General features: G+C 41.6%; 6 protein-coding genes, 1 long non-coding RNA gene and 1 other non-coding gene across 24 annotated transcripts; 5 read left to right on the top strand and 3 right to left on the bottom strand.

Moving 5' to 3' along the window:
* Positions 1-28,645: 28,645 nt before the first annotated feature.
* Positions 28,646-85,682, bottom strand: LOC146439338 (uncharacterized). 7 transcript variants are annotated; one of them, XR_014850756.1, is made up of 6 exons: positions 85,039-85,682; positions 67,031-67,106; positions 65,317-65,807; positions 43,142-43,192; positions 39,114-39,238; positions 30,318-30,441 (listed from the first exon to the last, which is right to left on the bottom strand). XR_014850756.1 is itself a non-coding variant. In XM_085055049.1 (5 exons), exons 1-5 carry the CDS (start codon positions 85,141-85,143, stop codon positions 30,313-30,315), a joined length of 852 nt encoding a protein of 283 aa, XP_084911175.1. In that variant the 5' UTR covers positions 85,144-85,681; the 3' UTR covers positions 28,646-30,312. The 7 variants fall into 7 exon arrangements, 5 of the variants coding, with proteins under 5 accessions (XP_084911175.1, XP_084911174.1, XP_084911177.1 ...); XR_014850755.1 differs by having other exon boundaries at positions 43,142-43,195; positions 85,039-85,680; XM_085055049.1 differs by lacking the exon at positions 39,114-39,238 and having other exon boundaries at positions 28,646-30,441; positions 85,039-85,681.
* Positions 85,683-115,133: 29,451 nt separating this feature from the next.
* Positions 115,134-139,250, bottom strand: LOC146439336 (uncharacterized). The gene is made up of 3 exons (XR_014851241.1): positions 139,042-139,250; positions 119,825-119,928; positions 115,134-115,849 (listed from the first exon to the last, which is right to left on the bottom strand). It is a non-coding gene; the product is annotated as an uncharacterized LOC146439336 (long non-coding RNA).
* Positions 115,492-115,578, top strand: TRNASTOP-UCA (transfer RNA opal suppressor (anticodon UCA)). Its single transcript has one exon. It is a non-coding gene; the product is annotated as a tRNA-Sec (tRNA).
* Positions 139,251-141,903: 2,653 nt separating the features above from the next.
* MRPL33 (mitochondrial ribosomal protein L33) lies at positions 141,904-148,085 on the top strand. Its single transcript, XM_085055047.1, has 4 exons — positions 141,904-142,043; positions 142,883-142,901; positions 145,537-145,643; positions 147,771-148,085. The coding sequence occupies exons 1-4, from the start codon at positions 142,022-142,024 to the stop codon at positions 147,818-147,820; spliced, it is 198 nt and encodes a 65-aa protein (XP_084911173.1). The 5' UTR covers positions 141,904-142,021; the 3' UTR covers positions 147,821-148,085.
* On the bottom strand, positions 148,010-220,898 carry RBKS (ribokinase). Of its 7 annotated transcripts, XM_085055042.1 has the most exons (9): positions 219,521-219,630; positions 209,006-209,186; positions 200,113-200,245; positions 194,151-194,214; positions 191,323-191,385; positions 184,817-184,981; positions 179,322-179,413; positions 169,758-169,946; positions 148,010-149,225 (listed from the first exon to the last, which is right to left on the bottom strand). In XM_085055042.1, the coding sequence occupies exons 2-9, from the start codon at positions 209,047-209,049 to the stop codon at positions 149,052-149,054; spliced, it is 924 nt and encodes a 307-aa protein (XP_084911168.1). In that variant the 5' UTR covers positions 209,050-209,186; positions 219,521-219,630; the 3' UTR covers positions 148,010-149,051. The 7 variants fall into 7 exon arrangements, 6 of the variants coding, with proteins under 6 accessions (XP_084911168.1, XP_084911167.1, XP_084911166.1 ...); XM_085055041.1 differs by lacking the exon at positions 209,006-209,186 and having other exon boundaries at positions 219,525-219,703; XM_085055040.1 differs by lacking the exons at positions 148,010-149,225; positions 179,322-179,413; positions 200,113-200,245; positions 209,006-209,186 and having other exon boundaries at positions 169,765-169,946; positions 219,525-220,403.
* On the top strand, positions 219,885-382,770 carry BABAM2 (BRISC and BRCA1 A complex member 2). Of its 2 annotated transcripts, none has more exons than XM_085055038.1 (12): positions 219,885-219,983; positions 223,370-223,529; positions 240,411-240,487; positions 252,658-252,752; positions 269,483-269,677; positions 273,444-273,518; positions 307,446-307,555; positions 342,683-342,782; positions 344,734-344,804; positions 346,298-346,380; positions 360,086-360,239; positions 378,535-382,770. In XM_085055038.1, the coding sequence occupies exons 2-12, from the start codon at positions 223,402-223,404 to the stop codon at positions 378,596-378,598; spliced, it is 1,152 nt and encodes a 383-aa protein (XP_084911164.1). In that variant the 5' UTR covers positions 219,885-219,983; positions 223,370-223,401; the 3' UTR covers positions 378,599-382,770. The 2 variants fall into 2 exon arrangements, with proteins under 2 accessions (XP_084911164.1, XP_084911165.1); XM_085055039.1 differs by lacking the exon at positions 219,885-219,983 and adding an exon at positions 220,908-221,139.
* A 24,576-nt stretch (positions 382,771-407,346) lies between these two features.
* On the top strand, positions 407,347-425,135 carry FOSL2 (FOS like 2, AP-1 transcription factor subunit). 3 transcript variants are annotated; one of them, XM_085055036.1, is made up of 5 exons: positions 407,347-407,539; positions 407,881-408,146; positions 414,030-414,284; positions 417,939-418,046; positions 419,518-425,135. In XM_085055036.1, exons 2-5 carry the CDS (start codon positions 408,048-408,050, stop codon positions 420,025-420,027), a joined length of 972 nt encoding a protein of 323 aa, XP_084911162.1. In that variant the 5' UTR covers positions 407,347-407,539; positions 407,881-408,047; the 3' UTR covers positions 420,028-425,135. The 3 variants fall into 3 exon arrangements, with proteins under 3 accessions (XP_084911162.1, XP_084911161.1, XP_084911163.1); XM_085055035.1 differs by lacking the exon at positions 407,347-407,539 and having other exon boundaries at positions 407,548-408,146; XM_085055037.1 differs by lacking the exons at positions 407,347-407,539; positions 407,881-408,146 and adding an exon at positions 408,254-408,642.
* Positions 425,136-441,609: 16,474 nt separating this feature from the next.
* Positions 441,610-520,035, top strand: PLB1 (phospholipase B1). 2 transcript variants are annotated; one of them, XM_085055034.1, is made up of 59 exons: positions 441,610-441,837; positions 441,922-442,025; positions 445,522-445,559; positions 446,666-446,729; positions 447,191-447,249; positions 448,682-448,713; positions 449,600-449,643; positions 450,591-450,675; positions 451,204-451,255; positions 452,408-452,494; positions 452,984-453,046; positions 454,347-454,429; positions 456,816-456,894; positions 457,564-457,668; positions 459,148-459,237; positions 463,508-463,576; positions 464,371-464,451; positions 465,914-465,980; positions 466,701-466,759; positions 467,846-467,919; positions 469,438-469,481; positions 470,330-470,438; positions 471,328-471,379; positions 473,406-473,486; positions 475,012-475,077; positions 475,767-475,867; positions 478,585-478,666; positions 478,935-479,039; positions 479,675-479,770; positions 480,236-480,307; positions 480,899-480,958; positions 481,357-481,417; positions 482,214-482,272; positions 483,815-483,882; positions 484,889-484,932; positions 486,176-486,284; positions 489,990-490,041; positions 490,176-490,256; positions 491,363-491,428; positions 491,836-491,936; positions 492,774-492,855; positions 493,292-493,396; positions 495,043-495,138; positions 496,239-496,310; positions 498,180-498,251; positions 500,461-500,521; positions 501,202-501,260; positions 503,731-503,789; positions 505,095-505,138; positions 506,368-506,467; positions 507,856-507,907; positions 509,702-509,782; positions 510,774-510,839; positions 511,375-511,469; positions 512,649-512,730; positions 514,060-514,164; positions 515,240-515,335; positions 518,796-518,870; positions 519,356-520,035. In XM_085055034.1, exons 2-59 carry the CDS (start codon positions 441,977-441,979, stop codon positions 519,575-519,577), a joined length of 4,413 nt encoding a protein of 1,470 aa, XP_084911160.1. In that variant the 5' UTR covers positions 441,610-441,837; positions 441,922-441,976; the 3' UTR covers positions 519,578-520,035. The 2 variants fall into 2 exon arrangements, with proteins under 2 accessions (XP_084911160.1, XP_084911159.1); XM_085055033.1 differs by having other exon boundaries at positions 441,610-442,025.
* Positions 520,036-554,279: the final 34,244 nt, after the last annotated feature.

The raw sequence follows: 554,279 nt of genomic DNA, 5'->3' as shown, positions 1-554,279 counted from the left end.
GCATCTGGCACTGACTCTGTGGCACAGATGTAACTTGGGCCCTGCAAGGCTTCCTGCACGTGTCCCATCTTGAGAGGAGAGCTCTGCCTTGCATGTGGGGATTTGATCCCAGGCATGGAGTGCTGCTGCTGTTGGTTTGTGTTACAGGCCTGTTCATGGCAAGGACTGCATTTCCAGACTCTACCTTTATGCTTTTCCACATAAAATGAGAGCCAAACAATCTGGGTTCCCTAGGCCTGTGCAGCAGTCTGCAGCTGGGGCATCTCCTTCTCATGGCAGTGTTAAGTGCATGGTCTCATAGCAAGCAGAGCTGGCAATATTCACTGCTAGGGCTGTGATTATAGGGTGTATGGCAAATCTCACAGACATTTCTCACCCCAAATACTTTTCCTGACCTCCCTAACCCCACAATGATACCCACTGCCTCCAAGAGGAAAGGGCTGTTGGGATATCTAGGACTGTTGCTTGGCTCAAGAATCCTCCAGAATTTTTTTCCATTCCAATAGGAGGATGATGAGTACATTAACATGCAGCAGGTCCTCAAACAAAGAAATCCCACTCAGCATGACCTTCCTATGCATAGCACACTCTGGTTTTTGATGGAGCTCTCTTGCTCTGCTCAACAGTTCTGCACCTCTCCTATGTCTCACTGCTGCAAGTGCTGTGAGATCTCCAGCAAAACAGAAAGAACCATCACTGGTGGATTTTAGGTGAACCATGCAGCACTAATTTCTGTCTTAACATTGGAAGGGAGATAGGCTGTGGGGTCCTATGTACCCCAGTCCCAACAGCTTTTGCTGTTAGAGTAGTGGGCAGAAAGCCTGGTCATGCTTCAGCTCTCTCTGACTGTACAAGCATAATGACTCATTCTGAAACTTTCTCTCAGTTTCTTCCAAAACGACAGATTAGAGCAAACAACCTCCAGATGGAGCTCACGATGCACAGAGCTCACCACACCTGAGGTGTCCTGCGACCCAAGGAGCAATCCTGGCTGTACCTCTGGTTATGGTCCCTGAAGGATGCTTCGTCTTACTTATCTAAGGAAAACTGAAGCTACATGTACCACTTCACTTTTTGGAACAAAAAGGAGCATTCATAAGGTTCTTCAAAGCATTCAAAGGAGCAGAACACCTATTTGGTTACCTGCTTGTCAAACTGGGTTTACAGTGCTAAAAAGCTACAGGACACAGAGAGATGTCATTAAAGAGCAGCCCATCCTGTAGCAGCTCACAGGCCTTGCTCCAGCATTCCCAAAGTGATTGTTTAAATCTGCTGTCTCCTGCACAGAGGGTATGATTAGCTCGTATTTTCTTTGGAACATGTGTTTACCTCATTATCATACTTACTTTCCACTGCTACAAAACTTCCAGTTCTGTATTCACCTAATAAATACTCTTAAATTTATGAGGCATCAATGCCCTAAGGCCCTTGAGCACCTAATGTTTGGGCAGCTGGCTGCAGTTCTAGGCATAAAAATATATATTTTTGATACCTGTGTAGCATCACATTCTGCTATTCTAAGGCACAGAATACACACTCAGCATAGCTGTAGACATGAGAGGGGACATTTTTAGGTTTATTTTTTTACATTCTGAAAATGAAATGCTGTCTTAAGAGCTCTCAGTTTCATTTTCAGTGAAGTGAATGTGAGGTAACATGTTAAAATTGTTGTTCAGGTCAAAGAAAAGATCTATATACCAGCCTGATTTGCTTAATTATGCTTTTTTAATTGTGGAAGTGTTTTGTTGATTGTGCAGCTGTGGGGATGTGTATGCAGGTGTATGCACACTTTCAACTGTGAATATATTATTTTGATCCTCTGCTTTGACCTGTTAAACCACTTGAAACTCAAGTTTATTCTTTTGCTGGATGCAGTCTGCTGAAACTGCAGTCTTAGGGCATTTTGAGCAGCTTGCCTGTTTATGCTGAGTACCTGTTTCTAATCCAGTTTCTTGTAACGCCCAGAAATGAGATATGTAGGCTAAGAATAGCATATGATATAAATCCACTTGCAGGTGATTGCTCAAGGGAAGTCTAATGGAGATTAGGCTCATGGAACAGCAGATCAAAACTCATCTGTGCTGGCCCAAGCAATGAGGGTGTTTGGATGCACATTAAAAGGCTCACAGCTCCCCTAGACTGAAGGCAAAGAGCTTCTCTTTTTGTATGGATCATGTTTATCTTCCTGTACACAAAGATACAGTTGCTGAAGCCTTGACTGCATGGCCAACAGGCAGCATGTGCAGTACTTTGGTTTAAACAAAATACATGGACTCTGACAAAAATTGATGTTCATGTGAATCAAAAATCTTCATACATACGGAAGGTTTTATGTGTAATACAAGCAGAGCAGAGTTTGCTCCAAAAGGGCAGTTCCTAAAGAGAAAGATTTATCCAGTGGCTTCTTAGAGTTTCTTCTGTTTGGCAAGTGATCATTTTCTTGTCATGCCAAAGCCAGGGACTAGCAGACACCTCTTGAAGCCGTCCCTTGACAATAGCTTTCCTGATTAAATTTGATCTTTTCTCACTCCAGACCATTTTGCTGCTGCTGCTGCTTCTCTGTTCCACTGTTGCTTTTCCTGTATATTGAATTCAGTTCAAGCTTCATTGTTTCCCATGGGACAGGACATCATTGTGCTGAGCCTCTTCCTTTATTCATCTTCATCCTCGAGCCCAACACTATTTACCCATATGGCAAAACACCCCCTTCATACTTTTGTCCTGTTCCAGAGTTGCACAAGTAGTTCTGCTGGGAGTTGAGCTTAACCAGAAACCAGCCTGAACCATGATTTTTTTCCATCCATCAAGCAGAAACTGAATTTGAATTTGTTTTTCAAAGTTTTGAGACGAACTTCCAATCCCAGTGGAACCTGAACCAATTTTTTGGGTTTTGTTTTCTTTTGGGAAAGTAGAGGGGGGTTGGGGGGTGAGGACACACACATCTCTGTCCTAGCTGCTCCTTTTCTTTGGGATCTGTCACATCTTTCCTTTTGGGGAATCCATCCAGCACAGAACAAAGTGGGCAGTATCTGTGGCTAAACCGGGTTTAGCTCCATCCTGTGGCCTTACCTGTGCCAGGAAGGGCTGCCCCAGCATGGCAGCTGTCCTGAGCAGGAGTTGTGTTTGCCACTCGGGCAGAGCTGAGCAGGCTGCCGGGTTCTGAGCCAGCACTATCAAGTGGCACAACACTAAACAGCCTCTGCCAAACCTCTCCCTTCTTGTTCTCCCTCACCAGAGAGGAGTCAGGGAAGAGCTGAGATTTATTCTTATCAATTTCTTTGGGTGGAAAATGGCAGAGTTGTCAGCTTGTGATGGGGTGGGACGACACTTCTTTGCAAAAAGCTAGAGGAATATTTATCTGAAATCTCATAACTCACTCATTCATACCCTTATTCCCCAACCACAAATAATCACCCCACTCCCATTACACCTCTTCAAGAAACAGCAATTCAGGCTGCTCCATGACAGCAAGGCAGTAACATCCTAATTGCTCTTACATGTGAGGGTAACTATAATGGGGTCTGTGGTGGAAAGATGATTTATTTTCCAGTGTTGAAAGCACAGCTGTAAGTACACAGACCTTCTCTGTGCTTTCGCCTGAAACAGCTCCCTCGGCTTCTCAGGTGTCTCGCCGCAAGACAGATGAAACCGTTTTCTCCCTCCAAATTAGCAGATTTGCCTGAGAACTGTCATCTGCTCTTGCAAAGCAGTCAGACGAGGAGACATGTTGTGAAGCACTGATGCTCTGCACGTTCTCCTCGACTGCTCAAAACACACAGACAAGTATTAAACAGTTTGGGCTCTGGCCCAGGCAGAATGAGCTACTGAGATTGCGCCCTGACCCACTCTCAACCTCTGACTTCCTTCCCTATGGCATTTACCTCTTGCTGCCCAGCACATCCAGCAGTAAAATGTGGCTAATTTCACAAAAATGCAGCTGTACCCAGTGAGTGAAACCCTGATCTCTCTGAAAGATACTAGAAGTACATGCAGTGCTTTTGTGAAGAGCTTTGTTAGCCAGGTGCAACCAAGTGTCTCCTCCCCCTGGAGATGGGGTTGGCGTTTGGAGTGGGAGGGAGAGAGGGGAGGATGACAGGATCTCTCTTGTGTAGAAAATGGCAGAATTTAAGCTATGCTTGGAATTACTGCAAAAAAGCTTTCTGTATACTTGCGTGGACCACTGAGAGCAAATGGGCAGGAAATACAATTTCATTATGATGAAAAAATGACCTTGGTTAGCTGTTGTGGCACTGGGGTAACTAAAATCCTCTTGGAATAGACCCTGGTTGTTCCCCAAAGATGAATGTGAAGATATGCTCTTCTTAGAGTAGAACATAATGGTGAGATGTTACAGCTCTGACTGTTATAAAATGAGAAAAGCATGAATGAAAAAACCTCTAACATCCATTAGGGAGAAAATTGGCTGGGTGGTCCATGGGTACAGTGCAGATTAATCTCCATTTACCTCTATCAGAAATAGATTCTGTGCCTGTGAACACTAGCCATTTATTTCCCTCTAATTATCCCTTCACAGGCTAGGTCACACCAGCTGTGGTGTGTCTGGGGACAGAACAACTATGAAATCCCGAGCAACTTCCCCAGCAAGAAGATTGTTTCACAATCAAGCAGCTTCATCACTTTTGCCTCTGTGCTGGGAGACAGTTCAGCCTCATTCTTCTTATGGCTCTAAGCCTAAGACATGTGCAATTATGCCCAAGCAAGTCCTGTGTCCAGCAGGATTTGATGATAGCTCATCTCCAGTCCTGTAATGCTGATTTGTGGTGGCTACATACAGAGAGAGATGCAGAATATCTACAAACAATACCAAGTATCTAAAAGCAATATTGTTATCTTGTTTAAAAATTATATAAAATCTCCAGCAAATTGGATTTCATTGTTGTATCTTGCCTCCTTGTTATCTGGAAATTGCCAAAATGTGTCATGCATGACAGTAGGGTTAACCCAAACCAGCTGAACTCTTTCAACAATGGCTCATCTTCATTTCTAATAGCTGCAAAGACCTGCTTAATGTTCTGTTGTGCTTTTTAACAAGCATCCAGAGTCAACGGGACTTCATTAAAGAGGGTTTTTTAAACTGTAGCTCTTGCTCCAGTCTGTGTTTTGTAATAATGCTTAAAGAGGAAAGAAATGTCATGTCCAAGCCATGAGGGGGGCATGTGTCTAAATAATACAAAGGAACTGGAGCTGTGCAACAGCAGGAGAAGGAAGAAAATGCCAGATCTTCCCCACAGTCACTTGGAGTTTACTAGAAATAGGAATAGCTGCACGGGCCAGAGCAAGACTCCACTTGCTTGTTATCTCTCAGATGCACAGGACAAAAGAAACTATATGTATGTGTGTGTTCATGTGTGTATATGTGTGTTTGCAGATATACATGTGTATGGCAGACTGTCCTCAGAGGGGCATGGTGGTAGGATGGAGGCAACAGTCACAGGGTGCGGGAAGGAAAATTCCAGTTAAATGTCAGGAAAATTTCTTCACATCTGAAAGGGTTCAGCACTTAGCTGCACAAGGGCCTGAACAGCCTGACCCAGGTTGAGTGGCTTTCCAGGGATTAAACATCAACACCTCCAGAAGTGTTTTCCAGCCTGAATTATTCTAATTCATATATATATATATATATATATATATATGCATGTATGTGGCACACTCCCTCTTCATTTTCTGTATGGAAAAGTGTGACAAGCTGTTGCACTGTTGGCTAGTCTTTTCAGGGAAAAGAGAGGAGATATTTGGGACAGGATGACCAAACACATGAGTTCAGTGATGCTATTCATGCAAATTACTCCTGACTGAGGAGGGTTCCTGGCATGAACCATTCTCATAAAATGGTGTGCAAGACCTGATTTAGGACTATAATTTAAAGTCAAACCAGAGAAATCATGCTACAGAAGAGATTGCCTAGCTAAGTAACCAGTTAAGCTGCTGGATCTTTCTTTTGTGAATCTGAGCAAGTGTTTGACTAACGGATAAGGATGGTTGTTGTGGATCTGGAAGGACAGATATTGGGGAAAATTATGACCTTTCTTCTGTGAGGAATGATAGTGTGAAATGAGCACTGTGCATGAGGGAGTGAATAGGCTGTTGTCTCTTAAGCTCTGATTTTAGTTCTTCCTTTGGATCCTATTACCTTTTGCACAGAAACTGAGTTTATTTCTACATTCTGCTTCAGCCTAAAGCAATTTATAAGTCTTGTTCTTCCCCTTGTGAGTGGGTGGGAAGCTTTTATTTCAGAATCCTTCAAATAACCAGATTCAATTTCACCCTCATAAATTTGATCTCCTACACACATCCCCTTACTAAATAAGCAAATATTTTTCCTAAAACCAGTTTGGCTTACTCTTGGGTTGACCTTTTGTCAACAAAACATGAAGATATTATCATGACTGGAAACACTTCTCTCAGGCCTATAAACCAGCAAAGAAAAAGGGGAGAGAGGAGAAAGGAGAGGCTGGGTCTTAGAAACCTCATTTTGGAAATGCCAATTGGGCAACCAAATAGCACGAATCATAAAGCAGTGTAAGAGGCAAAGAGACAATGTGTGAACTGTTATTGCAACGAAAGAGCTGGTAAATCATTCTATGTTTAACAATCTGTCCATTAGGCTGGGAAATGATATTTCACTTAGTCCTGTGGCACAGCCAGGGGTTTTCCAAGCAGCAGGCTGTGTTCAACTGGCACAGACTCCTCAGGCCAGCCACAGCAGAGGGAGGACACTGGGGTGCCTTGCAGGGTCCTCAGCTCATGTTCCATCATGAATGGCTCATGACAGCTTTGCCAGGAGGGACACAAGGGATGCATGGGGTCCAGTCCTGCTGCCTCCTCCAAAAGCCTTCCAGAGGACCTCCAGACCTCTCCTGCCTCTGCTAGTTCCCAGAGGACCAAGCATACGTGTTTGACCCATGTAGTGGCAGGATTCCCCAAAACAGCCAAGGGCACAAGCTGGTCTCTTTTGGTCCTCTCCTTGTCCATGCCCAGGCAAGGGTAAAGTGAGGTGAGTAGTTGGACACAACCTGTTCAAACAAGCTCCTTCATAAACCTAAATAAAGGTTTTTCCAGCAGCTGAGAAATGGTCTTCTCATGACTTTGACAGTTTTAATTTCATTGAGAGGAAAGGCCTGGAGAAGGGCAGGAGAAATGGTCCAGTAAACTCCAGAGTGGCATAATTCCTGCTTGGGAAAGGTTGTTACTCATCATACAGGACCTCAGAAGCAGCAGGAAGGGATGACCTATCTCAGTGTCCTCTCCTGGATGTGCTTTCCATTACCTGCTGTGGTCAGTGAAGTGACAGGGGTCTGTCTCTGCTTTGGTGTCCGTGTTACAGCTTGCTATGCTCTTACCCGGTGTCTCCCTGCCATCATGCTGGGTAGAGAGAAGGGAGAGATCAGAATGGAGTTCTCAACAGATTTAAGGAAATGCTGAAGCTGTAAATCAAGATCTTCAATGTATTTCATCTCCTTCTCTTTCAGTACTCAGCAAGAAAATAAATGCATACCCAGGAAATAAGGAACAGATGCACAGGCACATCTTGGGACAAATAAATTAGCATGGAAGCAAGCGGGCAGGCGAGAGTAGCAATAAAGGGTAATTAGACCACACAAGCACTACCAGCATGGGACTGTATCTCCAAATATTGCCAACACTCAAAAGGTCCACAGCAAAGTGAACCATGAGTCTTCCATTTTTGGCAGTTATGGTCCAAGGCCAGGATGTTGACCATGAGAACCTGATGCTTTGATGACTGGATGAGTTAGTGATGCTCCCCAAGAATAAACAATCACCACGGGAAATGAAGTAGGAATAGAGAGAACACCCTAGTTCCCTCCTTTTGGGGCAAATTCCTTCCTCCCACAGCAACTAAACTGTGAAACAAGAAATAAATTAGGGCAGGTATTGGAAAACCATTGTAACCTGTAGCTGCTCTTGAGTTTGAGTGTGGCCAGCACCTGCATCTTTCACCCTGTATGCAAAAACGTTGGGGTTTTTTTTCTGCTGAATCTGTTGAAGCTGAAATATTTTTCCCTTGTTCCCAGTGCTCCATAAGCCCTTACTCAGCAGTGTCCCAGAGCACCAGCCTGCAATGCTGTGCAGAATGCAATCCTGCAGCACCCACAGAAATAAGTACAGCCTCGATGAACTCCTCAAAGGCGAACAACAGTCCTTAGGTGCCATCAAATCTTGAATGGCAGAGCAGAGTTTGACTCTGAGCACCTGGATCACCTCAGAATCATGTGCTTACCACACTCCCATCTTGCTTGCCTGGCTTCTGCTTTGTAAACATTAGACCAGCATCTTGTATGTGCTTTACTCAAAGCTCTGCCCAGTCTTTCCTGAATAAACTGAAGGCTTCCCATGGCACAATCACCACAATGATTTGTACTTAGGCCCAGTTAAAAGTGAAGCTCAGCTGTGAGTGCCTCTTTATTCCTTTGCATTCCCCAGGTTTGATTGCAACATTGGACGGTGAATGCAGGAAAGTTGTGGTTTGTATTGTACTTTGTGCATTTGCTGGGCACTGTCAGATGCCTGGGAACTGCATGGACTGCAGGCTGGCAAGGACTGTGCTGTGTCAGGGAACAAAGAGAAGGCTGCCCTGCCCTAAGGCCACCTGAGGTGCTACTGCTGTCAGGAAATGGGAAAAAACAGCAAGACAAACACAGCAGTAGCTGCACAGCACTTCTGTTGGAAGGGCAGCTCTGCTCATCAAGGGGCCTGACCCTCTCAGGTCAGCAGAGCCCACCACAGCTCCCAAAATGTCCTCATTGCTCTATTGGGCCATGTCCATTCCTCCATACTCAGCCATTCAGGCAGCTTCTTTCCTGCCATGCTCGAGGACTGAGATGGCATTTCTTTATCCAGAACCATTTGCAAAGTTTCCCCAAGGTGCTGTTTGACATGGGCTTTTGCCCAAGGCCTCACTGCTCCAGATAAGTGCAAGCTGCTTTCCACTGAGACCAAAGCATTTGCTTAATATCTGTGTTAATTCCTATGTTCCCCAGATAGGGCAAAGATCAGGCACTTGGAATAAAATATCTGTGCAAGACCTCCTTCCCAAATTACAAATGACAGAAGCATGCTCTTTCTTTTACCCCTTCCCTCCAATCACAACACACATTGCTCCTCCTTTGTCTGTCATTTACCTCCCATGCACCTTGTTTTTAAAGTCCTAGAGGCATTCTTTTCTCTTCATCCTCCTCTCCTCTCTCTCCTCTCCTCTCCTCTCCTCTCCTCTCCTCTCCTCTCCTCTCCTCTCCTCTCCTCTCCTCTCCTCTCCTCTCCAGTGCTGAGCCCCATGGCCTGATGCTGGCCATTTTCAGTGCAGTGTGGTGGCAGGAGGGACATGGTACTTCCCATTGTCAGAAAAGCATTTTCCTCCATGTCCTCCAGCCTTTTGCTGGGGGAAATATTAATTCTTTCGTCCATGTCTCCAGATCAAAAGGACTATTTCCCCTCCTGCCAAACAGACCATCTGAATGCATATGGTCTCAAATGTCACTTCCTTGAGCAGCCTGCTCTGGTGAGTCTCCCTCTTTCATCACAGAGCAATGAGAATGGAAGAGACCTGGTGGGCTGTATCCAGTCCTTTGCTGTCACAGGCAACTAGGTCATAAAGTCCTCTGCAGAGACTCACCCTTAGCTCTGTGGAGCTATTCTGGGGGATGTTTGGTTAGCAAGAGTAATATTTGTGTTAAGCATGAATGAGAATCAAACATCAAGCACAGGTTTCAGTGCTGGTTTGGCATTTCCTGAGCAAAACCCCAACAACATATGAAATCTTTAAACCTTCAGGTTTGCATTTCACACTCTCTCTCATGTGAGTGTGTGCCTCCAACCAGACTATCCTGGTATTCTGCAGCATAGAAATAACAAGCTTGCACTTAGCCAAAAGACCCTGCTCCCCTGTATCACCCCCTGAGTGGCACCCAAGGTGCACAACAGGCTATGGAAAGGTTTCTGGAAATCACTTGGGGTCCTGCTGCGAAGCAGCCACCTCTGAACATATTGCAGCACTCACTGAATGGCTTCCAACAATGTGAGAGCTACATTTGTGAGACTCCTAAGGAAATTGCATCCAGTTGTCATTGCAAAAGAGGGAATTTAAGGCATGCACAATGTAATTATTCCCACTGGGATCTGCCAAAAACAACAAGGGTGGCACCCCATTGCTGTGGAGGAGGAGGGGAGAAGCTGTAGAGTATCTCCTGCTGTGTGTGGCTGGGACTTTGATGTCCTATCTCGTGTGAGCACAGCCCATCCTCACAGCCTCTCAGGCCCTCGCAGTGCCACAGGAGAGAGCACCAACTGGGCTGGAGGCAGAGGCAAGCCCCACCAAGAGGCCACAAGCTGTTTGGCTGCCTTGTGTGACAGCAGGGACCTGTACTCTGGCAGAAACAGATGCCTTGGGGTAAGGCCACCAGCGAACAGTTTGGAAGGTTAAAATTTCATTTGCAACATGTTACCAGCAAATCAGCAAATCCCCTAGATCCAAGTAGGCATTTAGGTATTGAGCTCTCAATTTAACAGGAAATTGGGTGTCTAAACATTTTTGAGGATCTGTATGTAAAATGAAAATAACAGCACCTCATATTTTAAGAAAGATATTTCTGAGATGACAGAAGGTCCTCCTGATGAGATGGGCAGCACTGGCAGACGCAGAGGGACACTGCTCTCCTTCACCAGGAGCTCCCTAGCCAGGACTAGAGCCAGAGGCTCTGTGCCACCACCGCTGCTGCTGTGCCACCAGAGCACTTCCTGTCACTGTTCACAAGCCACAAGGCCTCTGTCTTGAGCAGCTCACTGCTTGTGCAGAGGTCCTGGTGCAATGAGCCAAAGACAGCCATTGCTGGGCTGCCAGGCTGGAAAGGCCAGGGAAAGCACACATCTCTAAGCTGTCCCAAGCTTCCCCACCACCCTCTGGGCTCTGCAAAACATCTTCAGTTGTCACCAGAGTTTGAAAAGACCTGGGAAGCAACACTTGGATCAAAGCTAGGCTTCATTAATGTGTAAAATGTCCTTTTTTCTCTACCCAAGCTCTTCTCCTCCCAGCGTACAAAGCAAAACACAGCAAAGAGCTCTGGGGGAGGCTGGGCCTGGAAGAGGCTCAAAAGAACCTAATCTCATTCTTCTGTGTATGTTTTTGCTTTGTAAAGACTTTGTATATGTTGCTCCTCCAAATGCCAGCAGCAGAAGGGAGCAGTCAAGCTGCAGGCAACAGAGCAGCGATGGGAGAGGGATGTCATGGACACTGCCCAGCCAGGGGGACATCGTGGCAAAGGTGGCATTGCCCTCCCTGTCCCCACGGCAGCACCCAGCTCTGCCGGCATTCGCAAGCCTATTCCCAGTGCTGACCCTGCTGGTGTGGAAGACAGCCTGGCCACTGTTTTTAAGAGCAGCTATGTCCCATCTGCTCTCCCATGAGGAGGACAGCTTAAATGAAACCACTGGATATGTCTGAGCAATGGCTGGAGCGGGATGTCATGGGTGTGACACAGTCCTGCCAGCTGCCAAAATGCAGGAAGTGTCCCACAAATGATTGGTTGTACAGTGAAATGGCCAAAGCCCACACTGATTAATCTCCAGCATTGGCTCTAGATTTCAGTAGTTGTTTTGATCTGTGTGTTAAATAATACCAGTGCCTTACTGAAAGTACATTTGCAGAGGTTTAACAGCAATTAAATGCATATGTATCTCTTGCATGGGAGATCGGCTTCACCAAATATGGTTTCAATAATCAAGTGGTATTTTGTTTACATGCTGTAATTATGATATTAAAATCTATACAAAACCTCACTGAAGACAGCGATTTTTTAGTGTATGGAAGCCTTTGCAATGTACAACAGGATGCAGAGGTAAAAGGTGACAAGATGGATGTGGGGTGAGCACTCATAAGGTTACCCAACACCACAAACACAACTGAGTAGGGTTCCTGCCATCCAGCAAGATGGGCACATCTTCCAGCTCTTCAGCTGAAAGCTACTAGATGGCTAGCTGGAATCCCTGAACACTGGGCACTAGCAGAAGACTTATTTGGGATGCTCTGTCTCCCAACGGGGTCACAAGAGGGATGAAGAATTTATCCTAATGGCTGTGGCTGTAAGATTCCCACAGCTAGAGCTCACACTTAGCATGAAGATTACTCTGCCCTCAAGTGATAGAATGTAGGATCCCAAATCTTAGCCCTTTAAATTTGTCTGGGCCTGCCAGGTCGGGCTAAGAGTTGCACAGGGGAATTTACCATTTGGAGTAAAGCTTCCTGGAGAACCGGAACCATAAATCAAGCACAAAGTACTTAATACCATCTCTGGCTCAAAAGACTTCGGCACTTTCCCTCTCTGGATTTGTATCTCCCTCCTTGTGTCTCTCTTCTCAACCTGCAGCGTAAGCTTTTGGAGAAAGGGGCTCTGTTGATACCGAATGCTTGACCCAGAGATTTTGCCTAACAAGCCATAGCCAGTGCTCCAGTGAGGACATATGCAGCACATGTAGCCCAGGATATAATCAGTAAGATGTGGTGAGGAGAAGTATTTGAAATATTTTATTTTCTCCTAGCTATGAATTCAGACAGCCCTTCTCCATTCCATAGCAAACTCAGATCATGACGGTAAGAACAAACCTCCATCTGCCCACTGGAACTAGAAGAGCTCAATGCAGACAAGTAAAGGTGAAAAGAAGTTGTGTTTTCATGCTTTTCATCTCCCCACCTCACAGCCCACCCTTTTCCCTGCCACCTCCCACCATCATCCCAGCTACACTGGGGAAAGGAATGACTGGAGACTGCCTGGTTGGGTTGTCCTCCTCCAGCCTCAGCCCAGGGGTTTGCTGGGGGAGGTCAGGATATAAGGTGTGAATGAGGGCAGAAGCTCTGGACAAAGCCCCTGCATGGGCCCAGGCAGTGAAGGTGCATTCAGTGACTGCCCACAGCACCATCCCAGCCAGTGCCTGGTCAGAACCTGATAGGAACATGCCAGCCTTGCCATGCCAGCAAGCTGGACACCACAGCCAGGCCCTCTGGGCTGCGTTACACGACCGGCTGAGCAGGATCCAAATGACTGCTCTTCTCTTTAAAATCTGTGGCCACAAAGGAGAGTTAATTTCTTTGTCATGTGTTGAGTTGATGACTTTCCTCCAAGCAGAGGAGCTGTGGGAAGAGAAACAGTCAGGGGCTGAGATTAAACGGTACCTCCAGCACTAAAAGTGAAGCAGATTTGCCTGTAGTGAGTTTTCCTTTCCAAAAGCCATGCCTGGATAATCTCAGTTTCTACCTAAGAGATAGCAGAGCTGTCAGGACATACTGCATGTGGCCACACAAGAAAACACAGACGTGACCCCTTGGCTCTTAGGAACAAATGTAAGGGGGAGGGGAGGGGAGAAAAGAACTAGCAGGGGAAAGAAGACAACAAAACCCAAATTCATACACCAAACAAATGTAAGAGCTTCTATTTTTACTCAGTAATCTACATGCCTGGCCCCCTTCCTATTTCTTCCATTTTTAATCTACAACAAATATCTCTGAACTGTGCTGAGACAATAAATCTGGGGCCCTTTGAAGACCTTGGGCGGCAGTGCAACAACAATACACTTTATAAGCTAAACATTTTAGAGATTCATTTTCCCTTTGATCTGCAGCATGGTACCCCCACTGCATGCATGTGCACACCCCAACACACATGCACATCCTGCTGACCCCACCATGCCATGGGAGGCTGTTCCCCCACCACTGGCAATGGACATGAGAGAGGTCATGGATGGCTGTGACACACAACATGCACCCACTCAGGGATGCACGTGTGAACAAAGCTCTTTTGGTGAAAGAGCACCGTCAGAGATGTGGCCACTCCAACACTGGTAAACAGCAGAATTTAAGGTCACAGTGGCAAAATTAGGTGTTCAATTGCAGGGACAGGAAGTGGTTATAAGCAATAGAGCTTGTTTATTTTTAAAGCACAGTGAGAGAAAAGGAAAGGAACTTTATTGCATGATATCTTCCCTGTACCCGCAGGAACCTCAGCAGGGTCACATCTATGAGATCTGCTATGCGGCCTTCAGCCCCTGAACTGGCAGAATAAGGGAGGGCAGGAGCTATTTGTCATCCTTTGTGTAAGCCTGCTCTGGACACTTTGCCTGTGGGTTTCACAGACAATTGTTGACAGTGGAAAAAAAATGAGGTACTGATCACTTCACCCTTCTAGCAGCTGTGTAGCTGAGTCCACTATGGCCTCCCACAGCCATTGAGCTGAAAGGATGCAGAGCATTTATGAACTGCACATTACTCACCAGTGCATCACACACTTAATTCGCAAATACAGCTCCCCTGGGCCAGCAAAATTGCTGTAAATTAGCGAGAAAATGGGATCTCCAAGCACAGGAATTTGGGCCAAGAAATAAAAAAATCCACAGCTCAAAGAAAGAGAGTGAGATCTGGTGTGAGAGGCACGTGGCCCAGGCTCATATTTCCTGGTCACAGCAATGTGAAGGTCCTGTTTCATCAGCTTGGTCTCCAGGAGTTGGTACTCACACAGCTCTGTCACAATAGGCTAGGGACATCAGTCCTGCTGAGCTAGAAAAGAGGTGGTCATGTCTGAAGACTCCCTGGCCTTTCCTCTAAGGACTCTCAACCAAGGGCCAACCTGGATCAAACCTCTTTCACCTGCATGAACTGACAGGATCCCAGTAGGACTGAGGAGATCCATGAGCATGTCACCTATGCTGCAAACAGATCAGCTACAGCATTTGCCATGTGATGTGTATGTTGTAGGTGTTAAATCCTGGGCAACAGACAGAAGGTTGCTGCCTTAGTCATGTCTTTCTTGCTCATTCTCTGGGTAATTCACCCTCTGGCTACCCTGCCACTGTGCAAGTGTCCATTCAAACTCCAGAATAACAACTTCTGCTGCTTTTTGGGCTCATTGCTGACACCTATGCCCAAAATGGTTGGGCTGTCACCAGGAGGTTTCCACTCACTTAGCTGTTTTCTGGGGAAGAGCTGCACCAGGCACACACATCTGTGGGGCCAGAAGAGCAGGGCAGTAGCTGCAGCACATTGAATCAACAGCATCCTCCAGCCCCTGCCCTCCACAAACCAAAGAAAGGACAAAACCCAATGGTCTGACACAAATTAATTTCCTGCAAAGACTTCAGAGTGAGTTAAAAGCACACGCGAACGCACACACGCAGCGCCCTGACCCTGAAACCTGACCCGGTGCAAGCTGCAGCGAGCCAGCCTGACGCGGAGGGGAGCGGGAAGCTCTCCATCCCCGCGGGAGATGGATGCGGGCTGGGCTGCCCCTCGTTGGTGTCAGTCGGCAAGCGGAGGGAAGCGCCAGTGCCTGGACAGATGCAGGTCTGTGTCACAGGCAGAAGGGCTGAGCAACACGCTGATCCTTTGCTGCCCACTGTGGATCCCTCCGTAATAATTTTCCAGGCTAATTTTAGCCACCTTCGAAGGGCTTGCTCTCCAGCTGCTTCTCAGGTCCCTCTCACACTAGGTTTTCTGACCATGAGGATTCCCAAAGCTGAGCTTCAGGCAATCCTCCCAACCAAAATCAGAAGATCCTTCTTAAAATGTGAGATTTCCTTCAAAGGATTGAAGTCTTCAGTTTGCTTTCTTGCTGTGATGGCTACATGCAAGCTTTCCTCTCCCCTCAGGAGTTCTGTTGTCATTGCTTTGAGGATGTGAGAGATGAGAGCCACGTGTAAGCACAGCATTCCAGGAGCTGGAGCTTCAAGAGTATTTAAAGAGCAAGCCCCGAGGAAAGGGGGGTGAGTTTGTCTCTGGTGTCCCAGGTCACACACCACTGCCTGTACAGTGCCTGGGAGCCATTGGGGGTGGCTGGGATGTTCCCCCAAACAATTAATTCTGCTTTCAGACAGTTCACATGAAGACTGAATATGGGACTAAACACTGGCTACATGCTCTGTACAGCACAGAATTTAGGGGTCAGAGGAGCTCAGAAATTAGGGCTGTAAAAGACTGCAGGAGGTTGTTTAGTCCATCACCAGTCCCAAGAGTGCATCAGCTATCGCAGCACTGCTTCTGACATGTTTTTCCAGCCTCTCCTTTGAGACGCATCCACCAATGGATTCCCATCACTCTTTTAGCAAGGATGACCTAGGACATGTTTAACAGCTTAGGCAGGGAGCAGAGAAAGTAAACACTGGAGTGACTATTTTCCAGGATGAGAGAAGAGAAGAAAGTCAAACAGAAGTAAGGAGATGGATGGGAAAGCTGAGAGGAGCCACGAAAACTGCCAAGTTTTTGAATTTTGTCTCCTTCCACCCTCCAAGAGCTACACAAAGCCCCATCCTCCTTTTACCACATCTGGGGGCTCAAAAGGCTTCCAGATGGTCTACAAAAGAAGAGTCAGAGCCACATCAACACCCCATGAGGTCACAACATGGCTGGGAGGTGATGCATGAGAGCGTGACTGTAAAACCCCAATCTTTGTCACAAGCCAGCACTGACCCCAGCAGCAAGGTCATGCTGGGGAACACACATCCCTGGGAAGTGGCACTGCTCTCTCCCATCCAAACAGCCCCTTCAGGCTCTCAGGTGTTGGCAGTGCCTATGCCAAGGCCTCACTGCTCTTGCACAGTTGGCTCCTTTCAGTGGAAGCTTCCAAGCCTGCTAGAGCCCAGTAATAGCAGAGCAACTCCACTCGGTGCAATTCGACATTATGACATTACCACTACTGTTGATCTTGGCCTGTTATTTATCCATCTTCCGAGCCATAAATTTCCTTCTTGGACTCCGTGCCTTGCTTTATAGCTGCACTCCTTGCACTGAGACTGCAAAGCCCTGGGGACAGGACCTTTGCCTCCACACTTTCTATTTAGGGCCATGAAGCTTTATGGCACTAACAGAAAGAGTAACTTCCCAGACGACTTTGCAGCCATCACAGAAGTTTTTGGAAATGCTACTCTTTTGGCTACTTAGAAGGTCACCGATAAGAGCAGGGATAAGTCTCAAACACAAGCTGCTACCACATGGGGAGGAGGAGATCTCTGTAGCTCTCTTGCAAATATGACCTACAACAAAGCATAAAGTCTTTCTCCTGTTGTCCCAAATGGATCAGCATTAAATTTCCCCCCACTGTCTCATTACTTGGTCTCTGTTTCCCAAGTTTAAAGCCTTTAAGGAGGTGAGTAGCCCCACCATATTACCACTGGAGGCTCTGCTGCCCGTACAATCTCTGCACCAAGCTTTGGGAGCTCAAGCAAGACCAAGGTTTGCACTGCACTTGGTGGTGTTTGACTCTCAGAGAGGCTCAGAGCTCACCAGCCTCCTGGCTTGTGCATCAGAGCCAGCATCAGTTGACTCATGCTCCCATCCCCATCCCAAAGTCAATCGTTCCCACCAGCCTTCCTGCTCTGGACCTCTGCAAGGGTCACTTTCCATTGGGATGAGGGCACTTGAATAGTGCTTTCCATCCCTGCCTCAGCTTGGAGAGGTCCCTTGAGCGCGCCATGAAAGGAGATGCACATCTGGGCTGGATTACAGGGTGGTGCAGTGGCTTTTATAGCTACAGATTCCTACATATGTTTCCGAGCAGGACATATATGCTCATAGATCAAAATGCAGAGAGCCCCCAGGGCTGAGGGCCCTGGTTTATATGTCATTCTAGGTTGTCTCCCTCTTTGCAGGGCTCAGCCATGGGCACTCTGGCATGCTGGGGGCAGTGGCAGGAGATGCTCTGGCTGATGCTTTGGCTGATGTCTTCCCACTGGGCATGGAGAATTGCTTTCTTTTGAGAACAGAGGCCAAATGGAGGGAATCATTTACACCATTGAGAAGTGGGTGTAACACTGCAATTTACTGGCATATTGCAGCCACAAAGGCAGTGACTTCGCATGGATGAAGAGAGCTGTGAAGAAAACAAGGGAGGAGGCAATGAGGCTGAGAGTAAATCCACAGAGATCAATAACGTTACATTAGATTTACGCCAGTTAGTAAACCAAAGGTTGTGGTCTGCTTTCTGCAGCACTGGTTTATCACAGCTCCAGATTTTGTGCCACGGTCACTGCAAGCAGGATCTGTCCCCTGAGGTTTTAGAAATAACCTCTTTCTCTCAAAACTCTTTTCTGTAGCTGTCTGTGGGTTGAGAGAAAGAGACAATGATGTGTGGATGGAAAAACAAAAAAACAAAAAAAAAAAAAACTAAATTAAAATTAAAACGCAGCAAGGCTCCAAAGAATTTACAGATGTCTCTCCTCTCCTTCCCCCCTCCCTGCTTCTCCGTGGTCAGCTGTAAATATTTATCTGGCAGGCGGCAGTGAAAGGCATGGCCCAAAACACTTAATCACAATTCCAGCATGGCTGCCCTCCAGAGCACCCCAAACTTGGGGAACTGTGGGTTTTTTCTGCAGCATTATTAGAGGAAGGTACTTCTGTCCTTATGCAGGCAAACAAGCACCTTCAGAAGCAATTCATATAATCTCCAACATGGGCTGCTGAGGGCTTTGTTTGTCTTCCTCCTTGGATTTTTTTTTTTTGTTTTAAAGGGTCTGATTTTCTTTTTAAACCTGAATGGTGAAGGTGGGCAAGCCCTGTCACCCCAAAGTCAGCAGCAGCCTGGTGCTGATTGCCAGGCAGATGTGGAGTTGAAACTGGACTACATCAGTGAGGTGGTTTGGGAAATCTTCCCCAGAATCAAAGGAATCATTATATTTCTGTAATTCACCCCAAACTGTTCCATAAGAGTTGATGAGACCTGACCCCCTCTCCCCTATCAAGGGTGGCTGTCTCTAGACTGCAGCCCTGGCAGCCTCTATGGGTCACTCAGCAGAAATTTGGGACAAGTGGAAGCACTGCTAGAGGCTGGCAATTAGGGGCTTTGCTTTTAAAGATGCTCAGCAAGAAACACTGTTGGCACAGCGGCTGCTGTGCAGAAATAGGTACCTGCAAAAAAAAAAAAAAAAAAAGTGGGACCAGGGACTTGCAAGCCTCACTCCCTGGTTTTCACTCCTGTGGCGAGTCTACCTTCTGACTGATCTCCCTGTGAAGATATTGGGAAGATTTCCATGCCTTCAGTTGCACCGTTCCTTCCCACAGACAAGCATTACATAGGGCTCTAAACCCTGTATATTTATATTTTTCCATCTCCTGATGTCTCACTCTCCAGTTTGATATGGACGAGCTGGGAGGGGAGAAAGGACCATGACACACAGAGCTGTGGCTCCTGTGGAACACACCCTCGTGGCCTCCCTCTAGGTTTGCTCCAGCCCCACAGTCAGAGGCTGGAGCACATAAAGAGGTGGCCAAGGTCCACTTTGTGTCCCAGCTTCCAGCCTCCCCAGCCAATGTGCAGCAGTATTCCTTGGGAGAAGACAATAAATGTCCCACTGAAAGCCTGGTTGCTGCTTCACCATAGCGATCATTGCCTCAGTTTCCAGCTGAAACATGAACGTATTTTGTTTTCACAGTTCTCTGCTATTTTCTGCAGGGAGTGGCACACTTTGGCCAAGCAGAGCCATGCATGACATCATATTTTCTTATTGGCCTTTATTGCACTGCAATTGCCTCACCACTTATTGCTACTTATTGCCAAGTAGCTGTTTCACCACCTGATTATTTATCAGCCTGCCTTTATGCCTTCCTGGGCATTGAGATTCACTTCACTTTCTCCCTCCTGCTTGCCAATGTTTCCAGTGGAAATGATCTTTGTCAGCAGATCTGCCAACATGTAGATCCCATGAAAAGGCAAGTCCACTACTTGCTTATTTAGAGCAGGTGATCAGTAACCACAGAGATAAATTGGTCTGAGGTTAATCTATCCTGTCAGGGGCCATTGCAATTTTTAACAGACTCAGAGCCTAGAGAAGTGTTAAAGCCCCTTCCCTGTAAATATAAATATATCACAATCTCAGCGTCCTTCAAGAATCAAACTCCCTTCTCTCCTGTAATTATTGTGACCTTGCCATCACAATGGAAAGGGTACCTGAAAATGCAGCCCAGCTAAATCCAGAAGTTTTCAAAACCCAGAGTAACCAGAGTTCAAACTGCACAGTTTTTAATCTATTTTTTAATCCAATGCTATGAAATTTGAGGCCTTCTTTGAGATTTTTAAAAGTCTGGGGCTGCTAATACTGCAGCAGTTAACTGTGTGCACTGACACCAACTGCAGCATCATCAGGGGCTGTAGGATGCTCTGGGAACAGCATGTTCTCTTAAGGCAGGCTTTTCCAAAAGGCTCTGTTTACTTGGACTGCCGCTTTTTTATTGCACGTAGGGCACTGCACCATGAGAGATTTCCAGTCTCCCCAGTGCTGTCCTTCTCTGAGCACAACCCATTGACTACCCAGCATCACATCCCAAAATCCCTGAAAGTGCCCGGCCCACATTTTCCCCTTGCAGTGAAGTAAACAGCAAGGTGCAGGGGCACATGGGGAAGGGCTGCTTTTATGGCAGGGTGCCTGGTGCCCCAAACAAGACAGGGTGAAGGTGAGGGGTGGTTTTGCATTATCACCCCTGGGCACTGCCTTGGCGGAAGATGGAGCAGAGCTGTGTTTTATGTGCCCACACAGCCAGGACCTGCTCGTGCTCCATGGGGTTAACACAGTGTTGAGTTTATGCAGCTGCAATTCCCATAATCTGCTCTAGAGGTGATTCTCATGTTAGAATTCGCAGATTCGCAGTTAGAAACTTGGGGTGGCTGGTTCATCCATGAGTCCCTGATCCATTGGGACAGGCAGTTACTGCTGCCTTCGTACAGCTGAGGCAGACCATGGCAGGGTGGGGAGGGCAAGCAGGCACAGAAATATTTTCTATACCGCAACTGCTGCCAGGCTGCCAGCAGCAGCCACAGCCGGGTTTTCCCACGGTCCCTTCACCTTCCCAGCAGTGCCAGGGGGAGATGCCAGCCTGGCCCCCGGCTGCTGGCCAGCTCTCAGGGGGTAGGGAAGTGGAAGGGGCTGCCTAGGCTCAGCTGGAGCTTCTCTGACCCAGACATCAAGCACGATGCCATTTTGGCAATGCACTTTGTCCTCCTGTTCTATGAGCCAAGAGTTTTTATGCCCACAGGGAGAAGAACCTCTTCTTCCTCTTGGGCACTACCAGTCCTGCTTTTAGCTGCAGACACTTCTTTGCTGCATGCCCTGAGCTGTAAATGGGTCTCTGCTGCCACTCTTTCTCTTGGCTTATCGAAGGGAAAAAACTGAATTAGAAATCAAGCAGATTTTTGCTGTTTGCTTTTCCTCTTCAGGAACTGATTTCACAATGGGAACAGCAGTTTGTCAGCCTGGCCAATACCACCCTCCTGCCCACCCCTGTTTTGACCCAGAATCAGCAAAATGGCTGCTCCAGGTAAGTCCATGAGAAGCAGGAGGCTCATATCTCCCGCAGGCACCATGGGGATCTGCTGACTGGAAGGTAGCTCCACATGTTCCACCATCTTCAAGGGACAGCTTGGGTTCAGGGTCACACCAGCTCAGGCACATCCCCATCTGCCTGGCATTGGTCTCAGGGTCTTTCTGCTGTTCCCAGATTCAGGAGCAAGTCTAAGTTCCCATAGCCCAGCACTAGACAAAGCCACTCAACTGCCCCAGCTCCCTGCTCTGCTGAAAAACAGCTCTAACACCCTTTGGCATGTGGACAAAGCTCATTGAAGGAGCAATGGGAAAAGTGAAGCTTCTCTAAATACCTTGATCATGGTGTTTAGGCAGCACAAAGAGACTGGAGTCCCACGACCACAAATTATAGAACATGTTCTTCTTTTAACTGGTTCTTCAGGTGGTCCCAATCACCTGGGATCAGTTTTGGTGGTTAACCACTCTGCAGGATCTACCTCAAGTACCCCGGGTAGTGCAGACACTTCTGCCACCTGCTTCCCTTTACATTTCAGCCACAGCTGACAGCCTTTGTGCAACCAACAATTTCTTTGAGGACCCAAACTATTTGCTTACTCTGTTCTGCACTTCAGCTCCAAAGGGAGGATCTTTACTCTGTGCAGTGCCAGTGGGGTTCAAAAACAGCTGGAAAATTCAGTATTTTTGTGTGCACAAGTAAAATCCTATTTACCTCAAATATTATGCTGTCTCCCAGGGGCAATCATAAGGCTACAGTTTGTAGAGCACCACAGTAATGAAAGCCCCAGAAATACCACTGGAGATGGAAAGGTCAGGTGATTTAATAGGAACCATACGTGCTGCTCAGAGTTTTCTGAGTAATCCAGCTTCTGCATGTCCTCACTGCATTACAGACATGATGCATCGTCTCCCCTTTCCTTGGCTTCATTATGAGGAATGAATCTCCCCCGAGACCCTAATTGCTTCAAATGCTCTCTGCTCTATTTATATTTGATTTTACCCAGTGGTTTCAAGCAATACTGATCCTGAATGAATGTTGATCTAGGGCTGTATCCTGGCTGACATCTGCTTTGAAGGAGTTGTGTGCAGGTCTGTTTGAGTAACATTACACAGGGCAGAGAGGACTCTGCTCTTCAATTAGAGGCTTTATAATCATCTAGTCAATACGATGTTTTTCTTCACAGACAGAGCCATGTGACCACAATGGTTTTCAGATCTGTGGACTCAGTTTCAGGCTAATGTGTATCTTTCCCCTATCTTTGTGTTGGGTCCTTGCCTCAGCTGCTCCCTGCTCCAGTTTCCCCCTCACAAACTGGTCATAGTTCCCCTCACTTTAGCCAAAGTGCTGCCAAAACCCACCCTGCCCTATCTGAAAAGGGAACTTTCCTGCCCTGCCTGGTGGAAATATCTGCAGCAGGCCCCACTGCTGGCAGCCCTGGCATCCAGAAGTCAGCAGAGACAGGGAGGAACACTTGTTCCCTCCTCGGTGCACACAGACCTGCTTCATGGTCTGGGCAAAGCAGTGCCTCCCCTGTGCTGCTGCAAGGACAGAGGCACAGTTCAGTCTGTGGGGTGGTGCAGGGTGAGGGGCAGGAGGAGCATGTAAAGCAGACAGATGGCTACACAGCCAGCCTGGTTATTACTAGAATAAATTGGGTAAATCACAGGCTAAGCAGTTGCTCTCCCTGCGGTAGAAGAGGATCTGACACTGTGATTGAAAATTAGCAGCATCTCAGAAGCAGTCATGGCTGGGAAGCTTGCTGTGCAGGAAAGCTCCACTCAACCAGGTGCTGCACTTGGACTGTTATTACTGCACCTTCAACCACAAGAACAAAATGTTTTGGACATGCTAATGACACCAGGAGAAACAGGAGCATTTTGATTTGCTAGTAATTGTAGTAATTATTTGCTACCAGGGCAGACATGGATACAATATAATGGGTCTGATTATTTATCAGCATTCAACTCCAGAAAGAAAACAATGCTGGTAAACAGCAGAGGGTTTATTTTGGGGAACTGTTTAAAGCCAAGAAAGGACAAAACATCTCTCTTCAAAACAGGGCCTGTGGTGAAGATCTGAAAAAGGCTTTCAGGATTCACAAGAGCTGTATATGATTGAGGTTTGGCCCTGATGTGTTTGGCTTGGTGGCATTGCCAAGGCCAGGTTTGCTAAGCAGCCCACCCTTGGGCAAGACCCTCACCAGCATATTGCCAAATGTCACCCATTGGCAATAAAACCACCCAGGGTAGAATGTTCTGGCAACCCATTTTGGAAAAACCTGGCTAAGATGCTTCAAACACTTCCAGGAGCATCACAAACATGAGAGCTGTAGGCACACCAGGACAGGTCTCACACCAGCAATACTCACTGTCCCTCAGTGGGGAGCAAAGGCCTGTGACACCCACTGCTGTGGCCTGCCAGCAAGCTCTCAGGCCACTCTAGACCAAGGACAGATGCTGACCAGCCTGCCTTGGAGTGTCTGCAGGACATGCCAGGGCAAGGTAGACATTGCTCCTAGGGAACCCTTTAGTAGAAAGCAACTTTCCCCCTACTGCAGATGGCAGCCCCTTTCCTTCCAAAGGGCTTTGTTGTCTCCATTGACCTCCCCACTTGGCACCCAGCTCCCATGGCACTTTTGGTTCCTCCACTCATCCAGCCTCGGAGCTGCTGTGCTGTGATCGTGTCAGATAGGAACATGCAAGCAGTGCTGCCCAACCCACTAACAGACCCAGCTATTACAGCAGGCACTGATGGGAGCAGCCACAAAAGCAAACAGAGCTTTGAGCTCCTCGTGTGTCCAGAGCTGCCTGCACATCCTGCCCCGGGTTAACTGAAAACATGTGGTCAGGTCCTGCCAGGCTGGCGTGCAGCCACAGCCAGAGTGAGCTCTCAAAGCATCTACAACTTCTGTTTCCTCACCCCTTTGCTTGAATAAGTGCACTGAAATCTAGCTGAGGAAATGGTGAGATACCAACATGCCTAAATGTTCTCGTCATCACTGATGTTACTTCTGCAGAGCCTTGCTGCTTCAGCTGCATGCTCTTCAGCTTGCTGGGCTCAAGTTTACCATGTGAGGATTACCAATCAATGGAGGATGCTTGCCCTTGCATTCCTCATGTTCCTAAATTTCAAAAGATAATTATATGCTTAATATACCCATCATAAGACTCCAGCAGTGCTCAAACCAAACTCACTTTGCTCCTGTGACACATGAACGCTGGCCTGCCACCCAGGGCAGACCTCACACACTTAAGAAACCTGAGCCTGAGCCATGTCTTTGTGAACAACCTCTGCACACAGCAGCCATGGATGATTCAGGCTCAGCCTGACTGTGGCAAGGAGCATGATGGATGCCAGACAGCCCTGATAACCCAGGGTTCTCCTAGCAGGCCCCAGTATCCTTACTGAGGGCAGAGAGGATCTGTAGGATGCCCATTTGCAGCCACGCAGATAGATCAGCGAGCAGCCCAGATTTCAAATACTCCTGAGCAGCAGCTCAGCAGGTCAGTGGGATCACCCCTGGCCTCATCATCAAACACTTGAGGGCCAAGTCACCCCTGAGGCCTCCACATGGAGAAATTCTCGGAAGTGTAAAGGCAATGAAGATGCATACAAGGCAGTGCTGGCATGGCAGGGGTGGTTGCTGGTTTGGAGCTACCTGGCCAACCTTGAAACCCAGCAGGAGCAGACCCTGCCACTGAGAAGGGGGAGGAGATGGGACTGGCACACAGCAACCCACCCCAAAAAAAGCCCTTATGTCACAACCCTCCTCAACCAGGGGTGCCATTTGTTCATGCAGTTTCCTAGGGAGTATTCTTCTATTTTCTTCTTTCTCTCTTTTCAAGTCTATAGCTGTGTAAATACTAAGCAGCCACAGCATCCTGTGGCACAGGGTTCCCTAGTGCAACCCCACACTCTGTGCAGATCTGCCTCTGGTTGTTTGCTTTGAACCTGCCACCTGCTACTTTTGTTTGATGTCCCTGAAGTTCTTGTCTGAGAAGCAACAGAATACAATCACACTCTAATTTGTATTGAGGTTGCTTTGTCTTGAGTCACTGGTATCCAGGTGCCTGCTTCTTTTTAATTCAATGGTGAAAGCTCCCAAGTGCCTCAAGGGCACAGATCAGGCATTTCCAATTTTTTCTTCCCTTTTCCAATCATTACTGGTGTGATGCACTGCAAAAAGTCTGCCAGTTATTACCACTAATGGTAGGACTGCAGAAACAGGAAAGAAATATTCACCACCCTTGCCTTAGCATATATAACCCATCTGTATGATCTCTGTGCATCACTGCCTGCAGACACCTGTGAACACACAGCCTCATCCATGCCCCTGCCCAGCACAGGCTCCTCTGTCTATGCTCCAGATGCACATCCACAGCATCCATCCTTCCAGACCCACACTTGCATGCATGCCCCTTAACTTCTCCAAGACATCCTTCAGCTTAAAATATAACTAATATGCCATAAATACAAATGCCACAGGCATATAAATGCCACTGTAAATGCACTCTGTCTATACACCTGTGCTGTATCAGCACATAATCCATTCAATCCTAACTTGATACACACCCTTGAATGCATTCTTCCACCCCACACCTTGCCACAACACGCTACACAGCTTCAGGAAGAGCAAGGAAAAGCCCGAAGTTGTTTGAAGGAGATGGTCTGTCCAGCTGGAAATTCAACTTCTCTGTTTTTCCTGTGTCAAGCCATGTTGCAGTGGCCTCCATCGAGCCTCGGGAGAGAACTCTGGTCCCAGCAGCACTACCAATTTTGCCTGTTTTCCTAGTCAATCCCATAGGTAGCCAGATGGGTCAACACTCAGCACACAGCTGGAAACAAGGTGGAGGGTGAGTTTCCCAAGCAGCACTGCGTTTTGTAGCACAGAGGTGGTGAGTGGGCCACAGATGGGCTTCACATGGAGGCCTGCCAAAGACTGACCCAGGTGAGGCAAGGGCACTCTGCTTGTGGTGAACGTAAGAGGACAGAAATTTCTGCACAAATGAAACACACAGAGACAGAAATAGATATATCACATGTGTGCATACATGTGCATACATATATATAAGGAAATGTTTGGACGACAAAAACAAGGTATGATTTTTGTGCTGGCTGCAAAAGGAATCACCGAGGCTCAGAGTACACATATAACAACCCCCTTTGCCACTGCTGTGACCTTGGTTCCTCTCTGTTATTTTTAAAAGGCCATAGCATTAACCAAATTAATTTACTTTAATTGGAGAAGAGTATTAGCTTAAATGGTCCTGCTTAAATCATATAGAAGCCATAGCCAAGCGCTTCAAACAGCCGCTTGTCCCCATTCACCCTCCTGCAGATGGTTAACACAGCTGAGCTGCACTTTGGCACAACAGCTCTGCTCTCTTCACAGGGTGTTTTCTGCTCAGAAGGGAACCACCTGCACATCTCCAAGCAAGATGGCTCAGAGCAGACAAAGCTCTCAGAAGTTACAGGCTCCCCACTGAGCCAGGACCCAAACATGGTGGGAAGCCTAACACTGGAGCCAGGAGCTCCAGAAAAGCAGAAGTCCTGAGGGATGTACGCCAAGCTGACCATGCTCACAGTGCTTTGCTCAGACCTCAGCTGGCATCCCTGCCCACGCTGGTGGAGGAGGGAGTGTTTGCATAAGCTGGTTGGGAAGCCACAGAGGTGAACAGCTCAGCACGGATGGATGCCAGAGGCAGCAACAGGGGGCAGTGGCTGCAGCAAGGAACGGCGCTCCAAAGACCACAGCTCAGCTCTGAGTTACCTGGTTTCTGCTCATAGCTCCTGCAGTGGGCTTTGGGAAACTGTTTCCACATGCCAGGGTCTGGAATTCAAAGGAGGCAAACATCCTCACTCTCCTTTGTCAGTAACATTGGTAACTACAGCAGAAAAGCACCCTGTAAGATCTTCATGGATACCACTAACCTGCTTTCTTTGATCTTCAGAGTTGTTGCCATATCCCAGCTTCTCACCATGTTTCACCACAAAAACTGCCCTGTTTCATCATTAAACTGGAGGCCCAGCCTCCGGTTCATGGGAGGGCATGATTGAACTAAATGCAAACACATGCTGGGGACCCAAACAAGAGCCCCAGGTGCAGCAGCAGCAGCTCTACCCCCAGCTCACCCTTGTCAAGGGGCTGGCTGTGCACTGCCGAGCTGTGTGCCAGCTTCCCAACCTTCAGTGGCTCTACCCTGGCTTTGGAGTGCTAGGTGTCTGTACCTCCAGCCTAGTGGATACAAGGTCAACACACCCCTCTCTATGAATATACAGACCAGACTTATAACAAGCTTGACCTGGCAGAAGCCTACTGATGATCACAGTTTGTGGAGTCATAGCCACCACCATGGTTTTGAATGGCATCTGGGGTCCCAAAGGTGGGTGCACTGAGCCATCGGGCTGTGCTGGAAGAAATATCCCAGAGAAAGGCATTCTGTAAGGGAGGTGCAAGAGAAAAGGCTTGGGGGAGCAAGGAAGTCACCATACAACCCTTGCAAAACTGGCCAAGGCCAATTAACAAGCTGCAGCTGACAGAGGGGAGGATTTCAAGATAAGAGAGATGGCAAGAAGCCTAGAGGAGATCAGAGCTTGGAGGGAAAAATGTAAAAGGCCTCCTGGGAATGAATCTAAGTAGGACTGCTAAGGGAGTTTATCCTAATATCTCTCAGGAGGCCTTGGAAAAGGGGACATAGGTAATAGCCTTGTGAGATGCTGGTGAAGATAGAGTTAGGAGTGGGGGAGAGACAGGAATTAGCTCAAGCAGATAGCAAAGGGTGGGGAATGCACATTACAAGTACCCGAGATGGAGTTTTTAGAGCAAGTTCTAGAGGAGGGGGTGAACTATAGCTAAATTATGGAGGAGGAGGAAAAGTGCTCTGGCTGTAAACAAAACAGCTGAGGAGAATCTTGGTATAGAGACGCAAGACTTCCTGAAGTTAAAATTTAAACCACTTGGGTGGTTACCCACCCTTCAGTTTTGGGGGGATGGAGACTAGTCAGGTTACATTCAACTCCCAAGGAACAGGCAAGTCACCCAAAACCCAAAGCACTGCATTAGTGAGGGAAGCACCAGTGAGGGACAACATACCATACCAGTGTACCACACCTGAATGGAGCAGCTGCACATGCAAAGAACCTGGCATTCGTTTTGGAAAAGCTCTTCATTTTCGAAGCCATTCACTTGCAGATGAGGCCTCCGTGCATTGCAGAGTGCTTGGGACTGGCAGCACTGTGTCATAGCTCACTCTACTCCATCCCCTCCTATATCCCTGCCCACAAACACCTAGAAAATGGCAAACACATGAGACCCACGAGAGGTGTGAATATAGCAGCTGTTACACTTTATTTCATTGTGGGATTTTTTATTTTTTTTTTTAATTTTTCCTTCTGATTGAAAAAGAAAAGACAGAGAAAAGTTACAAAAGTAGTAAAAGGCAACGAGATCGGCAGGACATCCCTGTTCCCTGCTCCCACCCGGGGCAAGGGAGCCTGCCCCACCTGCAGACTGGCAGGAACACACCTCTGGGCCCCAGCACCTTGGCAGCTCTTGCTGAGCAAAGCCTGAGGCTGCAGGGCCATGCAGGGGCTGCCACCCCAGCCATTTGCACAAGGACTGTGCCTCTTAGACGGATACCAGGCTATGGCTGTCCCATCTCCTGAGCACAGGGATTTGGTCCAAAGGAGCAACACTTCCTGTCCTGCACTGTTCAGCTTGATCTGGCAGCAGTTAAAAAGCTTGAGGTGTGCCATCAAAACAAGATAAGCAGAATTTCTACAGGGGCAGGAGGAATCAGCAGAGGAATTAGGCTCTTGTGGGAAAAGGGCCTTGCAGGGAACCATGATGGTCTGCCAGAGGTCCCTCAACAGTAAACACAAGTGACCTCTTGGAGGTGGTGCTGGTGCAGGGGGTGGCCCAGCTGTTAGAGTCTGGAGCCAAAAAGCAGGCAGAGCAGGGATAGCATCAGCACTGACATCCCCTCACCACCCTGCCCAGCTACTCTGCCTGCCTGAATGACAGGAGTTAGGGAGAGGAGGGTGGGGTTAAATTCAATATTGGTTGAGTTTGATGGTATCAGTTACCTCCATCATCATGTAGTGGGACAGTACTATGAAGTGTTACATACCCCAGAACACAGACTGCCTCAGCAGAGAGGAGACCCATGAGAACAGAGTCATCCCTAAGTTCTTCTCTTTGATGATGCTGAGAGGACTGAAGGTGGGTGCTGTGTTTTCCTGGATGGCTCAACACAGACCTTTCATTCTAGAATTTTATTCTACCCCCTGATTCTACACATGGGAGTCTCATGTCTCCCATTTCAATCTCTTTTTGGACAGTATTACTGAACAGCCAGCAGATCATCTGGAATGTACAGCTAGATATGCCAGCTACCCCTCCACATACCTCCCTGATCCTAGGGTTTTCCACTTAGAAGAGCTTGATGTACATGCAATTATAACAAATCTCAGAGAAGGATCTTCTTGTTTTGCAAGTATCTCTCTATAGCCTCTTTCTCCAATCCTGAGCTCACTTCCGAGTGGGAGAAGTGTCAGGTGTATAGCAAAGCACTGTAGACACAGGTATCACTGGGAAATTGACTGGATTTGGTTTCACACCTTAATCACTCATCCCTGCTGCCATGCAGGACATATTAACCCCTGCACACCTCATGGATATCTTCAATTACCACCATCCCCATGTTTGACAATGCCTTGGTGGCAATTCGTGCAGTTTGCGGACCTGACTAGTTTGCTTTGCCCCGAAAGACAAAACTCACTCCCTTTGCCATGGCTTGGACACATCAGTGGTATGAGAACAGGCACTGCTGCAAAGCCATTTGCTTCCTCCTGCCAGAGCGGCTGCATTGCAAAAATGTGTCATTGGCCCCTTCTTTTTCCACCCCTCCCCCTGGGTATCACCACCTCCCCTTCTCCCTGCCAGGCAGGACATTGGTTGATAGTTCCTGAGGTTTTTTGGAGAAACTCCTTCAGTAGGCACACGACGGTTCTTCCACTGGAGCTATCGGGCTCAGCGGCTTCAAGGTGCTGAGGGAACGGAAGGCAAAAGTGGAGGGATCATACATCAAGTGAGGCGGCGGGCGACCTCCGCTGATGCTCTGCAGGGGAATAAAAAGAGTCATGAAGTCAATGCTTATATAAACTGCAGACAGTGGAGTTCTTGCTTGAGTGCTTTGTCATAGCCCTCTCTGATACAGTTACACCTTCTTGAATAAGTGCAAGTGCTTTTGCTCAGCCAGCATTGTGGGATTGCTCCTCAAAGAATTAGGCTTTTTAGCAACAATTACCAACTCTACTGTCTCATGTAAGACAGAGGTTCATTTTAGCACTTCAAATTCAGGTCTATCAGACAGCTGCAGCCACATAGCAGCACAGTAAGACGATGTTTTGATGCCTCCACCTCTACTCTGCCCGAGTTTTAACTTGTCATTACAGTACAAACATACACTAATTTTCCCAAAAAGCTGCTCAAATTGTTTGTCTCACCCAAACAGACATAACAAATCAGAAAGTGTCCAAGCTAGGCCCTGAGTGCTGCTGTTACTGGAAGCCTCTGTCTCCAGGCTCTTGGTCACAGCTCAGCCCCACAGGGCAGCACCCTTCATGTCAGGAAAGACCTCTAAAAGCCAGTGTGGGTAGTGTTTTCCTGCCTAGTTGGTATCTCTTCTGCAAATTAAGATGGGCACTTGAAAATGGAAAATGCCAACATGGTGCTTGGCATCAGCTGTGCCTGGAGTTTCAGCCAGTGAATCATGCCCTGCTACATCCCCCTGACACCTTGGCCAGCAGCATAAGAAACAAGAGAGGCAGATTTAAGGGCCTTTACTCAATAGCCACCTGCTGTGGGGTTATATATGGTGTATGCTCTGGCAGGCCTCAGAGCTGGAGGGTAACATAGCAACCCCTATTCAAAGCTAAGGGGCAGAATAAATCAGCACATTTGTCCTTCTCCAGAGCAGAGAAGGTCCCCTGCCAGTGCCAAGAGGGAATGGGAACAAAGAACCTGGCAGTCCCCTCCATTTTGAAATGCCAGACAGGATTAGGGAAGACAGCTGAATCAGTTCATTTCTGGCAGACAGCAGACGAAGAGGCTGGGGAAAGATGGGTCCAAAGGACAGACAAAAGTCATCTACAGAACTCATCAGGCTTTGTGTGGGAAGCTGCCCTGCAGTTTCTCCCTGGGCCTTCTTCTGGGGCCAATGTGTGGGGCAGAGAGCCCAGGGCACTGCCAGGAAGACACGCATAGAACGAGGGTTGAACGAAGGTCAGGGATGTGAGAAGACACAGGAGGATGCAGAGATCCACAGGTGGTCAGGCAGCTGCAGGTGAGGCTCAAAATGCATGCAATCCTGCCTCTTAATCGTGGCACCTCTCAAGCAGCCACAGGATGACTGCTGACTTTCAGTAAGAGCAGAGAAGGGCAGAGTGAGAAGGGGCCTGTGCCCAACTGCAGGCAGTAACAGGAGAGGCAGTAACCTGATTGCCCCCATTCACAGCAACACCCTGACCAACCTGCACTGCTTCATAACCCTGAGCAATACAGGACCCTTGTGCACCTACTCCATGACAGGGCAGTACCTCTGCTACAGACCTTGCTGGAGGCAAGAAACCTCCAAATCCCTCAGCTTTCTTCTTGCAGAGAAGTATTTTTAGATTGGAGCTCCTATCCAGCTCTAGAGATGACCAGATCTGATCTGGCTTAGTCCAAGACACCACTTGGGATCACAGCATGTGGCGGTCTGGTCCTGATGAGTAGCACAAGGCACAGGTCTGTAGATCAATTTCCAGAAAGAAAACAGATAGAGCCAGCTGCCAGAGATGGGAACACACTCCTGCCACCCCACAGCTTGGGCCAGCTGCTGCCCTGCAGTCTGGGCAAGTGTCCTAGCCAGCCTGCCCTTCTGCTTGGACACACCATGCCTGGGAGTTTGCTTTGACTAGAGAAGGTTGTTAAGAGTTCCTGCTGCAGCAGGTCCCAGAGAGTTTGCCATAAACCTGCCTGACAGCCCCTGGTGAGCAACCCCAGGCCAGCTCCTGCAGAGGCTCCTCAGAGCGCAAACAATATGCACTTGACATTAAAGGCTCATGTGTTCACTCTAATGGCATTCAGACAGCTGGGTACCGCGCACAGAACGGAGCCTAATATGGGCCCTGTGCTAATGGAAATCATTAACCAGAGCCCTCAATTTGCTAAGCAATGTATTTACACAGCTGGAGAATGGCCCGAGTCAGACTCGCTCAGCTGCTGGCAGGAGAGCACACAGGCTGACACACACACACTGTCACACACACATGCTCACTTGCACACACTGACCTGCTCTCACATGCCTCAGGCTCTCCCCAGTACATGTGTGCTTCCCTGGTCACTCATCCACATCCCTCTGTGCACACGCAGTCCTCTCCTGACTGGGAAATCACAAGGAGAGCTGTTCTGCTCTCACAAATCTTGCCTGCTCGTGAAGTAACTGAAGCCATGCAGGGCAGAAACTTCGCGGCATCCAGGGGATGGTGGAAGGCACCGCAGCTCATCACTTGCTCGTACAACTGCTCAGAACACAAGATAGTTCCAGCACCTGAAGACACCCACACTGCCTCATTGCACACCTTATTTGAGTCAGCTGAGCTCCTAAGAGAGGTAAACTTGTCTTACACGTTTCAAGCAATTATGCACAGACCACCTTGGTCAAAGATGCCTCTTCACCCATGTACATGTGCCTACACCTATACTCTTGCCAACATGCACTGTTGTCACCAATACTGTAATCATCTTTAAATACAGGGGGCAAATAAGCAATCAGGTTTCAAGCATATCTGAAGTGCATTAGCAAAGACGCATACCTAAAGATAGTGAGTGGAGGGAGGTACCTCAAAGAAGGCCAGTAAGATTAAACACCACAGAAGAAACGCAGGATTTCAACTGTATCAGCAGCTCTCAGAAAACAGAGAAATGCACAACCGTTCCATAAACTCATGTGTAACATAACTGTACATTTCAGCAAGGAAAATCTACATAGGAAGAATATAAACATGTAATGCTAAATCTATTAATATGAAACCACATTCCTCCTAGAAACTAGTCCCTTACCTCTATGAAGTCTGGGAAAATGCCCCAAATGCAGATAATATAATTTTGGTCTCATGATTCCATAGAATCACAGTTCTCCTCTTCAGACAAAGCCAGAGTGTGCACAGGTCCAAGTGAGCTTTCAGCTGTGGGAGTGACAATCCCCACAGGAGGAGGGAAATGCAGTTACCCAACACGACAATGTCTTCGAAGGGAGTGGTATGCTGGGGTGATAGAAAATTAAGACAACTCTTTGGTCCTCTTTCTTAAGAGTTCTAGTATCCTGGTGGGATTCAAAACCAGATCAGTTTGTGCACTCTGCCAACCCAACCCTACTCAAGGCCAGTCGAGCAGAGGAGTCCCTTCTTTCCTACTCTTGGGCCCCAGGGGTTGGGAAATGCTGCTGGGCTCCGTTTAAAAGATGCTGCCTTCCAGTGGTGGGTGAGTGATCCCTTTGCAGCCTGTAGACTCACTTGTTAGAAGTCCTTTGGGATGAAAGGCACCACGTAACTGCAAGTTGTAAAGGCGCATCCGATTCCCACCACCACCCTGTGTGGAAAGGAATAAATCCCCAGAACAGCCTTGGCAAGGACAGATGCCTGCCTGAGATGCTGCCTGGTTGCGAGAAAGCCTCCTTGCCCAGGAGTGGGCAGAGCCAGAGGTAGCACTGATATTCAGGCAGGGCAGAGAAAGAATAAAGGCTGTCAGACTCCACAGTGGAACATTTACAGGTACACTGATTTAATTCCATTTTGTCCTCCTTCCTCTCACTCCTGCTAAGTATTAGAAAATAAACTTCACACTTCTGCTTTGAGGTGTGAAGCCATCAGCTGTGAGCAAGGGAAGGGGACCCACACACCTACTCCTAGTTACACATGTAATTCCAAACCTGGTTCTGATCAGCACACTTCCCATCAACTCTGCCTCAGTTTCTCCAATGCACAATACATACATGTCCTGTTTTCTACCAGAATAAAATTAATTTTCTTCCTAGTAGCTGGTGTATCCCGTGGTTTTGATTTAGGATGAGAATAATGGTGAGAGCAATAAATAAAACTATCAATCTATTAAACAGTATTTATACTAAGTTAAGGACTTCTCAGCTTCTCATGCCCTGACAGTGAGAAGGCTCAGAAGGGCATGAGAAGCTGGAAAGGAAACAGCCAGGACATCTGACCCAAATTGGACAAAGGACTATTCCATACCATATGATGGCATAAGCTGGTATTTTGCCTTCCCAAGTAACCATGATGCAGCCCTGCTTTCCTGAAGATGGCTGAACACCTGCCTGCCCATGGGAAGCAGTGAATGAATTCCTTGTTTTGCCTTGCTTGCATGTACAGTTTTTGCTTTTCCTATTGAACTGTCTTTATCTCAGCCCACAAGCCATCTCACATTCACCCTCCCAATTCCCTACCCCATCCCACAGGGGTAGCAAGTTAGCAACTTCGTTGTGGGGTTAAGCCATGACAGTACACCACAGCCAGGCAGCCGGGATGAACTAATTAACTTCTAGGTGATTCGACCTTCTGATGAGAGGTGATTTCTTTTCAATTAGAGTCTTGCTTCAGGCAGTTTTCAAGAAATAGTTGCTGGCAAGCAGGACCAGCTTCTCCAGCGGAACAACAATTCACATTTAACTGCTTATTCATTAACTCCGATAGGGCCTCTGACAATTTATTCCCGTCACTGACCTGGAGCAGCTCAAAGAGTAACTTTTCAAAGGCAAACTCCTTTCCTCCTGAAAGTCTGTCCTCCACCCCCAGGTTCATTTGGAATTTTACTTCAAAAAAATAGTTAAAAGATAGACCATAACAGAACTTCATTTTATGACTACTCTTTTCCCTTCTCTTCCAAGAAAAGGTCATCTCCAAATGTTGTTCTGACAAGGTACCCAACACTTTGCAGTTAGTACTGGTTTTTTATGTTTTTCATCACCCTCCCCTAAAAGACTGCAAGACCTGTTTTCCACCACCAACACAAGGCTGCCTAACACCTACTTCTTTCTATACCACCACACTGCAAAGAGCAGTTCAACAATTTACAAGCACATCGCTGTTCCTCTTGGAAAGGTTAAAGAAAATTTTTTTTAAAAATCAAACATTTGCAAAAGTGCGTGCAGAGTTGTCCGGTGGAAATTACCAGACTCACAGAGGTGCCACCAGACAGACAACACTGAACCTTTTTGGAAGGTACTTCAAAGAGCCTAGCAGATGCTTGTTGGTCACTTGCCCAGAAGCAGAAATAGCCAGTTTCAGCTATGGGTCCTTGCTGGCAAAAGCATGATAAGCCTTTCTTCTCCTCTCTCACACACACCTTTAGATATGTCTTTGAGAAAGCTGACTGCAAGCTTTGATTTTGCCTGCCTGACAACCTGAAGGAAAGAGGCTGCATGAATAAAAGGGACAGATGGGTCATTCAGAGGGGCAGGCTCTTGGTGCTCCCTGGCCACGTTGGGGAACTCACCACTCCAGGGTCCCAGTGAAGTTCATGCTCTGAAGGCAAAACAAATCTCTTAGGAACAAGTGAATGAACCCACATTTCCCTACTAGTGAGCTGTGCCTTGCACCCACCTTTTTTTCCTTCTGATAAGAAATTACCTGTGCTTCCTGCATACTGCAGCACTTCTTGCAAATATTACAGGTTCTACATGTGCCTGAGCAGAAGGAGAGGCAGGCACAAGAGTGGTTCCAAACACAGACACAGGCAAGGCACAATGTGGCTCTAAATCTCTCAACTGTATCTGAGTAGAGTCCTTAGCAGGTGTGGTTTGTACATAAGTGACACTACCTCATCCTCTCCTTCCTCTCCACCCTCCCCATTCCAGCCCTTGCTGTGTAGCAGGAACACCCTCCTCTCAGAGAGATCACACCAGCTGCCTCAAGTCCTCCTCCCTTGGGGCCAGGAACCCCAGGTACCATGCTTCCCACAGAGCCGGCGCGTGGTGTGTCCTTGGGCGTGTGCAGCTTGCAGTTTGCATGAGGCCAGGGCAAGCAGATTCCCTCTGGCCAGGCAGGCTGGCACAGAGCAGCACGCTGCTTACAACTTGAAGGGTACACAAATTAAACCTGCAAAGTGAGGATTAATTAGCCTGGCATGAGCAGGCTGCAAACACATGCTGACATGGTGCGCTTGCCTCTGGATAAACCGCCCCAGCTGTGGAAGCCAAGCGCAGGAAGTGGGTGTATTATGGGAGAAGTGTGTGGGAAAACAGGATTACAGCTCTAGGGACTGGGAGAGGCAACGGGTGCCAGGTTCCCACAGCCACGCGAACAAAAGGGAGCAGGGAGCAACTGCAGTGGGCCTGGATGCAGTGAGTAGATGTGCCTCATCAGCCATCTTGAAGCTGACAGAAAACAGTGGCTCTCTGCAACCCTGTACCATCCCCTACATCTCTCCCTGCTCCACCAACCAGGTGTGACCCAGAAGTCATTAAATCTGACCCTCTCTCTATGAAACAGGCCTTGCCACTTTGCAGTCCCTTGAACCATGGTGCCACTAGCCATAGCCACCATCGACACACAAGGCTGTCCCAGGAGCAACTCGGCTGCACCTCCCTTCTACCACTCCTCACCTCCCTCTGTTCTTAAACCAGACCCACAATCCACATCAGACCACAAAGTGAGAACAGTGCTGAAAATAGGAAGTCAGCCTCCTCACTCACCAGCCACTCGCTATTTTCAAGATGCTGTGTGGATTACAGGGCTCTTGGTTTTTCTACAAAGTCTGTTCTGCGGGCACTTGCATGATTCAACAGGTGCAAGGGCATAAGTGGCAGGAATTTATGAGAAGCAGGAAGCAATTAGAGTTCTTGTCCTTAAGGAAACAGAAAGGACATGACAGTCCCACTTCTACCTGCTATGGGCAGGCTAAAGGTTGGTTAGCCTTTGCCAAGAAATCCAGTAAAAGCCAGATATTTGGAGTATTTTTAAACAGACAGAGGCTACACTGGATCCTTCCCCACACTGAAGAAACTCTGGACAAAGCCTTTTGTCAGGAATTATTTAGAAGGGCTGAGGCTCTCCAAGACCAGCTATCATCTTCAACAGGCAGTTCAGTGGCTGGATTGGGAGAAACATGGGATACCCAAAGGAATATTCATGCTCCCACCTAGCAGAGGGCCTTCTCCATTTTGTTTAGCAGAGGTATGTCCATCAACTGGAGGCAAGAGATCACCGGGGGAACTGGAATGCCAAAATCTTCACGAGGGGCTTCTGACCGGCAAGTAATCCAAGGTTGTGACTGGCCAGGGAGGTGAGTCTCTCTTGCTGATTCTAAGGTCAGGTTCAGGTTTAGATGCTGTCACATACTAAAAACTACCACAAAGGTTGAGAAAACCATTAGTAAACTGCAGTTTGGGATTTCTGCTGCCTGAAATGCCAGAGCTGTTTATACTCATGGTATCAATAAGGACACAGCTCTAGGAACACAGCTTGAAGTTCTCCTCACCCTGTCTCTCCTCAGGAGAGCCACACTTTTGGCTGATTTCTCCATGTAACTCACTCTGAAATTGCAATCGCTATTTATCTGCATATTTATATTCATTCAGACCTAAATGCTTGCACAGCTCCTTGGGAGCCTGTGATGGAATGGGCAACATCTGTGTTTGTTTTTATACATACATACACACACATATATATGCATAAAAACACACAACCTTGATTTTTCAGAGATCTTTACTTCATGCTGTGCAGCCAGAACCAGAAGTTTGCGCCAATACTGCTCTGTCACTTGGTATGCCTTGCATTTGTGAATAGCTCAGGCATCTGCCCAGAAGGCTCTGGCCAGCACATCTCCTGCTCAGTTCCAAGCTGAAAAGCTTCCTTGTTTTAGGAGAGGAAAAGCCAGCATGCTTCTGCAGTGGCCTTTTAGCATGCAGGGTAAGAGATAAGAGACAGAGAAGTCATTCGAAGGATCTGGCCCCTGTCCAAGCAGAGGGCGTTCTCAACATTGATAAGATCAAGGCAAGAGCACAAGAGGTTTATGTTCCAATTTTAAATTCTTATTTTTACATAGCAGAAAACATCTCTCTGATCAGCCAGGTTATCAGATTGGCCTTGAAACTCTTCCTTCCTTTCTGCTAGCCCCAACAAGATCTCTTGAGATACAACTGGTAAGCCCCTGGGTGTCTTCTACCCACCTACTGCTGTTAAGATAAGCTCAGCTCCACTAATCCCATTCAGAGACTGCATGTAGAAGTTTGTGAAGGAAGAACAAAAACAGGAATAAATGAGACTTTTAACCCTCATCTTGAGGCAGCCTGGAGAATTGAAGACTTATTGTGTCATTATAGACACTCTGGAAGACAGGTTTCTGCATTTAGAACTGGCCAAGCCTGGTCTAGGGGAGAGGCAGTTACACCCCACGAGTACATGGTCACACACTCATCCTCCTTACAGTGCCAAGGAAGCATCTCCACTGCAACACCCACAAACACACTCTGGACACTAAAATAGCCATACATGTGTGTGCCCCTCTCTCTCCCACTTCTAGGGCCTTGCTTCCAGTTAGACATAACACTGGCTGACACTTTGGGGCACCAGTGACCAGGTCGGCACACTCACACTGCCCACCTCATGTGCAACACCCACACAGGCCAATGCCTGTCCCTCCCCTTGCAGTGACACGTGCTTTGCTACATGTACCTATAATGTACAAATCCATAGTTCCTGTACATGCTGTCACCTCTAATTTATCTCTGCTCACCTGCCTGCAGGGGCTGATTCTTCAGTTCCATTATCCTTTACTGTGTGGGAATAGAAGCAAGATTCTTCTCTTTTTAATATTATTTGCTCTTCCTTGTAGGCTGCCACCTCTCACAGCTGCTATTCCTGAGAGCATTTCAAACTGACTGAGCTGCTGCACATTAGAAAAGGTTATTAATCTCTCTAGGTTCTTAGACTAATCACTGTGCCATCATCCCACTTAAGAACTGCTGAGTGAGAGGAAAGGCTATAGCTGATCACCACCTGAGCTGGCCCATGGGAAACTTAAGTACAGGAAACAACAGCAAGATGACACCTTAGTGTTAAAACAGCAACAAAACCCAACCCAGGTCACCTGCTTAAGACTCCCAAGGATCACAAAAATTTCCAAAGGCTGTAGCTGTGTTTCCACGTCAGAGGGCAAAGACACTGTCCCTCTCTCTCACCTTCCCATGGGAGACTTTCAGCAGAAGAGGGAGGAAGGCATAGCTGTGATGATGCATGAGAGCACAACAGCTTGCACCCTGACATGCCAGCAAAGCCCCAAGATGTCAAGGCAGCCAAAGTATCAGCCAGAAGGAGTGTATTTTCAAATGCAGGCATCTCACAACCACATGAGACACTGATCTCAGCAAGAACAGGATTAAATGCTTCACTGATGGTATCAGAAGGTCACTGTCATCGTCATCACACAAGATGGAATAAGCACAATCCTTTCTCCTACAAATTATTCAGTAGCAGGAGAATTGAAAGGAGAAAGCAAGGATCCTTCCTTCAAATTTCTGGCATAAGCCATTAGATATCCTGCTCCTCAGATTAGTTCCTGCTCTTCAGATCAGTTCACTCACTGCATCTTCATCCAGTTGTACACTGTCTGGATATCTGTGACCATCTCAGTTCAGAAAGGAACTCTGCCTGAGTTGAAACAGGAACACTTATGCATCAGTGCTACAGTGACACAAGCAAACTGGTTCACATGGTGATGTTTCCTGTTCAGACACGCAGACAGCTGGCTGGTTCCTCCTGTAACAGCTCATCCACCCATCGCTGGGAGATGTGTCTTCATTTCTTCTACCTTCACCACAATGGACAGGTTCCAGCACTGAACCTGTGCCACCAGACCTTCAGCAACAGAGAGCCAAGCTTCTCACTTCGCCTCCCGCTAACACCCTTTGCAAAAGGCCACATTCAGTAGGGTCTAACAATAGCCCTGCCAAGAGAACTTGGGTCACTAGTGTGCTCTGACTCCATTACTGAATGTTGGACAACACCCAGAAATCACAGAAGGGTTGAGGTTGGCAGGCACCTCTAGAGATGGCTGAATTCAAACCCCTCCTCTGAGCAGGGTCAGCAGGAGTTTGCTGCCCAGGACTGCCTCCTGGCACACTGCGACTCTCTCCATGGACAGAGATTCCACAATTTCTCTGGGCAACCTGAATATCTTACAGTTCAACTTTTGCCCATTACCTCTTCTGCTGCTGGGCAACACTGAGAACGAATACTGTGCCAAGCATGTCCTGCTGGCTGGATTGAGGTTTCCCTTTATACGATGAGAGCATGGCACTGTCTTTCAGAGGTACTGACCTCTCTCAGCTGCGTCCAGAGCTGAGGAACCTCAGCAAAGAGTTCTGCCAGAGATCTGCTGTCTCCTTTCTCAGTGGGATACACAAAAGTGGGCATTCATAATCACTTGAAAAATGGAACTAAAAATGCACCTTTACTTAGCAGCTCTACCTCCACAACAGACCAGCAAGAGGTTGTAAAGAATCACATACTATTATCATGGAAGCCACGAGCACCTCAGGTGGAAAGGCACTGTCCCAGCTTGGCAAGGCTAGCCAGAGAAGAGTGTATTTTGTGCCATCTGACAGAAAAGCATGCTATCAGTTTCTGCTGTTTATTTTAGTGCAAGCTGACATGGGCTTAAGGAGCAACGGGATAATTCTCCCTTCAGATTCTCCAGGGGCACAGTAGTAAGCCACAATAATGAGCTTAAGGTGTCAGGAAACCACCCCACTGAGGCATCACTGAAACCCAGGGGACTGGAGAACCATCACCAAGCACCACTGGAAATAGCTAGTGTCCAGGGACAGACATCCACAAAAACCCAGTGAAAGAGCATGGGGCAGGCATAAAGGAAGGTGATAAAGATGTGCTAAAACACTGCAGCAGGATTAGACAGCTGGTAGGTCTGAAGGACAGGCACAGCCTGAGGAGAGCTCATGGGGCACAGGAGGACACAGCTATACTGAAAACAATCCAGAAGCACATGAGAGATCATAAGAGATCAGGATTAATTGTGCAATCAGAAGTACCAGGTCACTGTGGGGCTGCTGGAAGACAGGCCTGAAGTGCCCTGGCAGAAGGCAAATGAGAGGTCAGAAAAATACCACCCAGCTCTGCACATGGCTCTAGCCAGTTCTACCTGCTCATCCTCTCAGATACCAAATTCATTACCAGAGCAGTGAAGGGCAAGGGCACTCAACAGCATGCTTATCAACTGCAGCACTTCTGGGTACACACAGGCATCATTCCTATTGCCTGCTGGGCAGGGTATAAACCCTGAAAGCATTCTGCTCTGTCATTCTTCTCTCTTGCACGGCTATTAAAAATACTGCAGTGAAAATAGCAGCTTTATTACAAAGGACATTTGTTTTCTTTACCCTAACCTGGTTTTGCCTGTGTATCACAAACATGGAGGATCATATGGGGCTCAGTGGACTGAGGTACTCCTGCTTTGGTGGCAATGTGCAAAGTCAGAAACAAACAATCATAGAACGTTTAGGGTTGGACGGGACCTTCAAGACCATCTAGCTCCAAACCCCCTGCCATGACAGGGATACCTTCCACCAAAGTTGCTCAGAGTCCCACCCAACCTGACCCTGAACACTTCCAAGGATGCAGCAGCCACAACTTCTCTAGGAAACATGTTCCAGTGCATCCATCACCCTCACTGTAAAGAATTTCTTCCTAAAATGTAATCTTAATCTATTGTCCTTCAGTTTAAAGCCATTACCTTTTGTTCTATCACTACACACCCTTATGAAAAGTCCCCCTCCAGCTCACTTGTAGCCCCCTTTAGGTACTGGAAGGGGCTGTAATGTCTCCTAGGAGCTGTATCTTCCCCAGCTGGAGCAGCCTCCCTTTTTTCAGACTGTCTCACAGGGAAGGTGCTCCAATCCTCTTAACTTCATGGCTCTCCTCTGGCCTTTCTCCAACAGTTCCATGCCTTGCTCATGTCAGGGACTCCAGAGCTGGATGAAGTACTCCAGGTGGGATCTCACCAGAGTAGAGAAGAGGGGGAGAATCACCTCCCTCAACCTACTTGTCACATTTCTATTTGATTCAGGATACATCTCCCACAGTACCGTACAGAACTGACCAGAAGAAAAAGTACCCACAAAGGAGGCAGGGGCTGTCTGACAAGTCAGGGAAAGGGCTGCTAAAGACAAAACTCTCAGAGGTGCAGGCAGCAAAAACTGCAAGGATGAGATTTGAGCACATCTCAGAGGGATGTAAGCCATCAAGCATGAGAGATGCTTGGGACACTGCAGCATCATCCCAGCTAAAAAGCCATCCAAGCAACGTAGCTCTCACCTGGCATCACCCAAGTCCCATAACCCATATGGTTCTGCAAATACCAGCACACCATGAAGGTATAGTCCCTTTTCCACAGACATCTACCAGTACCTCTCACCCCTACCAAACACCACTTGGTCAAGAAGGATCCAAATGACACCCTGCAGGACACCTATGCTGTTTGACCTCATAGCATGGGATGTAGATTTTTACTCCAAGAAAGCTTGAAAACCACAGTCTCCAAAATGGAAAAAACGTATTATTAGCCCTGTCAGCAGCTAACCTAAACTGCAGCTACATTCTATACTCCACACTAGAAACTTTTGTTATGCAGCTGATCAAGCCACAGGAAACCTCCAAAATCATCTTCTGGACACATGTTCAATGAGAACCACCACATTAGGTATATGTGGAAAGATGAAGGAACTGCACCAGAAAAGGGCAACTTACACGAATTTTAATTACTCTAGTCTTCGCTCCACAATTCTTCTTGAGCAGCATCTTCTGAAAGAGAAGTAGAATCCAGGGATTAGTAGAAATAGCATGAAGGAACAGAACGAGGGATATTGCAGGGAGTCTCTTTTCATCAACATTTCATTAAAACAAGGCGGATGGATGGTTAAGAGAGATATGAAAGATTAAGAACTACCAAAGGTGACCAACAAGTAATCAACCTAATATGAGACTGTCTCATTGCAGCCTGCACAGAGTCCTCTGGCAGTGGCTCATACCCTGGGTTTTGAAAGAACACACAAGAAATTTCACAAGGAAAGAGATGGAACAACTGCCTGAAAGGAAGTTTCTTCTTAATTTCTGTCAATTAGTGGTTAGACTTTGCCCTGAAGCAGATGAATTCATCTTCCTTTATGAAGGAAAAAATAGTCTATTTCATGTAAATGTGGATGTTTCCATTATTTAACAGATATTTTCACTATGCTTATTTATTTAGAATTAAAAAAAAAGCAACAAAAAAACAAGGTAAAAGCACCTGCCTGCAGTCCTAAATCTCTTGGCCATATATTGCAAGAGCCATTAAAGTTGTCATAACATGAACCACACAACTTAGCAAACAGGATATACTTGAACCAGCAATTATTCTGGGAAACTACAGAAATAAACAGGCAAGTTGAAGTTCTATCCCAGTTTTTAAGCAGTGTTTTGGAAGCTGGCAAGTGAATAAAATCATTCTTTCCCCTCAAAAATTGTCAAAAAACAACTCCCAAGTGGAAAAACAAGGATCCAAGAGAAGAGTTCTTCCATTAAAAAAAAAAAAAAACTTCAATTACATTTTTCATACTTAAAAACCTGGTGAGGGAGGCATGTCAGGAAGAAACTTCTCCATCAGCTTTTGAAAGAAAGATTTCCCTAGCTCCTGTTTTTAACACTTCCCCAGTTGGAAAGCTGTGTGAAGTATGGGAAAACACTCCCCACACTCTCATGCTTTTACAAAGCAGTTGAAGTGTTTTTCAGATGAAGTTCTTTAAGAAGAGCCACAGAAAGACACCCCACCCTTTTACCAATATGAGTGGTAAATAGTGAGACTTTTCTAGCTAGACTTTTCTATTTTCTCTTGTTGTTTATAGTCTTTCTGCTTTCTCTAGCACTGAACAAGATAAAAGCAACACAGCACAGAGAGGCTTGGAAACTCAAAATGCTTAAATCCAAAACATACAAACAACCTCCAAAAAATTCAGAAGAAAAAGCACCACCCAAAAACCAAAGACAGTGCTTAGGTGAAAGTATTTATTATTTTTCCAGTAGAAAGTACTGCTGGGAGGCGGGAAGAACTCCCATTCCTCCACCACCCTCTGACACTCTTCATCCCATAAGCACATCTTTGCAGTCCCAATCCACATTACTGCCCAAAACTTGGAGAGGGAGCTAGAGATCCACCCAGCATTTCTATGCACATCAGCCTCTTTGATCTAAAATCCAGAACTTGGCACACTCACATCCCTCTTTGAAACTTTCACATGAGTAGTTTGGGGCTCAAGGACACTATATTTCACTATCCAAGTATGCATGCGGAAGAAGGGAGGTGCTGCAAGGATTTTGAGTTTTTTCTGTTAATCCCTTAGCAGGTGAATCCTAATGCTGTCTCCATTATTCAAAAGACTAAGCAGTAGCCGTGCCTGGTGGCTCTGTCCTCAGGTCTGACCTGGCAGCACAGCTTCAAGGTTTCTAACCTAAAAGGACCCAACAGCTCTTTGCACAAAGAAGGCAGGAGACAAAAGGAACTGCTGAACTGAACTAGCCCAGCCCAAGGATGTCTGACTGAACAAGGGATCCCCTGGGAATTCCTATAAAAAAAAAATCACAGGACTCTGCTCTCAGCCAGGCTGCAAGGCAGCCACTGTAAAGCAGGTATTTACTGTGAAGTCACTGCCTTCCTTAAGGACCCACAACCACACAGTGAAACAGACAGAGAAGGAAGGAGACCTTGGTAACACTGACAAAACCCAGGGTGCAGGGAAGGGCAAAATGAGGAGCCGTGAGGTCTTGCAATGTTCTGGTCTCTCCTTAAGCTTTTCTACTAGCTGCCGTGAAATGCTGGCTGGTGGGGATGAGGAAGGGTAGGCTAGACAAGCCTTGGTGAGATAAAATGCGCAAGACACAGTCAGGTTGAGCAATGAAAGTGAGAATTTTGAGCACCATCCTTCAGGGGAAGAATGTTGTTACAGCAGAACATACCCTGCCATGTCCCATATCAGCTCTGTGACTTTGGGTGAGTCCCTCAGCTTCTCCAGGTGGCTGTAAACTGGAGCTTTACAGTCGTACTCAGCTGAACCCCAAGGATAAAGTAAGTCTGTGACACTTCCACATTGCCTCAGTAGCAGCACTGAATCCTCTGCTGAAAGGGGAAAAACAGAACTCTGCTGGCCAGGGAGCAGGTACACCACTTTCCAGTACAGTCCAGTGGGATGAAATGCCTAGCATCGTCCCTCCAATTACTTCATCAGGGTGCAACAAAAGACATTATTTCCCAACTAAAATCAGCAGAGGCAGCAAGATATTTACCCATCCTGGCCTTCTATTAAAACATATAGGGACATCCAACAGAGACAGAAATTACAAGATGACACCAAAGACTTGGTGAAAAGACTTCAATTAAAAGTTTGAACTAGCCTGTAGGCAGGTGGACAACCAGCCAGACTCTTCCAAGAGAAATTCAAGTGCTCCGCTGTATCCCAAGTCTTACGCTTCTGGTAGAAGACAGAAGTGCTCTTTTAGTGATGCTGTTGTGATAAGCTTTAATTATATGAGAATCTTACCACACTTTACACCACTGCTACAGTTTGCAGAGGTTGCATTGAGCAGCAAGAGCAAGATGCCCTACATAACAATTTTTGCTCCTCTTGTGTTTCTTCTTTGTTCCTGGTGTTCCTCTTGAAGGACTTGGTAGAAAAATAAAAACATGACATCTCATCCACAGGCTGTTAAACTGGAGCATAAACCTCAGAACAGGAAGCTACCTGGAACTGCTACATTCTCCTATTTCCATTTATTCTGAAAGCAGAGCAAGAGCAATTGTGCTGCACTCTTACAGCTTTCAGGTCCCACATCATAGTAAGATCCAAAACAGAGAGAGGGAGAGAGAGAGCAAGCCAGCCATATGATGATGCAGCTGAGAATGAATCCATGGAAGGCCAGTTATCAAATGTTATTCTATTTAATCAAATTGCTTCCACCTCACTTGCAGCCACACGCTTTCTGCACCCAGCACAGTAAAGCCATGCTTTTCAAAAAGTAAGTCAAGCCATCTTTGAATGGTTTTCCATCCCTCAGTTTTCCCTTTCCTTGCCAAACCGGAGTGCAGACTTTCGGACAGGGAAGCTAAAATGCAGTGCTGCCTAGCAACGGCCAGGGACTTTCCACGGCAGCCTCTCCTCATCCTCCCTCTGGAGACCTCCACGTCACAAGCCAACCACGAGATGCAGCAACTCATTAACTCCTATTTACACAGATACAAGGCAGAGCTGAAATAACATTTATTTGGCTACATGACTTGCAGTAGCCTAAAGCAGGGGAAACGGCCTATAAGAAAGGTGACATATTCAGTTTAGTAACCCTGGGATCATTCCTAACTACTAGACCAATGTGAAAGTACAGTTTTATTTCCTCAAGCTATTTTCTGGGAGTTATGACAAAGAGCAGAGCAGAGATTTGTCAAAGGTCATGGAGAATATTAGTAGCAGAGCTGAGAATAAAACCATAGGGTCTGGTTTCCAAAACTTTCTTCCACCTGCAGAAAATGAAATGGAAGAAAAAGAGGCAGTGTCCCTATTTCAATTAAAAAGTCTTTCCTGCTGGTCTCCAACAGAACTGCTAGCATCAGAGCTGAAACATACAGCTTGGGAACACTATTATTTGCATGAAGGGAAGTTTATTTTGCTATCTACTGTGACTTCTACTTAAAAGGAGGAAATAACATGACTAAGGAAATGTTAGTCTTTTTGAGAACACAAGAGTTATGCCTCGCTCTAAAAGTAAGGCTGAATTGAAACATTTCAGGGTTAACCCTCAAGAAAACAGCAGAATCAGTTCAGCTCAAGAATCGACCCACCAGTCTCACCTCCTGCTCAGAAGACAAGAGACTCTCTCAGTCCTGGGCCTGTATTCAAGACAGTTGCAGGGACTGGAAATAACAGAGAGTCACATATTCACCAAATGAAATGTGGCAATGAACCCCTGATCTCCCACATGTGTGGCTTTGCTGCACATCCCTGCCACATCAAAATAGCACCATTGGTATACAGAGATGAGCCACCAGCCCTGCTTCTCTTGGAGCACAGCTCCCCAGGCCAGCCTTGCTTCAGGAGGTGTCTCTGACTGCTTAAGCTGCAGTACTCCCAGTCCCCCAACACTGACTTGAGCAGTTCTGAACTACTCCAGAAGGTAATTGTGAATGCCTGAGCTTGCTTATGCACAAAAGTTACCATAGAACCATTCTATACAAACCGCACTATCCAGGTGAGTGTAATATATATTAATAATCAAAATACATTCTTACAAAGGCATTCTTAATGCAAGACAAGTCTAGGAATAATGATATCCCCAAGATGAATGAATTTATGTCACACTACTGCAACAGTTCAAAACTAAGTATTTAGAACTCTGTCAATGCACAGTTTAAAGATAGGCATTACAACTTAATTTTCAAATGTTTAAGGGTTTGAGCAAACTCTTAAACCAGCACACAATGCAAAATATTTTACATGAATATATATTAATAAACACTTTTCATCTTACATCTGCTTTTCATATACACATTTCTGGTTTTAGAATAGTTTCGTTTTCACTACCTCCACAGGACAAAGCAACTCTTTTGTCCATTAGTGCTTGGGGGGTGGGGGGCACTAACTGATTACTTATTATCTGGTCATAGTTTTAAACTACGGGCCTGTCCAAAGTCGGAAGCAGTTTACTACTGATTTTTTCAGACCAGTTTACTCTATTTCATGCAAGAGAGCACAGGAACTCTCAGTTTCTCAACATAACTCATCATTTAATGACACACTTCATCAAATGCTACATACTGACATACAATCAGCTTGTTACAATTTAAGAATGTTACGGTGATTTTCACTAGCTAATGAAAGAGATTTCAAAATTTAAAGAAAAAAAGAAGTCTGTATTCAGTAACTGTGTTCTAACTTAACTCAAAGATCAGACTTTCCGAAAAACATCAAGCAGGCCAGAAGTCTGCCTTTCTTTAGTTTTGTTGATGACCCTCAACAGGGCAAGTGCACTTTAAAGGCATGGACATTTCTGTTTCTTGTTGACATATTAAAGCTCTTGATAGGATACAAAGTTTAAACATTCCAAGTTTTCAGAAAAAGCCTCCTCAGCTCTATAACCTGTTTTACTTCCATGCTGTTAACCCTACCAGCCAGCTTCCCAGTTGCCCGGAGTCTTCCAGGAACAAGAAGGCAGACCAAGCTTGAATGTCTAGCACGAAAACAGAGAAACAGCCTGATGAGATTACTTGCTTTGTTAAAAAAAAAAAAAAAAAGAACTGAAAGAAGAAACAGTACAGTGTGAGGAGAAATTGCACTCTAAGTCACAGCAGAGGGCTGATGAAAAGGGACAAACCATAGCCAGTGATGCAATGTGCACAGAGAAAATTGCCTCACAGCAAGGCAGGGAAGCAGCTTTCTGGCCCATTAAGCAGAGGACTGAAGGAGCCTCAATAAGATACATCCTGGGACAGAGAGGTGAAGCAGATGCTGGTGCAGAGGCAATGTCCACATGTGAGCTCCAGCCCGATGCCAATCCCATTACACAAAGTGTGCCAGCCAGGGAAGTACAGCCCTATGGCCCTTCTCCTCTAGGAAAGCATTTCCGAGCAAGAAGCCTGCCCAGTCTGCTTTCCCAAGAGCCCTCAGAGACAAGTTTGGGCCAGGAGGAACAGCTTTCCCACCAGCCAGCTGCTGCTGGAAGGCTGTCCTCTGTCACTGCTGGGGCAGGGAGGGCGTGCAGAGGGTTAATGCACAGGGCAGAGGTGCAGCTGCAGCACAGTGGGCAGATGAGGTCAGGGCACTGCACAAAGTAGCCATTGTGCAGCACACTGCGGCTGCAGGCTCCTGCTTGAGCGAGTGCCACCTCCATCCCACTGCATGGCACCCAGACAGCGCAGGGGCCACGGGGCAGGAGGCCACAGCTGCTCCCCACCACAGCAGGGAGACACATGCAGGCAAACCGGCAGCAGCCTCACACTGCTGACGAAGCAGAGGATTCCAGCAAGGCCCTCTTCACAGCACAGGCGGAATTAAAGGAAGGGGATCGGCTGTGCCCAAAGGCAGTGCTCCCACAGGCCACATGTGAAACCCCAGCAAGGCCTCAGCCAGAGCTCAGTAGCAAGGCTAAAGCTTTCAGTGTTTTCCCAGCCCAACAGCTCCATGTACCCTCAGACTTAAACATCACAGCCCAGTGCCCTCTGCTTTACAGACATCTTCCACCCAGGACATCAGCACTTCATGCCCACATGGCAGGGCATGAGGGAGCAGGACCACGGTTCCTGTCCTTTTGCCAACACAGTGATGGGTTCTCTGCAACAGGCAAAGCCAGCTCTGCCCTCCCAATCAGTTTAGGAGCAAAACAAGCAAAAAAACCTAAAGCTATTTCGTAGGTTGATTTTAGACTGGATATTTTAATTCCTTGGCACTGAGTAGTGCTGCTAGGACACAGGCATCATCTCTTAGCCCTGCAGTACAAAAACTATACAGAAAAAAAGTCACAGGCTCCTCCTCACTGCTTTTAAGCTGAAGCAGCTCCAGCTGACACTAACCCCCATCCAGGCTCAGGCTCCCAGGCACACATGACTCAAATTGGCAGACAAACCAGGGGGCCAAGCCTTCCTAGCAGCCACCTGAGGGTACTCTGCAATTGCATCACCAGGAATGCCCTGTGCCAGGGGAACACCCACTGTCTGGGCCCAGGGGTGCAAGGCCACTGTCCAGTGCATTCATGTGCCAGACAGACACAAGCTCCCTGCCCAGCCCCTAAAGCAGCACAGTAACAGGAAGGCTATAGTTCAGCCTATAGCTTTAAATTGTAATTATCATCAGTCACAGTCTCCACACTTCATCAGAAGCTAAACAGCTTCACAGCATTTTAAAATACAGGTTAACTCAACTGGTTGGGCCAACAGTCCCCTCTTACAAAAACAAATCCTGGCACCCAAACACTAAGCTGTGGTGATACTGTGGAACATCATGGAAAGCCTCTGAACTCTTTTGAAAGTTATTTCTAGTTAATATTCAGTTGAATTAGTCATTCATGCTTTTTTGCCAGATTTATTCTCAGTCTATTCAAAGTTCCTTCGAAACATCAACACATTTTGTCTCTTAACATTGTCATAAAGGGTTCCCACCCCTATCAAATAGGAGTCCCAGTTATCCAGGCAGCACCTCTGCTAGCAAGGGCCAAAAATCCATAGCCTCCATACAGTGCAAACACTGACAGCTTAGTGCATCTGGACAAGGCAGGAGAGGAAATGCTGATTACTAAGTGATCATTGAAAACAAATTCAAATTTTAAAAAAGCCAGGCAAGGCCTTAAAAAAAAAAAAGTAATGCAAGGACTTGCACAGAATCATATACTCAGCAAACAGTGGACCATGAAAAACAAAACAAAGTAATTCCTGTGGTCATCAAATGGTGTCATTAATCACCTAATTTTGTGCACTACAAGGAGCTCAGCTATCGCTACTGAAGAGAAAAATGTGTGAGAACTTACAGCAAATACAAACTGGCAGAACAGCAAGTCAGTCTCACCAGTAACTGCTCTCTAAATAAGCACAATGTAGTTGCATGCCAGTCCAGAAAGGCAGTGTGCAAGTGATCACTGCAGAGTGGCACCAGGCTGCTGGACCTGGTCAAGGTCTGCTACAAAAGAGAGGGAGCTGAAGTCTGGCCAGCAAGGTCTGCCACCTGGCAGAGCATCTGAGGTCTCACTATTCCCAAGGCCCAGAGAACAGATTAAATTATTCAAATCACAGACTGCTTTTTGAAGTTCTCCCTGCATATCACACTAGAGCCACAGCTAACATAAACACAGTTACCTACTCACACAGTTGTGGTCTAAGCAAACAGACTGTCTGCTTGTCTGTAGGTGACTCTGGTTTTCTACTGCTCCTCCGTCTCCTTTGTGGCATACATATGGTTTCCAGATATACTCTGGATCTGTACAGAAGCCCTGTCCCTCTAGAAACAGATAAAACACATCATATTTGCCCTGGCACTTTTACCACTAGCCCTTTGATTTGAATTCGGGGATGGAGGAAGTGAATACTCTGTATGGAGCATCTCTGGCTCAGCAGCTGCTTTCCCTGCTGGTCTGGCAGAGTCTGAGTCTGCTGATCTGCAGGGTACATCAGATGGTTCATCTATTCACTCCATGCCAACCCCAAATCCCTCACTGAGTTTTCTTTGAGGCCTGGAAAAAACGCAAAGCTCTATTTGTGCAGGAAACAGACCTGACCAAAAACTCCAGCACCTGTGGAGTAACAAAAATGTAAAGAAAGGGCAGGATTCATTAATTCCCTATCACTCATCTGCACATGCCAAAGCTACCAAAGTTCAAATGCTAGGCTTGCCCCTCCTGCTCACTAGAGTCTGTGAATGGAGGAGGGCTGCAAAGGGACAGGGGGGTCTAGTTTCACAGCTGGCAGGCATGGTAGCAGCTCCAGAGAAAAAGCTTACAAAGCTTTTAATTCAGGGCTGCCAATGTGACTATTTCCTCCCTTCATTCCTGGCCTTGGCTCCAAAGTTGTCCACAGGGAATGTCCAGTCTAGTCTAACATATCACCTGATGTCTCTATAGTTTATCTCACTTCTAACTGAAGCCTTGGCTCAGACATGATTCCAAAGCCCTCCCTCCCCACAGACTTTTGCTTCAGGCAGAGCTAGGGCAGAAGGCACACAGCCTCCTGCAGCTTTATCTTCTTCCCCTCAGCACTGCTGCTGCAGCACATGGGAGATGGCAGTGCTGGAGGCTTGAAACAAGCAGCCCCAGACTCTTCCACCATTTGCTGTTTAAATGTTGTCTTTAAGTGCACCAAGAAGAGGTTAAGACATCAGTGCAAGACAGACAGTGAACACAGTTCCCTTTAAGCAGGGAGATACAGAGAGCTCTAGAAGTCACACAGCTGTATATCCTGGGAAAGAAGAAGAAAAATACTAAAATCACTGAAAGGTATGGACTCTTGTCAGCTATGATGTTACAGAGACAGGGAGAGGAAGAGAATCCACAGACAGCTGCTCCAAACCCAGAGGCCACAGGGCAAGAGTGTGTGCCTTTACATGATCCTTGGGTAACTGAAAAAACTACAAGACATTCCAAATGCTCTGTGGAAGCCACAGGGCCTTGTGCACACCAGCCACAAAGTGAACAGCCAAGCATGTGGAACACCAGATGTCCAGAAGAGACTGCATGCTCACACAGGTTTTCCTCATGAAAGGATAGCTGTACATGTGGATGGCAAAACGAAGAAACAGACCAAAACAATCAGCCCAAATCGGTTTTAAGGCCAGATTTTTAAGCCAGTTTCTTCATGTTTTTGACCCAACTACAACATTTTAGATGTTCACATGAAGTATTTATGTTTAAAAGTAAAAATTCTTAGACCTGAATGCCTGTTTGTCTGCCCAAAACCCTGCCCTAAAGTTAGCACAAGGAACTTTTCAGGAGGTATAAAACCCACACAGTATCTACCTAACCCATCACAGAACACATCCAGTGGAGATCAGTGGGTTTCTCTGAGGAGAATCTGGAATATACACCTTTTCATCAGATTTTTGGCCAGAGGATTGGTCTTACTGGAGCTTCTCAAAAATAGGGCAACATGGGGTATACTTCTTGTACTAAATGAAGAAAGGATTTGTCAGTGGCCTGGATCTTCACAATAGAAACCTCAAAAGGTGGCTCTGAATTGCCTCCCACACTCTCCAGCTGAGTGCAAAGGACATTACCCTGTGGGAACCCTTGCCCTGGGCTCATCTGGTGTTGCTGGGAGCACTCACAAATGGAACTTCAAGCAGAAAACACATAAGGTCACGTTTTCAGATGAGAGCTTGGATTTGTGGACAGTGGGGAAACTTTGGAAAAGCCAGATGCAGACAGACTACATAAACAGCTTTGGAAAGAAAAAACAAACCCGTCTTAAACAAAGAAGCAAACATCCCAAGCCACGGGGCTTGCTTGAGGTCCGAACAAAGGGCAACAGAGTCCCTCTCCCTCTTCTCCCAAGACACACATGTATCATGGCTGCATTACCTTGCAAAATATTTTAGCATATTCTCCTTACACATGAATATGCCTGTTTTGGAAATCTCCTGTGCTTGCACGAAAATATAAACAAATACTATATTAGACACTGGAGACCAGAAGATGATAAACCCGAGACACCATTTTTTGCTCACAAATAGACTTCCATGAAGCAGGAGTAAGTACAACACTAATCACCACAGAGAGGAAATGATGACATAAGCCAACTGTTCCCACATTCCCCACCTAATCACCCACTGGTCCCCCTCCTCTACAGCCCCAGTGAACCTCACTTACACATTAGTGACAAGGGAACACGCTGGAGCAGCTAGCCATCTAATAGGATAAAGACCTCTTACTCTGGGGAGCTAATCCATTTATGCAGAACACAGCTAACAACTGCACTTGGAGAATGCTCTCCCATGCCCACATGCAGCAATGCCTGCCCACACCTGCCTTGCAGCACAACACTGCACGGCACACTTGGGGGCCTTGCTCAGGTGGTGCTTGAATGTTGAAACTCAGAACTTGTGACTTGACCTACCAGCTTTGAAAGAGCTGGCCTAGGCCTGTACCCATGTGAACAGCTTGCAAATATTTCAGAGGAGCCAGTATCTCCTGCCTGGTGCACTGTCCTTCCTTTTAAGTAGGCATACAGATCCCTTCAGCATTTGCAGATTCTGATCACATTTTGCATCCCTTCATTCACATTCTCACAGATGCACATGGCTTGAGATGGCATAAAGCTGGCCCAGGGAACCATCCCCAATGCTCAATTGGTTTTATTGTTTCTTGCAATCAGCCTTTTTCCCTGAACACTTCAATGAGCTGAGTGAGCTTCAGCATCTCTACTTGTCCATGGGTACCAGCACGGGATACACATTACTCCTGTCAATATTTGAAACTCCCCTTTGAGAGCAGTGAGGCACCATCAGAGCCAGAAGCACTTCATTGCCCTTCTAAATTGGTGTTAGCAGGGCACAGCAACCCTCAGAGCTGTGCCCAAAGCACCAGCGGGAGAACTGCTGCCCTTAAGCATGCCATTCCATTGTCTGCATCAAGATCCACTTTCCAAATAGCTGGAAATAAACCATCAACCCAATAGCTTGCAAGATCCATATCATATAACACACACCAGTGTTCATAACACATGCATCAATTTTAATGCACAAATCATTTCAGTGTTTCCTTCTTTCAGCTCAAGATTTTGGCCTGTCTCATCCTTATGAAACAGTTGTGCCCTAGGACCAAGAGAGCTCCTTCACTCACCACACTGCAAAACGGCAAAAGTTCAGATAAACTCATTAAAAAGAGACCAGAATGTCTCAAGGCCAAGTTTATTAGGATCCTCTGTGCAGAGAAAGGTTGCTAACAAAAGCAAAAATTTACACCACATTTATATGAATAGTTTTGACGGTGTTTGAATATTTTGGATGCTTGCATCTGGAAAGCAAATGAACCAGTGCCTCAACTCAATACAGAGTTTTATACAGTGGACTGAGCAACATGGGGAAGTCTCACAGTTGCAGCAGTAATTACAGCTCCTTTCTGCCTCTAACCCTACCAGCAGCCCCATCATGAGATAGCAATCTGATTTTTTTCAGCTTCTTGTGGTTTACCATTTCACTCAGCTCTAGAGAGAGTCCACAGGCTGTTTAGCATAACTGTGCACAGTAAGAGTCTGCAAAATGCAAACGGGAGGAATTAGCACAGCAAAAATGCTTTTCACACTTCTTGTAGCAGTTAGGCTTGAACAGAACGTTGGTGTATTATGAAAGAAAAGATACAAGAATACTAAAATAGTTGTACTATAAATCTTTCTGCTCAGAAAATATTTTCCAATATTTTCTTATAATCCAGTGTTTCTGGTGCTCATAATTACACTCTTTCCACTATAATTATTCTATTACACTAGAACACTATTCTATTACTATTGTGGAATTACACTATTCCACCATAATTAGAAACTAATAGTGTTGGTTGTGTTATTCAGAGGACGACAAGAAATTATATTAAGTTGAAAATTAGTTAAAAACTTGATTTGATAGCACACCAAATTCAGTACTACAATGAAAGTAATCATATCACGAACTCACTGTGCTATTTCCACCAGAGCTCTGAACAAAGCCCCGCAGCTTAGAGTAAGACTTACTTTTAAGTATGCTCAATAGACAGGCTTATTATCTAGTCAGGTACACCACATTCTTCTGTGAGGTATGTTTCTGCACATACAGCAAACAGCAGCAGTAACAAACTTTCCTGAACAAACTCAGGGCATTCCCTGACCTGTGGTGGCTCCCCCAGCTGCAAACCACATCACCTGAAACGTAACAAGGAACGGGTTTAGAGAGTGAGAAAATCAGGCATCTAACTGGCTCTATTTAAAAGATATTTCTACCTATACAGGGATCTGTAATTTGAAAAAAAAAAAAAATTGGGAAAATTGTTTAAAACCTTAAGTTTAATTTTTTTTTTGTTCCTTGTTTCTTAATCATAATACACCATCATGGCAGAGCCTATAGGACTGTTTGATGAGCCTCTGAAGTGACAGGCAAGATAGAGAGTTTCTAAAGCCTCCACAGGTAGACAAATTTTTATTTTGTTTATGCTGTAAAAAAGCACGTTCTTACAGTAAGATTGCAATGTAACTTGCGAAACATTTTAGGGTTTTATCCTTTGTACAGCTGATCAACCGTTTTTTTCCACAATCAAACACATGAAGGTGAAATTACAGCCTGCAAGGATATGCCAGGATTTTAAAGCACAAGCATATTTTTTAATTAAAAATATATTTTATCCTCATATAGACATGACCACAGACTTCATTTACATTAAGTTCCTAACACTCTAGAGGAAGCTCAGTTTTGCAAATTCATTCCTATGAAACCTGCTTTGCATAAGCAATCTAAGTCCAGCAGGAAACAAAGGGATTGTTTGCAATGAGGAAAACCAGTAAGTTTCATAGGGCTTCTCTTAAGAATCTTCATTTGTGCTTTTTTCCAATTTACCTGTGACCCTCCAGGACACCTATGTTTTTGAAACCTTTAATTTAGAAAAAAATGTCATTACATGGGGTTTTTTTGGCTTGAAGAGTGAGGGTTTGTCTCTCCCTTATTGGTCATCATTTCCTCAAAACAAATTGCAGCTCAACACCAAGAGTATCTGGGCTCCCAGCTTTGGAGAAGGGCAGGGAGTTTTATGAGTGAATCTCCTCTGGTTTAACTCAGTCCCCATCTACATAAGAAGTAGATGCATCTATTGAGTGCCTCCTCCTGTGAGATGAGCTGTGGACCAATGCCCAAAACTCCCATTGACATCAACAGGCTGAAAGAAAGTGCGAGCAGAGCCCAGCAGTGTGGTTCTCATGTGAGCCAACAATGAAGAGGCTATTCAGAACTAAGGCAGAAAATCAGAGCTAAACCCCAGCCCATGCCAAGGACAGCTGTGTTGTTGACAGCCAGGCTGGCTATTCTACCACTCCAAAGCTTGCCTCAAAAACAGCATTTCCTAGAGTGTTTACTCTAGTCACGGGCTTGGCCTTAAAAGCTCAGCCAGCTTCTGCCTATTGAGCAGTAATGGCTGCTGCGTTTTCAAGACTCAGACATGCCCTGGACAAGCTGCTTACTCTCCGTCTGTGGTGACAAACTGGAGCACAAACACCCAGCATTAATAGTTTATCACCACCATCACATGACTGCCCTGTTCCTGCTGCTACCAAATTCACACTACTGCCTCCCTCCTTCCTTCTCACTCACAGGCAGTGATTGCCCCCCAGGAGACTGCAGCATGCAAGGCACACCTGTGCCACCTCTCAGACAGCAGTGCCAAGCCATGCTGGGCCAGGAAGGTGTCCTGCTTCACAGATACAGAGCTAAGCAATGCCAGGGAAAAGCTAAGGGAAAAACAAGCTCTTGTTCTCCATTCCTTGCTACCATCTCTTTTATACAGTGCTTTGAACAAGTCTATAACCATCTGAATCCTAGAGCAATAGCAGCCCCTGTTATCCTGTGGCGGCTGAATTCCAAGGAAATTCAGTGCTTAGTGGTGGCAAAATAGGAACAAAGGGAAAAAACAAGAACCCTAATCTCTACTGCTTATTTCAGTTTCTTAAGCTATATGATAAAGTAATAAAAGCAAGCAGAAAACTGCCACCACCATCAGATGCCCCCTGGACTATATGAGGAATAACCAGCTTGGTTCTAAATAGCCATTCACCTTCTCTTGCTTCCTCAAGCCACTTCACTGATCCTCCAAAGAACTGAACTGTAAAGCTCTCTCCTTTTCAGAGGTTGCCACCGTAAGCAAAAGATGCAACTTATTATGCCTGAAGAGAGATCCATTCATCTGCAGTCCGAATACAATTTGGGCAGAGACAGCATATGGTGGAGCCGCCTGCAGACTCTTTTTCTCCCCAGGCAAGGATGAGATATTTGTATCACAATGAGCCACACGCTGAGGGAGGAGTGGGCAGGGAGAGGTATCTGGCCAACTCCACAGCCACACTGGGACCCAACCCAGGCAGCCCTTCTGGTCCAGACACACCAAGGCTCAGGGGGGTGAGGACAATCCAGCCCTATTGCAGAAGAGGACAGTACTGTAGAGAAGGTCCTGACCTTCACTTCCAAGCAACATCTCCAAGCTGGTGTTTTTCAAAAATACACACAGGTTGCAGCAAAGCTTCCAAATCTGCCAGGTCCTTGAGACTACTTGGGCTGAACTCAGGGAAGCAACATGCCAGCATTATCCTCCTGCACTGTACAGTGTCAAAACAAGAAAAAAAATCCTTCCAAAAACCTTATTGGAAAAGGACCTGCAGATGTCAACACACAAGAGATAGAACAGGGATATGTTGCATGATGGCCACCCTTGAGGATCCAATCCAGCACTCACTCTGTGACTGCTGCTCACCCCACCTCCAATTCCATTCTAACCAGTTCTGTTGTTGCTGCAGTTAGGAGCTCTCAGTTTTGCTGAGTGAAGTTTTGTGTGGCCAGCTGCCAGCCCACCATAAAACACCACCAGAAGATACGGGAGACTGGGCTTTCCCTCGTACTAGTTAAGTAGGAATCCTTCCCTGTAGTGCTTTGAGAGCAAAATGCTAGAGAGCAAACCCTCAACCTTGTCCGTTCACATGCAGTTTCCGGGAGACACTTTCAGGTGGAAGCACTTTACCGCCTCCAGATTTGCTCCTCCCAGGCCTACCTGACTGTCAGAGTCAGACCAAGAGTTCAAGACCTACACAGCATCACTCAGGACTTCCCCCCGAGTCACATCCCAAGGCCACATGTCAGTGATGCCCATATGCCCATTTCATCTCCTCTCTTTGGTCTGTAGCCAAAGACTCAGCTCTAGTTTAATACCTTCTTACCAGGCTTTAGAGCTTTGAGAAAAAAAAAAAAGAAAGACAGCAGGGTTGGGAAGGTAGCCAGCAAGCCTGCCAATCTAAATGATAAGCCCTTGCCTTTAACCTCAGGCTCATAATTTTCTGCCACTGGTGCCATGTGCTATTACTGTCCCTTTGGGAATCTTAATACAACAAAAATACTCTCTCTAGCTCTGTCTCCACCATTCTTAACCTTCCTATTCCACAGATCTCTACTGCCTTCAACATGTACTCTCTCAAACGTCAGCCACATCAAACTTCCTTCCCTCATTTTTCCTTTTGCTCAACCAAGCTTTCTGGTGTTCTCCAAATGACCCTGACCAACCTAATCCCTGCTCTTTCACGATTCACAGCAGCACCTCAAGGAACCACATTTCAGATGTTTCATCAGATATTCTAGCTACTGCCTCATGCTCCCTTAGTAGTCCAAATGGCTATATTCACCAACATGCAAGCTCCCAGGAAAAGGCAGCAAAATTACACAGCTACATACCCCAGGAAAAAGAGACCAATAAGTATTTCCAGACAGAAGCTCATTTGTCCATCTCCCCCTTGAACTGTTGCCCCTTTGCATGTGTTACAAAACCAGAATAAAAATGCACTCAGACAAAACAAGGAAGGAAAACATTTAGGAATAGGACGAGATTATCCTGCCTGCCTTGCCTTTGGCATTTACAAGCTGGCAGCAAGATGAACTTACCATCAGCGAAAAGATATAGTCAACTTACTTGCCTCCTTCAGGAAAGAAAAGGAAATCATCATGCTTTCTAGGAAGCAGCTAGTTCAAGTTCTACTTGGGTTACTGCTCTCATGTTCCTATTCATCCAGCTGCACACAAGCACTTCCTAATGTTTTTGCATGAATTAGATAATCATCCAGGGAACACTAATGAGACACAGAGACAGAGGTATCTGCTGCCTGGCAGAGTCACAATCACCTCCTTGGGGCTGGGCAGAGCTCCTCATGCCTTCCTCTGCTATTGAGTCTCTCTCCATCTCCCAGACAGCACATTTTCTCCCCACCCTCCTTCTCTCCACCACTGTCAGAATACCAATGTCTGATGTCAGCCAACTGGACATCAGCTGGCTGGCACTGAGCCACAGTGTTTATAACAGATCAAACCACAGGAGAACATCTCCTCGGTTCCTCCACAGATGTAAAGAACAAGACACATCTACCACACCCCATTCTCCCACTCACATGGTACATGTCTAGAGTCCCAGAGCCTCCTGTCACAGAACTACATCCTTGCAAACAAGCAGACCAGACAATCTCATCGAGTGTGTTCAGCCCCAAACTTTCTCATGCTAGGACTGTCTCACAGCTGCCACACATAGCAGTTGTTTGCTGGCCACTTCAGTGCCAAACACCATCGGGGCTGAGATAGACAGGGGTTTCTGTGCTAGAACAGCTGCTGTAGCATATTTCTGGGGGTGAAAAATTAAAGCAAAATTGCAGGAGGTTACCAGAAGCCAAATTTCTCATTCTGTACTGATGCAATCTGTTTCTGCAACACTTTCTTCATTATGTTGCTTCAGCAAGTCCAGGGATAAAGAACTGCTGTGGCCCAGCTTCTGACACCTGAGAGACAAGTTCTGGTACTGGGCCCCTTAAGAAATGGTATAAGCCATTAGGCTCAGCACAGGCCCCTGAATTCCACTCAGTCACTCTGGAGAGTGAGGCCCAGGGCAGAGACTGGGATGAAAATACCACCAGCACCAGCATCAGATTTTCCAGCACCCTCTTGCCACAGAGAAGCTCAGATGGGCAAACAGATGGTAACAATTCTCAGTAACTAAAAAGGCCTGGATTCAAATGGGAGGCCAAGAGGTGAAAAGGACTCACAAGCTCACACGTGGAAGCTATCTGGAAGCTGTTTGTCAGGTCCTGGAGAGACAGGCAAGGGCAAAACCCAGCTGTGCTAAGGGTATGGAAATCTCACCCTGGAGCCATTAGCAGCCCAAAGCCCAGACCCCAGCACACCAAGGGTCACGCACTGGTCCTTGGTCACATGTGGTGAGTGCTGTTCTGCAGCCTCTGTGGAACCAGTACTGACCCAAAGAAAGTCTTCAGTGCTGAACATCCCAGTCCAATGCCCAGTCCAACAAAAATGCCAGTATTCAAACATACAGCAGAAGGAAGATGGTCTTGATATTACACAGCTAAACCCAGATCAGGACTCTCATCACTATATCCAGATCACTTTCAGTGACAAGTCAAGATGAAGTTCCACTCATCTGTCTTGCGCTGAAACTAGTCACCCACCAAAACGGTGCAGAGCCTGCAATGAACAATCCAAATGTTAGGATGCATTTTTCTACTCTCTGATGGCCTTTTTCATCCTGGCACCTCAATGCGTTTCAAATAATGCACTAAGCCTCCAAATGAAAATGGTATTGATACTCTGTAGGAAGCCAAATGAAGAGCAGCTGAGATCACTTGGCTTGTTCAGCCTGAAGGAGGATGAAAGGGGACCTCATCACTATCTAGAACTTCCTTATGAGGGGAAGCAGAGAGGCAGGCATTGCTCTTTTTTCTGTGGTGACCAGTGACAGAAACTGAGGGAATGGCCTGAAGCTGTGTCAGGGGAGGTTTGGGTTGGATATCAGGAAGAGGTTCTTCACCCAGAGGGTATTTGGGCACTGGAACAGGATCCCCAGGTTAGTGGTCATCACACCACCCCTAGCAGAGTTCAAAAAGCATTTGGACAACACCCTCAGGGCACATGGAGTAATTCTTGGGACTGTCCTGTGCAGGGCCAGGAGTTGGACTTGGGGCTCCTTTCCAACTCAGGGCATTCTATAAATCTGATTCTGTCTAATCATACAAGCAGGCAAACCATGGCAGAAAGCTCTGAGCAAGTTGTGAAATCTGTCTAGTGACTTTGCAGCGTAACTGGAAATATACTCATGTACCCACACTCTCTGCCTCATACTTTGAAATTATGCTTTCCATATCAGCCACCTACCCACACAGAGACAATTTGGACTGCTTGTTGTACCACCCCAAAGCTGCTCTCCTCCAAGAGACCTCTCTCCCTGCAAATGCTACACTCTCACTTCCCAAGCTTCTTTTAGCAGACTTCAAAGGTGCTCCTGGCAGTCCTACTGAAAAGCATAGGAGAATCCTTTATTTCCTCTCTGTTTAAACAACATGCCAAGACCAATTAGTCCCCTGGGAATGAGCTCAGCAGCTCCAAGAAGCTTTGTCTTTATGACACCCCAGACATCCTTACACCTCACCTGAACCTGGTGCCTTCACCTTGAACCAGAGAATATCCCTGCTCTCCTTGGCCTTGTGCTCTCAGCATTGCCAAAAAAGCCAGATATGCAAAAGTGGCAGCAGCCATGCAGGGTGGCAGCAGGCTTCATTGAACAGCAAGTGGTTGGCAGCAGGGCCTGCATGCAAGGATGTGTCTGTCCAAGGACTGTGATCAAGAGGTGCTGGGAGAGGGCATTCACTGCAGCAATGCGGGTGTCTGCACAAGCCAGGGTATTTCTGCCCAATTAAGGGAAAGAATAGAAGCCTTCTGAGCTAATTTTCTAGTCCTTTGGAGAAGTGAAGAAAAGCATGCATTGAAATATTCTCACCCTGCCTCAACAGGGAGACACTGGGTGGCCAGCTGACCAGCCAGGGTGGGAAATACATCTGCCAACAGTCCAAACTCATGTCTGGAACACTAAAGGGCTGAATTACTGTACCCTATGAAGCTGGAAAGACATAGCCTGGCATCTAACCAAAACAGGACTTTTTAAACCTGTTCCTGGTACAGCCTTCCTTGCTGGAGAAGGCTGAACTGGAAGGCATGGATGATGGAGATTTCCATTTGTTCACAGGCCATGGAAGGATAGCAATTCCCCAACCCCTTAAAAGCACTCCGATTGCCCCCAACCCACTTGTCTCCCAAATTTGCTTCTCTTTCTTACCAAAATGCACCAAAGCACGAGAATATAGGGAGACATTTGCTCACCACATGCCATTGACCTATGGTCTTCCCGCAAAAGCTGCTTAAACATCCCAACACAGAGCCACTCTACACTGTAACTCTCTGGACCAATATTCCATCACCATCCAACATAAAGAGAATTTGATGCAAAGCAGTTGGCATCTCTTCATCCACCCTTGACTTACCCATACCACATCACACCCCCAAAGTGTCATCTTATCTCATAACACATTTGCTTCAGGCACAAATTCATCTTGCCTGATACTGTCATCTGTCAGCTGCACAGAGCTGCAGGAATGGGAAGTCAGGCTCAGGGATAAGAGTGAAAGCCACATCTGCTGCTCAAAAAAAAAAAAAAGTCTATCTGATAAACTTTTCAGCTGCATTCTCATGGGCAAGCACATGACAGCAAGGATAAGAATTGCAAAGCAAGAATAGCTTGATGTTTGGAGCCCAGACAAAGCCTTAGAGTAGCCTGTTTAATATTAACATTCCTCGTATGCATTGTTTACCTGACTAAGAAACACATGATGCCACACACTGCCCAGGAAGTCAGTAACAGCTATTTTTGTTGGAAAATGGAAACAGACTGAAAAACAAACACCCTGGTCCCATTTTATAAGTGGGGAATGGAGGTCCTAAATGATTTTCATAGGAGAAATAAGTACAGATAGCACACAAAGACTCATCATAAAGCTTCAAGATGTCACTGGCTGAAAGTTAACCAATTAGAATTATAAAAATAATACAAAAGACCAAATACAATATTCAGGCTACATCTCACTTTGTCTGTGTGTGTCATGTCATGTTGTGCCCTCAGTACATTTTCTTTCAAATTAAATCCACCAGCTACTATCCTTTCTTTATAACATGGATTCGACTACCTGAAATGTTAATGACATCTACAGTAAAAATGTCATTTAAAAAACACACTGCCACCTTCACTCCAGATTTCAACTTCTAATGCAAAAAATCTTTGCCAGACTTAATCCAAAAACGTCGAGAGCAAGTGGACAAGGAAGCCAATTATTCTCACAAGGTTTCCCCAGAAATAAACAACAGTTTGGAAACCTTATTTAAATTAGTCCCTAACCTTCACCAATGTACTCCTAAACACAGTGCTGAAAGGAGCTTAAGGCAGAGCAGGCAGATGCTATGCCTGGGATCCAAATCAGAGAAATCAGCTGGGCCAAAAGAAACATTTCCCCATTTACTCACATGCACTCTGAAAAAATAGAAGGCTGGGCACAGGCTTACCAGCTTTCTTCTTCTCTCATAAGGATGTGAGACTAATTAAAGTCTGTCAGTATCAGTAGAAGATTTGGGTAATGTGAAATGCAAGACTGGGCCTTTTGAATGTTCTGTGAGCAGAAACTTGGCTAGAAGGTTGAAAAGGGGGTGAGGAAAACTGTACTGAAAACACAAGTCTCTGCATTATGTATTCATGGGATGTATGCTGCCAGCAGGACTGAGAAAAACCAGCAATGTAATAGGGAAATGGAAAGGTCTCACTTTTAGAGATCTTAGAAAATACATATAGTCCTTTCTTTTAGTGGGTCCATCTTGTAGACTTAAAGGGAGTGTTGTAAGCAAGGTTAAAATTAGTACATCCTACCAACCAGAGGCAATGAGATTCTTCCCTAATGAGATGAAATTCAGAACTGAAAATAATTTTTTTTAGCTTACTGCAATGTACCAGGGCCAGCAGATGTCTGCAGATATCTTTTCAAACTGACACTACACCAGTGCGAAAAGAAAAACAAATAACGAAGAGAGTTGAAATACTAACTCTGCAGCAAGGCCTTTTGAAAGAGGTGCCAGATGGGAACTACACAGGGCAGCCTGCCCATTTCCCAGGCTCTGCAGAGACAAGGCAAACTTCTAGCATTTCCACACCTCAGTCCCAGGCCCAAATAAAATCCTGCAAAATCAAGAGTAACTGCATCTAGAGAAAACTGTAAACAGTCTGTATTTGTAAAGTGTTAAGAAGGTAAAAAGTACTGTTTTACATTGCTGTAAAACTCCCAGAAGTCATAAAGAGATCTGACCCAAGGAGGTCAACAAGTGTAGAAATACCTACCATCATCAAGTCTACAACCACTTTCACCAAAGGCTTTTTTTATACGCCCCTAAGCAAACAATTTATATCGGAGTACGTGGTATAGGTCAGATCATGGAAACAGTGGTAACTTGTGGAAAACAAACTCCAGTGATTTTGTTCCTGTGCCATGCAATGAACTGGACAGTACGAGCACTGCCTTCCTCATGGGGTAGCAAGAGAACAGTCCAACTGTAACAGGAGCCACTCCAGAAGCAGTGCCTTTACCTCTCAAGAGGGGTATCTACACTTACCCTGGTTTATCCTAGACAGACAGCAGAAATACCCCGAAGGTATGGCCCTGAAGACATGACCACCAGAAGCAACCTTATGAATTTACTGAGCCTTGCCTCAATAACCCTTTCCTACCTTTGCTTATCACACCTTTTTTTCAAGTGATGCTGCTTTCCTCACACAAAGTTCTGCCTTACCTGCTGCATTTTTTCCAGGTCAAGGCTGGGCCTGCTGACCTTATCCCCGAATCCTTGTCGATGTCTCTTACAGGGCATGACTTGCTCAAGGCCTGCCCCAACACTCGTGATGATTAAAGGTCTGGAGGCCGGGCTCCGCACCAGCGGCTGGAGTCTCTTGGGAGGGGAGGCACTGAACAGCACGGGGCTGGGGCTGGCGTGCAGCCTGTCGCCCCGCTCCGCCACGGGCCGGAAGGACATGGCACACAAGTTCTTCACTTCTTCGTCGCTGGAGGAGGTGTTGTTGCCGTCGCTGCAGCAGGCCAGCCGGCTGACCTGCGACCACTTGCGCTTCTCGGCGGCAAACTCTCGGTTGATGCGCTCCAGCTCCTCTTCTGAGCTGTGGCGGTCAAGGCTGGCGTGGAAGAGGGCCCGAACCTTGCAGCATTGGTTCTCCTGGTTCTGCAGCTGGTTGGTGGCCAGAGGAGTCAGGGTACAATTCCGTCTTCTCTCTGGTGGAAGGAGGAGATAGAGGAGTGGCAGCTCAGATCTCTGTCCCACGGCCCAATAAACTGGGCCTGTTTTCTCCTGACCTGTTGTTTTCACCTCCTCCCAAGTAAACTTGTGAACAGTTTCCCCCTCTTTTCTTTCCCAGATGAAACTTCCCCTTTCGAAGTTTACAGGCCTTTGTGCAGACTGCTAGGTGTCCACTTTCAAGCCATCACCTGGAAATCTAGTTCCAGAGAAAGAACATAGGCCTGTCACCCATCTCACCTCCTCAAGGTAGAGAAGACATGAACTTACAAATGTGTTGCTAGGCACTTGCCTCCAGCTGAAAATGTAAGCTTGTAGTGACCAGTTCTCAGGGCAGAAGAGGCAAGTTATGTTATTCTAATATCACCTTTGTGGCTCAAATGAGATCTGGTTTTTGGAAATAAAAATCCTCTATTACAAGACTTGTCACAAAACAGAGTCTGTCTTACACTACAAGCTAGGCATCCTTTATGTCTTCCACTGAGCTCCTTCTATGCTAAGCATATGGAGCAGGGATTTGAATTTTGACAGGATTTGAATTGCGTCAGGAATCTAACTTCTGCTGCCTCTGCATAAGGATCACTTGAACCTGGACACAAAGCATGCACTAATGGCAGATTTAGCATAACTCAAGAGATGCATTTACTACAGATTTCACCAGCAGCTCCAAGCTACTTCATATCAAGTCCAAAAACAATAGCAGAGCACCTCTATCTTCTCTGTCAAAGACCCTCGCTAGATGCAAGAACAGGGCTGCACAATACCAACAGTAGAGGAGGAAGGGAGAGAGATAATCGAATCCACGGGAATGAAGAAACTGAAGGTTAAAACTCAAAATAGCAAGGATGAGAAAACCTAGGACAAAGATGACACAAGTGCAAAAGCATGGAATAGAAGATAAATTTTAGTCCCAGCTCTGCTGCTGGCACAGCTGTGGACCATCTCTGCCCTACTGTCTGCAGAGCTGGGATTTTAACACATAGTTAGCAATGTCTATTTCTGGTGGTAAAAAATGCAACTGCAGCATCTGATAACACCAGCCTCTCCTTGTGAGGTCCCAAAGGCTTCAAGGTGTCTGATTTAATGCACCTGATTGTGGTACACTGGGGACTGAGAAGGAGCCACTTGCAAAAGCACAAGTGAAAAGAAAAACTGACTTCAGCCGTAGTACCCTGGGATCCTTCTATCTTCATCCCTTTACCTCTGTCGATCTGAGCAAGTTCCTGGTTCTCTCCCTCAGAGTCATCGCTGTCCTCATCACTTGGGGGATAGGAGATCTAGGGGACAAGGAGAAAGAAAAGGCTTCATTGTGAACACTGAATATTGCCCTGCTGCTGCCCAAGCCACCTCCCCCACCCTCCCCCTCTCATATCCTGCAGGCATCCACCCCACCTAACTACATACACCCAGCCATAGCACCTCCCTGTATACACATCCTCCTGTCCCAACCCCAATCTCTCATCGTATCCTCTTGCTTTCAGCACACAGAACACACAGCCCACTGCCATTTCCACCATACTGCACTGCCAACTCTTTCCCAAGCACAATGAACATATCCTGTCTTTCACTTCCCAGACATGTCGCTTATAACCATCATGGCCTACCACATCCACATCACATGGACAGCAATCTCCAAAATCTCCACTGCCAAGATAAAGACACATCCTGTCAACAGCACTATCATCTTGCAAGGCACCCACAAATGGAAGTGGCACGTTAACTTTAGCCATCCTGTGTATGTACCAACACTTCCCCCTTGAAGCTCACACACAAGCCACCACAGAACACTCACCTTGCTTTCCTAGAGGACAACCCTGAAGTATTTAATAGAAAAAAAACAAATGTGATTTCACAGAAATGCAGACAATATCTTTATGCTGTTCCCTCCAGGCGATAACTTACAGTACCACTGAGCACTTTTAAATGTTCCAAGAGTAATGACAATTCACATATTTTGTCAATATCAAGATTTTCAGGAACATTTGCTCTGCATCAGCCAATGGACTTCAAACCACTTACTCAAAACATGTCTAACACTGAACAAACCTGGTAGCTGCCCTTCCAGGTGTTAAGAGATCTGAAACCAAGCTTTTATAGGGCAGATAGATCACACTGCTTCTGAATTTCCTACACAGAGGAAACCCTACCTACCTTGCTCCTAAAGTGGCTTTTGTTTGGCTGCATAGAGCCTACCCGTAAGTTATTAGATCAAACCTCTGAGCTTCACAGCTTAGTATGTGTCTCTGGCAACAGCCAAAACCAAATGAGTCAAAGGAAAATGCAATACTTAAAAGAAACCTTTATAAGAAACAGTTCTGGAATAACAAGATCACTGCAAGATGAACTTCACTACTCCTTACACCTTTTTACTCAGACTAACAAACATTGCCGTCATTCTTAGCTGCCTCAAGCTACTTGTGCACAATAGAATCCAGTGGCAATATATTCCAAAAGGTTACATGCTGTATTTCCATTTCAAGTGTACTTGACTTTCATGGAAGATGAGGCAGCATGCAACCATTACACTGATTTGGACCCATTTTACCTCCACCACCCTGGGGAGATGTCTTTGTAGGGTTTCAGCCACCCAGAGACAAAAGAGAGCAGCTACACTTAACTAGGTTCCTAGGAGAGACACACTGCTGATGCAGAGAAACAGTAATAGTGGAGAAATTCTGACTGATACTGAATTTGACAGCTATTAAATCAACACATCTATTTTGTGACCACCCTCCACGATTATGTTTGGGGCATTTTGTTCCCCCAAAACCATGTTGACACCTTTTTTCCCCTCCTTCTTTAAAGCTACCTTTTGCCCTTCTGTATTTACACTGTCCTTTGAGAAATCAAAAAATATTTTCCTTCCCTGTTAGTCTTTAAATTACTTTCTCAACTGTCAAATGATGAATCGGGCAAGTCAGATTTCAGATTTATCCCCACTGCAGATATTCCTGAACTAAACGCAGGACATTGTTTTTTCTACTACAATTTTCTTGCATGTGTTCACACACATGCATGATTTAATAAAGGCAGCTGGCACTGAGGAACACTGCCAAACACAGAGACTTCTAGTTGTCCCCAGAGCAGGTATAATACCTTGTTTGTACCATGGTAGTTCACAGAGGGGACAGCTGACACTGAGGTGCCATTGTGCTAGCTGCTGCACAGACAGAGGTCCTGTCTCTGTTACAAAAGCTAAGGCTCCCATTCTAACTCGAGAGGTATTGACCTTACTTTGTGGCTCATTCCCACATAAAAACCTTTCATTTGGACATGGCAGGGTTTTCATGAGGTTTAGCAGCTCTGCGTGGGAAACCCAGAAGCTTCAGTTTTTGTACAATGTAAATGTCAATACATGGCATGGCGCTGCTTCCAAAAAAGAGGCAATGACATCTAGCACATGCAGGTCAAACAGCTACTGCACAATGTCACTGGCTTGAGATGCTTAAAATAGGAGTTGGATTTGAGTCAATGATTGACATTTGAAGGTCTTTGTATCTACTGGTCCTGGGCTTCCAAAATACTCACTCTTCCCTGTGCACAAGTGCAATTTTGCTAGCCCTTGGTCTCATATGGGCAACTCTCCTCTACTAAGCCCTCCCCAGTCCCTTCAGGCAAACCAAAGACCAACTCCCTTGTGAGTTGCCTTACACATTTTGCTAGAGGTTTTCTTCAGAGCAACTGCAAGAAAAATCTTTCAAACAAGAGACTCCAGCTTTCATGTTCCCCAACAGAGAACCATCATTCATAGTAGGCTAACCATTAATCTTGTAGAGTTGAAATTTTTTACCGGAAACCCCTTGCCACAATACCACACACAGGCAAAGATTAATGGAAGATCAAAAAAAAGGATTCTCCGTCTATCTGGATAACAAGACTTTCTAAAAACTATGCATATATGAAATTGAAGACTAATGCCCTGACTAGCTGGAGATAAATACTCTCTCCCTTGACTCTTCCCAGGCTTTAACAGTAACCCTTCCCTAAACATTCAAAAACCTTTCACTAAACACAACAGTACAGTGTTAAGGCCTCCAGCCTCCCTTGCACACTCCCTGTCATGTATTAGCCACAGATTTACTTTTGTCCAAGGCAATACAGCCCCATTTTCCTCAGAAATTCAGAGCTGTGGCACTGCTATAGGAGAAAATTTGAAAACTTTATGTCAAAAGTCCCACTAGATCATGGCTTCATTCGCAGCACATCAATCACAGAACTCTTTATACCAAAAGACACCACTTGGTTCCACAGTAGTCCAAGCTCTTGCTCAAGCTGGAACAACTACAACAGGCTTCCAAGACTGTGCCCAACACACTCTGCCCTAACATGCAAAATTGAAGAGAATAAAATGAAATCTTCAATTCACATAGATGTGTGGATGTTTACAAGCTACTACACAAAAGAAGCCTGAAACCAAAGGACAGGTGCCCATCCACCCTTCAGTCTTTCTTTGTTAAATGCATCAGAAAGCAGCCTCCTGTAGATGAGGATCTCAGTGGTACACCTGGATTGTTCAGCTCCGGCACCTGATGCACCTTCTGTCAGTATAAGGACTCCTTCCATGCCAGATGGAAAAATGAACCAACTTCTCCATGCATTTCATTTTTCATCCACCTCTAGTAAGGAAATATGGGTTTGTGTAAAATAACCAGATGGTATTTAGGGAACACTAGAGTGCCAAGCTTAAACCTTTGAGGGAGTTTTAATATGAAAGACAAACTAGTAGATACAAGAAAAGAGCAGAGGCAGAAAAATATGTCTGTCTTTTTAATCACACTGCTACTTGTCAACTGAGTAATCATAACTAACTGCAGCTGAAATTGCCCAGGTCCTAAAGGGTCACATCACCCCTGAAGTATACAGCTCTGAAATACATCAGACAATAAAAAAGTCCCACTATGTTAAAGTGGAGTTCCTCTTGGTTTGGCTTCCAAAACAGAAATTATCCTGCTATCGTACAATTAAAAGTAATGACATTAAGATTCATCTGTGAGCTTACAAAGGATAAGGAATCTCACTTCTAAGGCAGAATATAACTCTCCTAACAGGCTTCACTTAAAGGCTGCATTGTGCTAAAAAACTAAAACACCAACAGCATGGTTTGGTGCAGTGGAGTGTATTCATGAGGAAGAGATAATACAAAGATACAACTGACCACTGGCAACCCCTAGTTCCCAGCTTGAATGAAGAATGCACACAGGCTGAGGGCATCATTCCCAATCTCCCTCTGGGAGGGAGGGATGGAGTTTACCTCCAGAGAGGTAGTTTCCCTGGCAGAGGCCAATACTGCCTGTGCTACACATATGAGGCTGTTTGTGACACAGGCTTCTCTACTTCAGGCCAGCCACGCCAGGGAATCTCTGCAACTAAGTAAGGTCCCTTCCAAGAGCCCTGGAAAGAGAGTTTACTGAGTTAGTCTCACACACTGGTTTCTGACACAAAACCAGAAAGCAATGGATGAACTCAACAATGACTACTGATACCTCTGCTATGGGGAACTGATTTCCATTTCTTCAGACTTCAGATTGGAGAAATGAAACCAGTGCTCACTTACCTCCTCCCTGCCACACTGCCTACAGAGCAGCTGCTACAGACATGGGCAAGTAACAGCACAGGGCTCTGCTGCTGGCTCTTCTCCATTCCCACTGCTTGGCTTTAGCAAAAACATTTCACTAAATTTCCCTAGAGTTATTTTTCCAGGTCAACAACTGGCACAGTTGCCATGGGACACTGCCTGATCTTGAATGAGGGAGGTGCCATCCTACCAATTACAAGAAACTGCATTAGAGACAGTCGAAAAACAAGGTAAACTGAAAGGCAGTTTTGAGCCACAGAACATGAGGAAGAAGGAAGGAATGAGTCAAACAGACTTTCAAATTAACATGTAACTCCTTTCCCAAGATGTCCTTTAATTTTGAGAGATATTCAGTATTACAGGGAGAACTTATGCTAGTACTACAGGCTTGTTCTCTCCTCAAGAAAAGTTGCCGAGTTAGAGATTAAATTCAGCTCAATCTTCAAACATCCACATGTGAGACATGACTGCCCAGGCTATATCTGGAGTCCTTCAACAGCTAAACTCCCATCCAGAAGCAGCCTGGTTTGGAAAAGCTTTTCCTAGAGTATTTTTTCCACATTATTATGTTCCTTTTTAATTTTCACAGTAGGTCTGCTTTCAAACTCGATTCCCCATTTCCTAGCAAATGGCCACAGTTCAAACCCAGGGTTCATAACCCTTGAACGTGGTCCTGTCTGAGAGAGCAGCTATCTGAGTCAATGAAAGCAGGAATGGGCCAGTGGGACACAGCACTCCCTGAGGCCCTTGTTTCCTAGGTCTGCTCCATGCCAAGGAGAGCAAAATTCCTGTTGTAGGAATGCCACAGACATCATCTTCTGCATGAGCCTAAAGTGTATTTAATCAGTGGTTTCACAGATCTGAGGGAAGCAGAGTCACTCCAGGTAGCCAAATCTGCAACGTTTTAACAGTACAGTTATTTTTGTTCAGCACTTACCATTCTCAGACACTGCCAAACACGGTGACTGGCAACTCTGAAGGTGCAAGTGGTGGCAGTCATTAACCAAAGAACATGGAAACCGAGCTTCTGTTCTGAGGAGTGATGACTGAACTGCATTTCCAGAAGCATAAGCTGAATTGGGTTGCTTAGATCTTGAGAGGAAGGCACAAGACTTACACAGAACAGTGAGGCTATGAGTGGTGCGTGGGTGAGGAGGCACATGCGTGGTTCTCTGTTTTAAAGGCTCTCTCTCACCCACTTGTACTTTCACAAATACATACTGGTTTTGACCATACTGTCTACAACTCCCAGAAAGAATTTACACCTGCGGACAAATCTGACTAGAACCAAAGCAAAGATACACCACCCTAGTCTTGGGGATTCTCATCTGCAAGTGCAGTAAAGCAGAGGACTCCATGCAGACAAGTGCAGTGGGGCTGGCTTCAGCCCTGGAAAAGGGGAAAAAGGCTGATCAAAATACAGGCGAAACCCACAGAACACAGCTGACTCTGCACTCTCTCATCTGCCCCACATCAGTTCTCTGCAGCAGTCAGAGTGTGCAAACTTCTTCAAAATCTTCCCCTGCGCCTCCCAGGCTAAGATGAGCTGATTTTGCAGGGCAAGATTAAAGATAACTAAAAAAACCCAGCAAGTCCCGATGTTTCACCATTAGTCCAGAGAAATATGTATACAGCACCAGTGAGCCTATGGTGCACAAACACATGGATTCCATAGCCACCAGGAACTAGATACTTGATGTTCCCCAGCCCCAGGGAAGTGAATGCAGCTGATGCCTACAACTGAGACTCCTATCCACCCTGGGTGTGTTCTCAAAAACGCTGGGCAAATATTGTTACAAGAGTAAAATCATGATCATGCATTTAAATTCCACTCAAAATAGAAATAAGTACTTGCAAAGAGACTAGAGCAGACTCAGTTCTACCAATGGAACAGGCACCCACACAGGGGCACACATTCCTCCTATCAGGCACCACACTTGTGTGACAACAAAAGATACAAAAGGAATGCTATCAATTAAAAAGTTAGTCTTTAAAAGGCCTCCTAGGCAAAAAACACCCAGACTCTGTTTCTCAGCATCCAAAATACTCCAAATCTGAGAGAACCCCATTCAGTTTATTTATCTTCAAAGCCACTATGAGAACAAGAATCTCTCTGATTTAATATAGTTGCAGTCATCTTTGGGACCGTGATTTCACAGGTTATTAACTTCACTTGTATAGTGAAAATATAGATTAAAAAATAGATAAAAAACATAGATAAAACAAAGTCACTACAGCCCTCACTCAGGAGATGAATGTGATCTGGTAACAAAGTTGTTACCACAGATATAGAGTCTTTAATCCTTCAATTTCCTCCTTGACTTCCCAGACCACTGTGTTCCAAAAGTAAGACTACTTCTGCAGTTCAGGAGTCAGGGGAATGGTGCAGCTCCATGCTGTGATAGGTATCACCCCCTCTGGTAGCGAGAATTTTTACAAAATTCCCAAACTATCCCTATGTTGTTAGCTTAAGAGGCTAGTTAAGGTTTACAGCCTTTACTGTAAGTGATAGAAACCATACACTCCTCCAACTCCACTTCTACCTGCAGGTAAACCTCACAGATGTGCCGCTTCTCAGGAAGTATCCAACAATCTCCTACCCTCCTCCCACACTCAGCTTCTGCTCTGTACAGACACCCAGCACAGCCTGGCTGCAGGTGGCAGTCACCTGCACATGATGGACCCACACGATGAGTTTCTCACCAGCTCTGTTACTCTATTCATAGCTTTGCTGATGTGATAGAGAGTTATGGCTAATTCCTGCCCAAGTTTCAAGGATTCTCATGGACGCTGGCATTCACCTGTTACCTTTTTCATCCTGTGAGGGGAGACAGCACAGCTCAGATGAGAACTAACAAAGAAAAAGGTGGCAAAGTGTTGGGAAGAAGCAGCAACGCACAAAATAGTTGGGATGCAAAAGTCCTTTAAATCCAAACAGTCAGATTAAAAGGACCACTAATTATCACAGGCTGACAACCCTCTCAGACATACGACGAAGACAGTACAAGGGAAACCTAGAACTGGAGAGGCACCTATAGTAGCTGCTCTGTAATGCATCTATTCAGGGAGGGAGGATGGGAGATGGCTGCTCACACCAGTGCCAACCATTCTTGCCTTGGCCACGGGGATTTAAATACACCCCTCCCTACTCATACCCCACCCCCACCAGCCTAGCTCAGTTACTATACTGCTGTGATGGGAAAAGGTTTCTTTGCACAGGCCAGCTTCTCTGGCAATTTACAGCAACTCCTCAGCATTCCTTGAGTCCCCTCAACCAGGGAAGCACGGCTGACAGCAGCTGGCATAAGCAACACATCTGGTAACAGTTTTTCCATCCCCTACTCAAAAGACTCAGAGGGCAACTGCCTTTGCCCTGAGATACTTCCTTAGCTGAGGAGAAGCTGCTTGTGTTGGGAGACCTCACTCGACACTCACCTCTGCTCAGCCATAAAGAACTACATTAGCCACATTTGCAAACACAAGGAACAATGCCTTACAGTCAGGCTGGAAAATACATTTGGAGCACATGAGACATTTCAGGCTTCTCCTCCTCTCAAAATCTCACATTAACCCCTCTGAGTGCAAGCAGATGAGAGCTGTTTCATCCCTATGGGTGTACACCAAACTTCTTGCATTTTATCAGAGAGCATGTCAGTAACATACGATAATCCTTTCAGACCAGGTCTTTGATCCATCTGGTCAGGCACCTTCAAAGTAAGAGCTAGGGACATGTCATAACTTGCAATGGCTGTCACTGCACCAGATCCTTTCCTGGTAAACACTCTGTGAGTCCAAGTGGTTCCTAGTTGGGAAAACCTGACAAATGGGTTGTCAGATCATCCCACACATGGAGAGATGGGCTATAGATGAGTGCACAAAGACAGAATTTGAATATTCACTCTCTAATATATGACACAGAAGGCACAAAGTTAAATTAGTATGAGGAGGTCTTAAACAACAGGTGATCATTTGACAGCATGTAGTTAAGGTGTAATATACTTTGCCACAGGATGTTCGCATGCAAAGACCCTACACAGATTTGGTGGTGTAAAATGAACAGGTTTAGGTAAAAGAAGCTTACTGGGATACTAATACAGGAGATAGGATACTGGGGGAAACTGTATGTCTAACACAGGATGGATGCTCCTAAACCCCATTCACAGAAGCGTGACACAGAGCACCATATTTTACTATACATGGAAGCTGCTGATTTTTCAAGTCTCTAAATTATTTCAGTTCATATGCTTCACATCAAACACCACACTTCTCTCCTCCTATTAGCCTTTGGCCATAGAACTTTATTTCCTTGGAATAACCAACTCACGGGAATAAAGAAAAAAATCATAAAGAAAAAAACACACAGAAGAACAGTCTGGCTGCAGACAACTGTCTGGAACAATCACTTGGCTTTGTGTGTAATAACTGGGTGACAGGATATGGAAGGATTATTTTATATTTTTCCAGCTTACATCCAGACACACTCTCAGCAAACTGGAAAACCTAGCTGCCTGTTTGGCATCTTTCCTCAAGATGGGAAATTCCCCGTTCAACCAAAGGAAATTTTATTCTCATCTTATGCCCATATAGAGCTTGGCAGATTGTGGCCTGTCACGCCAAGAAGTAAGGACATCAGTTAAATAAAAACCAGCATGCATCGTGGAAACAATGTGACCCCGTTAGGACGGAGTAGGATGAGACAGATTGCTGAACAAAATGGGTGTGAAGCGATAGGATCTTTCTGCTATCAGCTACTCAAACTGTGTGATCTCCTTGAAATATGTGGCTCAAAACCAGGTTTGTAGCCCAGAAAAATCAATTTATTAGCTACCAAACAATAGTTTGGTCCTTAGAAATATCAGAAACCAAGGCCTGCCTATTCTCATTGTGGACACTTAACAACATTTAGCTATTTGGACATCTTCTAAATACCAGACATCTCCCATCCTTTCATAAATCTACATTCAGATAAAGACTCTCTACCTTGAAGTCAGGCAACAAACTTCAGGTGAACCTATCCATGAAATGGGATACATGACTAATAAAAATCTCCTCTGGAGACCTCAACTCAGGCATTGGTTTCCTTTTTCTCCTCAGAAAGCATTTCAAGCCCTGAACTCACAGGTTTTCTCATACAGCTGAGGGGGAGGTGATTCCAGGCAAAGCTGTAGAGGGCTTTTCTCTGGTGTTTTTGCTGGGTACAAAGAGCAACCAACCCAGCCATGCTGTTTGAGGAAGGCAACCCATAGCCTCATCGTGCCTAAGGGACACCTCCCCAGGTTTCACCGCATCTCCTCTCCCACAGCACTCATCTGAAAGGGGCATGCCAGTGGAGCACAGGCATCGATCTGTGCCCAGCACCACAGCTCAGGCTTTGGCAAGCTGGAGTGGCTCTGCAGCAGGCTGAGCCTGGATGATGCGCTGCCTGGGGAAGAGTGGGCTGAAAACATAGACTGGACCACACCAGCTGCTTTTCAAAGCACTCATAGAATCTTCTTTGGGCTTTTAGCCTCTGCCACTCTGGGATGACATTCTGCTGTGCTAACGCAGGACAACTCGAAAGAACCAGGATTGGGATTACTCCACATGTAGCTATGTGGCTTCAATGCAAATCCACCAAGCAAGATATTTTCTTACAACCAGGTCCAACAGCAAGTTTCCTTAAGCATCCACAGTATTTCACCCTCCATGAAGTCATCAAGGACTAGAGAACCAAGTGAGCTCTTCACACGGGTGCTCTGTTGTGGCATTCCCTTTCTGTTAGAGCTTCTCAAAGGGATAACAGTAGAAGTTCAACAGGGTGAGCACTTGGTATGCTGCAGCGATTACAAAATAAATAGGAAAAACAAAAACCTACTCACCATGTAAGAGCTGAACAATTCAGTGAGACATACAGACTGAGGCATATATGGAGGCCAGGTCTGTGTCCAAACAGACCAGCCCATGGCAGAGAGGAGGTTATAATGCGCACAGAAAGCAAGAACATAGCAAGAGAGGGAAGAAATGCTTAGAGACACCCTGAGCTATCCACCTCCAAGGAGTGACCATGCCAATCAAGAAGAAACCTTCTTGGAACCCTGCTTCACCTGTTTGCTGCATGCCCACAGTTTGGGCAGCCCTGTGCCCAGACTGGCATGGAGACAGCTCTGCATAGGTCACACTGGGCCACATGTCCTTTACATCGTCTTTTAGGCCTGGGTCACAGCAGAGTTCACACTGCATAGCGAATGCTTTCAGTGCAGATAAAGGTCACAACTAATTGGCTTTTCTCTAAATCCTTGCCTGGGTGTTCACGCTGAGTACTTGTGGGTGGTGCTGGTGCCTATTCAAAAACAGCTTAGCTGGCTGACTGCTGGTCACCGGTGGCAGGAGGACAAACAGGCTCTGCCCACGGCCACGTACAGCAGCTCCTGCAGCAGAACACGGCCCCAACCGCACACATACCTGTGATGCTGGTTGCTAGGAAGAGCTGGATCACCCGGCAACCTGAATCCCACTCAACAGGAGAACAGGGGCTACAGATAAAGGCACAGGAGTAGGAGGGGTTGGCGCTGCCTACAATGTGTGTGGGACTCCTATTTCCCACTGAAAAGGGAATACAGCCCTTGGTTCCCATACTGAGGCAGCCCAACAACACTTCTGTGACCCCAGGCATGCTCCAGGAACAGCCAGGGAAGCTGGCCAGACTGACACATTACAGCAGAGTTGTGCTCTGCCCACCCACCACTCCACAGAAATGTCCCAAACATATGCAAGCCTTGCTCCTTACTATAAAAAAAGGCGAACCCACATTTTTGTGAAAGCCATATAATTGAAATAAATAATTACCTGGTTTTGCTTTGTATTTTCACCTCAAATATGAGCTCCTTTCATGCTCAGGAAAACATTTAGCACCTCAAACAGTGCAACAAATTTGGAACTTGTAAGACGATGCATGACAGCAGGAAATGAAGAACTGCACTACCCAGCAAAGCAAAGTAATCAGCTTTCACTGAAATCCCAAAGTTAAATACATAGCACTGACTTTTCAGAATTAAGTTTTTCATACAAATACAAAGAAAAGTAATGAGATATCTTTGTGCCTTTGGGACTTTTTTTTGAGCTAGTCCATAGTTTCCTATCAGTCATAAAGGCCAGCTGAGAGAATGTCTCAATGAACTACCCCAATGTCAGTGAATGTCCCATCACGGTGTATTTGCAGTATCTGCAATTTGTCTGAAGTACCACTCTTTGGAATTAAGTCATTACAGGAGATTATCAGTGCTGAGTGTCTGCACGGGAAAGATGACAACCCTTAAAGTTTCAGACCTTCGAAGCCAAGAAGAAAGAATTGCAAACCTATTATTTTACCATGCCCCAGGCAGAACTCTCAAAAACTCCAGGCTTAAAGTGGCTGGGATTGCCTGTTCTATTCTTTGTCTTGGCTAAGTATCTACCACAGCATTTCTAACCCACTAACATATATATTTTTAGTCCAAATTATCACAAGCCTAATTTCAAGCATATTCATAGATACTCCAAAAGTCAAAACTGTATTAACACACTTAGATTCATGCATTTGTGCCTTTCTTGAGTGAGATTACGACAAACCAGAAGTATCTAATGTAACCAGCTGATGTAACAGGAAGAAAAGCAAAGTTTCAACATAAAACACAGCCCTGCAGCTCTGTAAGAATGAACCTGCTTGGTGGGATCTGCTGAAAAACCCACAAAGGAGAAAAAACCTGCATACACCACAGCAGACAAAGCTCAATTTTCCCTGTGCCAAGCTGAAGACCTGTGACACATGACAAGCACTCAGCCGAAAGAAAGACAGAAATCAGTCTGTCCTCATTCCTAGTAAGTAAGGGCACTTATGCAGATCTTTGAAAGCACACCCACTGTGCATCAGTAACAATGCTACTCCACTCTTTTTTGGTCTAAGGAGGGAAAAAAAATAACATTCCGGGCTCTGCAGAGTAACAAGATACCACAGCGACACTGACTCAGGCTCAATGCCTGCAAGCTTGCACTTTGCACGGCCAAATGAACCCCCTTCATACAGGGAGGATCAAGATGATTCCCAGTTGCCCACCAGGGCTGCCCAGGCAGACCAGAGTCTCATAGCTGATTCCAGATACAGATGCCAGTAGAAAATAACTGAGAAGACTTCCTAGTCCCCAGTGCTGTGTATGCACACATATAAGCTGCAAAGGTACATGAAGAATGCTGACACAGTGCCTAGCGTACAATTCCCTTTAAACAAGTATAAGGCTAAAATTATGTAGCAGAGAAATACAGTTCTGTGTCACCAGAACACTCACATATGCCTTCTCATCATTGATCAACATTAAGGAAGTGACAAACATGTCTGAATTATCTCTGGCCAGGAGCAAAATAAATATGCCAAGTACATAAGTAATTTAACAACTTTTGTGGATTAGAACATCAATTGTATCACCTCCAAAGCTGTTTGTGTCAACAGTAAGGCTGGAATGAAATTGCCACCTTTAAAGTGCTCAGTTTTCTTCAGCTGCATGTTCCAGCCAGTTAATTTTTTAACACACCACAATCCAACTGTTTCATTCTGATAACACCTAGGGCCACTAATTAAGGGCTTAGTTTGACTGGCAATGCATAGACTTGTTCCAGCCAGATGCTCCCTGCCCCAAGGAGCTTGCTTGCAAGCAAAGCTCAGAAAACAGACACCCACACTTTAGTCACTACATAAATAGCAAGGCCACAAGAGTTAAAGACAAACTTGGAAGAAACACATTTGTGTGAGAAACCCCTACTCCAAGTTGTGGGGATGAACAAGACATTTGATTTGTAGTAAGCTCACAGAGTTGGTTAGAGAATACTTGTAAGGACTCAGTATCAGTATTCCATCACAAACCCACATGCAAGCCCAAGATAGGCATTTTAAAAGCTCCTTGAACAGCCAGACTTACAGTTCATAAAGTGCTTCTCAGGGCTACCAGTCCAAAACTATGAAAGAAAATTAAAAAATGGTACTAGACTGTAATACTGGACAACTAACAACAAAAAAAAGTAAATAAATAAGTATCAGGCCTCAAGTTACAGGCTCCTCTCACTTTCCTGGTTTGAAGTACTTCACTACAACATGGGACACACTCCCCTGTTCTCACTCTTTTCTGCTGTCTCAACTGCTCTGGAACAGACCCAGCTGCCAGCTGTTATCAAAGATTATCCCTAACCTGTAAAATCAGATCTGCCTCTAGCTGAATCTGGCCTAATCTCTAGCAAGTAACACCAGACCACTGAAGCAAGAAGTAGACGAAAGACTGAGGCACCAGGCAATTCCCTATCCTTTCTCGGATATAGCCACAGAAGGTGAAGGTTGAAGAGCTGAAGCTCTTAAGCCAACAGGCTGTCCTAGCAACTACAAGAGCTCAGGAGCAGACATGCTGCCCCTGCTACAGGGGTACAAGTGTCCAGTGGGAAGACAGCTAGGAAAACTTGATATCCACAAGTCTGCAGGCTCTAATGGGATGCTGCCATAAATGTTGAGAGAGCTGGAAAATACCACAGCTAGGTCATTCACGATCATCTTTCAAAGGTCACGGCAATCAGGAGACGTGCCTGAAAACTGGAAGAAAGCAAATGTTACCACAGCCTTCAAGAAAAGCCAGAATTAGGACTCAGGGAACTACCAGCCAGTCTGCTTCACCTCAATCCCTAGAAATGTGATGGAGTGCCTCAATCTGGAGGCCATGTCTATCCACATGACATGGATTAGTCAGCATGAATTTACTAGTGTCATGCCAGACAAACCCAATTGCCTCTTACAATGAAACAACTAGCTAGTTGGATGAGGGGACAGCAGTGGACATCATCTACACTGACTGCAGCAACGTTTGCAACCCTGTTTCTCACATATCTTCATAAGCAAACTCAGGAAGTGTGGACTGGATGAATGGACAGTGAGGTGGATTGAGAACTGACTGAGGGTCATCATCAGTGGCCCAGGGTCTAGTTGGAGGCCTGTCACTAGTGGTGTCCCCCAAGGTTCAATACTGGGCCTGGTATTGTTTAACTCATTCATTGATAACTTGGACGAAGGGGCAGATGCCTCCTCAGCGAATTCACTGATGACACAAAGCTGGGAGGAGTGACTGATACCCCAGAGGGCTGTGCAGCCCTTCAGAAGGACCTTGCCAGGTTGGACAGATGGGCAGGGAGGAACCCTCTGAAATTCACAAAGGCAACTGCAGGAAGAATTACCCCATGGACCAGCACAGGCTGGGGGCTCAGCTGCTGGAAAGCAGCTTTGCGGAGAAGGACCTGGTGGACAACAAGATGTCCATGAGCCAGCAGTGTGTCCCTGTGGCCCAGGAGGTCCATGGGGTGCATTAGGAAGAGCATTGCCAGCAGGTTGAGGGAGGTGATCCTGCCCCTCTACTCAGCCCCAAGGAGGCCACATTTGGAGTGCTGTGTCCAGTTCTGGGCTCCCCACAACAAGAGAAACATGAAGCTTCTGGATCAGCTCCAGCAGAGAGCAACAGAGATGATTAGGAGACTGGAATATCTCTCTTGTGAGGAAAGGCTGAGGGAGCTGGGCTGCTCAGTCTCAAAAAAGAGGCAACTGAGAGGGAACCTCATCAATGTATATAAATACCTAAACAGGGGGTGTCAAGAGGATAGAGCCAGGCTCTGCTAGGTGGTGCTGAGAAATAGGACAAGAGGCAGCAGGCAGGAACAGATGCACAGGAAGTTACACCTGAAAGTGGGGAAGAATTTTATTGTGTGAGTGACCAAGTCCAGATAGGTTGTGGAGTCTCCATCACTGAAGATACTCAAGAACCATCTGGACACAATCCTATGCCATGTGCTCCAGGATGACCCTGCTTGAGCAGGGAGCTTGGAACAGATGATCCACTGCGCTCCCTTCCAACCTCACCCATTCTGGGATTCTGTGAAGACAGCACAATCAGCCATGTTCCAAGGCAAGGTGCTCAAATTTGAAACCTAACTATCACACTTGACAGCCCAGCCACCCTTATCAGAAACTGCTGGCTGAGCATGCTAACCCAACATCAGGCAAAGTGTCAGTCAGTCCCTCCCTTCCTACCATAGTGACTTCAGGTAAAAGTGAAATAAAGGGACACTTTCTGAAAGACACCAGCACATTTCTTGAGTGGGGTCCTCTGAGCAACCATAGTTGTCAACTACCTAAAGACCAGCTTCAGTAAGGAAAAAGAGAAGTCCATTACATCAACACCCAAAGCTTGCATATTTACTGGTTTCACTTACAGGAGGCACTGGCATCTTCTCAGCTTCTCCAAGTGGGGAAAGACTAGGAGGGCCTAACACAGCCACATTAAACCAATTCAGGACACATCATTCAAAAATGAAACCTTTACAGTGGGCAGAAATTTCATCCTGAAAACATTCCCACAGCTTGGATACCAATCCAAGGTTGGTCAAATCTTCCAAACTTGTAAAAATGAGTTCAAAATTTACCCAAGGACAGTCTTCTGGGACTTTGACAATTAGAATACAATTGTAAGCTAGAAGCACAACAGCAGCTTGCTTTTCCTTGAATTTGGGAACTTCCTACGAAGGTCATAAAGTGCAAAAGCAAGTGGGCAATAAAGGAGAAAAGCAGCTAGGTGCACTGTTATATTAAGGCTCAGAAAGCTCTTGATTTGGGTGGTGAGTGCAGATGAATTCTTACTCTACCCAAACTTGATGTCCACTAACAGGACAACAGACCTCTACAGACCTGATTCTATGCTCATACCTAACTTTTCACTAGGTTCCAATGAGAGAACACAGGATCTTATGAATAATGCATATACCATACAAGCCAAAATATGTACAGACCTGCATAGATAAAGACCAAGAAGGCAGAGGTCTGGTCAGTGCCTGGCAGCCCCACATCATGAGGGCAGTAGAGCAAAATGGTACTGGACACTCAGCCTTGTCACAGGGTCCATGCACAGCACAGCCACTGCTCACCCACTGTGACACCTACCCCTGCTCCATACCTGCAAGGAGCTCTGGTCTGACACCCAAGACAGAGCACTGCACACTCCATTAAGCAATTAGTATGCTGCTGCAAGGCTCAACCAAGACCAGGCAGCTGCACATGGTCCCCAAAGGCCTACAAAACAGATTTAAACCCAGAGTTTGCAAGTCTGGCTTTCTGCCCATACACATGTGTACCAGTCATTGTACCACTCCCCACTGCAGGCTGCAGAGACAGCTCTGATGGGTTATGCATTAGCCTTGCAAGCAAGGCACAGTGCAAGCTTAACTTTCTCCACTGAGCGTGCAAAAACACAGACCACCTGTCTGCAGCACAAAACCTTGGCACTGATATGAACAAAATGGCTGCAGATGCCCACTCATGCACATTTTCCTGCATGCCTCCAAGCATCCTGAAGGCTGTATCTACCTCTGAGAGCTCCTTCCAAAGATCCTCAGAGTTTCAAAACCTGACCTTCCAAGAGACAAACAACAAAGATAAAGGAGGAGATTTCAGCCATAAGACCCAGAAACACAGTGTTAAAACAATCCCCTCACTGCCTCTGCAGATAACTCTGCACTGAATCAATCCACTACAACCTAAAGCATTGCTTTTATTTTACTTCCAAAAATAAAATCTAACCCTGCCTCCCCTGAGAACCACAGAATGTGCAACCCCTGGAGGAAGAAGTACAGCAAACTTTGTTAGAAACAGTGCTGGTGTTTCATCAAAGTTGCCATCAGCCTGTCCAGAGTGACTGCGCAGAAGTGCAGCCACACGGCAATGAGCCTCTGTGTAACACATACAAAAGACTCCACTAGAGCCTGGTATACGGATCCCCAGCCCCCAACTCAGGCAACGAGGGCTGCTACTTTTCCCAAATCCCTTCTTTGATTTGGGGCCAGGTGCTACACTTCCCACAGTACTGGTGCCAATCCAGAGTAACTCTGCTGATTTCAGGGGGTATCCCTTGGTTCACAACAATTTTGCCAAATCAGGATCTGGTATTTTTTTCTCATTCGTCACGGCTCCATTTTTATCCTGTGGTATATGGCTCAAAAATTCCTCTTTGTATTTGGCAGGAAGGGCTTAGACAGTTCTTATCCTGAATCTGTGGTCTTGAGTTTTATTTTAAACATTTAAAACGGATGTAAGAAGGATCTGGAAAGCCATGGATCAATGCAATGATCCAGTCTGCAAACTTCAGCTCAGATTCTGGCCTTCAGGACCAGAAGAGAGAGAAATGCAAACAACGAGCTGAAAGGCATTTTAGGTAGATCGTGTTTGTACAGTACCTAGCACAGCGGGGTTCTAGCCTGGCAAGGCTTAGGAGGCTCCAGATTGCACACGTACAAAGGTACCTAGGCAAACGCCCACAGAGTTAAATGTGAATCCCATCAAAAGGAGAACATTCTAAAGAACAGAAAGATACATTTGTCTTCATACACCTTTCTGTATTATCTGAACTGTGCAGGGAAATTCTGAGTGCAAAGAACAGGACTTTAAGTAACAGGAATACAGCCCAGGCCAGTTCCTCCTGAGCACACTGGCTGAGAGGAAACTGATCCAGCATAATAAACACTGCAAGTTTCCATCTTCTCAAGGCCCCCTCAGTAGTTACCTGAAGAGGACAAAAACCAACCGAGAGAAACCCGGCTTTTCTTACCTTTAGCTGGAAAGGTTGAATTTCGTTCAAACTCTGGTTCCTGAGCTTTTTGGTGAGGATCTTCAGCATGGTACAAATCCGAGAAGCCAAGAAAGGGTTAAGCATACACACACGCACGCATCTGCATCTGCCGCGCCGCTGCCGCTACGCTCGGCGGAGCTGCGCGGAGCTCGCATGCAGCACGCCAGGTACACGGCGGGGCACAGCTCCGCACAGCCGCTCCCAGCTGTGCCCCTCTCCCCTCCGCCACCGCACCCTGTCCTACAGCCCTCCGCGCTGGCAGCTCAGGGAATCCCTCTCCGAAGCCTAAAGAAAAAAATTAAACACCAAACTTCCTTTGCCTTCCACCCCCTCCCCAGCTACGCTTCAGCAAGGAGGGAGGTACCAGCTGGCAGCGTGCTGCAGGGGACAAGAGACACTCGGCACAGAGCGCTCACTGCGGGACGGCAGAGCTCCCTGGGCGAGGCGCCGGGCTCGGCTCATGGCAGCGCTGCCGCCCGGTCAGCCCCGGGCGGGCATCGGGCATCGCTCCCGCTGCTACCGCCGGGCACCGCCGCCCCGGGAACCCTCCAGCACCGCCGCCACGGGAAACTTGTAACAAGCGGCGCGGCAGCCGCGGCGCACATTGGCCCGACGGGGCGGGACGGGGCGGGACGGGGCGGGACGGGGCGGGGACTCCGCTTAAAGGGTCACCGGCCCTTTGCGACCGGCGTTCCCTGGGTCCCCGACCTGGGCGGGCTCTGCCCGGGATGTAGCGGACCGGTGAGTGCCTGTGCGCCACCGCATCCTGGCTCGCAGCCTGCTCGCTCCAGGAGGGGGACGGGATGCCGTGACCTGTCTGTCCTGTCCTCCGATTCAGAGCACAGATCCATAGGGAAGGCTCGTGTGTCCCGTCTCGAGTCCCCTGAGCCACCGCCGGAGCTTGCAAGGGGCCTGCAGAAGCTGAGAAGCTCGCCACAGCCTTTCGTCACAGAATCGCAGGCGCGGCACCAGCTCCTGCTGCACCAGCTGTCCTGGGGCACAAGCAAGGTGTCCCATTTCCATGGCCAGTCCTCCAACAGCTCCCTGGCAAAACAGTCGGGAAAGTTACCAGGAACTGACTGATAGGCTCCCAGCCACTTTGAACCCACAGGACACGTTTGCCAGCAGTAACAACAAAGAGCTTTCACCCACTAGCCAACTCCATGCCAGCGATAAACTCCCCGTGTCTAGGTGAAAGGTCCCTTTTGCCCATTGCCAGTCACTTGGGACCAGCAGAGCCTTTTGTCCCAACCTTCTTCCTGGGACAAGCTAGGAAGCGTTGCAGAGGTCTCTGCTTGTGTACAAATTCCAGAGGAGCACAGGCTGGTTAGAGTATGGGTTCCCAGTTCTCAGCCAGCAGGCCTGTAACAAGATAAGGAAAGAGCACTCCTAAAGTGCTGACTCTGGAAAAGAGAGAGCCCATCTTCACTGCAGGGGAAAGGGCCTCGGTTCAGCTCCAGTTAGCAAAGTATTTTTTCTTGAAGGAGTACAACAAGCACAGAGTCCAAGCCAGAAAACAACATTTCTGCTTTTCCGATAGTGCCTTCTTAGAAGATGTCTGCAGTAGGAAACTGTCTCAGCTGTTAAACCATATTTGCTCTGTAAGTTCTGTATTCACATGGTGGACTTGTTTTCACCTATTTTTCCCCCAGTTCACCCCAAACTGAACTTACAATCCAACCTTTTGACTCTAAGCCACCACACATTGCTATAGGTACTTCTGCTTTTCTTATTGCATTAATTAAAAAAAAAAAAAAAAAAAAACAGGGAATAGTGCATGTGAGTAGATTGCTAGTCTGGCATCCTGCCTCCAACACAAGGGAGTAAAATGCCAGTTGAAAGCAGAAATCCTCCATATAGACATGCAATACTATATTTAATGTTAGATAATAACTATTCCTGGTCTCTAACCAATAACCAGTGTATATCTGACTCTCTTATAATTTCTTCCCTTTTTTTTTTTCATATCAAGCCAAATTCCCCAAGCCATTATTCATTCCTTATTTCACCTCTGGAGACACCAGCTGTCCTTAATGGTCTGTAAGATAGGACTCATAAACCACAGCCAGCTTAAACTAATGTGTATAATTGCTTTCCCATTCAGAGTTCAAGCACTGGGACAGGCACATGCCAGGGCCTTGTTGTTTGTTTCAGAACAGATGAAGCTGAAAATGCTCCCCGAAAGAGAGAAGAGCAGAACTTGCAATCCTAAGTGTAACATATCACAGCCTCTACCTGAGCTCACATCACCCCACTGAGGCACAGGACAGCAGTGGGGACCACAGCCTGGTGCAGGATTCATGCTTGGCCTCCTAACCTGCTGCAGGGCCAGGCAGCAGCAAACACAAATGCTGATGAGGCTTTGTCAGGGCACTTGCAATGTGAGAGAAACTAATACTACAAATCCTGCTTCTGCAACCTTTACATACATGTGTATCAGCAGACACCTACAGAGTGATTGTTTCTTTCTTGCTTTGTATTTCATATGACCAGAATAGCCAGGAACAGCAACTTTGGATACACCCAGGTCTATTGGAAATCTAGTTATAGACACCTGCTCCCAATGTCTTCTCAGACTCTGTACCCATGAGCAAATCTGTGTTCCAGCAGACTCAGGAGAAACTCACACCCTCAGGTTCCTCCCCAGCCAACCTTGCACCTCACACTGGTAAATTACCATGGCCTCTCTCTTGGTCCACAACTGCAAAGCCAGGAGCAACTGACTGACAGATCACAATCTCTCCATTGACCCACAGCATCCAGCATCTCCTCTAAATGAGGCACAATGACACACTGCTGCAACCAATGACAAGCAATTCAGCAGACCCCTGGAGGAAAAGAAACCCTCACAGAAAGCAGAGCTGCAACCTACTGTTGCAACCCTTGTCTTAGGTGATCTGTGCCCCAAGATTGAGACTCAATGTGCTAAATGTGTTCCTAGCAGATGACAGGTCGTGCTGCTGCATCACAGAGTGGAAAGAAAGTTTCCTGAGAGGTCTGGAGGTGTTGCTCCTCCACATGCAGGTTGCAGAACACTACCGAGCAACTGCTATCCAAGAGTAGCAAAATATTTTTCCAGGTGTAAGTAATAGAATTACTCCCAAAGGAAAAACCCAAGCCAGAGGAAGGTTACTTGGCTTTCTGAAGGTCGTTGAAGAAAGATGCGGAAGAACCAAGAATAGAAGTGGTACCTCATGGCACCTAGCCATATGCTCCCAGACTGTAATCTAGCCTGTTACTAGATCATGCTGCTGGAGCGATGCAAAATTCAGTGGTTTCTGTTCCCAAGCATCTCATGTGATCAGTGCGCTCTGGGTTTGGTTCCTGTGGGTTTCTCACCCCTGGAGTTTTAATCTGCCAACTGGGTTCAAACCAAATCTCAATCTCAAACCTAGTCCAAGTTTTCTCTGGTCACATGATAAAAGCATGAAAAATGCATCACACAACATTTAGGGTAAGCCCACATGACTGCTCCAGCATTTCTTGAAGATCTCTTTAAATTCCTCATGGCCAAAGCAGGAGTAAAAAGGAGGCAAGTGGCAAGTTTCCCTTGCAAGGACACATGGCATTGAGGTGACAGGGATAGGGCAGGGGACAGTGAGCTGAGGCAGGATACTCCTTCACTTCCAGATGTTCCTGCCTGCTGCTGCCATGGAAAAGACATCCCCGGATGCCTGCCATGCCACATCTTATTTTCCCTTGGAGACATTCCTCTGTGGTAATCCTGACCAAACAGTGCAATAGGAGAGAGAGGCAGTAGGGGTGAAGACAATGCTGTGATGATTAGTTTAATGCACAGATTCCCTCTGGGCCATGTTTCCCATTTTGCTTGGAGGACAAGATAATGCCTTTTGCAGTTTATCCTGCCCAAGGTGTACCACTGACACTGCCAGGTGCAAGAACAGGAATGTGTGTGGGTGCAGAAGGCCTCATTAGGCAGGCCTGGCCAAGCCTTCTCAAAAGGAAAGAGATGCATTTTTCACTCTTTGAAGTCACCTGAGGATCTGCTCGCCCCTTCTTGCACACTGAACCACTCTTTGGTCTGCTTTTTCCACACACTGTGCCGTAGCAGCCCATGCTGCATCTGTGCATACGCTGGTCTGAACATCCAGAGGCTGGAGGCAAAAACCGCCAGGGAAGAGGTTCAAGTGCCATCTATTGGGGATCTCCCCTCATTACACCAAGGGAGACGAGGATCAGCTGGAAAACCCCATCCATCCCCTCTCTTTTGTAACCCTAACTGGGTGATGTACCAGAGAGACTCTGGAGGTACATCCAGTGCCAGTCAGGGAAGGAGCAACTGAAGGATGCAACAAGGATGAAAGCTGAGCCTGGAACTTGCTTGGAGGAAGATGGGGACTCAAATCAGCCAGGCACATCTTGAATGGTGCCCCAGAGCAGGGCCATCCACCAATTGATTCAAACGCAGTCCAATGCAAGTAGATAAAAGCAGGAGAGGACACTCCACAAAAATAATGATAATTGTTCCCAGAACAGTACGACTAACAAAACAAACAAAGGGCACTAAGCTCTGTCCCTGAGCCAGCACCAATCACTTCTAGCAGGTACCACTGGGCATTTCTCCTCCCAGTGTGTGAACTGCTGAGCCTGTGGGCTCCTCCAGAAGGGATCATCTCTGACTTGGCCTCTCTGGGATGTCGGCCTTAACAGAGGCCAAACTAAGCTGAGTCCCCACCACACAAACCACAAACACTCCATGACCCAGCTGCAAGGATGAGCTGCAGTGCACACAAGGGCTCTCCAAGCTCTGACTGTGTGGTCTTTATACCAGGGATATGGGACAGGCAGTTAGGAAACATCCCACATCCCACACATGAAGGATCCCTTCACTAAGGCTACAAGCAACCAAAGGTGAGAACTGCCCACCGTTACCTTAAAGGCTACAAACTGTCCCAGAACTGAGCCAGATGCTGTCATGCAAACACTTCAGACATTCAGGGACAACCAGAAAGGGCTGGTTAGAGGTGGCTGAGGGTAACAGCTATCTGTTCTCTTTTAGATACTTATCATTTAGACTCATCTGAGCAATGAACTACCTAGGATGCATGTTTTGGCATACGCAGGTTTTGACTGTCATAAAAGAGGAAAATAAGGAAAAGGAAATTGAAGAGATGCTTTTTGATAGAGAAACAATGACCATGCCAGCATGGGCCCTATGACATACATAAGAAGAAGACACAATCCTCTTAACAGCACTGCTGGGCAGCCCCATCTCTGTTATAATCCCCTTGTTGCCCATTCTCTCTCTGCAAATTGCTTGGGCCAATTGGCAAGTCAGCATGTGGCTGATACACCGAGAACTAGAGAGAGCAGGTCATTTACACTGTGCTTCTCCTGCTGGCACTGCAGACATTCATTCCTCCGCAAGAGGGCCTGGAAGGGCCCCATGACACCCACTCAGTAACAGGCTGCTGGGATAGCACTCACAGTTTAGCTTGGCCAGCCAGAAACTCCCGGGCAGCAGGGCAGCCTGGCTCCTCAGAAACACAAGCAAAGAGAAGTAATGATTTCTGCTTTGTATAACTTCTTTCTAATCCCTGGAGAAGAGGGATTGTCTCATCTGACCTTCTTTCCTTCAAATACAGTCACTGCAACTCACTCGTATCTCTTCCTTTTCAAATGCCCTCTCAATAACAGTCCTCAGCTGGGATCACACAGTGCTTCTGAGCCCTGCCATGTAGCCAGGAGTAGTCAGTCCAAATATGAAAGAAACATCCAGTCTTCCCACACAGAAAGAGCCTACCAGCTCATCAGCTGCCTCAGATGTGAAGTCTTTAGGTCAAAGACAAGAAACCTCAATCTATAAGGTTTGCTTAGAAGGGCAGCATCAGAGAGAAAGGTCCTAGGGTCCTTCAAAAATGGGAAACTTCTTAAGCAAAAGTGCTAGGAAATGAGCACACAAAGTCTCTGCAGAGGAAGGGAGAAAATATTATTGTGGTTCCTGATTTGATGGGGGGAAATTCCTTTCTGGAACTTCCTGGCTGCCCAGACAGCCTCTGGGCTTATCCAAAGTGTATAAATAAAACATAGCTTTCAACATCAAAGAGGTTTCCCAGTTCCTCTAGTTGGGCACCCCATCTAGATATGTATTTGTGAGCAGCTTCAGTGCTTCTAAGGGAAGTGAAAAAAAGAGTCAGGTTAGTATCACCAGGGAAAGAAATTCTAGGAAGACTTTCCAGGACATGCAAGTTTGAACTTGGTGCCTTAATGCAAGCACAATGCACAGGTGAGGAGAGCGACAGCCAGGCCACACCCATGCTGTACCCTGGCTGGGCCATCCTAGGCAACTCCTGGTTACAGTGCCCCACTTTGAGACTGGCCAGACCTCTCAGACTACCATCAGATGATCAGAAAACATCAGCCAGCACTGAGGATGTTTCACAGAACTTTTAGGACTCCCATCTGTCTCCCTGCACCTCATCTCCAGCTGCTGCCAGGCTCCAGTTCATCACTGGGGAGGGAAGACAGTTCTGGGTCTGCTGAAGTCAGTGTGTGAACCTGTGCTGCTCAGTGGCTCAGCACGGCAGGGAAAGCTGGGAGAGGAGCAGGAGCACTGCCTGAGGCCTCTGCAGGAGTGACAGCACAGCAGAATCCTCAGAGAAAGGCTTGCAGGTAAAACAACTGGAGAACTGCAAATGGCTGAGGATTTGTGGCCACAAAGCAGCCATAAGCAAACAGAAGGCATCCAAGCATCCAATAAAGCTGCGTTGTGAGGAACAGAAAAAGATAACTTGTCTTCAGAAGCCTCTCCCTCAAAAGTTCAGATTGCTAGACTGGCCAAGGAAGGAGAGGCTTTAGAAGATTTTGTAATGAGAATAAATCACGAGCATGTTATTTACTCCTTGCTTTCTAAGCTTGGTGATTGCACATTGTGCTTGTACCTCCTCCCCAACTCTTCTAGAGGCCAAGACTGAATGATGAAAGCTTTATCAGTTTCCCACAGCTAAGGACAGTTATTTGCAAGCAATTCACCAGAAATTCCACTTGAAACAGCTCTCTAGGCTGTGTAAACAAGGATGAAAACAGCCTTGGGAGGGAGGAAATGAGATTTGGCATCAGAAACCGTGAGCTCTGCATGCAGTCACGCTAGCACTACAAATGGTCAAAAAGGTGGGGAGGTGGCACGAAAAGACGGGCTAAGACAAAGGGCTGATAAGCGATGGGGATGCGATATTTTCATGGAGGTCCTATCATCCATCACTCCCTCGTTTCTCTTTGTTTCCAAGCTCTTGAAAAGCGTCTCGTGTATCGCCCCGACTCCTTCTGTGCGTGCATTACCGTCCGACCGGCCCGAGAGGGCGCAGGAGACCGCGGCTTGGCGCTGTCCCGGCTCCCCGTCCAGCCGCTCGGCCGGGAGCACGGAAGGCGGGATGCAGGGACACAGGGCTGCAGGGCTTCCCCAGCTCTGCCGCCTTGTATGTTCTGCCGGCTGGGCTGAGGGCAGAACCGGCATTACCACGTAGCAGCGGCCAGCTGCTTTATACCGGCGAGTACACGCTCACGCAGGAAATTGCACTTTAGTAACCAAAGGTCTTGGGTGTCTCACACATCCAGCCAGGTTGCTGCTCCCAGGCTCTGCAAAACCTCTTGATGCAGAAGGCCAGAATGAAAGGATCAGGCCTGCCTCCGAATCCCACCCTAGGATGACCTCTCCCCATTCGAGTGCATGAGAATGGACACTAGAGCCTGACACAGGGTACAGCCTCACACCAGGCTCCAAAGAATGGTCACACACCTGACTGCACTCAGAGGAGACAATGCAGAAAAGAATTCCCTCCATCTTAGTTTCCACACCACAGCCAGCATTCCTAGAGGTATTCATGAGTGATTTTCTGGAGCCTGTTTTTGAAAACTCTCTCTTCTCTCTCAGCCAGATCTATTCCGATGTATCCTGCTTGTCCTGTAGATGGGTAATAGGCCCAGATACACAGCATCAAATCCCCCAAATAAATCTGCTCACACATCACAAAGCCATGCATGTAGCACGTGTGTGGGACTCCACCTCTGGGAGGCATGTGTAGCAAATGGCAAGAGAAACAGGACAGACAGATTTAGTCTAAAGGATCAGATGTTCACCTCATCCGTTCCTAGCCCTCCTCTATTCTCTCTTGTAAACCCAAGGCATAACTTCTGAAGAGCCAGTCTAATTTGCTTATATATGGCAGACACTCATCATACTCACAGATAAATGGGATTTTAGTATACTTCTGCCCATTTCCTTGCTACTATCATCACCCTAGTGTGCCATCATCACAGTATCAGAGCTGTCCCAACACGGTCTGTGGTTGGGATGGTTGGATACTCAGGTCACGGATTACATAGTAGAGCAGCAGTCCCACCAGATTGACTGGAGCTGCATAGATAAGAAGAGACACTCGCTATGTCAGTGTTCATCTCAGCCCTGGCCTGTGTGTCCTGACACTAATGCCGTGGCTGCATTGGCAGAAATGACACTCAAGTTCTGGTAAGAGTCAAGCTCAGCGGGTGACAGCCAGAAAGAGTTAGGAGAAAGTGCTATGATTAGACCAGACAGATGGGTCAGGAAAAGTATATGACTCAGAGCACTGCAATTAGTATCCTGACCAAAGGAGTTTTGTTCCTTCATATCAGTGCAGGTTTGCTGCTGTCAGTCAGGTTCTTTTCTGTGCTGTTCTTCAGAGGACATAGAAAAGCTCAAAGCTCAAGCACATTCACGTACTAGAAACTCAATAGCACCATTCCCAAGAGATGCAGTACCATAAGGATCAGTGTAACTGAATACACCTGCAGGGGTGTTCCTTTCAAAATGTAATCAGTCCCTCCATAATTTCATACAGCAATATTAGTGTAATCTTAAAATCTCTAGAATACCTGAAGACAAAGGAAGTTATTTTCTACAAAGCCTGATGAAAATTAGCCAGGCTTTGAAAAATTACTGGTTTGTATGGTTTTATTTTTATCTCCTAGGTTTTATGTGACTTTCTCGTTAAAAATATTTTAAAAGTGTTAATTAAACAGAGCTCAGTATTGTTATATGCCACTGTCATGAAGACAGCGATAAGAAAACTGCATAATTACAACACATTTTACCTTCCACCAGATTTTTGCTATTTAGGGAAAACACTAAAGGGTCATGAACACCAGAAGACAAGGCTTTTTAACCAAAGTGATCGAAGATGTAAAGGCTCAAGGCCCATGTCCACAAACAAACCCAAGGTTCCATAAAATGGATCTTGGGAGAAATCAACTACCTAAGTCCAGGCATGCAATCCTTAAAACCCTGCCTAATCCCCTGGGCTCACAGACTATGTCTATACCAGTAAATTAAACGTGCCCAGGACTGTTCTCTGGCACCGAGAGCACTGGCACAGGATGGCTTGCACCAGTAACATTAAACTCTTTTATCCTTCAAGCAAGGCATTTGGATCCAAGTGGTTGTTGGGAACGGCCCCTGGCCCACAGTAACTCCCTCAGTCGTGCCTGGGAATTGTCTGGAAAAGTGTTAACTGGCACAGGCCAAAACCAGGGCAAGAATAAATTAAATGGAATCAGCTATTAATTTCTAGACCATGGAGTCGTACTGCCCCAGATACAGATTTACTGATACAGACATTACCCTAAAATCCTATTGTGTGGACATGTATTATTTATCTATACTTATATACTCTCTATATAATATCCATTTATGTAGAATATTTTGCATTCATACTGTGCACTTAAAAGTATCGAGTTTGGTCTGCATAGGAAGCAATTCTTGGCAAAAGTGGGCAGACAGGTATTTAGGTTACTGGTTGACCAGCCATCAGCAGTCCTTCCTTTCAAGTGTCTACATTCCAAGTGTCCCTTGCAGTTAATGGGAATTTCTAGATTCTCAGACACTGCATTTTTATTATGAATAATTGGAAACCTTTGGAGGCAATTTTCACATTGATTTGCAAAACTGGAGGTCTATTTGTCCATGCTTTGAGGTGTTTTTCTTGTTGAGGTTTCTGAGGCCATGGATCTCTAACATTGTTTCATGTCTATCTTGTACATGATTTGGCAATTCCCAGTGTAAACCACAGGACTCTGCTGTGGCTGAGCACCTCGTGTCCACCTTGACAGATAGGAACCTGAGCCACCAGCTCTACCTGCTCCTCATGGTCAACAACCCTCCAGCTCTTCAGAGCTGAAAGCCTTTGCTCTGTCCTGTCTGCCTGACGTCAGTCACATGATGTCCTTTTGCAGAGACAGGACACACAGGGATGATGGGACAGGCACAGCAATTGTGGGACCATTCCTGTTGCACATATAGGACCTTAAGTGTGTCCCAAATTACAAAGTACACTTTGATTTCCCCTGGCAGGAATAGCTGGTTTTCCCTAAAACTAGTCCAGCCAAGTCATGTGGAGGCATAGGGTATTTATTTACAGGCCTAGCTTTCAGACCACTCCACTTATCTATGGATCGGATGGCATCCTCTGTCCATGCAGTGATTTTGCTTCAGCAATGCAACATTAGCAGTAGGTAGTCTTGACTTTTACAGGAAAGAGCTTCAGCTACATAGTCAAAATCCCATGCTGTAAAAAATGGAATCCTTTCATTCACATCAACTTGTCCATTAAACTGCATCATGGACTTGTTCATTCATATAAACTAATATACTGTACATATCTTAGGTGCAGAGCACAACCTCTGAAGGGTTTGGACAATATCCAGATTTAGGCTATGTTTCACTGTACCAGAGGTGTCTGAATCAGCACGAGCTAAAACTCGCTGCCTTAAGACCTGACAGCCCATGGTGTGCAATGCTGGGATACTCACAGAAGCCTGTTGCTCTGTGCAGTGGCTCTATCGTGTGGGCACGACAATCTGAGCTTGGAAAGACTGCTGGAGCTGACTTGCCAGGCCCACCAGCCCTGCCAACACCTTTAAACCAGCAGAGACATAATGGATATATTACCATACCAGCAGATTCATGGGGATATATAGTGGACAGGCTGGGGAATAGCACCCTTCCAGCCGCAGTTGGTGGTGCTGAGGGACCCGCGGAAGCAAAGCCCGGGGCTTGTCTCCAAGCTGCCCCGCAGCCCGTGTGTGAGCCGGGGCGCATATCCTCCCAGCCGGAGACCTGAGCCAAAAGCCGGAGCAATATACTCCGTGACTGATGCCGCTGAGTCAAAAGGAAATGACCCACCGTGAGATATCCCTGCAGGAAGTGCTGCAGGGCTGGAGTCACACGCAGGCACGGCGCTGGCAGGGCGCTGTGGCAGAGCCGGAGCCGTGCCCCGCGCGGGCGGCTGGGCGGGCTCCGGCAGCGGCAGCGGCAGCGGGAGCGGGAGCGAGCAGGGCTCCGCTGCCCTCGGCCGCTCCGTGCCGCCGCTCCCGGCAGAGGGCAGCCGCGCCGCGCACAGCGCATCCCGAGCAGCCGCCGCTCCTCCCTGGCGGGGAAGGACGAGCTCCGGTCCCCTGTCACCAGTGCAGGGCGGTGGCACCGAGCCCACGGGGAACGTGGCCTCGGCCGCCTCCTCCGCCCAGCGCACGGATCCAGGGTTCGCGTTGGTGGCTGCCTTCGCACACCCTGTTCTGAGCTTTCCTCATGCCGGAGCAATCCCTTCTGGTAACAGTTGGGACATTGAGGCCGATTGCGAGACTGCGTGTGCAAGTCCCTGCCAAGATTTTCCCATTGTCACAGCTCAGAGTTCCTTCCCCTTCCTCCACCCACCAAATCCTGCTGGGTTACTGGAAAAGCTGCAGTCCAAATGTACCAGTGTCTTCAGGGCACCTATCTCATAAAGGGATTTTTCCAGGAAAGGCACATAACACAATCACAGTCATTCCCGACTTCTTTGCCATTTGAAATTGTTTCTTTTCCACCACAGAAGAGGGGGTGGTAACCTATTTCAACAACACAAGCTACTAGAAAGGCAGTAAATAAATAAATAAATAAATTTGGTGGCTCTGTGTTCTTCAAGCTCCAGGTCGCTGCCAAGCCGCCCAATCCAGTCCATATAAAACCCTCTCCAGTCACTAATTCTGTCACTTCATGGTGACCAGCCAACATGTATGCAGATTGCCTAGAGAGTGTCTCCTCCTCCTCACAAACCTTAGGAAATCTGGGGGACACACACAGCAGGATGGGATGTCACCAACCAAAAAAAAAAACACAAAACAAAAGAGCCCCACGCAAATAAACAAACAAAACCAACCAACCAACCAAACAAAAAACACAAAACCCGTGGGAAAACAATATTCTCTAGGACTCAGAAAAGTAAGAATCAAATTTCTGTATTACAGGGTGAACTTTTATTTTCCAAATCCTTGGTCACATTTCTTAATCTCTCTGAGCCTCATATTTTTCAATATAGCAGCGTCTTACCCACCTGTGCAGTGGCTGGTGCATTCTCATGAAGGTCATTATAAAGGCAGGCACTTTAATTACCTATTTAAAGTGACAATTGGATCTTTTTATGATCGTGACCTGAAGAAAAACCAGACTGCCTATTAACTAGAGGTGGACAACACTCTACTAAGGAAGGCAGGGAAGGCATGACTGTGAAGCTCTTGTTCTCTTTCTTAAGGACAGATTATTTGGTAGTTCTGCATAAGCCTATTAGTTTTTAAATGCCTTGGCTCCCCAAACTGCAAAATGGAGGAAAATGCATATTGCACAGGAGCAACATGAGATTTATTTATATAAATTACACTGGCAAGATTCTTGGAAGTCGCCAGATAAAGCATGTCACATAAAAACAAAGTAAATAGGGCTGATAGCTTTACTGTGAAGTAAGTAGGAAATATTTTTGTCTTTATGATGCTGAGAAATATAAGGAGTGCACAGCCTTTTTAAATTGTGCTTTGCACTCTCTTCCTGAACATTCCCTTCTAGATAGAATTCAGAAGGACTCACATGTTTTTGTCTTAGCACATCAGACACAACCCTACAGAGAGTGAAATGCAAACAGAGAAACAACCAAAAGCTTTTTTGTACCATCAAAGATGTAGAAAAAGGGGCAAGAAAAGGTGGCAAACCACAAAGTTTGCCCAACAGAGAGGCCAAAACAGGGAAGAGAAGTATCAAAAGCAGCCACAGGCATCTGAGAGGAAAGCACAGTGAGTGGGAGGAAGACAATGCAACAATACAAAAATAAAGCCCCTGGCCCATTTGGGCATGTTCAGATTAAAGGGCAGGGGCAAGCCAGACTGACAACTATCTTGGAGCTCCTCCCCAGGGAGCAAGACATTGGGTGGTTTTTGTATATAATAAAAAAGCTTTAGGCATTTCTGTTCATGCCAGCTCCCTTTATTGAACTGGCATCTTCCCCCAGGATGGCTTTCCCCAGCAGCCTTACCTGAACCCTTAAGGCAAGTGCTGCTTTTTCTCTGCCCACAACAGCAGTGGGAGACAACATCCACCACACACATTTCCCTCCACCACTGCCTGCCCCACAAGACCTACCAAGACTTGTCTGGTTTTGGCCATTCTAAGGACAAAAGTCACAGGGTTTAGTCACAGCTCAGGTAGTCTCCTTACCCCCACTGACCAAATATATATGAGAACCATTAAGTGATGCTGGCCAGCTGCACTGTATCCTCACAAAAGAGCTCACAAGGAGCACTGTACACAGTACCTGTAGTGGTGCAAACTGGAAAGGCAATTAGGAAATCTCCCTTCTGTCTGTAACTCCAGCAAAGATACACACATGGGAATACCCTGACATGCTTTTTTAATGGTTTTTAAACCATTCAGTTCTTTCTCCACAATTCAGAGTCCTCTGCATCTCTGTAGCACAGCACACACAATGTAGGCAGATTCTACCTCTGTCTAAAAGTTTTCTACAAGAAGTCATCCTCACAGCCCCATTCATCACCCCTAAGGAAATTCTGCTCCTGTTTTGGCACCTTCCATGCACTTCTGGAACCTCAGGACTCCTCCTTTTCTGAGAAGACCTCACAGTTTAGGAACAGGCCCTGTAGTTGACCTTTCCTCCACTGTATTTGTGAGCTATGGAGAACTGGACTGGTGGGAGCCCCTGGACAGCACACTTGGATGGCTGGGAGAAGTAGAGCAACCCAGAAAACACGAAGCTGATAGCACTTCAGGCTTTTTGATGCCTCCAGGTAGTTGGGATGTGATCTGCTCCCATCCTGCTTGAAGAATCTTAAGCTAAACTGCCCACTATTCCTTAATGAGATGCACAAGGCAGAGAGGACACAGCTTGGTTTCTCCCAGAAACTTGGCTGACCAGGTTGATGGCAGAGTGATTTTGGTCTCAAATGATGGGAAAAGCCTGAGTATCAGAGCTGTTGTTTCTCCTGGCTTAAAGATTCACTAGGGAAAACTGGTCCCTTTGCTTTCCTAGATCTGAGGAGCTTGGTTTGACTCCAGAAAGATTAAAGGTGCTGAAATGGGAGGGAGGGAAGGATCCTGCCATTAACAAAGGGCTGGTTGCAAGTCTAGGGAAGGAGTCTACTGCATCATTAGGATATCTCTGTTCCCTCTGGGAAGCCTTTGACCTGGAGTAAGGATCTGAGTTCAATGTCATTCTTCAGGCGGTAATTAAGCAGAAGGCTGGTGGAGGAAGCAATCTCTTCAATCTCTCTCTCCTGCTCCTGTCTCCATAGACATCTTGCACCATGAAACAAAAGGCTTTACCTTTGCACAGCCCCTATCTATTGCCAAGTGTTGGGAAAGCTGTGACTTCAGGAACTGTTAAGAAAAGGCTACTGAACTGCTAAAATCTGACAGCATTTCCATCACATCCAAAGCTCAGCAGCCAGTTTGCTCTCTGCACCTCCTTCCCTAGATACAGTAAAGTGGGCAGCCCAGCAGTTAATGCTAGCAACTCAGAGTAATTGAATTTGCACAGGGCTCATTTCCAGCCCTGCTATTGTGCAAGTCTGGGAAAGGCACCAATTCTCCCTGTGCTCTCTCCCCCACCCCGCGAGTGAAACAAAGCACCCATCAAGCAGCAGGCTTGCTTGTCTGAATGAATTAATAGCTGTAGAACAACCTGAATTCTACACAGGTCCGTCAAAGCCATTATCAGGACTGACGCTGGCTATCACCCCCTCCTTCAGAAAAAAAAGGCACACAGAGGCTACATCAGGCAACTGCAGAATGACCCAGCCTCAGGGAGAAATTTGACATCATGCAGATACCTAACAGTAGCATTTATCAGTCAGGACTTACATAGACTAGACTTGAACCAGGCAGTCTGGAGTTTGTAGCCATCCTCTTAGCTCCTAAGGCCAGGAGCCTTAAAGGATTTAAGCATCTAAATAACATCAGCAGCCTGAAACCTAAATACCTTTGAAGAGCAGGGCCTCAGGATTAGCCTGCTAACCAGAGGAGTCTAACTTCATGCCACTGGGAACACCAGCCCTGATGTTTCACCTGATACTTCCAAAGAGGCAATTGAGGATTGAGAACCCACCTTGTTAATTAAAGCAGGGTAGTATCTTGCTTCTTAATAGGGAGATATAATCAATGTTAATCTTTTGGGCGTGCTACTAAATATCCAAAGGGGATGTTTGTTTTGCAATTTCCCTCTTCCTTAATGACAGGCAATGGTAGGCTTTTCCCTGCCCTGCACAATCAGCCACCCTGCAAATCACAGCTATAAATATTTTGGCTTGTTTGATAGCAGTAGCATTTCAACATCTTTCACCTCGAGCTTCCCCTCAACCATTATCCGTTGCTCCTTTGTGGCAGAGTTTTTGAGCTGATCTCCTCCTGTTAAGCTACACATGCTGTGAGTTCTGTGTAGACTTTTCCTCATGCTCTGGATTCCAAGCAAATCCATACCACGTACCTCAAGGAGTAGTAGCAAAGGAGAGCAAGCTCTTGCCTTGGGTAACTCAAGAGAAGATGAAAGCCATTTGCCTGAACCACCAGAGACAGCAGAGATGTCCATCTCTGACTGAGAAAGATGGATTGGATTGGGAGGCAGGGCAGACTGAAAAAGCAAATAAGGGAAGGAAGGAGATAGGATGGGTAGTCAGGAGAAGGACAAGGGGAAACAAGGCAGGGGAAGGCTGAAGCAAAAAAGGCAGTGGGGGAGAGGCAGGATGCCTAGGAAGAAACAAGGAGTGGGATGGCTGGCAGAGTAGACAGTCATGGCTTGGCCAGCCATGACTAGCATGGCTTAGAGTCAAACAAAATTTAGCTGAGGAGCCAATGTATATTGAAGAGTGGAGATCATGTGAATGAAGGCAGTCATGGATATGGATGGAAAATCAAATTACTGATATACTTAGATTCCTACCAGCCAAGTCCTAGCTATGGAAGCAGTTTTGGAGTTGCTTTCCTTAGCAAGGCCAAAAAAATTCATCTGCTTCTGACAATGGGGCTTGAGAAATCTCTGATATGATGTCTGGAGAGGACATGTCCACCATGTGACCTGAGAGGATGAAACATAACCCGGAGACTTCTGCTACCCATAGTATTTGGGAGGCTTGAGGATAGTCTGTGAGTAAACAGCAGCAGAAGGTGCCATTAATACTGCTGGAGGAAGAAGGCTAGAAAGAGTGTGCAGAGAATACGGATGAATTGAAGGGAAAGCAACACTGGTACTGTTGTTCCTGATCTCTTGGGCAACCATGTGCAAGTGCCCTAGATGATGCTGGCTTTGCTGCAGGCTTTACAGATAATGCCATTTTAATTTCTGACATGTCACTAATGGAAAAAGATTTAACATGTATTTATTCAGTGTCACTAAAAATACTCCAGCAGTTGCGGGGTAAGGAGGATAGAGCTGATTGATGGGGGAGGGTCGAGAGGACCTGCACTTTTGTAAAGACTGGAATGTGATGCTCACAAGCGGGATTTGGAAAGCCTCTCTCCCAGTAACAGCTGAGTATCCTCTGCCATGAAAACCTGCTGTCAAGTGTCATGTCAAATCAGGGAGACCGTAGGCAGAGACAGAGAGATCCTTTTCCTAAGAGCAGCCCAATGAATGGAAAGTAATTGCACTGCTCTGGCATTGCCTGAACCTGTCAGGTTCTCACTATGAACAAATATTCTTTCCCTGGTAATGAAGGAAAGGTTTAATCTCATTTCACTCCAGGTGAGTATGTTCCAGTGAGTCCCTTTGCCTGTGTTAGCATTCGTGTTAGCCATGAGTGGTCTTCTGGCAGGTTTTAATCTATTTCACAAAGTCTGTAGGAAGTGTGGGGCAGAAGGTCAGCTGAGAGAGCAGCTGGGTGCATCATTTTCTTCCCTCTTCTCCTATGTGGTGCAAAGCAGGTCACTGGCCCCTATCTTGTATTTATCCCTTGTCCCTGCATGGGGAGGCCTGGATCTGCAGCAAGGGGTGGCAGAGGGCCTTCTTGCCCCCAGGCTGGATGCAGCGTTGGTGTAGAGACTGGGCAGGCTGTACAGATCTGCCCCTACTTCCACATGGTGTGATCTGGAAGGTAGGCAATACACCGTGGCTCCCTGCCCTCCCTTGGCAAACCTGGTCTGCCTTCTGCCGAAATGACAGAGGAGATTTAATGCTTCCTAGGCCAGGAGTGCTGGCCCATTTGGAGGAGGAGTGCTGGCCCATTTGGAGGACTCCTGACTCCTCCAACCCAAATGGGCTTTTGTTCAGTAAATCATGAAACAATAGGAGGCTTTTTCGCTCACAATATGCAGCTCTGTCCCTATGCTTGCTAGAGATGGTCTCACACAAAATGCTAAGATTCAAGCCTCCATGTGCACCAGGGGAATTCAGATCCAGATTAGACAGTGCTTGGATGATTTGGTGATTGGCACCTTAGAAATTACATAGATAGACAGAGCACAGTGAAAATAGATGGGACTTGCAGCTTTGGCTCTTCTCTGCTAGTTATAATCATTTAAGATGATGTTTCACATCACATTCAAGCTCCTGTGCAGATAGCAGCAGCAGAGAACAAGAGATCTCTGCCACCTAGGAGAGGATTATGTGGATATGACAATGTTCAAACCCACTGGGCTCTGCCACGCTGCATTATTCAAGCCCAGTAACCAAATTTAGTAACCAGCCCCTGAGGCGCTGAGAGAAAAACACAGCTTCCAGAGCTCCTTCTCTGCAGTCCTGCCGGCTTCCTCCCTTAAAGGAGCCACCAGCTTTTCTCCTTGTCCCTCAGCCCCACCAGCCAGGCCTGACCTCCCACACTGTTCCCACAGGAGTGATGGAGTCCTTTGCACAGGTGTAACACATGACCCAGGTACAAGCTGTCACACAGTGTGAGGCCTTGGGAGCCCAGTGCAGAGGTACCTGCATGGGGAAAATGAGCCATCCCAGCTCCAGGCTTTCAGGATGCAGAACACAGAGGTTTCATCTGTGCAGTGAGGTGTGAGCTCAGCTATACACAGGATGACCCTACAGTCAATGCACAGCCTGTCTGGACCTCTGGCTGCTTCCCAGCTGTAGTTCTGTATTATATATCTATGTGTACTCAGGCTTCTAATGCTCCCCACTCTGCCCAGAACTGGCTCTCACATTTCTGGGAGCTTTGCAGCTCCATCTAAATCTGTGTATAAACATGCCTGCTGCTAAAGTGTGTGGACAGAAGCAATTCTGGACATAGAAACAGGCTCAGACTTGTGCTTGGGTGAAGATCTCTCCTTGCCTCCCTTGCCCACCAAATTCTGCAGATGATGGGAAGAGGTGAGCACAGCTCTCACTCTCACCAGCTCTGGCCTCCCTGCAACAGCAGAGGTTTGTCACTGCTCCACAGTGTCACAGTGCCAAACAATGGCACTTATTAATCAATTGTCAAAAGGACTAAAGCAAAGGGAGACTGGGAGGCTTGGGCAGACCCTCTGCCAGCATCTCAGACTGTAAGTCATCTGCCTTGTGTTCAGTGAGCAGGTCACAGCAGGCCCTTGACCGCCCAATTAGATGGGAGTGCCCCAGTCCATGTATGTGGCCAAGCTCTCTGGAGCAATCTCTGGGAAGGAGAGGTTTGACAGGGTAAATATTTAACCAGTTCTGTGTCAAATGCAAACACATGTCCACTGTGGTGCTTGTCATCACAAGGCCCTGATCTTGTACATACACTTGGGGCAACACAGCTTAACTCCTCACTGATTCTGGCAGAGCTAACTTGAGAGATGCAGAATTTACCTTGGCATGCGAAGAGGTCATTTCAGTAAAACCCAAGCTCAGCCTCAGGGAGCCATGAAATAGTGCTGAGACCTGCTGGTACTGTAGGTGACTCCCGCCACCATGGCTATTAACTGCAAGGCGTATCCTCTCCACCACAGCAATCGGACGCCACTGCCTCTTAAAACTGTCTGCTGTCTCTTAGATCCCTCCCTGGCCTCCTGCCCAGAGCCCCAGAGGCAGAGTCGGAGACTGGTGTTTACAAACACAGCCTCTTAAACCGTGTGTGGAATGAGAAAAAGGAGCAAGCCCAGCTGAAGGGCCCTGGGAGGAGCAGATCTCATCAGTGCTCGCACGGAATGTCTTCCTGAGCCACCTTTCTTGACCTAGATGAGCTATGTCTGAGCTGCCAGGAGAGGGAACAATGGCAAGTCGGCAGCAAGGGGGGCTCTCCACATAGTCAGGGCTCCTGCCAGATCTACCTCCCATGAGCTGGGCCTCTCTGGATGCTACCATGCCAGGGAGCATACAGCAACGCTGATCATAAACACCAACTCTGCAAGGAAGGAAAGATTTTGGGATCTTTGTATAGATGTTTCCTTTGTATGGTTGGTATCAGCTAATTCACAGGCCATGAAACCTCTGCCATCTTGGGCCATTCCCAGATGCCAAACTGTGGGTATGCAGGATTGTTTGGGCTTTTTAACTTTTGTGTTGTTTTTGTTGTTCATGCAATTCCCAGCCTGAACAAACTGGAAAATGGGTTATTTATCACATACCTCGAATGCTGTGACACATATGGCCTATTGCAGCAGTGCCCCGACGCTGCCCCTACCCCACAGCCATTTTATCTGTAAACCACAAGCTCTTTCCCGGTATTCCTATTGTTCAAATGACCACCAGAGCCTACACCAGCATTGGCCTCCGGTGGATGGTCCCGGCAAGCAGGCGACATCCAGTATAAACTGAATTCTTGTCCCTCTGTAGCCCCTGTGCCCAGTCAGCTCTTCCCTCCACTGCACAGACCCCCAACAAGATGCTGTGAGTCTGTGCCAGCAAGGATGGCAGTACTGGCTTCGTGTGAACATCAGTCCTTGGAGAGCTGTCCTCGGAGAGCTGTCCTCATCCAGCACAGGACCCCAGATGCCTGTCAGCTGCTGGCTGGCTCCTGCTGAGCAGCGCTGGGTGTGACACCCGAGAGCAGGGTCATTTTCTGTAAAGCCAATTTGTTTTAGTCCTTTCTGAGGTCCTTTTTTCCCCCTCTCAAGGGGAAAACTCTCCAGCATTGCTGTTGTAGGAGAAGTTATTCTGCCAGAACTTTTAAAACAGTTGCCCATGGGGACATAGTATCCTGAAAAACAGTAATTTAATTCTGGTGTGATGGCTTCAATCCTTGAGCCTGGCTCTTTCCCTCCCTCCCATCCACTGGAAATTAGCTTGCTCGATTCAGTTGCAAGCTCTTTGCAGGCAAGGATGAGAGGGCCATGGAGTGGCCTATGATAGGAGAGCTGCCCAGTGTTCCTTGCTGCTCCGAACCAGCAGCAAAGCGTGCAAAGCCAGTGTGTGGCCTGCTTTTGGGAAGGGATGTGACTCCCCAGCCTCTTCTGCGGACCCACATGGAAACACAGCCGTGAAAATTAAGTAGCAGCTCTGGTGAGTGCACAGCAAAGACTTCCAGCGGCTGTGACTAACATTAAACCACTTGGCAAAGGGCTTCTCGCTCTCACTCTCTGCCTTTCCTACTCTCCAGGAACCTCAGAAAGGACATAACTGGAATCCCTGTCTGGGAAAGGGGAGGACAAAGAACACGTAGATGCCCAGCCTGGGATTTCCTACAGCTATTACTTGTACCAAGCAGACAAGAGCCATGTGCAGCAGCTCCAAAAGCAACTCACAGGAAGGGAAAGGCGTGAGATTGTTTGTGTGAAATGTATACATCAGGGCTGGCTGAGGGCAGCCCAGTCCTCTGTTTCCCTGGAAGTAGAAGCAAGGCCTGGGGGTTTGCCAGCAGCCTGCTGCCACTCAGCCTGCTCCCTTATGCTAGCAGGATTCATCTGCAGCAGCAAACATCCAGTCAGAGGAGATTTTCAGGATGGGTTGCTTGGCAGGGAGGGAAGGAGCGAGTGGGTATGGAAGAGGATAAACCTGTAATGTTCCTCAACTGCGGTACAGAAGCAGCCTCAAATTTCCTCCTAGGGCTCAAACTTACCTTGGCAGAGCTCTTATCAGTGCTCAGCCATGCTTGCACACAGGGGAAGAGCCACTGCTGCCTGGTGCACCAGGCCCTTCCTGGGACTACAGGCTCCATTCTTTTTCTGTCCTAGACTGCTGCAGTTACAGCCTTCCTCAGGGCTGAGGCGGTGGCAGCTGAAAGCCACAGCAGACACGTGGATGCAGCAGAACCACACAGACAGAAGTTGCACTCTGGCACAGGCAGGATGAGGCCGTTGCTGGTGGGGGAAACGACTTGGGGGTTAGAAATCTGCTGATTGCCTTTGCACAGAGGCAGGCTCAGGAGACAAAACCCTTGTGGAGCAGTTGAGCTCTGTCCTGTCTCCTCTGTGCCACAAAGCACGTGCCACTGGTGTACAACCCTTCTCATTAGATGGCTACACCAGCCACGGCCCATCATTAGCTGCTGAGCAGCAGCCTTCCTTCCCAGCCAGGTATCCTCCCTACAACACTAAACTCCCTGAGAAGCAGGGAGCAGGGGAATAGCACTCTTGAAGCAGTCTGCCCTATAAACCATGACCTCAATATTGTTTGCACTGAAGTCCAAAAGCAGGAAGAAGATCATCCTCTTCATATTTTTTGTGGGCAGCCAATAACTAACCTCTGAGACCCAGCTGCTTTCAAGAGAGAAAATTTCTAAAAGACAGCAATAAAGAGGACGTGGGTGCAGGGGGAGGAGGAAGGCGGGGAGGGGGAGAGGAGGGATACGTATGTCACAGCTTACCTCAGAGCCAGAATTAGAAGCTGGGTAAAAAAATAAAATCACAGCAGGAAATAATGTGTGGCTTAAAATAGCAACATCAAATGGGAGCGAGAATGGGGAGTGGGTGGCATTTGAGGTTGCTGCTCTGTTCCTCCCTCAATGGCAGGGTGATTAATATGTCTATGCTATTTGTATTTATGTAACAAAGGGCACTAAAGGCCGAAGCTGCATTTTCACCAACACTGCAGGGGACTCTGTGAATCTTTTTTTCCCCCCATAGCATTAAATGGGAGGATCTGCACTTGTGCTTCCTGCCTCAGAAACCAAAAAAACAATTTTAAAAAATAGCACTGCACTTTAGCACACAGAGTCACATTTCCACAGCTTGGCATGGTGGCACAGAGACCTTTAAGGCTTTGAAGGCATTCCTGCTCCCCAGAGAAAAAGCCTGTTCCCAGAGCACACTTGTAAACGTGTTTGGGTTGTCTCTGGCTGGAGGCTGCGCTGTAATAGCAGGCAAGGTACCACTACATGTTACTACACATTTTCATACTTGTTCTCTGTATTTGCAGTGAATCATAGATCTCTGAGATGGGTCATGCAGTCCATTTCCTTGCCAGCACAGGATTGTTCCCAGCCATGTGCTTAAAACCCTCACGTTTCTCTTGGGAGAGAGTGATTCAGACTGATCACTCTTTTCTCCTCATGCTTTGTATCCTGAGAAGTGCATTAAAGACTTGAAAGCACTCATGTGTTTTGATAAGAAAGGGATGTTGTTCTTGGGTGCATCAATAACTGTTCAACCCACCACATCACTGTTCACTGACGAGAGGCTGCCGGATGCATCACACTTGTTTTTTAGACTCCTCTGGACTAATAAGCAGAGCAGGCCTGCACTGAACTTGCAGTGAAAAGTAGGAAGGGGTGCAGGAGGCTTGTGTCTCAGCTGGCCATACTCAGCATCTCCCACTCATCTGAAAGGCCATGTGCTAGAGCTCCCCCCTTCTTGGTGTCTGGTCCCCTCAGAGAGGAAAGGCAAGAGCAAAGACCTTTCTTCATCTCCACACACACATAAGCTACTCCCCCCCTCCACTCACTACTATCAAAATGCCTGCCTGCAAGTATCTGTACATGCAAATAGCTTAAAATCAAGTTTGTAGTGTGATAAAAACCTGCTGCACGGGCCTGATCCTGATATTCCCTGACATCAGCAAATATCTTTGACATAAGCTGGGCCATGCTGCTGTCAGAGGAAGGAGAATCTGGCCCAGATCTAATGCAAATCTTCCCACAGGCAGGCAGAGCAGCACGATTTGTTTAAACATGGCATGCTGGTGGCTGCAGACAGAGATCACTCCCAGCAACTCCATCAACATGCATAATATCCTGCTAGTTAAATCCAGCCATGGTAAATATCTCCACCATGTTATCCCTCCAAGCAAATATAGTACCTGTATGGAAGAAATTCCTCAGAATGTTTCCTGTCTGGAGCTGAAGCTTGCCAGGGACTGAATTTCCTGTGAGGCTACAGTTGGGAATGCAAAGCAAAGAAGCTAAGAAGAAAATGAGATGATACATATTTGGACCTGCTTTACACAGATCCTCCTCAGCAAGCACATTTAACCCCCCACAACCACCCTCCCCAATTTATATAAAAAATTAAGCACTTTGATTTTCAAATAATGGCTAGGTTATTTTTCATTAGGCATTCTTATCTTTACCCCACCGCCTCCCTCTCTACCCATTTTTTTCCAGCTGCAATTCTGTGACTTACACATCCTGAAAATGAAAGAGGTTGTTTTTGCCAATAGCAAAGTGCTATGCATCCTTTCAACCATCTGGAAATGGATTTTTTATTCTTCCCCTCTCCCAACCACACACGCACGTGCACACACACAACCGACTCTTTGTCTCTTGGAATCATTTCCCGCACCAAAGCTGATGGCCACGAAAAGAATTCAATAAAAAAGTTCCACAGGCATTAAGAGGCTGAGACAGAATAAACAGGGACACTTCCTGGGCACTTGTTCTCATCCAAACTGCCACCTCATGAGGAAGTGATGAATGCAATGGAGCATATGGTTCACTTGTTAGAGATTAAGAGAGGTAGATTAAGGCTCTTGCAATTTTGTCCTAGTTCTGCTACAATTCTTCTTTGTCACTAAGAGTAAGTTGCCTACCTGCTTAGTGCCTCAGCCCTGCCTAGTTGAAAATAGGGAGACACTTCCTAACTCTGTGTGATGACCAATGCATTCATGTTTGTAACATGAGCTGATCTCCAGCTTGAAAGAGGTAATCTAAAGTGAAAATTGCCATGATAGCTCCGTGCTGAGCCTAATAGAGTCAAGCAGGACACTTTGGGAGCCAGAGACTAGACTTGATCATCCCTTGCCCAGAGGCAAATGTTAAGTGAGCTATGTCACCATGCTATCCAGATGACTGCAGGTCTGCAGGAGGAAGCAAAGAAGAGCCAGAGCCACACTGACTGGTACAAACATGCTTATAGTGTCCAGCTGAGAATGAGTAACAGCTGCTTGCTCATCATCCTGATTTCTGTCACTACTAGTGTTTCTGAATGCTGAAGTGTCCCAATGCTGTGACTCAGGGCTGTGAGTCATGGGCTGTATGTCTCCACCGCATGGAATCACTCACTTGCTCTCTGATGAGATTGCAGAAATCACAGATCATCTTGGGTCTCTTACAGTGGTAAGTCTTAAAAATATAGACAGATATTTACAAACACATCCAGAACAAAGTCATTCTGTCTCAAATACTGTCTACTGGGGATTTGTAGTAAAGCTCAATTTCACATAAACGTCTCATTAAATAAATGTAGGAAAAGTGTAAGTCTTTTTTTTCCTTCTATGGACATTTAATTCCTATATCTCCAAAGCTCTAGCAAATCTGGGCTAAACAGGATGCAGTGCAGGTAGCATTCAACCTTTTGCTTCCCCTGCTTTTGCCAGTCACATTTTTAGACCTGAAATGCTGACATTGTGGTGACAGAATGCTTTTTGGCTTTGTATCTGCCTGTCCAGGCTCTCCAGCCTTCCTGGTAAGGGAGCTTTGATCTAATGGCAGTCTCCTAACCTCAGTGCTAAGCACTAGTTGCATGCAGGGCTGCAGTGGGAGCCCTCTCTTGAGTTGGCTGTCAAGACCTCAGAGAAGACACCAGAAACTCCCAAGGTATCATCAGATCTGTGTTAACCACATACAACACAGTGGACAATTTTCTCATCTACAGACTGCAACAGTAGCCAGCTGCATGTTCAAGAGCTCACCTCCAGTTTCTATAAATTCTTTGTCGATACAAGTGCAGCTGAAATGTCCACCACTTCCTCTTTGAGATGAGGGAGCAGGGGCTCCCCTCAGCACTGACCTCACTGGCTGGGAACCTCCTGCACTGTCCACTTGTGCAGCACCTTATCAGTGAAGTGGAGTCCCCACACTGACAAGAGCAGGATTGCTGATACTCCTCTAGTGGCAGCACAGTTTGTGTTGGCAAAAGAGTGTTTCTGTTGGCATATGCCTCTTCCCAGAATTGATTAAGTCATGCCTGTTTTTGCAAAAATCTCTGCAGCAAGGTGTTTTACTGGCGTAAAGATGTGTAAAGGATCACTCTGTCCACTCACAGCCAGTCTGAATCCTTCCCACAAAAGCAGATACAAAATTGTGTTGGCAATCTGCCCAAGTGGGCTTCTGTGTGCTGCGACAGGGTGAGTGCACTTACATGTCTGAACTAATGCAGACAACCACCAAGATCCATACTAGGAAAGCAAACACAATGCTCTGAGCACAGGGACTCCCAAGTGATAGGAAGTGACTTCAGCACACCAATTCCTCTATTCCCGTAACTCTCTGTGGGTTTGCCAACAATCCTTATCGTCCTTGCTGAGAAAGGAGAGCTTTGCTAACTGATTACATCCTTGTTTCCTTACTGTGGTCAGTCAGTTGCTGCGTGCCAGAAACAGCTGGTACGATTGATAGATAAGCACACGTCTCAATGGATCTGTCTGCTCTAACCACATCCATCCCTGCAGCTACCAGACAGGCAGTTCTGAAGACGAGTGGAACAACACAGAGCAGTTTTGTTACCAGTACTAGTTTTCTAGAAACACTAATTCAGGGAATATCGACTTTTCCCATATTTCCTATAAAATACTGCAGGTCTCCATGAAAAAAGCCAAGATGGTCCCAACCCTCCCTACCAGTCCCTCAAAGCAGCACATCTCACAGCCCAACAACCCCTGCAGACAAAACAGTTCAACTGCTGGACCAAAAAGATGCAGGCCTCAAGATCCCAAGTTATCAGGACCCCCAAGATGCCACCTCTAAGTAAGGATCCGTGCCCTGTGCTGGCATGGGGTCAGGTCTAACAACACCACTGGAGACCAGCTAAGAAATATGCAAGACGGGGCTCTTTGAGGACAAGCATGAATGCATTTGGAATTTTACCCCATTTTGATTAAAGCTCTCTGCACCTTCACTTCAGCATTTTTGGATAGCCTGAAGGCATTCTTCAGATGCAACAGCACAGTTAAGTAATAAAATGCCTTAGGATCACCTCTGCTCGAAGCACATTGCCCTCTTTTAAGCAGCACATTATGACAAAAGTCATCTCAGGCCAAATTTCTCTCCAGTTTGAGTCACAGGAGTTTCATCAGAGATGGAGTTAGCCCAGTTTGTTAAGTGAGTAGAAGATGGCCAGTTTTCTTTTGGTTTTTGCCTTTTTTTATTTTCTAGTTCTTGGAATCTGGTTTGTAGAAGTGGCCCTTCCCCTGCAGTGAGCTCACGCCTTGAGGTGGGCAGGAACGTTAAAATAGCATCTTCTTTGACCTTTCTGGTACTGAGACGCTTGTTGTTGCTTTTCTCCTAAGTTTCTGAGAAGCTCCCACAAGCCTCTGTCCCCCCCATCTCCTGAACTGCATCTGCAGCATCCAACAACAGTCCCTCTGGAGGGCAGCGTGGCTTCTCACAGTGACGACACCACACTCTTAATTTGTTCCAGCCTGTTTCACACTGACATTTTAGCACTGACGTCATCAGCTGCTGAAATTTCATTGCTGCTGCTAAGAATAACAGCCCTCTTCATCCCCCACCTTACACCAAATAATTATTTTAATACTGTAGGGATCTAGGCTTATCTTTTCTGACACAAATCAGGTTCTGGTGGTTAAAAGAAGTAGTAAGAGCAAAACATTGCAGATGCTTTTATGTTCTGTCAGCTAGGACAGAAAAAAAACACCCCCCAAAAATAGGAAGTGTATTGCTAAGTTGTAAGACTGCTATAAAAAATGAACAGGATAAGTTCAGACTGGTTTGTTTTAAAGCTTCTTTGTCAGACAGTCCTAGGCATTGTGAATTGCTTGAACAGCCTAGGATACAGTCTGCCCAATAAGTCCCTTACAATGCCCCTTCCACATTCTCCAAGCTTTGTACCTTCAGTATTTGCTTATACTGGTGCAGTGTGGGCATAAAGTGCTGCCAAACCAGAATTTCCCATTGACTTTGGGGCCTGAACCAAATCCCATCGATTTCTGTGGGAGGATTTCTATTAACTTGAATGGGCATTGAATCAAGCCTAAATTGGCAGTGCTCTGCATCCATTTGGCACAGTATAGTTCTCTGCATAAGGTAGAGAATCAGGTCCAAAGACACTGAGAAATGCTTTAATTAGGAGCATTATTGAGGACAGCAAGCTTTTCCATCATTAGGCTGATAAACTGAATTTGTTCTATATTTTTAATAGCAAAGGTCAGATTTTCAAAGACGCTTGGTCTAAAGATGAAGCTGAATGCTTACAGGATTTCCAAGAAACGTTGTAAGGCAAATCAGATGCTGAGAAGCCTTTCAAATCAACAGGTCTGTTCACTTATTGACACACTTTCAGAAATCCTGGGAGCTACTGATTGGCCTTTTTTGTAAGCTTATAAATCTAATCAGAAGTTAGGAGATGACCATTACCTGCAGCCAGCAGCCAGATCTCTTCACCAGTTCCTGGTCAGGCCTGTGCCCTCACAGGCACAGTGAGCAGCAGCTGCAGTAACTGCACCAAGTATTGCCTGCAGGTATCTGCCCCCGATGCACCCCATCCCTCACAGAAAGAGAACAGCACCTCCGTCAGGCACAGAAAGTCATCCACAGGCCCTTCTGGCCAGGGGTGACAAAGGCCTCTAAAAACCAGACACACAGAGGTCCTGGAAATGTTATTTTCAACCCCTGCTGGGGAAGTCAGTGGCTAGTGCAGCTTCCGCTCCAGAAGCAGACCTGAACCTAGACAGACCAGCATCCGGTCAAGGAGAAAACTCTCACAACTGCTTTGTTACTGCTTCCCCATCAACTCCGAGGTCCAGCATCATTTCCTATGTTGTTGCTGACCCTTTCAGGCACCTTCCTCTACTGCTTGATCTTTAGAAATTGCTGCTTTCATTATCACTGCATCTCCCTTTACTGAAGAACAAGGGAAGTTTTAAGAGCTGGCATTTCCGATGGATCCTTTGGTTACTCAGCTGGAGTTATTGTGTCTGGCTATTATTTTTCATTTGGACTTGAGTGTTTGGTATAGTCTTTTTTCGGAAAGTACAGGGTGATTGATAATAAGATATGAGAGACAGACATCCCTGCTAAAAAATGCTGGAGACTGCAAGAAAGAGAAGATGAGAGGAGCACTGTCACATTAAGAAGCCTTTCCAAGAAGTGCTGCAGGGAAAGAGATCCAGAAAAGGTTGATGTTAGACAGGAGGGCAAAAAGAAAGTGAAAGTGGTGTCAAAGCCGAGACGAACACACAGTAGAGAAGCTAGGAATGTCTGCTCCAACCCCTGGCAGCCATTCTTGTTTGGCCTGAATGGGTCAGCAAGGTCACATGCCGAAGGGCTGACAGGAGCATATCTCTGAGCTGACGTGCCTCTTCCGGCACACGTCAGGATGGGCTTGGCTGGAAGCCTGAGGGATAGCTGCGGACACCTGATTTCCTCGGCCCCCGTGCTAACCTCTCTTCCTCCCCATGACTAATTTCCCTCCACCTCCTCCCATGCACACCCCCAGATCCTCACCCAGTGCATTTTTATGTACAAAAGACACTTGTTAAATTACGCCACCTGCTACTGGGATAAGTACCAGGTAAAGAGATAGGAATGTACTGAGGAACGTGACTCCTACAAACCAAGGAAACAGAGGAAAATTTCTGCCCTGCATTAGTGGGCACAGAGGCAGCTCTCAAGCCATCTCCTTCTGATAAGAGTCCTGCTTCTGGGTTGGGGTGCCTTTAAAAAACACATTCAAGTTGCTAAAAAAGCTGCTCATTACAAACAGTAAGGCCCCAAATATGCTCATGTCTGTGCTGGGGAATCAGCGGGCCAAGTCATACCTGAACTGATTCAGCTCCAAGGGGGTGAGCCATGACTTGGAGCCATTCACTGAAAGCAAAGCTGTGCCCAGCAGCATTCCTGGGTGTGAGTGGGAACGGCACTACCCCACCATATACTTTTTGCTTTCTTTTGCTGACATCTACAAAACTGCTCCCAGCTTCAGGCTATGGCTCTGGTTCTGTTCTGCACCACTTTTACTGTGATGCTGCTCCACCAAGGACCAGTTCTGAGGCTAAGCTTCCCCAGGGCGAGCAAGAGGGGGAATGAGCCTACGGGGTTTTTTGTTGCTTACACAAAAAAGAATTATCTAATTAAAAATCACTGGAAACCACATGCATTTGCAGAAATGGCTCTGCTTCAGAGGAATCTCTCGAGGCAAATAAGTGAGTAATTCTTCAAGGGTTTATGAAAATAGCCTTTACAGTTACACTCGCTGGAATAAAATTACAAGTGTTTTCAATCCCCATACTTCGGGGCATAAGTTGATCCTCAGCTGGGGGCCAGGGAGGAATTTCCTCCCAGAGGATATTATTGTTCTGAGATGTATCTCATGGGAGATTCACATCCTCCAGATTATCTGGCATTAGCCACTGGACGAAAAAAAAAAAAAAAGAAAAGAAAAAATACTGCCGAGACCAAGACGGTGCCCTGGTCTCCTAGCATCACAGCTCGGGGCCGGGCCGCCCCCGCTGTTGCACAAGCTGCCCCGTGTCCGGTGTTGTAAGGGACCCCGGAGCTCCGGGAAGGGCGCGGGGCGCGCCGCTCCTTCTGGGAAGCGCCGTGACTCAGCCGCCGTCCCGCGCCCTGCCGCCGCGCTGCCGCCCCGCCCCGCCCCTGCCCGGACAGCCAATCACCGCTCCGATATTTGCATAGCGCCCGGGGGCTTCTGGGATGGCGGCGGGGGCAACTCCAGCCGCCTCTCCCGCCAGCGCCGCGCTCTCTGCTCCGTGCCGGCGGTGCTCCCGCTGGGAAAGGGCGGAGGAGCTATTCCTAGGGCACAACGTTCCTCGCCCTTACCTGAAAGAGAAACAGATCTGGGAATTTATATACAGTGTTAAGCGTGCCCGGGAAGTTGCCCGGATGACCCTCAGTGGTCTGGGGTGCAGGCTTCAAACCTGTAGCTGTCTAGCGACAGAGTGGTTCAATTCCACCTTTCGGGCGAGGTCAGCGTTCCTGCGGTGCCGCTACGCTTTTGTTCCTGGAGAGGGTCGGCAATGCCAAGCCCGATGATCCCCAGGGGCAAAAGCCAGCGCCCGCCGCGCTCTCCCGAAGTGTCACCACACAAAGAGCACATTTCTCTTTCTCTTCTTCCACCTTATTCCCACGGCCTGGACCGCTGAAATGGCACTGTGCCAGGCACAGCTGAAGGACAATTTAGCTTTTAATTAGAATTTTCTGCTTAGCAGATCTTTGTTAAACGGTGTCACATGTCCTACAAGAACAGAAGAGAAGTAAATAACAGAAGTCACTCTCTAGATTTGCTCCATATTGATGATAACCCATCTCCCACCCACGCTGCAACAAAGATGCTTCACTTCAGCAGTAAGCACGGGTGCTAATAATGTCACCCAGCCCCACGAAAAATAAAGGTTAGCGTCAAGCTAGAAAACATATTCTTCAAGCAGAAGGCGTTTATTTTGTGATACCCTGTTGCAACAACTCCAGTCAATGATTTGTGGAGCCTTTACATAGGATGAGACCTCAACCACCCCTACCACAGGGGACAGCGAGGATTGGAAGGGCATTTTCATATTATTTCCTGGCCCCACAATCAGGAAGGGTGATTCTGCCTGGTGAATTACAGAATACTAAGTGAATTATCAGATCTCCAGTGTTGCTGGCTGCTTTCTGAGGGGTGCAGTGCCATCCGGAGTTAAGTAGGTAAGCACACCTGAGAATCTAAGCCGGAATGACTGTGCTTCCTTTACACGGAATGAGTCACTCCAGCTGAGGACCTGGGAGGAGAAGGGAAGGGCATTGGGAGCCCTGAGACCATTCCTGATGGCTGCTATTGCTCCAGGCCTGCAAACCCCTGAGGTGGCTGGAGAGGAGCAGTCTTGGTGCCAGCAAGGCATGTCGCCCCAGGAATACACTGTCCTGTTACGGGAAATCTAGGGGGAAAAGCCCCTCTGAAGCTCCCACAGTGCGTGCCAACTTCTCCATGGCCTTGCAGATGTGCGTGCACAGCTGGGAGCGCCCCGAGTCCCAGATGGCCATCTCTGTGCTCTACGCCGCTCTGCCTGCCAGCCAGCCTGCTCTGCCCATAATGAACTTTCTATGTGGAATTTCTCTGCGGCCTCAGAAATTGGTATCTGCGCTGCAGTTTGGCTGGGAGGGGGGGTTGTTTTGGGGACGAGGGGGGGAGTTGGAAAGGCCTTTGCCCAGTAGTGGGCAGCGGAGAATGTTAGTGCTCTATGTCAGTTACCAAGCAGAACATAATACAGCTCTTTCATGTGGTGTTTATAACTGAACATGCTGGTTTGTGTCAGCCTGATTTTTTCTTCCTTCCAAGAAGTAGTTTTGGATTAAATTATGACAATTACATTCTTATATTCACACACACACTCCCCTGCCAGCCCCCACCCTTGCCCTGCATGCACACAAACACAAATGGGAATTTTGTGCTCTGAGCGCGATTTGAACTATACAGCCTGGGATCTGTGCCTGGCATTGAGTTTACTTTTTTTTCCTCCAGAACAAAAGGGCCACATCTACTCTGCACTCTTTCATTGCCTTAGGAAAAGTAGGATGGTCAGATTGCTAGTATGGGTGATTTGTCCCTCATGGAGCTGATAGGTATGAGACTTTCAGACACGAGAGAGGAGGCTGAGAAGCCTTGCCTGGGGAGGCTGTGGTAAGCAGCGCAGGGACCTAGCTTTGTGAAATTGCCTGTGAATCCCTGCTCTGAGCTGCTTACACAACCCCAGTCTGGCTCCTGTACCTGAGTAGTGCCTCATCTGGTGGGTAATGCAGGCACACACAGCAGGAAGTCATCCTGCTGTCTTTTTGGGCTGTGGCCTGCAGGACTGCACCTCTAGCACGTGGCTGAACACAGGGTGTTCATTAGGGTAAGAGACATGGCAAGGCTGCTCTTGCAGCCTTTAGCTGACAAAGTAGGTGGGACAAGGCCTTAGGAAACAGGGCACCCTATATTTCAGTGCTGTTTTTCAAACATTGTTTGGATGAGAACACCAGTGTGGAGGCCCGAGTAGATGATCCGTCCGTAGGAGGGACATTTTGTACAATGCCATCCATGTCTTGTCTGAGTCAGCTTTGTTTGGAGTCACTATTAGTCAGGCAAAGCTTCCAGTGTTTGAACCTGAATGTCACTTTCCTCCCTGACAAAGGGCCAAATTAAGGGGAGCCAGAGGCCTCACCACTGGTTAGAAGACAATCCAGGGGTTACTCAGAGCCAAAATGCACGAGAGCCTGGCTCCTTAGTCAAACGTAATCTGCCTCCTGTTGTTTTCCCCATGGAGTCACAGCACGGTGAGGAGGATGTGCTGGTGACAGATGGCTGACGCGACTTGCTAAGCATATGGGTGACTGGGCTGTGACTCAGCAAGTGTTTGGTTACAAGAGACTGGGAGCATGTGCTTTTGCACTGGTAAGAGTGGTCCTAGCTGGATCTCCTCCTGGAAGGATCAGGCATGGGCTGTCATGTGAAGCCTGGGACTTCTGTCTTCCATGGGAGGAAAGCAGGCACACGTGGCCTATTAGAACAGAAAGTCAGGCTCCTAAATTACTGTTTACATTTGCAATGGATAATGTCTGAGTGTGTACAAATATATGACCTGCCAGTGGTGCTTAGATGTCCTACTGGCCTTCAGAAAGGAAACATCATGGCCTAGAAAAATTACCATCTTGCTTGGAGGGAGTAGGACTCAGAAAACTGTTGCAGTTGGGTCACTAGAGGGGGACAAAGACCTAGCCTGGTATGCATCCATCTACCACTTTCCCCAACTGCAGCTGTGGGAGACACCTTGGAGAGGCAGCAGCAGAGACGGCCCTGGTCTTCCTCAGGTTTGAAGGTGCCCAACTGCAGAGACAGTTTTCTGGAGGTTGAGCTTGCAGGTGGCGACCAGCAATGCTTTGTGAAAACGAAGCTTTTCCTTTTTCCCCAGAAGCATGATGGCACATATACGTGCATGAGTAAGTTAGCAGCCTTTATGTTGGCTCTTCCAGCATTTCTGCCTACCTAGAGCCAGTTGGTCCATAGATGGCATGGGCTTTCAAAGGCTAAATTCCAGGCATGGCAAACCACAAGACAATGTCGCCTGGATGGAGGACGAGGACAGTCATGTAAGGTTACAGGCACATGCCATTTTTCTCCTTTCTCCTCTTTTCTGAATGGAGGACAGCTGAATTCTCAGGTCTGGACAGGTGCCAGGTGTTGTTGTCTCTATGAGTTAAAGACGTCATGGAAATGTTGGAGGACTTGAACAGAGTGTACCTGTGGGCATCCCACATGTGCACCGTGAGCCCAAGTGACCATGGCAAACAACAGGGCAATGCTTGCAACTGACATATTGACCTGAAATGCTTAAAAGCAACTCCACATTCTGTCCTGGGGAAATGGAGACCGTAATGACTCACGCGAATGGATCGTGATACGCAGCCCTCAGCCCAGCCAGGCTATGTGTGGAACCAAGACACTCCCATTTTCTCCCCTCCAGCATACTTCCCTGACCAAATCCAGGACTGAGCCACTTGGCTCCGACTGGAGCTGGTCAGAACATGTTTTTTCTTTTCTTCTCTTTTCCCCTCCTTCATCCTTTGGAAAATGTTGACATTTCAGCAAAGGGCTGAAAACCCAAACCCTGAATATTTTCCATTGGAAAACGCTGGGGGAAAGGGAGAGGAATAATCCCCAAACTGCCAACAATCAAATCTCTTTCGCTTTTAAGGCTTTTGGGTTTATGCAAGGGAGGCACATTTGGAGGTCACTGAACATTTTTATGAAAATATCTGTTCTCTCAAAACTAAATTTTTCACCAGAAAATGTTCCAACTGGCATAATTTTCATTGGTGATGTTTTGGACACTCTCTACATCTAATTTTGGAAAGGACCTTAAGAAAATTTAATTCATTTTATTGGAATATAAGGCACAAATGACACTCCCACAGCACAATTGATACTGAGAATTTGCATTCTCAGTATCATGAGACTATAACCTGATATTCTTTCTTTGTCAGGAGTGCTGTTCTCAAGCAAGTTTGGAAACTGGTCTCTGGAGACACCACACTCCCAGAGCTCCAGCTGACTTGCCTCAGACCTCAGAGCACATTAGTGAAGGGAACCTACATTTCACAAGGTCACATCAAAGGCTGCAAAGGAAGCAATATGCACTGAGAGGGGTGTTACCTGTAACTATCCCTTGAGTAATTGATAGCATAGAACACTTACAAAGCACTTTGTTCTGATGTCTTCAGCTGATTTACATTTCTGTCTGAATTGTAATGTAGACCTGAAACATGTTTGATCTTAGTTTTGCATATTATTCTGCTTTCCTGTAAGTTAAAAATAAAAAAGGGACAATGTTAGCATAACAGAACACATATATTTGTAGGAGATGAATTATGCCCTAAAACTTTCACTAAATGTGGCTAATAGCAGGTTAGAGTTTATAAAAGGAAAGATCTTAAAATGGGCATACACTGGTCATAAATAAATTGAGGCTGCAGACTTGCAGAAACTTTCAAAACAACAGCAGAGTGAAATTCAGAACAACCTCCAAAGAAAAGCAATGGGAAGAAAAAGCTCAACTGTTTGAAGACAGATCTTTATCAGTTGTGGGATATCATGAAAGCAAAGGAATAGATTTGATCACACAGTGAACTCTTTTAATTTGTTGTGCCCCTTACCCCATTCTTTTCCACGCTGAAGCTTCCCAGTTAGTATTTACATTCTCTCTGGTATGATTTAGCAATTGCACTGGTGCACATCATTCTGATTTAGTACAGCTCCCTGTCTCCTGTCACTCCCAGGTTTTTCTGAACTAACCACCTGTGTTTGAATTCACTCAGAACCAAAGAATTGATTTTGATTTCACCAAATCCCTGGGTTTTATTCTTTTCAGTTTAGAAACATCTGATTGTAATTGTTAAAGCTTATAAAGCAGTGGGTTTAGAAAGATAATTACGCAAAATCTCAGTTTTAGACTTCACCTTTGTTCATTGGGGACAACTAAATTGCATGTTGATAAAAGGAACAGGCACTAAAAGTCTCTGGTAACTTAGTGGCAAGAAACACAGAGCTCCCAAGGACCTGCACTGGTGCTGTGCATCTTTTGTCATAATTTTTAAAGATAAGTAAGCAATTTTTCACTTATGGAACCTTAGTATTGAATTAATAAAGTCAAATGATCAAGAGTTTTATCCCCTGACATTAGAAACATAACCACATGCAAGAAGCCATGGCAGAAACCTGAGGAAATGCCATCTGGAGCTACAGAGCTGTAACCAGCCATTGGAAAGCCATACGCACATAGCTGAGATGGAGCTATGAGCTGTCCTTGCTCCCATCAGTACTGCAGGGGCAGATGCAGAAACAAGGAGATCCCAAGTAAGAAGATAAAGAGTCAAATGAATCACCCTGTCACTGTGTGAAATGTAACAACTGGGAGAGCAAACAGACTAAGCCAGGGCTTATAAGTGTTAACATTCACAGAAACATGTTCCACAAATTCAGCTTTCAGAGAAACATTGGATTCTAGCTTCCTTCTGGTAATTTAAAGAGGCAACAATCTGTTCATATGACCTTCAGATCGGGCTGGTACAGGGACTGAATCCTACAATAAAAACTGTAGAATGGCCCATTGGGGCAGAACCATGGTCCTCCCCACCCAGCACTCTCCTCCCAACTAGGGCAAGGTCCACACACAGACCCAGACATTTCCCTCTCCCTTCTGCTTTCTCAGCATTCATCTTTGCTGGGATTGGGATGTTAGATTACACATTTTGCTGGTTCCTTTTGGAGTCATTTTATGGACCTGCCGCCTGCAAATCTGTCTAATCCCATTTTGAGCCCACTGATGCTGTCTGCCTCTGCAACCTTCTGGGCCAGCAACTTCCAGAAGTTCTCTACCTAATGCAATGCAATTTCTTTAATCTGTTTTAAACTCATCTCCTACTGGTTTCACTGAGTGCTCCCTGTTCTGCTGTTGGTAGATTTGGTTGCTAACGGCTCTGCATTCATCTCAGCCACCCTGATTTAGTGAATCCAGTCCTTAGCCACCAGAAAAATAGGGAAGCATTGCAAAACTGGGTTGCTCAGCTCACTTTGGTCCCTGACAATTGCTGACCTGCCCAGAGTGGTTTTGCGCCTGGAGCACTCTGGCTGTTACCAAACTCAGGGGAGAAAAATGATGGCAAAGCAAAGGGAGTGCAACTTCCTCGCAGGGCTGTGCTCCCCCCGCAGCTGCTCACCGGTGACGCAATGGGTCCCTTTTGCGGTTAAGAGCTGGATGCTGATGGCCCCGTCCTCCTCCTGGGGCTCTGCAGTTCCGGGCCCAGCAGGGGGCTGCAAAGCAGCAAGCAGGATTTCGGGGAGGCTAGGCTGGCAGCCCTGGCGGGGGTGTCCGGGGCATCTTCCAAAGTGGCTTTAATTAATGAGCACATGTGCAGCGAGGAGAGTTACAGCATCCCACTCAAATTGTTGACTTGGAGCCGCTTCTGGAGACAGCCGTATTCTGCTCATTAGGAAAGAGCTTTTTTGCAATGCCCTTGGATTGGACAGCTCTTGGATTGCACCACGAGATCAAGTCCACGTACGGGCTGCCTGCCTTTCGGCTGCCAGCTCCAAGAGGGTTGTTTTTCTTGTCTTCTCATTCTCAAGGAGTGCTCAGCCAGATGGCCTGTTTTCGAATGCACTGTGCGTTGGTTGGATGTGTGTTTGGAGAGTCTGCCAGCTTCATGAGAAGGAAGAAAGAGCAAAAGAAAGGGAAAAAAGCACCATTTGGTATCTATCTCTGGGACCCAGCCAGAGTTGAGGCTCTGTTTGAAGAAGGGGGGAGTCTTAAGAAGGAAACTCTAGACAAAATTGAAAGCTGGAAAAACTTTCAAGCTTGACAGACTGGGAGACTGAAGTTCTGTACAACATCCATCCACTACCTGGCTCCATTGCAAACGTGTAGCAGACTTCCTCAGAAACAACAGTAAGAGCAAGCACAAGCACTGAGTGTCTGTCTCTCTGCTCTCCCAGCATACCTCACCTGTGGGCTGGGATGCAGAGATGACCCAGACAGCTGCCCACCAAGGCTGCGTGAGGCTGCCTGTGGTTTTTGGGATTTTGCTCTCTAGTTCACCAAAAACAGAAATTACAGCATGCAGCTTGGACCCATCAGCTCAGGAAGAGGAGCTGCAATGGAGTAGTATGAAATAGCGATCACCACAGCATAACTCTTGAAGAAGTTATCCTTAATTAGTACATTAAATCAGGCCAATGTCATTTTCTTGCACCCCCTGATGTTCATTTCCCAGAAACACCTTCTATTGATTTGGTGCAGCAAATAAATACCGGCCAAACCAGAGCAACGGCTTTTTCCAGCACTCATTGGCAAATAATTTGAACCTGACAAGAAAAATCTGTTGTTGAAGGAAAGGGGGAAGTTTTGAAGTTTGGGTGGATTGCGCTTGGCTTTGTTTTCTTAACTAGATGTCATGTTGTGGTAACCACATATTGTTCCAAGCAGCAGGAGGAGGTCTTGTTGAGCAGAGCCCAAGGAAGCCACATTTGTAGCCATCCCCCCTGGCTGACACGCCACTGTGTCTTACTAGCAGACTTGTCTGCTCGCGTACTGAAACCATGGCACAAAGAACATGGCTGCAGGAGCACTTGTCTGTGCAGGTGGGTGTGGTAACTGCAAACCCCACTTCTCCACTGATTGCACCAAATTGTTTTCACTGAAGTGATCAGAGTTCACATGTCCTGGGTGGACAGTGTGTCCCTGGCAACACTGGCTGAGCTCTGTGTTGCAGATACTCTGCAGACAGCCAGGGCAGAAGGGGCTCTTCTCACTCCTGCTGTGGGACACATCCTGGGCCAAGTCTGCTGGTGTCTACAGCATGTCAAAGCCCCTGTGGCTTTTCAGGAGTTCCTGGCTGTCACTACTCCAGGTCCAAGAGGTACACAACATTGACTTCACAGCAGTCGCGAGGGCAGCATTTGCAGACCCCACCATGGAAGGAGCAGGACATTTCCCTACACACAGGGAAACATCCTCAGCTGTTGGCAAAACGCCTCTGACCTAGGGGTGCAGATGCCATCTTGGAAGGGAAGGAGGTTTTGCTGGTTCAAGATACTGATTAAATCACACAAATACATTCTTGCACATGTAGGAAGGCTGTACAAAGAGACTGCCTCCCTTCCTACTCCAACAGGACCCAGTTTTGGTAAATAACCCTGGCATAAAAAAGCAGGCTGCAGTACCTACATTCACAGTCAAGATCATTACAAGAGAATGGATTTTCTGTGTGCCAGAAAAGAAGGTGCGAAAGTCTAACAGTAAATTCAAACATGCTCTCCAGGGCTTTAGAGGGCTCATTACACCACTCAGGCAATTGCCTGATTGTCACCAACTGCTGTGTCATGGAGCTGGTAAAGGAAGGATTTCTGTCTTTAATTGCACAGAAAATTCAGGGGTCTAGGAGTCACAGGATTGAGCTTCGCCACAATTAGGCTAGTTAGGCTAGTTACTGCACCTCTTGGTAAATGGAAATAATGATTGCCACAACATTCACATGAGTACTGTTGGGAGAAGGTAGCTCCCAAACAAAGGTCCTCAGTGCACTTTTGGTGGGAGATCAGCCAGGAAAAACATCCAGCCATCCGCTCACCCAAGCTGCACTGGCTGTGTCAGACACAAACACCAGCCTCTGCATCTTTCACATATGGTAATTTTCCCCTGCTTTACTTCATTGCTCTAGTGCTGCCTGACTTGTGGACATGTGCATTCCAGCATACTGCCCAACATGGCACAAGTTGACAGGCCAGTCTGAAAAAACAATTCTCTGTAAGTTATCTGGCCTAAGGAAACTTCACATACCTAACATTGCCCAAGGAGGGGAAGCTAGAAGTGTTGCCCAGACATGGGATTTTGGAAATTTGTCTACTGTAAAGAGAAGTGAGGCCTGCCTTTTGGCACCAGTCCTGGCTGTTCTGCCACCAGTCTTTGTGTATAACTTTTTAGCCACTCAGTACCTTGATGGGAGATGCCAACACAGGTTCAGAAAGTCTCCTCTTCATCTAGGGATAGGTCAGTACACACCTCAGCATGGCATGAGTAATATTGCACTGTCCATTATGACCAAGAGTCTTGAGTGTGGCTGCACTGCATTCAGCAGCACCCACTGAGGTAGTGAAGAGGATGGCTCCAGTTTTACATCAGAGCAGCTCATTTAGGCAATATCCTCCTTCAATAGCTCAAGGTTTTCACAGGGAGTGAACTCCCCAACCCAGCTGAGAACTGGCCATGGCTCCCCTTCCGCCGTGCATGGCCTCCCTCTGCGCCCAGAAGCTCTCAGAGCATATTCTTAACTTCATTAAGAAAATCATGTTTCTAGCAAGAAGAGATGATGATGCCCACACACAGCTTCCATTTCCCAGCTGTGGGGGAAACCTCCTTGTGCTACTACTCCAAACAACAGGAGGTGAGATGACAGGCACAGGACAGAGCTGAATATCAGTAGCAAGGGTGTGATGATTGAAGCTGGGGATCTGGTTTAAGTTTAAAGCCTAGATATACACAGAGTGAACAGTGCTTGAGATCCATGCTGCTTATGTTGACAAGCCTACAGAAGCCAGGCATGGAGTCAGTCCTGTTCTCAGAGAGTGTCTCACTCACATCCATTCTCTCAGTCCATGAGCTTCCCATGGTTTTATTGGTGGTCCATATCTTCTGTAGACCATATGTTTGATATTACTAGGGAATGCAGAGGTTAAAAAGTTTAGAACTTATTTTGAAATTATGGGAAGGAAAAGCTTTAGAGAATGACTTACAGTTAGAAGGTAGCTCATCACTCAAATGCAGAGACTCATTTGACTCATAGTTGGAGTAGGATATAAGAATAAGTATGGTTGCTTTAAAAATTCCCAGTCAAAGGTAAAATGGAAAACCATAAAGTGGAAAACAACAGAGCACATGTTTAAGAAGTTGAATTCTAAGAAACAAATTCAATTCACTAGCATACTGACTGACTTTGAAACTATGACGACACAGTAGTTTACAAGCGTGTTTTCTAAAAGGGCCTCCACATGCACACACATAAAGGTAAATATAATATATGCAGCTATTATTCATATGTGATTTCTTGGCAGGCATTTTATCATGACTTTAGTAAGGCTTGAGGCTGTCTACCACAACATTCTTGTATTCAAGTTTGGATGTTATGGTCTGGGTGGGTGGACTAACAGACAGCAAGAAACTGGTTCAGATGGTCAGACATGAAGGGGAGCAAATATATGTCATGCCCTACCTGGAGGCTGGTAACAAGTTGGGTACTGTAGGGGTCTGTCCTGGAGCCTGTCCTGTTTAAACATCTTTGTTTAAAGTTTGGATGGATGAGACGATGGAGTGCTTGGTCATCAGGTTTGGAGACAACATCAAAGTGTTAGAGGGCAGTTGATATGCTTGAGTGCAGGGCTTCCATTCAAAGGGCCTTGGAGAGGCTGGAGGAATGGGCTGAGGAACCTTACCAAATTCAATAAGGATAAATGCAAAATTCTGCACTTGGGAAGGAAGAGCTCCTGCAGCAATACAGGCTAGGATTGATGAGGAGAGGAGCAGGTCTCCAAAAAGTGATCTGGATATCCAGGCAGAGAGCAAGCTGGGTGTGAGCCAGGAATGTGCCCTGGCAGCAAAGAAAGCTAAAGGTGTGACAGATGTGTTTATCCAGCTTCCCTAGGTACTCAGACGGCACTGGAGTACCAAACCCAGTTTTGGATCTCCAGTGCAAGAAAAATATGGACACATTGGAGCAAGTTAAGCAGACACCACCAAGAGGTTTGAGGGCAAGAGCCCTTTGAGGAGATGCTGAAGGAACTGGGCTTGTTAGGCCTTAGAAAAGATGGCTTTGCAGGAGACAACCAACAGCCTGGCAGCTCCTACAAGGAATTTATCAAGAAGATGGAGCCAGCCTTTTCCCCATAGGGTGTGGTGCTAGGACAAGAAACAATGGACCTTAACTAAAATGGAAGATGTTTAGGCTGGCTTTAAGGAAAGGCATTTTCATCATGAGGATAGCCAAATATTGCCTAAAGAAGCTGCGCAGCCACCATCCTTGAAGGTTTTCAGTACCCAACTGTCGAAAGTCCTGAGGAACTATCCTCATCCTTTATTTGACATTCTCCTTTGAACCAGAGGTTAATCTAAAGACCTCCCAAAGTCCCTACCAACCTGAGCAATTCCGTATTTGTAAGGTTTTGTAAGGTATTTGGGAGCCTGAGCATTATCCACTTAGGGAGCAGACACAATAATACTATGTGAGCTGATTGGCCAATCACTCTGTAAGCAGAAACTACTCAAACAAAAGTCACAGAATTTGCAAAAAGCTTTGTTTGCATAAAACAATTGATTGAAAATTTTGGACTAACAAGTAGTTGAGAAAAAGTCTGTCTGTGTGTTCTTCACAGCTTGAGAAGAAATGCAATTTCAGTGAATTTATGACCCAGTTGAACACTTAATGCCCAGTAACCAGTTAGTAGATTGAAAACTCTGTTTTCACTTTGAGGGCTGTCTTCTATATATGAAAAAGAATGAGAATGCCAAATACCAAAGCAGCTAGAAATATTTCTTAGATTATTAATATGGCATATTCCAACAGAAAACTCAGATTGCTTCACTGCTGTTAATTAATTAAGACTAGAAACACTTATGCCAGGAAGTTTGATACCATCACGCCTTTTTACAGATGGGGGAAAACAAGATCTAACATTCATTCAGGGCTACTCAGTGAATGAGGGGCAGAACCAGAAATAAAACCTGGGAATCCTGGCTCCTCTCCTCTTCTAATCACTAAACAAAGCTTCTTTCCTGTAAAATTCCATCTAAGCTCTTCATAGAATAATTAGAGCCAATTTATTTCTTCACTCGTTAACAATGAAATCTGACAGGCTTTGTACTCAGGATGCTGAAGCTCAGTTAGGGGAGCAAGGCTCTTCTCCATGAAGGGAGGCCTGGAATGTCAGTCTTTAGGTGGCTTAGCAGGGGCATGGTTCCAGCTGCCAGGTAATTGAACTCCTGCCCAAATCCCTGTGACAAAGCTTTAGGGAAGAACTGGAATGTAAATGGGATCTACCATACATGTCAGGGAAGGATTTAGACAGAGAGCTGCTGGTTTTGCAATGATAAAACTTTGCCCTCAGTGACACTTAAAAAGTATGAAAGAACATTTACCTGCCTTGCTATTAGGTAGGTTTCTCTTTTCCTTTGGTTTCATTTGCCTATTTTTCAAGTGAACAAACTGAAGAAGCTCTGAGACACAGAGAGATTCACGGCAGTACTTCAAATGTGCCCTTCAATCCTATCTTTCTCAGTTCCATCAGACCTGAAGGACACAAAGTTCCTCAGTGCTTACAGCGTGCTTGCAGTTCACTAGCAGTGACTTGCGCTACCTTGAGATATGTTGTAAGGTCATGAGTCATGGACTTCTCCACCTCCCCTACCCAGGGCAACTGGCTCACTATCCTCTCTGTCATCACTCCCAAGGTTTCCTCAGAGGTCAAGAAACTGAGACACGAACAGCTACAGAAGTGCTGACCATCCAATATTTTGAAACTCGGAAGGTTGATCAGCACCTCTTAGCCACAGGCCACTACATTTGAAGCTGGAGCATCCCATAATAGGGGGTACATTTAAACATGTGCCCTACTTGCTCAGTATCACATGAAGGAGGCTCTGGTAGAGGAGGGCAGGCTCAAGATTTCCACATTAAAAAGCCTGTGCTTTTGCTGCTTTGATGTATTTTCCTTCTGCACAGCAAAACAAGAAAGACTTTTCACAGAGCTTCGCAGGAAATTCTGCAGGCCCTGTGCCTTGCTCTCTTCAGCTTTTGGCTGTTAGAATGCTTTTTGCAGAGTAGAGTTGAGGACACTGATCATAAGGTCCAGAGACCAGAAGAGCTGAGGGAGGGGCCATATTTTATAAGAAACCTTTGTGGAGTGTGGAAACTTATCTTCCCTATTTCTTCATCTGCCCCATCTCTCCCAAGGCTCCAAGCTCAGGTCCAGTAGGTCGCATGTTTGAATTGACTTTGATCATCTGGAAATACTTTGCTATTTGCAGTCCCCTTGTTCCAAGCTTCATTTGTGGCTACCTGTGGTTAACAAATCACTTCTCCTTTGGCCCCAGATGTCTGCTATGGCCCTTCCCTTTCTCTCTTGGGCATTTTCAGTCACCAGGACAGTGTGCATCACCTCCTGCAGTGGAAAACATTGACAGGAAAGCCCATTGTCTTAACATGGGGGGACAAATCACCCAGGCTCCCTTGGCCCAGCATTATCTTGGTGACCTATGAAGCAGAAGTTCATATACACCTTTTCCTACAGGGATGATAAGGTTCCAGCCAAGGTCTGGGGAATGAGAGAAGGGTGAAAACAGGGAACAGAGAGAACAAAAGAACAGAGAAGAACACTTATGTCTGTCAGAACAAAACTAAAAAGTCTGGGAAACAAAGGAGGTTGGCTTTGGCTTTGGCTTTGGCTCAAGATCAAAGCCTGGAGATGGCTGTGGCTTTCTGATCTTCTAGCTGAAAGTAGCAGAGGTTTATTTCTTACAATACTGATGGCACTGAGAGCTGCTTACAAGGGTCCAAAACCTCAGAAAGAGAGACACAAGGATGTGAGCTTTCCCATCACCTGATTTTGATTTGAAGGAGAAGCGGTTGGTGGAATTTGAGTGTCATGTAGCAGGGAAAAGAGTTTAGGCTGTAGGACCTCAATGGCTTCAAGGAGACCATAAGCAAACATCATCACAACTCCTATCTGTTTGAAACAGGGTCAGGAGAGGCAGCAGGAAAGGGAAGGGGCTATTTCATCACCAAGCCATGTGTTCAGCGGAAACATGAGCTGGCAAGAAAGGAGAGTTCAGCTGAAGCCTAGACCATGAAATTGAACAAGTGGCTTTCTAATGAAAAGCTAAAGGGGAAATTCCACTGTCTGTTTCATTGCAGCAAATGATGGCAAGCCAAGGAGAAGAGAACCAGGTCAATTTGAAATTAAGAGGGACTTGGTACTCTGCCAAGCTAAACTTTGTGTCTTCATTACAATAGACACAGTTTTCTTGTGGGCATCTACCTTCTTCAAATGTGAATGAGAATGGCTGAGGACAGTCTGAAGAGAGCACAGCCTTCTACAGTGTTGAAACTTTGCCCAGAAGTCACACCAGCCTTCTGTTCATACACAAATAACCCTTACCATGGAGCCTGGTAATTAGGACCAATCACTGGGACTGAGAGGTTAGAAAGCACTAACTAGATACACCAACTAGCATCAGTTGAAGCAGACATTTGAGCATCTTGGGGTGACACACATCTCCTCCTTTCAGGAGGTCCACAGTTGATGTATAATAGTATCTCTCAGAATTTCTTGCATACCAAAAGATTCTGGCTGGAAACAAGGAAAAGAGCTGAGCTAATCCAAGAGGAGCTGTTTTTTATGTCCTTTTCCATCCTGAGATGTGAACATTTTTACATGTTAGCATGTTGGTATCCCACTGGCACAGAGGCTTGTCCAGAAGAAGGACAAGCAACACATGAAAATGCCTTCCATGGCCAGTGCAGCTGTGGAAGAAGAGACTTCTGCAGCTGTCCACTTTAACAACCCACAAATATAACCAATACCTTCCAGTAGGAAGGTTACTGTAAATTCACCAGGCAAATATTATTCAACCTTCTGAATAACAGCTTGATTAATGAAAAGGTTATTTGTGAATAACTCCAGAAAGATGAGAACACATTGGAAAAAGTACAGAGAAGAGATGCTGGGTTGATTAAGAAACCAGAAAGCATGCCTTACAGTGAAAGACTCCAGAAGCTCAATCTGTTCAGAGATCATGTGAAGGGTTGACTTGATCACAGTCCCTCACTGCTGACATATAACCAGAAGTCTGATAACTGAAACTGGATGAATTCTGACTAGAAAAAAAAAAAGAGATTCTAGAAATGAGAGTAATAAATCAGTTTACATAAGGCTTCTATTAGATTTTTCCACGCATTAGCAATACTAAAAAAAAAAGATCCACTGAAAGTTACTCTTGTATTTCCAAGAAAAAGCAATTCAGTAAGATACTGCAGCCTGTGATATGCAGGAGCTCAGACTAATGATGTCACTGGCCCCTTCCTACTTTGCAATCTCTAAACCAATGAGCAAGTTACTCAAAACTGACCACAGAATTGTAGGTAGACTCATTGCATCATTTAGGTTGGAAGAGACCTCAGAAAATGTGAGCTGCTGAACAGACAGATACACCATTTGTCAATGTTATTCAGCAGGCTCTAATTATGATGTTTGCAATGACTGAGGAGATCAATGGAAAGATCCTAGTGACAACATCAACCTGAGTAAAGCACTATCTTCAAGACACATCTTCACTCCCTTTGTTCTTCAAGGAGAAAAATCCTCTTTGCAGATGCCTTTTGCCCCTTACCATACCTGTCTTTCCCTGCCTTCCACCAGTGAAACAGACTTAGCATTAACTCAGGCAGGATTTGTGAGGTTTAACTCACTAATGATTGCAAAGTGCTTCAGAAGCCTCATCTGGGAGGTTCAGTCTATTCCTGTGTGATCCCACTCACTTATTCTCTTAGACAAATGGGGGCAGGCACTTGCCTCCTTGTATCTGGCAGCTACTGCAAAAACAGTTTCAAAAATAGATTTGGGCAAAAAATTAAAAGTGTCCTGACTTTAAAGGCTAGAACAAGGATTAGAAAAGACTGCTTGATCTGGTAATTCACAGGGAGATGGAAAGTTCCTTCAGTCATGACTGAGTATCATTTGTTGAATAGTCACTGCCTGAAACATTCCCAGTTCCACATAGCTAAAAAAAAAACTTAAAATGCTGCTCTTCTTGTGACCAAATGTGAAGTCACTCTTTGGATCATGGGATAATGTCATAAGGGTTTGGTCTGACTCATTTGAAGAGAGAAGATTTTAGAATCAGTGAACAAGGCAGTTCAGCATGTCAGTTCAGTCTCCACCCTGTCAGTGGATTTTACATTTAAAATCATAACAAAAGCTGCTAGAAGGGAAACAGGCCCACTGCTCAGCTGCCTTTCTTTGTGTATCTACTTGAAACCCATCTTGCAGAGAGCTCTTAGCCTCTAGACTAAACACTGCTTGGAGATGAAATAAATATGAATGAACAATGGTTAGGACACTCAAGTCAGCTGGTAGTGTGGTAATGTGGTTGTACTGGAAGAGAAGAGGGAGTGGTGAAGAGACAGAAGTTCATGTGTGTGCATTCCTTTGACAGGGGTTTGCTTTGCTGAAGTATAATCACTTCTCTCCCTTGCAAAGACCACCAACTTTTTTACACATGGGAAGATAAAACTGTCATTATCTCAGAGCTGCCAAGAGGTTCAAACAGGGAAATGTAATTTTCTTTACCTCTGAGATGCCAAGAAAGACACAGAAAATGAACCTCATGAGACTACACCAGAGGACTGCCTGATATAAGGCACTGAACTGGAAGACCTAAACCTCAGTTCTCATGCCAGCCTACTGCTAATTGTAAAGATATGATTTCACCTGCTCTCTGGATTGGCACATTACCTTAGTTGACTACAGCAGCAGACGGGACTTTAAATATCTAAGGTTGGATTGTATTAGGTTAAGACCTCAGCCCAATCCCTTTATGCTTTGTTTTAGCTAAAACGTCCTCCACAGAACTCATTGAAATCAGTGGGAAACCTCTCAAGGATGCCAGTGAGCTCAGCAGAAAGCCATGCAGCGGAAGATCCAAGCCTTGGTGGTTATGGTTTTGTTTTGGGAGTTTTACTCTAAATTTTCAAAGCAGTTCAGCTGCTGGTACCAAACCATTGCCAGGACTGTTTCATTCTTCCTAGTTAGGAATGGGTGACATTTCATGTGGGAAAGCCAGCAGCTGGGGAGATGTGGCATTCCCCAGTGACAACTCTGAACCATGCATATGGGGCAATCACAAATGTTTCCAGTACCCAGGGGCTGGAATCCTGGGTGCAAATGCAGTTGAAGATGGTTTCTATATTTGTGCTGTACCACTGTCTTGTATTTCTGGACAGCCACAGTCACACTGGAAAATTATTAACTTTTTCTTGAGAATCCCAGCCACTCAAACCTAATTTCTGTTGATCAGTCAGTGAGTTACAGGCTCTTTCTGGAACAGAGACAACCTCACAAGAAGCAATGGTGATGAACACAGCAGAGCAGGCAGCTACTCCCCTCCTCCCTGTTAACCTGAGACTGCAGCATAGTTATGGAAGGTTACACACCCCGAGCATCCTGGACCACACTGCCAATAGCAAGTTGTTCCCTTTCTTGAGAAAAAAGTCAGAATCAAGCAAACGCCCTCTGCTCTTTGTTGTATTTTACACTATTTGACCTTTCTGCTCAGCAGTTCTAAGAATGAGAAAGTAAAGCCAAGACTGGCAACTGGTAGATCTCCTGGAAGGGTAAAGGATAAATTTTATCTGATTGAATGAACCCATGAAGCCTAAAGCAATTCGGTCTCTCTAAATCTTGGGATTTTACTGCGAGGGGTATGGCCACATGTGAAATAATGTAGTTGGGAGACACAAATGCCTCCTAAGCTTCTAAGTTTACACCCAAGCATTTATAGCAGCTGGAGATGTGAGATACAATTGTGGCTGAAGAATGGGCTAGGACTCTTGTCAAGGTACCAGTTAGTCACTGGTCTCAGTGTGCTGCTCTCTCAAGACAATGCTGTGCTGGGTTCTGACCTCACATAAAAAGAATGAAAAAGAAACCACCAAAGAACCCTACAGGGGATATTTTCCATAGGCAGAACTAGAAAAAAAAATGTCCTTTTTTGGATGAAAGTCTGAAATCTTCAGACTTTTCCATGTAAATTACTTGATTATTTTTAATGTGAAAAAAACCCCAACCCAGTGAAAAATGTTTACCCTTTTCCTGATCTTTCCTTTCTCCTCTTGCACTTTTCTCCTATGCCATTATTGAAAAGCTGATGAGAGCAAAACAGACAATAATTCTGAAGAGAATTAAATGCTCTTCAAGTGAAGATTTTTGAACAAAGGGCTATGAGCACTTCCACTTCTGGATATTTCACATGTTGAGCTCCCCTCTCCATAATTTCTGTGTTCTTCAGGGAAAGCCATTTGCCCCTGGGGTTAAGTGCTTCAATTATTAATCCAGGTATATAATCAGGCCTGAATGCAGTCACTATGTGAAGCATGACTGCTCTATCTTATGACTGGGAATATTCACAGAAAGTGTAGGGAAGATGTGGCCTCTTCATGTTCCTGTGTAACTCGACTCCAAATGAAATTCCCTAAATGTGAGTTGAATAGCACGAGACCTCCTGTGTGATGGGTAAGTTAGTACAGAGGGGTTTTAATCTTCCCACTTTCCAATTATTGCTTCAAGAAAAATACTCAGTTGTAAAATGTCTGGAATGGATGCTGAGCTACATATGGAAGTGAACTCTTTGCCAATGTCAGATGCTTCCATAACATGCATGTCACTATGCCTTTCTCAGTTGGTGAGCAGTAGTTTGCAAAGTCTGGGTGAGCATGGAGTGGTTTTACCAGACTTGAGTGAGATGCTATGTAAAAGCAGTCGTATGGTGTTTGAGGTTTGTCTTTGTAACTGGCTCCAGCAATCAAATACACCTCCTCCCAAGCTGTTGTTTCCTACTCTGTACATAAATCTTCCATCTACTTAGCTTGAATTTTGAGTTTTGCTATGAAAGACCTTCTAGATATGAGATATGATTGCCTAGAGAAGGCAGGCAGATAATCTTGGTTGTAGAGTTATATTTTTCAGTCTTAGCTTTCTGGGTTTGCCCTTTAAAGATATGACAGTTGTATATAAGTGGAAGTAATTTAGCCCTGGAGGGGTGAAATTCTTTTTTAAGCACTTCATGTAATCTTAGTTTGTTATTGCAAAAAGATCTCTAACCAGGAGCAACTGGGTCCAATCTGATGCTGAATTAAAAATAACAAGAAATCCTGGGGCAGTCCTCTGCAGTGCCAGAGTGGTTGCCAGATGCAGTTGGCGTCAGATGTATGTCTAAGCCAAGTACACTTGCCTGTATTTCACCCATAGGTATTGCAGGCTGGAGGGGTGTCCTGCTGGCTGTCCTGCAAGTAGAGGCTCACCAAGGCCATCATATTGATGCAGAGGGTTCAGGGAGGTGCCACCCCACAACACTGGCATTTGTTCAGAGTAGAGGACAGTTCCTGCCTAAAAGAGGCAAAAGGCAGCAACTGGCAGCAGAGGAGTGCAATGATTGCCTCTGGTTGTTCAGCAGCTCAGAAAACTCTTGGAATTGATTTGGCTCGGCAGACACTTTGAAAACAAATTTAATCCCATTCCAGTAAATTCTTCTGCTTTACTGCTACAATGAAATGCCCTGACCACAATTCTACATGCAAGCACAAGGTCACTACAGACAGTACTGGATTATGTGAAGTCTTCAATGACAGCAACAGGATTTCAAAATGATGCAAGAGTATTTTTGTGCTGAGGAAGAGGTGAGATCTTCAGTTACTCAGAGCTAGGTCATCAGAAGTTAATGCAGGGCAGGGCTGGGAATATCAGTCCACCAGCCCTATCCCAGTATGGACTGGGTCATGTGAGCAAGCAGAATATTTGGACAGGAATTTATCTAAGGTCAGATGGTATGGGCCATGTCTTCATCATATTTACATATCTGATTTTTAAGCAATTATGCCCCTTGGTCACAGACTGAGGTTAGACTAGATAGCAAAGCAGCCTTAAAGACCTGGGCTAGAGTTATGGGATCAGTTACTTTTATGGAGCACCACCTAGTCTCTTACTGATCTACACAGCTGGGAAGAGCAGTTTTCCAGTAATGACGAGGTTAGAATCTATGCTGTGAGAGTTGGGGAAAAAGGAAGGTAAACATTTTTTTCTGGTTCCTTTGGTTAGGATAACTTTTGGAGAAAACATGTGATTTGGTCTAGCTTTGTTTTGTGGGCAGTTTAAAAACATCTTGCTCTATATAATGATGTGGGGAAATAGCTTGTTCTTTGTCAGACAAGGAATATTTCCTGACAGATAACTTGAGCTACCTTTAAATCATATGATCTAGCAGTTTGACACCTCTGAAGAATATAACACGGGCTAAAAGGTGACTGAAGTGTACATTTATCTTTACTGCTCAACAAAACCCTTGTGACAGGCCACCTGTGAATATTGTTACAGTCTTTATCTTCTTAACCTAGTGGAGTACCTCCCCTCCACGAGGAGGGAGATTATTTCTTTATATTTGGGGATGTAACAGGGCAAGGCCAGATGGTCAGTGCTTATGAAATAGAAAGAGGAAAGACAGTCTCTTTGCAAAGATTGTGCAAAGGTCAAAGAACACACATTGTGCGTCATAAAGGCTTTCAAACTGCTTGTATATTTTTAAGTAAAATGGGTCTAGGGAGACTACAGCAGAAGAAAAGAGTTTAGGGAACTAGCCAGAGACAGTTATGCAAGAGCCTAAGACTTCAAACAGATTTCTACATACATTCCTGCTGAACCTCATTTCTAGTACTTGTTCCTTTATGATGATTCCTATGTTTTTAAGTATTCATCCCAGGTCTCGCTTGAGTGTGAGCTAAGCAGACAGAAATGAATGGAACACTGCCCTGCTTAACTCTGTTTTTCTGCTATCCCATCAGGTGTAAACGAGTGACTGGCTTCAGAAGCACAAACGCATGGAAAAAAGAGCAATGATGCATTCAGTGTGTGCAGCTATCTCAGCCCAAAGTTCATAAATCAAACATCCATCAAACCACAAGACACTGCAATTTTATGTCCCTCTCCTTCTTCCCAGCTCTCTGTCCTTCACAAAATCCACCAATATTCCTACTTGAAATTCCTCAGAGACACACTATTATCAGACACAGACAGACAGATAGACAGACAGACATCAGTTAGTGAGGTACAGCTCATAAGTCACTAAGGAGTCTGCTGGGATAAGGGAGGGAACTGCTGTGGGTGTATTGTTCCAGTCCCATCATTTCCCAAAACACTGAATGAAATAATAACTTGTTTATAATAATGCATGACATCACAACAATGCTACATAGCTGCACTTGAGAAACAACTTTGAACCCTGTGACCTTTCTTCAAGTGAGAAAGTCTTTAGGGAGGCCACGGGATGCAGAAAGCTGTATCCTTCTTCTGGTTCTCTAGATTCACTTGTACACTTGAACCACCTGTTTTCTTTTCCCTTACAGCTGAGCACTCTGGCTTAAAGCTAAAAATATCCCCTTGCCAAGGAGTGATGTGAGTGATACACCAATTCATTCCAAAGTAGACTTTTGACATAAAATGAACCAAGTCCAGGCACTTGATCCATTTTCCTCCCATAAGCTACAGGAGGAAAAAAATTCATTTCCTATCTGTGTCACACCATGTTCCCATTACATAATTATCCTCTCCTTTTGCCTCTATCTACCCTGCTTAAAAGTATCGGGTCTTGCAGGCTCACAGCTTTGATTTTGATACACTCTTTCTTTTCTCTAATACCACAGCTAAGTCCTTTGTGTTACACAGCAAACAATTGCACCTTCCTTTGAAGGTGGACTAGGTACACAGCCTGATTGAATTCAGTGTTTCTAAGCAATAGAGAGCATCTGTTGACCAGTTAACCTCTTGTATTTTCTTCTTTTTTAGTGCAGTAAAAGTGAAAGTAATGCAAAATTTAGAAGGGAAAGGGAAAAAAAGCACCAAAACAAATGAGAAGCAATCCTGCTCTCCTGAGAGAGGGTCTACTTTAGAGATGTCATCTAATGCACCTCCTATCTTGTCTTTCCCCTAGGCAGCTTCTTCCAAAGAAAGAAATAATATTGTCAGCATCAGTGTGGGTATCTTATGTCTGGGGGACTAATCACTTCCAGGACTGAGCCCTGATGACTTAAACTGCTCTGTGTACAAAACTCCATGCATGGAAGGCAAAAACATTGTTTTGTTGCCCCAAAAAGGGAAAAAAGGTTTCAAGCCTTGCTAAAAACAACCTCTGATCAGCTGTACACATCTAGACACTGTTGTCTTTGGTTTCCCAGATGGTCCCAGCTGTTGGCATAAGCATTGACAATGACATTCATTTCTTTTGCACACAAGTCCCATGCAAGCCCAATTTTTCAGCTGCCTGCTGAGGGGAAGTGAAATTCACACAGAGAAAAGCTGTCCTTGAGGCCCACTGGATCCCAAAGCTTGTGGAAAAAATGGGGAGGATTAGTTGTAGGATCACTTCCGGCTACTATCTAATTTTATCTGTGTGTCACTGATACCGAACGTCATTCTTTTTTATTATGAGAACCCCTCGACAAACAGGGCTAAAAATAAAAAGCAAGAGCTCGGAGCTGGCACAAACTGTGCTACATGGACTCCAATTTGTATAGCAGGAACTATAATCACTCTGAGACGTGCCCAAGCCCTCGGGCATCCCACGGGATTTCAGTCACTTGTTTACAAGGTGTTTTGATTTGCAGCTGTTTGACTACTGTGGCATTTCAAGAGGGGGTGGTTTGAAAGGATGTTGTTAGTTTGGATGCCGGGATTGGGAAATGGGTATTGAAAAATCACACAAGAAATAGGCGAGTGCTGTCTTTGTTCTTCCCCCCTTAAATATGAATGACATCAGTGCTGGGGAAAGGAGCTCCATAACAGATGAATGCTCTGGAAGGAATAAGCAGGGTACAGGTAAATCCCCAAAACCAGAGCTGTGCCCTAACCATGCCAGAGTGCTCCACGTCTGATCTAGGGGGATTAACTTCTGGATGTAAGAAGAGAACCGTCCAAGCCCATTGCTTTTCCACCTTTTCTTACAAGAATACCAGCAAATAAATTGATACTGTGCCATGGACACACCTAAGAAGTAGGCTAAAGGCCACAACCAGCTCACTTCAAACAGACCAGCAGCTGAAATGGATTTAGTCACTGGCTCAAAGTGATTTACCACTTCAGATGGCTCTTTCCATAATTCCTGCTCTCCTGACCTGAACAGTTCCTCTTTCAGAGCTGCATTAAGCTAATGCACACTTTCTTCTGGGCCCTATTGGGATAATGGATTCAGATATGCAGAAAGAATGTAAAAATCCATCTGTTATCTGGGATGAGTGATTTGCACAATAGTGTCCATGAGTGTTTGTTTAACACTGTGGACAGCAGAACACTGCTAAGTGGTAACATGCTGAGAAAGGGAAAGCAAGAAAGGAGGAGAAAGTAGCCTGACTGTTTAATAACCACGTCCACCAATCTATCTACATTTTTTTGGCTTAGTTAGCTGTTTGCCTGGATTTTGTAGGAAACCAGGAAGGACACGTGGAGCTTCTCCCTGGCTTTAGAGCTATTCTCTTGTTTCCAGCATTGGATTTTTTATGCATTAATTACAGTAACTCACGTAGAAAATCTAGTGCCAAAAGGATGTTTACCTTGCAAACATTTCATCTGCTGTCCCTCTCTCCCCTTCTGTGACTTTTTCGGGTGATGACTGACTGGAGGCGCCATGTGCAACTGAAGAAGCATCACCCTCGCCAACCTCAGACACAGCCCTTTGCCTGCTCAGCGTGTGCCAGAAACCTGACTGCACTTTCTTGGCAGGGAGCAGCCATCTCCTCACTTCCTGGAGGTGAAAAAGGGCTCAGCCTAGAATATAAAGCATAAAAAGGGAAAGAATCAGTTAGATTATACCATGACAAATTGTTGTTTTTCTAGCGAGATAAAAACTCACCCTATGTTTGATTCTGAGTGACATTGATCAGTTTGGCATCAGCAACTTCTCTGCTGGAGTCATGAGTGACTTCTCTTTAAGCAAGTACCAGAATTAACTAAGCTGGCATTACAGTTCATCACACTCCTTGCTTTCTTTAGGCAAAGTTGAAGGAAAAATCTGCATTTGCACTGCACATGCCATGGAAGATCTCAAAGAACATGACTTATCCTAGCCCACACGGTAAAGCTGCATCAGAGCCAGGGTCAGAAATTCTCACTCTCTCTCCTTTCCTTCAGCCAGGACAACTTTTCCACAAGGTCAGCTATGACTGTTGCTATCAGGGGCATGTGACACTGTCAACACCTTGCCACACATACCAGTTTCAGACTCCCTGGGTTTTACCCATAGCTATTGAAAACTGCCTACAGAAGAGGCTGCTAAAAAGAAAGTTGAAGACTGTCGAAGTCTATTCTAATCCACAGTGTCTATATTTATGCAGCCCTTGTCACAGCAGAGCAGAGAAAATGTCACTGGAACAGTTTTCTTTTTGCCAACAGGCAAGAGGTTTAAAAAGAGGCAGTAACCTCTATTTGATGATGTGTTTCTACAAATGTTTAACTTGCTATTTCATTTAGAAATCATCTTTAATGTTGATTTATATTCCTGGCAGTGAAGTCAGGAGGCTGGCAATCCCATTCCTTTTCAGTCTGTGCTCTGACTGAGGCAATAATGCAGATCAAAGAGAAGGAGTCTTACAGCACTCACATTTTATCATCCTGAATGTTTTCAAGTTCTCACTCTGATATTCATGGGCAGATTATGTAACTACTAGATTTATTCTTCTGAAGGCTACATAGTAAAGACTGAAATGTTTTATCATTAAGAGGAAGTATTTGGAAATAATTGAACTGAATCAAGGAACAACATATCAAGTAAACACTTGACATAAGCAGCAATGCTTTCCTGGAGATGTTGTTTTGCTCCAGTCTTTTATAGGGTCAGTAATTTATTTTCATGCCATAGAATACAAAATTAACTGCATGTTATTATACATTCTAAGTCTTGTTTTTCATCTAAATATGTCAAGCTTACATTTTTATTGCCTTAGTAATTGCTAAATATTCAAGGACTTGAATTCCATCAGTAACTGTTTACCTAAATGATGGAAGCAGAGTAAGCCACAGACCTTCTGTGAGTTTTTTAGAGGATAAAAACTTAGAATTTGCTAACAGGTCAGAGGAATAGGAAGACTTGCCTTGATGCCTGCCTTGAGCCTCCCTGCCCATGGCTTTTGCACAGCATACCATGAACACTGATAGGTTTAGTTGCCTAATGACTTAGGGACTTTGACACCACAGCAGCATCCCCTTTTTTATAAAAAAGGGAACAAAGGCAGGCAGAGGTTAGCAGATTATAGAATCCATCAGAGTTGAAAGAAACCTTTAGCTAGTCCATCAGACCAGCACTGCTGCTGTAACCCCTAAACCATTAAATCATGACCCAGCACCAGGTCCAGGCACCTCTTAAAAACCTCCAGGGATGGTGACTCCATCATCTCCCTGAGCAACCTATTCCAATGCCTAAAATGCACTGAAGGATAAGAGAATAGATTGAGAGTAGCCCTGCAGAGGACTTGAGGGTTTTGGTTGATGAGAAGCTCAACATGACCCAGCCCTGTGCAGGTTGGTTAGGGCTCTGAGCCATCTGGTCTTAGTGGGAGGTGTCCCTGTCCTTGGTAGGGAGCTGGGATGAGATGATTGCTAAGGTCCCTCCTGACCCAAACCACTCTATGATTCCATGCAGTAGGGCAGAACCCAGATCATGGGTTCTGCCAGCCAGAGGGCACAGGCTGTGGGACCATCACAGCCTGGCATGCCCCCCTTTGCACTGGTCCTGCTGCCATCGGCCACCACCAGACACATGGACAGGCTGCTGGCATGTGTCTGGATAGGCCTGTGTGGGGAGATCACAGAATCACAGAATTGTTAGGGTTGGAAGTGACCTCTGGAGATCTGTATCCAACCCCCTGCCAAGGTGAGGTCACCTAGAGCAGATCACACAGGAACATGTCCAGGTGGGCTTTAAATATCTCCAGAGAGGGAGACTCCAAGATGCCCCTGGGCAGCCTGTTCCAGTGCTCTGCCACACTTCGTGTAAAGAAATTCTTCCTAGTGTTGAGGTGGAACTTCTTGTGATTTAGTTTATGGCCACGGTGCCTTGTCCTGTCGCTGGGCACCACCCAGAGTCTGGCACCATTTCTTGGCCTTTGACATATTTATATTTCTCTTCTCTACATTAAACAGGCCCAGCTCCCTCAGCCTTCATGTGTAAGAGAGATGCTCTAGGCCCTTCACTATCTTTAGTCTTCGCTGGACCCTCTCCAACAGCTCCATGTCTCTCTTGTCCTGAGGAGCCCAGCGCTGGACACAGCACTCCGGAGGTGCCTCAGCAGGGCTGAGCGGAGGGGCAGGATCAGCTCCCTCGACCTGCTGGCCACAGGCTGCACTGGATGCAACCAGGACACCATCAGCGCCCCTGCCCGCCAGCAGCACCTCCGGGCTTTCGCAGGCCCGGCCCCGTGTCGCTGGCAGCCCCGCCAGCTCCGCCCCTCGGCGGCCGGCCCGGCCCTGCCCGCTCGGCCCCGCCGCGCCCCGGACGCGCTTGTGGCGGCGGAAGGGGCGGGAGCTGGGCCCGGCGCGATGTTCCTGACGGCGGCGGCCCGTGAGTGGCGCGGGCGCGGCGGGCCGGGCGGGGGCCTGGGGGCGGGCGGGCATCCCGGCTGCGGCGGCGGCGCGACCTCCTTTGCCGGCCCTTCCCTGCCCTTCCGCGCCTGCGGCCGCGGGGCCTCCCGGCGTGCGCCGGAGGAGGCTCAGGGTGACCTCAACAAGACTTGCACGGAAACACTATGCATGAGCCTTTTTTTTTTTTTTTTAATATTAGTGGGATTTTGCACCGTGCTGCAGGTTTACGGTTACGTTAAATTCAGTGAGGTGACAGAAAAATAGTTCAGGCTGTTGGGTGCTATGCCTTGGGTCAGATCAGCGAACCCAAAGCCAGCCTCGTGGGAGGGTCGGGCTCCCCTGGGAAGGGCTCCCTGCGCTGCACCTGTGGCCATGCCAACCCTCGTGCTGGCACCACAGCAGGAACCGAAGCACAGGGAGTGGAAGCATAGTCGGGGAGACTGGGACTGCAGTTCCCACCAGCAGTGTTGCCCACATCTGTCTTAACTTCACATTCACCCAGAGAATTCATACTCAGCACCGAAGCTGAAAACTTCTGAGAACATCTGGAGGCTGCAGCAAGTGCAGCCTGTCATGCTGGGTACTGCATTTGCACAGACACCTATAAAGGTGATGGCAGAAAGAGCAGGGAACTGACAGCACATGGAATAATGAGTGGTGCTTTATCACGACAGTAAATCTCTTCACACTATCTCTCTGAGGCTTTAGCAAAGTCAGGCAGTGGAAAACAGTCTTTGTATGTTGCATATAAAGGAAACAAGATAAAATGTAACCGGTTTTTTTCTGTTTTTCTCTTCTTCATGCTGCAAAAAACGCCAGTGGCCAAGAGCAAATCTAAGTAAGTGGTGCTTTCCTCCCCAGTTTTTGATTACTGGTATGTTGTATCTTCACAAAATATTAAGCTTCTCTAGATTTTTGTAATATACCTGAGAGAATTGCAGTCCTTGAGTTTAGCTGCCTCCTCTCAGTCCTTCTGCATGTGTGTCTTCTCACAGGTAAGTACAGAGCGGTGTGATATTCCCCCATGGGTTCTGAACTTGCAGCAAAGGCAGGTTTTGTCCTATGGGCTGTCACATTTGGCTTAGCAGTAATCTCCAAAGTGCCCTGCACAGGCAGAAGCACACCTCTGTGCTCTGTGAGTTAAGAGAGAGGCTGTAAATTATCCACATATTCTTCCTGTTGTTCACCTGTCATACCTTTTTAGCTTAAAAGTGTAACCTGAGCTTGGGTCTTTGTGGCGTGCACCTTGGTCCAGGTGCTGTGAAGCTTTCCCAGAGTGCAGAACACTTTTCAGAGTGCAGAACACTTCCTAGGCTTAGCACATTCCTGTGTTTATATGTGAGGGGTGGGTAGGGTGCAGTCAGTGCTCTGGGCATCTTAGTTTGCTCTGTAGTCCAGCTCAGAAGAGATGTTAGTGGGCTCTGGAAGAAAATTAGTCACAGTCCTCTGACCTGTAAAATAAGCTGATGGTGTGTTAAGGGTTGGAAAGGAAAGTATATACACTTTTGAGCACAGCAATACTCTTACAGTGTGGGCACAAGGAGACAAGATGATGCGGAGAAACTGACTCAGATCCAAAATGCTATTTGTAAGAAAATTAGCTAGACAAAGCCAAGAGGCTAAACTGGTACATTTATGTGAACACATTCCTGTCTTCCCATTCCCAGAAGTTGCATTCTGTGTGAGTGTATTATATTTGGTACCACACAGGCCTGGGATCTATGGCCTTTGGTACATTTTCTGTATTTTGGTTTATTTAAGAATCTGCCTCCAGCAGAACCAGTACCAACCACTTGCCACGTTTGAGCAGATTCTTCTGTTACAAAATTTCTGCACAATTGTTAGGCTTTTAAATTAAGAACACACTTCCCAAGTATGTGCCTGACAGAGAGCAGTTTGACATCACATTGTTCTACTGTTACCTGTTCATAAAAACAAACACAGCAAAGTAGGAGGTTTCTGCAAGGTGAAAAAGTAGCTTTTTTAAATGGGGTTACTCATGTTAGAGATTTCTGCCACACACTCCCTTTTATTTTTTATCCTGATGCTTCTTTCTCTGTTCTTTTACAGTCCCATATACACTTCTGGAATATGTTCTTACGTTATTTATCCTACTTCTCTCTGAGTTTCTTCCTGTGCCCCAACAGCTTGTTGTTATTTTCTGCCTCTGCTCCTTGCTAACATTTCTTCACTGGGGAGTGAGTTTTTTGAACAAGGTGTATTATTCTGAATTGGGTATTGTGTAAAGGTTCTAAAAGGTGTATTGTGCCTGGCCTCAAATGTGCGGTGCACAAGAATTTCAAGGCCTGGTCACACTGATGCCACTGATTCGCCCAGAAAGGGGAAACTGCCCAGAGGTTTGAGAAGTGAGTGAGGTATAGGGAAAGGAGTCTTTGTCCACTTCACAGGACACCTGCAGTGGTGTACAGGAGAGGACAACAACCAGGGATAATCCCAAGAATATGCTTGGCCATTTGTCTGCAGGAATCCAGTGTCTTTCTCTTTATTTTGAACTCAATAATAAATTAGATTGTAGAGGTGAAAAGGAAGAGCTGAAGGAAGTACACTTGTCAGAGTTGCACAAATGAGAAAGAATGGGTAAATTTTGACAGACCGTTTTGTGTTAGAAACAGGAAAATACAGGAAAGTGGAAAGTGAACTGAATGCCCAAATGCAGAGATGTATCCATCTCTTTATTGAACTGTAAGAGAAAGACTTGTAATTTAGACTTGTTAAAGGGTTTTGCGTTTCTTTTGAAACTTCAGAAAATGCCCTGTGTGTGGGAAGTTGCTTGGATCTTGGCATACTTCCAGACTGGGGGCATGGAGCAGCTTCCTCAGTCTGCTGCCCCTGGGACACCGCAGTTGCTGCCAGCCTGCCCCACAAACCGAGAGCCCTGCAGTGCAGAAGGGGGTTCCCGTAGCTGGGTTAGCATCAAGCTTTGTATCTCTAGCAGGATGGAAGGTGCCAAGGGGTTCTGCTTCTCCTTTTGCATGCCTCTTGTTCCAGCCTATCTGCTCGGCTTCCTCTCTGCATGAGGAAGTGATAGTCTGTGATAGAGTGTTATCTACAGCCTGAACATCTTTAACTACCATCATCCTTCCTCTCTTGCCATTAGCTTTTAAGTAATGGTGACCCAATTGTATGCTGATTTTTCTCTCTGTTGTTTCTTCTCTCCTGTTTTTATTCCTCCCACCTCAGTTTCTTGGAGGAGCTACTCATCTTAAGGCGTGCATCCTATTGAGGAATTAATTTACCTAAACTTGATGCTGGAGCTTATGATTCAGTATTTGTGTTAAAAGTTAAGCATGTAGTTTTCATACTCCCATCCCTGAAGTTGAAATGAAATGTCTTCCGTGATTGTGCCAAACGTGTATGCTGAGAGCTTGTCCGTTGGCCCATGCCCTGGCAGATGTGGTGGGTCCTCACTGAGTGCCTGTGCACTGACACAAAGACATCTCTTGTGACTTTAGATACATTCTGGTGAGGATGAAAAGTGCTGCGGAGACAGGCTACTGTTTCAACATCAGGAGACTCCGACTGCAGGAAAAACTGGTCTTGCTGAGATACGATCCCATCGGTAAGAGCATGGGGAAGAAGTCAGTGTGCTTTTTATAAGCTTCTCTGATTCTGTGGGGGGAAAGATTTGAATGCAACAGGATTTTTCCCATCGAAGCAGAATATGTCATAACATGTTTCATACTCAAATGACTGTACGGTTGCTGTTCTTCATGACATTCCAGTGGGAAGTAAATGTTACTCTCATTTTACAGATTGTGGCAGTGAAACAAAGTAATGACTTGCCTGACACATCAGAGACTTTGATGACAGCCATGCCACATGTCACTGGCGAAGTCAAGTGACACAGGAGTTCTTTCATTCTGTTTCTTTGTGTGGTTTGCTAGACTGCTACCTCCAACAAGCAGGCACAAAGTATGCATCAACAGAAGTGTTCTGTTAAGCTGCCATGGATGCTCTAGACCAGAAATTTTAACTATCACTTACAAAATGGACTTTTTCTTCTAAAGAAATAGGCACAAATTCTTCCACAAATGATATCACTCTGTTGATGATAGTTAGTGGGTTCTTTTATGTTCCCCTAGTCCTTGCCAATTTTCTCAGTTTAATAATCTGATTTGTTGGACAGTTACAGCACTTGCCAAACTGCTTTTTACTCACCCAGCTTTTTGAAAGGTGACTAAGGGTTCAAGTTTCTATAGTTAACATTAAAATCTGAATTTAATGTTAAAAAACATAATTTGGGTAAACGTAGAATTTAAGCCAAACCGTGTTAGAAATAGCATGGTGGAGGTAATGAAAGAAGGCTTATTTAAAACTACAGAATATGAGAAATTTATTAAGCAGTTCTAAGTAGATAGTGCATGGCCAGTAGTTATGGGTTCAAGCTTATTTTTTCTTAAAATTTTATATTCCTGTTAGATTACTACCTTTTCATTCTTGGACCTAACTGTACAGGAGCTTTGAGAGATGAGAAAAAACACCAGAGAAGCAATATGCTGTCATCAAAGGTGACAGAGATTGTGGCTTTCCTTTTGAATTACACACAAAAGGGGAATAGGAGTTCCTTGGGATTATTTTCTTGAATAAGAAAAACAAATTATTGCATTGAAACATTGTGCAGAGTGATCCTGTAGAAGCTTTGCAACTTGTAGGAAAGTGAAGAGAGAGAACTCAGACAGAACATGTAGTAGGTTGCTGAAGAAAGCTCTGATCTTTGTAGCCTGTAGTAGAACACAAGTGAGAAATTGATGTGAGAAAGTGTTGCATGTGTGAAGGGAAGTAAATTTGAGTCTACATAACAGCTCACATCAGGAATATGTTAGGAAGCATCTTCTCTTGGCATGAGTTTTCACCTTATGTTTTGTACTTCTCAGAAACCTGGGACATCCACAGAATGAAGCTTTTTAGTGAAGTAGTGTCAGGATTGCCTAAGTTTCACTACCTCCTAACTGCAGCAACAGAATGTTACTAAGCTGCAGTATTTCTTAAAACGAAACTTTTATGTGGAAGAAGAGATTTTGTTATTGGGGGGATTGCTCTTGTGTAGCTTTCAAAGGAATTCATATAATGAAGTTCAGCTAAACAGTGGTGATTTTCAAATGGCATTGTAAAGCTTTGCTTTGATTTATTTTGTAATTTTGGGATTTTAGTAATGTATTGACTGTGCTTAACCTGTAGTGACTTTGCAAACACCTGCATTAGGCACTGGGGACAGGGACAGTTTGTGCCTTGTTAAGAGATCCACAGGACACAGGACACTTGGTTAACTTCTCAGTCAGTCTGTGAGGCCAACTGGATCCAGCTCATCATCTGTAGTTGTTTGGGCTCTGGAGTTGAAGAGTAGTAGAAAGCAGAAAGAACCTATTTTTGTCCCTGCATGGAACAGCTGTGACTCAGAATAGTCACACAGAGCAGCTGTTGAGTGTTTTCAGTCACTTGCATCCTGATACTTATTCTCACAGAGGTAAAGTGGACATCTTAGAACTAAAAATTACATGTGGTAAAGTGAAAGCACCACTAAACTCCTTCAAGAGTTGGTTAACAACAGTGCTGTGCCAGTCAGTTGCTCCACACACATTTAAGCAGTGAAGGCAGCCAGGAGAAAAGGAACGTGGGCTAGTTGAATTGAATTTTAACACTTCAGGCTTCTTAACGGATTCTTTTTTCTTTTCTCTTTTCCATGTAGCAAAACAACGTGTCCTCTTCACGGAGAAGAGAAAAATCCGCTCTATATGAACAATGACTGGACTTGATATATACATGAGAAGAGGACGGTCTGGGGGGAGGACAGGGTGAACACTGATTCAGAAATCCAGCAACATGGGCTGAAAAGAGAGGAAATGAACTGGGATCACCGTCTCCTGTGATTTGAAGGCCATTGTGAATAAAACAATGTAGAGAGAGAAAATTCTTAATGCCTGGACATAGATCATCACAGTAACATTTATTTATCTTTTGAGTTATTTTTACAGTGCTCAATTAAAAAAAATTAAATAGCAAATCCCATTGTCTGTGTTTTCTATTGTGAAAGAGGCTATAATCTTCAAAGGAACTATTGTTTTATAGAGCAATAAAAATTAACATTTTCCACAGCAGGAATTCAATGGCAAGATTGCAAGTTTTTATAACCTACCAGCCACAGATGCGACAGTAGTGACCACAAGCTGGTGTCATTACTTGGAGGGGTAATGTTGCACCAGCTCCTTCTGAAGAAAGAAGCAATGGGAACCTAGATGAGTTTTTGGATAAGCTATTACCATGGCTAAAACGGCTGTACTATTTTCAGCCAGGTTATTCAGATGGATTTCTCTCTCCTGGGTTTTTGTCAAACGTGAAAGCAGACAGGGTAGTTCTCTGATTTTTTGGAAGCTTTTTTTCCCTTAATTAGCTGGCCTGTGTTTAGAGCAATATGGCTAGAAACATTTTTCAAAGTCTAGCTCAGTAGCACTCTTGTCCTATTTGCAGTGTGAAGCTCAGAGCACAGTGCCACACCTGAGGCACATGGGCATAGGCAGGCATAGGCTCAATATCCCAGGATTGTTGTGAACAAAACACAGGCCCTGATGTTTGAGCACTGAAGCTGCAGTCTCAAAGCTAATGCTCTGCTTCGTGTGCTGCCATTTCACATCAGAAGTTCAGATAAAATCAAGTAAAAATACTGCCAGGAACCCAATACCCTCCAGGTGTTTTGCTGTAAACTTCATGTAGTTCAGTAGAGCACATTGTGTGGGATGGCCACAAGCCCAAGGGCTGTGTGGGGCCAGAGAGACCTGCTGTGCCTTGTTTGAAAGACCCACCACCCTCATCCCATCTTACTGCTGTAGAACAGGAACACACAGGATTCCTGAAATAAGAAGCAAAGAGACTCTCCTGGCCTTTCCAGTCAGCAGAGGAGAACCTCAGTGCAGTCAGGAGAATAATGCTGTCTGGTATGAGATAAAATCAGTACAGTGAGTTAGACAATCAATTAGAAAAGGTCCTGAGGCAAGTCCTTCCTGTAAGGATATGAAGATTGTGTCCCCGGTGCCTGGACGCTCACTGATGCGACACAGTTAGACTTCCTGATCATTTCCTCCATGGATAAGTTGGGATAGTAAGCCAGGTAGAAGGCCAGTGCTCCCACAAAACTGTCTCCAGCACCCTAGAACAAAATAACAAACAAGCTTAAGTGTATTTGCACAGGGAAACAATTCAGATGCCTTTACCGGAAAGACACAAGTTGTAGCACTGATTGCAGGGGGTCAGGAAATTGTTCAGGGGTTGAGTTCAATTCACTTTTCTATGCCTAGGAAATGCTGCAAAGCTAAACTAATGCCACAATAGTATCCTTGTGCCCAGCTGCTGAGTCAAGGTGAATGCTATAATATGGCTTAAAACTTAAAGAAAAGCAAGTGTGCCATAGTTCAGCAAGATGCTGTTATAAACACTGCTTTTGAAACTTCCTGTTGTTGGAGTGTCTGATTTTGATTTCTCAACCTGGATATTTCATTAAAGCTATTTTTCTCTTATTTAACTTCTGTTTTTCATAAAGGTCAGTGGTAGAAGGGGCAGAGAAAAAGGGAAAAAAGTAAGCTATGTGGCTTGTGGTATCCGTAAATTCCTAGTTGCAGAGTGATACATTTTGATGCTTCCAGAACTTAGTTGTTGTTTGTTGAAAAACTCCCACTACTATTAAAAATTATCATTGTGTCTGTCACATAAACCACTCTTATTCCTGGAGTAAGCTTTGCCACCTGTGTGCTGAGTTGACATTCACCTGGAGCCCTGGCAACCATGGCCCTTGAGCTACCCATCACCCCCAGGTCATGCCCTGCCGGCCCCATGGGACCCCTCAGGAGGCAGGGAGTATATCTGTCCCACATGGGCACCAGCCATACCCCAGCTTGCTCTGACCTTCTTGCCCAGATACCACTGACTGTGCTCTGGTCAGCAGGGAATGACAGCTGTTCGCCTCCCAAGTGCTTTAGAACAATAACTGTTGTTTAGAGATGTTCAGTGCTATGAAGTGGCCCGAACAACTGGCAAGATTTAACTTGATTAATGGTTGTTTTTAACTTGATTTGCTCGTTTCAGTCCACAGTGTTCTTTCCCCCTCCTCCCCTAAAACTGACTTGATTTCTAAAGACAGACTGATACCAATTCTTGTATCACACTGGTCTAAACATCCCTATTTTTAAATCATACTTTTATACTGTGAAGGCATTAAACTAGACACACTAGTAGTATCTTACTTCATTCCAGAACCTGCATATGGATTATCTCCCCCGAGAGGTTTTGCCTCTGTAGATGTAATAAATAGGTCCCAAGAGTCATGGGACAAGAGCAAAGAGCCTGCAAAAATTTTGTAAAAACACCTGAGCAAAATTTCTAATGGAAGTTAAGACTAGGAAGTAGTTTTCCAGTTTTGAGAACTAGTGGTTCTCAGCCTTAGACTCCTATGTGTCCTAAAATCAGCTGCATATAATATCATTCCAGCAAAACAATACCACTTCCAAACACTTCCACAGAAATCTGTCCCTAACATTACAAGCAGCATACAGGGCAGAGTGGACACTGCAAGGGACTCTAATGGGGTGAGCACAGGATAGGGGCCCTAGCCCAGGCCTGGCCTCTCCTTGACCAGCCCTTCCATAATGGCATTGCATTGCTGCTCCCAGTCAGAAAGCTCCCTGCTTAACTCTTGCTTGGCCTGGAGTTTGGATGCTCTCTTCCATCAGGGTACAATGGAGAGCATGGCCTGGCAAATGACAAGTTAATAAGTGAAGTTGTACCCCTGCCTGCAGCTGTAGCAGCACCTGTTTCAACAGTTCTGTATTCCTGAACATACCAGGGGCAGGTGAAGGTTTTTATCAATTTCTGTTGGGCTTTTGTCTCCCTTCTGGTTTCCGGAGTGTTCCCACAATGGCAGGTGGAGCAGGAGCAGGTGACTCCTAGTTAAGCATTGCCAGTGTCTTTTGTCTAATGCATAATACAAAAATCTCCATTCCATCTCAAGAGTTTGTAATCTAATCAGGGCATGATTAATTATTAAAGCTATTTTGGTGCTGTTGTTACAGACAGGAGTAGGATTTCAGCATGCATATCTGTTCTGCTTTAGCTCTAGCAGGAAGAACTCAATTTTTACAGTGATCACTGAGAAATGGAAGTGGCCAAATATTTTAATGAGTAATACTCAGAATATCTGGTGCCAGATAGCACAAATTATTACCTGGCAGCAGCATGGAGTAGAATACTATCTTACTGAGTTGTTTTTTTTTAATAATTGCTCCACTGTTGACTAGTGGAACAAAAAAGACTAACCACGTGTCACCCAAGTCTCAGTCAGTGTGCCAGCAAGTTGGAAAGTGAGTTCTCCCTGCAATGTTACTGGGCCTCTCTGCTCATGGGTGATGCTCTGAGGTTGTGCGATGGCTGGAGATCTCCCTTTTAGCACGGCTGAACAATGATAAATGACTCTGAAAGCAGAGAAGGGAGAAAACAGCAGACTTCCATCCAGAATGGAAAAAGGCCCCCTAGCATTTTTTTTTCAAGAGAAAAGATTACAGGGTAATTGGAGAATATACAGAAGGATTTCATGCCAGTAAACTTTTGCTGAAATCCTCACTTCCCATGCACAGACCAAAGCAGTCAGTATCTGCAAAGCCTGGCTATTACAGACCCGAAGGGTATCATAAATTCAGTTGTTGGTAAGTAAACGTTTTGTTAGGGGGATGTTTTCAAGACAGGAGCTGCTGCACTGAGAACGGCGTCATGCATCAGATTGATTATGTAGATACCCTGCTCAGCCTTGCTTCTGGACTGTGCAGACATGACTGGTCAAACATGACTAAAAGAGCAATAGCAGAACTGATTCAGCTGCAAGGTTAACTGCAGTAAGAACTATTTTTGGCTTACAGAAACAAACATTCCTTCTTTGGTATTGTGGATTAAACTACATTAGGTTTGGTAGATTCAGAAAAGGCTGGCACAGAGCATTAGAAGGAATAGGCTCAGAGTAAAATCAAGATTACACAAACACTGAAATAGAAAAGAGTAGCTTTACATTTAGCTGTTTCAAAACCTGCTCTAAGAAAAATAATTCTAACCTATTTCACAAAAAATAATGAATTTAAAAATGACCAGTCGGCTGCATTTAGAGTGCCCACTGACAAAATATAAATACAGAGTATGTAATATTTTAAATTCTTCAGCATTTGTCTTCCGGGAATTCTAATACGCTGCAGACTTTGAGATAATCCTCATATCCTTGAGTGCCTGGAGACAATTCATTCCATAATTATGAAAGTATAACATATTTAACCTTTTTGTAAAGCAGGAGATGCTAGTTTGCTTGAAATAAAATAAAGAATTGGATAAAAAAATTGTCTGATATGGTGTGGCTCATTCTTAAATACAAATGTCGTGGTTTTGACTAATTTTTGGGGGGGTTTGAAGCAGTTTTGAAAACCTATTTATATTCTGTGCCACTAGTCTGTAAGGTCCTTGTTTTCCTGTGTGTCTGGAAAAGGGCATTTTTGTTTCTTACAATTCAGCACTGATTGAGATTCTGTGCTTCCAGAGAAGAGAAAACCCATGAAAACACTTCTATTTATACCTTAGCTTTTGTTAGTCCTGATTTGTCAGAAGCTGGTTCACAACTTTAGTATAACTATTTTTATACAATGCTGCCCTGAGAAGCTTTTTAAGGAAAGTGCTTTGTAAGTGGAAACTATATTGTTCAACAGCCTTTCCAGCATGTAAAGCCTTTTTCAATCCATCATGCACAGAATATTAGGATGTATTTCACTTATACAATAAGATGACTTGCTCACCAAAAAAATGTGGAGACCAGGAGGCCAAAAGTTACAGTTCACAGAGTGGCAGCAGTCGCACTGCCGTTCTCCAGGGCAACCTTTTGCTCAGACTTCACCCTCCCAGCCCGTCCTGGGAGAGAGCAATGGCAACCACAGAAGAATACAAGAGGCCTCTGGCTCCTGAAACCTGACACTGTTACTGAACCTCAGAAAACCTTTCTCAGGTGATTTTTAAGAAGTTGCAGTCTATGTGTAGACTGGGCATTAACATGGATTCATTCCATTGAATACATTGTAAGAACATGTTACCAAGGCCAAAAGAAACACCTGAAAAGGATGTTGCATAACAATACAAAAAGAAATGGTTTGCCTGTAATGATAAATTCTTCATTTAGTGAATAAATCAAAACATCAATCCAAAAGCTGTCAAAAACTGCCTTATGATGTAGAACCACTAACATTGCTCGCAATGATGCTTATAGTCTCCAAGGAGCATTCACAGCACTGCACAAATAAACGAAACCTGAGGATTACACTGATTTAGTGCAGTCTAAATCCATGGCAATGCAGAGATGCTCAACTCTGTCGAAGGAACTGGGCCTTGGAGAATTCCTGTTGTATTTATAGCACTCCACAACTGTGTGATACTGGATTATGCTAAGGATGTTATCACTCTGTCACATCTGCTCAACATTCCTTGCTGTACCTCTGCCTACTCTGTACCCGAACTGCAAATTAGCCCTATGTAACACAAAAATAGCTGTCAGCAAAGGCACTCACTATCCATTGCTCACAAGTGGCAAAAGCCTATGTCTCCCTACAAGAATCCTTGGGCTGTGCTTTGATGAAAGGTTACTAGTGGAACTGGAGAAACAGTCCCAGCCTTCGGATATATTCAGATAGTCTTGTGCCAAGAGGGTCTATGTCTCAGCTAGGAGATAATTTCAGCTGAAATGCTCAGGGGGTAAAATATCCTTTGGTGACACTGTGTTGGTAGAGTGACCCTGGATGGACAGCAGGTACTCACCAAAGCCCTTCTGTCATTCCCCCGTTCAGCTGCACAGGGGAGAGAAAATAGAACAAAAGGCTTGTGGTCTGGAATAAAGGCAGGGAGAAATTACCATCACAGGCAAAACAGACCTTACTTAAGGAAATTAAGTTATTACCAATCAGTTTTGAGTAGGATAATGAGAAATAAAAGCAAATCTTAAAACGCCTTCCTCTACCCTCCATTCTTCCCAAGCTTAATTTCACTTCCAATTTCTCTACCTCCTCCCAACATAGCAGCACAGGGGGACAGAGGATGGGGATTGTGGTCAGTTTGCCACATGTTGTTTATGCTGCTCCTTCCTCCTCAGGGGGAAGAACTCACACTCTTTCCCTGCTCCAACATGGGGCCTCTGCCACAGGAGACAGTCCTCCATGAAATTCTCCAACCTGAGTCCTTCCCACAGGTTGCAGTTCTTCATTAACTGCTCCAGAGTGGGTCCCTTCCACATCGTTGACTCCTTCAGGAACAGGCTGCTCCAGCATGGGTCCCTCATGGGGTCACAGGTTCTGTCAGCAAACCTGCTCTAGCATGGGATCCTCTCTCCACAGGTCCTGCCAGGAGCCTGCTCCAGCATGGGCTTTGCATGGGTCACAGCCTCCTTTGGGCATCCACCTGCTCCAGCATGGGCCTCCTCCACAGGCTGCAGGTGGATCTCTGCTCCCCCACGATGCTCCATGGGCTGCAGGGGCACAGCTGCTTCACTATGGTCTTCACCTCAGGCTGCAGAGGAATCTCAGCTCTGGCTTCTGGAGCACCTCCTCCCCCTCCTTCTCCACTGCCCTTGGTATCTGCACAGTTGCTTCTGTCACATATTCTCACTCTGCTCTCCAGCTGTTGTTGCACAGCAGTATTTTTACCCCTTCTTAACTACAGTATCCCAGAGGGGCTACACCACCATCACTGAAGGGCCAATGGTGGGTCCCTCTTGGAGCACTGGATCTATCGGACATGGAGGAAGCTTCCAGCAGCTTCTCACAAAAGCCATTCCTGTAGTCCCCCCCTACCAAAACCTTGCCATGAAAACCCCACTCACGCTGGATGAATCAGTTATACAGCTTTTGGGTTTTTATGATTTCCTTCTCCCTGAAAGAATCCATGTTTATCCTCTATGTGATGGAGAATGATTTATTTCTGGAAATGTTCCTGGCTGTTTCATTTTACTTCTGCATTTATTTGCCTATGGAATACTTTTAAACATTATTTTCCAGGAGGTTAACATTTTCATCCCCATATATTTCCTCATGTTTCACTGGAAAGATATTTTGGCACTTTAAATTAAAACAATCTTTAAATTAAACTAATTCCACTGTCTTGAAACTCTCATGAAATTAAACGAATTTGACTATCTTCAAACTATTTCCTAAGATCATGGCCTAACAAGGGTGACTACTCCCATAGTGTCTGGGGTTGCTGACCCTGTGTGGAAGCATTGCTGTCTTTGTAGGACACTCTGCAGATACTGGCGGCTCTGCACAGCTGTGCTTAGAGGAGGACAGCTTGTTTTACAAACTTCTAAAACATGAAATATTTGAAAATTACAAAGAGATTTCCCACTAACGCAGTTATTCCTGTATCTTTTCATGGAATTTTGAGCCAGAACAAAATTACAAGAAGTCCTTAACTGGGAACTACCACATTTAACAGTAAGAGCCAAATGAACTTCAATCAAATAGCAGGGCTTGCCTTGCTAGGTCTAAGTTGGGCTTTTGGCACTGACTAGACAGCACTGCAAAGCTACTTGGGTTGAAAATAAAGGAGAAGAACTAGGAAAAGCACACTGTACCCCAGATGTTCAGGGTCTGAGTCCCCAACTATACTACTGTGCTCAATCTGCTCTCTGGTAACTGAGTGTTTCTGCAGTCTTGTCACAAATAGAAGGTAGATAGTGTCCTAAGCCAAAGGAAAATATATAGAGAGAATCATGGTAGTGGTGCTTGTCTGTTCCTTTCTTCTACCCCTCTGCCTTCCCCACACACCCTCTGATGCTGTTGGATGCAGTTTGCACACTCCAGACCAAGTCATAGGGAACTGTTATGATGCCACCCCATCATAGCTCCTTCCTCCCAGCCACGTGCAGAGTGGCTGCGATCAGCCACTGTTTAACAACGGCAGGAGGTGTAAGCTAACACATTTTAATTTGCATTCCCTGTAGGTTGACAGTGCACTCTTAATTCCAGTGATTCAGACTGCAGTTTCATAATAGGCTTAAGCCAATCCATGGTTATGCTACTGCTGAAAGGCTCAGTCCCCACTCATGTTTTTATCCTTGCCTCATGTTCCCACGCCCTCCCCTACATCAGATTTAGCACTTGTGTGGCCAAGCAGTGAGGCAGATCAGTTCTCTGATCCTTCTGACAACTGGGCCAGCCAACACTGACCAAGAAACAATAGTTTCCGCCCAGATCAGCAAGTTGCTGTATTACCACATCATAGCTAGTCCAAAGCAAAGGAGAAAGAGGTTAGAAACACTCCTTTCAGCATGATCTTGGATCAGTTTGAGCCAACGTGAAACCTCACCCTCAGTCAACACCAGGCAATTCATTAACTCAGCTGTGTATCCAAGTCTTAACACTCTGGCTCCTTGTTCACACAGGGAAAGCTCTCTGTCTGTTCCACTCTTCCCCCCATACCCTGTGGGCTCGGTCCGGAAGAATGAGGGAATGATCACGCTTCCTTTCTGTATCTTTACCAGACTCTGTTCCGGGAAGCTGTGGGAAGGAGCAATCCCTGCCTTTCTTGCATTTATGTTGCTATGTACTTGCACAGCCATAAATGGGGAAAATGTCTTGCTCACTTACTCAAGTTGGACAAGACCAGCATATCATCTGGTCCTTCACATGTCCTGGGAACTCAGAGGTAACTAAACTACACCCACTGTAGACCATCAGTTGAGAAACATCAAAACCAATGCACACCACACAATGCTTCACATCAGCCATCAGGAATTTTTACCCACTTCCTGACAGATTTCCTGATGGCTCATTAACAGTGATTAATCAGCCTGACCGTTAACCCCCTGCATTCCTGAGAGATTAATCTCAATACAAGGCCTCCTGCATGCAATTTATTTCCTTTCTGAAACATCCTACTACATTAAGTTATGCACTGTTTCTAAAAAAATCAGTGACAACCATTACAGATGCATGAATTCCCCTGAAATATTTGGTTTGTGGTGAATGTTTGAAATAAAAAATACAACATTCACAACTCTGCAATTTTTAATTTGTATGTCATCTAAAAAGCACAGATGAAAGTATCTGCTTTACATTTCAAAGCCCCTATACAGCATCTACTTTGAAGGCAGGTAATAGTGCTCTCATTTCACATGATGGAAAATTAACCCAACTCAAGATCAAGGATGTTAAGAACACCCACTTTGAGACATCTGTGGGCTGAATCCAAAGCTCCAGATCTTTCATGGGCTAACAGAAGTCACATGAGCTACCCATCCTTTTGAAAGTGAGGCACAGCTTGGGAACCCTAAAACTGAGATATGCAAAATTAGTCAGCAGATCTCCACAGCTCTGCTGGACTCTTCACCAGGATCAGAAGAGCGGAGCTCCCACCTCACAGTTTACAAGAAAAATACTGCAAGGTGTCTATGAGGTGATTTCTTTCTCCTAGTGCACACTGAAGAAAGTTGGGGAAGATCACAGGAGAGTTCATAATATTCCAGTATGCTGCTCATCAGCAGGGAACAAAGTTATTCTGCATAGTAGACTGTTAGTCTAACCCCAGAAAGCCAACAAAGTATTCACCCACAGGGAGCACTCCGTTTTCTGAATCATCGAAACAATTCAGTGTGATGATGCTCACATAAACTCCTTTCAACTCCAGATCGCATTAATGAGAGGTGACAAATTTATTTCTTTCTTACACAATGGAGTTAGAGCACTGAACAGGGAGTTCCATATACCATTCTGAAAACAATGGATCCATGTTGCTGAACCTGTGAGATTCCTGTCAACCGAACAATTCACCACTATTCTGATTCCTGCACTACCAGAGCAAAAGATATTTTGGCATGGAATTTTTCAATTTGGGATACACTTATGTGTAAATTTTCTGTTAAAGATTGAGTTAGTTTTTGTCTTCATTACTTGCTTCTTCCCTGGTTCCACACTTGAGCTTTGATCTGTGACTTCCTTTCATTTGATCTGGGAGTTCATACCTCACACAGAAACTCAGAAACAGCAGAAGAAACCCTCCACACTTTTTTTTCACCCCTGCAGTGCATATAAAAAACATATGACATACAAAATGCAGTACTGGAAAATTCTCATTACACTTCATCTGAACACAAAACTCTCCAGTGGCACTCTTGCAAAGCACAGCATATAAACCACAATGTGTCAACAACAGTGTAGCACGCAGACATCACCACTAATAGACAGAAGATGGACTTTCAGCTGAACATGCTACAGGAGCTGTATCTACCTTTCCCAAAATACGAACATGCACAGAATCAAGAGTCGTGGTTGAAGCCCGGTGCTAAATATAGCAGCTCCTCAGAAGGTTGATTTGTACTTCTCAAACTGGTTTATCAAGCCTCAACAACATGCAGCTACTCTCCTACTCTAATCAAAAGCTTCACTTATCTCATTTCCTTGAGCAGTACTTCACTCCTTTCATTATTCATGTCACACTTGTGCCAAATTGTGCTTTCGTCCCAACAAAGCTCATGCTTATGTGTTAATTCACAAATATCATTTAATGATGAAATGAAACCACAGCCAAAACTCTGCCCAAAATACATCACGGCATTTTGATAATACACTGGAAATTCTGGCAGTGGGTTTCCCACCCAAGCCAGGAGAGAACTGGCCAAGTTATAACTAACTGTGTCACCCAGTATCAGATATGAGGCTGACATGACTTCAGGATCCCATAATCTAACAGTTAAATAAGACGAAGGAAATCTCTGACCTGGGCAATTTCACTAGCCACATGTGGGTTTTTTTCTGTCAGACTGAAAATGCCAAAGGACTCTTAGTGATCCCATCTAATCTGATGAGAAGCACTCAGAATAACACAACTGCCATCTCGCCTGGAATTGATCAAAAAAACATTCTTTTTTTTGCACGAAAGCTCCATATGCTCGAGCGCCTCTTTCAAAACCACAGCATCTAGCCTTTGTTGGCTGGCCACTGCTTCTGCCTACCTCTGAACTACACATCCTGGAAGGAAAAAAAACCCACCAAACTTCAGGAGCTTTTTTGTCTGAGCTCTCCCCAGCTTTGTCCCCTTGCCAGCTCCCTGCATTCTTTTTCCAAGTGAGTTTGTGTAATCATTTCGATGAGTACTCAAGCTGTATCTCCTCTCTCGAATTTCAGTTAGATGTGACTTACAAGCCAGATCTGCTGCTCTCCTCACAGTATATCCCCACTCATTCTCTTGTCCTTAACCTATGGGGCAGGAATTCAGAAAACAGGGCTCCCTCACCTCACTCATGGTCTTCAGCAGGAGGTGACCACCAAGGCACTACTTCTGACAGGAAGGCATTCTCTGTGAGTTTCCCTGTAAAATGGATCTTTCCAAGTCACACACTGCCTGCTTAATGATTTCAGTAACAAAATCACAGATACCAGCAAGGAAGCACAAGCTTCCAGAGAATTTCCTCACCTTTTTCCTGTATTTCTGTGTCTATGAAATGAATAAACAAATTCGGGCAGCTGACAAACATTGCTGCCAGAAGTCGAGAATCTGCTTTTCTACAGATGACTTCTTCTAAAACACCTGGTTTTATGTGTGTATGTCTACCTTTAAACACACAGACACAGAAGAAAACCCTGAGAAAAGTGGCAAATCAATACACTCAACTGTAAACTTGCTACTAAAGACATTCCTATAGGTTACTGCTATTAATCACCAAAACTTACAGTTTTAGCTTCCTTCCACTTCTCTAATGAATGAAAGTTGCAAAATATATTATGTCCACAGGACAGACTACTGAAGATTAGCTCCTTTATTCTTGATAGGAAATACAACTTCTGGCATTTTCTGTGGTTGGAATTTGCAAAAGCAAGAAGCCTGATTTCCCCACTATTCTCATTTCTCTGTTCTTGTTCTTTTGAAAACCTAATTATGCAATATCACCAATCCAACTCAAACCTTTCTGGTTTCTGTAGTGACCAAAATTACTTGGCTTTGGAAATTCTGTTGGGGGAAACAATGAAATCTGATATTGTTCAATATCATCATTACTGCAATTGGCATTTCTAGGCAACTAGGCAAGCAAGGGGCTCCAGAGCCAGGTTTGCCTTCTCTCTCACCACAGCCAGAACTGATATGAAGAAATGAGAAGACTAAGTTATGTTCCACAACAGCCTGGATGACACCTGGTTCTGCAGAGAATAGTTTTAAAGAAGAAAGGGAGGCTTTTGACATTTTTTAGCTAACCATGAAGAGGAAAAAATTATGAAGAGTTTGGCCAAGAATATGCTGCACTATTACACAGCAGATCGCATTTGCAACTTCCTACAGCTCGGGCCAGAAAAAGATACTTGGGAAGGTGACACTCTGGATGTGCCAGAAGCACCAGCTTCCACTAGCTATTTTTAACTGCAGGAATTTCATTAGAAAGGATGGCTGCACACAGTTGGTCTTCATTCCTCTTCATCCTTTCTGCAACTCAGATATCCCAGAGTGCTATGTACCATTACAACTGGCATTGCCTTGTGTGCAAGCACTGGCTGCCTAGTATCTACTCCGACACAGGGTGAACTACACGCCAGGACTGAGCATCCTCTTGGAGGAGACCCTGAGCTGGACTCATCATAAATGATGAGGAGAGCAATTCAAAAAGGGATGCAGCATGTTTTACTGCAATGATTTTGACTTGAGTTGCACACCATAGTTAGCCCAAGAGAAGCAATAAAAGTAATTTCCTACTCTGCTCTCAACCTGCATAAATTATACCATTGTTTCATTTATTAAGGCATCCCAGAAGTGAGATGGCACAAAGATATTTCTGAACTCAACCTCTCTAAACCTCATTAGAGCGTATTTGCCGGTGCAGATGTTGGATGTGGTATCATTTGTGTGTTCTGGCCCACAGACAAAACATTTGAGTTGCTACATATGTGCTGCCAGCATTCCTACCTTTCTATGTCCAGAATAATAAGCAACTGGGTTAATTTCCAAACTGGAGTATTTCTCAGTATGCCAGTAGTGGAGCCAAAGCACCTGTGCTCGTAGCATGTTTTCATGAACTCCCTACAGCCTCTTCAAGAAGCATCCAATGCAAAGTAACTCTGCATTGCTTTGTACTTTCTCCTTTATGTGGACATCTACAATGATGTCCAGTTCTAAAAATGAGACAGCTGATAGCCTGATAAAAATTTTCCTCCAGTCCTATTTTTTTTAAGAGAAGCATAAAGAACAAGTAATGGCCAAACAATAGAAACAGGTTCACTTGCCACTGACAAGCCAGTGTCTGCATGTTTTGTTCTCTGTCTATAAAACAGCTGTCTGAATAGTATTTTATCTCATGTTGTAAGCACACAAGTAGTAAATAATGTAAGGTGCTTAGCAACTTTTTGTATATGTATAAGTGTATATGGAATAAAGCTGTAGGACACAATGGGACACAATGCCATGACGTGTTACTGATCGTGTGTAGCAAACCAAAAAATTGTTGGTATCACTAAAGTAGTTTTACTATGAGTTTTTTATTGCCTGGCACTCTATAATCTTAGAAGGGGCTTTAAAACTAAATATTGGCTTTAATCTTCTTTTTATAATATGTCATCATTAAGTACCCCTTGTAATTGAATGAAATTTGTGGCAAATGCTAATACTGCTTTGGGCCCACTTCTCCCTGTCAGCTGTATCTCTGTTAAATTATGCATTTCCATCTGGAAAGAAACTGTACAGGACTGTAGGCTCTCTTCCACTTAGAATCAGGAATGGAAAGGGATTTAATTAGATGCTCCGTGGTTGAGAAAAGGACTAGAGCAAAGCCTGGGTGGTCCATGGAATCTTCCACTGAAAAACAAGGCTGCAAATTGTTCTGTACAAGCTTGCTTCTGTTTGCTCGTTTTGTTTACATTGTTTGTTCTTACAGATTAAAATAGACAGTTACTAGGCAGATAAACAGTGTTTCCTTCCATGACAATGTTGTCTAGAAGTTAAGGGAGTAGCATGGGACAATATATGCCTATGCTTCATTTTTGGCTGCATCACTCCATCTCTATATATCTTGGAGCAGAACACTTTTAACTTGTGCTTCAGTGCACCCAGTTGATAACATTTTTCTTCCACTTTTCCAATTTGTATAAGGCGGATAATATAGCTTTCTGCCCTCCAAAGGGAGAGAAGGTGCATCCAGCCTACTCCACCTTTTCTCAGTTCACTGCCAATGCAGAGGGACGCCACTCTTGCAATCCCTCTTGTCACTGGATACCTGTATTAGGTATTAGGCCACTGATCAAGTCTTAACAAACTGAAGTGTCTTTAGAAGGCCTGAATCAGAAGCAGAAACTGATGAGGAACCAAGCAAGTCCCATCTAGACTTAACTGTGAGTCAACTCACATGCAGTGATTTCAGTCATGTGCCCTTTCACAGTTCAGCTGAACTTCAGAACATAATAGATGCAGCTTTAAATAGACTTACAGTGCAAATCGCTGATTGGAGTGCCTGGCAGATTAACTTACTCCTCATGGTTTTTCTATTCCAAAATTCAATGGATTCCATATTTGTAAAAGAGGGAATGCACAAGGCTAAGTCAGAAAGTGGGCTATGACTGGAACTAAACTTATTTATTGACCTATTTGGGTTGCATGTTAAAGAAAGGAAGCTATTATGCTGTCGGTTTGTGGGATGTTAATGGGAGCTCTGGGCACAATTACTCCGTGTTGGTGTGTGTGAATAAACTCCACTGATAAATAAGATGTTTGTCCGGTAGTAACTTCTCTCTCCTTGAAAACGAAAGGGAAGATGGGGGGGGGGGGGGGGGAAGAAGAACTAAAAAAGAAAAACAAGAATAGAAAAAATAAAAAAGAGAAGAGGGAAAAAAAAGGAAAGAAAGAAAAACAAAGAAAAAGAAGAAAAAAAGAAAAGGAGAAAAGAAGAAGAAAAAGAAAAGGAGAAAAGAAAAAGAAAAAGAAAAAGAAAAAGAAAAAGAAAAAGAAAAAGAAAAAGAAAAGAAAAAAAAGAAAAAGAAAAGGAAAAAAAAAGAAAAAGAAAAAGAAAAAGAAAGAAAAAGAAAAAGAAAAAGAAAAAGAGAAAAAGAAAAAGAAAAAGAAAAAGGAAAAGGAAAAGGAAAAGAAAAAGAAAAACAAAAAGAAAAAGAAAAAGAAGAAGAAAAAGAAAAAAAAAAGGCTACATTTTATGATTAGGGGAAAAGAGAAAAGGGAAAACCACAAAGGTTTACTCCTTGTTCCATCCTTGGGTAGGAAAAGGTTAAACACTCAACATTTTTTTTTCTTAGCAAGTTAGAGAACTGTACATCAGACACATTGTCTGCCAAATGCTTCATTTACTACCAGCTGCATTTTTACTTTGTTGAGAGATAGCTGAAATAAAATCACTGTTCTTTGTGCAAACGGCATGCTAAATAATGCACGGCTACAAGATTATTAAATAGCAAAGGCATTTGATAATATTAGAGTCAACCACAAGTCCCACTTCTGCTGATGCACAGAATTTTGAGTAATTAGTCATTGCACAGAGTGTTGTATTTATATCCCCTTGAGCCTCAGACGTTAGGCCACAAAGTCAGGAGACAAAGAATTGCTGTTATTAGCAGGACTGTTTTGGATTTATTTATATTCTAAGGCTTTATTTCAGTGTCCACTTCACTCCTCTGGCTCAGGCTTCCTCCAAACCAGAAGATACAGTTAAGTCAAGAGAATTTTAGTGTAAACCATATTTTTACAGACAAGACCTCTTAACTTCAAGCAGAAGCACTTCAATGAGTTTGCAAAGCCCCCAAAGAAGCACAACTGGCCTGAGGTTATATGACAAGCCTGGGAAAAAGGCCTCCCAGGTTCTGTTCTGATCTCTAACAGACTTCTCATGGCTTATATGCAACACATTAATAGCAGCTCCAATTTATGGACAGATAAATTGGGATACAAAGAAGACACGTAACTCTTCCAAGGATTTACAGCAAGTCTTTTGCAGAGCCCTCGAACCCTTAATCAGTCCTTTGTTCAAATTGCTAAACCACACTGCCTTCTTTAGACCACAATTGCTGCACAGGCCTGAATACTGTGACATATCTAAAATTATATAGCTATACATTTATATGAGGCTTTATTAAAATAAAGGTTGTGTAACATCTTCAGAGTTCAATACAAAGCTATTCAGTGAGCAATCTACTGTTTAAAGACAGCCTTCATAATGCTCTCTCCTAGTAAAAGAGACATATCTAATAAATTGTAATAAGAAATCCGAGGCAAACAACAGGATTTGAACACAAAACATCTGATGACAATTCATATTGCAGCAATAAGCCTTTCTTTTACAGAACTGACATGAGAAAATAATGGTAACATTTACAATTATGACAAATAGTATGTATCATATCTCTGAGAATATTCCACAGAAAAGGACTATATAGAATAAATCATATGCTCATGTAAAATTTCAGGCAGAGTAGATTAAATGTTGAATTTTATCCTGTCTCCTAAATGAGTTTCATGTTTACAAGCATGGCACTTCAACCTGTGAGCTTCTTCTAGCAGGTTGTGCAATCTCTTTGTCCAAAAAGCCCAACCAGACAGGGAAAATGTTGGTAATATAAGAAATTACATGGTAAATGTAATGGCTGTGCTTAGAAATATTGTGAAGTTAAACAGTCTAGGTTCTCCATGACATCTAAAAGGGGAACCATTGACTTGCTGTGATTACTAGGGGCAACAGTATGAAAAGTGATTCCCAATTTTCATTTAAATATTATGTGCCCAAGTGCATCCATTTGCCTTTCAAGCAAATAGATCCATGCCTAAGCCAGACATGCAGATGCCTAATCTCCTGGCTGTGAGTGTGCTAATGCAGGACTTTTTGCACACAACAGTGGTATATATAAACCTAGAGGTCAACTGATGAAGAGATCTTAAATAAAGCAACATACCATGCATTTAGAAGACCAGATGAGACGAAAATTATAAAGTCACCCTAACTGGTGCAAGTATATATTCAGCTTCTTGATCCAAGCTGGGCTATGGAGCAAACTAGAGGTTACAAAAACTAACCCTAGATGACCTCCTCCCCAAAGTGATCTTGGTTCTGTAACCTAGAAATGGGAGGCCAACAGAGAGGCAGCTCTGGCTTACTCAGAGAGCCACCAATTTTTTCACAAATTTTCCTCTAATGCTGCTGCACAGGAGAGATTCTGCCGGTGCCAGCTCTCCAATTCCAATCATGGACCCTAGACAGGACACCTCACCTTCAACTGCAAGCAGCAACAACAGAGCAAATCCCAGAGCCAGTAGACATGATCCAGCCTGCCACAGCCACTGACCACCACACTGGCCCACCTCCAGACAAGGCCTGGCATGGCTCTGAAGCCCAGATCCAGAGTAACCTGGAGCTCTAGACAACCTGAATGCCTCCACAAAATCCACCTGCACATACCAAGCCCCAGGCAGGCCTCTGGCAGTACCTCAGGGACTGAACTTGGTTCCTAGCTGTCACTCGAAGCGCACAACTCCATACTATCCCATAGTGCTTTTTTTCAAAATGGAAGGGAGATAATCTCACTGCTGGCCGAATTCCAGCTTTGAGTAATTACATTCTTCTGACAAATTTTCCTTGGCAGTTTCAACGGAATATAATTAGTAAATGTAAATAGATGTAAATAGTGCTGTAAATTATACTTTGCGTGATTGTTAGAAGCAGTGGGGGAGAGGAGGGTGAAGGGGCAAAAAGAGCAAAGCTTCCATTCTCCAGTATGGATGATGTTGTGGTCTTCTCTCTCATCAGACCACATATGTCACTGCCAAGACAGCATGTTCAAGGCTACTGCAGCAGCAGCAGTCAAAATCCAGGATCATCATGTTGTTCATCACACAGATCATCCACTTCACCTCAAGTACAATTCTGACATGACAGTGCTCAGTCATGTCCCACAGCTGTTTGTGAGCAGCTGCCGTGCTCCACCTCAGCTGTACTTCTGCTTCAGCAGCAGGCAAACTGCTCCACACACGTGACTGCAAAATGTGTGTATATGATATTATTGTCTTCTATGAAATGCTTATCAAATTTGTGAATGATTTGTGAAACCTTCTGCTACCAACAGAAGTGTCATATAAATGGAATTATATAATTACCCTTCACAGCTATTTTAATGCATCTTCATGTACTAGTTTCACCTAGAGTGGAAATAGTGTCTTCCAAAAATAAAGCATATGCATATATTCAACTTAATATAGTCAAGTAAATTTAAAAGCAACTATTTAAAGTAATGAAAATAGAATATAATGTATATCTATCTTATATTAGTACTTTATTATGTATCAAATGTCTCATGTACGTCAACTGTTTCAAATTGATATAGTTAATGGGCTTAATCAGACCTTTCTGTCATACAGAAAATGTGAGGATGATTTTTCAATAATTCACTTATTTTTCTATTTATTCAAAGTTTATATATAGAAAGTAGAGAGCAGAAACTAGTAAAATGAAAGGAAAGTTAATTTTCTTAACAAAAGCTTATTGAACTATTTAGCTCTAACAGGAGAAACAGATGTTTCAGCTTTACAATACCATGTCTTGCAAAACTTCCCTCTGAACGACTATTCGTGCTCTACATGTTTTGGACTGCATATGGAGAGCTCTGCTAGCAGTCATGAGAAGCATTGCATACATTACTAAAGCCCACACTAAGATAATTAGTGCTAAAAAAAAGAATCAACAGGCCTTTTTTTCCCCTTTATAGTATTGATTTAGTGTGGGTGAAAAACGCCAGATTTTCAATCTTGAAGATTCATGTTCCACCACAGAGTAGGAGATGGAGCCAGCTTCTCCCAGTGTTCTGCCAATAAACACTTAGATTAACCACCTCAAGGGTAGGGAGGAAGAGCCAGGCTCTACAGTCTATCAACCCTTAGTGTCTCTGATGAACTTGTGAACATGGACAATGGGGAGCACACAAACTGGGACAAGGAACTCAAATTCTTAATCTTTGTAGCTGTCCCTACCCAAGTATTATGTTGTTCAAAAATTCCTAAAATTGCTGTGGACAACAGAAATTACCAGGAGTCAGTACTGAAGCTGCAGTGCTGCAGAGAGGACTCTGGGCAGTGGTAGCAGCTATGGAAAATTTCTACAGTGAAAGGGGACTTTGAAGGTAATTTTGTATCTTACATGTGTATCTTCTAAATGGCAAATTCTGTTTTTTAATAAGGACTCTGTAGCCTTTTGCAAATTCTGTGATAGGGTACACATGTCATTTAACTCTTTGTCTGGTAGTAACTTTACCTTCTGCAGATCAGTATCAATATGAATACAGGCACATAACCAGGTATGCTTGTGCCTGGTCCCTCAAGATGCTGAAATCAGGGCAGTTTAAGGTAGCAACTTTTTTTTTTAGTATCAAACGGCACACTAAAAGCATAGCCATGAACCACTTTGAATACCCTGTGGGTAGGTGGGTACTTGGTAAGCCACCTTACAGCTTTATCCTTCCCCTGGGGAAGGATCTACTGTGGACATGCCTTGAAGAAAGTAACATGTCCTCCTAGAATGTTTAGTGCTTAGTTTAATAATAGAGCAATCCAGGTTAGTTGAGGATGACGTTATTTTGCTTAGTGTTTGTAAGGGTTGCTTTAAAACCACTTGCTTTCAGGCAAAGTGGTAATCAGGCTAAGCACCATAAGACTTTTGTAATGCAAGGCCAACACATATTTTTTCATTCAGGCAGCAAGAATAAACCGAGCACAGCTGTTTTACTGAAAACAACCCACAGGTATTTAAGTAGATTAACAAAATTAACTGTGAAAATCCTCTGCTATGTGGAAGTCAATAACCTGTTGGCCACAAGGAGGCAGGGCAAGGATTTAGTAAACTCAAAGAAAATGCTTTTATTTAAAATTAAAAGAATTTTTTAAAAAGAAAAAAAAAAAAAGAGGAGCATTACATTATTTCAGATGTGAAACTCTGAATGGCTAGGCAAGATAAAAAGCATTTTATATCCACAGTGTGTGGTTTCAGTATTGCAGTTTTATTCCAAGAACAGCAAATCTTTATCTTTAAGATATCAAAAAATAGCTGATCTGGAAGCAATTTTCTTCTTTTGAAGAAGCAGATCATACATATTTCTTCAACATCACTACTGCGTGATAAAGAAGAAAAAACTGTAACAGTAAGCTCTGACAGCAGTAGTGGATTTACCAACTCAGAGCAAGAAACCATAGTGCCAGGTTCACAAAGTGATGCTCCCAAGCTAATAAATCCTGCTTCTGGGCAGCTTTGAGAGCTTTGCCTTTCACTTCCTTGGCACTTCTAATTCTGGGCTAAAAGCAAGCAGAGGCAATTTGACATCTGTAGTGCCCTACTAAGAACCTTATGCACAGTACAATGAGGCCTCCTTCCCCTAACTAGAAATTTACAACATTCCAAAACCAGCACTAATCCAAGGTCAAACTCCTAAATGACAAAAGGGAAAAAGAGGAAAATAAAACCAAAATATCTCTATTTCAGAGTTATACAGAAAAAGATTATATTGAACAATGAAACAATGATTTCCGTAGTATCATAATATCACAGTCCAAACCTATGAGCAATCTTCTGATTGAGTTGAAGTGACTTTAGTCCTTGCTCTGCTAGTGCACGCTACTGACCTAGGTAACTTCAGCTCTCTGTGCCTCTGCCTCCTCATCCTTTAAGCAGTTGCCTTTCCTCTTTGTGAATCAGTATGAGGTCCATGGATAAAAAACATGCTACAAGAACTAGTCATTATTAATGCAATTCAGATAAGGAATGTACCAGATGGTAAAATCTCCAGGATTTTAATGAACTATTGTAACAGAACATATGTAATATGACGTTATTATAACAGGCATTTAAATGTATAGTTAGTACATACAATGTGACCTTCTCTGCTCTCAGTAACTCCACTGGAATTATTTTGGATTTATGTCAGATAATACTAGGAACACAAAATAGCCCCATATGTGCAATGTGGTAAGGTTTTCATAGCAATGGTATCTTAACTATTGCTTGTCCTGTTTTTATCTTTTGCTGGGGGTATTGTATTTTGTGGTTTCACAGAGTATGTCTTCTTCATTTAGTTCTGAGCAGGAAATAAAAAAGTATCCTAATGTCAATGATTAAAATGCATCTGACCAAGTATCCCTTACCTATCCTCAAAAAATAGTCATCATGAAGCAGCAAGAACTTTTGGGGGGTTTTTCCCTATATTCCATAAAAATTACATCTTTAATCACCTTATGCTAGACTTGGTAAGTAATTCATGCTTTGTCAGAAGAATCAAACATTCAGTTTCAGACCGTGAGTAGTATCTCCATTCTGTCACAGTGTTTGAGTTCTGGACAAGATTAATTATATGACTGGGCAAAGGTGAACAAACAGGACTGCAGGTCAAGCCACCAGCATTACACATTACAGAGACAGGTACTTACTTCAGTAAAGGAGGAACATGAGGACACCTTTAGTATGTATAATAATTCTAGCTCATATACAGACTATAAAACTCAGGTGAACTGACATTTAATATATGCGACACTGGAAGCAAGATATCAATTTCACATAATAAATTAGCCTTTGTACTAGTGCCCAAAGATTTGGCTGATTACTCACTGCTTTCCCTTAGTGCTTAAGCAGTCTTTTCCAAAGCAAGACAGTTAAACCACAAAAACGTACCGTAGTGTCCACAGCCCTGACCTTCCCAGCAGGAACGTGCTTTGGAATGGGTTCGTCTCCTGATATCATCATGCAGCCTTCTGCTCCAAGAGTAACAATTACGAGCTTACACCCTCTTTCTCGCAGCATGCGTCCCACCTTTTCAGCATCTTCCAGGTTGCCAACTGGGATGCCCGTTAAAATTTCTGCCTGGAAAACAACCCACGCAAATGAAAATCATAATCTGACAGCATTCATTTTTGGACAACAGTTGCATTTGAAAACAGTATTTAGTATCTTTTTAAAATGTGTATTATAGGATGATCATGAAACCACTTCCTACGCTGATATTCAGCTGTCTCTTGCTCCTTGCTTGAAATCAGTGTGTACTTCAGGCACAGCAGACTAACAGAAAGCAGATTAGGCAGAGAGACACAGGAGGCGTGGGTTCTGTTCCAGCTTCTGAAACTTACCTGGCATACCTTAGTGAAACCACATTTCTCCCACATGCCTCAGTTTTTTCTTCTGTGAAATGGACACAATGACACCATCTTGGCAAAAGCAGTTTGTGGTTTAATGTGAAAAAATACTACAAGGCAACTTGGTCACTATTCTCGAGGGATATTTATCACTAAGTTAGGAACTTTTTAAACACTTTTTAAAATTCTCAGTGTTCAGCTAGAGGGACATCACAAGGGAAAATCTCTTCCAGGAAAAAAAAAATTGCTCAACTTCAACCACTCCATTTACTTTAAAATATATTTTGGGATGAGAATACCTTAAATTTATCTGAAGCCCCCTTTGGACAAAGGCCCATTAAAAGATTATTACATATCTGTGTTATGGCCATGTCCATAGGCCTCTGTCAACTGTGCTGGCTCTGTACAAACACAGTTAAATTCTTCTTCTAACTGATGGAGAGCTTGAGTAAACTTCTCCCAGTTGGGCCTTAAAATTAATCTTTTCTAGTTCCACCCAACTAAGAGCAAAATTTCCTTAAAATCTGCAATGAAGACTTCAGAATCAAACAACATTTTCACCACTTCATACATTTTCCTGATGGTATATTATTGTCAAGTGTCATGTGCTTTTTCTCTTCTTTTTGGCATGGAAGAGAACAAGAATGAAACAGGAAGAAAGGGAAGAGAAATTGTCTTTTCTCTGAAACAGTCTACCAGGCAGTACTCCTGCATAATACAGTATGCTTTCAGCTGTAAGTAAACAGACATATTACATTTTGCTGTCTTTACCAAATTTTGTCCTGCTTGCCTGAGAAAAAGGAAGCCTTACTCTATCTTGCATTATGAGGTTGCTGCTGGATCTTGAAGAATGCAGTCTGAAGCATTTTCAGATAACTGCTTCATAGCTGAGCATAACTTCCACACTTGCAGGGCTTACTTTCAGTGGAAAACTTTCTTTGGAACCTATTCAGCAGCTATTCTCCTGACCTTTGCTTCACAGGCAGCTCAGCTTCTTGGGAAACAGCTGCTGAAATATTTCAAACTACCTTCCTCTGCATGACTGAAACTTGAATTCAGGGCTCGTAGTTCTTGATGTAACGAACTGTAAACTATAGTGATTAAACAACTGCTTCATGGAGCACAGGCCATGCCTGCAGTAAAGAGAGGGCAGGCAGACAGCTGGGACAGGAACTACTACAGCCATCTACAAGCAAACCGCCCCCAGCTGTGAGTCAGCGCCCACTGCTCACCACTGTCATTTCCTGAGTTTCAGCCTGACCCAGGCAAGAGCAGCCACCCTTAGGCTCTGAAGGGCCACATTATGCCAACACACTCCCTAGAGTTTATAGTATCACTAGCAGAGTACTTACTGGTTTTAATTTTTAAACTTACATGACCAAGTTCTGCAGTCCCTACTTAGACAAACGTACAAATTATTTCAAGCACTGTTGATCTGAACACTATGAGGCAGAGCCCGGTGTGGCAGGACTTGGTTGTTAAACCTTTGCACTGCAGGGGCAAGGTGTGGTCAACATGTACATGCAATTTAAAATTACTTTTTTTAACCACACTGATCCCAGACAAGAATACAGTAACCTTTAAACTACAGGAAGGCTACTAAATCTATCCGATTTTCTTTGGCATGTCACCATACTGCTCAAACTTCTCTTGCAGTACAAACTATTTAAGCATAGTAAACATATTTGAGTTTTTAAAAGGTTATAAAGTATTTTCAAGTAAGAAAATTTGTGTCAAAAAGTATCTCAAAAAACCTTTTGAATGTATCTTCTTGCAAGGTTTCCAAGGAACTAACACCCTAATAATGGTATTGGAGTAACTACAGATATATGAGAAATAATATTAAAATATATATGTACACTCGATTCAAGTGTCTAAAGAGTCCGCATCTCTTAATGAATTTTAAGATCTCTGGAGCAGGAAATATGTATTCCTGTATTCAGAACACCTGGTACATTGTGTTACAAGAAAGAAAATGCATTAACACAAATCCTTGCATGAAACACGCAAACTGAATTTTCAGTGGACTTTATGAGGGGCAATAATTCCAAATATTCTACCTCTTTTGCAAAGTCTCCAGGAAAAAAGTGGATTCAATAGAGAAACAGTAAATCTAATACTGGTTTATTTACCTGGTATTTATACTTCTGTAAGCTCATGAGCAAGATAAATGAAGTATTTAAAGATAATATTCTTCCAAATGAAATGCACATCCTGTATGGTTAGCATTAAGACAGTACTCCTCTTTGTGCTTCCTATGTCTCAAACAAACAGGATTTTTTGCTTGAGTAGTGAAAAAATTGTTTTGGGACCGATATATGAAAGGTTTTGTAGAAATCTTTCTTTTCATCTTTGCACTGCTTATACCAATAAACAAAATTATTTTGAACAGACAGAGTCTGTATAAAAGTAGATCTTCGGTTGCTTCAAACCACTATCATCTAACTCATCTACAGCAGGATGGTAAAACTAAAAAACACTGGAACACGCTGGAAGAACCATAAAAGCAGCAGAAGCCAGACAGATTCTGTGCCAATAATTAGAGATTGCGGTAAATGTCAACTGATGTTAAATACTGTGGTGAGTTTTTAAGTTCCTCCCTTCAGTAGAATCTTATTTAAAAAACAAACTGTGGTACAATTGAGGGAAATAACTAATGGTTATGTAAAGAAAAAATTAAATAACAATACTAAAAGCCCAATGTGGACATTTGCCATAGTACTGTAAAAAAGAGCAGCAAATGAAGAATTTTATTTTTCTGCAGCTAGTCTCATAAAACTACTTGGTTAAATGGACCTATTAAAGCATGATGACATTCCACACAACTGCTGTCAGAATAAACCTACAATGGATATTATATAATTAATCTACAAACTATTTTCATAATTTTGTATACAAAACCAGTAGAAAAATTTAACTAAAGCTTTTAATTTCATTGATATGAAGGCTCTTGGCCATAGTCCTCACTAATCTTAGTTAAGTCTCCATCCCTCTTTAGACTGTGAAGTCTAGTCATGGTAAGCTGACACAAACCAGAACTGCTACAGAAAAAAAATGGCCCTGCTTTTTTCCCTGCCACTCCTGTCCACATGGCCCACTCTCTTGTGCCAGAACAGCCATTTGTGTGGCCTGAAACCAAAGTGGTTTGCAAGGCAGATCTGTGTTAAAATTAACACCACCTGCAGCCCCACATTAGCCCCGAAAGTCAATCCAAAACAATTAACTTCTTTCAACAGCAATAGTAATTTACACTGGGTAAAACTGAGAATGATCCTAGCATATGAACATTTGCCAATTTTTCTTAGCTGTGGTGCATTTGGGGCAGCCACTTCCACAGAGATGTTCTGGATTCTCTGCTTGGCAGTTGCAAGACCAAATCTGTAGCATCGTGTCTAGTTTTGGGATCTCTGGCATAAGTAAGACACTGACCTACCACAGCACACTGACGTGGAAGGCCATCAAGACAGTCAGAGGAGCAGAAACCAGGACACACAAGAGGAAGCTGGGAGAAGCAAGCTTGTTCAGCCCTGAGAATCCCTGGCTAAGGGGAAATCTAATTGCTGTCTAGGGCAATTTAGTTCGTGAGTATAGAGAAGATGAAGCCAGAGTCTTCTTGAAGGTGCACAGGGATAGGGCTAGAGACAACAAGCACAAACTGGAACCTGGGAAATTCCAATATTAGGACAAGGTTTTTTACCACAAGGGTGATGAAGCAGTGGAACACGTGCCTAGAGGTCACATAGTCTCCAGCCTTAGAAGATTCAGAACTTGACTGGACAAAGCCCTGAGCAATCCGTCTTAAACTGGACATGCTTCACCAGGGTGTTGAACTAGTTGAACATCCAGAGGTCTGTTCTTAACTTTCATAATCCTCTGATCCTCAGCAAGTATAAACTAGTGAAATAACAAGAACTATTAATTCTTTGGGAAGCAGTCTATCATTTGGATTGGGTTTTGTGAACCTAGCACAATAACAACTTTGCAAACGCTGGCAGGTACTGCTGGAAGAGAAATAACAAATAATAACAGGGAAACTGTACCAGTTTTAAGGCTAATGCATCTAAAACTACATATGATAATTTAAAATATTTTTAATTTCAAATATTTAAACACAATAAGTCAGTTGGCTACAAACTTGGCCTGTACCTTAGGAGATTTCTTTTGAAAATGACAGAACAAGAACTCAATCTCATTAATTCTAACACATGCGAACAGTCCCCAAGAAGTAGTACAACAGATTTAGTGTATAAGATATTGCAAGGTCAGGCCACAAGCCAAGTTAGTTCCAGTTGTTTCAAATTATAAAATTTTTACACACATACGGGCAGAAATACTTATCGTGCTAGAATAATTAAAAACTGATTGAAATGAATTGGCCTGAAGCTATTCCTTTCCCTCCCAAAAGCAACATCTTTCATTTTAGACTAAATATGGGAAAATTCATATTTTCCAGCCACTGATAAAATGGGGTTTAGAACAAAGATGGAAATAAAATATACTGTGAATTGCTGGCAACTTTTATGTAATGGCAGAATAGTAGCTTTCCATTACTTAAAACAGAAAAGGCAAATTCAATAGATATTCCGAAATATTTTATTTCTAAAGGACCTGTTTTCATTTTGACTTCCAGATATATCAATTATATTTCCTTAAGAAAGATTATCCTTAGTAATAATCTCTTTATATTAATAAGCAGTATCTTAAATGTCCTTATCCCAGACTACAGATAAACTTGATATAAACTTGATATTCTCTGAATCTTGCAAAGTCAATAATGTCTCTTGATTTTGGACATGCTAACAAACATTTATTCCAAAAAATTACCTATCCTCTGTTAACAGACAGTAACACTTAAAAGTGAATAGTAGGAAAGCATCTATTTTTCATGCTTTATTTTTATACATCTTACAGCTTTATTTAACAAAATTAGCAATTAACTTGTACTGCTTCCTACTACTGAAGCTCCACACTATTCTGCTAGCATTTAATTAAATCTTTGCAAGTCCTTCTTTAGATCAGAAGTCTGATACCCACTTTACATTAGGGAGAAAGTAGTTCCCAATTTTGCATTAAAAATAGCTTGTCAAACTTAATCATGTGCTGTAACTATTCAGGAGTTTTTCTTCTCCTGAAGGGCTCCTCAGTATTCTTTGAACAGAGAAGCAGCTGTTCTTCAAAACATTTAGGATCAAATTGAAATTGCTGATGTGCAATATATTTTGGTTCCTAACCTGCAGGGCTATGTAACTGCATGCACACACTAAGAAAGAAAAACAACACATGAACTGTATTGACATTGTGGTTATGCCTAGAGCCATCTGCAGCAAGGAATCACACAAATACGTGGGAAAAAAATGGTAAGTATTCCAAAGAGCTCGTCTTGTATAGGGTTGTCTCTTTTTCAACATTTATAGATGACTGAAAAAAACAACCATTAGTTTTCACCAGGATGACATTGAATACATTTATATTTCATTAGAAGAATTAAGGGAATGGAGAACTAGCACATTCCTGCACAAACCTCAGGGATTAGGCTGTGCTACATCTGGGAATTAACAAACTAGTCTCAACAAGTTTGATCTTTCTGGGAAAAGATAAAACTGAACTACAGGCTAAGCAAAGAAAGAACTGATAACCTTGCAAGATTTGTTCTGACTTTTTTTGTTCATGAACCACATAAAAAGAAAGTAAAGTCAGACATAAAAAACCCTGTTATTGCAACAAGCAAGAGTGAAAAGAAGAGGTTGTGAAGAGCCTTCTAGACAAACTAATGGTAGATAATTCACTGATAGTGTACTTTTGTCTGCTTCTCTCTAGCACGTAAATACATAAGAACAAGCTGTGCTGTTATATCAGATACAATGTTTGATTTCATTAAATCCTAAAGCATTTAATAAAGAATGGAACATAAAGTGTTGATGGTGTATTTGATACTTGCATGTTTGAGAGCAAACATCCCATGGCTGACACTACAGCTGACACCTTTAAACTTTTATTCTGTGACAAAGGCATTGCAGATCAAAAACTCCAACTTTTTGAGCTGTACATTACAGAAACTTCTGACTCTATAATGATTCAGCTAATGACAAGGACTACCCCTTTTTTCTCATCTTTAATAACACAAACACTTCACATAGTCTATAAGATGTCTTAAACTAATGGCTGGTGTCCTGTTTGAGAGGCAACATAACTTTCTGTTACAAACATATGTTCACATATTATCCACAAACCACAGGGTTTTATAATTGAAAAATATTTCTTGGTGAAAAAGTAAGAGAGGGACATTCCCCTGGAAGTAGCTAAAAGTAACAGATAAAAAATAAAAGATTCCAGAAAAGGTAAAGCTGAATTTTGGGTAGAAGGAATCTATTTGAGACTTAGAAATACCAAGCAGGAGAGGCAATGGAGCTGGAACAGAACATCTCAGGAAGGCAGTTGTAAGCAGGACATTAAATAAATTTGGCCATACAGAATAATAGTTTTTTAAAAATCCAGAAGAATGACAGTGGTGGCTTAGAGAAAAAGTCCATCTTATCCACACAGTCTTTTCTAACTGTGACATCCAGTAAATACTGAGGGAAATTTTTAAAAGGATAAAAATATCTTTTCCCAGTATATGTTTAGGATAATCAAAGTCTTAGGTGCTTCTGGATTTAAGATGATGATGGAAATACATATGTAGCTGGTTGAATGGATAAAGTTTAAAAAAATAGAATTATCTTTAAGATTTGAAGAATTTACTTTTTGCTTTTAAGTGCCATGCAGAGATTTCACTGGTAACCTTTATTTGCGTATGTAAACATTTATCTGTATATCAAACTTCTCAAGTGTATTCATTACAGAGATCTGAAATTAAAGACAGTCATGAAAGAAAACAGAAAGCAGATGGTATATGAACATATAACAATTACTAAAAAAATTACTTTCAAACTTGTGACATAAGAGAAACAAATGCTTGATTTTTCTTTTTTTCTCAGCAAAAAGAAAGGAACAATGGCAATATCTCATCCCTGAAAATCAATTGAATACAAATCAGACACACAGAGAGAATGAAATCAAAAATTGAATATTACATTTGTGCTAACATAATCAATTTCATTGCAAAGTTTCAAAAGTTTGTTTTTAAAAACAAAGGTATTTTTGAGCCCTTGTTGGTCTCAGAATATGCTGTAGGAGTCCTACACTTGCATTTACATTCCCATGATATGGCTGGCAGGAACTTCGATATGTTTAGCATTTCCATAAATTCAGAAGACATGAGCCTCCTCAACAGCAGAGAGCACACTTCTGTGCCTGACCCTGCATACAGTGATCCCAGTTATCTTCACATGGTAATTACTTTTTAAAAGAAAATAGCAGAAAAGAATGCAAACTGTACCCCCAGCTCTGCAGGAAAAGGTAGATGAGTGAGGAGGGATCTATTATAATTATACACCTGTATTGCTTGCTCTCTAAATAGAAGTAATTTTCTTTTCTCCATGTGGTGGTAATAATAATACCCCTGGCTCCAGTGAGCTATACTTCTCAAAGTATGCCTTTTTCAAGACTGTCCCCTAGCAATAAAATACAACAAAGGGAAAACTTTAACATGTGTGATGCAAAGAGAGAGAAGTCAGGAACAGACAAGTAATGAAAAACAAAGTTTCGTTTCTAACATATGGGGGTAAGTTTTTGCAGGGAAAAAAAATTAACAAGTGGCATTATGAAAAAAGCAAACAACAAATTACATTTACTATACAGTGGGAGAGTATGGATGTTCTCAGCCCAAAATGTTAACCATTGCACCATTTAGCCAATGCAGAGGCATAGTCCAGGCATAAGAGCTTTCTGATAGCATTAAGAAAACATGATACTGGTGTTCTGAGAGTCCCCTGAACAAGAATAAATACTTTGCCTTAGCCTTCTCTTCATCACATAGAATTGAATTCTGATAGCTCTTGGGCAGTGTCTGAGCCACAAATTGTATCACTGCCAATTATCCTGGAAACTTTGGCTTACAAAGATCTGAGAAGCCATGGCATCTCCCACCTTGCCAATTTCTGAAATTCTCTGGAGTATGTGAACTTGGCAGACACGCAACAGAACATCCCAGTATAAAATTCAGATATCCTTTTGGGTTACTTAGGTTGACCCTTGAATGATAGAAGACTCATTGACTGAGAACTTCTGATATGGTTTGTGATGGGGTTTAACAGATATTTCAAAAGAGGGTAATTGAATCTTCAAGAATTTACACTGACAGACATTGTCATCAGACAAAAATGCTACAAGTAAGCAGGGCCATGCTTTTGTCTTAGCTCTTCCCGCTCCTCTCCACCCAAAGGGATCATCTTCACTGCAGAAATCATGTTTCTTAGAGATAACTTTAACCCTGATCAAGGCATGATTTCTATCCACTAGGCTACTTCTCCCACATTCCTGTTTATATAAAGAAGGTGAGGGGAAGGAACACAGCATGCCTTAAAGCTAACAAATAGCAAATTTAAACAAAGGTCTTATGAGATGAGGTTAATTTGTCTCCTGTGACAAAATCAACTTCCTTAGGGAGAATTAGAAAAGAGAGGAAAGGGTGGGGGGGGGGGAAGAAAAAAGGAAAACATACAGTTGAAGCCCAGAGAAGATTCACTGAAAACAGATCTGACAGGAAGAGGCATAAAAGGCTACTATTTACCATCAAGTGCAGCAAGTGTGCATCACCTCCTGGCAAGAGAGCTTAAAACTGTCAGAACACCATGGCTAATGCATTCCTGCTAATCATATCAAGGGACCACAGAACAAGGACATGGAACTATTTTAATATTTACCACTCAGCGATAACATTTAACAAGTGTCCTTTTATGGATGTGTTTTGCTGATTTATTTGTAAGGAAGGCTGGACCCAACTTTCCTGCTGCAGACAGCTAATTTAATTTTGAGTGCAAGCTTAAGTTCTTCTAGCATACTCCTCTTTGATGGTTAGGTCAGGAATCAAACCTGTCACCTCCAAAACTCCTATGTAAGAGGAACCTGGTTCAATTTTCCTGCTCCCTATGCTTCATTTCTGAGACGAGTATCCTCATGAAATTTTACTGCTTAAGATTCCCTTAATATGACATATGACAGTTACCTCAGTTTCATTGCAGCAGAAGATATCAGAATAGGTATAAAACTGTGGATCTAGGTCAGCAAGGGCTGGAGCTGGATTAAACAAAGTCTTTACTGGAAAAAAAAAAAAGAAAAAGAAAACCTAAATCTGTAGTGTTTTAGATTCATTCATAAACCATCACTTGAAAGACCATTGTGTTTCAATCACAGACCCCAATGTTTATTATTAACGCACAAATGATTTTCAGTTTCTGTATCCTTATCTTACACAACTGCTAAAAGCTTTATTTATTATATTAAAGCTCCAGTCTAATTCATATGCAGGCACCTGTCATGATGGGAACATGACACAGGAGTAACAGAAAAAACAGCTGAGAAATTATTAAATCTTAAAAAAGAAAAAAACCCTTAGACATCAATGCAATTTGTCTAACTGATGATGCCTCTTCCATGATGTTAATAAGCTTTACAAGAACTAATTTAGCTCTAGAAATTTTCAGTGTCGTTATCTGAGTTCTGTACATAAAGAATCACGAGTTATGGAGTAATGAAGGGCATGTCCAGACAAGGAGTTAATGTGCTTCTGAATGTGTTACTTAACTTGTTCAAAATGCCACATTATAAAACGGTAGTGCAGAGAAAGCACTGTATATTTTTAATACTCTATCTGGCAGAGCTAGACCTAAACTTAACACGTGGTAGAATATGTTAGTTAAGCTAACTTTAAACTGTAGTAGCCTAAGGCCCTGTGTAGCAGCAGAAACGGTTTGTCATGAGGACAGTGTAAGTGACTTACTCACTAGTAACACAGGAAGTCTGCAGCCTTGGTTTCTCACTTTGCCAATTCTGTGATTAATACTTGTATCTTAACCACAAGGCCATCATTTTTAAATAAAGCACACACTCTTACTTCAGAAATATTCCTTATAGTCAGTGATCAAATCTTCCAATTTGGATGCATAAATTTTCAGTCCTAAACACATACTGAGACTGTAAGCTATAGCACGTAATAGTCAGAAACTCTGAACATCTCTGAATCCCAGTTAATGCCCTAACAGGCAAAGATGCACAGAGACTTCTGAAATCTGAGTACCAAGAAGTTTAGAACTTAGGTGATTAACACTTTGAAAGTTTTAGCCTTTGACGGTACAACTTTATCATGCCTCTATCTGCCTCATTAAAAACAGTATTAAAGTGACAAAGACTTTTACTCAGAAGTCATAAAACGCCTGGATTAGGAATTCCAATGAAATCTTAATTTGGCTCCCTTATATTATTACAATACAGTATGTATTATAATAAACTCTTTAATTATATGATCACATACCACTGAAAAACAGCATGTGATCACATAATTAAAGACTGCAACATAATACATATGCAGAAAGGAGACAAATTAAGGTTTCACAGGCAACCTTAACTCTTGCATTTCCTATTTTCTGAACTGCAACCCTAATGAAGTTTCCTTCTACACAAAACTTTAAGGTATACTTTCCTAGGTAAGACAAACAACACATACTGGAAAACAAACTGTCATGTGGTATCATACTGACATATATATGGGTCAGGGGCAGCGCTGGAATCTAGCTTGGGTTTTAAGTAATACAGACTCGTCATGAACACAATGTAACATACTACTATTAGTTTTCTCCCATATTTATGATCCACTGAGCACAGGGGGAGGTAGAGGAACCCTAAGATCCTCTTTCAGGCTGTGAAGAAGAACATGGCTTTTGAACATGATAATCTGATTGGTCCTCCTGAGGAACTTATTTTCTGCCCAAATTCTTTCACAGAACCACAGAAGAGAATGGCCTGGGTTGGATGGCCATTTCCCCTTGTCCTGTCACTGCATGCTTTGTGAAATGTTTGCCTCCATCTTTCTTGTAGGCTCTCTTCAGGTACTGGAAGGCTACAATTATGTCATCCCTAAAATTTTTCTTTTCCAGGTTGAACAAACAAAATTCCCTCAGCCTTTCCTCACAGGAGAGATGCTCCATCCCTCTGATCACCTTGGTGTCCCTCCTCTGGACTCACTCCACCAGGTCCATGTCCTTCCCGTGCAGGGACCCTAGAGCTGGATGCAGAGCTCCAGGTGGGGCCTCACCAGAGCAGAGCAGAGGAGCAGAATCTCCTCCCTCCCCTGCTGCCCACACTGCTTTGTATGCAGCCCAGGACATATTTGACTTTCTGGGCTGTGAGTGCTCATTGCTGGGTCATGTCCAGCCTCTCCTCCACCTGCACCCCCAGGTCCTTCTCCCGAGGGCTGCTCTTGATCTGTTCATCCCCCAGCCTGTGTTGATAGCAGGGCTGCTCCATCCAAGTGCAGCATGTTGCACTTCGTTTTGTTAAACCTTGTGAGATTCCCGTAGGTCTACTCCTCAAGCTTGTCACTTCTCTCCCTTCGCCAAGATCCATTCCCTTCGATGAGTTTTTATTCTTTATGCCTCTTTGCATAGAAATTATGTAATTGTAACCTTTTTCACTCAACTTTCGCCACATCATATCTCTTTATGGCCAATACATTTTTTTGCCACTCCAGTGCCCACAGCCTGCTCCCTGACTCTATCTCCATATTCCAATCTCTATTCAACAAATCTCTGTTCCAATTTTGTTCCTATTTCAGCTTCTCCTTTCTTTCTTCCTCTGCCACCCCCAAAAATCAAGTACATCTCTCCCACATTTTCTCTGTCTGAAATCAACTCTCCATCCCCAGTATTCACATCCAGCTTTGTCATTTCTGTATTGAAATCAAGCAAGTTCCTGCTCTGTGCTTTCTAGGCCTACAACAGATCTTTAACAGTATAAAAGAAGTTGCCTAAAGCCAGATTCAGGAATACACTGGAAAACATGTTGCCCACATGGACAAGTGCCTGTATGGACAGATACGTACTTCAGGGGAAGCTAGCTGCGAAGCTCTTAAAAATTTTTTGAAGTCTATGTGAAAGGTATTTATTTTCCAAAGACTGATAATACAGTTAAAATCAGGCAGGTTTCCATACCATTGTGAAGGCTTATTTTAAAAGAAATCTCCCTTGCTATCAAGTCTTAAGTAAATTTTAAGGTAGCTGGTATTCATAATTCAAAAGCTAGGGTAGGGTGGGAGGCATTTTCTATTGCCTGGTTTTTGCAACCACAGTGCTTTGGCAGAAATCACAGAGTTTAACCATAGACAAACAGCTGTTATGAAAAATTGTAGCCCAAGACTAAAAACTTGAAGCATCTGAAATATAGATCTGTTTCTTGCAAGTGACATGAAACCTTTAACTGAGGCTGCTTCCAGCTCATTCTTCATGACAGTATTAATATGCTGGGCATTATCAGCCATCTGTTATGGTGTCTGTCTTTAGAGAAGCCCAAAACCAGACATTTTGGAAGCAGCAGCAGCTTCTCACCATCAACCACTAAAAATCTATAATTGTCCAGTCAGATTCCACTACAATTTATACCTACTTCATAGAGTTATTCACAACCCATGCTTCCTTCCTTCCTTCCTTCCTTCCTTCCTTCCTTCCTTCCTTCCTTCCTTCCGTCCTTCCTTCCTTCCTTCCTTCCTTTCCTCCCTTCCTCCCTTCCTTCCCTTCCTTCCCTTCCTTCCCTTCCTTCCTCCCTCCGTTCCTTTCCTCCCTTCCTTCCATTCCTCCCTGCCTCCCTTCTTCTTCCTCACCAAGACTGGCACAAGAATAATGAATAATCAGTGGCACAACGAGAGGATGTCAGACATGAGATGCCCCTCTCCAGCTTACAGATGCAGATGACCTTCACTGAAGAGAAGCAAAGTTCTTGCCTGTGTCTCCATATTCTTTCTCTCTTTAGTTTATTTCTTGCAGTAGGAATGAATAAAAACAAGCAAAAACCCCCATTGAAACAGTGGTTTGAGGCATCTGGATATGCATCTGTTTTACACAAAAATAGTCAAGCGAACATTTTAACATGAAGTACTACATAATACATGAGGGTATTGCAGGCTAAAAGAAGGGAAATTGCATTAACAATTTGCTGTTGGCTTCAGATAGGTTTTTACAATGCTACAAACTCAGCTGTTTACTTAGATTTGATGGCACATGACATTTGAACATGTGTAGCCTATTGTTTTAAAGCAGAAGCAACCAAACTTCCCTGACAGAAGAGCTGCACAGAAGAACACACTGACAGCACAGAACTACAGCTGGCCCAGAGTTAACTACTGTCTTTTCTTGATATATTGTGCTGTCTACAGCTGCTAAGTGCTTGCATGTTTGTTCTGTGTATCAGGTTTGAATTTCTTCAATTGATTTTTAAAAAATCCTATCTTTTCTTCTGTCACACGTGAGTATCTTGCCATAGGAGGCTGACAAAAGCATGAAGCATCTTGCCAAAACTGTTCATAGAGTTAGAAACAGACAAAATAAGTCATGGATATTGACTCACAGTTCAACTATAGTCCATTAACCACTAGATTAAGAATGCTTTTATCCATTTTCATATAACATAACAAAAAACCATAGTGCAACAGGTGCATAAAAGATCATGGTGCAGAAGGTGAACAGAGAGCCTATAATCCCAGTGTGCTGTGATCTACTGGAGCAAGCCTGGGTTCAGCTTCAAGAAACTAGTTAGTTTTGATCCCAGTTCCATGCCTGATCTGCTGCGTGACTAACTATGCTATGAGCTGTCTCCTCCCAGTCTGATCTTCTGAATAGAAGGGAAAAACATTTTTTTAATCTCATATAGATGCCTCTCTTGCATAATTATTTACTTAGTGTTCAAATACTGTGGTAATTGTGCTTGAGTAACTGAAAGCATTACAGGCACTTAAACAACAAAAACATTATGTTGGTAATGAAACTCCATCCTGTTCAAGCAAAATGTCAGCTTTCATCTACGTATATGCTACACTGAAGGAACAATGCTCTACATTTAAAAGTACAGTACAGTAACAATTTTCTAATAATTTCACAGACCATGACTGTGTCTATTCAATGGCATCATGCCCAGTCACATTCTAAGAATTTTGGTTAAGAAGAAAAAGCTTGGGTTTTTTTTTTATTTTAAGGATGTCAACTACTATGCAAAAAACCCAGAGCCAAATCTACTGCTATGCTGGATGAACAAGTGCATTAGTCTGGTTTTGAGGTCATTTCAGTCACTTTACTACGTGTGTAACTTTACTGACTTTTATTCATTATGCTTGTTCTGCCCTGGAATCATAGCAGAGTCAGGCCCATAGCTCCTGACCTACCAACACTATACTGTATTTAGTCACAGCACAAAAATAGGAGGAAATCCAGCATCAGATATATACTGGGATATTATAAGGGTATGAACTGATTTGCTATTCAAGATTAACACTGCAAAATTTTAAAAGTTAATTCAGTTTTCATAAGGATAGCATGAATTTGTTGGCTATTTTTTCAATTATAAAACTAATATGACAGAAACCAGAATAGACTACAGGATCTTTATTTAGAAAGCACAATAAAGAGTATTTTTCATGTAGCACAAATGAAAGAGAGAGAATGGCTTATGTTAAATTACCTCCACTGGCATGTGCCATTTTCAGAGCTTCAAGAGAAACAGCAGGGGTTATTTCTAGCTGGCAAACAACCACTTTGGCTTTACAGATGACATCAGAAGCCCTCTTCAGATCTTCAAAATTTAAAAGCAGGTTGGCTCCTGGGACTATGACAATAACATTCTGTCCTAAAGAGAAGATATTGTGTTTTTTACTTTAACTTTGGCAATAAAATATGTAAAACAATTCTTTGCACTTTTTATTATTTCAATTTACTTTCAAAAAAACCCACTAAAATTGTATGCGTTGCTGACATTTTTAAATATAGATATTTCAGAGGATAACCAAAAAGATCAATGTACAAAGGAACTAACACTGCACAGCAAATGCAGTATATATTCCTTTGGGGAAAATCATATATGGGCATTCCCCACTCTTATTTTGGTGTTTTCTGTGAACTCTAAAGAAGCACTGTACTAGTCACAGTGGAGATGGTGGATACACACTGAGGGTGATACTTGCATCTTCCTAAAATATTCCAGTAGCATTTGGAAGAGAAAAGCATCAATGTGATTACTGAATTCATATGCCAAAAATGGCATAAAAATTTTAATTTTCCCATCAGCTGGGAACAAAAAGTATTTCACACAGCTAAGAAAATTATGCATGTTATTTAGATTCCAGAGAAGCAGGCTTGCACCATTTAGCTGAGACATTTCAAGTTAGGGCTCCTAACCATCATGAAAACCAGAACAAGCCTGTCTCCAAAGCCCGGAAAGGTGATGCCTGTGTTTTATCAGAAGATAGTAAAGAAGGTGGGCAACAGGTTCTTCTGCACTTAGAGCTGGCCAGGAGAATGGTCTAAGCAAAGCTGTGTGGAAGCACGGCAGTGTCTCAAAGCACATCTAAGATCCTTTTTATTTTTGTAGTTTGTTTTACAGTTAGGTGAGGTTCATTTATGTAGGTTCCAAATATTCTTTTGTTTTTCTTCAGACACACAAATCAGCTTCTTTTATTGCAGCTTCTTTCTTTTTTTAATCTCTGTTACAACACTTAGAGACCTTCAGGCATGGGTGCCTTCAAATTAAAATTTATTATTAATCACTCAGGTATTAACTTCAATAAGTCAGTTGTTCCTTGATTTACAGGCTCAGCCCGCCCCCGCTGAAGATTCCTTTAAGGACTGCCAATCATTAAAGGCTACCAATTCTGTAATGAACTGAATTACTCTGCAAATAAATATTTATGTTTTTAAATACATTCTTTTTGTTGAATGTGACTTCAAAGTCCTTTGACTACAAACGTGGAAAGCTTCTCTCCCTAAATACTTCTGAAAAGAAAGCAGGACAATGGAAAGAATAATATAGTGATCTCAGAGGGAGGGACCTAAGCTTTCCAAAGCAATTCTGCTGTCAATGGTTTGGTACAGAACAGCTGCATATGAAAAGCAAAACCTCAGCACTTACAGCCAACGCCCTGCTTTTCAACAGACAATGATGGGCATCTTGGATAAAAAACAAAAGCAAAAAAACCAAAAAACCTTCTGCAACAAGTAAATGTTGCCAAAGATATCTAAATCCTGTTGAGGAAATATTCAAGGGCAAATTGCACCTATTTTGCCAAGCATATATTTTGAAAGCTTTAGGGTGCAACAGTGCAAGCAGTAAAAGACAGGGAATCAGTGGAACAAGAATCTCTTTCATTTCTGCCTGGACTCTGTGCTGCCTAGAATCTCAGACTCTACCCACATGTCTTGCTGCATTATCTTGCTAAACTATTTAGCTGTACTGACATGTATATTATTATTAGACTTTAGAGCTAATGGCCCAAGGCAGTAAGGAGGGCTGTTTGCTTAAACCTATATGTGCAAATTCAAGGTAGACCATGCTACACTGTATCACAGTCTGAAGCTTTTCTTCATAACTACAAAAGGTCAGAGACTTAGTCTGCTTTCAAACCTGCCAGGGAAATGCAGTATCTACTGTGGTGCAACAGTGAAGACAGGCTAAATGCAAGCTGGAGAGAAGAACCCGGCCCTGTTCTTAGCTATATATACCACACTTACTGAATGACAGCACTCACCACAAACTTACACCAGGGTGCATGAAGGCAGAATTTGAACCCATGCATTCACAATTAATACAAAATTTTATATTAACAGCAACCATTTTGTTGAAAGCAATTATTTCTTGCCAGGGAAATCAGATGGGAATTCAGCATCAGGGACAACAGAGTTAAAGACAGATGGCAAAGAGGGGTGAGATTCATCTTGTCCAACATGAACTAAATTTTTACGTTTTAAAAAATCCTACACAATAGAAATATCTAAGAAAACTCATTTCTAAAAACTGTTTTTCTATGTTCCTTCAGCAAGGAGAAGAGACCAGTATTTTCAGAGGTTTTTTCAGTCTTATGTATCTTAGATATCTGTTTGAGGAGGAAATAAACTATTGTCCAGAAAAGTCTATGTACTTCTGTTAGCCCTGGGTGAAGCCTTAAGCTGTAGACCTAACTTCTAATACTACACCAGTGAGGTAAGATGTTATGCACACCAGGAATAAGAATAATATATTTACTGCATTACCATTAATTCTAAAATCTCTTTTCTTCGACTAAAAATATCAGTTTTGATAGGAACATCTATATAACTTAGAGTTTTGCAGACATCAGCTAGAATATTAAGGGCCACATTCACACTTGCTATAAGCTGTAATAGCTAAATGAAACTGATAAGCTTGCACAAGCTTACACCAGATGGGGATTGGGTCCAATAAGGATGAACGCTGCATACATAAATAGTGTCCAAAGTGGGCTTCTAAACCTGCTACTGGCACTTCTAAGAAAGATTGATAACTCAAGCCACACTTTTTTTTTACAAGGGTCATCTTATAGATGACACCAGATGAGAAGTGCCAGTGGAAAAATCAAATGTCAAACCAGTGAACACCACAGTGCAATAACTATCACTCTTTAAAACTGGATGACAAGCCTAAAAACCATCAGTAGTGCTTAGAATTCACCAAAATATCAAACAGATCGAGCAATGCAGTTATAACAATAGCTGCAGAGCTTGTGCATAATAATTCATGCAGAAGAAAATTGTATTTGTGACCAGAAAAGAATGCTACAAGAAAAACATGTGCTGCCAAATCACACAGTTCATGAATATGAGGGCAAGTTTTGGGTGTGTTACGGTATCATACTTTCTCTGCAACTACTTGATAGAAGTATTGAAGAGTCTTGCACACAAAACATTCAAGTTGATGAGGAAAGTCAATATGTAGAAAGCCTCTAAAATTCAGATTATATTTCTTCATAAACCTGAAGGTTCAAGCCAAAGCTCTTCCTCTATGGAAAGTATAATTCAAACAAGGTGGCATACATATTCTAAGTTTGCCTTGTTTACTTTGCCCTACTTAAATATATATTTTGAATGTTTCTTTTCTCATACTGCCTTCATACTGAAGGTACACTCAACTTACAAAATAATGTCTCTTCCCTGTTCATGAATGATTAATAACTTTATCGTAAAGTCAGCACAATCCCTGGTTCAAGTGAGGGTTACCTCACAGTGTTCCATGCCGGTGAGCTCTAAGTCCTAACTTGCAATAATCAAGAGAATTTTAGTCATGACCTGCCAATCTCTGTTGTGCCTCCACTGAGTTTTTGCTATGAATATGAAAGTTGTCTGTCTTTGTCAAACTTCTAGTCTAGTCAGGTCAGCATAATGGCACCATCAACAGTCAGTGCCAGATATGGACAAAGCTGCAACAACCTTCAGAGGTAATCATGTAAAAAATCATCCATAAAGAGGGTTTTCCCTTCCCTACACATGTGTGCAAAAGAACAACACACATCATCACTTTATGGAGCTCTTACCATCCAATATCACATCGATAGCAGAACGTGTGCTAAGTGACAGAGCCTAGTGGCAAGAAGGCAGGCTGAAAGGGGAAACAAAACCTGGGGGTGAAAGTGGTGTGATGCACCTCAAAGAAAATGTGTTAAAAAAAGCAGCTGGATATACCAGCTTTTATCCTTAAGAAAGTACAGATCTAAAGTGTACAGTCTTGGTATACTGAAGCTTGTGTTTAGTCAAATCAAAACTTTCTGAAAAGGCAGTAGAATAAAAGAGAACTGAAAGGAACACAAGGTCCCAGAAATACCTCTGCACAGATTTCTGAGACCAGCCCAGAGGGAACCTTTGCAGCATCTCTGAGCTGTACATTTTTCAGTGCAGCTCTATAAACTTGTTAAACATGTCTCCACCATTTTGCATTAAAGCAGAGATTTAACCTCTCTGTCTTTTATTGAAACCATACTGCATTGTCCCAGAATATACTGCAACTTTGAGAGTATCAAATGGGCCTGAAAATTTTCAAATTTTTAGCACTTTGTCAATTACAAGAGCAGGTGAGTCATACTTGTGCAACTCAGTAATCAGACAAAAACTTCCTAGAAATTCTGCAGTGCCAGCTAGAGACACAGAAGTAACATCAGGGAAGATTTACTTCAGAGCCTCATCTGACTGATCTCTACAGCTCTCTTTTGTTCTGCGTTCTCTCATACATCACAGTCTCATACACCCTCTACTTGCATATTTCCTACTTCTCCCTGTAATTCTTCTCAGTTGGTTTGAGTTGGTATTTTTCCCAAGTATCAGTACTTGTAAAGAATTGGTAAGAAGGTTAGGTCAGGTGTGTAACAATAGCGCAATGAAAACTTGTCCTTCATCTTAACACAAAACACCATTACCAACCCCAGTTTCAAATGCTTCCCTTTTAGGTATAATTTGAACGAGCAGAAACTACTTTACATCAGTCCATTGAGTGCTGTGGTGTTTCAGCTATGCCAGCACAACCACTGCAGTAAAACATGCATGTGTAGACAAGCCCTTTGAAAGTGCTGTAAAGCCTGTTTAGGTCAAATCAACCAGGTTTCTACAGAAAAAAAAAAAAAAAAGAAAATGTCTCTTGCAACAGCAAAGCACATAAGTACTGCTATTTTACTGCAATTTACTCAATTCAGGCGCCAGATGGTTTTTTAGAGAAGTAACAACAAGAACCATTACCAATTCTGTGCATCTGTTTGCTTTAGAGCATAGTTCTGACCAGGTTTGCTCTTCTACTAGATTTTAAATTAAATTTGAGGCCAGTGCTAACTAAGCATACGACTTTTTAGTTACTCAGAGGCAAAAACTACATGACATTAGGCATTATTCATGTCACTATGTGAATCACAAGACTGTCATAAACCCTTCACACTGACACTAACATGTAAAATAGCCCGCTGGGAACCTCGTGGCCCTGAACAATCCATTTCCCTTTCCCAGTGCTTATAAAGATTTTACATCCACAAGGCTGTTTTGTTCCTTATCCTTAAGAAAAATTTATGGTGTTAAAATTTTAACAGGTCATCCTCTATTCATTCAAGTTTAGACTGTGTTTATCTTAGTTGGCCATGAATATGAATGGGGAAGTAATAGGACTGGTTCTTATTCAACTACTCTGGACAGCAAGCCTAGTACAAAACATGTACAAAATGCTGACACCCAGGAGTGCTACTGGATTCCCACTGTCCCTCCTATTTACAATGGCCACAGTGACTGTAGGCAGCATAACAAATAAATGTCAAGAGTTGCTGTGTAATCTACCTGCTGATCCAAACATAGAAAAGGAGGTGGAAGTTAACAGGCAGGTATCCAGGTTATCCAATGTATTAGCATTACCTTATTTCTGAATTAGAGCTGTCATGCAAGGCTTGGATTAATCTTACTTAGGGAAAATTAAACTCCCATCTCCAACTAATTTGCCTAATTTTCCTGAATATTCCTGTGTAGGCTTGCCTTTAGTCACAGGTCCTTCCCAGTTTTGCTGCGTGAGTAAATAGTTATGTTTCCTTTCCCATTTTGAGCTGTAGCCCAATGTACTACCATCAGGTTACATAGAAGCTTGTTAAGTTGATGTGTCAGCTATGCTGCGGTAACTGCTCAAATGAAGCCTTTTAGCAACTCCAAAAGTGAACTAATCCAATCACACTTAATTTGTTATGTTTGCATAAACATTATCAGTCCTGAGCTCTATGTTTTGATCCAGACACACTTCTTTTAAGGGCTCTTAATAGCTTGAGGAAATAGCTTGAAAAGACATGTAGATGTGACACTTAGGTATATGGTTTATTGGTGGACTTGGTGATCTTAAAGGTCTTTTTTAACCTAAATGATTCTATGTAAAATTGCTGGGCAAGTGGAAAAGGAGAGCTTTAACCTTCTGATACACTGTTCTCAGGAAATGCAAAACTAGATAGATCAGCTGGCTGATTGAATTATGGCCATCACACTGCTAATTTAAGCATCTGATTCTGCTTCTTTTAGGCATTGCAATAAACAGAAGTGCAACAAAGTGTGAATAAAATAATGAAAAAAAGAAAAATGTAGGAAAAAATTTCCACAATTAACAGTGACATGACACTTTTCTTTTATGGCTGTAAAGGCAGAACAAAGGGGACAATTCAGAGCAGGAATATGTACCTTCACTGTTGACAATTATTGAAGCAGTTCCAGTTGCAGCATCTGTAGTTTGACCTACAAATGCTAAGAAAGGGAAAAGTTAGAGCATGCACTAGTTCAATACATTACTTTCAACCAATAGCATGTGATGCAGTTTAATTGAATTAAATCTAAAATGAACCCATAACCTCCAGCAATTTAAAAATGCTAATTACTCTTTCATGTGCAACAATGCCAGAGAAGCTAACAACAACAAAAAGTGTTAATTTACACCCACAAAACAGAAATACGAGTCCAACATTCTTTAATTTGGCTACATCTTTGCTTCAGAGAAAGCATGTTATTTATACAGCCTTCTCAGGCACTCTACTCCTACTTGGAAGTATTTCTTTTATCCAATGAAACAATAGAGTCAAGGCTAAAGAAAAACAAAAATATTAAAACAACCCAGCATCTCATTCTGTGTAGATTTGCATTTCAGCAATAATATTAACAAGTGCTGTGAAGGCAGTGGTGGGGTTATATGCTTCCTCTATGTATTATTATTCAGAGAAATTAGCATGATGCTGGCAGCACTGCCTATTAGAAAGATTTTTCCATGTTTACTACCATAAGAACCTGTTTTCAGCTGACAGCAAATTTGGCAAATACTAACCAATGGTAGGAAACTGGTAGTAGAAAACAGTAGTAATGTAGCAGAAAACTGACCAAAAAGTTGAGGGTTTCTTTTTTCTTCTCCAAGAACTGTATTTGAGAAAAATCTGCGTTTTCATTTGAGACAAGTTCTGGTGACCTTTTGTTTAAGGAGGTCCAACATTTGGTGTTCCAACATTTTAGAACATGGACTTCATGCTGGGCAAAAGTGGGCTTCTTTCTCAAGATGTGCCTTTGTGGCCAGTTTAACAATCTGCTCCAATTTGAACAAAGCTGAAAAAACACCTTACATCATGCTCATTTGGTTTTGCTAAAGTCTTGCAGGTACTCGCCCTGGAGGTAGCTTTGTCAGGGTCAGAGCAGAACTTCCCTTGCAATTATAACTTCTTTTCACCATGAACTCTGTCTGCACACTGGAATTGAAAGCAGAGAATGTGTGTGTCTTCTGTACTCTCAATGATCGTGCAGCATGAGCAGCAAGTTGCCCGGTTCAAATGTGGGAGAACAACAACAGATCAATAAAGACCTAAATGGTCTGAACAGCACTGGTATCTGGTTGGTTGTGGAAGACAAGAAGACAGGGAAAGGGGAATATTACAAAACAGACTGGAATTTGAAAGAAAGGGGGTATGGTGATATGCTAGGAAACAGAAGGACAACATAAAGAAGACATACAACAAGGACCCAAGATATGAGAGCTGGCAGAAATGGCACTACATCAAGGATTTTCATCCAGTATCCAGTATCCTTATGTACAATGAAAGAGATAGGCTAGGAAAGGATTAAACCACAATGAAAAGCCTGTGACTGAAAATATGACCATCTTGAGCAAAAAGGTCTGAGCACACTGAATCACCCTTGCCTCCAGGTCTTGGAATACAAGTTAGGATCCTGGATCAGCCTCACCAGTTTTATATCTAATTTTTCTTCAGGGCTGATCAGTGTAGGAGGTGACAATCAAACACCATATTGAGATATTTTTAACTCAATCAGCAGAAATTTGGACCTTGGACCTAAATGTTCCAACCTGTCAACTGATATACCTAGGTATCAATGAAGTGCAATATGATGGAATTTCTGAATTTTTTCCCCTACAATTTTCTTTTGCTGCTATAAAGGCTATTTAAAAATTCATGTAAAGATTGCAAGATCAGTAATTTAAATCAGAAAACATTAAGGTTCTTTGTGACATATTCATTTTCTTAAAGTGCCATGCATTATAATTGCTTTATTTACATGATCAAAGACACGAGATAGGCATGCTTTGGAGACATTCAGAACTGTACACTAACAGACACTGTTTTTATGGCATCCTCCTTGTTTTCTTGCCTAAGTTGAAAGATACACAATGAATAAACCTATATATATACATTTGTAAAACATTTAGATGCTACACTGATAAGCATAATAAAAAAGCCCACAAAATACTGATAATTTTGTCTCTAAGAAAGGATTTGAATAATGCAGTAGATTAAGCTTGTGGCTGCACATTAGACAGCAGAGATAAACAGAATATTGAATTGCCACTTAGTGATTACATCTGTCCGTCTTTGTCTACCCCAAAGGACACAAGAGTTCTGCAGACAAAAATGTGATCATGTAGTTAAGCAGCACACAGTAGAAAGGGAATTGGTTTTATGAAGGTGCAAAGATAATATAATATTGTGGATGCCTTATTTTCCCTTTTTCTGAAAGCCTTTTAACATTGATTTCTGTGTGTATGTGTGCTAACATCAGCTGTAGTCTCTAAAATGACTGCATGGGTCAGTTCACAAAGCAAAGGTGAAACATACTGTGTCTACCACTGAATTTCCACTCCATCCCTCCTCTGACAACGTGAAGTTCAGAATGAATAATCAGACTGAATTTTTCAATTTCTCACCGGGCATTATCATCATTAATGCCAGACTAAACAATTGCATAACAGCAAGTTATCTTCAGGTGACTTGCACTAATGCAATCATCTGAGGCTTAGAGGTAATAACACTGTATTTTAGTTTTAGTGGTACAGCTGATTTCAGAAGCCCCCATATTCTCTCTCATATTCATTCATTCCTCCCAGCTGCAGCAAAATAGTTATTCATAGTTCTGAATGGTAAGACATGTCCAACAAGGCAAGAAGGTAATAAATCCTCCACTACCAATTTTTAAAGTTTAAATATAAAACAAAATGTTTATTTAAAGTAAAATTTTACCTGTAGAAATACCATTCTTCTTCAAATTATCAACATAATCATTGCCAAAGGAATCCTTCCCGACCTATACAAAAGATAAAAGAATGGGGTTTCTTTACAGAAAGGTGAAAGGAGAGATAGACCATCTTTAGACAACAGAATGCTCTAATGTAATTTAAATACAACACTTTCAGTCTTGAAGCCCTTTGATTTATTAATCTACAAATAATAAATTAAGAAAAAATAGTAAAAATGAATTAATAGTATTAGCACACAATAAGAACAGTGTTCTGCAGTTTTCTTCTCCCCTACTACAAACACCCATGTTTCTATATTCAAGTTTCATCCTCCTACAATCCCTGTTCTCCTTTGACACAGAAGCTTCTGGGGATTTTAAAATCTGGACGTGTACTGAATTATTCAGCTTTAAATTGAAAGTAATTCTGGTGCCCTTCTTAATTGCAGTTTGCATTTTGAATTTCCTACCTCAAGTTTCCTTGGTGGAAAAATAGCAAACTGTGTCTATAGGATAGAAAGTGATGACAAACACGGCATTACCAATTTCTACAATCCTCAGTACTAAATGTACTGTTTAGAAATTCAACGTTTTTTGTTTGCATTATCCAGCAACAGCAGATCAAGTTGAGTTAGGGAGTCAAGCTATGGTCTATTGTTTTTCTAACAGCAACTTAAAAAAAGCTTGTAATTTCAGTTCCATTATCTTTTTAGCTAGAAACAACTGTGCTTGCTGTTTATCCAGACTAATATAAATTTCTTTTTGTTATATTACACAAGCTGAACAAAGGAGATTAGGTATATAGAGGAAAAAAATAGTTTAACTCAATATCATGCTAGAATTTTAAATACATTTATAAAGCAAACAAAGCTGTTGATTCACCACTTTCAGCCTGTCTTCAGCATGCATAGCATGTGCTCTCAATTCCAAGAGTGAGTAGTGTATCTGAGCAGTATCAAAGACTAACCAATGTTACAGAAAGTATTTTTCCAAGAGGAAATAATAAACATCTTTCAGATTAGAAGCCAAATCGGATCCTGGTTATGGGTCCAGAGGAGCCATGACCAATTATCCATCTTCTCACAAAACAGCACTACATAGCTCATGGTGTACTTGAGTTACTAGGAGCACAAAGCAGCTGCCTCTACTGGCAGTCGTTAGAAATTTACCTATTTGTGAGCTCAGTCCTTCAGCAAGCTTGGAGAGGGCTTGACTACCAGTTAGTGATCAAAAGAATCGAACACTATGATTCAGAATTCTAGAATTTAAGGTGTCACAGATGGATGATCTTCCCCTCAGTACTTGATTGCACAACCATGATTTGAAACTTCCATTTCCTACAACTTCTATAAGGGTTTTTTCTACAGCATTATTAAGGATAGTCCCAGTCTTTCAGCATAGGCAGACAGCAATTTAGGTCAGAAAAGTCTAACCAGTTGGAACATTCCTCTAGTAAGTGGAAAAAAAAAACCCAAGCAACCCAACATTTTCTTGGGCCACCGTGTTATTCATTGTTTGCACATTAGAGTATTTCTGACTACTCCCAGTTTGCCAGACAGGGCGGGTTGTCAGAAGCTGCATCTTCTGACTGCTTTAGGCTGGATGACTGCAGCCATCTGCAATTTAAACCTGAGTTGTGTTCACCTCTGCAGCCTAACAGCTGTATTCTGGAATACATTCCATCTGATGGTATCACCTTCTCCCTCCCTTGCTACCATAAATCTTCCAGAGCAAATCTCAGGATTTTCTCAGTTAATTCAGCAACAAAATATTTCATAACCTCTTCCAAAAGCTCAACTGAAGTTTCCTTCCTTTAGCGCTGGATCTTACACGACTGACAGACAGGCATCCCTTACTTTTCAACTGTCAAAACAGCTGAGAGCAGCCATGGTACTTTTGCTCACAGTAAGACATCTCAGTGCTGGAGGGAAGCCCTCTTAAGGGTGTCCAAGGAGGTTGTTTTCCTCTGGAAACTTTCTTCCATGTTAGTTCATCAGCATCCAACCCAGTTAATCCTAGTGCATTTGAAGGACTTTATCTTTCCATTCAGGCTTTACCCCCAAGGAAGACAAGAGTATTGGGCATCAGACTCAGTTTAGATTAAAGGCATATTTACTGACCATGTCAAATTATATAACATTGTTTTAAATATTTTCTGCTTTCGCACAGACTCTGCTAGATGGAATACTGGATAAACAGAAAAATAAATGTCTTAGTCTGCTGACCACAAAACACTGTTATGTGCTGAAATAGCATTCCTTCTTTCTTTGAGTTCTTAACAACAGAAGCCATTTGTACAAGCATTGCTGTCCCACAGCTCGCACATCAAAATAAGTGGAATTACATCAGTATTTTTCAGTCTGGGCTTTTCCTTCTTATGATTATGTTTTCTGCATAGAGCTAGGGAGCTGGCTGGCATCATAGCAGCTAGAATTCTAGCAGCTTAAGAATCAAACTCAACTGTACCTGAAAATTACTTGCAACAAAAAGCCTGCACCTCTTGACAATTTTTTTTTCTTCTGTATGTTCTTTTTTATTTAGAGCATTTACTGTTTATTGTCATTAGGGAATTAAACAGGTACTATGGACAAGCATATGGCAGTAATACAAAGGTAAAAAAAAATTGAAAATATCCATCATATTCTGGGCTGCATCTGGGATACAGCTATACTCATACAAGAAGTGAGAACTTTGCTTACAACACTTTAATCTGGCTCATGGATCATTTAAAAAGAAAAGACTACACAACATGGTAATACAACAGTTCCTGTTTCTAGGTAGGAATCAAGTGCAGCCATTTGTAAGGAGGGAACTCCGTGGGGTTTAGTTATGGGGATAAAATAGGGACAAGAGATCTCTAAAGATGAGTTTTAGAACGTGAGGGTTTATTACGACAGAGCATGGGTGTGAAAGGCCTGCTGGGCCGCAAGGCGCAGCCCAAAGCAGGCCAGAGAAAAGAGAGAGAGAGAGAGCAGAAAGAAGAGAGTAAAAAGAGCGTAAAAGAGAGTAAAAAGAGAGCGATTTGCTGTTTACAATGCAATAAATCATCTTCTCTGTTGAATATTCTAATTCCCTTTAACCAATCTAAGACAAGCTACAAACTCTACAGCATTTACATACAACGTATAAGAATCATCACATTACCATACAGGGTCATGTTTCAAACCGTAAAAAAACTGCTTTTTGGGATCTCCACCAGGCAGGTAGGGTCTGCTCTGACCTTTGGACTTGCCTGGGCAGAGGGCATTGCTCTATTAAGAAGGGGGATTACCTTCCGTGGCCATACCATTGTTTTTTAGTTACTCTACAACTCGAACCTTGTCTTCATTTCAATCTCGCTCATATTTTCCATATCCTCAGTATCTTTTGCAAGGTAATCATACCTATAAGGCTTTCCTATTTCATCTTCCCCAACAGCCACGGCTTAAACAGGATTTAGTATATGCAATATCAGCAATGTCCAGTGAAGATCATTCCAATTTCTTTGTCAGAAGTAAAGCAGGACCTTTTTCAGCACATACAATGTCTTTCAGACCAACATCCCTCCACTGTCTTAACTGAGCATGTTTAACAGATTTTTTTTTTTTTTGATTGGCCATGACAAAAAGAAAGAAAATAATTTAGGGGATTTGGAATATCTCTAGAACACTGTTAATTTTTCAGTACTGTCACAGTGTTTTTCTATGAATATAAGTATTTTTAATTTATTTGTTTCAATCCTTCAGTACCCTGAAAGAAATCCTTTACATTTCTCTGTAACTATTCCATCAATACATTGTTTTACAGTACAGAGCAAATTGACTGCTACTGTGACACACCTCAATAACTCAGAGTAACAATGGCCACTAGCAGAGACATCCAGGCAGGATGCAGAACATTGTTTGCATTTCCATTACTCAAATTCAATTTTTTGACATTTTTTACAAGTTTTACATTAAATTCCACAACATTCTGTGGCTTCTCTAGTCATAACTGTAAGTCATTATAATATTCTCTCTCAAACCCTCACTGATCACTGGCTCTTATGTTTTAAAGCTCTGAGGTATGAAGAATGCCTTGTCACTTGATCTGTCTACCTCTACTCTTGTTGAGGATACACTCTGTCTAAATTACACTGCCACTATGAGGATGCCACACCCCAACAGAATGTCCCTTTATTATTAATATTGATTCCATTTCTGAACTTCAGAAGCAATTGTTGCACCCATACTAGATAAAAAATGTTGGGAAATATGACCAGAACAGATGCAGGTTAATGAGCACAGAGTATGTGTGTGAGGGGCAATCCACCTTAAAAACCACCAAATACTTAAGATTACCTGTTGCAGTAAAAATAATTTAATTGTAGAAACTCATTATTGCCACATTCTTCTTAGTTTATTCAGCAAGAAACTTTATACTATATTGCATCGACCTATGCACATATGATTGTATATGAGACTTCCATGACATGAGATAGTATATTTGAGGTTATAAAGTGCAATTTTAAAAAACTAAATATTAACTTCAAAATTTAAAAAACAATTGAAAATGCTAACATTTTCTTCAGCAAATACACAACACAAAGAATAAGAGAACAAGAGAGAGAGAGAGAAAGAAAGAAAGAGAGAGAGAAAAAGAGAAAGAGAAAGAGTGAAAGAGAGAGAGAGAGGGCTGCCTTTATTGAAATAACAGAAATGTTGCTGAAAAGTAATTAGAAAACATAGTAATTACTAAATTTTATTATGAATGCATATGTTTCCATTGCACTGAGCAAAGACTAGACCATTAAAAAAAATAAAGCAAAATTCACACTTGCAATGGAAAAAAACCATTTAACATTTAGCAGGAAATGTTAGAAGGGAATTCACTGCCAGTTCATCTTGTACTTGAATCTGATCGTTCTTGAATGCAAAGATGATCAAATATACACAATATGACAGAAGTGCAAACATTGCCAATATAAAAAAAAGCCACACTAGTGATAATAACCCACAGAAATGCTTTCAGGTGTAATTTAAATTTACAGCTAACATTGTTTAGTCAAAATATTGAACTGAAAAAACAGTGAGAAAGGCTTCCTTGAGACATTTCCAGTACTTCTCAAAAAATCCCTGACAGACAATGATCCAACAAATTTAGCATCCTCCCCAGCTACAGCAAAAAACAAACTATGTCCAGTCAATTTGAAGTTTCATCTACAGTTAGCAAAGGATAGACAATGAGGCTATGGAAAGAGAAAATTTGATCTTAACCATAGTAATGATCACTCAAAACTTATAATGTTTAATGACAAAAATCAAAGAAAAGCATTGTAAGAATATAGCATCTGCCAAGTTGAATCAGCCCAATGGTCTGTGAGCAAGTCTTTAGAACTGCAGTTTATCAGATGTTTCAGAAAAGTAGGCAAAAATATCCCATAGCACACAAAGGTACTAGAATTTGGACATGAACACCTTATCTTAATCCCAAGTAATGAGATAATGATTCAATTGTCAAAGCGCTAAGTTATATATTCCTTCTCAAATTTGTCACTGGCTCGTCAGTGTCTGATTTTTAATAATTTACAAAGTAAATTTCACAGTGACCATAGCTTCTAGCACCTGAATAACATCAATGAAGTGCTGACTGCTGTAAAAGCAGAGAACATGAAGAGGAGGGCCTAATCAAGATTTCTTAAATTTTGAAAATCTCCAACTCTTCCCAATTCCCTTTTCCACGATACATCAACCTAAGTTTTGCAATCCCTCTCTACATGCAATTTCTGTTAGATCTGTAGCCAACTAGTCTTTGGTTCTGGCAGTGTCCTTAAACAGCCTCCTCCATGCTTAAATTTATAGCTGAAATCAGAAAAATAAAAGAGAATTAGAGAGGAATTTTAAAAAGCTAAAAACACACCAAAAGCTTTTTGGTAAGTGACCGAAAGGTTAACTGGAATTTGCATGAACACTCCATTCAGCTGTAATCGAAGAACAAGTCAGTGCTTACCTTGCAGATCAGCGAGGTCTTGGCCCCAAGTCGAGCAGACTGGACACACTGGTTGGCTCCTTTCCCACCAAAACCAACAAAAAACTTATGTCCAAGGATAGTTTCTCCAGCTTTTGGCAATCGTGTAGTAAGGCTATTCCAATTTAAAGCAATATTTACATACATTAGTGACTGAAGAGAACAGGCATCTTCAAAATAAGAGTTACATTGTTACAATCCTCAATGGCTCAACAGTCAGCCAATAGCCTGAAAAATACTCGAAAGACCTTTTAGTGCTCTACTCCACATCCCACTAGTTTAGGTTTACTCCTTATATGCCACCCAGTCAAGAGAGGGACTCCATTTCTTTAGTGAACAAAAAATTTTGTTCATGTTTCTACAGAAGAAGGACCTGATCTCTGACTAGGATTCCCCAGTGCTAATCCAATACAGATAAATTATAAATCTATAGGTCTCCCACTTTATGAGGTTTTTTTTACTGTAACATTAGGCTCAAGTTTACATATAGTTCATTTCATTCTATTGTCTCCAATTATACCTTCTTAAACTATCCTTAAGTAATTTTTCACTCTGTTGGTGTTCACACCCCTCAGAACTGTAATCATCACCAAAATCTGCCTCTCCTCTGCTGTCACACAGGCATACTATACATATTTAACATTTTTCTTTTTTAAGTTTTTCTCTTATAAATCAAGCTTTACAACTTCTCAGCATTTTGTTTTTTCCTTGAATGCAGTCCAATTACATTTACATCCTTCTGCGGATGGGTGCCCAGAACCAGATGCACTAATACAAGCCGAAAGCCATCAGGAGTGTATTCTGGTTTAATTTCCATTTTGGAAAAAAACAAAACAAAACTGCAGTTTTGTTAACCCTACCAGATGCTTTGCTATCTCCAATAAAAGTTGAAAGGAATAAAAGACACTACTGAGACTATGTGGAAGAATTTCTCAGAATGAAAAGACTACCTGACTTTTGTAATTTCTATTAAAATATGTAACACAAAGATGCATTTCCAATACTGAGTTAACAAAAATTTCTGCCTTCTCAATCCATGCATTCCAGGTACAAGACCTAAAAATGTAATTTTTAAACCTCTTATGCTACAAACAAGTTTACAACATATGGGGAGGGAAGGCATTCTATTATGTACTAACAACCTGTTCAGTCAACAAGAGTTACCTCAGACAGGTTTCCAGAACTCAGCAGGATAGAGAGGGAGCACGGGGAATGGGAGTCTGAAAGAATGCAGAAGAATCCACCCTAATTATGAATATACTAACTTCAGCTCTGTTGGTCAATTTATAATATCATTTTACCAATAAATCCCACAGCAGCTTCAAAATTAAAAAACTGAGTTCTCGGCTCCTCACTATAGGAGACATGGAGCCCCTGGAGTGAGTCCAGCCAAGGGCAACAAAGATGATTAAAGGACTGGAGCACTTCATGGGTGAGGAAAGGCTGAGAGAGCTGGGCCTGTTCAGCCTTGAGAAGATGCAACTGAGAGGGCACCTTATCAATGTCTATCAGTTCCTGAAGGGAGGGTGCCAGGAGGATGGAGCCAGGCTCTGCTCGGTGATGCTGAGCAAAAGGCCAAGACGCAATGGGCAGAAACTGATGCACAAAAAGTTCCACCTGAACACGAGGAAGAACTTTACCATGCAGGTGACTAAGCCCAGAGAGTCTCCCCCACTGGAGACATTCAAGAACTGACTGGATGAAATCCTGTGCCATGTTCTCTAGGACAATCCATGAGCAGGGAGGTTGGAACAGATGAGCCACTGTGGTCCCTTCCAACATCAGCTGTTCTGTGACTCTTTGAAAATTGCCAGCCTTCCAATTCAGAATAAAAGGTTAGATATTAGGAAGAAGTTATGTACTGTGAGGGTGGTGAGACACTGGAACTACTTGCCCAAGGAGGTTGAGGATGCCCTAACACCGGCAGTGTTCAAGGCCAGGCTGGTTAAGACCTAGAGCCTGGGTCTAATGGGAAGTGTCCCTGCTTATGGCAGAAGAGGCTGGGACTGGATGATGTTTAAAGTTCCTTTCAGCCCTGAATGCTCTGTGATTCTGTGCTTCTGCACTAGGCAATCACTACAGACTGTTTTTTGAAAAAAAATATGAAGAATATGTGTATATTATTTACTGAGCTTATGCTGCAGCTTCTGGGGCATATGGTTGTTTGCAGAATCTCACAGAACTAAAGACAGAGCACAGCCTAATTTACTGAAAATTCACGGGAAAAAGCAAACATTTTTTTCTTCCTTTAATATTCAATTCCAGAATTCATCAGTCTAAAGGTTTAAGATCATTAGAAAGTCAAGAAAATCGAAAATGAAACTAGCAAAGTCAAACAAGTCCCAAACTCCCAGAAATTAAGGTTTTGGCTTTGAAGGAATTGTTACAGGTCTGAACTTCATCAGTGGTTAAAGTTTCCAGAGAGACACAGGTACGGATGCAGACTGTCACTAACAGAGACACTCACTAACACAGCACCCACATTTTAGTGCAAGGATACTGTACACAGTCACCAGGTTTCTTCTGTGTGGGTGGCTACAGATAAACCCCAGGAGAGTCACACATACGGCTCATAGCACTCATTTCCAGAGATGCAGAGCCAAAAACATTTTGTTGGGAAATGTTTAAACCATTTGCAATAAAAATACTAGAGCTTTCTAAAAACATACTTACAGGTAGCTTATATATATCTGGGAAGGATTGCTAAGCTCCTAACACAGCTAAGTTAAAGCTGTTTGCCCACAGCAGCATCCAGAAAATTGTTTGCAAGAAAAAATAACTGTACACTTTCACACAAAAAGTGTAACAATAAAGACTATTGATAAATAGTAATAGATAAACAATGTTCCTAAATGGTAACATCTGCAATTTATCATCATTTTTACCACTAGAAACTAAAGCAGAGACAGTGGTGGACCAGAGAATGAAGGCCAAAAAACTCAACTGAGGAAGCTCCTCTTCAGTCACTGCCAGGCTACTGCACACACACATCTAAAATTATGTGCCATTCAGTAACGAAGGATGTTTCACCCAGCACTGGTAATAAGTACAAATAGCAGTTTTGCATAGTTCCTTTCATCCACACCTCTCACTACACTTCAAAAAGCACAAGAACATAATTATTCCAGTTTTGTGGGTGGGGAACTTAGTCAAGGCATTTTGCCTTTTCATGCCTTGGGTCAATCAAGAAGCCGGTGGCAAAACCAAAAATAGAGATCAGCTTAATCCACCAGCTCACACTGTCTTCTCATTTAAATTCTGCAGTATGAAAATGGCATCAAGTCTCATTTCATTTTTCTTTCTTAGACTGTTTTTTAAAAGATTATAGCTTATTCTAAATAGAATTTGCTTCCACAAAAAGTTAATATCTTTTTAGCCAAAGATTAACAATCTTTGTGATTCCAGCACACATCTCCTAATAGAACTGCTCAGAGTTCATATTCAAGAAGTATGTTCAACCATAAATATTATTGTTTTAACAGTGGCCAGACTATGACTTGATTCTTCTCTCTTTTATGTTGGTATAAACATGCAACTCCACTAGAAGCATCATAATTTCACTGGCGAAAAAACAGGCCTGGTGACATGAGAATTTCGGTCTCAGTGTTTCAAGCAGCATGGCATGACAACTGCCTGTGGGAATCAAACAGCTTGTGAAAGACAGGGACATGACCTTTTTTATTGTTTTAATGGAAAGGTACAAGGCAAAGGTCAAAGGATCAAGTTGAAAGAGTGATTTATAACTTCTCAATTTTAAAAATAGGCTAAAACAGACTAAGCAAGAACACACAGTAAGTTCCTGTAGCTCACTACAAACAAACCCTTCACCATACTTCATTTTAGGCATGATTGACAATCATTCCAGACCAATTCTCCACTTCAGAAGCCTATTTTTATTTTCCATATTAAACAAATTTTGAGTACTGATCTATATATAAGCCTGCAGTTTTCACTTTCACTGAAACCAGTATTCATGAAATGGGGGTTTTTGCTAATATAATGGTATTCTCTCATCATTTAATTCTGCAACTATATTTTTGATTCACATCAGATAATTCTAATGAGCATTTCAGGCTTCTGTTATGAGCAGGCAGTGATGAGTAATCTGTATGATTAAGAAACCCTATAAATTCTTGGCTTATTCATGGTGTCACAAAGAATACCCAAAATAGCCTAAAAGTGATGAAACAGCTAATGTTACTCCAAAACTAGGCTAAATAAGTTAATTAGAAAAAACGAGCTTTCAGAATTGTTACATAAAATGTTTTGCAAAGCCATTTACAACTTTTGACGTAATTTGAAAACACTGACCTGAAAAACCCAATATAAGTTACTATTGAACCGACTCGTCCTTGCTTACATGACAAATTCTGCTCAGCTTTGAGAGGATAAATGGTGCAAAGGATACTAAGCTCTTATGTCTTATGAACAACCAGAAACTGAACTTGAAAACTACAAACACATTCTAAGTAAAATCAAATTACTGTATGTTTTACAAATTGTGCACGGTACTACTGAATCATATTTCTGGAGGAAAGTTCAGGCTCAAACATCTTCAATTACTCTGGACATTACAAGCAAGGAATATAATCACACAGAATTTCAACTGAGGTTTTACGAAACAATATTTAAATGTAAAGCACACAGGAATGCCCACATTTGTCTGTGACAAATGAAGAATCTTACAGAAACTTATGTTTCAGAGGTTTGGGATGAACAAAGGCACACATAAGAAGTCTACCACTGCACTAACTTCAACCTTTTTTCCAGTGTATGCCACAAGTTCCCTTAAGAGGCTAGAGCTGATTAACATATGTATTTTCAGACAGACATCACTCTGGAGGGATGGCATTAAAACCAGAACAGAACCCTTTACTAGTGTGTTGAAGCACTGAATCAGAGGTGAAAGCACAACATACTGAGTCATTAATGCACCTTTCCCGGTATTCTGGGTTTTCTCAAAAAGTTCCCATCTAAGCAGTGACTACATCACATTCAGAGATAGAAAGTATGAAGAAGGGGAAGGAAGAGATGTATATTAGGCACAATTTGCATAAATTAATCCTGAAATTAATCATGGTTTGCTTCTGATTCTTCACACACAACCACTGTTTGTTCATTGTTTTCAACACATGAAAGTACTACAAAGATGTATTATTACTATTAGCTTAAACTGATGTGAAGCCATGCCCTCTTCTCAGCAGCATTTCCCCACTGTTTCTTTAGCACTACTTTTATTGCTTACAGAGCTTCCTAATTCAAAACATTTTTGTTCACAGGGTCATTTTCATTTGGATGACTGAATTCATCCAACTCATTATACAGCAGCCAAGGTGGGCCTGTGAAGGGAGGAGCAGGAGAGCCTCTGCTGGCAGCAGTACAGCCAAAGACTGCCCTAAGCTAAAGCTGGAACTTGCACTTGATACTACTTTGTGTTGAAAACACTGAATGTTCTGCAGCTAAGGTTTGCTTAGGTAGTACAGTATACTCTGCTCATTAGATATATTGAAAAGCAGAGAGTATCAGTATGTTTCAGAGAAATTACATGCATGAGAAAGGAAAATAGAATGTATTTTTCTGTAAGAAAGCCCCAACAATATTCTCATCAGACAACTCAGAGGGAAAGAGAATTTCTATATTAGATTAAATATCACCTAAAATGCCTAAAATTACTGTCATTTAAATAGTGTCAAAATAAACATTCAGTTGTTTTTTTAATTCCTGAAGAAAGGTGAAGATGATCAGTGGTGAGAATATAGCAACAGAAATACTGAATTTAAAACTGACTAAATAAAAAATAATATAGTGTAAAGCCCTAGAATTTAGCTTTGATTCTGTTCTCTTTGAATTACTGAAGAAAACTCGCTTTCTCCACTCTTGGGAATTCCCTAGAATTGGGAAAATCCCAGTGAGATTACAGTAGGTGTAACTAGCCACTGTCTAGTACATACAATTTACTGGCCTTTCATGATTCTCAGAACTGAACAAATACAAAGGCGAGAATAGTTCTGCCTCTAATATTAATAAAACATTGTGGTGAAAAAGTCTCAGACCTCTTTTGGATCTGGCTTAACATTTTGGTTTAGCCTTGGTCTGTTTTGTCTAGCTTCATTTTGAAGATTTGAACATGGGCTGTGGGAAAGTATCCATAACATAGAGACAAAAAGACCACAATCTTTTCAAAATCTGATGTTCTTGACTCATTTATGCTTTCACCCCTTTTAATCATCCACTAAAATATCTTATTGGAAGGTGGAAAACTACCAAGATTTCTAAAGGCACTTCCTCAGGAATTTACTTAACTACAGCTTGGTTTAATCATGAGGCAATCTGGTTCTAGGTTTGTAGACTTCCTTCAGACCTTTAACAACTGAAAAAAACCCTAAAAATCATAGAAAATGCCTCTTTTTTTCCCTACTATGTCTCTCTATGACAAGGTTTTCTTTAAAAAAAGAAAACAACAAAATTTCTCAGAAAATTCAAATATTTGCTTATTGCTTAAGATGTTTGGTGGTCTGAGCTCTCTCTGAACCCCACAGTAATGAACACTGTAGAAGCACTGCCCAAACTGGCACAATAATTGGCACTTAACAGAGGTGTCCCTCTGCAGCACAGTGAGACACAAAAGCTTTACACCATCATCCCTTTAGAGGGTTTTTTAAAAATGTTTGATTTTACATCAAAAACCATTTGTCACCACAACACAAACAAGTGAATGATAAATTGGTGCAAAGCAGCAGGAATCTTTTCAATCAGTTTTACCACCAGAGAAAATATGTATTCTATGAAACACAAATATATATAAATAATATATAAATACATGAACTGTTTATATAAGCATATAAATAGATATATAGATATACATATATCTATATATATGTATATCTCCCTCTAGCAAGGGAGAAAATTAAATGAACAGCTGTAACTACATGTAGGAGGGCCACAAGAGTTATATCTTCTTATATGTACAAATACAGCTTCAACTGAAAAAGACCAAAACTTGTAACACAACGAATGAGAACAGCTGTCCACAGCTCTTTAAGAACTTCAATGAACAATTTTGTTGACCCTTTGCACAGAACCAGATTTTACCCTCCTGGATATTAAAAGATGAAACAAATAGAAAGGCATCCAGATGAATGCCCTGAAGCACTTACAGTAGTGCACTATACTGCATTTCAGTGAAATTATGGTATTACCAAGACATCAAAATTTCTAAATTATGCTATGAATATGGAAACTTCCACACAAGGAAATTATTTATTTGACTAATTACCAAAAGTAAAAAGTGTTTTCATGGAACAACAAACCTGTAACATTTCCTCAAATTACTAGCAGTTAAATTTGGGGGAAAGGTGGCACAACATTGATGGGTTCATAATCTGTGGAATGTTTAATTCTGAAGTTGAAGCCCTAAAGAGATTTAAAAACTCAAATAAATCTATCTTCAGATATTTAAGTCTCAGCAAACATTCCATCATTCTTACCAAACATCTGTTTTGTATTTAAGAAAGATTGTGGAAATTTTCAGAATTGCTACTCTCTAGCTTTATTTGCCTCCCACGTTGTTCTTCATTGATGTCTCTCGATTACATTATTTTTGGAATGGCAGTTACATAATTATTTTCAATGCAATCTGACGATAATGTTAGAATAGACTGTCTCTGAAACAGGCTGTGCTCACCCAGAACTGAAGCAGGCTGCCTACAGTTCCTATGCTGAACAGAACATTATATCATGATGAAGAACCAGGGCTAAAGCAAAAAAAAAAAAAATACAAAACAAAACAACCTTTGCAACCCAAGCAAAGGGCGATCCTTACATGCCCAAGGACAGATTAAGATAAACAAGACATGTGAACATTAATCTTTTCCATGCCTCTTAAAAAAAGGATTTATCAGACAACAGTGAACAAAGTGGAAATAATATGGTTGGTTGGATAGGCCACAGGGTCCTTGTTCTTGTCATCATGACTTTCTATATACTGGTAAATCAACAAAGTAATCTGTGTTTCTGCTTTACTATCATAGAGAAAACAGGGCACCTACCATACAAAACCTTGCTGTCAGTCCTTTTCAGGTAAAAAATAAAAAGAATGCCCCCACACCATTAAATACTGGGATTTTGCACACAAACATATTGTGCTTTGTAAACTATAACATTAGGAGCAACATCATAGATGTGTTTTCACTACAGAGTTATCAAGACAAAGTACAGTGTGGTCCAAATATTAATAATTTTCTTCAATAAGATGTTATTCTAGAAGTTCATACCCAGGATGGTAATTTTGACAAGTATGATATTTTTTATCAAGTTTGTAAGTGCAGTGCTTCCTGGAGAATCCATATGGGTCACTAATGAAAAGTATAACCAAAATGAGACATTGTTTACATATACTTATTCAATGTATAATAGATAATGAAAGCAATAAATATATTTAAATATAGGTCTATTTATTATATGGGAATAGAATAGAATAGAACAGAATAGAATAGAATATTTCAGTTGGAAGGGACCTACAACCATCATTTATTCCAACTGCCTACCCACTTCAGGGAGAAATGTTTGTTCAAGTTTTTACTCTGGAGCTATCTTACTATTGTTTCACTGACACAAAAATTGCTCTCTGAAGTTCCATCAAATTATAAAGGCATCAACTCAAATCTTGGATTACAGTAACATTAAGGCTTGTGGGGCAAAGATGACAATGTGCAGGGTGTGGGGGAAGTGTGCCTGGGCTTCACTGGCCAAAGTTAACTGCTGTGACAGGTAGGAATCCCCTCTAGGTAAGTACCTTTACCTTTCTCGTAATTTAAACTCTCTTGGGAAAGGCAGATACGTAATTACCAGAAAGAAAAGTGTAATTCTGTATTACCTTGGCTTCTGATGCCTACCAATGCACAATTCCTGTGTCTCCATTTAAGCACAGATGTTAATGAGCAACAGGGAATAAAAACTGAAGAAAAATCTCCGTATTTTTGCTGCCTCTATACGGAGTAATATGAGTTCTAGCAAAACCACCAACTTTTTCCCAACAGGCCATTTTTCACTTGGTCCTTTCCGGGAAAAAGAAAAGGAGAGTGAATTTTAAAAATGATTGAACAATACTAACAGGATACTCCCAACGAATCATACTAACAGGATCAGACTATTAGATGAAGGAAAGCATATTGAATCTCATTACCACTGAGAACATTGAAAATGCCCATCTTTCCACATGAGTACTTAACTTGATCTGCTTATATCCTTCATTTTCAGCTCTGACCAATGTTTGTTTCATTCTGCTGTTTATATTACCAAGGTTTATGCATTTTGTATAAGCAGGGATCTGAAAGAACACCGGAAATATAGCAAGCGATGGATGGAATAAATTAACGAAAGGGAGTTATGATTCTTTGGAAGCAAAAGTTATTTTTGAAAGATGAGCAGGAAAGAGCAATACAGAAGAGAAGTGCACTGTAAGAACATGATGTAGAAGGACACCAAGATGACGTGAAAGCAAATTAGGGGAAATTTCACGGTTCAGGGATGACATGCTACTGATGTACAGGAAAAAAAGGTGAAAAAAAGGACTAAATTCAGAATGGAAAGAAAAAAGAATAAAATACAGAAGAGAGCACATTGATATATTTGGGAACATTACCACCTTCTTATTTTATAATTAGTTGTCACAAAGATCAACGTGTTCTATACAGCTGCACCTACTTTGGCAACATACTAGTGAAAAATAATTTTGAATTTTCTTCAGACCTAAAGTATATGATACAAATATCCTCAAGGGAACCTGGATGTCAGCACCAAGCAAATTACTGCGGTTTGATATAGGAGCTAACAACTGGAGCCATATAAAACAAGCAAACAAAACCTTACTGGTAAGCTCCTATGGAAAGAACAGCTCAGACAGCTCCTAGAGGCAACATAATATATATGCCTGCCCAGAGTGTTTTTACACAAATTTGTTACCATCGACTGTATGATTTTTATTGCAGCTTTTGATTTGTGCCAGCAGCTCTTTACTGTCAGGAACACTAAAATTCACCCAAAGATATTTAAGTCTAGAAATACATTTAGGAAAATGGTTATTTCCATTAACAGTACAGCCAGCAAGTAATTCATTAACAAGACAGGATAGAATATTAATCATACCATTCTGTGGCTCACAAAGGGGGAGAAAATACAATATTCTCCATGTTGGGTGCTAAAATCTATTGCCTAACACCTGTTTATTGTGATTAATATTTTCAAAGGAGTTCCTTTCGACAACTTCCCATTTGACTGTAGTGAATCTTGCATGTCAGACACCTCCAAACTGAAAAGGCAAGAGACATTTTATTTTAAATAGTCAAAAACAATTTCCAGTAATAGTAGGACAATAACCAAACCATTAAGAAACTGTGGAAGATAAACAGTAAGAGTATTTATTTGGTCTAGAAATTATAGATACATTCATAGTACAACATAATATTCAATGTGTATCACTGGATATAGCAGAAGCCCAAGGAATACCCTGCAGTACTGACAATGCTAGTGCCCAGTGTATTGCTGCTTTGCATGCAATTTACACAGAACTGCTCAGATGCTAAGAACCCTACAGAGAGCACAAGGCAATAGCTGTGCTCTGTATACTGAGATGTTATAACGTGAAGCAATGGCCATCTATTACAGAGCATTACTGAGATCAAATGACATCTTTCTCTAGCAGAAATTAGCATAAACCCCTGCTCACACTGGTATCAGACAATTGCTAAATAAACTTTCATCCCAGCGTCTTCCCTGATGACAGTGATTTTACTTTCCGACTTTTCATTTTCTTTCAACAGAGGTATCAACTCTGGGTTTTCCAGAGACAGATGAAGCCTCAGAAGGAATACAGAATGATGGGGAAGCTGCACACTCTGGAGGTACTCAACATCACCTGACTATCATCACTAAATAAGACCCAGGTCTGTTATGGCATTACTAATTTCAGTCTCAAAAAAATACATACAATAATGTTGTCTATCCTTTTATTCCAACCTGGTTCCATTTCAATGAACGACAATGAGAAATGGAATTTCTTTCTGCTGTAGTCACTCATATGGTAAGAATTTAAGAAGAACCTTTTCACATCCTAGACTTGCTGAGCAACTGAACACATGCAAGTTTGTATGTACTCAGGGCACACCACTTTGACATTTTTTTCCCTGATGGTCTTACCCAGATCGTTGAAAGAGATATTTTATGAGAGTTAAGTTGTGTTAAGTGGGAAAACTGACAAGCTGAAATGTGCAGAGATGTAGCGTGTTTCTGAAATTAAACTACATCACCAAAAAATTACTATTAATTTTGTCTCATGTTGCAATACCCAGACTGACAATGTCCTTTCTCTACAAATCTTCATCTAATATCTTTTCCCCTTCCCTTCACTCTTTTTAAGGAAAGTCTATTTCCTTGACTTAAAAATTCTTAACTGGCCTCTGCTGTCACCAACCCATGAGAAAGCATGTACACCCTTAGGAAGGTTCAACAGAGATTCAGCTACTGATAACTGGCAAATAGGGTACCCACTAAAAAGATTAAAAGATTGATGATCCCATTGTTTTACTTTTGTTGGTAGTGTCTAATAGTTTACTGACCTCCAAAGGTAAAAATTACATTCTAATGAGAGCAGAAAGTTGTGAATCTTAAAGTCAAACACTTAAGTAGCTCTGAAAAACAAAATCATAAGGAGTATACCACTGGGTTTCAGACAAGTGTTCTTTGCCAGACGAAAGAACACAAGATGGAGTAGCTGATTTTCTTCTCTCATTAGGAAAATACACCCCAAAAACGTATCACTTGCTAGGATCAAAATGTTTCTAGATTCATTTACTCCATTACCCAGAACTCTCCAGAGGATTAAGCAATAGTTTCCCAGCCTCACATGGACTAAAGCTAAAAGCTTGGTAAATACTAGCTTTATCTCACAAACCGTAATTTTTAATTGCTAACACACATAGGAAAGGCATAATCCTCCACTGATGATATCATAGTCTACTGCCATGGAAATGACTGCAGTATCATAAACACAGGTTTAAGATGACCTCACTTTCATAGGAAAGAGGGAAATTTCACTGGAATGTGAATGACATTGGGAATAAACACAGATACGATACATTGAAAAACTCTTACTAGCCAGTTAAACTACAGAAGATGGAGACAAGAACTAGACTTGTAGCTGAACAGAAATAGGGTTCTCCTGCCCAAACACTGTGTTACTGCCTGAGAACCTTTGAACAGAGAGCCCTCTGAACTCCTGTCAGGGTTCCCCTTTGTAAGTTCACTACACCACAGAGGAGTCAAATCCCTGCCCTGACAGGCATATACTTTAACCACAACGACATGAACAAAGTGTGGCTATAAGAATACAGTGTAGGATCTCAGAGCAATGCCATAGCTGGAATGCTTCCTAGAATGAGTAAGTACTTGAGAAGTGGGAGGAAGAGAACTTGTCTCTTGAAGCACACAAAATAACATGCAGTCAGACGCAAATGCAGAAGTACGATCTCAGTGTGGCAAGTGCTAAGCATTTTGGCATCAGCTCAGGAAAATACATATATTTAACCTTCAGCTCTGAAGTACTCTAAGAGGCATCAAACAACTCAACGATTGGAAGCTGAAATTTGTGTGTAAGCTTTGTGTTGCCGTGAGTGGGGAACGTTGAGTAATGTGCCGGACCCCAAGTCCAGACGAGACAAGAAGCTTGAACTGAGAAAAGGGAGTGGAGAAATGTACAAGGTGATAATGATCTCACTTAAGAACCTTTTATCTTGAAGGATCTCAATGCAATTTACAAACTTAAACAGACCAGACACTGCACCTGGTAGGAACAGAAGCAGACAGCTGGGAACTCATTCATGGGAAGGGGAAGGTAACAGAGGACTCACTCCATGCCATATCTTCCAAAATACTGGTGGTTAGGAGAAGACTGTAGGACTAAAACAGAGCTTTTTCCTGAATTTTGCCATGCAGCCATGTGAGAAAATTGCAGGAAGCAAGCAGACAGGCAGAGCTGACAGAAAGAGACGCAGAAAAACAAGGGGCCTTTTGGACAACTGGGGACCTGTCACTGTTAGGAGTGTAGTTTCCCTGCTTTTTATCTCAACTTCAACTCCACAGACTCTTCACATTTTCTGCATTAAAACCTTAGGTAGTTCCTATTATTTTTGCCCCTTTTAATACCTTGTTCCAATTCTCTTTACTTATTCTTATCTTTTTACAAAGGAAACTGCCCTTCTTCTGGTCCTTAAATTGCAAAATGTTTTCCAAATGCACAGTGGAGCAAATAGTGATTCTCTTGGTGACTGGGATTCATGTATTACAGGCCTCACTGTAGTACCACAAGGGGTATTCTTTAGCTCAAAAGCACTACGAAATACATACCATTAAAACTTAACTAGATAAACAAGTCTAAAAAACAAGGGACATATTAGTTATTGCTGAAATGGAATTGCCTCTGGAAGTAAGGACAGTGCCTAATTACAGTACACAGTAGCGTAGGACACAAAATGAAGACACCAAATGAAAGAGCAGGGTAATTTCAATTAAATAGAACCCAGAAAGCAACACTTTTGTTGTGCTTAACTTAAACGACATTATGTGACCAGTTTCACATTCATATTTCCCAAGACTTTTAAAACTTCCACATTTCCATTTAGGAAGGGGAGGGGAAAAAACATTTTCATGGATAAGAGCCAAAGACAAGGGCTGAACAGGTGTTCTAGCACCACCAGTCCTTCTCAGAGAAGGCCCACAGCATCCTCTGTGGCAAAAACAAGAGTTTCTTTCAGAAGGTGCCAGCTGGGATCAATGGCGCACTGTCTCTTGCTTGGGGTTCATAACCTTAGTTGCAAATGCAGCCCTTGTAATGGGTTAAAAAAAGTCCCCGGTGGCCTTGCCCTAGTTATTTTGTGTTAACTTAAGAAGCACCCAAGCAGACATTTTCCCTCCTTTTTCCCTCTTCAGTATTTTGTCGTTTTTGTTAGAGGAACTTCGTTGGAAGCTCTTCAAGTCTGGAGTATAACACCAAATACCTTTAACATGCTAAAATAATACACTGTGTCTCACCCTAAAATAAACTATCATTCAGGTTTTGCTGGAGGATGACAATTTAATTTCAGTTTACAGCAGTGAAAAGCTTCTTTTGACATGAATGAGCTTGGATCAAGCCCTTTATCAGCAGTGTTTGGACCAGTAGAGATACTCAGAAGCTGTATATGCACAGAAGACAATTTTCTTACTGAATGCTATTACTGAAAATTTCATCAACTTGATTTTTATCCCATTTTTCTTTTTGGGCCCCCAAGATGCAGCTTTCTTCCTACAACACAAGAGAAGGCAAAAAAGAGTTTCTCTAAATATTAAGGTTGTCTAAAATTAGAGCAGAACAACAAAATGCTGAGCCTGCACGTCCTGCATTTACTATGCACCCAAACTTAGCTAGGTCAGAGAAGAAGACAAGGGACAGACAGCACGGGGTCTAAAATCAAGCCCAGATTTTTCACTATTACATAAATGAAACAATTCACGGATGACACATTCTCTCATGCCTTGATGTCTTTCACTGGATCCAAAGATTAATTTCCTCAACTGGACTAAGCTTGTATTCCTTCACAGTTGTGCTTTCCCATGCTGCTGGCAATGGCAGATTGAGTAGAATGAGGAGTGGCTGCTGCAGGGGAAGTATTACAGATAAAAACAAAAACACAAATGAAATGGATTTGAAGGATTCTAGAACACTTTGCTGCTAGGAGAAGCTGAAGAGAAAAAAAAATCAAAACAAGACAAAAACATTGAAAGTTGGTGACATGCATGAGAAATGGTGGAAATGAGAACATTTGTGAGATCCAGAAACAAAGCAAAGAAGAAAATGAAGTCATACACAAGACTTCCTCTGGTCACTTAAAAGAAGCACAAGAAGATTCCTTTTCACATTCCCACCAAAAAAAAGTCTGCAATTATTGTTCCAAATACTGCACTTTTAAAACAGAAAGTAGATAGATTTGGATCTTGGACATTTCCAATATGCTAACGAGCCATTAATTTCAGTACTTCAGCAGACAATAACCATCACTAGAGACTTAAAAGGAAGACACAGAATCTCACTAATGAGATACCTTTGCCATTGGCCCAAGCAGAGGTTGTGCTCTGTTAGCAAAGAGAAGATTTGAAGTGTTTGGGATGTTTATACCAATGTGCATTTGTCACCGCTGTCCACTGCAGTTCAGCAACACACTACTCTGTATGGAGCTCAATGCTTTCTCTGCCTTGTCTTTCTCTCTTGCAGAATGCTTACAATAAGTTTAGTGCTTGCAGTAATTATTAACGGTGGTTGTTACAACAGGGGGCTGGAAGCAGAACTTTCAGTTCTACTCCCTAAAGGGAGTACAGAAACGTAATGAAAGAGGTCCATAGAAAATTAAGACTTGAAATTCTGAACATTCTAACAAATGCAGTTTTTCACTATTTGGACTGTGGTGTCATTCTCTTGAGTTAAACTGAAAGACTGTTGTTGTTGTGACTATCCAAAGACTGTTTTTCCATCTTACATTTTGTTCTATGCTTCTGCTGTTTTCAATTGCCATGCCAAAGTTTCTCCTGTTTATTCTAATTGTTTTAGTGTGTCTGACTCTCATTGGTTTATATGTTTAGTCTTGTCCTGATTTAATATGAATTAAAATGCCAATGCCACGACCAGTCTGCAAATATGAGTCAGAAGAGAAACTATTTAAATAATACTGTGGATGGTACCCGTCTGGCTTGATATCTAGATCATAAAGAATAATGCTGTTTTTGTTTTCTACTACTATTGCCTGCTATTGCCAATGAAGTGTTGATTGTGATTGTGACCACAACTATGTTTTGCTCCTAGTCATATTAAGCCAAAAGAGTGTGGTTTAGTGCATGTATGTACGTGAGGTTGTTTTGATCATATGAAGTTCGCTTTAGAAAACCCACATTCTGCCACTGCAGCGCTACAGGACAATGAGAAAAGAATTTCCAATGAGAACAGTGTTTTAAAAGCAAACAACTGGCCCCCATTCTTTTAGAAGAATTTTAAGCCATCCTTTCTTCTGAATTTGACTATTTCTCAGAATTACATCTGAGTATCTGTCTTCAACCAAAGGTCCCTGTCATTTTCTATCTTGGTCATTACATAAGATTCAGCATATTTCAAACTCTACATTTCCATTTCAAACAGAGGTTACACTTCTTTAAATCATTCATTTACTGTATTGAGTAAAAACCTTATATGCTATTTTTGTTTACATGGTGAATCTGGCTACCATATGTCCACTGGTGTCTTGAAGCTTTTCGGTACCTTGCCTCTACAGACCTGGGAATGCTTAACATTTGAAGTCTGCCACTACAATTTTAAGTCTGACCCTGAGCTTCTAGCTCTCCAGACAGAGGACTAAGGTTGTGTCCTAAAGGGCCAACAGGGTATTTTACCAGTTTGAGTTATAACACAGCATTCTCTAGCTCTGGCAGAGTCTAAATCAATATTATTAACTTCTAGGAAAGATAGGCTTTAGTGGTGTGGTGAATAGGCCCATTAAACACAATTTATACAAAAATGTGTCCAGCCTTCTCTGAGTAACTCTCACAAATTTATTCAGGCTCCTCCAAATGGGTAATAGGCATTTAACATGATCACTGCTGTCCATGTATTTCATAAACTGAAATGTCAACACAAACAACAAATTCACAAAACCCCGATGCTTCTTCATTCCAGCTGAAATGAACCCTAGCTTTAAATCTAGAATATGTAGCCCCCTCTAAATCCCAAAGACAGTCAAGAGTTATGCTCCTGGAAGCTAATCCTAATCCTAACCTGAGAGTTTTCATATTTACTAAAGCTTGCTTATAGTTTCCTGTTCCACCTTGGCACAACCAAGCCTACTGCTTAGTACTTTCCGGTAATTTTACCCAGATTTTTGTAAACCAGGATACACTTAAACAATGTCTACACAGGTACTACATGGAGATTTTAGTCAGATTAAATTCTTGCCAGCTAAATTTAAACACACTCTTTTTCTTATTTTATAAAGTGCCTGAAGTCCTGTGCTAGTAACAGAAAGAACGAAGCCATCCCTTCTCTTTCAGTTGAAGCAGATTAGATTATCACTCATAAAAAGCCTTTCACTGCTACTCAAAGCAGAGGCTAATAATGGTGAGTCAGATACATACTTGTGATAGCATTTGTACAATTTAAGAAACCCTCTCATATGATTGAAAAGTGAAATGGCTTTTCTTCAGCCACTTAATCTCAGTGTAACAGCATCTATCACTCCAGCCCGTGGTGTAATCTTTGGTTACAGTAAGGCGAGTTAATATGCCCTCAAATAAATGACTGCACTTCTATCAGATCAAACTTCAGGCAAAAAAAAAAAATTAAAAAGGGAGTTTTCTTATTCATTTAAGTGTCAAGAAAAGCCCAAAGCTGCAGTTGTCAGCAGTGCTTAAACTAGTAGACAATTTTTGATCACCTTTTCCCTCCACATTTTAGACAGACAGGAAAAGGAATGTCTTGAGGTGAGAGCACCATGTTTCACATTTCGTCATAAGTATCTGAGAGCTCATTCACACATAACGGCAAGATCAGTTCCACAGTTCTTACTCTGACTTACAAGACAACTATTCTTCTTGGAAAGCTGCCAGTGTGTTCTGCAAATTACATAGAGCATTAAATCTTTCTGACACAGGTTCTCTGATTATTTAAGGGGCTTCATCATTTCTGCAACACCAGTCTATGCCTAAATGGTACTCACTGCTCAACATATTCCTCTAATCACATATTCTGCACTTTCTTGACCCACGAGCTTTAGTATAATTGTCTGTTGATAGTGGATTTTTTTCTTATTGCAGAATTCCTAGCAGGACAAGCTGATGCAGTCCAGATACATAAATTTTAATTCCTATTTTAACCAAGTCTGCATATGTAACATAGAAACAGATGTGTTTAAAATAGTGTAAATCAAAGATTAATATGATTTACATCAGTTTACTGGGACATCAGTTTACTGGGACATCAGTTTACTGGGACAGTTTACAGTTTACTGGGACTGACAAGGCCAGCCAGTTCAGGTTAGTATTTGCATTGTTGTGAAGTCTTGCTATTTTGCTTGAATTCTCCTCTAATTTAGTATTGACTACAAAGACTACTGGAATCAAGAGCTTTCATGAACATCTGTATTTCAATTTTTAAAAGAAGTTTCCAAACCTTATTCATGTACAAAAAAAAGAAAAAGACAGTGAGATCCAAGTATTTAATTTGAAAAGGAAAATGCTCAGAAAGTGAATAAAGATAAATTATGACATTCCTTTAAAAACTGTATTTCATAATTTTAAAAATAGATTTGGGGTGCAGAGCTGCTAAATTTTTGAGGGCTTCCTATATCCACTTCTTGATAGGTTTGGATATGAATACTTGAGAGGCCCTCCCTCTCTCCCCCTTTCCCTCAATCTCATTTCAAAGTGTCACACAAAATGTTGTCTGCGAGTAATCAACTTACAATCTACTGTTTCATGGGTCTAACTTTGGCTTCTTTGCAATATTAACCTTACTTTCTGACTTTTCCAATGGAGACACGTGTGCTTTGAACTGAAAAGGTGTTACAGTTGACCAGCTTTATTTACTTTCATAAAATCCTTTCAGAGTCCTCTGCTGATAACGAGTATCAGAGTTGCAGGTTTCCCGTGGGGGTGACAGTGAAACACTCCCTCCCCGGCCAAGGCCAACACCGACCCACCCGGCGCAGCTGAAAACACAAACCCAAGTCTCTCCTCTCTACACAGTCACAGACAGCTGATCAAAGCTCCAGCACGCAACACGTTCAAACTTCTCCCCGTTCCCACACTCTTCTTTCAAAGCACTGTTTGCAGCTGACATCACCCGGGCGCAAACCGCCCTGCCTCACAGAACCTCAGAATCCCAGAGTGGGTAAGGCTGGAAAGGACCACGGTGGATCATCTGGTCCAAGCTCCCCTGCTCAAGCAGGGTCATCCCAGAGCACATGGCACAGGACTGCATCCAGACGGTTTTGGAATATCTCCAGTGCTGGAGACACCACAACCTCTCTGGTCAATCTGCGCCTGTGCTCAGTCCTTCCTTCCCTCCGCCGCAGCCGCGGCTCCCTGTGCCCGGGGCCGAGCGCTCCGTCCGCCGCGCATGGTGCAGACCCCGCTTCTGCCATCCCGGCCTGGGGACAGACGTGACACCCTCTCGGCTCGGCCCGGGTCGCATCCCGGCCCGGCCTACTCCGCGGAGGCCCGGCGTCCCCGCGCTGTGCCCCGGGCACCGTGACACCCTGCTCTCCCGGGACCTCGGGGTCGCTCCGCCCAGTGCGGGCAGGAACCCCCCAGCCGGTACTAACCTGACCAGGTCGGTCATACAGGATCCCACCACCACGACCTCCGCGGCCATGGCGCCGGGGCGGCCCTTGGACCCTGACCCTGACCCGCCCCGGGCCTCGCCGCGGCTTCTCGGGTTGCCACGGGCGACGGGCTGCCGCGGGGACCTTCGCCCGGCAGGGCTGCCCTGCCGAGCGCCTGCTGCCACGACCGCCCCCCCTCCTTGTTCCCTTCTCTCCCGCGCCGCTCCGGCCGCGACCGAACCGCCGCGTCACGGCCCGCGCGGCGACACTGCCCGCACAGGCACTTGCGGCGGGCGCCAACGTCGGGCCGGTGAAGACCCCTCCGGCCCGGGTGGGAGCGGCGGCGGCGGCGGCGCGGGGGGAGCGGAGGCGCGCACGGTGCGCGGCGGGGCGGGGGCGCGCACGGCGGGCGCGGGGGCGTGCACGCCGTTGCCAAGCGGCGAGTTCCGGCCGCCGTAGGTAATGGCGGGGCCGGGACGGGCGGGATGGGGAGAACGAGCCGGGCAGGGAGAGCGGGAGGGAGCGAGCAACGCCACAGCCCTTCCCGAGACGGCGGCGGGCGGAAGGGGCCCCGGCGCCGGGAGGCTCTGGCTCGGAGCCGGCGGAGGCCGGTGTTAGCACCGCCGCTGGGGCGGGGCGGGGCGGGCGCAGCGCTGCGGGTGGCGGCAGCGGCTGGGGAGGGCGCGGGGCTTGGCCGGGGTCAGCCCGGAGCGAGACCGTGCACGGGAAGTTCCCCGTGACCATGGGGAAAAGCCTCTTTGCTCTGTGGGTGACTGAGCACTGGAACAGATTGTCCAGAGCGGTTGTGGAGTCTCCATCGCTGGAGATATTCCAGAACCGTCCGGACGCAATCCTGTGCCATGTGCTTTAGCATGACCCTGCTTGAGCAGGGAGCTTGGGCCAGATGACCCACTGTAGTCCTTTCCAACCTTACCCGCTGTGGAGTTGTGAGCGTTCTGCCGTGCCAGGGCTGAGGGGACTTGGCCGTTCAGCCGGGGCTCCGCAGATCCGCCCTGCTGATCGCATTCCATGGATGTGTTCCGGCACCGAGCAGGAGGCGCTGGTCGTGGCTCCCTCCTTTCCCCACTCGCACCCAGACCCCGCTCCTGCCGCCCCCCAAGTGAAAACCACACCACGAGCTTGCCGACGGCCACGCCAAGAGGGTTAGACAGGAAAGGTCCTGTCACGCTTCCAGGGCTCCATCACATTATCCATCTTTAACTTTTGAAAGCATCACTTAGTGCCCATAATGGTATGGCTGGTGGTGGAAGGACAGAGTATCTTGCATCCGGACACTGCGGTGCCCAAAGCAGTGCCCGGGACTTTATGGTTACTGTGAAGCCTGTGTAACATTACCCTGAAGTCGTAGTGGTAGCCAGCTGAATCTGAGGATTCAACTATTAGCTTGTTTGCTTCTGTCAAAGGTTTTGTTTTGGGAGGGAGACAGTCCAGTGAATTTTGTTTTTCCTAATTCCCCTGAGTTTGTTTGTGTTCACTTTCCAGTACTGTGGGAAACCTAAGCTGAGGGGAAAAAATGTGTATGGCAACTGGAACTTACGAAACTGGTACAGATTGTGTTCTAGTTTGTAAAGCCCTTTGTTTACAAAATAAATCAGTGAGTTTAATTGATAGTAACCCTTTAAGCATTGTGTATCTGGCTTGTTAAATAGAAGGTATTGTGATTTTTTAAAATTATGCAATAAAATAAGAAAAAATGCCTAACAGTCATTTAAATCTTGTTTTGACGCTATCTGCGAATTTTATTAACAAAAAGATAAGGACTCTCATTTTAAAGTTCATTTCGGAAGGTGCATCTGTTCAGCTGTGATCACCACATGTATCACGTCTTGCAGTTTCACCCTCATAGCACTTACAGTCCCCTTAAAATGTGTCATTATCAAAACCAGTTCTGAGATCTTCATGTTTGGCTTCAGGATTGCTAGAAGGATAGCTTGTTTTTCAGCATGTTCTCATGGTTTAAGAAGTTCTTACCCTTATCAGTCTGTCTGCCCCCTGCTTGAAATTATTCTTCCCTACAGCAGGGCTGGCAGACTGAAGTATGTGCCCTGTTGTAACCACTCTTGTGCAAAGTATTTTAGCTTAAACTAATTTTTATTAGTGGTTCAATCTAAGCCACTGGACTTTGCACTGAAATGTGTCAAGTATGGGCTTGTGTTGTCTCAGTCCCTGTGGGGAAGAATAAAGGTGAGTAGGCAGAAATTTTTTGTAAAAAAGTAGCAAACTGGAGGTAATAACTTAAATTGCTGTAGGTGTTTGCTAAACAAACTTAAGTTGTTCCATTGTCAATTAAACAAATCATATATGAGAACACATTATGTGTCAGGGCATGGATACTTAGTCTTCAGCTTCTTCACTGCCATAAAATGTAGGAGCCAGTGTATTAAAGATAATTACTATTTTTAGGAAGTCTTTATTAGTCTTTCTGTTTGCCTTAAAGTGCCTGGCCTTTGCTTTATTCAGATACATTCTGAATAGCTAGGACAAACACTCTTGAGCGTTGCTTCCTGCTACTCCAGTGTGAAAGGCTTTCATGAGAACAGAATGTGAAATTTAATGTTGTTCCCAGTTACAGAGATTTAGTAGATTCTGTAGAATATCCATTAGTTACTAATTAATACTTGTAAACTGAGTGTGAGAAACAACAGAAGATTGCAATTATTGCCATGAGTTGTTCACACTCTCATTATAGAACACTTACTAATACAGCAGTCCATATGCAGCATTTTTAAGAAAGTGAATGCAGTGTGTATTGGTGTTTTTCAGTTAAATTAATGTTTTTAAAAATATTTTTAATGCTGAGGGTTTATGTATGAGCTCTTCTGTCCCAATTATCAGTGGCAAGTTTATGTTACCTTTAGTCATTTACAGCCTTGTTTTCCAAAACTGCCAAGTTCAGTTAATTGTCATGTGAAGCTCTGTGCCTAGTAACGTTATCAAATACGTTAACATTTTAATAGGTTGCTTACCCTTCTTTTCTCCCACTTCTCCCACAGTCTGTCGTTGTCCACGTACTGTAGTCTTTTTTGTGGTGCAATGAGTTAAAATGTGTGTATGCTTAGTTTCTGCATTTCACCTAGAAAGCAACGAGTTCTTCAAGTGTGCAAAATTAATGGCCTAATTGACCTAGCATAAAGTCATGCAATTGCAAGCACTTCTGAAAAAGCTGTGCTTAAAATGTGTGTACATCAGCTTCCTGATCTGTTATATGAAGGAAGATGAAGATGCCTTTCAAAGAGTATGTTGATACTGCTGAAAGGCAGTGTTAGCCTTTAAAAGGCATCATGAAGTCCTATAAATTGCTGCCTAATGAAGTAGTATAAAAGTAATACTGATTATAGGCACACTAGTGCTATTGGAAATTGCAGGTGAGCACACGGAGAGGTATCAAACCCCTGGAGCCATTGCAGTTACTGTAAGTCCCACTGATTTCAGGAGAAGCTGAACAAGTGTAACATGTCAATTACAGACTGACTTGGAATGTCCATGAGAAGGGCTAGGCTGCTGAGTGTCAGAGTGGCCCTCAGTTTTATTTCTCTTTCTCCTAGTGACAGGGCCTTAATTAAAGGTGCCCAGGGCATAATTCTGGCTTTATGCTAATACTGAATAAACAAGCTTCATTGAATGCTGCAGAGGTAGGAAGAAAAAAACCTACCTGTGTTTATTTTTTTCTTTATAAATCTGTGCACACTTCAGTTACTCTACCTTCCTGATCTTTTGCGTTCTTAGCTTTTCTTCTTTTGATGTTTGCAGAGAACATGTGAATCTACATGAAATAAGTAGGATATTTTTAAATTTTATTTTCTTCCTTTGTTGTCCCTTTGCAGCTCAAGACAAAAGGAAGGAGGAACATACTAAAATGTCACCAGAAGTGGCCTTGAACAGAATTTCTCCAGCACTTTCACCCTTCATTTCCAGTGTCGTCAGAAATGGAAAAGTAGGACTAGATGCTACAAATTGTTTACGGATTACAGACTTGAAGTCTGGGTGAGTTCCTCATCCAAAAAGAACACCCAACACCTCACAGTTAGGATGTCTTTTCAGAGCCGAGTTTTATTAGGTTCATGTGTTTAAGTATTCCGAACGTAGCTGTAGCTGACACACTAGCTGACATACTAGCTACATTGTTTTTTGTCTTGCTACCATTTTGTAGTTTGGGAGGCTAAAACTGTCGTATGTTTGGCAATAATAACCTTGTTAAAACACTTTCATCACTGCCACTTGATAGTGCTGGTTTTCAGCAGTGAGATAGTTACAAACACTTTTTTCTGTTGTTTGTCACTTGCTTACGTGCTTTTCTCTGTAAATCAAAAATTGAAGACAATTTTGTGTGACCTTACCTGTAGTCACGAATATGCCAAAACAAAAGAAAAATTAACTTTCCTTTTTTCTGACCTCCCAGAAGTTCAGCACATCAAGTGGCTATAGGGCTAAGTGTTTGAAACAGGCCAGGCTGCTCCTTCTATTTTTAATTCTAGAAGGGTTCAGACAGTGATAAAATTTGGAGATTTGCATATAAAAACATACTTTTGTGTATAACCTCTGTGAATAATACATGAAGACAGTGAAATGCTTGATCACACGTGTTAAAAATTGCTTTATTCTTATAGTCTTGGCTGTCTAACAGCACTCCTTTGATTCAGGTATTTTTTTGATACAGGAGCTCAGAACCTGAAATTAATTTTGCTTTTGGTGTCCAAATCATCTTGTTTGTACAAACCATTGCTTTGTATATAGTTTTGAATGATAGCATAATGTAATAGATTATGATAGCATAATGTGGTGGTTCAGAACCACCACAAATCACTGTTGTTTAAAATACAGTTCTGCTGAAAACTTTGTTTAATATGCTTCTGAAGGCTGTTTTATTATGGTTTCATGGAGAGCTTCGGAGGTCGTTTCTGGTTGTAACAATGCCTTTTCAGGGAGGAGGTTTGGATTCTAGGGTTAGTTTGAAAGGAGCCATTCCCTCCCTCTGAGGTGCTGGGACAGAGTACAGATTTACTTGGAAGTCTAAGTCCTGACTTTGTTATTAGTGTTGACTGGCTTGACCTTTAGGCTTGAAAATTACGTAAGACAGGCTGAGCAGTTCTGCATCTGCTGCTGTCATTTCATGCTAGATCTTGCTTTCTCTTGAACTAGTCTTCTAGGAAAGCTGAGATGGGAGCTATCTTACATTTTTCCAATTGAAATCTAAGAGAAGGGAAATCAAAGAAAAATCGATAGAAAATACAACTGGTTTTTTGGGCGGTAGGTAAGGGTTTTGTTCTCTGCCCACTGAATGCTTATGCTTCCTGCCTTTAAAATAAGAGATTAAAATAATAAAAAGCAGTGTTTTCTAGCTGACTGTTTCCAGGAATATTTTTAATAGGTGCCTAAAGATTTTGGCCACTGATTTTACTAAGAAGATCGTGCATTTGCTTTGTTAAACCTGAATGTTTTCCAAGAGTTTATTCTTTAAAAAACTGAAAACTGCCAGCAGCTGCATCTGTCACCCAAACCCAGTGATTCAAATTCTATATTAACTGTGTTGAATGTGGAGTTTACACACAAGTACAGCACCTGACAGGGATTGTCTCATATGTTGTTTAAAGACACAGGCCCACCTAAATGCACGTTAGAAATATATATTTCCTTGTTCTGAAACATAGGTGTGAACCTCATTCTTTATGTTGGGACTTTGTTTTGGCTTGAGGTTATTAGGAGATGAAGTCAGGATAATCAAGATTCTTCATTTATTTCAGAATTTTTTTTTTTTGTCACAACTGGTTTCTTAAAAGCATAATTGTAAAGAGAATTAATTAGCAATTGCTTGAAATTTTTTTGAAATGCAAAAATAATTTCGTGCATGTGTTTTTAGGAAAGATTTTTGTTTGTTACAAATAAATTGTTGTTTATTTATAACAGGAAATTTTTAGTTCATGCGTCAGTGTGAAAATACAAAATTATTGTGATTTAGTGCTTTATGCTGTCGCTGAATAGGTAAACAGTGCAAAATTACTTACCATAAGATGGGTGACTCACAGTATTAGAGATGTCCTTTCCATAACTCAAGATGTAGTTTAGTGGTCTTTAACCTTTGATACAAGAGTTCTCTGGTACTCCACAGACTGTTTCTCAGAGTCTGATGTCAGGTGATAAATAACAAAATCCCCAAACCATGGTCTTGTTAGTAGATTTAAATTTGTTGCTGGATACTGACTGTAGAGGAAAACTTTGTGGGATTCTGAGAGTTCAACAGTGAACTGAAGACCATGGGCCTCCTCTCCTCCCCTGACCTCACAATCACAAAATTGTCCAAACTCCTGTATACTTTCACTTTCGTTAAGGTTTTTTGAAAGGAAAAATTGCAATGCAGACAAAATAAGCAGCAGAGGTAAATGTAGGTGATATCAGCATGAAGAAACAGAACTATGAGTCCTTTGAAGTTGGACATAAACGGGAAGAAAATTAGGAGAACTGTTGTTAGAGAAATGAGGATGAACTTCAGGATATGAATTGCAAAACTCCCTTCAGTTTCAATTGGTTGAAATCAGGCTTTAAACTTAAAAAGCAGAACCAGGCAGGCTAGGAAGAGTTGAATGTTCGAAGTTACATAAAAAGCATTTCTTGATCTCAAATGAATATGACCATTTGGGAGAACTATCAGTTCAGAAACTTTGCCTTTGAATGGTGATTGTGCATTTATTGACACATGGAAGGGGTTGTACACATGCTGGTCTAGGCTGTTAAAACCCTAGCCTAGCTTAATACAGAACATGCAAATATTTTTTGCTTTAACTAATGTCTTGTGCAGAAGATTTTTAATAATAAGTAAATAGAATTTTACTATGACCTTTAAAATGTTAAAATACTTAAGGTAATCATCACAATAGGTATTAATTTTGAAAACAGAATCATCTCTTAAGCTTCTGGGGAAGAGCTCTTATATTATAGGAAGATACCTGACAAGTTGCTCCACTCTCAGGTATCACACTGTTACTCTTAGAAAAAATTAGGAGTTACTGTTGTTACACACCTGCCCTGAGGAATCAGTGCTTTACAACATGTAGGAAAATAAAATGTCCAAACTGAAGATCCATCCGTTATCATTTCTTAGGTTTTAGAAACAGGAGCTGTGTTAACAAGCAATGATGGTAACATACTGAATACAGTAGTATTTCTAAGGCTGTGCCCATTCAAGAGCCTTGCTTTTGACATTCTCAAAAGTTGAAAGACTTTCCTTTTTATTTCACCAGTAGGAGATTGTCTACCAGATTTCAGCCTATCATGTCAGTTGATTTTGCTTTGTAAATGGCAAGCATATTAAGCTTTTAATTATTTGAAAAGTCAATCCATATGTCATCAGATGGTTTTAGTAAAGAGCTTGTTTTGCACTTATTCTGACTTATTGCTGAGATTGACAACTTTTGTTGTGTTTTATAAACTGTATTAGAGAGCTGATGTTAGATGTATGAAGTATGATGATATGTTAATTTGCTTTGCTTTCAAGTGTGGGAGGGAAATATGTCATAGTAAGGAAATCCTATTGTTTTGCAGTCTTTGAGTATGTAAATGTTTTATAATAATATGTTACAGTTTCATAATGTCTGTGTGTTTTACAAACTTATTAGACAGTACCAGTCTCATAAGACACATATATTTACATCTATGAGTAGGATATTCAGGGCCAAGTACTATGTATGAAATTTATATGGCCCTTGCTGATGCAGACCCCCAAATAGAGCTCAGCAATATGGCATGGCAGGAAAGAAAGAAACTCTTCAAGAGAAATATTAATAAACGGTTAGGTGGCCAAGTCTTCTTTTAAATAGGGCCCCACAGTGAACAAAAGTAGAACTGGGGTGTTAGATCATATCTAAAATATAGCACCTTTAGCAGCATTGATTCTGGTGATAAGAAAACCCTGGCAGGCATTTCTGTTGCATTAATAAAAGACATTCTTCAAGATGACAGAGTGGATCAAAGCATTTTTGATTCTTGCATAGGATATTACTTTGTTCTATACCCAAAGAAAATACTACTGCCAATTGAGTCAATGACATATATTGTATCATTCAGTTAATCTCCACTAGTGTGTCTTTGAAATACTGACCCATCTTAATTAGATATTAAAATCTACTCATAACCAACTGAATTGTGGCTGAGGCATTTTTCTTAGCATTTACACATGTAATCATGGGAAACATGTTGAATAGGGAAAAGTGATTATTATGTAGATTTAGAAATAGAGGACATTTTCCTATGTGAAGGGTGTTTAATTGTTGTATAATGTAGAATCCAGTTATTTAAGAGACTGCTGCTTTTCCTATGGTGCGTTACAAGAGTGAAATACATAGTTGTGGTGGTCATTGCCTTTGAGAACTCTTTTTTCCCCTACAGCTGTTCATCAGGGCCCATGCTTGAGCTTCAAATTATGCTGCAAGCCTATTCTTACTCAACAAACCTGATTTTGTTTTTTAAATTACTTTGATGTTTTCCACCAGGCGAAATTTCAAAATGAATACAGTGATTTAAAGCTGCATATATTAAGATTCTATTTTTTTAGATATCCACTCATAACAAAATTTTAAATTTCATGCTTATATGGTTATATTTATTCCATATTTATGAGACGATTAATTACAGATTTTTTATAGAAGTGGTTTGTTGTAAACCGTGTTGGTATTTAGTTCTTTTCACCTGTCTGATTCACTATTGATTTCTGCCTCTCTGCTTGATATTGAACTATGTGTACAAGTAGTTATGTTCCTGAAAGAAACCTATATGAAGAGAGGTCAAAAACATGCAGTACTCTCTGGAGCAGATTTCAACATAAAAATTTACTATCAAGCTGTAATAAGATATTTATAACTTTATTGCCCTGCTTCCTAGTGAGCAGTAATGATTTACTATTTTTGTGTTATCAGGTAGACTGCAATATGCTTTGGTATTTCCCTTTCTTTTCAGCATTTCCCTTTTTAAAGTAAATATGCATTTTTATGTGCATATTTTGTGAAGTAATGTTGGTTTTAGCCGTGAAATACTATTGCAGTACTGTAGCAGTTATTCAAAGCTTTTGCTTGATCTTTTGCTTTTGATTAATTTAAATTGAAAGATTCTACTTCAGTTACTTGAGGAAGCAGAGTAAGTATGAACCTTGAGGAAGGTTCATATCCATCATTCACATTGGTATCTGTAGGTAGTTTTTTTTAACATGCATTTGCATTTTGTTTGTGCATAAAGTTTAATGAATCTGACTTCTGAACACAAGTACTATGAAAAGCTGTTTTAAAAAATAGCTGTGTTTTGTGTAAAATGTATACTTGAAAGGATGTGGCAGTTTCTAGGAGAAGTGGGGTCTTTTAAGTCCTTTACTGTTGTATTGGACAAGTCATGAACTATTACCTTTTCACAAAGTAAATAGTTTCATTCCAGCTTCTAATGACAAATAAATTTCTTCACTGCAAAGACTCTTACTACTAGAAGCTTGTTGTCTCTTAAGTAAAATGTAAAAGGCTGAAGCTCTGATGGGGCAGTTTGATAGAGTTGGTGCTGTGGAGCAGCACTTGAAACTTTGAACAGCAATTTTTCTGTGCTGGTTAAAAAACACTTGACTGTCTCCAAGGTTGTACTCTCCTGCATTTGTTTCAGAATAATGAAAAAACAAAGGCAAAATGTCTGTCTGGTAAAATATCAAAGTGTGAGGCATACATTTAGCCATGGTTTTGTAAATATTCTCCACAAAGTTTGGCATTCTTTTTACAGTAGGTTTAAACAAGGTGCTTTTTCAGAATAAAAAAGTGTGTGTTTGTCAGTTTCAAGTGCTATGAGGAAAGAAAGGATTTTAAAAAGTAAAGGTAGCACTAGATAATTGCAGTAACTTGGGCTCTCATTTAAAAGACTACGTACATTTTTCAGGGATTTTTTCAATTTAAGTACTGCACAATATGTCTTTGCTGGTATTTTTAGATGGGGACAGTGAGTAGCTTCCTCCTGTTTGACCTTGAAAAAAGTAAATGTCATGTTTATCAGTTTATTATTTAATAAGAATGAGAAGAAACTATTTGATAAAAGTGACAACTGTTTCTTTTCTAATTTGTTTTAAGAGGGCATCATACGATGTAGTACCAGTACATGTGCCACGTGCTGTTGGAAAGGTGTACCTTCACATGGCGTTTCAATGTGTTTTTGCTATCTGTATCTTGGGAATTCATTGAACATTTCTTGAAAACGGGGCTTATCTTATTGTAGGTCTATGTTCAGGTCTTTCTGTTGTAACAGATGTTTCTTATTTCTTTGCATTGTGCATCACTCCAGGAGAAAAAAATTCCTAAGACTTTATCTTTTGTTATAAAGACAGCTAAAATCTAATAACTGGTATCCAGTCCAATTTCTTCACTTCCAGACCTTGCATTTGTTTAATGTGAATTGAACAGATCCCTAGTTTGCCATGCTTCTTGGGTGCATATTGCATTTCACCAGAAGTTGAAGCAGCTATTCTTTAACTGAAACTGATCATCTGAAAAAATACTTAGAGCTGTATGTACAAACTAACAGAGTTCAGTTTGCTCTTGAAGTTGATTTTTTTATTGAAGATGCTAAATTCAGTCCATGAGGTAAAAGTAAGCCTCCTAACTAATCCATAGAAAAGTGAAAGCCAGTAAAAGGGAACATACTTATTTTGTCTTTCCTGAGAGAAGGGAGTTTATGTGTCTGAGGCAAACCACTGCACTGTGTAGGCCACAGGTTCTTTTCTCTGTAATCTGTGGTATATGACTGAAAAAACAGAATTAGACCACTAGGACTGAGTATTTTTATTATTGTAAGATAAAAGAATCCCAGTGATAAAATTGAGTTAATTAGGGGAAAATGGAGAATTCCATTATGGGAAAGAGAGCAAAAAAAAGCCAAATTCAAAGCTCTCCAAACCTTCATTTCCTAAAACACCCAGCCCCAGACTCCTATGCACCACTGAAATAATATCTTTAAACCAAAAATACGACAGAGTAATGGCTGCTCTGTTTTGGATGGTCAGTTCTTTTTTCACTAGAAAAACCTGATTGGATTGGTCTTGTTTATGGTTAGGGCTACGAGTGACCTTTCAAAATGCCTCCTAATTTACGTTATTTCTTTGTCTTTTTTCTCTCCCTTCTTCCTCTGCAATGTTGGTTTCAGTCTCTTGAGTAAAAGTTTGTGCTTTTTTTCTGTGCACTTCAGCCATGGGGTTTTTGGGGGGGGCGGGGAGGGAGAGGGGGTATATGTGAATAATATATTGTTTCATGTTCTTTGTTAAGAATTATTCGGTAGTGAGAATTTCTTTAACTAATAGGTGGTGATTGTCCTGTTTTTCAGGCTGCCATAAGTGTTACTCATAAGCCTTAACTTCAACCCTATAAAAGTGGTATGGTTTCAGACCAACTGCAAACAGGCGATAAACACACTTAGAAAAAATAAATTCCTCAGAGCTTTCTAGTGCTGTAATGTCTTTTGCGTGTGTGACATTTGTTGTTTTAGTTCTAACCTGTTGCACATAGGCAAAATTCACTTTTATTAGATAGATGCAGAAAGGGGGAGAACTTGAGGTTGTAGGTGAAGTGCTGGAAGTGGAATAAAGACAGGTCAAGGCATCTGTGGTGGGCTGGGGATTCAGACTGATAAGAACTTAGGGTAGACTGGACTCTCTTTTCATTGAAGTCTGAAGGTGACTGTACTTACAAAAAATCTTGTCCTTGCAAGACATCCTGCATGGTTTTCTGTGCCTGTGAGGCTAAGACATGAGCCAAGTCTAGCTCCTGCTGTGATGCTGGGAGAAAACAGTGAACTGGACTGTGAGGGCAAGGACAAATATTTGCAGGGAAGAGGATTTTTTGGACTGTTGTCAAGAATGTACATGGAACTCCTTTCTTTAGGTAGTGTTATATGAGACCATTGGGAGAGGGATGCCTAATTTTGTGCTTTATGGTATAATCTTGATAACACTATTAGCATAGTTGAGGTGGCTATGAGCTGTGGGAATTAATATGAGAACGAGAGATTAGAGAAAGACAAGGTGAGCTGAGGGATTCTAGAGCAAGACTTCTGGAGAAAATGTAACATGCAGCGATGTGGGGCTTGCTTTCTGCAGGTGCAGTTCCATGAAGTGGTCTGTTGTAATTTTACCTATGATTTTCCTTTTCCTTCTGGTCTTTTTAGTCTACTGCGTATTTTTAATGTTGTAATGAATCTAAAATAATGCTAGAAATAGGAGAACTACTGATATGTTTATTCACATGTCATCTTTTCATAGGCTTTCTGTTGCGTCTCCAGTCTTGAAATATTTTATATAAATATACATAATTTGAAGTTGCCCTTTTGAATGTATGTGCAACTGCAAACTATAGATTTGTGTTTTAAATGTGGTGATCCTTGCTTGACCTAACTTCCATATCCAAAGAACTGAATTCATTGTTGTTGTACTAACATAAATTTCTTCTAAGAGTCTATAAATTAGGAAATCAACTAATACAGGTGTCTGTGACGAGAAAGATCTAAAACTCTGCAATTAGAAGAAAACTTTGAAAAGGAAATGTGAAAGACATAGGATCGCTGGATCCTTCCTAATATTCATAGAATCACAGAATGGTTTGGGTTAGAAGGGATCCCTATGCATTACTATATGCATCATATAACCTAAATATATGCATCATATGCTTAAAGATCACGTAGTTCCAACCTCCCATCCTGAGCAGGGATGTAACCCATCTAGTATTTATTTAGCTTATTAAAGGATGAAAATATATAAACAAGGACTATGAATTTAGTCCTTGAGGTTTTTCCTGATACCAATTAATTACATTTTCCAAATAAACACATCCATGGTATGAAATAAATTACTTAGAAAATAGGTTGGGAGTCTTTATGGCTACTGCAGCCAATATTGTGAGCAATGCTACATGACTTATTAAAGCTGATGTTTATAATAGCTCAGCTTTTGTGATTTGCTGTATGAATATGCTTTTTCTGTGAACACTGAAAGGATATGAAACTCCAGGTGGTTGACTGTAATTTCATACTTGGTGAAGAATGGTTCTCTTTTAGAGTAATCTAAAAGAAAAATGTTCCCTGTCTGATTTTATTTTTCTTTCTCCAGAAATGGAGTTCACTTTAGTGAACAGTAGAAATAAAGCATGTGACACATTATTAGGTTGTAACTCATTGCAAAGTAATAGATAATTGAATGGCAGCTGTGAAAATCTAAAACATGGTTTGAATCTGTCAGGAGGGGAGGGATATGAAGTAAATCCAAAGGATGCATCTGCCACTCCCTCATACTCTTCACTAAAATTTTGCTAATGAGTTCCAAGGATTTGGGGTACAGCTGGTCTTACAGTATAATGAAGTAGTGCCTTTTTCTTGCATGAACATGTGACAGATTATGATACTGCAAATTCACTAGTTTATTTATCTAAACATACTATACTGGAGTGTATGTTACTAGTGTTATCCCATTGCGACTGTCTTTATTTCTGTCCAATTTTTGATTATTCCCTCATTAAAATTTCCATTTTCTGTTTCTATTTTATTCTTTTGGGGCGTGTGTGTTCCAAGTGTAGTCTTTAAAAAGAATTACTTGCAATTACCAGAGTACAAAAGAGCTTGCTTACAAAGGAAATCAGTTTGCTTATCAACGTTTCTAAAGCATGTTTGTAAAATATATTTTGTTGAAAACTTTCCTTTGTCAATTCCTAATTATTTTTCTTAATTAGTATCATAATTAGCTTACTGAGACCCAATAATAATGATCTCCCACCCTAAACTATAGAGATTCTATGAGTGGAAACTTTTGACATAGTCTCTTCTTCAGAGGTTTTCTTTCAAGTCCACTTGCAAGTACAGTAGATGGGGAACTTCACTTTTTTTTTTTGTGGTAGCTTCTTCCAACTTGACATGCTGTGGTGACTGGAAAACACCTGTTCCAAACCCAACCTTCCCAGGCTAAATGAACAGAGTTTGGTGCTAAAAAAAAATCAGAATCATGTGCAGTTTGTGTGTGTTTTAATTTAATATAAAAGTTCTCTGAGATTATTTCAAAGCGTATATATAGATGTGTTTCCCCTGTTTCCCACATAGAGGCTGGGCTGGACATCTCCCTCTGTGCAACTACAACATCTGCTTTGGCAAACCCTCACTCATATTAAGAAAATCTACGTTTTCTGCTAATATACAGCTGCTGTATTTGTTTTACTAGGATAATCATTGGATGATTTTATATAGTGAAAGCAGGTTGCTGACAGCTGAATGGATGTTAAATAGTTACTTGAAGTTTACTTTTAAAAAAATGCAAATCTGCCTATGGCTGCAGAAGGGAAGTGAGGGGCTGTTTTTCTAGCATATATGTTCTGCCTGGCATCCCATCCCACTCTTTTCTAAAAGTTCCCATTAATATGATGAACTTCATACAAGGAAATGTAAAAGTATGTGTAGGAAAATCATCTTCTTACAGTAGCTGAAGGTTATATTGAGGATATAGTTGAGATATCTGGAGACACCTTGGAACTTCCCAGCTGATAACTGTGGATTGAAATGCTTTTGCAATTATGGAATATCACCTATATTATCAGAATTCAAAAACATCATCGTCTGTGTTGCAATACCAAATGCTGTCTGTGTCTATAGTTTAATATTATACTAAGTTTGAAGAAACCAGATGAGGTGCAGATGAGTTTTTTAAAAACAGTGGGTTTGTCTGCTGGGAAGTTTTTTTAATAATTATCAGTTGACTTTCAGATTTTAATATTTTAATTAAGAGATGCATTTAAGTAGTTATTAAACGTAACCAGGTTTTAATTTCCCAAAGGCAGTGGCATGTGTCTTTTAAGTGCAATTCCTTGTCTCTTTCATATGTGTAATATATATGTCTAAATAAAGAAGAGAAACTGAAGATGGAAATTGGTTGACTAGACCATCTCTCCCATTTCAAATTTTGCCTGATTGACAGAATTTTGGTTGGATCTGTTTGTTTTCAGCATCAGCCTCTCAATACTCTAAATACTGTGTAGGAGCATCTAAAGCTTTGTGCAATGCAGCAGGGAGCTGCTGCCTGATACAGGGTTTTGCCATCAATGTCAACACTCTAAAATGTGATTTTCACCATTTTTCTGTTTTCTGATCCATGCAAAAAACCTGTCACCTGCTGGCCTTCCTTCTATTCACCTCCACTCTCCACACACTTTAATTATTCTTAGTGCCTCTGTACATGGCGTACCCATCTGTTGTGAATTCTGCAATTAATTCTTAATTAAATGGGATTAAATACTGTGTCTTCAAGGAACAGTGGAGCAGATTTCCATCTACAATAATTGGAGGAAATAAAAATCTGAAGGCATTGACAAAGGCTGTTCTACTGGAGTTGAACATTGAGGTGTTTTTCTTAGCAAATGCCACATAACAGTTTTGGGTGTAATTTTGAGTTTGCTGCCTCTTATTAGTAACAAACCATTAACCTGTCGTTGCCTCTGAACTATATTTGACTCTTGCTGGCAAAACCTTCAGCCTTTGGAACTCTGATTGAACTGTGTCTCGTCATTCCTAAAATAATATTCATTCTTAGCCTCTTGTATTATGAAAGCAACTTGACCTCCTTTTCCCATAACAGTATCTTTATACAGCACATGTAAGAACAGTTGGAAGCATATCCTGTGTATGTTGGGATGGGTTGGGAATACAGACAGTGGCAGAACTGACTTCGTGGTGTTGCTTTTTATTTGTGTGTCTGTGTTGGTTTTTAGCTGTGTTCTCTACCGAGGTGTCTCTAATGCAGTGTGAAGCTTTCTTGGCTTTTACTGCAACAGTCTGGTGAACAAAAAACAGTTGTCTGTTTTCCAAATAAGTACTGATCCTCAAGAGCAGCTAGTGTAGCAGCCTAAGCATCTTGAAATTAAAGAAGCTTTTGCATCTCTGACTATTCAGGTTAGGCAGTGGCAATACTAAGTTCCTGAAATTATAGAGGCTAAAATTCTTAGTCTAATTTGACTTTGCTATTGTACAGTAAAATTCACTGATGATTTGTCTTCAGATAGTAAAGGCAGTAAAGCTTCTGTGTGATCTATGAAGGAAGAATGACTAAATGCATTGCATACTTTTTAATCAGTAAATTTGATAGTCATCAGATAAATGCGACATGACTATTTGGGCTTACACCTATACCACAAATTAGAAAAAGAAATAAAAAGGAGATTACTCATGTTCCTGTAGAGCTCTTGTACTTCTGTTGTCAATTCTGAATGTTTGCTATGTCTCTAAGCAGGAGATTTTAGGAGTGGCATATAGAGCAAGTCTCTGACTGGAATTTTGGTATATGAAGTGGTGGGTTTGGAGAGAGGTCTTGAGGAGTTTGGGTTTTTGTGGTTTGTTTTTTTTTCAAGTCTTTTGATAGTATAACCATCTATCTCCTGATTTTAAAGATTAAGGTGATAAACACTTGTGCTTTTGTTTCATTGTGATCCCTTCAGCTGCCACAGAACATTCTTTTGGATAAGAACTTACCAGAGCCCAAATAATTTAAAACTGCTTCTCTTGGCAATGCTTCCAAGTGGTGGTTGATGGGAGCTAGTTGATGGGAAGCTAGTTGATGGGAAGATTGTGTTGAAACCTAGGGTTATTAGAGTTCTCCATATCATTGTGATTTCAGTCCTGTAAAATATAAAAATGGGTTTGTTTTTTTAGCTTAAACAAAACAAGAAGTGTCAATTCAATGAAATAGTCAATCACAAATACATTGGTATAAGAGGAAGCCTTGCTGTTGAACTCAAGTAGAACTGCATTCCTAATGGCTTTTAGAATACTCTGGAAAGAAGGATCAATTTTGCAGAAAAATACATTGTACTATACTTACTGTTATATACTGAGGCCTTATTCCAAGCAGCAAAACTGACTCTCCCGGTTTGTTTTGTGGTTATTATTATGGTTGTTGTTTTGTTTGGATAATCTTTTTTATTTCCTTTTGTGACTGGTAAAGAATTCTGAACACTTCAAATTAGGCATCTGATGCTGACAGTGACTTTTTCTTTCATTAAGAGCTGGTTTCATTTATGTGTGTTTTATTTACTGTCACAGAAACCTTTTCCCAACAGTCACAGACAATCTGTAAGAAGCATCACAAACTCAACAAAGCAATGTTGTGCTTGTCTCCTACTTGAAATACTTACTTCATAAGGATGTAATGTACTTTATCTCAAGCTTAATCTGCTGTATTTGCTCAAGGAACTTGGGTAAAATCTGCTGTGAAAGGGAGCAGTCTGTATTCAGCTGTGGTTGCTGTGTGCTCAGTTCCATCTCCCAATTTCCAGCAGTAAGTCTCAGCACAGCCCCTTTGAACAGGGCAACGGGATTTTAAGCAATGCACTTAACAGTATTCCTTTATCCCGGAAGCTTGTCAAGTGGATGATTCTTTGATATTTTAGTAGGAAAACCATTGTGGGAGATCTTGTGGTATGGCATTAATCATTTTATGAAGACTAAGACTTATCACTGCTCTGATCATCAGAGCATTAATTCTTGTTTCAGTGGCTTTCCTATGTAACATATTGATTATTTAGATGAAGATATGCAAACTAGTGTAATATTTTTCCATGAATAAAGAGGAAGATAGCACACCTATAAATCATGAGATAGAGTCAGCTTATGAAATCAATTTTCAACACCAGGTATTATTGTTCTATCTGTCAGTTCCCTATAAAGACAGGACAACAAATAATCTTTATAAGACTTTGTTACAAGTAATTCCTTTTCAAGTGTAATTTTTGTGTGGACCACATTAAGGAAAAGGATCACATTTCCAAAAAACAAAAGTCTTACATTTTGGAGAAGATAGAGGTCATGTTTCAGGGTCAGTCATGTATATAATTGTCAGAGGTTCTGTGTGTTAAGGAAATTCAAGCAGGAGATAATGTCCATAGCCAGGCCATTACTTGGGGCTTTCTGTTGAAATAAGGTCATACAGAGACTCCTACATGTACCAAAGTTTTGATTTGCCTTAGGAGTTTTGTTCTTTTGCTGTTTATGCTAAAAAGAAACTGCCTCTTTTCAAATGGATATATATAAGATTTCTGCTTGGTTGCTCAGCCTATTGCAGTTATTGAAGTCTCTTGTACAGCCCAGCCAGACCAATCTGGGGGAAAAAATGTTAATACTGTCACTTTCTATCATTTCTAGATCAGTAAAATTAAAAACATCTCTCCTGCAGTATAATAATACAAGAAAAGTACTTAGTATTGCTTTTAGGAACATTCACCATTAAATAAGGCTTTTATTTTAATGTTAAAGAATATTATACTTTCCCTAACCATTTCCAAATGGCCCATTGTGCTAAAAGAAAAGATTGTAGGGTATTTGCAGGATCAACAATTTCTGTGTCTGTTGAAAAGCTAACAACAGTGTAATTTTGATGGTATTTGTGAAATGTCTCCGACTGTGACCTGTGATACTTTGAAAGAAATTTTCATTAAATATTAAATGATGTTGCAGAGATATTTTAGAACTTGAAAAGAACTTTTTATGTTGCACCTTTTTTTTCTATGCCTCATAGAATTGGCCTTGTATATGCTGTAAACCACAGAAATTATTTGGAAGTAGATAATAATATATATATATAGCAGTTAAATTCATCCATAGTCATTAAAACACTCTAATAGTGAGCACTCCCATTTTGCTGTTCTCACCCACTAAAAAAGTGCAGATTGGAAGAAAATTATACTCTCTTGTTTCTGTTGTGCTAGGGACTCAATCTTTCATATTCTTAAATTGATTTTAATCCCAGTGAGGCTGGTTATGCTCACTTTTCTTCATAAGCCCTACCTAGATGAAATTTAAAAATAAGTAGTACAACCATTAAATCAAAACATATTTCAGCTTTGGTCCTATTGTCCAACATGCTTTATTCCCTTTCACATTTGCTTCATCGCCAGGTTTCACAAAGAATAATTTCTTTTCCATCATCAGTTGTTCAATAAAATGTGTAGTATTATTCCAGCAGAAGAAAACCAAGTCAGGGCATTCTTCCTGGATGAAGCAAGACACGAACTAATCTTTTTTTGAAACTTGCTTTCCATTCAAGTCTGCACATATCTGATAGTAGTTATATCTAAATTATGTCTTTCTAGATTGTGTCGCATGGTGTTCTCTCAAAATGTTGCAAAAACCTTCCTAAGGCAAAGATAGGATGTGTTTCTTCCTTTTGATTTGAAAGGACAGTTATCTAATTTCTGTAGCGATACTGAAAAAATATGGTGTATTCTTGCTGAATCAGTGTAGGCTGTTAACTGCATGTGGCTCTTAATTGTATCTGTCTTAGATTCCAGGTGCATGTAAGTGGTTTGCTTATGTTTTCTAGTACATTTGTGGAAACTTCATTTAAGTTAATTGATCTGTAGTTTCGTAGTTGCTTCCTTTTGAGGAAGCTACATGCAGGCACAAATCTGGCTGTAGTAAATGTAGCTCACTGAATTTAAACAGTCTGAAGTTTCCATAACTTGCAAGTGGAAAGAGGAAAAGAGACTGTAGAGCCAGCATCTGAGAGAAATGGCTCTCTGAATTGTTTTGAGTATGTGGGTGAGAATTAAGGTTGTTTAATTTGCCCTGGTGCCTCTTTTGCACTGTGACATACAGAGCTGCAGGAGTTACCATGTTGTTTCTGATGAGGTAGGATCAGAATTTTTTTATGTTTTCTGGTCTACCCATCTTTATGCATTTGGCTGTGTGTATGGCCCAGTAAACGTGGGTTTTGTTTCATTATGTTGTCAGTGGTGTGTATTAGAGCTCTGCCAGTGATCTGATATATAAGTTTAGGCATGTTATTTTACCTTTGTCTACCTTATCACTCACTGCTTTTTCTTTAGTTGGCCAGTATGGCTTTGAGTTTTAAGTGACTTGCAACAGTTGTGCGGGGGCTGTGAACAATTCTCAATTATATTGGGCTGGCAAAAAGATTTCAGAGTTATCAAGATCCCTAGAAATATAAAGCAGTGAACTTCTAAGGGCTTCCAGTATTTTTGCTCCTGGGACTTGTTATATGCCCAGCCAACAGCAGAGAGACCAATTCCTCCAGTGAAACAATATGTGCCCCTGTTTCTCCTTTTGCAGCTGAGATTTTGAGGGGTTTTTATTTGCAAATTTTGGTCTATGACTTAAAAGGTGTGAAAAAGTTGATCACCTCTGGCCTAGGCACTAAACAATTTTCCAGAGACTTTTCTATCCATGAAATGCTCATTTATCACCATGAGGTCCGGCTGCTGTTCTGTGCTTCAGATAAACGGGAGAATCACAGACCAAGAGCATATGTGCTCTGTTGTTATAGCCTCAGACAGCTGATTCTGAAACTTGCTCGTGTGAAGGCTACTGTGAGACTTTTCCACAAGGGAAAATATTAATGTTATAACAGGTGAAAAAAGAATAAATCTTGGCGAATTAAATTTAAGATTGATCCCAGTTACATGGGTGGCAGGGATAGGGAGCAGGTAACAATGTTACCGTGATAATAGAGAGTTGTGACCTGCAAAATTGTATACAAAGTATAGAACTTGATAGCTTTGACTTAATAATTGATTGCTGTCTAATAACACAAACCAGAGCAAACCAGAGCATTTTGCATGTATGGTTTTTTTTATAAAATGGGAGGCAGTTGGCACAAATCCTAAAATTTCTTACGCTATTGTGAGAATGGCTGATCAAAAGGGCATGAGCCTCCTTCCTCTCCTACCTTTTCTTCTTTCTCAGAATCATAAGGATGAGTATGTCTAGTAGTCACAATATCTTTACTATTAGTCATTTGTATCCTGTAGAATAATGTTAGTGTTTGCTACCATCTGTAACTGCTTAACACATTCATTTTTCACATATCTTCATTTTTAGCTGTACATCCTTGACCCCTGGACCCAGCTGTGATCGGTTTAAGCTACATATCCCTTACGCGGGAGAAACACTCAAATGTAAGTTCAAAAACCTTGCAGTTGCCTCTTGGCTTTTCTTTCAGTGTTCTGTGTCTTGCTAATTTTCCAGTGTGTCTGTCTAACGTTATGAGTTTTGAGATACCTGTGTTTGTTGCTTTCTTTTAAAGCTTCAGTTCCAAGAACATGCAACTATCAAGAATATGTAATATTTAAGATAAGTTTACAGCCTTCTGTGATACTCTAGTTTTGAAAAATGGGTTCTAAAAGGCAAAAATCACAACCTACCACCCTGGTATTTCTAATAAAATGTTATGACTAAGACAATCTCATGACCATTTTTAGACTCATTTATTAGTTGTATATGCTTTGTGTTGTTTCTCTCTCTCTCTCTTTTAGGAATAATACTTTATTAAGCTCCAATAAAAGATGTCAGTCAGCTATTTTATTAGGTATCTTTAAACAATGACTGGTGTAATTGACCAGATTAGAGAAATGTGAATTTTATTTTATTGATTTAGTTGTATTGTTAAATGTTCTTTAGCTTAGAGGACCTGTAGGCAGCTAGTTCATTTGCCCTCTCTTAAAGAATGTTCTGTTTGTCTTAATTTATGTTTTGTTTCAAAGGATTAGAATAAAATTTGCTGTTGAATATTTTCAGAAGGTAATGTTTCCTGAACACATGAGCTGCTGAAAAATGGTTGTGTTCTTTTTTTATTTCTAGCAACTGAAATATGAGAGAGGATGAAGAATTTCAGATTAAGTAAAATTCAAAGCTTGGCAATTACAGATTTAGGGCAGCTCTGGTAAAGCCACACCTACAGTACTATGTCCAGTTCTGGTCTATCTGTTACCAGAACAGCATGGATATACTGGAATGGGTACAGGAAAAGACCACAAAGATAACCAAGAACTGGAGGATCTATTGTATAAGGAGAGGCCAAAATAGCTGGGGCTTCTCAAGACGAGAAGGCCCAGGGCAAATCTTACCAATGTTTATAAATACCTAATGGGGATAAATGAGGAAGCCTGGCTCTTCTCAGTGGCAATAACTGAAGGGAAATGGTCACAAATTGAAATGTAGAAAATCCCATTCGAATGCACTAAAAATTATTTTGCAAGGATAGTCGAAGAGTGGAACAGATTGTGCTGAGAGCTTGTGTAGTTTGTGTATCTCCATCCTTGGAGATATTCAGAACTCAGCTGGACGTGATCCTAAGCAATCTCCTTTGCCTTGCTCTGGATTGAGGGATTAGACTAGGCAGTCTCCAGTGGTGCTGTCCAGCCTTAGCTATCCTGTGAGTCTGTGAAAGTACGCTATCTGGAGGAGCAGGTACTTGGTGTGAACAGAAGTGGTAAGCATTTAAAACACTGATTTGGTAGTATCCATTTAGACTGCATCATACACATGCTGTAGCTCTCCAAGACATTTTAAATATTGATAATGTAACTGTTTTCCTTCTGCAGTATTTTTCTTTTTTTTTTTTACATTATGTCATGCACTGGAAGCCCTTATCCTTTAGGAACAGAAATCAACATGATTACACTTCTTATAATCTAGAAGTACCTTAAAGCTTCCGTTTGGCACCTGTAAGGAAAGTTGTCTTTCCCAGAAGTTGATCTGGAAGTTTACTCATGTGTTCAAGAGAGGAGTCAGGCTCATTTATCAGTCTACTACAGCTATTTTGACTTTTCTAAATATATGAAATTATGGCTTAAGGGGCTTACTAATTGTTGTTTCTCACTAAATAAAATTGGAGTATTTAAGTCCTAGCTAGAAATTATTTTAAGAAAAAAGAAGTGGCTCTGCATTTCTTCGGAATTCTTGTAAGTAATGGCTGTATTATACAAAGTCAACTGCCCTCCCAGGTAGAACTTTTATTTAAAAAAGTATAATATAGTAATACAATATAATGTAATAAACTGAGCCTGTTGAGTCTTGATCTGTTCTGCAATGTGTGAAATGAATCTTGTTTGATGACTACGATCAAAATGCAGTCCAAAGAGGCTGCACTGGATGACATGCTTTGTAGAGTGGTATCATGTTCTGTGGGACTGTGTTATCTTACGCAGGGCCATGTTTGTACATTCTGAGAGATGTAAAGCTTATTTCAAGTAGAGACTAAAGTTGTTCCTGATTCTTAAAGGAAAATGGATATATTAAAATGTCCATGTGCAAGTGCATAGGCATGAAGACTATATTGATATATTAAATGGCTGTAGTGGAGTTAAAGTATTTAGAAATATGATTATGAAGTATGCATTAAATTTCAGCATTGAGAAATTTGGGCATTTTTTTGTCCAGTGTTTTTATATCACATATGCAATTAAACAAAAAAAGCTACAGTGCTGCAGCTCTCTCCACCTTCTTAAGGCCCAAACCACACATTTTAACCATGTTATATATTTCAACAAAGACAACTGAAAATGCTGTAAAGATGTGTATCTTTTTCAGATGTATCTAATAATAGCAGTGAATTCAAGTAATAATAATCCTCCACATTTCAGTGTTACATGTTTGAAAATGCTCTGAATCATTAAGTCTCACAGCATGTGGAATAAACAGTGATGTGTGCAGATTCAAGGAAGCTTTAATAATTTGTGTTTAGATCTGTAATGATGGCAGGGGAAGACAGCCATAGTGTGCAAATAGAGATTTTTAGATACTTTGTTGTAGGCTGTTCCTAGATAAGTTATCTTTCAAAAGCAGAATATTTCTGCAAAGGAAAGTTGCGAAATCTGCCAGAATGAAAAGATTGGGTGAAAGTGTTCAAAATCTCCAAAGTATGGGCTTCACTATGTGGTACCAAACACAGGCTGAAGCGTGTAGTTCCTTTGTGGTTTGTGTTACATCCTCTTTGCAACAGATTAGGGCTTTGCATATCAACAATCATAACCGCTGCCACTGCACAAGCACCCTCGTAGCAATCCCGGTGTGTTGGAAACTGTTGGTGTGCAGCTTTAGGGAAGTGTAACTGCACAGTGCAATCCTGTTTTCCATAAGACCAGAAAGTTCACAGCTTCTTGAAAGGAGGAAGTGTACTTGCAGGCAAGGCTAACTACCTGTAGCGTAAAATAATTGTTTTGTTAACTGCAGTAGGAGCAAATACGTTGTGAGTTAACAATGGCTTGTTGGCTGTTTAATGGGGTTTTTTTAGATGTCATGTTCACCTTAGTTTTGCATGTTTTCAGAGCTGCTGGATTGTTACTCTGAACAGTTACTCAGCTCCAGCCGGGAACTTTGAAGATACCCACAATATTATACTGGAGAAAATATTATGCCAGTGTTCAAGATAAATTAGTTTGTCATATTAATTGTCTTCCATCACAATTCAGAAATTTTCCAGTAATGCTTTCAGAAAAATATTCCCCTTCTGTAAGGGAAATAATTTTTGTGTTTGTTTTCACAGTGGGAGTACTCAGAAACCTTGAGCCTAGTTTTGCTAGACTCTCAATTAAAATCTGAGACAGCCATATTGTTCTTATTGGTTCATCCTGTACTCAATGTTGTTGCATTAAACTCTGTGCTTTTCTCTATATTTGAGTTTTTCCGAGGTCTTAATTGGAGTTTTAATTTCAGGAAGACTGTAATATCCTGTAAGAGGTTGAATCTTTGTTCCTGTGACAAAACTTACTTTGTGTGATATGCAGAAGTATCCTTTATTGCTAACTGGACAGCAGTATCTGCATAGAGAAGTTCAGTATTCTTTCTGGGGAAGTATTTGTGTATTTTTAGGTGAAGTGTTCTGTAACTCTTGAAGATATTTCAGTCTTAGTTGATAAAACATCAAGGCAGATATCAGCAGAAATTGTCAGGATAAGCAGAGTTACAAGCTTCAATTCTCTTTTTAATTAAAATATGCCATTTAGAATCAGATTGCAATTTTGTTCCAGAAAACCCTGGAATGTCTTGGGTTTGGCTTTCTTTTTTCACTCAAGCTTTCATTGCTGCTTGCTAGGGAATCTGACTTTTTTTTTTTTGCTTGTGCTCTTCACATTTTCTTTTTCAGGCACTGATGCCTCCTTCCCTCTCTGACCTTGAGTGCTGTCATCTGGAATTTCACAGTGATTAAACAATGTGTTGCCCTTGCAGTGCTACTGCTCTCTGTGGCCTCTTGAACTCTAGTATTTTCATCTTCTGTCTGATTTTCACTGTTTTTATGTGAGTGGATTATGGCTCTGAGTTCTACTGCCACCACTTTGGTTTCCTTGATCCTGAAGAACATTTCTTTTGTCTCATTTGAAGTTTTTCATTTTTTGCTTCTGGTTTTTGTTTGTTAGTTTCTTACTCACTTTAGTCATGGGCCTTAGAGAACGAAATCAGTCTTGCTGCCTACCTAGTCTAAGAATATTGCCCATAATAAATGGTACAAAAGTTCATCTGTTTTTGTTCCTGTGATGGAACTCTTTCAGTAAGTTCATCCAGTCTTCTTGTGGCTTTCTATTTTAAGGAAGTAATAAGGAACAAACAAAATGATAAATATAGAAACAGCCTGACCTCCTTATTGCCCTTTTAAAGGTTGCTTTGCAAAGTTATTTGCTAAACACTTGTTTATTGTGCCAATAAACAATTGTAAAAATTATTTTTCAAGTTACTGTGAGATTTAAGGTTCTCATAAGTAGGTTGCTGCAATGCATGTATTAGTGTTTTGTGCACCTCTGGGTTATTTTACACAGGCTCTGGTTTAGTTGAGGCTCTCATGAGAAGGATTTTCTGGTTGCTGTAGTTCAGATTATACTTAGGTGTTGTCGTTACCTGTGTAATAAGTGTCTTTTTGCTGGGTCATGCAACATACCAGAGATTTTTCCAGGCAATATGTTTTCTAAAGTTTGGCTGAGTCTTGCTTTATGTGGCAGGAGTAATAAATCTTTTTCCCTCAGTAACGTGTTCATTTTCTAATGAATGTACCCAATGAGAGTGTCAAGAGAGAGTCTAATTTTTTGTTGTATTTATTTCTTCTTTGAATACAAAGTTTACAACAATATTTTCCTCTTTTAAATAATCACTTTCCTCTTACTTAGGTTCTTTGTTCACTTTTTCTTATGTTCTGGACTTGTCTTACAGGAGATTTTGCAGTTGTAAGTCTTAAAATATTTCTTCATCAGGAGAAGCGACCTTAGAAGTATCTATGTACAAGTTTGGAGTTACAGAGGATTAAAACATTTTACATTAGGCCTCTACATTGGTACAGTGCCTTTCTACCTTGCTCTTTCCTTCTTTTTCAGCCTGTTTGGGCTGCATATACTGGTGATGGTCTCTGGTCCATTTGCTTGAATCTGTCTATCCTTTGCCTTCACCTTTCCTTTTCTCAACTACCCTGTGTCTCTGTTTTAATTTCTCCAGTGTTGCCTGGCTTTAATTTCTACCAATATCTTATCCCATCTTGAAATATCTGTTATTCTTATCTTTGTCTTCTTCATTTCTAGTACTAAGATTTCTGGGAAAATACTTGCCCAGCTCCAGAAGTACAAGTAACTGAGATTGTCTAGAAGCCTTCTCGCTGAGCTTGGGATCCAATTTACTTATTTTTACTTCATATTTTCAGGTTTGCCCACTTCACAAAACAACATATTTTCTCTTTGTGTAAACAGTATTACAGCCCATTTTTTTTTTCTCCTACAGCAGCATTTGTCCGTTGAAGTTAAAGAAAGAAAAAAAGGCTCACATCTGCAGCCCTTTGTCCAAGAATTAAATTCACTTACTGGAAATTCTTCCTATATATTTTTTTTCTTCTGTTGGAAAATTGGGACTTGATTGCCTAGCCCAACTGTAGGTGTCTTAGAATAAGAATACCTTGATTGGCCTTTTCAGCTTCTGACACAAAGAGCACCGATCTCTCTGAAAAACCATGTGTCATAGCTGCCATAAATGTGCCCTGAGGCATCTCAAATGATACTAAACAACTTGGTTTAATCAGGTGCACCAGGTTTATGGAGACTGGGTCTTTTGCAGCTTTGTGTGTGGTGGAGTAGCTAGAATTTCTTCTGGAGCATCACAGAGGTGCAGAGAAGTTGGTTTGGTTTTTTCTAATGCAATCAAATACCTTTTCTTTCAAATTGTCCCTCTATTATGAAATACTTTTGAGTCTTTAAGATGACTTTTCTGCCTTTCCCTTTCTGATATCTTGATTCAAACATGAAGTCAGAAATTAAGCTCAAAAACATCTTTTACTTGAGGAAAGAATAACCTGTCAGCAGCAGTACTGCAGCAAAATAAAATTACTCGTATCTTCTTTCAGTAGCAGCAGTTTTGTATTTAGCAAGTTTTACTGTTATTTCAGTCACTAATCTGTCTTGCCAACCAATTAAAAGGGGGTTCTATATGTATTATATTACTGTATTTGACTTAAAGCCTGTAGAGCAAAATGCTTTAGGGTGGAGTCCAGTGACAAGGATTCCAGGCAGATTTGCATTTAGTTAATTTAAATCCTTTCATACTGCTGACTGCACTGTTTTAGTATCTTGATTGCAGGTTGTAGTGAGTAGCTGATCATTTTTGTATCTGTAAAGATAATTAAAACCCGGTGGTTTAGGTAAGAATTTGTTTATAGAAAAGACTGATCAGTGGTTCTTGTCTAGAGTTTGCATGGCTACTAGAAGAGATGGTTAGAATTCTGAATTGATGAATAATATAATTCTACTGGCTGTCTTTTTCATTAATACTCAACAAGAGCACTTTTTGTGTTTTCCCAAAACTGATTCTGCACATAGGTTTGGTCTCTTGCTTCAGCAATTTCCCTGTTATCTGTGAATGCATTTCACAATCAAGTTGTATTTTGATTTCTTAAAAGCCAAATGGGTTGATCTCCTTCATAAAAAATTCCATTCAAATTGGTCTTATTCCAGGCTGCAGTGGCCACACGTTTATTTTACATACTTAGTGCTGACTTAGAAATTCTTTATGTCTGAAGAAACTGAAGAATATAGATATCCTTTCAAAAGTAGAGTTTGGGAAGTTAACTGGTAGGCTGCTTCTTAATTTTGCCACCTTTAGTTAATCAGGGATGTTAATGCTGTGGCACTCTTAGCATAAGACTTTTAAGTACTACCAAATTGATAGTATGGTTTAAAAAAGAAAAGTAAAATACCCCAAAAATTAAGTTACCAGGAGAGGAGAAACTGGATAGGCCAGTGGAAAGCAATTGTAGGGATTTTAGAATTTTCTGTTTCTTGCTGAGAAACACCTGTCTTGCTTAAAGTCAATTCTTATTTCTCTTTAGATTTGCTTATGCATTTTGATAGACAAGGAAAGAATAGCCCATGTGTGTTTTAAAAGAAATTATAGATTTAAGTATTAATATTTCTATCTTTTTGTCTTTGGGGAGCATATTAACTTTTCTTTTGAAGTTCTGTAAAGTAAAATATTTCAACATTTAATGCTGTTTGCCTGAGGAGAAAAAAAGAAAGAGAAAGTAATATTTTTGGATAATGAAAAGGAAAAGATATATAATACATCCTTTTTCTTCTAAAATTTTCTTTGATTCCATGGCCTTAACTTGAAGGAAGTAATTTTAAATTCTGTAGTAGTATATAATTGGAAATGTAATTCCACTGAAGTAATAATTGGCTGGTATATCTACAGCAATGAGATAAGTAGGGACTGAGTGTGCAGGTTTTGCTTGCCTTGCTCTATACCAGAATGGTCACGGTCAGTAGTGCTGTGGAGCACCACAGAGCTGGCCCTCCATTGAGGGAATAAGGGCAAACAGAGCTGAAACATATGCAAAACTAGAAACTCATGTGCTGGAGATGCAAGGAAAATGGTATTTGTGTAATTTAGGTGAGAAGGGCAGAGAATGCAGGACTATATTGATTTTTTTCACTGTTTTTTATTTCTTCCAGGGTTAAAATGTTAATCATGCTCAAACTCTAAGTGCAGTACTCTTGCAAATTACTTTATCGGTTAAAAGTGTTACTTTTATTTACCCCAGCACAATTATATCTGAAGAGGGTAAGCCACATATAATATCATGTAAGCATTAAATGCAGTACTTGTTATAAAAATGGGTATTTCTAGTAGGTCAAGACAAACTGTTAGCTTGTGATTCAAAATATTTAGCACCTTATATTTTGTAAGCTTACTGCAGAGGCTAGTGTTAATATTTATGTGACGTAAAACCAGATCTGCATTGGCTATTGTGATTGTTTAAATACCTTTTATTTGAGTGTAACGAAGCATTTTTTATTTATGCATCATAGCCCTGCCAAGCAAACCATTAACTGCAGTTTTAATTTCTTTGGGGTTTGGTATTTAACAATACTCAGATTTAGGATGGATTCCCTTAATCTGCAGTCTGATTTGTTGCAGTGTGTTTTTGCTCCAAGTGTGTAACTTAGGAAAATAGCTCATGCTCATAGCTGCAAATACTCCTTCCTTGGTGCCTAAGCATTCTAGAATCAAAGGTGTTACCTTTTCTGTTCTAGTATGTAAACTAAGCAAGACATAAGTGAGACTGCATGGAAGGAGCAAGCACAGCACAGCAAAGTTAGAGAGCAGACTTTACTGTATTTTTTTTTCCTAAAACAGAAGAAGAAAGAACTTTTTTTAACTGTATCAGACCTCCATACAAATCACCCCCAGTCTCTCTAATGAGAGTGATGTGTATGGAGGTCTGATACAGTTAAAAAAACATTCTTTCTTCTTTTGTTTTAGAAACTAGCTGAACATCTTTGAATTAATGGCAGAAATGAGAGCTATTCGGATAAGATTTGACTGAGGGAATGCTTTTTTCATTTTTAAATATGTTAAAAATTTGTTCTAAGGTCAAATCTTGGGATCTTTAATAGTAAGATGCTGTATTTAACTTCCAGAATGAAAGCTACTGATGATAAGAGAATCTCTGCTCTTTTCTAACTGTTACACTGAAGTGGAAACAACATTTTGTTGTGTACTTCTTTGTCTCTATTAAATTGTCAGCCAGCCTGTGTGAAGTTTTGTTGTAGCAGAATAAATTAGGGTTTACATTTGGCCAAAAACCTATGGTACTGTAGGAAGGAGTGCATAAATGATACATTTCTGTTTAGTTAGAACATAAGCGCAACGGCATCATTTTTACTTTCCATGGGGTTGTAAAATGTTTTGAGTATGGTTTCAGCAATAGTGTTTTGTGAATGTATAATTAACAGGAACTGAAATATTAGTTTAATTTATTTAATTTTATTTATTTATTTTGTAGCTATGTAACATATGGCCTTTTTGAAATTGAATACTCTGGAGGGAAAAATAATCTTGATATACACATTGGCATTAATATTGATGTATTTGATCTCAAAGTTACTTTTATGAAAAAGACTTGGGAATTTGGATTTGAGGCATGTTTACCCTGGACAAGTAGAAGCAATTTTGGCAATTATAAGTAATTATGAGTAACAGAAAATCAGATACCACAATGTTAATTTTTATTCTGGATTCTGTCCCTTGTACATGAATAGTTCTTTGATATCAGTAGGTCATGAACATTTTTTAAATCCACGTATCTGCGTAGTTGGTCACTCACTGTGGATAAGTGCCATTATATCATACTGCCATTATATGATGGATGTATGTATGTATGTATATATATTATATCATACTGCCATTAATATTTAGTGGAAGAAGGGGTGTGACAGAAGGTGGTAAAGAACAAATATGAGCATGGGAGAAGGATAAGAGATTGGTTTGTCCAGCTGCATCATGATGTGCCTGATCTCAGTGTGACCACACATCACACCTGAGTGGTCAGAGAGGGTGCCATCCCCAGGTGTCCCTGCTCCCCCAGAAGAAATCATTGCATGGCATATGAAGATGCCCTGAGCCCCAAATTGTTAAAGTTGACCACCTAGCATGTTAAACTAATAATGCCAGCTTTAATTCACTGTTATACTGGGCACTGCATATAATGATGTTCTGGGAGCTGCTCTGAGTTCACTCCATGTTGCTCTAGAACTGAAAACTGTGAAAGCATTTGTACCTCCATGTTGTACCTACTGCCACAGCTTTCCCGAGATTCACCCCTTACTGTGCAGCTTGTAGAGGTGGATACAGTTTATTGCCAATCTTGCTACTCAGGCAGAGTCTTGAAGCTGCCTCGTGATGTCAGGTTCTGTAATACTTTCTCACTAATCAAATATGGAGGTGTAACATCAAAAACATGCTGTTATTTTGATCCTTCTTTTATTCTAAGTAGCTTTTTTTAGTATGTGTGTAGTTGGAGTGCAGCTCCTAAGTGAGCTGGGATATAGATATATCTACTCTGTTTCACTGCCTCTGTTGAAGCAGGAATGTAGAGAATGAAAAGCATGCAGCTAGCACCTGCAGTATGAAAAGTGTGCTAATTGAGTTACTTAGCATCACATAGGAACATGGCAAAAGCACAGGTACAGTCCTTTCCTTTGGAGTAGCATTGGGCTGCCTGAGTCACAGGCCAAGCTTTTTCATTGTGCTGTGTTCTGAGTTATTCTTAACATGCCTCTTTCAAAGCTCAGTCAAAGAATGTTTTAACGTGAATCTCCTTCAGTACATAATCTGAAGTTCACTGCTTTGTATGTAGAAATAGATGAGGTTGTTGAAAGGAGCCATGCATGACATTTTAATTGCAGTAAATATAAAGAAAAGCATTATGTTGTGGTGGTGCAGGAACTAACTAATCTAGTATACATCCATCAACTTTTCTGAATTCTTCATTGCTGTATTACAATTTAGGCAATCTAGCAATTATTTTCTCTTACTTAATATAGATGCATTTCCTGTTGCAATTTTATGCCTTTTCCTCCAGTACTGGTGCCTGTTTCATTCTTTTAAATGAGATTAAAAGGTTGATTTTTATGTTGAGTGTGTTGGGAATTTTAAGTGGCAGACCTCTGCTATTTTCTGCACCCTGTACTTACACGTGCTCCTGACAGCTGTGAAAGGAAGGTAGGAGTGCGGACAGGAGAAACCCACACTGTGCTCTACTCGTCGCATGATCAGTCAGTTTGTGATTTGGAGCAATACTGTAGAGCTCAACTACCCCAGACTGGCCAGTGGCTTCTTGGTCGTGAGCCTTCATCCTCTGCAATTAATCTTTATGGCATGCTAGCTTCCAGCTAAGGCCAAGATAAGTTTACAGAATATCTGCAATTAAAACTGTCATGTTAAATGTCTTGAGATGGTGACATCAGCAAGCCAGCAATGTGGCTTTGCAAGATTTGTTCATCTAATGTTTTTCTCCAGTTCTGCATTCATAATTTTTTAAGAAATAAGAAGTGGTGTAACTTTCTCTGAACAGAATTGTTTGTAAGGTTTACCATGCTGGTTTTACTTTGCTGTGTGGATTTTAAATGAGTGGTAACACATAACAGGTAGTCTTCTCTGTAATAGCTGCTACCTTGTAAATGTTTTATGCAAAAGCTCAGTTATTCTTTCATATCATTATAAAGAATGATGGGGAAGTAGACAAGTAGGGTTAGAAACACTTATTTTTTAGTTTTATTTTAACAGTGTGTGGGTTTTTTTTAAAGCTCACATGCATATGACAACCTCTTGATCTATTTGAACTCTGAAGTATGTGTACTGATGAAATACTACAACCCAAATTTCTTTTAATTGCGTATCTTGTGGCACTGGCAAGATGGGAGCTCAGTGCCAAGCTGTGATGAAGTTTTATATTTTCAGTTAATTTTAGTCTCTCCATTTAAATTTGCAATACTGCATTTCTCTTGGCCAGAATTTAGATAGTTGGAATGGTTCCTATTGAACTGTGTATTCTTCCCTCTAAGAGTTGGCGGTGGTGAGAAGAGAGGGAGTAGGTGCTACTAATTTTTAAAAGCTCTGGTATTTTGAAAGTCGTGACCTTAGTAGTTTGCAATTGACTTCTAATAGACAAAGCACAGCCATCTACATATGATACTTTTTATTAAAACAAGATCGCTTTTCTAACTTGGTGTTTTGAGCCAACCCTCAATAGTGTTTGAATTGCCATTTGAGATAAAAAGCAATAATGTATTTCATGTTTCATTGCTTGCAGAGGAGGAAGAAGCTGTGCCTCAGGAATTTGACTTCATCCCCCAAAACATCTGATGCTTATCTTGCATGTGAATTTTTGTAAAAATTATATGGATATATACATGAAATATATGTAATGCAGCTGTCAAATTCTGTGTTAAAAATGTGTGTCGTATGTGATTATTTTATTTTTTTATTTATAAGCACATACATAAAAGTGCAAACAATGTTTTCATTTATTGCTTTTCAGGGGATATAATTTTTAATGCTCACTATCCTGACCTGCCACCAGATTTTATCTTTGGAGAGGATGCTGAGTTTTTGCCAGATCCTTCTGCCTTGCATGTAAGTACTTTACTGTTTGAGAACCTTACACCTTGCAGAGAGACTTGGCTTTTTTAGAATAGCTTGAGCAACAAGGATTTTATAACAATGCAAAATAAAAATGGTATTTTGAGTATAAACAGGTTGCTTTCTAAAGTGATTTAAAGTGTAATCCATAAGTGGGGGGGGGGAGTTTAAAACGTTTTAATCAAGACAATGTTACCTTTATAATAACTATTTAGACTATCTGTAAAAATATATTTAATATCTGACCATCTGAAATGATCTCTCTCAGAAAAAACAGTTGATAAATTCTGTATATAGAAAGCATTTATTTCCACCATAAAGTAGTGCAAATTTGTGTAGTGATGCTGATTTTTGTTTTCTGTTGAGTAAGGATAGAACTAGGTAGTATATTATGGGAAACACTTCGTCAAAGAAAGCTATCTGCTCATGTGTGTTAGTGTGATCTAGACAAAGAAACACCCTTCTAAAAGGTGGGAGGGACAAAAATTAAAGAGAAAATACTTTTATACAGCCTTATTTCTATGGAAGAAGAAACACCACAACCTGAAACCAAGCATTTTGTTTGCTAGTCACAATTAGCCTCAAGTAGTAAAGCCTTGTTTAAAGAAGCTGACAGTGCTTATGCTTTTACAATACTTCTCCCACTCAAAACTTACTAGTAGTTACTAAAGAGACTCTTGGCAGAGTCCTCACCTGCAGCATCTCTTGTGCTTTCTGAGCACTTCTCCAGAGCTCCCCAAAGGAAGTCAGTGGCTGTCATGCTGTGCTGCGGGTGACACGCTGGAGGTTGAACATGTCCTTGATGTGTGACATGACGAGTGTTGGTTTTTGGTGTTACCTTTCGCTGCATAGTAATGCAGAGAAATTGGTTTTGATAATTATTTTTAACATATCTAACAGAATTTTTAAAAGGCAAATGTCATATTTCTCTTCTCCTGATCACTTTGCTGTTAAGCTTGCAAACTCCTTTGGGAAGGAGGCATGGTGCTGATGAACAGCTATTTCATTAGGCTACTTTATAGAAGAGGTTTTACTTTCTGTGGCAATTCTAGTTTGTTTTCACACTCCTTTGTTTACCAGTTCTATTTTCCTGGTTTTCTCATTTGTTTCACAATCTTACAACCTCCTGAGAAGTGTTCACATTAGCTGCTACCTTCTGTAGTTGAAATTAAGAAAAGCACCTTTTAATGCACTGGAAAACAGAAATTAGTAACAAATTGCAAATGAGATATAAAATAAAGGTGATTTGGGACATCTTGCAGAAATGCTGTTCAGATGGAGAAGCTTGCTGAGACTGGTATGGTGCCATATTTCTGATGTGAGAAGAAGTCAGATCTAGCAGAAGTGATGTACAGGAAAACCTTCAAGGATCAAAACATCTTTATTTTTCTTTCTTTCTTTCTTACATTGCTCATTAATGATGCTTCTTTTAGGAGTGTTGTTTTTCTTCTGCCTAAGCACAGAACAAACTTCCTGTCTTCTTTGTTGGAAAGTGACTTGGAAGAGCCATATTTGCTTCTTGATACATAATGAGATATCAACCAGCCTATTTTAAATTAATTAGAACAAACTAAAGAAGAAATCTGCAAGCCAACGGTTCTCCTTTGGTCATTATGCCTTGCTGAAGCATTCACTATGTAAATGTAACCTTTTTTGATAAGGTCCTTGGTCATTCTCCTGCAGTTTGTCCTAATGGTATCAGAGCATGTAATTCCTACCTTGCAGCTGTGGTCTACTTAGTGTACTTTTGCTTTTGCATTCACTGTTTAATGTTCCATATGGTTTGTAGAGTTTTCTTCAGAATGTTGCACTAACAATAACTTGCTTATTATGCTAAGTCTTTGAATAGTTGTCTTTTTTCCACAAATGTGAGAGCTGTTTAATAAGATAATTTTAATTGAATTCTAAGATACTAGCAGAATTCTTAAATGTGTTAAAATAGCTGTCTACTGACTAGTAAGTAAAATACAGATTAGCACATTGACCGTAATTTAATGTTCTTAATCTTGAGCAATCTTTAAATACTTCTGATGCAACAGTTCCTGGCAATCAAAACAGAGTCTACCATGCACAAAAGCATGTAGATGTTATTCAATGAGGAGCACAGTCTCCGAGTAAGTAATATGTGCCATCGGATCTGTGGGAATTCTGACATTGAGCCTGCATGCACCATTCTCATCTGTCTGAGTGTCTTGTTTTCCAAGAAGGAGCCATCACATGTTGTTAGATGGCTTGAGTCAGGCATTATGCTAGCTTGAAAGGAGAACCAGGTACTCCAGATTCCTCAAGCTCGTGTGTCTCTAATGGAGGCTGTCAGTAGGCTTCCCTGAAGACATTTGAATGGCTGTGTTGCAGATTGCTTCAGTCACTCTTCAGTTTCCATGGCCATGGGCAGGCCTTTGAGTTAGGTTTTCATCTGAGCATGGTAACAGGCATTCAGTTAAGCAGCTGTTAGCCAGACAGCTAAAGCAAGATTCCAGAAATACTGCATTTAAAAAAGTAAATGCTGTAGATTAATAGTTTGCGCTTTTTCTACCCACCCCCCCCAGAGAATTCCTAAATGATTAGGCCAGTATTCAGTAGGGTGATATTTATAAGCGGAGGTAATGCTTTCTTGAATTGATTCTGTAATTGCAGAATCAAGTTGAAAATGCTCATTGAAACTCAGCTTTGCTTTTGTGTGTTGCACAAACATTAAAGTCACTTGGATTTGAAACTCTGCTTGAGTCTCAAGTTCAGCACTGTAAAATACGTGCTTTGTTACATATCTTACCGGTAGTAGTTACTCTGCTGGTCACAGGGTCTGATTGAGTGCATGCTGGTTTTGTAGGACCACGTAGGCACTGTGGAGCAGTTCACCAGTGGGGCAAGTGATCCTTTTGGTTTGTCATACAGCTTTAATTACAGTTGGTGGGCTAAATTCTGTAAGTTGGTGATGCTGTTCATGCTCAAAGCATTATTAAAAAAGAAGTGGTTTTATTTTTTATTGTCATTAAGAATGTTTTCCTATCAAATGCATTTGATACTTGTATGTATGGTATGCATAAATAAAATCAGCTTCTCAGAATGTAAATAGAAAAGTTCTTCCCTGCTCTAGTGTTTATTCATTGTGGATGACAAGTATTAGAAATGTATTTTAAAAACAACCTATGATTCACTCCATTCTGATTAAAAATTCAGTTGGCACACAACAAGATTAGTGATTGTGTACGGATGAGATTAATTTGGAGCTCATTACAATGACGCCAGTTTGAGTAACAAGAATTGTTTGTTATGTTAGCCTAGTTGATTGTTAATGTGAGCCAGTTAATAACTGAGGTGCTTATTCAAAATGTTAACCCCATTTTTCCAATGATTTTGAAGTATCTTCTGTTTGGCAAAGAAGAAAACAATAGAAGTGTATGCAAGGTAACTGTCAGTTCAAGGATTTGGGTATCCTAGTGTTCTACTTCAGGTCTCCAGCTGCACTCCCCAGAATTATTCTGCCCACTCATTGCTATCAATAAGGCTTCATTAGCCTTAGTGAGAATGGGGACAAGTGGGAATGAATGCACTTGAGCATTTCCTGAAACCTACTAAATGTTGAGTATGTTGTTGTGGGCTAATATATAGCATATTCCTTGTGGGAATACTTAGTGCTGCATTTGCGTGGGAGGAAGATATTGTCATCACAGATTTTCAGAGAATGGGCCACTGCAGTTCTCATGCCAGTACCTAGCATTGGGAGGATTGTTTTGCCTTGTGTGATTGTTAATACTGACTACAGATTTCAGTCACTGTGGAGTTAATTCAGCTCATTGTGCTACTCAAGTGTACTGGCTGTCACATTCTACATCTTGTGTAGACCAGTGTTTGTTTTTAAGTTCTTGTATTTGTGCTTATTAGACTCATTTGGCTATATGATGATTGTCATGAAGATTGTATTTTTTTCCGTGTCTGTGTTCAAAGTCTTAATCATTATTTTCTGTTGGTTGCTGAGTTAGCTTTTAATGGGTAGCGAAGAGATCCTTTAAATATCCCCCTCTTCCATTAATTGTTCTTTATTTACTCAGGTGCATGAGACAGATGTTTAAAAGTGTCAGTTGTTCTGCTGGTCACAGTAACTACAAAAAAGCCCAAACACCCCTTATATTAACTAATGCCTTTTAAGCTATTTTGTTCTGAAAAGTCTGTTAGTTGTATTGTTAGCGGAGATTCAGATGTTCTGTGTTCTAGTGTGAGAGCCCCCCATCAGGGCAGTGAGCTCAATGTTTTTTAGAGTGTGATTTTTAAATAGAAAGACACAGCCATGGGTTCTCCTTGTCTGAGAAATGCATGGGTAGCTTCAACCTGTTTAAGCATTACTATCTTTTCTGTGTGCTCTATTTCAAATGGCAGCAGCAGATTTCATTCTTGAACCCTTAACCTGCTGCTCTTGTTCTGAAAGCCTTAAATTTACTTTGGCTTCAGTTGAACTTGGGGACTTTAAGTGGAATAGAATGCAGAATTGGATCCTTCAGTTTAGTAGGAGGTTTTTTCCCTTATTTTGAACTACTTTGTATTCCCATTTATTGTGTTCACTTTTCAATCATGTCTTGACTTGACTATAATCAAATGTGTTTTGATTATTTATTTTATTCCTGTCCCTCTCTATTGATCCTACTTATTTGTATATATAGGGCATGTAGGTATGTGTGCATAGGTATATATGTGTATATGCATATAGTCACTGCAGCCTTGCTGAGGTTTCTCTGGTATTGATAGGCAGTGGGGAAAAAAATCACATTTTATACCATCAGAGAAGTGATTTAATTCAGGAATTTTCCCAAGGACCTATTAACTGGTATTGTTGGTGCTTATGGTATACATTTTTGTCCATGTTTTCAAACAATAGACATATGCCAGTGCAACATTCCTTTTAAAGCCAGACCTGAAAGAATGTAATTTTGAATGTATTTTGATCTGGTTTTGGTGTGTGAGCTCCATACAGTTCATCAGGGAATCACAAAATCACGGAATGGTTAGCATTGGAAGGGCCCTCTGGAGATGATCTAGTTCAACCCCCCTGCCAAGTTGAATAAGTACTGGGTTTAAAATGAGAAATCCCCCAAAGACAATTCTGGCTGGGAGTCCTCTCCTGGCGTAGCCTGGCCAGCTTGACTGCAGCCTGTGTGAGGCCAGCATTCAGGAGGTCCTTCTGAGAAATCACATGGCGATTGCTGGGACCAAGTGTTAGAATTGTCTCTGTGGACATGTGGTAAAGATGGTGGCTTATACAGTTCAGCAGAAAGAGTTCAAGACAATGACAGAAAAAATATTTTCCTGTCATCCCTCCATCTTTGAGTCCTTCAAGACCTTTCTACACTGGGAAATTACTCCTTTTTCTCCTTGTTTTAGTCATCTTAATTTCTCTCGCAACCTTTCGTTTTTGTCCTTTTTGTCCAGAATTGTTAATATTTATAGGGCTGAGAGAGGGTTAGCTGCATTGTATTACTTTGTCATTTTCTATTCATGTAAAATCATTGCATACATTTACCTCAGTTTATTTTTTGCAAAACTTCAGCGTTTCCTAACACAGTTTATAAAATGTGGGTTTCTATCTTGAAGTGTAAGCAGAAGGGGATATGCTGGGGTTACAAGTTCTGCATTACTTAATTGCAACATTTTGGCTGGACTTTTCACCTGGTGAATCCAGAAACTTTAAAAAAACCCAAAAAACTACAGTTTGATACTACTTCTTTAGTTTTGAAGGAAGAAAATATCTGTTAAGCCAGCTAGTTTTGCCTTTCTTGCTTAAATCTTGGTAATGTAGAAGGCAAAATTAATTCCGTTAGTTCTGTAAAGGGCTCCAGGGGGAAACATTTCCTTTCTTTTTTTGGCACAAGCTTCTCTGATAATGCAATTTCTCCCTAGAACATGAAAAGTCTAGAATATTAGCTTTTAAAATACAGTGTTTCAGTCCAGGAAAGGCAGGTTTTTGGAGAACATTAAAAATGTGCATGGACATTTGACTGAAGGATGGCAAAGTGGGAGGAGCTTCATTTTTCTGCCATACCAACTCAAGTGCATGTGATGAAGGACTTAATCATTGTGCACTGCTAAAACAGGGAGAGAAAACATTTTATGGTTTTCCATTCATACCATTGTATTAGGAAAAAATAAAGATGATTTTCATTTGTCATATGAGTTTGACTGTATTTTTCATTATCATAGATTTAGATGGTGTAGAAGGTTGAGCCAGAATAACAGGATGCTTAAATCTTTATGTAAAATGCTGGAAAAGATGTTTAGGCTTGCATGTCTTTCCTTTGCGGGAAATAGAGTCCTTGCTAGTGGTAAGGGTGCTATAATGAATTCCAGCATATCATTCACTCCCAAGTCATAGTTCATACCAAAAATATAAAGTTGAATATCCCAATGCAGACATATGAAAGCAGAATTTTTTTATTTGGAAGTCTGGGATTGCAAGGATAATGTGTTGGCATTTATAATTCTTTAATGTAAAGTAGCAAATTGGTAATGTACTTGTGACTATTTTTTGGCTTCAGTTTATTAATATATAATCATACTTTACTTGAGTAATGTTTTGTTAAAAATGGTGAAAACAGTATTGTTAGAGAAACTAGCAGAAAATGAAAGGATTCTGACCCTTATGTGTGACATTACTGTCACAATGCACTCCGCTTCCTTGCAAGAACTCTAGAAACAGTAGGAAAGGACATATCTTGAAGGCAACAGCTTGTTAGATTTCTAGAAACACATTTACAGGGGGCTTGGTTCTGGGCGGGGGGGTGTTGAGAGAGAAGACTGACTCTAGGACAGTCTTCCTGAATTGAGATTGCATTTAAATACTGTGTAGTATGCCCACTGAATTCACGTTGATGTGCTATTATAATTCATTTTTCTGCAGGGGAAGTTGGTCATTCTTGCTTGTGGATATGCAAGCAGAAAAAACTTTTAAATTAACCGATTTCAGAAGGTCGGTTAGAAATGGTCATTCTGTCTAATAATGCAGTTTTGTATTTGATTTAATTCTGGACTGTTAATTTTGTTATAATTTATAACTGTACTTTTCACCAATGAAATTAGTTTAAGTTTGGTACTGAAGGTTCTTTCCTGAAGAAGATATTGTTGGGGCAAAGAAATAAATGTCTTTGCACTCAGGGTGATTTTCAAAAGATCTATTCATTTCCCCAAATGGAGGAGGGCTGAAGATATATTTTCTTTCCTTTTTACTGGTGTAAGTTTCAGCCTATATTTGTTTCAAAACCTGTCTTTGTTTTACTCATTCTTTACATTCTTTTACGTCTGTGTTTCCTTTCTATCTTCTATTTCAGTTCCTCAGGCATATCTTTTTTAGAAATAACTACAAAAAATATAATTAGAGATAACTACAAAAAATATAATTCAAATTTAGTCAGCATCTTGGGTCTTTTGTTTGCAGTATAGGTGTTCATACAGTTTTACATGAACTCTGCTATATACCCATCTTCCCAGAGATGCAGCTTTTACTTTCGTAAAGGAACCAAATACATGTTCTCATGCTGCTTTTTTTGAGAAGAGATTACTAATTTGCAATAATTTGTCTGTTATGATAAATAGTTTTGATTTCCTGTGGCTAGCACAGGTCTTTCCCATGAGAATTTTCTCCTGTGTTTTATAAACAAAGATAAAGTTTGGATGTTATTAAAACAGTGTCTCGAGATTTGGACAGTTCAGGCCTGGCCAATCAGGCCTAGGGGGAGGTTTCTGACTGACCAATCTGGGTGACCTCTGAAAAGTCTATATAAGTTGGAATCAAAATAATAAAGCTCTCTTTTCTGTGCCACGCTGAGAATCCAGGTCTTTTTCTCTGGTAGTGGCTCAACAGCGACAATTTCCAATATCTTATTATTTACACAGTGGTATTTTGTAAATATTTTCTTTAGGGACTGTATTTTCAAATTCTTATAAACCTCTCTTGTATTACAGATGTGAAAATAAAGATGGCAGTACTGCTCTCATGACAGTGAGATCCACCGTGTTATACACTGATTTTAATTTGTGGGATTTTGGAAGGGGAAAAATGGTTAGAAGAAAACAGTTCTGCATGTGCCATCCAACGATAAATTCTCAAGGGATGTTAGTGGATGCTGTCCAAACATTAGCTGTGAAGGTTCTGCCTTTTTGCTGTAGCTAAAATTACTTGTGTTGACAGGAAAGGAAAAACCACAAGAGCTGATAAGAGTGAAAGACTTGCTATTTGAAAGAGACTCTTGAGGTAAAGCATTAACAGTGGTCTATTCTCTGGTCCACTGAGGGTCTGAGGAGTTCAGGCCTGTTCACACAGCCATCAAGCCATGGTGAGTGAGTCTTCAGGTAAAAGATGCATGTGTCTATGTCTTGTGGGGGAATTAATCTTGTTTTCATGCTTTGTTCCTTTGACTTGCCATGTCTGGTTAAATATGTACACCTCTGGTAACCAGCTGCCAGGGGGAAAAGGTGCAGTGTACTCATCTGAATTAATTAATGATTAGTGCATTGGATTCACTAACCCAGAATTATGGGTTAAACATGCTGAGAGAATTAAGAAATTCCCTCTTGCATCAGGTAAAGGTATCATTTGCTTTCTGAGAAAGGTGTGCTGAGAGGTCTGGAAAGAAACAAAACTTGCTCTAATCCCTCAGCAAAGTAGGACAAGAAATGCTTATGCATGCCAAGTCTTCAGGAGATTAATTGGATAGCAGGCAGTCATAGCTTTTAAAGGTCTGATTATCTTCTAGGAGAGCTCTGTGGGAGAAGCAGACACACATTTTTCAGGAAGAGTGCACAACTTAAAATTGTTCTCCTGGGCTCAGCTGCACAGATTCTGCACCTCCTGAGCACCCTTACCAAGATCAGCTGTCTCTTAACTGCTCCTACAGCAGGGAATAGAAAAAATTTATAGTAACCTTTGGAAGTTAAGTTTACTCCTTTTTGGGTGAACGGTACTTGAGGGGCAGTGTTGCATTTTTTCCAGGTGAATGGAGAAGAGTGCTCCATGTCAGATTTGCTGGGATAGATTTATACTCTGTTGTAGAGTTGCTTTAGGTATTGGATCATTCATCAAGAATCACACTGTGTAGCCAGTGGAAGAAAAAAGTGAAAATAATTTCATGCAAGATATAATACGCTTTTCTGAAAGCAGAATTAATTTCTTATTATGTTGTTTTCCTGCTCTGTATTTTCTTGCAAATACAAGGCCTTCAGGTATTTGGGATTTCAACAAAGTGTTTATAAGCTATTCTTATTTCTGTATCCAGTTTTCACAGCCTCTTGCCAAAAATAAAAATTAGACTAAATGCTGACAACCCCAAGCTTTGCTTTGTGTGAATATTTTTATCTGGTATGCACAGTAGTAGAGCACACAAGGTTTGTAAATTCTTGGGTTGTATTTGAAGTGGCAAAAGTTCTCCAGAACTGAACTGTTTTTATGAAATGTTAAGTTTTGATGTTTGCTTGGGCCCAGAAATGATCATTTCAAGGAGATCACTCCAGAAAGTTGTTCCAGTGGTGCTTTGGGGGAGAGGGATATGAAGAACCTGTGAAAATAAGATGACAAGTAGATGGCATGTAGGTTTACAGTGATTGATTTGAAGCTGCAGCCTGTAGGATGTTTAAGTGCTGGCTGCTAAGAAACTGAAGCCTTTGAAGTTGTTATAACACTCCAGCCCTGCAAATACTGTGAAAAATATCTGTTGATAGAAAGATGTGAGCATATGGTAGATAATTATCCTGTGCCTTTTTCTGTGAGCAATTTCCCTGTGGTGGCCTATGAAGAGTGCAGCAAAGCAGAGACTGAAACCAGATACACTGGTTTCTAGGCTTATGCTGCTAACCACTGGACCAGTATCTCCTCTGTATTTATGTGGAGGATAAGTGCTAATATCACACTGTGATCTTTTTCATTTCACATAAAAACTTACATTGGTACAGATTTTAAGCCACTGTAGGATGCAAGTTGTGTGCATGTGGTGTGCAGAGATACAAACAAAATGCAAATCTGTACTTAACATTATTCTTTATGATAATTCTGGATGAAAGATGCTATAGAAATGCATTACCACTGTTACGGGCTTGGGAGGTTTTGTTTACTGACATTTTCTCATGAAAGTTAATTTCTTGCTTAGAAGTATAAAAGTACACTAACTTAAAATAAGATCTTGCTGTTATTTCCTGTAGTATAGCCAGGAAAAACAGTTACAATCTGTCTTCTTTAAAATCACATTCCTGGAAGATATTCTGGCAACCTGGGTATTTAAACACATTTCAAAGAAAAACAACTTCAAATCAATTAGAAATTGTTACCGTATTTCCTTTCTGATAGTGTAGTATTATACTTTGCTGCAGACATTGCCTGGAGTTATGAAATAAGCAATAACCTGTGAAGGAGTCTATGAATTAGCAGCTTTATGGAACTTGAGGCCCATTGTATGGTGAAAAAAATGGGGAATAGGTAATCACAGACACTGAGTGGAGTGCATAGGTTCTTGATTAGCTTTTTTGGAAGGATAAAGGAAAGACTATAAAGCACAAAATGTTCCAGAACAAGATTTAAATGTGGTTTCTTTGCCAAAAGTGGAATTGCATGGCAGCTTTGGAAAGCTACACTGTGCATGTCTTTGCTAATAGGGCTGAGAAGTGACTTTGTTGGGGGTTTTTCAGTTACCTCACCTGTAAGATCACAGTAGAACTGATACTGTCAGGCTGCAAATTTTCCTTGTCTCTTGGAAATCCAGTTGGTGTCATTGCTACTCATTTAAATGAGTTACTGTTGAAATGGCTTAAATTGCACTCTGTGGGTGGCCTTATAACAGCTCTACTCTGCCTTTTATACCAACTTCAAGTGAATTCATTTTCTCAACTCTTTGGTCATGTCTGATTGTCAAAAAGCCTTTCCCTATCAAACTGTTAACTTACTATATAGCCAATTTCTGTCAGCAGACAGGTTCAGGAGCCAGGGAATTCACAAATTGAATTTGCAGCCCGACAAAATCTCTGGGGTTATACTTCTTAATGAAAATCAATTCTCTTTGGTGAGATTGTTTAACTTAATATCTGGCAGATCATCAGAACAGATCTTCTGAATCACTTGGATTTCTCCAATGTAGACACAGTCTGATGGATGCCTATGGTCTATTAATCTCTGTGTAATAATTAAATACTATTTTTCTGTTTGTATTGCCACACAACATGAGCTAGAGGGCAAACTTAGTGGATATACATGCTATTGGTTAATCACTTTAGGGTCTAGATAACTGTTTTCTTAAAGACCTTGTTCTGAAACTTTGTCCTATAATGAAAAATGTCAGCCAGGAAAACTTCTGCCACAGGAGTATTTAACTTCCTTATGTTGAATTGCTTACTTATGGACAGGTAAATACAAATTATTGGCCATCTTCTGTATGACAGTAGCTACAACTGTGTGGCAGTGATGCTTCTGGAGTCTGGTCTCTATCATATGGAAGTTCTCATTCCATTACTTTTTCTGCAGGCCATTTTGAATTAATTCCTGTAGATCATTTTTCATTCATCACAGTTGACATTACCAGGCTTTTGTGTCCACAGTCATCTTTGGATGCTACTAAACCTGATACTAAAATACACTTCTCAAGATCTTTTCAGAAAATGAAAGTTACACAAGTTGCAATACAGAAAAGCCATTAAAAAAGCTGAAATTAAAAACTAAAAGGTTGAAATTAAGGTCTGATACATGAAGTTGCTCTTAGTATTAGTGGAGATCATGGAGAGACGTGCAAACAGTGTCTAGATAGAAGAGAATTGTTTAATTGAGCCTCCATCTGTGTGCTTAGAAATGACAGGTAAGTTCTTCAATGATACGCTGAAAAAATGGTAGCGTTAAAGATGGTCCTATCTAGTCTCAGTTATGCACATGGGCCTTTATGTGAGATGAGCATGAATGCAGAATTAGTTGCAGATGCAGTTTGGGTTAATTCATACTTGTATATTGTTGTACATTGGGCCACTTTCAGTCTGACTGGCTAGCTATTGAGTAACTTAGAGAGTTTGCACTTTAGAGTTCATTTAAAGATATCTATTGGCAAACAAGGCAAGGGATTGTATCCAAGTCTGGATTTCTTTATTTTAAATGCATTAATGATTGTTTCGTTAAATTTTATTAACTCTCTGGAAAGTCTGCAGAAATCTCATTTCAAATTAGACAGGATTTATTGACTGAAATATGTAGTCTGTTGATAGCCCCGTCACTATGCTTATTTTTTTCCTCTATAAAATTTGTTTTATTCACAATTTGCTAGTAAAGTCAGATAAAAAACTCTCTTTTCAGCATGCATGTGATTTTGATAAAATGGTAATGTATGGATTTGTGAGCAAGGCAGAAGATCTTGATATAAGCCACAGAAAGCAACAGTAATTTTCTATATTCATAATTGCTTATTATTTCTGTGTTTGGGTTTTTCGTACTTCTTGGCTGCAGTGATCTGTCTGTGTTCTTATTTCCAGGGATTTTTTTAAGTTGTAACAACTAAACCTCATAATCTTGAAGTTGCATCAAATCTTAATACTTACACAAGATGAGTTTTGTAGCAGAACTTGAAACACAGCCATCAGAAGCTCAGTCTGTTCTTCTAATATTTTAAATCTTCTTAAATACAGTCTCTTAAAAAGCTGGATTGGCTAGGGCAGGGATACAGCCTATGGGCAAGCAATCAGAAAATGAAGCACACAGGTTACTACTTTTTTTGCTCCTAGTTCAAGATTTTGCTGATTTCCAAAGTCTAACAGTGAATACAATATTGCACTGCTAAATAAAATCTTATTTGGAAGATCATTTAAAGAAGAAGGTCAACCTACTGTTGCAGGGACACTACTCTCATCAACTAAAGTGATGAATTATGTGTTCTCAGAAAAATCTCTACAACGGTGAAATTGTAGCAATGTAGACACTCTAAAAGGAATAAACTTGACAAATCAAATTCTGCCTTAGATTTCAACAATATATTTTACAGGTAGTTGCTTACTTTATCTTTGATTTCAAAATTAGAAGTTAGATTATAGAAGGTGCTGTTTGAAACTGAGAACAATATAGCACCTATTTTGATATCCTGTTGAAATTGAATTTCAGTCAAATTGTTTGAAAGTATTTTCCTGTGAATGAACCTAGTGCTTAGGGCAAATAAGTTACACTAAGGTAGGTAAAAAAAAATTTTATACATAACCATGGCATTGTATTTAGTAGTGTTTGTATTAAAATGTATGAGTTCAGATCTTTTGGAAAGAACAGCTCTTCTGCAAAGTTAACAAAATGGTTGGAAATGTAGCGGCCAAAAGCCAAATAACAAGCACTACAATAATATAATTCTAAAGCTAAAAATGGTTTCTATAAATCAGAACTTGTCTTTCAGAAAGTTTGTGTAGCCCTTGTATATTTATTCTTTCATCAGTGAGAATCCCTTATAATTAATATATGTCCTGGGTGGGTAGTTGAATTTTCTTCAGGTGATTTGTTTTTATAACCAGTTTATACTTTGAAACTTTAGTTACTGGATGAAAGGTGTTTAGTAAGGATCCTACAGTCAAATCATTCATTTTAATTCCTGTAGCTTTAAGGCAATACAGAATAAACACTGTTTTGATGCAGTGTTCTTGAATTTTTTGAAAAGAACACTACTTTAGCTCTGTGCTGCATAAATGACAATGGATTTCCTCTTGCTCTTTTTTTGTTCTGTCGTGTAACGTTATTTAAAAAACAAAAGGGTCAGTTGCATTTAGGTCAGTTATTAAAATACTGTTGGTCATTTCCTTTGACAGAACATTTCTATTGTGTTATACCAATGTCATTAGGAGGAAAGGTTATTCCCACTTGTCTGGCTGATATCAATACATACTGGCATATTACATCCTCTGGCTTTCTGGAAATGCTTCATTTGAGCAGCAGCTTGGGAACAGGAAATTTAAGGTTATATGCAGTCTGGTTTCAGACTGCATGATAGAAAATGTGTTTCCTAGAAGATGCTGTCTACCTGACAGATTTTCTCAAGTATTTTGTAGAATTGGATAAGCTTAAATGGGTTCAAGTTGCAAGCAAATTTTTACCAGCTGTAGGTGGCAGACAAGGTAGAACAAGGCTTTCAGTGACTCTGTAGTACTTGAAGAACTTACATGAAAGGCATTAGTATATCACCAATTCACCGGTTACTCTGGAATGTAGTTTATCTTTTAAGATATGGCAATGGTAATATTCCCATTTTACAGGTGTTCTGCTGTCTAGAAGGGGGAGAAAACAGGTCCTTTTATGTTAAGCCCTGGTCAGATGTGAAATTTGTGACGATGTGGTAGCTTCTAAAGGCAGTGGTTCAAGGATAGCATTTTAGCCATGCTGAGCAGCGCTTTCTCCCACAATCGCAGTGAGCAGGAGGAGGACAGTTCAATCCTGTAGTTGCTCATGCATGTAAAACACTGCAATACATACTTCATGTTGCTTTCACTGACAAGTAAGACTGGTATGTTTTAAGTGATGATGCTGAAAATGAGAAACTCATTTTGGTAACATCTTAATATATATTACTTCAGTGGGAAAAATATAAAGTTGTGGGAAGAGAAATGCTTGAAATACTAAGCCATCATATACATGTACTGAAGTCTGTATAAAACTATTTCATAGAGACATATCTAAAATCACCAGAAGAAATAAAAATTATAGCCCTTTTTAACAGAAATAGCCACCATAGTCAGAGAGTAAATTGCTACAAGTAAATTGCATTGTAGAGCTGAAGCGTGGTGCCTGGTGAGTAACTGATTAAGCTTTCTATCTACCTTTCCAGAGTATCAGAAGATAAAATTTGTACACAAACTCATTCATTTCTTTTCAGGCCAGAGCTGTGGAGTCTTACCTTGCTAAGACTCTGTTTCAGTTTCAGCTTTTTGTAAATGTCTTCATAAAACTAAAAATAGCTGAGGTTGTAAGGAGCCCTTAAAATAGAGATCATTAGTGCAGCTGCCCTGCCTGGGCAGGATCAGATAGATCAGGCTGTCCAGGTCCTTGTCCAATCAGGTTTTGAGTATCTCTAAGGATGGAAACTCAACAACTCTGTGCAACCTGTTCACTTGTATTTATTGCTTGTATTAATTACATTTGGTGTTACACAAAATATGTATTTGTTTATTAAATGTCTGCAACTTACAGGACAGAAGTAACGTGCCGTCTACATTGAGTACAAATATGGATAAAAAATTCGCTGAAGCTACTATATTATGTTTTCACTTAGCTGTAAAATGCAGACATCTTTGCCAGTTCTGAGTTTCTTTATTAAATGTACAATTCATGCAATTTCAAATTCTGTTGCAGCTAGTTTGTTGTCAAGTATCTGTGTGATATATAGCCTTCTAGAACCCAAATGGGCCTTCAAGAGAGCTGGGAAGGGACTTCCTACAAGAGCATGGAGTGGTGGGAGAAAGGGTAATGGCTTTAAATTGAAACAGGGTAAGTTAAAATCAGATATGAGGAAGAAATTCTTTCCTGTGAGGGTGGTGAGGCACTGGAACAGGTTGCACAGAGAAGTTGTGGATGCCCCATCCTTGGAAGTGTCGAAGGCCAGGTTGGAAGGTGCTTTGAGCACCCTGGTCCAGTGTAAGGTGTCCCTCCCCTGAACTACATGATTCTTAAGGTCCCTACCAACCCAAGCCATTCCATGATTGTATGAAATGCATATTAAATTTTGCTTATACTCAAAGCTCAGCAAAAGCCACATGACTGTGTTAACATGCTCTGAGGTTGTATCAAGAAAACCTCTTGAAGACCCAAGTGCAAAGCATATGAGCACTTAAATACTTTCGGTCTGTGCTGTCGCATGGTCCTAACAGTGTGCACTGAAGGGTGAGTCTTCATTTGCCTTTCACATAGGTCCATTTTTGTCAACTAGATGTAGGCATATGACATTGGTCACATTAGGTATGGTTTGTAACACCAAATACTTCCTGAGTAAAACTTACTATGCACAGAAGACTGATCTAAGCTAATTATAGGAATGATAACATTGCTACTGTGCTACTGACACAGTTATCTTAATTGTATTACCATTTTTACTTCTGCTAGCTGTATTTCTTGAAATGTGATGAACCTGTAATGGTTTCTGGCAGGCACATTAAAGAGACTTCTGTGTATGGATGACATTTCTGTTAAGGGGATGAGTCAAGATAATTCTAGTGAAGAGACAGTTAAGGTGAAATAAATCACAAGGTTGAGGCAAGAGAAGAGAACCCGTTTGCTCTACCACTGTGAATGTAGCCACTATTTGAGATAATGGAGCAGAGCATTTTCTGTAGTTGCTGTTAATTTGCCATATTCACTTGGTTGACTGCTTTTGCAATCAGTTACTGTGCAAAGTTGCACTTACCTAATCCTTATGTGTTGCATATCAGTTTTACTTTAATTCAAACCTTTGAAGTTCTCAGATGCAACAGTAAAACTGAAGGAGAGAATAGAATGGTAATTTGGGCCTATATAAGCCTGGTAGTAGCCGTGTTATCAGTTTGATGGTAGGTCTCCTATTTGACATTAAGCTTCTGCTGTTTCACCTGGTTTTCTTCCAAAGCATGGTAGAACCTTTCCATCTTAATTATTATCGTTTAGCTTTGCCACAAAGGTTCCACGTGCACATATGACTCCGGTTATCAGTATGGAGGTAGGATTGCTTCTCTTTTATTGCTGTAAACAATTTTGGTCTTTGTTCTTTTCTAATCAACAGAATTTAGCTTCCTGGAATCCTTCAAACCCTGAATGCCTCCTGCTTGTTGTGAAAGAGCTTGTGCAGCAGTATCACCAATTTCAGTGCAGCCGATTACGGGAGAGCTCTCGTCTCATGTTTGAGTATCAGACTTTACTTGAAGAGCCCCAGTATGGGGAAAATATGGAAATCTATGCTGGCAAAAAAAACAACTGGGTAAGCTCTTATTTCACCTAAAATTGCTGCTTTTAGCAAATGCAGCTCTTGCTTAACAAAACTAAAGTTCTTACTATAGATCTCCATGCTTTCTGTTTCCAATGGAGAAAACTCCTATTTGACTCCAACTCATTTTCTATACTGGCTGTTTTGTGTATTTCATTACCGTGGTTAAACCAGATTGCCAGGTGAGAATTGGCTTTGAACCTGGTGTTTGGTCATCTGGTTTATAGGTGAAAACTTTGAAATTGTTGAAAAGCCTGTGCCAGCCTACCAGTAGGATGTATTAGGGTGTGTTTCCACATTACAATTGAGTCGATTAATTGGTGGCTGCAGCTGCTGGTATCTCTCTTGCACTTGTCTGAGATGAGATGAGATGAGTTGTTGCAGGAAACTAAACTGGAGAGGAAATCTAACCCAACTAATTTTCTGCAAGAGGAGGCAAGATGGGCTAGAGCGGTGACTTTGTAGGGCCATGCTTTCATGGGACAGTCAGAACATCAAGCTGGCTTATCTGTTTCCTGAAGTTATATCCCATATTCCCACATGGGAAATGTGCCATGTTGTATAGAAATATTGTGTATATACCATCTCTAAGATGTAGCCACTGGCAGTGTAGACATTTCGATTAGTGTGTGAATTAAATTTTTTTATTAATCGATCTCTGCCACAGAATAAGCTTTGCAAAAATGAGGGTTTTTTTCTGCTGGTAATATATTTCTCATGGGAAGTTTGGAGTAAAATATGTCAGGAAATATTTAATGGTGTTTATGATGAACTTGTTTCCCTCTTGCTTTCAGAAATAACATACTCTTAATATAAACTGGCCTTCAGAAGTATCTTCTGAAATAGATGCAGTCTGAAAACAGATGAAAATTCAGGACTCCTATTATCAAGGCCTAGAATTCATGTCACTTCAATAATCCTTAAGTTACAGGTGATGCAAGGATGTTTACTTTAAAACTCAATACTATTTCATCTGATTTTCTTTTCTGAGACAAGTCGTCTAGGCTTTTTTATTTGAACTCAAGTTTAATTTTCTTCATCAAAGAAATTCAGACCTTTTTTTTAAATGTTTGTGGATCAGAATATTTGACTGAAATTAACTTATTCACAGATGTTATTCTCCACAGCTTGTATCACAAACAACTTGCTACATCTCTAAATTTCATCAGACTGGTTTATTGAAGTGCAGAAGGCTTTCTGAACTGAACTGAGTTTTTATCATAGTTTTTGCCAGTTGCAAAAATTCTACTCAAGATTGTAAAAAAACTAGGGATTTTCTTCTTTTTTCAGAGGAAAGACAAGCCTTTCAAGTCTTTTCTCAGTCTTTGGTGACTGAATAAAGAACTTTCTTTAATTTGAAATGGTGTCTTAATTAAAAATATTCCAATAAAATAAACCTTAAATACATTTTGAGTCAAATCCTTTTCATCATTGCAGAGCTATTTTAGATTTTTCCTTAGTGTGTGCTTTTTTCCCAAGTCTTCATTCTCTTCCAAGAAGACTCTAGGGAGTATTGAAGATTCTATGAACTTAGTGTACATGACAGAGGCTTGTTTACTTGTATCCCAAAACAAAACTGTGAAACTAACTTGTGTAGTTCTCTTTCCTGTCCCTTACAACTGTTTTGTTAGCCTCAAGGATCAGCAAAATAGGAGTGGCTTTCTAAAATGCAGGAGGTAAACAGCCTTTTATCTCCTCTGCTTAGAAGTCATGGAAATTCATGTTGTTGCTGTCTCTCAGGAATCCATAATAGTTCCATGGTTTTCTGAAATAATCAACTATGAGCCTTGTACAGTGTTATGAAAGCAATCATCTTAGGTGTATGAGTTAAAAAAACTTTGAAGAGAAGGCCTGAATTCAGTGCTGTGTCCCAAAATGGAACAGCAAAGTGCTTTTATACCTTTGTTCCACTATTACCAGTTTCCTAAAGTGCAAATCTCCAAGATCTATGACAAGTTGACAAACTGTTATCTAGCTTAGTAGCTTCATGTTGGCAGAGTACCAGCAGATGCAGGAGCCCATTAAATATCTAATCGTTCATGGCTGTGGCCAGAAATCAATCTGTCTGAACCCGAGGCCTGTATCCAGCTGATTGGGGCTGGAGAGGTGAGCACCATGGACAGGGGCTGCTCCCTGTCCAGCCAGAACACCTTTGTAAGTTGCAAAATAATCTTGATTGAATGACATAAAATATCTAGCCTTTTTGGAGCAGCTGATGCTTTGATCAGAGGTCATTCACCTGTTCAGTGGCTCTCCCTGTTCATCAGACCTGGTATTTTACCAGAAATAATTTTCTGGATTTTGTGGCACATGTTGTATGGCATTGTATGACATTTTTTGGAAATCCAGAAGAGAAGCACTATCTGTGATATCCATTTCACTCTGGATAGCAAGTGAGGACCCTGACTGTCATCATAGCAGTCTTCATGTTATATGTGTGCAAGAAGCTAGTGATTTTTCTGCATACATCAGTAATATAGCTTTAGAAAGTTGGCATCTCTCCTTACAAGTGGTGTAATCAGGAAAGGTTTCACAGTTGGACTTTAATGTACTCACTTTTTGTTGGATAGCATTTCTATGAGCAATTTCTTTGCCTATCTCATGTGACTACCAGTGACAAGCTTTGAGGGCAATTCTTAGCTAGCTGGGTGGATTACAGCCCAACATCACACGGACCCTTTTGGCAAATTATATAACTTGAGAGGTACCCTTGGAAAGATTTCAGTTGCATTCCAGATCTTGTTTTTTCTTGTTTAGTGACTTAAAGGTAGAATGAGTTATTCTGGTTCATGCCTGCTAGATAGGCCAAGAAACAAATTGGCACTGACAAATTGGCTAGCTTGTCTCAAATTATCCCAATTCTTTGTACTTAGTTACATAAAATCAATGTTTAACACTTTGTTTGCTGCTAATTCAACCTACCTAACAAATATAACTGCTGTGTGGCTACCTTATTGAACTAAAAATATAGAGATAACAAAAGATTAATATGGAGGAAATCAGGCAGGCATTTGTTTTTAAAAAACAGTTAACTTTGTTGCTTCATGACCAGGTGGACAAAGTCTGGTTTTAAGGAAGTGTATGAAACAGAAAGGAAATCCTTTCCATTTCCTTCACATACCCTTTATACGTAAAAAAGAGTGTGTTTATGGGACTCTTGGCAAATTTTCAGTAAACGGTTGTCTAGGTGTTTAGTTACATAATTCTGAAAATTAATTATTTAAAGCCTTCTACTTCAGCTCTTTTCCTCTAAGTTTATTCAGAGGACACTTTTGATGCATGCTCACCTTTGTAAACACAAATTCTCTAATGTGTATCATCAGTGCTTGTAAAGATGCCTCTATTTTATCTGTATGCTCTTATCAATTTGTCAGGTTTTTAGCTTTACTTTCAGACTATTTGCATGTCTTGCCAGACCTTTGTCCGGAAATGAGTACAGCCAAGATACATCTATATTTAGGACGTAACAAAATATAGTCTGATTTTTGTCATGTACATTGTTTTATTCTAACTACTTTTTGCTGTTGACTTACTGGCAATGATGGTTTGTGGTCCTTAAGGTGTTTTTTCATACGACACCTGTGAAATCTGTGATTTTTTTTCCCCTCTTCAGTACTTCTATTCAGCAATTTTGCTTTAAATCTCCACTCGTCTCTTTGGTATGAGCTCTTACATGTTTTTCTGCATAGTATTTAATCCTCAGAATGTTTGTGGTTCTGTTTTAGCTACCACATCTCATTAGTGTTTCCTTTTTCCACAGACTGGAGAATTCTCGGCTCGCTTCCTCTTGAAGTTGCCTGTCGATTTCAGCAATATTCCTACATACCTTCTCAAGGTAAGATGACTGTCTAAGTTGACAGTATTTGTGAGGGAGTATGAATTATTACAATCTTCTTAGTAATTATTTTGACTTTCCCGCCTTCCTGCTCTCCAAGAGTTTGAAAGTTCACCATTTCTAAATCTGATTGGATTATGTTTTGAAAAGGTGATGTTGGACATACTGTTGTTTTATGTGCCAGTTCAGTGGCATCTTTTATATGAGTCTGTGGAATTTCATGACATGTAAACGTTGGGATTTTTAATGATCCGTCTCAGTTGTACCATTAGTCTTGATAGTAGAAGCAGAAGAGCAAACTAAATATACCATTTCTTAACAGGGAATGAAAGCAAATTATGGTTACTTGAACTGAAAGCTTCAGTGATTATTTCACTTCATTGTTCGCAATGAACACAAATTTGACCAGATACTTTTGAAAGTAACACTACAGAGCATGTTTGTGAGTTGGAAAAAAAGGCTTTTCTTTCTTTGCTAAGAGGAGAAATAAAACCAGAAAACCAATTTGTGAGACACCACCACCATGGAATAATTTGGAATGAGTTTTCAGAGCATAGGGACAGTCTCCCTTTGACTCAGCTACCGTAGAAGCCCATCATAAGGTCAAGGTTACTGTACTTGGAGAACATGGTGAGAGATCTGGTCTTTCCATCTATCATGATTGTCAGAATGAAGTGACAGAACTTCCACTGCAGACAAGGTTTGAGTTGGTTGATGTTGCCAGCCCTCATCTTCCCTTCAAACCATGTGTTTGCCTTCTTAATCAGCTTTTTACTTTTAAATATTTGGAAAGAGTAGCAGCTACTTAATCTTTAAAAACTAATGTGTTGAGATGAAATTGTCAGTGTGGATTCCATTACCTCCTCTTCATCTTATTAGAACTGTCTTCAGCTATTGTTAGATCACAATTGCAAGTGTGAGTCTTGAGTGTTTCACCAAATAAGATGTCTCAAGCTACAAACCATGAAAACAAAGGCAGGCACAAGTATAATCTTGACTGAAATTTTTGGTTGCAGTTTAAAATCAGAATCCTATGATCTTTCTACCTTCTGTAGATTGTCTTCTGTTTGAGTAAAGAGCCACTTCTCAAAAGTATGCTGATGTTTTCAGTTTATTCCTGTGTTCATAGTAGCAGCCCTTCTCCCAGCTGCTGTCTTTCATTGGGCTTTTTGTTCTCACTTGATGGGAATGTTTCCAGACAGAGGTAAGAGGGTTGGCTAAGGCCTTTTCCGGAAGGTTCTTGTTAAACAGGACACAGCAACAGTTCACCTGGACTGCAGGATAGCTGTGATTTGCTTCTGAAAGACTCTGTGGAAAAAAGAAGACTGGGAATGTATAATGTGAACTGTGCTGTCTGCTCCTGCCAGAACTCCCAAGTGCCGTATTTTTCAGGAACAATTTTAAATGAGTCAAGAATTTCAGGACAAGTGCATGGCTTAACAATATGTTCAATAGCTTCAGTTGCAGGGCTGTCTTGTACCTCTCTGTTCAGTTTCTGGGGTAACTTGGAGGTTGGAAGGTGGTGTAAGACTTACGTAACTGTCAACCTGTGACAGAAACAGAATCTGCTGGCTTTTTCTGAAGAGTTACACTTTAATGCATGACAGCAAACTCCTCCTTACTGTGATTCCTTATCATAATTACTAAACAAGGTTCATATGCTGCAGATAAATCATTCGTGCTCCATGAGTTTCTTCCTGGAGCTTTGTTCATCCTGAGTACTGAGTGATTCATTAGTCTGAAGGAAAACATGTATTTATTTTGCATGCATATGTAGTGTGAGGTGAAGAGACACACAGGGCAGGTAGCAGAATCAAAGTTTCCCAGTCTGCCTTTATTTTGACATTTCTGAAATCTTAATGACTTAGCTTTTGGGTCTTAAAATGAATGTATTTTTATATGTAATAGCCTGGATTTTTTACGGCAGCAGATCCTTCTTGGGTGGGCAATGTACTGGTGAAATGCTTAGTTTTCTTAGTCAGGCTTCTAGAATGCAAACTGGCAGGTTAACTATCTCTAGTAGGAAAATAATATGTAGTTTGGCTGATTAGCCACAGGAGAAGAAATATTGTTTTACTCCAGAAGTATTTGTTGATGATAGAAAAATGGTTTGATTTAGGCTGCAGCATGGGTTATAACAGAGTGTGCTCTGTAGCAGGCATGGAGCTTATACCCTTGCTGCTCTTAGCTTCCTGTATTCTGAGCTGTATGAATGTCCTCTCATGTGACAACAACATAAATAACATAAAGCAGGTAGAATAAGAACTATTCTGTTGTGGTTGCAATAATTGTGCTCTGACTACTCCAAATTCATAGACCTATTAAAAAAAAGAAGATATTTTATTTTTAAGCTGTCCGTGTCTTTTTTTTTTTTTGGATGAGACTTTTGACATAAATAGACCTTTAATGTAGTGCAATAAAATAGTTTCTTTTCCATCATGGCTGCGAGTTATGCTGGTTTGGATGCTACCTGCTGGATTATGGTACATGATTGATGAAGCATCTATTGATGCAGTGGAAATAATTGTTAATGTATTACCGTGAAAGGTGGAAGAGCAATCAGTAATTGAAGGCTGTTATTGTATGAACAGCTTAATGTTTTACTGCAGAATTTACTGTGTTTGAATTATGTTCTAGTCTGCAGCCAGCCTTTTAGTGCAGTAGCTTCTCTGCAATAATTTGCATAGTTCAAACTTGTGTTGTGCTTTCTGTGACATCTTCTTTTTTATGTTTAATTAATACTACTTGTATTAAAATCTGGTGAAATATTAAAGACAATTATTTTTGCCTAATCAGTCACTTCTAGTGTCCCAGTGTTTTCTAATGCCCTTCTGAAGTTTTTATTGATGTCAGTAGGTAATCACAATACAAGCCTGACTGTAAAGCTTTGTGTCATAAGCCAGTACTCAGGTTTGAGGGTGTAAGCTGTGAGATCAGTATGTAGTGTTACAAAATTGTTGCTTTTGTTGAGAATACACTCTGGATAATATGTTATTCTGTCAATTCTGTACTGATTGTGGTGAGGGTACTTTCCCTTTAAAGAATGAAAGTTTGAAGGTGTAGCGTATGTTTGATTGTTACGGACTGGAAAGGCGAATTTGCCAGGTTATTTCAAAGGTATTCATGGCACTAAGTTTAAAATTGAATTCAAGTGTGTGTACATTTTAAGTAAAATAGCTGAGTATATTAAGAAGAGTGAGGATGGTTAACAGAGCAATGCAGAGTACACTGTCTCTTCCATTGAATTCTAAAATTGTAGCAAAATTTCTTCAGTTATTCTAGTAAAATTTTTTCAGTTTTTAATGAGTTGGAAACATAACACCCATTGCAATGTCTGCAGCAGATAAATCGCTCTCCATAACTTCTCCCGGCATATCCTTTACATTTGAAAGAAAAAGCATCATTTTGTATTTTCTATGCTAAAGAGCTGTTCTAAAAGAAATGTTGGCTTACACTTAAAAAGCACATTCATTATTTTTCATTTTAGAAAGTTATACTGTAATGCAAAGTTTTTTAATTGAATGTGGACCTTTGTATCCACTTTCAAATTGTTTTCTTATGCAAATCCATTTGATATAAATGAAAACTTTGTGTTGAAACAGCCACAACATAAAACTAATGGCTCAAACTACTGCGAAGTTCATTTTGATAAATCTTTCATTAAGGTTCTCTTATTTGAAAAGAGTGTGGCTTTGTCTCAGGAAAATCCTTGTATACTTTGCCTTTTCTTGCGCTTGGACTTTTAATCAGGATGTTCATTTTGAATTAAATTCTTTTGTGTTGGTTGAAGCATTTTTAATTTTCTCTGCCATGTTTTATACAGGGAAGTATTCACTGTACATGCTCATTTTGAGAGTCGGTCTCTAGTTCACATTTCTGCCTCTTTACAGATACCTCATATGCCGCAGTACTAGAAAAGTTAATAGACTCAGCACCTAAAATACTTCTTTCAAATTTTCATAGAATTTGGGTCCCTAAGTGCCCCATCTACACATCAAATAAGCACTTCCACAGGTGGTGACTCCACCACTTCTCTGGGCAGTCAGTTCTGATGCCTGGTCACTCTTTCCGTGAAGAAACTTTTCCTAATATCCAATCTAAACCTCCTCTGGTGCAACTTGAGGCCATTTCCTCTTCTCCTATTACTTGTTACCTGGGAGAAGAGGCTGACCCTCACCTCATTACAATCTCCTTTCAGGTGTTTATAGAGAGATAAGGGTCCTTCTTGAGCCTCAAATTCTCCAGACTAAATAACCCCAGATGCCTTACCCACTCATCATAAGACTTGTGCTCCAGATTCTTCCCCAGCTCTGTTGCCCTTCTCTGGACACTCTCTGGCACATCAATGTCTTCCTTGTAGTGAGAGGCCCAGAACTGGACACAGCACTTGAGGTGTGGCCTCACCAGTGCTGAGTATTGGGGCACAGTCACTGCCCTGCTTCTGCTGGGCACACTATTTCTGATACAAGTCAGGATGGCATTGACGTTGGCTACCTGGGTACATTAATTCTGTGTAGTTTTGTTTCATTATTTATAGTTTTTGTCAGCTAGGGGCACATATGTAATCATAATGACAATTCATTAAAAATCTCCAGCTCAGAAATTCACAAATTGTTCTTGATTATGTGACTGTAGTATGATTGCACAGTATTAGTGAATTTCAGAATATGCTGCCAGAGATGCTGTTGAAAATGAGACATGTAGGTATTTTTCTTCTTATTTCCATGGAGGTTTTTTAGGTTTTGACTAAGATGTTCCCTGATTAACACCACCTTCTTAGATATATCTTTTAAAGTATTCATTTCCTGTGTGTATGTACCTGCTTGTTGTGCTCTGGTGAATAGCTAATATCATGACTAATTTAGCTGTGATGCTCTGACCAGCAGCCTTCCAATAATTTCGCACAATTCAAGCATGAAGTAAATACGCAATGCAGACTTGTTTCTTTTAAGGACTCTCTTTTTTTGTGATGACCATTGTATTTAGTGCATATCTTTTAGAACTAAAATAAATAACAGACATTGTCTAGACACATTGCCAGGGGCCAAACAGTTGTGTGTAAGACTGTCAATGAAAGAGGTTTATCCTCAAGTTCAAACTGAAAGATAAGAACATATTTGTGTTTTTTTCCTTACTCTGATTTCATCATTTGGAAGTCTCTTAAAAGACTTGACTGCAACTTCTGTTTATGATGTAGACCAAATTCCAAGTACTGTGAAAAGACTGCAATACTTTTCTATGTTTGAGTAATCAACTATAGTAGAGAACAAACAAAATTGTAATAAGCAGGGTCAAATGAGATTTTTTCACTGGGCCAGTTTCTTTACTGTTGTGCTTTAGCAGTTTGATTTATTTGACAGCATTTATGGTTTGTGTTAAATTGCTGCAAATACCAAAACACAAATACACTTGTATAAAGAGCTCTCATGCTGTTTAAAAAACCTAAGCTAAGTATTCTGAAAAATAATAATATTTTATTTTGCTTTTAAACTTCATTTATTTTGTTTGTAACCGACTAACGAAAACCTGATGTGATGTGGAGTTCAGATCTGACTTGATCTTTTTGTACTAGACTGTTTTAGTCTATGCTGGGCAGATACCTCTCAAAGGAGCATAGGATGTTATGCAGCATATACTATTTGAGTACCTTCCACAACATGTTTATGTCTTCTGTATTGCCTAGAATGAGGGACCTGCACGCCATGTGAAGCTTGTCATGTCTGTGGTGCCTGGTGTCATCTTACCTCTTTTACCGGTAACAAAACTGGAAGTTTGTAAGACTGATAGATAATCCAGAAATAGTTCTAATTCACAATGCTCTGAACACACTTTACATAGAGATCTTTTAGGATCATTTGGGTTGCTGTTAATATTATACTACTTAAGACTTTGTGACAGAGGCACAAAGTTAACTTCCTGAATTGCATTCCACAATGTACTCCTTATCTTGAGAAGTATGCCAGCTTTTGGAACAAATAGTTTAAATTTTAAAAGTAGATGACAGTGTGATATTCACTAGATTGATTACTATACCAGCTTTAAATTACTTAAACAGAATATTGGATCATCACAGATTGTCTGGGCTTCTTCTGTTAATAAAGGCAAACTTTATAACACACAATTATAATGAGCCAGTGAGATTTTAGATTAGAAATGGGCCTGTGCAAGCTAGTACTGGCAGTATTTGAAACAGTAGAGTTTGTAGCAGCTGAAGACAGTAAATCACATGATCTAGAGGCTGTGAAAATAGATGTAAGCTGTGTGTGCAGAAGACATTTATCAGTAATAGATGTCATTGATACTTGTCTCCTAGAGTCTTTCATGCTAGCCTATGCCCAGTAATCTGCAGTTTGTTTTTGCTGTCCATGTTTTTTATTGAAATTAATAATTAAGTCCCAATGAGGAGGTGCTCCTTTACCTTGATACATTGGCTATTGCCAGAGTAGCAACCAGGTGCCAGAAGCAGGCAAAACTCCAAGCAGTGGACCTTACATATTGACTGAGGCCAAAAATGGAATGGGGAGGGGAAAAAAAAAATCTTCATGTCATGAAATGTTTCTGGTAGTTTAAAAAGTTGTGAAATCAGAAAAAATAGACATTTTTGGTGCTGAAATATTTTAAGTTTCTCATTTTTCATTGTAGCTTAAAAAACATAGGATCTGTCAGCTGTAAAGGTTTTGTTTTGGCCTTTTTTTTTTGCAAGATGTTTCACTTGTCACTGTAGTATATAAGTGTATAAGATCTTTCATATTCCACTGTATTGTGCTTCTTGGCTGGTCTTACCATTGTCATTGTAGTCATGTAGAGGTTTTCAGAATAGGTTAGCTCTTGTTTTGTCACAGAATCTACTGATTCTGGTATTGGACAGTTAAGAGTAAAGTGATAACTGCTATAGTTCAGTGAAGCTGCAGAAATACTTACAGACACTATGATTTAATTAGTCATCCTTTCATGATTTTGTGCTTAATATCTTCTGCCCACAAACCAAGGGAAGCAAAGCTCTATAAAAATATACTTTATGATCAAAACATGTTATATTCAAATTTTGAAAAAATTATTCCCATCATTCTCACTAAATGTATTAGTACAATTTTTCCAGAACAACATGACTTTTTTGTAGCGTCTAGTCACTAAAACTGCATAAAACGTGTTTGTGTCGGGAGCACCTTAAGCTCCATATGCTGAAAGCCAAAAGTAATTTTTTTAAATCAGCTTTTTCTGTAATTTACTGGAAGATTTTGTTAATAAGATCTGTCAACTGGAACAGCTCATTCTACACAGCTGATGATTTTTATAGGTTATGATCTTAATATGAATCATAATCTCCAATCAACTGTATTTCTGATGACAGTTCTTTTATTTTTAAACATTTTATTTTTATAATGCAATTGTAAAGGAAAGGACCACCACATCTACTGATAGATCTTACAATATTCATCTCAATTGTTTTGAATTCTCCTCAAATCTGTTAGAACTATTAATTTGCTATTCAGATATGAGTAGACATAGGGGGAATTTTCATTAATTTTCTTTTAAAAATTAAGAAAAATAAGTTAAAAAGAGCAGCTTTTGAAATTTAAAGTCTTTTTTGCACCTGGTGGGAAAGTTTATAGACACATTATATTGCGTGACTTGGTTCAGATTTACTGCCTTGTTAGGGCTTGTAATTTGTACTATTGCTTTACATTTGCATTTTATGTATTGCATAGGAAGAATGGAATTCAATAGCCATAAAAATAATTGCAGGTTATTACATAATGATGGTGCTTGTTTTATCTGTCATGGTCCGCCCATAGTATGTAGAACAAGCAATGTACAGTGGTCTCAATCTGGGAAGTGGATCTTGGAAAGACATATTTTTAAAACTTTTGCATTAGTTCTCCACTGCTGTTTCTTCTTGAAAAATATTTGTGAAGTTGTTGAGCACAGAATTTGAAGGTAGCAAATAATCTGTAAAACTCACAAACCAGCAAATCTGTATTTGCAAATACAGAAGTGCATAATGCTTATGGTAGGATTTTATGAAGGATATTTCCAGGCTGAATTCACCCACAGCCTTTTTCTAATATTGGGGTTCTTCCTAAAGCTTCAAATAAGGGCTTAAATCCTACAGCAGCTTATATTTTGAGATTTTAAAGTAAATTTTGTTTACAAAAGTGCCAGTTGCTGTTACAATTACTGGGTTGGTTTGATGTTCTGGGGTTGTTTTGTTCTGGCTTTCAGGTTACTAGACCATGTCTTAAAGGAAGAATAGTACTAACATGAATGCACATCTGTCTGGTGATTTCATATGATTCTTAGTTTGGTTTGAATTCTGTAATTTGCACTGGTAACTTTTTCTCTGTTAAAAATACCAAATCCTTTGATGACTGTCAGTCTTAAAAGGTTTCATTTGTTTGGGTTTTTTAAAAAATATGTCTGTAAAATAACCATGTAGTGAAATGTGTTACACTACTCACTTTTGTTTGTTTTCATAGGTTTAGAGGTTTAAGCCAAAAATAAATAATAAAAATAAAAAAATTAAAGCTTTAATGTTGAATCAGTTACTGCCAGCAGTAAACAGTCTGAGGTTGACTGATCCATCACTTTTACTTGTGTCTAATTGACACTGACAATGTCATTAATCATAATACCATAAAACATAAAGTCAAAATATAAAAAAATCTGGGATGTTCTGCTGTTTTTCTTTCCTGTTACCAAAAGAATGCACAGCATTTTGTCCACCAGTTGTTAGCTAATAATGTGCCATGTTTCTATTAAACTTTTCATTTCTGTGGTAATTTCTGTTTAGGAAAGTAGTTGCTTGTTTACATAAGGTGTATGTAGGTATTTTCTGGTTTAGAAGGAGACTTTAGATGGAGAAGGCTAAAGGAAAGTCTGTCTTGTCCAGCAGCATCTCAGTGAGACAGCGAAAGAATAATAAATAAAACTTAAACCTCTTGACTGTCTATTTCTGTTACAACAGTTGAGGTGTTCATGCTAGGACTTGTATGTCTTTCATGTGCTGGGACCTGTAATCATTGCAAACAGCACATCCATGGGAGAGAAGGGGCAGGGGGGAGGAGGATTAATTTGGCTTCATTGGGCGCAATTAGGTGCACTTCTTAGGCCTTAACAGGTTACTAGTACATCAGAATTTGGGCAAAAAGATGTCTGTGAATTAAATCCTGGGTTTGAGTTGCATAATGAACTGTCTGGAGTGGACTGCACGTACAATATTGAAGTATATCCACATAATACCAATAGGAAGTACTTCTAGTGAAGGAAAATAGAGAAATAGAGTTAAACTGATGATAATACTGTTCCATCTCTTGCCACATTTTGTAATTTTAATGATTTGCTTTTGTAATTATTTTAAGTAATAAACTACTGCAACATATATGCTTTTAATATATCTGAATGTGTTTATATATTTGGAGATATCAGATATTCTGTGTTTCACGGTAACATCTTTTCTGGTGTAGAAAAATGTTAAACAGATATGACTGATGTCTTGACTAAAACTGGTGACTGACTGATGGTATGTAAATAATCAGCAACTCACTTGCAAAACCCCGAGGACAATGTGTTGGTTAACAAAGAATAAACACACTCATTCCAAATTATTATTTTCATTGTTTAGCATTTATAATGTGTGTCCTAGATAAAATCATTAATTCTATCTCATTTCACCTAGACTCATTACTTTCTTTAAGTAATAAATCTTATTTAATTCTCATTTTACTATTGTTAAGTGATTAGATAAGTTCTTGAAATGTAGGTCAAACTGCACGCAGGTTACCATTTTGATATACATTAAGGTATTGTCTCTTTTTATCCCCTCCATGGGTTAGATGAAAATAGTAACAGATGATCTCACAAGTTCTAATTTAATATATTGTTCACAGGAGTTGTGACATGTAAAAGATCTCTGTTTTTCAGACAGGACTTGAAACATGAGCTAGGTGTACGCAAATTCAGAGAGGAATCCTGAGATGTTAACAGAGATCTTGTCCAAGGCTTTAACCAGAGCAGTGTTCTTCTTCTCCCCCCTTTTTCTGTAACCTTCACAACTCATCACAATTACAGTGAGCAGGTCATTTAGGTCCAGTTCATTTTGACACACTTTTCTTGAAAGAAAAACAAGCCACACCTGTCAGCAGGAAGAGTTGTATGACTTCAGAGTTGCTGGGTTCTTCTCCTAGGCTATTTTTCCACTATTATGGGTTCTTCCTGTCATGCTGCTATATAACATTCTTTACTGCTCTTGAGTGTCTTAAGATGATTTTGGTCTCCTCTTCACATTTGGACAATAACTGTATCTCAGAAGACACTTAGAACTTCAGTTACACCTTCTTTCTAAACTTCACAGAATCGAGCTGTGTTCTGCATGAAAGAAAAGCACTGTAACTGTTTCACTTATTAAAAAAAAAACAACAGAAAAGCAAATAAATGGCAGACCAGAGAGCGGAGTACATGCAATATGACTTGCAGTCTGTGTGAGAAGTATTTAAAATTCAATTTTAATTTTATATTCTTAAGGCTTTTCCATCTTTGTTTACAAATGGAATACTTAACTTTCTAGGTAGAATGTAGTTCTTTGTGTATCCAATTCATTTTATGCATATCGTTTATTTTGACAATGTCTATAAAAGGCTGTTAAAATGGCAGTAATTTCTGGGCTTTGTTCTGTGTAATTAACCTTGGCTGCATTAGAGCTACTGAACAGAAGAGCAGATTATCTCATATTAAATATTCATTTTTACACAGCAACTCAAACTGCCTTTTCAAGTTGGTGGGGGTTTTTTTAATATAAATTCAGAAATTCTTGAAACTTTATTTCAAGATGTGGAAATTAGTAGGTGGATATTACTTGTTTGGTAGAAATAAAAGACTGAGGTGTTAATAATACAGTGGTCCAGGACTGAGTGCTTTATGAGTTCTTCTAAAACAAAAGAAATGTTGGAATGAAATTACCGGAGAGGTTGTCTTGACGCAATAGCAAATGTTTCATAAGAAGCTGTGCAACTGAATTTGTAATAAACAAGACTGGCATTTTATGATTGTTCTTGCAGCATCAGTTTTACTGTATGGCAGCGACTTAATAGCTCAAATATTCTCTTTGTTTCTTGTTTTTTTTTATTGTTTACCACATGTTGCCAGTTCCTTCTTGAAAAGATGTGTGATCAAACTGCAGCCCCATTTACAGACCTTCAGGCAGTGATAGTATCACATTTAGGAGACTATACCTATTAAAGCAACTTGGAGGCATATATTATTTCTCTGACTCATATGAGGCAGCATTGCAGTGTGCAGAATTACTTTTCCTTGGCTTCTTCATTTATGAATTTTGTGAATATAGCTGGATAAACTTATCCCTCCTGGAAAATGATGCAGAAAGTTATATGCTACTGGTACAAAAATGTTATCACTGTTACAAGAAGGTGAGTAACTGTGTATGAATAAGCATTATATTAATATAGTGCTTCAATACTAAATATAAAAGAAGGTATGGCACAAAGAGATAATTTAATAGAAGAGAACTGAGAGTCATTTGAAGCCTATGAAGAAGAAAAGATCCATGTAAGATTGAAAAAATTGCAGTCTCTCAGGTTAGGAAGGATGCATTCCCAGGAAACTTGGAAAAATGTAATAGTGATCTGCATCATTGGGATATGAAAAAAAATTAATTAATTTTGCCATGCTCTTCATCAAGACAAAGTGAGTGTGTGCTTAGCAGGACTCCTCTTCTGGAGCAGTTTTCCAGCATACACAGATGTAAGTTTTAAGTAAAATCACCAGATTTGTGAGCAGTAGAAATAGTGAGGCTTCATTTCTTCCAGGTTTAATCCCTCATCTTCTTGAATCTCTGCGCTATGCTGTTACTGTTCTCCCACATGTCCTGTGTGGCAATTTACCTAGTGAGGAGATGGAAGTGTTTTCACTGGTTGGCCCCCAGCTGCTGCCATTCATAGCAAACTGAACTTCCCTGTCGCAGTATTTGGTGGAGGAATCAGTTGTGTCTCTCCTCTACCTGACTGCTGATCTTCATAGAGCTTCTCTGAACTTAATTATCTTTTGAGATTAAAAACAGGTCAGGGACCGGAGCAAAGAGAGTGGAGAGGCATCTGAAAAGAGCGCTTACATGTGCACTGAATCTGAAATGAAATTAAAAGGGAGAAAAATTGTTACAGTAGGTCTACGCTAGAATGAAAAACTTGCTGATATTCAAAAATTTTCATCGTCCAAAAAGCTTTAGAACAACTTTGATCAAGTGGGATGAATGCCTAAGTGGAATATTTATACTTGGTTAGCACCAAGACATGTGGTTGAATTTGTTTGTAAACTCCTTCCTACAGCTTAATCATCTACCACTGTTGTTTAAATCAGTTTGGAAATGTCCATCTAAGGGATTATACAGTTTAAAAATAAATCTTTATACAAGTGATCCATTTGGGAACATTTGTATTAGGTCATGGTGCTGATTTTCTTCTTCCTCCACTGAGTTGATCATCACTATTACTGTGAAGGAAATCTCTGCTTTAATGTAAGCCAAGAGAATCAATAGTAAATTTTCAATATGAAGACTGTTAACTGCTCAATTAATATGCAAAAGCTATTTTGGGGTTGGACAGAAAAAAACAAGAGCCTGAATTTGTAGGGAAAGATTAATAATCTCTGCATTACCATATTAAGGCAATTTTGGAAGGTACTTTCAATTAAGATATTTACAGCTGTACAAAACATTAGTGTTTTTTGAATCACAGAGAAAGACTGGAAACAAGTCTTATCTCTTCATCTTTGTGTTCTAATTTTATATTCTTTGAAAAATACAATGAAAAAGATTCTTCTCGAGATTATTGTTCTGGAAGCTTGCTGCATGTAAACTTTAGAAAACACTAGTTTGAAACTTTGACAGTATTGTCTCCAGATATTTATTTGTTTCTCCTGTGCATGAGGGTGCTCAGATCTTTGCAAAACTATTATGTGGAAAACAAAGTATTTGGAAATGCTCAGTTTATCACTTTAAATAAATTACTAGTTCAGGACTATTTACTTCTTTTTTATAATGCAGCCTTTAACTGCAATCCAGCTTCTAACGCGCTGAAAGCTAGACAAGTATGGAGCAAAGCATTTATTAATGCTGATTGAGAAGGGAGTATTCAAAAATTGACAAAAATACCTTGACAGTGTCCTGTTAAGTAACCATCTGCAAATATATTAATTCCATTATTTTAATAGACTCATTTCTTGATTAATCAATGACCTTATTCTCTTAAGCGTATCTGTCAGGACATGTCTTCCTAGCAAATCTATTCAGCCTGGAGGATGTAAAGCATCACCCTCATCTTCAAACTGTGTTAAGTCAAGAAAATGTTGTGGTAATGTGGGCATTGCTTGTCCAAGAACATTAAGAACCTTGGTCAGGATCTTTTTAACCATAAAAGGATGTCTGTTATGCTTTCTTGTTTGGTATAAGTCGGAAGGGAGTGAAAAAATAATACAGAAGGAATTTTTATTACAGAGAAGTATTTCCCTCCAAATAGCACATGAAGGAGTACCGTGTCTGAAAAAAAGATTTTGTTGGCAGGGGAAGAAGTAGTCTGATAAATGTTGCTGATAAATGTTTTAGCTTTAGATGAATATTGGATTTAAAAATCAATTTTTTTTACAGTCAGAAACATAAAAAGTTAATTTTTAGACACCTCCTTATTTTTCATCTGTTTTCATAAATCTTTTCTGGATACTAGGCCTGTATTTTTTTTTAATTATCTTTTTCCCCACCATACTTAGAGACTGTTATCAGTTGCATTTGTTTAGAAGCTTGCCTGTAAAATGAAGAAAAAGTAAATGAACTTGATGTTGTGTGTGTTGCAGGAATTTGCATATGAAGATAAGAGAGTTTTTCAGAGCAGTTTTATCCTGGTGGTGTACAAACATGATTGTTAGCAAAATGTTTATTGTTTTTCAATATGTTTTGTATTTCTTTTGAGAATGATGTCAAATTACTGGGCATTGGTATCTATGGAGGGGAAATGATACTTTTTATTTTAAGATTGTGAAATCATAAAATAAGTTCAAAAGTGACTAGCCACTGTTTTTCAATTTGCATTCTGTTTTTAACAGTATATTTCTTTTCAAGTTTAGCAGTAATACCAGAATTCTCAAACTGATCTTTAAGTGATCAAAGTTGTTGAGCACAGTAAGAGGACCATATGTGCCCTTTGCACCCCTGTGTTTCCATGGGTGGTGCACAGATTGGTATATTAAAAATATATATTTTGATATATTACCAAATACCTTTAAAACGTCAAAGTGAGCGTCAGTGTCTTCTGTTCCCTCATGTTATTGTGAGATAATCAATGTGAAGGATCAAGAACAACCATTTTTATATTTTTTGCTTCCACTGAAGTTCTTAAAGAGATTCCTTTTGATACTAAGCGGGCAAGTCCAATGATTTCTTGGGTTTTCATGTATAAAACAAGGGGGGATTATTTTTAATGTATTAGTGACATAAAATTGCAAATTGATACAATGTTTTGATTCTTATTGCAGTCAAATTTTTTTCTACAACAAATTATTGGTTGCACAGCTGTGCCAGTTTGGAAGCACTTACATGCTGAAAAGCAGGTCAACAACTTTTCAATAAATAAAGTTAAGGTGTCCTCATAATTTCAGAGCAGTAAAAGGTTTCTTTTTTTTTTCTTGGTTGTGGGTTTTTTTTTGTTATTTTCTGTAAAGAGCTAAACCAATGAGAGTAAAACTTATTTCTTTCTGTTATATTCTTCCTACAGTGTGTTTTATAGAAAGTTAGATATGCTGCAAAGATGAGATGTTGAACATAGGTTTCAGTCAATAAAATAATGCCTACAGAGCAATATATTTATAGATAATAACACAGTATGAAATTGCAAATTGCCATATAACTTGTTGGAATGATGATGTGACTTCACTAAATCTAGATTCTCAGTTTTTCTTACACAAATACTGAAAATAATAGTACAGTTACCCAGAATAACTGATTATTCAGTAATGAGAATGAAGTTGCAGTTGGAAACAAGGAATCACTGATGTCCCAACTATCATGAAAAAGAGTTGTTTTCTAGCTTTAAACCAAAGTTTTGGCTATAGTGAAGAGCAGGTGTGTACCTCATGGTTGGTGGGTTTTCTTCCCAGTTTTTCAAAGAAATTTTCATTATCCTTCATGTTGTGGGAAAGGACTAGCTGGTAGTTTCACTTCCCTGTGTTTGTGTTAGAAAAAAGAAGAGGTTTATGATGCTGGAAAGTGATCAAGGCAAGAAGTGTTATGTCTCCTGTTATGAAACTAGTTGCGTGCAATTTTTTAAAAACAAATATTTTGGATACCTTTATAGAAACGCTGGTCTAATTGGCCCAATTGGTGCCGTTCAGGCCAGTCAAGAGACAGCTCTGTTTTTTATTCCATGAAGTGGACTCTGCCCTCATTGAAGTCAACAGGATCATGATCACAGAGCTATATTCATAAACATAGATTTTCAAACCATCTGAAATGTGAAGGGTAATTATATGGCATTATATATAAAGGCCTCTTTGTGCTATATGCTTGTTCTGTGTTTCAGAGGGATAAATATATACAAGAATTGTAGGTGTGTCAAAGCAGCAAAACTGGTTCAGACAGGTAAAAGCATTTGAAGTGGTGTCTTTTGCACCATTAATAGTTTTGAGTTTGTCTCAGTATTTCTGCATCAATATTATGAATCCTGTTTTTAGAGATTTATTATTCCTATAAAAGCATCAAGATGAAATTTGGCTCATCAGATGAATTACTCTTTCATTCTTTTTCCATTAAAAGAATTTTATGTTGCCAGTGATAGTTGTCTGATACTGGAAATGCTTCTGCAACTTGAAATTTTTTCATGTTCACAAAGCAGTTGGTGGTAGTTTAAGGAATTGAGATTAACAGGTTTGCCTTCTGCAACATTGATGGAGAACGTTGCAGTCAGAATCCAAAGGTTTAGAAATCCTGACTGAAGAATCTAAAGGTTTAGAAATACTGTAATATCACTGATAAGATGTATTAATCTCCACATTTTAAAACTGGGAAACTAGTATAATGAAGTCTGGTATAATGAAGTTTTGCTAGAATAATGTAGTGACAGACCAGAAACAGATTCTGGTAGTTGTGATTTTTAAGCCATGGAGTATCAAATACGGTAATTACTTCATCTGCTAATTTAGTTGTGGCTGTCAACCTAAATTTAGTATGATATTTATTAATAGGTGAATACAAGCTATTCTGTGTACTAACCTTTGTCCATTTGAGTATTTGTTTATCATGGTTGAACTTTATGCAATTTAAGGAGCTGTCATTCAGTAGATGTTTTTAAGTCTTCAAGTAATATCCTTTGATACAGCAGTGCTGGAGGAAGAGAGGAAATGAGCAATTTTATTAATTACAAACTGAAAAGGTTTTAAATTAATGTTTTAAACATTTTTTGCTTTAGTCATAGGTTATCTTTTAAATACTGTTTTAGTCCTTTTTAAATAATAGTTTCAATTGCTACTGGTAGCTTAAAGTGCACGTATGTATGAATTCAAGACTGCAGATGCTTTGAATGATAAGTACCTTCCAAATGCTTTTGTGCTGCTTTATTTAAATTATTTAATGTCAGTCCAATATGTCAAAATGAAGTAGAAGATAGTGGAAATTATATTCTAGTCTATCCACGTGAGCAATGCCATGCATCAAATTCATTTAACATGAAATAAGCTTTCAGTGGTGAGAATTAGGTGTCATTCTCTTCATGCTGACATTGACAAGTGAGCATTCAGGTTTTTAGGTGCACATGGCAGCTCAAGCTGTTGTGGTGTCAGGTTGATCAAACCAAAACTGAGTTCAGGAATGCCCTCATGGCTCCTCTGGCTACCCAGTGAAGGATCCAGCACTCTATGAAAGAAACTCATTTATGAAAATTTATTGTGATACCAGCTATTCATTACACAAGCATTGCTATTCCCAGTGTTGAGGTGTGTGTTGCCAGTGTCAGGATTGCTGATGGCTTCAGCATCAGTTCAGACAAGAATGCAAAACCTGTCATCATCATTTCTGTATTAGCCACATTTACTCAACACAGAGCTTAGCAGAAGTCTGAGTGATTAGTGCCACAGTATTTCATGCTCTTCTGAAGACAGTGGCTTTCATCTTCTTTCTTACCTGCTCTGAACTGTGCTGGAACCTGCTAGGCCCTCAGTATGTCAATGGGAACAAAACCTTCCTTATATGAAATTTATTTAATTCATGAAGTCTGTTTATCTCATTAAGTGAAAAGCATAATAAATAAGGCATCTTGACTTCGAGAAGTAGTGTTGGAAAGTATCTAAATCATTCCTAGAGTATTCTTTTTGAAGTCCTTGGAATTTATATCTCCCTGGAGAAGATGCATGTTGTCTAAGACCTGTTTATTTTCTGATTATAGACTCTGCTGTCTTTCAGACAGAACAAAGCTGTACATCCCAAAGCAAATCAGTCTTACTCATGCCTAACTTATTATTGGTAGTAGTGTCAGAAGTTTGTTACCTTTCTTGTTGAGTTTTGTTTTCTGTAATAATTAATGAAGATAACTTAGTTTTCTCAGTATCAGAGTTGGGTACTCTGAGACCACATTTCATTACTTTTTCAGGTGCTGAAATATGGAAGATGCTTAACTTCACCTGTTGAAAAAAAAAATAAAAGCTAGGCCTTGGTAAAATATGAAGGCAGCCAGAAGTTTATCACCAATTCAAAATATATGAACTGACATAATTTATAATACAAGTAAAGTTGAAGGTCAGTGTTTACTTAATTTGTGATACCTGCTAACAAGGATTTTCTCAAAGTTGGCAAATATCTACTAAACTTCATCATTAGAATAATATTGCACATCATTTGTGGTGAGGACTGTAATGTCCTAAGTTTACTTAATTAAATCTAACTTTAAGTGGGAATTAATGCAAAGATATATATTCAGCAACTGCCTGAGGCTCATAAAAAGTCTAGTGAGCAGACAGCAGGTAACTACAACACTGCTTAAGGTTGCTCTGGTTACTGCAGCTAGGTTTGTGCCAGCACTTGTTTAAAGCGCAATATTTTGATTCCATTACCTAAGTTCTCTGCAGAATTACAGCCAAGAAAAAGGATCTCCCATTAGACTTGGCATTAACAATAATTTTACTATGTTAGATTAAAGAACAGTGTTTAAGTCACTGGGAATGTACATATTCTGCTAAGAATAAACCTTTTTTTTTAGCTGAAGTAGTTGAATATGAGCATCACAGAATATATGAAAAATACTTGATATATTGATATGTTGAAAAATTTTTGAAGAGTCAGTGCATTATGTGACTTATCTACGATGTCATGACAGTTAAGTTATGATTCCATTCATTGTTCTGGATCATGCATTTTGCCTTTGAAAATATGATAGAAGAAGCATGGCATCATTTCGTATTTCATATGAAATTGGTGGAAAAATCATGGACTACAACTAGAAATTAATTTCTGTACCATGAAAACTCAGCAGAATATTCCCTCTTTTTTTGCCTGTTTCAAAATCTAATCTGATCCAGTATCTCTCATCTTCAAAGGAAACACATGTTTCTATATTCTTGACAACTAGTCCACCAGCAGTTTTTGTATAATCAAGTTACTAGGTCGCAAAGTATGGGGCTTTAGAGAAAGGTCTCTTCATGTAAGCATAATGGAACAAATTGTTTCTCGGATTAGAAACACTTTTAATTATATTAATCATGTTAATGAACAGTGCACCAAAACGTTTTATTTGAACTGAAACAAGGGGACAATTGTTGACATTATGAGATATTATATAAGGTTTAGCACCTTTGCTACAGTCTGGTAGTGAGTGGCTCTTCACCAACAAAAGTAGGTAGGAAATAAAGTTTTCAATAGTGTCATCTTAGTTTTCTTCAACAAGCAGTAAGATAAGATGTCACCTGCTTTGTTCAAGGAGTACATTATAGACTGATGAGCGCTACAAGTGTCTATGCCCACTCTGCATTTCTCCTTCACCTAATAGACATCCAGTTTTTTCTGTTCTCAAAGGTAATTTCAATCAAGAGTAATCAAAATTATTATATTCCCCACATCAGGAGTTTATATAGACTAAAGTTTTACAACTCATACTTTACCCCTTGTTTTGTTTCTCATCTTCCTATAAATCAATTTAACATTTTTCTTTAACTGTTTTCCCAGAAAATGAATGGATTACTTTTTCTGAGAAGCTGTACAAACAATGGTCATTTCACCATCAATCCTGAGCCTCCACTTTACAGGCTTGTTGAGCCTTAAGTACAACATATAATAGACTTGCTGCAAATACCCACTGTAGTCATCTCAGAGATCCATCTACCTGTACAACAACAGAGATTTCCATTTTTCCTTCTCAAGAATGGCTCTTCAATTGGAAATAACAACCTCTAGAAGGAATGAAGTACTGCTGATATCCTCTGAACACATTTCCATGAAGGAATTCTTTATACATTTTTATGTCAAGGTTTTCCGTACTGTATTTCAGATAAACCAAGTTTATTTAGCTGTAGTTTTAGCCCAGTTTTCTAAGGGAACATGGCATCAGTGTCTGAATGTGTCAGAATGTGTCTGTTCTGTTCTCCGCATTTTTAAATTACTCTACCTCATGTATCAGTGTGTTCCACAGTGAAGCTGGCTATGGCAAAGAATGCCTTTCAGTTAGTTCCTTTTCTTGTTCTAAGATAATTTGTTGTGAGAGCTATAAAAAATGAGTCAATTACAATACAAAGCAAACAAACATTAGGAAAAAGCCTGGGATGTTTAATTTTGTTTCTGGACTTTCCTGGTATCTTTATATATCTGCCTTCCAGATAGTAAAGACTTATGAAAGAGACTGCTCTTCGTTTAACAATAGAGCATCAAACATGTGGTTGCCACAAAACCAGTTATTATAGTGCAACTAATAATTATAGTAATCTTGTGAAGATTAAAGTTTTAATGTAAAGCATCTTCAATTTAATAGATACAAAAATACCTGCAGAGAGTATTTCTTAATGTGGGAACACTCTGTCCTTGATTAATGCAGTGGGGTTTAAGCTCCTCTCAGAATAAAGAAAATAAAAGTTTTGGGGGAAGAAAAGAGATTCAGATCTATAGGTGTTGACTAATCCTAGTGGAAAAGGATATCTTTTCTATGTTTATTAAAAGCAAACAAATAACCACTTGTCATAAGCACATCTGTTTGGACACAGATAGCCTTAACACAAGCTAGTGTCAAGTAAGTAAAGTTGTTCTGAGTGAAACCTGAGATGGATGTGTTTAAGTAGCCAGTTTGTATTTCAGGCTGAAGGGGCTTAAGCACTTGAAGTATTTGTTTCCAGAAAGATTACATATGCCATGGAAATAAAATTTTAAAATCTATTTTAAAAAGCAACACTCGAACCAAACAAAAACCTTTAAGAAGCCTTTCAGTTATTTTGGGATATTGAGGAATTGAATGTAGAGGAAGACAAAAGGAAGTAGGATAATGTGTTTAAGTAGGAGAAGGGAAAGACTGAAAGTTTCTTTTAATGTCTGTATAAATATTGCCATTGAAAACGTTGAGAGAGTGTTAAAGTCCAGATACAAAACATTTTCAGAAACAGACCTGCTGGAAAACTGTGAAGGCTCTAGAAGTTTTCATATTAATTGCCGTAGACTGTAGGGGCTAGAAAGCATGTCTTCACAGGGAGCCAAGGGCAATGGTTATTTCCAAAGAATATTAATAAATTCTATTTAACACTACTCAAAGATTCGGGGCACCAATCAAAAAAAACGAAGGCTTGGTCTAGACAGAGCTTTTTGGAGATTACTGTGGTGCCAAGTATAAGTCAAAGGAGTAGCTTCTTTTGCACACCAAACAGTTTACAGTGGTGCATGGGAAGGGAAAAGTCTTGAACTTCATAGTTAAGGAGAAGTTTGTGTTCATGATGTGAGTAACTGTCTGGGCTGAAAGGTCACAACTTGACAAGACTGTAGTGTGAATCCCAAATGAAGCAGCAAAAAAGTGAGAGAATGGAAGGATTTTCACTTCTGTTTCATTTGAGCTAATTACTGCAGTGCCCATCTGGTAACTAGAGCGTAACTTCTTTGAAAAGAACCTGTATACGTGCATATGGGTAGTTGCACCTGTATATACTATGGCTATGTCTAAGAGTTTTATCATTGTGATGATAACATTGTGCAAAGAAAAGTGAAGATAAATGGTTGTATCTAAACTTGAAATGCTGTCTTTGAACATACTCAGCTCTATTTCTTGAATTGTTTGAAACCAATATAAGCAAAATACTATGCATTTTATTGTAGCAAACAGATACAATTTTGAAAGAAATACCCAGCAGAACTAAAAATGAGGGTCCATTCCCACTGTGTGTAACTCTGTGAAGCTGTATTTAGATTGTAGGATGAAACTGGTATGTGTTGAGATTGTATTTCTAGATAGGTTGATTTGTTTTCCAGGTCTTACTGTTTGAGTGATGCTGAGATTACAGTGACATTTATTTGATTTAAAGCATAGGTAAGTATTGAATGTAACCATAAGTTTAGAACAGTTTTTGAAGTAAATAATTTAATTACTTGTCCTTGCTTTTACAAATGTAAACAAAAATGCAGACAGATTTATTTTAAGAAATCAAGTCTATTAAAATTTTCACTTAAACATGGATTGTTATATTGCTAATGAACTGCACATAACAGATACATATGGCTATAGCTTTGCTAGCACAATGTTTAGATTAATCCTATAGCTATATAGGCTGCAGAAGTGGGAAGTTAGTATAAAGCAAGGTTCATTCTTTGCATAGCTATAAAATAAAAGTGAGGTGGTGTTGAATTTCAGTATTGGTGACTAGCAGTTCTTTTTATTGTGAGAACAAAAAAAATATTTACATGCTCCATGGGTAGCTCCTAATTATTTTTGTTTGTTGAAATACACATTGTGTTTCTATTACTATGGTCACAGTTCTAAGTTTTTATGTTCCCTAATTTTACAAGATCTTATATTAGAACTGGTTCTATATGATGTTGAACTGATTCTATATAGACGCCTATATCTGGAACTGGATTCCCTGTGTAATGTTGTTTGATTGTATGCTATTTCAGTTGTGACTCCAACAGGAGACTCTGACCTGTAGATCTTAAAAGGAACTACTGCAACCAGTCAGGGGTTTGTTTAATGTATTCAGTCTTAGAATGGACTTTTAGACTTCTCTGTCATGGCTAAAACTTGAACTGTATTTATGTTTAAAGCCGTGTTTCTCAACCTGTTTATTTGAAGCTAGAGGTGATATCTAGCTTCAAGTAGTTTCCATACATCCCATAGCATATTTTCCTATTTCCAAAGATGTGAAAAGTGATGTATTGGGTGGTGGTGAGGGTTGGGGCAGAATGTGCATGTAGATGGTTTTCTTCTGTGACTGCTGTGAAGGTACAGCATACAAAGTGAAAATGGTGGGCTGAAATCTCATCTATTCTTAACATTCAGAAGATAACAAGAGAGGATCAGCTTCTAGCATTATATTTGAACCCTAAAAATAAAAGATGAGACACTTCATTTCCAGATAAATACCATAATGTAAAAAATAAGGAATCTTGCACATGAGGTATCAAGATGGTGGAATTTTACATAGACTTGCAAAAATCAAATTGCTGACAGTGGAAAGATTAATTAGAAAAATTGACCTGAATTTGGCAATTTCAGAGAATTCCCAGAATGCATGTGACTTGAATCTTCCTCTCCCTTGATCCTTAAAATGCTGTTGACTGCAGTTTTGTCACTGATAAAACACAACTGTTTTCTAAGTGGCTTCTTAGTAGAAAAGGCTCGATGGTTTCAGACTTGCAGTTTAATAACATACATATGAATTTAGACATTACTATTTACATCATATGTTTAATCTCTTTTTTTACATTGACATCTTAAGTGTTGGCTTCTCTGGTTTTTAGTTGGCAGTTACTTTGATTTCCTTATGCTATTTTGAAAGAACTTCCAATTCTTCGCTTTTCTTAAGCTTTTTAAAAAATTCTGAATATTATCCCCAAAGAAGTATCATAGTGAGCCCCACTATAGGTGTACACATACAAGACAACTAAAGCACTATATTATTTTGAAATTGTTGTCTGTAGGGGAGCTAAGGTTCATGAAGAAGGGGGAAGTAGAAGAGTTACCATTGTCTGTGTGTCCCCTGTTGTAACTGTTCATAACTGCTGGGTGGAACCAAATCAATAACCATCCAGCAAATCCCATCAGTTGTGAAGTTTGAACATAAAATTTGCATTATTTCAGAGATCTTCTGAAATAACATAGTCTTTAATTTACTGCTTCAAAGAAAAAAAACTAGAAAGTAAAACAAAATAATCAAATTCTCTCTCCTATAGGACGGGGTAAGAAGCTTCCAGTTCAAACCTTCTTGCTGTGATCCAGGTTTTGTTTGTATGTAATCAGATCTTCTTCCATGACAAAAAGCATACCACTCAATTTTATGGTCAGAAAACTGAATATCAGACCTAGAACAGAGGATATTCTTCTCTGTTGACTTGTGCATGCTGGGGTGCTGTGCTGAAACTATTGAGCTTATGCAGCTGACTTTGAGCCTTGTGACAGCATTAAAAGTTGCACTTACAGAAAATTATCCCCTGGATTTCTGAACAGGTGATATGAGAGAGAAGGTGTCAGGAAAGACTTTGAAAATTCAAGGGTGGTATCAATATTTTTTTAATTGAAATACAGCTCCAGACACCATAAAAGAGTTTAGCTAGACTTCTCCACATTCTTTATCCTACGTTGGTGATGGATGCACTGATGGAACAGATAGGAGGAAAGATTTGGTGATCTTTTCTGAGTCAGTAATCAGGGAAATGTCAGTGATGGAGTCAGTCTTTCATCTGGAAATATATGATATATTATTCTAGCAACCACCACTTTAATTCAGTGGGACCACATCTGAGCTGGACACCCAGTGTTTCAGGCACTGTCTTGGGCAAGGTAAACAACAACAGATGATTCAGCCTTCACCTGAGCTGTGTGCTGAAGTATAGAAGTAACTGTCTCACACTGTAAGATCCAAAGACCTCTCTTGACACAAAATGTCACCAGAAGTGACTTTTTTATTATATATAGAAAGAGTCTACCCTGGGAATTTTTCTCATGTTATGTACCTGATTTACATACCAGTACAGATGTGCATTCTGAAAGAGCAATGTCACAACCATTTTTTATTAATACAGCTTTTATCCCTCATTTCAGTGTTCTGCTTCTCACCTGTATCAGGATCCACCTTCATACAAATGCAAAAGAAAAGCTGTGTTTCTCTTCTTACTGCAAGAATTTTATTTTTCTTACAGCATTAGAGTTACTACTCTTTGTGACATCTGTGTACATATACACTTGTGTGCAGACGGAGTATGTTGTTTGTTGGAAAGCTGAGTGTTTGTAAATAGGGCTCAAGGGGGCAGGATGCTCTGACTTCCATATTCTTTGTCCAAAGCAGAGAATGCCCCACACAGACACACACTCCTATTTTTAAGATCCTGTAGATGTAAATGGAACAATGAGACAAGGGGATAATAGAATTCTTTGGCAAAGAAATACAGATATTATACCCTTGAAATGGGAATGCATAATAACAGTTTGTGAATCAAGGGGATAATAGAATTCTCTTGTAAAGAAATACAAATACATCCTTGAGATGGAAATGCAGAATAATAGATTGTGAAGCACAGGTCCTGGGGACTTTAATAAGTAACATTCCTGTTACTCTCAGGAAACAGCAATTGACAGAACAACTCTTAGTAGTTAAAACTTTTAATATTGACCCTTTCTTTTAAAACAAAATGTTTCATATTTTTCAACAGGTCAGCAGTGCTAAGCTGCAGTGGTGAAAGACCACTGAACAAGTTTAACTTTGCTTGTTTTTACCTTACACTTTGATTATTCACTTTTTCATCTGTGAAATCTTGTTGGTACTTCCTGGTTCACTGAAGATAGAGCTCAGGATATGGCTTTACTCTGGTGTTCTTGTTGTGACCCATGTAATCTATAGTATTTCTGATTTTGCAGAGATATTCACTGAACCAGGAACATGGAAAAATATGTGGAGAGCAGGGGAAAAAGCTTTTATTAAAAAGTTGGATTGATCTAAAACATAAATTCTTACACTGACTTCCAACCACAATATGGTTACAGAAATACTTATGATTGATGTCTCTTTCACAGTATTTTAACTTTTGCTCTCTTTTTTTTGATGAGATTTATTAATTGCATCAATGAACTATTTCATTATTTTCAAAACAATATTCTTGTTAGTGTCATGCTGTTGTTCTAAGAGTCAGCTTTGTACCTAGAATTGTTGCATGCACAAATGCATTGCCTTCTTCCCAAAAATAATTACCTCTGAATCTTTCAGCCATGAGCCCTGTATACTGATGTTATGTTTATTTTGTCAATCTACACGTACAAATATGCACGTATAGAAGAGCTATACTTGGCAATCAGAAAGTTGGCTTAGCAATAAAATTATTTTATTTAGAATTATATTAATGATTTCTTTGTCCTCTAGTTAAGTACTTGGGTATTTATTAGGAAACTTTGTTTTCCACTGGACACAAACAAGATGACTGTTCTTTGGCCTATGCAAAGACATTGCTATTTTTAAAGAGATGAGAAATCAGTAAAATGGAGGAAAGGAATGCAAACATTGCTTTCTATGTAAATTACAGTCCGGTCAACTGAAGATATGGCTAGATTGTTTTAAATCTTGGTGAAATTCTAGTGAAGGATTTGAATTCCAAGTTGTATGTGTCCCCAAATCTTTATCAGGAAAACAAGTTTAAAAACTTACATTAAAAATTGTATCATAACTACAGGTTGAGGAAGTAGCTGTTTATCAAGACATGGCAGCATTATCTTGGTTTGAGTGGATGCAACTGCTGCTTGCTGTTTAGGAACAGTTGAAAACTAAGCTTTGCAGTTTCTGAACACTATGTTCACTCCATTAGCGGCTGGTGATGGCAGAGACAGGCACTCCTGTCAACCTCAAGGTGCTTTTCTTGAGGTTCCAGGAAAGATGTGGTGTTGGAATTGTTTTCTTGCATACAAAATTTCATCAGAGTAATGGGGCAAGGGGTGTCTCTCAGGGTAACTTACTTAATGGCAAAACTGTAGTGTTTTGTAATAACTTAATGATGTATGTAGTCTGCTTAGAAGTGAGGTTAGAAGGAAACAAAACAAAAATTAAGGGGCCCTCCTGTGTACTGTTTGATAAACAGATGTCCTAAATTTTTGAGGAAAGAAAAATTTTTTTTCATTAATGCAGAGAAAAGCCAGATCTGAGATTATTACCCGGCAATCTAGATTTCTAATATTTCTTCCTGTTTTGGAGGGAGGGGGGAGGGTTAATTCATTTGCAGATATATTACAAAGTCTGTTAATGCTAGTTTTTATCTTATTTTAATCTGAATGTGATATCTAATATTGGAATAGGTAGCACAAATGTACGTATACTTAAGTTTCATTGAATAAATTGGAATTTAAGTTCCTCAGCATCTTACATATCAGTCTCTTCTAAAAATATTAAATATTCTCTATTATAGTGTCATCAAAACATACTTAATTAATGAAGACTTGGATTCAGTTAATATGGTGGAATGATCCTTGTTTGAAAATATATTTTGTATTTCTTATATGTGAAAATGAATGTATAAAAACATTTTCATTTGCTTGAAATAAGTTAAAAATATTAATTTTATATTGCAACCAATATTATTTTTACACTGTGCCACACCTAGATTATTTATTTCAAATTTGAGTCCCAAACTTGCCAAAATATGTTTTTGACCATTGAAGAAATCTGCCTTGTTTTCTGAGATTGTTTTTCAGACCTAAGCAAACAGTATTGTTGTGCTGAAAGTGTCACCACAACTTTTTCTGCTGTCAGACTAAATTAATTTTTAGTCTAAAATTGCAATAATCTTGAAAGTTTTGAATTTAGCATGTATTTCCATGGACAAGAATGTTACTCTTCCTTTTTAACCGTTTGTAGTTTCTTACACTTTTCCTAATAGCGTTCTTTACCCAACTCTTCACAGTCAATCATATTGTGAAGGTACTGGTAAATTACCATGACCACAATAAAAGAAAAGCATATAGACAAAACATTCATATGTCCAAGGTGAACAAGAAAACCCTGAACAATGACAATGAAAAGAACCCCTAGGAGGTCACGCCGTTTCTGTAACATCCGTTGTTTTCATGTTCAGCTATCGATGCCCAGTGGTGTACTTGGAGGTCTTGCTGATAGTTTTAACGCCCAATAGATACTTGCTTTATTTTGTTTAATGAAAAAACCCAGTATGATCTTCTAGAAGTTTCTTTTCAGATTGTACAAAGTTATTCCCAGCCTATGATTTTCATGTAACTTTTAAAACTGGCATGACACTGAGCTCAAATGTGTATTGCCTGGAGTGTTTGCCAGGCAAGTGTTTTGCTGTGTTACCTTGGGAGAGGGACTGTGTATGGAATGCTTTGATGCCATGAGCAGTGCACTCAAGGTAACTGCCTTTGTTTTCATTAAAGATCCTATTTAAAGAATCAACACTCCTTGATCAGACCTGGTGGGTTTCCTGGAAGACAGGAGACAGAATTTCCTGGAATAATTAGATATTCTCCCTAGAGTGAGGCAGATTTCTCAGTCTCATTTGCCACTCCACGTTCTTTAGCCTGCTTTCCCCTAGTGCATTTTGTTATTTAAAAAAAAAAAAAAAAAAGCAAACAAAAAAAATACTACATATAGGAAAAGACTGGGAGAACTTGTAGCTGCTTGTATCAAAGCTGGCTAGTGAAACTGCTACGCAATAAGGGTACAAGTTGCTTGTGCTTTATTTTCATGTTATTACACACTGCCATTTGATGGGAAAAAGCCAAATATTGTTAACTCTTGTGATGCAAGAGGCCTGTTAATACTAATGAAGTGAATTGTGTTGTGTATTCTCTGGTGTAATTCACATTTCAGCTCCAAAACCAAATTCTCTGATCAGTTGTTAGTAAGTATGTTGTAGGTATGTGTAATGCAGAATTACGTGAATTAAATTTGGCCCTAAGATTAATTTCTGAATGCATGTTATTCTCATGCATTTTTCTTCTGCACACCTTTCTTTCTCCAGAAATTTATCCTGAAATATAAATTTCACACTCAACTTCAGTGAAGCTGATTGACTTGGTAGGGCTGAGAGGTACCACAGTCAAGTAAGTGTCTGTTGAAAGACCCACTTAGTGTAAGTTGGTTGCAGATGCTACAGTCAAGGTCTCTTCACTCCATTCTGTTCTCATCCGTATTCTGCCTTTCTATTCCACCTTCACCAGCAACCTCCATCACATCATGTAAGTTACCCTTTGTTTATCTTAAGCAATCCCTTTCCCATTTGTTGGAGTTTTCCATTGCTTCAATTAGTCATACCACAAAAACAGCTATTGAGGAGTTGTGAGAGCTGAGAGGTCAGACACCTCCAGGAAGAGGTAGGATCCATCAGCTGGGACTGGGAACCTCCCTCCTGAAGCAGGTTTGCCCTCACCATATTGTTGGGAGGCATCTACAATATCAGTCATCTGCAAGGCATCTCATTTCTCAGAGGAATATCCAATAGGTTGAAAAGTTCCTGTTCTCTTTATTCCCTCACTTTTATCCGCACACCAACCGCTGTGTGTATTTACAGTACAAACTTAACAGCCTTACCAGAAGTTCAGCTCCTTTATTTCCTACTGTCCCCTGGGATAGAAGCTGCTAGTCCCTGCCACCAAAGCATGCCAATACTCTTCCTGCACGAACTTGCTACCAAATTCTAACCTTTTTCTCATTTTTGTTAATCATGCTAAACCAGCTTTTAATGCCAAATCCTTGATCTGTACATTGGCCCATTGCATGCTCTCCTCCCAGTCTCATGTCCCCTCCATCTCGAGTCTTTCACTTCCATGGACAGACAGATCCTGTTACTGCCCAGGACAAGACTGGAGTTACCACTTTAAAGCACTACTGTTTGGTGCAGGGAATTGCACTTGTGTGCCAAATACAGAAATACCTCCTCTTGAAAGTATGCTTTAATCAGAGGCTGCAAGGCAATTCTTTTTTCAATAACTAAGAAAAGGTAGTAACTGATTTTCCATAGTCTGCATCTTTAAGCAAAAGGAACTGTAATGTACAACTTGGTAGGACTCCAGGCACAAGAGGAAATGGGTTATAGCAGTTGTGACTGTGTGGAGCAGATGTTTTGGTTGGACTGGCTATCAACCATCTGACTCATAATAAATTGTCAGTTCCAGTAAATTCCCAGTTTTCAATTACAGTAGGTAGGATATGAGAAAACAATGCTGTTTGGATGGTGTATTTAAAGTGGTTTTGATGGTAATTTTCATAAACAACTCATACGGACTTTGTAAAAAGATTAAGGATCTTGGAAAGGGAGCAGCTGTAAACATTGAAACGTGCATTTGAATGTAAATTGAGATTAATACAAATGAAAACTAACAAATGGCTGTTAAGTGCTGATACAATTGGAAATAGGATTTTAAATTTTTATTTGGAGTTTTGTGATACTCAAAAGTCTTTTCATGAGGTATGGGGAAAAAAATCTAAATGCCTTAAAACTTTCAGACTTCCATTTTCATCTGTTCTGTTCTGCATTTATGTTTTCACAAGGTCTCTTGTTCTTGAGTTTTGAAAATGCATGCTTGATGAACCTTTCATCTGCACTGGTTAAGTAGAAAAAGGGTGAATTAGAATTAAATAGCATGAGTTCTATGTTTATGAAAAGTTTTATTTATTTTTGTAAATTGTTGCTAGGTTTCTGTAGTAGGAAAAAAGCCTGAGTTGAAAATTTCTGGATTTTTTTGTTGTTGTTGTTCCTTTCTCACCACATTGCTTTGGAGGTTTAGACAAGGATGAGGCCCCATTGTGCTAACTGTTCTGTAAACATAGGAAACCCCTTGCAGTTCTTGAGAAAGAAAACTATTTTCAGTGTTAAGGAGTATATTCATTTTTTTCATGTTTGATTTGAATGGACATTTTTAGAAATGAGAAAAATATTTTTTTTTAAGAAATAGATAGTAGCAAGGTGGCAGAAAGGCGCCATGAAAATCTGTGTTGGATCTTTTACATTGCAATGTTCTAGAGGTTGGGTTTTTTACTATCAGGCATGAGAGTGTTGTGGAAAAATTAATAGGTGTGCATTATCACATGCTTAACTAATCATCTCAAGCATTTTTACATGCAGTTTTTAAACCTCAAAATTCCTGTGGCCCAGGATGTGTTCTCTGTTCAGTCAGAAGTTCATTTTAATAATACTTTCTGTAGAGTCTTGTGTGGAAAAAGTTCTGTGAGTGTAAAATGGCACTATATTATGGAAGTTCCAACCTCGAAATCTAACATTTACGGAAAATTCTGCATTCTTACAAAATCAGTTTTTATTGAATATAAAATAAATTTGTTTCATAAAATCATATATCATTAAGTGTTGTGAGTTAAATACGAATCATAAAAAGAAAAAGCATAGCTACTTAAATACTAAAAAATGAGATGTGACTTTAGTTCAACAGCCTCTTTTTTTTTCCTAAAAGGGTATAATATTGCCAAAGCAATCTGGTGTCACTATCTTTTGATGCCAACTGAAAAACAAGAATAGAGGTGATTTTTACTTTGCTGCACTATTTAGATTTGGTCTATTCTTTGATATAAATACATGTGCAGAAATGGGAAAAGGGAAGATGTTGCCTGTGCAGAGTTTGATAAGAAGTGTTAAAACAACATTTGCCTTTGGACGCTTTGGTGTAATGAAAAGATCTCAGCCCCCGTTCTGGGCAAATGTCATGGCTTGGTAATAGAAGGTTCTATCTTCTCACATAATCACAGGTTTCTAGAGATGATCAGCAGAGATCACTAAAGGAGTTAAATTGTAACTGGCACAGAGAACATCAAAAAGGTTTATTAGTTGAAAAGTTTTCCACAGTTTATCTGTAAGACATGTGGTTTTCATTTGGTTTTATAAACGGCAGTTGTGACAGATATACTGGTGTCGAATGCAGTTCTACCAAGCAGCTTCTTCCATAAATAAAAGTTAAAAAGTCTAAAAGGAATAAATGGTATGATGTCAGACAGAAGGGAGTTTGTTGTAAATCTGTGGGCACCTGAACCGTAAGATTGAGCAGTGTTACTGCACTGTATCTTTTAAAACCTACAGGAATGCTAGGATTTTGGGTCTTTTTTAAGTTACAATTTTCATTTCTCAGGGCTGAAAATATGCATCTATTTGAAAGTGGTAGTTATAGAAAAATGCCAAATTCTTTACTTGGATTTGCATGGGACAGTAACTGAACATAACATGGTGCTCTGCTGGCAACAGGAGTTGCAGTCGTGTTTGCTGTGTGTACTTCTGTAAATGTAAATGGAAAAATATTGTGTCTCAATTTATTGCTCTTACTACACATTTCATTTTACTGCAGCTTAACATGCAAAGATACACAGATGTGGTTGTGTGGGGTTTTTTTCCCCCTGGCATGAGTCTTCATATGAAGTTCACTAGTGAGCGTAGAAGATATAATGTAATATTACTGTATGTGTTAATGGATGCTGTCGTGTAATTCACCTAGTCTGTTTTGAAGTCGGGTTTTGCTGTTTCCTTGTTTTGACTTGCTTCAATCAGTAAGCACCTCATAGTATTCCAGGAACTGGTCTTACACATGGCATCAAGCTGTGTGTGCACATCTACTTAAACACTAATCTCAAATGCAAGACTAAATAGGGAATTTACTGTCCCTGACAGAGCTCGATGAAGCACTATGGGTGGCGTCTCAGCAGAGCAGAGCTGGAGGGCAGAATCACCTCCCTCGTCCTGCTGGCAATGCTGCTTTAGATCTGGCCCAGGATACAGTTGGCTTTCTGAGCTGCAAGTGCATATCACTGGGTCATGTTGAGCTTCTCATCAACCTAACCATTTTATGTACCTGTCATCTCTTGAAGAATGCCCATTAAAATAAAATCTTTTTAATTATTATTAGCATTAAAAGCATTACTGTTTAATCTCTCTTAATAGTTCTGTTCATTTGATTGACAATTAGCAAATTAATGGGAAAAAGCCAGTTAATGCTATACTCAGCCTCAGATTTGAAAGCTGTTCCTTATTTAATTTTTTTCCTTAATGATGGAAGTACATGAAATACTGGGGAAAAGGTCAGGGTAGATTGTACTCTTGGGTATATTTTGTTGTTATTTGTCTTGTTGATAAAGGTTTTGTAATCTGTTCTGTTTTCGCTAGTGCAGGTGATAGTACCACTTAAAAACGTAACATTTAAGGGAACATTTTGGGTCACAAGATCCTGTCCATTGCTGTTACAGGCAATCACAACATATAGTCCCATCCATAAACTGATCATATCACAACAAACAACAGCTATTGTTTGTCCTCACCACTCGAATGGAGTGTTGTCCTGCAAGTTAGGGTTAAAACTGTGCTCTAATTTCCAGCCATAGTGTGCTCGTGACCATTTTACAGGCAGTTCTAAGGAGTGCAGCTTTCTTTCAGCTGTCAGAAGTGAGCTGCACACCAAGGCAGAATTTAAGAAAACACTGTCAGTTCTGTCTCATTTTTCATCTAAGACAATTAGGCTTTTTAAAGACCCATTCTTCCCTGCAGCTTATCACTAAGTTTCTTGGCATGTAATGTTGTGCACGTAATAGCTGGTATGCAGCTCGTCTCTCTGGATGTTAACAGCTTTAGTTCTGCCAGAGCTTCAAATGACAAGAGATTACCTTCCTGAAAACACTCAGTGGTCACTTAATTTGTTTTTATCCCCAGATAGGACAGGGCCTCCTAACAATATTTAAGTGGTTAGCCTGTTCCTTCCTCACAGCTGCCTGTAGGACAGAGCATACCAGGGCACTTTGCACCATGTTGACTCTGCTTTGAGCACATATCTTATTTCCTCTCCTATTTTTCCAAAACAGATAAAAACAAATGCATCTTGGCAAGTTGCTTTGTACATATGCACAAACATGTTAAAAGATTTGTGGGCAGAAAGTGGCACTGTATTATTTGCTGTCAGTGAAGGTGGCTGTGCTGCTAACTTACTACTTTCTAACTAGAGGTCAAGAGCTTAAATGAAGTTGTGCGTGACAGAAATATACTTGTTCGTACTGTATGTGATTTATGAATTGGAGGGATGTCAGGTCCTAACCAGAAACAATTTGTTCTAGATGATCCCAAAGCTGTAACTGATTGTTCTGTTATAAAGAAAGCCTCAACTGTGAATGCATTAAGATTGACTTGTATTTAGCAAGCTTTTTTTTCCCTACAATAGTTTTCTAAAGTCTGCAGTCTTTGCTGAAAGTAAAGCATGGGTTTAATTTGCAGGAAACTTGGGGACAGTGACTTCTAGATAAAAATTTCTAATTGCTAAAATGTTTTTCATCTACAAGAGGAGTTGAATACACCAGAAAGTTTGGACCATAAATTACTTTGAAAAATAACAAATACAAGATGTGTGGTCATAACTCAGTGATATTGCATTTCAAAAAATTCTTTGGAGTTGCATTTGATGTCAAACCAGGAATCCCTAAAAACGAAATCCATATCTTTATTGAAATTTATAGTTCACCTAACTGAAGAAGAGCTACAGTACTGTATACTTGATAACTCAGTAATTTTATTTTGATACATTAAGGGAAATTAGGAAGAGCAAAATACCTGTAAAGTGCAAATACAGTAAGAATAAATTTGCAACCTGTTTTGCAATGGTTATGGTTTAGATTCCTCACTTAAGCATCTCCTAAATGAACTCATATTTGACCTATTAGTTCTTTTCTGTAAGCTTGTAAATATTCAGTTTGTTATTTACCATTTTATATTTACTTTAATATGTGCAGGATGTGAATGAAGACCCTGGAGAAGATGTTGCACTTCTCTCTGTTAGTTTTGAGGACGCAGAAGCTACTCAGGTTTTTCCTAAGCTGTACCTCTCCCCACGTATTGAACAGTAAGTGAGACAGGATTTTTCTGGAATGTTTATTCTACTTGATCTCGGAACTTTTCAGTTTTTTCCTGATACATGTGATAACATACTAGATGATAACAAACTATTGCTTTAAATTGCTTAAAGTTATAGCAGTTGCTGTGAGTGTGAGTGTGTGTGTGTGTGGTGGAGAAATGACAGATCTTCTCTCAGCTAGTTCTGTGTCTATGTGATATTCTTTTAGCATGACAATCTCTGAAAACTGTGCTGTCCTTTCCCATGGCAGTGTATTTTGAATGCCTTCTAAGATAAAACATAGTGAGAGCTTTTGAGGTGGGAATCTTTAAATTTTTTTTTCTTTCATTTGAGAAGGTAAGTTCTCTACGTAAACATAATATATTTGAATAAAGTATTGTTGTAGAAGTTAAAGGGCTTGGTTAATTGTGTTTGTGGAATCTGCAGCTTTAGTAAGTTACTTTTTCAGGAGAATATCTGAATATTTTATTTTTGGAGCACTGAACCTTACTAATCTGTTTACCAGTGGCAAATGGATTTGCTGAGAAATTAATTTTTACTCCTTCAATGGAAGATTGAGGACTAAAAATCAAATAAGTTTTCATTAAATTTCTTCCTTTTCTGGAACTGAGAATATTTTAATGCTTCTCCTTGCCCTCAGTATCTGAGTCTTGTAATGCTTTAAAAAAGTAACTATGTTATATTTTTCAGGTATATCACAATCAAACTGGTCTAGCATTGTTTCATTGATGTGTTGTTTTTCTGGCTAATACTGCAGTGACTTTCCTCTGAACTGTTGATGTTTCTTCTCTGTAGAGAAGAAAAGATGGGGAATACTGACTACCGCTTTTTATAATAACTTGGGGATAAAGTCTGTGTGGGTGAAGAAACATGGGTATCTTGATATTTTGCTCAACAGAGCATTGATCTGGATAAACTCTTGGATGCAGTTTATAAAATATAAAAAGAATTTCATATAGATAAAGACATAAGACTTCCCAGATACTTTATTTAAGAAAATGTAGGTTACGTGTGCATGTGCAAATACACAGATAATATATTTACTAGCTTTCACATTTTCATATTTTTCATCAAGTCGCTGCTTTTTTTCAAAATCAGTTGAGGGAATAATTGTAGTCAAACATGTAAATATCCTTCCATGTTCCAAAGTATTCTTCTTTTTATCTCTCAAAAGCAAGTGGGCTGTCATTAGTTTCCATTGTATTTTCAGCTATAGTAACATGTTGATTGTTAAGTGTATTTCAGGCCACCCAGGTCTAAATCATCCATGAGTTAATGAATACATTGCTTATTTTCCCACTTGCAATATCTTTAGAAAGATATTAACCTTTTGATACCAAGCAGAGTAGCAAATCAAAGGAAGTCTTTGTCTTCCTAAAAGTATTGCATTTTCTCTCAGTGCCCTAAAGAGCATCTGATTTTAGATGTCTGATGTAGAGCAATACAGCAGAAAGATACTAGAGTGGTGTTGGTATTTATCTGGCATGTCTGATGTATTTATGGCTGTGTCATTTAAAACTAATGCAGTCATGTTAAAATCATGCCTGTAAACCCTGGAGTTCCATGCCACACCTTGTCACATTATCTGTATATTGAAGTTGAGATACTTCACTCATCTAAGTCAAATCTGGCTTTCTGCATTTGTAACATTTTCATCACAGTATCTGTGTACTGATAATGCATAATTACTGAAGCTGCTTGTGAGCTGTTGCACCTGCATTTATGCCACTGGCTACTTTTTATGTGCCATGAAAAAATGTATGGGTATATTTCCAGTGTTTGTATAATTATGTTTTAATAGCAAAGATATAGTTCTCTCTTGTTCTTTCCCAAAACCAATCTCTGCTGTGTTTAGCAGGGGCTGACAGTCTAGGTATTTAACTTCCCAGTGTTTGGGAACTGAAGAAACAATGTGTACTTCTTTATACTTTTTGCCAAAAGTACAAAAAGCCTAAAGAAGCCCTGAGGATTAGTTTAATGACTTGAGGCTATGGCATGTTATATTTGAATTGTGTTCTGCTTATAAAAGTTCCTTCCTGCTGCTCACAGTAATGGGATCTACAAAAGCCATGTAAGCAAATTACCACGATTTTTTTCTATGCAGCACATTTTGAGGTGTACCAAGTAATAGTTCATAGTTCCCAACATAACATTCCCAAGTGCTCAAACAAAATGGGAAAAATACCAAATTCCCACAATTATTTTGTTAATACTAAAATATGTTCCCTTTAGGAACAATGAGCAAACAGGAATAGCATTTTCCTGACATATGAAATAACATTTCAGGTTTGTAGAGAAATAAGAGGAAAAGGGCCTGTTTGTGTAAAGTGAGTTATCTCCTGCTTTCCCAAGAGGTTTCATTGCTCTTGTGCTCTGCTATATAAACATGCATTCCTGCATTGCACTTTCTAAAAATGATACATACCCACAGATCTTGTCAGCAAATTTGAGTCCTAGCAATGTGAATGTAGGTTTTTTGCTTTGAAAGGGTTTTTGTAAAGCACATTTGCTCTATTTTTTTTTAGTGGATAGTAAGTGTAATACTACTGAGACTTTGACTGCACCTTGTCATAGACTCTGCAAGGGAAATTTCCAAAATCAGGGCAATGTCCACCTTTCATTGTGTGGGGTGAAGATGTTAATAGATTGGTTGGCTTGAAAAAGTCCAGATATTGAAGCAGCAGGTAGAAATGCAATAGAGAAGAGTAGTGGATCATTCAAGTCAATACTGCTGCTTTATTGACTTGTGTGTTGTGTGTCTGATTGCAGAAGTGTCAAGTGCAGTTCTTAGAGTCAAACAACCAACCCCACATTTAGGGATGGGAAGCCAATAACAGTTACTTTCAATAATTTCAAAATTAGATCAAGTTAAAATGAAACCCAGGATATTTATGAGATATCTTTACTGTAGTAGCATAGAAAACAGTTTCTGCACACTTCTGGAGGAAGTGGTAAGCTGAGAAACCACACAGACTGACCACACAACTTGAGAGGTTGCTGCTTGTCAGCATCTGTGAGTGTGTCCCCAGCTCATCCTTCACTTGTCCCACCTCAGGGCATGGGACTTGTCGCCGGAGGTTCTCCATCCTCTCCTGACAGCTCCTGTGCTTTGGGTAAAGGGTCATACAGCTGAGTTAGGTTGGCACAGCTGCGTTCTGGGCCACGATGAGGACCTGCTGGGATATTTTCCCTTTATGTTTTTGTTGCATTTCCATGAGTTATTCATAGCATCTCTAAAACTGTCGGTAGACAGTATCTTGCTTGTTTAAGATTGCCTTTCTAGTGAAAATATACTAGATACATGGGAAGGAAATTTGTAATAAAACTGACCATCATATTTGGTTTTCCATTTATTAAAAGTCATTAGACTCTAAATCCAAAGAATCAGTGCAGGATTTAGCAGCTGATTTCTATATTAATGCTTAAAGTGTGTGTCAGCATACTGCACATGAATGTGGATCAGGAGGTTTTGGGGGTTTTTTCTTAAGAGGAAAAATTCAATGTATGTGATTTTTTTTCCTTCATGAGTCATCCATGCTAAAGAACAAAAAAATGGGTTCATCTTGGTTCACATTTTAAGAAAAAAATATATTAGGGTAAAAACACTGTTGCTCAGTGAATGCTGTGTTCCTTGTGTTCACAGAAATAATCCTGCAATAAACACTGTTGTCCTGGAGGGCTTTTCTCTGATAAATACGCAGACGTGAATGTGCTAAGAAAACCAGCTGTCAGTAGAAGTTGTTTTGCTTAAATGGATTAGGCTCCATGCTTTGGGGACTGAAATGGTCGTTTTTTACTGGTCTGGGAGCAGTGCCAGAGGGTTCTTCATGATTGAGGGTGGTATGCAGAGTTCGGTGACTGCATTTAACCTTCTTGTATGGGCAGGGGAGAATAACAAGAACCTGATCTGAACTCTTAGGCTTTGGATGTTGCTGTATGTTTTTCACTGATGGAAGAAAAAAATGAAGAGAAAATTAAACATGTGTTTGCTTTAAGGTGTTTTCTGTCTTTTACCTGTGCTTTCTGCTGGGAGTTGGAGGAGGAAAACCATAGAATGTTACCCATTTACTGCCAAGTACCGCATCTTGCTATGTTTGAGATACAGAGGGCTGTGAAGGGCTTCACCTTTGAAGCTGGCACACCATGCTGCCACCAGTAGAAGCCTACTGTTTCAGAATGTTTATGAATATACAGTCACTAAATTAATATTGTGCTTAAGCCTTTTTGTATGTCTGCTTTGTAGAAGTCAGAAGTAGGATTGTCAATTTGGCATACTAAAATGTGCTTATGCATCTGAGTTGATTTCAGTAGTGTTGTTAGTAGTCATCCAGGGCAGTCCATGGCTTCTTCAAATCCCTGAAGATCTTTGCACGTATGGGAAGCAGGAGGAATGACTGTTGCTTTGCAGTGCTTCCTGTTCATTAAGCCTTGTTTGGTCAGTGCCTGGCCAGTGTGTCAGACATACCTGCTGCCTGCTGTGTGTGTCATGCCAAGTCAGCCAAGTCTTCGGAAACTGTAGCCAGTCCCACAGCCAGATTGCCAATCTAGCTCTGCTTTGCAACTCTTCCTGTGTCCTAAAAATCATCTGTTTTGCTGCCACTAACTTTTTGATGACCTGTTGACAGCTTCAGATGAGATCAGGACGGACTGGGACTGGCAGTCAAAGCAGATTGACTTGTGCTTCTATTCCAGGTGTTCAACTGTACTGATTGTTCTATTTTTTTTTTCTCTGAAGCTGCTATAGAGCAATTAGTGAAAATAGTTGTAGGAGAGCTAAGATTATGTGTCCATCATCTAAATGGTGCTTTAATGTTGGATATGTTAATGCTCTCTTTAAATGGCTCAGTTAGTGAGATTTTTAAGTCAATTAAGAGACTAAGCAATTAGACCTATTTGTCGAGGTATGAAACACTTGAGGCAGTTCAGTGGGACTGATTTTGTTGCTAGGCAATGAGGTATCAGTTTCCCCATATAGGAGGTACAGGGCAGTTTTTAGTCTGACATACCTTTTGTGGCAGTCCAGAGCTCAGTGTTGCCTCAAGTCTCAGAGCAAAACTTAGAGCTGAGTATTGGGAAGTGTTTGATTGTTCCTGGAGGTTTTGTCAGGCTCTGAGTGTCAGAGTCTGTGTGTATAAGGTTCTGTAATGTGATGGTGGAGGGAGTGTTTTTACATCATAAATCAAGCACTTTATCACTTAAAGTATTTTCTTGTATGGTTGAAATACACATATAAAAATAACTAAGAAGAAATCACTAAAAGAAATGAAAATGTTATTCAACACAGCCCTCTTCAACTCCCTCTACATACTTCTGACTATTGGTAGAATGGTCTACAGAAATTTTGTAAGTTTTAAACACATTTGATTTCTTCAGATTGAATCTCTCCATTCGGTTTGTTGCGTTTTTTCACTTGTGCATATATAATTTATTTCAGGCTACCCTAATTAAACATCCAGTTCTGTATCATGTTATTTATCATGTGCTATGAGTATGCTACCCTTCATTGTAATAATCCCTGTTTCAACACAGGCATTTCTAAGTATCATTATAAAGCTGTACTCTACTAAAATATCTTCCTCAGCAATTTTGCTGCGGTATCTCTGCTTCCAGGCATGTTTATCCACCCACAAACAGTGATAACGAAGGAAAAAGGGAACAAAGTAATTTTTTTAAGGACGTCAGACATTATTATTCATAAAGGTGTTCTTTACTGTTGGCCATATGTTTAGACTTGTATCTTTGTACAGTGAGACTGTCAAAAGCAGTTTTAATTAGTCAAAACTAATTCTGGGAACAGTATTGAAAATTGCTGTCATCTTTATTGCTAGCTAGGTCAGTACACAGTATTTTTGAAATTTTCCTCTTTATCTGCAACAGGGGTTAATTTTTAAAAAAATTTTTTTAGACTGTGCTTACTTTGATATTGAAATTCATTTCAGTTTTACAAAAACTCTTACTTTTGTTTTGATACATGAAGTGTTTTTGTCTTTTTGAATTCTTACTGCCATTCAGTGCAGTACTGAAGTGCCTTTCTTAGATATTTCCCTAAGACATTACAGCACACAGAGCAGGTTTCATCTTCATTTCCTGAAATGTTTCTGTAGGGGAAAGGAAGCCTACTGAACAAAACCAATCCTTGTTGATACTGAACTGTGTCTGTCACAGGTGGCAGGATTTTTTTTTACCTAAGAATGAATAGGAATATTGGGGAGGGCGCGGTTTATGTAGGACCTTTTGTTCTAAAGAACTGCATACCAGTGGTAGGGACAGATTGAACTTCTTGAAATGTCTTCTGTAACATTTATTAGTCTCACCAAAGAAATTTGTAGCAGGTGTCATGTTTTTATTCTGTGGCATGTGGTATGGCAGTAACAGAGCAAGAAGAGTCTGGTAAATGTGGTAAAATGTGAACCTAAACAGTTACTGACTACGTGTTTCTTAACGATGCAATGAAAAAATCAGGTCCAGGTAAAATTTGTATGTAGGGCAACTTAGAGTTTCTCTAGGGCCAATTTATTTACCCTTTCATGAATAAGGTACTGGTATTAAATGCTCCCTTAAAAAAAGCAACAGTTAGATACAAAGTTGCTGGGAAATCACAATTGAAGCAGTAGTTTCTCTGTTGTTAAAAGACTTAATTCCACAGAATGTCTCTTTGTAGTTAAATAGCTCTTGCAGAGGAAAAGTGCTTCAAAGTTACTGACAGCATCAAATTTTAAAATTACCTGACAAGTTTGAGGCTTCTGGTAATTTATCGGTAAATGTAATCATAGAATCACTTTGGTTGAAAAATACCTTTAAGATCATCACGTTCAAACATTAACTTAACACTGCCAAGTTCACCATGTCCCTAAGTACCACATCTGCACATCTTTTAAATACCTCCAGGGGTGGTGACTGAACCACTTCTCTGGGCAGTCTGTTCCAGAGCTTGGCAATCATTTAGGTGAAGAAAGTTTCCATAATATCCAATCTTAATCTCGCCTGGTGCAACTTGAGGCCATTTCCTCTTGTCCTATCACTTGTTATCTGTGAGAAGAGGCCAATCCCCACCTGGCTGCATCCTGCTTTCAGGTAGGTGGAAAGAGAGATAAGGTCCCTCCTGAGCTTCCTTCTCCCTAAGCTAAACCACATCAGCTCCCTTGGCCGCTCCTCATAGGATTTGTGCTCCAGACCCTTCACCAGCTCCATTGGTCTCCTCTGTGCTCCAGCACCTCAGTGTTCTTGTGGTGAGTGACCCAAAACTGAAAACAACATTTGAAGTGTAGCCTGACCAGTGCTGAGTACAGGAGGGCAATCACTGCCCTGGTCCTGCTGGCCACACTATTGCTGATAAAGGCCAGGACGCCGTTGGCCTTCTTGGCCACCTGGGCACACACTGGCTCATGTTCAGCCACTGTTGATCAGCACCCCCGGGTCCTTTTCCTCTGGACAGCTGTTCACCCACAGTTCCCCAAGTCTGTAACATTGCAAGGGGTTGTTGTGACCCAAGTGCTGGACCTGGCACTTCACCATATTGAACCTCATACAACTGGCCTCAGCCCGTTGATCCAGCCTGTCTAGACCCCCCTGCAGACCCTTCTTGCCCTCCAGCAGATCATCACTCCCACTCAACTTGGTGTCATCTGAAAACTCACACAGGGGGCACTTGATCCCCTTGTCCAGATCATCAATAATGATTTTAAACAGGACTGACTCCAATTCTGAGGCGTGGGGAACCACACTAGTGACCACCTACCAGCTGGATATAACTCCCTTCACCACCACTCTCTGGGCCTAGCCATCCAGCCAGTTTTTTACCAGCGCAGATTGCGCCTGTCCAAGCCATGGGCTGCCATCTTCTTCAGGAGAGTTTGGTTGGAAATGGTGTCAAAGGCTTGTCAATGACAACATCTACAACCTTTCCCTCATCCACTAAACGGGTAACCTTGTCACAGAAGGAGACCAAGTTCATAAACCTTTCATAAACCCATTCTGGCTGTGCCTGATCCCCTGATTGTCCTGCACATGCCATGTGATGACACTTAAGATGATCTGGTCCGTGACCGTCCCCAGCAACAGGCCTAACAGGCCTGTAGTTGCTCAAATCCTCCTTCTGATCCTTCTTATTGCTCATACATATGCTGATGTCCAGTCAATTGGAACCTCCTTGGTTAGCCAGGACTGCTGGCAAAGGATGGAAAGTGACATGAGCAGGTCATGGAAAGTTTTTCTTTCAGATCAGAGCTGAGATTTAGTTGTTCTACTGTATTCATTCTAACTGGGTATTAATTACCAAAACTGTCAAACAGTAGTTAAATGAGTTAATTAGAATCTTGGCAGCAAATGCAGTGGGTATGGAAAGGCAGATTTATTTAACAGTTATGAAAACTCAGATTTCCTAGAGTACACTTTGAACCCACTTTTGTTGCTGCGTGGGTATTTTTCCCAGTTCTTTATGTAAATGCAAACCCACCACTACAGAACGTGGTATCTTAACAAAGTACGCTTTCTTGAAGTTGATTTTTGCATATTTGGGATATGTGGTTTGCTTTCTGAATATGATGATTAAATCATTTGTTTTCAGAGAACTTCACTCTGATTGTGATCTGCACATTATAGTGTTTTGTCTTCAATCTCTTTTTATTTTATTATTTAAAACAATTAACAAAAATTCAGCTGCTTTTTAATGCTTGCTTCCAGATGGTCACATTCAATGGGTACAAATTTCTGACCACTGGAAAGGGAAAAGTTAAGGTTTTTCAGATAGAACCCCTGGAAAGTGTGAAACGCAAAATTAAGTTGGAAGTGAAAGACCTCAGTTTTGATTGTCTCTGTTGTCTTCTCCTACTGCCTTCCATCCCCCCGCTGGGGTGAGCTGGCAGTACCCTCTAGGAGCCACATTCCCATTCCTGATGTTTCAGCAGGGAATGTGGTGGTACAGGGAACGTGAATTGAGGAGTATAGCAGAGGCACAGCTCTGTGGGGAATCTGATGGGCAGGAGAGAGAATATAAGTGGAAGAGTCTTGGCCCCACTATTTGTGTGGTAAAGGATTGTAATGCATTCTTTGACATTACCAGGAGGGTTGGTTCCCCTGCCAACTTGTCTTTTTCCCATAAGCTTCTCGACCCCACAGTGATACTAGGTACCACCTCTCAGCTTCCTTTGCTTTCTACCTCCCATCTTTCCTGCAAATAATAAGTGGCATTTTAAACTTGATGCCTTCTTGAAAGGAACATTAATACCTCCTTAATTATCCACTGTAAGAAGATGCCATTTTCCCAAAATAAAGCGTGGCTGATTTTTAAAATGTGACTACAGTTTCTAGGGGTCTCCTTTTCCCTAATTATGGTCAAGAATGTGATTCATTATATTGCTTGTTTTATTTAGGGCATATGAGACAGTCACAGTCCTTCCTGCTGCTTATCTACTACAAGTTGCTTGGCTGATGTGAATGTTAGCTGAAACCCTGGTTCCTTTCAGCACTTGCACATTGTACCTACCTGGAGAATGTGTATAAAAGACATTATCAAGTGCTAGACTTCTTTTTTTTAACAGTCTTTTCCTAGATAACAGATTCCCCTTCAAGAATATTGATAATTTCTTTCTACAAGCTTTGCTCTGAAGAGTATCCTTAACAAATCACAAGGATTTGTTGAATTTTGAACTTACCACAGGCATCCTGCAACTATACTAAACTTCAACTATCTTTAAATGAGAGTGCAGATTATAGGAAACAAATTGTGAGGCCATTGTGTTAATGAATGGAAATCTTTTTATGTGTAGTCTGGAAAAACGTACTTGTACATCAGCAAAGAATATTATAGAATTTAAATGAGAGATCTAACGTGATATTTAGTATGTGCATACAGTATGTGTCAAATATCGCATGGAGGAAGACAAGGTAAATTTGGCAAGAACTGAAAATTTAGATGATGAAAGTATAGCTTCTTTTTAGTTGGATTTTAAAACTAAATTCTTTGAGCTGGTTTCTGGTCAGGGGCCACTAAAAATACATGAAGAGGAAACTTCAGCTGTTTAACAATTTCAGTGTACAAAACTCTGTTAGTACTGAAGCTGCGGACACCACAGTGCAGTGGAAAAACCTGTACAAATAGAGCGAAACAATTCTGCTTGCAGATATTTGCTGCTGAAGCCAATGAAAGGGCCGTGCTCTTCTGTGTGGTTTAGTGATGTCAAGCACTACTTGCTGGAGGCAGCTGCGCTACTGCAGTGCTTTCCTGACCTTAAATAGCCTATATGCTGGGTAATGCAAGTGTTCAAATATAAATACAGGGCACGTAAGGACAGAGGGAGGCCAGAAAAGCCATCGAGGCCCCTTCCCTCCCTTGAATTAGTCAGTGTCTTCCTCAGTATTCTTCTCTTCTGGTATTTGTCCAAGATATTTACAAAACCGTTTAGACTAATTGTTCCCTTGTGTTGCCTCGGTACTGTTTATTCCATATGTTAAGTACTGCGTGCGAAGCAGTTCTGCTCTTCAGTGTGGCTGCTGCTTGCTTTCCTTTCCTTTTCCTTTCTTCGAGGTTGCCTTTGATATTAACCCAAACAGCTGTGCAACCTCTGTCTGTACTGGGAGGTTGTGTGTACTGCAGCAGCAGCCCTGCTCTTCCCTAGACCTCCTCTCTAGGGCAGGCAGGGCTTTCTGGGACATTCTGTGGAGGTAGATCCTTCAGGTCATGATTTTGGTTGGCTTCCCAGATTTTTTTTTCTTTTGCTCTGTAATGAGAAGATGGTTAGATGGCATGTATGTGTAATTACATAGTGATCCTCCTAATTTGTTCCATAGCTCAAACACTGTGTTTCTTTTGTAGCTGTAATGAATGCGTGACTTGCTTTCTACCTCCTCAAATCCTGTTGTTTTCAATTGGTACTCTTGTTTTTGTTCATTTACCTATCGCTTAGGTTTCTTATCCCACCTTCCACTGTTCTTTTCTTTCTTTATGTTCCATCTCTATTTTGTGGTTTCTCTTTTGGCTGTTTGTTTTCAGCTTTGCACACACAGAATTGTGCTTCATTTTCAGAGATGTGTTTCGTTTTCAAGAAGTCAGTCTCTGTTTTTTGCATGTCAGGTAGCAGTTTTTCCTGCAGTTGACATAGAAACTGCAGGGAGAGTTGAATGATGAATGTACATCCTGACAAAGCAAGTCGTTTTGAAAGTTTAAGCTACATTTGAGCTACAAAAACCTAACGACCCTTTTAATTGTCTGATACACAGAATCAGTGCACATCCAGAACAATCATTTAGTGGTGTCTACGATTTCAGTGCCTTTGTTGTCTTTACTTTAAAGCATTTTAAAATTAGTTTTTTAAAACTCAGTTTTCCCATCCCTTCAGACTGAAGCTGTGCAGTTGGTTGTACCAGTATTATACAACGTCATTAGCAGTATGCCGTTTATTGCGGCAGTGTGGAAGCAAAGGCTTCTTTAGTCAGTCTCATCATGCTTCTCCAGCAGCATGGAAGGGTGAGTTCTTGAGGACATATTTCTGTCTAGGATTTGTTCTGGCTCGAGGTCATGACAAACTGGTATAAAGTTAAATTAAGTTCCTATCTCACTGCTTTCACAGTGAAGGGATGGCATGAGGAACACAGGTGTGAGTTTGCTGCATTCTGACAAGTATCACTAATGCATAGTCCTTTTGGACTAGCTGGTAGATGACATAAATTAGAGCACTGCACGGGACCAAATATTAAAGAATTTGGGTCAGCATGATGGGTGGTGTTACGCCTTGCAACACCAAGCCACATAACACTGAAATCTCTTTTACTTTGTCTTTTTAGCTCTGTGTACTGAAAGCTTTGAGTTGCCTTTTCAATTCACAGATGCTAATTTGTATTTTCCTTTCTTAATTTCATATACTATATCAGAATTTTTTGAAAAGTAAATACCCTGAAATAAAACACTAGTCACCAGCAGTGAATGATCCTGGCAATGCAACTGGCATTGCTGAGTGCTTTCCACATACAACAGAGTACACTTAAAATGTTAGAAAAAAAATAGATTTATCCTGATTTTGTTTGTTATACTAATGCTGTGAAAGTCTAGCATTCTATTTTTGTTCATCTACCAATCTGTTCAGCATATTTTGTTTAATGTTTAATGGTAGAGTCTATATGCAACCACCCATGTTACATCAGACTCTGCAACTGGAATGTTGTTTACATTTCACCAAGGCAACTCCCTGTTTTTGTTAATTAATATCTAGCAAGGTCCTACAGCTGACTCCCTTTAAAGTCAAGAATTTAGGGGTGTTGAGAGTTTATAGGCATACTGTGCCAGCAGCAGTGTCTTTTGTACTATTAAAGGACATGGTGTGGGGTGGTTTTTTCATTTTTATATGTATGTATATACTTTTATTTTCTGCAGTTATCTTGGACAGGTTATGTTTGTACAACACATGCATAAGTCCTTTAATACTAGTTGATGTGAAGTTGTTTTCTTAAGCTGCAGAAAGAAACTGAGATTTGTGAGAAAGTCTTCTACACCATTCTCTCACCATTCTTTTGGGGAGTAAAGGAGAACTCATTTTTCTGAGGTGGTCAAATTGACAGTGGTGGCTCATTGTCTAAAATGCATTTTATTTTTCTTATAATTGACAACAAGCCATTCCTTGAATGTCTCAATTACCACAGTACCAGCAAGGATTTTATTGCTAAATGTATAGGAGTTTTGTCTATGCTTGATTTGAAATGATGCAAGGAATACAGTATACGTGGCTTTATTGGTGCTGTTCCACTGATAAAATGTTTTACCATTTTTAATCTGAATATCTGTTTTTGTAAACTTTAATGTGTTAATCTTCTTGGTACCCTTCTGGGGTAAGATAATACCAAATACTGTCAGGATGTGTGAATGTATACATGTGTGTCAGAAAGATTTCATGATTGGGAAAGTAGAAGCAAACAGAGACTACTCCCTTTGATAATCTCAGTCTGTACCAGAAAAATGGTGGTAGATTTCAGAATGTCTTATTTCTTTTCTAGTAATTTTTTTAAATGCAAAATGTCTTCTCAGTTGCCCTCTTCAATCACTGCCCTGCCTTAACTGTATAGGCTATCTTGAAGCTATCCACACTTAGATGCACTGATACAGATTCCTCTGGCATCTCCACTGGTGTCATTTGTGTTGTGTCCTCTAAAGAACTGGAAATTAAAAAATTCGGTATGTGCAGAAGTACATTTTTTTCCACCATGAAAAAGATCTGTTTAATGATTTGATATGTTTTTGAGCTTTGACCCCACCAGTATATCTCACTAACCTAATGATAAATAGATATTACAATTGGCAAGCTGATTAAAATTGTATCTTCAGGCGAGCAGAAATGACCTTTTAATTTAATTCAGTCCTTAAAACCTGTAAAAATACTGGGTTCTATTTTAAGAACAAGTAGTTAGGTAAATAGTGTTCCACCCAAAATCTGCCAACTACTGATTGTGTTTGTGTTCTCTTTTTTTTTTTCATAAGTTCTTTTGTTGTAGGAGGACATCTTGGCAGAGCTTCACATATGTGGTTAAGTGCTTGCTGAGCCACAAGCAAATAATGCTGTATAGTTAGGCATTTCTTCCCGCATCACCAATTTCTATTCTCTTGGGCAACAGGAGTTCAAATCTGGGCAAAGATGACAGGCATAGACCTGTCTGATTGGATTAACAACATAGAAACTGTTGTTAGCCACCATAGAATATTTTACAGTTGATCTTGTGGTAAGTTCCTCAACCCAGATTTTGTTTTTATTATTCCAGCAAATAGATAGGTGGATAACTCTTCAATCCTGAAGGACAAAAGGAGAATTTGTTTCTCATTTTCAGATTTGGCAGATCCAAATTCTGCTAAAGGAGGTGAGAAGGGGTATGTGGAAACTTGAAGGGCACTGATGATTCAGAGATGACTTCCAGTATATTGACTGTGGGGGATTTCTTTTTAAATGCTGCATCATTTTTGCTTGCGCGGCAGTCTCTCAAAGTGCCTTTGTTTGGAAATGAGAAAAAATTAGTTTGAGGAAATGTATGTTTTCCAGTCAGTGTGTTCATTCACACTTGGAAGGGAGGTGAAAGTAAAATTAGTTTGCTTATCACTTGGATACTGTCATAAAAAGTTTTTTGGATAAATTTATTTAATCATAAAATTGGTGCTCTACAGGGAAAGTCATGATTTTTGTTATGTGTTGCTAGATGGAATGACCTCAAATTGTTCCTTTGTCATAATTTTTCAAAAAGCTCAAGTAGTATATATTGGGTAGTAGGATCTATATTTTGGGTCGTACCATGAAATTGAATGCATGTGAAAAATCTATCTGTGACTTAAAATTTGCTTTTCTGTGCCTTTGTAGTTATTTTGAAGTGCCAATAATAGCTAAGACTTGGGAAGGTAAAACTATATTACAGGAACTCATAGGGAGCTTTTGGGAAAGTAGTTCTGAAATTCAGATGATGATGCTCCAGGAGTTTTGAACTCACTTTACAGTGAGGGTGTAGAAGAGCTTGCCCAGAGGAGTTCTGGATGTCTCATCCCTGGAAGTGTTCAAGGCCAGATTGGATGGGACTCTGAGCAACCTGGTCTAGTAGGAAGTGTCCCTAGCTGTCCATGGCAGTGGAGTAGGAACTAGGTGGTCTTTGAAGTCCCTTCCAGCCCATTCTGTGAGCCAGTGACATGCCTTATTTTTCATTTCTTACACTTGTAACATGGTGTAAATTCAACTTCAGTTCACCTCAGAATACTGCTGTAGGCCTTGATAGGTTCAACATGCAATTTTATACATGCAGTGTGAAACCTAAATCGTTAGGAAGGAAAATGACAAATGTCTTTCAGAACTTAATTTGGTTCTTTGAAGTTACTGCTATGTCTGGGCAGTCTTGATGTGGTACCTGCTGAGGAGACTTGCACCTTGATTAGGATACCAGTCACAATGGCACAAAGTCACACCTGTGTCTACTTAAAACTCTGTTTTATGTTGAAAATACGCCAATGATCTGTTTTAATTAACTGTTGGGGGAAAAATATTTGTTTCATTTATCTAGCTTTGGTACCATATGAAAAAGGGAAAACTGCATACAAAGTAACACAAGGAGGAGAAGTTTTGGGTCTTTTTTTAACAAAACTAAGTAACATTACAAATTTTAAAAAACCAAACCATAAACTGTATCTTATTCTTTTAACTAATAGAAATATATTTTTGAACTATAGCTCTTTTTTTCCCCAGCTAGGAGCTTTTGCTCTTTTATTCTCCAGGTCTTCCTACTTTTGGAGTTGTCTGTGTTTCATCTCCCTTTTAATGTGTATTTACATTGAAGGAATAATGAAAATACCTGGTCCTGAAGATCATTCAGTAGAATTGAGCAATTCTGGGGATTTCCTGGTAGGCAAATAGTAGAGTGCTGGATTTTCAAGGTGAAGTATGAAATTTTAAATGAAAATAATTTTTCTATCTTTGGGATTTTGAAACATCTGCCCTGAGACTTAATAAATAGTGGTTTACAGTCAGCTGTTCTCCAGGCTTCCCTTGTTTTCACATCTACTGCATTTTTATTTCTTCTTGAGGAGTTAGAAAAATCAGATCATGGATGTAAGTTCCAGCCTTTCCCAGTATTTGGTTAGAAGAGCTACAGTTAGTTACTTTTAGTCCAGGTTTGCATCAATGTTCTTCAGGTTCTGAACTAATTAGACACTGAATACATACATGGTCCCTTGAAGGCTGGATAGCCTTTTCCAAGTACTGACCACAGCTTTATATAGGTCAGTTTTCAAAGTAGGTCTCCAAAGAGAAAGCAATTTGGAGCAGGTGTTACACAAGCCATAGGAGTGCAAGTTTGACATGTAAAGACCTGGGTGTCTTTCTTTTTTCCCAGCTAATACATGGATTTTGAAGTCACTTACTAAGCCAATAAATCTGTGCATTTCAGATGCTATTTTTCATGTCTTGTCAAGCTGAAAGATGAAAATTAGATGTTTCCCAACCAATTTTGTCTTTCATGCTCTGAAATTATGTATGATGCCAATCATATTAGAAACTTATGGATGTGCTAAATCAGTTGGTAATAGTTGCATGTCACAGGTTTGGCAGACTTGAAGAATAGAAAGTGGTGACTTAGTTACAGGAACAATCTAGATATTAGTATGCAATAATTGAAAAGTTTGTGATGTCTATAACCATGACCTCCAGCCTCTTCAGTAATACTATTGCAATTGCTAATTTCTAACAAAAAGCTACTGTTAGGTAGTCAGGTCAGCCACAGCAGAGATGCAAATCATTTCTATTTCCTTTATGTTTGAGAAGTGTGTCTTTGTATAGCTCAGGTGCTAAAAACAAGCAACACAATTTTTCAGGAAATCTGCCTCTCATAAAAGAATGAGATAGTTCCATTCTTCTTGACTACTTCTACCTTTCAGCATAGGATTTCGATGTAATTACAAACCTAAAGTGTCTCAGATGGTGACCCCCCCGCCCTTGCCTCTAACTTACACAGTTCTTGAATAGTGTACACCTTCAGATCTTGCTTTAGTGTGAAGCATCTTCTTTTTTTCCCTTTGGTATTCTTTTTTTTTTTTTTCCCTGAACTTGTTTGTGCTTTAAAGTAGAAACCTATATTCTTTCACAGTAGGAAATTTCTGGTAACTTACTGCTGGGACATTGGCTGTATCTTAGCAAGGTAGCATCAGTGTGGCCTTTTACAGTGATCAGGGGTGACAAGTTAGGAAGGAAGGGAAGGCTGGGGAATCTGTTAATGGTTGATTTTTATATGATTTGGATGTAGCAAAGAAATTGAATAATAGTTTGGAAGTAGGTTGGCTGTCTTCTAATTCCTTGTCATCAGACCTTCAAATTGATAATCTCTTCCATGCTATAATTCTGACAAATCTTTTTTGAACTCCCAGAGAAATAGCCAAGGACTGATTTGACCATAACTTCTAAATTTACCTCCAAAACTTAGATGGACTTCCTGTGGACTTTTATCCTAAGTTTGAAGGGCTCATGTGGAGATTGTGTTGTTGTTGCTGTCCTATGGAATGCTGTGTCATGGACTCTGAATTTCAGTACCTAGATGTGCTAATTTTCAAGACATGAAATAAATTGGACTATCTAGTTATACTTGCTAATACTTTTACCTCACTTCCTTTAGTAAAATGACTCACATATCAAGTTTGCATTATAACTCTCCCAAGCAGCAAGCAAAGGAGAGCATTGCATCAAGTACAATGTTTGTAGTTGTCTTCCCTTTCTCTCCCCCAGCCTGTCAAAAAAGATTAAACAGAGGTAGCTGTATCTCATCACCCACATCTTGCTCTATACTGCAATGGCTTGAAAACAAAGAGCACACAAATAGAATTAGGCAGCAGCATTAGCTAATTACACAATTTGTCCAGTAACAAATGCAAGAGGCCTTTAATCAAAATTCCAGCATTGCGTGGAAATGGAACTGGTGCATAAATGCATCCCTAACTCACAGCCATATTGGGGGATGGGGTTTGCTTGCCCTCCTCCCTTGGCATCTTGCAGCTGGCCGTACCTCTATGCAGGGATATCACTGTGTGCAGCAATTTGCTGGTGGTGTCTTTAGGCTAATTGTGTCCTTACTTGACTCCACCTACTCTGAGAAGTTTGACATACCCTGTTTCCCAAAGTAAATAGCATTTGGGGTTTGGTTGTTTTGCTCATACTGTTTCATCCCCACAGAGGAATGAATAGAGCTATTTTGTAATCTTGATTCTCAGTTTACTTCCTTCAATCTTCTCTTAAACCTCATCACACTAAGTGTTTCATGTTCTCTTTTAAGCACATGCCATCCAAATCATGGTGGTATGTGAAATGTCACGTTAGGCAACTGTTGATATTGTCAGAGGGATTGTATGTTAAGCTGGGGTGGGGAAGGTAGCACAGTGTGTTTTGCAGAGCTGTGCATTTTTAAATTCATCGTGATCCCTGGCATATCACTTGTACTTGCAGAAGAGGGCAGGGTCCTACATCTTCAGATAGGGTGCTTTTCCAGATGTTCCACCCATCCTGAGTTCATGTCAGACAAGTCAGGTCATTGCCTCAGAGCTATTGAAATTCTCAAAAGATTGGATTTATTTATTTATTCATTTATTTGAATATTTCGTTCCTTTCATTAAAGCTAAAGCTCTGTGAGGGTATGCTACATTTTGTTGATCACAAAATTAGTTGCTTTAAAACCTTTTCTGGGGGGGACAAGAAAATGTAACCATTCTAAAGTTCTGCCTTTTTCACCCCATTACCTCAGATTACACTAACAACTACTTTTACTGCAATTTTAAGCAAACACCATCATTTAAATGATTAGTATCTATTTTAATCACATAATACTGTAACAATCCTTTCAATTTTTTTATGTAAATAGAGAGATACGTGTTTGTGGTTAAAATTTAGCACTGTAAATTGCCTTGCAGTATCATCTAAATATGCCACCCCACTAGAAAATCACATGCTTGTACAAAATGGTAACTAAGTTCATAGAAACAGGCTAGCACATATGATATTTTGCCATAAGAATTCTCCAGCCCCAAGCCATTGGTGGCTGAGGAAATTTGATTCAATCCTGAATTAATTTTATTCAATCCTGAATGAATTTTTCTTTCATGTACTTGTCCAGCCTGCCCTTTGCATACATATTGCAACAGGGAGTTTCATAGCTCCACTCCATCTTGCATTAAGATGTACCTCCTTTTAGTTTTGAAACTAGCTCTTCCTGTTAGCTTGGTGTCATGCTGGCCACTACACTTGTACTGGAAGAGACAGCAACTAGTCAGTGCTTATTCACATTTTCAACATCACTCATCATGTTATGGTAATCAGTCTCCTGTCCTCATTTTCTGGTTTCCAGACTGACTTGTGCTGCAGATGAATTTCTACTTCTTTCCTCATAATCCCATACTTCTTTTTGTTTTGGCTTTTTATTTTGTGCTGAGCTGACATTTCAACTGAACTTTGGTCATAACCCTGAGAGCAGCTGAATGTTCGGCTTGATGTTCATTTTACATTTTCGGTTAGGGTTATTTTTTTCTGCCTGTATCACTTCATACTCGTCTGTGTTAAATCTCCTCTTTTTGACTGTCATCCAGTTCCTCTGCTTCAAAGCCTGTTCGTTACTCTTCATGGTTGGAGCTTGTTTGGCTCCCCTCAATAAGCTGTCATTCCTAAACTGCCACCTGGCAGCTCACCTGTTTGTCAGGTCATTTATGAACATTTTAAACAACACAAGGCGCTACTGAACTCTCCCGCTGACTTAAACCCACAGTTAGAGCTAATTATTTACTTAGGCTTCTTAGTGACTCTTTCAAAGAGCTGCTGTGGGAGACAGGAATACCCCCTAACTGTGAAGGAATCAGCATAGCTTTTACACAGTGCCTATGCACAGGTACATGCTGGGAGGCAGGTTCTGAAAAAAACCCATTTGGCTAAAACTTAGGGAAGCCCTCACAGGAAAAGCCCCAGCTTTCATCATATCTTTGTCATTTCCATGGCCAGCTCCTTTGACTTGGTTTTATCTGAGTGAAAAACTAGTTTTGCTCTGCTTAAAACCAGTGGTGATGATTGTGCAGGTACAGGTGGCTCTTGGGCTACTGTTTTCTAATGTTAAATGGTCATTGAGTTCTTGCTTGTGATGTCCATCATAAGTACAACAGAGAGCATTGTGCTTGAGATGACCTTCATTGACTCCAACAAGGGGTGACCAGTCTTTGAGCAGCCTTATGAGAAACTAATGGAAAGTTTAAAAAAGAGTAAGTAGAACTACATTCAGGAGAATCCTGTGCACTCACCAAATGGAACCAGTTTAAACTACAGTGACTTGTGCTGGACAGCTTTTGTCCTGCAAGAGCTAACTACCCTTACATAATAGGCAATTGTTTTACAGTAAATCAGCAGCAAATCAAATGGTGATTAGCTTTTGCTAGAAAATTTTACTTAAAAAAAAGCCCTGAGAGGAGGCTCCTGGTTGATTTTTTCTTCTTCTTCTTTTGAGTGTATAAGAACAGAAAAATCTGCTCAGAGTTTTCTGAAAAGTCAAGTGGTGGAAAAAATGAGAGAAACCAGGACATACCAATACCAATAGCTCTTTATTTGTAGGATGTTTTCTAGATGGCATTGGGGTTGAATAGTAGAAGAACTGGTTTCTGGAATTATGGGACCTTCCCTGACACACACATTTTGCATTAGATTTTAAAATTCTAACTGGAGGAGATGGGCAGAGTACAAAAAACATTTTCTAACTCAAGAAGCAGTGGTAAAGCTTCCATATTTTCTGCTGTACCCAAGGAACATAGGCAAGTTTCCATCACCTTCTGGTATTTTGACCACTGTTTTCCTTGTGTTGATTCATTCACCTTCTTTTCCCACCCACTAAGCAAGATTTGTAAACTTACTGAACTTACTGTGGAACTAACAGAAATTCCTTGAGCCTTTTCTCTAATACAAACTCCCAGCATAAAACAAAAACCCGACAAAAAACAAACAAACAAAAAACTGGCTGATGGAATCTTTTAAATTTTACACTCTGGGTACTGCCCAAGAAGAGAGTCATAAATACACTTGTCCAAAACTATAAAAAGTAATAGATTCCTTCTCTGGTGCTTTGAGGAAAAAAAAGGTCATATCTCTAAACTTAGACTAAAAGGCCTTTGTCTGATGTTTTCATTGGTATTAAGCAACTCCTGCTTTCCAGTAAAGCTGGAAGCTGGGAGAGCGAACAACCTTTGAAATTTGCTGCAATTGGTAATTGCCTCATGTTTTCCATTATAAATATTTTTCTTTTGTTTCTTTTATTTAAAAAATTTTCAGTTGCCAACTGAGGTTTTCCATATGAGATAGCTGTTTCAAATGAGTCCTGTTTTGAAGTTCCCTTAGGACTAACATATTTGTCTTACCAATTCTGTTTCCTTCCCTCAAGAGGCATCAGTATTTTTTCTGTGACAGTGTCAAGTCATACCTTCCTTCAGCAAGCACCTTAGGTTTACAGAACTTTCTATGAAATTATCCTTTTGAGTACGCTCCTGTGTGCACTAAGGGTAAAGAAAATTGCTTGTATTATGTTGGCGCTCTTGGGGTTGTGGTTAAAGAAGGCATTTGTAGAAGCTCTCACAACAGTGGTTTTGACAAATGATTTACCTAATGGGATGAAGTTTCCTACGTTTGTTCTTATTCAGGAAGTGTCTGAGGAAAAATTGTTCCTCTCTCTGAATTGCATGTGAATGTGAGTTTAATCAGTTGATTAAATTTCAGTTTTTTATTTAACCTTTCAGGTTTATCAGTGGGATTGGTTTGGGGGTGGGTTTCTTGGAATCACTATCATTTTCTGTATAGACAGAGCTTGAGGTCTTGGCTCTGTTCCTGCTGGTTACCTCTGCCAAGGACTTCAGTTCCTCCCTAGATATGCTGTGTGGTGGGAAATTTGTGTTATTTTTTAATCTCGCTTCCTAAGAAAATTGATTTTGTTTCCTATTAAATTAAAATGATCATGTTGTCTGTACATACAGTTATCTGTCATTTTTGTTGTACTAACTTTTTTGAGCCTGCTGGTCAATTTAAAAAAAATGCAGAAAGGTAGAAGTCCTGAAAATAGGAAATTCCCATAGTTTCATGAATATAACCACTAAGAAGAGGCAGATGCTGTTACTGCCACCTGAAGGAAAGGCTGAAGGCCTCTGTAACTATTCAGTGAGCAGAAATAAATGACGGATATGCTAATCTTAGGAGGTGCTTCAATCAGAATTCACGTCTTGTTAAACATCAGGGGGAAAAAGGCTCTCTTCAGTCAAGATTCCTATCCTGAATGCATTCTCTGATGTCTTGCAAGGCATGAACAGCATTTGAAGCTTTTTGTTTGGCAAAGGCACTTAGGACATCTTTCCAGTGTGGTTTCTCTGATGTTTATAAGGACCGAACTCATGCTATGCTGTGGCTTTAACATAGCCTGTGTAAAAAGTCACTCCAATGCATTGTAGAAGTCCACTGGAAACAAGACTTTGTTACTATGCTTCTTGTGAACTTCCTTCTTACTTGTGCTGTGAATAGTCCTGATTCATGCAAATACAGATAGGTAAACATTGGCTGGCAGGTACTCAGGAATAAAAGAAATACAGAGATTACATCCATGGAATATCATAGCTGATGTTTACATATATAAAACTCATAAAGAAGTAATTCATCAACCTTTATTAGGTCATGTCCATATATTGGCATGACATTAACGTTGGTAACATTGTGTTGTTATAGCACATGTGCGGAAGAGGATCAAATTACTGTGGATGTGTGAACGAAAACTTTGAAATTGTGATTCTTTTGGGGCTTTGAGGAAAAAAGATTGACGTAATATTACGCATGTTGTCTATGAACTTATGTATGAGGTGCAGGTGGTTATGGGGTAAAAAGGCAATATTGCATTTTATCAAGTAGATACTCAGATAAGGATTTATTCATCCAAGGCTGTAGTAACTGAAATATATATATGTATAGTGGATTGTATCCAGTATGTGCAAATGCCGAGTTTTAACCAGTATATTGAAAGAAAAAGAATAAAATAGGAGAAGTTCTTGGATTGGCTGTCCTTTGTGAAGTCAGAATTAGATTAGTAATATTAAAGACTCTCACTATTGCTTTGTTTTTAGCCTGAAAACAATATATTAGGTACAGTAGGTCCAAATCCTATGGTTCTGAGTACATTGTTATTTTAAACCAAGGTGGATAAGAATTTACCTCAGTAAAAGAGGATCAAATGTCATTCCCTCATTTGTATCACAAAACAGCTGGGTTTTTTTGTTTGTTTTTTTTTTAACACTATGCCTGATTCTTAATCTGAAGTGAAATTGGGCATGTGTAGTATCCTGGCATTGCATCATCACCTGAGCTCTTAGTGAAAGATAAAAAGTCTGCAAGTGTGAAATAAGTATGATTTGTTTGCTGTCAGTGTAACTACTGCAATTTTTGAAGACATTAAAAATGACCAGTATCCAAAGAAACAGTAACTATAGTAGTAGTTACTAACGGCAAAGCCTTCAGTCATTTGGAAGAAGGAAGCCAAATGAACACAGGCTATATACCAGAGAGTTTAGATTTAAATTCAGAACTGTATTTTTTTGGTTTTGTAGGGTTAGTTCTTTTCTTTTTTACTCCCATTTCAGCAGACCTAAAATCTTCATAAGCTAGCACATTCATTATAATTCACTTTAAAACATCCAATGATGGCCTGTATGTTGCAGGCAGGAAATAGAACAAAATGCTAAGAGCGTATGATTTCTGAGAAATTCTGTCTTCAAAACAAAAGAATAACCTAAGCATGTAGAAGTCCCAAATCAGCTATTCCTGCCCCAGGTGACCTAGAATTTTAAAATACTATTTATAGATTTAAATAATATGGAAGGTTTCATTTTTTACATTCTTTAGTCAATTCTGAAATAACTTTTAATGAGTGACAGATTTTCACAATAAAAAATCTTGTGAAGTTGCCTCCATCTGAAATCATGTACTGCTGTGGCTACAGATCCATACCATAGACAGTGTGCAACATCTTCTTAAAATGCTGTAAAATGAGAAAAGAGTTAACCTGCCTGAGTAGCTAGTATCCAAGGGATTTTGTTGACACTGTGATGTTATTTGTTGATGGAAGGCAGAACTTTGGATAAACTGAAATGGTTCAAATGGTAAACTTCACCTAGAAAGATGCTGAGGACCTGCTTGATAAATTCTGATCATACTCATTCCCTGACATAAATTGTGTCAAGGATTGTATATTAACGTGTTTGAAGCAATCTGTAGGAGCACTATACACAAATTGTATTATGTGTTCTTAAAACACTTTACATTTTTAGGGTAAAAGGTATTTTAACAAGACACGTAGTAGTGCTTCAATGCTTTTATTTTTGGTAATCATCTGATCTCTTTTACATAGCTATATGACTCAAGAGTCTTCATATAATTTCCAAAAAGGGAAGACTTTATTTAGGAAACAATTTTAAATGTAGAATCCTAATATTTCAGTCCTACTAAAAGACAGAACAGAAATTATTTAAAAGCTGGCAGTCTTTCTGAAAGTGTAATTTTTCAACTAAAGAGGCTAGTTTATGAAAGCACACGATACTTATTCGTAAATACATCTACTTGCAGATACCATTAGGCCACCCCATTATTTTACCACTCAACATATTAAACATTAAGTAATATTAATCAAATCCTTAGAAGGTGATAAGGTATACTAATGTGAAGGTGAAATTTTTGTCTTTCAATGGTCATGTAAGTATTTGCAGCTTCTAAGGGAAAGGGGGACAGCTTTAAAGAAGGTTTAGCAGGTGGAAGTTTCTATGTTTGACTCATGGCCTGACTGATATCTGTATGTCCACTATGCCATATTCATTATCTCTTCTGGGAAAAGGGGAATCTTTATGAAAAGGATTTTTTGCTCTAGTCTTTGCCTTGCAACACATGCTGTAATGAATGTGCTACATGACCAAAATCCAGGCATCAGTGTAAACAAAATCCTGGAAATACCTGTATTCACCTTCTGACCAGCTAACAGCTGCTCTGAGTTACAAATGATGACATGTTCAGTTTCGTGTTTATGTATGGGATCCCTGCTTCATTTTTAATGTAGTGAAGACCTGTGGGTTTATTTTCTGGTGTAGGACCAGAGTTTCAAAGTGCCAGTGTTTTCTTCTGGGAGTTCTTCTCAATCTTTCCACTTTGGTAAAAGGTTGCCTTTGTGCGATGTGATCCATAGCTCTGCTTCCCTCTGTTTTGAAGCGAATATGTTAGGATGAATTTGGAATTATTTGTGTTCATAGGAACAAAACAGACTTACACAAATTCCTGTGGTAAAGACCCTGAAAGGGACTGTAAAAACTGTCCGAGCAGATTGATATCACCTTGTTAACTGAGTAAAGGTTTAACATGGTTCATATTAGCTTGTCAAGCCACAGTGGCTGTGTTTACATGAAAAACTGATGTTCTCTTGCCTTGTGTCCACATGTGTATTTGGCTTACATAAAGCCTGAGTGTGCTTGGCCTCTTGGAGCATTTAGCAGGAGCACCAGACCAGACTTGTAGCATTCCACATCATTTGTGAACATAAGATAAAGCCAATTTCAAGATCTGAGCAAGAATGCCCTTTAATCATGCTGCATGCACATGGAAATCAGTGTCAGAAGCCAGATGTGTGAAAGAAAAACATTTTTCTCCTTTAACTTTGTCTCCCTCAGGCATTCTTATCAATGACCCAAATGCTCAAATTCATATCCAGAAGTTTTCCAGCATGTTGCTCTCATTTCATTTCTGAAATTTTTCTGCAAGTTTTCTTGCCCTCTCAGTATGTATTTCTTGTTTTTCATGTGAGCTAATGAAATGTGATACTGATGATGCAGAGGACGGGATGTTTCATACAAAATGTTTCTCCAGATAGATGAGATTCACAAAAGAGGATTACTGTCTGGCCTGAGGAGAATGGAAAAAAAGATTACATGAGAGAAGTTTACAACACAGCAGTGTTTTAGCACAGAGGCAAAAAATAAATGCTCTACAAAATGGCTATGTCACTGGAAGTGTTAGGCATTAAGCAATATAGGAAAAGATTAACAATAAGAGATAATTACTGTAATTTGGCAAGTAGATTAGGGAACATAAATAAAGAAAGGAACAATATGAGCAAGTGCAATCACAAAACATTAAAGGCTGCAAGTTATAGGAAATTACTGTTGTTCTTCAGAAAAAGGCAAGAACAGTAGGCAGGGAAGGCAATAGAGTCATACAGGTTTTGAGAGTCATTTTCCTGCTTTATAATAGACACTGCTGGTTAGCTGGGTTTAGTACAAGTACTGGAAAATTACCTGCCATGTGAGCAGTCACAATATAGTAAGCTGGATGTTATTGAATGCATGCTGGAAGAGTGATCAGAAATTATAGATAGGTAAGGCAAATGTTTGTACATGTAACTGATACTGTCTTAGGGCAGTTACTAATTTATGTTATCCACTTTATTGATAGATAATAAGAGAAGATGTACATGGAATTGTGATAAGTATTCTGTTCAATTGAATTGTTTAGGTGATCTTCATCACTAAAGCAGTGTGGATATATTATAAAAGAATAGATCAGTATCTTAAATGCTGTCAAGCGCTGTGTAACATACCACCCAGGCTTCACTGCAGAGAGGAATTTCCAGTGAGCCTTATTATAAATAAATCCTGGATTCTTTTGTTAATTTATTGGGTGCTACTGTTTCAGAGGACAATACTGCTTGCAGCATACCAACACTCCAGTCTTCTTTTTCTTTTTCTTCTTTATGCAAAAGTTTATTCTTCCTACTTTGTGTCTCCATGCTACACTTTTTTTAGTTCCTTTGACACAGCTGTTCCAAGCAATTTTGTGTTTCCCTTGAAGTAAAAGAGCCAATACCTAGTATTATTTTGCTTGCTACTTAGAAGGCCCTCAATATAGTCACAGTTAAGATGGTTATAGATATAACATCAAAACAGGTAATGCCATTAAAAGTACCTTTCTGAAGAATAGGAATTTGAAAAGTAAATTTCGTACAACAGACTCAACTTTCTTCCTTCACAGTGCATGAGAAGGAGAAATGGAGACAGTATAAAATTTTAAACAAATTCCTGGATTTATGTAGGCATCTCAAACCAGTGCAGGATGGAAAAGTTTTACAGTTCAGTTACACTTCAATTTATTTTCCAGCCAAGATCTTGTTTTGTCATAGTTGTGACAAGTCTACAGCTTCCTTCCCATTTGCTTTTCTTTCTGAGATCCATACAGAAGAAAATTGAAGGAGCTTAAGCTACATGGTCTTTCTTTTGGCATCTTAATTAATTTCTTTAACTTTCATTTAAAAGTTTTTGAACTTCTGTGGAAATGAAAACAAAACAGGACTGCACAGTGCTCTCTTTATTTACTTATCTGCCCATGTTGCTTATCTTATCTACGTTTTCTGTTCAGTGATGTTTGCTGCTGCTCTATTTGTCTGGGTTTCCTTCTTAGAACTTTTCCTGGTTGTTTGGAAGTTTTATTTACTGTTATTTCCTTATTGCATCGAATTCTCTGTGAAAATGTTCTTTGATATTTCTTCACATTTCGCTCAGTTTTCTCTTAATTTGCCATCAGCCTTTCAGAAATAGGCAAAAAGCTTTGGAAATTATTTATCTCCATTTTAAGTGTTAAAGGTTTAAGTCTTCTTTCTGTAATATATGTGCTTCCTACCCTCTCATTTAATTCCTTTCTCTGCAGTGTAGCATGAAATACTGGACTGTGAAAGTTCTTCGGGACAGGAACCATGCCCTCCTCTTTAAACTGTGAGGCATCTAGCAACTGATTCAGGGCTTCTTCTCTCTGTTTCCTGTAAATATAATGTAATAAATTATTGTTTAGTAAAAATTATTTCATACTTCATATTATTAATTGGAATTAATAATAGTAAGCAGTATTTTGGAGGGGGGAAGGGTACACCAAAGTTCTTTTTTTGGTATCATAAGTGTCTCTAAATTCAGTTCTGTCATTTGTTATGGATTCTCATTATTTTCTGCCATAATTGACTGAATATAGTACATTTGCAATACGCATTGCTATTGGTGTTTTTTGCAGAAAAACTGAGGAGGCATCGGTTCAGTAAGTTGCAACACAAAAGCAACATTTGTCAGAAATTTTTAGAAATCACACTCTTTTTATAGCCTGTGGAACTTTAAATTTTTTTTAACCTGTTCATAGCGTATTATGAAAAATAATTCTATATTAATACTTTGAAACAGTTTGAAATATATTGCTTTTATACTTTTCATTTTCGTTTATCTTTTCAGAATTGAGTAAGTGACCATAATTTTTATACCATTTTATAGAGTAATATTGTTGACACAAGTTAAGTTAACCTGTACATTTTGAAGCCTCACCAATAATTTCTGTTGCTTGGACTTTTCCTCAAGTTTGTACCTTGAGATCTGGTGAAGGTGCCAGAGGGGAATCGATTGTGCTGGGCTGCCTGCCTGCCCAGCTGTCTGCTGTAAGCAACGGGTCACTTGATAAAAGTGAGTCCCCTCACCCAGAGAAGAGAGCAACATGGAGGCATCAAGTGTCCCATCAGCCAGAGAATAAGTGTTCCCTCTTGTGGTTTTGTTTCTTCAGAGAATGCGAGATCTGAGGATGGCAGAGAGCTCCCTTCTCCAGCACTGGCCGCCCAGGCTTTCACTCACTCAGCACTTCAGTAGAAATCTGTCAGCCCCCTTTATGCAGAACCTGTCTGTGTGTAAAGACCCATTAAGCAAGGGAAAAATCCTTTCAGTCCTATTTTATCTAAAACAGAGGAAATACTAACATTTTCAGACTTTTATGCTATCAAGTAGTGGTAAGAAAAACTTTCTACTATTATTATTATTACTTTATACACTGCAAGAATATCTGTTCTTTCTCCCTCCAGCTCTGAGTACTGTCAGGGAAGGGATGAAAAGAAACATATTCTAATTTAATTATAGGCTTAACCTTCTATTAATCTTATGCTTCTTGAGTTACTTTCTTTGAGAAGGAGTAGAATCCTGGGGACAGAGCTCCTATCCCCACAAGTCTTTCAGTATTGAATCACTCTGCCTATGGTTTGGATGTAAGTCTTTAACCCTTTGGATGTCAGTCTGTAACCCTTTAAATGTTTATGTAAAGTCTGCTAGAACCTAGAATCTGTACAGTTAATGTAAGTTTCCTTGATATAATCATTTTGTCTAAAATGTGTAATACATTATAAACATCTGCTTCTTTCCTACTATTCTACCTGCAGCAGAATACAGAAGTTGGAACAACCCAAATATAGTATTTATTAGCATTTAAAGATTACTTCATCCCACAGTTCTTATTCTATTGTATGATTATTATTAAACTATCATGTACTTCAGTGTAAGCATCTGGACATTATAGGTGGGCAGGCAGAGAAGCAGAATGGTTGCAAATAACATGCTAGAACATACCGAGTCAGCAGAAGAGCTGCAATAAAGCTCAATAAGTCTGACTTGCAGTTTTCTTCACATTCTATGAAACTAAAATACTTTCTGGTTATAGTATTTGCTCTTTACAGTAATTTTTCCCTTTTTTTTCAGTCACTAGTCAAGAGGAGCTCAGAGGTATTTACTCTGAACCTCTAGTAGGTCAAGAAAAAAAGGATGGTATCATCCTTTCAGCTCTAATGGCCAGATGCCGAGTCTGAGTTTGACCGGGATTCTTTCCCCAAATAAGTAGATTTGGCATAGTTTTCCCTCCAGGTTTATTTGTGATTGTATTTTTTTTTTCCTGTGCATTCAGTAGTATAGATGCCTCAAATTATATCTGCTAGCTGAAAACATACATTTCTGTTTTACCAGTGTTGAAATGGAAGTAATTCTAAGTAAAAATAGTTTCTTTAAAAATAGAATGGAAATTTTTTGGACAAACTTTCCTTTGTGATAGAGTTGAGTGGACAAGCAATATATTAATTATGTTTGCTTTAAATGGAGTATTACAAGAAAGGGAAGAAAATACTGTCTCAAACCTAGGCTGTGCAATTTTTCAGTACAGAAGTAATGTTCTGTTGTTTCACTGCTAAGCTTTGTATTGCTGATCGAAGCACTATCCCAAGGCTTCTGCCAAGCACCACATTGTTTGTGTGATAGGAGGGATTTGGTTACAGTCAAGCAAGTCTGAAAAATGGTAAACTGACAGCAAATCTGGGATCATGGTCGGTAAGGCAGCTTTTGTGGTCACGTGCTTTTATTTGATGTGGTTCCTTGTGTCTCTTGTGCCAAATGGTGTAATGTACTAAAGTGATGAAACTGCAAAAGAAAAAAAAGTCGACTATTTACTTCAGCAACAAAGGAGAAAGAGTACAGGGAAGGAGATCAAAGACCTTAACATGCCTCTCAAAATAGGAAAAAAGAGCAAAAAGAAGGGAATTTCTTTCCACATGCTTGAGGCTACTCTTGCATATAGCCATCATGAATAATAAACCCTTTAAATGCTTATGTAGGTCTGCAGTGTGCTTCAGTTTCAAAATACAGCAGGTATTACAGATAGTTAAAAAGGGTGTATCTTGGTAAAATAAAGGGCTATAGCCTGTAAAGTCTAAAGTCTACTTCCCAGCACTCATACATAGATTTGAACAAGTTTTAACATTGGCCACACTGAGAGAAAAGCTTGTAGTTACTTTTAACTGGTATAAAAAGACTTTCCATGCAGAGGCAAGTTTTTTAATTGTTTACATTTTCAAAGCTAGATGAATCTAGAACTGGATCATTCACAATCATTGAACTTGTCATTTCCCTATTTTATGTGTGTTTTGCAGAAAGAATATATTTGAATTAGAAAGGTTGGGTGCAGTCAGTATTATGTACCACTTTCTTTTGGTATAAAGCTCTTTTTTGCTATGTTCACACTGTATTCAGGGTAAGTATGATTCTTCTTACGATTCTGTGCCTCCAAATACACATTTTTTGCTCTCCCTCCCTTGGAGGAAAAAACAAATTGGTATTGGGTGAGATACCTCCTTTTCAGAGCATAACTTCTCTGTAGATGTTCTTTTCTTCGTGATACTTGTTTCATAGAAAAGCTTATGCAATTTTTGGAAATGGGGAATGTGAACAGGTAAGGTAGGGGCACAAAACATAAACTGTATTTACATGTGCACAGGTCCTTAGCTGTAGTACATTAACCTGTGTTAGCACATAACTTTTTAAACTGTGATGTAGAGGGTAGTCTGAAATAATCCTCATTTTTCAGACTCACCTCCAAAGTTTCTCACCAGTCTAGAGAAACCTGCATTTTTTTCTCTTTGGAGAAAAAGAGAATCAAAATGAATTGCAGGGAAGAGGTGGTGTGAATGGAAGAGTTCAGAGGAACTAGGTAGGCCCAAGAGAGTATGGGGAGAATTGTATGGAAGGGGGTAGGCATGGGAGTAAGACCATCTCTCTACATGCCTGTAAGTCTGCCTTGCTAAAACACCCATCTTCTGAGCTTGAAACTTGGAAGTACCCTTTTTCTCTAATGAAGTATTGCTTTTAAGAAAGGGCAAATAACTGGTTCTTTACACATTAATACTCAGGAACAAAAACAGTCACTTCTCTAAACTTGTGAATTAATGCTATGCTATGTTTTGAGGCTCATTTCTTGAAAAAGACATTTTAATTAATTATAAGCTATCAAAAATGGGAAAGAATTTTGCCTTTTGTATGTCGGCCTGAATAAATAGATCCATTGAGAGACAGACAGAGCAAGTCACTTGGAATGCACCAGTCGACAGCAGAAACGTAAACATACTCCAGCTATGCTTTCTGAACTTGTGTTTCAGCATGTCATGGAACAAAACTCTATTAATGCAGGCTGACTGCTGCACTTGTTGAATTCAGTAGTGTGTTCCTCACAAAATCCAATTTAATTCACAGACCATGGATCAGAATCACGTTGTGTCTGACTCTGGAAACCCAGAAGGACAGGACCTTGCTGCAAAGGTGTCTCTGCTCTGTCTTAAAATGAGAAGTGTGAAGTCGGTTTGCAGAGCTGAGTAGGTTTAGAGTAAAAACCAAGCAAATAAAATTCTGAGTCCAACAGATCTTTGTCTGTTCCAGCATGTTTGTACAACCTTATCTCTGAGACAGGTAGATCTACCATGTATTTAATCTTCATCTGCTACTAGTCCAAATGAAATAGCATCCCCTAAGACTGTTTCTTCATGAATTGTGAAAATTACAGAAAATATCAGACTGTTAGAATTCTAGCTTTTAAAAAGTAGCAGTTTTCTGGGAAAAAACAGTGTAAAAGTCAAACACAATTCAATTGATTGTACTGAAACTAGGCTTACTCTGGCAGTTGTAGAGGAGCAATTGTCTGTGTTTAAAAACAAATAACTTCCTCCTCATATCTCTTGATGGTTTTTGTTTAACATTTTTTGTTGTCTTGATAAAATGAATGTGGGGTTTTTTTGTAAGGGGTGTATAACACTGATACCAAGAAGGAAAGCTTGATTGCAAACAGAGGTGTGTAAGATCTATGCTCCAAGAGGCCCAACTATCTGGAAACCAGATCTGACATGCAGCAATCTTCAGCTTGTGCTGGTGAAATACTTTTGCAAATGGAATGTCCTTGACTATAAAAGGCTTCTTATAGCACTTTCTTTCACACTTTTTCTTTTGATTGGACCATGAAGTACCTCAAAAAGTGGCCTTAGATACTGAGCTGTGTGGTGACATTCCCCTGCCTAATTGTCTCCATTTTTCATCTCTGACAAGTCCTTCTTTGACACTGTGTAAGTCTCTTATTTCTTCAGTTGCAGGTTTTTTATAAGTCAGATGAATTTTTAAGGCCTCTTGCCTGGTCTCAGGGTTGTGAGGTTCCTTTAATACAACAGAGACATCGTAGTACAGCATAGTCAAATCGAACTCTGAGCAATAGCTTCTTTACATGTTTAAAAATTTAAAAATAAAAGGTAAATATCAGTTTAATAAGGCAGATGAATCTTAATTGCTAAATGTTTATAAACAGCTTTGAGATGGTCAGTGGCAAGGTCCTGAGCAAATGCGGTATTTCATTAAAATATTTAATAAGCAGATTCTCTGACCCAGTAGAGGGAACAAAGAAGCCTGTCCACTCTTAATTTTTCCTACCCATAATTATTTCTGCAGAACATAAATTACATATTGTACAGCTTTATTCTGTTTTCAGAGGATAATTATTCTAGAAATTCCAGCCTTCTTTCTGTGGAAGGACCTCTTTCTCAGAAACCACACCTTTTAGCAGTCTGTTTTTCATTTGAAAAGGGCTGGATTTCCATTTGTGTCAACACGATTTTAGGGGTTGGCTACTTTCAAGAGACAGATAGAGGTAAAATGGGAAGCCCTTACTCACAAATCATAATAATTCAGTATGGAAGATGTACTGTAAGTTGATGATATGGAAGTGGAAGCTTTTTTTTTTTTTGCATGTGTAGTCTGTTAGAGATTACTCTTAATTTCATACCTGCTGTTGTAACTGAGAGAGAAGCCTGTAATTCCTGTTGTAGTCATCTGAGCATCTTCAGTGGTATGTCCATGCTGCAAGGGAGCTTGGACTTGCTGTCAAATGAGGCAAGGCAGGATGCATAATGGACAGTACCAGTTGCTCTGTGTATGAGATTGGAGGCTTTTATGGATATATTTACATAATATTTAAGGAGTTTAATAAACTGAAAGTCAGGGTCTTAAAGTAAAGTTCACAACCCACTTGTAGCATACTGGGAGAGGGGGAGGCTGGCAAGTCTTCCATTCTCTAATGTTAAAGATCGATGGACCCCATATACTTTCAACTTTATAAGAACAAACTACTGTTTCAGAAATGTTCCAACTTTTAATCATGTCATAGTCACACTTCACTGCTTTTAATCATCCACAAGTTGCAAAATTATATTCTCATGTGAGTAATTTTAGTAGGAGGGTAGCAGCAAGGAAACTGAATTCTGTTTTAAAAAAATCCCATTCGAGTCTTACTTCTGCTGGAAAAGTTTGTTTGTTTTTTTATGTAGCTGTGGTGTACTCAAGGCTTTTTTTTTCATCATTGCATATGCAAAATCCAGACCTGCAGAACTGTTCCATGTGGTGAACAGTCTGCTAAACCCAGACTGTTTTGCCTGAGTAGCAGATTTCCATATACCTCATTATGAGTTTGGGATTTTTTTGATTTATGTAGGCTCTGTTCCTTCAAAGGGATGTATGACTGTAGACCTTTATACCTACCAAAATGATTTCTTATCAAGTACTGAGGAAAATACAAGGCCAGATCCCGTTGGAGAATCAGGGTCTTATTTTGCAGAGAAGAACTTTTCTTTCTAGCCGGTGTAATTTGTCATGGAAACGGCATGTAAACAGGAGGCCACACAAAGTAACTTAGCTCTTGAAGCTTTTTAATGGTGCCCAAGGAGGTTCTGGATGGTTAGTGAATGATGTAATCCACAGTGTGTAATGCAAATTCGTACCCTTTTGATTGGCAAGGGACTGTAAAGAAAGATTTAGGTCAGTACTGCAAGAAGAAAGTAGCATGGATTTTATCTAGTTGTTGCCTTATACAGCCTGATTTAAATAAGTGTTAGATCTTTCCACACCAAAGAAGCCATTATCCTGAGTAATAGCAGGTGTGCTTCAGTCTTCTGTCCTTTGATAAGGCAAGTGGTTAAGCTTCCTAAATACATCTCTGAAGTTACCTTGTATCTGGATTCCTACCATTCAGATATCCAGTATGTGCATGGACAGAGTTAATATCCTTGGTTTTGTTATTTCCTACTGGGGCTGAACAAAATCATAGAATCATGGAGTATAATCAGCAACCAATGTAGATTGGCAAGAAGGAGCTTATCTGGCCAAGCTTATCCTCAGAGCAGAGCCAGCTCATTTCAGTTGTCCAGCTGAGCTTTGAGCACCTCTGAGGACAGAGTGCTTCTGAGCTCCACTTCAGAGAAGTCTCTGACTCCATCATCTCTATCATTTTCCATTAGGTAATTGAAGGCATCAACATGCATTCAGCTTCCCTCCTCAGTATTCCCTGTCTGCAGTGTTCTCTGAAGACTGAACACAGCCATTTCTTTTGACATCGCCATTACATCATCATATACCTGATAGTCTTTCTGACCCACTACCCCCTTGATCTAGTAGGTTAACATCTGTGTTCTGTTGGGAAGTCCAAAACTGGAGTAGATGATGTGACTGATATTTGCATCTGACCATTTTTTACTCCTCTGTCCCAATTATTTTATTCTTAGCTGACTTGACTGAAGGTGGTTTTTGGAATAGTTGAGGACTTTAAGTCCTCTCCTCCCACACTAACAAGATGTCTGAACTACAGTACTCCACATCCTACTGAGGAGGGCTAAGAAACAGAACTGTTCACAATGAAAAAGCTATTTCCTGCAAGAATGTTTTGCATTAGTGATACTCTTGATTTAAGTGGTTTATTTACAGTGGATCATGGTATGACCTGTTTCTATAGATGGTATCACTCAATACTTTTCATTATCACCACAGCACAAAATACACTTCCTTGTGGCCCTCTGACTTTAAGCATAGGGAAGGAGGACTGTGCAGAAATTATTTTCAAATCCCAGGGACTGTACATGTAATGCACTGTTAAATTCTTCTTATTCTAGTGCACTTGGAGGATCATCTGCCCTTCACATCCCAGCCTTTCCTGGTGGAGGTTGTCTCATCGACTATGTACCCCAAGTATGCCAGCTGCTAACAAACAAGGTAAGGTGGTACAGACAATCAGTTTTCCTTTCCCTTATGCACATCCAAAGACATCGTTATTCTTCTGCCAGGTTATCTAAGCAAGGCATACGTAGGCTGAACTACACAGGGAATATCTTCTTGATAAGAGCTGAGCACCTAAGAATAGAATGAATAGAATGAATTGAATAGAATGACTCTTTTAGGTAAACAAGTGAGTTTGGGATCAGATCCTGGAGCAGTGTTTTTCTTACTGCAACATGTTATGGTTTAGGATAAAATGTTATTGTATTGTACAACACTGCATTGTAGTATACTGGTTTTTAGTAAATACAAATGTGTAGTTTGCATTTCATTTTTCTAGTTGCAAGTTCTCATACCCCGGTCATCATTGTAGGTTCTGAGTACTTTCTGTGATTTTTATTCTCAGGTGTTTCCTCCAAATGTACTGAATCAGCAGTTTCTTTGGGTGTTTATACAGTACTAGTTACTTAAGGTTGCTGAAAAAGTTGTGTTCCAGTTAGCTTACTGTTTAAACAAAAAAGACTTATTATAGTATTTTTAAAGTTTCTCCATTATTTAAGTGTATTTTTCAAAAGAGGGCTTAGGGGTCAACATCTAGAAATTTACCTGTTACAGACTTCCTATTTGTATATTACTTTTACTGTGAATTGTCTAAATGAAGGAAATAATTTTATCTTTTAGAAAAAGTTATTCAGAATGTGTTTCCATAATTATATTGGACTCTATCATTAAAGTTGTTTTTGTTGTGGTTTTCTGTTAAAATTACTTTCTGTTTTTAAAATCTGCAAGTACAAAGAACTGTTTTTATCCTTCCTTAAACAAAGTCGCTTAAGCAAACTTATCGTAGGTTTTCCCCTTCCCAAAATAATTTCAGATCCTACACAAAGCCTTCAAAATGATCGTAGTGTTTTATAAAACTAAATGTTTCAGTTTATAAATAGAATTTAACATTAAGTTATATAAGACAGTTCTCCACAGCGGTTGTATCAAGGCTTTTTCAGTAATTTTAGGAAAGCATTTGCCAGCCAAGGAATTATAGTATTTCCATAGCCAAGAATATACTCTTCCTATTCTTTTTGGTGGGGGGAAAAAAGCTTCCTAAAATGCTACTTTTTGTTCTGGAAAGCAAAGGAATTTACATGGGGAATTGCATATAGAACCATACTGTAAGTATTTCTAAGTCACCACTTGTAAGCCAGATGTCCTTGCAGCTGATGACACATGCATTGGTTCTGTTATGGGTCAAACCTTGTTCACACTGTTCTCTTAAGTAATGCCATTCAAATCAACACGAAAATATACATGGTGCAAGGAGAATGTTGTCTTAAGTCTCCAAATTTAGTATTGTTGGATTTTGTCTGTGCCAGGATGGAAGTCTTTCAAAACCCAGAATGCCTCAGAAATTGATGTTCGCACTTGAGTAGGTGGCTCCCTGAGTCAGCACGAAACCAGTGAAAGAGCTTAGTGTTCAGAAGAGTTTGTTGAAGGTGCAGTCTTCAGAAAACACCCAAGATCAGTTGTGAAAGATATTTAATTTTTTCTTCTCCTTTATAACCAGAATGTTATTTTGACACTTAGCCTGCTGTCAGTTCAGATAACTGATTTGCCTATCACAGCTTTCTACTCAAACTTCAGTAAGGCAAGGCTGAGCATTTCTTTCTTTCAGTCTTTGTCTTGTGCAGTTAAACAATGCTTCAATCTATTGTGAAAGACTAAGTTTCACTCAGAAGTGATTGAAGAGATTTCTTTACAAGATATTTTGTGTGCAAGATCCAGAGCTTGTTTTAAAGGCATTTTGGGATTATTTGGGGAAAATCATGATAAATGTAGGATTCAGAAGTACTACCATGTCAAACACAACTCTTCCTTAACAAGAAAAAATGACAAACTGGGCTTTGGCTTTTTTAATCTTTTTATAGCTCTGGATTTGTTTTCTTTCTTTTTTAAGGTACAATATGTTATTCAGGGATACCATAAGAGAAGAGAGTACATTGCAGCTTTCCTGAGTCACTTTGGAACGTAAGTTTTCTTTCAATGCATATTTTCCATAGCAGTGTAGCATATTTTGGGGAAAACTCATTTTCTGCACATTTTCTGTGGTTGTGTGGCTATTATCTACTGGATAAGATGAAATCTAGTCATTTTTCACAGAATGATGTGTATGCATTGTCTCTCTGTAGCAGTACTGGAATGTAGTTCAGCATTATTTCACTTCTGTGCCATTTGCTAATCTGATTTTTCTAGAAAATAGGTGATGATGGGAAAGGAAAAGTAGGGATTTTCTCCTTGTGCAGAAGATACATATTCGTTTCTGAATAAATGGCTTGAGGGGTCTTGCAATAATATGAAGTGACTGGGGTGGGAAAATGGGGAAGCAGGTATGGTTCCAAGCCTTTCAAGAGCCAGAAACCACTGCTTGGCATAAAGGCAGGACTGGGAGACCAGCTGTTCCTACCACCAACCAGTATTTTGCCTGTCAAGAGAAGAGGCTGTTGGGTCATGTTGCATTCCTGCAGATGAAAGGTCCGTGGACAGCCATGATGACAAAATCAATTAATCAGGGCTACCTTGGCAATGTGAAGGGTTGGCACTTTGGTTTCCCTCCTAAAGTCTGCCTTTAGCAGGAGCCCAAGCCTTATCTAATTGTGATGAGGGGTTTCTGCTTCCAAGGGATGATGGCAGTGACATGGATATTCAGTAGCCCTTCAAATCTCAATGAGATTTGAGTCCCTCAAGTAAGGTCAGGAAAACAGGTGGCTTCTAGCATGCACCCAAATTTAATAAAATGATAAGTAGATAACAGTGACTTGAACTGGGCATATGAATAGGAAGTCAGTGTAAGCTCAATCTTTATCAAGACAAGATACTTCCTTTTCTTCTGAGAAAGCTACATTGTAGAAATGGCCTGGTATGCCTATGATTACATGACATCTGCATTGTGGTTCATGAGTTCTGATACTGCTTGAGACTTAGAGAATACCAGCTTGTGATGGTTGAAACTTTTAATCCATCTGTTGAACAAGTGTTCCATATAGAATTTTTTGTTATGATCTCATGTTTTGTATTTTTTATATATACTCTTTCCAGTTTTCAAATTTAAACTCTTCTCAGCCTGCTTATTTTCAGTTTTACCCTCTTACTTACTGCAGAATTAGTAAATTATCTTAATTTGAGTAACATACAGGATATTTGTGTGTCTATGGTTTTCATCAATTTAGGACTGCAGATGTGATAGTAGGTCTCCATTCAAAAGCGTATTTTAAACTGAAAATGGCCTTTCTTTAGGTAAGAACCTCCAATACCACAGCAGAATTAAGAAGATTATTAAGATTAAAAGTTTAATCTAATTTACGGTTAGCTAGAAAATTTTAACTGTTAATAAACAAAACAAATACTGGAAGTTTCTGAACAAACAAAAATAACAATCCATGTAATACAAAATCTACATATTCTTCATTCAGTATTAGAAGGTAAAAATTGTATTCACTTTTTTGTTGTTTTTTTATTGATAGTGGTGTGGTGGAATATGATGCAGAAGGATTCACAAAGCTTACTCTGTTGCTGATGTGGAAAGATTTTTGCTTCCTTGTTCACAGTGAGTAACACTTTGCCTCAGGCATAAATGTCTATCCTCTTGAAGATACAAGTTCAAAAGGGAAAAGTACAATTACAGGAAACAATTTCAAAGTTTTAGCTATTTTTATCCAGTGCTTAATCTATTTTTGATGTGACTTAGAAGACACAAAATCTCAATTGGATTTGGAGAAGGGGAGAGGATGCACACCAATAGTGAAATGTTGCCTTTACAGAATGTGAAAAGTGCCCTGGTAAAGTTTTCTGGTAATTTGACTCAAGATTAGGTTCACTGTTGTAACTTGGCCATTCAAAAGTGTCAGCGGTAAGGCCCCTGGAATAACTAACATCATCTGTAGTTGTCAGGAATTAATGCACGGATAACAACTGTAAAGATACATTGATGTAGAGAAAATATATTACATAAGAAATAACAGCATATTGTCATTAAGATCCAAAAGTTATTCCTTGACTGAAACTGTATAGGCAAAACTGTCCTAACAATGTAGCTAGGTTTGCTGTCATTTAAAATTTTTAGATAATTATTATATTGATTTCAAAAAGACATTCTTTGTTTAAACATATGGGAATTACTTCACATGGAAATTAGTAAATATGTCTTTGATACTGCCTCTCACATTTTACCTTAAGTTACAGTTACTGTTTTTCCTTGTGGTAAGGTGAAATTCATAGGTATCAAAGATATTTTCATCTGGGGAAATTCAGTCAATTTACTCTTTAGATTTGATTGTTACATTTCTTATTTATGTTCAAAATTATGCCATTGCAGTCTGGGCAGCTGCAGCATTGGTGTTTGTTAACATTCTAGCACTGGAGTCTTTCATATTACATAATTTTTGATTGTGGGCTAGCTTTTTGTGTGGGAAACTAATGCTGTCTTAATGATATCATAAAAAATTTGTCCTCGAGTTCTTAATGCAGGAAGTTGGGGTTGCCATTGTCCGGAGAAGTCCTTCACCCTGTGTTGTATTGGAGATCATAAACAATGGGCTCACCAGTCCCTTGCCTTATATCACCTAAGATTACCACACATTGATGACCTTAAGAGGTCTAGAAATCTCAAACCTAAAATTAATGCACTTCCATCATATTGTTATTAGTTATGTTGTGAGATAAAAAAGAATTAAAGCTGCTGTCTTTGGCTAAGTTATCGTTATGAAGTCTTTACTTACATTTCAACTACAAGTTGGTCAACAATTGAGAATTGGTCACTGGACCATTCTCTTCTAGGAGATGACAATTCTTTATGTATGGCCTTCTTGAAGATTTCCTACCTTTATTACTCCTGAACATATTTGGGTTAATCTAATCAATGTTAAAATTCCCGTGGATTTGATTTGTGCTGCAGGATAATAATACTTTAATACATGTTGAATCACTTAGATTTCAAGGGAATCAAAATTCAAATTTCTGCTAAATAACAGAGCAGGTTTTAACTGTGTAATATTCATAGTGTTCAATTAAACTGGCATGAAAGCTGCAATTATAACTGAATAGTTTATCACTATGTATTAACCCTGTGGCCTTAGAAATCATACCGTGGCTTAGCTGTGTATGCCGTTGCATCACTCACTTGTTGAACAATTCACTGCAAAAGCATTTCTGTTCCATGCACTGAAGGATATTGCAATGAAAGGACCGAAACCTGCACTTCATTTCCTGAGTGAAGTAATGTAGGCTTTCATCTCTTAACCACTGACATAACTATGTATATTATGGTTGAGTATTTAGCAAGCGTCTAATAAAATGTCTGGGAGAGATAGCAATAAGTTGGAAACTGTTCTACTTTATATATTTACTATAGTATGTAGATAAAGTATTCTGGGAGGATAAATAGGTCAGTATACAGCAAGCTGTGGCAAATCACATGAAAGGAACCATAGTAAATTTTATTGGCATCTAAATTTTGGTCAAAATTCTAGGTTTGATATTGTGAGATTTATAAACGCTAACATACATCGTATTTCCTTTAGAAGAGGGATTCAGAGGTCTCAAAAATAACTTTGGCATTGTTTTGCAACTGTTTGCATTCAGAGTTACAAACTTGTTTGGACACTAGGAAGCAAAAAAAATTAGAAGTAAGGTGAAATTATTCAGAATAGTTCTATTGAGTTAACTGGGTTAGAGAGGAGAGAAACAGAAAAATAGTTCTGAATTGCCGAAGTCAAATATCCTTAAAACAACTTCACACATGTTAAAAAAAAATTGATTGGTGCTGTAGTTATAGAATGAGAAGCAGAGATTACCCACTCTACCTTAAAACACCAAAGAGCTACCTAGTTGCAGACTTAATCATTAGACTAATAAAGCTGCTGGAGTTATTATAAAAGATCAAAGACTAGTCAAAGGAACTGTTTCTTTAGTGGTTTAGTTTTAAGAATTAATCAAGTGCATTCAAATATAGGACAGAAGAAATAAACATTTAGAGAAGTTCATGCATCCACATGGGAAAGGAAATCGTTAATCAGGCTTATTGCTTTTGATACTGATACTGTTTATGAGTAAGCCTCAGTATGAAGCTTTGTAAGTAAACTTCAATAGACAGCTCACTCTTCAATAGACTTTCTCTTCTTGTTTATAAATCAGCTGTGATTACTTTTTGGAGACAGGTATTTCCTCATATTCTTGTTCCTGTATACAGTCTATGTACTATACCATATATAAATCATTTAGGTTGGAAAAGACCTTTAAGATTGAGTCCAGCCATTGATGCTATAACCAGATCTATATTAGATAAAAACACACATTACACCATCTGTGCATAATTAAGAATTAAGTAGAGTTATTGGTATAAACACGAAAGTAGAACCCCGAAGCAACCTGTATTTGGGTTTTTCAAAGATTAATCTTTATCTTGCAAGATTTTTAGGTTATCAGTTCTAAAGAGATTGACAGAAGCTGGACCAGTTTGCAGTAGTGAATGAAACATTGCTTGTGTTAGTGGTTGTTTAAAATGTCTTGAAAAAGACAAACATTAAACTAAAAATATTTTGTTTCACTGAATAATATTTCAAGGGATGGCAAATGCTACCAAAATGAATGAATGAAGAGTCTAGAATGAGAAGTTTAACACTGATTAAAACAGTCTGCAAATATTGTATAAGGCTATTTCATTTAAGTAATTTCATTCTTAAATAAGAAACTGGAGATTTAACAAAGCCCCAGTGATGTAAAAGTGGCTGGAGAAAGTAAAAAGCCATTTGGGTCTTGTCCTTGGGAATAAGCAGAGAAGTGTCCTTCCTGTAGCAGACTTCTCCTCTGACTCAGTACTTTTAGTTGGCTCCATGTATTTCTTTGAATCTGGTCTTGAGAGTTCCTGAAAGCATGTTCTACCTACAGCAAAATATACCCTGAGCACATGGGGTTTCTTCTAAACTTTGTACACTGTTTCAGTCACTCAAACGAGAGCATTTTCTGTGACATTTCCTTTGTAGTGAAGTGTGTCTTGCTTACTGAAGTCAATGAAAACTGCAGGTAAACTGCAGTGCTGTGGATCAGGCAGTGTGATGGAAAAGTAGCCTGAGTCACAGGCATCGGGCTCTGCACTAAACTAGGCAGGGGCATAGACAGGCGCTAATCACAGGACTCAATTGTAGCATTTGGAAAATAAATGAGTCTTTTGCTGATCATTTTTCTCCATGGCATAATTTTCTCTTTTATTTCTAAGGGATACTGCCAACTAGATTTAGTTTGAAATTTTTATTGAAAACTAGTAATTTTATTTTTGACACTAAGAGTACTTTAAACATTTTGTTCCTTTGATTCCACTCTGGGTATTTACTTGTACGTGAGCCAAGTGAGATTTTTTTTTATATAGGTATTCATAATGGATGCAAGTGAACCTGAAAAGTGGGGGCTTTTTTCCTCTTTTTCTGTTTCCCTGTGTTCATTTTGTTTTCATGTCGCTCAGTATAATCTAGTTGTCACTTCCTATTTGTAATTGCAGAAAAAGGGAGAATGGACAGCAGGCAGTTCATAAAACTTGCTATGGACAGAAAAAAACAGGAAACAACAGTTGTGATACAAATTAGGCTTTATAAGAATCTTATAGATGGCCTGATGTGGGTGGACTGGCAGGGTGTTCTAAAATATCATTTTGCTGTGGATATTACTTTTTTAATTTCTGAGAAATGCATATATTTGCCAGACTTTTAAAACTGTAGTATATTGCTGCAGACATTATTTGACGTTCTTCCAGCAACTACAAGCACTTTAACAAATGGACTGAAAGGTTTTGTAATAACTTCTTACAAAATTGCACTTTTCAGAAAAGTGAACTGTTGATTTTTCTTATTTGATACATATATATATATATGGAGTAGGACTAATATGTGCTCAAGTGTATGACATATAACTAAAATTCTCAGAAAAGGTACCTGGCATGGAAAAAGGATATAATTCTATTTTATCCGTTCAATTTTTGAAAAGAAGTAATTAGGTCACAAAAAGTAATTGACAGGGGCAGGACTTGAGTGCAGGTTGTGGTGCTTATTCTTCTCACTCCATGTCTGCTTAGTGTCTGCATGCTTTGGTAACTCACACATAGTTTTTCTCTAAGATGAGAACTGCATTAAAGGTGTGAAATACAGCAAGTTCAAAATTGCTCACAGTAGCAAGTAGAAAGCAAATATCTTGTTTTCTGTCCAGAAAGGAGATGATGAGCAGGAGTTTCATGGATGAGTCCTGGGTTCAATACCAGGCAATGCTTTCAGAAAAGAAGCAGGATGATACAGAACAATGCAGGATTATTAGAGATATGAAATTTCTAGAAATAAATGCTGCATCAAAGTAAGAAGCATTTTCTGAGTCATTCTTCCCAATCTCTCTCCTCTTTCTACACAATGACAATTACTTTGTCACCAAAATAAGATTTTTCTAAGAATCCATGTGTGACCTAACAATAGCATACAAAGGCAACTGCTGAATACCTTTTATTAAATAGATAAATATAATTTGTTTTGGAATCATAAGAAATACGCCTTGGTTTAGAGATGGAGCTGGTCACAGACATGTATAAATGTCTAAATGGGGGAAGTAAGGAGTGCTTAAGCTGCTTTTCTTCTCTCCTTTGACAGCAGTTCCCCTCCCCCATTCAGCTGCAGTCCTATCTTACCTTGTCATCCTTTTGCCCTTCCTGTGGCAGCCCATCTTGTTGTCCTTAACTCCCCTTGCCAGATTCAATTCCAGGTCAGCTTTGACATTCCCAGTCCTGTCTCTGAATGCTTAGGGAGTGTCCACATCTCCTGTGATTACTTTTTATGTTTGAGTCTTATCAGGAGTTCCTTGCTCATCCATGTAGGCATCCTGCTGCTATTGTTTGCTTTTCTGCTCACTAGGGTAGACTGTTCTTCAGCTTGGAGGAGGTCATCATGGACCCATCTTCTCACCAGGACCATTATCTCATAGGAGTCTTCCATGGGAAGAGCAAGATCCCTGAACAGCTCAAAGTCTGCTCCCTGAAGCTTAGGGGTGTGATCCTGCTGGTTTGTCTTACATCATCTTCAAATGAAGCATTCCCAAAAGACCGCCAAAAATGGCTGGTGGTCTAAAGCATGTCTTAAAACAAAATGTTCCACCAAGTAGTTCTTTAGGTCATTAAAAAGCAATAGAAGGATAAGCTTTTAGAACTGTGTAAGGTGGCTTCAAGAATAAAAGTGGTAATTGTAGTGTTCAGGAGTGGGAAGGTGCAAAGGGCATGTACTGCAGTTAAAAATCTCTAGAGTGGCTTAGTTGGCTAGTTGGGTCAGACAGGATTACACTGGGTTGGGATGTGCAAGCTGTAAGCCTTCATGGAGCAAAGGTTGAAGGAACAGGATAGCAGGTGTGTCAGCAAAGGGTCCTCTTGACCTGCAGGATAATGTCACACTGATCACCGGTGAAAATGAAGTAAAATAGCTTCCTTTCAAATCGCAGGCAGCATTTGAAACAGGAAAAACAACTTATTTGCAAGCCTCATGATCTTAATAAAATGTTGGTGAGAGAAGACAATGGTTTCGCACATCTGCTTTTCAGGTAAAAACATGGTTTAGAAGTCTTTCTGCCCAGTTGGAAAGTAATGTAAAACTTCTCAGCCGTTAGCAGTGTATCTCTGCTCAGAAAGTAGAGGAGTACCTTTTGCAGTGATCGCCAGCCAATGCCAAGAAAGGGCATGGCTTGCTTTTTACACCCATAAAAACTGCAACTGTATTTAAGTTTCAAGCTTCAGACAATTCACATGAAGAGACAGCTTTTAGTAACATCAATCTCATCAGCACTTAGAGAGTTACTATAGAAACTGTAACAGCAGAAACAATAAAAGGAAATAAAAACGGAAGGAGGAGGGAATGCAGATCTTTGAGAATTTGAAGTAAAAATAGCGCAAAATACACGTAACTAGCTGAAGCTGATGAAGTAAAAATAAGAAGTATTTTTCTTAATTAAGATAAATATGTTTACAGGAATTAGAGAAGGAAAATACCTGTAAGGCCATTATGCCATTTCTATGGGCTCAGTATAGGACTATGAGATATTCCACAGGATATTTTTAGGAGGTACTCCAGTCTTGCTGTAGAAGTCCAGTGAATGTATGACATAAGTGGAGTGGGCGATGACACTTGAAAGCAAGAAGATGTTAAGATGTTTCAGGTTATGTTACATTTCTTTAGCATGGTCTTTGATCATACAGCTTGAAACTGCTTGAACAATATCTTGACTTGATGTTTTTTATTTCCTCTGTAAAACTGAACAAATAATTAGATACTCTGTCTGCAGCACATGACTGTAACTTAAGTCATGTAAACTTTTTTTATCAATTTTTTTTTAAATGCTGGTTTGTATGAAGCATAGAGTACTTAATAAAGAGTTACAGGTTGTTATAAAGATGTGGCATATTTTTACAACCATATAATATGCCTATGTTTAAAGAAAATCAAAACAATTTTAATCATAAATCTAGTTGCCATTGGTGCCTAGATTGTGTTGTAGTTCCCATTATCAGTGGAAGGATAAGCACAAGGTGGATACAGCAATGTCATGTAGTCCTCCTCGAATAAAAATGGGTTACATTATATTTAAAAAAACCCAAACAGACAAAACCAACTAACAAACCAAAACAAAGAGAGCTAATTAAACAAATCTACTCTGTAATGTGTCGGAATAGTTTAATCCATCACAATTCATTGTTTCCATTTTGCCTACAGCAGTTTCTTTTATTGTTTAGTATTGTATGTTCTGTTAATTCATATCTGATGCAGTTAGGGAAAAAATAGTTGTTTCCTTTTTTCAGAGTATTTGCTTGTATTTTCATAGTATTTATTTGGAATTATTTTGTACATAAGTCATCTGACTGATTTACCATACAAGTGTTGACTTTGCCAATGGGGTAGATATTTCCCGTAGCAAGGGCAGACCTAATTATTTCAAAACCAGCTGTCATTACCAACACACCCAAAATGCCATAAGTGTCTCAGCTAAAATTCCATAAACAGCTTTTCCCTTCAGATTTGAAATTTTGAAATGTTGATTTCAAAATAGCATCTTCCTGCAAAGAACCTGTTTTTCTCCAGAAGCGATGTCAGCTCTAATAATGTTTAACAAATTCAAATTCCTGTGACTGCGCTCTCTTTAACCTTAAGTCTCCCACTAATGCCATTGATATGTTATTTGTCATCCTTGCTCTCTCATTCTTGCAAGAATAAATCATCACACACCAAAGCAGGATAGCTGTGGCATTCAGTAATACTTTGTGTGTTTTGCGCCAAGTTCCCTCTTTCATTTTTTGCCAGCAGAATGTAGGCTAAAGGCCTTCAGCACACACGAGTCAAGGAAAGATTCACTAGGCAAAATAGCCTGAAATCCTGCCCTATGGAGCTTTGTGCTAGACACTACAGTCCCCAAAATGCTTTGTGGCTGAATCTGTTCAGGTTTCTCTATAGGTACAGTGATCAATATGATTCCTGAAAGGCCTTCTGCACTGGAATTGTTATGTAAAAACTGAAGACATCTCTTTTCCCTTGAAGTTAGGTGAAGATTTTTCATCCATTGTACAGGCTGTCTGAAACAGCTTTCTCATAGGAGAAGCCATGTCAGAAAATCTAGTAGAAATTTACTTTTAAAATAGAGCTTGCAAGATGCATAAGTGATACTATATAATACAGTATATGTGTTGCCACCAAGTTACAGTGTAAATTCACATGAAAACTGCACAGCTATGGGTTCAAGGAACTTTTTAGTTTGAGGCAGTGCATTCAAATCCGCTATTTTTCCCGGCAGTGTGAGCTCAATTGCAAGTAAGGCAGAGAGAATGTGAAATTCAGTGAACCAAAAAAAGAACAAGCAGAAAGATGATGAATATGTACTAATAGGAGACAGAAATGCAGTTCTGGAGCTTGGAATATGTGTTTCCTGTTTCCATTACTTACTTCATCAGAAGTACTTGAGTGCAGAAGCAGTCTCTCGCCAAAGCTGGATGATAAGTAAGGAGTGAGTCAGGGAATTTCGGGAAGAGAACAGATAGTGTCAGGCTAAGATTCTTCAGTGTTCTCTGGAGATTTGAGTTTGCCATGTCCTTCTTGTTTTTCTGGTGAAATAATTTAAACAGAACTTTTCACGTGTGCAGTAATCATTGGTTCCAAAGTACCTACTATGGCAGTCAGCATTAGAAGGAGTTGAGTTTGGCTGTATAAAGTATCATTTACTGTTAAGTCTCAGAAGAATTGCATCTCACAGGCTGGTTCTCAGCATCAGTAGACAGGTTGACTGTTCTTTCCTTGTTCCTTCATTCCTTGTGCCTGATCTGGAATCAGATCAGAACTGAGGAGCCTCTCAACTCATTAATGTGCTGTGAAACTATTTTTAAATATTTTGTGTAGCTAATGTCATTCTTATGATGATCAGAATCATCATCTTGAAAAGCTCATGCAGAAATGAACAGATTTAATTGGAGCAAGACTTCAGTGTTGTGCAGTAAATAAATGCAGAGGGATAGGGTCTGTCAGATGGAGCAAGCCAGAACAGTGTCTCCTTTGGCCAACTCTGTGCAGCCTAGGACTGTTTAGAGCGGGAAACAATACTATACTGTGATATCTTCTGTTTGAAGGCTGCTCCATAAAGCAAGTTTAGATTGAATTAAGGTTGTGCAGGCCATGAAATCTTGTAGAAGTAGAAATCTCAACAATAAAATATCCAGATCAGCCAGTGTTCATGAGTCCAAAACAAATTCCAGGTTTTGATAAACTGCTACAAATTCAAGCATCCCAAAGGTTAGTAAGATAACCAATACAGTAGCATCTGAGCATTAAAATTATGAATTCAGTGAGCTGGCTTTTGTGAAAACAAATATCTAGATTTATCCAGTGCCATACAAAGGATAAATAAATCTTTTCCCTAGAACAGGGGAAGAGTATATGGAAAATTCTCTAAATGTTATCATATAAGTACTTTGAAATATTTTAATGGTCAGCATGCATTTCTAGCATGGTTTTGGTTCCCATCTTCTTTCTCCAGTGCTTGAAGGTGGAGAGCAGGGCACTGTGGTAAACCTGCCCTTTTCTTCTGAGCATTTTTCCTTCAGAAAACCTGCAGCAGCATTGGTACCTGCTTTTTCTGAGACATTCCATTCCATTTCATATCCTGTTGAACAAGTTGTAAAATTAGATGCTAAAGATACTATTTTAAAGTTAATAAGATAGGCAAAATCAACTCTGTAGTTGTTGACATAAGCTTAACAAACTAAGTAACCTGTTCCAGGCCTCAGATTGCTGTTTTTTAAGAAAATGAACAATTCAACCTTAAAGATGCATCGCACAGTTTCTTAGTCATTAATAAACCAAGATTTTGGCCTTAAGATAACTATGTTTTGAATATATGTATGCATTAAATACTAACTAAGTCAAGAGAAGGAAATTTGTGTATTACTTCCAGATAGTTTCTTATGTTTCAAAAAGAGAGCAACTTCAACTATTTATAAACTGTAATTAAGTTTCTTTGCAACATGACTCATTCTCAACAAGCAAGTCCTTTTTCTTTAGCTTTCTTATGAACTGTGTGGGAAAATTAGGGTTCAATCAGTGAAGAATTTACTCAATGCTTAATTACCCATAAACAGCCCTCCAAGTTCTGCTCATGTAGAGCTTGCATAAAGATATGTTTTTCCCCACACTACGGCTGTCTAAAAATTGACTTTTAAAAAATGATCTGTCAGTTGTAATGTAGGAGAAAGCAGTGTTTTACTGGCTTCTTTCTCCAGTCTACTTCTTTGAGTTCCTCTTACATTAACAGTGTGATGCTTAGAAGAGCCAAAGTAAGAAATCATCAGGATTAAATTACTTTGAGCGTGGAACTAAATGAGAAAGTTTTACTTTCCTGAATGAGCTAATTGTTTAAATTTTCCAAAGGAAATGTTTCTATTTCTGCAAGAGAAGGGGTAAATGGGACTTCCTCTGACATAATTTTCATTTTAAATCTGAGTTTGACAGCAGCATTTTTACCTTCATAACCAAATATTACTGCTTAACTGCATGACTTGTATAAGCTTGCTAGTTGAAGTGACTCACTTACGCAGATGAAGTTATTTTTAGGGAGATAATTTGCACTGTTTAGAAGAGAGGAAAAAAGGAGAGAGAGTCCTACTAAGAGCTAGATCTCTCATTATAGTTTACAGAGCTCGTGAACCCAGCATCCAAGCGAAAGATGACTAAGCAAGGGGTCTATTGGTACTTTCAGGAATTTACAGACATGAGTCATCTGCTTATTTTCTGCAGACATATCACCAGGGTACTTTGTGAGTCAGCTGTTATTTGGAAATAGTACTTGTATTCGACATGAATACGTTTTTGTAGTTCTTAGGTAACTAGCATGTCAAACCAACACAGGCTTTTACAGTTTGCCTAGTTCAGGTGTTAATTTACAACACTGATGTGTTGTTTTTAACTGCAATGCATTTTTTGTGGCAAAGTGTGAATGTTGTCTTGCATGTAATTACAGCAACACCTTTGTCACCTTAGGTATTGCATGAAGGCAGATCTGATTTTGTATTAACGTACAGATTGAGAGTCAGACTGCCTACACATGACCAGGTAAAAAGAAAAATTTTCTCTAGCAAGCCGTGTGTGACTATGAACAGAATTTGACCTTTCATGTCCAACACACCTCGCCAGCATTAATTACCAATGGTATTTGCTTATTTTTTTTCATTCTGTGCACTGAGAGTGTCAATGGACAGGCATCCACTGGACGGAAGCAAGTTCTTGCCTTCCTTTCCTATTGCTGAAATAATAGCTGGCTACCTTGAGATAAGTATAACACTTTAAACTCAAGGCTATTTCCTGTTTACTGGTCTTTTAGGTGTGGTTGTGTTCCAGAATTAGGGACAGGTTTTTTTGCTTGGTCTGGCTTCGTCCACACCTTGTATTAAGGAAACACTTGGGTTAGAAAACTGGAAGTCTGGCAATTTTAGATGAAAGGTAGTGTCATAAATCAAAAGGCAGGTTAAATTTTTCAAAACTCTACTTGCAGTTCAGGGTAATACTGCTCTTGTCCAGATATGGGATGCACAATTTTGAATTTACTTTGATTATCTGATTTATGTGGTCAGTTTATAATGTAAGTAATTCCGGAAAATTCTTACACAGGTTTTGGTTAATAGAATATATTTTGGTGCCATCTCCTCATAACAAATGCAGGTGTCACTGCAGTGAGAGCACTGCCTTGATTATCTATTTTTAACAGCATTTCTAGATACTTTGTCTAAAGAGCCAACCTTTAGTTTTAGGTAACAGGGAAAAAATTGTTGCCGTTTGCCCCTATTATGTAGATGGGAGTTTTGCAGGGAAAGTTAATAGAAGTTAGAAATTCTCAACTAAAAAGTTAAGTACAAGGAGTAAACTATTACTTGCATGCTTTGCAAAAGTTTGTTATTCATCTCACACAGTGATAAAATAGAAAAGTATACAGACTTAGTTTCTGTTAAGGAGTTGGTACTTAAGAAGGAAAAAGATGCACTAGAGAAAGAGTTTAAGTACTGTGAGCTGAAGTAGTATATTTATAACATTAAAACAGAGAATCAGTCTCCTTGTTTCTTTACTCTTTTCCATGGTGGAGTCCTTCAGAAGCCAAGGCACACAGACCATTTGTGAGGGGAGGAGACAGCTTGCTTGCTGATAAATGGCCACATTACACCAATGTTTTTCAGGGTTATTATTTAGTAATCACATCATAAAGAGGAATTCGACAGAGCAATCTTTGAATCTAACCTTTGTTAAGGCGGTGATCTGCCCTCAAATTAGCAGAACTCTGCCCATGTCGTTACGGCTTTAATATCTGCTGGAAGCTGCTGTGTGGGCTGAGTCACCCAGAGTCTGGGAGTTGTCACGTGTGGCTCAGACATGGGTCATGAACTGAGCAAGCGCTGTCCTCCTGGCAGGATTTGGTGTATTTTGGGACTATGGCTGGAATAGCACATTGGATTTAGTGTATTTCATGGCTGCAAAGGCCTTTACTCCTAGGGCTTGGAGGGTAGTTTGGGGAAAAGGGAGATACAGTGTAGCTGATGCACATCTGAGTGTTTAGATGTGATAGATAAACCGAAAAATGAAGGAACTAGCAGGATGATAGCACGGAATTTGGAAAATAAAACCTGTCTTACACTGATATCTCAGTCTGTGAGCAGAGATTTCATAGGAAGTGCTGGAATTTCTGGAAGTATTTAAAGTACAATTCCATTGCAGTGTTCTTTCACTGTGCAGGATTTCAAAAATGTGATTTGGAGGATAGCAAAAAGTACAGTTGTAGATGCTTTATAAATGAAGCCTACACCTTTAAAAGAAATGCACATTCTTCTGTTAATTTGGGTGTTAGATTAGACATTTAATATCAGTAATTCAAGTCTGTTGTCATAACTCAATTTAACTACAGATTTCTGAAGCCTCCTGAAATAAAAAGTAGACCAAGAAAATACAAACTACAATTCTAACAATTAAAAAGTTAAGTTAAAAAGCAGTTCTGGCCATGAAAACATACAGTTTCTAACTGCTGTAGACTATTTTATTGTTCCACCAGACCTAACTGATCATAAGACAGTGATAAGCAAAGGGAACTAAGAGGTTCTGATTTTTATTTTTAGTGAGATATTTTGGGTATTAATGACTTTGCAGTGTGTTTTTGGTTTTGTGGGTGTTTTCTTGTCTAGCAGATGACAGCAAGTTGAAATCTTTTCCAGCTCATGTGATAGAACCTTTCTACATTCTATATCAAATCATTTGACCACTTTAGGACACAGACAGATGTAAAATGATAATGATAATACTTTTGATATCCATAGAGACACTAAAATGTATTGGTTAAAGCAGATAAAGATGAATTTGTTTTTTGAATGGAAGGCATAACAGAATGTATTTTGCGAATTTTTGAAAGGGGAGATTTCACTATAAAAGTTTTGGGGTTTTTTTAAATAACAAAATAATTGTAGTGAAAATTTATGATTAACATAGCTAAACTTTTTTTAAATCATGTACTTTACAGAAGTGTTTTGGTAAAGCAAAGTGACCCACACAGCAATGAGTTGAAATCATTACTTATAAGAAATGCAGAAGGATGTTTTAGAGCTAACCATCAGGTTCTCCTTTTCTTCACCTATAAACAAATGAAATAGTCTGATATATTTCCAGTAAGAAAAAAGGAAAAAATACACTGATAAGTTTTTATGACTTTTTTTTCTTTTTCAATTACAGTTGACCTACCCCTGTACTTTCCTCGAGACCAGCCAACCCTAACATTTCAGTCCGTCTACCACTTCACTAACAGTGGCCAGCTGTACTCCCAGGCCCAGAAGAATTACCCATACAGCCCCCGATGGGATGGCAATGAAATGGCCAAGAGAGCAAAGTAAGTCAGATTGCTGTTTCCTACTGAATATTCTATTTGCTACATGGTCTTTGTGGGTGGAAATTTCATGGATATAACTGTACATTTCCAGCATTACAAAAGCTGAACCTGTTTGTCTTCTCATACAGTCCTGGTGTTCCTGTAGATGAGTGTAGACAGATACTTTGCTAATCATGCTTATTACATTAGTGCCAGAGGACTGAACTAAAGAAGGCTCTTTCTGCTAGGCTTTGTATTGGCACAGGGTGGTGACAATCTCTGCTCCAGAGAACTTCCAGCCTAAGTAGATGAGATAGCCCCCAGCAGGAGTAACCTGCATGGTAGAGTCAGTCAAGGTAACTCCCTGAGCTTGTGTGGGTGTTGAGGGGACCCTGAAGGGAAGCATGTGAGATGGAGAGAGCAAGGAAGAAAAACCTGAAAGATATGGAATTAGGCTGTAATAAAAAGACACAGAAGAGCAGGAGGAGGTAAAGCAAACCACCATTCCAGCTCAGGAGGCACTGTTATCAGATCTTGAGAAAGTTATCTGAAAATCTGAATATCTCTTGCTTTATTGCTTTTTTGTTGGATGGAAACAAAGAGTCTCTGTCTCCTTCCTCTACATTTTTTCTGCAAGCCCTTGTTTTGGGCTGAGGAGAGACCTCTTCTCTCTGAGTATCCCTATGACCAGGCAGCCTCACAGAGAGGTTCCATTGCAAAGGCAAGCTGCCATAGGCAGTGGTTCCCCCAAAGCTAGATATTGTTCCTGTCTTCTCATGAAGCAGAACAGATTTTACCTGAATTGGACTATATGGGCAGCAGCCTTGCTGCAGTATTTTGATTTTGCAAAGTGTAAAAGTGTTAGAACAGCGAGCGATATAAGCAGGCTGATTATCAGTTGTTCAGCACGTAAAAGCATCAAACTGCATAAATCACAAGGCATATTGGGATGAACATTTTAAATGACAGTCAGAAGATTAAATTAAATCAGCAAATATGCATAAAGAAGAGTTGAAAAAAATAGTTCAGGCTGAGTAAATCAAATGAGTGGCATGGTCAGACTGTAATTTGGAAATGATGGAAGCAAACAGCAACTGACTGATGCATTTGTAGATTTTTATAATAATTTAAATTCTGTGGACAACATCAAGTAACATTTGATTATGGATTTTGATGCATTGTAATAAAAATATTTTTGCTTGTATTTGGTTTTGCCACCATATTGTTTATAGGAGCACCATTTCTTGAACAAGTATGATTTTTTTTTGTGGGTGGGTGGGTGGGTGTGGGCTTTCTTCTTTTCTCTAGCAGAATGAGTATTTTGCTTATTAAAAAGAAGAAGAAGAAACAATAACTGGAAGCATTACCGTGGCTTTTTTTATGACCATACAACAAAATGCATTTCTTTTGTAGCTGAAAGCTTACAAGTACCTATGTGCTTTCTGCTAAGTGCATTCACTTATGAGTGGGTGTATACAAATGGACTTCTCTGCCCTGCACTTGAAATTTACAACAGTTCTCTTAAAAAGCACTAAATGTGTACACTTACTATCACATGTACGTTTGGTGAGGTTATTCACTCTTGCGTTTGAGCCTCTGCATTTAAGTTTTACACTGGATACGTAATATGAGAGGGATGATGAGAAGCGGGGGAAGACAGTGTGCTGAGATGTCTGAAATAGCAATCATTGAGCTGCAAAGAGACAGAGGAGCTGCTCCAGTTAAAAGCGCTTCGCTTGCAGGAACAGCTAGTGATTCCTGAGTAGGTACCATAAATAAATCTGTATCAAGAAAAGTATGATGTTATGATACGTGTGAGCATATTTTAAGAAAGATTTATAACACAATTGAACATCTTATGTAAACAGTGTTTAAAATATTTGCTGGGGCTTCTTAGAATAGGTTAGTGTGTTTCAACACAACCAAATAACTTCTTATTCTACCTTATTTTTATCATAGACATGTTATGGACCATGTATATGGGAATATATTTTGATATGTAAGAAAGTATTCTGATTAAAAATGTTAGTTCAGACACCACACAAGAACTTCCCAATTAAAAACAGAAAAAAAGGATATGTGATTTACCCTTTAGAAACAATGTCATTCTGCTCAGCTGAAGTAAATTTAGTCCTGGTTAAATCAGAGACAACTTGTTTGTGTTTCTAAATACTGTCAATTAGGTTTTGCTTATATATAGTATTTTCCCTCTTAGCAAAATGGTCTCCCAAGTGCTTAGCATTCTTCAAGACAAAACATCTCTGTTTATCTTCCTGGCCTTTGCTGTAGGGCCACAGGATCTCCCACTTGATGTTCCAGTATCTGACCAAATTCTCCACCCTTCTTCTCAGACTTCAGAGATCAGCATACCCTATCTTCCTCACTGGGGCTGAAGACGCCATCAAGGACAGATTTTGCTTGCTCTTGCACCAACTAGATGATGTAGAAGCATCATCAAGTTTGAAATGGCATCAGTCACAGATTTCTTCATCCTCGGTTTTGGCAAGCCTTGTCTCTCTTTCCAGCAGCTCAACACAGCCTCCTTACTCATGGGCAGAGCTGTCTTCAGTTCATTCCAAGGGGACTTTGATTCTGTGCCCAGCCTTCTCCCAAGGTTGTTCTGGTGTGGGTTGTTATTTTTTTTTCCAAAAGGGGGGGCCCATCCTGTTTCTTCAATGCAGGGACTAAACTTGAAAGTCTTGGTATCCTTGCTTATCTCTGTGGCCCCCAGCAGAATTAGGCATCTCTTTTGAAGTTAGTACTTAACCCTTTGCTGGAGCCTTGAGACAAGCGGTAGTAACTACAGGTAGGAGCAAAATTAGTCCCCTAAAATGCATACATGTAAAAGTAGATTGTAGGCATTCACACCTAGAGACATAATAACTAAATCTAAAAGGCAAATTCACAAATCAGAATATCAGTTTAGCTGGATGTTTTTTATTCGGAGAGAAGAACTGCTCATGTTCTTGCTGGAGCAACTGGACCAATTTATGTCTGTCTGATAAAGTTCATGAAGTCAAGCTCTCTTTTTCTGTGTCCTCTTAGACAGATTTTAAAATCCATGGGCTCCTTTGCAGCCCTGACTTAGATTCCTCACTGAGAGATAGCATCTGGTAACTGAAGCTTGCTATTGTCCTAGCCCAGGGATTGCCCTCTGGCTTTATTTAATTCTGAAGGACCAATCAAGTCATGATTTAATAATGTGATTCCAATTGCCTTCAGATTGCTTGTTTCTCAACTAACACAAAATTTTAACCTGTTCCTCCAGCTAGAAACAGGGAAACAAAAAACATTAACATTTTCTTACAAGCTGCTGAGATGCCATTTCCTCTCAGTTGGTATCTCAGGCTTTGTCTCTTTTAGGTCATTTATTTATATGTCTGTGGCCTCCTGCGTAAGCAGCTTCTCCAAAAGATTTAGTCCCAAAATACAATGGCAAGCCTAAGAAAATACAGTAAATTATGGAAAGTTAGCAGCCTTGTTTGTGGTGTACGTGTGAAGTAAAACATCTCTGTGCAGTTTCCATGGGAAAGCTTTCTTGCCTTTTTGCTTAAAAAGGCATTCAAGTGTACATAAATGGAGTCTTTAAAGAACATGCAGACTTGAAGCCTGGGATTTTATGAAGGAATACTGTAAATAAAGCTTGTTTGTTTATACAAATGAAGTTCAGTTCTTAGATGCACTCTGGCCCAATTTCTTTCCGATACAGTGCTGCTCCGTAGACTTAGGTTATACTTCAGGGGAGAGCAAGTTAAAACTCAGTTTACTCTTTTATCCTACATAAATACACCTACTCATCATTAAAAATAGCAGGAGCATGGAAAACTGGTATCACAATAAGAAGTTGATCCAAGGGTTCATGTTCCTTGTTTTTTTCCAAGTTGGTTGATAAACCAGGTTTCTGAATAACAATGTTGTCCCTGACCATTCATCGGTGTTTGCTGAATGTGGTGTAAATTTTATATATCCCTTAGGGCGTTCAGAGGGTGAAAGCTTAAAAGGGCTCAAGTGCTCTCAACTGTATATTGGCTGTTTCTCTGCCATAAGGTCAAGTGCATCTTCAGATTATATGCAGGAACATCTTGTGCAAGCCACATATGTATCCCCAGCACAGCTGAGCTTCGGTTTGTGCTCAGCACAAGCGTGCTGTGGTCAGGAAGTGTCAGGCTGGTGAATTGGGCCATAGCATTTTCAGCCTCAGCAATACCTTTAAATTGAGTATCATCGAATTAGATGATGTGTGTCATGTACAATTGAGTCCTTCACTACAAGAAAGACCTTGAGTTGCTGGAGCATGTCCAGAGAAGGGCAGGGGAGCTGGTGGAGGGTCTGGACTAGGAGTGCTGTGTGGCATGGCTGAGGGAGCTGGGGGTGTTTAATCTGGAGACAAGGAAGCTCAGGGGTGACCTTATTACTCTCTACAACCTGCTGAAAGGTGTAGGGACCAGCCTGTTCTCGCTGATAACAAGTGATAGGACAAGAGGACATGGCCTTAAGTTGCACCAGGGGAAGTTTAGGTTGGATATTAAGGAAAATTTCTTCCCCAAAAGGGTTGTCATGCCAGACTACCCAGGGAAGTCATGAAGTCACCACCCCTGGAGGTATTTAAAAGATGCACAGATGTGGTACTTAGGGACATGGTTTAGAGGTGGGCTTGGCAGTGACGGGTTAGTGGTTGGATTCCATGAACTTTGAGATCTTTTCCAACCTAAACAGTTCTGTGATTGTATGATTACATTAACAGATTAAAAAATTGCATTTCTTAGTCTACTAAAATGATATTTTAAAAGAAAAAGGGACAGTTGTTGTGTTGCTCTTTAGACATATCACTTGTAGTATGTCAAAGACTTGCTGTTGTATTCAGTACGTTTTGAGTGCCCTCATGATTTTTTTTTGTTGTTTTGACATTAACTAGTTTCAACTCATCCTTTTTTTATTATTATTCAGATTTCGTTCACATTTTAGGCAGAATATCTATTACTATTTCAAATTCTTTTAAAATAACAAGTTTCACAATTTTCATGAAACTTTTGATTTCCAGCTATGCTACCATGAATCTCACTATGAAATTTACATGTAATTATTGCACCCTTTTTATAATCTTCTGTCCTTCATAGATGTAATTAAGGTAATAAGTATTTTTTTATTCTTTGGATTGTATTTAAGTTTTTTTTCTTACAGAAGAATCAAATTGTATTTACTTGTATTGTGTGATTTTTATGCCCATTAGTCACCTTTAAAAAGCAGTTTTCCAAAAACTAACTTATTTACATTACACAGACTCATCTCACAAAGCTTTTTTCATGACTGTCTTGGTCTCTGTCAGGTGTTACCTTAAACTTAAAATGAAATTCATAAAAATGAGAGTAAGGAACAGAAGCATAAAACCCAGGGACATCATTCTTCCCTAGGTGTGTGTGCACGTGTTCAAATATTTGCAACGCTCAAAGGATTCTTGCTGGAGAAGAGCAGCAGGACAGGTCCAACTAAAGGCTGAGGCGCTGAGCTGGGTCGCTCATTTAACTCTGATTTTCTGTAGTTTTGCATCAGAAGCTGAAGAGAAGTGACTTCCTTGTCTGAAATCGAGTAAAGCTGACATTTTGTTGCCTCTGGTGGGGTGCTCTTCAGAACAGAAAAGGGCCAATACACTGTGACAGCCATAACGAGAAGAAATGTGGCGACCCAGACGTGTGAAGCTTATGAAGAAGTTAATTTGATTTTATAGACCATTAGATGAAAACTCTGATTTTCTGTGGGAGTGTCAGCTGATCAGAATAATGTGGGAACAGTAGAAAGGAAAATGGAAAAAAATACGTTTTGCTAAAATACTTAGTGATTGCACTTGTCCTTGTAGTGTGTTCTTTGGCTGATTTACCAGCAAAACATAATAACAAAATTATTTTGATTTTAAGTTATAATAGGTAAAATAGAGCTTTTAATTAAAATTTTCCCAGGGCATCACTTTATTTTTACATAGTTCCTCTGCATACACTAGAAAACACAGTATATGCACATGATAGTCGCACTTCTTGAGTCATATTTTTCGTGTAGTTTTCTTTAAATGTCTCCCTGGATAATTAAGTCTGACTCTTAAGTTATGGTATGTTAGTTTCTGACAGGTGCCTGCCAGGGATCTTCAGTGCTGTCATGCATTATGTGGATTTCAGCCAAGACAGAAGGGCCTGGGTATTTGTTTCTGGTCACTTCTCATTAAAGCTTTGACTGTAGGAAAGAAAAACAACTATTTAAAGATGAGGACTATAGGTGCTATAGGAAGTGCATAGAAATAAAATCTGTTAGGCAATTAGTTTTTCTGTGATTTTGTATAGATACTATGTATATGTGTGAACTGTACATATGTGCGTTTTGATATATAGTAAATATTCTTTCTGCAAAAAAGTATTCTCATATATTGACAAGAGAAATGCACAGAAGAGATTGGAGACATTGGCATGGTAGAAGTGGAATATAATAGCACTTTGCTGGAAGACAACTGCTTTGTAGGAATGAAAGGTTAGAATTTAACGTAGGTGGTTCTTGGATAACCAGGATTAAGCGATGTTCTAGAAATACTGTGAAACACAGTCACTGTTTGATTTGGCTTTATTAGAGAACTCCATTATACATTTATGAAAGCTGCTAGTTCTATATTAGACCATGAAATTACAGTTAGGAACTTACGCAAAATAAAAGTCCTCCCTTCCTCAAGAGAAAAGGGTAGAGAGAAATACATGGGTTTGGAAGGAGCTGAGATTTAATAGCCCAGATAAATACTGTTGCTTGATCAGTAAAAAAGGTAAACAGCTAAATAAAAATAGTAGGTGAGCTCCATAGTCCTGTCTTTCAAGTGATACTTGTAATTGCTCTGTTTAGCTGAGTAAAACTCTGTGTTCATTGTGCCCACTATCATGTCTGTATTGATAGGTAGTAACCAATGTCTGTGGAAAAGCATGGCAGGGCATGTAGTCATATTTGCATTGTATGTTCTACCATCTTCAAGGATTTCCTTACCCAGTACTGGTACATTTCTGTTAGGTAACCCTACCTAGCTTTCCTTCTATTGCTTGTTTTTTGAACCAACATCAGAACATCATAAAATTCTGTGGCAAGGGATCACACAGGTGTGGTGTGAGTAACAAACTGTTGGCTTTTTGCATTCCTGCCTCTTCCTAGCTCAAGTTATTACCTCTACCTCTTGTATGAAGAGAGGCAGCAAATAGTTAATCCACTGATCCCCTCCATAACCTTTGTTTTATAAACATCTTCATGTCTCTTTTGTCACCTTTTCTCTTGCTCTGCTCACTCGTTCCTTCTCCAGAATCTCTCCATGTTTCTGGTTGCCCTTGTCCCTCTTCTTTCTCCCTTGACTGTTTCTCTCATTTTTTTTCTGAGGCAGGGAGCTGCATGTTACTCATGATACATTCACCATGTATTTATATGGTGATGTAGTGGTCTTGTCTGGTTTACTCTTTATTCTGGTTCTAATAACATCTGATTTGGTTTTTTCCATCCAGATGAAGGTTAGTTCTAGTATCATTTTAGCACTAAGATCTCCTTTCTATCTGTTTTTCAGAGCCTGTGTTTTTTGTGTAAGTAAAATTATGTCCTCTTCCTCACATATTTCTCCTTTCATGTTTGTCAATATTGACTTTTCACCTGGTATGTTATCTCCCAGTCTCCCAGTACTGTAAGAGCTATCTGCAGTTCCTCATAATTGTGCTTCATTTTTCCTTCCCTGACTAGTTAGCATTAACAAACCTTTCCATCTTCCTTTGCTCACTTAAGCATATCATGTAGGAATATGAACTACACTGGTCAGAACATCCATTTCTGTGCAGTTCTCAGGTGACTTCACCCTAATAGTACTCATCATTTATTCCTGTCCTTTTCTTTTTATCTTGACCTACAATTTATCCACTCATGGATCTTTTCTCCTGCTGTGGTCATTCAGGGGTTTTTATGCCTTTGAAAAACATTCCCAAATACCAGTAGGTAAGTTGAGCAGTGTGTGGCACTTGAATTTTTCTTGTCCGTGTGGTTTTGATACCTTGAGAAATTAGAAGACTTGAGAACCACAAGTTTGGCTCCTACCCAATATATCATATATACTCAAATCCACTAATTTTGGACTTTCTATGAATGTATAGTTTCTATTAACAGTTTCTACCAGTTTGTATTGAAGGGACATGAGATTCATTGGCCCATAGCTCCTTCTATCCTCCCAGACCTCCAGACCTTTTTTTAATTGGCATCACACTTCTCTGGTACCAAGCTGTTTTAAGCAGGAGGTTACAAACTATTTAAGAGTTTAACTTTCTCACACTTGAGTTTCTCTAGAACTTGGGTGTGAATGTAATCTGGGGCTGCTGATTTGGTTGTGATTTGTTCATTTGTTCGTTACCATCTTGGCTGACATTTTTGCGTGAGTCAGATATTTTGGTACATCTCTTGGAAAGCAGGATTCTGGTATGGCAGCCTCTTTAAGCATCTCCATTTCATTTATTCTTTGTGACTTTATTTCTTCTGAGCATTGAGCATTGCTTTTACTTTTTGGCCACATTTCGTACTGTTTGACAAGTGTTAATTTCGAGGGCCACAGCTAATTTGTTCCTCAAATTAATTTTTTATTTGTTTTATTCTGCTTTTACCTGTTACTGTTAAGGTTTGTTTCTGTCTACTTTTCCCCTTTAGATGGGTCTCCAACCTTTTGAGCATTTACTTCTAATAGCAAATATATATCTTTTGAATCGCAAAGAGAAACAACTGCTTTAATATATTTTATATAATCACAGATGTGTGGCGTCTCATCCATTTCCTTCTGACTAGTTTGTCCTAATGAATATCCAGGGAGGTTTCTTTTATGGTTTGGTATGTTGCCTTCGGCCCCTGTTGATAAGCAATCTGGCAAAGCAAAGCGGATGGCATGATGAAATCAGTACTTTCACCTGCAAGCAAACTTTGTTTTCAAGGATGCTGGTTGTCAGACTTGTTATGAATGCATCTGTGGTGTACCTCTTTATTTCTGCCTCTGAACTACAGTTCAGGGATTCAATAATCTCTTAAAGATCATTCAAATTCTATTATAACTCCTGTGAGCTCCTCTCTTCTTGAATCTCTACACTTGCCTTTCCTTACAAGCTTCACTCCTAAATGTATTCTTGACCAGTGTTTTCTGCTTTCTCTTATTACTTATATCATCACTACTTTTCCCCCTCCTCACTTCATCACATTCTTTATGCTGCCTTTTAGGCTTTGAAGAGATTCCTAGTTGCATCTTGTCTGGTATTGACTCTCTCCTTCAAATCTAATAAAAAGTTTGCTAAATAATTGCTCTCCAACAGTAGAGCTTATTGTGCGTTTACATAGCCTGGACAAGAGAAAATATGTGTCTTAAATAAGCACTACCTCTTTAAAAAGTTAACCTTTACCTGGAGTGGAAAAAATATGGCTATGGCACTTCAGCAACTAGGAAAAATAGAGCAGACTTGTCATGCTGTAGCTCATAAGACTGGAAATTTCCTGCAGATTAACACTTTATTTAAAAAGACTCTATGAAGATTGAGTTTTTCCATGATGGCCTTGGAATATCATTCTCATGGTCCACTGATAAGGAAGTGGAGTGACTATGATGTGACAGAGATATTCCAATTTACCCCTCACAGACACCCACTACCCTGTGGGGAAAATGGAAGTTAAGAAAGCAGAAGCAAAATTTGCTATGATCTAAGACCACAAGCCTTCATCTGACTGAAGCAAATCTATTTATGTACATTGTGGAGAAGGTGAAGGAAGTGAAGCGTTTTATCTCTTGAACTGACTGGCAAGCAGAATACATTGATAAAACTGTTTCCAAATGAGAGGTTTATTTTTCTCTGTGTGCTTTGGAACACTTAGAGTCACTGTGTCTGTGCAATAAACCTTTGTAAATTCCTAATTAGCTATATCAGAAATCCATGGGAGGTTAAATACCAGAATCTTGATTTCCAGATGATTTTTAAAAGTTGCTTTCGTAGTTACTGGCCTTGGTCTATATGAGCTGATTACCTCTAGTAGCTGTAATTTTTATCTGTAATTGTCAGTAAAGGTCCATGCATTTGGGAGCATGTATATTCTTGGAACCAAAGTTAGCATCTTTTGCAAAGGGATGACCCTACTTATGCTGCTGCTTTAAAATAAACATTAATTGCCAGCCTACATAATGATCTGCAATCTTGGCTCCACAGCAGTTCCCTAGAACTCCCTTCTTTTATATTTTGCTTTTAGTCAGGTTGTTATATTTATGGTTGTTTCGTGATTTGAACAGATTTGTCAAAATTCATTTTGCTTTATGGTAAGTTGGACAGCAAAGTCATCCTAATTTTTACAGCAGACCTATGATGAATTCTCCACTTTATATATAAATTGAATTGGTACCATAGTTTTTTGGAACAGATGCAAATATATAATGAAATGAAAATTTTAATTTTTCTTTCTGTTTGCTTATGGATTAAAGCCACCTGTTAATTTTGCAATCAGCAAACTGCTGAAAAACATGTCTAAATATAACCATTTCTTGTACCTTTCTGTGTGGTTTGAATCAGAAATGGCAATAACTCCAGAAAGAACTTCTGGAGGAAAAATCATCATAAAATACAGAAAACAGCTCTTGGACATGAGTGCATTTTAATGTTTAAACTTCTGATGTGTACTTAGTTTCACTAGTTCTGCCACCTCTATTTCCTGTTACGGTTTTGGTAGCACATGTTTTGGTTTGTAATTTTGGAGACAAGTTTCTGTTGTGCAGCATTATGAACTGAGCTGAAAAAAACTGTATTTCTTAAAAACTTCCATTTTGATGGCTGCCTGCTGCAGACCTTCAGTTCTCTTGATGCTTAATTTACTGTTCTGTCCAGCCTGGCTGCAGTCAGTGCCTTGTGTAGACTGGCAGGTAGAAACGAGCATAAGAAGTTTACTAATGTCCTTGTAGGTAACTCACACTAAAAAGGAGCTAGAGAAAGAGAGAAATATTAGAAGAGGAAGAGGGATTGTGATGCTTTTTTTTTTGGCACACGGGGAAAAAAAATTGCTAGCAGCATAATGGCATTGTGCACTGACTCCTTTGTACATTTGTGTGTTTAGCCAGTTACAGTAGCAGTAATTTAAGAGCTATTGTCTTGCTGTTGTATAAACACTTCAGATGTTTGCTTGGCATCACCAGTTCTGGAGATGTATAAAATGGAGAACTGTGTAGACATTGTATTTCACATAAAAGCAAAATATTTGCTATAGATAAAGCTGCCTAGTAAGGAAATTATAAACCACATCCCAAGGAGCATACCATCAAGAAGCTTAGTTTAGAAACATGAATACGTGCCCAGGATCGTGATGTATATTTGAAGTGAGAAAGAAATCCTGGAAGGTACCTATGTCATTCTGCTGCTGTGCTTGGATAAATTTTTGTGATGCTCGGATTTGAATGGCGGTTTAGAAATGCTGCTGTATCCTGAGTGCCTTGTGCATTCTGTAATGGTCCTGATTTTCATTAGCTCCTGAGCCTTTGCCACTTGGCGCCCGGCCCTGTTGTGGGCTTGCCTGCTACAGCCCAGTTCCAGCTAGGCAACCAAAAGTTAGAGTGGTGAGAGCTATTTGTCACTTCAGTTTTTGTAACATCTTAAACGTGTAGAGAATGATATAACAATCATTTTCTCCTAATAGAGGTGTCGCGAAGTGTCTGCTGTAGAGTTAATCTCCTGTTACCCCATAGTCATCCCAAAGCAGGAGATGGGGTTATTCAGCTTTGCTGTGAGTGCTCATGTATCTTTAGCCTGGCAAGGAATGCTGTGGAAGTGCCTGTGAATAAATAGACAACATGGTTCACCCAATGGAAATATGTTTTTAATGCATTATATATAGTAAAAATAGCAAAGAGGTTCAAATGTCTCGCGTCTGAGTTGAAAAGGAAAAAGCTACGCCTCAAACGTTGGCATGAAGCCTATTAAAAGAATGGGCTTTCAGTAGATTTCCACACTTTTGCATTCAGCCCTTGTTCAGTGCAAGGCATAGAGATGCTGGAGGAGGGCATAACCATGGGTTAAGGACCTAATGAGCAGTCATATGGAATATGACCTAAATACATACCCACTGTTGGAATTAATGCAACAATTTATTAATTTAAGTTCCTTTTGTTAATTAGTGCTAATCATGTTGAATTAGGTAGCTCCTGACAAAAGGAATTTAGAAAGAAAATGATTATGTGGATTAAAAAAAGGCAGGTTGGCATCTTTGATTTTGTTCTGTCAGAAACAAACAGCAAATCTTAGAAAGTTTTGAAAGTTATGGTAAATACCTTCTGTACAGGAGATGAATTATTAGGTGTTACATGAACCAAACCAGCTGGATTTGCCTGTGTGGTCACAGGAGGACAAATCCTCTCATGTGGCATCCAGAAGGGATTGTTGTAGGTGTTCAGTATTTTCAAAACAAGTTTTCATTGTGTCAAAACAAGTTTCAACAAGAACATAAAAATACAAAGGCACACTACATCTGTATGTATGATCCATGTGAAAGTATTTTGTACTTCAGAAAGTGAATAATCAGGTGATGTTGATAAAGCCTGGAGAAGCTCTTTTATAATTCTAATATGGCTATGCTGTTGAAATAATTTATGTAACAAGATTTTATTGCAAAGTGTCGGCATAATAATACTAGTCTGGGAGGAATAGGTCAAAAGCCTCAAGAAGCCTCAGGCTATCCTTCACTCTGACCCACACCCTTCTTAATTCCTGTTTTCACCAAATTTAATTGGAAGAGGGGAGAACATTGCTGTTCTAGCTAATTTATGAAGATCAGTCATCTATGGAGTTGATGTTTTTCTGTCAGGATTCAGTGGATTGGAAGAAACTTGTAGATGTCTTGAAGCAGTTCTTCTAGGGTACAGCAGGAAAGAAATACAGGATGCAAAATTATGTAAATTCTAGAGGTAAATTCCTTTAAAAGAAATGGACAGCAGTTGGGACAAATGCCTGGGATTCTTGGTTGTATCTAATACATCTGTACAGGATACAATTCAGTACTTACCTCAGTCCTGGAATTATTCAAACAAACTCAATTTGCCTGCTGGACAATTCAGACAATAGAGAACTACTGAGAAGAATGGGGTCCTACCTACAGACCTTATTCCAGAGCACTTGGAAGGATTAAGTAGAATTACTCAGATATCACCATGACTACAGAAGTGCCCGCCCAAATCAGATCTATTCACTTGAAAAAGTTGAAGAAAAGAACTCATATTTTCCTGTATGCCTTGCCTACAGTAGGAGAAAATGTATGTATTTGTCAAATATGCTGGCTACTATGATTTTGAATACACTAAGGGTCTATAATTAGAGCCAAATATTTACTGAATTAAACCACAGCTGCAGTACTTAGTAAAATATTTACAAGAATTAATTAAAATATTGAAATAATGGGTAGTATTTAAGAATAAAGTTTGCACTCAAAGCCAATAGTAGGAAGAAAATCCAAGTGCAATAACCTGAGTTTTCCTTCAGATAAGAAGGAACACAATGCATGTGCCTGATGCAGTAAGAGAAGATCTCTGTTTTTGTGGAAAAATGAAGATTGTGGCTCAAGGCTTTAATTTGCCAGTAAGGACACTGTGCCGGTAGAAGTGTTGCTAAGTCTGTTCTTGATGTGGACCATCATGATTACTTCATCCCCTTAGTTTTCCTCTAATCATCTCTGGATGAAAAAGGCACCTGAAAGTCCCGCATCTTGAGCTGAGACAAATAAAACATGAGTGCAAATAGGGCTAGAAAGGATGAATTTGAGATCAGCGTGCTGGAAAACTTGGCACTCATAAACTGAGGAGTTTAGGGGAATCTGTTCTGTGAATTACTTGGGAAGATGATTCATCACCCCATGATGATTGTCCTTGTCTGAGACATAAAAAGCAGAAATCTCATTGATACAACGTTGTGTATGCTTTTTTCCTCACGGGGTTTGAGTCTTGATGTTCTACTTTGAATTTACCGCGTGAAGATTTTAAGAGAAACAGAAACACCTAAACAACCCTTTTTACTTTATTACACCAGCAGCAGTAACTAGAACACAATTGTATATTTGGCTATAGTACCAATCCAGCAAAAGCAACAGCAGAAATCTAGTGTGTTGGTGTTAGAATGCTTTCATCATAAATATATGAGAAGTGTTTTTTGATGAGAGATTGCAGCTGCATAATTTAAAATCTTTGCAGATTTTCAGCATAGATATGTGAAGTCAAAAGGTATTATCAAGTATTCAATGCAGATTTTCTATCAGCTGAATTTAAAAAATGCAGCACTAAGGTACCCTGGGAAAGAAACAGTATAATTAGAATGAAATTTCACAAAAGCATGTGAATTCTGAGTTAAGTATGTTTTAAGTACGGCAAACCCTGGGATTTAGACATGTACGGGCTTCTGGAGACCTTGTGCCACACTCAGTGTTTCATACCACTAGTAAGTATGTAAACAGCAGGTGAGCCAATTCTACCTTCTTTTAGATACTTACCACTTGTAATAATAGCAAGACTTTCTTTCCACTGGATAATAAGGTGAAGGAAAGAGAAGTGCTTTACTCTCAGCAGATGTCCTTGAGCGTAGCACCTGGAATTCACTGTACTATGTCAAGTATATATAGTGGTTAAGTACAGCAAAATGTGTTGTTTTCTGGAGTGATGAAGAAAAATTTCCATAGAAACCTCATAACTTGCTACCTTGAACTTGGAAAATGACCATTTGAGGGAACAAAAATGAATAGACAAAAACAACGTAGTCTTACAGTAAGAAGCTCAACAAAGAGTTAGACATGTGCCAGCCTGTAAGTGTATGAAGATTGGCATCCACTCTAGGCTGAAAAGAAAACTCTTTAAACACTGTTTAAGCTGAGATCTAAACCATTGTGAGAAGGATGAAACACTCAGCATGTGTTTTACTTTACATGAGTGTTGATTGTACTCAACACTCACATAAAGAATGTCTGTGGACTTTGTACAGATGAGTTTCTCTGTACTTAAAGGAGAATTTATGCAGTTCTTCTGAGCTTGGTGTAAGGTCAGTGTGATACAGACCCACCAAGAGCATGGTAGATGAAAGCAGGAGAAAGAAGGATCTCCATCTTTCCCAGAAAGGAGAAAAGACATTGGTCAAAGGTGATTTCTGCCATTTGACACAGCATTGAGAGACCATAGGTCAAGTTAGCTTTCTTCATCTTTGACGTATTTCAACAGGCACCCAAATCACTGTTGTTGAGTTTTTTTAATATCAGTTCTCCAGAGCTGAAAAGCATATCTAGTGTGTATAAAAATAATAGTTTCAAAATAGTTTGAACATAACTTGAGAATAACATGTGGCAAAGTTTTGGAAAAAAAAATCAGATATTTTTATATGAATTCCTGTGGTATAGCACAGATCATAGTTATTGAAGATGTGAATTCATTATTAATATGAATAGGGTATGAGGAATATATATTTTTCCAAAGTTCATGTTTATATTCACTGTTTCTCTGTGCCTGTATGTACAGGATGCTGGAGTATGAGTGTTGTCTCTTGATTTAAAATCTTCCTAAAAGGAATAGCATTCCATGTGAAAGAGGCCTTTACCATGCAGTCTTTAGCAGAGTATTGTCCTTCAAAAAATTTTATATTTCTCTTAAAGTTATTTCATGTCATCTGTTGTGATATAATAATTCATGTCATGGTACTGTTCGTGCAGAAACATGTACACTTTTGACTTCAAGGCCAGATGGTTGATAGATTAAACTTACGGGGAAGGTGATTGGTGCTTCTTTTCCTCCTTACTGGTAATCTCTGCAGAGGAGAAAAAAATGTTGGAATTTCCATTTCACAGGAAATTCAGGTATTTTAACATATGGTTTTGTCCCAAACTTTGGATGAAAAGAAAAAATTTAGAAAAAAATTTCCGGTGTTCATTCAGGAGTTTCACTTACGTTCTCCTACTTTTCCATCTTTCCTTCTCAATCTACTAAGTGTGCTGTAGCTGATACAGTCCTATCAAGTATATTGGGCTTTTGGATCTCTTAGCAGGGTGTTTTTTGGTTTGATTTGGTGGGGGGTTTAAGGGAGCAGTGTTAATTTATTTTTTTGTGTGTATGTGTGATGAACCATAATTATCTCTGATTTTGTTTCATCTGAGATACCTAAAGTGTATGGGAGAGGGGCAGAAATGGAGGAGCATGATCTGAGTACACTTGTGGTATTACTGCATTTACTTCAGTCTGGAGAAGACCAAAATGATAAGGGCAACTTTAAGCATGTACTTTAAGGTATAAAAAGAAAAAAGTAGACATTTAAAATGATGAAGTACTAAAGGAATTTTTGTAGTGTATGGAATATCGCCAAGAGGTTCATATGAACTACCAGGGAAATAACATCCTCTTTGAACCAGTACATCTGATCAGAATGTAGGGAGGTGTTAGACTTAGTTTTGCAGCAGAGGATACAAGCTCTACTGCAGGAATCAGTGAAAAGAAAGGATGCAAGTGCAGATACAGTTGGTGTGGGAGGGTGTTTGTGGTATCAGAAGCATTTGTTCTGGAATTTACCTAACAGAAAAGGCATATATAATTACTGCATATAATGCAGTAAGTGTGGGTTTCATACAAAGCACAGAACTGCTATAAAGGAAAAGAAATAAAATGTAGGAAAATAATGCTTATTGTATCCCATTTAATGATTAAGAATTTTTACCATTTTGGAAGAGGGAGGTTTTAAGTAACATTTATGAAGTCAGTTAAGATCATGTGCATGGAAGAGAGTCTGCAGAGAAGCTGTCAAAGGGGAAGGGAGAACGTATTTAAGGTAAGCAAGCAGAGAAGCATAATTAAATGTTAGGACAGATAAAGCAAGGAAATGTAAAAGGATGATATATCCTGACATTGACAACATGCAGGTGATACTCCTTGAGCTAGCAAAATACATAGAATTGATCAGGACTTTAAAAAGCTACAGTTACAAAGGTATGGTAGAAAAAACTAAGATACAGAAATGACACTCAGCTGTTGAGATCAGGGGACAGGCAGACCTTCTCAACTGGTTTGTGTATGAGTGTGTGCCAGCATGAACAATCACTTTTGCAGGCATGATTATGAGGGTTGTTTTCTGAACTTTGCTTCAATAAACCAAAGTGTGTTCTGTAAATACACAGCACAATCTGTATATGCTGTAAAATGGGTGTGTTGGTTGTCCTCTTTTCTGTTTTCCATTTCTGGGATCAGCTCCTCAGTCCAGAAATGCTTTTACTTTCCATTGCTCTTTTAACCTTTGGACAGCATCTAGTGTGTGTGTTTACAGCTTGTGCACAACAGCTGACTGCAGCTATCTGTTAATTAATTTGCCAGGCACAACCTCACAAAGAGAGAGGAGCATTCTCTTTGTGGTCTTCCAACGTTTTTAGGTGTGAGGAAGTATGATTGTTGTTCAGTGGTTGCCAAAGCTTCTACTGCAGTAATGAAACACATCATAATTGTGAAGCTGATCGGTGTGTGTTTCCTTCAGGAGGTAAACCAGCAGAGAGATCAGGAATCTAATAAATGACATTGCAGCTCTTCTCAGTTTAGATTTCTTCTTGGTAAGAACAGGAGAGAAATTTATAGAAACCAGTGATACAAATAGAAAACAAAATTAAAAAAAAAAAACCAAAACAAGAACAACCAAAAAAAAAAAAGAGAGAGAGAAAGTGAAAGTGGTGCCAAACACAGTAGGCAGAAACCAAAGGCAGAATGGTGAAGCAACTCCAAATATAATTCACAAATAAAGGGCAAATAAAGTAAAATACATTTATTACATGGTTGAGTATCTCAGCACAAAAAATTCAAAGGTACAGTTCTAACTCAATTTTAGATACTTAGGATTAGTTCATTTTATGGATTTATGAGTCACTTGATCCTTTATAAAGAAGATAGACTAAGATCCAAAATATACAAAGCACACTTTAAAAAAGAACATTATCCTATAAATGTTGAAGTTTAATAAAAAGAATTACAGTTCATCCTATGTTGTTAGTATTTATTTGCTACATCTTACATAAACTGCTGCCATCAGCAGTGACAGTATTGTGTCAAGGTTTCTGCTGGGAGGCAGATGAGCTTATCTCCTGCATGTATTCTGACTTCATGATTTTCCAGCTCCATTGCCTTGTCTGTCTTTGGGCCTTTGGTACCACATGTGAAGCCTTTTCCACATAGGGGAAATAGGAAATGTGGGAAACATCAAGTGCTTCAATTCATGCTTTTAAGATTACACCTTCCTAATGATATATTTTCTGTTCTTTTCACTAGGACATACTTCAAGACATTTGTTCCTCAGTTCCAGGAGGCAGCATTTGCTAACGGGAAGCTTTAGGCAGCTTCGGGCATGGAAACTGTACTGGACAGATCCTTCAGTCTGCACACGTCAGCCCAGAAGAAGAATGCCTGGAAACGGGTTGGACTGTCTTGATAGGTGCTTTCTTGCCTCTGAAGTGGTTTTGGTAGCTTCGGTTTTTGAAACAAAGACCTCAGTAGCATGCTTAGAACTGAATATTTGAATATTAGTCCTGGCCCTTTGTCTCTGCCACCACCATTCCTTTACAGATCTGTTGGGTTAAATTTAGAAGGGCGTGTTCTGATGTGATAACGCTTTCTTGTGCCAACAATGTCCTGTATGTTATGCCTTGTTTCCTTGTCTTCAAATGGCCTAGATCGGATTTTTTTTCCCCCACGGAAATGTAATGTATGTATTTAGTTAAAATTTTCAGCTTATCCTAAGAAAACATAAAACAGCTGTATGTACCAGGAATGCCTCATGGACTGTACAGTGCCATATTCTGCCTTGGAGGTTTGCGTCTCACTGTGGTTGTTACTTTCACAGGTATGGATATGACTTGCACACTTCAATTCTCAGTGCCTTTGCAGTTGGTCTGAAGTTAACATGGCAAGGTGTTTGAGGTTTGGTGGTTTTTCTAATACTTCTGTTGAAAGCTCATCATATGTGAAATGTTAGGGTTTTATGCTTTGTTTTTATTTCCAGTTGTACAATTTTGGTGTTTTCCTAATGAGCACCCCTTGCCATTATAAAAAAGTTTGACTGCTTTAGTACCAACATGCAAGTAACTAGTTATATAAATCAGTATAACAAAATAAAGCTCTTTCATAGCCCTGTAATTTTTCCAAATAAGATAAATACTGCTAAGAAGCAAACTTTCAACAAAGGAATGAATGATGTCTTGGAAAATGAAATAATGTAAGGTTATAGGTATTTAGCTTAATGCTTAAGTTCAACATATCTTCTCAGAAATAATTTTAAGTGTATATAACTGGAAACATTACCTCCCCTAATTCTGAAATGCCAAATGCAAAATTCCACCTATTCATCCTTTCTTTCCTGCTTGTGTCAGGCTCACCAGTTGGGACTAATGGTCACGATGTCACTTCCCCAATTAATTTGTGAATACACCAAGGTACTTTCCAGTAAGGAATAAAATTAACAGAGTATGTTGCTTATAAATGGTATCTGGAAAATATGCCCTACTTCTGCTAAATACAAGGAACTAAATGAATAGTATGGAGGTGATACAGCGGAACTGGAAAACATTTAATTTTAAATTATTCACTATAGCATCACAGGCAATGAAATCTCATCAAACTACTTGATTGGCAGCATTCTTCTGCCCTTTATAAAACTTGTTATTTCACATGAAAAACAGTGCTTTTCAGGGTTTATATTCACCTCAGAAATACAGATGGATTTTGAGTAGTGAAGCTTAATAATTAAGAATTATGCAAATAATTCACCTCTAGAAATGACAGGTATTTTTAGCTAGTTTGTGGGCAAATTTTAATTTGTACTAATACTGAAGTTCTTGGCTGAAAATTAAGCTGCAAACAAAATCAGAGGTCTTATTGTAAGTCTGCAGAAGAGGCGTATTCTGTCCTGTGACCCATCTCTTTGTGACTCTCAATGTATTATCTGAGGACTGTCAACATTTCCAGAGGTCTGAGCCTGAATTCCCTCAGTGGAGACATTGCATGAGGCTTTTCCATGCTTAGAGCAGAATTGGAAGCTAATGGTTTCATGTGAACAGCAAAATCATAACTGAGCAACCTCAAGTGACTAAGAACACACATTGTTTAGTATACTGGGATGATCTCACATCTCTGTTTCTTCAGGTAAAAGCCAAAGCCACAAACACATATTCAAGAATAAGCCAACCTTGTGAATGAGGTGGGAGAAGGAGGGTGGCTAATGAAAAACATTTGTTCTCATAGTGTTCAAAATCTGATAGAAATGATCTCTAGCCATCTTCAAAAGGTATAAACCAAACCCTCAAGTTGCATCAGTACATTCCTGAAATCTTACATTTTATAACTTCATCTTTGATTCAGTGTTGCAGTGATTGCCCCATCACTACACAGTGATGTACTCACACACAGATCACACGCAGTGTGTGCTTTTATATATCTGATTGCCCAATTGGTACTAGTATTTTTTTTTGTCTTTTCAGAAGTTGTCGTGATTCAAAGGCTAGCAATTGCAAAATAGTTTGAAAAGAGGTCCACGTGTCAGAATTTAGATTTGTTTTCAACCAAAAATGCATCCTTCACCTCAGTCCTAGTCATTTTGGACAATGAACTGCTTTATTATTAAAGGACTAAGGGTTTTAGAAGCTGTGTAAGAAAATACTTTGAGGCTACAAAAAGCCTAAACCAACAGTTCATTGTGTTGAATTCAATAGTTTCACCATCTTTTCACTAACCTACATGGAAACAAATCAATAGTTTCAGTCTAATTTTGACATCATGCTACAATTGATAGTATTTAAAAAAACAAAAGGTAGAAAATATTAAAAACTGTACTGTTTGTGTTTAAGATAAAGTCTGCAAGCCTATCAATTTTTAGATTAGAAGAAAAAGCATTTTTGTTACACTTAATGAAGATTTTCTTTATTTCGAGGCCACCCTGCGCTCTTTGACCGACACAGTATTTTATGGATCCCTTTCTAATAGTTCTCAGAAGTATTGGGAATGTTAGCTCTCCAAATAGGGTATTCAGAGGAGAGACCCTTAAATGAGTGAAAGCTTCTCTCCAGAAGGAGAATTCCTGTATAAATACTACACCAGAAGAGAGGGTTAGTGTGAATAATTTTATATCAAACCAAGTATTCTTTGAAGGTATTTAAATTAGCCACAGAAGTCGGGATCTAATGAGCTGGAGTTATTTCTGTTATCTCCTGTTTTATAATAATTTCCATTGTGGCTAGTTTAACAGCACTGAGAGTCTCAGCGCTTCCTTCCCTATTATGTGATATTTGCAATTGAAGGGAGCAGTCAGACCTAGGCTATTTTCCTTGGTTTATGAGAACCACAAAACATAGGAGAAAAACTGCAGTGTTGCAAATGTATAGAAAAGCCTGAACTCTACTCTGTCATAGTTTTGACTGAAAGAATGCAGTAAATCTCGAGCTACTAAGCTTTGCTAACACACAGTTTTCCAAAGGTCCTTAAATCACAAGCCTTCATTCATCTACATACATAATCAACTCTGCTAGAAGTAATACCAAATCTTACAGATTCAAAGTCAGACTTTCTGTGAACTTGCTGGAAAGACTGGACAAACAGCTGGAAGAATAAATAAAAGTTAACTATACTATACATTGTTTAGCCTTCATTAATCTTTCCATTGTGCTGGCCACTGCTTTGTTGATTGGCACTTCATTTGCTGAATCAGCATGTTTTGGGATTGTCACTGTCCTTGAACATCCTCCCATTCATAAAGAGAATAGACTTGAGTTAGTTTTTGAGAAGTGATCATTGCTGGAGTTAGCATGGATCTCCTGTGCATTGTTAAACCCTTCCTAGGCATGTTTCTCTGTATGTTTCCCTTCTCTCATCCTGTCTGGAACCTATAGCAATAAGCATCTTTGGTGAATCAGTCAGTGCATGAGATTTAGCCACGAAGTGCAGTACTTTTAAGTCTCATTTCAGGTGGTTTTACATACACAGAGACTTCTTACCTAGGAAAGAGAGGATTGAATCTTGAGTACTCTCCATTGAGCAGTGCCCCCTAATACAAGGCTAGGGGTTTAGCAGAGCTCAGAAATCTGTTTAAATGATGAGTAGGGACTGCAGCTGAGACATCCTTCTGTGTCAGTAGCCTTAACCAGAGAAGCAGCAGGCAGCAGAAGACTAGCAGCACGTGGGAGTCACCAGTGCAGGTCTGAAACACATTTCTATTACTATGTCTGTGCAGCAGTGATACCGTGGAGATGAAGAGGTGAGCCATTTGTCAGTGGAGAAAGTGAGTTTATCACCTTTATAGCTTTGTGAGAAAGGTGTGCTGTAAGGAGGTAGCAAGCTTTAGAGCTTTGGACACAGCTTATGACCATGATTGTTAATTATGGGTTGCTGTTCCCTGCCCTGTGAAGCAAATGAAGTCTGTGACCAAACTGAACTGCCAGTGAACACTCTTCCCTTAAATTACTTATGTCTCTGTAATTGATGTATTGTAACACTCATTAAAACTAAAAGTTATACTTACTTCTTAAATGTTACTGAAAATCCCTTAAGTCATCTCCTTTTCAGTTTTTATTTTCAGGTGTCTGTCCTCTTCTGGGACAATTTTGCTTCATCTTTACTAGTTACTGCTATTTTTAGCAAACTTGAGGTCTTCCTTTTAACAAGGCAACAAGGTGTATGCCACCATCTTTGGGCCTACATTAAATATAGAATTATTTGCTGCAAAAATAAGTAGAAACTGGTTTTTGGGTTTTTTTTAACTAACCCAGGTGTTGTGTTCTCCACAACAGAAGAATTCTGAGGAAAGGCTGCTACCAGAGCAGAGAAGATAATCATGCTGATGGCACTGGTTAAACTTTTTTTTACCAAATCTTCATTTAATTTCCATGTTAGCAAATTAGCAGGAGCAAAATGTATAGTCCTGTCCTGAAGGCAGCCTGCACCTAAATAAAGCACTGATCAGGCACTATCTTTTCATGTTTATACTTTGCCTCAATAGGGTTTACCTCCACAGGGAAAGCCAGTAAAAGTCTGAACAGTGTCTATCAACAATGCAGGGGATTTTTAATATTTTAATTTACTGATTTCCATAGATTCTATAGAGAATAATTTCAACCTTTGTTCTGGGGGAAAGTAAACAACACAAATGTCAGAAACATGCAAGTAATTTCAGCTATGTAGGAAATAAAAATCTGTCAGCCTAAGTAGTATTCTGCAAGAACTCAAGGGTTCTGCCATATATTTCTAGGCATGTGCCTGGAAAAGCCATGGCATGTAGGTGATTTTATTCCTGCTTTTCTTATTCTATTCCCTGTCTTATGTTAAAAAGCTCAAGTCTTGGTTCCAAGGCACTGCACAAACACCATTTTGTTAAAATGGTAGTTGCCAAGCAAAAAGGCAAGGGGGGAAACCAGTATTGGCTGCTGAAAATAGGTCTTAAATCATCAAGAAATCAGAAAGGAAGCAAGGTTTGGCGGCTGCCCTGCCACTTGCTGAGTCTACGATATATGGGCCTTTAAATGTGCCCCCAGTACAAAATACAGGAGGTTTTTCTTGCAGTGCTAAAGAATAAATGCAGTTTTAAACAACAGGAAGTAAAGCAAGCAGTTCATTGCAAAATACACACGACAAGTCTAACGTTATTTGTGTCTACGGCTCCCCGTGTTTCTCCTGTCACCAGCAAGGGTGAAGAATTAATGCCTCGTGCTGCAGCTGCCTGCAGTGAAAATTGATCCTTGGGGTACTCCATGTGTTCATCAAACACTAGTTAAACCCTAATGATGCTTTTTCTGTCCCTAAGGACGGCAACGCGGTACCAGGGAACAGCAAATCTTACACTGTCAGGGGTTTCTGTTCCACTGCTGCTCCATTTCAAGCCCTTGATTTGGGTGGGGCGAGTACTTTGTAAGCCTTCAAGCCTGCCAGCAAACAGGGTACATTTTATTTCCTCGTTGTTTATTTGAAATGGTTCAAGCTGATCCTAATTTGACATCCTGTTTCCCTTATTCCACTGTCCCTTTCAGCAAAATTTTTTCAGTAGTTGTTTAAAAACCCAAGCCGTCGAGGTTATTTGCGTCTTTCAAAGGGGATGTAGCACTGGTGTGAGCAGCAGCTCGAGGTTGGAGCCATGCATTTCTCTGAACTGCAGTGTCAGCAGCAGCCCAGGCATCGCACATCTCTCCCAGCAAACCTCACTTGAACTCGGTCTGACAGGCCAGCAACCTGGGGTGACAAAAACCCAGACCCATTTTTTGCTTTTCCTCAGAGGACCAGCGAAAGGGCCTCTGCTGGCTCAGGCACTGTGTGTAGCCTGTGAGATCCTGACAGCAGGAGATAATGGGCTTTGGTTGCTCATCAGCTGGGACTGGGTTCATTTTTGTGCCCAACACAGGAGCTGTGCCAGAGGGGAATGCCACCTGATGCTGCTGAAGCACAGCGTTTCCTCTTAATGCCTTGATAGGAAAAGGCAGCTGAAAAATCCAGCTGCAACTCAAGAACAGCCCTGCCAGATAGGGGTGATTTCTTGTGTGTTTTGGCCAACTGAGCCTGCTCTCTGTTCTCCTGTTCACCCAGAGAGCAGACTCTACAGAGAGCTTTCTCCTTGTATCATCCTGGAGGCACATGAAAAGCTCAGTGGCTATCAGTAACCAGCTTCCCATCTGAACTCTTCTATCCTTGTTATGAGAAAGGGAAGCAAATGTCCAGATAGAAATCTGTATTATAGAAATAGCTTGTTTCTTACATATCTTCAGTTCTATGGCTTGTTTCAATGCTTCTTTTATCACTGCTCTCTGATGAAATAGACATTGGTGACATGCTGTGTTTGCTGGACTTTCTGCATTCATCTCTGTGTCCCTTGTATCCAGTAGCTGCCGTGTCTCAACACACCCATTTGCCTCTTGACCGTAGGGGAGCTCTCAGTCAGCCCATGGGTGAGCCAGGAGAGAGGATGGCATCTGCTGGTTTCAGCATGAAAGAGGTGAGTTTGGGTGAATGAGTTTGGACTGTGAGAATTTGGCTCGTCTTCCTCAGAGCACCCACAGCCCTGGTAGCCAAGAAGAAATAACAGCTTCTGTCTAATGGGGTCAGATAGTAAATGGAGCCGTTTCCGCACAGTGGTGGCTGGTGTATAATTATTCTCTGGGCCGTGGCGTGTCTGGTCCTAATAGCACCCAGGACTCTTGGGAGTGACTCAGCCGCTGCTTGGGGCTAATTATGGGCAGGTTGCACGAAAAACCCCCGCAACTTGATCCTGCCTTCCTCTCTTCCAGTGGATGGGTGTTCAGCAGCGACCTGGATTGCTCATACAAAGCTGGGTAAATGCCTGCTCATGAGGAAAAGGCTTTTCAAAGCATGGCTGCAAAGAACATTCAGAGGTGCCTGGTTTGAAGAGGCAGTGGTGTCTATCAGGACATTACTCGGGCAAATCCAAATCCCTGTCTCTGGCATTATCCATTGCTGAAGTATTTTTTATGAGAGATTTGAAAATAATCTAATTGCTTGGTTTGTCATGCTTGCTGTGGATGGCAGGAGTATTTCTTCTGCATTTGTCATGGCCATTTCATTGAATTGGGCATTATTTTTATTGTGGTGCCTAAGAAATGGATCATAGGTCATGGCTCTTTTCAGAAATGAACCATGCATTCAGCACTGTAGTATATTCTGACAAAAGGGTCAGAAGTGTGAAGTGTTATTTATGTTCTCTGCTCCTGAGAAACTTTGCAGGCTCAAGAAGCAGGGTAGTTTATCCAGGGAAAACACTTAGAAACTGGTGGAGATTACCAACATCACTTTGTATAGATCCCCATCTTTGCTGAGACCTTGTACTGATTTCAAAGCATATACCTTAGAGAAACATCAGAAGCATCTCCCTGTGTCTAGTGTTGCATACACAGGATTAGGGAAGTTGCGAGGAGCTGTTGAAATGAATTTGCAGGGAGTTTCATGACTGCTTCCTGCCAGCTCTGTTGGGTTGCGTTTATGGGGAAGAGTTACCAAGAATTCTGCCTCAAGAAGTAACACCATCAAATGCACAAATCTCCAGGACACCAAGCCCACAGCAGAGAGCATTTCCACAAGAGCACACTGTGGAAGTGGTGCCCCCCAGAGGTTGGGGCATCCCTGGAGATTTGTGAGCCAGGAGTAGGCAAAGCCATGGTTGTCCTTTCCAGGAACGGGAGATAGTCCTTCTTCAAGCAAAATGTGGGACTAAATGACCTGAAGATAAACCCCTCAGGCAACTTGGACCTGGTTTTATTATTTTTTAATGCCTGTGATACAGATCTAAGCACCACCAGATACTATCTCTTCAAAGATTGTTCAGAGGCAGTAGCATTTGGAAACAAAAGGAAGAGCACAAGTGGTGAGATTTCTTAAGTTTATTGTTTCTAACCATTTTTAGACCTTAGAAGTGCAAAACCATAAAATTTAAATAAATTCAATACTTTTTTAGTCATTCACTTGTGTTACTGGGCATGGCTGCAAAACTGTGGCTGATGTTTGTACAACACAATGCTCTTAAGTAACTGCCTAAGCTAATTCTGAGCAGAGCAGCTCGAGTACTTGTTGATGCACTATATATGTATTGCATCATCCCTTCACTTTATGAAAGGTACCTTGATGTTGCTTTGAAGAAAAACTGTGTTTGGATTTGAAAATAGGCTGGGCCTCTGGAGCCAATGCTCCCTGTATACAAACAAGATGCTTCTTCAGGGAGGAGCTATGGCTAGAAACTGGTCCAACCTGCGTTGAATTCTGGTTGTTTAGACCACTTAAAGAGCAGTTCACAGACAGGAAAGAGTTAAAACCGGGTGAAATGAGCTGCTTTGTGGGCCAGGGTATCCAGGCCGACTGGTAATTGTGGCAAGAAGCCCTGTGCATGCCAACCTGAGGGGCCTGTTTGCAGGGTAGTTAGCTTTTACATGCTGACATCTTGCTATAGAAAAATAAGAATTGTTTTGAGGTTTGTCTTTGCACCTTGTCCTGCCACTCAAGATTAAATCTCTCAGACAAAACAAGCTGTTTGGGAGGCGGACCAAGAATGCCTTTACAGTGAAGAAAAATAAAAACACTCAGCCAACTGTGATTAACTATTGAATGCAAAACACTCCCTGGGTTTTGTTTATTTGTAGACTGTAGAAAAAGCTCACAAACGATGCCATGCTTTCAGTGTGAAAACACTTCAGCCTCTGCATCCCTCTGTTGCTGGGGGAAGGAAAGGATTTTGTCCAAGCTGGCTGGAGGGGGGCTTTCTTTTTTTTAGTTTCATAAGATGTTGTTTATTTGGTTTTGCAAAGGCGATGTACCCAGTTTCCTCTCATTGTGCATATTCCTGCCTCCAGCTGTTCACACCTGAGCTGGACTTTGCCCCCTCCCATCTCACTCCGCTGGACAGAGCTCAGTGAGAGCACCCAGTTCATGCACAGTGCTGCCAGATGCAGTGGCATGCACAGAATCCCGCTGTCTTCCAAATGCTCTCCAGATGAGCACAGGGAGAAGCTGTCATAAAAAAATTTTTTAAAAAAGAATTAGAAATAAAAAAGTGCTTGTGAGCAATTGCTTATTGCTTGCAGGCAGCTCTGGGCATCCCCAAGCTTTGAGGGAACCTCTGGAAATGACAGTGAACAAGGAGCCCAAGCTCTCTGCAATGTGTTTCACGTGTGCATTTACCTCGTCATGTTAGCAAATGACAACGTCCAGGTGCACAGCCAGTTTTTGGTTTCAGGGAAGGGAGAGAAAGTGGGTGCTGGCAGCCAGAGAGGGAGGGAGCAGTGCTGACACTGTGCTGCTGTGGGTCTGGAACGCCACTGCTGGGTATTGTGTTGGTGCTGTAAGGGCTGAAGGTGGAGGTGAGTACGTGGAATTGTGCAGGATTGCTCTTCAAGGTCAAGGAAATGCAGAAAGTAAACAGTGTTAATTGGGGGAGAAAAACAGGCTTATTAAGCCTCCTTTGGCTCCAGTTTTCTAAATTGCAGGAGTCAAGGCATTTGTATTTTGTCATTAACTTATTAGTGCATCTTTAAATGCAGTGCAGGACGGGTCTGTTGGCAATTTTAACATTTAAAGCTGTGCTTTTATCCCTCCACTGCACACAGATGTAACTGAGCTCTCTAAAGGAAGGGCCATACAGTGCAGCTTCTTAACATTCGGTATCAGTTGAGTGCAGATTAAAGCACAGGCTCTGAGATAGTGCCTTCTGGCATCACAATACCACACGTTTCACAATGAAGGCAGAACCAGGACTCCTCAGTCCCAACTGCCCAGCTTGGGTCTCCATCACTTAAGTAGTCAAACTGAAAAGGGGACAGTCTTGACAGCAGAATAGACTGAAACAGGCAATGAGATTTGGCCCAGACTCTTATTTAGGAGCCAGTTACCTTCTGTGAAATGGGAGCAGTATGCAGTTGTTTAAATGCAGGAGCAAGTGCTCCTCTGGTACAGCTTTTTCTCTGGCTTGGGCTATAAAGTCTTTTGGTCCAGTTGCTGCAGGTGTGATCAGGACACACCTGTATGCACAGATATGTCAGGGTTTGTTTCTTTGTGTGGCTTTTTTTTTTTTCCCTTCTAGGGCTGTTTAGCTTATTTTGTTGACAGAAAATATAAAGCCAGTTCTGGCCACTCCCTGAAGTCACAGGGAGCAGACTGCCAAATTAACTCTTCCCATCATTTTACTGTGTGACTCTTTAAAAACAAACCAGGATCCAAACCCCACTGCAGCAGTTTCTGTGCATGTGAGCAGCAGAACTGATAACATCTAATCAGCCTCTTTGCCAAGGCAAGACAGCAAGAAGTTCTTGCTTTATAACATTAAAAATGCTTTGTAGTTATATAGGACTTTTCATGTGAGGACATCAAAGCGCAGTACAGGTATTAATTAATTAATTAGGTTTCACAACACCCTTGTGAAGTATTTGTGTCCATTTTACAAACAAGGGACTGAGGCAGAAAGCAGGGATGTGATTTGTCCAGGGTGCTCCGTGGCAGGACGAGAGCCAGGCCCAGCCATGCTGCAGCCAGCAGCACTGCTCCCACCCTTTCTGGGGAAGACATGTCCATTCTCAGGGTCAGACTGGGAATGGCTCCATCCTCAACCTGAGTCTCTCCTGCCATCCCACTGGCATTGCCTGGGAGCAGACATGCTGGGAACGGCAGTGCAGAGGTTCCACTGCCCTCTCTGTCCCAGCAGCAGCCTAGCCTGTGCCCGAGCTGGCACATCCCATCCCACGGCCCAGGAGGGCAGCGTAGGAATGGCACAAGGCTGAAGGTAATGCTCCTCCCCGAGAGACTCGGGGCTCTTCACCCCACTCCATCACCAGCACAGTGATGCCCTGAGTCACCTAGTGCGAGATTTCAGTCCTTTAGACTATTGCTAAGAGCTGGAAGTCTCTTAACACTGGTTGGGAAGAGGCAGGGTTTGCCCAGGAGCTCGCTGACAACCATGCAGGCATCACCCACCTTGGCTGACACCACCCAGGGCCAGGATGCTTTTTCACTGCCTCTTGGGAGGCTCCAGCTGAGGCTGGTTGTGCTCAGCACCCATCTGGTCACCTGCAGGAATGTATTGTATTTTGTCATTAACTTATTAGTGCATCTTTAAATGCAGTGCAGGACAGGTCTGTTGGAATTTTAGCATTTAAAGCCTGTGGGAGGCACCAGTCCTTGCCAGTCTTGTCAAAAACAAGGAAGCAAAGAAGAAGCTGCCACCAGGACTCTCACATGGCTGAGAGGAGCCACCATGCCGGCAGAGCTCCTGAGGATTTCCCTTCAGCTCCAAGCAAGGTGCCCAAACCCAGTACGAAAAGGGACCGTGCCCAGTAGCTCCACCTGCTACTGTCACAAAACCTCCCAGTGGGCAGCAGAAGCATGCCTGGGAGAGACAGGTTTGGGCAAGGGAAACACATGGGGCTGGAGGGGCTGAGGGCGAGCGGCTGGGCTGGGCTGGAAGCCTCTTTCCTGACAGGAGGAAGGTGGGGGAGCACTTGCATGTTGCTGCTCAGCCATCCTTCTCCAGCAAGGTATTCTGGCCTCTCAGGAAACTGCCCCAGAGCTCTTTGATCACCAGAGAGAATAATGGAAAAAAATTGATTTAATAGAGGTCAAATTAACATAGATTCCATTGGCTAAATGGGGGAAATCTTAAAATAGATGATGTTCCTTAAAAAAAAAATTAAGACCAGATGAGCCTTGTCCAACTGAGAAGCATGAAATGTTCTTCCAAGCACGTTGTGGTTATTTTGTAATAACCATGCATTACACTGATATGCCCATGTAATTGCATGCAGGGAGAACAGGAGTAGTGTGTAGTGTAGAATTGCCAGACACCATCAGCTACGTGAAGTAAAGCCTATTCATAGTGGTCCATGTTTTTCTGATACATCAGTAATTCCCTTCCTTGTGTAGTTTTGCTGAGTAAGACCTCTTTTTTTTCCCTCTGTAAGTTTTGAGCCCATAATTTTAAAGACCATCTCATTTTTTTCATTCAATCTCCTTGAATCCTTAATGCTTAACTGAGTACAAATGGTTTGTAAATGAACTATGCCAGAAGACAACACAGTATCAACTTTCAGCTCTCCTTGATCTCATCCAAATTTTTGATGTTTTGACTGAACTAAAATGTGGAAATTCCTCTAAAAGCACAATGAAAAAAAAAAAAGACAACAAATCCAGTTGGCCAAGGTATGGTCTTCAGGCCCCAGTTCAAATACAGCATTTAAGCACTTGCTTAACTTACTAATTGAAGTCAATGGGGTTTCAAGCACTTTGCTGAAATAGGAGATTCTGTGGACAAGGTTTGTGCCAGTACATTTGTAATACAGAAATAAAGTGGTGCCAGGTTTATTTTGGCTCTGGGTTTCGTTGTGGTGGTGATTGACAAATCCACAGAATTGGACTAACACCAGAGAGGTGATGACTATAAGAGAAGTGATGACAAGAAATAATAAGTTTTGAACTGGCAAACACTTTAGCTTGAGCAGACTGAAAACCTCTACGTAAGGGAAGAAACAGGTTCGTTTATGCTGATAAATGCACTCTTTTCAGGAAGACCTCCAGTTAACCAGAAACTAATGTGCTGGGACAGCTAAAAATTTTGAAGCAAACCTTTTTGTAAGTGGTGTAACTACACCAAAGCTTTTGGAAACAGACAGGTTTACATCACACGATAGTCTAGTCATATAATCTTATAATCATTTTGAGAAAGAATCATTTCCTGGAGAAAAAGTTTTATGCTTTTGCATTGCAGGCAATAGGACGGAGCTCAGCATGGTAAGGGATTTCGTGTCTGTTGCTGGAGGATGTCCAAACCCACCCCACTAACCAATAAATCACTACCTAATTGAAAAGATTCACAGAAACAGATTACAACATCAAGGATGGAACCAGTACGGTAGGAATTAGACTGACAGTGTCCATACGTAGGGTGTGGTATCAAAAGATGATCTTACAGCCTGCCCCCACTTGCCCTTCTCCCTCCTCTTCCTCCTCCTGCCTCTCCTTGCTGCCTGATCACTCCCTACATCGTTCTGCCGGCTCTAGTGCATACCTGGTCACATGAGTTAGTTCAACTCACTAACCCAGAAAAAAAAATTTTAAATGTAAAAGGAAAGGAAAAAAAAAGAAAAAGAAAAAAAAAAAAAAACCAGCATTTTTCAGTTGGGTTCTTTTTTTCCTCTTTTAGAAAGTTGACTCATTGCAGCTCCATTAGCCAGTGCCGGCAGGGAGAGCATGGCTGGGGGAAACCTTGGTCCTGCTGTGGACACAGGCAGTTATTCTGGCTTTGGCCAGCTCATGGCACTTTGACTGTGCCATGGCAATTTCCACTTTACTGACACAGGACAACATGGACAAGTTATTGCCGGTACATCAAAGACCTGGAAAAAATTAATCAACAGCACCTCCGAGCTATTGGGCATAGACTGTAGCTAGATAAAATCATAAATAATGAAATCCCATAAGGATGTTGCACAACAAGTATTGAAGCAAAGCTCATAAAACTCTTTCTTGCTGCATTTGAGCCTTTTCCTTCCACAGAAGACATCGTTCTCTAAAAGTGGTTTTTTTCTTACATAGCAAACTCCTGCTGGGCAGAGGCGGGAAGGGCCCCAGCCCATGTGATGTCAGGATAAATATGTGGGAAGCCAATGCAGCAGAAAATCCAGCCAGAGGAATGTCTGGTGCAGAGCGAGCGGTGCAGGAGCAGGCCGGCTGCCTCTCCCACCATCCACGGCGCCTGCGAGGTGCTCGGGCTCCGGCCGTGGCCAGGGCTGGTGGGAGGGCAGTGTGGGTGAGCTGCACAGGCTCTGCCCGAGGTGTGTCTGCAGCTCACCATCCTCTGGGGGAATGCATCCCAAAACCTGTGTTCCCTTCCCAAGGGCACGCTGAGCAAGGTGAAATGGATGGGCCTGTCTATCTGATGCAGAAGCAATTAGCCTGGGCTTTAATGAAGGATTTTAGCATCTGAGTGTAGGAAACCTTAACAAAAGACCTTTGCATTAGACTCTGCAAATTTGTTGTAAGCAACAAGTAACAAGAGTAGATTTAGAGATAAAGATAATGAAAAACACTGCATTCTCTTGCCCAAAAGCCTATAAATCAAGACCTTGGCTCTTCTCAGCAGAAATGCGCTCAGATGTAATTGGTAACAGGCGGCACCGATCTGAAATGCTCAGTCGAGCTCAGTTTGCAATGGTTTGGATGAGGAGGTTTCTAGAACTAAAGAGGTTCTCCCTTCCTAATTTAGTGGTCAGTAACTGTGCCACCGTCCTGCCTGTCCATTTTACCAGAAGCTGTGCAGGGATTCGGCAGCAATGGAACCTGCCCTAGAGCCGTGTGGGCGAGGAGGCTCCTGTGAGCCACCACCAGCTGCACAGGGCAGGCAGGGGGACCTGGGGCAGGGGACCTGGGGTGGCAGAGCCACAGGACACAGGGCCCTCTGCGTGGGGAGGAGGAGGAAGGGCCTGGAGCAGAGGCTGCACGGTGCCACTGCTGTCCTGAGGGTGTTTCCTCCCCACACACAGCACACCCACATCGCTCCCCTTCTGGGAGACCAGCCCTGGCTTTGCTCCACGGGAGAGAATCTCCCATCACCTCCAGCATAGCCATGAGGATCCTCTACGATGAAGAAGTCACCTACTCTATTTCTTTGCTCTGGGCAGTGTTCATGGCACAGAGCCCCAGCTATGGTGGCTCAGTTTGAACTCAAGAGGCCAATTAGCTGTCCAAAAGACAATTTACAGGAAAGCTGTGCTGGCGTAAGACAAATCATCAGTTTACCACCATCACACACCTCGTACAGATATTCTTCAGTTTAACTGCCACTGCTGTGTAAAGAGCTTATTTCAAAGTGAAAAGGCTGTTTTTATCCAGAGTCGTCCAGAAGACGTCCTAGTGCTGTAATTATATCAGTAATAAACAGTGAAGCTGCCATGGAGAGAGGAGTGAGCACAGCAAGGAGTTCTGCAGGGCGCCAGTGCCAAGCCAGATCAAGGCAATAGAATTTATAGCTGCTATTATCTGCGTGAGGTATATTTATGACTCCCCTCCCCGTTGCTCTGATATCTTCAAATCTCACAATATTTGTATATTCATTCCCACAGCATTCCTGTAAGTAAGGCAATTGCAAACAAGAAGCCCAGTATTGGAGCCTCTTCATGTAACATGAAGCAGGGTTTGGAAGATGGGGAAACATGAGAGACTTTCAGCAGTTACAGATACATCCATGAAGATTAACCAAATAATGTGATGTAAATAGTTGGGCTATCTACAAGGTAAACAGCTAAATTCCTCTGGGTTGGGCTGTGCAAGGGTTCAGACTAGATGGTGACAGTGAGTCGTTATCACCTTAAAAATATACCTGAACTTGCAACCAAAGCAACCCTGCTCTAAGACTCATTGACACCAGATGGTATTGGAGGCATAGGAAAACAAAAGTGTTCCAAGCCCTGAGATTCATAACAGGAAGGGAAATAAAAAGCAGGTTTCTATAAATGAAGGTTTGATCATTTGAGGATTTAAACAATGTTTAAATTCTCTCCCTAATTCCTCAACACCTGATTTATTACGCATTACTTTCAGAAACTACTAATCTCATATAAAACGGCAGAAGGTACTGCTACAGGATACAGGATAAATAAAAGAGCATTCCTTTTCTGTTATTCAGAAAGCTTACACACTGATATGGAGAGTTTATATTTTCATGTCATTTTTGCCTAAATTTTTTGCTGTGACATATATTGCATTGTATTCCAAAATGAAAATAACATTTTTTTCCCCCTCTTCTTTAAAATGTGATCTTCTAGGGGAGGACACCCTTGAGCAGAGTCCAGCAGGCTCAGCCAGTGTGCAGTCTGAGACTGTTCTCTGCAGGAGGGTTTGTAGTCTGGCAACTGCAGCTGAGAATTCCTCCCTCCATGCCTGTCCTTGGGTCCTGGCAGATCCTCTTGGGCAAGTTTGGCCTCAGTTCTCCATGCTGTTCAATGACAATAATTATTCATACTTACTTTGGTGAGCTTAATTAATACTTGTAAAGCACTTTGAGATCCTTGGATGAAAGAGTCTGTTGACAGAAAAAATGCTTCTATAGTGACTGTCAAATTAAGATCCTCTGAGCTTCCTCAGCAATTGAAGAGTTAATTAGCTCATGCCGGGAACCTGCCAGCCCTAGCAGAGAGAGAGTGCTGGGTATGAAGTTGCCCATCCCTGGCCTTTCCTCACTGGGGCAGCTTTGTTGAGGAGCTCCTTCCCTATTCACATTTCTCAGGAGATAATGTCATTGTAGTGCACACACGCTTGTTGCATCTTCCACCTGGTTGTTTTGGAACCATTTTCCTCTCCCTGATGTGTATCCCACATCCTGGACAGTGGGAAGGCCAGTGTCAAGCTCCTGCTGCCAGATCTAGGCAGACGTTTTATCCAGAGGTGAGAACCTTCCCAGAGGAGCCCAAGAGACTGGGGCTGGTGTGACGGGCAGGGGAACGAGCTGAGCTCTTCAGTGAAGGAGGTGCTGCCCAGCTGCCAGCAGGAAACCAGCTGCATTTCCTGGGCAGGTCCCAGCTTGGTAAGGCACACAGGAGGAAGGTACCCATGAGTAAACCCTGCACTCATCAGGCATAGTGTATCTCCGTATAAAGATAAGGGAACCCTGTGCCTCCCTTGGGGACCCCATCCTTGAGCACCACACGGGAAATCAGAACTGCTTTTAGCAAAGGGGAACTCACGCATGGTTTTGGTCAGACACCACAGCTGAACTCTCAAAGCTGAGATGAGCAAAAGGCCATGACGAAGTTTGCCTTTGCAACCTTTGTCCTTCCCCACACCATCATCTCTTCAGGTGGGCAGCACTCAGGTGTGGTGCCTGCAGACCCCACTCGCTGTGGCTCACTCAAGGCTGAAACAGCTCATGGAAAGCACATCAGCTGCTGTACAGGCAAAACCTCAGGCCCTGAGGAGTCACAGCATCATGTTTGGACTAGTTCAGCTCAACAAGGGGCTGCAGAGAGGGAAAGCTGATAAAGCCTTGGGATGACTTGAGAGAAAAGAGGAGCTGTCCTTGCCAGTACAGCCACAGAGAGGACCAAATCCAGGGTGGGTGGCAGCAGCTGGGGTCCCTGATTTGCAGTGCATCTCCATGTCAGCACCAGCACCCTTTGCTCCAGTGCTGGCAGCCTGGCTGGACAGCAATGCCCCATTCCCCACTGCCTCTGTGAGGGTGATGAGTGGCTGTGTTTGCACAGGTGATGGCAGTTGTTTACCTTCTGCGTCATTTTTTCTTTAGGCTGGTTGCTGGTTTCCTTTCTCAGCTCTCTCAGTGTGCACTAGCTCAGCCTTGTGCCGCCTGTGTCCAGCACAGCTGAGACTGCCTGCCTCTTGGTTCACAGCTTTCCTCTCATGCCCAGCTTTTGGTGGGCTGGTGTTTGCCATGGCAGAGCATGATGCCCTCTTTTCCTGCACAGACCATGGACATCCGTGGCAATGTCTCCTCAGGGACATCTTCCAGATGAGCACAGAAAGAGGCACTGAAACACACACCAGATATTTCACTCCTGTTGCTCTCCAAGAGTATTGAAGAACATAAAGTGTAAGTCTGGTACTCAAAGTCCTTCTTTCTGACCAGCCTTCACCTGGGAAAAATCCCCAAACAAAATCAATCATTCCTTTCCTTGGGTAGGAAATACTGCAGTTTGACTCATGGGATTTTAGACCACACTTTGAACGCATATGTTTACCAAAAGGCAGCATCTTGTGCCTCAGCTATTTGCCCTTTGAAGCAGTGTGGGGAAGGGAATGTGAAGGTTTCTTAGAACATTAAAAGTAGTAGTGAAAGTCACAGGGCCTTTTTCCTTTATAGAATCGAAGCTGAATTTGAGCAATAACCCTTCTGATGTCTCCAGGGGGAGGAGATGTGACGTCTTGAGGTAAACCACACATCCCGTAACTACCACTGTGCCATTCGTGAGCGCTGCCTCGCTACAGAAGTGGCAGAATTGCTTTTCAGCAAAAGTCACCACGTTTTCGGAGGGGAACAGTTCCAGTCAGAGAAAGACCGGGCAGAGGGGAGAAAGAAAACCCGACCGCAATAAAGCAGCCATTGAACCTGAAAGGAAAAAGACGTCAGCATCTCCGGCAGGGGCTCTCCTTTTTTCCTGGTATATCCGTGAACCATAATTATGTGGAAAGAAGTCGTGGGTGGGATTGGCTTACTTACTGACAAGCTGAACTTTACAACCTAATGCCGTGACGTTGTGAAGGAAGAAGGTTTGGTTCACCCACCTGGTGGGACCTGCAGACTCAAGGAGATGGCTCAGGGCTGGACACCCACCTGCATGTGCTCATTAGCTTTCGTATGAGGGATGGGGTTCAGGCAGAGCCAGGAGTGAGGGTGCTGCCTCCCAGCTGGGTGAGCCAGGGGGTGGTGAAAATTCAGGAGCAGATGGTCAGGGAGGGCAGAGGAAAAGTCTAGGTGCCATGTGAGTTGAGCTGCATCCCATGTACTTTACCAAAAGAGACCTTGGAGGGGTGCAAACCTCAGGCAAAGGACATTTTGGAGCTCGTGAGTTCCTCAGTGATTCATAGGTGTGGAGAGACTTAGGGAGGAGAGCCTGAGGGAATGCTGGTGCTGAGAGCCGCAGGTGAAGACTGGAGGACCTTTGCTGTAGCATTTGTACCCTGCAGAATCTGAGGTGAACAGTGCAGTTTGTTGAAATCCTAAATCACTCTGAAGTGACCTGGTTGGGATACACAGGAAGGAAACTGGAACCAACAGAAGGGAGTTGGAGGATCTTAAGCACCTTGGGGTCGAGCCTGGAGGCGGATGCAGTGCTGCCCCAGACCTCCCAGGTTCAAATGTCACAGCAAGGCAGCTGCTGAGAGCCCAGCTGGGGGATGGACCTTAGGAGAGCTTCTCAAGCCCTTGCTAGGTCATCTCCACGCCCACCAGTCTAAATAAACATTAGCATAAACAGTTAGGTGGCCAAGGAATGACTGTAGGCAAGGTCTGGGGTGTGCACCTTGTCTCTCTCCAAGTCTGTGACTGAAATAGAAGTCTCAGTATGTCTGCAGCTGAGGACTGAGGTGTGCTGTCCAAGTAAAGTAAGAATATAAAGCTCTGTAATGGCTTGGAGAGCTATGGGTTAGTTCTTTGCTGAGAAAGTATTTACCACCCTTGACTGCACTGTAGGTTCCTTTTTGGTTCTTTAAGGACTGCATTTTAATAATTATCTGTTCTGATCTACAAGTTTTGGTCCACTGCTGTTCCTTCTCATCACTGTTCTTCCAACAAGCTGGGAAGGGAAAAACGTGACCATTCATCACATTGATACAAATCCAACTCTTGTCAGCATCTCTGGTGGGACAGCATGGGGATCACCTCTTACCTGGCTCTAAAATCTAGGATAACCATATTTCTGACATTACAGCACTGAACGGAGTTTCCTGACATTCTCACCTTTCTCCTGGCTGCAATCACCAAGCACTGCAACGACAGGGGATCCCACCATCGTTCCAGGAGGGACACGCCATTGTCACTGCCAGGTGTTTCCTGCTCTTTCTTGTCCCGCAGCCACCCAGCCACCGGCGGTGGGATCGCCTGCGCTGCCGGCAAACACATCCATGGCTCTGATATGCTAATGCCCGTGTTTACAGCCTCCCTGAGCAGGCGAGTGCAGCGATGTTTAGGTGGCTGAACCTCCTCCTGTTGTTTTAAGGATTCTGGCAAACAGTCAGGAACAAAAGCTAAGACAGCCAGTTCCCGTTTGCGGGCACGTCCCTACATTTCAGTGTGGCAAACCTTGTGATTTAGCAAGTGAGAGCTTTCTGCCCCAGGGCTGTTAAAAGCTGCGCTTTTTAAAAAGAAAAAAAAAAAAAAAACAAACCAAACCTGTCAGGACTTCCAAGAATATTAGAAAAACACCAGCATGGATGGGCTGCAGAACTGGGACCAGGCTTCCACCTAGGCCTCCACAAAGGGATACTTGCAGGCTGGGGGTCTTTTTTAAAAAAACTCCCATGAGCTTTTGGTTCAGTTGTTTGGCAAACTTGTCCTTAAGAAGAAAGGAAGAAAATGCCTGGGGCTTTTGCCACCCTCATGAATAATATTTCTTTCTGATACCATTGACTGCTTTTCTCCCCAAAAGTGGGTACCCCCGTGTCTGAAGTGGAAAATGTTGGCTCACAGGACAGAGTTCATCAGTGGAAAAGGACATGTTTAATCAATCTAATGTAATATTTTCCACTCCTGCAGGCGGTGGCCATGGCTGATGGGAGCCTGAGCCTGAAGTGCTGTGTCTCCTCACCAGGTCTAGCCCCTGGCACGGACTGAGCAGGTTCTCATACACCAGGTCCCCGTGGGCTCACAGGCAGGCATGTGTGCATGCAGGTGTGCACATGCATGTGTTTGCTGATGTGTACCCTCCACAAGAATCCCACAGGGTGCTTGTGCCGAGACAGATCCACTGTCCAGCTGGTTCCTGCTCCCAGGGCTGCACCAAGCTGGCAAGGGGCAGCCGTGGGGAAACTGACAGTGCCTCTGCGGTGGTCCCAGTGTGCCTCAGGAGGATGCAGCCATCAGCTGGCAGGCTCCAGGAGAGGGCCAAACCTCCATGGTTGCTGCAGTTTGCAGCAGGGGGTCACAAGCCCAAAGACAAGGTGCACAAGTTGCCTCCTGTCACGAGTGGTGGCATCTTTGCATGGAAGGAGAGCAACCTACTACTTCTCTGGGGCGCTGGATGCAGAAGAGGTGTGGCTGGTGGTGGTGGTCATGAACTCCTGACCCCCACAATGTCATGTCTAGCTGTCCTTGGAGGCAGCCTGGTGACCCTCGCACCCACCTGGGTGATTTCTGCCTGTCCCTTTCTTGCAGCTGCTGGGTCTTCGTGCTTCCTCCTCCCAGCCCCAGCCTTGGGCAGCGCAGCTGGCAGACGAAGGGCAGCAGTGACTGAGCACAGGGGACCTGGCCACTCACATATGGCTTCTTGAATGTTATTTCATGAGCAGCCAACACCGGGGCCAGCTCTGGCAGTGAAATAGAGAGTTTGGCCCTGAGTACCTGGCTGTGCGTGTCAAACCAGGCACCTTAAAATGAGAATCTATTAAAAAAGCCGAACGCAGCAGGGAGCGTCCCTGAATGTATGCACGATGGTGTTGGTAGGAGAGATCCGTGGCATGGCACCCTGCTGCAGGGCTGGTACCCAGAAAGCCAGGGAGCAATCTTCTTTGTTTTACAAATAGGTCTTGCCTTTGGGAGCAGGATCAGTTGTAACATATTTATTGCGAGAATGAAAGACAAAAAAGCAGAGTTCTCTGCCAAGAGCAAGTCAAATGGGCATGCTTCTTTAAAGAACTACCACAAGACTGATTACCTTTCCAAGTAATTAAACGTTGTGAAAGGTTATTAACGTGCCGATAATAGACAGCTTTGCAAACCGCCAGCACAGCGTGATCTGACAGAGGACAGCACAATAGCAGAGCCCAGGACTCCTCTGCCTTCGGGGCATTCCAGCCCCCAGGGCTGGATGTGCCCACAGGGACCAGCCTGCACCCAGCCAGCCCGGGAGCTTGAGGGTCCCCAGACTTCTCCCTGTGCCTGAAAGGCTGCAGGGTTGGCTCTGGCTGGCATGAATGTCTATCATGACCCCAGGGATTAAACCCCAGGATCACACCTTAGCCAGGGGGATGGTAGGTGAGCACTTGTTCCATGCAAGCACCTCCTGGTCCTGCCCTGAGACCTCAGGTGGAAAAACTGCTTTTTCCTTGTCTTTCTGTACACAGTAGCAAGTGGAAAAATGCAGAGGAGAGAAAAGTGCAGGGCAAGGTGGAAAGATTCAATGACATCCAGGGTGGGCGCATCCTTGTAATCCTCTAAAAACTAGCCCAGCATTAAAAATACTTTGTAGATTTTTCTGGACTTGGTGTTAATGTAACATCACGCATAGATTTAAAATAACTTAGAGTGCCTTCGATATAGACTGTATGTAACTTAAGCTTCTGGATCGTTCTGCTGCTTTCCAAAATCCCATTCTGTATTCCTGACCAAGCCAGAAGTTTATTATGGGAGGTGTTTAGACTAGGGCTTTAAGGTAACACTGCACAATAGCAGTCTTCACCTCATGTCCGAGAGAATTTGGCGAGTATTGCTGGGACTTAAGTGTTATCAGGCTCCAGGCAGCCACTCTCTGCATCATGAGCAAAGTTGCAGCTTTGTGATGTCACCAATAAGATGTCTGAGGCAGCAAGAAGCTGAAATCCAACCACTCAGTGCTCCATAGTGGCTTATAACATTGCAGCCACCTTGGAATCACCAAGCTCATCGAGACCTGTGCCCTTGGGTCTGCAGGGGATGGGGACCTCAGCCAAATGAGAATGCCAACACACTGCTTCCCTGGGTGTCATGCACTGGCAGAGTCCTGTGATACCCTTTCCACATGGATTGCTGGAGCAGAGCCTCTCCTGGATGGCAGGAGAGGAAGAAGCCCCTCTCAGGTGCTCAGATGGATCCTTGGTCCATTTTCAGTTCTAAATGCCCAAATTCTCCGAAAGCATCAGTGCTACAGTGGATGTTTCTTTTCCAGGGATGCCAGAGGACAAGGTGGCTCAGGAAGATGGAAGGAGGCACTGGATTGCACAGACACCCACGGGAAGGAGACGAGCCAGGCCACTCAGGGACACCAGCCAGCTCCAGTGCTGCTGCCCAGACTGGAAAGCCTCCCTCTCCTTCCAAGGTTTTCAGCAGTGCACAGGTCGCTATGGCAGGAGACAGAAAGGACACTTTACAGGTTCAGTCAACAAATCATTTTACCTTTGCGTTTCAGCTGTCTCTTCTGCTCCCTCCCTAAAACCCCGCCACTGCCTCGAGCCGTGTCTGCAGGCGCTGCGCTAATCAATATTACTTGGTGGGGAAAGTAAATCTCACTTATTGGCCACACATTCCCCTGAGTGCTCGTGTCAAAGTCTCTCATGTCAGCTGAAGGCAGGCTTACCAGCAGAAAGGTCAAACTGCCTCAACTAGATCTGAGCTCAGCCATTAACTCCTGTGCGCTTATCTGCCTCCCGCTATCAGGAGAACAATCTGTGTGCACCGCACACCTCCCTCCTTCTCCTCATCCTCCTCCTCCTCGCTGTGCTGCCGGGGAGCACTTTGGTGGGGTTGAATCACTCAGGCAGGAACAATGAGCTGTCTGATAAGCTCAGCTGGGTGATCCACTTGGCCTGCCCCACGTGTTTCAGGGAATAACCTCGGAACTCTCAGTGCATGGATACTGGCCGGAGCTCATCCCACCGCGCTAGGCTGCAGTGGCACAGGGCTCGGTGTCCCTCATCAGCGTGGCTATGGCCTGGTCCTACCTGCACCTCAGCACGGGCACTTCAGGCAAGAAGCCCTCAGCATCTGTTCAGCTGAGCGATGGGGGTGGTGGCAGGGGTGGGTTTTTCTACTCCTAAGGTAGATTTTCAGTCCTTTCCACTGCTCTGACACAAGAAAATGTGATTGTTGAGGCACAGGTCACAAAATGCAGCAAAAATACATTTAAGCGTCTTACCAGACAGGGCAGTGGGGAAAGATTCAGGTCTAAGCTCTGCAGGGTAGGGCTCCCATCCCCTAAAAGACCTCCTGCCAGGACTGTGCTGGCAGCACTGCCTGGGATCTTCTGGGGAAGTCCCTGGGCTGCCGAGTGGATGAGACTCCTTGGTCCCTTTGTCTTCTGGGACCAGAGGTGGTGTCTCTGCAGGAGGCAGCAGCAGGGCAAGGCAGGCTCTCATGCTGCTGAAACAGGTTTGGAGCTGGGCAAACAAACACAGGTATCAAGATAAGACTGTTCATCTTCTGCCAAGAGGTGTCTAGAGCTAGACTCGTGAGATCTCTCTTCCCATTTCTCACATCCCGTGTGTTCTGGGGCTAGGAGCAAGCTTGCTTGTCCCTAGGCAGGGATCTCCTGAAGCTGTTTCCTGCTTCCCTACACTAGCAAAATGCTGTAAACTGTGCGTCGTGGTCACTCCTAATAAGCCCTTGTTCCCAAGCACCTGCTACTCAGTGGGTTGGTAGGATCTTTGTTCTGGAGCATTTTAAGAAGGCTGAAGCTATTTCTGCTTTGAAGTAGTGTTTGGCCTAGTCTGGGATCTCTGCAGAGCTGACTCTGTGGGAGCCAGCAGGACTCTGGCTGCTGTTCCCACAGCACAGCCATGCCACCAGCCTGACTGAGCAGTGCCAGGGGCGTCTGGTGTCCATCCTGCTGCAGAGCTGCCCTGCTGCTGCCCTGCCTGCATCCCAGGCCCTCAGCATCACCCAACCCTGCTTCAGAAAAGGGAAGAGCATCACAGCATCTGGCTTTGTTCTGGACTTTCATTTGCACCAGGACTGGAAAAGAGTTAAATGATGCTCACGCATCACCTGGCAGCAGTAGGAGTGGCAGCATTAGAGTCATTACCCTGAACTGGACACTGTGGCAGCACTCATCCTGCTGGGAATGTGGGGCTGGGAAACTGTGGGGGTGTTTGAACACAGGGACAGTGTGACTGCAGTCACCTGAGAACAATTGAAGGGGAGTGACTCCCTGCCCTAAAGATATGCTGTGCTGCTGGAGGGAGGCTCCATGGCCCCAGTGCCTTGGGGTTATCAGCAGGGGAGAGGGCTCCACGGTCCAAGAGTACATTGGGAGGAAAAGCACTGTGCTTGGCAAAAAGTATTTAACGAACCACATCCAGAAGCCCTTTGAAGGAGAAAGCCTCCGTTCTCCCTTGGATATGCTGGAGTACTTAATAAATAACTGTAATTAAGTGTGAGGTGGTAGCTTAAGAGCTCGTTCCCAGAAGTTAACATCAAAACAGTTGCTCTTAGCACTTAAAGAGACAATATGAAAGCAGACTTCACGCACAGATGAAAGTAGAATTGTTAGGAAGGGCTGGAGAGCCCTGGGTATGTGTACACTGCTTCTCTAGAGAGCTCGAGGAAAAGGTCTCGGGAAGCACAAGAGTCACTTGTGTAATAATGAACGGTGACTGAGACAGCGCCAATTTCCAGGGAGGTGGGAGTGAGTTTTAGAATAGGACATGAGGAATCGTATGGGGAGAAGAGGTGTGTGATCTTTCTGGGGTTGTCCTGCAGTTCTCCACACCCCACCAGTGCACAGCAGCTGCAGTCCCACCTCTCCTGCAGCCACCCCTCAGTCCAGGAGCTTCCCTGCCCCACCTCAGGAGCAGCCACAGCACACCCGGCCTCTCCAGCACTGGTGGCAATGCACATTCAAGGTGAGGTGATTGCTGCAAGCTTCTTCACAGGAGATGTTTTAAGGGTTGTAGGAAGAGCAAGGGGAGGCAGAACCGTGGCTGCATTTTTTACTAATTAAAAATCGATGATGTTGCCCGCAGGCAGGTGGCACGGTGCGGCTGGAGCAGCCCGGCACTGCAGGGATGCTGGAGAAGGAGATGCTCCCGGCCGGCTCTGCCACGTGCGCGCCGAGGGCCAAGTCTAAACTGCCGCGAAGTGCCCTTACCCTCTGCTCCCGTAAAAACACCGTGAAAAGCATTCCCAGGTCTGGGTTTCAGTCTCCTAATTGCTGCCGAAATCGAGAAGCATGAGGAGCCAAGGTCTCATTTGCCTTACAATGATCCTCTCCTGCCCTGGAACCTGGGCTGGTCTTAATTTGTCTTTGGTTCAGGCAAGAATGGACTAGGCAGAAGTACATGTTATCTCTTGTTTTTTGGAAGCAGGGAGCCTATTGCACAACGCAGCTTGGTCTGGATGTGGATTAAAAATGCATGTGTCTGGGGCACTGCAAGCCAGGCTAGTCTGAGCTACTCCGATCCAAAACAATAAAAAGTATTACAAGGGCCGATACAGGAATGAGGAGCCTCAATCAGACTGAATATTTTTTCCCAATGGGACATACCAATCCCTTCTGTACATGTGAGCCCATCTTAGCCAGAAGGGGTTTTCGCTCTCAGGCAGAAAGGTTTCCTGTGAAGTCAATGTAAATACACAGTAAAGCTTCACATCCCATCGAAGGGTGTGGGTCAGGAGCTTTGGGAGGGCAAGGTGGTGCCAGTCCAGCTGTGAAGGGAGGTTCATCCCCTTACAGGAGCTGAGGGCTTGGCCTCAGGTGTGCGTTCAGCTTCCTGCATTTCTTACAGGGCTTTTAACCTGAGCATTTGCAAGTGTCAACTAATTGCATCCACATTAACTGCAGCCAAATATTAAAACAGCACTTGAATGTCACTTCAAACGAGCTGTTCCCAGACTAGGTCTCATGCAAATTCATCAGGACAGGATAGATGGGCCAAAATTACATTGGGATAATGTTTGAAAACAATCTTGAAATGATGTTGAGCCAAAACATGAGGAGAGCAGGTAGTTTAGGTTTGATGAACTGCTGAAGAAAAAATATAGAAACAATTCTAGGATGAGGGATGAAAAACACCTGTTTTCATCTTGCAAAATGCCTCTACACTAATGCTCCAGCACCCCTATCTTGCTTCCTTGTTTCTGGCCATCAGCCTCTTCCTACACCAAATATTTTTTTGCATTTCTTGCTGCTCAGCAGCCTGGATTCTACAAGCCCACCAGCCTGATGTGAAACAGGACCAGAGCCAGGGCTGGTGACCTCAGGTGATGGCAGTGGTTCCTAACATCTGGTAAACCTCGGAGCCAGCAACATCCTCCACCTGAGGGGGAGGCAGAGCCAAGGGAGGTGACCAGCCAAAACCCAGCCACTGCTTTTGTTAAGTTTATTTATTTTGACGCCTGTTTTACCCTTTCTCTCTTCATCTCTTGACAACTGCAGCCTGATGCCTCTCACATCTTGAACTAATTCTCTTTCCAGCAGAAAGCAGCACGTGCAGATCACCTGCCACCCGAGGGGAAAACCACGTCACAGCCTCTTTGCGCCTGCTGGAGCACCTCTCCCCCTCCCCACCCCGCACTCCGAATGCAGTGCAAGTTGGAAACACGGGAATATTTTTACAGCCCTTTCCCCACCTCCCCCAAAGTCAGGTGCTGCCTGAAATAGGCCAGCTAATTTGGAGGGAGAATTTCAACTGCCTGGAAAATAAAGGTGGTGGAAACTAGACTGCATCGGCAGGAATTTCAGTCCCAAATTCTGGCTCAGTGCTAAAAAATAATCGAGCTCTGAAGACTTAGCGCTTATGGGCTACTTCATATGAGAGTTCCCTGAAGGCTCCAGGGCTGAGATGGATGCTGCTTCTCCCTTCCAAGGAGCACAGTGTGAGTGAAGGAAAGCTCACTGCTTTCAGATGGGCTCCTGTGGGAAAATACTTGGTCTGTGAGAAGCTTAAATGGGATTTTATAGCTTGAACTGAGATGACTTCTCCCTCCCTACCAGCAAAAAGGACTTGCCCAGGGCTGGATAAATCCTCCAGGGAGGGTGCAAGCGACACATTTAGTGTGTAAGAGCGGCGTTTAAACAATCTGTGAAGTAGCATCACTGCTGTATTCGCACACATTCTCACACAGAGCCCACATTCTCCGTGTGGATGGCTCTGCTCTGTCTGCTTCTGCCACCTTCCAGCCTGTGCTAGTCAGTGACCTGGCAGTGCCAGAGCCACCCGAGGCGCGCTGTTACAGTCCTTGTCCCACGAGTTTCTACTGCAGGGAAGCCCAGGGCTGTCACCTGATGTTCCTGTGACATGCTCTGGTTTGGAGGCCTAGAGTGGCTCCACAGCCAGATCCTGGGAGGATGGAGGAGTCCACTTAAAGAAATAAAAAGAAATGCAAAAATGAAATTTAAAAAAATTAAAAAAACGGGGCAGAGGGGGAGAAAGAAAGGAGAGGGAGAAAGAAAATAAACGTAAGAATAGATATCAAACGTAAATAATAATAAAAATAAAAAAAAATTAAAATGAAAACTAAGCAGGAAAAAAAATTAAAAGCAAAATAATAAATAACCCACAATATTAATAAATAAAATAAAAAATAATATTTAAAAATGAAAATAAATTAAAATTATAAAACCACGAAAATGCAAAAGGAACAAAATAATAAAAATATAAAAATATAAAAAAAATAAAAGAAATAAAATAAAATAAAACTAGTTTAACAATGTTATGAAAACTAGACGAGTCCAACTGTTGGTTTACTGATATGGTGAAGAAGCGACCGAATACTAGGGCAGCCCTGGTGCCAGCCACCCTCCCGCAGGGGGAAGGGTTGGAGCAAACGCCCCCGAGCCAGGCCGGTCTGCGGGACCAGCTCTGCGCTCCGCTTCCCACAGCCGCTCCGCTCCGCTCCGCTCCGCTCCACCGGCCTGCGCCTGTCCCTTTAAATGCCGGCCGAGCAGGGAATCCCTCTCGCACGCGTCATCAGCGGCAAGGAAACCCGCGCTCGCGTCGTGCGACGCAAATGACCATTTTTGGCATCGTGCGACAGCGGACGGGACCAAGCGGGGCGGGGGGGCGGGGCCTGCCGGGAACAGGGCGCCGCGCTGCCCCCGCCGCTCCGCCCGCCCCGCCCCGGCCGCCCGAACCGCGGGCCAGGCAGGGGCGGCGCAGCGGGGCGGGCGGCGCGGCGGGCGCGGCGGAGGCGAGAGCCGTCCCCTTCGGCCGTGCCGCCTCCCCCCGCCGCGGCGGCAGGTGGGAGGCTCCGCGCTGGCAAGGTGGGGCCGGTGCGCCGCGGGTTTGACGTGTGCGAGTGCACATGGTGCGGCGGCGGCGGGCGGATAATAAGCGAGCGCGGCCGGGGCGATGCCATTGCTCTGAGTCACCGCGGGCGCGCGGAGCTCCCGCTCGCAGCGCCGCCGAGCCGCGGGGCGCAAGACCCGGCTGAGTCACCCCGTGCCGGGAAAAGGGGCGGCCGGTGTGTGGTGGTGGTGGAGGAGGAGGTTGGGGGAGGCGGAGGAGAACCGCTCCGCCTGCAGCCCCCGGGGCCGGGGCCGCTCCGCCGGCGGGGCGAGTTTCGCCGGGCAGCGCGGAGAGAGGACATCGGCGAGCGCCCGCCTGCGCGCACGGCTCTGCTCCGCCGCTCCGCCGAGTCCTGCCGTGCCGTGCTGTCCCGTCCCGCGGGCGCTCGGCTGCCAACTGAGCCACTTTTATCATCATTGTTATTATTTTAATTTTTGTCATCTCTTTTTATTTTTACTTTTTACTTTTTTTTCTTTTTTTTTACCTCTTTTCCCCTCACCTTCTTCACCCTCTCAGAAGCCGTTTTTATTATTTTTTTTTCCCCTCTCCGCGGCGAGCGTTGGGAGGCGAGAGGCAAGAGCCGAAGAGGTCGGGAGGGAGAAGGGGGCGGGGAGACGGCGAGGGAGCGGCGGGTGTCGGTGTGGGAAGGCGGGGACGCGGCTCCCCCGGCCCGACCTCGGACCATGTACCAGGACTACCCCGGGAACTTCGACACCTCCTCCAGAGGCAGCAGCGGCTCTCCGGGACACCCCGAGACCTACTCGAGCGGCGCAGCCCAGCAGGTAGGGCCGGGCGCTGCCCCTCTCCCGCGGTCCCTCCGGGGGCTGCTCCGAGCGCTGCCGGGACAGGAGTTCACCGCCACGCCCGGGGAGCGGCCGGCGCTTCCTCCGCGGTGGAGGCGCGGGCGCCCGGCGGAGAGGCGCCGGCGGCGGGAGCGCAGGCGGTGCCGGGGCGCGGGGCTAGCCGCAGCCTCAGCCCCGTCCCGCCGCCGCTCCCTGCCCGCCCGCCCGGAGCGAGTGCCGCGACGCGTCCGGAGGGACGCTGACCGGAGTTCCCCGCCCGTCGGGGCCGGGGGTGCTGTGGGAGGCACGGCCTGCCCCGAGAGGGGACGTGCGGTGAGGGAGCGCCCGGCGGGCAGCCTCCGCCGGCCCGGCCCTAGGTGGAGCGGGGCAGGCGGCTGTCGCTGCCGAGCCCCGCCTGTCGCCCGGGTACCGCCGCGGCGGCGGGCCGGGACCCGCTCGGCAATCAAAGGGCTCCTCCGGGCGACTCCTCTCCGAGGTCGGTAACGCGAATACAGGGGCGCACCGAACTCTTCCTCCTTCCTGCTTTTGTTCTCGTCGGGAGCTTCTCGCTGTCCACGTTCACCGCGCCTGCCCGGGTGGTGCCCGGGGCTCGCCCGGAGCACTTTGGGCGGCTTCGCTGGGACTTTGGGAGGTGCCGCCCGAGTTATTCGCGGAGCTGTTGCAGCCGCCCTGGAATATTCAGGGATGGCTGGAAGTGGGCTCTGGGTCTTTCCAGCGCCTGCAGTGGTCTGCCCGCTTCTCCCCCGGCTAAACTTCAGCTCCGAGGCGCTGACACTCTCTTTGCCTTTGCCACGCTGGGACCCCGAGGCCGGCGGCGTGCCGCTCTGCTCAGCCCGCTGCCCGCCCGCTCCTCGGTTCTGCCGGGAGCCGCCGGCCGCTCTCCGGCCGGCCGTGGCTTTTCCCGAGCGGGAGTTTCCCGGGGCTCGCCGGAGCGCTCCCCGCGCTGTCCGGCCGCGCTCCCCACGCAAGCCCCGCTGCCGGGCGGCGCTTCGGGAATGGGGGATATTTCCTGTGGAAGCGGCGTGAATTCACGGACCTGAAAGCCCAGTCGTGTGGTTTGGGGTTTTTTACGTTTCATTTTCCTAAGTAAATACCTAGGAATAACTTAAATGCTTAGATCGACTAAATCCACCACTTCTGGGGAAGGCATTACACAATCGGACCAGTTATACAAACCTGGGTTATTTCATAACTTGTTTACATCAGCTGGCCCAGCCTCACTCTTTTTTTGCCTTTTCAGAGTTGGGCTTCCCCCCACCTCTCCTTTTTCTCACAATATTGTTTCTTGTGTGGCTTGTATGAGCGAACTGGCAGTGTGAGCACAGTGTAGCCTTCGCATCTAGGAGTCATAGGATAATTGGAATTAAAAAAAAAAAAAAGGGAAAAAAAGTTCAGTCTTAAACTCTGCCAGCCGTACCAGCCCGTGACATTCCTCACATTAAAGAAGTTTTACCAGAAATGACTGGCTGCCGCTCCCTGCCTGCTCCAAACGCATCTCGCTGGTGCCCTCTGCGGGCTGCGGACTGGGGTTTCCAGGGATTCTAGCTCGGCTAAAGCTTATTCCCTGGTTTACAGTAAATGCCAGGGCAAGGTTGGGGAGCGGGAAGGGGAGCTGAGAAACTGGAAACGCCCGGCAAACTGCAAATCCTCACTCTCCCTTTCCTCCTGTGATTTAACAGCTGCGCTAGATTTAAGCACTTGCTGCAGGAGGTCGTGAAACTCTGTCACTGCTTCATATTTGAGCTGTCACAGGCAGAGCGATAACTGGGTTTTCCCCTTTTTCTGCGGCTCCACGTCTTCCCCAGGCAGCTCGCGTGCATGCCGTCTGAGACGGGGACCAGAGCCCAGTTTCTAGGGTTACTATCTGGAACAGGGCTTTAAGCAGGACATTGGCTTAGCGAGAACGTAAATGTTTTCTTTAAGAATCCGGGAGATTTCTCAAGGCCTTGTGCTCTGTCTTTCCCTTGATCCTTACAGATGTTGTAGATTAGGATCAAATGTAAGCGTTGCCTTTACCCTAGCAGTCGGGCTGTTCTGCTGATTCTGGTCTATGGAGATCTGCAGTTTTATCACTACAGAAAAAATGCATTGCTGAAATTTTTTCTTTATTGGGTTTTTTTTTTCCAAAAGCAAGAAAAGATGCATCAGTCACATGTTTAAATGGAAACTGTGTCTCTGAGCCAAGACTTTGATGCTTTTTAATTCTTTTTTCCCATACAGTACAGTACTGGAACATTTTTCTTTTAAGCTGCATGTCATGCTATTTTCCTAATCACTGACTTGCCATGTGGTAAACAGAGACTTTAATGGCAGAGTTTGTGCACTCTTTCAGAGCAGTCAGCTTTCCCCTGAGATACCATAGCACTGTACCCAATTTTTCTTCGAGGAGATGTTCAACACAGGAGAACCATCAAGGGCCTTTTATTTATTGCAAGATCTATCACATATACCCTTCATTTGATAACTGAGTAGTGTTGAAGATCCTCTAGGTGTTTTCTTGGTTGCTTTGTTGTTGGATTTGTTTTTTTATCCCCAGCCTTTATTCTCATTTCTTGACTGGTTTCTGGTGCTGCTCAGCACTTAGTTACAGATGGCAGTGAAGGTCCACAGTGGAGCGTAGATACAACAGGGTGCTGTACAGAAACCTTAAGGTGGAGGAAGGAACCACAAAGCCAAAGCTTGAAATGTTCCTGTGCTGTCTGTGCTGCTAAGTTGTGAGCTGCTAATGTAGTCTGTCCCTGCCTGTGGCAGGACTCGCTGGAGCCTCCCCCAACTATGGATCTGACGAGGCTCTCATCCAACCTCATATTTTTAAGGCAGAGCACAGACTGACCTCAGTTCTTGGCACTCTTAATAACAGGACTCTTTCTGTTTGCTGTTTAGTTGTTGGGGTTTTTTTAATGATACCTTCATCTGCGTTTGCTTGGGTCAGGAGGAGAGCGGTGGGTTCGTGGCTGAGCGCGTGCTGCGTGTGTAGCCCTGCAATCTGCCTATCGCCTCATCTTTCTGTAGTGCTCTGAGCTCTTTGTACAGAGGAAGAGCTGAGAGCTGGTAGAGAGATGCTTCCAGGGGCCTCTCATGGGTCAGGAGAGGAGACCTGTGCATGTCCTGTGAGAGGAGAAGGCAGCAGGGGGTCTGGAAGGAGAAATGGGGAGGTGGGTGAGGGCTGGCAGGGAGATTGAAGCTCTCTGAGAGGAGGAAGGATGAGGAGAGCAAAGCTGGGGCTGCAGTTTGGGGAAAGGTCTGGCACTTCTACGTGAGGAGGCTGGTGCTCAAAGGGGCTGTGCAGGGGAGGTGGCAGGGAATTCAGGGCCTGCCACTGCAACCAGCAGCGTCCCAGGGGTTGGAGCTGATGGCCACTGGGGCAGAGTGTGGGGGGCCAGCAGCATTTTGGCACAGCAGAGCTGATCTGGTGCAGTGTCCTAGCAGGGAAAGAGAGGTATGTGGGGAAAGCCTGATCAGTCAGGAAGCAACGCTTGTAAAACCTGGTGCTAGACTGAGCACACTGTATCTGAAGACTCAGCTTGCTGCAGCAGTGTGTCCCCTAATTAGTTATCCAGGAAAAATAAAGCCTTTGGAAAGTACAGAATACTGGTTTGGGGGATTTTTTTTATTCCTAAGATATTTTGAGTTATTAGAGGGGAAGCTGGTGACAGAGATGGGACATGGCACAGAGAGGAACTGGTCTCTACCCCCCAGTCTGCGAGCAAGCACTGTGGAGCTGCAGAGATGTGGCTGAACTGAGCAGCTCCCCTTTGCTGTCCAGGAGACCTGCACTAGTGTTAGAGAAGGGTCCCAGGTTGAATACAGGAGTGATTGGAAATTGAGTACTTGCTTAATAACTTGGAGCCTGATTTTCATGTCAGATGCTTGTATTTTATGTAGCTGATTTGGTGGTGGATCTGACTCTCACAACCTCTTGTCAGGAATTTTTAGCATGTTGTTGGGTGTTGGAGGCAAAGGTTTGCTCTGGAATGCAAATGGTGTCTGCATGGTAAAGCAGCAGAAGGTCTCTGAATCTTTTGCAGTCATAGCTTTCTAGTGTCCCTGCAAAAAACACAGGAATTTTCTTCTCTGCTTTTTGCAGAAGGGAGGATGGCACAGATAGGTAAAGGTTGTGGTAAAAGCCTCCTGTGGATTTGGAAGTAGGGCTCACATCCCTTGAGCCGAGCTTCAACTGGTCTCGCACTTCCTCCCTTCTGTGAGGTTAAGGTCCTCTTGTGTTCTGGCTATAGAGGCACCAAGGGATCCTCTTCTGTGCCATGTGGCCACAGCCTACACAAGGCAGAGCAAAGGAGGGGATTTGCACCCATAAATTCTGATGCAGTGTTGACCGTTTGTGGCTCTAAGCCTCTGTAACTAACTGGGAGAGGTGACATACACTCTGAAATGTGGGATGAGCTGAGGCTGTGTTGGACTCAAGCTCCAGGTGAATCTCTGAGGTCCTTTTGGGGGTTTTGCCAAGGTCTTGGTGCCATTGTCATTCTTGCTGTGTAATTCCCTTGCCTGCTTAACTTGACTCACACCATCCTTCTCTCATCCCTTCTTGCTAGATTTCGAGCTGTCCAAAGGTGTAAGTCAGCAGTTGTCAGTATTCAGACTGGATCTCCTGGTCTTCAGGTGTTGGTAGCTTGCTAATGCTGGCCTGAAGTGCTGTAGCTATCAGAATGTGAAACACTATTTGCAGTAGCCTTGGTTTAACAAAGCACTTAAGGTGACTAGGCACACCCTGAAAAGGAAATCTATGTTGGTGTCCCTTATCTGGGACGCTTACCTGGGCTGAGGTCAGGCTGATGCAAGGGCTCTCTCTTCTCTGGGAAGCTAGGTTGTTGACCCAAGAATGCACAGTTTTCATGGAATAATTTCAGGGTTTACAAATCAGTGGTGGTGACAGCTACGGGTCCTACAAGCTCTGCCCCTTGCACAGTGATTGCTGGAGCAAGGCCTGCTGTGTGTTAATTCCAGTCTAACCATTGAAAGCCTCCTGAAGGAGCTCAGCACAGACAAAAACATTCTTTCTCCCCTGCTTCCCCCTCCGGGGACAAGCGATTGTTTTCCTTGCAATTTAGTGCCAGCATATTATCCAGATGGATTTACCTCTGTCTGAAAGAAGGTGTACATGTATTTTGGAGGCGATCATTACCTGCTGCCTTGGTTTTACTGCTGCCTTGTTTTGTCTAGACAGTGCAGAGAGCTGCAGGGAACTTGTCCGATCTGAATCCTAAGACCTATTTTATAGGCTGCTATTAAAATACATATCCTCGCACGTAACCATCTCAGGGCCGGCTTCCTCGGTGAGCACAGAGCTACTGAAGGAGAAGCAAGCTGCTGTTCTTGCCATACCAAACCTTGTGTGGACCAAGCCCAAATTTCAGGGCAATCCTTTGGTAAAAGGCAGCTTTGCTCTGCTTGGTTACGGCGTTTCAGAACTGAAGTTTCTCTTCCTTTTCTTCAGGCTTGAAGAGAAGTGTTTCTGTAGAAACTCCTTAATTCCCCTTTTGCTCCACGCCGGAAGGAGTGGTGGGCACTGGCAGGAGGTGGCAGCAGTGGGGACGGTGCCTGGAAGGGGAGGCTGGGGAGGTGTGTGGGGGGAAGAGGAAGGGGGCTGGGAGAGGGCAGGGCTGCTCCGGAAGGGAAGTGCCTGAGCCCAGCGCCTTCCTCAGGGGGCTGTGGCAGGCAGGGGCAGCTTAGGATGCTGCACAGGCACCAGCTACTGGTGTTTTTGCTTCAGGTGCTGCTTTGATCCTCACTGGTGCCACCCCTGAGGGCCTAGTTGGTTTCGGAGTAACCACTTATGTTCTGCTTTCACTGACGGTTTCTTCTCTTCTCTCTGTCCCTCTTCTCCCCTGCCTTTCCTCCTAGAAATTTCGAGTAGATATGCCAGGATCAGGCAGTGCTTTTATCCCTACGATCAACGCCATCACAACCAGCCAAGACCTGCAGTGGATGGTCCAGCCCACTGTCATCACCTCCATGTCAAGCCCTTACTCGCGTTCGCACCCCTACAGCCACCCGCTGCCCCCGCTGTCCTCAGTGGCCGGACACACGGCTCTCCAGCGTCCTGGTGTCATCAAAACCATCGGCACCACCGTGGGACGGAGACGGAGAGATGAGCAGGTAACTGCAGTGGGGACAGCAGCTGGGAGTGCCTTGAAAACAGATGTACAGAGATGTTTCCTCCCCGCCCCCTCCTGAGATCTCCCAATGCCACAGTGGAGCACTGAGGTCCATCCCTGGTGCTGTACACGTGCTGGGGCTTCTTAGGGTGGTGCAGGGTGTAAGCTGGAGAGTGACTTTTATTGCTGCTTCCTTACTGTACAGTGAAATGTACCCAATCTTCATCAAACACTTTGCACCACCAGGCCGCATTGCGGCTTGGTTTCAAAAGCAGGTGAAACTCTGAAGTTGAGCCCTGGGTTTCAGTTTGAGTGTCTGCCACTCCAGGCAGAAAGAAACCTCCAAGAAAGCAGAGCAGCTTTCATGTAGGTCCTTTACAAATCTGACACCTAAATTACATCAGCTAGTGTTTTCTGTTGGCTGTGTAGCAGCTAGCACTGCTCCAGTCTCCATTTGTGTCATACCCCCAGTACCAGCCAGCATCACGCAGGGAGGAACAGCTTCCCTAGACCACCTCAGCTGTAGTGTGAAGAGCCTTCTGCATGACCAGGGTCTAAATCCCCCTTCCCACTACAAATATGTAATCTCTTGATCTTTTTGCAGCAGTGAGGTGGGGATCCCATAAGAGATTTTTCTGCTCCAAACCCAGAGGTGTTTTAATAACTGGCATGGGTGGCTTGTACCACTGCCGCCATGTGCTCAACCTCCTGACCAGATTATCAAGCCGGGACCCTGGATCCGCAGGGCAATGGATTAGATGCAGGCATCTCATCTTCTAGAAATCAGCTCTTTTCTCTTCTTAGTGAGAATCAGCCTTCTCCAGGGCTATCTGGTGAACAGCTATTCACAGCACTAGGCTGATTTCTCTTAAAAAAAAAAAAAATCTGACTAAACTTGATCTCCCCAAGTTGTTCCCAAGCAGCATTTGTGTGGGTCGCTGCAGAGCCGTGCAGTGAGACACACTGCGCACCCTCCGTACATGAGTGCATGCTGTTGTGTGAGGTCTGTTTCTAATAAGACTCACCAGCCCTACTTTTACTTCCACGTCATCTGTTTTGATTCACAGTCCGATTATTTTATGTGGAGTTGCTGTCTGGCTTAGACCTAAGAGGTTAAAGTCAGAGTTTAGCAGTACCTCTGTGTGGGGAGCTGGTATGGGTGCACTGAGGACCCGTTTTTGGGAGGAAGGATGGGCTAGCCATGGTGGCTCGGGTACGTGCCAGCCTCTTCCACCAGCTGGAGCTACTTCCCAGTTCCCTTCGTGCAGGGCTGGTGTCCAAAAGCAGGGAAGGTCTCACGAGAACTGGAGGAATAATTAGCAACAACTAATTTGTTTGACAAATGCTGCCTCTGTGTTCACAAATTGGCCGTGAAGAGATCACCATATTCTCTGCTTTATTTGTTGTTCAGAGTTATTTGCTGAAGGATGCCTGCCAAGCAATTCCTGGCCTGTGGCTTGTTTGCAAGCCGTTCATTGTGGGTCATTCAAAGCCAAGTCCTTTTGATTAGACACGTGCTAAGGCAGTACCCGGGTGCTTTCCTGTGGCCCTTTGGCTCAGGTTTTCACGCCTGGCTCTTTGAACACCACATCAGAGTGCCTTTTTGGAAAACATTGTGTAACGCTTTATGAAAAGAGCCTGTTTTGATGAACGTTCCTGACACTGAATGCACGTATTGGGCTTGGACAAGCTATGGATAACGCATACAGCAGGGGCACAGAGTGCCAAGTCCAACCGCTTTCAAACAAATCCAGCAACCACTGATGAAATATTCCTTTTTGGACCTGGTAAAACGTTAAGAACATCCAGATTAGGGGCTTCTGCCCCATCTATATGATTTTTAAAAGCAAAGTCTCCAAACCAGATAATTTTAAAATTACTGAAGGCCCTTGGAGGAGAAGTTCTCCTCCAAACATATTTCAATGAGATCTGTGCTTCTAAAGCATGAAAGGGCTCTTGAAAACTGTAGACAGAGGCCCCAAGTCAGCATAGCTTCTGTGTGTGTGCTCAGTGCTTTGCCACACTGTAGATACTTGTGTGAAAATACATTTTTACCCTGCACTCATACGGGGTGGGAAGTGAGTGGGCAGAGCTGTAGTGGGGAGAGCAGTGCTTGTAGGGGCTCCTTGCTGGGGGAAAGATGCTGCCCAGAAGAATGGAGGTGTCCCCTGCCCTAAGATGGACACTGAGCTGCTGATGGAAAAGCATTTATGCCTAAATCCTGTGTCCTGCAGTCCTAGAATTGCTTGTGTTGCTCAGTGAGCATCCAGGGGCTCATGTTACATGCAGGTGAAATCACAGGCACAGATCAGATCCTGAAAAAAGCAGAAATGAGCGAGCTGAATGCCCAGAGGCTGAAGTAAACTCACTGAAACTGCAAGCATCAAAATTAGGGAGATAGAGCAAGCCAAAACAAACCAGGCTGAGGTTGGAGTAAAACTAATAATAAAAAGAAAAGATAGTAAAACAGCGAATGTGTCATTTGTGACAGTGACAGTCCATGAAGATATTAAAACTGAAGCTTCTCTGAAGAGGTGTTTCTTTCCATTCTGTGCTGGCACTGTGAGATCTGACATGTGCTTTGCCAGGTGTCAGGGTTTTGCTTTCGTTTGCAATCACCAGGCCAGAGCCCTGCAGCACACAGGGTCTGGGTGAGGCTGAAGCACAGGGCACAGAGTTGGAGCGTAGGGCAGAGGGGGTGCAGGGCTGAGCACGTGCCCTGGATCCCCACACTGGTCTGTCTGCATGGCTCCCGCTGGATCCCCACACTGGTCTGTCTGCACGGCTCCTGCTGGATCCCCACACTGGTCTGTCCTCACAGCTCCCGCACGCCAGGTGCCGCAGAGCAGGGCTGCACTCACTTGCTCAGTGCCCTGCTGTCCTGGCTCCCTGGCTTTGGCCCTGGAACAAACCTATCTGCTGCTGGGGTTTGTAAAACCTCGTCTCAAACCCCAAAACTAGGTATAGCTTGACCAGGTCTTGTGAGCTCCTGCTCACTTCCTCTGGTTTCGCAAGAGTGTAGCTGGATGGGTTTCTATGGAATTGCTCCTGATTTACATCAGTGAGGATGTCAGCTGGCCTCAGGAAGCCCTTGATATTGCTGGAGCCTTGCCTGCTGATGCAAGAAGCACTGTGTTATCTCGCTGAATGCTCAAAAATCTGAGGTCAAATTTTTGGGTGGTATAAATCATTGTTGCTTCACGGACTTCATGGGAGCTCTGCTGATTTCCCTGTTTCCCCCTATCCACTGTCCCCGACCTTCAAGCAAACAACTATTTTTGTGTGGGAAGCAGCAGATATTTTCTTTCAAGAAAGAGGCACTTACAACATCGTGCTCTGGTTTTGCTTAATGTACCACCCAAGTTGTGAAATAATCAGAGCATCTTTTATCTGTTTGGCCTTGGTGCAGATTCACTGTCCTCTTACACAATCTTCTCCCTGTGCCCTGCTCCATCTTCTCCTCACCCTTCTGCTAAGACCTGGTGCAGGCAGAGATACTGTGTGCTTTCATCTTCTGCTGACATCAGTGACGAGGGGGAGTGCTCCGCATCCTGCTGGATCAGGCTTTTTTCCTTTACATTGCGGTTAAATCCTCACAAACTTAAAGGAATGCCTTGCTCAGATCTGATTGGATTTTCTTGGCACTTGCCCACAGCTGTCGCCCGAGGAAGAGGAGAAGCGAAGGATCCGGAGGGAGAGGAACAAGCTGGCAGCTGCTAAGTGTCGTAACAGGCGCCGAGAGCTAACAGAGAAACTCCAGGCGGTATGTGCTTTGCATACATTCCTCCTTGCTTGTCGCCCACCCTTCGGACCGGCTCCAAGGGCATTGTTCTTCCTCCACTGGCATGTCGAGGAAGATGCTTCAAACACACTCTGCCTTCCTAGTCCAAGGTTGCCCAGTGGTACTGCTTCTACATCAGCAGTAGCTGATACGGGGAACTTGAGCTCAGGACCCTAAATTGTCTTTGCTGAATGCCCAAAATGTCCTAGGAGCTCTCTTCCCTTCTGGCCTCTCAACTAGCACAAGTCTCCCTGACTCTCATCTCCTTTCATAAATGGAAGTAAAGACACCGTCTGCCTTGAAGGCAGGCTTTAAGGACAAAAGCACTGAAGAGTTAGGATCATCTGAAAGCAGTAGAAAACAAGGCAGATGTCGTGTGTACTTATCAAAGCTACACCCTTTAGCCTTAAACTTTCTTTGGGGTGGAGGTTAACTGACTTCCTTCAAAAAGGAAGCATCCCAGTGATGTGTGCCCTGGTGCTGTAGGAGTAATAATTAGTGAAGCTGAAGAGGGCAGGGCTGAGCATAAGAACCAAGAGGTGGGTAAGGGACTGGTTTGAGGAGAAGACAAGAATGGGTTATGTTGAAAGAAGCTGAAGGCGATGCTCCAGTGCTCCTGGTCAAGAACGAGCCTGGGGCTGGTTTTATCCAATGATCGTGTTAGCAAGCACAGCAGCAGTTAAAGCACACCAGTGAAATGTGCTGCTGCCTCAAATTAGGAGGTATTCTCAGTGTAAGGGAGGCAGGACATCCTATAGAAATGTCGTGACTAAAGTGATGGAAGTGAGAGGAATGTGCAAAGTGGGAAGTCATTCTGAAAGACTGAGTGTGAGTTTTGTGAAGCTACGAGATCCTCATATGGGAAAGTACTAATTGCTCACAGACTGACTATGAGCCAGCAGCATGATGTGACCGTGGGAAAGGTAAATGTACTAATGGTAGGATGCACCAAGGGATGATCCAGTGTTAGTCCTTTGCGAAGAGTTAGACAAATGTCAGACCTAATCTGGAATATGCACTACAGAAATAAAATGAAAATAGTTTAGGACTGCTATACACTACCTCTGAGTGAAAAAGATATGACTAACCTAACATAAAAAACAATGGGAGGAGATCTGGGTACTCTGCTGAGGTCTGTCAGGCAGAGGGCAAGGGAGAAGACGGAAGTCACAGGCCAAGACAGAGTGGCAAAAACTGGCCATCAGATATTTAAGGCAAGTTCATGAGACTATTTACAACCCTTAGATTGGTGAAGTTTCAGAATAGCCTACTAATAGACACATGAAACGCAAGATGCTTGACTGGCATTGACCTGGTGTCTGCTTGCCTCATGAAGAGTCTGGGGTGTATCTGCCTATGCCAGATGGGGTCTGGACTTGGTGGCCCTGTTCCAGGTGAGGAGTAGTTGTAGAGCCTTTGGTATTTTATTTATTTATTCCCCTTTTGTCTACAGGAAACTGAGGTACTGGAGGAGGAGAAGTCAGTGCTGCAAAAGGAGATCGCTGAGCTCCAGAAAGAAAAGGAGAAGCTGGAGTTTATGCTGGTGGCTCACAGCCCTGTGTGCAAAATCAGCCCTGAGGAGCGTCGGAGCCCACCATCCAGCAGCCTCCAGAGCGTTCGGACTGGAGCAAGTGGAGCGGTGGTGGTGAAGCAGGAGCCTGTGGAGGAAGAGATCCCATCTTCCTCTTTGGTCCTTGACAAAGCCCAGAGGTCTGTCATTAAGCCCATCAGCATTGCTGGAGGTTTTTATGGGGAGGAGGCACTCAACACTCCCATTGTGGTGACCTCAACACCAGCCATCACTCCTGGCTCTTCCAACTTGGTGTTCACCTACCCTAACGTGTTGGATCAGGAGTCTCCTCTCTCCCCTTCTGAGTCCTGCTCCAAAGCTCACCGGAGGAGCAGCAGCAGCGGGGACCAGTCCTCAGATTCCTTGAACTCTCCCACCTTGCTGGCATTGTAATCCTGCTGCAGCCCCCCATTTTGCCAGTGTGTTACATCCCCCACAGCACCATGGGGGGAGCCCCCTCCGTGGGATTAGAGACAGGCACAGGATCGTTCAAGCACAAGGGCAGCAAGAACAAGGATGGGGAAGTGCTACAGCTCCAGGAAGGAGAGTGAGGACCAACGCCAGCTCCCTGGAGGCAGGAAACGGCAAGGGTGGGACTGACACGCCAGGGCTGTTTGGAGAGGGTGATGTCCCCTCTGTAGGGACTGCCGATGGAAACCTCTTTGTGGCTCCCCGTGGGGACTCGGGGTGCACTCCTGGCCAGGACTGAAGGCGAGCTGCAGACAGTTGCTAGTCGTCCCTTTCCTTTGTGGATTGACCTGATCGGTTGTGCTCTGTGCTTAAATCATTCTGGTTAGTTGATCTTACAGCTTCTCTCTTGTGTGCTCTCTCTCTCTCTGCTTATAATTTCCAATGTTGTCGATCCCATTACATTTCATCCAGCTGCTCTGAACTCTAAAGTCTTGTTGGGATCTTTCCTCTTGGGCATAGCTGTGAAAAACACATATGGTTGCCCAGACAGGAGGGTGACAGCTGGGAGGACCAGGAGATAGGGGGACCAAGAGGAGCCCAAGAGCTCAGCAGCAAGGGCAGAGCCTGTAATCTCTAGCCTGAGGCACAGAGACAGCAGAAGGCTCATGTGGAAGCCTTTCTTTTAAAAAATTTAGATATATTTATCCCCTTGGGCTCCTCAAAAAACCAAGTTAGCATCTCAGGGCCAAAGTAGCATCAGAAAAGCTGCTGGGCTGGCACTTAGCAGTGTCACTGGTAGGGTTTTACCCTAGTTTGCTGGATATCAAGTCTGCTGCTTGTTGTTTACTTTTCCTGGGCTGCCTGCTGTCTAGGGAGTATTACATCTTCCTTCCCATCAGGGCTTCTGACTCAGAGGCTGATCTCTTCCTGTTAGTAAATCTTCCCATCCCCTTGGCCATATTTGCAGAACGTGCTACAAAAAAAGAGATGGCACCACATGCCTATAAATCTAGGATGGAGACTGGCAGCAGCTAAGAGGGTGAAATTAGCTGGCTTTGCCCTTGCTGATTTTTTCATTGTTGGGAAATAAAGCAGCACATATCCACCACCACAGGCCACAAGGCCCCAGCTCCTGGCCAGGCAGGAATGGCATGGTAAAAGTGTTGACCTATTTGAACTAAAACAGAGCTTCTGACAAGCTCTGGCAAATGGCAAATTGATAGCTGAGGAAAATCGATTTGCATTTATTTGCACCTTGGTCTTCGGCCTCTGGTTTTTTTTTGCATTACAATTGATCTTGTTTTGTTGGGGTTGATTGGCCTGAAGACAAAGAAACAAACCAAAGGGCTCTTCCCCTAGTCTTGGGTCCTTGTCTTCTCTAGCCTGTGGGCTTGGCTGCTACTGCTAAGTGCTTACAGAGAGCACAAGCTCTCCAGTGCTAATGTTCACTACTGAAAACAGTCATGTGTGTAACCTATTTCCACTTGGAGCCAAGCTCAACTCCTATTGATGTCAAGGTACTGACAAACCTTGACCCTGTGCACACTAGGATTGCCAGCTTGCCAGCTAAACCGCTTAGGAGATAGCTCTTTGGTCCTGCCTATTGAAGCTGTGGTGGCAGCTATTTATTCTGGTGTGAGATTGTCTTTTTTTTTAATACACATATATAAATATATATAGATATAATTTTTTTTTAAATCAACCAAAACCAGGGTATTTCTTGTTCAGGCTGGACCTGGAGAAATGCAACATACAATTGTGGGGCTAGTCCTATGAGATGCAAAACTGCTGCAGTCCCCGCCAACTCCACTGGGAATTAATAGGGTTCAGTCTTGTGGAACTGGACCTTTACTCAGCAGGGCTGGCTTCCCTCAAACTCTGGCCACTGCCCATTTCTGGAATAATTTCAAAGGGACACTATTTTGGCTCTAAAGATAGACTTTAGCTTCTTTATTATAACTGTTTTTAAACCCAGGTGTTTACCAAACCTGCCAGAAATGAAAATGTGAGTGATCTTTTTGCTTCATAAAGCTGATTGGATTCAGGCTTTTTCTATATTGCTTAAACAGTTCCATCCTTATACTGGTGCTAGAGGTTTCAAACTGAGCTTACACAGTGAGTAAAATTAATAAAAGAGTTTTTCATCCTTCCACATATATCAAAACTTCTAATAAAGTAGATCTTAAATTTTCCATAGTTAGCAGAGAGCATACAATTTTCCTAGGGTTTTTAGTAGATGATACCACTATAGGTGAAACTGCAGCTTCTCTGTTTCCATTTTGCCAAATGCTTGTTTGGATTGAGATTCTAAAACGGTTAATAAAATGTCTCTGCATGTCATTTCCACCCATTTTTGAGCAGAACACAACACTGACAAATGGTGGGTGAATCCTAAAATGATACAGCTACATTTGAGGCTAGCTGACCAGGATTGCTGTCTCCTGTGAGATCAGGAACATCCACCCTTTGTAGGGGTTTCAGGACGTCAGGTGCCCCCTCAGATCTAGCTGGGGAAACAACAAAAAACCTACCTTTGCTTTTGGTCACTGAATCATTGCCAAAATGAGCTGCAGCTGGTCCTTGCCCACTGCCTCCTGCCTGGTCATTGACCTGCTCAGAGACAGGACAAGATGCTCCCCTTTCCTGACCTATGATACTGATGGGTGACATGTGAAACTGCTCAAAAAAGAGGATTATTTTCTACTCTTAGATACCCTTGTGCCTGCCCGTTTTGTCTCTCAGGTCTCTCAGAGGATGTCTGTGTTGGGATCGCTGGTCTCTGGCCTTATGTATGTTGTGGATCAGCCTTACTTTTGTTTAATTTTTGGGAGGCAGGTACAACTTTACTGCCATTTTGGTCCAGCCCTACATTCTTCCTTTCAGATTTTCTGGTGTGCTCTTTGGGAACTGATTTTCCTTCCCATGCCAAAATGGTATTTTCCATGAGTACCTTCCCTGCCAGTTCCTAACTGTAGTGTCTCCATGTTCTGCATGTAGTGGGAATGTAGGAGCTGTTATAACTAGTGCAGACAAAGTTTTTGAAGTCAATGGAAAAAGGCCCAGGGAATTTCAGTTGGTGTTGGGTCAGCCCCCTAGTGACTGGCCCAACAAAGCCTCTCCTAACACCTTAAATTAATCAATGCCAAACTGGGAGGAGCAGTAGCAGCTGCATTGAAGGAAGCATTCAGCTTCTAGGTGATGATTGCCATTCCAGCTTTGCCCTCATTCCTCCTTCCCCTTTCCCAGTTGTGGCATTGCCTTCATATATTCCTTTCTTGTAGGTGTGGAGACTGGGGAAGTCTCAATCTACTTGGGGTGTGATGGGATTTGGGACCAACATGCTGGGGACAGTAGCTCTCTGTTGTGTTTTTATAATTATTATTTAAATGATCTATTTAGTTCATCTGAACCTTTAATTTTGCTGCTTACTGTATGTAGGATCCACCTGGCCTTCATCCTAAATGAAAAGAAAAAACCAAAATGAAAACAAACCTAAGACACCTCCCTTCTCCCTGGTCTCTTATTTATTGGCAGGCAGCCGTCTTGTGCCTGCTCCAGCAGATCTGCTCGCCATTAATTTAACATCCTCCCAAATCACATTCCTGGTGTTTGGTTGTTGCTTTTTTTTTTTTTTCCTTGTTGCCTTTTTTTTCCTTCATTCTAAAACAGACTTCTGAAATGTAAGAAATCTTATTATCATGACACAAGTTCATTTTCGTTAGGAAGGCCAAGTCAAACATTTTAAGAGGTGGGGGGAACAATATACATTTATTTCTTATTTATTTATCATGTTTACATCTTTTTTTTTTTCTGTTCAAGACTTGGATATTATAAAGAAAGCATTAAAATACTACAATCTTTTTTTTTAGGCTAATAATTTTTTTTTGATTTCTTAAATAAAAGAATCTGGGTTTTGTTGTTGTCTGTATAAAATGTAAAAAGAGATATGTTTTTAAAGATGCATTATCATTCCTCTGTGAACAGTAGGTGGAGTTCAGGACAAATCTCAGAATACAAGATAATAATAAAATCCCATCCTGTTTTACTTAATTGTTCCCCTCCTATCCTGTATGATTAAAGGGTTATTCCACTTTCTTGTTTGTGGTTACTTGATGTTAAAACCATGTTAAAATGTGTAGAAAATAGGTATCCAATTGTTTTTGCTCAGTGAGAGGATAAACTGTTGTATATATCTTGATATACTGTGTAGTTCAAAGTAACATCAGTAAGGGATAGTGCATCTTTATTAGAGCGATAAGTTACTAGTGTCACTAAAGTCTGCTTTAAGATCCTCAGATACAGAAAGGGCCTGGTTCTGATTCCACTCACCTGGGATAAATTGAAAGCATCAATAGCATTTTGCTGCTGTGAAGCAGGTATTGGAAGTGAAATCAAGCCTCAGTGACTGATAGGTGACCATGAGGATTGTTGAAGGTTTGGGGGCACCATTATCTTTTTTTTTCCTCAAAAGTTTTAGATCATGGGTTTTCTTTTTTAGTGTCTGTCTGCAGTGAAATAGTTTCTGCCACAGAGGTTCTTAAAGATGACTGCTGAAGTGGGACCTTTCTTTGTTTGTAGTGATCTTGGTGTCGTTCTTGCAGTCCTGGGGAATTTCAGCTCTGAGGCATTCTCTCTGGTGTTGTCTCTTTTCTGTTCTTGTTATTTTACTGAATTACAGGCCTACAGTGTTTGCACTAAAACAAAAAGCTTGTTAGAGAAAGCTTGCTGCTACGAAAGAAAGAACATATTAAAATGGTTTTGCTTTTACAATTTTAACTGAGTAGCATTTTGTAGAATAAACTCAATTTCGACTGAAAAGAAAAAATGACTTTTCTTTTTTCCTCTGCACCTTCTCCCCCCATACTCCTTTCTTTTCATCCAATTCCTCAGTGGTATGATGTTCTCCCCCTTCTCCTTTGGTGCTCAGTTGTAATGATTGGCTGTATTGTTGACTATGCTGCTGATAGTTATGACACTTGTAAATCTCGTTTTAATGACATTGTGGACACTTTTGTATAGCAAGAACTAACTGGAGTTCTCTCTGTTAATTGAAGTAATTAAAAAGCTCCCTTTGCCATGAACAATTAAAAGCTTCCATGTTCCTTCACTGTGAGCAAATGGGTCCAGCATTGCCAGGTGCCTGGTTGCACCACTTTTCAAGGCTTCTTTCATAAGAGCAGCTGCAATCCTGACAGCTGTTACCTGCAACAATGGGAGATGGGGCAGAAGTTAGCAGAGCAGCCTGCCTGGGCTAAAAGGCAAATAAAGCACTAATCTTTCCATCTTGGCTTCAAAAAGGAAAGGGATAGAGATAGAAAATACGTGCTGAGATGATTTTTTTTTGTTGTTTATTTTAAATCGTCCTCAACCAGAAGGAGTCAAAACTTCTGCTCTGAAAACTTGGGGTGGAGAACATGGTTGCTTCACTGGAAACAAGGAGGAGCTTAAGATGGAATTCCCTTGCTTGCCTGGGGAAACGTCCAGCCTCTGGAGTGGAAGGAACTCAAATACATCAGGTTAAGAGAGGAGGATGTCATGTTCAAAATGAAACAGTGGAGGGGAGGAGATAGGTGAATCATTGCTGGCCAAGCTGGCACCAGACCAAGCTTCTCCTTAGTCATGGACTTCCTTAGGAGTAATGTCTGCTCTGGTTTCCTGCTGGTCCCTGTCCCTTTCCCCCCCCCTTTCATGTTTTTTTTGGTTTTTTGTTTAAACCCCTGTGTTCTCACAGTTCCACGGGGAAGGAGATGAGAGATGTTGGAATAAGTTATAAGGCTGGTGTATGGAAACTATTTGTGAAGTTATAGGGAATGCTGGAGGTACCAGTCACCAGAAGAGGGAATACATGCACATGCCTGTGTGAAATGAGCTCAGCCCTCAGGAATCCATACTGTAGGAAAGCTGACATGAAATCAGCGTAGGAGGATTTGGGCTGTAGAGCAGGACCCAGCCTAAGGGTTCTCTACAGGGTCAAGGATGACAGAGGGGTAAGGGAGAGCCTATGGGAAGCTTTATCTAAATGCACTTGTCCTAGTATGGCTAAAGGAAAAAATAAGATATTCTGGGGGGCATGGCAACTACAAGCAAATATGCCAAAGGATTCAGGAGCATCATCTCTTAATATCTATCTCCACTGGGCCTCGGGCATGGGGGAGTCCCCATTTGATCTCCTACTGCACACAAGTCTTCTCCAACGGGAGTGCCTCCAGGATTTCCTGCCTCTCGAAGGGCTTTCCCATTACGCTGCTGCACAGAGGCATCCAGCCCCGATTTTGTCAAACCAGCTCCTTTGGCACTGTATGCCTCCTCCGCCCCCTCCCAAAAAAAGGCTAACAGGAGGATATGTTCTTGCTTGCCTCCTGCCAACCTGAAGTGCTCCCTAAGCTCCTGTTTGCTGACAGCACCCTTCAAAAAGGCTTAATGCTGCTTGACTGCAAATGCTGCTTGCGAGGCCCGACCTCCCATTTTCTTCTCCCAGTAGTGGCTGGCTGTGACTGCCTTTGATCATTAGCTGTGGACCCCGGAATGTCCACAGCAGTTACTGTAACTTGGTTTGGAAGGATGAAATTGCACAGCAGAGCAAACTCTTTCCCACCAGGCTTCTAGCTGTGGGAGGCCAAATTCTACCACACTGACATGGAAATTATGTTTTTCCCAACATCCTCATCTTGGTTTAGATCACTTTACATAGGGAATTTCCCCTCCTTCTGAAACAGGCTCATCCTCCCTCTACCCTGCAGTGCCCTAACCCAGTGATGAGAGGGAGTGATCTGTATCTTACCACAGGGTAGGCAGAGTCATACTGGAACAGAGATCACCCTTTTGCAGGAAAGATGGTGAGGGACATCTGCACCAAAACCTCTTCCATCAGGATCAGCACACATCCCAATGATGTCTTTAGTGTGTACAAGAATTAAAAGAGGCTCTCCATTCTCTTTTGCCTGTCACCTTCCCAGAATGTGAGATTGATCACTGCACTTTTCCTAGTGGTTACATTTCTTATTGACTGAAGCACTGGCTCCTCTTTCCAGGCAGCATGTGTAGGTAGCCTGGTCTTCTTACATGGAGTGGAGACCCCACCTGGGACAGAGCTTTTGTGGCAAGAGAAATCCCAGAGGAGTTGCCTAAATATATCATGCCAGAGGATGTCAAGTTGTCAGATGAAGGCTTTTGGTGATTTTTTTTTTTTCACTTTTAAAATTTTATCTAGAACCTGCAGGAGCAGCCACAGGAACACTGCAGAAATTCTGCAGCCAATGGAAAGAATAAGCATGTGTTAAATCTGAAGAAAGCTTAATGGCAAGCAGAGCTAGAGTGGGAGTGTGGGGAAAAGGAGGGCATCCAGAATACTGGTTTGAAGTGATGTTTCCACTGCCATGTGGGAAGGATGTGATAGAGAAAAACAGTGACATTGTTAGTGCATCAGATACCCCAAAATGGAAAAAATGATGCACTTAAAAAAAAACCCCCAACCCTACACTATATGTTCCCACTCTACTGATGTCGGTGTGTCCTGAAATTTCGTATTGTCATAACAAGTGTTTTCTGCTCAGTCTCACATGGTACTAGCAAGGCCCTGGCCAGTGTCAGGACAGTGAACAGTGCAGATGGATTATCAGCTCAGGGGAAGTTGCTGGCACCTTCTTATAGGGCTGAGGTTTAAACAGAAGTTTTTCATGCATGTTCCAGTGTAGTGAGATCCAGTACAACTCGGGAAGATTTTCCTTGATGAAGTCAGGACAAGGCTGGGAGGAAAGGCCAAGACAGTTGGGAATGTTTGGCTATGAGAAAAGGCAGCTCAGGGAGGATCTTACCGAAATGTATAAATACCTGATTGGGGTAAAAGAGATGTAATCATACTCTTCCCAGTAGTACCAAGTGACAGGATGAGACCTAATGGTCACAATTTGTAATAGAGGACATGAAAGTAACTTTCTCACTGTGAAGGTTGTCAAACACTGGTATAGGTTGACCAGGGAACTTTGTGGAGTCTCCATCCTTGGAGACATTCAAAACTAGACTTGACATGGATCTCACCAATCTGCTCTAACTGACCCTGCTTGAGCAAAAGAGTGGATTAGACACTCTCCTGTGATGCCTTCCAACCTCAACCATTCTGTGTTTCTGCTTTTCATTCCACATAGTCCTGAAGGAACATATTGCGAGCATATTTCTTTCCCCCTTGCAGTGCCATCTCATTTGAACTCCATAATTCCTCTGTACTAAATATCAGCCTTTTTGATGCTGGCTGTACAAGGTCAAACAGATAAGGACTAAGCTGGGAGGAGGATATCATGGCAGACAAGAATGTAAACTGAATGTTCAGCCTGATGCAGTGTGAGTCTCAGATTTCCCTTTTCATTTTGCATGCTCCATTCCACAGTCTAGCGTGGAGGAAGAGAGGGAGACAGGCCTTACATGGCCGTAATCTAGATCCTGCATCCCACAAATGACTGTACAATTCTGCAAGTTCACAGGCAGTGCCAGAACTGTTGCCTATTTTCCTTTTGCAGGCTGTCCTACTGTTTTTCCTGTCTCAGACAGTAGTTTTTCAAGTTCCCTGGAAAGGCAAATAAGGATTAACAGCTGATGATCCTAGGTAAGTTCATGGGTCAACTGAGCAAAGAGCTCCCTCTGGCCCCCCACCCCCTTTCTGTAACCCTGGTTGGTCTCCCAGACTCAGGCAAATTCATCAGTGGCTCCCAATGATACACACTCCTGCTGGTGATTACTGATGTCAGTGGCCACAGCAAGAGATGCTGGTCTTGGGCAAAGGGAGGAAATAGGTCAGTTCTTTTCCTTTGGGTAGCTCAAGCTATTCAAGCACTAGATGCTCTAATTCACTAATTCCTGTTTGAGTTGCTTACATCATATTACCACTCTGAAATGTACTTGATTTAGTTTCAAAACTGTTTGTTTCATGTTAATGAGGGTAGAGCAATAGACACCAGCCTGTGGGCTTTAAAGGCCTACATGCCAGAGGCCCATGAATGTCTCTGTTGATCCAGGGAAAAGGTGAGCTTATAAGCCCTCCACATCTAAGATTGCCCTATGGTCTATCGAGGCACAGCCCAGCTCTGACCCCTTGAAGCCAGAGCTTGGGGCAGGCCATCAGGGCCAGCAGTGAGCAGCACCACAGCCTCATGCCTCAGGAACTGGTTGCCACAGCCTTTGTTCTAGGCTGATGCTGACTTGGAAGGCTGCAACCCTTCACTCCTCCCTGGCTGCTACAGGTCACGGGGATGATGGAAGACATTGGCTGCCTTTTGTAGCCTCCAATTGAGCACCGTGTTTGTGAGCCACAAGGACTGTGATTAAATCTCTGCTCTGAGCAGCGTTCTGAGGCCATACTGGTATCTAATTACAGTCTCTGCTTCTGGCAGCTGAGGAAATGAAGATCTGCCTGTGACACTGCCTGTGGTAAAAGGGAGGGAATCGGAAAGGAGAATGATGCCTTTAAAACATCAGCTTCAGGTGCTTCCCTCGACCTTGAGTGTCCTCTTCTGTCAGCACCCGCATCTGGAATGGGTGCTCATCCTGGAGTGATGTTCTTCCCCCTGCTCTTGTTGTCCTGGTGGAGGTGAGGGGTTTGCTGGAGCTGTAGTCTGTGGCCAGGCTGTTCCCAGGCAGCTACAAGGAACAAAGGTTGTCCTGTGATGGCACAGAGCAGGAGCTGTACAGCGAAGGTCTTGGTAACGTGAGGTCCTCCAAGATGCACCTGGCTGGAGGAGGTCCCTGGTTGCATAGAGCTCCCTGTCCTAGAGGACTGAAGGACAGTCCTCTTCACAGCATGGCTGGCTGCCTTTGGAGGGTAGGTCTATCCTCCACCCCTGGTGACTGTCTGGTTCCAAACTTGGTTTTCTTCTGTCACATGGCTCCAACTCTGATTTTTTTTTTTTTGTGCAGCTGCTGCAATTTCTCTGTTCCCCAGGACCAGTAGCAGCTCCACAGGCACGTTTCTGGTGGCAGGGAGGGAGAGACTCTTTCCACCGTGGAGCTGTACAAAGGGCTAAATCCTGTGACCTGGTGCCATGGGGAAGAAAGTCATTACTAATCCCTACCATATAGCGGCTCCGCCTGCCCAGCAGGATCAATGGCGCCATCTCAGCCCCATTATGTTGACTCTGAATCAGCAAGGAACGCCTAGGAGCTGGGAGGAGAGGGCTCCTCCCTGTGTGGGGTATTGCTGCCTGCCTGTGGGACAGTCAGGGCCGCCTTCCTGCCCCCTGATTCTGGAGCAGGTGATGAAGCACTCAGTGGTTGCTTAGGCCCACAGGCTAGCCCAGAGCCAAGCCTAGAGCAGGACGGGCAGGCAGAGACCCTGCCAGGATGTGTGCCAGGCTCACCAGCCCCAGGAGCATGGGGCGAGCACGGGAGCCGCGCACCCTCCCGCCTGAGCCAACCAGTTCTTCTGGCAGGTAGCGGCAGGGGTGGATCTTGGAGCCATTTCCAGGGAATGGCTGGCGCTGGGAAAAGCAGAGAGCAGCTGCAGCTGTCTCTTTGCCCCCACATTCACACGAGGCTGGGAGTCCAGCATTTAGAAAAGGGTCCCAGTGAGAACTTGCCCATCTATCCCTGTGCTGCTTGCAAAAAGAAAGGGCGACGGCTATTCAGACGATACCATTTAAGGAGTTCCCCAGTTCGGTGAACCTCGGCTGACCTCAGGGTATACCTAGTTTCCAGCTCAGCAGAGCAGCGTTTCAGTTGAAAACACGCAGCCCAAAACTTCCCTCCTTGCGTCTGGGGGAAGCAGGGGCTGGAGGATGGGCAGCTAATGACAGCACACAGAAAAAAAGATGAAGTCGGTTGCTGACTCTCGGATGTAGCCAGATCCCATCCTAGGAAGGATGTTGCAGTCCAGCAGGATCAACTTGAATGTGAAGCAGCTTCAGCAGCTTTTGGCAGGCCCTGGGTCAAGGAGGGATGGGAGGGCACCACTGGGTGCTGCATGTTGGGGCGCAGGAGCAGCGCCCCAGCAATGCAATGTTTACAAAGGTGAAAAACATTAATAACTTGCGCTGTGCTCCTCCTGTTGTTTCAACAAGATCAAGGCGTGTACAGGAGAGCGAATGTGTGTGTATACATGTGCACACACACGCACTCGCTGCGGCTGGCGCGGGATATCGCTCGGCACAGGATTATTCCAGCCAGGCTGCAGTCAATACTAACAAATACAGTATACGTCCCATCTTGCCCACAGCAGTGAGGGAGCTGTGGCAGGCTCAGTGCTTTCCTCCCTCTTGTGAAAGACCTGGGGTGCTTTCAGCAGTGTGGGGAGCCCGGGTCCCGATCGCCTCAGGTCCCAACAGTGTAAGGTCTTGCTGCTGCACCGAGAGAATTGGAGAGGAGCAACTCCCAGCCTGGCACCTTCCTCAACCCGCCAGTTCACCCCTCTATGCTCTGCCCTCTCGGTGTGCTGCAGGAGACAGGGGTTCAGTGCAAGAAGAATTAAAAAAGAAGAAGAAGAAGAAAAAAAAATAGCATGTGAGATCATATAATTAAAGATGGTATCAGAATGTCTAATTAGGATGACTGAGAGAACTTGGCTGGGAGACGCAGCCAAGAGCTGAGTTAGTGTGTTTGCCAGTCCAAAGCTCCTTAACAGTAATTAATCCTTAAATGTCCAATTGTTCAGAGTTCAAGGAAACACCTCCTACTACTGTACTTTGTGTTCCTGTTAAGCAAGGAGACACAGCAGGGCGTGTGCCCTTATTCTGTAAGAGCGACACGCCTAGGGGTGTTGTTAGGAACTAGACCGAAGGTTGAGTATAATTATTAACTACCTAAGAGTTCCCAGCATTGCACAATTACCCAGGCCGCCTTGCAGCTGTGCACTCGCCCTGTTTGGGTTTTTTGTTGTTCTTTTTTTTTTTCCTTTCTTTTTAAAATAGAAATGCTGAGCTTTAGTGGTGATATGTACAAAATCATACTGAAGTGTCATCTTTTCCCCTTTCAGTGTCCATTGTGCTACTAAGTTGGGATGAGGTAGCAGAGGGGGATGAGGGCAGCACATATACCTATGTACATGCTGTATGGCAGTCTGTGCCCTTCACTGAAACTCAATAGGCTTATTTACATCATTTGCAAATTTGACCCAGAGATTTTCCCTTTGTTTTGATGCTGTCAATGACTCCTGCATTAACATAAAAGCCTTGGCTGTTTACTCTGGGGGTTTTCATTCTGTTTGCATTTTTGAGGTGAGTTGTGTTTGGTTTTTTTCCTTTGCTAATATTAAGCGAGGGGAAAACCTGGAGGAAAGAAATGTAGGTTAGACACGGTGAGTAAACTGATCTGTTTGTCCTGCTACAGGTGTTCTGCCCGTGTGGGACCCTGTTCCAGGCGGTCACTGGGATGGTTGAGAGAGGCTGCTCAGGTGTGGACAGCTGGTGCTGGCCGCGGCAGGCAGGTGCGTTTGAGGAGCACAGGCACCGCTGTTTGGTGCCTTAAGGAAAGACCAACTCAGCAGCAGCATCACAGCTCGCTGGCGGACAGGAGGGGGGGCTGTGTCATTTCCTCAGGTGCATCATCATCTTTTAAGTCGTGTTTCTGTGTTTTTATCCTCTCCCATTTCTTTTAATTGACCCTTTCTGGTGGGCGTGGTGAGGGCCCAGCTGGGAGCCGGCCGGCCAAAGTCGCCTCTGCAGGGGATCATTAACTCGGGCGTCAGCCAAGGCCGTTTCGTGTTTATAAAACGCAGACAATTAAACACAGTCGCAGCCCTGCAATGCTATAATTGGAAAGCAGACTGGGACGGTGTCCATCAAGACGGACAGGCTCCCCGGCACCGAGGCGGGATGGGTGGGCAGGGCTGCGCTGTCCTGCCAGCCCAGCCGGACTCGGGCAGGGCCGCTCCGTGCAAACGCCCAGCCGAGAGGGTCGCGGCCCTGCTGAGCCTACATGCTATGGATGTGAAAACAAAGGCTTGGGAGGGAAGCAGAGAAAAAAGAACGGACTTGCCCGAGGCCAGCTGACAGCCAGGAGCTGGCTGGGTTCCTGCCCGGGTCCCTGGGTGCAGACTGCACTGTGTCCCTGTGGGTCCATGGCAGGGATAATAGCATTGCTCCTACAGGCATACATCAGGGCATGAAGGCCCTTTCCCTGCCAGGCTGCCATACGGGAAGGGTGAAGGGACTGGTCTTGTCCTATGGTTGCCCCCTCGGGATTTGGAAATAGCTATTAACTGAGCCCCAAGCTCCAGGCTGGCTTCAGGGTCACAGTCAGCGGGGAGTGGGGTAGTTGGGGCTGTTCCCAGATTATACAGTTCTCCTGCAACCCTGCCTCCACCCTTAGCCGGTCTGGTTCGCAGCGCTAAACACCATTGATGGTTGTTCCTCACCAATGGCTAAATGGCCACTGGGAGCTGCATCAGGCAGCTGTTGAACTCACTCTCCAAGTCTTCCCTAAAGTCTGGTGAGCGAGGAAGATGCTGAGTACTGGATTGGGATCACCATAGCCGTGCTCCAAGCTCTGCAACTGACTCACTGTTTCACCGTGAGCACATCACTTCACCTTTTTGTGACTCAGAATTTTCATCTATCAATTAGGGATTTATGAGGTTTAATTAAGGTCTGTGAAGCCCTTTGAGATCCTCACTTGAAAGATGCTGTGCAGGCATAAAGTGCTGTACGCAATGAAGAAAACAAGAGAAATTAAACGTTCCAGACGAGAGAGAAGAGAGGGCAGGTTTCCCACTGCTTGGTCTCCCAATTACATGCTCCTTGTTAGGATGGCAACCTCACTTTAACCTGTGGACAAACGAACTTGTTCACCCCTTCTTGCAGCAGACAGGCGATGACGTGCAGCAGTGTCTTACTCACTGGTTACCCTTCAGTCATCTTTCCAGAAGTATGAGCAAACGGAGAAGGGGGAAGGGAGCAAGGGCGGGTGAGGAGTGTGAATTCCAGAGAAAAGGGAAGTATCAGAAAGCAAGCTAGGATGTGCAAGGGCTTTTATCACTGCTGTTGAGATCTAGCTCTGCATAGTAACAAACAGGAATAGATTTCATCTGTCCCTAGAGGTACGTGCCCTGGAGCAGGGAAGAGCTGATGAATTACAGCAGAGAGGAAGCAAGAGACTCTTCTTATGCAAGGTATCTTTTTCAGTGTCAGAGAGGAGGTAGATTCAAAGAGTTTGAGGAAAGCATTTGACCTAAGCTACATGAAAAGTTGTTTTATCTATATTTTTTAAGGTAAAGGCCTTGCTTGCAGAAGTCATGGAACACACACTCTGAAGCTTGTGCTTAAATGTGGGCATAAGCTTAAGGCCTTTGCTGAATGGGGACACCCAAATTTATTCAGGTGCTTGGTGGAAACCAGGTCTAAGGGGTGGGAATCTAACAGCAGTTGTGATATTCACAGGACCTCGAAGGTCGAAGGTCGCCAGGAGCCACAGAAAGCAGTCCTATGTGAGCAGCCTTGCTATACTATTCATAGGGACAGGTTGACTTGAGGGAGTAATGGGCAAAAAGGAAGCTCCATCTCCAATCTTTATTTTCTCCTTTGCTTGCTGTACAAACAACCCTGTGGAAACTGGCTCCAGTAGGTGTGGTCTGTGTATGCACTCCTGGGTGTGCCGCTTTGTTGTGTTAAAAGGACCATTCCTCACCTGAAAGCAAGTTTCCAGGTTGTCACTGACAGTCACATCAAAACTCGTGACCCCTCCCATCCCCCACCTGCATACCTTCCCTCTTATGTAAGAAAAACAGAGATACCTGTTGAGATGAAACCCAAACTAGTCCCAGGTTCGGTGTCTGCCTCTGTTCCGGACTGATCTGGGACCCCTCTGCCTATCTTCTGAGCTGGCAGGGGAAACAGATGCATGATAGTTGCTGCTGGCTAGAACAGCCCCCTGCGATCAGAGCAGCCGTCCTTACTCTTCTCTTTCTCTCCCAGAAAAACCTCCCCTAGTCCATCCAGCTTTCCCTAGGGTTTCTTAAGGTTCCTGTTGGGCTGGCTGGTCTGCTCTGACTCCATCTTTCTGAAACTGCTAGTGCCCCAAATTTGGCACAAAGCTTAGCTTTAGTGAGTGCTGTTTTGGAATAAAGCAGAATAATGACCTTCTGTGACATACTTATGACACTCCATTAACATATCCCAAAAGAAATGTTTTTGTTGCAACTGCAGCATGCTGTCGACTCATTATATGATCCACTCTAATTCCTCCAGATCCTTTTGTGTAGTATTGCTGCTTAACCAATTATTCCAAGTCATCCATTTGTGCACTTAATTTCTCCATCCCAATCACAGTATTGCTCTGTTTTTATTGAATTTTATCCAGTTGATTCTGAGCAGCTTTAGCAATTTATTGAGATAACTTGAAATAATAATGTGCAGATTAATTGTTTAAAATCCTATGGACAGGCCCATGCCTGCACCCATAGCTGGTTCCAGAGCCCAACCTTTCCATCTCAAAAACAAAGGCCTCTAGCACTTGATGGCATTCTTGCAATATTCCTCTGAAATGTCAGGATGAAGCCTGGCAGAGCTGTGAATTTTGGAAGGCTCTTTCAGTGGAAATATGGGATAAGAGCATCTGTTCAGCTGGCAGTGGCTTTTGGTCTCCAATCATCTAGCATTGGTTTGAATCACTGTTATTTTCTGTATTATTGCTGGTCTTCAAAGCTTGCAGTCACTGAAAATATGCAAGCTTGAAATTGGCTTCCGACTGTAAGGGAGGAGATGGAGCTACTGTTGTGTGATGGTACACATGGAAAACCACAGGTTACATCAAAAATCCCCTGGCCTGGAATCCTCCTAAGGGCTGGAGGTACAGCTCCACAGCCATTACATTTTCCCCCTCTCAGCCGAAAGGTCAGCATATTCGTTGTGTTCAGGAGTGAAAATGTAGGAATTTGGTGTCCTCTGGTGGCAATTGCGAGAGTTACAGCTGGCTAAAGCTGGCGTGCCTCTCCACACGCACACTCCGGCCAACTGGCCATGTGCTCCAGCCAGAGCACTGATACTCCTTTCCTCCCTGCACTGTAAATATTTCTAGTCCAGTCTGCCTTCTGTAGTTTCTGTATGCTCACCCCTCCTATTTATTTTATGCCCGTTTACTTACTTCCCTTTCTGGAGTGCTGAGCTATGTGTGACTTCGGGTCTAAGACTGAGTTGGTGGTGTTTGCTTGTTGTTCTCTGGCGATTTCTTTGCCTCACAAAAGGATATTTAGTTTCTGTAAGCACCTCTTCACGGTTACTGAAGGCTTCAGCTGCTTGGCCTTGCATGGTCCCTTAGTGAAATAAGTGTGTCTGTGTCCAAAGTAAGTGTGTCTGATTGTCCTTTCAACCCACTTCTCTAAGCACTGAATCTGTTACCCTCAGGCTTGCCTCCATGCAGTTCCATTCATCAGGTGAAAGAACTGGTGACCAAGAAGACACAGAGTATCTGGACAGCCCATGTTTGGCTCTTTTAGCCACAAAACAGGTGAGAGCAGATCAGAGCATTTTATAGATGGTGAACACTGTGATGGGAGGACGTGCTTGCCACAATTTGTGTGTGTGAAGGATGTGAAGGAAACATGCCAAGCCATACACTCCTGGCTCCAGGAGCTTCTGCTGGTAATAGATTAAAACTGAGCAAGCTCAAGGGCTGTGGAGTGTAAAGGTCTCTAAGAGTTTGGTGCAAATGCAGCCATAAAAGTCAGTCTCATCCCTTATGAGAAAAAACATACCTCTTCTCCCCATCTCAATCACTATGCTACCACCTGATTGTGTCTTCTCCTTTTCAAGAGCAGCACAAGTATTAATGATGCAAAAGTAATATAGCACATTTGGGGCTGGCTCACTGAGGTCAAAGGAATACGTTTTTTGACATGTAAAGACAGGCTGAGAAACGAACTTCTGTGGGGGAATCAGGTAAAGAGAGGATTTTTGGGATGTGCATAGATGGACTAGCAAGTCTGGGACACCGTGGCATCTAGACAGGCTGACCCCACAGAGTCTGTATATTGCACCTTCATGTGGGAAGAGCTTCAGAGACACAGGAGAGTCAGGAGCTTCCCACACTGCCTGCTGCAATTACAGCACAGGCTGAAAACAGAGCCCCTTTGTGGCGTGAATACAAACAGCACTGCTTTGGGAATTTTATAGCTTAATGGAAAAGAATGGGAGAAAGGGAATACTCATGTTTTCATTTTACAAGAGAACCACAGTGCTTTGAGACTTGTTCTTCAGTTCACAGCGGTGTTTATTTAGGTGCCTGATTTCCATGCAAATTTTTGAGAATTAGGTATTTTGCGTGTGAGCATCAATGAACTCACCCAGAGACACAGGAAGGGAGCATGTATTTTCTGGTGCCTGCCATCGAATGCCATCACTGTCTATCAGAGGCAGGCAGACTGCTTCCCTTTTCTATCTGCCTTCCTGCCAGCACTGCTTTCTCAAGGCTGTGGTAGTGCTGGTAAACCCTCTCAAGTCTGTGGCTGTAAACAGGGCTCCCCAGAAGTGAGCTTTATCTCCTGATCTGATAACTAAGGGGCCAACTGAGGAGGCCACAGGACGTATCTGGTCCCCAGCTTCTTGCTGCTTACAGACTCAAACTAATCCTCACACTACAGAAAAGTCAGTAAAGAGAATCTTCAGCTGGGGATCTTTAAATCTTGGCTTCTGCTGTTCTCGAGCTTTTCAGAGTCCTCTGCAGCCTTGTAGCCATCATCAGGCTTCAGGGGCTTCTGCCCCAAGGAGCAGGGAGGATTTCAGCCTGTGGCATGATTTGCAGCTTGCCTTAATCAAAAGCCCAGAAGCTGCTAGAATAGGCAGTGAGGAGCAGTTCCAGCTTTTGCTGCAAAGGGCACACCGTATTTTTGTGACAGGCAGTGGGGAATGGGAGACCTGGGGCAGATACACAAACTGCAAAGGCAGGCTAGGCAGCACCAGCCTCTCAGCAGCACTGAGCAGTCTGTGGAGATGGACTTTACGCTGTACTTTGGTGCCAGCCACAGATGAATGGCTAAAGGGCTTGTGCCCTCAGCAAGCAATCAAACAATCTGTGTGGGAGGTTGTGCCCTCCTTCGGGCACAAGGAAGATATTTTGAGTTCCATTCACTTATTAACGTAGGATCGGAGTTTTTGTTGTGATGTTGCTGCCTTCAGCTGCTGGTAGGTTCTTGCAGGAGAGCACTGCTTTATAGCTCATCCAAAATGTGGATATAATTGTGGTGGTGACCTTGCTTATTTACATACTTATTGCCACAGCTTAAGCCTCTCTAGCAGTTATGCAGATCCTAAACATAAAAGTCAAGAGTCCAATCATGTGCTGAGCTTAGAAAAATTTAAGGAAGTGTATCTGAGGCCTTGTGTTTGCATTTATTTTTACCAAAACTTCTTTTTAAAAACCATTTTAGAAACAATTTATTTCTTCCTTGCCTGCAAAGTCCTGCGTTTTGTAAGGATTGCACTAAATATTACGAGGCCTTTTCCCCACTTTCAGTAATCCGACTGAACACAGACCAGTGCTTTCCAGTTCCACATTAACTTTTGTGTTTTTCTTTTCCTTGGAGGATTTGCACTCTCTCCAGCAGGTGGTAGCAGCCTCCTTCTAGCAGTGCAGCTCTCCTGCCTGCTGCTGCAGAATTGCCGCCCGATGATTCATGTCCTTGGCTGCCCTCGGCCTCACTTGATCTCCTCACCCTCCAGTGCATGTCTGAACTCCCCCGTGGAGAAAGATCTTCTGTTTAGGTCCAGAGCATGCATTAAATTTACCAGCAGTGTCAATCACAGCAAGAGGAGGCAACCACACAACCTCACAAGGACAAGCTAAATGCCTCGCTGTTGTATATGATTTACTCCTAAAGTTTTCATAGCACTGTCATGTTCTACCCATCACAGATGGGTGCCTCATAGATAGAACAATTCAGGGATATGCTTCCTAAATACAGAATTCAAGATCTAATGCTTTGTCCAGGTAGTAGGATTAGCTGAAGCAGTGACAGGTCACAGACAGGCTACATCTTCAAATGAAATGGAAACTCAGTCTGCTTTGTATTTCCACAAGAAGTCCTCTGCTATGCCAATGTAATGTGATAGTTTTGTCATTTTGTCATCATTATCCACTGATATATGACCTCTGCTTTTCAGCAATTGAGTGAGCTACTTCCCTAACTTACTTAGTACAAGGTTGTGCTTAGGGTGACAAACACCTTGGGCTTGATTATGAGAGGTTGAGTGCTATAGAGTTTTTTGACTGTTTGGTTTTATTCTTGGCTTTTTTTTTTTCTTTTAATGTGCAGGCATACCTTCATTATTTTTATTTTAAAACAGCAGTCCTATAGGTGAGGACCTAGATAGATTGAAAGAGTTTGGTTTTTTGTTATTCTGTATGAGTAAAAGAAATGCTGGGGAAAGCTCCATTTAACAGAGCAGGTAAGGAAAAACTTAAAAAACAAGCTAAAAAGTCCGATGGCTTTCCCAGCTATAGCTGCCATACGAGGTATGAAAGGTGAAGCTTTAGGTATAATATAAGCCACCTAAAAATGTAGCAATGAACCAAAGAGTTTGACTAATATGCTTTAGCACCTGTGTTTGAGTATCTGTTTGGGTGTTGCTTACTTTAAAACTGTAACTAGGATTTGACTTTTGTTTTTGTGGTGTTTTGCACTGTTGGGTGTAGACCTGTGAAACAGGTCCTTGGCTTGAGAACATGCCAAGGCACAAAACTTCTGCTCTTCACCACCAACTCTCACGGAAAGCTCTACTGTGCCAGTTGTGTTATGAGCCCTCTCCATCCTGGGCAAGTGACAAGAAGACTCACATGATTCAGGCAGGGTTAACTACCAGTCCAGCTGGCTCCTTGTCCTGCCTGAGCAGCAGCAGGCACTTTAGAGAAGACACAGGATGTTCTCTGTTGATCATTAGGTAATCAGCTACATGGTTGCAGTTACTTAGGCTATTCCTAAACACCGTCAGCTGAGGGTTGGTTTGTGGTCTGGAATTCTCCTTGCCTTCTGTAACTGCCTCTAGTTTTGCCCTTGCAGTAATATAAAAGCTTTAATTTGTCTCTGGCACCTTCTACATCTAATAGAAAATTCTCTCTTCTCCCTTTTGGAAACTTTTGATCTTTGCTGACACTTGTTATTTGCTATTCAATCTAGGAGCTATTTTGATTCTTCGGTGGTGGGAAGGAGCGTTTACAAGAGATTTACAAGCCTTGAAATTAATGTTGTTTTGCTTCTGGAGCATGTCACAGTGTTTAAAGGCTAAACTTGCTCTTGGATCTGTGGTTTATGGCAAATGAATGAATTAATGCTACCTTCCTTTTCATGTTTTGTGTGGTGTATTATGGAGAAGAGACTTTCTGAGATTTTAAACACTTCCAGCTCTTCAAGAAGTCTGTTTCTCATACTTGTCAACAGCGAGAACTTTCCCTTGAGGAGTGAAGCAGCCACAAACCCTTGTCTGTAATAACCAAACCCACCAAATGTAATTCACATCCATGCTGAGACTGTGCAATGCCACCTTGAGTGAGGGGTGATAATGGCCCTGACCAGCCTCACCTGAACCTCCCACATTCTGCCCAGGTGCTTGGGAGTTCCCCTGCAGCTCAGTCCAGGCAGGATTTGCTGGTGTGGTGCTGCACCCTGACAGTGAGTAGGCTTTTAACTTTTCATTACCTTACTGGTCAAAGGAGTTTGGGTGTTAAACTGTGTTTTAAGTTGTGGGACCCCAAAGTAGAATGAGCTCATCCCTCTCAGGCTTGAACATGCAGCTGTGTCTGAGGTGAGGAGCCCCTTGTGCTGGAATGTTTTTGCTGGGTTGAGCTTGGAGACTCAAGGGGGAGGAGGAATGCTTTCCCCTGTCTATGCACATTTCTCCTTGCATGTTGCTGTGAACAGTAGCTGTTCATGTTCAGAATTAATACAGTATTCCAGTTTTTGAAAAGTGAAATGAGCACAAGATCTACCTATAACCTGTTCCTTCAAAGACTGTCTAATTTCTGTAAGGAAAAAACAGAAAGCCAAAATAAACAAAAACCCCTTTGAAGGATGGGTTAAACTGCCTGAGTTGGGTGTGTTAGTGGCTTATTTAAGCATTTAAAGCTATTTACTGAAGCAGACTCCCATTATTCATGTAGGAGCTCTTGCTGGTGTCAGTGGGCTCAGAAGAGGTCAAAGGTCACTCTGCTGTTTTGTGTGAGGACAGCAGGTTGCTCTTCAGTGGTTTGACCCTGACGCTGTAATTGAGGCATAGTGGCAGTGTCACTGGAGAGTGTTGTATCACAGTCCAGCTGGCATTTCTGCATGCTCTTTGACTCTGCAGAAGTGACCATGCTGCTGCAATAGTGTCACAGAAAGGGGTTTGGAGACCTATGCAGTGTGAGGGCAGTTACTGACCCTGCTTGTCTGACACTGCTGTCTTGACAAATACTGCTGAGGCACAGCCCAGTGAAGGAAAACCGGCCAGAAGAGGAGCTAGTGGAAGAGAAACAGGCACAGCATGAGTTTGGTTGAAGGTGAGGAAGGAGCACATGTGGGGAAGGAGACAAAAGGAAGAGCACAACCTTCCTCATTGGGTGGGTGTGGGCTCTGTATAGGGTTCAGTTGTCCTTTTTGCCTCAGGAGCAGAGATTCCTTCCCTGCCTGGCAGAGGCATGCTAATGCCAAACTAATGTGTTATATATTGCCTGGAAGAGCCTTGACCCTGCTGGAAGCTGACTCATGTGATCTTGGTCCTTAGGTTTGCTAAGAACTCCCCTGAAAAATGGCCAGCTCTCACTGAACAAGTGAGAGAGGCTGTGCCCTTTCTTTGACCCTTGGATGGGCAATGAAATGAGATATCATCGTCACTTTGCTTTCCAAAGGTAGAAGCGAATAAGTTTTATGGCTGCTGCGATAAGATATAAAGATATAAAGGAGAAAAAGGAAAAGAATTTCTTTCTTCACAGCCTTAGCGTCTAACAGGCAGCACCACAGGATTATCAATTCATAGAGGTGGTTACCATGAAGCTATTGTTAGGTGTGCTGTTCCTTTGGTTGTTCTCCTCAGAAGGTAAGTTTTGAAAGGCCGTTTGAATATTTGCATTGCACAGTATTTGGGAACCTCTATTTTTAGTTGTTGCAAGGTGGGTGTATAGCAGGAGTTTTAGAAGCAGGATGAAGAAAATCTGTGAGTAAAACTGTGATCTTAAATGCAGTTTGGGGTATGTTTGATAAATTTTGATAAAGATGTATGCATTGGTTTGCACTGTTCTGGGGATAGATGGTATCTTAGGCACTAAAGCTTTCTGGTGAGAAAAACTTCACCAAATAATTAGACTAGAAGTGAGATCTGTGTCAAAATGGTGCAGAAATTCAAGCAAGGGACAGAGGTTGTCTCTGAATTCATAATTATGATCATCCTCTTTTCAGTGATAGATTATGTGAATGGTTAGGCAGCACCCTGGCATTCAAGCCACTGTTCAGATTTCTGTAATATTCAGGGTAGGGGGGAGCCTTTGTTCCCCATACTGTCTCCAAAGTCTGCATTTGATACCAATGACAGTTTTGCAGGTGCTCAAGACTGAAAATTCTGTGTATGTTTTGGCTTTATTTCCTCTGTTGGCTCTGTGCTTTAGCTCTCTGCCTGTAAGAAAATAATGATAACCAGTAATAGTTCTTTACCTTAGCAGTAGGCTGTGATGTTAGGAGTTAGAACGTTTCTCCCAGATTTTAGGAAAGTTGTCTGAAAAGTACTTCTTTTTTATGTCAAGAAAATTTAAATACAAGTTAGAATTATTCAGTGGTAGAGTAAGGGAGTAACTATAATATTGGGAGTAGCAGGAGTTTAAAAAGTCATCCTATGGAAAGTGTAAATCCAAAACAAACTAAGAAAACTGAAGGGGTTAAAATTTAATCAGCCAAGCCAAAAATTAATCTGAAGAGAAACAATGAATCATTGTTGAAATAATGAAAACCAAAACATCCTTTTTCAAATTCTTCTGAAACATGGAGTGTGTAGGACTGACTGATGTGTGAAAGAAGGTTGAAGCCTCAGAAGTTCTCTTTTTCTTTGGTGTCCTTGCATAACAGCTTAACAAAGGCCTTGCACTCTGAGCCTTTCAGCACAGGGGACAAGAGGAGTAGCAGTCAAATCCTTGAACAAACTGATGACAAATAGTAAAAGAACTGCCAGGATTAGATGATATCCACCCAAGGGAGTGAGCCAAGCAGAAATATGAACATGTCCATTTTATTAACAGTGATGCTCATACTGATCTCTGTTGGGATATGGGCTCTGAACGTGTTCAGAAGTGATCTGGATAAGGGTGGACTCTAACTTGCTGATGCAAAACTATTCAGAATGTTCAAAATGAAAACTTAGACAAAGTTTTCCCCTTACATATTACTCTTACTTATGTGTATGCTGTGGTGAATTCTAAATAGGTGCTGCTTGACCCCAGAATACAAACATCTGAAGACATCAGTGCTAGTGATAGTCAGAGAGTCAAATTATTTCAGATGTTAGGGAGAGAACACCATAAAACCCACATTGCTGCTGCTGTGTACAGGGCCATGGTTCACCTGCAGCTTGACAGTGGTCTGGATTTTTCATCTCAAAATAGGTGTGGTAAAACCTAGGCGGAGCATAAAGGAGACGAGTGGTCAGACTTATGAAAAAACTTCAACATGAGATCAAAGAAATGGACTCTTCAGCCCGAAAAAAGAAAGTATAGGTATATGATAAAGACATACAGGCACATACAAAATGGCAAATTTTGCAGAAGCAGGGGAATGACTAGTCTTTACAAGAACAACAAGGAAACAGATCAGGTCATTAACAAAGGAGAAAGTACTTCTTTTCAACGTGCAATTAAATGATGAACTCCTTGTGCTGCAGGACTCGGGGGAAGCCAAAAGTATGAAAGTGTTAGAAAAACAAATAGGCAAATCCATGGAGAAAAGATCTCAGGGAGTTATACAACATTAAGTAATTTCTTGCTCAGGGAGCACAATAGTATGGATAGTTGGGAGGACAGAACATGGAAGGATAACTGTATTTTCCTTATTCTTTGCCTAAGCATCTGCATTTGGATATTGTCAGAGACAAAATTCCAGACTGTGTCAGACTTTCAGTCTGACACACTGAAACTGTTCCTCCAACTCTCTGAATCCTGGAAATTGGGATTGGATCCTCTTTCTCTCTCAGTGTAACCTAAGGAACTCAAATATAATTGAAATTAGTGTTAAAATTCTCAGATATTGAGTTTCTGCAGTAGATTTATGTGGTGCAGACAAGTCCCTCATTGCTTGTGTCTCCAGTATCCCAAACAGTGTTTAGGTTCTGGTCATTGCCCTGAGTAAAGCATCATCAAAAACACAGACTGATCAGGCAGAAATTTAAAATAAAATGTCACACAATAGCCAGGGGGCCACTGTCTCAACCTTCACCAAAGTAGGGTAAAAATAATATAAATTTTCAAATAGCTCATGGCTGAAACCCAAGCAGGGGAAAAACTCATGTATGGAAGTTGCTGACAGTTATTGAATATGGTCATGTAGTGTGGCACAGGTGACAGGCTGAGGTGGTCATGGGGAGCAGTAGTGGCTTTGTGTCACCTCACTGACCTGTATGCACAGGTAGCCCTGTCCCCAGAGACTGCCCAGTGCCCCCTGCTCGTGCCAGGCACATCTCCTTGCAGCGGGAGCAATGCTGGCTGCCCTACACTCCGGTATGTCTTACCTGCCAGGCTGAGCTGGCTCTGCACTTGTTCTGTCATTGACATGGAAAGAAAGCTGTGCAAGCCAGAAGTACTCAGCAGGGCTAAATAGTCCCTAAATAGCTCCTGCGTGTTAAAGGACAGTTATACTAATTCTACATAAGACTTGCTGGATGCTGATGGCTTCAGTGTGGCAAGCAAGAACAGCTTACCTAGGCTTTGTGGAAATTTTTGAATAACCCAAAATCTATGTGTATAAATGCCAGTGTATACTCAAGGAAAGAGAATAAGGTTTACTGAAACAGCTATAGGCCTGACTCCTGTCTCCACAGGCTATTTTGTCTGCCAACACTCTACCAAGAGAAGAAATTGCAGCTGTTTCTGTATCACTATGGCAAACTCACAAGAGTGTTGTGCTGCTCCCTGATGGTGAAAGATGTAGATTAATGGGAATTGTTCCTTTCTAAGGAGTTTCACTTTGTACATGTTCAAATTACTCTCATTTTGGATGGAATAAGACCCCAGCAGTATATGAAAGGTACTGAAGAGGAAAATAAGTAGAGAAGGCCTGTGGCGGATGGGGTTGTTTGAGGGGATCCACAAGCAGTTCATCACCTGTTCCTATAAATTCATTACATTCCACTAATTTCAACAGATCTCACCTGCTTATAATAACTAAAAGCTCATTTAATATAGCAAAATGGGATGAGCCTCATATTTGGAAAGTAGGGCAGATGAGAAAGGTATCTCCTCTCAGGATTCTGTACTTTTATGTATATTAAATCTTATGAAGCTTTTTTTCCCTAACGTTAAAAAATATAGCATAACTTTTTCTTTAATATTTTTAAGGTAATGCAAATGGTCTGGAAGAATCTGGGAAACTAGAGGTAAAGTATGAATACAGCTTTTTTTTTTTTTTTCTGTTTTCAATACCTGTCATTACCTATCAGGCTGTTACTTCCTCTGAGGCAGGCAGAAGAAGCAATACAGCTTGTTGCTCTAAACTGCTTCTGCAAAGAAAAAATGCAAAGCGAATGAGTCGGCAATGTGATAGTGCAGCTGCAAGATTACAGAACATAATCAGGAAATGAGGTTTTCTCCAAGCAATGTTTGTTATTAGGTTGCATATCCTGTACGTAGGTCGCTTGTGGTTAGCACTTGTTCCTAGATGCTCTGTTGCTCTTCTAGAAACACAGGATTAAACTCTCCCTTGCTTTATAATGGTGAGAAGTGTCTGCACCATTAAAATCCTCCAGATGGGCACTAGGGAGTGTGTGTGGACTGTGGTGGCCCTTGTCATAATACAGATCTCAGCTCTAGCTGCTGCTGATGGTCGGCCAGCCACTCAAGGTCATTGTGATGAGGGAGCCCATGACAAGTCACCCAGGGCCAGGGCGGGGTTTGCCTTTCATGGCTCTTTAAAGCACTCGATGATGGGCTGTGCCTACTGCAAGGACATGGGATGGCATTAAATAATGTTCCTACTGGTACTGAACTGTCTCGCAGGCTGAGGGAATAACATCACTCACATCCTTGCCTTCTCTGATCACCTGGCCAGGTGTTGTTAAGGATAAGAATTGGTTCATTTTTGCCTTTCCTGTTGCATATTGGAGATGTAACATTTTGTTACGTCAGTCGGGTGCCCCTTGGCATATAGAGATGCCTGCAGTAGCTGTCCTTATGACCTCTTCCAGTTAAGCAGTCACTGTAGCAATGGATGTAACAGGATGTATTCAGCACGTTTCATTGTTTGCTCAGGCCCAATTTCTGTGGCAATCAGTAAGAAAATCAAGCAGAAAGTGTCAAGTTTTGGAAGAGTTAATTGAAAATGCAGCTGTTCAGATCTGTGTTCCCATTTGTAACAGAGGTGTAATTGTTCTTTGTTTACTTGAGTAAATCTTGGTTCTGTGTGAGAATGGAGCCCATAGGACCCCTCATTCCACAAATTTCCTTGTTAGATCTAAGCAATCATATTTGTTTGTTTATGTCAAAGGCTCTAAGAAGCTTGCAGTTTTCATGTGAGCAGGTGATGCTCCCTGAGATGCCTCCATCTTCAGGTTTGTGTCTGATATTGTCTCAACAGAGACTTTCCCTCCCAAAATTATTTGACAATATGCTGGGCAGAAATCAGCTCTTTGCAGGGATGAATGTATATGGAATTGACTGAAATGGAACTAGGCTCTATAAACTCCTTAGTTGTTTGTTCCACTCATGATTACTTTTCTACCTTTGTTTCTTCAGCTGATAATTGGGGATGCCACTATTACTTCAGTCATTCCCACCAGTGTTTTTTTGATCTTTTCCTGCTTGATGGTTGAGCATTTCAATGCCTCTGAACACCTGAGTAAAGTTTCTCATCCTTTCTGACTAATTTAAAACTTCCAATCAAAGAGATCAATATAGACTTCTCACATTTTAGCCAACTTTGTTATGTTTTGATATACTGGTGAATGTAACTTTCTTTTAGGGTTACTGTTTTGGGGTTTTTTGTAACCTGAAGTCTTTTGCTTTTCTGCAGTTCATGCTCTAAGGCCAGCTGACATTAAAGCAGTTGCTGCAATAGGAAGTTTGCAAAGAGTAAGTACGAGTGGGAAATGTGCTGAGTGTGACCCATTTCCTCCATTGTGACGATGAAGTCAGCTGATGATGTAGTTTGGGGTCTCAGTTGGGGTGTTCAGGACTTGAATCTTTCCACAAGCATCAAAGACTTCTGTTGAAAAAATGACTGGAAATACCTGCTGTTCAGTGTTCCAGTATACCCTAAGTCTAAAATTAGACAGCTGACTTCGTGCAGGAGGAAATGTGATCACAGTGCTCTTGCAGAGAACCATGATATTTGATTAGAGAGCAAGGATTTTCCTAACAATGAGCATAACAGACTGAATAACTGGAAGAAGATGCTGGGAAAATTCAAACTGGAACAAGTACAAATTACTGAGAAATGCAGTAGATTTTCCACTTCATAAAGTGTTTTCTGTAGAAATTGGTTTCCTACGTAGAAGGCAGAAGGTCTACAAGAACACAAAGATATGCTTCTGATGCACAGATCAGTGGGTAAAGTTCTCCTGCCTGTTATAATGTAGTCAGATTTGAATGATCTTTCTTTGTCTTAATAGTTGGAAGTGGATATCTGAAATAGATTTGAGGCCAAATTAAAAACATTTAACCACGATTCTTGAGCTTTGAGGAAGTGTAGAAATGCTTGTAGAGCAAAAATTGATAGCCACTGGAGAGGCTGCAACTGTGAAAAGTGGGGGAGAGTCTCCCTTATTACAAAACAACTCAAATCTGAGATGGTATTCCTCAAGACATCATACTTTTCCTTTAGAAAATCAGCACTTCTGGACTCCTTGTCCTTAATTTTTTTTTTTAATTAATTGAATTCAAAGGTGCTTCAGCCGTATCAGAGGCATGGCCCTTTAGAGCAAGTCTTCTTTGTGCTGGCATCTTTGTTGCTTGTGGGGGTGTCATACAAAAACATGTAAATGATCTTTTAAGGAATGTTTGCTTTCCTAGAGCAAACATCTCTGTCACTGTCTCCTCTTCAAACTCTCTGAAATCAGTGAAGTTCCTCTATTGATGTTAAAGTTGGGGTTTTTTTTATCAGACAACCTTCTGTCTGAGTGCCATGTATGTTAATTATCTAAATAAGTGGAGGTCATGTCCCTTGTTGAAAAGCAGTAGGAGTAGATCCAGAGAAATTTGGTTTAGAGCAGCATTTCATTTTATGGAATTTGGTTTCAACTAGTCAAATTTTATCTTAAGCCACATGTTAAAAAATCATTTTTTACTGCACTAATTAAGGACTGATTACCAGACTATGAAAATACACTGTAATAGGGAAATTCTGGAAAACAGCTTAAATCTGTGAGTGATTGCAATGCAATGGAAAAGAGAATGTAGAAAACAATATCATCTCTAACAGGAGAGGAATATGCTAGGGAAACAGCATATGTAGGTGTAGTTTACACTTTGCTCAATATTATTCTTATTGCTTCTTTGTTCACAGACACCAGGATCTGGTGAGGACTTACTCCAAAGGTAACAATGAATACTTAGCTTTTATAAGTGTCATTATATTAATCTCTGTAGTATCACAGTGCAGGAATTAGGCTGAAGCAATACTTTTTATTGCTTTCCAGAGAGGAGGAAAAATCCTATGTAAAATATAAAGGATTTTGAGACACTGTAATTTTCCCTATCCTTTGGCAACAGAAATTTTTTGTACTTATACAGGATATAGGACTACCTTAGGGTTGCAATAACCTTGATTCAGAATCATTGCTGCATGATAAATCCTAGGTAGCATCATAATTCACTAGTTAGAGACCAGAAAGCAGGGATTTATCAGAGCAAAGAAAGAACCCAGGAGTTCAGATACCCTGTCCTCTGCTTTGCTGATTCCCAGTGCTTCATGGACAAACTTCACCCCATTTCCTTTTTCTGTGTGCCCTTAGCAGATCTGCATTAGTGAGTGAATATATGGCAAAACCTTGTAGTTGCAAGTCTGTGCAGGTTTTTTGAGTCATAGCATTGCACATGAGGATTTAGCCCTACACAGATAAATTTTAAAAGGCTAATTTTCCTTGAAGGTTGCATAAACATCTGTGTCCACTTGTATGTGGGTATACATGGAGAGGCCCCTGCATCCCTTGTAGCTGTATATGAGCAAGCACAAGTATTGCAACATACAGAGTGTACAAAGACAGAAAAAACTAAGATCTGAGACTATGTTCTTACTCAGCAGTAGCTGATGACATGACAGTTTTGGGGAAAGAAAGGCCCCTTTCTTACTTGCAGCAGCTGCCATGAATTTACACTCTGAGATGTAGCATAACTAATAAGAAATTGAGGCTGTGCTGTAATATAATTTTTCTTTGAGAAATGGAATAACAGGAACTTCCTGTTTTCTCTTCCCTTTCTATAGCACAGGCAAGAACTTCCTTGAACTAAGCATGGCAACTTTAGCAGGTGCGTCTTGCTGTCACACTAAAACTTCAGCAAATTAATTTAACAGCTTGCTGGCAGGAGCTCCAGGGCTCTGCTGGGCTGCAGAGCAGATGCAGCACGGGCACACCACAGGGGTGTAGGGGGAGCCTGAGGGGTGGTGGACCTGGGGACATGAGTACAGCCAGCCTGGATTATCTGTGCTGGCTTTAAACTGACTGTCTGGGTAGACAAACAGCAGTGAAGAAGGGGTGTGAGATTGCTGCAAGATTCTTAAATGCCCAGTGAGCTTTTTGGCCTGTTATTTCTACCCACTGCACAGTCTCTGCTGGTGTGTGCTTGCAGCCCATGCTGGCCTGGTGAAATCTTGTGTGGGTTTGCCTGCTCGGTGTTACCCTGTGTTCAGGATTAACACTGTGGCTGCCACAGATGTGCCACATCTGTGAATTCATCGTCTATTGGCTGTCTCTAAAGGCAGCCTTTCCTTGCTTAAAGGCCATTACAAGTAAAACCTACATGTCCCCTGAAATGATAAGTAATGTATAGCTCCAGGGTCATGCCCTCCAAATCATCTTCCTGGTATCTTCGCTCCTTGGTGTCATGTCCATTTCCCTGTGAAAGGGGTTTAAAACATGGCAAATCATTGGTGTTCCATGAGTCTCTCTGGGTAGCCCTTCCCAGTAGCTTCATTTCTACAGCTGTATTTAAGTCCACCTACACTACTTGTGGCTGACATGAGAGATGGGGATGGAGGTTTCTGACCTGGGTCTGGAGGCAAACTCAGATGTCAAGCCTTCATTTCAGCAGGTGAACAAAACCAAGAACAGCTGCAGAGGGGCTTGGGCATACCTCTTGTGTGCCAACAGATCCTCAGACTTTACGTGTTCTGGCTGTTTTAGTTCTGTTTAATGAGTCAGCAGAGTAGCAGTCTGTTGGATGCAGAAATCACCTAACCTGTGTGTGTCTTTCAGCTCTCATTAGCACCTTCAACCCCTCGGTCCTACACCTGTCCCCTGGGCCTGGCACAGCAGGAGCAATGCCAGACAGTCAAGCCAGGTGAGTCTGAGGGGCTTTTGGCAAGGCAGTTGATGTACAGCCGGCAAGGGGGAGGATGGAAACCTTTAATGCTAGAGCACTTCACTGGGCACAGAATATGCTCAGTACTGGCAGAGGCTGCACAGACACTCTGGGGACAGACTCTGCTACTGTGGCTTTATTGCCACCACTCAGAGTGAGAAGGAACAAAGCCCAGCTTTGGGGTCTGGATCACCTGACTTAACATCAGATCTCTTAATAGCTGCAAAACGCATTTTTGGCTCAAATAGAGGCTGAGATGTGCCTACCAAGCTGTGCCTGCTGTTTCCATCTAAGTGCACATGTCTGAAACTGAGATAGCTGAATATGAACTAATCACCCAAAGCTCTCTGGGAAGCACAGTCAATTGTCTAATCTTAACACATTTAGGAGAGAAAAGATTAATCCAGCCTGAATTCTCAAATGTGCTTTTATTCAATGGTAAAAATCAGCCAAAGCTTTCACCTTACTGATCCTGTTATAATTTCTCTCTTCCTTTCTGCTTTTCAGAGACCTCCTGCGTCAAGCTGAAGAAATAGTGAAGCTCATGAAAGAGGATCAGGTTTGTTTAAAGCACAGGACAAGTCAGAAAGCATGGTGTTGAAGCAGAAAAGTGATTTAATACTTTAAACAGCATTCAAAAATATTTTCAAAACAGAAAATGCCATTTCTTGAGGTTAACAGGCACTAGTCTTTCTGTTGTAAATAAGAATCAATTCTGTGCCTTTCAGATGCAGAGTTTTGTTCTTGAAAGTATCCCACTTCTTTTACTTTTGTCAAAGCAGGTGAAGAGCTTGGTAGGGAAGCTAATATGTTTGCTTTCTGTTGGCTAAGGATGTGAGAATTCTGCTAGCTACACTCTGTAACTGTGCCAGTGTTTCTGAGAAGCCAACCCAAAATAATAATTCTCAGTATTTGTCTCTTCAGTTCCTTTTTGGTCTTTCAAGAACATATTTTTGAAAAGGACAATAAAGACCTAGATATGCTTTGGCTGCTGGTAGTCAGAGCTTGAATTATCGCTCATGGCTAAGTGCTTTTTAAGTCCCATCCTGGAGCTTTAAGCATTCATTTCTCTTTTATTCTTAACCATGAGGCATGTTATTTTGTAAAATAGTCTTGAAATAATGGGAAAATGTAATTGTCAAGGCAATTGTGCTGTTGCCCTGTTGCCTCTTTGCTCTACAGGGATTTAGCATACATGTTTGTGGAACTGTGTGGTTCTAATCAAGGCTCCTCGGGATTGTTGAGAATTGCCTAATAAACATAGCACAGCTGAGCAGAGCTCTAGCTCTCAAACTTTTTATTCCAGTCCTTATCCCACTAGTGCGACCCCTTCTCAGCAGTTCAGGTACAGTAATCTCATTGGCAAGCTGCAACTGTGATGGAAAGAGGCAACATCAAGTTCTGTGCTGAGCTGTCCATGCCCATCTTTTCCAATAGTCTCTTACAGCAGCATCAATTTCAGGTTCTGTCCTGAGCTTTTTGTCAGTGTGTGTTCAGCTTTAATTGCAGTACTTGATGCCTAACCATGCATTTGCTGTCTCCTCCAGGCAAAACTGGATGTCTTGTGAAACAGAAGGGATCAAGATGGCCGGGGTTGGGTCATGGACAATTTCTTGGTCTCACTGGTTTTGAAACCATAGCAATTTGTGCAAGAGAAAGGGGTATAGCAAATAGATCACCTATAATCTATTCCTTTATTTTTCTCTCCCAGATGATGGACTTCCAAAATGACTGGAAACTGATCACAGTGTTTTTTAGTGCTGAAACCCCATGTTCTTCCTATGCTTCCACACAGCTGGTAAGTGCTTTGTGGGGTGTTGTCACAGTCAAGGATGGTAGTTAAGATGCTTTCCCATACTTTGCTCTCTGCTACAGTGAACCAAAGGAATAGTTAGGTCTGGGATGATGGGATGCCTCTATGCAATGATGTAAGCTCCTGGCACATTATGGGTTTTGTATTTATAAACATCTGTACTTAATTTGCCATCCCAAGTCTGAGATATCTTAGCAGAAAAACTGTTTTCCACCTTCAAGTATAAAGATACTTTTCTTCGCTATTCCTGTCTTTTTCTTAATATATGTCAAGTTTTCTATTTATAGGCAGTTAAATTACAAGATTATTTCCCAAATGTTATTTACTTGTTGCTGGCTAAGGCTGAATTTAGAATAGAGTGGTTCTTAATAATGCTTCAGTACACAGCTAAATACAAAGGGTTTGTGACTTATAGGAAATTGATAACTTTGTTTTTTCTACTAATTTTTATGGCATTTCTCACCTCACTTACAGAAGAACTGCATATCGGAAAACCTGGAAAAAGTTACAGCTGTCTTGGATTTTTTGTATAAGAAGGTAAGATGTATTGATCACCCCTGTATAGCTGAATCCTTTGAATATTTTTCCAGTCTCCCTTTCCAGACTGGGGCTGGTGCCACTCTTCACGTGGCTTAGAACACCACTCTCCCTGACTTCAAACCTCTGGGTCCGTTTGTTTTCCCTAAGTATTTTACACCTGCTTTTAAAAACATGATGGATGCAAACAAAAGGGATGGATGGATAACTGATCTGTTTTGCAACACAAGCTAATGTACCACTCAGTCTTTAGGGTTTTTTAAGTGATGTCTGTGAAAATTGGAGCACATCTTTCTAGATCTAAAAGTCATGTTTAACAGGGCTGTTGGTGCAAATCACTGATATCTACTTACTGGTGTGGAACACCTAGGTAGTGTACAGGCTGCTAACTACCTGGTGATGACTTTTACACACCAGGGAAAACATCCATTAAAATATGTATAATAGACTTTCTTTTTTTATTTTGTGTTCATTTTAGGATCTTGGTCTTTCTAAAGTTTTTTAGCTGGCTGAGCTAAGAATTATCTGCTTATTTAGGATGGTTTATGGGAAGCATTCTGTGCTGTGTTTTGGTCTACTAATGAGTAAGGGTTAGACTAGATGAGGATAGATCACGACTAAAGCAGACTATAAACTGTTTATTTGAATTATTTCAATAGCGTCTTCCTATAATTTTGTTTTGCTGCATTGATGGCCTACAGCACATTCTAAACCTGCTACTCTTGGATTGCATCAGGCCACAACCACTCGTTTTTCTCCAACTGACTTTGACAAATGTGTATGGGGAAAGTTCCACCCACATGTTCTCCTCAGGTTCTCTCCACTATTATTTCCAGAATCTGTTTACGTGCATGTGTAAAAGTGAAATATCATTATGTAAATGAAAAGCTGCTTTTTGCATGGAGGAGAGGTGTGGTGGGTTGCATGAGTGCTTGTGCTGTTATATAGGATGTTTCGTCCCCAGCTTTGCATTGCCATGTTGCCACAAAAATGGTAGCTCCAAGTTCATTTGAGTTCAGTTTAGTTGGCTGGTGGCCATTTTGGTTATGTAAAATGAATTGCTGTGTCTCAGTCAAGAAATTATGGTCACAAGCGCTTCATAAATGATGATCCTAGATAGCAGGCATAAGAGCAGGGTTCAGGACAGAATGGGCAAAGACTTAGATAATTGATTTTATGTAGGCAGAATCCCAGGCCAGAGGCAATATATGTGAAGTTATAGACGTAATTTACTGCAATTGCTGCTTGCTGAACTTTAATTGCAAATCTAGCATGAATAACTTTTACTTTATTGCCACAGGTTCCCAAAGCCTTTGTGAATCTAGTGGATTCCACTGAGCTCAGAACTGCCTCTCTTCCATGCCGAGATAAGAGTAATGCCAGGTAACAGATTTCTTTAAGTTCCTGTCACTGTCTCCTGCTGGCATTCAACAAATAGCTATTTATATGCACTGATTTTATAACTGAGCTACAAGCTTCTGAACGGTTTTTCTGCCCTTAATACAAAAGCATGTGAAAGATTTTAAGTGTTCGCTTTGTTTCTGATAAACTTTCTCTGAAAGATGTATTTTTACTAGGAAGAATAGGTGCTTTTAATCCTGTGAAGTTGTATAACATATTTAAATACTGGGTCAGAGGGAGGGAAAAAGAGAAAGCCTCGATGCTGTACAAGCACTGTTCACCAAGAGCCAAAGCATTGGTTTGCTATCAACAGTTTTAGCCATAAATCCAAAACACAGCACCATATGGGCTGCTATGAAAAAAGTTAACTCCATCTCAGCCAGACCCCACACTGAGATTATGGTCACAAGACTGCACAGTCTAGCTATTCCCAGTTTATTATTCAGTGCTACTTCTGTTGTGCAACTCTCAAGTCAAAAGCTCTGTAGGCACTTTGAAAGTTTAAGTTTTTATATATCGATGGTCACAAAATGAGTAATTGATTTTAAAGGACGTTATTAGGGTATTGGAAAGATACTGCTTGGGCTTAGGGTATGCTAAGGGTGGAGAACATCCAAGTTGTCAGTTCCTTATGGTAACTGCATCTATTTATCTGTCTTTCTCAGTACTCTGTAACAAAAGTGTGAGTAGTTTGTGTCCCGATTTAGTATGGAGTGGGAGTGTGCACATGAGCAGTTATGATGGAGTAGTTTACAGCTGGTGAGATTACACTCCATCTTACTCCACAGTATTTTTTTTTCCTGTGCTCATGGCACAGGGCACCATATGTACTAATATAGTCATCCTGAAGTGTTTCACAAGCTTTGCAAGTATACAACCTCGGGCACATTCTGATGGAATGGGGAAAGAGGTCTGGCTGCTATGTAACCATGTACTTAACAAATACAAGCAGAGGAGAAGCTTTCCTTGTAAAAAGCAACTGCTTGGGGCATGCTAGCTTTTTCTTCCTTCACAAACATGAAGGGGAAAAATGTAAAAAATGTGGAAAAGATGGATTTAAGAATATGGGCTTTGCCAAGTATTGAAGGCCTTAAAAATAAAATTAAATCTATTTTTTTTCCTCTGAGGAATTTTTATATTTCTTTTTGTTCTTAAGACAATTTGCTTTCTTATTGTCAGCATGCTCTCACGGCTGTGTTTATCTGGTGGAACAGACCCACAAGTTTGCAAACTTTACTGTTTGTTAGACAGCCTCAGGCCCAGATCCTCTCCCAGATAAAGACCTCCAGCATTCAGTTACTCAGTTGTCATTTTGAGCTGCTTTGAGAGAAAAACAAAAGTCCATACCAAAATGTAAATGAAATGAAATTTCAAGAGTCAAAGAGGATAATAATAGTTGACACTTTCAGTCCTGTGTCAGTACTGAACTTTAGGCATTGAAGTTTGGGACATAATGGGGATTTAAAGTTCCCTCCTTTACTAATCTCTTACTAACTAGAAGTGTCTGCACTAAAAGTAATGTATTAATCCTATTTTTAGGCACGCAACTCTCTTCATGTATTTTATGAGGGTCTTCTGTTAGGTTTGGGTAATATTCTCATTCTGAGTTCATATTTCTTTCACTCACCAGCAGTGATAATAGCATTTTGTCAGAAAATTCATTTTATGGGTTTTGCTAGAATGTGAAAACGATCCAAACACCTATTGCTTACAGCTGCAAAGCCTCCAGAATCTTTCTCAGATTCCAGTCCATCCAGGAAATTTCAAGAGAGTGTGTCTTTGCTGGAACCTGACTAATCTTGTGTGTATCTTATATTGGTTTTGTCTACAGTTTTGGGAGCTTTCAGAGTTCTCCAACTAGCTGCAAAAATATGCAGTATACACATCTCACCTTGCAGGTCAGAAATCTGACAGTGCCAGTCATCCTTTAGAATGACTGCACCTTCTGCACCTTCCATCCACGTTTCTAGATGCAGGTCTTCATGCCAAATATTAAAGAAATAGTTTCTGTGGAAGTATTTTGAGTTTGTTCGATTTTCCTGTGTGGCTACAGAGATGGAAATGTTTGAAAACCAGTGCAGCTGCTATTTTAAGCTTGAGCATGTTGCTAGCTTGTGATATCCTCTGCTAATCTAAGTCTGGCATACTTGTCAACTGACTAGGCTTTCAAATCAAGAAGATATACAAAGCTCTGGATACATCACTCTATGTTCATATCAAAAATTAGCATGTTCCATGTAGCTTTCTCTACATATACAGCAATTTAGTCTTCAGTATGTTCTTGTCAGTGGCTTGAAGGGATTCATGCTATCTACCTTGTTTATCAAAAGTTCATAATGTCTTTCATGTTTTTAATTCTTTTCTGCAGCAATCCAGGCAGGAATCAGTGCAATTATGCTGGTGAACACTCCATGTTAGATGATAACATACTGAGGTGGTCCTATCAGGTATGGCATCTGCTGTGTTGTTTGGCTCTCATCTTGCCAGACATGTCTATTCATTTTCCAGAATGGCCTGAAGCAAGGAGCTAAGGGAGGAATAGCAGTGAGGAAGTTGAGTAACAGCCTTTCTACCACATATCCATAGCAACCCTGATCCCATTCTTTACATTAGTAATACTGAAAATAAGTTCTCCTTATACCTGAGTGATCTTAGTATGTCTTGAAGTTTTAAATATCTATATAACTTTTGGCAACCTAGAATTTTTCTAGAATATCCCATCAGAGAAGTTATCTGTCTTGTCCAGTAAAACATCACATGATTTAGAACAGGGAAACTTTCTATTAAGACAAAGACAGTTGTGTTAGAATTTCTTTTAAATATGCCAGACAAGCAATAAACATGACATTTCATTGCCTGGCTAAGCTCGCTGTCCTTTCAAAGAAAATGGTGGTGAACTATATTTCTCATAGCTATAAGGATTTTCCAGTTGTCGTGTAACAAGATTTCATTAAATTACTGTCATTGTTCTGGATTACACAATTTTATTTCTGTGGTTTATTACGGGTGGGGATAATTTTAATTTAATTTTAATTTACTTTAAACCCTGACGAATCACACATGTATTACACTCTCTACCTGATAATACTTATCTCATTAAATGGTTGTCTATTTAGGATGCTTTGGAAAAACTACTGGAGTCTGAGAGGTTTGATCAAAAGGATGACTTCACTGTTGTTCTTCAGCCTTCTCTCCAAGAAAGAAATCTGCTGCTCAGACTGGTGAGTAAACTCAAGCTGCTCCAGTATTTCTGGTTTGTGTCTGCTGAGACTGAGTGCAATATTCAGCAGGCTTTCCCGTCCTAGGCTGTGTAATGCTGGAAGACAAGAGTAGCCAGGCACAGGAAGAACACACCTCAGAATCAGACACAGAAATCCTGACAGTGGCACTTGATTTAAACAGCACCAGTCAGAGATCCTGTGTTTTTTGAATGCTATGCTTCTGGATAAATCAAGCTATGGCACCTCTGCACCTGAGGTCACAAGTGTCTGGAAGCTGTCAATGCTGCTGATTTTTCCATCTCTTTGTAGCCATCACCATATTCATCCCTGATTATGCTCATGCTTTTGATAACAAAGGCAAAAAGTGTGTAACATCAAGTATTCAAAAAGGGTTAGAGGGACAAAAGATAAAGGTGTTTGTAAACTATGTTGGACAGTACAGTTATTTCCCTGCAATGAGTCTGAGAACTTGGGAATCAATATTGTCTGGTATAGCCAGCAGGGAATGAAGATGGGATTGCCTAGGATGTCAGGCATGGTTTTGTCATAAGTGATCTTTAAAGGGAAGTTCAAAGGTCAAGGTTGTCTAAGATCTGGCAATAAAGAGGGAGAATATTATTTTCTAGAGAATGGCTCACTTGGAGCGAGATATCAAAATCCAACACGTTAGGTGTTTTTTTTTTTGGATAGGTTGGTGGTGAGTCAGGGTCTGGTTTCTGGGCATCATAATAGCTCTATGAATTTGAGGTAATTCCATTGCTCCCCTCAGCTCAGTGTCAGACCTAAGTGAACTGGGAGAAGAAATTTTTCTTCCAGGAAGGGTAGCATCTGCTGTGTTGCAAAATCTTCTTGTTTCTGCTGGGGTCATCTTTTGCCAGGCTTTTTTTTGTTGATGGCTGGTCCATATGCAAATAGCAGACTTCTAACTTTCATGGTATTACTTTTTCTCTCAGTAATTTGCTCTATTATTTCCTAAATGCCATTATAGCTCATAGGTGGATTCTTTATTTCTTCTGATTTGTGGTATGCCTGCAGGCCACCATGTGTAACCTTCCAAACTCTTCCAACAGTTACATTTCATTTAAAATTAAGCATGCTCTCCTAAGACAAATTCTGCATGTTTCCACCCTTTAAATGCACGTGTTAGCTAGAAAAAGTGTTGTTTATTCCAAATCATTCATGTGTTCACATCTATATGTCTTCCTGGTCTACTGCATGTCACTGTTGTGATCATGCTGTGTTGTTGCTCTGCTCTTCTTGTCCTGTTGATGTGCAACAATCATTTACAAAAACAGCATCTTTCTCTCTTGACGCACCAGTACTAACTGGGATTGGTGGCAAGTGGCTTAATGAGAATACCAAAGTTGATTTTCTTGTGGATGTGAATATTATTTTATAGATTGAGAGCTTTTGTAATTGAATAGCTCATCTTTCCCTACTTCTGGTATTTTATCATGCTCAAAGTACTTTTTCTTTCAGGGCAAGGATGGTTCAATTGCCACATCAAAGACACAAGTGGAAATTCTGGAAGATTATATTTTTATGACTGTGGGCCTCTGGAACAACATGGTAAGCAGTACTACAGAGACTGTTTCTTGCTGAACTTGGTATGGGTGGCTGGTACCAACCCAGCACGAGCCAGACCTTGAGTAGCAAAGAGGCAGGGGAAGGAAGGAAGAATAAAAGAATTATCCCTCAGCTGTGCAGGGAGACTGCTCTTGAATAATGCTAAATGCTCTACACTTCCAAGACAAATCTCACTCTGTTCAGTGGCTGCTGCTTGCTACCAAGAACTTTTTAGCAAGGTTTACAAAGCAGCCCTTTGGGAAGCCTCATGGAGTAAATGAGCTGTGACAGATCCTTTTTTTGCTAATCTTACCTCTTTGACAGCACAGCACAGGTTGACTGAGGCTTGTCCTAACCTGAGATTATAGCAATTATATTCCTGCCTACTCTGTCCTCTATCCTGTATCCCCTACCATCCTTTGCTAATGAATCTCATACACCACTGTCTCCTGAACCATCATCTTTCTGCTGCTGTTGCTCACAGTGAAAAGGTGATGGACAACCTTGAGGAGCTCTTGTTATATCCTCAAGAGTTGGATGTCCTATCCAGCTGAGGAAAGGCAGCATATGGTGCCTTCTATTAAGTGGTAGAGGTTGTCCGAGAGAAATGTGAACTTTATGACCCACTCAACCTTGAACACGATGACCAATTCTGTAGAGGGCTGTTTTCCACTGCAGACTTGAGCTGCTGACATGCAGCATTTGTGTGCAAGACTGAGAGGATGCATTTACAACTGGAGGAGTTTGTATTTTAAAACTTATGCTAGCGGCAAATGAAGAAATGTGAGTTGCGTTTCAATATGAATGAGACAGAAAAGCAGGCAGGTGGATTTGGAGTCAGCAGAGTGAAGCTGGATGTTACCGTTTAGTGTATATTTGGATATGGCCTTACATCCATTGTTTTGGATAAAATGTTGATTTTACTACTTCTTTTTAGAAACTTTCAACATTTTCTGTTTCTTTTTCTAGTAATCTTATAACACATACAATCTCTTTTTTAATGAAAAAGAATCTTCAATGGCCAATTAAGTTAGATGAAATATAAAATACTTTTTCCTTGTTTTGCAGTCCATGTGTTAATGAGATTTTCTTTGGAGAGTACCTACTATTCCTGTGTCTCTCCAAATTATCCTAATCATGAAGGAAAAAAGTCTATACTGCAACCGCCTTTTAGTAAACCACATTTTAAAATAAACTAATACATATTGGCATGCTCTTGTTTCCTTTTATGGTAATTCAAACAGTAATAATGCTGTTGTGGGCTTGATCATTTAAAGAAGCAGAATTTCTGGGAAGAGGCTTCTATTCCACCAGATATATCTAGAAGAATAGTACAGTCACTTTAATGTTATCTTTTAGTTAAAGTTAGTAGGACTTTAGTTGGTTAGTAGGAGCCAAGGAGTTAAAAATTTATAAGCTGTTGCACTTCTAACCTTGGAACAGCCATGCTAGGTCCAGTTATCTCCTTTGCTGTTATCAGTGATATTCCTTGTGATGATGTCACAGTTCCTACCTCAGTTCTTCCATCATAAAATAGATGCCCTCTGTTTCATTTTTTTGTCTCTAAACCTTTTCTACGCAGACTTTATTTGTCCTCCTGTGCTCTGTCCTTGAGCAACCCATTCGGTGGCATTTTACTCTGTTCTTGTCACTCTAATTGCCAGAAGCATTTTGTGGAAACAGCAGAGATGAAAAACCATAAGCAAAACAAAGTGGTGCTTTTAAGGTTGGCTGCATTAGGACCAGTTACTCAGGCAGTGAGCATGCTGTGGAGCCACCAGAACCAAAACTTTGTCATAAAGGAGACAAATACCTACTGTGCTTTCTTTCAGTGGTTTTTCTCAGTGTGAGGTGATTCCTCTAGTGAGGGGACAGCCTAGGTGATCTGGAGGAAGAAAAAAATGTAGCAAAACCACATCTCACCACTGGTTTGAAGGAAGACTGTAGGAATGGTAATATTCCCCTCAACTCACTTTGCCATCTTTTTTTTTCCTGACTTCTCTTTGATTTAGTGGAATTTTCATACTACATCTGGCAGTCATCAGAAAGAGGCCTTTCAGGGTTGTGTCTTTGCCTATGATTGCCTTGTCTGCCTGTATTCTGCAATGATGTAAAAGCAGATATGAAAGATGCTTTCAGCATAAAAAGCACTATCAGGTGTCTTTACCTGATAAAGGTCACTCCAGTTCTGCTGGGAAATCCAGCCAACAGTTTATGCTGACTTCTCTGAAAACTAAAGAAAAAACAACCCATAATGCAGTCTTGGGAGCTGATAGGAAATCAAGATTGTGACTTGTGGAGCAGGAAACACAGCAGAATTAAACTGCATTCAGAGGTTTTCCTTCTGTTCTCTGCCAAGCTGTCATTACCTTGTTTTTAGGCTTGGTACCAGCCTCTTTCCTGGAATAATTGCCAATACCTACTTATTGGCCAAAGGGCAAAACCTGGAAAATCTAGGGGCAATTTGCCTTAGGGCTGCACTTCAGCCTGGCTGAGAAGGAGCTGAGCCATCAGGTCCTAAGGGCTTGTCCTAGGCAGGGCTGGATATTTGACCAAAACAGCTGTAACTCTCTGGATGCAATACAATTCATATGCTAAGCATGCCAGTGAACAGTCAGCTAAATGACATTGGAAAAGCTGAGAGAGGTTGCCTGTGTACTTGGGCAGCTTTGATGTTTACCAGAGAGAGCCTGATCGAAGGCATTTGCCAAAATTAATCAATTTTACCTCTGGGCATATAGCCGAGGGCAAAGCTTCACTCATGTATGTAAAGAACTTCGCAAGAGTAAGGGCTTCTTGTCTTTTAGCACCCTTGTGTAGCTGAAACAAACCCTAATTGTATCCTGCAGACAAAAGAGAAACTAAAACCCGGCAAGAACCCGAATGGGAGGAGCACGGCAGGAGGCTGCCTGTGCCTCCCTTCTGTGTTCGGGATTTGTGCTGCCTTAGAACCTGCTGAGTACCAGAGCAGACCCACACGCTAAGTGTGCCACAAATCAGGGGAGGGCTGGTGGGCACAATACAGCCTGGGTGCCCCATTCCCTGACCAGCACCTTGCAACTGAGCTGCATGGGAGCTGTCAGTCTTTGCTGGGAGAGCAGTGTGTCTGAGCCATCTGGAACTTACTGCCTCCTGGAGAAATGTGTTCTTGTCACCCAGCTCTCTACATGCAGGTGTCTAATACTCATTTGAACCTAATTTCTAATCAAGAAATACTGCGTTTTATGGTATCCTATATTCTGTGGCATCATTCAGGGTTGGAAGTATATTTTCTTTTAAGAATATAATTGAATAGCTACTTCGTTTCATCCTAGGAGGATGGGAAAGTATTCTAATGTATCTTTTGTCTGAGCTTCATTATTTTGCACATTTTGGTGAAATTTGTTTTGTTCCCCCCACTCTCTCAAAAAAGCACCGACTGTTTTTTCGAATGTTTATCTGAAGGAATATAAACTCTGTAAGGCTCTTCTCTATTTCTCTGAATTTCCCCATTATTTTCATTGATGGAACAATCAAAATAGAGTATAACACTTCTGCCCAGAGTGCATTGGTGACATCAAGCCTGCTGCTGTTTTATTTTCCAGTCCCTTCCATCCTGTTTCTTGTGAAGTCTGCTGGTCCTGGCAGCTGCTGGTGCCAAGCTAAGCAGACATGCACTGAGGGATCTAAACCCTCAGCCAATTCCTCTGTGTGTGATTGCAATTTAATTAGCACTCAGCAAGCTGCCTGAACAGGTGAAGTGATTATTTTTGGTATTTGCCCCTTTGTGCTGTCAGTATTTTCTGAATAATTACATAATTTTTCATTACAATAATCCCTCTTCATCTTGTTTCGAGAAGGCCCACAAACATAAATGTTATTAAGCCTCTGTGTGGAGTTGGAATGCACCTTTTGGTGTTGCCTAACATATATGAGAGTGTAGATAATGAATGAAACAGCTCTGAAAGGCAGGATAAACAATCAACACTTACAGGGCCAGCATTCCCAAAAGCAGAATTAATGTGTGGATGGAAGTTTTAGTCATGATGGGAAGACAGTCTGCTCACATAAGAGGACTTGTTTTCAGTTCCTTGCTTTTGTAGGTATGCATGTGTTATATTTTGCACAGATAAATATTATCATAAACAAAAGAAAATTTTAAATATATATTCTTAAATATATGTATATGAGCCTGATGGAAAACTCCAGGCACTGGAGCCTTTGCATTGCTGCTGCTCTTCCTTCCCTCCCACGCACAGCATGTGTACAGTTCCTCTGTTCTCTCCCTCCCCAGATGCAGCCAGTTGGACAGAAGCAACCTTATGGTGTCACAAAAATTGTTGAGGTCCAATGTCCATCTCAGGTAAAAGGGCTTCCTTATTATTCTGTGATTTTATTTACTCTTTGCAGAATTTCCAAGGTTTCAAATACTATTGTTTTCTGAAGTTCTTGGGAACGTGCACTTGCCCAAGTTATTGCACTGTTAAAAACTGAGTGTTCCTAATGTTCATTGACACAGAGTCTTTATTTTCTACAGATGAAACTCTGAAGAAAAGAACTTTGGACAAAATTTAGTTAAATCATCTGTGTCATAATTTTTTGGTTCAAATTATATCTAGCTAATATGAATTTATTAATTGCAGGTATGAGGTGCATTATCAGCATTCAAATCTGTGTCACCAGTAAAATTGTACCCATGTATTTTATATAGTCTAGCTTTTGTGTGATTTGCCTCTGCTGCCAGGTTTAACTAATTTTTTCCCTGGAGCTGTCAATAGTCAGGATTGGAGCATCTCAGGTTCAAAGACCAGGTTCTTGAATGTTTTTGCATTTAAGCTCTGACTTCAATAATTTGATAGTGAAAAAATATTATTGGCATCCAAAAGCTTCTGAACAGCAATTAAAACATCAAAGAAATTGAATATTATGTTTTGTTTGATGTTAAGTTTAAGGCAGGAAGTGGTGCTGTGCCTAGAGCATGCCTAGGACAGGGCTTCAGACCAGGGCTTAACTTTCAAGTCTGACCTGATGCAATGTTCATTCAAAAATTAACACTGCAAAGATTTTTTTTTTCTCAGAAAATGTAGCCAGAAGACATTAACGTCAGCTGACTGTGTTTCCAATGGTGTTGGTAAACATACTCTCTTCACTCTGCAGGAAAATCCATATTTGTCTACATATAGAAATAGTAACTACTCATCTTCCCTGAGGACATCAAACACCGAAGAAAAATCTCAGGTATAGTAGGACTTTTTGCATCAGATGGACTGAGTGTATTCCAGGGAGTGGTGGGGCAGGTGGGTAAGAGAGTACTGTAGCCTAAATAAACAATGCTACCTGGCAAAACTAAATGCAAAGCACCAGGCTTTTACTTCCCTGCTTAACTAAATAGTCAGATGTTTAACAGCACATTTTCTCCTTGGTGGGTTCTGTAAAGTGTGATTAAGGCAGATGTGTCCAGCTAGCCTAAAGAGAGTTGTGCCTTCACTGGTAAGAACCTATGTTAAACACCTGGACAAAAATGTTATTTTCCTTGGGATAAGAAGATAGTGAAAAATGGGGCTGTTTAGTCCTACCATGGAAGAAATTAGATCCGATCCGACCACTGTACGAATCTGATTTTGTCTCATTTATGTCATGGTAAAACTGACAGATATGGATTGTTTTTTGTGAAATAGTTTCAGATTAGATGTGTGGAGAAAAAGATCCATGATTGTGTTTTTTAAGTCAAAGTGCTCTGATTTTGAGCAGAACCTGGTGTTTCCAAGGAGGTACACAGGGAGTTGATAATATTCATTTTCAAGCCTCAGAACACAGTGTCTAGACCACTCTAGACAAAATGGCCTGTTCATCACTGGAGTTCTAATGTGCTTTTTCTGTTCACATTTTTATATAGTGCCATCCATCTGTTTTGTTAGTTACTTGGGGTGTGCAGACCTCTCCATGGGGCAATGGTACCTGCCACTGTGATTTTTGGAAATAGCTGTAGTGTAGGAAGTGTTAAGGAGGTCAGGAGCAATACTGTGTTATAGTTGCAGTTGTTTTGTTGGGTTTTTAAATTAAAAATTAAAAACCCAATCCAGAACAATGGAACAAGACATACAAGTATCTTTTCCTTAGGCAAGTTAGGCTACTTAAGGAATTCTGCAGAGAGAGTTGGAGCAAAAGCACATCTTCGAGTCTTGTGTGATGGTTTGCTCTAGTATACTGATGGTCAGCCCTTTATTAACAGTAGATTTTGGGGATATTTCTGTCAGTAGGCTGCAACCCAAAAGAGACAGGAGGGCAAATCCCTGGCTGCACATCCAGGGCTGCACACGGAGAAGGCAGGCTCATGGTCTGCTGACAGAAGAATGGGTTTGTGCTGGAATATTCCAGGGATGTTTGAACAGTTTCTTGCAAAAGATGTTCAGAATATGAGCACACCAAATGTTGCAAAGCTGAGCACAGCATGGCACAGAATCTGAAATAACTAGCCCCACTGATAGGCAATAGTTGTGCTGCACTCTTAAGGCCACAAAACTTCAGAGTGGGCTCAGCCTGGGTCTGCCTCAAGAGTTATGGACTGAGGGCAGGCTGAGCTGGGTAGATGTGTACAAAGTATGTGGGGATTTCGTTAATCTAATGCTCTGAGATATAAATGGTTTATTGTGACCAGAGTACAGTGAGACTGATGTGAATTCTTGACCTGTCTTTGCAGGAGCGGAGCTACGGAACAAATGTTCCATGTCCTGACCGGGTTCCCTCTGATATAATTCCAGTTTCAGGTACAGTACAGTGCCTTTTTATCACAGAGCTGTTTCATTTGATAATAGAAGGAGAACAGAACTGGGTTTACTCAAGAGAGGTACTCTTTTCTTTGGAGCAGTGCATTCTATTGACTGGGGCTTTTAAGATTCTTTTTGGAACAATGTGAGTAGTTTCATAGCAAGATGCGAGTTTGCTGCCTCAAGGGTGGTGAGAGTTTGTACGAGGAAGATGCAATTGCATAAACAAATAAGTGACATTGGAAAAGACAGGAGGCAGTCAGGTCTTCCACTTCCAGGGTAGAAAAAGTGTAAGAGGCTCTTGTTAATGAAGTCTGAGGTGTGAAAACTCATGTGGAGTTCTGTCCTTGGGTAGGTTTTGTATTTTCTCAGAAGTTGTGATGGTCTCAAATATCCAACCTATGCTGGAACTAGAGCTGTATTTACTTTTCAGTCATTTTCACAAGTTAAAATGAATTTGAGTAAGAGCTAATGCAAGACTGAAGTTTTGCTGCCTCCTTTGTCCCTGTAGCTACTGCCCAGCCATGGTACTATGAATCATTTCTGATTTGATACTTACCAGTCTCTGTCATTCTGAGCTGATGATGTCATGAATATTAAAAATAATGTCTTTGCAATGTTTTATTGTGCTTATTCTGAGGAAAACTTCTAACAAGCATCACAATTTGTAGTTTTCTTTCCTTCTCTTATGCTATTTTTTTTTCTTTTTTTTTAAATCAGTTCATAATTTAAAACCAGGAGATATTCGAGTGATTGCTGCCCTGGGAGATTCACTCACAGTAAGTAAAGATAGCTGGAGAGCCATTGATAAAGCCAGAAATGAAAAAACTTGCAATGAAATGTCTTATTTTTTAACCTGGGAAACTGAATACATACAATTATGCCCTATTGAGCCAAACATTTTTTTCCCATTTTTTTTCCATACTCCACCTTGGCTGGCTGATTGGTAATCAGATCATGGGTGTAATCTGAGTGCACAGTTCCCATTTAAAGTCCAAAAGAGTGCCACACAAGGAAGAGATGATAGATTAGATTGTGCAGCAGCAAAACTAGCCTGCTAGGGTGGACTTGCAACAATTGCTTTTTTTTATTGATTTTTGGCAGCTCCCAAGGTATTTGCCCTGAAAGCTATTAGTAAGCAGCGTGAAGAGAAAGAAAAGGTTCTGCAGCTAATTGTGTGTATCTGTGTATCTATATAATATGATAAATATATATATGATAGTACCAAAGTCTATAAAGACATAGTAATTTATACTAACTAAATATATGATTAAAAGTGCAATAGAACATCAGGTGTGTCAAGTGTAACTTACCTTGGGAATTTTTTTATTTTAACATTATTCCTGGCACTATGTAAGCTCATTACCCCTAGACTGGTTGTGATTCTCCAATCAGATGTGACTGCTTCACTGCTCTTATAATAATTCATGTTTCCTACGTGTTCTGTGCTAATTATCACATTAAATCCTTGTAGTCTTTTTCCTTGGAGAATCTGGCAAAGATGTAAAATCACTGTACAAGTTTTTAATGTGAGGAACATTATAATAAATTATTAATTCAGGACCACTGCTATCTTATTTATTCCTTATGTAAATTTAGAATTTTATGAGTATTTTGAACATTCTCAAGTAATTTTCCCCACTTGATCTAATCACAAAGTTGATAGAAGAGGGTAATTCACGGGGACAGAGTTAAAATACCTCCAGTCTTTGATCCTCTTGAGAACAAGGATCTGTTCTATTTTGGGAAAATGACATAGCTACTTTGTTAATATGGTTTTTAATTATTCTCACTAGGATCAGTCAGAGAACTAGTTACTGTAGCAATGCTTATTTGCTGAAGGTGTACTCTTCTTCGTCTTCCAGGCAGCTAATGGGGCAGGGTCAAAACCCCATGATGTTCTGGATGTCCTGACTCAGTATCGAGGTCTTTCTTGGAGGTGAGTCCCAGGAATTTCCCCCCAGTGGGAGAGAATCCATTTTCTTCAGTCTTAAGTAACCTAGTTATTTTTGTAGCAAATAGAGGCTGGTGGAAAGTGGATTTGATGTCACAGTTTGCACATGGCTGTACTTTTACTCATGTTAAAGAAAATGCTCATACTAGTGGCAATCTAAAGTACAAGGTAGCATGGCTGGAATAGGCCTGGATACGTGGAAAAATGGGGTCCTTGTTAAGAAGTTCTTTTCCAACCTCATGGTTGGAACTACTGGAAGGGTCTTCTAGACCCTATTGCCATTGCATCATTTGTTCATTTTGCATTTCTGTCCTTGCTCTTTCTATATCCTGTCTGCTCTTGCCCAGTGTGGCCCACGTCACCCTTTTGTCTCATTTGAAACTGGTGGTCTACCAAAAATGTTCTCTGCTGTTGTTTTATAGGCAGTATTTATTTCCTTGATCCTTTCCCAGTATTGCTTACGTCATGGAGAACAGTTCATCAATTGTGAGTCAATACAGACTTTTACATATGCAGCATGCTGTTAGACACATCAAAAAGACACTCTGGAGAAAGGCAGCCATGTTCACTTGTTAATCTGCAACTGTATGATTTAACACCAAGCTTATCAGGCTGATCTTCCATTCATCATTTCTTACCAATCTAAGCCACTGCGACTATAGAAGAAGTTTAAATAGGTTCACAGAATCACAGAATGGCCTGAGTTGGAAGTGACCTAAAAGACTATCTGGTTCCAACCCCCATGCCATGGGCAGGAATGCTTTTCACTAGACCAGGTTGTTCAGAGCCACATCCAGCTTGGCCTCAAGCACTTCCAGGGATGGTTCTAGCGCACTTCAATATATTCTATTCCAGATTGAAGGGATACTATAGAGGTGTTCCAAGTCAAACATCTCATATTTTGATCTTTAATAGTAGTCTATTGACATTTTTTCGGGAAACAAGTGTACTAGTATTTTCTACAGCCTGAAGGAGAATAAAGAGCACACAGACATAATGGTGAATTTCACCAGTTTAGTAGTGTTCTTCCAGCTGAGTGATATGGGAATGGGGGGGAAGGTGGTGGAGGAAAGCAAAGGTATTGATTTTACTTATCACTCTGAAATATATGCTTTTAGGACTTTTTGTTGAGGTTAGATTTGTTAACTAAAAATGGAAGCTATAAATATTTTAATAGGTACAACAATAGCAAAGGTAGCAGCCTTGAAAAAATCTCATTTCTTTTGGCTAAATTTGAACGTATGCCGAAACCTGTGAAAGAGCTGAAAGGACAACTACTGCACAGGGTTTCTAATATGATTGTTCTGTGGGCGCTGGTAGTGTCTCTGATGTCGTGACCCCCTGGGGACACGCACCCAGAGCTTGGGTGGGCTCAGCACAGCCACCAGTGTCCTGTCTACATGCGCGGTAACCCCAAAAGGGGGCACTCTCCTACCGAGTCCACTGCCTTACCGAGTCCATCGGACCTTGGAACACTTTTTTCCTGTTCTTTCTTTTTAACAGTGCTGGAGGAAATGAAAATATAACCACAGTCACGACACTACCAAGTAAGTGACTTTTTCTGTAAATTTGATAAATATGTGGGGCTGTTTATTATGAGAATACCGGCTATTATAAAAGGAGACGGGAGGAAAGGGTTACAGTTTGTAGCATGACACAAGCAATCCCAGAGTGTTTAATGTCCAGTGCTGAGTAAAAGTTGCATAACAACCAGGCTATAATATGCTGTGCATGACTTAATTATGTATTTTGTAATTCCTACGTTTTGGTCGTTTCAATACTCTTCTGTTGGTTATAGTTCTGTGTAAAAGGTATTTGGGACAGATGAATCAATCTTAGCTCATAGCCTAAAGAAACTATTTTGACTGTATGGGAAAGTTGTTTTAGGCAGGAGCAGAATCACATTACAAGATCAGGTTTTACATGCTTTTTAAAGGTCAGGACATTTTAGATCTGAGGTGTTTGTAAGCTTGGTTTGTAATCTAAGATCTAGAAGGGAATCTGGGGTCTTTGGGGTTAATACATCTGGGGACATCAGGCTAAAGGATTTTATTCCAACCTGTCTGCAGTTAGAGCATGATGGCATGAGGCTCTCCTGCCTGAGTTCACCTGGTTGGTTTATTTCAGCCTTGCTTACCAGGCAAAATGGTATTGCTAGCCAAGATGATCATGTTAGGTCATGAGATATCTGAATTAATGAAATTCAGAAATCTGGAATGCAGGGAAATTGTTGGGTGGTGATGAATCTCCATGTTTATTATACTTAAAGGTTTTTTTTTTTTGATTGCTGTCTCTTAAAGCATTTTAGTGGTCTTTTATTAAGGTCTAATCTTTATTGCCTCATTTGTTATCTGCTGCAGGAGGCAATATTTTAGGGTGCTGTCTTTTTCTGCAGATATTCTTCGTGAGTTCAATCCATCCTTGGTAGGGTATTCCATTCGCACTGGAACACAGAATTCAAAGAATGCTGCACTCAACCAAGCCGTGACAGGGGCCCGTGCAGAGTAAGAGGAAAACTTTTAATTTTAATAGAAATTTGATTTTTTTCTATAAAACTACTTGTGACTAAAAAGGCCCAACCTCTGGACTATGGCAGGAGTGCAATAAGTCTAACAGGCAAACCCAGAGATATTTTTTTATCCTAACTGTAGCATGAAGGCCAAAAAATGTGATGAGGACTTTGCAGTGTTTCTAGTCTGTCTCAAATAAATTAGCAACAAAAGCAATACTTTCTCTAGCATTTTCAACCAAGAATGCCAAAGCATTTTACAAGCACTACTCAGAAAGCTGTTTTATTGTGAGTCAGACAAAAGATCTCTCCACTTCATAGGAGGTGTAGTCAAACCCTCTTGTCATCAGGACCAAGCATTCATGTAGAGAGACTAAGAGAAAATTGTGGCTTGTTTGATTCCTGGTCTGCCAGACCTGGGAATTAGCTAGAGATCACTGTGCACAGTCTTCAGAACAATTCATATTCTGGGTTTTTTTCCATTGGGAACAGTTCTTATGAGACCTACTTCAGTGGCTTGAGGCCATATAATAACATTGGTGCGAGCACAGACACTTCAGAGCTGTGTCTATTGATAGCATTTGTCTGATGGTGGGAAAAGTGCATTTTCTGTATAGCCTGTAAAACTGTAACTATGCAGCATTTGCAAAGTAGTCCAGTGCCTGTTGGATGCTAAGTATTTTCTTTTTTCCATCACTGTCTCAAAATATAGCCTTTGTTGTATATCATATATTCCAGTCAATAAAAATTGGACTTTCTCTGGGGTTTTTGGGTTTTTGATGTCCAGTCGTCAGCTTCCCTCTTTGTCTTGCTATCTCTGCAGGATTCTTTCTTTAAATTTTTATTAATTAATTTTTATTATTTTATTTTTTCTTTATTTTTAGGGATGTTCCTGGACAGGTTAGAAAACTGGTGGCCCGCATGAAGAATGATACAGTGAGTTTAACAAGTCATAAATATCTTTGGAATGACATGACATGGCATCATTAGTTACTAACAGCCCAAGAGCAGATCTCAGCAGTGAATGTCAAACTTTAAAGCTGTAGGTACAGCAGGGTACAGTGTGCTACTTCCCAGTGCAGAGTGTGAGTCAGCACAAAATAATCTGTAGCTTAATCTTACATGAATTTGTACCAGCATATGATAGTTACTATCAAACACAGATAATTGTAACCTTCTCATCATTTTTACTGCAAGTGGCTGTAAATGCAGTGCTGTTGCTTCCCCTTCCAGCCTGTGTCACCTTGTTAAATAACAGAACCTTTTCTCTGTGGGGATTTTGCTGTGGTGCTATTAATTATCTTGTAAGCAGGTGGTTTTTCCAGCAAAAGTGATACATGCTAGGATGTTGCGGGTAAGCTTTTCTAGTAGCAAATCATGTGGAGTGAACATGTGAACTGAGGAAGGGACTTGTTTTCTATAAAAAAAAAATTAGTCCCTTCTGTCATCTAGTCATCAGCTGATTTTTGACCTTCACATTTATTGTTAGGAATTATTTGATTAATGGTCTGTAAAACACAAATTAGGTTGAAGATTGTTTGCATATTTCTCACCTCAGCTTGTGCTTTGGATGTTTGCTATTCGTAATTTGACAAATGTGCTATGCAATCAGAGACCTAACTTACATTACAATAGTTTGGCTTTCCAATTGTGCATCTGGAAAGCAGCCAAAAAGCCTTTAGGATATCTGTGTGTGTGTTTAGTGTAAATACTCTGGTGCATACACATTGGCAAAAAATATTTGCAGTACCTTCCTTTTTGGTTCACTTTCTTGTAAACAAGATTTCAATCTGATGGATGCATCTGAAATGAGATTAAAAGGAACAGCAACTAACAGGGAGGGGTTGGATGGTTTTCATTCAAACCAATCAAGGCTTCTAAGCACTACTCTATCCAATGTATTGGCCTGAGAATGTTAACAGAAATTAATGGAATCTTTTTAGTTAACTAACAAATATTTTTACCTAACTAGTAAAGTTCTTTTTGACTTGAAAGCATGCTCATAGTAGAGGTCATATATCTTCCACTTAAGAGATCCTTTTTTTCCTCCTCTTTTTAAAACACTTGTTGAGTGCAGGAGGGAATTTTCCCCTCTTATAATTTGATTTTGCACATTTTGAGACCAAGCTACTGAACAGTGTGTTTACTATCTGGGATGTGTTGCCTCCTGCCTTTGAAGATATTTTTAAACCACTTGAGGCTGATGCACTATCGGTGCTTTTCTTACTGATGTTTTGCACTGAAATTAAAGCACTAGGATATTGAGCACAACATCCACAATGTGGTACTAAGCATATCTGAACCTTTCCTCAAAGCTAAGAAGGTGCTTATTTACTGTAGCATAATTACCTTGATTTAGCTAGCTATCCCTTCGTAAAATTCTCGCAGAAACAAAAAGTGCTGTGATATTTTACCATCATTGTTAGATAGAGTTTATACTGTCCCACTGTTCTTTGCAGTTTGTCTCACAGCAAGACTGAAATATATTGTCCCCCAGGGTTTTCCAGCAGGATAGCTGCATTATTTATGATACACTAAAACCCATACCATAATTTTTGCCATGAAGATATATTTCTAGGACTGCAGGAGGAGTCACCCTGTATACACAAGATACATATATTTTATATATAAAAATAAATAAATATATATATTTGTCTGTCTATATGTATACACAAGATATATATTTTCTTTTTACTAAGAAAAGCATACAGATAGATTTTGAGCAATAGTTTTCTGAAGCAAATAGTTTTCCATGATGCCACTGTTATTATAAATCTGATTTAAATCATAGCAGTTTCTAATCTTCAGTCATGACTACAAATTTGTTTTTGTTGTGGATGTTTAGGGAATGATAGCCATGTACTCTGAGGAATGGGAAATTTGTGTTTAGTATGTTGCCTTCCTCTTCCTCCTTTTCTTTTTTTTAATTAATAACTTCTGTTCCATCTCCTTCTCTGTGTAGAGAATAGATTTTCAGAAAGACTGGAAGCTCATAACACTTTTCATAGGAGGAAATGACCTCTGCCATCACTGCGAGGATCCAGTAAGTTCCCTGCTGCCTGCAGCATGAACTGGGCCAGCAAGCCACAGGGTCTTTATGCATTGCAGGGGGTGAGAGGGAGGAACTCCATGGGTGAGACCAAAATAATGTAGATCTTAATTGTGCAGCTCTGAAATGTAACTGTACTGAGACCTTCAGGTTGCTCAGCATAATGTTTTGATAATTTTAGAGATACCTTTACAACACCTGTAAATCACATGATTGTTGCAACTTTGTTTTGCTGTTAACTAGGACAACTTTTTGTTGCCTAGTCACTTTACCTCCTGTAGGTAAAAGGTCAAGGGTTTTTACTCCTCTTTGCCTTTTACACAGTTACATTCCTAACTCAGTGCTTCCTTAATATTTTCAGTGCTGCAGGAAAAGTTCTAAGCACAGCTCATGGCAATTCAATTGTGTATAGTGTAGTATATGTTGTATATATAAAACATTCATAGGGTATCTAGCCTTTGGTATGTGTGATTGTAGAGGAGGTGAAAGGCTGTGTCAGACTCCTCACTTGGTGGTGAGGGTTACCCACTTATAAGCAGTTGTGCACATATTTCTCATTCTCCATGATTAGCTTCAGATCAGGAAGAACAGCAAAGCAACACAGAAAGATGGTTATGAAACAAGGAAGGAGCAAATCACCCATTCCTACCTTCTGCTCCTGACCCAAACACAAAGTGCCTGTTCACCTGACTGGGGTGGGTGGCAGGGAGAGACTGTGCCTGCATCCAAGTATCACAGTGATCTTCGTGTGGCACAAGTACAAACAGTGCCAACCACAATGCTCTTGGTGAGCTGTTACTTAGGAAATGAATAAGGGATCTGAGCTGTCTACTTCTAGAGAGTAGGCAAGTTGGGCTCTCAATGAACTTTTGCTTGAAATTAAATGAGAGAGGAAAAAGGCTGAAAATAAGACAGGTGTTTCTCATAAGAAAGTTTACTTGACTGTTACAGTTCCACGAGTGGAAAAATAAATATTGGATTACTTGAGACAATAAAATTAGAGTATTTGAACCACTAAAATGGAACAAGGGAATTTTGGCACTGAAAGACAAGTATATGAAGTGATTTCATTCCCAGATAAACACCTAAGTTTTGCCAGTTTTTGTTTGTGGCACACAAGCAGCATATGGGAGATATGTCCTAATATTCCATACAGCAGAAATAAACTTACTTTTACACAAACTGTTCTCTCCCATAAATGGTTACTGTAACTGAGTTATTAGGTGTGCTTTTAAGACCAGCCCAAGCAAGCCTGGGGATTGAGGATGTTGTGATGTCTGATAACACCCTGTGAATTTTCACACTCACTGGTATCCAGTGGCTGCTGGATCTTTTCTTGCAAGTGAGATAGCTGTGATGGGAAGGCAGAAAAGCAGAGATAGGAAAGTTTTGCCTATTACTCTGTTACTTTTGACCCAAGAGTTAGAAACATAGGTGCTACTGTGAGAGACTCTAGCTAGTCACTCTTGTGCCTGCCTGAGTAAACTAATAATTAAGTTCAACCCTCTTGCTTTAACAGGTACACCATTCTCCTGAAAACTACACCTACAATATACAAATAGCTTTGGACTTACTTCACAAAGAGGTAAATCAAACTTTTGTAGTATATGGGAGCAGTATATTGTTCTGTTTGCAAAGCAGTCACTGATTATTGATTAGAAATTATTTCCTTGCTTTCGTCTGCAGAGCACTACTGTATGCAGAGGTGTTTGCTTGCAGGAAAATCTTTGTGAAAGGCAAAAAGGGCTGGAAAAGTTTTTTACTGGAGGAATAAGGATGTTTAGTTCTAGCTGATGTGCTGTGGACAAATAATATAAAAAAATGTTATGACAAAGTTGAGCAAGCATATTATTCATTGAATAGAAAATGCTTTTCTCATTCTTTAAACTGCAAATAAGTATATTTTTGTGGTCATTAAGGGGGAGATTCTGATATTCCACATAAGGGTAAGAATGATGAGGTGCCTGAAGAGTTAGGTGTCTGAGTCTTGCTGATAGCTATAACAACTTGTTTGGACCTTTTGAAGCCATCATTTTCAAGTGGCCAGCCATTAACTTTTAAAACAGATCATGGCAGTGCAGGCAGGGGCTGTAATTCAGTATTGCATGTGTGGGGGATTAATTATTGAGAAAGTACTTTGAACACCTCAGCTATAAATAATGCACAATGCTTGAATCAGCAGGCTGCTACCAAGGTCTGCTGTGGCTGTGCAGGGACAAAGACAGCACTCTGTGCTCCAAGAGTTTGCTATGGATTTGTTTGCTCTCTTGGCAGGTTCCGCGGGCATATGTGAACCTGGTGACGATGCTTTCCGTAGCAAGCCTCCGGGAGCTGCATGCGTTCAAAAACAATAGCTGCCCAAAACTGCTTATGAGGTTTGCAGATGATTGATGTTACAGCTCTCACTGTTGTTCACAGAAGTCTGCAAAGTCTTCTTGCGAAGCTTTTTCTTAAAGGGAAAAGGTTCTAGTATTTCTGACCACCAAACACCTCTCTCTGTGCATGTGCATGTACCTACATTTGATTTCAACACAGAAGTTAGAATAACCTGTTGCTGTCTCTGTATCTGAGCCTTGCTGTTACCACTTCTAATGAAGGTGCCATTTTTGACTCCTCACTTACCCTGCAAGTGAGTTTAAGCCAGAGCAGAAAGAGCTCAGCTGAGCATTCTTTGGTGAAGATAGAGAAGATACTAAGACATGAGGTTTTCTGATTTTATTTACAGGATTACTTTTCTGTACTTAAAACTCTCCCTCTTGCTTCTGCAATTTCCAGTCTCTGTAATCTCATTGCTGATTATTAATTTTGTCTCTAATTAGTCTCTCAAGTAGATGTTTTGGATGCTTAGTTGTGCCATCTGTTGCTTTATGGCTCAACAATCCTTGCAGGTCAGTGATTCCACTACTGAGGTGGCAGGTCTGCACCCTCGGTGGACTTTTGGTAACTGAGATAAGGTCCAGCATTGTAGCCCTGAGTTGGTTCTGGCAGGACTTACTTGTTTTCAGAAAAGCAAATCCCTGCTTTTCTAGATAGATGGGAAGAATAACCTTGTCCTGTGAATATAGGCAGCCACTTGTATAGTAGGGACAGAGATGCAACCCTCTTGCTCTGATTTAAGGCTTTCTTGTGGCTGTCAGTGGAAAATTGGTTTTGAAACGCAGGGTACTGGTGCTCCCAATAGCCAGTTGTAGTTCTTTCTATTTATTTATTTATTTGTTTTGTTTTAACAAAGGTTACTGACTTAGAGTACACAGATATCTCAAGGTCCTAATCATTGGACAAGGATAGTTAGCGAAGCCTTTAAGATTAGATTATCTCATCATATCTGTAACCTTTCCCCATCATTTCAGGTGCTGTGCTGAATTTAACATTTGCCTGTCTGGCAGCAAGCCAGGTTTACAGGGTGATAAGCAGACCCTGTGTGAGATAATAAATGCCATTCTACTGAATGCAAGAAGAACCTGAAGGAGGCTTTTGATCTTGAAAGTCTTGTCTCTTTTTTTCTGAGAGTAGCAAACAACTAAAGAGAAGATGTTTCTACTAATGTTGCCTAACTTATGTTTCTGAAACTTCTGAAAACACAATTTACATTTGTATTGTTCTCATATAGATGTAGTGTGGAAGTAAAATCTTTTGTTAATTGTTCTCCATTAAGTTTGGACATGGTAGGGATCTGTGTATACTTTATGTGTATCAACAGCATCTCTATAGGACATATGTCTTTAAGAGCCCTCTTTGGGATGCTTTACTGTGGTCATATGGTCAGGATTTTGTAAAGGAGTCCCCTTCCTAATTTGGATTTCTCAAGTAATAATGAGGCATGCCCAGGAAGACAGAACATCCCAAGAAAAATACCCATGTGCCAGAAAGATCAAAACTTCAGGGAGGGATAAAGGTGGTCAACATGAGTTCACAGAATCTTGAAATGTCTCAGGTTAAAATGGCTTTCTAAGGATAGAGAATTCAGCATCAGTCTGGGTGACTGTTTTGGTGCTCTAGCAGCCTTGCTGTGAAACACCCTGTAACCTCTGACTCTCTCAGGTGATTAGAATGAATTTGTGGGAACTCCATCTTGAAGGATGATTGCACAGTTCTTCTGAAGCAAATCATGTTGCACAAGTGTACTTACGAACACATTTTTGTGGTGGGTTGGCCCCAGGTGCCAGCCAAGCACTGCACACAGCTGCTCATTCACCCCACCCCAGCAACATGGGGAGAAAACAAGGATTGTGAGCAAAAAAACTCATGTGTCAAAACAAAGACAGGGAAACCACTTACCAAGTATCATTGCAGGCAAAACAGACCTGATTTGGGGAACTTAATTGTATTTATTGTCCATGAGTATAAACATTTAATTACTGATTCAGGTATTGGGAAATGAACAAACAAAAAGGTTGAATAGTTAAAGCACCTGTCCTCCCTCCTCATGTTGCTCCAAGCACCTCTCCCTCCACCCTTGCTAGTGCTGCAGGGTAACCTCAGTTCCTTCAGTGAGGCATGGCTTGGAGTCTGGATCTGGTATCTCTCTGCCACTACTTCCTGCTCACTCTTGTCCTATGCTCCAGCATGAGTCCTACAGTCATGTGCATCCACAGGTTGTGGTCCCTTTCCAGGAGTGCCTGTTCTGCCGTGGAGCGCCTCTTTCTTCTTTGTTCCTGCTGTTGTTCTGTCCTTGCCCTCTCTGGTGTTTTCTGCCCTTTCTTAAGTAGGTTTTCACAGAGGCACCACCAGCTTGCCTGAGAGGCTCAGCCATGCCCTGTGGTTGGTTTGCTGGAGCTGTGTCCAGAACAGGCAGCCCTGGCCCCTCCTCACAAAGATCACTCCTGCTGCCGAAACCTTGCCATGGGCACCCAGTATGGTTTTTGCTTGCATGGAGCCTTTTCCTCATTTTCTGTTCATTAATTTATCTCTAATAAATGTGTTTCTGGTTAAGAACTGGGGCTATGCAGAAACTCAGGGGTGAGAGATAATGCTCTCATTCAATGGCCTTTCAAAGAAATCCCTCTCAAAGCTTTTAATCCTGCTGCCTGTCAGCTGGGGAGCAGGGGGGAAAAAGAAGAGCATTTCTCAGTGCCATGCTCTTATCCCACAGGATCCTATGCCCTTGTGTCATAAACCCTAAGGACAATTCCAATGAGTTAAAGCAGTTGATCTACTTTAACAGAAGGTATCAGGTAAGGCACATGGCATTTTTTAGAAGTTTAAAATGTCACCCTTCTGTTGATAAGGGACCACAGATGGGCTAATATTTAAAAGTGGTGGGGCAGTGTCCACTCATTTTAATGATATATTTTTAGTTGTGATTAAGAAAAATAGGATCAAAATCTTTACAGCTTCTGCAGAAGGGAGGGGCAACCCCTGGGTGAGGTGTAAATGGATGGAACAACTTGATAAGCTGAGCACAGAAGAAGGAACAATGACAACTTTTCTTTGACCCTTTAGGAGAGAACCCGCCAGTTAGTGGACAGTGGAAGGTATGACACAAAGGATGATTTCACAGTGGTTATGCAGCCATTTTTAACTTATATGGAAATGCCAAAAACACAGGTAAAACCAAGAAGAAAACCACAGCTAAATTAAATCCTGGTCACTGACTTGTCAAAATAGTCTTTGTAGCTAGCAGTTTCCTGATGTAGTAATTATTATATTCAGTTAACTTCCAAAATTGCAGAAAATGTGTATGGAATAGTGGAGATAATGGGCAACAGGAGTACAGACCTTGATTTGGGGCACTGCAATTGGACAACCATGAAGTAGATATTTTAGTTCAAAGTCTTCATCAGGAAGCACTTGCTCTCTGTTCCCTATACATCAAGTCCTTTTCCGTACTTTGGTAAATGACCTTTGGTGTTAAATCTACATGTTTCAAAGCACTGTAATGTGCAGATCTCAAGAGAAATAAGGAACACAATCGGTATCTGTGCCCAGGTATTTTGTACTAAGAGTCACAGTGGTGGGTACTTATTATTACTTTGGGAATACTATATTAAAGAGTTTTAAAAGGCTTCTTAGTTCTGAGTTACTAACTTTCTCTGGCCTGGTTTAGTTGTGTTTGCCTCAGAGGCCTTTGCAGGTACTTTGTTTAGAAGTCAGCTGGGTTATCTCATTGGAAGAGAGAGGACATAACACAGAACTTGTTGCTTTCCTGCTGCCTCTGTGACAGCACCTATCTTGTTCTCTAGGAGGGCTGGCCAGATGATTCATATTTTGCCCCAGATTGTTTCCACTTCAGCCAAAAGGCACATTCCCAGGCTGCACGTGGTTTGTGGAACAACATGGTAAGATTTTTAAAGGTTGTGTTGGTCTCTCCTTGTTCACTTCATCCTGCCCTTGGCAGCGAAAAAACCCCAGGGAGCTACTAGGTAGCTAGCCATATCTCTTCTGAATGGTGTTTACAAAGGAAAAGAGTGATCATATGAAGAAATGTCATCTGAATTGTTAAATCAGTCATATCAAACAGGCAAATCTCGAGTTATGTGAAGGCTTGATGTGTTGGGACTTCCTTCAGGAATATCATGCGTGCCAGACACATTGATCAGCAGGCCACATTCAAGGTGTATGGGAATTAGCCTCTTCAGCACACAAAGAAACAGTGCATGGAGGCAACTGCCAGCATTGGTGCAGTTCCCTGCAGTTGTCTTGCTGTGTTGCAGAGGGGGTTTCCAGTGGTTGGCAGCACAGCATTACTCATTGCTCTCTGGAACTCATCTGCTTCTCCTCTGTGCATCCCCCTTTTCCCCCAGCTGGAGCCTGTAGGAGAGAAAACAGACGGTCAGCACATGGAAGATGAGATTGTTCTCAAATGTCCATCTGTGGTAAGTTACAAGGGTGTTTGTGTTTACGTGGATGTGCTGGGGGTGGCTGGGAGTCTGTGTGAGCCTCTCCCCACTCCCTGAAGCTCTGTCTCTGTGTGGGTGGTCAGTGCTTCCCCACACAGTTTGTGCCACTGCCACCAAGAGGAGTATGAACACTCACCCAGGAGATGAAAGGCAAGCAGGAGTAAACTTCCTCACATCATCGCTGGCCAAAACACAAGGGAAGGGTGTTTGGCCTACCTAGTCAAGATCACCAAGTAGCCACACTGAATGGCAGAGCTTCAGTCAGCATAGCTCTGCAGGAGTCAGTGGGAATACTTTGCAGTGGGACCATAAGCATCTTGTGAGCCACACACAGCAGTGTCCTGAGGGTATTCTTTCACTTCTGACTGTATAAAAATATAGCCCAGATTTACACTGTTGTTACAGAGATTTTAAAAAGGACTTTTTTTTTTTTTTTTTTAATCGCTGGGCTTTATTTGCATCAAGCTGCTAATCATCTACAGACATCTGAGAAATCAAGTTTGGGGAAAGGAATCTCCATGTGGTCCTCTGATGCTTTGCATTGATTCAGATTGCTTTGTTTTGTAGGCTGAGCCATTTCTGAGGACATACAAGAACAGTAATTACACATACCCTACCCAAACTCCAGTAAGTGTCAACATCACCGTCCCACTGTTACTCTTCTGCATCTGTTCCTGTATGGTAACTAAATGAGTTATGTTCCGCAGCAAAGGGGAAATCATTCTTGGGCCAAAGGGGCTTGGGAGGCTGAGTGCATGGCACAGAGCAGGGAAGTACTCCCTGAGTTAGAAAAAATGCATCTGGAAACACCTGTAAGAACATGTGCTCAGACAGCAGTGTTAGCAGTACAAGATGCTGCGCTGTTCTGAGCAATATCGCTATTGAATTGAGCAACCAAGACGTGTCTAGTTAATTACATGCTAAAGAGGCTTCAGTTTATCCACCTGGCCTCTGCTTTGAAGATCCTAGTTACCACTGACTGGATTTGCTAGCCAAATGCTATTCAGCTTTCTTCTTCTCTTTAGAATTACGGAAGCCAGCTGCTGTGTGAGGACAGGTCTCCATCCTCCCCTCCTGCAACTTCAGGTAGTCTTGCCTGTTTAAAGTTAAAACGTTGAAATACCTTCAACTGTCCTTCAAGATGAATGTTAATTTTTGCTGAAATGACTGCTGGACTGTGAAAAACATTGCTCAGAAAGGATGTCACGTTTCTCAGCAGATGCTTAACAGATATAATGCCACACTGTCACGCAAGGTAGCATTCTGACTAAGTTGCTTCACTGAACTCACTGCCAGTGGAGAACTTCAAAATAAGTTGTGAAAAAAATCCAGTTTGAGTGCTGTCATAGGTTATAAGCTATTCCACCTAAATCTTATGGAAAGAAACTGGAAATACAGCTGCATTCATATTAGTCTGGAATATAGCAGTATTTGGTTTTTCAAATAACTTAATATTGTCTTCTCCTTAGTCTTTTCATGTCTTCAATGCACTGTTCCTGCTTTGTGTAATTCTGCATTGCTTTACCTTCACTTTGGTGATGGATATTGCTTGCCACTTATTATTTGCTCCTTTCTATTCTGTCTTTCTGGGTAGCAATATTAACTGTTGAAATACTGAATAATATGCATATGTTGGTGCTACAATCACAGGAGATGAGCTGGAAAAACTTCTGATTTATTACTTGGTTTTGTATTAATTTATTTTATATATTTTTAATTTATTTATTTATTTATTCCTTATTTATTACTGATTTATTACCTGGGCTCACAAAAACAACTTGACAGAGCATGACAATGCACAATGGCATGTTTCACATACACAGTAGAGAAGAAAAAATAGCTATTTCCTAACCAGGTTCAACTGCATCTCTTTCCTTTGCAGTGCATTCCCTAAAGCCAGCTGATGTGAAAATTGTAGCAGCCCTTGGGGATTCTTTGACGGTAAGAAGATGGTGTTTTTACTGTTCTCTTGGTAAAGCTTCAAACATGTGCCTGATCCAGTGGAGGGGAAATAGCTATTTTACCAGGAAGTAAAGATCTGATCATTCATGGGTGATAACAGATCTAGCAGCTAGATCAAGAAAGAAGATGTCAGTCCTCCAGCACTCCGTCCCGCCCCCGCCCGCCCCTCTGCCCCTGCAGGTATTCACATGCTTTAGAACTCAGGCAAAAACACAGGCAAATCCTTTAAAGAGGTGCCTAAGTAGTTTGCTGAATTGGAGTGGCCTTCTTGGCTACTTCTTTGGTAGCCAAGAAGGAAAATATCCCAAAATCCAGGCATCCTATATTCCAGTTATGCCTTTCTGCCTAATGTCTTCATATTGGTCAAAGATCGAAATTCTACAGCCAGGTCAAAGGAAACACTGGACAAAAAGATATAATTGGAACACTGGTTTCTCTGAATCTGAGCCTTAACAGCACAGACATTGTGTGTAAAAACCATGAACCCTTTACAATTCTCTGAGACGTGTTGCTACATCTCCTACACACAGGAGGCTACTGAAATAAATAGAAATATTTGAATGTAAACCTGCAATATTAATAAATGAAAGATATTCTGTATATGGTTGTGGTTGCTGTATGGTAATATCTAGGGCCCTGCAGGTGTTTCGGCTTCTAAGTATAGTCTGTAGGAACTGGGAATAAAATCTGCTTTCATAGAACATGCAGTGGTGTATTGCTGTCTCAGAGATGCACTTGGCCTGTGCAAAGTTATTCTGAACACCAATCTTCTGTAGTTTCAATAAAATTTATACACAGAAGAAAATGTAGTATTATGGTTTAATCTAAGGTAGCAGCAAATAGGCTGCCTGGTCTTGTACTGTACCGAAGAACTAACCTGCAGTTAGATTTAGAATGAAACTATACAATCACAGCTGGCAGGAACTCTGCTCCTGAATTCTGGAGGTATTTCAGGAGGGCTGTAGTTGGTAGCTTGTCCCTTTCTTCAGGGTAAGTGTAGAGAGTGCTTCCTCCTTGCTCTAAGTCTTTCCATTTAGCAGAATACTTTTCAAATTGGTGTATATATATTATGGTGCTTCTTTCTGAATTATGTTTGTTTTCTCTGCTGGGTTCATATAGTGTTTCATATCATTAGCCAGAAAGTTTTATGTGTTTGATTGAGCTGTTTTCATCACTGTTGAGTAATGCAACCATGAAAGGGTTATTTAGCTCATCTAGACCCATAAGAAGAAAATCTTTGTTCCACAGCTCCATTATACATTTTGTGTGTCATATATACAATATGATGTTACAAATAGTTTTTAAAGGTATTGTTGTGTTCTTCAGGAGAAAGGTTCAGGAAAAGCCAGATGCCTTTTAAAGCTTTGGTAGACATCCATTCAATTCAAAAATTTTAAAAAACAGCTATATAATTCTATTTAAATTATTAAATTGTTTTTGTTTATGTATTTGTATTACAAGTTACTATTGCATTAGTAATTGTGCTTTAATTTCATTTGGTTAATGAAAAATAACGTCCAGGCTGGTTCAGGAATTGCCTCAGATACTCTCCAGGATGTGATCACTCAATACCGGGGACTGTCTTGGAGGTAAGTGTTCAGCCAAGGTGATGAAGAGATGTGGTTTGGGTCTTTCAGCTGTCAGACAGTTGGAAAAAAAAGGTTACTTTGCAGGCTAGCATTCTGGAAAGTGTATCAAGATCCAGGATTTGTCATAAGGGTGGCTTGACAGAAAACATTTTTAGCAGTGGATTTTAAGCAAGCCTTTTGATCTCTCTCATGCTTTCATTTTTGGCTTGGCTGCCTGAACAGTTTATATTTTTATGTTGGGATGTCAGATTGGAAATCTACGAAACTGGAGAAGAATCACTGGAACAAACAAGTCAGAGCTGGTTGGTTTTGAGACTTCTTCTCAAAGTTTTCTATTTCTGAACTTTTTGTAGTGTCATGGGAAAGAGTTTGTTTGGCCAGGGAACTTTTGCCACATATAGCTACACATAGTCATAAAAGACTAAATTGTTTTGCTGTTGTGATGTGGCTCTGTTGATACTGACTGAAGCAGTTCTGTACTGTATTAATACCTCTCTGTAAGCTGGAGTGTGGCCTCAGTATGTCCTGTCAAAACAAAAGCTGGAGAAATATATCCCTGTGCAGAAAGCAGGAGAAGAGAGTGAGGAGCTACTGCTGAAGCTCTCTTGTCACTCAAGGGCTGTCTGTGTTTGGTGTTGCCTTAGAGTGGTTTCACGAGGCTGGAATGGGCCTCAAAGTCGACCTTCTAATCTGCAGTACTTAAGGCTTGATCATTTGAGAATGAAGCTATGTCAGGCCTTTTTTTGCCACTTGATGAATGATTGACTATACTCCTGTACATCTGCAAGAGCATTAAGTCTTTCTGACGAGCATCTTCACCACTGAAACCTCACCTGTTCTCCCCAATAGCACTTCCACTTCTGTCCTCACCATGGATTCTGATAGATTGGTAGTTACCAAATTAATCACCTTTTGCTTTTCTCATGATGTGTGGCAGGGTTTCACTTCACTTATTGTCTGCGTCCAGATAAGAGATGAGTGACTGGGATTTTTTTTCTCATTTTAGTATTGGAGGAGATGAATCGTTGGAGAATGTGACAACTCTACCTAGTAAGTAAATGCTTTGCTAGATATAAATGGCAAGATTGAAGAATTGCAATGGACTGATTTCTGATAGATTTACAGAGAGCTTTCAAGTATCTCAAAGCTGGTTTATTGTAATTAGCAAGAATGACCTTTAAAAGAAACAATATCCTAGGACTAATAAATAAAAAGTTGCCTTTATCAGTGAAGCTGAGATAAAGAAGTGAAGCCAGATAGAAATTCCCTTACTTTCTTTTCCCTCTCCCTTTTCAACTGTTTGGTGAGTATTACTTGAATTCCTAGATAACCTTGCTATGTCCATACTCATGATGTACTTAATATTTGCTTTTAATAAATATTCCATCACAATTTTTTTCAAAATAAATGTTTGCATAGAGTTGACCTCTTTGGTAAATAAAACTGCCTACTCAAACATGTAACCTGAAGGGAATAATTTTAACTTTCTCTTCACTGAAATATGCAACTTTTCATAGCTCAGTTTATTATTAATGTAAAGCCACCTAAGTTTCAGTTTAGATCAGCTATAATAATAAACTTCCATTTGAAGAGGGCCAGTAAACTGTTCTTTTGTGTATTGACCACTATTTTAAGCAGAATGTAACAGGAATATAATTAGAGTAAGCAATTAATTGATTCGCTGGGTTCTATTATATTTGATAAAGCCCTCATTAAAATGTGGTTAAACTCAGTCTTCAAGATTAAAGTAAATTTTTAGTTTATGATGTGTCCATGTTCATGCTCAGCTGTAAATTACTCTGTCAACTTCCTTTTGGAAACTGTTACGGAGAACATGGTGGGGCTTCATCAGAACCATGCTTTGTTCCTCACATTCGTCAGTAGTATGAGGTTTTGCACAGCAGTGAAGCACACCCAGATCCTTCAGCTGGAAAAGAGCTCCTGCTGGGCTGAAGGACCCTTTGAGCTTGCTTCACAAAGTCCATGTATGACTGAGAATCTTATTTTAGGCTTTAGCCACTACAACATAAGAGAGAGCTGCACACAGTGGTCCTCAATTCTCCTCATTTTATCTGCTGGTGCCAGTGCAGGGCACTGCAAGCACACTGGTGTCTGAGTCACTGCCAGCTGGTGATTTCTCTCACCACTGCTTGGTGAGTCCATCTAGTTGAGAGGCAGCTGCAGCAGCTGTGCTGTCAGAGGGCAAAGCTGTGGCAGTGCTGGTGTGTGCTAGTCCCTGTAGGCAGGGAGCAGCTGGAGCCTTTTTGCCTTCATTGCCACCTTTGTTTTTCAGACATCTTTCGAGAGTTCAATGTGATGATCATGGGCTACTCGACTGGTACTGGGAGTGAGAATGATTCAAATGCATTCCTTAACCAGGCAGTTCCTGGAGCACAGGCTGAGTATGTAGCTTTGTGTTTTGCATTTGTAGGTGATGGATGCTTCATCTAATTGCCTTTCAACTGTCTCATGTGCTGTCACAACTTGCTCTGAAGAGCAAGCAAAACCAGTCTAGTTAGAGTTGAAAATTGGCTCAAAACATGTTAAATGTATGGGTTTATTTAATAGCTGAACTTTCAAATGAAACTAACAGTTCTGGTTATGAAATCCATAAACAAGAAACTGGCAGAAACTGGGGGTTTCTACTCTTCCTGTTCAACATCTATTCATTTATCTATTTATCGGTCATTAATTCACTGAGAACATGAATGTTTTTAGAAATTGAACATGTAACAAACTGATAAAGAGAAAACAGGAGTAAAACAAGATGAAATTTTGTGTAATTCTGGCCTCAGGTTTCTGGATAAGCTGGCAGGAGTGGACAAGACAGGCAGGGAAAAACAGTCTGGAATCTTAAGAGAATTACTAATGGTCATACATGGATTTTGGTGCATTGCAGACCTGGTGCAGTTGCAGCCTGTTCTGCCACTATAATAAGGATTTTGATGTCTTGCAGTCATCTGAATTTGGCTCTTTGCTTTCAGTCACACCTGGGAGGCTGCATGAGTTGAGCTTTGCTATATAGCTTATCCTAGAAATCCCTGGACACTTATTGAAAGTCAGTGCTGTTTAATTAACCAAACAGATGGCTGCTTGAATTCAGTCATAGTTTGGGCACAGAGTCTGGCAGACCATGCCTGGATTTGACATTGTGAATTGTTGTTACCCAGACCTTAATTTGTTTGTTTAAAGAAAAATTCATCTTGCTTCCCAAAGGAGTCTTGGAAGTGAAGTTCAGAAGCCAAGAGAGGTGTTTGAGTTTGCTGTATCTAAGCAAAGATTATTAGGATTTATCAGGGTTTTTTATTGCTCTCCTGTAGGCCTTGAGTAACTTCTGACTCATTCTGGTAATCTCATTAAATACTTGGATTTCCTGACAGAAGTAGGGTGCTAGGCCCGCTGCTATATCCTACAGCCCCCCAGAACTGAGAGAAGGCATTTTTTTAACTTGGTGGTGATTGAATGTATCTGTGTGTGTCAGTGAAATGTGCATCAGCCATTAATGGGAATTTATTAACATACTGAATGCAGCATATATCCAGATAACCTCCAGCTTTTGCTTGTTGCGTGAAAGAATGAGCTAGGTGCCTGTCTTGTATTCTTTATCTGTTAAATCCTAAAGAGGTATTTTGGTTTGGTGAGAGGACTTGAAACAGGATACACAACCTCTTAAGTCGCTGTTTTGACTTAAAACAGCTCATATCTGCAGCAACCAAGGCTATTAAACAGCTATTTTTTAGCTGTTTGAAATTATTTGATAAACGGTATTCTAACAAAAATTGCCTACTTCATCTGTACCAATTAGTTTTCTCTCTTCTCCTGCAAGTGACTGGACTGGATAAAGATTATGAAATTAGGTTATCTTTGCTTTGTAACCATGTTTTGTAAACATTCAGCAAGGAGACACAGACAACAATCATGCCAGATTTCTGCTTGTCTTCTGTTGTTTCTCTGTTTCATAACACTCTGCAGAAAGTTGTGCAAAAGTAAAGTCCTGTAAACTGCTATGCTAATATCCCTGAGCTCTGAGATACTTCTTCTGGGGTTCTGTTCTGTGATGTTTTGGCTCTTGATATACCTGAGAAGATTAATTCTCTGAATTCAGTACTCAGCTGAGTACTGAAATGTATTGGAACATAAGGAAATGTTTCTCCTGCTTTAGGTATTTGACCCTGGAATGATGATATAATCCAGCATTTATTCTTCATCCAAAACTGTCCATTTTCCAATTATTCACAGGGCAAAAAAAGTCCACCAGCTAATGCTGGCATTTAAGAATTTTTACCTGGCCTGTCTTGCTTTATGCTACTAGTCTGGAAAGTGCTTTCCGTAGGTGCTGGGACATTTCTGTAATCAGATAATTTTGCAGCCTTACCAGCTTATGGAAAGCAGGTATAAGGGTTTCTTAAAATGAAATCTGTGGCTGCTTTGAAGAGCTCTTTAGTGAACTAGATGAAAATGTAGCAATGCAGGTCTCATTCAGCAAAATGTTCTGAAGCCTATTTGCACTCGTTGCCAAAGTGTTTAAGTACACGATAGAGTTAAGGATAGATCTGAATAACATTGCTGAAGCAGAGCCTGGCTGAGATCTCTGCTCCCATGTGGAAGAGAAAAAGGAGGTTAAGAATTTAAGAGTGAGAGGAGAAAACAGGTGACAGGAACTGTAAATATCTGTATTTCCCATAAGCAAACTGTTTACGTTGGTCAAGATCTAAATTTGGTTGAAACCGCAGTTCAAGGATGGATCATTGCTGGCACTACTTCATTCAAAATGTTGTTAGATCTTGCTGACTGCTCTGGCTCAAGATGCATCAGCACCTCACTGACTGCATGAGAAATCAAATATTTTGTGGTCTGTCAGGTCAATAAGTGGTGTTTTCCTCTGTGTCAATATTGAAGTCGATACCTTAGCTTAGGGGTTTCCACAGTAAGAATAGAAAGAAATTGTGACTACTTGTAGCTTGTGATAGCTTTGGGATATAAATAAGTAGATCATGACATTGTGTGCATGTAGTAGTTCTTATCACTATTACCTTTGTCCAGTGTCTGTGTCACAAGTAGATGCATGACAGGGCTCATTCCTCAGTAAATGTTTATGTGTCAGTGTTAGAGCAGTACTCAGCTGGACAAGGATGGTGAGACACCTCTCTTTTTCCTACAGTAAACAAAGCATTGCAAAGGAGAGCTAAACTCTGGGTGCCATACAAAACAACTGTCATGCTTATTAAAGTCAGCTAATATGCTCCCAAAAATGATAGACAGCCAGTGTCTTTAACAAGAGCCCAGAGGGAGATGCAGCTCATTCCATTCCACAGACCTCCCTGAAAGGTCAAAGCTTTCTGACCCCATTCTCTTCTCTATGCATATTTGAAGACCAACATGTCAGGGCAGTCAAACAAAGCTGAAGCATTCAGCCTAAGTAACTCAAAACTCATTGCACTTTAGATATGTCTGTCTATCTGTATATCTATATATGTACACAAAAAAGAGAAAGTGCTCACCTGGCTGTTAGAAAATGGCAAGGTTGTCATCTTAACTTACTGGAGTAATCTTGAAGGCTTCTTGGATTTTTAATTACCCTGGAAAAATTGTGGGCACAGAGCTGTTTCACGTAGTGTGCAATTATGTACTGACTCTGGGTGCAGGCTACAAAAATGAGGAGGGTGTGCACAGTGAACTCTGAAACCTAAGTTTTTCAGGGGCATGTTATTCAAGAGGTCAGCAAAATATTGGGATGGAGGATTCCCTTGTTTTAGTCAGCAAGGAATAGATTGATTGCAGCCTAGCTCTACAGAGACCATCTGCCTACAACTGTTGCCATGTCTGGCTTTTCAGCTGTTTTAGGTGCTATGCACTGCAATAGGAGCTGAATTTATGGTTCCAGTTTAATTACTAAACTTGAATAAAATCAGTATTCAAGTTTGATTTACTGTTGATTTTATCACCAAGATGTGAACCTGTAATTTGATCACAGCAACATGATTATTGTACTGTGTCCTCAGTCAACCCTTCTCATATCTGGCAACTTGATTTAAGATGTCTGAAGACGTGTTGTTGATCTCTCAATACAGGTGTTTCTTTCACTCACTAATTCTCCTTCTTTCCAGGCACTTGCCAGCCCAAGCAAGAAATCTCGTTAGACTTATGAAAACTGATCAGGTGAGTTGTCTGGGACTCTGTCAATCTTACAGCACGAATAGAAATAGCTGTTGCTTCACACAACAACGCAATGACACCACATGCATATCACAAAGTTAAAGAAATTCAGACTCATTATTTTCTTTATTGCACAGAGGATTGACTTCAGTGCTGACTGGAAGCTCATAACGGTGCACATTGGAGCCAACGATCTGTGCAACTATTGCAAAGATCCTGTAAGTACTGGAATTGGTTATCTGAAACTGTACTGTCAGTGTGGAAACACATCAAGGGAAATCTGTGGTTCCATAAAGCCTTCATGGAGATAACATGAGTTATATATGGGCTGCTGTATGTTTTCATGAGGGTTGTTGCTGGCAGTACTCTGATATAAAAGGTTGCCAGCAAGAGAGTAGGGTGGTTTTGTTTTCTCTAGCTTACTCCAGGGTAAGAGCTACTGCCTTGGCTACTGTCTTTTGACCATAAGCAAAAAATGGAAGGGAAGAAAAGACTCACTCCTCTGATGTGGTAACTGCTCTGCTGCTAGCTTGGCCTCTTTAGATACCCAAGAACAGTTGTGGTAGTTCAAAGCAGTGCAACCCCACATTTGTCATCACCCCATAACTCACAGTGTAGGGAGCTGCTAGGAACAGGTGAGGTGTATATATGAGGGAAGTTGCTGCAGTGCTCAGTCTTATTTGAATATTATGCTTCTCTGGATTGTGGAGAAGCCTTTAGGGCTGCCATAAGGAGATCATGGGAGTTGAGTGGGCAGGCAGCAGGGAGAGGCCACCTTTCACTGCCAACTCTCACTCTCTTGCCTTTAATATGCTAACTTCTTTTGAGCATTTTCAATTCTTCTGCAACGCTCTGTGCTTGGGAAATGTGCTGCTTCTGCAGGAGCCTTGCTAGGCATCTTTGCTGCTGCTGCCAAGTTTTATAGCCTTATTTATAGCTATGACCTTGACTACCAATGATTTCACATAATTTTATGAGGGCTTATCAGATGGCTATGAGCATGCTTATGGCTGCTCTGTTTATGTTGTTCAGCTTGCATTCAAATTGAGTTCCTTCCTGCATTTTTACATGAAGGACCCAGTGGATTTAGGTTATATATGCTGCTATCAACAAGGTTTATTTTAAATCCAAAATTTCACTGAGTCTCCCTATGTTTTAGATTAATTGGTATGTTTAAAATCCCCAGTCTCTAGAAAGAAGCAAGAGCATTCTACTGACCACAGTGTCGTAAGGCAGTAAAGGAAGTGAATTATGTGACTCTCCAGCCTCCCAACCTGAATTCCTTGTGAGTCCATTTGACAGTCATCTCTTCTGTTTCTATCAGGTTCACTACTCAGCTGGGAATTACATCAAAAGGATTCAAGAAACTCTTGATATTCTGCACAAGGAGGCAAGTACTATGGAATTATCTCAGCATTCTAGCTCATACTGAGGCATGACTGATGCTAGCTCTTCTGTTTGTTTGATTTTGTGGGTTTTTTTTTTTCCATTCTGGTACCAAACATATGCTGTTGATTTCTACAAAAACACTTTCTTTTGTCTTGTCTATCTGCTGTAGTGAGATGCAGGTTGAAATGACAGATAGTAGCATTGAGCTATGGTGTGGGAAAAGAATCAAAAGCTGAATTGGGGAGTTTGGTGGGGGGGTTGTTGCTTTTTGGTTCTTTTTGGTTTTTTTGTCCTTCCAATTCTGGAGAAAGGGAAGGGGTGTCAAATGGCTGGACTTTGTGGTAAAATAAATGCACTGTGGGCTGTGTAACCAGTTTCTTCTAAGCTAAAGTCTGACTTACCTTTCAGGTTCCAAAAGCTCTAGTGAGTCTGGTTGATGTGGTGGATGTCCTCCCTCTGAGACGGTTATATGTGGACACTCCAGTTCAGTGCCCCACTTACTTGGCAGAGTAAGGCTTGTTTGACTTCCTTTTGCCCTGAGTTTACTGTTCATGTTCTTATTCCTTCCTTCTCTCATAATTTTAGCTGATGTTTAAAGGTAGCAGCACAGTCCTATGAATTTCCCAAGCAGTGTTGACATTACCCTGCCTAATGGCTTTTCCTTCTCTTGGCTTTGACCTAAGTGTTTTCCATATCTAGAACTGTACATAAGGTACACCTCGAAGGCTAGGGTTAAAGTTACTGATACAGGGTTCTTCAAGATGGGTTTGAAGTCCACAAACATTTGGATTTGCAGGCCTTTTCGTGGGAACGTGGTGTATTTGCAGAGTAGACAGGTTTCCCCTATTTCAGAGGCTTTAGTGCAATGGGTAATTTGCACTATTAGCTGACTTTTCAGACAGAGACAAATTCTCTGTCTTGGAAATGCAAAAGGAATTGTTGATTGGAAAGGTATCAGATCAGAGGTAATGCATGCAGCACATTTCAAAGACTTCTTTTCTCGTTCCAGGGGGTCTGATGTGCACCTCTGTCAATCTGCAGGGCCTTTGGATGCCAGGGTGTAATTAATGAAACAAATCATCCTCTGTGCAGTGTGCACTATTTTGATATAATGGGGTGTGAAACCAAAATTACTTAGAGTAGTATCATTCATGTGAGGCAGAAAATAAGACTGGGGTTTGAAATTACAATAGCAAGGGCAATAACACGTTTTCACAGAAACATGACTGTACAGGTTCTCTTATTACTCCCATATCATGAGGGCATTGGGTAGCAAAGGCTGGCATCTGCATTATCAGATGTTTAACTCTCTCTATTGCTGTTTTATCCTCTCACCTCTCCTGCAGTTATATGTGCAGCTGTGTTCTCACAGGAGAAGAAAACTCAGAAAATTTAACAATGGTGAGGGAAGCCACCAAAGCTTACCAGGTATGACTATCAAGAATGGTACAGTTACTTTATTTCCAGTAGAGGTGAGCTCTTGATTGCCAAAAAACATAACATATCAGTATTTTACCCAAACAATGAACTAAGCAGGAGGTTATTTGATGCTATCAAAACTTATCCCTTGACCAAAACTAGCAGCAGAGGTCTTCAGAAAAATTATGATTCCTAGTAGAGGTTAATCGGTGGGAGTTAAGTCACCAAAATCCTTTCTCTGACAAATAGTTTCAGCATTTTATTCCAGCCTTCTCAGCCCCTTTGCAACATTTCAGCCCTCTTTTGCCAATGCGTGTGGCTATTTTAAGTTCACAAGTAAAACTTCCTTTTGATTCCAGGGCTTTCAGAAAACCCAAACAAAGAAAACAATTATGATGCAGAGATGTTGTTGAAGTACTGCTGGTGTTTTTTTGGTTTTTTGCAGCTCGGCATTCAGAGACTGATTGAGTCTGGCAGATATGACACTCATGAAAATTTTACAGTGGTCATCCAGCCTTTCCTCCAAAATGTGGAGATTCCTCTTGATCAGGTATGATCTAAAGGTGATTTCTGCATTTAAAGGAGTAAGGGATAGGTATCTTACCTGTAGAGACTATATGCAAAATAGTTTCATCTTGTTCTGTGCTTTTCTTATGAGATGTTGCTGCTTTTTGGTATAGTACAACAGATTTCTTCATACAGTGAGCAGTTCTTAGTTTTACATATTGTTCTGTCAATATCAATTACTGTTTTGGAAAATTAATCAAAACCTGAATTAAGAAGTTTGTGTATATTCCTAAGGGTACATAAATATTTTTCTTTCTAAAAATACAATATGATTAATAAACAACAGAGTTATTAGGTTACACTTCTTAAAGCAGCATAGCTGCAATGCTCAGCAGAGACTATATCACTTCCCCTTTGTGCCACAAAACTAATTTTTCCCGACAAAAAGGGAAGTTTGATCTTGTGAAAATAGTTTTATGTAGTTCGTATGTATATGTTGATGTATATTTCAGTTCCTTGAATGGCAAGTTCCATTAAGCTATGAATCTCGGAAAACACTCAAACTTTCTCTAAAACTGAAACTATTTCCATATGCACCTGGAGCTAAGAGCAGAAGGGGCAAAATATTGAGCAGGGATTGCGCTGGCGTAATTGAACTGGACCGATCCTGAAAATATTCCCAATAATTGGTGAAAGTTTGAAAGGTCAAGATGCTGCTAGGGACAAATTTGGAGAACTAGCTGAAAACTTCACAGGCCTTTTGTTTCGTTTGTTGGTGTGTGAAGCTGGTGCCCATGAAAAGTCATCCCTAGGGATTTTGGTACTGAGTGTAGGGAACACAGAAATAAAAACAGAAGTAGCAAAATATTTCTTAACGTTTTTTGTAGTCCCACAAGTATTAGTTCAGATTTTAAAAAGTTCAGGATGCTCTTTTTATTTCTAATCTCACACAACATTCAAATGTTCCCGAACTGAAAACTCTGTCTCCAAACACAGCAAAAGATATGATGCAAGTTTTGGTAGTAGTCCTCTAAAAAGCAAGCCCAACCACACTGAATCAAAACCTGCTCAAATTTTGAAGAACTGCTCTTACCAAAAGAGTTGTTTCAGTCAAGTATGACCCTAATCTCAGTATTTGTGTGAGAGCCAAGCTATTTAAATTTCCAGACTCCATTTCCTTCAGATCCCCCAGTACCTGTATTAAAGTACAGCTTTGCTCAGAAAGGAAACTGCTCTGGTCAGCTTGGTCAGCCTGGCTGCCTTCCATCAAACAATTACTTGCTTCTTGATCCTTTCAAAACTCACAGCTGTGCAGAAGGTACTGCAGAGCATAATGTTGCCTGTGGTGCCAGTTCAAATGACAACTGGAACCAAGGTGAGGAACCCATCCTTACTGCAGAATCTGAAGAGGAACTGTACCTATAATTGAAAATGGTGGTTTTGCTGCTTCTGGGTGGATCTATCCCCATGGAGGCACCTAGTTCACTCTAGCTAGTGTTTCTGGTAGCTCATGGGTCTGCTGAAGTACAGTTTGTGTTGCCAGATAATCAGGAGCCTTTCTGCAATGGAGCAGGGAGAGCAAGTAACATGAAGTTCTCTTTGCTGGTTCTGATTTGGCCTCAGCAATGCCGAATTGGAACTGTGTGGATTCTTCTACACTCAGGATGTCCTTTATGCTTTTATTTGTAGGATGGGAATCCAGATGTCTCCTACTTTTCACCTGACTGCTTCCATCCAAGCCAGAAGGGCCATTCTCAGCTTGCCAGGGCTCTCTGGAATGCTGTGGTAAGGTGACAGGCTCTGCATATAATGAGATCTTCATCTAGACCTGACTACTATTAGTAGTAGACCTGATCTCTGTAATGAGCACTGCAATTAAGGCCAGGAAAATGCTGGACCTTGTGTTTGTCTCTCCTTAATTAGTTAAATACTGTCTGGCTTTGGGACTGCTCTGTGCCTAGAATCTCTTGGTTCTTAAAGCATGTGGCAAGGAGAGGGATGCCTCAAGTGCAGTCACAGTCATTGTGTGACTTCAGCTGAGCAACTTCAAGTCTTCTTCATCCGTTTTCATGCAAGGCCAGATAGCATTTCATAAAGATGATGTTTCTATGGGCTGCTATGGGAAACCACCAAATAAAGAATTGTAACTGCATCCATCAGTTTAAAATGGATTACTTAGAAGTTTGTTTTAAATCCGTATGTTGTTACTGTCTCATTAGGAATTAAAGTGGCTTTAATTCAGTTTGGTTTTACTACTTTTGGAAATGAGTTAAGCTCAATAAAAATGAGTCATTAAAGATGGCTTAAGCAAACCCATTTTATTTAGCATTGCAGTGCAGAAGGAGTCAGCAGTCAGAGGCAGTATTTTGGATCTTGAACTTCCATGTACTTCAGGATAATGTTTTAACAGCTGACATGATTGCTTGCAATCATCAAGCAGTACCTCTCATTAGATTTGGTATTATCTTCTACACATAAACAGCCTTTTGTTGGAGATGCCATCATACAGCTTAGCTATAAAAAATTGAGGGACTCTTAATGACTTTTGTGCAGGAAAGTTTACAACCTTGCCTTCTGGCAAAATTCCAAGGTACTTCATGTGCCTACCACAATCCTCCACGAGTTTAAACTGATCCACTGTAGCTTTCCACTTCCCATTTTAAGCTTCTTTTGAGAGTTGCTCTTTTGTTTTGCAGTTGCCATGTTCTTTCTGAGAAGTAGATGCCTTTCAGCCTTGGCTGTAAATCAAGGTCTGCAAATACAGGCAGCTTTATATAGATTTCAAAGGTATATTTAGGTTGGGTTTTTTTTCAGTTAGAATTGTTACACAAATGTAAGATGAGCTGACATGGTTAAAAAATGAGTTCTTTTGTCTTTGTTTCTAGTTACAGCCTGTAGGCCAGAAAGCTGATTCATTTGATTTCTCATCTGACATCGTCCTTGGCTGTCCAGCTCAGGTAAATATACCCATATTTTGGAAGGTAGCTATCAGGATGCTATACTGCTTGTGCTTTCTGCAGAGAGCAGGGGTTCAGTGTACCTGGAACAAGTTTACTTAAAGCTTTGTTCTCCGCTTACCTCTGAGTGAGCAGGTGTGCTCATATACCTGTGCTGGTGTCCCACAGCCATTTTGCTGTGCCATGACTACTGATTGACAACATGCTGATTTGTGTGTTTTCAGTTGTAGCAAAGGTTATTTTTTGTTGTTTGTGAAGTACAGAGGCAGCTCAAGCAGAAACAACAGAATGTACTACGTTTCCTTTCCTATCAAAATCAATGGGGTTTGGGCACCACAGCAGCTTTGAAAACACAGAATCTGTTGTCTCTTGAATTCGTGGCAGGTTGGTTTTCCTGGCATGATGCATAGCAGGGATACTTCAGACTCTTTGGAAGCTGCTTCTGCAGTTAAAAAACAAGCTGCTGAACTTGCAGTACAGTTGCTAGGTACCAGCACGTGGAAATGACCGCTGCAGGCAGCAGTAATTGGCTCCTTTTCTTCAGTAGTTTAAAGAAGAAGGCTGAAGAACTGAACAGATCAGGAAGCTGAGTTCTGAGTTCTCTTAGTTCTGGAGACAGGCATTCAAGTTATACATGAGGCTTTTGTTTGTATTGTGTCCATCCTGTCAGAGAAGGAAAATCTGCAGTTATTAACCAGCATATTTCAGAAGTCCTCAGATTAACTCAAATTGATCCCACTTCATTTACCCAATATTCTTTCCAAGCAGCTTAAATTAATTTAGCAACTTCTTCAGTGCCAAATAATCTGGATTTTATACTTCTTTCACTTCATTCACTCTTACTTAAAGATGTTGCTCTTCAGAAGTAGGCAAATAAAAGATTTACATCCCTTAAAAAGATATATGGCAAATTTTTGCAGAAATGGTATGCCTTTCATAAGCCAAAGTGCTGTGAAAAGGTAACTGATAGAAGTGGCAGTAGCCATGGAAAATTATTTGTTTTGAGAAAAGGTACAATAAAAGCCTGCTTTCCAGTTTTAGTGCTTTTTGAGACTTCATTATGGAGATGCTGAAATTTGTCTTAATAGTGGTAAGTGTGCATTGAGGTGAAATTATTTACCCTATATGATATAAAGATGCTTTTAAATACAGGCTGCACTACTAGGTGGAAAAAGTAACTACAAATTTTCCAAAGCAGACCTTGTAGGGAGCTAGGATCATTTCAGTAAGCAATAATTAACATCCTGAAAAGCGCTGTAAAGACCCTGCCAAGACAATCGTGGTGAGGCCCCAACATTGCTGCTTCTCCATCTATCTGACATGGAGAACCCAGGTACTCAGCTCGGATAATTAACTAGGGCTAGGGTTAGGGTTGAGAGATCTAAAGAGCCTGAAGCTCCTGGCACTGAGGCACTGGTAAGGGCCTCCTTAGGCTGTCACATTTGCGCTGCAACATTGCTGCTCCTCCATCTCTCTGAGCTGGAGAACCCAGTTGTTTGGTCCAGATAATGACCTCGTGCCCACCCTTCCACTGGCACAGATGAACTTTCCAGGTTTTTCTAGAGTTACATCATTACCTTTTGAAAATTCCACTTGTCTGATTACGTCTTTTCTCGAATGTCTGGTGATGTAAATGTTAAACTGCAATTGTCCTCTGACATATATGGGGGTTTTTTTCATAAGTTTCTCTACTCAAATTAGTGTTGTTTATTGAAAAATCATTGTTTCAAAGTCTAGATTCCAATTTCACAGCTTAGGCAATTAGTTTCTTGGTGATAGGATACCTTGACATCACTTGCTCTGGTTTGTGCCATGTGCCTTTTTCCTAGTTTCTTTTATTTCTCTTACTTTTATTTCCTCTTTCTCCAGAACAGCCCATTCCTTGGAACGTACAAGAATAGCAACTACACACCTGTGGAGCCCACTAGAGAGCCAATAGAGGTAATTGTTGCTCGTTTTGCTGCATTTTAGTCAAGCTCTGCAAAGTTGCATCTTGTCTTTTAAAACATCATCCTGAATTTTTAGATTATATAAGATATAACCAGCTTTTTGAAAGAGAATTCTAGCTTGCATTGCACTTTTTCCAATGTATACAAATTCTTTTCTAAAAGCCAAACAAAACTGATTATACTATTGGTGCAATTGTATCAAAACTGTAATCAAAAGTAATCTAAAATCCATAATTAATTTAGATAGCAAGTTCCCCACAGCATGGAGAAGTTATCTTAGACTCTTTACCTCCAGGTAATGTGAGGAAGGTTTACATATTCTCCTCTGGAGGCACTGTACTTCCTTACATTCAAGTGAGCTTAATTAGTAGAGGGCAGTCACCTTTACATATTGGATGTATGACCCTATACAAAGGAGATAAGAATTCCATTTTCAAAGAGACTTAATTTCCACCATGACTGAGAAGCTATCGTGAAGTAGGTTAAACAAACATTGTGTGCAGGACTTGAAGAAATGGAGCAGTTATTTGCTTGGCAGTCAAAATGGGCTGGGCTAGTTTGATATACTGGGGGTGCTCATGGCTAGCCCAATTATCAAAGTCTCTGTGTGTCTTGAGGGTTACAAAGAACAGCACTTATTGTCTTAGCAAGCCACAGTTTGCAGGATTTAAATGGGATTTTTGTCTGCAGAGGTAGAGTTATAGTTTTAATAGGTAATTCTTGGACTTCCACTGAATCTCAACAGCATCAGCTTTTGAAGTGAGAAAGGAAAGAAGCAGAGAGAGGGTAAAGCAACACTTTCCTCTCTGATCTAAAAATAATCCCATCTGTCCTTTCTAGCCTCTGCAGACTTTAATGGTTGATAGTGGAGCAGATAGATAGAGTACAACATTTTTTCACAAGAACAGATGAATTTGGTGTGATGTTTTTTAACAGCAACCGTGCTTTCTGAAGACCACTGGTCCATGGAGTTTCTCTCTGGCAGAATTGTGCAATTACAAAATAATTGAGGTGGAAGTGACCTCAGGATATCCCTAGTCTGACCTTCTGCTTCTAGCAGGGCTGGCCCTTAGATCAGTGTACACAGCTGTCATTGCTCTTGCAAGGGCTGGCTGCTGTAACAATTGTGGTTTTTCCCTTGATGCCTTCTTGGCTAATATGATTGCTCATTACCAAAAGGCAGCAGGAGGACATTAATCAGATCTCTCTAATCATGAACTAAGGTGTTCTGCAATGTCTGCTTGATTCAATTTCTTCAACTGGTGGAATATACACAATAACTATTATATCACCATAAAAATTATGGTAAAGTACAATTATTTAGAGCCTGACAGTTTTCTTTATTTGAAGTTTTAAAGCTTTGAAGTTTTTTTAAATTTTATATTCAGTAAAAGTAAGCCCTTTTTGAAAGTTTCTAGGGAAAGAATAGGTTCCTAGCAGGGTACATGGGGAATGATAATATTATAGTAGAGTGTTTAAGGTTGTTCCAATGCTTGACCACTCTTTCAGTAAAGAAATTTTTTCAAATATCCAACGTGAACCTTCCTTGGTGCAACTTGAATCCATTTCTCCTTGCTCCTTTGGTAGTTGCCTGGGAGAAGAGGCCAACTCCCATCTCATCACATCTCCTTTCAGGCAGTGGTAGAGAGTGATAAGGTCACCCCGAGCCGCCTTTTTTCCAGACTAAACAACCCCAGTTCCCTCAGCTGCACCTCATAGCACTTATGTTCAGACTTTTCACCAGCTAATACAATAATACATTAATAATATAATACCTTAATATAATATTATAGCTTTGCAGGGGATTTTATTGTTAATTTTTATTTGTTTTTACATCTGATATCTTCTGAGACAGAGCAAGACTTCAAACCTGGAGACCTTCTAGGTAATGGACAAAATTTCTAGGCTGTAGAGAAGGAAAAATAATCCTCCTTATGGTACTTTGTCATAAACAGTATTTGAAGACTAAATGTTTTGCCTTTGGAAAAGTTTTATGCTTTGGCTAGAAATGTCACCAAAAGTAATTATTGTTTGGAAGGTATTCCACAAAGAGGAGTAAAAGACTGTTGAGTGACATAGGCACCAAACTAGGATCTGTGTTTTAACATGGTTTTGCCCTTCACTGTACAACTAAAACATATATGAATTCCACACCATCTTTTAGCCAGAGGGTGAACCAATTTTGTAACTTCTCATTTCAGAACTGGGGTAGTGAACTGTCGTGTTCTGGACTTACTCCGTCTAGTCGTGTCCCAACATCAGGTGAGAAAGAACTCCTAAGCTAAAATCCCACGTGAGAAAAATTTCATCTTTTGTTTCTAAAAACAGTAAGATGTTGCACATCCTAGATGGAAAGTAAATAATAAAAGCTGATATATTTAGCAACAAAGGGAAAAAGTCTGTCTTGACATTCACAGTAAGTTCTGCATGACAACCAGTTGTGCTCTCGGTGAATAAATGTGATCCCATTTATCATACACATCATTTATCATACAGCAACATGACATTAAAATTTTCCATGAGGGTTAGTGACTTAGCAAGTTGGAGCCTACTCTGATAAGCAGCACATTGCACGTGCTGTACGTAGTTAGAAGGCTTTACAGGGAGATTTTTAACAGGAAATGTTGATCCACACCCCCAACCTGTAAGCCAATTAAAAGAGATTGTATGTATGGATGTGTAAACATATCTAGTCTGTTTCCATCTTTTATCTAAGCTGTTTTAAGTTCCATTTCTTTCCATATGAGTTTAGCACAGTGTTGCAAGCAAAGGCAAGAGGTTATGCCTTTTGCCTAGCTGACACACAGAACGTGAGGCTTTTTCTATGTAAAATTCTGCAAAAATGCCATCAGATTGGAACCTAAGACTTGCATGTTTATTCTATTAAACAGTATTTTGTCAGTTGTCAGTAATCCTGTTTTTATTCTCCTGCTTTTTTTTAGTACATGAGCTACAGCCTTCTGACATCAAAGTTGTAGGAGCACTGGGAGATTCCCTGACTGTGAGTACTGCTGTATTCCCATGTTTAGAAAGAGAAGAGCAGTTGTCGATTTCTACCTAGATGTTGTCACATCAGGCATCATCAGATAGAAAGCAAATTGCTTTGGCTTGGCAAAGCAAAACTCATCTACCTGGTTCAGTTTGCAAAGAAATAGCCTGAAGGGATATGAGTGACACTGGCAATTGTGTAATCCAGCAATGAATAATTCAGGCCAGGATGGAAATGGGATCCCATTCTCTATCGCATACAGTTTATTCAAGTGTTTTTGAAAAGGGAAATGGCTGTATTATAGAAATAGTCTCTTCTGACATGAAAAAAAAAGCAAAAGCAGTTGATACTTTTGATGCAATAAGACATTTTGCTGAAAACTCAATGGAAATAATCAATTGCACAATGAAGTGATTCCCACTTGACATAATTCTGATACTTCTGTCTTTCAGAATTTTACTTTCAGATGTTGCTTTCTGGGTTAGATATCTTCCAGATAAAGCTCTGATGTATGTCAAGTACCAAAAAATTGAGATTGAAAACAAAACAGTGGGCACAAAAAGAAAGGGTTCCAGAGAAGAATAGCAGGGAATACTGCAGATCTTCACTGAAGTTTTCTGAGATAAAGTTCTAGAATTACACAGCTCTACACAATTGTTCTGGCATGGGATGAAAGCAAACATTTGTGTCAGCAGTTTCCATGAATTTCAACTCCTGAACTAAACCAGTGCTCATTCAAGCAGCTTTTGTTCCTGTTGAGTTCAGAGGGACTTGAAGGGTCTGAAGCCCTTAAATGAGCAGGCTTATCTTACGGGCAGGTGTGCATGTCTTCATTATGCATCATGAGCCTCCTCATTAGCTCTGAAACTGATTTTGCTTGACCTGCTGTAATCCTGGTTTTCCCTGGTGTTGCAAAGCTTTGAGCTTTCCTTACAAGAAATCAGTAAAGACCCTCCAAGTCTCCCTCCTATCCACTTCCATGACCCTTGAAATGAATTGCTTTATTTCCTTCCCCACATCAAATGCTAGATATGTCCCCTGGCACATAGCTCTTATTTTTAAAATACTAATTCTTTTAATACATGAGATATCTCAGGGAGCCCTAGTCATGAGGGCCATGATGCTTTAGGTCTCTGTCTCAAGAGATGATTGAGGCAGTTTCTCATATTGCCGTTATTCATGCAGTTCCTACTAGTTGTCATTGCCACAGCAAGGTGTGTTTGGGGATTTTATTAAGTGATTTATTTGGGGGGCCCAGAAAAAATGGCAGAGTATTTCCCCCACACATACACATACTCACACCTCCCGCAGCAGCCGCGCGCGCTTCATATGGCATCACCATGCTTGGCACAGGGGCACTGCAGCAGCAAAGTCCACCAAGGCATTGATTGTCCTCCTGGTGCTTCCTACAAGATCCCTGAATGCAGTCAGTGTTTGTGGATGAAATGGTTGCTTGGCTTTTTGAAGAATTCAAAATTAGGTGTAGCCACTAAAAAACTGTAAAGCTGCAGGAGAACCCCTTCTCACAGTGGCCACCCTTGCTAGAGGTCCGTCCCTAGCCTGTGAGCTACTCAAACTCATAGCAAAGGTCTTTGTTCTGATGGCTTTATGTATTTATTTAATTTTGGAGGATATTAAAGTTCACAGTGTAGGATGGAAGGCTGTCTCAGTCTAGATACAATTGGAGATTAATGAAACATTTGTTGAGCAATTTAGTCATGTCACTGGTTAGAGTTCATCTGTCTGACATCTTAGCACCAATGCACAGTGAAAACACTAGATACACCAGCATGCTTATCTATACTGGCAAAAAAAATCCTGTTTACACCTCATCAAATCTGTGTGTTAGACTAGCAGACTGGATCCAGGAGAGGAAAAATGGATTATACACCAAAGATTTGTTTTCTTGGCAGATTAAAAAGTAGCTCCTCTGATTTATGTACAGCTAAAACTGGATGGGAAATTTTCATCAGTGTTTGGGGCTTTTCCTGGATTATTAAGTCTCTCAAAATCATATTTCTTCAGGAAATACCAGGATGAAGCATTTTCCATCAGAAAAAAAATCCAAACAAATACAAATCTGTTGATGTTAATCTGGGTCCCACTGGGTTGCTAAAACAGTACGAGTGGTAACTTTAAAGTCTTATGTCCTTGATCTTTCACTCTGATGTCCCCTGGCTGGACTATGTCTCCTCTGATGCTCTGTGGTCTGCTATCTAGAAGAGTTGCTTTTGCATATGAGGAGAAGCCTGGAAAATTAAAGTATGGGAGATGCAGGGCTGCCCACAGACCAGTGTGTGGTGGTGAATAAGGACACACACCACTTACACTAAAACTGGGATATTGTAAAAGCTTGGCTGGATGCAGAGTAATGTTACCAGAATGCTTCAGCTCTTTCAAAACATGATGTCTATCTTACCTAGATTCATAGAGCTTTTTTTTCTTTTAGAATTTTATCAGTTGTTACTTCCATCTTTTCCAGACTGCAGTAGGAGCCAAAGTACCTGACCTACAAACAGACTGGAATGGACTTTCCTGGAGGTGAGTGAAGATGTTTATTTTCTTCTTTCTCTATTTTTGTCCACACAGACTTAAAAGTGTGGGTCACCTGGTTGTGTAGTTACATCATTACGTATGTAAATTCAGGGGAAGGATGCCAACAGCAAGTATTGCTTGGTAAGAATTGGAGGAGTCAGAACCGGAAGAGAAAAAGAGTGATTTTTGCATGGGGGGGGTGGGTGGGTTGTGTTTGGTTCTGTGCACTTTTTTGGGGTTGTTTGTTTGTTTCATTTTTGGTTTTGATTTTTTGTTTGTTTTTTGTTGGGTGTTTTTTGGTTTTGTTTGGTTGGTTTGTTTTTGGGGATGGGTTTTTGGTCATTTTTGTCGGTTTTTAATTTGTTTTTTGTTGTTTGTGCGTGTGTGTGCATGTGTGTGTTTGCTAACCAGCTCTGATTGCTACAAGCGTGGTCCTGTGTCCCAGTACCTTTAAGCCTTTTGCTAGTCTCTCTAGAACTTATTCAAAATGTGGCTGTTGCTGTGATTATCTCCTGCAGTGTCTAATGCTAGAAGGTCTGAGTGAGCGTGGATTGGCATGAACCTGGCGAGAGCACTGCATACACACTCAGTGAAGATGTTCCAAATGCCTTTGTTATTGCAAAGTGGGCAAACAGTGCACATCAGAGGGTGTGAAGCTCAATATCCATGCTAGAAAGGAAAGAAACTGCCTGCTCCCTGTGGGCAGACGTATGGTTGATAAGTGTGTGCACATGTATACATTGCTCTCTTTGCTCTTTCTGCATCCCTCTGCAGGTGTCTGCAGGCATGGATATTTTCAGGAGGGGCTGCCAGAAGTGTGTAAGAGTGTATTGGCTCTGCACACAGACAAGTGTTTTGAATGGTAGAGGCAGGGGCTCTTTTCATAATCGGCATTGCAGAATTGCAAATAGGTATTTAATGAGTATTTAATTCAGTCTCTACTATGCATAACTGCCCACAAAAGTAGTTTCAGCAAGGTAACATGGAGCAACTTTAGTGAGGAAATATGCCTTTCTATGATAGGTATCCCAGCATATCCATATGAAAAATCAGTTCTCCCAATATGGTCTGTTCCCTGCCTGAAGGCGTAGCTTCTATCTTAGCTGATGCCCTGCTTTATTTAATGTGCGTTATCCTTTCACTACTTTCCCTGAACTCCTGTGGTTTATCTCCTTAGTCCTGTTTGAAGTAAGTTATTTGGGGGGATGGCACTTTTTCCTTTTTTGGGCTGCTACAACAACATATGGTGACAATAAGACAGATGGCTGCAGGATTAACCCTACTAGGTGATTTTGTTCTTTCCCTTTGTAGTATTGGAGGTGATGACACCCTGGAGATCCAGGCTACTTTACCCAGTGAGTATCCTAGAAAAGCAAAGGTTGGGTATCACACTGAAAGGCGTTTAAGTGGGTGCTAGAAAACATCTGGAAATGGTCATTCTTTTCTTGCTAACAGTGGGGATGCCCATCTGTTGTGGATATGAGCAGTTCATGTGAGTCACAGCTGAAATCCAGACTGACCAGATTAGCTGTAAAGTTGATTCAGGCCCTCGACATCACAGGACCTGCATGTGATTGTATCATCCTTTTGACCTAGAGAATTAGGAGTAAATATGCTGAAGGCGACAGAAGTTCATGGCAGACCTGCTCCTCCCTTATTTTTTGTGCTTTCTAGTGACTGACTGTAATGTCTGTGGACAAATGAAGGGTTATCAAACAGTTAGCGGTCCTTCTAGCAGGGTTGTCTACAAAGCTGTGGTTCTTCCTGATGATTTCAAGGTGCTACATAGCAGTGAAAAAAAATATCTAAAAATAATTCAATTTTTTTGCCCTAGTGTTCTGAGTAATTGGGCCCCGTAGTTGCCATAGAAACCACTAAGTGGTCAGTGTGAAAATAAATTGGAAGGGACTTGATTTACAATGGTTGATCTATTTGTATGTGATCCATGCTATGGAGCAGTTTGACAATACCTGACATTGTTAGTAATAAAATCTGATGTGCTTTGCCTTGTATCAGGCATATCACTGTGTTTGAAAAACACAGAAGGCGCAATTCATTTATGCATTATAAATGAGATTCCATAAAGAGGTTTCAGACTGCAATACAGACACAGTAACAATAACAGTTTTCAGACATCATGCTTCCCCACTGAAGGTTTCAGTGAAATCTAGAAAAATGAATAGAATTCACTTCTCTGCCACAAGTATTTTTATCTAGCTGGAGGAGTGAGAGGTAGAGGGCCATATTCAGGGCATCTGCTTCTGGTACGTGAAAGAAAGTAACCCTGAATACTCTGACACTTTAATTAAAGACTGATGATTTACCTGAGATCCACAAATGCATCTCCTGGGCCACCAGACCCTGACTCCTCAGACCTAGGGAGAGAAATAATTGCAGTGATGAAATTTGGACAGTAACTAGTCTTCAAAGCAGGTGTGTCTCTAGCTTCTGTAAAGTCATAGTGAACGAGGGGAAAACACAGATCTGTATTCTCACCACTCAATTGGCTCCTGCTTCTGCATGCAGGAGGCAACGCTTCTGGTTGTACTGTGAATGGTTAAACACTGTGGTTTTTCTTTTTAAGACATCTTGAAGAAATTCAATCCAAAACTCTTTGGCTTCTCCACTGGCAGTTCTAAGGAAACAGCTGGATTCAACGTTGCGGAGAGAAATGCCGCCGCACGGTAAGGACAATCACTAATGAGAAAGGGCAAAGGAGTGAGAAGTGATGGACTGGCAGGTTACCTCTGTGATGCATGTCAGGATTGAGGTGGTGCTGATGACCTGCTAGTATTCAGCATGTTTCTGTGATCTGAGGTTTTTAATTGTAAGTTTCAGGGTTTTATTTCTTTTATTCAGTTCAGTATTTGGGGGATTTATTTGTTGTCTTTTTCTAAATTAGACACAAGCTTTCTTTCTTCGATTTCTGCCCATAATTTTTGAGCCAATGCCGTAGTTATGCCTCTAATTCAACCAGTACCTTTTTCTGCCCAGTCTCCAGTATGCAGGTCCTTAATTTGCTGTCAGGCAAAATCTGTAATGAGAAAAAATTCATTAGCGTCTCATTTATTTCTTGATTTCTGGAAAGTAACAAATAGTTGCCTCAAACTAATGCATAGAAGCCCACTGCTACCCTAATGGCATTAAAAACTATTCCTGTTTGCAGTGCAAAGGAAAAGAAAAGCAAATGAGCATCTGGGAAATAACTCCTTTTTCCTCCTGAAGAAAAAATCTACTAGTCTGTTAAAAATCAAAATGTGTAAGAATTTGTATGGCTTACACTGTGCCTGCTCCATGAACACTCACAGAATTTGTTTCCAAAGCTTTTTGTGATTTAACAGCCATTAAATCTGCTGCAAGAGAGATTTAAGATAACTATCGAAGCTTGTAGAGCTACTAAATATTTCATAGGTTCCCTGAGCAAAGCTGACTTAGTGGGATCAATATGGTTCTGGGAATCCAAATAATGTAACTGCATTTATGTAGTTGCTGGAGAGAGGCAGGGTTTATTAGCTCAAGCACAGTCTTATTCTAATATATCAGGAGCTCATTTCCAGCTGGTATCTCAGCATGGTTTGTGCTTTGGCCCGTGGATGCTGCATCCTGTCCAGAGCTGGACTGGGACTCTCCAGCCTGGCAGTCCCACAATGTAAGCAATATCTTCCAGCCCTAAGACAAGCCATAGGAATTTAAGGCTGGATCAGGAAGGCTGGTTAGGTGCCCAGCTTCTGTGTCAGCACCAAACTCCCCCAGTAGATTTTTGAAGGGAGTTATGTAACTCAACGTCTCTGTGCATCTGGGCATTAGTGGTTTTTTCCAAACAAAATGCACTTAAGCCAACTCTGAGATGGGAAGAACTCATACCAGTTGCCTGCCACTTGGCAGCCATCCCAGCTGAAGTCTTTTCAGATCAGGTTATTCACTTGTGCAACTTGGTCCTTCAGTATTTGCTCAGCCTTTTGAGGAATCACTTTCCTTACACTGATTTGTACTGATCCTAAGATTCCCTGAAATGAGGAGTGGGAGATCAAAAGTGTGAGCACACATCTAAAATCTTCTGTTCTCTCTCTAGTGATATGCCAGCCCAAGCACATGCATTGATAGAGCTGATGAGAAGCAGCTCGGTAAGTGGAATTTGGGCAACCCCCAGTGCTCCCATGGTCTCTAGGAGATGACTTTAATTAATGGGATGCTTGAGTCATGAAGAGTGCTTTACTGATGGAAGAAAAGTCCTTGTCTCTGCTGTGCTGTCCAAGATGAATGCACCAGATGAATTACCCCTAATGTATGATGCAGTGCATGGTAGTGCAATAGAGGAGAAACCTGGTAGTGATTGGATGGATGAACTCGTGGTAGTGAGGAAGAGGAGAAATCTGAAGGCTTTGGTGAGATCACAGGATTGCTTAGCTGAGCAGCAACTTCCAAAGTGAAGGTCATAAATGCGGAGTGTAAATTTGCTGGAGCAGCTACCTGCAGACCAACATGAATCACAATAGCCACAATACTGGGAAGAGGGACTACTGAAGTCTTTGGAGGAGAAAAAGCCCCCTCAAATTCTGGTTTTGAGCGGGCAAATAATTAAGCAGTGGCCAGAAACCTCACGGTTGGATGAATTTCTGTCACACCATAATTTTTTAGAGAATTAGTAGAGGATATAGCATTGTGGACCAATTTGCTGTGCCAGCTTCACTGAGGGCTACAAAGGGCACCAAAAGCAGGGAGGGAAAGAAATCTGTGACAAACCCAAGGCTGCCCTGCTCTGAGTGTTGGCTGAATTTGAGTGGATGACTGTCTGGGTGTGAGCTGTTGGTTCAGGGAGAACATTCCCTCTAAGGGAATGGGAGTGCCTAGTGCTCCTTGGCTCAGACTGAATGGGAAAGGAAGGCACTGAATAAGCAGGATTTGTCAAAGCATGTGTCTCCCCATGCCAGAGCTCTTGATGGATGCTGCATGCTCACCCCAATGTCAGTTACTCTGCATTGCCAATTGTTTGGCAGAGTGAAGGGAGCTGGCATGGCTTTTCAACAGAATAGAAGAGGAGAGGCTGTTTAGCTTTGTTTTATTCACAGCTTTTTATGAATTTTTAAAAAAGAGGGAGGGGGGTGTGTCCCTGCCATAATATTGCCTCTTCATGAAAGTCTTTCCGAGCAAATTGCTGGTTAAAGAGGAGAATTCAGACCTGTGGGTGATTCCCAGGCCCTCCCTCTATTTGTGGGATCCTTTCGCAGATGTTTGTTATGTAAATGCACCACACTAAAAATAGTTGCCTTTGATTCCTTTCTTTGTACTGAATGTTACAAAATGTTTTGATGAGATCCAGCTCTCAGCAGCGCCTATTGTTAGCTTGCGGTGACGTGGATGCTGCAGCTGCCCTTATATGAGCTCAGTGAAGTCACCAGCCTCCTGGACTCTTCTATTTTAATCCAGCTGTCTGTTCCCTGGGGCACCCCTCGCCCCTCCTGGCCACGGGGTAATAATTGCCCAGCTGGCAGGGATCCCCAGCAGCTTCAGTTCCACAGCTTCATGAGTCACTCCGGCCTCCACTCCCACACGGCTTTATCCCCACCCTGCCCGCAGTGTGCAGCCGTGGCTGGCAAATCTCTCCTGTCCATCCCTGTTCTGAAGCTAACATTCATTTAGGGACGCTTGCTGCCACAGACACATTTCCATGCTTGGTTACCCTGACAGAGCTTGTCTGCTGAAGGGAATTTCCTTACAGAAGCCAAGGTGAATTGCAGCAGACTACCAAACAGTTCAGATTCTCCCCCTGGAGAGATGTTTTTCTTTTGCCATCTTAACTCAGCATACCTCCTTTGTTCTGCCCTACTGTCTGTACCCCATTTAGCCCCATTTGTGAGTGTTACCTCTGCATGCCTAAGCAATGGATGCTGCAATCTGTTTATTTTATGTGCCACTAGAAAATTAACTTCAAGGAAGACTGGAAGCTGATTACCATCCTCGTTGGAGGCAGCGACCTATGCCAGTACTGCTTGGACAAGGTTTGTATCTCTGAATTAGGCATTCTCATCCAGGCATTTGGCAGGTGACCAGCCCTGGAAATACAGCCTTTCTCTCTCTCTCAGGCAGCCAAAGTTCCTCTTTGTTTAAAAAGCACTTAGAGGTCCTGCTCCCTTCATCTGTATTGTATCACAAACAAGTGCACAGCTTTTAATACGGGGGCACTGCAGCTCTGGTGAAATGCATTATGTAAGAACTAGGAACCAAGATTAAGCTGAGGAGCTCTCCCTGCTTAACTGGACAAAGCAATCTGTGTGGTGTCTTAGGCATGTTATGGGACACAAGTGAAGTCTTCTGGAAAGCATCTCCACACAATAATTACTGAGGATACCCAATTCTTACTTCATAATCACACCCAAAATAATAGCATAGTTTATAGTGAAAAACATGTCTTTTCTTTAGCTGTCAGTGGTCATCCCCTCTGAAGCAGGTCATGTGGCACAGATTGGTATGGACCCCAGCTTGTTGAAATGACCAGGCACTGTTCTCTGTTATACATCTTCCTTTACAGGCTGCTGCCTGGAGCCTTTGTCCCCACAGCTGCATCTCTATAACTACAGTCACAATGTTGTTTTGCTTATGGGCTTTGTGGGGTCTGACTGCCTTCATATCAATTTCTCCAGACTGGCAGTTTGAAAAAAAAGATATTGTCCTGTTCACAAGGCAAACCAGTCTGGTTTGTGTCTTGTAAAAGACAACCCGAAATCCAAAAATGTGATCTATATAGTCATTATTAGGGAAAGGCTCTGTCAAGATACCTTAGGATTTTCTACAGATATTAGGGGAATATATTAATGACATAAAAGCACAAGCACTGTATAACCTCTGTACATGTGCCAATAAACTTCTTGATCTGGAAATATATCTGCCAACAAAAGAAAAAAGGAGCATCAAGTTAATATATCTTCTCATAGACCACCTTCTCGGTTCCTAAAAAATACTAATCCAGTCTTTTGTTGTTTTTTTAAACAGGAAACATATTCAGTGCAGAAGTATGTAAAGCACCTTCAGGACACTCTTGATATTTTCTATGAGGAGGTAAGCTTTTGAGATACCCTAGCGAGCTATGTTCCTGGCAAGTACAGTGTTGTTTTCCTCATCTCTGATAGACTGTCAGTGATTATGTTTCATACAAGGTCATCTTTCAAAAGCGAGAGTCAGACTGTTCCTCAGTGCTGCATTTCAACAACTGTATTACCTAATGCCCTGAGAAAGAAGGCTGCAGTTTCAGAAAAACTTTGTGGATCAAACATACCGTGACTGTACAACCAGCTTTGGTGGCTAAACCAACCATACACAGTTTCATTTACCTGAGAGTAAATGGAAATGTCCCAGGGAGTGAAGCAGCACTTCAGCTATTTTGTACTAGCTGCTAGAATTTTTTTGGCTGACATCCACTGTGTATCTCCCTCCCCCTCCTTTTATACATCATCCTTACACATGCCATTGGCTGCAGTCGGTGCAGTTTGCACTGACTCCGTGACCTACGGATGGCACTTCTTGCTCTTTGTAGTGGTATCATGTTCTGTTACTTGAAACATGTCTCTGTGTCTGGTTATTATAATCCTTGCAGCTCCCCAGAGTCTTTATCAACATGGTGGAGATGCTAGAGTTCTCTGGACTGCGTCAAATCACAGCAAGCTCTTCAGAGTGCGCTTTGACAGCAAAGTAAGTGAGCAAAACAGCTCCTTGCCTTTAAAGTGACGTTTGTTTGGCTCAGTCTCAGTTTCTACAGAGGACATCCACACTGAGCTTTCCAAGCTACTTGCCTTGCCATCTTTACCTGATCCATTAATTCTCATCAACTTTCTATTACTTCTCCCAACCCTTCATCTAAAAGGTATGCACTTGTAGATAGCAGAGTCATCACTTCTCAGCTCTAAGGCAGCATGACACAGCACAAGTCAACATATGATTGTAATGCTGCTGAACTTTGAAGGCTTTTTTGCCCAGCCATCCGCTGGTCAGCAGCACAGGCTGACATCCCTGGTTCCGCTCTTTGTATCCAGTGCTGCATTACCTCTGGTGCAGACTGGGCTGTATACAGCAGAGTGCACAACCAGGAACTGCTCCTCACAGCCTAATGAACGAAACCAAAATCTTAACTCAAAGGACGTGTAGTGACTAGTTTTAAAAGCAGCAGTGTCTTTAAAGGCGTCAGAATGGACATGAAAGGCTCTTTAGTCTTGCAGAGAAAGGTATAACAAAGACCGTAGTTGGAAGGTGATGCCGAATGAATTCAAATTAAGTTAGGCGCAGATTTTTAATAATACAAGTGATTAACTACAGGAGCACACTGGAAGGGAAAATAATGAATTGACTATCTTGCTTGATGTCTTCATCTACATTCCAAGCACATTCTTAGAAGATGAATTTCGCTGAAGCACAAGTTATTACCTCTTGTTATGAGGGTAACATAATAAAACAGAGTGGTGCAAGGACTCAGACTACAGGAAAAATTAGTCTTTTCCAACTTTAAACTCCCAGATGTCTGAAAATCTGCTGTAACCCTATTCATGGGGTGGGTTTTCTTGTTATTCTAACACATGTGCTTTCCTGCCAATATGTGACATACTAAACACCTTTTTGTGTTTGACTCAAAAGCTGTGGATCCTGCAGCTCTTTCTGGCTGTTATACGTGTCCGTTTTGAAAAGTAAGTCAGTAGAGATTTGAGATTTTTTTTTTTTTTCTGAAGTATCTGTCCATTTCTAAGTCAACATGCATCCCTTCTGCATGGGAGCTTTGAGCACCCATCCTGAGCTTCTTGAACCAGACACACTCTGCCAAAGGACTGTAAACAGATTATTCCAGACTGGCTTTTAATTGTAGTATTTCTTTCATTGAAGGAAAGTTTGCCCGTGTTTCTTAAACCCAGAGGAAAATTCTTCTGAATTACAAGAAATTAAGAGAGTTAACAGAGATTTTCAGGTAATACATTGATTCTGCAACTGGTCATCTTCACTTGTGTCTCTTTATATTGCTTCCCTCACTGCCCTTCCTCTCATGCATGTCCTCAGCAGTACAGAGAGGGATAACTGGAAAACAGCTTGGCTACAGCCTAATCAAAACCTTACCCAGCTAACCAGTTAGTAACAGTGCAAGTCTTTCCACATTGCCTTATGATTTGACGTCAGTTCTGAAGTGCATGCCGATGGAAACCAGTTCTGTTTCCAGCTGCTGTTGCAACAGCTGAAAAGGAGTTAGTGAGGATGGCTGCTTTGTTGATATATGTTTGTCTGTTATGACCCCAATGAGTAGCTCACATGAATTAACTTGTCACTGCAAGAGTGACAAATGACTTTGCATCAGCTGTTTTGTGATTACTCTTAGCAGAAAAAAATAACTACACGAACCATGGGCCAGCTTGCCATCTGAGAGTAACTTTTCATAGCCTCAGGCATGAGATTCACTCAAAATTACCAGAGGCTATAATTAGCTATTGGAGCAGAAGCTTTTTCCATCGATGTTCTTATGAATACAGGAATCACTATATCAGATCACAGTTACATCAGATCACATTATGTTCTCTATTCTGGCTCTGGCAGTGGCTGTTGTCCAATGAATCTGACAAAGCTCAAGAAATTTGCCCTGGATAATGTTTGTGTAAGCCTACTAGAGGGGTCATTTTCCTTGACTAAGGAAGTGGGATTAGGAATGTTTTGAGAGATGACCAGGATCATTTGTGTTTGTACCCATAAAATGGCAAGTTACAATGAGATGGGTTTTTTTATTTGTATGAATGCCTGTGACTATAATTTTTGAAAGTGGCAGGTAAATTTTCAATATATAAGTTTTATTTTAATTCAAGCACACCTTTCTGAAAAATCAAGTGTGCTTCAGCCTCAAGTTGTCATTCTGGACTCATTTGTCACTTCTAAAAATGTTGGCCTTATTCCTTTTTTACCATTTTCTGTAAATTTTAATCTCATTGCAGCTGTGCAGCTTTGGTTTCTATAAGTAAGGTTTAAATTCCTTTTGTGGTTTTTTTTAATTAAGCAACTTTATATTTTTTATATTCTTTTTTTTGTTTGAATTAGCCCAGCTTCTGTGCATTTTCCTCATGAAAATCTCTTCATGAGCCAAATTCTTTTCTTAGCCATTTTATTGACTGCTTTATAACATTTAGCCAGATTTACACTAATAATTGGTGGCTTCCTACACTGAAAGATGTGTAATCTGCATGTTTTTGATAGCTGACAAATGTTAGATGAGCCTTGCAAGTAACTCTTCTGTTTTCACTGATTACACTGCATCCAGGCTGAAGCCTTGCAGCTGATCAACAGCGGTCGGTATGAACGGCGGGAGGACTTTGCTGTTGTCATGCAGCCTTTTTTCCGGAACACCTTGTTGCCCCTGGATAGCGTGAGTCCTGCTTTGCATTCCCATTATGCAAGAGCCAGTAGCTTGATTTCTTTTAAGTCAGTAAGATCCATGCCAGAAAGGATTGTTTTCTTCTCATTGCACAGTCTAGTGGCACAGTGTGACACCTGTGGTAAGAGTGACAGAGGAGAAGACAGGAAAGATTGTGCTGCCTGTGAATCAAAATGGCTTTAGGAAACATTCTTAGTGTGCACCCACAAACTAGGCACCCTCTGACTTCCTCTAAACTGCATGTTGCTTCCCCCATTGAAGGGGCTGGTTACCATTCACCACGGTTTTCTGATTTAGGTTACGGAATGTGTTCAGGTTTTCTTCAAATGGAAACCAACACTTGAATCTCTGACTCATCCCTGCCTAGAAACAGGAAGCAGCCTTTGAAACCAAACACTGATTCTCCTTCTCTTCTCCAGCCTTAGCATTATGTATGCTGTGTAGTTAGGGATACAAATATGCAGCATGAATCCTGGTCAAAACAACCCATATTTGCACAGTACTGAACCTTTTTTCATGCCATCCCCATTTCTTTCTTTTTCTGGCAGCCTTCAAGGTTGAACAATGGTCACCATACAGGTAGTAATGAGGCAAATTCCCCCTAAGAGAGACATTTGCCAAAGATGGATAAGCACATTATTTTTATTGTTACCTGAAATTCAGCAGAAATTTCAACACCTGAAAGGTTGTTAGTCTGAGTCACAAAAGTTTAAAAAGCAGTAATAAACAGTTTTCTATCAGTTCTGTACAAAATGGAATGTGGGTCAATGGCAGTGTCTGTGTGACAGCTGTGACTGTTGGCTTAATGATAAGTTTAGTTTTGTTATGAAAATTGCTGTGTGAAGTTGAGCAGGCTGCATTACGCAGAAGGTCTCAGGGTGCAGTAATCAACTCATGGTTATGAGTACCTAAGATTATTTGCAGTGTGAAAACATGAGCATATTGCCTTTAGGAAGATACCAAAATTGTGAAGTGGGTATACCAAGTACAGTACTCTATTAGATATAATATGTCAGATCTCACAGATTGAAATTTGCTGAGAAATACATTTTTGCTTTCATTGCAGACCGGCAAGCCAGATATGAGTTTCTTTGCTGCAGACTGCGTTCATTTCAGTGTAAGAGGCTATGCAGAGATGGCCATGGCTCTCTGGAATAATATGGTAAGAGCTTACAACTTAGATCCCTGTGTGTTTGTGGTAGCAGTAGCTACAAAAGATCATGAGAAAGTTGACTGAAACAAAAGAGTAAGTAAGTCATAAGATTGATATCCTAACAGGAGAGGGTTGCCTAGCTCTGAGGTTCTTCTCACTCTGCATTGCTTAGGAATGTAATCCAAAGTGATCATGTTGCATGAAACTGTGTAAGTCTTTGCTCATTCAAAATGAGAAGCCCTGAGAGTCTTAATGTAATGAAAAATTCCTTTCTGTTTTGGTAAATAACTCTCATTAGAACAAAAAGTCAGCCTATTTATACATTCATTTCTGTAGGTATGCTGAAAATGTCTGTTCAAGGTGCTTGCCCTTCTTCAGTGAATCCTGTTATATTTATTAGGAAAACATATATGTGAATTTTTGCTGCCATTAATAGTGTGGACATGTTGTACCACCCACTCTAATATCTGAGGCAGTTTTGTAGAGTCACTAAAACTAACGGGGGGCTGAAATCAAACTTATGATGCTTGCAGTCACATTCCATCTGTCATTTTGGGGAAAATGATAGCTTTCAAACAGTGTTGGAAGAAGGTGTAAGAGACACACGCTAGACTTGATAACTCCAAGGTTACAGTTGCTTTCAGAAACATGTTTCCCCGTGTTGGAAGGAAGACTATGGCATTTTCATGCCACAGCAACATTTTTTCCCCTTGTCTTGTAAACACCAGTACCCAAGCACATTGTGCTAGCAGAAACCCTGCATCCTAGTTTGTATGACAAACAAGCATAAATGGAGGGGAATTTCTTTTCCATTTAAGTAAAAGTCTGAGCAAGATAAGAAACTTACAGGATACCCCAGAATGAGCTTGAGCAGAAGGACTGGAAAATGCAGGGCAGGAATCTGTGCAGTTGCCCAGTATAGCATAGGAGATGTAGGTCCAGGGTTATAGAATGCACGCACATGCTGGGAGTAATTGATTTGTGCATGCACAGCAAATCTGCCTGCTTTCCATCAGGCTTTCCTGTCTGGGACTCCTGATGACAGCAGGCTGGTAGGCTTCACTCTGCTTCATAGCTTAAACAGGGCTAATGGTGGGCCAAAAACCCCAGGCAAATGCGGAAAAATTGAAATTGAGCGTGGCTGAGGGTTTCAAGAAAAAAATACAGTACCTGGACATATGGCAGTGTTAAAATGGGTTCCTGTTACCATGTGGTATTCCTATTGGCCATTACTCATTCCTGAATCACCATCAGTCTTTTTTCCAATGCCACCAGAGTTTTTTTTTCTGTCCAGACTGTCACTCATTTCCTACGCTTATAAGGATATTGACACAAAGCTTTCTACTGGGGTGGCAGGGATCAGGTTCTTAGTGATGCAAAGCACAACTGTTCCCTCCCATAGAGAGCTGTTGGTCTATGCTGACTGAAAATATTGCTGTTTACTCTTTAAATCTAGTTCTTGTAACACATCCCTGCTTTTCCCTTGCAGTCCTTGTACGGCAAGGCTGTGCAAGCTTACTGTAAGGCTGTATTGTTTCCCTGTTCCCTGAAAAGCTCGGCAGGCTGCAGGCTTATGGCCAAATGACACGGATTCTTGACAGTGCACATAAAGAGCCAGACTGTGCCTGGCCGCTGTGTGGGTATGCAGGGACTGGGATGGCTTACGCAGTCTCTCGCTTGCCATAATGCTCCTTACCCTTTTTACTTCGTGCAAAACAAATGTGTCCTGCTCTCTGAAGTCAGAGGACTCTGTAGTCTTAAGGGGCTTCCAATGGTTCCAAATCCACCTTGTCAGGTCTTTGGCCGACATGAAGAGACACATGGGCAGTGTGTTTGGCTTGTGTTCTGCCTCCGTGCTTGCCACATGCTCTAGAGGAGCTGTGAGTTTCTTCTAGAACTTGTCCTGTATGCTCATGGATTTGGGGGTATGTCATCTTCAAAGCTCAGAAGCTAATGCTCCTGAAGAACAGATTGCATGGAGATGAAGTAAGCATGGATGGTTACAGAATTTCACATTTTATCATCTTTTATCTGGGCTTTTTGCCAGAATCCTTACCAAGTGCCCTGGCATGGGAAGAATTACAATTATCTACAAATAACCAGTTGCACTGCAGGCAGAATGCTGCAAGATGTGAGCCACACATTGTACAAATAACTGAGCTGTTCCCTTTAAGATGCAACAAAACTACCAAATTCAGTCTTAACTGCATTAGCTGGTGGGTGGGCCGAGTGATTAGGAGTCATAAAAGAGTCCATCAGGATCCTACTGCAATAAGGAAAAACTTGGCATCATGTTCTGCTTCTCATCTTCTCTTCACTTGTTAGCTTTCTTCTCTAGTTATATTTTTCTGTGGTTCATATCTTTTTATTTTTCAGTCTCTGCTAGCTTCTCTCAATTTTTTATTTTTTATTAAAAATGAACTAGAGAGACAAAGTATTCCCAGTGTTTCCAGATAGGAATCTTATGGATAGAATTTGTTTTTTCCATGCTGTGTTGGGCTCGTTGCTGTATTGTTTCTCTTCAGCATACAGCTGACACTTTAATCCCTTGAGGACAGTAAATGTGTGTATGGACAATAGCAGAAGTAACAGCCATCCTCTGTGCTGTATTCCCAGAAGTGCTGGATGACAACTTTGCAGTTCTCTATGGACCAATCTTGAAGTCATTACTTCAGGCATGTCCATACAACAGTTGTAAACACTTCAGTTAACATGACTGAGCAAGCCTCTGCTCGTTAGCTTAACTATGGCAACCAGTGGTATGTGCACTCCTAGCCAAGCACAACTGCCTGCTATTAGCCTGGGCATATTTTATGTTGAGTTGGAAATGGGCTCAGGGTGAGCCTATGGTCAGCTATTGCAACTTAGCTGACAACTGATAGTAAAAAAGGCTCTGTTTAACTCTCTTCTTGCTATATTGTGAACACAGCCTCAGCTACAACCCCCACGGAATTTCTTGTCTGACTGAAGACTGCAAAGGTTGGCACTGTCCCATCCTCCCTCTGTAACTCTTGTCATTTCTGAAGTAACTCCCATCACCATGACACTTAGCCATCTTTCTTTAAGTAATGTGCTAAGTAATATGTCTAACATCTGTCATGTGGGTTTTTTCCTTTGTGGTTTGTACTGCCATCTCAGATTAGTACATGGCAGAACTGGGTGTAATAGTGAACCGCTTTGCTTTAGTGGGATATTTCAAGAACGTTGTATTCAGAGCAATGCAAAAGCAGAAAAGACTTATCCTATTCCTTGCTTCTGAGGGAGTTATTTGGCAGCCAGTAAATCAGATTCTCAATGTCTTCCGTTCATGAGTGTTAAAACGTTTGCAGATTTTCCTGTACTCTTTCTACCTCACTTCGTTACTGCAAGCACCAAAAGATCGGATAAGAAGTTGTAACTGTCTAAGTCAAGAGAGTCTGAGAAGAAAAAAATTCATCATTATGTTTAACATTACTTTTCTCTTCCTCAGCTGGAGCCAGTTGGTGAAAAGCAGACTTACAACAACTTTACCCATGACAGATCAAAACTCAAGTGTCCAAGCCCTGTAAGTAAAGGTCAAGCTGCTCTCTCCATTAATTACCTCTATTTTTCTCCTTTCTTTGCATAGGTAAATCTCTCTAATAGAGTATCTTTGTGAAGGCTTCAAATTGCTAAAATATGCTCCTGTTTTGTTACAGACAGGGAAATCTACTTAAAATTTAAGACAAAAAACTTTATCCTTACTGCAGTGGAAAGCCTCTCATTAAACCCAGTTCTAATGAGCCTATGTATTTCTATTTGGTTGTTTGCAGCAAAAAAACAAGGAAGTGATGCCACCACTCCTGATTCTGAGGTGGCTTCTTTTTTGTGTTCTCAGAATTTTCAGGCAATAGAGCAGAAGAATGTTTGGGCTAAGATAGAGAGAAGGCAAAAAACCAGCTGATTGTCTAAAGATCTACAGTTCCTCTCTGAGATGGGGCAATGGCTTATTGTTGGAATACTGTCCATTGAGTGGTCTGTGGTCAATAAGCCTTTCCTCTCCTTTTGTAGGAGAAGCCTTTTCTTTTCACACAAAGAAATAGTGGATTTGGAGGTTCAGATCTCAACTTGGAGAAAACAGAATCTTCAGTCCCCTACTGGGCTGTCATTGTGACTGCAGTAGCTGGAGTCCTGCTGGGTTCTTTGCTTGGCTGGTTTGTGTCACGAAGAAAAACCAAGAAGCGCCTGCATAAGACTGATGCAGAAAACAACATTAAAACCACCCCTCTGTAACACAAGTGGAACAAACACCTTTCTCTGATGAGGCTGCTCTCTGGTGTGACACAGAGAATAGCAGAATAAAAAAACCTGTTGGATATGACTGAAGCTTCTTGGTTTCCCAGGGATTTTTGTGCCCTATAACATTGATCAGTAATGCACTGTAGAGTTATCTTCTGCAGACCAGTCAGGTGGAGGATGAAGTTCAAAGTATGCTGTGGTTTCCTGCCAGCTGGCAACTAAGTACCACACACCTGCTTGCTCAATCCCCCTCACTCCCCCTCAGTGGGATGAGGAGAAGTGGAAAAAGGTAAAACCCATGGTTTGAGATAGGAACTGTTTAATAACTGAAATAAAATAAAATATAATAATAATAATAACAACAATAATTGTAATGAAATGGGAAGTAACAAAAAAGATGAATAAAACTCAAGAAAAATAAGTGCTGCACAATATAATTGCTCATCACCTGCTGACTGATGCCCAGCCTGTCCTTGATCAGCAATCAGCCCCGACTCCTTCCCCCAGTCTATATAGCATGCATGATGTTCTATGGCATGGAATATCCCTCTGGCCAGCTCAGGTCAGCTGTCCTGGCTGGGTTCCCTCCCAGCTTCTTGTGCTGGCAGAGCATGGGAAACTAAAAATCCTTGGTTTAGAGTAAGCATTACAAAGTAAAACTAATATATTAGTTTGTTATCAAACAAACTAAAATATTGGTTTGTTATCAGCATATTCTCATACTAAATCCTAAACACAGCACTGAACCAGCTATTATGAAAAATATTAACTCTACCCCAGCTGAAACCAGGACAAAGTGTTATAAGCTTTTTCATTCTGGGGTCCAGTTCTCTGTTTCATAAATATTACTCAGGATGTCAATTGCTTGCACAAGGCAGGAACACATGTTCATGCATCTTGGCTTCTTAATTGTGCATCTTTCCTTTTTCCGTATAAAACTGTATTTAAAATGTTAGAGACAGGTCCATGATTGCTACCTGGTATTCCCCAATAGTAAGGTGTAAATGACATAAAGAGCAGCTACAATGTCACATTAGATTCCAGCAAGACCATCGAGTTGAAGGTACCAAGATGATTCTACATGGGCAAGTACAATGCCATGGAAACACCTTTAAGCTGGCTTCTGAGCAGCTTGGATCCAGATGGTATTCCTGGTGCAGTGCTGGGAAACACAGAATAACTGCAGGCTCTCCACTTCCTTGGACTCCAGGCTCCTTCCATCTGGGACTGGGTGTGGAGCTGGGCCAACCTGTCACTTCTCCAGGACTAAATAGCCCAGGGACAGTCCTGTACCCTCCTGCCCTCCCCTGTATGGCAGTTGGTTCCAGAATAAGTCTTCCTTTGATGAAGGAATTTCTTCACTACCATGTAGTAAAGGGTTTTAAACAAAAATGTGGTGCCTGCTGGCCTGGCCTAAACCTTCTCATAGGACCTGTGTTGTGTTCAGGTCTCCCAGGCTGGAGGCTCCATGGCTATTATCCATGGAAGAGTTTGCAAAGTTGTTTTTCTCTTTTTGGTTATTTTGGTTTGGTTTTGGTTTTTTTTAGTTCTTATCAGGAATTCAAAAGTCATCCGTCTTGAAATCAGATTTTCCTTGTTTTAAACCTGCAGGCCAATTCATATGATCTATTAGTACAAAAAATACTTCACCAGTTCCACAGGATCTTTTTTCCCAATCTCTTTCTTATTTCTTATGTCAAATACTTTACATTTTGATTTTATTGAAGCCAAAGTGAGGTTTGCACTGGTGCAATTTTTTGTGATGTGTACTACACTTCCACTCCAGAAATGCAAATGAGTAGAAAATTATAATGTTTCCTAAAAGAAACTCTTCTGGGTTTCCTAAATTTACCATTATGCACACAGAAGGTATTCAGACTCCTCCTTTTTCCATTTCACTCCTATCATGGTCCTTGCTAAGGTAAAAAGAGGTGGGCAAAATTCAAGTTATATAGTTGGATTTCAGGGGCTGTAGTTGCATTCAGCTCTTCTTTGATCTGGTCTCAAAGGTAAGGCTATTAATAGTAGGACTTTTATTTACCTGCATCTTATCCAGAGATGTGTGTCTGTGAGCTCTACATGCAGCACAAAATGAGCATATATTTAGAATGTAAAACAGAAGCACTTGCATCTTGTTCCAGCGCAGCACAGGCTGCTCTTCCTGACCCTTTCTTCACTGTGGGTCATTAACTATCTACCTGATATTTACTTAGCTTGGGAAATGGAAGCAAACACAGCCTCCAACCAAGAGACGAGATTTATTGTGTTCCACTCTATTCCATAGCATCTATGCCTCAGACACGTTGGAAAATACAAGCCTCACAGGTAAGGAACCTGAGCAAATGTCCAGTGGATCACAAAGGCTAGAATCTCCTCTCATCCCTAAATGTTCTTGTGAGTCATCTTCCCTACTGGGAACTCCGATAGCCACTTCTCCTACAACTCTTTGTTTGGGAAGAAATAAGAAGATATTAGTTCTCTACAGAGCCTTTCATCAGTACTAGGTATTTCAAAGGAAACTCAAGAACAGTATTTCAGTGCTGATTTACCTTTCCAAATCATGTGTGCATGCAGGAAGCAGAGTGATGGTCCTGAAGCATGAGTTAGAGTCACAAAATGCTGCAGTCTCTCACATCAGGCTTGTCCTGCCTAGAGATGGGTACAAGTGCATCTTGGGTTTCATGTTTGTGCCCCCTGCTAGAATAAATGAACATCCCTTTTTCTCACTTAGGAAGCTAAATTTTGTTCTGAGTTTGTAAAACCTAAATTATAAGAAGTGCAGACAGTTGGGAAGTGAGAGGAAAGATAGCTCTTAGCTCATTTCACTATCCTGAAGGATTCTAGAGTGGAAATAATTATTGTGCAGGAGCCTGGGTGATTCTGCTTTGGACTGCAGTTCCCTGCGGTACTTAGCCCTGTAAGGAATGCTGCATTTATTGATGCTTTAGGGAACTGGAAAACCATCAAGCTGAAATTATATTGGCTCTGTTCTGCTAATGCAACAGGAGACTTCCCCTACTTTCTGTAGCTTTGGTGTAGCTTTAACGCACTAGTACAGCAGGAGCTGGAGCAGTAGCTGCTGGGCTTCTTATGTTATGCTGGGCTTCTTATTCTATGGAAATATCTTCTGTCATTCTTCTTCTGTAGACTAAAGTATGTGGTGAACTGCACTGGCATTAAAAAAATAAAGAAAGAATCATGCAGTTTGCAGCTGTTTCACAAGCAAAATTATTTCCCTGAAAATGTTACTGCTGAATGTTCCCTCCATGCTTATTGAGCAGAGGTAATGTTAATCTGGAGTGAATAACAACTGATTAGGTCTGGATCTTTGCATTCAGTATCATATTAAATCAGGAAGTAATCTTACCTCTCAGTCGTCCATTCCTCCTTTTTTTCTGTAATGACATGCCCATGGTTTCAAATGCCCTTATAGCATTTTGCCTCAGTGGATGCTGAATAGACAGATTTCCTACTGATGCACAAAAGAGAGGCTTAGAAGGAATTTCAAGACTGTATGGAAAAATGTATTAATTGGATGCCATCTTAGCCAAGGATTTTGCTTTGGCCAATGGTGGTCTTGAAGTGAAAAGTACCACTGAAAAGTACTTCTGCTGTGTGAAGTGATTTTCTAAAGCCCTGAGAAAACAGGTTTTATGAATGCTTCCTCTGGAGAAGAGCCACAGCTCAGCCCGCATGAGCGGTCACTGTGCAAAGGACCTTTGTGGGTAATGGCCAACAGCTCAGGTTGTCAAGAAAGACATTGAGAGTAAATGTTACACTGTTCCCTGGTCTTGAGAAATAATCTGTTCTTCAAACAAGGAAGAGATGAAGCCTGGCAAGTGTTGGCAAACATTTGCCTGCAGCTTCAGCAGTTCTGGAGTTTAAGTTCTGGCCTTCTTTGTTACTGCTGATGGACCTTCCTCTCATCATGGTACAGTGTCTGCATTCTGCTTTGTAAGTCTAGGGTCAGTTTGCCCCAAAGTCCAAAGCCCCAAAGGTGCTCAGTGAACTTAAGGAAGAGAGGGAAAGTTCAGCAAAAACATCTGCAGAGAATTTTGTGTGGCTTTGGAGATTGCTAAATGTTTCCTCCCACCACCTTCTAGGTGGTGAGATGTGTTAACGACAAATGATGTCATTTTAACAGCTAGGCAGTATGTGATAGCCTGGGACATCTGGGCAAGAATTTTGTTACTTTGAGGGCTATTTAGCTCCAATGTTGAGGTGAAACGACCCCACTTAAGGAAAGGAAAAGCTCTGGATTTTTACAACTCTTCATTTGTATGATTCACGTTCCTTGAGTATTTAAAGAATTCGTTATTGGGGGGATCACAGGTTTGCAATGCTTGCTGTTTCTTTCCCCACCTCCCCCCCTTCCCGACCTGCTGTGCCTCCCCTGCCCACCCTTTTTTTAAGAAGGAAGGGATCTGAGATTTTGGGACAAGCAGGACAAAAAAAATCTATCTATAAAATAGTTCATACATTACTTAAATAAAACAGATTTTTCTGGGTATCTCAGATCTTTGAGCACAACAGGAAGGGATGCTCCTGTGAACTATTGTGTTAAAACTAATTCTGTTCCAAGTACACAGTTTGCTCAACCAGGGACTTGAGAAGCATCTCTAGTACCAGGAGTCTGTATTGAAAAAAAGGGGGTGGTGGAAGATGGAGTGAAAAAAGGCTTGCACATTTTATCTTAGCACATGCTGAGTATCTTCCATTTAATTGTCCTTGACACCACTTAACTTTTGTGGACATGAGTCGTTTCACCATCTTTCTGAGAATGGTAGATTTCTCCTATTAATTTTGAAAATATTGATTTTTGATGCTTTTGATGACTGTTCTAGCATGAACAACAAACTGTGCTTTTGACCATCAGAGAAAACAGTACCCCAAGGAAAATGACAGAAAAAGTACAGGGCTTGAGCAGTTTTAGGAAATAAATCCAGTTAAACACAGGTGAGCTTATTTGAGGGGCATTTGGAACTACTCACTGGCTATAGGAAGTTTCCTTATGTCTTTCCATTTCTGTCACCTATGAAACTGTCACTCGTGATGACATCATAACTACATTAAGTTTACTGAGAAAACATAATTTGCTGAACTGTATGGGTTTTCCCTAATGGCAGGCCCTCAGCAGGGTTAGTAGAAGTTGGGTGTGGAAATGTGCTAATGTCCTCTGTTGGATGAACAGAGGGCCTATGGGATCCATTAATGGGTTTCCATGGTAGGGTCCCTGTAGTTTCCAGGCCTTCTGCTTCCTTATAGGAAGAATTTAATAGTCCCTTTGGACTAGGGGTGCTGCAGGGACATGGTTCTGTGAGAGACAGTCAGGAATTCCTGCCACTGATCCATGGGCTGACCCTGGAGTGTTATTTCAGCTGGAGAAAGCAGCTGCTTCCAAACATCTAAGAGTGCTTTCTCATTGGTGTAAAATTATTATGGCTGTGAAGGAAACTGACATGATACCTTCAAAGTGATTCTATCATGACCATCAAAGATTTTAAAAAAATTCCTCTTGGTGTCAAAACTAGCCATGGAGGAAAACCCTTTAGCTACCATTTGTGTTGCTCAGGTGACTGAAAGCACCACCTGAGGGCCCCAATGGGCTTCGGCAGGGAGATAATCCCCAAAGTGAAACAGCAGCCAGGGTTGCTCAGCAGTGGTTCAATTTAACAACAGCAGGGGAGCTGGGCCTTGTGTAAGGGCTTCACTGTGGGTGGATGAGGCTGAAGATACTTTCTGTGTTCTCACCCTGGTTAAAGACACAGGAGTTGCCTGGTTCAGCAGTGTTCCACCCACAAGGAGTTTACCTGGACTTGCCCACAGGTTGTCCACAGATATCCTCTAAATCAGCTTTCAGATCAAAGTAAAATACAGGAGCTCAGAATAAGAGGCGAGGACACAGCTGGGGTAGATGAGACAACAGAAATCAAGGGTGCTTGATTCCGAAAGTTTCCCGGTTGTCTGTTTCCTTAGCTCTGTCAGCAACCATCTTATATTACTTCAGCGTAGACTTTGGGACTTTCAGAAATCTTGCCTGTCTGCATGTACAGCCTCTAGGGCCTGGGTTGCAGCAGCTACTTAACATCCCAAGCAAAACTGAGAGACTGTATGAATCATATAGTGTCCCTAAGTATTCATCCCAGACCCTCTAGGGATCTGAGGTGCTGACATACCTGGTTGTTCTTCCCAGACAGCCTCAGGTGGAGGACAGACACTGAGATGCTCACTGTAGGCAAGAAAAATAACACCTCCGGGAAGGCGCAAAAGCAGAACTTCGGGTATCTAAATGCTTTTAAAATACAAAACCAGAGTTCAGCATGTACTCTGAAAAAGGACATGGGACTTGGTGGAACATTGTTAACAGGATTAGACATACATACTGCATCACTGTGTCATCTACATAAGCTTCTTGTGCATCTGAGCTGAAAATGCCACAAATGCCACTTAGCCTTTGACAGAACATTTATCTATCGTGTACTTGTTTTGTGGTGTGAGCTGACCTTTTCCTGCTGCTGCTCCTACTGCACTAGTCAAACAATCTCTTCACCCTTTCCCCTACCTGAGATATCCTTTTGTCACAGCTGCCAGAAATCTCCTGTACAAGGTAAGTAAATAAGCCAGCCTGACAATTAGGACATTCCCTGGCTGTTACTTATTCAACAACAAAGTACTTATTGCCTTTGTCAAAGCATCATCTAGAGAATTTTGCAAATATTTATGAGGGTAATTTGTGTGTCCTTACATTCCTGTGAGATGGCCTTATTACCCCCCAACTAAAGATGATGAAATTTATGTGCAGAGAGGTGAAATGATGTTCTCCAGGCTATGTGATGAGTCAGTGACTGAGCAGGAGATTAAACCCAGCAGTCCTGGCTCCACAGACACAGCCCAGTTGTGTAACCACTGTACAGCTTATCACTCGATCACCAACGCAGAGAGACTGGTGGCTGTGCCAACTTAACGCCTGTTTTTCTCCTTAGATTGAAAGCAAATAGGGCAAAATATTAGCAGTCTGTTCCAGTGGGGAGAGAGGGGTGGGGAGCAGTGAACTCCAGCACTGAGGATCAGATCTGCACATTTATACACAGAGACACTGAGCGCTGTGGTGGAGGCTCAGCCCGTGAGTATCGCGGGGTGGAGTGTGGAGACGACAGGGAAATTCACTGCCCTCCCATCGTGCTCCCACTTGCATTCCCACACCCAGTAATTAGCTCACCAGGTTCCACCTCCAGCCTGCAAGGTGCAAGGCTGCAGGTTGCACCAAACTCTGAAGGGATCCTTGCACACTGAGTAGATTAGGAAGAGTCAGGATTTTCAGGGATCTGATCTCAGATCTGTTTACATGGTGATGGTATGTCGTCTAGAAGAGAAAAAAAATGGATTCTATTGAGAAGAAGTTAGGTTGATGAAATGGAGATTTTTCTTCTTGTGCTGTTGGTCTGTTTGTCTTTCATTTTTTACTTGATGAAAGAAAAATGAGGGGGAAAAGTGGACCTAAAGTGAAAGTTTTCATTTCAGAATGTTATTTCAAAGGCTATTTAGTTTAAGAATATTCAGCAATGCAGGATGTCTGCCTTTTGACTTATTTTCTAGCTGAAAGCATGTAGTTGAAAAATATTACTGATTTGGAACCCTTTGATTTTTTATATTGCCATCCTGACTTTTGAAATGGGAAATAACACTAAATCATCAGCATGGCTGAGGAGAAAGAAAAGTTGTTTCTTTTGAATGTTTCCAGCAAATGCAAAGTTGTTATTTCAGTGTTTAAGAGGCAGCCTCACTGCCGAGCTAACTCCTTTGTGGATCAACATGAGCTGTCTGTACCAAGTAATTTTGCTAGCTATGAGAGTGACCACAGACCAAAACCACTGTTGTACACAATCATCATCCATGCTGCGTGACAGTGCCAGTGTGCAGCTCTAAAACCAAATTATCAGCAGCCATCTTCAGCAAGAAACCCTGCAGAATTAATTTTGTAGCAGTTGCAGCATGTGTGTGATCCCAGTGATTGGGTAAGCCTTTCCCACTGACTCCAACAGCAGCTCAGAATTTAAAAAAAAAAAAAAAAGTTATGGTAAGAGGGAGTTTGTGGCACTCTCTGTGCTGCTCTATCCCGGGGAAAGGAAATCTACTTCAATAGGAAGCCTAGTACTGGCTGTGCTTATCTTCTACCCTGCAAATAATACCATGGAGCTGGGGAACTGTTCTTGGGTGTCTTCCCAGCAGATGATTTTTAGCAGAAACCCATAGCTTACTCGTGTAGCTTTGTTCAGTTTTGAAACATCGTAAAACTTCATGTAAGACGTTATGTGAAAGCAGTTGTGATTTGGTATGAATCTTCTTGACAGGAAACAAGGTTGTCCCTGCAGGTTATCAAATCTTAAGAAGATGTTATTTACCCCTGTGCTCTCCTTTGGTCTTCCTTTGAGCTGCCCCAGCTGACTGTTTGCTATGACAATCTAATTATGACTAAGCTTGGCCCGAGCACCAGCTGCCTTCGGTTTCTTTCATCTGACTGAACTGGGCAAGCAGAAGTTAGATGTTTCAGAGCCGGCTCCCTGTGTAAAACAGAAGGAATTCAGAAGTGTATTAGAAAGGCATTAGCTTCTCCTTTTCCCTCTATTTTTTTTTCCACTGGAGCCCATCCAGATGGAGCACAAACAAGGAAAGGATAAATGCAAAGTGCTCTGCCACCCTGAAAGCATGCGCTGACGTCAGCTTTCATGAACTGGCACTTTAATCATCGCATGGGGAATGTTTCTCTCTCCTTCTGCAGCCTCCCTTTGGATTTCTCAGTGCACCAACATTAGCATTTATGGCAAGGAGGATTTATTTTCTTTGCTTGTTAAAAGGGTAGTAAATTCAGAATGTTTTCACAAGCTGCTAGACGGAGAGCTCTGGAGACCCAAAATCCTGTAGGCTCAGTCTAGGTGCATCAAGGGCAGCAAAAGGGCAAGCTTCTTCCTGGATGTATTTCCACTTGCATTAACCAGCTAAGCAGAAAAGCAGAGGGCTAGTCAATCTAGCAGAGAAGCTAGCAGAGAAGCTATCAGCTTCTCCAAGCCAAACTGCACAAAATATTCTCAGGGAGAAAAAAAGTATAGGGTACCAGACACAAGGGACAGATCAATCAGGGACCTTCAGAGGTCTTTTTGAGGCATATAAGCTAAATTTTTCAGAATTAAGCACTGAAAATTAGCAGACTAATTTTCTGTTCATGTGCCAGGCCTCAAAGAAGCACCTTAATCTCTTCTTCTGCCCAGTCTTCCTGAGTGAACAACAGGTCATTGGACTTTGACCCCTTCTCAGAAGAGCCAGGAGTGATGAATTCACCAAAGTGTGTGAGCAGCATTTTAAGCCTGTTGAGGAAGAGCTCTGTCGAAGTGTCTTGCATTTGTTATCTTTCTGCTGTGACTGAGCATAGTCTACTCCTCTGCATCTATCACTGCCTCGTTGTATTTTCTCTCTTTTCTGCATGTCCTTCACACATGAGGGAGCATGTGTGAAGCAGGAGTAGGATGCAGCCATCCTTTCTTGGCTGTTTTCCATGGGTGGGCCCAGAGGTGAAATTCTACCCTGCATCCCTGACACAGTGGCCATCACAACATGGAAATTCAGGGCAGTTCTCAGCATAGCGATTTACTGAGGATTTTGGTCATTATGGTGTGGGGAGGTTACCTCACTCTATACATTCAGAGACGTGCTGGAGATGGGGTGGGGGGAAGCTGACAAATATTAATGAAGCTACCAGGCTATTGTCAATATGGCTATTATCAGCTGGTCTCATCAGCTGCTTTCATTAGGCTGCCTGCTTCACAATAAAGTGGTTTCCTAATTACAGCCTTCACTTCACACTGTCCTGCACAGTCCTGCGTCATCAGGTGCTGCTGCTTCCTTTACCCTTGCTGGAGCTCTCTGCAGCACGGCACTGTCTCAGCATTAAGGCCCCACTGGCCCGTGTAATTGAAGGAGGATTAAAGATGGATTTGTGGCAGCTACGTTCTTATTTTGTACCTCTTGCATGTTGTGGCTCTTGCTCCTTACAAGGCCCTAGGTGACTAAAGGGTTGCAGGCTTTAAAAATACACGTATACATACGTGATTATATGCACACATGTATATGGGTATACATATCCCAGTTAGTGATGCATTTCCCAGGTGTCCAAAATCTTCTGTAGTGCTATGTAAGAAATACTTGAACGAGATAAGGAGCAAGTAAAGATTGTCATTAAAGATTTAGCTAGGATCTACTTTTAGTCTTTCTCCTTGATCCATTCCTCACACACAAAAAACCTCCACATGAAAACTGCAGCTATTCCTTCCTACCAACCATACAGCCACTGTATTTTAGCCTCTTATCTTTAAAAACAGATACCCCCTCTTAGTCACCTTTCCCTCGAGAAAATAAAATTTTCTCCAGTTGACCAGCCAGCACTATCAGCTCAATTCAGACCATCACACAGCACAAGCTGTCTGCTGGAAAACCCTGAGAGTTTTGGGGGTTTTATAATCAGTTTGATGTGCTTTTTTATTTACTTTTTTCATTTGGAGCGCTTGGTTAATGTTTTCTAAACTTTCAAGGCTGGAAACATTTTTTTACTTTTAAATGGGAAGAGGAATTTTCATGTAATTACAGCGTTGTGGGAGGAAGGGCTATAGAAAACAGCATCAAACATTGTGAAATTCATGATGCAATCATCACTGTGTTCCTGACGTCAGTTCACAAATTGACTTGCTAATACTGGAACCTAGGTTCTGTGTTCCTGGTCTCTCTCAACCTTCTGCTTTCTGGCCACTCTAAAATGCAAAGTTGCTCAAAATGACCCCTTTGCCCTAATCTAGTATTTTCATATTGTCTCCTGCTCCCTAGAAAATATTTGATGGTACAGCTCTTCCTGCACTTCTTTTAGCATGGGCTCACCTGGTGCCCACCAGCCTTTTGCAGATCTCTCATACTAGCCCCCCTGGAGTGAAATAAACTACATTTATTGACCTCATTTTTTTGTCATTACAAATGCATTATAAGTACATTTTTGCTCATATAATTGATATAACTTATAGGTTTTTTGCACACCTTGTTGGATATTTCTATACTGGTTAGAATTGGACTGAAAAATAATAACCAATTACTGCTACTGCAGGCCAGTAAAAAAACCATAACTCTACATAAATTTGTGTTTTGCAAAGTTTGGTTGGTGAAGTGTCTTGCTTTTACTTTTGGGGACTTTTTAGAATAAATTTCCTTCTTCCATATGAAATATTTGTTTTCATAACAATGTAACTCCACAGGCAGACTCTAAAAATTTGTTTCTGCATTATGATCAATCCTAAACAATTATTTTCCAGGGGGTTGCATCATTCAGGTTTATTATAGTGTGAAAAGAAAACGTATTTCCAGCTCAACATTCACATGAGACAGGTCTTATCCTCTTATATACTCTGTTGGTGGCAGATATTCTTGAAAAACTGGCACCATCCTGCTCAGAGCTGGTAGCAGCAGAAGTAGAGTGCAACAGCACCTTTCTGATGAGGACAGAATAGCTGATGCAATTGAAATAATGGAATATTTGGATTGGATGGGACCTTTAAAGTTCATCTAGTCCAACCCCCTTGCAATGATCAGAAACATCTTCATCCAGATCAGGCTGTTCAGAGCCCTGTCCAAAACAATTTTGGATGTGCCCAGGGGTGTGGCATCTACCATCTCTCTGGGCAAACTTCTCCAGTGTTTAATTGTCCTCATCATAAAAGAGACATTTGGAGTGTTATGATCCTCCCCCAATGTTCAGGCTGTTTAGGTCAAAGGCTGCCAAAATTTGGGTTGCTAGCACCCAAAGCAGCTTCTGCTGAAGTGCTGAATACCCCTTGCCACTTCCATGGGGTTTGTGGCAACCTTTGGGACACAGGCCATGGTTAGGAAGCTCAAGCGGATTCTTGCTCGGTTTTCCTGCGGTACTAAGTAACCTCAGAAACACTTGGTGACTTCATTGCAGCCAGCTGTTACTGTATAAACAGTTATTTAAAATACTGTGTCCTGAAATACCCACCTCTTGATCCAGGGAAATAGTCATATACTATTGCTGTGCTGCACCATATAATCAAGGGAACTGCCTGGCAGGTGACAAGCATGGTGCCTTCTGGAGTCACATGGATCTAAATAGTCATCACTAGAAAGCAGTGGAGAAGAGACTGTCAGCATTTCTACCCTTACTGACTCCTGCTGGGTAGCTGGTCCTCCAGGATGATCTCATGCAATCAGTCTTAGCTGACCATGTAGACTTTACTGGCATCTATTTGCTGGCAACTTTTATTTCCAAGAGCAATAGCAGCTATTCAGCCAGCACTGCAGACTAGTTGACGGCTCACCCTGCTGAAGCTGGATTCAGATCTCTCCTAACCTGTTCCCAAAAATGAATGCCTGAAACCTTTGTATCAACCCTGCCATCTGCCTCATTTGTGTTCCATGCCTTAGGAGAGAAATCTTTGTTCCCTTCTCCTCACTTTGACAGTTTTTTCTGGATGAAAGAACACCAGGAAGAGTGGGGCCAAGCAGAAGTCACTCATGCTGTATATGCAGCTGTCTGCAAACTCCCTGCACCTGTTTACCCTCCCTATTTCTAGCCCCAAAAAATCCTAGGAATTCTTCATTAAAAGGTTTTTTCATCAGCTATCTCCTGACAGCAGCCAAGATGGCCATCTGTCTATCCAGAGGGAGAAGAGAGCTGGGTATGGTGTTTGTCTTTGTTCTGCTGTTCCCCAGTCCATGGCCAGAGCTCTTTCTGAAGGTGTCACCAGTTTCTTCTTTGATCTGGGCCACTGCGTGCCGGTCGCTGCTCGGGTTCTGCTCTGCGTCTTTCCATGTGACACAGTGACCTACATACCTGTCCTTGCCGGTAATGGGTCATATCCTGGCTTATCTGACCCTCCCCTTTCAGGAGTGATAAAGAGAGATCTTTAATTATCTGGTGGTTTCCACCTATGAGTCCCCAAGCTAAATGTGCTGCTGTCCTCCATCCTTGTTTCTGTGTTTTTGAATAAGAACTATTCTTTCGAATAAGAACTAACTGAAAGAGTTTCCATCCAGACATCTCTGTGGAGTCTTAAATCTTAATCTGTTCACAATCTTAACTAATTGGATTTGTTTGTAGAAGAAAGCTGCCTGTGGTTTGACTTTCTGCAGAACGGTTAACAAAAAAAAAAGGGAGGGGTTAAGGAAGGGATAGAAACAATTTACATTAATGAAGTAAAAGTAAACTGCATCACAGTTTACCCTGATGCACAATGGGTATAGACATTGCTTAAACTTGCAGCAGAGGTTTTGCATGAATAAGAAAATCAGTGACCTACATGGTACTTAATATTCCTCTGCCCTTGTAGGTTAGTTATGCAGGGAACAAGCAGCAGCATTCCTGAAACGACTCACACTAACTTATGCCTTATTTCTGCTTCTAGTATCATTGCTTACTAAAACTCAGAATGCAAAATGCTTCTTCTCTTGAGAACAGCTTATAAGCTATCTTATTTTTGCAAGCAGCACTGATGAATTGGTAAACATAAATAAAAACACAAGTAGCCAGGGAAACTCAAACTCAAGAGGTTAAATAACTCATTTTAGACCTAAGAGCCAAAATCAGGATAACAATATTTGTATCCACTGACTACTGAGGTACTGTGCCTGTCTTACTGCTGGTACACTGGTGCTGCCTGCTGCTATCCCTGTGTCTTTGGCTATGGGACATCTGCTACAGCTGCATAAATTAGGTTCTGATGACCAAAAAGCAAGCTTTAGCCAAAGAAACTGCACCCCTGTGAACACTCCAACACTGCCTAAAATGCCACCACATCAAGACTGAAAAATGCTGCTTACAGCTCATTTAGCAAGGTCTGTAGTTCACATATGTTTTCTGTTTCGTGCCTCAAACTCCCCCCCGGCTGGAGGCAAGCAGTGGGTGCCCAGCTGTGCCCAGTTATGGTCAGAGACAGGGAGGGGAGGTTTGGAGTTTAAAAATGGAGCAAGAGGTCAGCTGTTTGCCTTGGCTTAGTGATAGGGCTCTGTTTCTGTGCTCTCTTTTGATTTTTTACCAATCCTGATGGTTGTGAAAGTGAGTCTAGCTTATTCTATGCTAATTCTGTACTGATGTTATGCCACTGAATGCTGTTTCATGAAGGTAAGGGTACTGTGAGCCCTGTTCTCTGTAACACAAAGGGTCAGGCTGAGCTTGCTTCCTGCTGTCTCTGTTCCCCTCTGTGATGGATACCAGTGTCAGGCACCAGAGCCTCAGTGTAAACCAAGCCCTGCTGAGCATCAGAGACCTACTGGAAACCATGAGATTTAGGTGAGGCCTATAGTGATATCATCTTTTTGAGCTGTTTTTAGGAGTCTTGAAGAACACCAGTCTTTAAACAAATCCTGATTTAATGCATTTAGGACCTCTGTGATTGATAGTGTCTATAAATACTGTTTAAGTGCACAATAGAATTTTTAACATGCAATTGCAGGAGGTGGTGAGCCAGGATTGCTTCCTTGCTCCTGCAGCAGCTTCCCTTGGCTGTAGGGTGGCCCTCTGGGTGGCATGTCCTTGGCACCAGGGACATGCAGTCGGGGGGCTCCTCAGCATCCCCTCCCCACTCGTTTTGGCAACGTTGTCCAAGGAGTGTGCTGGGCAAGTGAGGTACACAGGGCTACTGGCGAGGACATCAGAGGATTTCTGTGCTCAGAGGACAATTCCAAGTCATGGAGAAAATAATCCAGAGGCTATCACAGGCAAATGAGACAAGTGCCTCCAAGCAAATAGTCATGGGAGGCACAAAACAGGACAGGGCGAGGGAGGAAGCAGTAAAATCTCCTCCTGTCCTCCACACCCCCTTCTCAGAGATCTTGATGGTGTTATTATTAATATTAATGCTTATCTTGGGGGAGGGGGGAAAGCATTTGATAAGAATCTGGTTATTAGTTTCTATATTAAAGAAGGTAAGTTTTTTGATGCTAAAGTAGGAAAAAATAGTGGTTTACTGTATTAAAACTGACAAGTGCTTTGTGTAATTTAGTGATTAAAGCAGTCTTTTCCTGGTACGCTTGTAAATCATAAATTCCCACTGCAGAATGGCTCCTGTGGCATTTTGCCAGTTAACCTTTGCATGCTTTGATCTAGCTTTGACTCCAGGAGTTCAGGCTGTTCCCTGGCTTGTTTAGCTGTTCCTATTAACAAAACACTTCCCGCTTGAAATACACAGTGCTTAGCATCCACGTATTTCTTAGCCTTCAGGTCTCTGAGCACATGCAATATTGATGCCTTGTGGATCATAGAAAAAGCCTGACTCATTAGTGAGGAGATATTAAATAAACATCCCCAAAGAAAGCAAACAAGCTCGGCCATTACGAAGACTATTTTTCAGTCTGAACTGCGCTAGCAGAGGCATAGGAAATGAGAGCTTAGTGGACTGGAGAGAGGAAAGAGGAATTGTGCTGTGTTCACGTGGATGTGTATCCCTGCCTGCCTTGCAGACTGGAACAGCAGTCAGCACTGGGGTGCAGCTGGAAGGAGTGGGGTCCTGCTCTGCCTCCTGTTCTGCCTTTCCCAGAGGCCAGATGCTGAGGATAGGCTTGCAGAAAATCTTCTTGCCTGGTGTCTGGCAACAAGCAGGCAGAAAGTACAGCCTTTCTGCAAAGCTCTGCAACCATGATGGCTAAATTGTGCACAAGTTCATCTTCATTACTCCTGGGCCTTATCCAAGTTTTGTCTTCAGCTTAGCTCTCCTCTTTTCTTCACCTTTTAAGAGTATAATATATGATATTTACCTTTCTCCTTCCATCCCATAGGCAGTTTTGAGGCCAAGGGCTGAAACCACTAGTTAAGATAAAAATACTTGGAGATAAAAAAACTTACCACAAGCACTAAGTATTCTTAAATAGGCTGGATATATACTTTGCAAGCCGTGTGACATTTATTATTTATAACTAATGACTATCTGACAGTTGAAAAATATGAAAGACAATTTGCTCCCCATGTTCAGTTCACATGAGTCAACCCCAGTCTGAAGTCTAAAAAAGGTTACTTTGCAATCTGTAAGCAGCTTTAAAGCCTTCATGGGCCTTAAAGCATCTGGCTTAGCCAGTGGGGGAAAAAACTCTCCTGGAACAAGGTAGCTCTGACAGCAGAGAGCTAGAAAAGGGAAAGTGCTTATAAGAGCCATGTCCTGCTCTCAATGCAGGGAGAGGAAGAAGAGCAGGTTTTCTAGAGGCAAAGCCTAAATGTCTGATCTATCACTGCTTCAGCTCATAATCTTCACATTTCTCTTTCAGGCTCATCTTCACTTGACCAAATGAAAAACATGACGTTCTATGGATGCATGAAACAGTCAAACCTGTGAGTAATCCTAGCTCCACAGAAGCTTGTACTCTGTCCTGTCTCTGTCATTGTGGCCTACAGATCCTACCATTCAGCCAGCAACACCTGTTTTTTGCTGCTTCTCACTGGACCCATATCAGCCAAAACATGCTACAGAAGTCCTTTAAATTTGGGGTTTCTTTCCATCCAAACCTCCAGTACCCACCCAAGCAGAAAAGTGAGAGCCCAGGTGTCTCTTATAACACGGAAAATGCCAGAAACATGGTGAGATGTCTCTCAACACACTAGCTCCCTTTCCCTTCCCCGTAGTGATAAGTGCAAGCATAGCACTTTTGTAAAGAAGGTGCCTGAAAACACAGTCCCTCCCCAGGACCAGTTGCCCTGTGGAGGATGTGAACAGACACCACTTTTGCAAACAATAGGAAAGGTTACTGTGTCTCCTGACTTCTCATAGGTGCAGTTCTGTCTGAATGGATAAAGTAAGCTTCCCCTTGCTCCATTTGGGCTGAGGCAGCAGGAGTGTTTCCACAAGATGCTCAGCTGGAAGGTGAGCCCCCAGGCCAAGGCCAGGGTGAATGGCAAGGCTGGAGGCAGGTCAGTCTCCTTGGATCAGCACTTGGATCCAGGGATAAACAGCTTGTCCCTGCTCATTTGACATAACCACCTTTGCTTATCCATCTCCTACTAGTTAACTTCCCTTCAAGTGGAAGTGGAGTTCCCCTCATGCTGCCTTACACATATAAGATGATTTGGGACAAAACCCTACCTTGCCACCTCCCTCCTGGCTGCCCATCCTTCCTCTAAATGCCTCACCTGGTTGCAAAGCTGGTGCCAGCTGTCAGCATTGGACTGTGACTAATGTTCATTTTCCTGCACAATAGAATGCTCGGCTTCTTATTACCTGTCTTCAGCCTTTCTGCCATCTTCCCATTTTCCCATTTATTTCATATATCCATTGCAAGTGATTAGCTCTTAGAAGTAGGAATTGCTACTCTGGTTTCCTCAGGAAATAGGACGATTATGTTTTGTACATCCTCACACCAGTTCATTTAATTTGGCTGCTGGAGAGTGGGCTCAAAGCTAATTGAATTCCTGCAAGTTTTGTATAAGTAGGCAGCCAGCTGGGTCAGAGAGGAACCCTGGAGTCACATGGCAGAAAGAAAAGTAGCAGATAAAGTGTATCTTAGCAGATAACAAAAATTTCATAAGAGAGATACAGTTGTCAACATCAAAATAAGTGCCTCAGTTTGTACCTCTGAATAACCATGAGAGACAAACCCATAAGAAACCTGGACTCTTCTAGTGTTTATTGTTACTTTTTGGTCATTTGCACTGTGATTGGGAAAATAGTTTTAGATCGCTGAGAGGGATTTTTAATGTTACTACATACCATGAAAAATAACTATAATAATACTGATAAAGGCAGACAAAAGAAATCTAATCACTAAAGGTTCATCTGACAACTGCAGGGCACCAAAATCTACTCCCACAATTTTGTAGTTTTTTTGCTGGCAGCAGATTCTCAGCCCTCACCCCCTCCATTCCCTTTCCACAGACAACCTTAAAATTAGCCAGATGATGTGTAGACATGTAATCCCACAAGAAATCAGCTGGCTTGCAAATTGCAAGTGCTGGATCTCAACCTGGTTGCAGGTTTCTAGCTCCTGACTGCTTGCACAGCAAAGGTGATAAGTACAGTCCTGAAATCAGTGAGATTTTGCATGGTGACACATGCCTACCCAGAAGTGGACAAAAGGGAGGATTTAACCACAGATTAAGTCTATATTTTTCCGTAAAAAGGCACTTTTCCATTGTGAGGCAATTCCATAAAAAATAAAAATTATTAAAAAGGAAAAGGTTTATGCAGCAGTCTGGCTGACAGGTTTCATGCAGTAGTGCCATGTTACAGAGATAAACATCAGTGCTTAGCTTACAGATTGTCTCAACACCTGGAAGGCTGTTATAGAGACAGGTTTAATAATTAATTGCTATTTCTCTGAGACAATGTACCCTGGATCTCTTAAGGTGCATATTGCACACCAGGTAACAGGAGGAGTAGGCAAAAGAGACAAAAGCATCAGAAAAGATAAAACGACTGAGATCAAATGACATTATTCCTCCTGTCACAGTGGAAAAGGGGCTGCACTCAGCTGATAGTGCATGGAGGTTGCCCGGAGCTGTTTTGAAGTACTTGAGGTCAAAATACTTGTGTTCCAAAGTTGCTTTTAAGTAAATGACTCTCATACAGCTGATGGCAGGAAAGAAGATGGGAGCAGAAAAATTTCTTTATATTACTGTGTTGGGTTTATATCATGCCACCATGCACAGCTGGAGATATGGAGGGGTTGTTTTATAATCAGAAAAAATATGGTATCTGGAAACGGTGTTGCAAAGTCCCGACAGAATATGTTTTCTGTATGTACTATATATTTTTCTCATCTATGTTTAGCACTATATTTTTCTGTGAAAGCTATAAACCTAACAAAATTGAATGTTATACTCAAGGGAGAAATAAGAAAACATAATAATCTGCTGGTCTCCTTAATGACCACAACCCAAACCATAAACCTGGGCTGCATTCTGGCAGCAGAGGAGCATTAACACCAATTTCTATCTGTGTCTCAGGCACCTCCCCATGTCAGTTGCCATCACTTACTACCCTACTGGGGGGCCCAGTGTGTTTTGATAGGGGTACTGAGGACAAAATAATGGCAGCTGATGGCACAGAATTGCACGTTCTGGTAGCAGTAATGTTCTACACACTCCAGTACAGAGTGTAATCATATCATACAAGCTTATTTAACCAAATGTGTATGTTTACTGATGTGAGCATTCTGATCTTAATGAAATTGATGAAATGAGGGAAATTATGAACGTATTTAAGATATCTACAAGGACGGGATTAACTGCTGATGCCTGCTTTGCTGGGTTTAGGCTGCTGGTGATCAGTGTGTCTTTTGTCATTGAGCGAATCCCGTTGATATCCTGGGCAAGATGCAAATCCTCTTTTCCCAGGTTTTGATTGCTGAGGAGTATCTTGATTTCAGTGAGTCAGATAGTGTTCTTTTGTGAACATGTCGGCTCAGATGGCTTTGAAAAATGTTTCCTTATGAATTGAAGCTGGCTCTCAAGTTTCTTTGATAAGCACAGTGCACAAATTGAAATACTAATCATGTATCTGCATAGTTAAACTACTTGTACAGATGGGTCTGATGCTGTTGATTGCATTTTCCCACTGCTACTGCAAAAGGAAAGGAACTCCTGAGCTGGAACAGGGGTTTAATAGAGGAAATTATTTGGGATTGCAATGGTCTCTCTAAGAGAGACAGTTGCTGAGAAAAAGCTCTGTTGGCAAGCTTCCTCTTGGTTTGTGTCCAGATCCTCATAGTAGAAGTCATCCTAAGCCAACTAAAGAGTACTTTTATACTAACCTGAGTTTCTTACCCTGTGCTTTATAATAATTTCTGGTAGCTTTCATCTGTTAATGGGCAATGGAAAACCATCCTAGGCTGAAAAATAGCATTTATCAAACAAGTTTGTGAATCTCTTCTCCATAAGACTTTTGAACTAAATAATTTTGTCTGGCATAGAGATTTTAAAATATGCAATGGCAAGTTGTATGTGAAGAAGCAGTAGGAGCAAGACCAAAGTGTGTTTGTGGAGATGAGGGAGTCACTCTCTTGGTTTTGAAAAGCAGCAAATAGGTTGTGTGACTTCATCATGTCTTTTCACCTTAGAACACAGTGCAGGTTTTAAGCAAGTTCTGGAACATGGAATTGTGAAAATTTGTAAAAATTGAACTCAATTTTGGTTCCATCTCAATAAAACAGATTTTTTTCTATCTCTCCCTTAGCTAAAAGTGTTGGCACTCTTACTATCCACCACTGTTCCAGCACTAGTGATAACATTCAGCATTTGCTGAGTACTTTACATATTTCCACTGTTGGAAAAATATTAGCTCATTAAATCTTCCAGTATTTCTGTAATAAGAGCAGTCATTAGAATTGTCTTTAGTTTATGGGGAGGAATAAAAGAGAATGGAGAGTTTAAATGACCTAACCATAGCAAATTAGTGTCAAAATTTAGATGGTGCTACTGATTTCTGTATATCCTCTAAAGACTTATTAAAATTATATTCCTTACTCATTCAGCTGAATAACCTTGAGCTTTCTCTTAAAAAAAAAAAAAGAGGACTGGTGTGGACTTTGATCTCAAAGGTAGTGGGACTTCAAGTTTCTGGAACCAATGTTTTTTCCTCAAAACTCTGACACTAACTGTGAGGCACTGGAAAAATTTTACGGCTGAGTTTTCATGTCTTACTTTTCTAACTCTTGAATGGAGTAGGAAATCCGTACCAGAAGGGGTTATGGGTCTTTGCACATCAATGTTTGTAAAGCACACCATTGCTGATGGGGCAATGGGAGAAGCTGCTCAGTGGCATGGCCTCTTTCCTGCTGAGTCACACACTGTGTGTGCTGTGCTGAGTGGTGCTAACAGCATGGAAGGGGAGTATGGACCTCCTTGGTCCTGGCAAACCTACCCCTCCACAGTGAGCCTGTGCATGGCAGGGCTCAGGACAAACCAGCTTTGTGTCCATGCACGGCTCTCACCATTCATACTGCATCATGGCTTGGTGTCATGCATTTCCTTGGAGGTGGCTTTCCATAGGTGCCAGACCCAAAGCAAATGCTGGATTGGATTTTCTGTGTTGTCGCTCATCTGACTGCAGCCACTGGCATCTGTGCATCTCCCTTATCTAAATCACAGATGCCCTGGGTGGGTTTCTCCTTCCATCCTGAAACAACTGCTAACTGCATTGAAACAAAAAATGCTTCAAAGTGTAGGAGCACTTCCAAATCAACCCAGCCTTTTCCAACTACCCAGCTTGATGTTTTCTGTGAAACACGAACTTTTAAAGTTTGATTGTCACTCTAAAGCCATTTGTATTTCACATTGAGGCCTGTGCAGTGATTCAGTTTTTACTCAATTGGTACTGACAAGAAAGGACCCTCTTTAGAATTTTATTTCCTCTGTGGAGTTCTCTAGGAACTGGAGATTGGATGATTAATTTTATTGGGACAGTAAATTCTAAAGGAAAGACAATGTCATTCTTCAACAATACTTCTTTCTGAGATAGCAGCACAATAAATTACAGGCATACAGCAAATTCCTAAATGCAATTAGTTGACTCATTGTGCTGGGTGGAGGGAATAAGAGCAGTGGCAAAGGATTGGGTCACTGAAGTTGCATGCAAACTTTACCACTGCCTTAAGTCAGCATTGGGTGATCTACTTCTGATGAGCAGTTGAACCTAAAAGTTCACTCTGAAAAAAAAGTTTCTTATGTCAAAGGCAACTACTCTGTGTGTTTTTGACAAAGAACTCTTCCAGTCTACCACATTTTTAAAAAGTTTGCCTTGCTGGATCAAGCCATTAGTCTCTTAAGATTTTCATCTTTTTAGTGATAGGACAAAAGGGAATGGCTTTAAACTGAAAGAGAGCAGATTTAGGTTAGATTTTAGGAAGAAATTCTTTACTGTGAGGGTGGTGAGGCACTGGAACAGGGTGAGCAGAGAAGTTCTGGATGCCCCATCCCTGAAGTGTTAAAGGCCAGGTTGGATGAGGCTCTGAGCAGCTTGGTCTAGTGGAAGGTGTCCCTGCCTACTGCAGGGGAGCTGGAACTCAGTGATCTTAAAGGTCCCTTTCAAACCAAACCATTCTGTGATTCAGACTTGAATAATGATCAGTGTCTGAGGCTTCAGAGAAAATAAAGGAAAAAGGTTAAAAAAAAAAACCAAACCCAAACAAAAAAAACCAAAAACCCAAACAAGAAATCCCAAATGTTTGCTACTTAAGTAATGATAGACACATGAAATGTCTGTTCTGACGCCCTTGATTTTCAGCTTCCATCTTGAAGATTTGCATATCCCTACATTCATGACCAAAATGCATGTATTCTTGAATAATAAAATCATGCAGCCTCTTCTGTTGCCTTTCAGTGCCCTGAGACCCAGCAGCAATGTATTGATGGTATATGTCATCAAGGATGCACTGTGGGCTGTGTAAACTGCTAGGCTTGGGCATTGCTTCTTAAAAGCAGGAGCTGGAATTGGTAATCACACCAGCTGTCCCTCTGCATTTATCCTCTCTCATACGATAATTCATGGATATTAAGTCCAGCAGGGACTGTTATGATCATCTATGCTGAACTTCTGCTTATACTGTATAACTTAACCTTGTAATTCCTGCATCAGACCAAACAACTTGTGACTGCACAAGTATGTATTTTTAGAAATACCATAAATCCTGATTTAATCATTTCACATCATCAAGAATTCTGCAAAAAAACCCAAACCAAACAAACAAAAAACCCCAACAAAACAAACAGCTTTGGAAAGCTATTCACAGGATTTTTCTACATGTAACCAGGAGATAATTTGTGTGCCAGGGTGATGCTAGAAGTTGTTAGCTAAGGCCAGGGAACAGACACAGGTGAGCACACTCCCAGCCCATGCTATCAGTATAAAAAAATCCTTCCACTCCAACATCCACAACATGTTCTCAATCAAATTGAAATACACAATTTGTTTTTCTTAAACCATTGGGTGTTAGTTTCATGAAGTGTTCCTGTATGTGAGGCTTCACTGTGGGGTCTCTTACTGTTCTGCACTGTGTTCTAAGGTGAAAAGATGCTCTTTAAAGAACTGACAGCCAGTGTAAGACTAGGGCTCAGAAACGCTTAACTGGTTTTGGTTCTCCTTTAAATGGCTGAACTATTAAGTAGCCGTGCTGAAGTCTTCTTTAACAGAAGGCATTTTGGCTGTGAGGAGGTAGGGGACACATCTCCTAGCTTCTGGGCTTGACCCCCTAGCTTGTACTATTTATACTTTTGGCAGAATTAACCATTGTAGGGAATAAGGAATGCTGAATGTAGAGCAGGTACTGATCAGAAAAAAATCTGAAATCTATTGGTATTCTTACTCAAGCAGATTTCCACTGTTTCTTACACAAATACATCATAATTTAGCTCATTGGCTCTGCTCTCTAGACAAATATAAACATGTACACACATGCACAATCCTCTCTGTCCTTTTAAGGGGGTATCATGTGGGTTCTTAAGAATTTGGGCCACAGGTTTTGAAGAGAAAATCTGCTTAGTGGCCTAGATATTCATAAAGCTGCTAGCAAATATAAAGACAGAGATGAATGACAGATGTGCAGATGCAGTTAGGAGGAATTGTTATAGGTGTGAGAGTTTTTTGTTGCTTGGAGTGCTCCCCTGCTCACTCAACACACTTGTAGTGTACTCTCTGTAGGGTTTCAGAGGGACTGAATGTATTTATTCTGAAATCCAAGCAACAAGTGTTACAGGGTGAAGCTCTTTGATAACAAAGTTAATAAGAAAAGGATGGGGGAAGGAAAGCAGGAATGGGGTATCAAAGTCTCCATATATTTATTATAATTGTAGCTTGAGAATCACTCAGCTAGAGCCTTCCCTAACCCCTGCCAGTGAGGTTTCCTTGACAAAGCTACAGAAGCAGCCAACATGTTGTGGTTGTGGCCAAGAAGTTTCTCTCACACTGAGGTGGTTTTACTGTCTAAAGGCAGGTGCAGTATTTTAGCAATTTGGCAAAACAAAAACCAAACCAGCCAACCAAAAAACCCCCACAACCAAACCAACCAAACAAAAAACCATCAACCAAAAAAACTCCCCAAAGCCCAACTTAAATCTGGAATTTACTAATCTAATTGTTGATTAAAAATCTTTGTCCAAAGCAACAAGGCACTCATTTTAAACCTCAAATCTTTTTCGCACTTATGGGTTTGAGACTAGACTAGCCCACCATCATTTATATATGGGCAAGGTTCTTTAATTTTTTAACCTCACTGTTTGCAAAATTGAAATATGTATTATTTCTTTATGCCAACTTAATCACCAGGTAATGATACTGGCATCATTATTTTGAACTGTTTTTTCTCCCTCTTGGCTTCTTTATGGTTACTTACTAGGTTCAATCAGAAGAGAAAAAAACCTTTTCCATACTTAATGAGCTTTGATAAGCCATAAATCTAGACTCACCTCATGCTTTCCATGTACTGGGAGTGAGGATTCAAGGGCAAGGGACTGTGAGCCACAAGTTTCCTTTGCCTGGATTAGTAGTGATGGTAACATAGAGATCACTACTCAAAAAATAAACATTCATAAAAGTAAGCCATCATACAGAATGCATGTATCCCTATAAAATAACACTAAATCAGTCACATCAGGCTGTATAAAATGTAGAGGTTTTTTCAGAGACTGCCTCCCAACAGTTTGAAGAATTCACTGTATTTATCTGATTCTCCCTAGGAGAAAGTAATTTGCTGTACTGTAAATCTGGCCATCTACCAGCAGTGAAAGCCTGTGCTTAGAGGAGCCCAGTTCTCCAAAGGACTAAAAAGCTGAACTGGCATGGTAGTTCTGACTACGGTAGAGTATTGGCCTTCCATGGAATTAGACCATATGATCAAATTTTGTCATTGTTGAAGCAAAATGTAGCACAAAGGTCGTGAAGTAAGTATGCTTAGTAATTTAATAAGCTGCAAATGTATTGTAGGATTTGATCCAAAACCTATTGAAGTCCATGGAGAGGAATGGTTTCTCAAACACAGCTTGAATGAGAGAGAGGGAGAAGTAAAAACAGTGGAGAACTTCAGGAAAAGAAGAACAAAGGAAAAAAAGCAGAATAAAGTGATGGGCTAATAAGCATTATGTCACAGCTGTTTCTCTTTAATCCTGTTGTATATTTGACATTATTGATATTATTCTTTCATGTATTCTCTATGGTGAGGCCACAGCTAGGACCTTACCTGTTTCTGGAGAAGAAACCTCCTGCAGTAAGAGCTTGGCCAGCAGGCTGTAAGGTTCTTCTGTCCACACCAAACCTTGAAATATCTGCCTCTCCCCTATCTCAGACTGCCCTTGATAGACAAATGGTGGTGCTTTTGCCTCTCCCTGGTCCTGTCCCTATCTGTCCCCTCCCAGGGGGACAGGGTCTTCATCTGTCTGCTCTTGTGCCACAAAACCTCAACTTTGTCCTCTTCGTGATGAGGATTCAGTCATGGCTCAGAAACAGCGACAGCCAGCCACTTTCTCTAGTTCAAAACTAATCTTAACATAATCTGTTGGCACAAAAAACAAAAAAAACCAACAAAAAACCCAAACAAGCCAAAAAACTTTGCTTGAATGAGATTGAATAAAAATTAATGTGAGTACTTATCTGATAAATTACCTATTTTGTTTACAGAATTACTCTTCAAGTCTTTGCACGTTCTCAATTTGCCCTTCTTTCAAGCTGAAATTCAACCCAGGTCAAATAATTTTTACCTCCATTATGGTCACCAAACTTTTATTTCAGTGAACTTTTGTCCTTGAAGCCAAAGTTGGTTCTGTGTTTCAGTCCATTTTATTTGCAGCTCCAGTCAAAAGCACCAAATCTTGTTGTTGTTGTTGTTCATGTGCTGGGAAGGAGTAGAAATGGCTATTCTTAAGCGTGAGACTGCACCTGTGCTGCTTCCTTCGAGACAGTTAAAAAAGGTGCTCTGCCCGTGCCTTGTAATATGTAATGACAGGTGCACTTTTGATTAGGTTTTAGAGTTTAACACCCCTAATGCCTGATATATCATTTGTTGGGGATACATACCTTCCTCTAGCAACATGATAGGTTATGTGATTTATAGAGGCAAGGTAAAAGTTTACAGTGAAATGGGAATTCTGGATGTACTGTTGTATGTCCTGTTCTTATCTATCAAAGGTTGAAAAGGGCAGAAATATTAGAATTTGAGACTGGATTAATGAATGCATGCACAGAAAAAAAAGAACAGAATAAACCCTCGCCCAACTTTGAAAGTACTTTCCCAGCAAGAATTCCATAAGGCATTATAAAAAAATCTCAGCCCATGTGTTTTACGTTAATGTGCTGTAAAATTAATGAAATCTGGTACGGTTAGAGGGTGGAAAAAAATCCAATTCATTGCATATTGATTGATTGCAATTAATTTGAGAAACATATTTTGCAACTTTAAAAGATGGGATAATTAATCTAGAGTAGACATATATATGAGAAATATATGTAGTGCTCACAAAAAATCCTCTGGCTTCTATCAATGTATATAAGCCCTGGTGGGCAGCTCCTCAGCAGCGTAAGCAATGGCAATCACTCTGAAATCAACGACCCAAACTGACAATTTGGACTGGCTACAGGTCTGCCTGTACTCATTTTTCATATGATAAGTACAGAAAGGGCAATGGTAAGGCTACTTGCCATGCAGGGCAAGTGCTTATCTACCCTGATCAAAAGGGTTTGTTCCCAGTCAGAGTCAAGAGATGATTAATCCATGCACATTGTTCAGTCCAGGGTCTTTGTATTGTGGTCAGCAGCCCATGAAAAACCTGACTGGGACGGAACACCACCTCTTCTGCCCTTGGCTGCCAGGTAGTTACAAATTTCTGTCACTACTCATCTAGTCCAGATTCACACAGTGGGCTGGAGCTAAAAGATACATAACCACTAATGAATCTTTGGAATTGGAGAGTTCCCACTTCTACACTTAAATTACACATTTCAAGGCTGTTTACCAAAATTACACAGTATTCTTTGAAGACAAAAATTTCTGCTTTTCACAGGCATCATTTTTTTATGTCCTGTCTTGGAAAATTGCAGGTGGATTATGTAACTGTTATGGGTGTTTATTATTACCTGTACTGGCAAATCAATTGGTGCTGCAGAGGATAACAGCAAACACTTAGAGCAAAGAGGAGATGATACTCTCCTGTGGTGATACAGATGACAATGACAGATGATAAATAGATAGTCAAAGAAAACCCTACTGTTAGCCTCACAGGATTGACCTTAAACAGCTATGTGGGCTCACATATATTTTGCTTTCAGCTTGCTACCAAAGCACAAGTAATGGGTGCAATACACATGGAGACTGTGCCAGCAACAAAATTGCATTTGCATCACTTTTGTTTGTGTTTAGAAAAAATGCTCTTGGGTCTGTTTGCTTGAGTAGTGAAGCAAGAATTTCATTATTTCAATGTGAGGCTCTGGCCAGAAGTGAAATATCAGCCACTAGTCCTTCACTGTTTTTGTAGGCAGAAACAGTACAAAAATACATTCAAGTGTTTGATTTCTCATGGTCCACTGAAAACCTCAGTCACTGTGTCTATTGAGTATCCCATGACTGAAAGCACGTGCCAGCACTCCACTGCACTCCTGGTTCCTGGTTCAGCCTTTCAGTTTGTTCTTTCTGTGGATTTAAGTGCTGATGGCAGGGATCTCTCCAAGGATTTTCGTCACGTAAAGTCCTACAGAGGTCACAGTGACATGACAGACTCTCTTTGCCAGATGCAGTACAAATGCATCATGAGCATCATGAGCCACAATTCCTGCCTGGGATGAGGCACAAACCCTGTAAGTGGCAAGTAGGAAACCCCATGTGCTTTCTGTAATAATGATACAATGCCCAGTTTAATTCCAGCTTGGCCATTTACGTTGTCTAGTCACATTTGCCAGTGGTATCACCAGGATGTAGCATTGTGCATTTCCTGCTTTGACTGCTGCTTAACAAACTGTTCAGCTGCCACACTGTTAGCTGGTATTCACAGCATGGTCATGGGCATTCTCATGTCTGGGAAATAAGCAGAGCTGTTTGCACTGGTCCACATCACCATGCAGAATTATTTGCATTTCGGAGAAAAATTTCTCTTTTACTTAGTATACTGCTAAATCAACTCCTCTGAATTCAGTAACAAACTGGCTGATTCCAGGGCAAATCTGGTTCCTGTCCTTCATCAGCAGATGGACTATAGGTATCAGTAAGTGAAACATGCATTGTATATATAAGATAGTATTGGTTTTCTATGGGATCTTATAAATAACTTTTTGTGACTTCTTCAGGTCCTAGCCTTACCAATTATAAAAACCTGAAATTAAAAATATGTTAGGGGGTCTGCATTTAAAGATCCAATGAGTATCAAAGTGACAGACATTTCTTTCCCCTTGGTATCTCAGATATGCTTAGGGTTCTGCTATCAAAAAAATTGAAAATGAATATGAAAGCCTAAAAGGCAGAATGCTTAACACACTTAATTGAGATGACAACCAAAGGAATGGATGCCAGAATAAATATGTTATAAGGCTAGTGAAAAATAAACTGAAATAAAGCAGATTTCACTCTGGCCCTATTAAAATTTGATATAGTTTAAGGCAAGCTGAACAGTTCCTGTCCAACCACAGCTACCAAAAAATCAAATTAGATTATACCACTCGTGATATATAGTTAGCTCATATGGTGCTGAATGGGATTTAACTTTGATGGCTGTTCAGTTGTGGTCAGCACATTCTAACAAATCTACCTTGATTTTCCATAACTGTATTTAAAGCACAGTAACATCTGGCTGGGAAGACAAGGTTTCAGTTTGCACTTGAAGGCTTTGTGTTTTGTAGGGTGATTTTTATGATATAACTACTTCAACAAAAGCCCTAGCATAGACACAATTACACCAGGAAAAAAATAAAGTGGCAGTTTTGATGCCATGGCTTATATCACTTGCCAGACTGGAATGCATCTTACAGACAAAAAGCCTCTAATTATGTAGGAGGAGTTTACTGGCAGAACTCTACCAGCATGACAAAACTTTCAAGTGTAAATGGGAGCTAAGTGCTTATTTAAGTCAGCGTATCTTCTAACCACTTAACAAAGTATAATTTGTTTTCCAAAACCTCCCCTTCTCCAGCCACACAGTGGGTCTGACTCTCACCCAGTTCAGAAGTCAGCAGAAGGATGTCAGCCCATCTGAGAGGGAGGATCAGGCCTGATCCTTTAGAGAAAGGCTGCCCTAATGGGATTCCCCCACTAACAGGGTGCGGTATAAGGAGAAAAGCGACGCCCTGGGAAGTACAAAAACATGCAAAAAATTAGTCCCACTTGTCCTACTCCTACTTACTTACACATTTATAAGACTTTTCACTCTTTCCTGTATAACTCATGCCACCTCTAACTTCCTTACTAATTGGTGCACAGGTGCAGCTGTGACAAAAGGGTTTTAAGAGATGTTATGGAACACCATGCAGGCTGTGCCCTGCACAGAACAGGTTCTCCCTTGCCCCGTACAGCTGCTGGCTCTGGCTGCCATACAGCTGCAGGAGAGTGTTTTCTTGTCTGTGGATGGGCTGGTGTGGCTAGACTGCACCTATGTGATGCTGTGTGAAGAAGCCTTACCAGCTCGGGTTGTTGATAACTTGGCTCATTCTTTCAATTCACAGCTTAGATGTACCAAGGAGGGCTGGGCAGGAGGTCACATTTAAAGGATTATAGCAACTGAGCACTACTGTACCTGCCTGTGGTATTTCTGACTGTTGACATCACTAATTTAAGGAGTTTTGCTTGTACCCTTTCCACTCTTCCCTCATCCAAAAAAAAACCAACATCAAGTCAGACATGGAAACACCTATTTTGTACTTTTTCTTGCATTTGGGTTGAAAAGGGCAAGGGGAAAAAAAAAAGAGGAGAGAGAAAACTGTAAGATCATGTTCCAGAAATATTTTGGAAATCCACAGGCTTAATGAGAGCAAAGAACTAAATGCATGGATGTAGTCACTGGCAAGCCATCTGTAGCATGCAAGTGAAAAATGCTTTCAAAATCTTGAAAGTAAATGATCATGCAGAGGCACAGATAGTCAGCACTTGAGGCAAAAGGTGTTTAATGAGAATGGAAAAAGTCTTTGTTCTAAGTAATTAAGGGTGAAATTCCAGAGTAGATGAGAGAAATCCAAAGTCCTTAAACATCTGACAATTTTAAAGAGAAATCTGCAAGGATTCAGGCATAAACCCACACAAGGACAGGCAGAGGAGGCCAGACTGCTTAGGCAGCTCTACTGAGACATTGCAAGGGCTGAGAAGTCAGTCCCTGTCCATGTAGGGTGATTCAAAGCACTTGAGTCAGGCATTCCCAGCAACCACAGAGTAGAATAAGCAGCCTCCAAAGTGTGATGAAAAATCCTATGTGCTCATCAGGGAGCTGCCTTGAATTAGTCAGGCACCTCAGCTTCAGTCCTTACTCTCAAAGCTGTTAATGGATTTCATACTAGATGACATCTACTTTACATAGGACACAAATAACCCTTGCATCAGGGATAAGCAATACAGCCAAAGGAATGGTAATTTCAAGGAGCCTTGTGAAACAGGTGTCGGAGTATTGGTACTGCCTGTGCTGGACCACCCCTGGATGCTCAGAAACAGGACTGCAAGCACATAGAGGATGTCACAAACCTGAGATTCACCAACTAAAGCCTTCATTTGGAGGCTGGTAGGGCAACTACAGGCATTATGGTTTTGGAATTTGGCATGGCCAGAATGAGCTGTCTAAGGAGTGAAGAACCTCCATAATTTTGGAGGTCTAACTAAAAAGACACACATACTACAGAGACTGCTTAACATGACCAAAGGTTTTATATGACATGGTTCAATTTCCTAAGTGGAAAAAAAAAAAAAACCCTGGAAAATCCATAGTGTGCTGTGAGCTGAAAATGTTATTTTTCCTTTTTCATTTATTCTGGGTACACCAAAGTTAGGTATTAGTAGTATAATCTTTTGATTCCAATTGTTTCCAATAAAATCCACACTTTGCAACAAGTTTTGCTGAATGAATGTCATGATTAAGCTTTGAATAATTTGGGTTCTATTACATTTTTAATAGCATTTTCCAGTTTAGTGCTTTCTTCCGTCTCTGTAATGGTTGCCATTGTAAGTTTATAAGCAGATTTCCCAGCAAGGGGATTTCTTATCACCCAGAGCTTTCCTATGGAGACACTCATCAACATTAGCAACCATTTTTTGAATTGTACTTATGACAGAATTATACAGCTACCAAGTGCACTGCATTTCTCCTCATTAACAAGATCACTCATGTTTATTGAAATTTATTTTATTGAATTTATGGATGTAAGAGAGGACCCTGTTAAAAGCTGTATTTTTTTTCTCAGTGCTGTCCAACACAAAAGCTTTTAGATTCTGTTCAAACTTCTGACCAGCATGTATGAACAGACTCGATCATCACGCTTTGAAGCCTAAACCATTTTCTAGCTACATATTTTAAAAGGACTTCTCAGAAGTGGAAGTGTGATTACCTGGGACTATGTAGTGCAAGCTAATCCTCTAAAGCAGGTATCAGATGGTATGAAAAATACACTGATGGTTACCAGGAATCTCTCCTTCCTGGTGGAACATAAGAGGTAATTTATACATTAGCAAACTGAAAGTCATCTCATTGCTCTTGGAAGAAAACAGACAAATGTTGAGTCTTATCAAAGATACTGCAGCTGTGTTTTTGACCCTCAGGAAGGAGTTAAAATTACACAGTGGTAGCTGAAAGCCTGTTATTAAGGTCCCCAACCAGCCAATTACAGTTTTCTCTGATCAGAAAGTACTCATATTTTAATGGATGAGTACAGGAGATTTTAACTCTGTCACACTAACTTTTCTGGTCATTTAATTGGAAAGATGCTCAAGAAAGTAATTAATTCTTGGGATTCCTGGGGACAGTCCCAAAAAAGGAGTTCAGCTTTGAATGAGGGATTTACACTGCTTAATTCTGACACTCAGCTAGTGCAGAGCTTATTGATAAAGCACCAAACTTTGCAAGGACCATGCATCTAACAGGTGCCACATCTGCCTGCACTGTAGTACATACCTAACAAGTACAATGCACAAACAGAAGTGTCCTACCCAGCCTGGCTGTGTTAAACACAGGCAAAGTTCATGGGGAAAAGTAATAGCTTTTTGCTGGCTTGTTGTTTAACGTATTGGTTTGCTAATTTTTTTGCTAACTATGTCAGCAGCCTCTCTCTTTTTCTCTCTCTCTATATATCTCAATGCTTTCTTGTTGCTTTAGACCTTAGTATTTTGGTTTCTGAAGGTCTCATTCAATGGACCACCTGCCTCTGTCCCAGGTACAAACTTTTTGGTATCCCTACAGGGGCTTAGGGCTGCAATGCCTGTCACACTTTTGGCTTTGGACCTTACACAAAATGCAGCTTTGTCCTTTTTTCTTTTGCCCCTGTGAAAATCATGGAAGTGTTTGTAAGAAAATGTTTTCTTCCACTTGTGATAGAGACTTAGTAGATCAGCTGAAATTGCCTGGATGTTCTAAACTTACAAGCATCATCCCACCAGAGATGTGTTCTTGAATGTTAAATTTAGGCTAATTGGAGGCATATCCTTTAATTTAGCAAGCTGAGGTTACTAATACAGATCAAGAGCTAAAAATTAACAGAGGAGCTGATGTATGCTAAATGCCTAAGTGATATCTTAACCTATAATTATACAAGTTCTGTTAATAGTGAATAATTCAAATCTTCAGGGATTTCAATAGTCTAATGGGCTGTAGTTATTTCCAATTTACATTATGGTTGCTAGGTTTCATTAAAATGAGCAAAAGGCTGCATAGCGTAGCAGAAGAAAATTGGTGTTTGAAATTATCACCCAGAAATCAAAACATGAAATTTAAATTAGAAGGTGTCCAAGCAACACAATGACACCAAAGCCAAGCACTGATAATGAAAGTAGGAAGACAGGGAGTTTGCAGGGCTTATTAAAGGAAGACAGCACTACTAGCAACACGCTCTGTAACAGCGACACCTTAAATTCCACACTATTATGTGTAAGGAGTCCGAAACATATTACAAACCTCAATTAATCCTTGCTATGTTCTTCTGAATTATTTAAATTTTGTTATCACAGATTTGCAGGTGGCAGGCTGAGGCATGATAAGGCACATGGCTTATTTGAAGTCATGGGATGACTCAGTAGGATGCGAGAGCTGCAGATGGAGGCTGTAGCCTCCCTGCTAGCCCTCTGACAGTACAGCCACACCACACCATTGCTCTGGGGGGCTGCTCAGCCAGCACCCTCCACCAGCTGTCACTGCCAGTTTCAGCCTTATACCACAGTCTCTGGTCTTCAGCTGGGCTGAGAGATGTGTCTTTGGGAGGTGTGCTATACACCAGATCACCCAGAGCAACATGGGTTAAAGCTCCTGCTTTCCAGAGAGCCAGAGGGAGTTGTTATTCATTGGATCACTGCAGACATTTGACTTGCAGTGCAATCCCACAAACACATCAGCACACTGGCAAGGATGGCAAAATCACAGTGGGCAGGGACAGCAGGAGCTTGGAATGAGCACCTGCAGCCAGCGCTGCCAGCAGGGAAAGCACAGTGTGACCAGCCGCGGCCATGTGTGTTTCTGCAAACCTGGGATACACTTTTGGGAAGCCATGGTGTACAACCCCCAAATCCAAATGACAGCTATGGCCTCCTCTGAACCAAGCCCACCTGGGCTTTGAGAGTAAGTGCAGGTTTTCTGACTCAAGGCTTAAACCTGTCAGTGTGACTCACTGCTGTGGTTTCCCCCATCTCCTGTTCTGCGCTATACTGTGTGCAAGTGAACTATTTTCAGAAGAAGAGGGTTAAATTAGATTACTTAACAGATAATACAAATATCACATAAGTTAATAGGAATGAGAAGTGTTTGTTACAATTTGGTAGAAGTCAAGCTGTCTGACATGTTTTGATATCTAAATCTGACTTTAAATTTCTTTTTAATTCTTCTGGAGTGCACTTTAAATATAGAGTGTCTCTGCTTATGAGCAGATTAGCAACTAAAATAAGTGTTCTTTTCTACCTAAAGATTAGCTATTTCCTTAGTGTTTAGTTAGTTTTCATGCTGCTTTTTCAAAATTCAGCCTCAAATTCCCCATTTGGATATAATTGCAGTTTCTGAGCCTACATTTAAGTATCTGAATTTCTCTAAAAAGACAGAAGTACAGAAGGGTTTTGTTTGGTCTTTTTTTTTTAATTTAAACATTTTGAAGCTCTGCAGTTTCTATGTTAGTGAATAAGCCATGGGATAAAGAGTTATAATTAAATAGTTATTTCTTTATAAAAGAGGACTTTCCAACAGTTCCTTTTTTTTTTATTCTGGATCAAAGTAACGTCTTACATCTCAGTCTGAAATACCCATATCCATTTTGCAACATATTGCTAAATATCTCTAATTTACATAAGAAGCAACAGCAAAACTCCACGTACATTACGTTAGTTAAATTATTATTATTATGTAATTACATAGTGGAGAAACAGAAATTCAAACTCTTAGAATGCTGATCATGAAGTATATTAAATTATAGCATTGCCTCAACTGCAGGGCAGGCGTGCTCAGTGGCACACCCTCCATCATGCAGACGATGGGATAAACCAGAGCACAACATAGCTCTTCTCCAGGAAACTGAAGGAGATGTTGCAG

The sequence above is a fragment of the Lichenostomus cassidix genome, chromosome 3 (genome assembly GCF_008360975.1).
Source record: "Lichenostomus cassidix isolate B80296 chromosome 3, HeHo_3.0, whole genome shotgun sequence".
NCBI lineage: Eukaryota > Metazoa > Chordata > Aves > Passeriformes > Meliphagidae > Lichenostomus > Lichenostomus cassidix.
This window is presented reverse-complemented; position numbering and strand designations above follow the sequence as displayed.

Coding starts and splice junctions, on each gene's coding strand:
- LOC146439338 (XM_085055048.1), bottom strand. CDS start 85,143: ATGCTTAACCCTTTCTTGGCTTCTCGGATTTGTACCATGCTGAAGATC. Junction 65,808..67,030: donor ACTTGCTCAGATCGACAGAG/GTAAAGGGATGA, acceptor TCCTTCCACCAG/AGAGAAGACGGAATTGTACC. Junction 30,442..43,141: donor CTAGAGTAATTAAAATTCGT/GTAAGTTGCCCT, acceptor ATTCCCCTGCAG/AGCATCAGCGGAGGTCGCCC.
- MRPL33 (XM_085055047.1), top strand. CDS start 142,022: ATGTTCCTGACGGCGGCGGCCC. Junction 145,644..147,770: donor GCTGAGATACGATCCCATCG/GTAAGAGCATGG, acceptor TTTTCCATGTAG/CAAAACAACGTGTCCTCTTC.
- RBKS (XM_085055040.1), bottom strand. CDS start 220,268: ATGGTCACGGGGAACTTCCCGTGCACGGTCTCGCTCCGGGCTGACCCC. Junction 191,386..194,150: donor GAAGAATGGTATTTCTACAG/GTAAAATTTTAC, acceptor TCCCTTTCTTAG/CATTTGTAGGTCAAACTACA. Junction 184,982..191,322: donor AATAATTGTCAACAGTGAAG/GTACATATTCCT, acceptor TCTTCTCTTTAG/GACAGAATGTTATTGTCATA.
- BABAM2 (XM_085055038.1), top strand. CDS start 223,402: ATGTCACCAGAAGTGGCCTTGAACAGAATTTCTCCAGCACTTTCACCC. Junction 307,556..342,682: donor CTCTCCCCACGTATTGAACA/GTAAGTGAGACA, acceptor TTCTTATTCTAG/TGCACTTGGAGGATCATCTG. Junction 346,381..360,085: donor TTTTTGCTTCCTTGTTCACA/GTGAGTAACACT, acceptor TTTCAATTACAG/TTGACCTACCCCTGTACTTT.
- FOSL2 (XM_085055036.1), top strand. CDS start 408,048: ATGTACCAGGACTACCCCGGGAACTTCGACACCTCCTCCAGAGGCAGC. Junction 408,147..414,029: donor CGAGCGGCGCAGCCCAGCAG/GTAGGGCCGGGC, acceptor CTTTCCTCCTAG/AAATTTCGAGTAGATATGCC. Junction 418,047..419,517: donor TAACAGAGAAACTCCAGGCG/GTATGTGCTTTG, acceptor TTTTGTCTACAG/GAAACTGAGGTACTGGAGGA.
- PLB1 (XM_085055034.1), top strand. CDS start 441,977: ATGAAGCTATTGTTAGGTGTGCTGTTCCTTTGGTTGTTCTCCTCAGAA. Junction 454,430..456,815: donor CGAGATAAGAGTAATGCCAG/GTAACAGATTTC, acceptor TCTTTTCTGCAG/CAATCCAGGCAGGAATCAGT. Junction 483,883..484,888: donor TACCGGGGACTGTCTTGGAG/GTAAGTGTTCAG, acceptor TTCTCATTTTAG/TATTGGAGGAGATGAATCGT.